Source organism: Schistocerca cancellata, chromosome 4 (assembly GCF_023864275.1).
Source record: "Schistocerca cancellata isolate TAMUIC-IGC-003103 chromosome 4, iqSchCanc2.1, whole genome shotgun sequence".
In the NCBI taxonomy this organism is placed as follows: Eukaryota; Metazoa; Arthropoda; class Insecta; order Orthoptera; family Acrididae; genus Schistocerca; species Schistocerca cancellata.
Genome location: NC_064629.1, coordinates 686,281,489 through 686,858,204, shown reverse-complemented (window position 1 = coordinate 686,858,204; position 576,716 = coordinate 686,281,489). Strand labels below are relative to the sequence as shown.

Here is a 576,716-nt window from a genome sequence, read left to right as displayed (position 1 = left end):
CGGCACCCAGACCGATTACTACCTCTGGAGCGAATTCGACGTCCTAACCCATCCCAGAGGTATTTTACTGCGATCAGGTCGGAATTCTGTAGGACAGTCCACGTCAGGAATGTTACTGTCCGCAAACCATTGTGTCACAGATGTTGCTCTATGACAGGGAGCATTATCATGATGATACAAACAACCATTGCCTCCTAACTGTTCCTCTACTACACACAACACACAGTGTTGTAAAATGTTAAATTAAATTTTCCTTGAGATATTTAAGTCTATCTACGATAACATTGGAAGCTGAAGAAGTGAATTAAAAATTGTGCTGTCACCGGGATTATTTTTTTCTTTTATTTTAAATCTAATTTGGTTCGCTTTCGTTCGTTGCATCTGCTCGTGGCGGACGTCGTAAGACACCCGTGTAAGTTCATTGTTGGTCGATTAACTTAGTTTTTTTACTACAGAGGGCAGCTAACCCACTGACCGAACACGCTGAGCTACCGTGCCGGCCATTCGTACTCGTGTCTTCTTTTTTAATAAGGAGATATGCTGACCATTACACCACCACAGCATTGTGGTGTACAGAGTTGCACGAACTACCCAAGTTTGTGTTGGGGAGGGTATTTGACATCGGTAGTTCGTGTAGCTCTGTTAACCATAATACTGTGGTGGTGTAGTAGTCAGCACATCTGTTCGGTAAGCAAGAAGACCTGCGTTCGAGTCCCGGGCGCAGTACAAATTTTAATTCACTTCTACAGCTTCCAACGTTATCGTTGTAAAATGTGTTCATATCCTTCCGCATTTAGCGAATTATTAAGCACAATAATGGGACAGCATCCTAACCAAGAAAAAGATCTCATACTGTAACGCCACCTCATCCGTACTTCATTGTTGGCGCTGGACACGAGGACAGGTAACCATATCCAGGCATTCGCCAAACCCACAACGTTATATCGAATTTTCACAGGGCATAGCGTGATTCGTCACTCAAAATCACTCGTTTCCATTCATCGGCCGCTCTTTACACGATATCAAGCGTCACTTAATACAGACTATAGAAATGTGTAGCTTATAAGGAGCTGCTCGACAATTGAACCCCTTATTTTTAACTCCCTACGCACAGTCGTTGCTGGTAGCACTTTGGAACTTACGAATTATTCGTCGGTCGGTTACTCGACGGTCCCTAATCTTTATGCATGAGGTCTGCTTGGTCCTGGTTTAACTGTGATTGTTCCTTCGCGTTTTCATTTCGCAGACACATCACCAACAGTCGACTTGGGAAGCTTTAGAAGGATTGAAATGCCCCTGGTGGATTTGCTACTCAGTTGACATTCCATGACTATTCGACGTTCCAAGTCCTGAGTTCTTCTGACCAATATGTTATGCTGTTACTGTTTCCCTACTGACAACCCAGTATTCATTGCCTTTTTTTATTGTGGCTGGTCCACCTCTCGTGGCATTCAGTGGTCTGTTGCGCATTATATAGGGGTGTCCGGATACTTTTGATCAGATAGTGGCTGCACGTTATCAGAAGCTTCAGTTCACCAGTTAACAGTCAACGACAACAGCAACAACAACAACAACAAGAACAACAACAAAAACGACGACCCTTACACATTAATGCATGTAACCATTCCAATGAAGCTTTTCCTTTCGACATTCTTTCGTGTACTGGAAGCGTAAGTCTTTTTCGCTTCCCACCGTCCGCAAGGTGACTTCCTGCCATGGAAAAAATGCAAATGAGCGTATGGCATTGTTGGCCAGGAGGCGCCTTACGGGGGAGTTCGGTCGCCGTATTGCAAGTCCTTTTTAGGTGACGCCACATCGGCGACCTGTGAGTCAATGATGATGAAAATGATGACGAAGGACACACAACACCCAGACCCCTGCCGGTAATCGAACCCAGGCCCCCTGCGTAGTAGGCGGTTAACGCTACGGAGGCGGACACTTCCCGTCATGGTACGTGGGTACGACTGCGCTCTGTAGCATTGTGTCTGCCACTGCTCTTATTCCATATTCGAAGTAGGATGTGAGCGACCTGTGCAAGAAGTATCCTCATCCCTGTTGTTCTGCTCGGAGCTATGCCTTCGAAGCCTTCAAACATTATATATCCAGCCAGAACGAATGAATCAAAATTAGTAGGAGTAATTTAAAATACATAATTATTTGCTGTGACAGGCCTTTGCACATAACCTCCATCTAAAAAATATTTTTTGAAAAAAAAAATAGAAATTCATAAATTGAACATTCACAGCAAATGAGCCACCTGTCAGTTGTCTCGTAATATTCCGTAGCAATACTCTCAGTACTAAAAAAATTCAAATATATTCAAATTTATAAAGTACAGTGCTGGTCTTACCTATGGTGACTAACGAAACTGCTATCCAGAGCAGACTGTCTGCATAAGTAGAAACTCTAAAGACTGTTGCTCTCTTCAGCGAAATTTGGACAGTTCCTGCAGCGACACTAACCTATTTTATCGTAATAGGTATATAAAATAATAGTAGTTAAACAACGTTAATATCAACATTTACGATAGACAGAAGCGACTGGCTCTCTCCCGCCAAATCCTTTGTTCTGCTCGGAGTCAATTAGCTTTGTCAGTCTTATGCAAGCTTTGATAACGAGAGCAACGTTTTCTTAATTTTTTTCCCGATACCCTAATTTATACTAAATGGATACTGCAGTAAATCGTGATCTTTTTCATGAAAAGTTAAATGCATTAATTGCGGGTAAAAGAGAAGACAATTGATTTTATTTTCCTCAAGAAAAGTATTCTAAAATAATTTCTGAAGTGGTTTCTGCTAAAATTAAATGCAACACCCCTTTGGATTACAAACGATTAAAACGTTTTGATGTTTTTAAAATTAATGATGAAGAGAAGTTAATTGTACCATTAAAACCAGGGGAAACGAACGTACAGTATTATGTTACCAATGAAGAATTGTACAGTATACTATATGAAACTCACATCAGAATAGGCCACGGAGGAAGAACACGTATGCTTAAAGAGCTGCAAGTAAAATACAAAAATATTACATATGAAGTTGTAATGTTGTACTTAAATTTATGCAAACAGTGTCAAATCAAACACAGTGCACCTAAGACAGGTATTGTTGTGAAGCCAATGGTTAATTCTGAAATAAAGTCAAGATGTCAAGTTGATCTGATAGATCTGCAGTCAAACAGAGATGGCGAATATAAGTTCATAATGGTGTATCAAGATCATTTAACTAAGTTTGTTCAGCTACGACCTTTGAAAACTAAAAGAGCTGAAGAAGTAGCGCATCACGTTCTTTAAATATTTTTAACATTTGGTGCACCTGCAATATTGCAATCAGATAATGGTAGAGAATTTAGTAATCAAGTCATATCCGAAATATGCGCTATGTGTAAAGATGTTAAAATAGTTCATGGAAAGCCTCGTCACAGTCAAACACAAGGCTCAGTTGAAAGGGCCAATCAGGATATACAGACTATGCTAACTGCATGGATGAACGATAACGATACAAATAAATGGTCAGATGGTTTATCCTCTGTTCAATTTGTCAAGAAAACTACATACCACGAAGGTTGGGTTGGGTTGTTTGGGGGAAGAGACCAAACTACGAGGTCATCGGACTCATCGTATTAGGGAAGGACGGGGAAGGAAGCCGGCCGTGCCCTTTCAAAGGAACCATCCCGGCATTTGCCTGGAGCGATTTAGGGAAATCACGGAAAACCTAAATCAGGATGGCCGGACGCGGGATTGAACCGTCGTCCTCCCGAATGCGAGTCCAGTGTGCTAATCACGAACGAATACGCCAAAGTCCTTATGAAGACATGTTTGGCGTTAAAGCAAAAAGAGGCATAGCATCGTCTTTTTTGCCTGGCGAACAAATCGCATATATTGAAACTGAACAACAACTCGAAGAAATTGCCAATACTTCTGAAACCGAAGAACAGCTTGAAGAAACTGTTAATGCTTATAAAAAAAATTGAGCGGTGGTCATACCGAAAACCATAGTCCAAAGAAAAATATTGAAGAGGACCTACAACCTACAACGTCTTCACATCAAATTCTATCTGAAAAACACGAGTTGATTTCTACAAAAAGAGCGGCTGTGAAAGAAAATCTTCTACTGCAAGCAACAAAGATGTTACGAACCTCACAAAAACAATTTCCTCCTGCTCAAATTGGTGATAATGTACGAATACAAGTCCCTAATGTCGACCGTGGTCTTACAGATAGCCGAAATGTGTTAGCGGTTGTTGGAATAGAAGACTCCGACTTCTACGTACTGGCAAATAAAAATGATACTCTCAAGCAGCTTTACACAGGTAATCAGTTCGTAATTTGTAAAGAAAGTTACTTTCCATATACGAGATTTCTTTTCAAGAAATGTCGGCTGAGAGAAGCAGCTGCAGCCAATTCGAGAAGCGGGGACAAGGCTATACACGCTGTCATTGCAAAAGGAAGTGTTCCACAAATAAATGCAGTTGTAAAAGCAAGGGACTCTTGTGCAATTCAAAGTGTCATAATAGTTTAAGTTGATGCAATACATAAGATTTGAATCACATAAGTACGTAATTTTTTATAACAATTATTTTCTTTTCTCATGTAGAATGTACTGTGTATTTTAAATTCTTGGTCATTTCTTTCAGAAAGAGAGGCGAGAAAGTTACGTCACCCTTGTGACGTTTTATAGCGATTGAATTACGGAGAAGAAAATATAAATTCCCATGTTCAACATTCACCTTTAGTGCATGGTGAATGTCAACATTTACCGGTGTAAGTCAGAAATAAGGGTATTTATCAAATATTTCGGACATACACCAAGCGACTATGTGAATGCTGACATTCACCAGTGAAAGTCGACATTCTCCAGATTTCGGTGTTTCACTGTAACATACCGGGTGATCAAAAAGTCAGTATAAATTTGAAAACTTAATAAACCACGGAATTATGTAGACAGAGAGGTAAAAATTGACACACATGCTAGGATTGACATGGGGTTTTATTGTAACAAAAAAAAAAAAAACACCCCATATTGCTAGACGCGTGAAAGATCTCTTGCGCGCGTCGTTTGGTGATGATCGTGTGCTCAGCCGCAACTTTCGTCATGCTTGCCCTCCCAGGTCCCCAGACCTCATTCCGTGCGATTATTGGCTTTGGGGTTACCTGAAGTCGCAAGTGTATCGTGATTGACCGACACCTCTAGGGATGCTGAAAGACAACATCCGACGCCAATGCCTCACCATAACTCTGGACATGCTTTACAGTGCTGTTCACAACATTATTCCTCGACTACAGCTATTGTTGGGGAATGATGGTGGACATATTGAGCATTTCCTGTAAAGAACATCATCTTTGCTTTGTCTTTCTTTGTTATGCTAATTATTGCTATTATGATCAGATGAAGCACCATCTGTCGGACATTTTCTGAACTTTTGTATTTTTTTGGTTGTAATAAAACCCCATGTCATTCCAAGCATGTGTGTCAATTTGTACCTCTCTATCTACATTGTTCCGTGATTTATTCAGTTTTCAAATTTATACTGACTTCTTGATCACCCTGTATATACTCTCCATTGGTAGTGCTGCCACCTGCCAGCTGTGAGTGGCTATTGCACGGTAACGTCGAATATAGGTGACGGTTACATTAATTTGACTGGACCGTGTATTTATTCCAGGCATTTTCGAGGTGGAATGAATATTGTGAGACATGACATGCAACATAGAACAATTTAGACGAGGAAAATATTTAATTTGACGTTCTGTTGCACCTTATATCGAGAGTAGTACAATAGTTGAACACTGGACGTTGACAACTACTTCTTTACCTGTAAGTTCTTCGCAAAAAACGTGTGTGCGGGTGTGTGTTTTTAAATGGGGAAATACTGCGAATTACACCATTTACATAATTTTTTGTATTAATACTTCAGGATATGAGGCAAAGAAATTCAGATCATATGGATACTTTTAAGCACAGCCAAGATGTCTGCTCTGGGGCTACACTGTGATTGTTTCATTTTAATGGTCTGTAAAGTAGTAGGATATGACTGGGTGTTCCATTTTCATAGATTCTACCATTCCAAGAAATGAGGTGTGGCTTATTGGAACATGAATGATATCTTTGATAAATGACCATGGCTTGTCATATGGTGATGATGGTGACATTGATAAGAAGTATTGTGGAATGTCATGTAATAAAAAAGGGGAAACGTGGCTCGTCGTCATCTTGTGTTTTTTAATTTCCTGCCTCTGCCAGAGACTGCAGTGCCAAGACAGCAATGCTGTTTAGTTGTAGAAACTTGAACGTGTTCTTGATACTTGGTAACCATACTACTGACAATTTATGTAAGTTCTTGCTGTGTGTATTGGGATGCTGTTACAGGGGCTGAAACTTAAAACTAAATTTTTGTAAACAGTGACCCAGCTGAAACTTATACAATAGAAATACAAATAAATATTTGATGAGCATATACAGTGGTCAAGGCCTCTTTTACTATTTGCAAATATTTCACTTTGGCTTGACTGCCTTTGATGTGTGTGCTATTATTTATTCACTATAAGCAATCGAGATTTTTATGGACAAAAACGCCGCCAGTGAGATACTGTGATTCATCAGCGGCTACAACAGATTATTTTTGTGGCATAAATGATGCTAGACACAAAGGTCACTTAAGCTTCTGTTTTAAAATGTGGAATGTTTTGTCTCATTTGGATGACCATGTGAATGTAATACCTAAAGCCGCGCGGGGTAGCTGGGCTGTCTAGGACGCACAGTCACGGTTCGCGCGGCTGCCCCCGCCGGAGGTTCGAGTCCTCCCTCGGGTATGGGTGTGTGTGTTGTCCTTAGCGTAAATCAGTTTAAGTTAGATTAAGTAGTGCCTAGGGACCGATGATGGTTCAAATGGCTCTAAGCACTATGGGACTTACCATCTGAGGTCATCAGTCCCCAAGACTTAGAACCTAAGGACATCAAATACATCCATGCCTGAGGCAGGATTCGAACCTGCGATTGTAGCAGCAGCGCGGTTCCGGACTGAAGCGCCTAGAACCGCTCGGCCACAGCGGCCGGCAGGGACCGATGACCTCAGCAGTTTGGTCCCATAAAACTTACCACAAATTTCCAATGTCTAAATTTGTTCAGTGGATGCATTATAAAGGCTGCGCTCAGAGTAGTCTTGATAAGATACAATTATCTAGACCAGATATGTCACTAACAGTATTTAATGTTTTCTCGTGGGAAAGGCATATGTGGCAACTGGATTTTGCTGAGAGTGTGCTATGCCTTGTGAACTGACCTTTTCCTGCACCTGCTCCATGCACTCTTATGGAAACTTATTCTTCACCGTTAACATGATTTTGCTGATCTATGCCTGTAACTACGAGTTAGTCTATAAAACTGGCACATTTTGTTACATTCTGAATCAGCGGTTACAGAAAATGGTGAACGGCATCAAAACCACTGGCAATTTCATAGGGCAACCTATTACGTTTACATAAACCAATGGATGGCATATATACTGTAACAATGTTGAGGGAGACCTCACTTAATGGTAGCTGTTACTGTGCGTCCTGAGGTCTATCGCTGAAATGCTTCCCAGCAGTTAATTTTTATAACAGTTTGTTTTGCCAAAGAGTTCAAATGGTTCAAATGGCCCTGAGCACTATGGGACTTAACATTGGAGGTCATCAGTCCCCTAGAACTTAGAACTACTTAAACCTAACTAACCTGAAGACATCACACACATCCATGCCCGAGGCAGGATTCGAGCCTGCGACCGTAGCGGTCGCGCAGTTCCAGACTGAAGCACAAAGACTTGATTGAGTTTTTAATGAAGACGGCGGCCGTCGTAGACATCTGTACGAGCAGCATCAGGAGATTAATGCGTTTGTGTGTCAATTTTACGAGCTTCAAAGTAGAAGCGAATTAGTTACTTAGAATTAGCTGTGTGCTTTTGCAGTTAATTCGTAAATTTGATCTACAGCCACTTGATTACTCTGCAATTCACAGTTAAATTCCTGGCAGAAGGTTCATTGAACCACCTACAAACTTTCCTCTACTGTTCCAGTCTCGAACAGCACGTAGGGAAAGCGAACACTCAAATTTTTCCGTGCAAACTCTGATTTATCTGTTTTATTATGATGATCATTTATCCCTATGTAGATGGGCGCCAACAAAATATTTTCACACTTTGAGGAGAAAGTTGGTGACTGAAATTTCAATAGAAGATACCGCCTCAACGAAAAACGCATTTGATTTAATGATTGCCACCCCAATTCATGTAACATATCCGTAGCACTCGCTTCCCATTTCGGGATAGTACAGAACGAGCTGCCCTTCTTTGAATTTTTTCGATTTCCTTTGTCATTCCTACCTGATGAGGATTCCACACGACAAGGCAGTACTCCAGAAGAGGGTGGACAACCTTAGTGTAAGTAGTCTCTTTAGTAGACTTGTTGCATTTTCTAAGTGTTCTGTCAATAAAGCACAGTCTATGGTTAGCTTTCCCCACAACATTATCTATGTGATTGTTCCAATTTAAGTTTTTCGTAATTGTAATTCCTAAGTACGGTATTTAGTTGAACTTTAATGACTTATCATATGAATGAAATTCAGCTGATTCCTTTTAGTACTCATTTGGATGACTTAACTCCTTTCGTTATTTAGATTCAATTGACACTTTTCACAATATATAGATATATTATCTTAATCAGTTTGCAGTTGGTTTTTATCATCTGATGACTTTATGACTAGTAAATGACGTCATAAGCTGAAAACAATCTAAGAGGGCTGTTCAGATTGTCTCGGAAATCGTTTATGTAGATCAGGAACAGCAAAGGACCTATAACACATCCTTGGAGAGCGCCAGATATTACTTCTGTTTAACTAGAGGACATTACATCAGTTATTACGAACTGTGACATTTCTGACAGGAAATCCTGAACCCAGTCACACAACTGAGACGATCTAATTAGATGTCGCATGTAAGGATCGGTGTGAAAAGCCTTCTGGAAATCTACAACTATGGAATCAATTTGACATCCCCTGTCAATAGTACTCATTACTTCATGAGAATAAAGAGCTAGTTGTGTGCCACAAGGACGATATTTTCTGAATTCATTTAGGGTATTTGTCAATAAATTGTTTTCTTCGAGCTAATTAATAGTGCTCGAACACAGTATATGTTCCAGAATCCTACTTAAAACTGATATCGGTGATATGGGTCTGTAATTCAGCTGATTACTCCTATTTCCTTTCTTGGGTGTTGGTGTGTCTTGTGCAACTTTTCATTCTTTGGGTATGGATCTTTCTATGAGAGATCTGTTGCGTAAGACTGCTAAGTATGTAGCTATTGTATCAGCATAGTCTGAAATGAATGTGACTGGTATATAATTATAATCTGGTTCACCAAGGATAACATCTAAGTTACTCATATTGGTAGTTAATCTTGATTCGAATTCTGTAATGTTTACTTCGTCATCTTTTGTGAAAGATTTTCGGAAAACCGTATTTAGTGTCCCTGCTTTAGTGGCACTATCATAAGTAACATCAGCATTGTTAACGCGCAATGAAGTCTGATTGCATCTTGCCGCTGGCGTACTTTACATACGACCAGAATCTCTTTGGATTTTCTGCCTGATTTCGAGACAGAGTTTCGTTGTGGAAACTATTAAAAGCATCTCGCATCGAAGTTCGCGCGAAATTTCGAGCTTCTGTAAAACTTCGCCAATCTTGAGGATTTTGCGTTCTTTTAAATTTGGCATGTCTTTTTCGTTGCTTCTCCAATAGTTATTTGACCAGTTCTGTACACCATGGGGAATCAGTACCATCTCTTATTAATTTACCGTTGATACTGCTTCTTTGAATTCAAACCACAACTGCTCTGCACTTACAAAGTTAGACTGGAAGGAGTGGAGACTCTTTCTTAGGAAGACGCCAACGAATTTTTTTCTGCTTTTTTAAATATATGTATTTTGCATTTGTTTTGGTGGATTTATGTTATAGTATTCAATCTCGTTACAACAATCTTGTGGTCACTAATCCCTGCATCAGTCACGATGCTCCGAATTTGCTCAGGATTATTTGTTGCTAAGAGGCCAAGTATGTTTTCGCGATCGTTTACACTTCGAGTGGGCTCCTGAACTAATTTTTCAATTTTCAGATAAGTCATTCGGTACGATTTCGGACGTCTTTATAGGTCTCTCACCGACTTAAAACAACTTTATCAACATATCGAGGGTAGATTGAAGTCACCACCAACTATGAGTGGGTACCTATTTGCAATGAGACTCAATTTTTCTTTGAACTGTTCAGCAGCTCTATCATTTGGGCCGTGGGTGGATGGGGATGGGGGAGAGATGGGGTGGTGTGTCTGTAAAAGGAACAAATTATTAATTTTTTCCCGTTGTCAAGTTCCATCTTTATGTGTTTCCGAGGCATAGTCTTCCATTTTACTAACTGAATAGTGCTGGTTTGGGCTGTCTGTATCTACACTGTAATTTTTTTTTATTTGAACAGCCAGCAACGATTTGTAGAGAACCCTGTCAGTCGCCGACTCCAGTATGAGCAGCATCAGGAAGGTAGTTCATTTAGGTGTTCATTTTATGAGCTTCTAAGTAGAAGGGACTTTCTTATTTAGACAAGTCTGTGTTCTTCTGTAGTTCAATAGTAAATTTGTCATGTATTGTGTAGTGTAGTTTTCCAGCATCTGTAGTATGTATAGGGACTGTGAATGCTGTGTTCGGAAGCGAAATGAGTTGGTAACCCTTCACTAACAAATCCAGATGGTGATGGCTCCGATCACGCAGCTTGAGGCTGTTACCAATGAGCATCACTATGTGGGACCAGACGCGGGAATCCAAGGGACGTCCAGCACGTCCCACATGACTCTCCTATCAGTCTGCTACTGTGATTGGACTGGTTACCGTCCACACTGAGGTTGACCCCTCACCTGTGCTTGAGTAGGAGGTTGTTTCAAGCTGTGGTTGGCAGTGAAAGACTTTCCAGGGCACCAGTCGAAATGGCCTCCTTGGTCTGTCTGACGAACAGGCTTCAGTCACTATCTGTGTCTCATAAGAGTCCTTAGCCAGCTGAAGTCGTCTGAAGTGTATTTGTGGAAGCCTCCCAGCGTGCAACGTCCGGGTATTCACAGAAGGTAGTATTATTGACAGCTGGAAGCTTAAATGTTAGGCACGTGATGGTACACTTTGGGATTTGGCTGTCAAGGAGTGGAAGAAGTCCAGTGTGCACTGTGTGGTGGGTACCAGTGAGGGGGGTGGGGGCATCCCACATGTTGAACAGGTTGAAACAGGTCTTTGTGGATGCCGTGGAGAGCACACGGTGCAGTTAACAGCAGGTGATAAGTCATGTTGGTACTAATGATACGCGTCACTATGGATCGGAAGAAATTCCCTCTGGGATCCAGCGGATATTAGAAGTGGTAGTTGCAGCCAGTCTTGCTTAGGAGATGAAGATAAAATTCACCATCTGTAGCATTGTTAACAGGAGCAATTACAGACGCGAATGGTGGGTCTGAATCAGACGCTCAAACGGTTCTCTGACCGATTCCTTGACTTGATTCATATAGTGGAAAGGTGTCAGGGGTTCACTACACACGAAAGGCTGTTACACGGGGAGCAGAAGCAGTGTGGAGTAGACTGGGTGGTTTTTTAGGTTGTAGGGTCTCCGGAAAAAAAAATGTTCAAAAGTGTGTGAATTCCTAAGGGACCAAACTGCTGAGGTCATCGGTCCCTCGACGTGCTCACTACTTAAACTAACTTATGCTAAGAACAAGACATACACCCATGCCCGAGGGAGGAGTCGAACCTCCGGCCGGAGGGGTCGCGCAGTCCGTGACATGGCGCCTTAAACCACGCGGCCACTCCGCGCGGCGGAAAGAAAAGAAACAGGGCTTTAGTCTCAAACGTGCAGATGAAACACAGGACGAGGGTAGACCTAGGAACCATTGGTATTATGGTTCTAAATTATCATAGTAGTGTTTGGAAAGAACCGGAGGTCCAAGAGCTTACAGAAAGCACTGAAGCTCAAATCGTTACAGGTAGGGGAGAGTGTAGTGTATCTAGGGACACATGATGTTTTTGGATCGTTACTTCAGTGCAGTGGCTGAATTTAGAACCATATAAAATACTGTGCACTAGAGACCGCTATATGCAGTTTCCGCCATTTTCCACAGCTTTCGTTTCTGTTAGAAATCTGGTTGGTTTTGTGTAGCATTTGTAAATATTTCGCTTTGTACTCGTTTAAGTGCTGTATCATGAGCAGAGTGTCCCTAGAAAAATGATCAGTATTCAGGGATTTGACAGGAACGATCATTTGACCCAAAAAAATGTGGACATAAGCGCAGTTCCGAATGGTTTCTGAGACAGAACACATGTAATGTACTCTGTTATTTATTTTCTGTGTTATTCAATCAGGTTTACAGAGTCGTGTATAAATAGTTCATATGGCTCTGAGCACTATACGACTTAACGTCTGAGGTCATCAGTCCCCTAGAACTTATAACTACTTAAACCTAACTAACCTAAAGACATCACACACATCCATGCCCCAGGCAGGATTCAACCTGCGACCGTAGCGGTCGCGCCGTTCCAGACCGTAGCACCTAGAACCGCTCGGCCACCCAGGCCGGCCGTGTATAACAGTTAGCAAACATTAAAACATCCGTTTTGAAAGTATCAATTGGAAAATACGTATTTTTAACACTTTCACCTCTAAGCATTATCGTACAAGGCACATTAGTTGTTGTATAGTTCACAATAAATGTTCGAGTATCCCGCTTTCAACTTCACTGCATTTGTGTACTCATGGGAGAACATGATCTGTTGCTTGTCCGAGTACCTGTGCTTGTTCGCTAATGAGGCAGCAGCATCAGTGATGCGATCTAGCAGTTCATCTCGCTTATTCACCTTTCGTTTGAACACCTCAGACTTCATCCAGCCCCACAACCAAAAATCTAATGGCGTAAGATCTGGCCAGTTAGTTGTACCACCCCGACCAACCCAGCTTTTAGGGTAGCTGCAGTTGAGACATTCCGTTACACGTACGGTGTAATGTCGAGGGGCTCCGTCATGCTCGAAGTACATTTCAGCCCGCATGGCCAAAGGAACGTTCTGGAGGTGTTCAGCAAACGCATTTTCCAAAAAATGGAAGTAATTCTGTCCCGTCATTCGCTCTTCTAGAATGACTGGACCTATGACGTGTTGCCGATCACGCCGCACCAAACATTGATCGAAAAACGAACAGGGAAATTGGTTCCCGCCATAGCGTGTGGATTTTCCTGCTATCATCGATGATTATTACATGTGTTGTTGATTCTCTTCCGTGTACACCTGGTTTCATCAGTGAATAGTATTAACGGAAGCAAATAACGACTGCAATTTAAACAGTGATAAAATTCAAGTCGTGTGAATTTTACGCCAGTGTCAAGATTGTAGATACGCTGTTTATGAAACGCGTACAAGTTTCCTGCACATAATGTTCGCCATACAAGAACGTGTTCGTTGGACTTTGAGGCGTGCAGGTAGTCACCGTGTGCTAGTCTTAGGACTACGCTGTACCATTTAAAAATGCGTTTCTGTTCGGGCACAGGTTGTTGAACCACATGCTCAGAAGAAAAATGGGAACTTGAGAGAATACCTGTTTCACTCAGTGTACTGAAAACACTGATAAACATTCTACGATCAGGAAAGTGCCGACATTACCATATCTGCATATTTTTCAATAGTGCAGATCTGTGGCATTTTAGCCATCGCGTGAACAAACACAGACAAGCGATGAAACTTCTTGGTAGATTAAAACTGTGTGCCTGACCGAGACTCGAACTCGGGACCTTTGTCTTTCGCAGGCAAGTGCTCTACTACTGAGCTACCCAAGCATGTCTCATGCCCCGTCCTCACAGCTTTACTTCTGCCAGTACCTCGTCTCCTACCTTCCAAACTTTACAGAAGCTCTCCTGCGACCCTTGCAAAAAAAGGCTCTGAGCACTATGGGACTTAACATCTGAGGTCATCAGTCCCCTAGAACTTAGAACTACTTAAACCTAACTAACCTAAGGACAACACACACATCCATGCCCGAGGCAGGATTCGAACCTGCCTAGAACCGCTCGGCCACTCTGGCCGGCGAACCTTGCAGAACTAGCACTTCTGAGAGAAAGGCTATTGCGGAGACATGGCTTAGCCACAGCCTGGGGGATGTTTCCAGAATGAGAGCACTTGCCCGCGAAAGGCAAAGGTCCTGAGTTCGAATCTCAGTCCGGCACACAGTTTTAATCTGCCAGGAAGTTTCATATCAGCGCACACGCCGCAGCAGAGTGAAAATCTTATTCTACAGACAAGCGATGCATCTCACCCGTAAAACATCATGGACAACTGTGCTTTCAAGGGGCTAGTTTAATGGCAGAAAGACATCACGAGCAAAGAGGTTGAAAGCAACGGGGTAGGTTGGGCCGGAATAAAACTTCAAAGAAATGGTTTGCGTAAGAGCCAAAAAACAAATGTACATTTAATGTGTTCTGTCTCGGAAATCACTCGGAATAGGGCATGTGCCAATCTGAAGCTTTTTGCTTCAAGTAAGCGTTCCTGCCAAATCCCTGAATACTGGCCACTCATCCTAGGACACACTGTAGTAGAGCTGCTTGGAATATTTGTCAATTCTTTAGTTACAGAATTTTATGATAAGTCAAATCTGCATCTACATCTACGTGATTACTCTGCTATTCACAATAAAGTGCCTGGCAGAGCGTTCAATGAACCACCTTCAAGCTGTCTCTCTACCGTTTCACTCTCGGACGGCATGCGGGAAAAACGAGCACATAAATTTTTCTGTGCGAGCACTGATTTCTCTTATTTTATCGCGATGATCATTTCTCCCTATGTAGGTGGGTGCCAAGAGAATGTTTTCGCAATCGGAGGAGAAAACTGGTGACTGAAATTTCAAGAGAAGATCCCGCGCAACGAAAAATGCCTTTGTTTTAATGATGGCCACTCCAATTCACGTATCATGTCTGTCACACTATCTCCCCTATTTCGAGATAATACAAAACGAGCTGCCCTTCTTTGTACCTTTTCGATGTCATCCGTCAGTCCCATCTGATACGGATCCCACACCGCACAGCAATACTCCAGAATAGGCCTGACAAGCGTGGTGTAAGCAGTCTCTTTAGTAGACCTGTAGCACCTTCTAAGTGAATCACAGTCTTTGGTTTGTTCTACCCACAACATTATCTATGTGATCGTTCAATTTACGTTGTTTGTAATTGTAATTGTAGTTCCTAAGTATTTAGCTGAATTTACAGCCTTCAGATTTGTGTGACTTATCGCGTAATCGCAATTTACCTGACTTCTTTTAGTACTCATGTGAATAGCTTCACACTTTTCTTTATTCAGGGTCAATTGCCAGTTTTCACACCATACAGATATCTTATCAAAATCATTTTCCAAGTCGTTTTGATCATCTAATGACTTTACAAGGCGGTAAATGACAGCATCGTCTGCAAACAAATTAAGACGGCTACTCAGATTGTCTCCTATGTCGTTAATATCGATCAGGAACAATAGAGGGCCTATAACAATTTCTTGGGGAACTTCTGTTTTACTCGATGACTTTCCGTCTATTACTACGAACTGTGACCTTTCTGACAGGAAATCACGAATTCAGCCGCACAACTGAAGCGATACTCCGTAGGCACGCAATTTCGTTAGAAGACGCTTGTGAGGAACGGTGTCGAAATCCTCCTGGAAATCTAGAAATATGGAATCAATTTGACATGCCCTGTCGATAGCGCTTAATACTTCATGAGTATAAAGAGCTAGTTGTGTTTCACAAGAACTATATTTTCTGAATCCGTACTGACTGTGTCAATAAATCGTTTTCTTCGAGGTACTTCATAACGTTCGAATACAGTATATGTTCCAAAACCCTACTGCAAATCGACGTTAGTGATATGGGCCTGTAACTCAGCGGATTACTCCTGAAACGTCCCCTTAGAACAATTTATACAAGACTTTGCTTAAACTGACACACAATATTTTTTAGCGCAACGCAATCTGACTTTCGAAATCCCTACAAAGGAATGGCCCTGACTAACATTAACCTGTACCTTTCACAAATCACTTACCTCACCAAAAATCTTCGTTACTCGAACTACTGCAATACAGCGAGCGCCACTACTGCCAGCTAAATAAAAGATTCAAACTACGGAAGTCACTAACTACTGATAGGGATAGTTAGCAAATGAAAGATTTTAATAGAGAACAAACAATGTATTTACCTTAATAGTCATAATATATATAGCAGTTCATAATATCCAGTATAACAAATTTCAAAACTCCGCCATCTCTCTCCCCACATCCACCACTGCTGGCGGCTCACCTCCAACTGCGCAACGCTACGCGCTGTTCACGTCCAGCTGCCCAACACTACAATGGCAGACAACAATGCAAACTAGCCACAGACTGCACACAGCACAGCCAGTGATTTTCATATAGAGCGCTACGTAACGTTGCCAATAATAAAACATAAACAGCCTACTTACATAAAGAAAACATAAACAGCCTACTTACATAGCCCCCATGCTCCCCAAAAAAAATTTTACAAATTGTTTTGGGCAGTGGCCAATAATGATTTGAAAAATTTTTTCATAATTACAATAACAAAGATGTCAAATGCACACACTTATTGATAAAAATGTTGGTGAAAAGCTAAAATTTTCTCACAGTCCATAAAGACAGTCCAGATTGTTCATCACTGTAAAATTGCAGTGTTTTTCTCAAAGTCTGAGCAGTAAAAGAAATTGCACACAGAAGTAGTGGATTTCCACGCAGTCTTGAAGAAGTAGTGTTGTCCTTCCAACGGAAAGACAGTGCTGACTCTTGACATGCAGACAGGTAATGGGCCACAACAGAGCAAACCCACAGCAGAGTCATTCGACGTTTTGAAGAAGATTGGTAGGTAGGTCATCACAGAGCAGACCCACTGTAGTCCTGGTAGAGATTACGGTATTGGTGGGCCACCAGAGGTGCAGACCCACTGCAGTCCTTGTAGAAATAATGATATTGGTGAGTCATCAAAGATGCAGACCCACTGTAGTCCATGTAGAGACGGCCAGCAGCCATCTGTTGCGACTGTGCAGGTGCACATTCACCATCGAAGAGTCTTGCAGAGAATATAGCAAGTCCATAACCACCACTTGTGCACTCACAAAGTTTTTTGGAATTGTCCTTAGAACCAGCAATGCTGTTATCCAGTCCCTTGCTGAATTATTAACACATGTGCAAACACTATCAGTCCCTACTTCTCACATATTGTCCATATACTATGACCAACAGAAAAGTGTGCAGTGAAATGTAACTAACAAGTTAATAATATGATGAACTGGTATCAATTACAATTTTATAACATGAGAATACAATTACAAAGGTACAAAATACATCATTAAAGAACATAACAATACAGATAACGTTTGTAGTAATAGGGGCTTTACAAAAGAATAGAAATAAACATATACATCAGTGTTACAGGAATTATGACATAAGTACATACATAAAAGATCAGAATAACTTTTGAAACATCAACTTCACACATGAGCATTAAAACAAAACAGAATAAATAATGTCTAAGCATATTTACAAGGTAAATAACATATTATTAATGCCAATTATATTTGAGGATAACAGTATTCCTCATCATAGTGAATGTAGCTTAGTATTAGAAGAAGAAAAAATTCTATGAAACTACACAGAGACAGGAAGAAAACAAATACACAAGGGTACACAAACACATAGTGGGATAACACAAAAGGAAAGGACAGGGTTTGTTTTCAGTGTAACGTTTGGTACTGCAGTCCAACCCAAAACTTCATTCCATAGATCGTTCGTCTTATTTCAACCTTTGCTTCCACCAAAAAAATCCTATTCAAGCATGCTTTCTGTATTTATATGTTCACATATTTCTTACCTCATTATTCATTTTCCATTATCTTACTTCATCATTTGTTTCCAAGAAAATCCTATCTAAACCTGTTGTTCGTAAACCCTACTTTTTTTGTTCATATCCTCTTTCAAAATTCTTTTTTTGGCCACACCATTTTCTTATAGCTTCTCAATGCATTTCTTCCAATTCATCATAGTTAGTTTCTTATATAGTCTACCCCCTCTTAAGCTAACTTAAATCTACTGAGCTCAGATGCTAAACTAAGGGACGAGGCAATGCAGCAGCACAAAACAATTAACACAAACAGCAATGACAAAAAAAAAATGGAAAATTGCAAAGCAAGCTACAGTAAATCTAAATTGCCAAGCAATGCAACATTACAACTAATATGAGCTAATGTGCAGCAACAAGAAAAATAAATCAGTAGTAAAACTAGCTTAACAGAGTAATACAAAGTGAAATTTAGTAGCACTATGCCTGGCAAACAGCAGTAACTTATACCTAAACATGACATAGCTCAAGCAGAAAAAATATTACAGTAAAAACAACAATGCAGATAAGGGAAATGTCTATTCACATCTTAATGTCTATGTAATTAAAGTGGTGCACCACAAAAACTAATTCTACAAAAAATTACCAAGTACTTGAAAAGAAAATTATATATGCAGTTATTGTTATCAGTCCCTTCTTATTGTTCTTTCCATTCCAAGAGCTCCTTTTTCGAAGAATGTGGATCATAAAATAATTATTTAATAGATCTGTTGACAGAAAGTGTTCACATTAGCAAATGCATCTAAGTTTATTTTATAAAACTAATGCTGCAACACAGCTGGAAACCAGATATTAAACAAAATGAGCAATCTCTTAACTACAAAGACAATAGATGTAAAATGTTTCTAATCATTTCATCAGGCATTTTAGTAAATATCATAAATTACGAGCTCCACAGTATGCTTTCAACAAGGAAATGTCAATAGCGAGGATAATGGCCTCCACTTTCTTTTTTTCTACCTGTGCCTCTGACGAGGCACTCACTAATGACTTGTTCTCCTGGCGTCTGACACAGCTGGGTGCCCACGACGAATTACGTGCAGGTGGTCACTTATCTTTCTTACGGAAATATTTACGACAGCAGTTTCTGCTACAGTGACAGTCTCATATACAAAATTTCACGGGTCGAGAATTTGCGTTGCAAATGTGTAGAAACAAAATCTTATGAATATAACAGTGTCCAAAAAAATTTTGCCGGCATTGTGATACATTTACGCATTTACACACATTTCATAACTCTTACAAGTACGATTCTTGGTTTCCAACAACCTTTTTCACAAATCAGAGTGCCTAACCTCTACTCCTTATTCCTTACCTTGTTACACATATACATATTCGTCGACATTCTTCAATATTTCATCGTAACAGCTATGTAGCATAACCAAATTTCTCATATAGCATCAGCTTATTAATCATAAACATACCGCAACAGCATAATACACATAGTCATCGTAATAATATCATAACACCTCAGTCAAATCTCAAAAACGTCGTAGCTTTCTGCAATAACTTCAAAACCTAAAGAAAATTCTCTGCTCATTTCAGTAGTGTCATCTACCTCAAATGTACTTTAAAATCATGCTCCCTTGCCAAATACATCATTCAAAGCTCTCATAGTATCACAATGGTTCCAAAAAAATATGAACAGTTCACAAAGTACAGACAAAATACAATTTCGTAAGTGTGAAGTTATATAATGGTGTAATTACGTAAACGTCTGTCACTGATGTAGAAAAAAAATGTTTGTCTCTCAGTTAAATGATCAGATAGCTGTGTAATTTGTGTGTTAGAGAAATATGGTACCGATGTGTAAAGTTGTATAAGCAAATACCATATTAGCTAGGGCTCCTTGTGCTTGCCACACACATGGTACACAAAGTAAGCGTGTACCCTCCTGAGGATTAATGTAATTATAACCTCAGGTGTTACAGATTACAAGAATGGAATGAAATGTATTACGGAAAACCTTTGTATCATTGTACTTCAAATATCTTTAAAAATAAATGACTTAAGTACAAAATTAATCACTCAAATGCGTGTCCTGTAGCGCTAAATGTGCGTCTTGCTGTAAGATAATCTCTGTGGAAGTGTCGTAGTTATTTTCCTCCGAAAGCTAAGTTCTGCAGAAGTCAATGTACTTACCTCATGATAAACAAAAGTGAAATGCTTTGCGTATGGATATCTTAGTTATTACGCTTATTGTTGTGATGAAGAAATTACTGTGTTGTAACGTATTGTTGTGCTACGGAAAAGGCTGTCTCATTGTAGCTATACCACAAAAGTTACTACTAAAACATTTTTTACTTTCCAGAATAATACAGAAAAACTGTGCAGATATAAAACAGAAACACCGCAAAAGCAACATTGTAAATTGTCACTCATTAGTAGTGTCGTGATAAAATCGTGTAGCTGTCACATAAACTAACCACTGTCTCATCTGGTATCTCTCAGAAAGTACTTTAATTCAGAATGTATTTTCAAGTACACCAAAATGTTGCGTTAAAATCTCATTAGCAGTACTGGTAAATGTTCTAAGTATGTGAGCCTTATAGTCGTTACGTAATCGTGCAACTAACAAGCAAGAATGTACACGCACAATAACACTGTGTCGTCTGTTCGCAATAACAATGCATTCGTAATTTCTGTTTAAATAAGTTCTCTTGGTTCTTGAGTGGATATTGAACTTCAAAACATTGTTGCATGTTAACAGTTTCTCAGTGTGACAAATTGTACAAGTAGCGTGAAGTGAAAATTGCAAAGACTAAGTTAAAAAGCAGATTATCTGTCAATAAATGGTTTTACATGTGAAATGTGGTGTAACCCTTTGCTCTTCTCAGTACGCAGAAGTTCAACTTGAATGCAATTATCATGCGGTATTCGTCTGTAAAGAATACTGGAATTTTGCTCAAGGTTAGCGTCAATGTTATTTTTCTCTAAGCCAGCCGGCGCACGTGGCAGCCTGCGGTGCGAGTCATTGTCTGTTCCTTTGTTGGCGCGCGTCGTTATTGGGATTTGGAGACCTAACTTCTACAAATTCACCGTGACGAGAGTGCCCTGCTCTGTTTGAATCCCACCAGTTCTGATGAAATTCAGGTCTGTCGTTATTATCATATCGTTTGTCGTCATGTCGGTAGATTCCATAGTTTCTTCCTTGTCGGTCACGTGGTGGGGAATTTCTTCCTGAATCGTAACTGCGTGCTGAACTGTTGCATCTGAAGTTATTCTGTCTCCCCTGATAATAATTGTTTTTGTTTCCATATTGTCTGTTTCTATGGTAATCTCTGTCATATTCATTGCTACGGAAATGCGATCTTTCTCTGTAACTATTATTGCTCTGCCAGTGGTTGTCATATGGGTGGTGTCTGGTTTGGTCACGATTTACGTTGTAAGAATAGCCTTGTCGTATTTTATTTCTGTCATCGCGGAATTGTGACAGATGTGACCTGTAATTGTTGTACTCCTGTTTTCACGTTCCGCGATTGTCAGTGTCAATTTCCAGTTCTTGTAACAGTCCCTGAAAAGCTTCAATGTCGTCTTTGCAACGTCCTGCTAAAATAATATGTCTCAAATGTTCAGGCAGTTTTATTAAGCAAATGCGGATGAGTTCTGAGGCGCTGTATGGGTTTGACAGGTACTGATTCTTGTGCAACATGTCTTCAAAATATTTCACAAGACTGGAAAATTCAGATTGTTCGAAATGTTTCATCATTATGATGCTATGTTTTACTCGGTCTTGTGTAGCTTGAGACCAATATGCTGAGAGGAACGCATGGTAAAATTCTCCTTCACTGTGACAATCGTGAATGACCGATCGCATTCTTACAGCTGGTTCATTCTCCAAGTAGCCACACATAAATTCTAACCTGTGCTCCAATGACCAGTTGGGAGGAAAACAATGAGAGAATTGATGGAGCCACGCTTGTGGATGAATGTAGTTGGCAGAATTCTTAAACGTTTTGAATTTACATGTAGTAATGAACAGCTTATAGTCAAAATCATCGTGTCGGCGAGTAGCATATCGGTCATTGTTACGTCGTGTCGGCGATTCCATCTCAAAATTCGGTGTACCTTGCCAATTTCTTTCATAATTTCCAAAGTGCCCTGAATTATTATTTTGTGGCTGTTCCGTATTTCTATGTCCCTCTTCCCGTATTGGAGCGCGAGTTGCCTCTGAAATACATAATTCTTGTATTATCTGTGTCAGCTGATCTTGTACTTCCCGGATTTCTCTTTTGTACTGTGTATTGATTTGATTTTGATTTTGATTTTGTTTGAATTTTCTAATTTGTTCATACTCTTCTGTGTCAGTGAAGGCTACGGGTCTTGTGTCATTCAGATCATCATCTACCTTTGTAGATAAGTTAGTGACCTGATCCGAAAGTTCGGCTACTTTCTCCGATAGTGAACACATTTCCTCAGTGTGTTTTTCTGAACCAAGTTTCAGAGTGTCCATTTGTGTTGAAATCTAATCTACTGTGTCCTTTAAGTTTTCCTGAGTTTTTGCAAGTTGCGTAACCGAATCGGTAGGTGCAACTGAGTCAATTGTAGCCCACAAGGTCTCATGATTTTCATGAACAATAGTTTGCAGTTCTTTTATGGCTGCTTCATGATTCTGTAATGCAGTTTCATGCCGCGAAAAAATAGGTTGAAAATGCTCACAAATTTGTGATTTTACGTCATTACAGACTTTTTGACATTTCGATTCAATGTTATGTAACTCAGCAGTTAAATCTTCACGTGTTTGTTCGAGAGTTTGTTCCAATGAATCTAACTTTTGAAGCTTTTGCTGTGTTTGTCTCTGATTTTGTTCCATTGCGTGTAACTGTTGCTGTGTTTGTCTCTGATGTTGTTCCACTGTGTCTAACTGTTGCTGTGTTTGTCTCTGATTTTGTTCCATTGTGTATAACTTTTGAAGCTTTTGTCCCATTTGTTGCATTAATTGTAATAACAATGCACTGGTGTCTGAAACATGTTCCTCAGTGCTTTTCGGCAGTGAATTTGCACCAGCAACATTCACATTTTGACAAGCGGAAAATGTGTCTTGACTCATTTGAGAAAACGGTGAGAACCCAAAACCTGAGTCTACAGTATTTGCAATATTGTGTTCTGTCATTCCCAATTCCTGAGGCGAGCTGTTGCCGACCGATCGATCGATTATGCTTACCTGTTTACTACCTGTTTCACTGTCTACACCATTATTTGATGCCCGCTCCATTTCCCTATGCACAGTTACCAAATTACTACTTTGAATATTAGTTAATCCATTACATGGTGGCGTTAACACACTGCTTTCGTCTTCACTGTCATTTTTCAGTTTACTTTGGAGCCTAGTGTTACGTTTTTCACACGCCATTATTGTCACAATATTTCACACAACAACACAGAAAAGCACAATTTGAAGAGCAAAAATAAGAGAACACATTAACATAGCACTGAAAATAATATCTAGTTAATTGCAGCTGCGAAATACTTGGTGCAAATCTACATGCGTGCCACACCTGTTTTACAGTACAACAATGAAAGGCTGCAACTATAAAAGGAGATTCTCTCTACAATTACGCGCTAGCAATAAACAAAATCTACCCTAATTACACAAACTACAAGAAAAAATCAGAAGATTCCAGTGAGGTATCCTGGCAGGGTCGCCATATGAAACGTCCCCTTAGAACAATTTATACAAGACTGTGCTTAAACTGACACACAATATTTTTTAGCGCAACGCAATCTGACTTCCAGAAATCCCTACAAAGGAATGGTCCTGACTAACATTAACCTGTACCTTTCACAAATCACTTACCTCACCAAAAATCTTCGTTACTTGAACTACTGCAATACAGTGAGCGCCACTACTGCCAGCTAAATAAAAGATTCAAACTACGGAAGTCACTAACTACTGATAGGGATAGTTAGCAAATGAAAGATTTTAATAGAGAACAAACAATGTATTTACCTTAATAGTCATAATATATATAGCAGTTCATAATATCCAGTATAACAAATTTCAAAACTCCGCCATCTCTCTCCCCACATCCACCACTGCTGGCGGCTCACCTCCAACTGCGCAACGCTACGTGCTGTTCACGTCCAGCTGCTTAACACTACAATGGCAGACAACAATGCAAACTAGCCACAGACTGCACACAGCACAGCCAGTGATTTTCATATAGAGCGCTACGTAACGTTGCCAATAATAAAACATAAACAGCCTACTTACATAAAGAAAACATAAACAGCCTACTTACTCTCCTAATTCCCTTTTTCGGTATTGATGTGACTTGAGCAATTTTCCAGTCCTTGGGAACGGATCTTTCTGTGAGCGAGCGGTTGTATATAATTGCTAAATATGGAGCAATTGTATCAGCATACTCTGAAAGGAACCTGACTGGTATACAATCTGGACCAGAGGCCTTGCCTTTATTAAGTGATTTAAGCTGCTTTGTTACACTGAGGATATCTACTTCTATGTTTCTCATCTTGGCAGTTGTTCTTGATTGGAAATCAGGAATATTTACTTCGTCTTCTTTGGTGAAGTCTTTTCGGAAAACCGTGTTTAATAACTCTGGTTTAGTGGCACTGTCATCAGTGACTTCACCGTTGTTATCGCGCAGTGAAGATATTGATTGCTTCTTGCCACTGGTGTGCTTTATGTATGACCAGAATCTCTTTGGGTTTTCTGCCAGATTTCGAGACAGAATTTCGTTGTAGAAATTATTAAAAGCATTTCGCATTGCAGTACGCGCTATATTTCGAACTTCTGTATAACTTTGCCAATCTGGGGGATTTTACGTTGTTTTAAATTTGGCATGCTTTTCTCATTGCTTCTGCAACAGCGATCTGACCCGTTTTGTGAACCATGGGGGATCAGTACCATCACTTATTAATTTATGTGGTATATATCTCTCAATTGCTGTCGATACTATATCTTTGAAAACATTCCACAACTTTTCTACACTTACATGATCAGATCGGAAGGAGTGAAGACTGTCTCTTAAAAAGGCGTTAAAAGCGTTTTTATCAGCATTTTTTTAAATAGATATACTTTGCGTTTCTTTTTGATGGTTGTAGGTGTTAGGATATTCAGCCTAGCAGGAACTGTCTTGTGGTCGCTAATCCCTGTATTCGTCACAATACTCACTATTTGTCCAGGATTATTTGTTACTAAAAGTCAAGCATGCTTTCGCAACCATTTGTGCTTCGAGTGGGCTCATGAACTAATTGTTCAAAATAATTTTCTGAGAAAGTATTCGCCGGCCGGAGTGGCCGTGCGGTTCTAGGCGCTACAGTCTGGAACCGAGCGACCACTCCGGTCGCAGGTTCGAATCCTACCTCGGGCATGGATGTGTGTGATGTCCTTAGGTTAGTTAGGTTTAATTAGTTTTAAGTTCTAGGCGACTGATGACCTCAGAAGTTAAGTCGCATAGTGCTCAGAGCCATTTGAACCATTTTGAGAAAGTATTCAGTACAATTTCGGATGACGTTTCATGCCTGCCGCTGGCTTTAAACGTATAATTTTTGCAGCATATCGAGGGTAGATTGAAGTCACAGCCGACTATAACTGATATGAGCGGGGTACTTATTTGAAATGAGACTCAAGTTTTCTTTGAACTGTTCAGCAACTATATCTTCTGAGTTGGGTGGTCGGTAAAACGATCCAATTAATAGTTTAGTCAGATTGTGAGGTATAACCTCTACCCATACTATTGTATATTTTTATGAATATTTATGTAACATGTGGCAAGTTAAGTCATACTGCGTCATTTGGGCACCATCTTGTACCTGGAAACAGAAAAAGGTCTTTTACTATAAAACATGTGACACCTGCAAATGAACTGAGTTTCTTTAATGTATTAACGATTTTCCCTATCTTGAAAATGGAAAAAAGTGTTAGTTTCGAGTAACTTCTATCTAAAAATAATGGGTATAACTTGTAACTCGTTTCTGATTATACTTCTGCTTCATTTGATTTCACTCACTGTGTAGTAGAGTAATAGTGTAACAGATAGGCGATTAAATACAATAGGGACAAGATTTTCTCCATTGCAACGCTTTTAAATGTCAAACGAATATTCGCTTCTAGGTACATGAAGACGGTGTGCCATGGAACATGTTCTCATGTGTCGAAAAACCCTGATTTTCCAGAATAATTTTTGTAATTACAGGAAAAAAACTGTAGCACGTAAAATGTTCATGCAATCATTTAAAAATGGAATATGAAAATACATTAAACTTGCATTATAGGCCTAGTTAGAGGCGAAAATCTGAAAAGTGTACCAGCGTATAACACACTCTCACCTATTGAAAGCTGGTTAATCGGGAGATAAGTTCAGCCGAAATTTTTACCACTGACCTAATTGCGTTCAGAAATGATAGACTAAATTCAGTTGGTGGTGGCGCGCTTGTTGCCGTTAGAATTAGTTTATCTTATAGTGACATTGAAATAGACAGATACGGTGCGTTACTATGGATATACGTAGATTATGCTTGGCTACTGGAATAAATGTATGGTTGATTCATTTTGCCCCCCACCCGACTCAAAGAGAATTTGAGCCGTTCAAATAGGTACCCCCACTCGTGCAACTAATTACGCTTGCTGGTGACTTCAGTCCCCTCACGATATGTTGGCGATACATGTTTAAATTCGATGGCACGCATGAAACATCTCCCGAATATGTACTAAATGCTTTCTCAAAAGTTATTTTGGCAATTATTTCAGGGGCCCACTCGAAGTGTAATTTGTTGCGATATCACATTTGACCTCTTAGCATCAAAGGATTCCAAGCAAATAGGGAACATCATAACGGATAAAGGGAGAAGTGACTACTAGGTCGTTGTAACACTATCAAAAATAAACGCAAAATATAAAAATTAAAAGAAAAACAGATGAAAATTCTCTTGATGCCTTTCTAAGAGACGGTTTCCATTCCTTCCGAACTAACCGTGTAAGAGTAGACCAAATGTGTCTTAAATTCAGAGGAACAGTATTGAGAAATGTATGCCAAATAAATAAGAGACGGTACAGATCTCCCATGGTACGCAAAACAGATCAGGATACGACTGCAGAAGCAACAATACAGGGTGTATCTTAATTGATGGTATAAATTCATACGGTTATAAAAACACAATACTAGAAGCAAAAAAGTCTCAGTAAACATGGTCTCTAAAACGGATAGCTTCAGAGGTACGAGCATTTCTTAATTTTCGATACTGTGGAACAAATCTCTTCTACAGTAAACTCTTTGCTTTCCTAATTTTGAGAGGCCGTAGTACGGACCAAAACAAGAAGAAAGTCCGGAAAACACGGGGTTCAACCTCAAGAGCCAAGAGCACTTGTTCAATAGAAGAGATGAGCTTCACAGTAGCGTGATGTAGAAGTGATCATAGCCCTTAAAGTATGCACTTTAGCTCCCATGTTCACTGAGCATTTTTGTCTTGTTTTGGGCTATACCACCACCTCTCAAAATATGAAAAGCGGAGAGCTTGCAGTAGAAGGGATTTTTTTCACAGTATCGAAGATGAAGCTCTTAAGCCATCGTTTTACATCTCATGTTCGCTGAGACTTATTTGCTTCTATTATCATGAACTTTCAACTGTATGCGTTTACGCTATTAATTATGACGTACCTTGCATAAGAACGACAGATTTAAACGAACATAAAATGTCCAAGAAGAGCAATGTTTTACAGAAGATCGAAATTTAGCGTGGACTATAATATGAAAAATTGTCTCCAAATCTGACAGAAATTCCAAAGAGATGCTGGTCGTATGTAACATGCACTAGCAGCAAGACACAATACTTTCACTGTGCGACAGCAATGACTGTTACCGATCACAGTGCCACTAAAGTGGAGTTACTATATCACGATTTTCCGAAATTCCTTCACCAAAGAAGACCAATGAAGAGCAATGTTTTACAGAAGATCGAAATTTAGCGTGGGCTATAATACGAAAAATTGACTCGAAATCTGACAGAAATTCCAAAGAGATGCTGGTCGTATATAACATGCACTAGCAGCAAGACACAATACTTTCACTGTGCGACAGCAATGACAATGTTACCGATCACAGTGCCACAAAAGTGGACTTACTATATCACGATTTTCCGAAATTCCTTCACCAAAGAAGACGAACTACATATTCTACAGTTCGAGACAAGAACAGTTACTAGTATGAGTAACTTAGAAGCAGATACCTTCGATCTAGCAGAGCAACTTAAATCATTTAATAAAGGCAAGTCTTCCGGCCCAGAGAGGATATTATTTTATTTCATTCTGGAGTATTCTAACATAATACAGGGTTATTACAAATGATTGAAGCGATTTCACAGCTCTACAATAACTTTATTATTTGAGATATTTTCACAATGCTTTGCACACACATACAAAAACTCAAAAAGTTTTTTTAGGCATTCAAAAATGTTCGATATGTGCCCCTTTAGTGATTCGGCAGACATCAAGCCGATAATCAAGTTCCTCCCACACTCGGCGCAGCATGTCCCCATCAATGAGTTCGAAAGCATCGTTGATGCGAGCTCGCAGTTCTGGCACGTTTTTTGGTAGAGGGGTTTAAACACATAACCCCACAGAAAGAAATCGCATGGGATTAAGTCGGGAGAGCGTGGAGACCATGACAAGAATTGATGATCATGATCTCCACCATGACCGATCCATCGGTTTTCCAATCTCCTGTTTAAGAAATGCCGAACATCATGATGGAAGTGCGGTGGAGCACCATCCTGTTGAAAGATGAAGTCGGCGCTGTCGGTCTCCAGTTGTGGCATGAGCCAATTTTCCAGCATGTCCAGATACACGTGTCCTGTAACGTTTTTTTCGCAGAAGAAAAAGGGGCCGTAAACTTTAAACCGTGAGATTGCACAAAACACGTTAACTTTTGGTGAATTGCGAATTTGCTGCACGAATGCGTGAGGATTCTCCACCGCCCAGATTCGCACATTGTGTCTGTTCACTTCACCATTAAGAAAAAATGTTGCTTCATCACTGAAATCAAGTTTCGCACTGAACGCATCCTCTTCCATGAGCTGTTGCGCCGAAAATTCAAAGCGTTTGACTTTGTCATCGTGTGTCAGGGCTTGTAGCAATTGTAAACGGTAAGGCTTCTGCTTTAGCCTTTTCCGTAAGATTTTCCAAACCGTCGGCTGTGGTACGTTTAGCTCCCTGCATGCTTTATTCGTCGACTTCCGCGGGCTACGCGTGAAACTTGCCCGCACGCGTTCAACCATTTCTTTGCTCACTGCAGACCGACCCGTTGATTTCCCCTTACAGAGGCATCCAGAAGCTTTAAACTGCTCATACCATCGCCGAATGGAGTTAGCAGTTGGTGGATCTTTGTTAAACTTCGTCCTGAAGTGTCGTTGCACTGTTATGACTGACTGATGTGAGTGGATTTCAAGCACGACATACGCTTTCTCGGCTCCTGTCGCCATTTTGTCTCACTGCGCTCTCGAGCCCTCTGGCGGCAGAAACCTGAAGTGCTGCTTCAGCCGAACAAAACTTCATGAGTTTTTCTACTTATCTGTAGTGTGTCGTGACCATATGCCAATGAATGGAGCTACAGTGAATTTATGAAATCGCTTCAATCATTTGTAATAGCCCTGTAGTTACGTATTTAGCAAACATAAACAACCGTTCATTACACAGAAGATCAATACCCTAGGACTGGGAAGTTGCACAGGTGACACTAATGCACAAGAAAGGCATAAAAATAATCCATTGAAATACGGACCCATATCACTGTTATCCATTTTCAGTAGGATTGTGGAACATATACTGTATTCGTGCATTATTAATTATCTCGAAGAAACTGTATTGACACTGTCGACACGGGTCAGAAAACGTCATTCTTGTGAAAGACAACTGGCTCGTGAAACACAGCTGGCTCTTTATTTGCACGGGGTAATGAGTGCTATCGATAGAGAATCTCAAAATGATTACATATTTCTGGATTTCCAGAAACCTTTTGACACTGTTCCTCACAATCGGCTTCTAATCAAATTGCATATCTATGGAGTGTCGTCTCAGTTGTGTGATGAGATTCGTGGTTACCCGTCGGGAAGGTCACAGTTCGTGGTAACTGACGGACAGTAATCGAGTAAAACACAGTGATATCTGGCGCTCTGCTGATCCTAATTTATATAACCGATTTAGCAGACAACCTGAGGAGCGCTCTTAAGACTGATTTCAGACGATGCTGTCATTTACTGTCTAGTAAAGTCATCAGAAGATTGAAAGAAATTGCAAAATGCTTCAGACAAGATATCTGTCTGGTGCGGAAAGTGACAATTCACTGTAAACAATCAAAAGTGTGACGTCATCCACATGAGTACTAAAAGGAATCCGTTAAATTTCTATTACACGATAAAAAAACAAAATTTCGATTAAGAAAAACTTTAATTGTAACATTTTGTGGAGAGGGAGAACCAAAAACTGCATTTTATTGGCAGGCATTGAAACAAATCTACTGATGAGATGCCTACACTTCGCTCCCTGTTTGTCCTGAGTATTGCTGCGTAGTCTGGGACTCGTGCCATATAGGACTGACGGAGGACATTGAAAAAATTCAAAGAAGTTTGGCTCATTTTCTATTAGCATAAAGGAAGGGAATCGTGTCAGGTGGAAATCATTAAAACAAACATGTTTTTCGTTGCGGCGGGGTCTTCCCAGAAAATCTGAATCGCAAACATTCTCCGGGTGCAAAACGTTTTTGTTGATTCCCACCTGCATAGTGATAAAAGACCATCATAATAAAGTAACAGAAATCAGAGCTCGCGCAGCAAGATTTAAGTGATCGTTTTTCCCTCGTGCTATTCGAGAGTGAAACGATAGAGAAATAGTCTGAAATAATTATGAAAAATCCGCCTCGATTGCACAAACTATCTGGCGTCTACCTAGGTTTCAGAGTGCAGAACAAATATAAAACAGCCTGCTTAAATAGGCATAGTCAAAGGCTAAAATCAGCACCTACAGCGGCAAGACCCCTTATACTGTATTAATATTATATATTAAAGGGGTCTTGCCGCTGTAGGTGCTGATTTTAGCCTTTGACTATGCCTATTTAGGCAAGCTGTTTTATATTTGTTCTGAAGTAGGCGTGGTTACCCACGCTGAAACCTAGGTAAACACCAGGTAGTTTGTGCAGTCGAGGCGGATTTTTCATAATTATTTCGATACCTACGATTGCTGATACGCTGCAATGCTGAAAGTTCTTAAACGGTCTGAAATGATTGAATGAACCTCTGCCAAGTACTTTAATGTGAATTGTAGAGTAATCATGTAGATGTAAATGGCATAGTATAATCACTACCTGACATGGGTTAAATTACTCCCATGCGACATAATGTATCCAGGCCCTCTATCAGGAAGTCCCTGGATGAAAAATGTATTTGGCTCACTACAAGAAAAGAAACTGAGTATGACCATTAACCTAAGTGTAATATCAGCTTTAAATTGGGAACCAAATTTGAGACACAGTGCGAATAATGAGTCGAACTCCTGATATATTGCATAAATACACTCCTGGAAATGGAAAAAAGAACACATTGACACCGGTGTGTCAGACCCACCATACTTGCTCCGGACACTGCGAGAGGGCTGTACAAGCAATGATCACACGCACGGCACAGCGGACACACCAGGAACCGCGGTGTTGGCCGTCGAATGGCGCTAGCTGCGCAGCATTTGTGCACCGCCGCCGTCAGTGTCAGCCAGTTTGCCGTGGCATACGGAGCTCCATCGCAGTCTTTAACACTGGTAGCATGCCGCGACAGCGTGGACGTGAACCGTATGTGCAGTTGATGGACTTTGAGCGAGGGCGTATAGTGGGCATGCGGGAGGCCGGGTGGACGTACCGCCGAATTGCTCAACACGTGGGGCGTGAGGTCTCCACAGTACATCGATGTTGTCGCCAGTGGTCGACGGAAGGTGCACGTGCCCGTCGACCTGGGACCGGACCGCAGCGACGCACGGATGCACGCCAAGACCATAGGATCCTACGCAGTGCCGTAGGGGACCGCACCGCCACTTCCCAGCAAATTAAGGACACTGTTGCTCCTGGGATATCGGCGAGGACCATTCGCAACCGTCTCCATGACGCTGGGCTACGGTCCCGCACACCGTTAGGCCGTCTTCCGCTCACGCCCCAACATCGTGCAGCCCGCCTCCAGTGGTGTCGCGACAGGCGTGAATGGAGGGACGAATGGAGACGTGTCGTCTTCAGCGATGAGAGTCGCTTCTGCCTTGGTGCCAATGATGGTCGTATGCGTGTTTGGCGCCGTGCAGGTGAGCGCCACAATGAGGACTGCATACGACCGAGGCACACAGGGCCAACACCCGGCATCATGGTGTGGGGAGCGATCTCCTACACTGGCCGTACACCACTGGTGATCGTCGAGGGGACACTGAATAGTGCACGGTACATCCAAACCGTCATCGAACCCATCGTTCTACCATTCCTAGACCGGAAAGGGAACTTGCTGTTCCAACAGGACAATGCACGTCCGCATGTATCCCGTGCCACCCAACGTGCTCTAGAAGGTGTAAGTCAACTACCCTAGCCAGCAAGATCACCGGATCTGTCCCCCATTGAGCATGTTTGGGACTGGATGAAGCGTCGTCTCACGCGGACTGCACGTCCAGCACGAACGCTGGTCCAACTGAGGCGCCAGGTGGAAATGGCATGGCAAGCCGTTCCACAGGACTACATCCAGCATCTCTACGATCGTCTCCATGGGAGAATAGCAGCCTGCATTGCTGCGAAAGGTGGATATACACTGTACTAGTGCCGACATTGTGCATGCTCTGTTGCCTGTGTCTATGTGCCTGTGGTTCTGTCAGTGTGATCATGTGATGTATCTGACCCCAGGAATGTGTCAATAAAGTTTCCCCTTCCTGGGACAATGAATTCACGGTGTTCTTATTTCAATTTCCAGGAGTGTATTATTAGGAGATACTGTGGGCGATATCAAGTTAACTATTCTATATGTGAAACCTAGAGATTACGAAAGCGTAGAGGCCAAAATAATTGTCACGCCTCTAAGGATAGTTATTATAACTGTTATTGTGCAAGACGTCTTTTTATATCACGCAGTACCTTCAAACTAGCCTCCGGTTGGCTTTTTGCAATTACTATGACCAGTCACCTTTGTGGCAGTCGTCACACAAAACGTGCATAAAGTGACTCTCTGGCCACTTATGAGGAATGTGAGGAGTGAAACTATTTGAACAAGACGGAAGTTTGAATAAGGTGTAAGATTCAAATGACAACCGAGCTTTTCGCGGATGCATGATATTAACATTACACGAAGGCGTTCATCATTTGCTAACTGTTGTGACTGTGAGCATAGTTTTCTACATCTTTGAGATTGCTGAAAAGAGTCGGGAAAGGGAATGGAGGTGCGATGCTGTGACATATTGGGTACGTCGGCGTTTTCCTTATTCCCTTGTAATGTACTAGTGGCCCGTGCTGCCTCAAAACTCTGAATTATTAACATGAGGTCACCTAGTGACCTAGTAGATAGTGTCGGAAGTTCCATGCGGCTTTTCGCGGATGATGCTGTAGTATACAGGGAAGTTGCAGCATTAGAAAATTGCAGCGAAATGCAGGAAGATCAGCAGCGGATAGCACTTGGTGCAGGGAGTGGCAACTGACCCTTAACATAGACAAATGTAATGTATTGCGAATCCATAGAAAGAGGGATCCTTTATTGTATGATTATATGATAGCGGAACAAACACTGGTTGCAGTTACTTCTGTAAAATATCTGGGAGTATGCGTGCGGAACAGTTTGAAGTGGAATGATCATATAAAATTAATTGGTGGTAAGGCGGGTGCCAGGTTGAGATTCATTGGGAGAGTCCTTAGAAAATGTAGTCCATCAACAAAGGAGGTGGCTTACAAAACACTCGTTCTACCTATACTTGAGTATTGCACATCAGTGTGGGATCCGTACCAGGTCGGGTTGACAGAGGAGATAGTGAAGATCCAAAGAAGAGCGTTCGTCACAGGGTTATTTGGTAAGCGTGATATCGTTACGGAGATGTTTAGCAAACTCAAGTGGCAGACTCTGCAAGAGAGGCGCTCTGCATCGCGGTGTAGCTTGCTGTCCAGGTTTCGAGAGGGTGCGTTTCTGGACGAGGTATCGAATATATTGCTTCCCCCTACTTATACCTCCAGAGGAGATCACGAATGTAAAATTAGAGAGATTCGAGCGCGCACAGAGGCTTTCCGGCAGTCGTTCTTCCCGCGAAGCATACGCGACTGGAACAGGAAAGGGAGGTAATGACAGTGGTACGTAAAGTGCCCTCGGCCACACACCGTTGGGTGACTTGCGGAGTATAAATGTACTTGTAGATGTAGATGTAGAGAAACATCGAAAAGCCATAACGCTTCTTGCCGAACTTCCTTGTTGTGCGCTTGACATAGTACAACGTTCTGGATTAAATATCATAATCTTGACACTTACGACACACAATAATACACTTTCTCCTCAGTCCGTAGAGATCTGCAATCCGAGAATCGTAAGACGAATCATGAAGATTTTTTATGCTGGTCGAAACTTAGTTGGGGGGGCAACGATATGATTCTTACTATGGATATGCTTACTTAACTAGTCGTAAATTCCCAGACGCCGACATAAGCGAGAGGGGCAAGATAAAAGACTTAACAGGTCTTCTTATTGCGGACTTCCCTGGAACTTTTTGCTCGGCGTATGAGTAGCTTCATACGCAAATTTGCGTCGCGCTGATGACTATCAGGGCGTCAATTACAGGTGGGAACTTCTCGCTGCCTGTGCATAGGCCACCAGCCTCTGCCTTGCACTCCAGGCAGAAGCAGAACGTAGTGTGGGAGCGTTTCCGAGCATCTCGCTGTAGCTTCTTCGAAGGTGTCATCGTTCTGTTTTAAAACAGTAAGTTCAGAAACAGTTCTCAACTGAATGACGGGATCTGTAACAACTTGCCCTTTAATAATAAGGCTGACTTTTGCTATTGTACAAGGTATTAGGAGTATAAGTGCGGGTACTGTGATCATTGGTACTGGACTATGTGCCCCCTTCAGTATGTTAGTTGTTACTTCTATGCGCCTAACTGTCTTTCCGTAGACACGTCACCTAATTAAATACCTGATGTTTTTGGCATGGTCGCAACTGCACTTCTAAGTGGACTACACATGGCAGTATACACTAATCGTTTTGCGTCCATGGATCTACACTTCAACGCTTGTCCTGCTGCCCAGGTCAAAATAAGCATTGCTCTTGGCACATATACTTTGAGCACTAACCATCCCAAAGACATACTACTCCTAACGGGTGTAATTATTATTCTGCAAATGAAGTAAATACTGATTTAATGTTACAAAACTATCATCAGTCACCAATAAAAATATTTGCACCTTCACTCGTACCGGCCGGCCGGTGTGGCTGGACGGTTCTAGGCGCTACAGTTTGGAATCGCGCGACCACTACGGTCGCAGGTTCGAATTCTGCCTCGAGCATGGATGTGTATGATGTCCTTAGGTTAGTTAGGTTTAAGTAGTTCTAAGTTCTAGGGGACTGATGACCTCAGCAGTTAAGCCCCATAGTGCTCAGAGCCATTTGAACCACCTGTAACATATTGTATACTGGTGGACCCCTCTGTGGTTTACAGCGTATGAATTTTGGTCTATCACCTAATAGGAAACGTGCTTGAAATACAAACGACTTGAGTGTTACAAGGTGATAGACTGACACTGTCAGCAGAGCTGACACCTTGTGAAGACAATACATTACTCCATGCTGATGTGTACATCATCCAAATGGCTCTAAACAGATACTTTTCTTAACGAGTAAACATAATGACGAATGCCAGAACAATTAATTGCCACCTCTGATCATTAAATAAGATGCTTTTGTTCATTGTGTAGCAGAATTTTACGCCCCCCCCCTCCCCCAGTGCTACTTCCTGTCTATTTTGTGTATCAGAATCTGCGTTATTTGATAATGTGTCACGTATTTTTGCAATATACACTCATGCTCATAAATTAAGGATAATGCTGATACATGGTGAAACAACGCTCTGGTGGGCGGTTTGCGGGTTTAAATCACCTCAGGGTATGACCATGCGGTGTATTTTACCTGCGGTCGTCGTACGGTGGTGCTGGCAGCAGTCCACATACGCAGAGATGTGTTGGTGCATGTCAGAGTACGGTGCAGCGAGTAAATGTGCCAACTCTTTCAGACGTACTAATGGTGACTGTGTGTTTAAAATGGCTCAAAGGACACATATCGATGTTATGAGGGGTATAACACTAGGGTGACTGGAGGCTGGTCAAACACAGAAGGTCGTAGCGGGGGCCCTCCGTGTGCCACGAAGTGTGATCTCAAGATTATGGCAACGATTACAGCAGACAGGAAACATGTCCAGGCGCTACAGTACGGGACATCCAAGAAGATCGATATCTCACCATCAGTGCCCGCAGACGGCCACGGAGTACTGCAGGTAGCCTTGCTCGGGACCTTACAGCAGCCACTGTAACAGTTTTGTCCAGACACACAGTCTACAGACGACTAAACAGACATGGGTTATTCGCCCGGAGACCTGCAAGGTACATTCCACTGACCCCTGGTCACAGTAGAGCCCGCAGAGTCTGGTGTCAAGAACACAGTACATGGGCATTGGAACAGTGGTCCCAGGTTATGTTCACGGACGAGTTCAGGTATAGTCTGAACAGTGATTCTCGCCGGGTTTTTATCTGGCGTGAACCAGGAACCACATATTAACCCCTTAATGTCCTTGAAAGGGACATGTATAGAGGTCGTGGTTTGATGGTGTAGGGTGGGATTATGATTGGTGCATTACAACCCTGCACGTCTTTGACAGACGAACCATAACAGGTCAGGTGTATCGGGACGTCATCTTGCACCAGTATGTCCGCCTTTTCAGGGCTGCAGTGAGTCCCAACTTCCTCCTGACGGATGATAACGCACGGCCCCACCGAGCTGCCATCGTGGACAAGTACCTTATGAAACAGAAGATATCAGGCGAATGGAGTGGCCCGCCTGTTCTCCAGACCTAAACCCCATCGAACACGTCTGGGATGCTCTCGGTTGACGTATCGCTGCACGTCTTTAAACCACTACGACACTTCAGGACTCCGAAAGGCACTGGTGCAAGAATGGGAGGCTATACCCCAGAAGCTGCTCGATCACCTGATACAGAGTATACAAACCCGTTGTGCGGCCTGTGTACGTGTGCATGGTGATCGTATCCCATACCGATGACGGCGTACGTGCGCAGGAAACAGTGGCGTTTTGTAGCACATGTGTTTCGGGACGGTTTGTTCAACTTATCACCAATACCGTGAACGTACAGATCTGTGTCGTGTGTGTTCCCTATGTGCCAATGCTATTAGCACCCGTTTTGTGTATTGCTATGTTGTGTGGCACCACATTCTGCAATTATCCTTAATTTTTGAGCACGAGTGTAAATAGAAAATCACAACCACAAGTCAGTGGGATAGAAATTTCGCTAAACCATGAATGATCAACGATAGTGCCCCAGGGGAACCAGTGTGGAATGATCAAATCCTTTGATGGAGGAAGCCATTCAGGTTAGTAGTATGATAGCGTTACCAGCAGTCTACTTGTGTTCACTAGACCCGAAAGCAGGTAACAACAGTTTTCAACCTGTTGGGTTGGAAACATACGTTTAGCTACCGCCATAATTTAATTCAAAACAGACCGTCTCTGATGACAGTGCTAATCGAGATGCTACAGACACAGAACTGCAGCTAGTCTGCGCACCAATTCATCCTGCTGCTGTCAGCACGACGCACAGTTTGGGCCGCAGTATGCGTCTGTGACTGCCTTGATAGGCTGGCATAGCTTGGCGAGGTTCGAGAAGCAGTCCTGTCGATGTTTGAACAGCTCTTAATTGATCTTTAGTGTGAAGAACTACGCACAGTAATAGAGTCTGGGTGTACGAAGATGTACGTTATGTTAATGCCGAGCACAACATTATGTCCACCTTTGGCACGGATAACAGTGTCGACGCGTCATGGTATGGAAACAATGAGTCCTTGGTAGGTCGCAAGTGGAGGGCTGGCACCACATCTGTACACACACGTCACCTACTTCCCGTAAATTCCGGGGAGGGAGGTGATGAGCTCTGACGTCAAGTTCAATCACATCCCAGACGTATTCGATTGGGTTCGGATCCATCGAGTTGGGGGTCCAGTACTTCAATTGGAACTCCTCACTGTGATCCTGGAACCACTAAATCATACTCCTAGCCTTGTGACGTGGCGCAGTATCTTGCTGAAAAATGAGACTGTCGTCGGCAAACACGATCGTCATGAAGGAGTGTACGTGGTCTGCAACCAGTGTACGATACTCCTTGACCGTCAGGGTGCCTTTAACGAGCTCCACTGGACCCATGGATGCCCTGGTGAATGTTACCCAGAGCATAATGGAACCGCCGCCAGCTTGTCTCCGTCCCACAGTACAATTGTAAAGAAGCTGATCCCCTGGAAGACGACGGATTCGCGCCCTCTCATAGGAACGATGAAGAAGGTATCGGGATTCATTAGACCATGCAACATTGTGCCACCGTGTCAACGTCCAGTGCCGATGGTCGTGTGCTCATTTCAGCCGTAGTTACCGATGTCGTGGTGCAAACATTGGCACATGCATATGCGTCGTCAGCTGCGGAGGCCCATCGTTATGAATGTTCGGTGCACTGTATGTTCAGACACACCCGTACTCAGCCCACTATTAAGGTCTCATGTTAGTTCCGTCACAGTTCGTCGCCTGTCCTGTTTTACCAGTCTGCCCAGCCTACGAGGTCCGACACTTATAATGAGGGGTTGCTGCTCAACCCCACGACGCCTGCACGTGGTTTCAGCTCGGTTTCGCCGCGTGTTCAAGATGATTTAACGTAAGACCAGAACTTCCTAGGATTTTCTGTCAAGTCGGTACATAGAATTTTACTTTCGAATTCACTGAACGCTTCACGCATAGCCCTCCTTACGCTAACTTTGACATCGTTTAGCTTCTGTTTGTCTGAGAGGTTTTGGCTGCGTTTAAACTTGGAGTGAAGCTCTCTTTGCTTTCGCAGTAGTTTCGTAACTTTGTTGTTGAACCACGGTGGGTTTTTCCCGTCCCTCACAGTTTTACTCGGCACGTACCTGTCCAAAACACATTTTACGATTGCCTTGAAATTTTTCCATAAACACTCAACATTGTCAGTGTCGGAACAGAAATTTTCGTTTTTATCTGTTAGGTAGTCTGAAATCTGCCTTCTATTACTCGTGCTAAACAGATAAACCTACCTCCCTTTTTTTATATTCCTATTAACTTCCATATTCAGGGATGCTGCAACGGCCTTATGATCACTGATTCCCTGTTCTGCACTTACAGAGTCGACAATTTCGGGTCTGTTTGTTATCAGTAGGTCCAAGATGTTATCTCCATGAGTCGGTTCTCTGTTTAATTGCTCGAGGTAATTTTCGGATAGTGCACTCAGTATAATGTCACTCGATGCTCTGTCCCTACCACCCGTCCTAAACATCTGAGTGTCCCAGTCTATATCTGGTAAATTGAAATCTCCACCTAAGACTATAACATGCTGAGAAAATTTATGTGAAATGTATTCCAAATTTTCTCTCAGTTGTTCTGCCACTAATGCTGCTGAGTCGGGAGGTCGGTAAAAGGAGCCAATTATTAACCTAGCTCGGTTGTTGAGTGTAACCTCCACCCATAATAATTCACAGGAACTATCCACTTCTACTTCACTACAGGATAAACTACTACTAACAGCGACAAACACGCCACCACCGGTCGCATGCACTCTATCCTTTCTAAACACCGCCTGTGCCTTTGTAATAATTTCGGCAGAATTTATCTCTGGCTTCAGCCAGCTTTCTGTACCTATAAAGATTTCAGCTTCAGTGCTTTCTATCAGCGCTTGAAGTTCCGGTACTTTACCAATGCAGCTTCGACAGTTTACAATTACAATACTGATTGCTGCTTGGTCCCCGCAGCAATATACAAACTCAGTTCACTCGCCTTCCCCATTCTACACACGGACAGTACGCTCACTGACATTACATGCACTGTGCGTGTGTCTGACTAGCAGTCATTCCTTGCCAGGTGACGCTGCTATCGCATGGACGAGTTTATATTGACAGTAGGTCGATGGTCATAATGTTCTGACTGACCAGAGTATGTGTGTCTAATTATGTGTATTACATATGTTTGTGGTTAGGAGGGGTTGGGAGGGGGGGGGGGGAGGAGAGAGTATGAAAGAGCAATTGCTATACAAACTGTTCGTGATTGGTGTTGGTAAAGAGGAGCTGAGTTCCTACCTCATTGTCAGGCTGTTGGTCCCATACCACGATCACAAATAACAGCAAAGGCAGACCAGTAATAGACACAATGTTGAAAAAAATGAATAACTTCGACAAATACATACGTGAAATTATATATATATATATATATATATATATATATATATATATATATATATATATATATATATATATATATATATGCAAGCAGTTATAATGGTGTGCTTTTCAAAGAGACATCGTAATATGCTGGGTATCGAATAGGGTTAAATATTGACAATTTGTGCAAAACGTAGGGTTCGCGAAAGCTGATGAAAAGTACCGTTATTGATGGTTCTGTTACGTAAGGATGAAAGGAATGACCCACCGGCAAAGTGTGGAATTCATAAAACGGCGGAAGTAATGAAGGTCTGTAAAATATTAGAAAATAGCTCTTGTAGAGGCCCAAACTCGTGAGGCTAACTGAACACATAATCAGTATTTTAATGAATAGTTCATTCCTGTTAGCTGCTCAGAGGCTACTATTCTTTCGTACTATTAGCTATTTCGGCGTTATTGTCGTCTTCTGACACGACCTGCAATCATTATGCATAGTATAGATGTTGTCGATTGGATGGTAGTTTACATAGCATTTGAACAAAGGTATAGGTAACGTTTATTTGTTCGTAACGTATGTACATACTGTACCTGTGTATGATCGCTATTTTCTTGCAAGAATTTAATTGACGGCACCTATAGCATGGATAATGATTGCAAGTTGTGCTAGAAAATGGCAATAACGTGGTAATAAGCTTATAGTACCAAAAAATAATAAACAGGAATTAACTATTCATTAAAATGTCATATGCTACTTATATTACGCAACTGGTCTTATAATGCGAAATATAATCAAATGAAAAAAGTGCAGGAATGCCAAAAAAGATGAAAATAGCAGAACTGTTAAACAATGCCACCGCTAAGACTAGAAACTGTGAGTTATGAATAACATGACACGGAAATGTGACGTTATACGTTTGTATCATAGTTGAAAAATAAGAAAGTAGTGAAAAGGTCTGAAAATTGAGAATCATTGCCGTTACCATGACGCGGACACTTGACTTCTCGCGAAAGATTAATAGAAAATAGTCATAAGCTCAAACCAGAAGATAAGCTTGGGGAGGATATCGGGACCACCATGACTGCAACACCCATTGTTCAAACCTGTGGTGCATAACATGGGAGGGATATAACATGATCATTAGATATGGAGTACTGGGTCAAACAAGACAAAGATGGGCAAGGATTTTACCTATGTTCCTTTCAAAGGAACCACCCTGACTAGTATTCACATTAATATATTTAGTGAAACAACGTTCCCCCGACTTATATGCTATCGAGCACATGCAGAATGCATTGGGGAGACTTACTGCAGCACGTCAACATACGCCAACGGCCATCCAACAGTGGTCAATCGTGCTGAGGGAGGAATGGAACACCTTTCCAACGTTGTGGCCAGCATGGGAGTACGTCTAAGAGCATGCATCACCATCCGTGGTGATCACACATCCTGCTAAGAACCATGTGCCGCCTTTTGTAATGACCAGGAGACCATCATGAATCGAGGTGACTTCAGTGTAATTATTGTCTTCGAATAAAAGTGTCAATTCTGTTCGTCTCACTTTCTTCCAGTTACCTTCTGTACTATACTGCAGCAGTTATTTATATGTATCGTACAAATTTAATCCGAACTATGTTACTTGACAATGACACATGATGCGAAACTTACTTGTGTCCTTAAGTTCTGCACACCAGTGCAAACTTCTGCTGTCAACTATCAGGTTATCCTGAGCATAGTATACTCATTACTGTGTCCTTGAGAACACATGCAGTTCAGTAGTCCGCCGCTCGTGGTCTCGCGGTAGCGGTCTCGCTTCCCGAGCACGGGGTCCCGGGTTCGATTCCCGGCGGGGTCAGGGATTTTCACCTGCCTCGAGATGACTGGGTGTTTGTGTTGTCCTCATCATTTCATCATCATCCAGGAAAGTGGCGCAATTGGACTGAGCAAAGGTTGGGAAATTGTACGAGCGCTGATAACCACGCAGTTGAGCGCCCCACAAACCAAACATGATCATCATCATCAGCAGCAGTTCAGTAAGAGAGGAGCATGCCCCTGATAAAAGAAGGATGTTCCGAAAATTCAGTCCTGAAGCGGGGAACGACAAAGGGTACGCAGCGATCAAACCACGTCCGTAGGAGATCCTCCAACTGGAGTAAAAACTGGTAATGGTAGTGACTTGACCTCCAACAGATTACTAAGGTAATACAATAGGATTCGTTGTCGGAAACAAAATATGACAAACTCTACATGACTTGTGAAGATTATGGGTGACCGCGGAAATGTAAGCACTGACAGTACAGATACCTCAGGCACATCGTAAACTCACTGGAGATAAATAATGACGTCAAATAACACAACGCCTAAGCAGGATAAACTATGGCAGTGCGCGTCTAATGCAACATATGTATGTTGTGAAACTATAATTCCTTCACCTTTCGTCTGTGCTCTCGTATTTCTGTCTATGAATAAAAGTCTGTCTTCTGCTCCAGATAAATAGAGATAATTTTTGTTGCTAAATATATCTCAACTTTCATGTGTATTAACTTTCATAAAGTTACTCTAGCTGCTGGCGAATACGTTATGTAATCATTGCAATCCATCGAGGCTTTCAATCGATATAATCTAGCGCATGTGATTCGTTTTGGGCCGAGATGATGGCTCCCGAAGTAACTTGTTAACAGTGAATAAGTATCATCTACTGGACATATGTAAGAGTGCACTAAATCCACGCTCTCCGAAACGACACAAATTTACTGCTTTAAATACTGAGCATAACTCATCTTAGGCAACCGATAAGTGAACGTGTTTGTGTCCAGTTAGATCTTCGTTTTAGTGATCTCGCTGTCAACGGGATGCTGAATCCTAATCTTCTTGCCTTACAAAGAAAAAAAAAGTTTACGATATATTACTGCAGGATTGAGACTGGAATGCGTTTGTTTTGAGACTGAGATTATAGTTTACCCGAAACGTGTATATAAGAAGAGGAACATAGGAGTCTAATAAACCTATATACACACATATAAAAAAGTTTTGCATCATCTCTGTTTCGAGAGCTCCAGAACCTGTACAGAAAACTGGAATAGAGATCAACATAAACATCATTTCCGCCATTTTTATTGCTCATGAAAAACACACATTGCATGTTGTACCACCATACAGCGAGACCTTCAGACGTGGTGGTCCAGATTGCTGTACACATCGGTACCTCTAATACCCAGTAGCACGTTCTTTTGCTTGATGCATGCCTGTATTCGTCGTGGCACACTATCCACAAATTCATCAAGGCACTGTTGGTCCAGATTGTCCACTCCTCAACAGCGATTCGGCGTAGATCGCTCCGAGTGGTTGGTGGGTCACGTCGTTCATAAACGGCTCTTTTCAATATGCCCCAGTCATGTTCGATAGGGTTCAGGTCTGGAGAGCACGCTGGCCGCTCCATTCGAGCGATGTCGTTATCCTGGAGGAAGTCATTCACAAGATGTGCAGAATGGGGGCGCGAATTGTCGTCTAGAAGACAAATATCTCGCCAATATGCTGCCGATATGGTTACACTATCCGTCGGAGGATGACATTCACGTATCGTACAGCCATTACGGCGCCTTCTATGACCCCCAGCGTTGTACGTCAGCCCCACATAATGCCACCCCAAAGCAGCAGGGAACCTCCACCTGGCTGCACTCGCTAGACAGTGGATCTAAGGCGTTCGATCAGCCAGACCGGGTTATCTCCAAACACGTCTCCGACGATTGTCTGGTTGAAGGCATATGCGACACTCGTCGGTGAAGAGAACGTGATGCCAATCCTGAGCGGTCCATTCGACATGTTGTTGGGCCCATCTGTACCGCCCTGCATGGTGTCGTGGTTGCAGAGATGGAACTCGCCATGGACGTCGGGTGTGAAGTTGCGCATCATGCAGCCTATTGTGCAAAGTTTGAGTCGTAACACGACGTCCTGTGGCTGCACGAAAAGCATTATTCAACATGGTGGCGTTGTGTCAGGGTTCCTACAAGACATAATCCGTAGGTAGCGGTCAGCCACTGCAGTAGTAGCCGTGGGCGGCCTGAGCGAGGAATGTCATCGACAATTTCTGTCTCTCTGTATCTCCTCCATGTTCGAACAACATCGCTTTGGTTCACTCCGAGACGCCTGGACACTTCCCTTGTTGAGAGCCCTTCCTGGCTCACAGTAATAATGCGGACGAGAGCGAACCGTTTAGGTATGGTTGAACTACAGACAGCACGAGCCGTGTGCCTCCTTCCTGATGGAATGACTGGAACTGATTGGCTGTCGGGCCCCCTCCGTCTAATAGGTGCTGCTCATGCATGGTTGTTTACATGTTTGGACGGGTTTAGTAACATCTCTGAACAGTCAAAGGAACTGCGTCTATGATACAATATCCACAGTCAGCGTCTATCTTCAGGAGTTCTGGCAACTGGGGTGGTGCAAAACTTTTTTTGTTGTATGTATAAATAAACCTATATAACGTACGAGAAATGGTCGTAGGTTGTGTTCCAAAAATGAACAGCATAGAGACAGAATAGCTGACACTTTCTGCAAAAGCTGACCATCATTTTGCAGGACAATGCTCAAGCACGTACAGTGCAAGGTGTTACTGATTTTTTTGACTGATAGGGCTGCTAAATGCTATACCACCTGCTGCACTCCCCTGAGTCAAGCCCTCGTAAGTTCAACTCGATTTCTAAACTGAAGGAAACACATAAAACATTCGCTTCAGAACTGTTACAAATTCGTTGGGCAACAGACCGCGCCGCTCGAACCGTCAACGCAACTGGCACTTCTAGAACTTCCACATCGCTGGCAGCACGTTATACACAATGCTTGTGACTACTTTGAAGGTCAGTACAAACTTTGAAATACGTATCTACTTTGTATGACCTGTAGATAAATAGTTGCCACTATTAAAGTTCCAACCTTCTTATATTCTGACGTAAGCACCAGCTATTGGCCATTTTTTTTGTGTTCCATGACGTTTCCCCCTGTGTCAATAATATAATATGGTGCTCAAATTTGACGTTATTCACAGCAGTAGTTTTGAAACTGGAAATTTAATTATGGGCACCATGTACAACGTACACTACTGGCCAATAAAATTGCTACAACAAGAAGAAATGCAGATGATAAACGGATATTCATTGGACAAATATATTATACTAGAACTGAAATGTGATTACATTTTCACGCAATTTGGGTGCATAGATCCTGAGAAATCAGTACCCAGAACAACCACCTCTGGCCGTAATAACGGCCTTGATACGCCTGGACATTGAGTCAAACAGAGCTGGGATGGCGTTTACATGTACAGCTGCTCATGCAGCTTCAACACGATACCACAGTTCATCAAGAGTAGTGACTGGCGTATTGTGACGAGCCAGTTGCTCGGCCACCATTGACCAGGCGTTTTCAATTGGTGAGAGATCTGGAGAATGTGCTGGTCAGTGCAGCAATCGAACATTTTCTGTATCCATAAAGGCCCGTACAGGACCTGCAACATGCAGTCGTGCATTATCCTGCTGAAATGTAGAGTTTCGCAGGGATCGAATGAAGGGTAGAGCCACGGGTCGTAACACATCTGAAATGTAACGTCCACTGTTCAAAGTGCCGTCAATGCGAACAAGAGGTGACCGAGACGTGTAACCATTGGCACCCCATACCATCACGCCGGGTGATACACCAGTATGGCGACGACTAATACACGCTTCAAATGTGCGTTCACCGCGATGTCGCCAAACACGCAAGCGACCATCATGATGCTGTAAACAGAACCTGGATTCATCCGAAAAAAATGACGTTTTCCCATTCTTGCACCTAGGTTCGTCGTTGAGTACACCATCGCAGGCGCTCCTGTATGTGATGCAGCGTCAAGGGTAACCGCAGCCATGGTCTCCGAGCTGATAGTCCATGCTGCTGCAAACGTCGTCGAACTGTTCGTGCAGATGGTTGTTGTCTTGCAAACGTCCCCATCTGTTGACTCAGCGATCGAGACGTGGCTGCACGATCCGTTACAGCCATGCGGATAAGATGCCTGTCATCTCGACTGCTAGTGATACGAGGTCGTTGGGATCCAGCACGGCGTTCCGTATTACCTTCCTGAACCCACCGATTCCATATTCCGCTAACAGTCATTGGATCTCGACCACCGCGAGCAGCAATGTCGCGATACGATAAACCGCAATCGCGATAGGCTACAATCTGGCCTTGTTCAAAGTCGGAAACGTGATGGTACGCATTTCTCCTCCTTACACGAGGCATCACAACAACTTTTCACCAGGCAACGCCGGTCAGCTGCTGTTTGTGTATGAGTAATCAGTTGGAAACTTTCCTCGTGTCAGCACGTTGTAGGTGTCGCCACGGGCGCCAAACTTGTGTGAATGCTCTGAAAAGCTAATCATTTGAATATCGCAGCATCTTTTTCCTGTCGGTTAAATATCGCGTCTGTAGCACGTAATCTTCGTGGTGTAGCAATTTTAATGGCCAGTAGTGTAGCAGACCTGGACGACGAATATGCCTGACATCACGTTGCAATGCAATCCATCACCGGGCCGCTATCACAACCGAATGCCTCAAAAACATTGCACGATTCGACTAGCCGACCAATGGAGAGCACAATGAGGCCCCTTTCAAACTCTGTCAGATGCTGATAATGTTGTCTCACACGAGTACGCGGGATTTCTGTGTCCTTCACAGTTCTAACTCAATATTTGACGCTGTTCAACTCCCTTATAAATCCCACTGGGCCTGGTAACAACACGAAACACGAACAACTCTAATCCATCTTGGTGACCGTTCTACCTGCACAAAGAACTGTGGCTGTAATCATTTACATACCCATCGATGGTGTGTACGTGTACGAAGTTACACTGACAACCGATGATGTATTATGCGTACTTCACCATCTTAATGAGGCATTGTTTTCAACACTATAATGGAGGTCTGAGAAAAAACTGGAACTGGTGATGACATATGAGAGTGGCTGTTTGTGACGCTCTAAAAGACAGACGGTTATCTGCAGGGAATTGCTCTTTAGTTGCCGGCCTTGGTGGCCGAGCGGTTCAAGGCGCTGCAGTGTGGAACCGCGCGACCGCTATGGTCGCAGGTTCGAATGCTGCCTCGGGCATGGATATGTGTGGTATCCTTAGGTTAGTTAGGTTTGAGTAGTTCTAAGTTCTAGGGGACTGCTGACCTCAGAAGGTAAGTCCCAAAGTGCTCAGAGCCATTAGAATTTGCTCTTTAGCTGGCAGACAACGACATAACGGAAATGAGAGAGACAATGGCAAACAAACAATATATTATAAGTTCCTGCGCCACCAACGTTCTCAGTTTCCATCGTTATCCAAGAGAACGCGAAGAGTTTCACGCTTGAGGGACAATGTAATTGTCCACAGGCAACTCTTTTCCCATTATCAAGCACCGCTAAAATTCCCTCTGCGGTCTTTGACTCAAATCTGTTTTTCACTGAAACTAGCGCTGTTCGTTTTTTTGTGGCCAGGAAATTTTGCTGGCCCTGAAACCCCACTCTCGGCTTTATTTCGACAGGTAACATCGCTTTGCGCGTTGTAACCCCAAAAGGCGCTAAAAAGTAAAAGTTTACTAGATCTCTGAAGAAAACACATATGAGGATTGGGGTGGTATCATAAAAACAAAGGCGTTTTTCGTTGCGGCAGAACTCCTCATGAAATTTCAATTACCAACTTTTTCCTCAGAGTGTGAAAATATTTTGTTGGCGAGCACCTACATAGGGAGGAAGGATCATTACAATAAAACAAGAGAAATCAGAGCTCACACAGAAAGATTTAAGTGTTCGTTTTTCTCGTGCGCTGTTCGAGAGTGGAATGGTAGAGAAATAGCTTGAAGGTGGTTCGATGAACCCGCTGCCAGGCGCTTAATTGTAAATTGTAGATTTATACTGAAGAGCCAAACAAACTGGTATACGCATTCGTATTCAAATACAGAGATGTGTAAACAGGCAGCATACGGTGCTGCGTTCGGCAATGCCTATGTAAGACAATAAGTATCTGTCGCAGTTGTTAGACCGGTTACCGCTGCTATAATGGCAGGTTGCCAAGATTTGAGTTTAAACGTGGTGTGATAATCGGCGCACGAGCGACGGGACACAGCATTTCGAGGTAGCGATCAAGTGGTGATTTTCCCGTACCACCATTTCAGGAGTGTATCGTGAATATCAGGAAAGCGGTAAAACTTCAAATCTCCGACACCGCTGCGGCCGTAAAAAAGTTCTACAAGAACGGGACCAACGACGACTGAAGAGAATCGTTCAATCTGACAGAAGTGCAACCATTCCGCAAATTTCTGCAGATTCCAGTGCTGGAAAATCAACAAGTGTCAGCGTGCGAACCACTCAACTTCATCGATATGGGCTTTCGGAGCCGAAGGCCCACTCGTGTACCCTTGATGACTGCAGGACACAAAGCTTTACGCCTCGCTTGGGCCAGTCAATATCGAAATTGGACTGTTGATGACTGGAATCATGTTGCCTGGTGGGACTAGTCTCGTTTCAAATTGTATCGAGTGGATGGACATGTACGGGTATGGAGACAATCTCATGAAACCATGGAGCCTGCGTGACAGCAGGAGACTGTTCAAGCTGGTGGAGACTCTGTGATGGTGTGGGGCGTGTGCAGTTGGAGTGATATGGGACCTCTGATACGTCTAGATACGATTCTGACAGGTGATACGCACGTAAGCATCCTGTCTGATCGCCTGCATCCATTCGTGTCCACTGTGCTTTCCGACGGGCTTCAGCAATTTCGGCAGGGGAATGCGACAGCCCACACGTCCAGAATTTCTACAGAGTGCCTCCAAGAACACACTTCTGAAATTAAACACTTCCGGTGACCACCAAACTCCCAAGACATGAACTTTATTGAGCATATCTGGTATGCCTTGCTGTTCAGAAGAGATCTCCATCCTCTCGTATACTTACGGATTTATGGAGAGCCATGCAAGATTAATGGTGTCGGTTCCCTCCAGCACTACTTTGGACATTAGTAGAGTTCATGCCACGTCGTGTTGCGGCACTTCTGCGTGGTCGTGTGGGCCCTACACGATATTAGGGTCTTCAGTGTAGATGTACTTCAGCACGAAATATAACTGTGCAGTCGTTTGAGATTCGTAGAAAGGGACAGAAAACATGTACTTTTTAGTTACAAGTTAATGTGCTTTGTTAACAGACATTGTTGTTATGGTAGTGGACTCAGTTAGTTGATAATATTTCACAGAAGTTAGTGTCTCGAATAAATAAATGTGCTTGATTGTCCATTTTTCTGTGGTACAAGCATGTGAATGACAGACTTACGTCACCGCATGGTTTAAACTGAACGAGATGGCTGTTCACCCTGTTGAGAGTGTAGATACTTTGTGTGTAGTGACGCTGTTGACGTCGTGAAATTCAGTGCCAAAAATAATTTTTTGCTTCAAAATCGCAATACGTTCCTGAGTTACTGAAACCAACATAAGATTAAAAATATCGAAATATAGTGAGAAACGCATGCTTGAACATAAAACTCAGATACTAGCAAAGGCTGGAGGTTGCGCTGTTGTATTCCACCGCTAACGGCACCCGTGCAATGTCATCAACAAATGTCAGTCGTGGCCAGAACAATGCTCTGTGTAGTTGTGAGTGCGCTGTGTTGGAGCTACGTGAAATCAAATGTGGGAAAATGGTTGGTGCTCGTATGGTCCATGCTTCTGTAACCAAGGCACCCAAACTGTTTGGTGTTTCAAGAGACGTGGTATCAAAGATTTACACCGCATACAGATAAAGCAGAAGAACATCATCTGCTACGTTACGATGCTGAAGAAAGTGATTGTGACGGACGATCATTGAAGAGGATCGTGCTGGCCAATGTGGTCGAGCGGTTCTAGTCTGGACCCGCGCGACCGCTACGGCCGCAGGTTCGAATCCTGCCTCGGGCATGGATGTGTGTGATGTCCTTAGGTTAGTTAGGTTTAAGTAGTTCTAAGTTCTAGGGGACTGATGACCTCAGATGTTAAGTCCCATAGTGCTCAGAGCCATCTGAACCATTTGAAGAGGATCGTGACGAAAAATAAGACGGCGACAGCAGCAAAAGTCGCCGCTGAACCGAATGTCGCACTCTCGAACCCTGTCAACACCAAAACAACACGAATGGAGCTCAAGGAGCAGGGCGAGCTGGAATTACTCATCAATGATGAAAATGCACATAACAAGAAAACTTGATGGCGAAGCCATAAAGCCTGGGATATGGAGCAAAGGGAGAATGTCATTTGGTCGGATGAGTCTTCTTTCGCAGTCACCAAAATCTGGCCGAGTTTACTACCCAAGAGTGAAACGTGGCGGGTACTTGGTGATGATTTAGGCAGCCGTATCGTGGTATTCCCTGGGCCCCATGGGTACTCTGTAATATCGCGTTATTGCCAGGGTTTATGTGACCATTTTGGCTGATCAGGTCCATCCCATGGCCCCTCTTCATACAGCTCGCGCCGTCCAGGATTGGTTTTAAAAACCATACAGTTACCATACTTATCCATGTCGAGACGACTGGAAACTGTTTTGAATCCCAACGATTTCCCTACACCGTATTAGGCCTGATGACGTGTTGTTTTTGGGCTGTTTCTATACCTTTGTGCACGCCCTGTAAATTTATAGTAAATCAGTGGAGTGGGACCATGTTACTCCTCTACGCACAAAATGGTTCAAATGGCTCTGAGCACTATGGGACTTAACATCTGAGGTCATCAGTCCCCTAGAACTTAGAACTACTTAAACCTAACTAACCTAAGGACATCACACACATCGATGCCCGAGGCAGGATTCGAACCTGCGACCGCAGCGGTCGCGCGGTTCCAGACCGAAGCGCCTAGAACCGCTCGGCGACAAAGGCCGGCCCTCTACGCACAGATGGAGCTCACTTACTCTTGAGAGTTGCACTTAACTGATATGAGCTTAATTTCATTGATTTTTCGGTGGATGTAGGTTCATGATTTCAGCGTTAGTAAGTCCAACTGCATATCAGCCGACATCAACAAATCAAGCATCAAATGTAAACTTTATGAACACGTAATTACAACCATTTTGTCTCGAAAATGTTGTTTAATTTTTTGGTCTCCTTCTACATTTCTTAATGAAATCATTTGTAGTTATGAGCGATAATATTCACCATGAAAAGTGCTACGGTCATATTTCCAGTATTTATGAAATCTGACTGCACAGTGCAGTTCTCTCGTTATGAGTGTTGGTGCCAATGAAATCCCGTAGCAAGTTCATAATTAATACTACGCGATCCACTTATTTGTCATGCAGCACGATTTCATCTAAAAAGTCTTCCTTATTATCTCTGCAGCGAATAATTTTTGTAGCATGTAGTAACTATGCTCCAGACAGGAACTCTGCAGTGGATGTCTGTTAGTGCTAGTCCTTCAGTGTCGTGACAAAACCTTTGTGGTGGTCGGAAGACAGTGACCTGGTGAAGCTTTGAAATGGTCGGTGAGGGGTGCTCCTTTGCGCGATTATACGGTCCCATTACCACCACCTATGTTCGATGCCAACGCACAGTAACCACTCACAGACGGCAGATGGCAGCACTAGCAATGAGGGGAACATAAAACGGGCCGGGGGACGCAGAAGACTATGTTTAGAACAAGGCGCTTGGGTTAGCGCTTCACCTGCCACGAGACTTTAGCACCGGAGAACTCCACAGAGTAGTACCGCTGCTCACACACCGATTCCGGCAAGCGGCGCATCGTTTTTATGCGTCCGCGCGGATGTCGGAGAACGACCTCGTCCGCAACTTGGGCAACCAAGTGCACTGGCGCCCGACCACAAGGTGGCCAGACCTGTTGCTGGTGTAAAGGAACGCCGCAACATCAGCAAGAAGACCCACTAGCAGCAACGCAACCGTGAGGACGATTCAAACGAGGAGACATCACTCAACTCCCCCAGGAAGAAGTAGGAAAGGCGTGATCCGCCCATCCTTTGCGAAGCAAATCAGAAGACTATGCAGTCCCTGTGGTATTGCGGAAACGGAGTGATACATGGTTCTGAGCACTATGGGACTTAACTTCTGAGGTCATCAGTCCCCTAGAACTTAGAACTACTTAAACCTAACTAACCTAAGGACACCACACACATCCATGCCCGAGGCAGGATTCGAACCTGCGACCGTAGCGGTGGCGCGGTTACAGACTGTAGCGCCTAGAATCGCTCGGCCACCCGGCCGGCGGGAGTGATATATCTGACGTCCTAATGGGCATGATGATTGTCTTTCGGGACAAGGGTGGAAGCATTTCGGAAACGGCTAAGTTTGTAAACTGTTCGCTTGACACCATGGTAAAAATATACTTTGTCCAACGGGTCATACCAAGCGAGGTGGCGCAGTGGCTTGCTCGCTGGACTCGCATTCGGGAGGACGACGGTTCAATCCCGCGTCTGGCCATCCTGATTTAGGTTTTCCGTGATTTCCCTAAATCGCTCCAGGCAAATGCCGGGATGGTTCCTTTGAAAGGGCACGGCCGACTTCCTTCCCCGTCCTTCCCTAATCCGATGACACCGATGACCTTGCTGTCTGGTCTCCTTCCCCAAACAACCCAACCCAAACCAACGGGTCGTAGATGACGGGGGGAATGACGGCTGCGGACATGTGTACGGGCGAACGGACTTGCAACTGTTGAAAAACTGACGGCTCAGATGAACCGAGAGACTACCAACAACGACTCCTCAACGACCGTTCAGGCAACGTTGCTGCATATGAGCCACCGCAGCAGGCGCTTAGTTCATGCTACCGTGCAGAGCGCGCTTCATCGGCGACGAAGGCAGGAGTTTGCACGCCAAGACCGCACTAAGACGTCCACGGAATGGCGACAGGTGGCCTTTTCAGATGAATCATCATACTGAAAGAAAACACCCTGTAACAATGGTCGGAAGTGTCCAGGCCGGAGGAGGGAGCGTTATGGTCTGCGGAATGTTTTCGTGACATTCCTTGGGTGATTCCGTCATTTTGGAAGGCACAATGGATCAATAAAAGTATGCAGCTATCCTTTGGGATACTCCTACATGCAGTTTGCCTCTCCTCGGCACGATGGCATCTACCAGCAGGACAATGCAATGTGTCACACAGCTCGCATTGTACGTATGCGTTTCCAAGAGCACCAGGCTGAATTTATTGTACTTCCCTGACCACCAGACTCCCCAGATTTAAACTCATTCAAGAATCTATCGGAACACCTCTTTTGGCCTCTTCGTACTATGGATCCTCGGCCGAGAAACCTAGCGCAGCTGCCCACGGCGTTGACGTCGGCATGGCTCCACATCCCTGTTGGTTCAAAATGGCTCTGAGCACTATGGGACTTAACTTCTGAGGTCTGCGACCGTAGCGGTCGCGCGGTTCCAGACTGTAGCGCCTAGAACCGCTCGGCCACACGGCCTGCATCCCTGTCGGTATCTTCCAGAAACTTATTGACTCTCTTCCTGCACTTCTCACAGCGGTCCGCGCTGCAAAAGGCAGTTATTAAGGTTATTAAGTCTTTTGATAGGTGGTAACATTAATGTGACTGGATGGTGTATTAGAGCATCAGTTGCTTTCCGACACACAATTTTAACAGCTGTATTTTCATTCTACTAGTAATTTCTAATAATGTGAGGGCGGGAATATTCGCCGTGAAGACTACTACGCTCATAATTTCAGCATTTACGCAGTCTGTTTGTAGATTTCCACACTCTCTTTGTAAGTGTTGGTGTCACTCAAAGATTGTAGTTAGTTCAACAGTTACAAGATGCGTGCTCGCCTTACGTGTGTAGCAGAGGATACTTTTTATTGTGCCATATAAGAAGGATTATTTCCGTTCACATCGCAGAATGAGTGTGGGAAGAACGATTAGTATATGCCTCTGCACAAGGTGTTAATGGTCTACTTTTATCTATCTTCACACCGTCTCCATAGCTCGATTCACAGTTTCCACTCGGAATATCTATTCTTCAGGATTCCTGAGCGGGTTCTCATAAGACACACAGTGTCTCTCTTCGAGTATTGCTATTCAAGTATTGCAGTTATGCAACCGTCTGAACAGTCGCACAACCCTTCGTTGCATATGCTTCACATCTCCTGTTACTCCAGTCTGACACGTTTCATTCAGAGTTCAGCAGTGTTCAGCGATAGGCGAAGAAGCGTTTGTAAAGCAGTCTCCGAAAAAGACAGAAACTCTTATGTAAACTACATTTTCTCAGTATTATACAATAAAGTGAGATCCGTAAATGACCGAGCCTACATGAGCAATCAATTAATTCATCACACATTGTTACTCTAAAATATTTATATGATATTGTGAGTAACTGTTGATAACTAATTTATCAGTGAAAGACTACAACATTTTTATTTTTTCTAGAAGTGTATATGTTTATGCTGTTCTGTGTTAAAAAACAGATGTAAGTTTTAGCACCAGTCTGTTAATTTCACAAGACATAACTGAATATTACTACAACTCTTATCAGACAAAACTTCCTCATACGTTACTTCATTCCCGTTGAATATCTCAGATTCAACTAATATTATCAAATAATCCTTAATGTATAGCGTGAAGAAAATGGTTACATTTTTTCCTTCCTGCATCGGATTGTTTGTGATTTTTTATAATAAACCATGGCCTCACTTTAAAAGCCGTTATCCGCAAGGCCCTTTCTCTTACCCGTTCTCCTATCAGCATTTTCTAAAATTTGTTCCCTCGGATTTTCAGTTCGCTTAGATTGCATTATATCTAGAACATGCAAGTTGTAATACGTCTACGCTGATCTCCAGAATTGAAGGACGAGACAGATAAAATAGCATAACATATTAACAATTCTGTGGAAACGAATGAAAATGCGGGAGCACGTTACCAGAGATCTCCAAGTGGTGCACAGGAGGCTGGACGTAACATGGAGTCAGGTCAGAATGATTATAGCGCCAAATGTGGCCGGCACCGCAACCCGAGGCAGCTGCATGTCAATTAGCGAGCGGTTATGGTGTACTGTGGTGCTGTTCTTCATTAAAAAACGGCCCGGAGGCAAGAACTGGATGACTTCACATGGGGAAGAATCATCGGGAAAATGGGAAGAGGACGAAGGGTGACGAGAGTATGGAACAGATTTGGTGTTGCCCACAGCATTGTTACACGTACATGGGGCATAACCGTAGGCAAAGCTGCCCGAAGGAGATGGTCGACTACTGTCAGCTAGAGCAGCAGATGACCGCCACGTTGTACAACAGACTAGAAGCACACACATCAAACGGCGGGTACAATTGCGTCCACTTTTGACAGGACTTCAAGACACGCTATCTCACACTCCACAATGGCACAGCGACTGCATGGAGTCGGCCTCGTTGTCCAACGACCAGTACGTTGTGCTCCCTTGACACCGTCTGCAGCTCGTGGTCTAGTGGCTAGCGTTGCTACCTCTGGATCACGGGGACCCGGGTTCGATTCCCGCCCAGGTTGGGGATTTTCTCTACCCAGGGACTGGGTGTTTGTGTTGTCCTCATCATTCGTGACAGTGGCTAGATTGGAGTGTGTGAAGAATTGGACTGTGTAAGAATTGGAACTTCATACGGGCGCTGATGACTGCGCAGTTGAGTGCCCCACAAACCAAACATCATCATCATCATCATCCCTTGACACCCGCACGTGGGCTGCATCGTTTGCGATGGTGCCAAGAGCACAGAGATTGGACTACCGAGGAGTGGGGTCACGATCTCTTCTGCGATGAGATCAGATTCATTCTGAGTAGTGATTCTGGATGTACCGTCACATGACATTAACCAGGAATATTGTTAAATATGTCGAAGATGATCGTTTTGGTGGTTCAGGTATTATGGTGTGGGGAGCCATAATGTTGCATGGCCGTACTGAGCTCCAAACCTCTGAACGCGGTACACCCACTAGTCAACGTTATTGTAACACTGTACTCCTCCCTTCAGGGCTGCTTTCGGCCCTGATTTCATTTTTATAGATGGCAATGCACCACCACATCGAGCAACGCAGGCGGAGAAGCTCTTGGATCTGGAGGATTTTCGACGAAAGGAATGGCCTGCCCGTTTCCCCCAACTTAAATCCCGTCGAGCACGTGTGGGATGCGTTGGTACGATATATTGCAGCACGTCCACATGCATCAGTGACCATCACGCAGTTGTCAACCACAATAACACCTTCCCAACCTCGTGGCCAGCATGGGAGCACGTTGTAGAGTACGTATTGTTGTCGGTGGTGATCACACACCCTGATAAGAACTATGCTCCCTACCCCCTCTCATAACGTCCACCCAACCATCATGAATCGCGGTGTCTTCTGTGTAGTTATTGCCTTTGAATAAAAGTGTCATTTTTGTTCGTCTTATTACATATGTCGTTCAGTTACTTTATTTGCTATACTGTAGCATTTCTTTCTATGTATGCTTCATTTTTCATCGATCTATGTCACTTGGCAGTGAGACATCATGCGGATGTTACTTTCGTCCTTACGGTTTGCACACCAATGTAATTAGCATAGATTTTGACGAAACGCTAGCGGAACGCGGGAATGATGATCAGTGAGAATAAGTGGCATCAGAAAATGGAAGCAGGATTATGGTTCAACGGCCCGTCAACGATGTGGTCATTAGAGACGGAGCACAAGCTAAGATGCAGACAAAATGGGAAGGGAAACGTGTTTACCGTCGAAATTTGTATAAGTGATGGTTCAAATTGCTCTGAGCACTATGGGACTTAGCATCTGAGGTCATCAGTCCCCTAGACTTAGAACTACTTAAACCTAACTAACCTAAGGACATCACACACATCCATGCCCGAGCCGGATTCGAACCTGCGACCGCAGCGGTCGCCCAGTTCCGGACTGAAGAACCTATAACCGCTCGGTCACAGCGGCCGGATAGTATAAGTGAAATAACGCACAAGCGCCAGTGAAAATATGCAGTACTTTTTAAGTTGTCATTGTTTAAGGCTGTAAAGGGGCTGTAAAGGTTAGGTGAAGTTCCCCGTTCTGACCCTAGACGGGCCATTGGGGCCTAACTGACTGCCGTGTCATCCTTGGCCGGTGGTGTCATTGGATACGGTATGAAGGGGCATCTGATAAGGTTACGGCTGCATTGCTAATTAATTCATAGACTGCAGTGCTACGCGTAGAACAATTGTGTGGATTTGCGATAAAAGTTATATACTACATAGTCATGACCCATGCAGTTTCTTCGACAATAAATTTATAACAGTGAGCTACGTGATGCATGCCATACAATGTGAATAATATTTTTAGCAGGGTCAGTCATAAATTCCTCTTTCGACCGTCGAGTCATAAAATTATCATCGAGTATCATTTCTTCCTCCGTACCTGCTCAGTCCCACTACTTTGTGGATTCATGGGCAGTCTTAAACATTTGGTACATGATTCATCCTCTGCTTTTAATATGAGCGTATTCCTGGAAACCTTCTTTTGACAAGACGACCATAAAATCACTGCCTACCAACATTTCTTTTCGATACGTGGCCATTCTCACGTCTTTCTGGAGCTGCAAGCAGTCTGCTGCATGTCGTCTTCTCTAACTGCTGTTAGCGAGCACATATCATAGTACCAGACCATTTGGTACGCAGACAAAGTCCTGATTTGGACACAGTCCATATTCCCTGTGGGATAAGATATATGACGCCATTTACAGTGATTTTGGATGCTTGGGTGAAATCCAACAAATTCTTCAAGCGGGAGAAAATCGTTGATAAACTATGAGGAAATAAGAAGTTTGAATCAGCAGCGACAATTTTCATCCTTAGCAGAACTACGTATTGCTTCTGAGCAATCACGCAAGAAAAGGGAAACTTGTGTCCTAGAAGGTACATAAAAAGGGACATCAAGTAATTAAAAGTGGCTGCACAGATAAGATGTGAAGGAGTAATATTATCATCCGTATGATACCGTTCGTTGATGTTCGGTGAGGGCGTCCCGCTGTGTTCAGTCTTGCCGACCAACGATGGAATGGTCGGCTACGGAGTCTCGCTTATCACTGGGGCTGCACCTCACTCAGCAGCTCGATAAACATTGCTTACGTATTAATAATTTGGAAATTTGTGGTAAGGACTGTGGGAGCAAACTGCAGATGTCACCGGTCCCTAGGCTTACGCACTAATTAAACTAACTTAAACTAAATTACACTAAGAACAACACACACACACCCATACCCGAGGGATGACTCGAACCTCTGAGGGGGGAAGCCGCGCGAACCGTGACGAGACGCCTGAGACCGCACGGCTACACCGCGAGGCTACCACGCGCGGCTACGTATTAATAAAATTGCATTCAGGGCCCAGATGGAATAATTAATGTATAATTTGCCTCTCACACATGTCAAGAGCTCTGAGATGTACAGGACAATTGTTCAATTTCCTTATTTCATGGAAATACAAATTAATTATTCATTTCATAGTATGAAGGCTTTCACGACCGGATGACATATCTTCTGGTAAACATTCCGGGATGTAAGGTCGTGGTCCATGAAACTCTTCAGCTCCTAACGTTTCGTCCAGAGCTGCGCTGGACATCAGAGGGGTGTTTCTCTTCCGGTGAGTCTTGCCGACTGACGGGTCGGACGTCTGAGGGCGACTTATATATCGTAGAAAGTGGGCGTGGCCAGAGTTACACGTGATATGCAGAGATAATCTTTGTCAGAGATAAAACTTGACTATCGATCGTAATCTCGTCACGGATAAAACTGTCTAGCAATTCTGTAGTGCTACTGTCCAAATATCACTAAGTTTCATGGTCTCTTCTTTCCGATTAAAAATTCTTTTAATCGGAAAGAAGAGACCATGAAACTTAGTGATATTTGGACAGTAGCACTACAGAATTGCTAGACAGTTTTATCCGTGACGAGATTACGATCGATAGTCAAGTTTTATCTCTGACAAAGATTATCTCTGCATATCACGTGTAACTCTGGCCACGCCCACTGTCTACGATATATAAGTCGCTCTCAGACGTCCGACCCGTCAGTCGGGAAGACTCACCGGAGGAGAAACACCCCTCTGAAGATGTCCAGCGCAGCTCTGGACGAAACGTTAGGAGCTGAAGAGTTTCATGGACCACGACCTTACATCCCGGAAGGTTTACCAGAAGACAATTACTCATTTGCTTGTTTTAATATATGTCGTTCCGTATTAGCCCCTTTTCCTTCACGTAATCTTTTCCCAACACTGTAAATATGACCACTGTTACTTTAACTTCAGCTTCCTGGTGCCAATCACTCCTGAAAACGTACAGGAGGGTCATTAGCAATCCGACGCTCAACAGGAGGCTGAGCGAAATAATCACTACGCTTCTGCGGAATAGCATGGGTAGAGGTTATACTTGACAATCTGACTAAACCATTAACTGGCTCGTTTTACCGACCCCCCGACTCAGAAGATATAGTTTCTGAACAGTTCAAAGAAAACTTGAGTCTCATTTCAAATAGGTACCCCACTCATACAATTATTGTCGGTGATGACTTAAATCTACCCTCGATATTCTGGAAAAATTATTCGTTTAAAGCCGGCGGCAGGCATAGAACGTCATCCGAAATTCTCCTGGATACTTTCTCAGAAAATTAGTTTGAACAATTACTTCATGAGCCTACTCGAACCCTAAATGGTTTCGAAAGCATACTTGACCTCTTAGCAACAAATAATTTTGGACAAATAGTGAGTATCATGGCGAAAACAGGGATTAGTGACCACAAGACAGTTGCTGCTAGGCTGAATACCGTAACACCTACAACCATCAAAAAGAAACGCAAAGCATATCTATTTTTAAAAAAGCTGATAAAGATGCTCTTAACGGTTTTTTAAGAGACAGTCTTCACTCCTTCCGATCTGATCATATGAGCGTGAAAAACCTGTGGAATGATTTCAAAGAGATAGTATCGACAGCAATTGAGAAATATATACCACATAAATTAACAAGTGTTACTGATCCCCCAGCCGGCCGAAGTGGCCGAGCGGTTCTAGGCGCTACAGTATGGAACCGCGCGACCGTTACGGTCGCAGGTTCGAAGCCTACCTCGGGCATGGATGTGTGTGATGTCCTTAAGTTAGTTAGGTTTAAGTAATTCTAAGTTCTAGGGGTCTGACGACCTCAGAAGTTAAGTCCCATAGTGCTCAGAGCCATTTGAACCATTTAAGAACACAACGGTAGAGAGACAGCTTGAAGGTGGTTCATTGAACCCTCTGCCAAGCACTTTATTGTGAACAGCAGAGTAATCACGTAGATGTAGATGAACATACAATGAAAGCAGCTATGGAAACAGGCATTTGACTATTTGTTCCTAGGACTTTGCCTCACAGCTGGTGAGGATAACGCTATGATAGCTACTTTGGGATAGCCAACTTTCCCAGTCTTAAGTAAAGAAAATAAAGTAGCTTTTTCCATCAGTTGGGAAATTTTTCTATTTACCACATTAAGCTCGGAAAGTTTAGGAGGATTTCTACCTATGCAACGTGCTGTAATGTCTTTTTTCATGATGTGGTGTCATTTCACATGCTGCAGACAGTGTCAAATACGGTTCACGCAGGGAGAAGGTACAGCTGTAAGATCCTCTACTGGTGCAGGTGATGTCCTACCCGCCACTCTCAACAGATGGAAAGCCGGATCCTGACAGATGGTGTCATTGCTTTGAGCGACGTTCTCCGCCATGGCCTGCACAAGGTCAAAGCCTCGCTTGCCGGTAAAAATACTTCAATTTTTTATTCCAACATAAACAGGCATCTTCCACTTCTCCCTGAAATCATCCTAATAGGTGCCCTCACATGATGTAGTTTAGTGTAACAGATGGCAGTTGCTCCGACCTCGACGGCCGCGGTAGCCGAGCGATTCTAGGCGCTACAGTCTAGAACCGCGAGACCGCTACGGTCGCGGGTTCAAATCCTGCCTCGGGCATGGATGTGTGTGATGTCCTTAGGTTAGTTAGGTTTAAGTAGTTCTAAGTTCTAGGGGACTGATGACCTCAGCAGTTAAGTCGCATAGTGCTCAGAGCCATTTCCTTTGTTCCGACCTCCGTTCGCTCTCCATAATAGTACGACGGCAGTTTGCCTCCAAATCTGTGCATAGTCACACAGTTATCCGCAGAACGGCTTTGGTCGAACCTAACAATGCGGTCTTCATAGCCACCCAGAATCTGACATATCTACGTCAGCAACGTGGTGATTAGTGCTGTTGATATGATCCACCCTTCCTCTGTGCTCTCTAGGTTCAAATGCAACCGACTGGATGTAAAGTTCCCAGTTTGCCTTGCTGACCAACTATCTTGACGGCTTTCCTTTTGGAATTTCTCCTTCTAGCAGACGTATACAGATCAGGATGTAATCGCTAGAGTAGAGAAGTTGATCACTTACCAATGAGCAGTGTGTGTGAGGCTTGGAGGCTATATGCGTAATCAATAAGAGAGAAAAATCCGTAGAAATAGTGAAATGCTTTCTGTGCCTCAATAATCACCAGCCATAGGTCACATGGGGACAGGTGATAGTTGAGCACCACTGCACATCACGTGCGTTCAACGAATTGACGCATGGGGCAGGGAATGGCAATTGAATCTCAATGTAGACAAGCCTAATGTGCTGCGAATACATAGAAAGATCCCTTATCATTTAGCTACAATATAGCAAGTCATTAACTGTAAGCAGTTAATTCCATATATTATCTGGGAGTAGGCATTAGCAGTGATTTAAAATGGATTGACCATATAAAATTAATAATCGGTAAAGCAGATGCCAGACTGAGATTCATTGGAAGAATCGTAAGGAAATGCAATCCGAAACCAAAGGAAGTAGGTTACAGTACACTTGTTCGCCCACTGCTTGAATACTGCTCATCGGTGTGGTATCCGTACCAGATAGGGTTGACAGAAGAGATAGAGAAGATCCAACGGAGAACAGCGCGCTTCGTTACAGGATCATTTAGTAATCGCGAAAGCGTTACGGAGATGATAGATAAACTCCAGTGGAAAACTCTGCAAGAGAGACGCTCAGTAGCTCGGTACGGGCTTTTGTTGAAGTTTCGAGAACATACCTTTACTGAGGAGTCAAGCAGTATATTGCTCCCTCCTACGTATTTCTCGCGAAGAGACCATGAGGATAAAATCAGAGAGATTAGAGCCCACATAGAGGCATACCGACAATATTTCTTTCCACGAACAAAACGAGACTGGAATAGAAGGGAGAACCGATAGAGGTACTCAAAGTACCTTCCGCCACACACCGTCAGGTGGCCTGCAGAGTATGGATGTAGATGTAGATGCAGAAATCCCCACAGGAACGGAACGGGAAGTGAGCTGCGTGGTAAGGTTGTGGAAATCTTCATTGTCCAGAGAATTATTAGTGGCCAGATAAGGGCAACTTGTTATTTATTTATTCGGAGTGTACCCTACTGTAGCAATTCGTTGGAAGTTGGTATCGAGTGGGAGAGATGAGTTGCCTTATTTGCTATTTGTGAAGATGGCAAGAGAGATGAAACAGTAAAGGCAGCAGAAGATCAAATAGGTAAAAAGACAAGGCCTAGCAGAAATCTTTGGATAACATAAGGAATATTGAGTTTAACTGACCAAAGGAGAAAGTATAAAATTGCAGAGGACGAAGCAGGTGAAAAAGAAAGCAGACGTCTAAACAATGAAAGCGGCAGAAAATGCCAAATGGCTAAGCAAGAGTGGAGGGGAAATGCGAGACTGTAGATAGCATGATTAGCGGAAAGATAGCTGCTGCCTGCAGAAAAATTAGAGAGGCTTTTGGAGAAACGAGAAGCAGCTGTATGAATAGCAAGATCGCAGAGACAAGCCAGTAGTAAGCAGGCAATGGGAAGCTCAAAGATGGAAGGAATGTGTTGAAGGGTGATAGAAGGCAAACGACATTGAAAGAAATATTATATAAAGGCAGCAGAAAGTAAAAGAAGAAGAGCGGGACTTATAATACGAGAAAAGAATTTGACGGAGCACTGATTCACACAAGTGGAATCAAGGTCCCTCAAATAGACGATATTCGCTCAGAGATCTTAAGATCCTCGGGAGAGCCATCTATGGGAAAACTTTGTGTCATGGTGCACAAGATATATGAGGTATGCGAAATACTCCCAAGACTTCACGAAGAATGTAATAATTCCAATTCCAAAAGAATTTGGTATTGACGTGTGAATACTAACGAACAGTCAGTTTAATAATTCATGATTGTAAAATACTAACAGGAACTGTTTACAGAAGAATTGGAAAACAGGTAGAACCTGACCTCGGGGAAGACCAGTTTGGATTTCGGAGAAAAGTAGAAACACACGACTTATCTTAGACGATTGATTGTAAAAGGGTTTATATATTTATAGCATTTACAGATTTTAAAAAAATCTTTTAACATTGTTGACTGAATTACACTCTTTGAATTTTTGAAGGGAGCAGGCATAAAATACCGTGTCACAGTTTATTTAGAACTTATACAGAAACTAGACAGCAATTGTAAGAATCGGTGCTCGTGTGTGGAAGCACTTGTTGAAGAAAGGAGTGAGGCAAGATTTCAGCCTGCCACAATGTCATTCAATCTGTACGTTGAGCAAACGTTGAAGGAAATCAAGGCGAAACTTGGAAAGTGAGTTAAAGCTTAGGGAGAAGAAATAAAAGCTTTGAAGTTTGCTGGTGACACTATATTTCTGTGAGAAACAGCAAAGGACTCGGAAGAGCAGTTGAATAGAATAGGTAGATGGACAGTATCTTGAAAAAAGATAAAATGAACATCAACAAAAGTAAAACAAGGGTAATGGAATGAAGGCGAATTAAATCAGGGGATTTTGAGGGAATTACACTAGGAAATAGGACACGAAAAGTGGTAGATGAATTTTGCTGTTTGGGTAGAAAAATAATTGATGGCCACAATGGAAGGGATGTAGAAAGTAGACTAACAACAGCAAGAAAAGCAATTCTTAAGAGGAAGATTTTGCTAACATCAAATATAAATTTAAGTGTTGGGAAGCATTTTCTGCAGGTATTTGTCTGGAGTGTAGTTTAGTACAAAAGTGATGGACGATAAACAGTTCAGAGAAGAAGAGAACAGAAGCTTTTGAAATGTGATACAGAAGAAGAATGCTGAAGAAATTTATGGCATAACTTTACTAAAATAAGGGATCAGTTGATAGGACACATCCTAAGGCATCAATGAAATGTCAGTTTTGTAACAGTTGGGGAGGGGGGGTGGAGGCGGAGGAGGGATAGGTAAAATTGTAGAGGGAGACCTGCAGTATGCAGATATGTTGTGGTAGTCATTCGGACATGAAGAAACTTTTACTGGATAGATTAGCGTGGAGAGCCTTAACAAACCGTCTTCGGACTTAAGACCACTACAACAAACATTTCAACATCACTTTCAACCCCTCTTCACTTACGTAGTTCTTTCTGTGGAAGATATAAACATTTAGAACAGGAGTGTTGGTTTACTGGATCTCTTCCGATCAAAGGTAAAGAGTCTTCCTTGCCCTAGGGTTTTAATGCCTCCCCGTGTTTTCTAAAACCGCTCGCTGGGCCAGCCTGTCATCCATCTGTCAAGTCCTGTAGCTAACCTTCTTTGTTAACTATGCAGAGGCAGATTAGCAGCGCTTTTGAGTTTTATCTTCACTGGATTGGCAATTTAGCAATTCTTTTTACCTCCAGCCAGTTACAGTATTCACATAGGTATCTTCCTCTGTGTTTGCATTGAAATAAGCCTCATTGTTGTATGGAGTAAGGATAAGTCTTTTGCACTTAAGGTCGTTGTTCGGTCTTCGACGCTATTTTGTGGCAAAAAACGGCTTCTGACGATTTGTGACTGACCATCAAGTGAAATTGTCCTCCTGAGACGTAGACACGGAAGTTATTTACTTCTTCGATTTGTAAGTAATTTACTAAGCCTCATTCACTACTGTGGACACACATGCAATTGTTTTCGTCAGTTCTTACGTTCTATAAACTTTAATTTGTGGTAAGATCTTAAGGGACCAAACTACTGAGGTCATCGGTGCCTAACCTTACACACTACTTAATCTAACTTAAACTAACTTACACTAAGGACAACACACACACCCATACTCGAGGGAGGACTCGAACCTCCGACGAGGTCTTACGTTCAACAATGGCGTCTATTCTACAATGTGATGCATCAAACGATAGGACTGATTATCAAGCATAGAGCCGACCTTATCTTTCTTTAGCATAATGAGTACTGTATCTCACTCTGAAGATCAAAAGTATAGAAGGCCTTTGCGCCTAAACCTATTAAGCAGATACAATATCTTGGCAGCATCTGGAATAAATTTCACTTGGTAGTGACCTTGTCCAGGAAAATCTGAAAAAGGCTATTATTGGATGTTGGTAATGCGTCTGTGACTAGAAAATAGTGCCGAATTGGAGATATTCCATATGAACTAAGACTGTGCCCTCAGTGTTTTATTTGTTCTTCGAGAAACTAAATTTATTGAAATGACATATACGTCTGGCCGGATTTAATCTGGCAGAAACTGTTACCACGTTAATCAAATGATCCTGTTGACTACGCATGTCATCGAAGTAGTTAGAGCACAGAGATATGCCGTCAGTTAACTGTTCCAAAAATTTCTGAAATTTGATTGACGCAAATGCGATCTCTCCTGAGTCTTCTAGATACGAGTCACAGTCATAAACAGAGGGCGCCACACGGCAAGGCAGCCCCAGAGAGGCGCAACATAATTATTGTCAGAGACTAGAGAAGGCGTACACAACACGGACAGTGTTATGCTTCCACGAAACGTGACACAAATAGTTCCCGGGTAGACATCATCTACCAAACTCAGAGGTAAGCAGATGCGCAGCTTCACTCAGTCAGTTAATTCGACTGTACCATCACTGAGCATCGTGACTGCATCAGGATGTATCTAAAGATGCCGCCTAGAAGAGCCCAACTGGACATTCTACTAAATGATGACGATCGAATTATGTCACTTTTTGTTTCGCACATAATGTACGAGTCGCACTAGATATCCCATTGAGCATCTCAACGGCAGTAGCAGTAGAGCTTGGAGAAACAAATGAGTTACGAACTGACGTGTTATTCACGATACCGTCGCTAGGAGACTAGTGTTTACAACATGTCCAACAATGGACGACTAACAACGATGTAGCTATCGGCAGCTGTGTTACTTTTTCACGAAACGAAAAGTCCTGTTGCGACTCACAGGCGATTTAGACAGCATAACACATAGTGGGCCCCTTGCAAGAGAACCATCCACAGACCGTATGATCAGTTTGTACGGGAAGGATCAATATTGGAACCGAAGCGACCTCGGTCGGAGCCTTTTTGTTCGCTGGAGAATCCTGAAGCGGTACGAGTTGTTCTACAGAGAAGCCCCGGAAAATCGTACAGAAAGACTGCAGTGCAGCTGGGCATATCCAGACGCTGCACTCAACGCATTCTTAAAAGTACCTCCGGATGTACCAGTACAAAATACCTCTGCTCAGAAACTCATTGCAGAACAGAAGCGGCAGAGACTTAGGTTTCCCACTAGGCGGAGGATAGAGAACACCCACTCAACAACGTTTGGCTGTCCGACGAGGCGTATTTTCATTAGGACGGTGTGGTTAACAAAAAAAAGTATGTTTTTGGCTGCTGAAAATCCGCAAGTGCTTCATGAACAATATCATGCTCCGAAGATTACAGTCTGGGTCGTAATTTCCAGTCATGGACTTGCTGGACCTTTTTTCTTTGAACGAACCGTGAGCAGTGCCCGTTATTTGAGGATGCTTCTCAGAAACTTTGTTCCACAGCTTCTTGCTACTGCGTTACCTTTCAAGACGAAGTGGCTCATGCAAGATCGAGCAAAGTCAATTACTGCAAACGCTGTGTTGGATTTCTCACAGGAGCTTTTCGACATGCGGATCATTTGAATCCTATTTCCAGGTCGTTTCAATGACGGGAAATTTTGGTCCCCCAATAGTCCAGACCTCAGCCCATGTGACTTCTTCCTTTGGGGTACCTAAAGGAAACCTCCAGATGATTTAAGGAAGCTCAGACGCCATATTCTTCAAGCTTGCTGTGAAATCGCGGAAGATGTGCCGTATGGTTATCGTGTGAAGGAAGTTAGGAATCAAAGTAGCAGATATATTGAGCACGTGATGATTTATAACAGTTCACCACAGAGCGAATTCCATGATAGTGTCTTTGAGTTTACCTTGACAGTAAAGTGTTTATTCAAAAACAAAATGGTGACACATTTCGTGAACTTTGAACTACACTGCCACTCACCATCTTCACAAATATGTTACGTAATTTATAATTTGTCTTAATAAATTATTGTAAATTTCTGCTAAGCTGTATTGCCATAATTTTGCCGTTGATTGTTTAACCCCATTCGGTCCCGCATGAGGTTGTATGGTTACTGCGTACAAGCAAGCCACCTCGTAACAACAACTACTTTCGGCCACGTTTATGCATGAAATCAAGAGTATTTTACGAATACAGCGATCTTAAAAGACAGTCTGCAACTGACGAAATATACGAAAAACTAAGTAATGCAATAAGACATGTTAAGAGAGCTGAAAATCTGATAATCATGGGGGACTGGAATGCAAGTTTGGATGAAGACTCGGAGGGGGGAATTGTCGGCAACTATGGACTAGGGAGAAAAAATGAAAGAGAAGCGTGACGAACTGAGTTCTGCTCGAGGCACCAATTAGTTGTTGCAAACGCGCTTTTCCAGCACCTCAAGCGAAGAAGATACATCTGGAACGCATCAGAAGACATAAGAAGACAACAGGTCGATTATATTTGAGAGAAATCACCTTTCAGAAACCAAGTAAAACATAGCAGGAGCTATACATCTGCCGCCATAGACAGTGACCACGACCTGATCCTGATTCAAGTTTATTCAGAAAAGTTTATTCAGATTCAAACGTCTGAAGAAAATGACAGTAAAACAGAAGTGGGAAATAAAAAAACTGAAAACTAAGGGAATGGCCAGGCAGGAAGAGATAACCTAGCTAAAAATTACCAATGTGGCCGAGTAAAAGAAGACTAGGTACAAATTAAATCTCGTATATAAGTAAGGCAGCAGAAAAGATAGTTGGGAAAACTAAACCTAAAAACGAAAGGAAATGGATTACAGCAGATTTTATTCAACTTATGGAAAACAGAAGGCTATGCAAAATGCAACTGACGAACGTGGAAATGCTCAATGCATGAGGCTAATGAATTTAATCAACAGAGAAGCCAAGAAAGCAAAAGAAGTTTTCTTGAGGAAATCTGCAGAGATGTGGAAGAAAATACGAAAAATGGAAGAACTGATATAGCCTACAGAATAGCAAATGAATTTTTTAACTAACGCAAAATAACGCTCTCTGGTACAGTAGAAGACAAAGAGGAAACCATGCTATCTGGTGAAGACATAGTGAAGAGATGCAAAGAATACATTGACAAATTGTGACGGTACACCTTTATCGGAGAATGTATTAGGTAAAGAGGAGGAAGCAGACGATTTCGGCAGGTCGGACGTATATAATGAGTAAAGGATCGGCCCTAGCACCGACCCTTGCGGAACGCCGGTTGCTATGGGCCGGATCGTCGAGTGTGAGTCAAATGGTTCAAATGGCTCTGAGCACTATGGGACTCAACATCTTAGGTCATCAGTCCCCTAGAACTTAGAACTACTTAAACTTAACTAACCTAAGGACATCACACACATCCATGCCCGAGGCAGGATTCGAACCTGCGACCGTAGCAGTCCCGCGGTTCCGGACTGCAGCACCTAGAACCGCACGACCACCGCGGCCGGCGAGTGTGAGTCACCCACGCCTCCCGCGAAGGTAGGAGTTAATAAGATGGACAACTGGTTTCGGAAAGCCTAGGGCACACAGCTTCCGGAGGAGCCCCGAGTGACAAACGCTATCAACGGCTTTCGAGACATCCAGGAAGATCCAGAATGAGATTTTCACTCTGCAGCGGAGTGTGCGCTGATATGAAACTTCCTGGCAGATTAAAACTGTGTGCCGGACCGAGACTCGAATCGGGACCTTTGCCTTTCGCGGGCAAGTGCTCTACCAACTGAGCTACCCAAGCGCCACTCAGCCCAGTCCTCACAGCGTTAGTTCCGCCAGTACCTCGTCTTCTATCTTCCAAGCTTTACTGCAATATTTAAAAAACTCACAATGTTTTAGTTAATTATCGATTTTTATATCTACACTCCTGGAAATTGAAATAAGAACACCGTGAATTCATTGTCCCAGGAAGGGGAAACTTTATTGACACATTCCTGAGGTCAGATACATCACATGATCACACTGACAGAACCACAGGCACATAGACACAGGCAACAGAGCATGCACAATGTCGGCACTAGTACAGTGTATATCCACCTTTCGCAGCAATGCAGGCTGCTATTCTCCCATGGAGACGATCGTAGAGATGCTGCGGCTTGCCATGCCATTTCCACCTGGCGCCTCAGTTGGACCAGCGTTCGTGCTGGACGTGCAGACCGCGTGAGACGACGCTTCATCCAGTCCCAAACATGCTCAATGGGGGACAGATCCGGAGATCTTGCTGGCCAGGGTAGTTGACTTACACCTTCTAGAGCACGTTGGGTGGCACGGGATACATGCGGACGTGCATTGTCCTGTTGGAACAGCAAGTTCCCTTGCCGGTCTAGGAATGGTAGAACGATGGTTCGATGACGGTTTGGATGTACCGTGCACTATTCAGTGTCCCCTCGACGATCACCAGTGGTGTACGGCCAGTGTAGGAGATCGCTCCCCACACCATGATGCCGGGTGCTGGCCCTGTGTGCCTCAGTCGTATGCAGTCCTGATTGTGGCGCTCACCTGCACGGCACCAAACACGCATACGACCATCATTGGCACCAAGGCAGACGAGACTCTCATCGCTGAAGACGACACGTCTCCATTCGTCCCTCCATTCACGCCTGTCGCGACTCCACTGGAGGCGGGCTGCACGATGTTGGGGCGTGAGCGGAAGACGGCCTAACGATGTGCGGGACCGTAGCCCAGCTTCATGGAGACGGTTGCGAATGGTCCTCGCCGATACCCCAGGAGCAACAGTGTCCCTAATTTGCTGGGAAGTGGCGGTGTGGTCCCCTACGGCACTGCGTAGGATCCTACGGTCTTGGCGTGCATCCGTGCGTCGCTGTGGTCCGGTCCCAGGTCGACGGGCACGTGCACCTTCCGCCGACCACTAGCGACAACATCGATGTACTGTGGAGACCTCACGCCCCACGTGTTGAGCAATTCGGCGGTACGTCCACCCGGCCTCCCGCATGCCCACTATACGCCCTCGCTCAAAGTCCGTCAACTGCACATACGGTTCACGTGCACGCTGTCGTGGCATGCTACCAGTGTTAAAGACTGCGATGGAGCTCCGTATGCCACGGCAAACTGGCTGACACTGACGGCGGCGGTGCACAAATGCTGCGCAGCTAGCGCCATTCGACGGCCAACACCGCGGTTCCTGGTGTGTCCGCTGTGCCGTGCGTGTGATCATTGCTTGTACAGCCCTCTCGCAGTGTCCGGAGCAAGTATGGTGGGTCTGACACACCGGTGTCAATGTGTTCTTTTTTCCATTTCCAGGAGTGTAGTTAGTGGCGAGGTACTGGCGGGATTAACGTTGTGAGGACGGGACGTGAGTCATGCTTGGGTAGCTCAGTTGTTAGAGTACTTGCCCGCGAAAGGCAAAGGTCCCGAGTTCGAGTCTCGGAGCCGCGCGGGATTAGCCGAGCGGTCTAGGGCGCCGCAGTCATGGACTGTGCGGCTGATCCCGGCGGAGGTTCGAGTCCTCCCTCGGGCATGGGTGTGTGTGTTTGTCTTTAGGATAATTTAGGTTAAGTAGTGTGTAAGGTTAGGGCTCAAAAATGGTTCAAATGGCTCTGAGCACTATGGGACTCAACTGCTGTGGTCATCAGTCCCCTAGAACTTAGAACTACTTAAACCTAACTAACCTAAGGACATCACACACACTCATGCCCGAGGCAGGATTCGAACCTGCGACCGTAGCAGCAGCGCGGCTCCGGACTGAAGCGCCTAGAACCGCACGGCCACCGCGGCCGGCTAAGGTTAGGGACTGATGACCTTAGCAGTTAAGTCCCATAAGATTTCCCACACATTTGAACATTTTTCGAGTCTGGGTCTGGCACACACTTTTAATCTGCCAGGATGTTTCATCCAGGAAGATTTCGCCGCAATACTCCCTGCTGTTGAAGGTCGTTGTTATTTCTTCAACAACTTCTATAAGCTGTCGAGTGGTAGAATGGCCGCTTCTGAAGCTGAATTGTCCCTGTGGAAGGAGCTGGAGAAGGTCAATACTCGTCCCCAGGCGAGGCAGGAGGATACTCTCGAAAAGTTTGCTTAGTTGCGGATGCAGGTTGATCGGTCGGTAGTGTTGCGGGTTTTTCCGATTTTTTCCCGATTTCGGTATAGCCACAAAACAGTATGCTTTCAGACGTCAGGATAGTTCTTATGATGAAGGATGGAAGTGAAGTTCGTCTCGAACAAATGCGTCGTGCGGACGTTGCTTCCCGCCTTTCCCCGGTATGTCGTCCGCCCCTGGTGCTTTGTTGCTGCGCACACGTAGCAGGACACCTCTTCAGGGGAGATGGGCGGGAGTCCGTCAGCTTCGTCGTCGTTGGCGTCATCGGCCTGATAAGCCACGATGGCCTTTTCGACTTTGTGCGTGTGTTGCACGTCGGCTCGTCGACGGGGACGAAGGTAGTTTGGAAGATGTCGGCGAGGACGTTAGCCTTGGCAGTAGGAGTGATGCCACTCGAGTCGGTGTGACCAGTGGTGGTGTTGTTCGGCGCCTCTTAGTGAAGAACCTGATAGTATCCCGCGCTTCGGGTTTGGGAGTGAAGGCTGCGAGTTTTTCGTTGCCGCTTTGATATCACGACGTAACTGGTTGATGTGCCGATTGAGGAGTCGGTCTCGCGTGATATGCCATTCCTTCTAAAGTATGTTGTGGACTCTGATAAGGTCAAGGATGTCTTGTGACAACCCCGGTCGGCTGACCTCTTGACGGTGGAGTCGATGCTGACAGCGCTGCAGTAACATTAGCGTTGAATGTTGCAATTGCTGCGTCAACGTTGTAGATTTCGGAGTCGAGATACGGTGCTAACGACAGAGTGATGTTCCCTCTGTGGGTGGCCCAGTCAGTGCGACCGATGTTGAGTCTTCGAGGCTGAGGGGTGTAGTCGACGTCGAGGTTAAAAATAACCGGTAGATGGTTGAAACTGAGTTCGTGCAGCAAGTCAGCTGTGAGGAATTGATCAAGTCATTTCGTAATCGCGATGTCCAGAATGTCCGGAGTGCCACGCGATGCGAGAACGCTAAACAGACTGACTAAAAGCCTTAACTTGTCAGTACCTCTCCCCTGACGCCCGAAATCCACCGAATCCCTTCGGCACACTCTGCTGGATTAACACTTCAGAAAGACAGGCTATGATGGGGAAAGATTTTACCAAGACTTTTACCTATTTGTAGAAGAGTAGGAGAGAAGTACTACTAGATTGCAACTTTGAGCCTGTTCGCGAGGTGCACTCAAATGGTTCATTTGATACGAGAATGGCTCGAGGAAGGCAAAGTCCAGGTTCGAAACCCAATCATATCTAAACTGGAGGTGTCTATTGAATTACAGAATGTAACCAGTGGGATATATTAGTAGATACTTACAGTGGAAGCTCTAAGTCGAAGAATTGAAAATTTGCCTCCTACACGGAAAAGTGTCTACAGATAAGATGCAAACGGAGGTAACACCACATTGTGTAAAATGTAATAATGCAGAAATGTAGCTTTATGACAGCACACTTTGGGAACTAGAGAGTGAGAGTACTACAAAAATGTACACAAACATATTTAATTAAATTGATATACTCTGTCAGGACGCTTCATTACAGCGGGCTTGCTGCTGTAGCAGGAAACAGTTATTTTGGAAACTATTTCTAGGCTGTGAGTAAGCCATTCTCCACCGCAGACTATTACCCTCGAGTTCATTAAGGGATTCTGGAGAATGTCTCATGATTGGCTGGTAAAAAACTGACAGATTGAAAGTATGAGTAGAAATAAATCGTGTCCGATTGTTTCAGCTGGATGCAAATTTACCAGAGAAAGGCTTTTCTCTCTCTCAGTTGGCTACATCACTTATTCAGAAGAATAGACAGTTAAAAGTAATCGTTAATGCAAATGCTCACAAAGACAATTTCTGAGTGTTTTCATTGTTCTTAGTTTTTTGTACGAGCGTAAAGTTTGTTGTTTTTGGGTTTTTTCTTCTTCAGTCAAATACTAAAAACTTTCCCGTTAATACCGCTGCAGGGCGAGGTCGTTACCACAGGTTGTGCAAAGGTTTGACGTTTTAAGATAATTGCGCTTATGCAAGAAACCGTGGCGAACAGAGCGTTCGTAAATTATTCAGTATTCGGAGATGACATACTTTTGCTCTTTAGCGTAATAGGAACTTTAGTGCCAACTTAAATTTTTATTGCGTTTGTTTCTAAATAACTTTTCTGCTACCAGTCAAGATTTTATTTCATTCATATTTTACACGACCCGTTTCTGAAAGTGATTCCCATTTTCAAGAGTGTATTGTCTTTGTGCTATGTCATTTTTACTTAAAGTTGTTGATGTGTGAGATTCTGCTTTTTTTAGTTGACTTTATTGCACTATATAAAAGACACATAATTTTTTAGTTAGTTATCAATTTTTATATCTAGTTAGTGGCGAAATTTGGAAGAACTTGTACTTACAGTTATCTTATGGTCTATTTGTGCAGAGTCTTTTCAGTGCAGAGTGCACAGTGCACAACTGAGAAAAACTTACATAAACAAACAGTTACAAAGTTGTTTTTAGATGTAGTTGACAGAGATAATGTTACAGATCTTCCACAAAGTATGATATGCTTTTGTACAGATCGGATTTATCTTAATAATATAAAATATAATTTGCTCACATGCATTTTACAATGCTGCTTATTTCTATGTGTTACTATTTGATTTAAGTATATGGTCAAAGCATCTCAAGAAATTCACCCATCCACTTTCAAGTTTTTCATTTAACAATTTGTCTTCATATTCTCTGTAATGTGAATACATTTCCAGTTATTCTAACAAATTCATTTTATGTCCTTTGGTTAGTCGGTGGAGTATTTCGATATTTTGCTCTGCTTTTCTAAATTGGTGTCCTGTATTATTTATATGTGTAGCTATTGCTCATGTGCGTCTGTTGTTTGTGTAGGCGTTAATGTGCTCTGTGTACCTGGTATTGAAATTTCGGTGTGTTTGTCCTGGTTAGAATATGGAGCATTCCTGGCATGTTATTTCGAATATTCCAGAGTCTCAATATGGGTCATGACTACACTTTATATTATGTATCAGTTTTTGTTGTAGTTTATTTGACGTAGAAAACCCAACTTTTACTTTGTGATTTTTGAATATATGTGCAGTCTTCTGTGATATACTGCCAATGTGGGAATGCAAGATGTACATTTTCTTACGTCTTTTTCAACTGCGGTGCACTTTGTGTTTGGATCTTTCATCACTGTGGTTAGGACTGTGTCAACCATGGAAACAGTATAATCATTAGCAACTGCAATCTGTTTCACTATATTCGATCTGTATGCTGGCTGCTTGTGGATGTCCGGGAGACATGAGATTGCAGGGACTGTGGTGTCGTTCATTGTATTTTTCCTGTAAATTTTGAATCTGCATGTGCTGAGGTTTCTTGTAATATTTTGGTCCAGGTAATTGATACGTTTGTTTTGTTCGTGTTCCATGTAAATGTAATTTTCTCATGTATATTACTGAAGCAATTTATAATATCTGTTATGTCTTTGGCATCGCCACATACCTCATACAAAATTCAGTTTTCTTCAGGCAGGATTCTTGGGAGCTAAATAACTTTTGTTCCAAGTGATTTATGTGTATGTTAGCTATGGTACATAATGTATATCATCCCATTGCTAAACGCGTCATGTAAAATATAAATAAAAGGACCTTGTGACTGGTAGCAGAAAAATTATTTATGAACAAATCCATTGTTTTCACAGTCGCGGCCTTTCAAAAAATCATTTTTAATGGACAAAATCAGATTAAAATTGTATACTGCACTGAAACTCTAGCCAGGATCTGAGTCTTTTGAGAGAAGTTCGAGAGTTTGTTGCCGCAAAAATAAAAGTAAAATAACGCGAATTTCACCATGTTCAACTATTTTTATCAGAAGCATGATTTCTGTTTTAGCAACACACACAGACTTTGGAAGTCAACGTTCACCCTTTTTGGTAACAGCTGCTCTTCATGAGTTAATTTGTTAGTATTGAAACATATTCAGTTACAAATAACGTCACTTCGAATGCACCTGTATATACGCTGTACGGGATATAATCAGCTGAACAGATTTTCCAGTTCGTAATGATTCAACATGAACGTGTATAGACTACACACTGCTATTCAGCAATGGAAGTCTCGCTAACCTTGAAGGGCACGCCACAGCACCCAAGCAGTTCGTTGATGAACTGTTGCGTAAACCTATCTTCCTACGTCAAAGAGTTGAGAGCACGTAGGTAAATCAGAGCCGGTATCTGGACGGGGAGTCGGAGGAAGAGGGGGAAAACGGGAATCCCGAAAAGCGGCTCTTGCGCTCGGCAGCAGTGACCTCTGCTGTACATGACGCGGAGGGCTTCTACACCTGGCACAGACCTGCGTGGTGAACGGGGAGGTACAGCCAACAGAGCGCAATGCTGCGAGGTACGTCCACGCCTAGGAAGCTAGTAAGTGCTTGCGCGCGAAAGACGACATTAACTATTATCGCAGAGCTACAATTTCTATTTCTATCTACTGATATAGATCTGTCGATAGGCTTTTACTGTTTGTTCTGAAATTAATATTAAGATTTACGAAAAACATTGCACTGTTTGTTTTTATAGTTGCACATATTTCTAGTCCTTGTTCTTACATCTTACTCTATTTACAAGTATGCGCTAGGTTTCAGTTTGCGTATAGATAGCTACAGTATGTAATCTGCAAAATAATACTGAATTCTAGGAAACTCGCTCGAGAGTTTTAAATAGGTGCTTTTTCAACTAAAATTGTGTTTTTCATCTTCTTCATTACGAATTTGGGAACGTCGCTATGACTTGACTTTTGCTCTTCATCCTTAGTGTTTGTCGAATGTTGGTTGTGATAGATAATGCACGTTTTCCTATCCATTGAAAATCCAACTTCGACATTTTAAAATGTTATTAATTTATAATTAATTACTTTATTTTTTTGAGCAGAGAACCGTTCAGAATTCAGCTTAACGATTTAATAACAGTTCATATATCCGCACAACGAAAATTTGCATGATTTCATTACACTTCTGGCACATTCAGACAGAGACGTCTATTGTAGGTATTATTCGAGTCACCATTTCGCTGCAGTAAAAACGCTTAAAAGGAAACAACACTCGTCATTAGGGATAACCTGAAGAGTCAGGAAGCTGCAGAACAACCTGTTAAGGAAAATGTGCTAAATAACTACAGAAACATTTCTGGACAAAAGTCGCGAAGTACTATTCTGTTTCAACTGACGATGACTGTGACTCAATCGAAACATGCTGCAACCTTTTCTGCAATACGTAAACCATGTTTCAGAAGCGAAAAAAAAGTAGTTTGGTATTTTGTTAGATCTTTCCAGTTACCTGGACACCCCGTTCACGAGCCACTGCATTAAGTTCTGCATGGGGGTGCACGTCACCGACAGCCACTCTATCTTCAGTGTCCTGTCTGCCTCCAATGCCCCTACCACCTTCTGCACTCTCATATGTTTTAGAATTACTGCTAGAGCCACACTTTTTTTTCTGCCCTTCTTCCATCTCGCCATCGTTATCTTCACGGTTTGCCTATCCTCAGTTTTCTCCTTCTAGAGGTTTGTAGCCGGCCGGTGTGGCCGAGCGGTTCTAGGCGCTACAGTCTGGAACCGCGCGACCGCTACGGTCGCAGGTTCGAAACCTGCCTCGGGCATGGATGTGTGTGATGTTCTTAGGTTAGTTAGATTTAAGTAGTTCTAAATTCTAGGGGACTGATGACCTCAGATGTTAAGTCCCATAGTGCTCAGAACCATTTCAACCATTTTTGAGGTTCGTATTAATAGTGTAGAGGTGTCTTTCCACTCACGTTCCCCTACCGCAATGTCTTTGTTTCCACTCGCTACTGCCAGCAGCAGAGCTTCCTTTATCGCAAGTTGAATCGACAATAATGGACCATTAGAAGTATGAATAGCAGATTTAACAGTAAAAATAGGGTTTTATAGTTCAGTTGAAGAAACAAGAGGATATATTAAAAATTTAATCCCACAAAATATTAAGCAACTAGATGTGGCGCCAATATCCTTCACTGGAATTAATAGCCTAAGACAAAAAAGACGATTCATCACGAAAGAATTATCCGAATGAGGTGGAAAGCGCAGGGGAGTGTCGTGGGACCGTTGCTGTTCACAATATATATAAATGACCTTGTGGTTAACATCGAAAGTTCACTGAGGCTTTTTGTGGATGATGCTGTAGTATATCGAGAGGTTGTAACAATGGAAAATTGTACTGAAATGCAGGAGGATCTGCAACGAATTGACGCACGGTGCAGGGAATGGCAACTGAATCTCAATGTAGAGAAGTGTGATGTGCTGTGAATACATAGAAAGATAGATCCCTTATCATTTAGCTACAATATAGCAGGTCAGCAACTGGAAACAGTTAATTCCATAAATTACTTGGGAGTAGGCATTAGGAGTGATTTAAAATGGAATGATCATATAAAATTAATCGTCGGTAAAGCAGATGTCAGACAGAGATTCATTGGAAGAATCGTAAGGAAATGCAATCCGAAACCAAAGGAAGTAGGTTATAGTACACTTGTTCGCCCACTGCTTGAATACTGCTCACCAGTGTGGGATCCGTACCAGATAGGGTTGACAGAAGAGATAGAGAAGATCCAACGGAGAGCAGCGCGCTTCGTTACAGGATCATTTAGTAATCGCGAAAGCGTTACGGAGATGACAGATAAACTCCAGTGGAAGACTCTGCAAGAGAGACGCTCAGTAGCTCGGTACGGGCTTTTGTTGAAGTTTCGAGAACATACCTTCACCGAGGAGTCAAGCAGTATATTGCTCCCTCCTATGTATATCTCGCGAAGAGACAATGAGGATAAAATCAGAGGTATTAGAGCCCACACAAAGGCATACGGACAATATTTCTTTCCACGAACAATACGAGACTGGAATAGAAGGGTACCCTCCGCCACACACTGTCAGGTGGCTTGTGGAGTATGGATGTAGATGTAGATTTAGATGAACAGACAAACAAATGATTACAATTTCAGAAAAAATTGGATGTTTTATTTAAGAGAAAGGGCTTCAGAAATTGTGCAAGTCAATAACGCTTTGGTCCACCTCTGGCGCATGTGCAAGCAGTTATTCGGCTTAGCAAGGATTGAGAGAGTTGTTGGATGTCCTCCTGAGGGATATCGTGCTAAATTCTGCCCAAGTGGCGGCCTACATCGGCAAAATCACGAGATGGTTGGAAGGCCCCGCCCATAATGCTCCAAACGTTCTCAATTGGGGGGAGATCCAGCGACCTTGCTGGCCAAGCTGGCGTGTGGCAAGCACGATGACAAGCAGTAGTAACTCTCGCCGAGTGCGAGCTGGCATTATCCTACTATGAAGGGCAGCAAAACGGGGCGTAGTCATTCGTTGACGTACCGCCGTGCTGTGGGGGTGCCACGGATGACAACCAAAGGGGCCCTGCTATGAAATGGAACGGCACCCCAGACCTTTCCTCCTGACTGTTGGGTCGTCGGTTGGCGAAGGACAGTCAGGTTGGTATCCCACCGCTGTCCCGGGCATCTCCAGACACGCCTTTGCTAGTCATCGGGCTCAGTTCGAAACGGGACTCAGCGCTAAGAAAATTCTACTCCAGTCAATGAAATTCCGGGCCGAATGTGCCCGACACCACTGCAAATGGGTTTGCTGGTGTACTGGGATCAACGGTAGCGGCGCAATGAGCGCCGTGAGCTCAACCCCCTTAATGGTCCTTGTGGTCAATGAAGCACCAGTTGCATGTAGGATCGATGCTGGTGATGAATCCAGGGCTCTGAGTGCCTCTCTGACGATTCCTCGGTCCTCACGTTTCGTCGTCTCGCTACGTCGACTGTTCCCTTCTTGACGCTGTGTTCAGCCTTCGATCACCCACCCCTGCCAACATCGTCGAATGGTGCCATCGCCCCCATTTAAATGTTGACCGGTTCGCCTATTACTCCAACAGGCTTCTTTGAGCCCAACTACATGTCCACCCCCAAATGCTGATATCAGCGTAAATTGTTCACGCGCCTGTCTGCGAGGCATAGTAACTGTCTAACTGAGTACACGCAATGAAATTCCTAAATTCTTCATGCCCTGGTATATGTCCCCTGTGTACTATCCTTGGCAACTGCGCCGTGAAATTGCGCTACAGCATCACACCTTCATCCATGGCCCACCAAAGTTTACAGTTTTGTATTTTCCTTCGATTCCTGTATGAACATAAATCTGTGACGAATTTGCATAACTCCTTCGTGGTTCGTCGTTTTTTCTTGCTTTAGAACGTAAAAATTCTAAAAAACAAAATCTCGTACTGTGTTGATCGAATTTTAAACAGAATTATGAAAAACTGTTCTAACCTAATAATGTCGTTCCTTGTATATCACTGGTATAGGGAAATTTTCCAGATAGATTAAAATATCCAGTTGTTAAACAGCTTTATAAGAAAGTTACAAGAAAGACTTGTATGAGTATCGTCCAGTTTGCTTTCTGACGTCACTTTACAAAATATTCGAAAAAGCAATATACTGAAGAGCAGTCTCAAATGTAAGTAGAAACAGTTAACTTTGCACAAGACAGTTTGAATTCCAGAGCGGTTTCTCGACTGAGAATGTTATTTATATGATTCAAATGGCTCTGAGCACTGAGCACTATAACAGTTCGTTGTGTCACTGTGGTGCCAATAGCTGCACAAACTGCAGCTGCAGATGCAGTACAATGCCCCAGAGCCATAGGCCGAACACGATGGTCTTCCCTCTCGGTACTGTCTGGAGCCCGGTCTCCTTGCGACCGTTCATTCTCGTGACCACCGCTGCCAACAGCCATGTACAGTGGCTGCATACCTGCCAAGTTTTTCTGCAGTATCGCGGAAAGAACATACTGCTTCTTGTAGTCCAATTACACGAGATCGTTCAAACCCAGTGAGGTATCGACAATGGCGTCTTTGTCACCTCAAAAGTATTCTTGACTGATGACAACTCACCACGTCCAATCTTAAAGGTAACTAAGGCTTACGACCACTACAGTGTGTATTTAAAGCACACCTCCTCTGCATATTCATAGTGGTGCTATTAGTGCCATTTGTATGCGAGTGGCGCGACGTTTCTCTTTCACCTTGGTGTTGCAATTTATTTTCTCTCGGTGTCTATATTCGGTAACGAAATTCGTCATAAATAATCCATCACATTTTGAGAAGAATAATGGTGCCCAAACTTACAACACTGGATGAAATAATGCTACTTTTTACCCATTATTAAAACTGTCAGTGCCCCAGAAAGGAGTCTGGTAAGGAGCAATAAAAGTTTTTTATCTTTTTCCCAATACCATGAAATGTCTGACAGGTAGCGAAGCAATTTTTAAATCTAATCCAAACTTATTTCTCCTGGACAGCTCGTTCCATTCAGTGGACGAATTTTTAATTAAAACTGGTAGCCTGTAAAAAACGAGTATTTCAGGGTTGAGTAACACTTAGGCGGTTTTTTGTTCTACTGATTATTTGTATGAACTAGTTTTCAAATTTTGAAAAAAGATCAGTTGAACAAAAAACCGCTTAAGTGTTATTCAACCCTCAATATGGAAATGTTCTATCAAGAAGCGACGGAAGAATCCAGAAATAACCTAGTTTTTAATTCTAGGGACATGATCAGGCTAGAAAATATACTGCGCAAAAGAATTAAAGCATTACTTTTTAAAACTCTCTCAGTTTCCTCCACTGTGACGCGTAAGTTTAAACTTTGGCTTAAAGATGCCTATAACCTTCCTCTATAACGGTGTAAAAGCACCATGCGACGTCACCCTTGGGCAAGGTGACGCTTCAAACACAAAAAAAGCCAAACCAGACATTAAGAAGTTCGTGTGATATATAATATGGGTCAATAATGTCACGTTGGCACCAAATTTCACCATAATTCTGATCAGTGCTGCAGCCGTGGACGTGTCACACGATGGGCAGGTAAGTCGTCTCGCCTTACTGGCATCTCACCTCTTCTCCTGATGCCTCTACGATGAAGGTCAGAACTGTTATGCCAGCGTTGAAATCCTGAGGCTTCCTTATGAGTGGCGGAGGAAAGCATTTCAGACACACCGTTCGTCGGAATCGACACGAAGAGGCCATAAAGGGTGTCAGTGAAACCTCCCTTACTCTTAGGGCGTTCATTTACACACATTTCGAAGTTGAAAACGACGGTTTGCAGTTTGCGGTGTGATGTGCAACAGAACGATGTTCTTGACAATCTTCGCCATTGCTGACACCCCTCCAGACAATTCAATCCTTCTCTAAGGTCATCATGGGGCTACAATCCATTGGAGTGTCGCGCTACTGCAGTTTTTGGTCATGGGGGAGGGGGGGGCGGGTTCCGTATTCACATCCACATGGATAAAACGACAAAGGGTTCCTCTAAGATCCCCCATTCCGTAAACATCCACAGTGCCACTCATGCGCCCTTGTGGAGCACTTTAAAAACGTACCTGTACAGAGACAAACCTGGACCAATTCCTAGATGCCTGCAGGTAGGCAATCCTATTGTCACCACTTTGATTCCACATGCCTGCTAGTAGGAACTAGAGCAACAGTGTAGTGCCACTGAGATGAAGGGTGTCGAGGGGTTTCCTGCCTGCATGTGCCAAGGAATTGTTCAAGGGTTTTCTCTCTACAGGCACATTTTTAAAGTGTTGAAGAATGGTGCATGGGTGGCACACTGGGTATTGTTGAATGGTGGGATCTGATAGGGACTCATGTCATTTTATTAATGCATCTCCCAATGAGGCACCCCCTCGTGATCATGCCACAGGAGGTCGTGAAATGCAAGGGTTGAAAAAGCATAAACACCCTTTGCTGCTTTGTATCACGTTCAAATTTTGTCGAATGGTTTTCAAAGGTCCTTAGAGGTTTCACCCTGTATATTAGATTAAAAATTGAAGCTATGTAATACTCCAAAGGGAAGAGATCAGGTTCAGTGGGGTTGCACACCCACTATATCCTCAGGGAGAGTTTGAATCGACTGGGTGTGTCAGTAATGCCAAAGGTTATCAAAGAAGTAGTTTTTGACCGCGAAATATGTGTCAATGAACGCTTCAAGGAAAGGGATGGTTTCACTGACACGTTTTATGCCACCCCCTCAGGTCTTTTTGTATCAATTCTGAAAGGTCAGTGTCTGTGAAATACACTGAAGGGCCAAAGAAACTGGTACACTTGCCTAATGTCGTGTACGGCCCCCGCGAGCACCCAGAAGTGACGCAACACGACGTGGCACGGACTCCACTGTCTGAAGTAGTGCTGGAGGGAACTCACACCATGAATCCTGCAGAGCTGTCCATAAATCCGTAAGAGTACGAGGGGGTGGAGGTTTCTTCTGAACAGCACGTTGCAAGGCATCCGGATATGTTCGATTATGTTCATATCTGAGGAGTTTGGTGGCCAGCGGAAGTTTTTGAACTCAGAAGAATGCACCTGAAGCCACTATGTAGCAATTCAGGACGTGTGGGATGTTGCATTCCCCTGCTGGAATTGCCAAAGTCCGTCGGAAAGCACAGTGGACATGAATGGACGCAGGTGATCAGACAGGATCCTTACGTAAGTGTCACCTGTCAGAGTCGTATCTAGATGTATTAGGGGTCTCATGTCACTCCAACTGCACACGCCCCAAACCATTACAGAGTCTCCACCAGCTTTAGCAGTCCTCAGCTGACATGCAGGGTCCATGGATTGATGAGGTTGTTTGTATACCCGTTCACGTCCTTTCACTCTATACAATTTCCAACGAGACTCATCCGATCAGGAAACATGTTTCCAGTCATCAACAGTCCAATGTCAGTCTTGACGGGCCCAGGCGAGGCGTAAAACTTCGTGTCGTGCAGTCATCAAGGGTGCACGAGTGGGTCTTCGGCTGTGAAAGTCCATATCGATGATGTTTCGTTGAATGGTTCGTACGCTGATACTTGTTGACGACCCAGCATTTTGTTGAGGGGTTGCACTTATGTCACGTTGAACGATTCTCTTCAGTCGTCTTTGGTCCCGTCCATCCCGTCCATGCAGGACGTTTCTGCGGCCGCAGCGATGTCGGACATTTGATATTTTACCGGATTCCTTACATTCACGGTACACGGTACACTCGAGAAATGGTTGTAAGGGAAAATCCCCACTTGATCGCTACCTCGGAAATGCTGCGTCCCATCACTCGTGCGCCGACTATAACACCACGTTCAAACTCACTTAAATCTTGATAACTTGCCATTGTAGCAGCAGTAACCGATCTAACAATTGCGCCAGACGCTTGTCGCTTTATATAGGCGTTTCCGACCCCAGCGCCCGTATTCTGTCCGTTTACATATCTCTGTATCTAAATACGCATGCCTATACCAGTTTCTTTGGCGCTTCAGTGTATTTTCCTCGTCGACCTTTAAGAAAACCGCGTGATATCAATGCTTAGTATTACCGTTCTGAAATACGTGGTGGTGGTGTCAAGAGAAAGAGCATGTGTTGACACCTTTCTGTGTGAAATGCCACTGAGCGCGAAGGTGACATCGCAGGGTGAAACTTTTTATATACCATTACAGAGGAAGGCAGCAGACATGTTTGAGCGAAATTTCACACTTCTGCGTCGCAATGCGGGAAAGAGTGGGGGTTTCAAATTAGAGACCCTTCAACTTTTTTGCGTAGTGCAATAGGCCGCCCGTTGTGGCCGAGCGGTTCTAGGCGCTTCAGTCCGGAACCACGCGGCTACTACGGTCGCAGGTTCGAATCCTGCCTCGGGCATGCATGTATGTGATGTCCTTAGGTTAGTTAGGTTTAAGTAGTTCTAAGGGACTGATGACATCAGATGTTCAAAAAAATGGTTCAAATGGCTCTGAGCACTATGGGACTTAACTTCTATGGTCATCAGTCCCCTAGAACTTAGAACTACTTAAACCTAACTAACCTAAGGACATCACACACATCCATGCCCGAGGCTGGATTCGAACCTGCGACCGTAGCGGTCGCGCGGTTCCAGACTGAGGCGCCTAGAACCACTCGGCCACTTCGGCTGGCCAGCGAAAGTGTAGTGTTGGACGGAAGCATTCGGGGTAAAAATCGCGGAGGGAGACCAAGGGATGTTTACAGCAAGCAGATGCAGAAGGATGCAGGTTACAGTAGTTACTTGCATATGAATAGGCTTACACAGAATAGAGTAGCATGTAGAGCTGAAAGAAACCAATTTTCGGACAACAATAACAACAACATTAGCTGCTTCTTTGCCAACAGCTTTCTCATCTTTTTTGTTGTTGTTAGTTACAACCCAGTTGAAAGTACTTTCAATACAATAATGACTTTCAATACAATAATGACTTTTATGAACAGATTGACGGGGTGGCTATGGGCAGTCCTCTCAGTCCTGCTGTGGCTAACTTATTTATGGAGACTTTTGAACAACGGGCGTTGCAGACTGCCAGTAAGAGACCAGCCAGATGGTATCGCTACGTCGATGACACGTTCGTAGTATGGACACACGGAGCAGAGGAGTTGGATGCCTTCCTGACACATTTAAACAGCATTAATCCGAAAATCCAGTTCACTATGGAGACGGAAAGGAATGGGCAATTGAACTTCCTGGATGTGTCAGTGATTAAACGACGGGACGGAACGTTGGGCCATAAGGTGCATAGAAAGCCCACACATACTGATCGTTATCTACACAAAGAATCAAACCACCACCCTAGACAAAAAAGAGGTGTAATGAAAACTTTGGTAGACAGGGCGTACAAACTTTGTGAACCTGTTTATTTAAAAGATGAGATTGAACATCTACGGTCAACGTTCGTGAAGAATGGCTATTCTAGCAACGATATACACTCCTGGAAATGGAAAAAAAAACACATTGACACCGGTGTGTCAGACCCACCATACTTGCTCCGGACACTGTGAGAGGGCTGTACAAGCAATGATCACACGCACGGCACAGCGGACACACCAGGAACCGCGGTGTTGGCCGTCGAATGGCGCTAGCTGCGCAGCATTTGTGCACCGCCGCCGTCAGTGTCAGCCAGTTTGCCGTGGCATACGGAGCTCCATCGCAGTCTTTAACACTGGTAGCATGCCGCGACAGCGTGAACGTGAACCGTATGTGCAGTTGACGGACTTTGAGCGAGGGCGTATAGTGGGCATGCGGGAGGCCGGGTGGACGTACCGCCGAATTGCTCAACACGTGGGGCGTGAGGTCTCCACAGTACATCGATGTTGTCGCCAGTGGTCGGCGGAAGGTGCACGTGCCCGTCGACCTGGGACCGGACCACAGCGACGCACGGATGCACGCCAAGACCGTAGGATCCTACGCAGTGCCGTAGGGGACCGCACCGCCACTTCCCAGCAAATTAGGGACACTGTTGCTCCTGGGGTATCGGCGAGGACCATTCGCAACCGTCTCCATGAAGCTGGGCTACGGTCCCGCACACCGTTAGGCCGTCTTCCGCTCACGCCCCAACATCGTGCAGCCCGCCTCCAGTGGTGTCGCGACAGGCGTGAATGGAGGGACAAATGAAGACGTGTCGTCTTCAGCGATGAGAGTCGCTTCTGCCTTGGTGCCAATGATGGTCGTATGCGTGTTTGGCGCCGTGCAGGTGAGCGCCACAATCAGGACTGCATACGACCGAGGCACACAGGGCCAACACCCGGCATCATAGTGTGGGGAGCGATCTCCTACACTGGCCGTACACCACTGGTGATCGTCGAGGGGACACTGAATAGTGCACGGTACATCCAAACCGTCATCGAACCCATCGTTCTACCATTCCTAGACCGGCAAGGGAACTTGCTGTTCCAACAGGACAATGCACGTCCGCATGTATCCCGTGCCACCCAACGTGCTCTAGAAGGTGTAAGTCAACTACCCTGGCCAGCAAGATCTCCGGATCTGTCCCCCATTGAGCATGTTTGGGACTGGATGAAGCGTCGTCTCACGCGGTCTGCACGTCCAGCACGAACGCTGGTCCAACTGAGGCGCCAGGTGGAAATGGCATGGCAAGCCGTTCCACAGGACTACATCCAGCATCTCTACGATCGTCTCCACGGGAGAATAGCAGCCTGCATTGCTGCGAAAGGTGGATATACACTGTACTAGTGCCGACATTGTGCATGCTCTGTTGCCTGTGTCTATGTGCCTGTGGTTCTGTCAGTGTGATCATGTGATGTATCTGACCCCAGGAATGTGTCAATAAAGTTTCCCCTTCCTGGGACAATGAATTCACGGTGTTCTTATTTCAATTTCCAGGAGTGTAGATCGAGCACTTCGCTCTAGGCAGAGAATCAGGAGTAACGATGAACAACAGTTGTCCAAGGGCAAAGTTTTTCTTCCGTTCATTAGTAAGGTCACAGACCGCATTGGGAAAGTTTTAGGCGAGTATGGGATGGAAACTATTTTCAGACCCACCAGAAAAATAAAAGAATTTTTAAGGTCGGAAAAAGATGCACGAGACCCTTTGGCTACACCGAGGGTATATAAAATTCCTTGTAGTTGTGGACAGGTTTACATCGGTACCACAAAGAGAAGTGTGAACACCCGTCTTGTTGAACATAAGAGGAATTGCCGCCTGGGTCACACGGATAAATCGGTCGTAGCGGAACATGTTTACGAGGAAGGTGATCATGAAATAAAATTCAGCGAGACGAGCGTCATATCAAAAACCTCGCATTATTATGCACGCTTGTATAGAGAGGCTATCGAGATTGATAAACATCGTAATAATTTTAACAGGAAAGACGAAGGTGTTAAACTGGATAAAATTTGGATGTCAGCGTTGCACCGCAAGAGTGACGATCGATTACTTTCAATCGAGAATGTTGGCATTACCAGAGACAATCTCATAGGCGACCCTTACGTGATCGACTGTAGCGCCCTCTGTACTGCCTATATAATCAGCGCTTCGCCGAGTTCTCTTCGCAGTTCGCCGCTTTACCTCCGAGGATGTCTCCCGCAGTCGGAGACGAAACGTCAGGAGAGTGTTTTATACTTCGACCACGGCCTATCAGCCCGGAAGTTTTAAGTGAAGATAATGAAAAATTCTTTCATCATTACATGCTGTTGAATTTTTTTTAAATATTATTTTAAGGCATTTTAAAAAAATGAAATTTCTAAAATATTCTTAAACCTACGTTCATTTTTTTAAAAATGTAATTGATTTCAAATTACTGTTATTCCTTAATATCTACAAAATTGAATCGCACTAATCCTATGTGTCTCATTGTCTTTACCTGTTACACTAAAATCTGAACATTTACACACAGAAAAAAGTACACTATAAACTTAACGTACTACTCACATATGTTAAAGTTGCTCTACTGAGCTAACTTCTTTAAGTCTTTGTATGGATAGAGTACTTTGATCTCTTCAGATTCTACGTCACCCAACAAATAGCTACATCCATGTGGTATGTCTATGATTTTGTAGGGTTGCCATTTCTTATTCTTTTTCGCTAACAGAGATGACTTGGGATGAGTCCTTATTAGCACCAAGTCACCTGGTTGATCAGTGTTACCTTCTGTATCTTCTTGTCATGCTTCTCCTTTCGGCGCTCCGCGCACCTCGTTAAACTATTTAAAGTCTCAGCTATAATTTGTTCGTGAGGTACAACTTGTCGTGGTACAGTCGGTAATGGTTACAGCCAGCTGTCGGTTTCATTCTTTCCAAACATGACTTCCAGTGGAGTATAACCGGTGGCTGAATGTGGCAATCTATTGTGGAATCCCTCAAAAGGCGAAACGTATTCTGCCCACTTGGTACGGCGATTCGGAATGTAAGTTCTCATGAACATGTTCAATTCTTTAAAGGTACGCTCTACAGGACCGCTCTCAGGGTGAAATAGAGCTACAGAAATGTGTTTAATACCTTGCTCTTGTAGAAACGTTTTCCAAAAATGGTTCAAATGGCTCTGAGCATTATGGGACTTAACATCTGATGCCATCAGTCCCCTGGAACTTAGAACTACTTAAACCTAACTAACCTAAGGACATCACACACCTCCATGCCCGAGGCAGGATTCGAACCTGCGACCGTTGCGGTCACGCGGTTCCAGACTGAAGCGCCTAGAACCGCTCGGCCACACTGGCCGGCGAAACGTTTTTCATTTGAGACCAGTAAAATAGGTGGCATTATCGGATAATATGGTCTGTGGTTTGCCAACATTAACAAAATAATCTGTTCGTAATTTCTGAATGAGGGGTGTGGCCGTTGAAGTTTTTACAGGATACAATTTTAGAAATTTGGAAAAGGCATCATATACAGCAAATATAAATTTCACACCACCTCTGCCAGTGGGTAGCGGCCCTAGAATGTCAACGGAAACTAGTCGTAATGGTTTGTTAGGAACAACAGGGTGCAATTCATTTACAGTGGGCAGATTTGTAGGTTTCGTCCTTTGATAGACTACACATGTCCTTATAACATTCTGAATTATTCTTTTCATATTCCTAAAATGACATTGTCTTGCGAGAAGTGCTCTATATATTTCAATGCCCACGTGTCCCCACGAAAGGTGCATGTGCCAGATTAAATCACTGATACATACTTCCGGTACACAAATACACCACAAGTCGTTGTTAACATCCTTCAGGTAATATAATACCCCATTTTGCATATAATAATGGCTACCTATCTGATTTCTTGTTTGACTTTTCCCAAGGCGGGATCTTCGTCCTGTAACCTAGGCAGTTGCTTGCACGCCTGCAGGAACTTTTTGCGACAAGTAGGATATTTAATGACTAAAATTTTGTACTCTGTTGCCTGTTCTAGTATTGTTGTTAGCTCAGGCAGACCTTGCGGCAACCGTGACAAAACATCAGGTATTACATTGTCACAACCTTTTATATACATTATTTCAAATTGATATTCCCGCAGAGCAAGCACCCACCTAGTCAACCTGTCGTGCATTAACTTGCATGTCAGCTAAAAACTAAAGGCCTGATGACCACAAAAAATTTTTACATTTTTTCCGTACACATAATATCTGAACTTCTTCATGGCCCATACTACTGCTAGTGTTTCGAGTTCTGTGACTGTATATGATCGTTCACAACTTGACAACACTCGGCTTGCGAAACCGATTATTCTTACGTTCTTGTTTCCACCTTCCTCATCGATTTGGAATAAACAAGCGCCTAGTCCGACAGTGGAAGCGTCTGTAGCAAGGCGAAATTCCTTTGACATGTCAGTATGTGACAGTAGATTAGCATTTAGAAGGGCTTGTCGCATTTGCTCAAATTACTGCTGGCACAGTTCATTCCATATCCAGGGTGTATTCTTTCTCAACAAGTTTAACAAGGTATTATTATTTAAAAGCTGGTCAGGTATGAATCGTCTGAAAAATGACACTAGACGCAGAAACGCCCTTAACTATTTCTCGGTTCAAGGAGGGGGAAAGTTCTCAATTGCTGCCATTTTCTTCGGATCGGGCACAATAGCTGTAGGTGATATTACATGACCAAGAAATTTTATTCTCTCCCTGCCAAATTTGGATTTTGCGAGGTTAGCGGTTACGCCCACCTCAGAAAATCTTTTAGTACGCGTGTCAACGTGTTCACGTGGCTTTCCCAATCGGGAGTAGCTATTAATAAGTCATCGACATACAACGTTACTCGGTCCAACAAATCTGGTCCTAATACTGTATCGAGCGCTGCAATGAAGACACCTGCACTGACATTTAATCCAAATGGTAAAACTTTAAATTGGTAACTTCTGCCAGCAAACACAAAGGCAGTGTACTTTCTTGATGATTCAGTTAGTGGGATTTGCCATTACGACGAACGCATATCGATAGAGGTCAAATATTTAACTCCATAAAACTTCTGTACCTGTTCATCCAGGTTTTCTGGTCGCTTTCTGACAGGTACAATAATTTTGTTAATATCGCACGCATCAAGCACAAGACTTAAACTGTCGTCCGCTTTCGCTACTGCCACGAGCGAACTTCTATACGGAGATAGAGAAAGTTCAATTATCCCCCAAACAAGCATTTTTCTTATTTCCTTCGTAACTGCCTCCTTTTTTGACCACGGGATGGTGTAGTTTGCGTGACAGAAAGTATCGTGAGGTACCACTTCGATGTTATAGGTGTAGCCCTCGATAACACCGGGTTGTTCCGAAAACACATTCTCATAATCTGTAAGTAGCTGAGTCAATTCGTTCTGTTGTGCTTCAGTCAAATGTTCTGACTCCATGACTTTCATGGCTATCAGTTTCCTTTTTTCCTCTCTGTCTTCAGTAATAAACTCTTTATAATATGCTTGTCTTGTACTTAAGTCAGAATATAAATTCATGACCAGTATTCCTTCGAATCTAAACTGAAAGCTCCGGCAATATTTACCATGCACTTCCCGTGTCCTCAACAATGACAAAATTACACGTATACCCTCATTCATAAGGCTTACTTCCCCGCACAAGAGGTCGATTTTTGCGTCCCTCTGGCGTAAAAATTCCATCCCCAGGATGCAAGCAACACCTCATCCCTTAACTACTAGGAACGAGCTTTTCATTGCTTCATTTCCTGCCGTAAACTCGACTTGCACCTGGTGCTTTATGATATGCGATTGTGCACCTATTGCACCTCTTACACGACAATTCTTCACTGGCAATATGGTATTCTATTATTTTGACTCAAGTACTTGTAAAAATTTGCACTCATGACACTGGTTGACGCACCGGTATCGACTATTATCTGTATCGGTGCTCTCTACAAATCTGCTTGCAATATAGCCTGCACAACACTTTTGTCGGTTCGGTTATATTTCTGCGGTATGTCTACAAGTTCCATTTCTATTTTTATTCCCTCATTGTATCTCAGCATACAAAGTTTATGGCTGTCATCCGTGAATGTGCCCTCGCTACACCATGTGCAGCCAACAACGGAGAGCGTATTGTGGCTGTTTTTAGTTTAACTGATGAGTATTAGTGGGATGACAGTTGTCTGTCACTTCCACTAATCTCACATTGTGGTTGTGGTTGGGTTGGCCGCCCTGCCTCCCCGATGGTGTATTTTGATACTGTGTATGGCTCTGTTTTTGCGGTGGTCGCTTGTAACTTCCTGACATGTTATGTGATGGACCTGGATTAGCATTCCATTTTAGCGCTGCGTTTCGTTGCCACTGTGGTGTCGGTTCATTATAACTACGCCACTGGTTTCGGTTGTTCCGCCATTGCGGATTGCCGTTACCATTACATCCACTAGTCATGCGTCCATCATGACATCTCTTCCGATTTTGACGATTACAACCGTTTCCGTTATAACCATTGCCATTGTTTGTGCCTCGATTCTGTTGCCGGTGTTCTTGCCTATTCCCGTTACCATTTGGTACGGAGTTACTACCGTTACTGCCGGCCAGTGTGGCCAAGCGGTTCTAGGCCGCGCGACCGTTCCGGTCGCAGGTTCGAATCCTGGCTCGGGCATGGATGTGTGTGATGTCCTTAGGTTAGTTAGGTTTAAGTAGTTCTAAGTTCTAGGGAACTGATGACCTCAGAGGTTAGGTCCCATAGTGCTCAGAGCCATTACTACCGTTACTGTTGCTGCCATTGTAATCGGCATTTTGTTGATTACAGCCTGCATGGTTCCACTATTTTTCGTTTTTCATGTCTTCGATCAATAAGTCAACGGAATCCACTATTTCCATGAGTTGTTCTATATCATATTCCGGCACATTGATGAAATATCTTTTAATTTCACTGGGCAACTTCATTTTTATTAATCGGATTATGTCACGATCTGACATGGGCTCGTCCCAGTACCTGGTTTTGTTTATATACTTTTCAAAATATTTGCATAACGTTCCCACCTTAGGATTGTATATTTCTGGACTGTACAACTCCTTGCGTAGTCTTTCTTGGACGCTATCGGACCAGAATTTTTGCAAGAATGCGTCTTCAAACTGTTGCATCGTTAGACATTTTTCGGACACGTCGGTGGCCCACAGTGCCGCGTCACCTTTTATAAAGGAGACCACGAACTGTATTCTTTGTCTTTCCGTCCATGTCCTGGGAAACACATTCCTGAAGCTCTTAATGAATACCACAGGGTGAACATTTCGTCTTTCGGTTTTGAACGGTTGGAATGTCCTGTGTTTTATCACATTGTCCTTATTTTTGCACATCTGATTGCTACCTTCTGTGGCATTCATTACTTCGTGATGTGCGCAACACGGTATCGCATATTGTTCGTGCCCGTAATTCACATTACGTTGCGGTTGCGCACTCGCACCCTGCATACCGTCAGCGTTATTATAGTATTCAGTACGCGGAGTCGGATTCATTATCTGTCCGCCACTGTTTACATTGCTTTCCAACACAGACAATTTCCGCGCGACCTCCTGTTGCCAATTCGGCAACTCCGCTGTCACACGGGATTTGATCTGTGTTAATTCGGCGTGTAGTGCGGCAGCGCTAGCGTCAATATTTACACTCGCGGCCACAGTCGCTTGTTCTACAGCTGTTTTTACATCGCTTTCAATCCTTGCAGATATCTCGCAATCCTTTACTTCTAGCCATTCATTAAATTCTTTTTCGACTTTTTGAGCTTGCACTTCCAAATATGTATCAATACTTTTCCGTGCATTATCCATGCGGTTTGTTAAAGTCTGGACATTGTCTTCAAGCCTATCCTGCGATATCTGTAATTTTTGCATCTCGCCGGCTAAGCTTTGCACAATATCGGGTATTTCTTTGCAAGCGTCCCGCATCTCGGCAAGTTCGCTTTGGATACTGTCTAATTTCGCTTCACTGCGCTGCTCTTTCTCACTGAGCTTTTGCGTTAGTTTTTTCTCCTGCTCATGTAGCATCTGAGCCATTTTTTCGTCTCTTTCTTTTTCCCTCTGTTCTGACATTCTTTCTTTTTCCCTTTCTTTCTGTCCTCTATGTTGCTCTTGCTCATAGAGCATCTGAGCAAATTTCTGAACTCTCTCCCTATCTCTTTCTTCTAACCTGCGCAGAAATTCTGCAAATGGGTCTGCAATCGGTGAGCATATTGGTGCCCCGCTTAATCTAGCACTCGATTGGCCCCCCTGTCCAGGCAATGGAGTTGTTATTCTATTCCCATTCTGCTGTGGAGCGTCATTCACCGTCCACAGATCCTCGCCCCCCGCTCCGGAAATTATGTTATCTGGGGCGGTGGCTTGGGATACGTTTACAACAGATTTTTGTTCGTCTGGTACGGATGCTTTAGATTGTCGTATCTCACCCATAATAAATTCAATATAAGCCACTGACAAATCCTTAACACTGATACACGAATAATTATCCCCTCCAAAAATAAACACATGAACACACAAATACACACAACTTAATTTGCCCTTTACTTACTGTTTTTTCACCCAAGGTATCTCATGTGCATATGGGTTCGATATTCTGCACAGAGCTACACAGGTTGCTTGCACAATAGGCCTTACCTTTGTTATTTCTCTTTCACGTAATCCTTTTTATTTTCTACACTTTTTCTTCTCCAGATCTCCTCAGGGTGTGGTTTTGTTGTTGTACATGTAAAAGAATTCATATAGGCATTAATATTTTACAACATTTAGGCACATGCATAATTACATTCATTACGATAGTAAGTATCATATTAATAAATCTCGCATTTTCTTTGATCGGGCCCCACGTTGGGCGCCAATCTAGCATCCATCGGCCGTCGTAATTTAATTTATTACTTACTACAGAAATTGATTGGTAATGGTGATTGTTGCCGACTTACGTGGTGGGCCTTAATCAAAATGATATTTCATTCAATTTTGATTTACAATTAAATGCTTTTCTGAAGTTCTCTTTTTCAACAATATTAATCTTCAGTGGAAATTATTTGTTACGTTAATGAACGTTACACTCGCTGAATCTTAAAACATGAGCATATAAGTTGAACAATAGAATAAACTTTTCATATTAATTTCCTCAGCTAGTCAGTTCACTTTAAAGCGAAAAATCTTTAGTGATTAATTACAATTGCGGCCCACACACGCGCGAGAGTATTTCTTCTTACATCCGTTAACCATTGCACTGTAGTCGGAGTCCTGGCTCTGGCTCTCGACTGTTGCAATGAAAATAAGAATCTTAAAGCTACGTATTTTCTGCAACGTCGGGCGGCTGTGGAGAAAAATGTATATTATATTAATAGCGGCCGAGTTTTTCGCTTCCGCTAATTTTTTTAAATTAATATCGCCACGTAATGGCGTCGTTGACTACATCGGCCGCTGCGATTGTTGCACTGTAAATTACTCGAATGCAGGTTAATTCAAGGAAGGCGGACATGAAATCGGGATCACCTCTTACAAATTAAAAGTGAACAATAATATTAAATCAATATATCATCTGCTTAATTAGTACAAATATGCTTACATTTGCCAGCACTCGCAAGATGTCCGTTTACACGTAACCAAAACAAGAGAAGAAATAAAGACAACCATAAAATTAACAAAGGAGCGTATCTTGTCGTCTCTTTAGATCATTTTATTATATTTCTTTGCCCCCGAAACTTACACAGAGAAATTTTTATAATACGGATACATGAGAAAAATGCATGTTCGCCTGAGCGGCTGGTGTCCACTCATTATTCAATTTTTAAATGTCTCTTCTTTATAAATACTGTTTTTTAAGTCTATTCTTATTATTTCACTAGGGACGCTATAGGTAACACACAAAACCATGCCCGAAGGAGGATTCAAACCGCCGACGGGGGTAGTCGCACGAACCGTGACAAGACGTCTTGACCGCGCGGTCCGAGTAGGACTCCTGGCACCCTTTAGGCTCTTTTATGCTTATTTGTTTTACAGAAACTGCTTTGTTATTCTGCGAAACATCCATTCTCAAATTATTTTCCAGCTTTGGTGGATGTTACGGCTGGCGGGATCGTTCGAAAGATTCCTCAATTACGCTGTCCCAGAGATTTGATATTTGTACTACAGTACTGATCTGTCATATTTTATTTCACGATAACAACTCTAAGACAAAAAGATAACGCACCACAAAGGAATTATTTGAATGTTACGGAAATCGGTAGGTGTGATGTACACATAAAGAGGAACAAATGGTTACAGTTTCAGAAAAGTTTGATGATTTATTCAAGAGGAACAGCTTTACAAATTGAACATCTTCATCTACATGGCTACTCTGGAAATCGCACTGAAGTGCCTGGTAGAGGGTTCATCGAACCACTTTCACAATAATTCTCTGTTATTCCAGTCTCGAACAGCGCGCGGAAAAAAACTAACACTCATATCTTCATATCTTTCCACGGTAGCTCTGATTCCCCTTATTTTATTGTGATGATCGTTCCTCCTCATGTAGGTCGGTGTCAAAAAAATATTTTCGCATTCGGTGGAAAAAGTTGATGATTGAAATTCTGCGAGAAGATCCCGCTGCAACGAGAAATGCCTTTACTTTAATGATGTCCACTCCAAATCCTGTATCATGTTCGTGACACTCTCTCCCCTGTTTCTCGATAATACAAAATGTACTGCCCTTCTTTGAACTTTTTCGATGTACTCCGTTAATCCTATCTGGTGAGACTCCCACTCCGAGCAGCAGTATTCTAAAAGGGGACGGACAAGCGTAGTGTAGGAAGTCTGTACATTAGATCTGTTGCATCTCCTAAGTGTTCTACCAATAAAACGTAGTCTTTGGTTCGCCTTCCCCACAGCATTTTCTGAGTGTTCTTTAGAATTTAAGTTGTTCCTAATTGTCATTCCTAGGTATTTAGTTGAATTTACGGCCTTTAGATTTGACTGATTTATCGTGTAACAGTAGTTTAACGGATTCCTTCTAGCATTCATGTGGATGACCTCACACTTTTCTTTACTTAGGATCAATTGCTAATTTTTGCATCATAGAGATATGTAAATCGTTTTGCAATTAGTCTTGATCTTTTGATGACTTTACTAGACGATAAACGACAGCATAATTTGCAGACAACCTAAGACGGCTGCTCAGATTGTCTCCTAAATCGTTTATATAGATAAGAAACAACAGGGTGCCATTAACATCACCTTGGGGAACACCAGAAAGCACTTGTGTTTTACTCGATGACTTTCCGTCAATTGCTACGAACTCTGCCCTCTCTGACAGGAAATCACGAATCCAGTCGCATGTTCCATAAGCACGCAATTTGATTACAAGCCGCTTGTGAGATACGGTGTCAAAAGCCTTCTGGAAATCTAGAAGTACGGGTTCAATATGAAATCATTTGTCGATAGCACTTAACACTTGGTGTGAGTAAAAAGCTAGCTGTGTTTCACAAGAACGATGTTTTCTAAATCCGTGCTGACTATGTGTCAATAGACCGTTCTCTTCGAGGTTATTCTTAATGTTCGAAAACAATATATGTTCAAAAAATCCTGCTGCATATCAACGTTAACGAAGTGGGCATGTAATTTAGTGGATTACTTCTATTGCCTTTCCTGAATATTGCTGTGACCTGTGCAACTTTCCAGTCTTTGTGTACGGATGAGTCGTCGAGCGAGTGCTTGTATGTGATTGTTAATTATGGAGCTATTGCATCAGCCTACTCTGAATGGAACCTAATTGGTATTCAGTTTGGTCAGGAAGACTTGCTTGTATTAAGTGATTTAAGCTGCTTCACTACTCAGAGGAATCTACTTATAAGTTATTCTTATTGGTAGCTATTCTTGATTCGCCGGCCGATGTGGCCGATCGGTTCTAGGCGCTTCAGTCTGGAACCGCGCGACCGCTACGGTCGCAGGTTCGAATCCTGCCTCGGGCATGGATGTGTGTGATGTCCTTAGGTTAGTTAGGTTTAAGTAGTTCTAAGTTCTAGGGGACTGATGACCTCAGATGTATGGTCCCGTAGTGCTCAGAGCCATTTGAACCATTATTCTTGATTCAGATTCTGGATTATTCACTTCGTCTTCTTTGGTGAAGTAATCTTGGAAGGCTGTGTTTAGTAACTCCACTTTAGCAACACTGTTATCAATAGCATTTCCATTTCAATTGGCGCAGAGAAGGCATTAATTGTGTCGTGCCGTTGGCATACGTTACAGACGACAGGTCTCCCTTGGATTTGCCAGGTTTCAAGGCAAAGTTTCGAGCATCTCGCATTGAAGTCCAGGATAAATTTCGAGCCAGTCTTGGGAGTTTTGTGTTCATTTAAATTAGGCATACTTTTTTAGTTGTCTCTGCAACATTGTTGTGACCTGTTTTGTGTACCAAGGAGGATCATCTCCGTCATCTGTTAATTTATCTGGTATAATCTCCCTACTGCTGTCGATACTATTTCTTTGAATTCAAGACACATCTGCTATACACTTACAGTGTTAATTTGGAAGGAGTGGATATTGTCTCTCAGGAAAGTGTCAAGCGAATTTTTATCCGTTTTTTGGATGGACATATTTTTCGATTATTTTTGATGGATTTGGGAGTTGTATTCAGTCTCGCTACGACAACCCAATGTTCACTAATCCCTGTATCCACTTTGATGCTCGTTATTAGCTCAGGATTATTTGTTGCTAAGAGATCAAGTGTCTTTTCATAACCATTTAATATTCGAGACGGCTCATGAACTAATTGCTCGAAATAATATTCAGAGAATGCGTTTAGCATAATTTCGGATTTAAAAGTGTATTTTCGCCAACATACCAAAGCTAAGTTGAAGTCACCACAACAATAATTGTATGAGTCGGGTACGTGATTGAAATTACGATCAAGTTTACTTTGAACCTTTTTGCAATTGTAACATCTGAATTGGGAGGTCGGTAAAAGGATCCAATTACTATTTTATTCAGGTTGCCAAGAATGACCCCTATCCATACCAACTCAACTATCTACTTTAATTTCGCTACAAGACAGACTCCTCCTAACCGCAACAAACACGCCACCATCAACTGTCTTTAGCCTCTCCTTTCTGAACATCATTAGGTCCTTCGCAAAAATTTTTGCTGAACCTATCTCTGGTTTCAACCAGATTTCAATGCCTACAACTATTTGAGCATCAGTCCTTTCTATTAGCTTTTGGAGCTATGGGACTTTTCCAACACGGCTACGAAAATGTACAACTGTTACACCGATGGTTCCTAGAGCTACGTTCTTGCTGTGTTGAACTTGCATCCTTTGAGACTGAAGCTCTTTTTGTCTTTTCGCTAGATCTTCTAACCCAAAAAACCACCCAGTTAGCGCCACACAGCCCCCTCTACCTGTGCAGCCGCCTCGTGCGTGCAAGGGACTCCAATTTAGTGGAACCCTGAACCCCACCACCCTATAGCGCATGTCGAGGAATCTGCAGCCTACACGGTCGCAGAACCGTCTGAGCCTGTAATTCATACCCTTCACTCGGCGCCGGCCGGAGTGGCCGAGCGGTTCTAGGCGCTACAGTCCGGGACCGCGCGACCGCCACGGTCGCAGGTTCGAATCCTGCCTCGGGAATGGATGTGTGTGATGTCCTTAGGTTAGTTAGGTTTAAGTAGTTCTAAGTTCTAGGGGACTGATGACCTCAGAAGTTAAGTCCCATAGTGCTCAGAGCCATTTGAACCTTCACTCGGCGCTGTACCAGAGGTCCGTAATCAGTCCTGTCGACTATGCTGCAAATGGCGAGCTCTGATTTCATCCCACAAGCAAGACTGGCAGCCTTTACCACTTCTGATAGCCACTCAAAGCCAAAGAGAATCTCTTCTGATCCAATGCGACACACATCACTAGCACCGACATAAGCCACCATCTACAGTTGGCTGCAGCCTGTTCCATGTCTGAAATGACTCCACCCGTTACGCCCACGGAGTGCACACTGGCTTTCTTCCCCTACCTGGCACCCATGTCCCTAAGGGACCCCATAACACGCCTAACGTTGGACGTTGGAGCTCCCAGCTAGCAATAAACCTACCCTCTGTGACTGCCGGGATGTTACAGGGTGATAGGTTTCCTCTGAAACACGACAAGCGACTGCATCTGGCTGCGCGACATTGTCAACCCCAAATAGCACCTGAAATCGGTTTGTCAGACTAACAGATGTGGTCTTACATTCCACCCCCTGGCAAGTCTTTCGCAGCAAGCCACGCACCAAGGTGACCTCTCACAAGTCAGTAATGCGTTGGTCCACTCTAGACCTTTTGCAAGCATTTATTCGGCTTGCAATTGATTGATAGAGTTGTTGAATGTCCTCCTGACGGATATTGTATCAATTTTTTTCCAGTTGATGCGTTAGATAGCGAAAACCCCGAACTAACTCAAGGGCCCTGCCCATAATGCTCCAAACGATCTCAACTGAGGAAAGATCCGGCGACCTTGCAGGCCGAGACAGGGTTTGACAAGCGTGAAGGCAATCAGTAGAAACTCTGGCCGTGTGCGGGCTGGGATTACTTTCTGAAATGTAAGGGCAGAATAGATTGCCACGAAGGGCAACAAAATGGGGCGCAGAATATGGTCGACGTGAAGCTGTGCTATAAGGGTGCAGCAGATGACGACCAAAGGGGTTCTGCTATGAAAAGAAATAACACCCAGACGATCATTCCTGGTTGTCACGCCGTTTGGCAGGAGGCAGTCAGATTGGTATTCCACCACTGCCTTCAGACACGTCTTCGCTGGTCATTAGGACACCGTTAGAAGCGGGACTCATCACTGAAGACAATTCTACTCCATTCACTGAGACTCCAGACTGACACACTTGCAAATTGGCTTGTTTGTGTACAGAGGTCGATGGTAGGCGGTGTATGGGCGTCTTGAACTCAGCCCCTTCTCTCTGAGCGCCCTATTAATGTTCCTTGTGGTCACTGAAGTATCAATTGCACGTCGGGTCGATGATAATGATGAATCCAGGGATCAGAGTGCCTCTCTGAAGACTCCCCGGTCCTCACGTTTTGTCCTTTCACTAGGTCGACCATTTCCTTTTTGATGATGTGTTCGGCCATGGTTCACCCATATCTGCCAACAACCATCCAAATTCAAACGTCGATCGATTCGCCGTTTACTGCTACTTCTTTCTTTGAGCCTAAATACACGTTCACTCTCAAATGCTGTTTTGCGCCTGTCTGCTAAGCATAGTTACTGTCCAACAGCGTACAAGAAATGCAGTTCGCAAAGACCTGATGCCCTGATATCAACATGTTCACTGTTTATTATTCTTACCATCTGCGCGGTGAAACTGTGCTGCAGCATCACACATTCATCCATCGGCCGCCAAAGTTTGTAGTGTTGTATTGTCCATCAATACCTTTATGAATATAAATTTGTGACTAATTTGCGTTACTCCTTCATGGTGCGTCATTTTTTCTTTTTGTCTTAGAGTGTATTTTGTTGTAATGCACTTCTATTTCACTAGAAGCAGCAGAATAGGTTCATTGTGAACACATATCACTTCAAAATCTGCGACAGGATAAAAAAAATAATTTTGCTAGCCCTCAAGGGTAATGCCACAGTCCTAGACTACAAATAAAAGCTTTCCGATCTTTCAAATGACATTGCCTTCAGCAAGACTGACGAGGAGATAACGAATAAAACTGAGAGGAATGTAATGACTATTCTCAGTGCGTCTGGCTAGCTACGTAAAGTCATTTATGCGAATAGAACATAAAGCAACTCTGCCACTGTATCTTCCTAAGGTATACAAGGAAAATATTCCTCTAAGACTCATAGCTAGTAATGGCGGCGCACCTACTTAGCAGCTGACAAAATACCTAAAGCTCATTACCAGCGAATATGTGGGGAAGTGCGAACACGAAATTCGCAACTCTGCTCGATTTATACACCACTTAACTCCAATGTTGAAACGTCCCCTTAGAAAAATTATACGTGACTGTGCTTTAACTGACACACAATATTTTTAGCGCAACGCAATCTGACTTTCAAAAATCCCTACAAAAGAATGGCCCTGACTAACATTAACCTATACCTTTCACAAATCACTTACCTCACAAAAATCTTCATTACTCGAACTACTGCAATACAGCGAGCGCCACTACTGCCAGCTAAATAAAAGATTCAAACTACTGAAGGCACTAACTACTGATAGGCATAGTTAGCAACTGAAAGATGTTAATATAGAACAAACAATGTATTTACCTTAACAGTCATAATATATATATTAGTTCATGACATCCAGTGTTACAAATTTCAAAACTCCGCCATCTCTCTCCCCACATCCACCACTGCTGGCGGCTCACCTCCAACTGCGCAACGCTACGCGCTGTTCACGTCCAGCTGCCCAACACTACAATGGCAGACAACAATGCAAACTAGCCACAGACTGCACACAGCACAGCCAGTGATTTTCATACAGAGAGCGCTACGTGGCGGCGGCGTTACCAATATAAGAACCTAAACAGCCTACATATAAGAACCTAAACAGCCTACTTACAATGTGTCTCCCGGATAACATATTATGATCATTCATAATGTGATCTTCCTCTTTACGAGACTCCCACTTTCAAAATCCTTGGAACTTATCGCGAAAAATTTCGATTGTTTCACTAAACTTTTTAGTCACATTCTCACGGCACCTTACTTCCTGTTCAACGGGAAGTATCATGCATTCTTACAACACAACGGCGTAGCGAACTATCGCCTATCTTAGTGTAACTATGAATGGTACACTTTGCTGTAAACGCACTAGAATCCATCTAGTTCAATGCAATGTTTTTCTGTCGATCCGTGGACGACATGTTTGTGGGATGGCCATATAGAAAGAAAAAACCTGAAGAGTTCCTGGAACATTTAAACTCCATCCATCCTACTATAAAATACACTATGTAACTTGAAAAAAGAGGGCTACCTATCTTCCTTCGGCGTGTTAATTAAAGAGAAAAACAGACCGATCGCTAGGTCACAGTGTAAGCAGAAAATCCAAGAATCCGTGAAAATTAACTGTTTTTTGTAACATTAATTAAACGCCCATTAGTGATTTTGAAACAACTTTCGAACAGATTTATGGTCATTTTTCAGAAAAATCTCTGTGACTCGAAAAGTTTAGTGACAAATGGCAAAACTTTCGGAAGTGGGATGTAAATTTCACCAATGTGTTTTTGAAGGAAACAAATTAGTTAATATTAGCACGGAGATTTGAAAAGCTGATGTATGGCTCGTGTAACGAGTCGCATTTTATAAACAAAGACTTATGCAATGCAAATGTCTTTCCCATTTGTATGACCTGAAGCGAAGTATTCAAGAAAATGAATTTTTAATTCCCAATAATTATCGATGAATTTACGTAGAGGACTAATTTGAAGTCGCTGCTCCCGGTGGAATTGCATTCAGTGATAAACTACTACGCCATTACTTAACGTGAAGCTGAAAATATTGTGTAAGAGAAATCCATTTCTTATTGTAAGAGGGTCGTTAGTGGAACCAATAATCACGAGGAAAACCCAGTATATATTGTTAAAAAGAAAAACTACGTAGTTTCATGCTCACACAAAATTAAATTGTAGTGTAATGAATAGTGAAATGCTGATACACCTTGTAAAGGCAATCTAATATTCAAGTACTTTGGTTACAGGATAGGCAGCCCTATATGGGTGACTGCAAACCGTCTCAAATGTTCCACGAAAGCAATAAAAATTCCTAATTTTATGACGCAAACAAAACAACAACGCGACCAACATAATCCACTTATTGATAGTTGATACCTTCCGCAAGAAACATATGTGAAACACGTGTGGAAAATTCGGTGTAAGTTAAAGGAATTTACCGATCTCACCCAAATATATGCAGTGGCATGATGAACTTCAGATCAGCGTTCAAACTAAGCAGAAGCCGGCAAGCAAGTGTGGCTTCTGCCTTGGTCGTGCTATCCCTAACAGATATTCGCGCTAAGGCTTCTACACTCCTGGAAATGGAAAAAAGAACACATTGACACCGGTGTGTCAGACCCACCATACTTGCTCCGGACACTGCGAAACGGCTGTACAAGCAATGATCACACGCACGGCACAGCGGACACACCAGGAACCGCGGTGTTGGCCGTCGAATGGCGCTAGCTGCGCAGCATTTGTGCACCGCCGCCGTCAGTGTCAGCCAGTTTGCCGTGGCATACGGAGCTCCACCGCAGTCTTTAACACTGGTAGCATGCCGCGACAGCGTGGACGTGAACCGTATGTGCAGTTGACGGACTTTGAGCGAGGGCGTATAGTGGACATGCGGGAGGCCGGGTGGACGTACCGCCGAATTGCTCAACACGTGGGGCGTGAGGTCTCCACAGTACATCGATGTTGTCGCCAGTGGTCGGCGGAAGGTGCACGTGCCCGTCGACCTGGGACCGGACCGGACCGCAGCGACGCACGGATGCACGCCAAGACCGTAGGATCCTACGCAGTGCCGTAGGGGACCGCACCGCCACTTCCCAGCAAATTAGGGACACTGTTGCTCCTGGGGTATCGGCGAGGATCATTCGCAACCGTCTCCATGAAGCTGGGCTACGGTCCCGCACACCGTTAGGCCGTCTTCCGCTCACGCCCCAACATCGTGCAGCCCGCCTCCAGTGGTGTCGCGACAGGCGTGAATGGAGGGACGAATGGAGACGTGTCGTCTTCAGCGATGAGAGTCGCTTCTGCCTTGGTGCCAATGATGGTCGTATGCGTGTTTGGCGCCGTGCAGGTGAGCGCCACAATCAGGACTGCATACGACCGAGGCACACAGGGCCAACACCCGGCATCATGGTGTGGGGAGCGATCTCCTACACTGGCCGTACACCACTGGTGATCGTCGAGGGGACACTGAATAGTGCACGGTACATCCAAACCGTCATCGAACCCATCGTTCTACCATTCCTAGACCGGCAAGGGAACTAGCTGTTCCAACAGGACAATGCACGTCCGCATGTATCCCGTGCCACCCAACGTGCTCTAGAAGGTGTAAGTCAACTACCCTGGCCAGCAAGATCTCCGGATCTGTCCAGCATTGAGCATGTTTGGGACTGGATGAAGCGTCGTCTCACGCGGTCTGCACGTCCAGCACGAACGCTGGTCCAACTGAGGCGCCAGGTGGAAATGGCATGGCAAGCCGTTCCACAGGACTACATCCAGCATCTCTACGATCGTCTCCATGGGAGAATAGCAGCCTGCATTGCTGCGAAAGGTGGATATACATTGTACTAGTGCCGACATTGTGCATGCTCTGTTGCCTGTGTCTATGTGCCTGTGGTTCTGTCAGTGTGATCATGTGATGTATCTGACCCCAGGAATGTGTCAATAAAGTTTCCCCTTCCTGGGACAATGAATTCACGGTGTTCTTATTTCAATTTCCAGGAGTGTATATATATAATGTTTGAAATTCACAGTACGTTTTTATTGCCATTATTAGCGACGTTAATCATCTATAACTGCACCATATGTACTCCAAATTCTATCAAACAGTGAATGATGGAAGGTTTCTACTTCACAACATTAACTGCCCCGATTTCTACTCCGTTTACGAATTGTGGGTGAGAAGGAAGATTTTTTTTTTGTGCTCAATACGCGAAATAAGAGTTGCAGAGACACCATGTTTCTTGTTTTGTGGTCCAATGTGTATTTCCAAAAGTTTTACATAGAAGCTCTCCAGAATTCACTGCATCTTATTTGTATCATCAGATAATTCTCAGTCGCACGGTTTGCTTTCCAAATAGTTACATTTATTATTGTTGTGCATTTATTAACTTTATTAACTCATGATAGATGTTCATAGATGCATGAGTGTTGAGACGTTTCAATGACTGCTGAGCAACTGCATAACCAAATTATATGGAGTCGTTTCTTCTGTTTATACGGAGTGTGTTACATTATATTTGTTGAAAGTGAACTGTTAGTCTTTGCACCGAGAGCTGATCGTGATAATCCCTTTCTGAATTTAGTAATTTTTTAACGATGTGTCCCCACCAGATTCTTAACTAGTGCACCACCAAGTCTATAACTGGTAGACTGAAAACTCTACGTATTACATTGGCATAGTAGGGAATTTACGTGTGGTCGTTTTAGTCGTCTAATTACCGTTCTAGACCAAAACTATTAGAGCTTAATGGGAGACTGTGTGAGTCATGTGCATTATTGATTGGGAAGATACCGAAAAATCGTTTTTCTTTCGCAGCTTGTGCAGATTGAAATAGAAGGGGATGGGGGAGGGGGGAAGAGAATCGAATACAGTGAGTACCACCTCCCCATACGTCGTACTATAGCTTGTAGTATACAGATGTTTTGAGTTAATGGAATCAAGAAGTAGTAATCAATAGCTACATAAAAGCACCGAAACGGTTGAAGACAAAAGATGTTTGTAACTTACGGAGATTGGTTTCACATTCGGAAGTAGAATAAAACGGGCGAAGAAAGTTGTTGGTGACAGGGCGCGGAGGCGTTTGGACGATTGTATGTTCTGAAGGATGGTAGCGGTGAATCAGCTAATTTATTCATCCGCGGTTGAAGGACAGAGGAAATTGTTTGGGCAGAGAGGAATGCTTGCTTGTCGGCTGTGCACAGTGGTTTCTGGTTCTAATTTCCGTAATATAGAATGTCATCTGAATAATTTGAAGCGATGCGTACAGTCCTCTCCTAGCTTTGGAGACATTTCGTGTACCGTACGTACTGATAGGCTGTCAACTTTAGAAATAAGAACGATTTTGAAATGCCACTTTTCTTCTGTCTCCTGCGACATCTGCTGATACTACATAATAAGTTTAGGTGACAAAACCGGCAATAAGTATTAGCGTTCCCTTTTGTAGCGCATGTATGTTGACGCTGTCGGGATTGATCAGACCTTACGCAACGTTATACTGCGAAATTTTCTAAGTGCTCTTTGGACAGAGGCCCAGGAATACTTGGGACTTTGATGTGAGGGGCAGAAGCGATGTTGCGTCTATTGCACGATTGTTTGGCATGGACAGTTATAATTACTTAGTGTTAACTAGCGGACTGATGACCTCAGATGTTAAGTCCCATAGTGCTCAGAGCCATTTTGTTAACTTGCGCAAGGAGTTATGTAAAGTGGAAAGACCACATAAATTAATTGCAGGGAAGGCGGACATCGGACAGATTTATTGGAAGAATTCTCAAGACTCCACCTACGAAGAATGTAGATTACATTATCTTCGTTCAACCAATACCACTGTATTGTTCGTCAGTTTCGGATCCTTGCCATACAGAGTTGATAGAGAAAGTGAAGAAGACCCAAATAAATTCGTTTGTTAAGCTAATTTAACTCCAATGACGGATGCTACAGAAGACATCGTGCATCACGGAACGTTTTGCTGTTAAAATTACGAGAATGTACGTTAACAGATGAGGCAAACAACATATTGCTTCTTTCTATGTCTATCTCTCGAAATAGCTATGAAAATAAAACTTGAGATATTCGAGTTGACACGGAGACTTACTAACAATCGTTGCCCCGTGCCCCACTTACGGCTGGAATAGGAAAGAGAGAAGAGAGAGTGGTAAACAAAGTACCTCCGTCACATCCCACGAGGTGTCTAGAGCAGTGTAGATGTAGATGTAGAAATGATGTTTGTTTCTTATTTATCTGAAAATACATGCATGTATTGAGTGTGTGTGTGTGTGTGTGTGTGTGTGTGTGTGTGTGTGTGTGTGTGTGTAGTTTAGTGTGGTGTAATGTTTGTGTTGTATGATAATGACGATGACAAAAGAAGGAAGAAGGTGAAACCCGGTTCAGCGAATAGCACCAATGGGGCCGCCAAGCTTAACGTTCCATCCGACGGATGGATCACAATCAACTTCCCATTCACTTCATGAGACACTGCGGAGAGGTTTGGAATTCAAACCAGGACACTGGAGAAAAGTCTGGTGATCATGAACTTTATGCCACCATCTCTCCTTCCCATGCCGACCAAATACCGGAAGCGAAAATTTTTTCACTACCGGGATGCCCACCAACACTTCCCTGAGACAGAGTTACCGCACAAGTGTACGCTAGCGACCTCTGCCGCAGATGTGCGTAGAAGAAATGTCGTTTGTTTATTAACATTTTGCTGCTAGAGACGATACCAGGAGGTGGGTAAGACTCTGTTTCGCCCCAGTACTGAGGGATTTGACCAGGATAAAAAGGCAACCGATGGTCAAATGTCCCTTTACTCTCTGTATGGTGCTGTCATAACATGAGACACTTCTAGTAACAGTTGTGCCGTTTGGAGTCATTCGTTGAGCGCACCTATCCAAGTACATGCTTAGATGCAGAGTCTTCAGTCTCTTGCACGGTATTCTTACCGTATACAGGGTGTTAGAAAATTCCGTTACTGATTTCTAAGACTTGCAGAAAGGAGTGAGTACATAATATTTTGAACAGGAACCCACTCTGGAAACGTACCTTTCCGTTCTACGACGGTTTCAGTTCAGATGTAAAACGCGTCCACGTCTTCTGAGGAAGAGAGAAAATCCTCAGAGTTGCTTGTCCTGGTATTCAATAGGTTAGATAGGATGACATGTACTACGTCAGACGTAGTGACCTGAAGTCACTTAACGTATGCCTCGCTGCAAGGCCTATTAAATGCCTGTGACTCTCGGATACAGAAAAAAGGGTCTAGTAGACCGAAATATAGACGTGCTTCTGTATGGCGAAGCTCGAGGTAGCGGAAGCGCTGCTAGTCGGTTGCATCAGGAGCGTTTTCTGAAACGTAGCATGCCAACTTTTTGCTCAAGTTACGCAGCGGGCCCGAGAAACAAGTATCTCCACAGTGCAAAGGGTGTCAGTCGCAATATCGACTCAGAAGTTCTGCGTGAGCAACAGTTACATCCGTGTCAGTGTACACGCTATGGGTCCAGCCGGTTTTTCACAACGCAATGCCTACTGCACGCGGTTGCTGCACAGCTGCATTGACAAGTCCCTACCTCCACGACGAATTCTGTTCACAGATGAAAGTAAGTTCATTAAGGACTGGGCTCTGAATTCACGAAACAGCCATGTCTGGGCAGATGGAACCCTCGTTCCACACATGTTCATGGACTTCAGCACCAGTTTTATATTAACGTGTGGACAGGTATTCTGGACTGTCATGTGATTGAACCATATCTCCTTCCACTCGAATTAAATGGTCCTGCATACTTGATCTTCCTACAGAATGTATTTGACCAGTTCTTGCAAGCTCTGCCACTGGATGTCTGTTAGGGAATGTGTTTTTACCATGATGGTGCGCCACCACACTTCTCGCGTGCGTCATCAACATACGACATGGTGAAAGATGGATAGACCGAAGAGATCCAACTGCCGCCACGATAGCCGGATTTAAGTCCTGCGCACTTCTTCTTATGAGATCGTATGCAAAGTTTAATTTACGAGTCACCTGTAGAGATGAAGGAAGATCTGCTGCCACGGGAACAGGCCGCTGCAATAGCAACTGAAGAGACACCAGGTGGGATGGAGTGTGTGTACCAGAACATGCTTCGTAAGGACAATGTCTGTAACAACATTGGTGGTTGCCACATTGAGCCGCGTTTGTAATGCATCGGTATTGTACTGTACGTACAGCATGCTGGGTTCTTTTTTTCTTTAGATCAGTGTAAACACGTAATGTTTAAGTGTTAATACAAACAAATGTGCTTGAATGATAAATGGATGTTTCGTTAAGTTTCCTTTTGAATTGTTACCTAATAGTCATACTGCGTCACACCTAATTCATTTCCTCAAGCATAAGTGGATAAGTTAAACATCTGAACCGAAACCGTCGTAGAACGGAAACGATAAGCTTCCAGACGTGGGTTCCTATTGAACATATTATGTAATCACTTCACATCTACAAGTTCTAGAAGTTTGCAACGGGAATTTCCGAACACTCTGTACATTCACTGTGCGGCTAGCGGCTGACCATCGGTATTAGCCAAACCACTCAACTGAGGAGCCCTAAGACATTACAAACAGATTTGGGATATGAACTGCGGCCTTGCACTCGGATGGTTATATGTTTTCTCTGTAATTTATCCCGTATATAATACATAAATGTCCAATTGCACGCCGGCCGCGGTGGCCATGCGGTTCTAGGCGCTCAGTCCGGAACCGCGCGACTGCTACGGTCGCAGGTTCGAATCCTGCCTCGGGCATGGATGTGTGTGATGTCCGTAGGTTAGTTAGGTTTAAGTAGTTCTAAGTTCTAGGGGACTGATGACCACAGATGTTAAGTCCCATAGTGCTCAGAGCCATTTGAACCATTTTTCCAATTGCACACGAGCTGCGATTTTCAAATGAACCATTCTGAGCATCCAAACGTATTAGTAACTGTCAAAAGCCACCAACAACAATTTGTGATCATCCGAACACACCAATTTCCATAGAATAAAATAAATTACCTTGTAACAGCAATACAGACGCATGTGTGAAACAGAAACTTTACTAATTAGTTCAGCGGGTAATTCGAGCTTATGCAACTAAGATACTATTACGTTCGCTTAGCAATGGCACACTGCTGACGCTGTGGATAGCGAATAAGTTAACAACACTGCTTATTGTAGCTACTAAAGAAATCACGCTTCGGGTATTGCAGTGAAGGTCAAGGCAAGCATTACAAAATGTTAGAACGTCTCCCAGGTCTGCAAGAAACTACGTACCACTCTGCTGTTCTAGGGTTACGTCACCCCCACCTCGCCGGATAACTGGGACGTTTGTTGGCACAGTTACAGAAAGTTAGTAAAGACAGGCAGAGGTAAGAAGAGTGAATGTCATTCTTTCTTTCTCTTTTAGCAATCGTCGCCGAGCTCACTATCATAATCTTGGAAAATCCAGAACAAACTAATAAAGCATCTGGGGCTCCATAAGCCTCTCGTGTCTCATGAGTAGTGCGAATCGGTGAGCTGCTTAGGAATCACATTTATCTGTTTACCTACTTTTCTCACAACTATAGACTTTTGTCAAAAATCAAATGGTTCAAATGGCTCTGAGCACTATGGGACTCAACTGCTGTGGTCATAAGTCCCCTAGAACTTAGAACTACTTAAACCTAACTAACCTAAGGACAGCACACAACACCCAGCCGTCACGAGGCAGAGAAAATCCCTGACCCTGCCGGGAATCGAACCCGGGAACCCGGGCGTGGGAAGCGAGAACGCTACCCCACGACCACGAGATGCGGGCAGACTTTTGTCTTGGATTCTTATAGTGCGTCGAAAAATTCCATATTCAATGATCGCGTATTTCTTAATATCTTATCTGAGTAACCAACATTTCCCGGGTATGTATTTATTTCAGTCTTCTATTATTGCATCTCCCCCTTCCTCGTCTCTCTGTACATCTCCACCATCCCGTCTCTCTGTCCACCTCGTCCACCCACCACTCTCTGTCAATCTGCTCTTCCCTCCTTCTTTCCACCTGCTCATTTCGCATGCCTCTCCTCCTTCCCCCCACAATTCCATTTCCTCCTCCAACTCTCTTTTTCAATTTCCTCCCCCACTTCTCTCTGCCCATCTCCTCCTCCTCCCTCTCTCTGTCCATCTCCTCCTTGCCCTCTCCCTACTCATCTCCTATTCTTTCCTTTCTGTGTCCATCTCCTCCTCTCATCTCTCTGTGTCCATCTCCTTCTCTTCCCTTTCTCTAACAATTTCCTACTCACTCTGTGTCTGTTCATAATCTCTTTCCCCATCTCTTTGTCTGTCTCTTTCTTCCCCTGACTCTATCCATCTCCTCCTCTTTCCTTTCTCTGTCCACTTCCTCCTCGACACATATGTTTCACACACATTTAACAAATTTCTCGCGTATTTGTACAGATAATTCACTTGAATGTCCAGAAAATTTTGCCCAGCAGTTTCATTTTCACACAGCTCAATATTTATGACATGCTATCTCCTGAACTATGTGCTGTACACTAATATCAGTTCGCAGATACATCCATTGATTTATTTGTCTACTGTGTGCGAAATGCGTGGCGAATAAAGTAAGTAACAAAGAATTAATAAATTAAAACGTCAGGCATGATGCGGCAGTTTTTCGCGCATCTCAGTATTTAGCGTCATATCTCCTCTATATCTACGTGTGGTACTATGATATATTCTTGTATGTACATTCAGTGGCAGATGTGGATACTGTTTGTGGAAAGTTTTGCGAATGTAGCCATAAATTTAAACGTCTTGCAGGACGCTTAATTTTTCACAGATATTAGTGTTTATGACGTTATATCTCCTGAAATAAGTGACGTACAATGATGTAATTGTTCTGGTACATTCAACTGTATACATGAATACTGTTCGCAAAATATGTCACGAATACTGTTAGTATTGTAGAAGTAATAAACTAAAACGTCACGCTTCATGCGGCATCTTTACAACATGAACAGCGAAAATGTAGTAAGTGATAATCTTTTTATATTTCATTCTTCAAGGTTTGAAATTATGTGTAAAATTTCTTGCAAGTCTCTAAGGGCTCTCATTTTCAAATACTGGATAACTTAAGTATGGATATTCTCGTCTCGTGGGCTACACTGCTTTTTCACCCTCGCTCCTTTGGTAGGTAGGTAGTCTCTCCCCCCCCCCCCCACACACACACACAGTGATTTTTTCCACGTAGCACATGATATGTATACCAAGTCTGGTTGAAATTGGTCAAGTGGTCGAGTAGCTTCGGAGGAGATGTGGAACATACGTATATATATATTCACTGCTGGAAAAAACTAGTATACTCGGAAAGACGCTGTCGATTTTCATCCGATGACGGCTTATGCCACCTGGGGGACAGCAGATGTAGTGATAATACACTCCTGGAAATTGAAATAAGAACACCGTGAATTCATTGTCCCAGGAAGGGGAAACTTTATTGACACATTCCTGGGGTCAGATACATCACATGATCACACTGACAGAACCACAGGCACATAGACACAGGCAACAGAGCATGCACAATGTCGGCACTAGTACAGTGTATATCCACCTTTCGCAGCAATGCAGGCTGCTATTCTCCCATGGAGACGATCGTAGAGATGCTGGATGTAGTCCTGTGGAACGGCTTGCCATGCCATTTCCACCTGGCGCCTCAGTTGGACCAGCGTTCGTGCTGGACGTGCAGACCGCGTGAGACGACGCTTCATCCAGTCCCAAACATGCTCAATGGGGACAGATCCGGAGATCTTGCTGGCCAGGGTAGTTGACTTACACCTTCTAGAGCACGTTCGGTGGCACGGGATACATGCGGACGTGCATTGTCCTGTTGGAACAGCAAGTTCCCTTGCCGGTCTAGGAATGGTAGAACGATGGGTTCGATGACGGTTTGGATGTACCGTGCACTATTCAGTGTCCCCTCGACGATCACCAGTGGTGTACGGCCAGTGTAGGAGATCGCTCCCCACACCATGATGCCGGGTGTTGGCCCTGTGTGCCTCGGTCGTATGCAGTCCTGATTGTGGCGCTCACCTGCACGGCGCCAAACACGCATACGACCATCATTGGCACCAAGGCAGAAGCGACTCTCATCGCTGAAGACGACACGTCTCCATTCGTCCCTCCATTCACGCCTGTCGCGACACCACTGGAGGCGGGCTGCACGATGTTGGGGCGTGAGCGGAAGACGGCCTAACGGTGTGCGGGACCGTAGCCCAGCTTCATGGAGACGGTTGCGAATGGTCCTCGCCGATACCCCAGGAGCAACAGTGTCCCTAATTTGCTGGGAAGTGGCGGTGCGGTCCCCCTACGGCACTGCGTAGGATCCTACGGTCGTGGCGTGCATCCGTGCGTCGCTGCGGTCCGGTCCCAGGTCGACGGGCACGTGCACCTTCCGCCGACCACTGGCGACAACATCGATGTACTGTGGAGACCTCACGCCCCACGTGTTGAGCAATTCGGCGGTACGTCCACCCGGCCTCCCGCATGCCCACTATACGCCCTCGCTCAAAGTCCGTCAACTGCACATACGGTTCACGTCCACGCTGTCGCGGCATGCTACCAGTGTTAAAGACTGCGATGGAGCTCCGTATGCCACGGCAAACTGGCTGACACTGACGGCGGCGGTGCACAAATGCTGCGCAGCTAGCGCCATTCGATGGCCAACACCGCGGTTCCTGGTGTGTCCGCTGTGCCGTGCGTGTGATCATTGCTTGTACAGCCCTCTCGCAGTGTCCGGAGCAAATATGGTGGGTCTGACACACCGGTGTCAATGTGTTCTTTTTTCCATTTCCAGGAGTGTAGATTCAACTTCGTCCGCCAACAGGTAAGTTTAGTTGCATAACTACCAGAGCGCCATCTGTGCCTACTATTTAATAAGGAATACTCACAGCTAGAAGGCTCAGTGTAGTGCAAACGTGTGAAGCAATCAGGAAAGCATGCTAAGGAGACGCACTCGTGCCTCCTACAGCCAACTGAGCAAGTTTGAAAGGAGTCAAATTGTGGTGTTCCGAGTGGCGAGACGGTCCTTTCGAAGAACTACCACACAAGCTGGACGTGTTGCCTCAGTTGTGCAACGATGCTGGTATCAATGGTCACATGAACATTCTCACACCTCTAGAGGAGGCTCTGGACGATCACGTAGCATAGACGTTTGTCAGGATCGTCGTATTGTAAGGGCAGCAGTGGCTGATCGTACAGCTACCACAGCACATACACTACTGCCCATTAAAACTGCTACACCAAGAAGAAATGCAGATGATAAACGGGTATTCATTGGATAAATATATTATACTACAACTGACATGTGATTACATTTTCACGCAATTTTGGTGCATAGATCCTGAGAAATCAGCACCCAGAACAACCACCTCTGGCCGTAATAACGGCCTTGATACGCCTGGGCATTGAGTCAAACAGAGCTTGGAGGGCGTGTACGGGTACAGCTGCCCATGCAGCTAAAACACGATACCACAGTTCATCAAGAGTAGTGACTGGCGTATTGTGACGAGCTAGTTGCTCGGCCACCATTGACCAGACGTTTTCAATTGGCGAGAGATCTGGAGAATGTGCTGGCCACGGTAGCAGTCGAACATTATCTGTATCCAGAAAAGCCCGTACAGGACCTGCAACATGCGGTCGTGCATTATCCTGCTGAAATGTAGGGTTTAGCAGGGATCGAATGAAGGGTAGAGCCACGGGTCGTAACACATCTGAAATGTAATGTCCACTGTTCAAGTGCCGTCAGTGCGAACGAGAGGTGACCGAGACGTGTAACCAATGGCACCCCATACCATCACGCCGGGTGATAAGCCAGTACGGCGATGACGAATACACGCTTCCAATGTGCATTCACCGCGATGTCGCCAAAAACGGATGCGACCATCATGATGCTGTAAACAGAACCATGAGCCATCCGAAAAAATGACGTTTTGCCATTCGTGCACCCAGGTTCGTCGTTGAGTACACCATCGCAGGCGCTCCAGTCTGTGATGCAGCGTCAAGGGTAACCGCAGCCATGGTCTCCGAGCTGATACTCCATGGTGCTGCAAACGTCGTCGAACTGTTCGTGCAGATGGTTGCTGTCTTGCAAACGTCGCCATCTGTTGATCAGGGATCGAGACGTGGCTGCACGATCCGTTACAGCCATGCGGATAAGATGCCTGTCATCTCGACTGCTAATAATACGAGGCCGTTGGGATCCAGTATGGCGGTCCGTATTACCCTCCTGAACCCACCGATTGCATATTCTGCTAACAGTCATCGGATCTCAACCAACGTGAGCAGAAATGTCACGAAACGATAAACCGCAATCGCGTTAGGCTACAATCTGACCTTTATCAAAGTCGAAAACGTGATGGTACGCATTTCTCCTCCTTACACGAGGCATCACAACAACGTTTCACCAGGCAACGTCGGTCAACTGCTGTTTGTGTATGAGAAATCGGTTGGAAACTTTCCTCATGTCAGCACATTGTAGGTGTCGCCACCGGCGCCAACCTTGTGTGAATGCTCTGAAAAACTAATCATTTGCATATCACAGCATCTTTTCCTTGTCAGTTAAATTTCGCGTCTGTAGCACGTCATCTTCGTGGTGTAGAAAATTTAATGGCCAGTAATGTATAAGAGAACTTGTGACCCCAGACGTGTCAACACGAACTGTTGAGAACCAGTTATTAGCAGTAGGACTACAGGCATGCTTACCTTTAGCCCATCTTCCAGTCACGCCACAGCACCGACGTGCCCGGCTCGACCGGTGCCGTCAGGGGATCACTTGGTAGATGGAATGGCGCGCCGCGATCTTCAGCGATGAAAGCAGATTCTGCCTGCACCTATGTGATGGTCGTGGCGTTTAGAATATCCCGTGTGAAGTGATCTTCACGTGATGTGCGTTTTCATAATCCATGCTGAATTCCATGGAGAGCGTCATTTGGCTTTGAATATGTTCTAGAATTCTGCCAATAACAAGGGTTAGTGATGTAGAATAGTAGTTCTGTAGATCAGTTCATCTCTCTTTTTTGTTGGTGGATATGCCTTTTTCCGTGGCTGGGAATAGTTCTATGCTTAAGGGATTGGTAGTAAAACATGGGTAAAAATTGACCTGATTTGCTCAAAATTCTGGATAGGACCTGAACAAACGCAGAATAACCTGGTGTCTTGTTAAGTTTTAGCAATTTCAGCAGTGTGGTGATTGAAGGGGGGCAACTTCTGTGATTATCCTTTGTGAAGGAACATTTGAAGACAGAACTCAACACTATTGTTTTTGTTTTACTGTTTTCCAACCTTGCTCCATGTCTCGTCAACATGTGTCAGGAAGCTAATTTCTGAGCGACTAACAGCCTTAATATCTGACAAAAATTATTTAGGCTTTCAGGAGAAGTCCAGATATAAGATTTTTTTACGGAAGTTCCGGAAGTACAATGACGCAACTGCTTGTGGCAGAAGTTGAGTGCGGGCGTGTGCTGTGCGCTGCAGCCGTTGTGGACAGGGTACTTGGGCTTAGCTCACAGCGGGTGGCTTTATTTAAGGTGCAGCTAGTCACGGAGGCCCAGTGTAGGTTGTAACTATCGTTGGGCAGCGAAGTTTGGTTAATATGCTAATGCGTTTAAGCGGAACCGACATACGCAAAATAAATAAATAAATAAATAAATAAATAAATAAATAAAAAATAAAAAATTAAATAAAAGTGAGTTATTTCCAATTGTGGCCACCAGGTGGAAATTCGGCGCTGTACACTGCACGACGGTATGACGTCAACGTTGTCGTTTGAGAAGCCGTAACGTGAGTGAACAATATGGATATCGAGAAGAGAGACCCTGCACTGTTAGTGAAACTATTTTATGTGAACGGCAGCCATTACAGTGCTGCACTGAGAGGGTATTATCGACTGGAAGGTCTAGGAGAGGCCGGACGTCATCAAATGGTTTGAAGAAGATGATAATGAAATTTGAAAACAAATGTGAGCTTGGTGTGGCACCTGGAAGAAGAGGGCATCCATTCCAGTGGAAGTTATTGACGATGTTGCTGTTGCTGTAACTGACCATGGAGCACATTCCCCGTGTAGTGCTAGTGTCCGTGCAGTGTCACGAGCTTTATTGATCTCAAGGTCAACAGTACAGAAAGTACAGGTCTATTTTATACTGATACCCGTGAAGGATCCAGACGGTGCAGCAACTGAAACCTAATGAGCCGCAGCAACGTTCTGAATGTCCTCTTCGGTTTCTGGGACGGATAGAAGTTGATACTGTGTAGTTGGGCAATATCCTATGTAGTGACGAGGCGCACTTTACAGAACATTGTGCAGTGTCGAATTTGGGATACTGTTAAGCCACGTGTTGTACACGAAGAGCCACTGCACTCGCCGTATATGACTGTGAGGTGTGGATTCACAAGCACCTTCATTCTTGGCCCGTTCTTCTTTGAAGAGAATACACCCAGAGAGCCTGTCAGGTGTACTGTGACATCGGGAGACCCCCTCGTACAGCACGCGATTCCTGCTTTGGGAGAGCACAAGCGTGTGGAAACCACTGTTTTCATACAGTATGCAGCATCTCGTCGACGTCCCCGGTGCTGATATTGAAAAAATCGTGTAAGAGACAGTTAATATTAAAATAAAAATTTATGCCTTTCTCACTTGTTTGACCTTTTCTGCCTACAAAAAAAAAAAAAATGGTTCAAATGGCTCTGAGCACTATGGGACTCAACTGCTGAGGTCATTAGTCCCCTAGAACTTAGAACTAGTTAAACCTAACTAACCTAAGGACATCACAAATATCCATGCCCGAGGCAGGATTCGAACCTGCGACCGTAGCGGTCTTGCGGTTCCAGACTGCAGCGCCTTTAACCGCACGGCCACTTCGGCCGGCTGTTCTGCCTACGTCCCGTTCCTATGGAAATATTTCTATACGTCTTTCTTGCAATCACAGCTCCCTATTTGCAGATGGTGGCCAAAACTGGAACTAATTTCTTTCCAGCGTAAATCGGTCCCGCATTAACACATTAGAATATCTACCAAGTTTCGCTGCCACACGATAATTACAGCCCACTGTGGGGCTCTGTGAGTAGCTTCACGTTAATTGTAACCACCCGGCATAAGCTGATTTAGCGAACGCCGGGCAGCACCACCAAGCCAGCGAACTGTTATGTACCTAAGCGCTATTATCATGGATATGTCTACGTGAAGGAACTAGCTACGATTTGGTTATCCCCTCTGGAACTGAATGCCCGAAAATTCACCATATTGACACATGATTGTTCGAAAAAGATAGGTTTACTACATAATTAAGTTGTTGGCCTTCGCTATGACTTTTTAGACAACACTACATCAGATTAGTCAACGACGAAATTTGCATTCATTTGGTTACTCATTTTAGCAGTGAGGCTGATTTTATCACATCTGGGGGAGAAATGACCGAAGTAATTATCCCATAGGTGAGCTTAGGATTACCCTCGAGTTGCAATTAAGAATGAGATGGGCCAACAAGCGCTAGGCGCATTCAACAGAGTGCACAAGAACCGGCAGTTCAGTGTAGATAACATGTCCATATTTCGAGATTTGAATTGGAAATACGTATCCTCCCAAGCCTGACTATAGCCGGCTTTCGGGTCTTATTATCTGTTTGGGCATGACGCAGTGTCAGAAGAGACAGATAATATACGTGCACAATGCCCCAAGCTTAATTTCACACAGGGAGCATTGCAGCTTCTGAATGCAACACCCTCTACTAGTCAACAATATCACGTCATCTATGGAACAAAGACCAACACCCAAGATCAATGTGAAGCTAATTCACCGTACAATTAGATCTTTTAGGCGAATACATTGCCCACTCTACAGACGGAGTTAAGAACCCAGCCTCCTCGTTAGACGATTCCGCATCGTGGCTACCAGCTGATGTTTCAAAATCGCACCCCACGCATTCTTTTGTACACCATTCTTTTGTACATTTTCGGCACCCAACTTATCCATCCTTACTTCAGCCATTATGAAGCCCAAGTCGACAATCTACAATCAAAGGTCGGGAACCTACGCAAGTTCAGTGCCGCGAAAAACCTGTACCGAAAAAAACAATAACGATCGAAACTTTAAACAACACATCTGACGATACTATTGCCCAGAAAATGAGGCAAAACGTACACTAAAACCCCAGCAAGTAGCGGAATACAGAGACAGAGAGCGTAACGTGTTACTGTAGGTACCCTGAAAACCATCAGAGTGAATATTAAAAGAGGCACAGAACCCGAACTTGCATCTTCCAATGTGCGGACACTTTGGAAGACGCTTAATGGACATGTCTCAATCGGAAAGTTAAGTTCCTAAGTTGCTTTGTTCACAGAATAAATAGAACTACTATTGCGCAATGCGAAATTACAGAATTGCAGACTTAAACTTGTATCGTGTCATCTTTTGAAATACTCCACTTTAGACAATATGTGTCTCGGACTAGCCCGGATAGCTGCGTGCATTAGCACACCGCTTCCGGGAGCGGTGAGGCGCGTCGACCCATGCTCGAATGGAGGAGGGTATTAGTGTTTAACGTCCCGTCGACAACGAAGTCATTAGAGACGGAGCGCAAGCTCGGGTGAGGGAAGGATGGGGAAGGAAATCGGCCGTGCCCTTTCAAAGGAACCATCCCGGCAGTTGCCTGAAGCGATTTAGGGAAATCACGGAAAACCTAAATCAGGATGGCCGGAGACGGGATTGAACCGTCGTCCTCCCGAATGCGAGTCCAGTGTGCTAACCACTGCGCCACCTCGCTCGGTCATGCTCGAATCCTTCAGTGGATTAACGACGAGGGTTCTTGTGCCAGCCATCCTGGATGTGGTCCTAACGCGGTTTCCCACATCGGACTAGTTGAATACCGGCCTGATTTACACGATTCACAAACATTTCGAAAACGTTCTCCCACTTTCACATGGGATAACAAGAGACGCAGGCAGATGAGGTGAACAAACTCTGTCTCGGGAGGGGATGGGGAGGTGACAGGGAGGAAACTGGGCCACCTACTAAGACTAACATTGACACATCCAAAATTAAAATACCGAACCCGTCATGATACGGGATAAAGGCCAGGATAAAGAAGAAGACGAAGAGAAGGAAAAATAAGAAGAACTTGAAGCAATATCTGTCGGTAGCAAATGTTGATATAATGCTACTTCAAGAAGTAGTCGTTCGCACTGTATCTGATACAACAGGATATGAATCACTAATAAATATTGGCAATCACGCAGGTAAAGCAACAACATACAAAAGTAGGGCCCTGTAACCATGCTGCTGGTGATTCTTTTATCGGACCGAGATATTTCACTTAAAATGAACGGTCGACTCCCCATTAATATCTATGCTCCTTATGCATCTACCGCTCACACGACACGCCCGCGGCGGTTGTCCGTATTCGCAGCTGCCAATACGTTTCCCGTATTACAGAGATGCATAACAAAGTCTAGTGGCAGATGCTACAAGAGAGGTGTTGTGCATCAAGGAGAGGTTTACGGTTGAAATTTCGACGGAGCACTTTCGCGAAGACCCAGACGACATATTACTTCCTCCCACGTACATTTCGCGAAATAGCCACGACGAGAAAATTCGAGAAATTAGAGCTCCTACAGAAACTTTCCAACAATCATACTTCCCGCGTGCCATTCACAAGTCCCACAGGTAAGGTGGGATCACTTAGTGCAGAGGGAGGCAACACTTTTTATCTATCACCCACTTTTGTATTTACACTCCTGGAAATTGAAATAAGAACACCGTGAATTCATTGTCCCAGGAAGGGGAAACTTTATTGACACATTCCTGGGGTCAGATACATCACATGATCACACTTACAGAACCACAGGCACATAGACACAGGCAACAGAGCATGCACAATGTCGGTACTAGTACAGTGTATATCCACCTTTCGCAGCAATGCAGGCTGCTATTCTCCCATGGAGACGATCGTAGAGATGCTGGATGTAGTCCTGTGGAACGGCTTGCCATGCCATTTCCACCTGGCGCCTCAGTTGGACCAGCGTTCGTGCTGGACGTGCAGACCGCGTGAGACGACGCTTCATCCAGTCCCAAACATGCTCAATGGGGGACAGATCCGGAGATCTTGCTGGCCAGGGTAGTTGACTTACACCTTCTAGAGCACGTTCGGTGGCACGGGATACATGCGGACGTGCATTGTCCTGTTGGAACAGCAAGTTCCCTTGCCGGTCTAGGAATGGTAGAACGATGGGTTCGATGACGGTTTGGATGTACCGTGCACTATTCAGTGTCCCCTCGACGATCACCAGTGGTGTACGGCCAGTGTAGGAGATCGCTCCCCACACCATGATGCCGGGTGTTGGCCCTGTGTGCCTCGGTCGTATGCAGTCCTGATTGTGGCGCTCACCTGCACGGCGCCAAACACGCATACGACCATCATTGGCACCAAGGCAGAAGCGACTCTCATCGCTGAAGACGACACGTCTCCATTCGTCCCTCCATTCACGCCTGTCGCGACACCACTGGAGGCGGGCTGCACGATGTTGGGGCGTGAGCGGAAGACGGCCTAACGGTGTGCGGGACTGTAGCCCAGCTTCATGGAGACGGTTGCGAATGGTCCTCGCCGATACCCCAGGAGCAACAGTGTCCCTAATTTGCTGGGAAGTGGCGGTGCGCTCCCCTACGGCACTGCGTAGGATCCTACGGTCTTGGCGTGCATCCGTGCGTCGCTGCGGTCCGGTCCCAGGTCGACGGGCACGTGCACCTTCCGCCGACCACTGGCGACAACATCGATGTACTGTGGAGACCTCACGGCCCACGTGTTGAGCAATTCGGCGGTACGTCCACCCGACCTCCCGCATGCCCACTATACGCCCTCGCTCAAAGTCCGTCAACTGCACATACGGTTCACGTCCACACTGTCGCGGCATGCTACCAGTGTTAAAGACTGCGATGGAGCTCCGTATGCCACGGCAAACTGGCTGACACTGACGGCGGCGGTGCACAAATGCTGCGCAGCTAGCGCCATTCGACGGCCAACACCGCGGTTCCTGGTGTGTCCGCTGTGCCGTGCGTGTGATCATTGCTTGTACAGCCCTCTCGCAGTGTCCGGAGCAAGTATGGTGGGTCTGACACACCGGTGTCAATGTGTTCTTTTTTCCATTTCCAGGAGTGTATGTTAGTAGTAAAAATTTTTAACATCCACCAGTTCTACAGTAATGGTGATTTATAAAGTAATAAAATGGCTTTAAGTTATATATTTCCAAATAAGAGTTGAAGCAAGTTAAAGTATATAATAATAATTACTCACCAAATAACCTATGTCAAAATTTTATGAAAACCCAATGAAAATATATTTAATCCCTATCTGCCTACCACCGACCATGAAAGCTGGGACGCCCAGTTGTAGGCGGTAAGGACCAGGTTGACTACCACTGAGTTAGTGGTACCGGAAGTACACTCTGCCGCACACCGTTGAGTGGCTTTCGGAGCACGATGTAGATTTTAACGTAGATAGCGAACCATAGCTAAACAGAGACCAGATAGATCCCATGGACATGGATCGTCGAGCATTGCAGACGGTGATTCAAAAAAATCGAGTGAAATGAGCATGAGGAATCACTTGTGAGTTACAAAGTGCTAGCATCAGTCCTGTTAGCACAGTGATTGTGCGTGGACAATTAAAAACAATGGGGTACTATGGTCGAGCAGCTTCTCACGAGCTACAGATTTCTGTAGTCAGAGCAAAGTGACTTTTGGGGTCGTGTAAAGAGCGACACCACTGAACAATGGATGAGTGGAAATGAGTGATTTGGAGTGATGAATCACGCTACACCCTCTGGCAGTCCGACGGAAAGGTTTGGTTTGACGAATGTCTGGAGAACTCTACCTGCCATCATGCACAGTAACAACAGTATAGTACAAAGGAAAACTGCATGGGTGTTTGTTTCGTGGATAAGGTGTTGCGTGTAAGTAAATGCTAAATGTGGAACGATATGTACATATTTTACAGCACTGTGTAGTGCATACAGCAGAGGAACAATTGGTGGCGATGTTTGCTTGTATCAGGACGACAATATACCCTGTCTTAAGGCAGCATCTGTTAGGCAGTGATATGTGGAAAATAACATTCCTGAAATGGACTGGCCTGCCTAGAATCCTGACATGAACCCAATGGAACACCTTTGGGATGAGTCAGAACGTCAACTTCGCAACCCTACCTTCTCTGTTTCCGGCTCTTGGGGAAGAATAGGCTGCCACTTCTCCCCAGACATTCAGACATCTCATCGGAAGTGTAGTCAACAGAGTTCAAGCCAACAAAAAGGCGAAGGGTGGACACACCCCATATTAATGTCCGCTAACAGGTGTCCTGACACTTTCGATCAGACAGTGTAGGTATAGAGAACATTCAGACGTAAGCTTGAAGTGGTTTGGAGATAATTGAAACGACAATGGCTCGAAGACGACTTAAATTCCGTTTCTTTGAAATGCGAGTCTAGTATTTTAATCAGTTGCTATTCGAGAGATGTAGGCTGCATTCCGTATCCCTCTCCCTTCTCTTCCGAAAGAAAAGGTGCGACTGGGTGCAAATAAAGAAAGCCTTCAGAATTTACTCGGTTGAACCCCTAGAGGACATCACATGACAACAAGACCATGTGCTGTTTACATTTCTTACCTTAAGCACAGTGTCTTCTCGGACTGCTGGTGTTCAGGACCACTCAGTTTGTAACGTTCAAGCAACTGGACCTAATATATTTATTGACGGAAACTTGCTAAAGAAAATGCTAGTAAGAATATTCTAGCATTTTGGCAAACGATATTCAAAGAACTTGTAATGTAGCATTAGCAGTCAAATATGATTCTAAACTGTAACGTCAACAGCGTTGGCAATTCGAGCGTTGCCAGGTCCCAGCATGTTCTCCATCCTGCTTGCTGGCAGCCGCGTTTGCGCAGTGCCGTAATCCTCCGTTAATGAGTAGCGGTTACCTTGGAGTACTGATCTCAAGCGTCACTGGCACTAATAATGTGGCGTGCATTAACGACCTAAGCAATTTCCGGCAAGGTGCTTACGGTACGCGCACACTGTACGCTTCGAAACTGCACTAAGGCAGTTTTCATTGTCGTTCAACGGCTGAGTAATTATTAAAAGAATTTTAAAACGAGATATCAACTAATAGCATTTTTATGCGAATGTATATGTAGTCGTGACTGGTAACCAGGCGTTTCCTAGTTATTCCCAGAGATTTACTTTGAGAGCTGCGCAAAATTTGCGAATGTTTCATCTGCAATAAAATGAAATTAGAATTGTAAGATTTCTCGAGATCAGTTCATACCTCCTTTCATAGGAACCATATGCAGAATTTGTTGTTGTCTTCATTCTGAAGACTGATATAATGGAGCTCTTCAAGACAGTCCATTCTGTGCAGGCTTCTTTACCTCAGTACAGTTACTCCGGGCTATATCCATTTCAACTGAATGTAGCAAGCATTAGCGTTCCTCTAAAATTACCATCCTCCACATTTCCATCCATTACACAACTAACGATTCCTCGATACTTCATGCTGTGTCCTATCGACCAGTCACTTCTTTTTGTCATGTTATGCCATTCATTTATTTTCAAATACGTTCGATTCAGGACGTCTTCATCCGTTGAACGATCTGTCCATCTACGTTTGAGAATTCTTCTGCAGTTCCACATCTCAAAGGCTTCTATTCTCTGCTTGTCTGAACTGTTTAGAATCCACGTTTCACTTTCGTGGTTACTGTCTATCAATGCACTTATGAAGAACTTCAATGACCAAAGGTACATAAACCACGCATCTACTCGAAAGTTGGTTTGACTGAGATAGTGCTGTACTAAGCATCATCCCATCATAGACGGTATGCCCCTTCCTTCCTCTGACGCGAGAAGCGACTCACCAAGCCAATAACTGGAGAAAACGCAGTTCACTCCGAAACAGGAGACAATTTGGAGTTTTCCATATAGCAAACCGTTATCAAAGATGGAACTCACAGTACATGCCAGAAAAGGAACGATACGACCAACTATGGAGTGAATCGTGAACCTTATTATTTTTAATCAACACAAGCCCACTGAGCCACCAGTCCCAATCCAGTCATTTAAATATTTACCATCAACAAATTTAGGTAAGCAGTAAACGTATATTCGTTTTTCGTCTTACGATCCATGTGAACAGTGAGTGAACACCAAAATAGCTGTAGACCGTTGTACCGATGTTTACGAAAAATCTACCGTGGTTTAGCTAAAACCTCCTTGTTGTATATGACGAAAAAATTCCTGCTTAATCCAAGAAGACAGTGACTGATTGTCGGTTCCGACTTAAGACGGTAAACTAAGCATATTAATAGATAATGAACAACATAAACTAGTCTCTGTCTTCAAAGTCCTGCTGTGATCCTTAAAGTGCCAAGAACGAATCCTTCAGAGGTTTGTGTCTTCATCTCTCTCATTCTTCGTTGTAAATAAACCGTACTCAATCAAAACGTCAGAATTGATATTCAATAGTTGTACATTGTTTTTACAACAATATTTCAGCCGAAATGAGTATTATTTCGTTCCAAAACACGGCCTCAAGCACTTATTCAGATAGCAACTTGTAACGGAAGTATCCTATATTTCTTACCGATGTTCCGTTAGTATTCAAACACAACTGTATTCAAGCAAGAGCTTATATACCTTCATTGTAATAAATAGTCAGTGTAGAGAATCGGCATTCGCTACAAGGATAGCGGAAAGTAATATGAACGCCCACATTTGGCCCCCAAATCAGTCTGTGTCATCCTGGGTGCCGATAAATACAAATCATAACGGGAGATCAATGGAACCTTATGCCACATCTTGTGAAAACAATTCAGTTTCTTGAGAGACACCAGAGGAAACTGTTTTTATGTTTTTCGATTAAAGACCTATTCACCACACTGGTGTAATAGTCTACAATATTCATTATTGTTCACATGACTAGGTTTTTGGCTGTTATGCCATCATGAGGCACAGAGATAATTGTAACAATTTATAAATATTGTATAATATTACACCAATGTTGTGTGTATATCGTTCATAACGCGTAAAATATTCTACCAAGAACCGGTGGAACAGTCAATCAATGCAAGGAGCAAATCACTTGATGATATTCAAGTAAGTAAGTAAGCTGTTTTACTTCTTCTCTACAGTCAGCAAAAGAATTTTGGACTTACAAAACCGTATAAAAAGAAGCATTCTCATATTGGAAGATGCGATACTGTTTACGTTTTCTTCTTCATAACTAAACGCTTTCTGTTGTGATGATGCAGACCCTCCAGGTTTTGTATTACTCGCACTACTTCAGCCTCTTAACTCTACATTCTCCTGGCGTACAAGAGTTTTGGCTACAGCACCTCTACCATGAATGATTTGCTTATGCTTTTCTCGTATGCTACAATACTTTCTAAAAGTCTATGAATTTCCGGCGAAGTGATAATTCACACACATATATCCGTTCCGTAAATTCGTTTATAATGTGCAAGTTGTCCATTGTACTACATCCATTTCTAAGGGCAGTTTGTTTTATTATTTTACTAAATTATATTCTTTCCATGTGGAGGTGTTGATAATTTTAGCGAATATCTGACGCCTTAAGAACAGGACTTTGATAGATATTATAGCTTATTATATCTTGACAGTCTCATTTCTGGTGAAGCAGAACAATCACCATACTCTTCCAGTTTCGAGGAACTGACTTACGTAAGTAATTCAAAAGTTTACTTTACATTGACGTTCTTTCAGAACCTCCAGAACCCTATTACTTCCATTACATCTCAAATGGATTTATACATTTACTCTGGCACCACTTCTAGAATACTGTTACTTTAATAATTAACTATACATGTTTCCGATTCATTTCTTGCTCTATACAAGTACTCACTGTCGAACGCTTCTGTCTGTCTGTTTTTGGATTTGTGCCATTTGACATATTAATAGATGAAGGGTAATGTCTATCATACATAAGTTTATGTTCTGTTTCCTTTAATTTCTTTTTTTTTTTTTACAATTTATCCCATATGTTAGTCACTGTACCTTTTCACATTCTCTCAACGATATTCACTAATAGTTTGGTTTCACTCAGCATATTCCATCACATTCCATCACATTCCATCACATTCCGTTTATCGTTTTGTTGAAACGCACGCCATTTTTTTAAATAGTGGCTACGTTCAATTTCAGATTTTCTTGCTGCCTACAATATACTCTGCTGTATGCATTAGTATCTTTCGTAAGTACTCTCTAAGACAAAGAAAGGTAAAAGACCTCAAAGGATATATCTGTTCTGGGACGGAAGTCAGTAGATGTGGTGTACATGTAAAGACAAAAAAATGCTTACAATTTCAAAACAGGTGGATGATTAATTCAAGAGAAAGTGCTTCATAAACTCAGCAAGCTAATAATGCGTTGGTCCATCTCTGACTCTTACACAAGCACCTTTTCGGCTTGAGATTGACAGATAGAGATGTTGGATGTCGTCGAGGGGCATATCTTGCCAAGATCTATTGGGGCATTATATCGTAAAATCCTTAGGAGTTTGGACGATCCTGTCCATAATGGTCCAAACGCTCTTATTTGGGGAGAGATTCGACAAACTTGCTGGCCAAGATAGTGTTTGTCAGGCACGAAGGCAAGCAATAGAATCTCTCGCCGTCTGCAGTTGGTCATTATCTTGCTGAAATGTAAGCCCAGGACAGCTTGCCATGAAGGGCAACAAATAGGGGAGTAAAATATCGTCGACGTATTGCGTGCTGTAAAGTGCCGCAGATGAAAACCAGAGACCATGCTATGAAATGGAATGGCACTCCAAACCATCAATCTTGGTTGTCGGGCCGCATGGCGGCCGACAGCGAGGTTGGTACTCTTTCCCTGTCCAGAGGGCGTCTCCAGACACGTTTCGGCCTAGAAGCTCATTGACTGGAGTAGAATTGTCTTCAATGATGAGTCATGCTTCGAATCGAGTCCCGATGGCCAGTATAAACGATATCACTAAGGCGGATGTCCAGCAACTTTGTCAATCAGTTGCCAAGCCGAATAACTGCTTGCATCAGGGTCAGAGGTTGACCAACGAGTTATTGACTTGCTCAGTTTGTGAAGCTCTTTCTCTTGGATTAATCCTCTAGTTTTTCTGAATTGTAATCACTTGTGTGCCTGTACATGTAAATCACATCTACCGATTTCCATCCAGTTTGGATAAACCCTTCGTGGTGCGTCGCATTTATTCTTTTTTTCCCTTAGAGTGCGTAATCTTCATTTTCTAAAAAATTGAACCTGTTGCTTACTTTCAGCTGGCATATCTCCATATTGTTGTACTAATCATTATAAAGCACATCAATTTTTTCTTTCTTATGAGTTTTCTTTCTTTTTTTCTTTATATTTATTTTTACTAATTTATTTTTACTGTGTGTCTAACCAGTATGCGATTACTCGAAATTTTCAAGTAATTCTGCACATTTCGTTTCTTGATTGGTAAAATACAGTCAGCTAAATTTTAGGTTCTATTCGGTTCCTCTCGGGTTAACTTCCCATTTGTTGCTGTATTTTGTTCTAGAAGAATGTCTTAAGTACAAATACTGCACTAAAGTAGGACAAGTATCATTTTTCCTACCAGCATGTCTTCATATCTTAAAGTACTGCAATTTGTCATAGAAAATTAGAAAGTAATAAAAACAGTCGAGATTTGAAGCCCACATTATTGATTAGTCAACCAAAAATAGTGTAGCAAGATGGGGCTCACATGTGTCTGTGAGTGCTCCATAGGCCACCAAATCCATTAAGTAGGTATGGTTTGTTAACGGATTAAAAGAGCAACTCTACATTATGTTGCGACTTGGCAAGACAGCCAAGCCACTATGACCGGTAGCCGAAAGGCACGCGTTTAAGCTCACGCAGGCTGGCGTGAGGTCTGGAACAGGTAAAGTAATTATACTAGCAAAAAAGGTCTTAGCTGTTGGAATACTTAACTTTAATCCATAATTGGTGAACATCGGTCTGACGGTACATGCATCACAAGATAAATAGCAAATGATAATGGCGCCTTGCTAGGTCGTAGCAAATGACGTAGCTGAAGGCTATGCTAACTATCGTCTCGGCAAATGAGAGCGTAATTTGTCAGTGAACCATCTCTAGCAAAGTCGGCTGTACAACTGGGACGAGTGCTAGGACGTCTCTCTAGACCTGCCGTGTGGCTGCGCTCGGTCTTCAATCACTGACAGTGGCGACACGCGGGTCCGACGTATACTAACGGACCGCGGCCGATTTAAAGGCTACCACCTAGCAAGTGTGGTGTCTGGCGGTGACACCACACATTACATCAAAACATCCACCCTAAAAGCTTCCGTAAGAGATCACATACTTTCAGGACACATCAAAGTTTCCTCGTCCTCAGTTGAAATAAATGACAAGGTACTCTCTTCGAAAACAAGCATGTACGCTGAGGGCTTGAGACATAATATTCAATGTATCATCCACAAACTTTCGAACGTTACCTAAAACACAACCATTTGACTGCTGAGTGGCTTGCTTATCTTGCTGAAGTCCTATTTGGTAGTTTTCTTTGTGTGAGAGGTGGTTTTTGGATCGGAAATCGGCTACAAAATACAAAGCGCCGGTCATCTCGTATTGAGATGTATATGCTTGGATGCTAATTATAACTGGTTCTCACAAGGGAACCTTCCCATCCCACCCCCCTCAGATTTAGTTATAAGCTGGCACAGTGGATAGGCCTTGAAAAACTGAACACAGATCGATCGAGAAAACAGGAAGAAGTTGTGTGGAACTATGAAATAATAAGCAAAATATACAAACTGAGTAGTCTATGCGCAAGATATGCAACATCAAGGTTAGTCTGAGCTCAAGAGCGCCGTGGTCCCGTTGTTAGCGTGAGCAGCTGCGGAACGAGAGGTCATTGGTTCAAGTCTTTCCTCGAGTGAAAAGTTTACTTTATTTTCGCAAATATGATCTGTCCGTTCGTTCATTGACGTCCTTGTTCACTGTAATAAGCTCCGCAAAACCGTGCGATTAGTAGACGAAAGGACGTGCCTCTCCAATGGGAACCGAAAACATTTGATTGCAAGGTCATAGGTCAACCGAATCCTCCACAGGAAAACACGTCTGATATATTCTATACGGCACTGGTTACGGCATGTGCGCCGCATGACAGGAATATGTTGTCGACACACCTAACTTGTACACTTGGCGAATGGGTAAAAAAATTCTTCTACCTTGCCCGATTTAGGTTTTCTTGTTGATGTGATAATCACTCTCAAAAAAGTGACGAAAACATAAGAGTTTGTCACATAAACTGAACATAAAAAATTAAACTTTTCACTCGAGGGAAGACTTGAACCAAGAACCTCTCGCTCCGCAGTTGCTCACGCAAACCACGGGACCACGGCACGCCTGTGTTCATAGTGTCCTTGATGTTGCTTATGTTTCGCATCAACTACTCACTTTGTATATTTTACTTATTTTTTCATAGTTCCACACAACTTCTTCCTGTTTTCTCGATTGATCTGTGTTCAGTTTTTCAAGGCCTATTCACTGTGCCAACTTATAACTAAATCTGAGTGGGGGTGCGATGGGGAGGTTCCCTTGTCAGCATTTCGTGTCTGAGATCAAAGTCCTCTTATCTGTGCTATGGTAGCTGTCCGATCTGCCACTGCTGCCCTTGCAGTACGACGATCCTGACGAGCGTCTGTGCTGCTTGAACGTCCAGAACCTCGTCTACGAGTGTGGGAATGTTCATGTGACCGTTGATACCAGCATCGTTGCACAACTGACGCAAAACGTCCCAAAATTCTCCAAAAGGATCATCCCACTACTCGGAAGGCCACAATTTGACCCATTTCAAACTCGCTCAGTTAGCTGTAGGAAGCACGGTTGCGCCTCCTTAGCATGCCTTCCTGCTTGTTTCACACTTTTGCACTACACTGAGCCTTCTGACTGCGAGCATTCCTTATTAAAGGGTAGATACAGATGACGAAAAAAATGTGTGTGAAATCTTATGGGACTTAACTGCTAAGGTCATCAGTCCCTAAGTTTACACACTACTTAACCGAAATTATCCTAAGGACAAACACACACACACACACACCCATGCCTGAGGGAGGACTCGAACCTCCGCCGGGACCAGCCGCACAGTCCATGACAGCAGCGCCTGAGACCGATCGTCTAATCCCGCGCGGCCTACAGATGACGCTCTGGTAATTTTGCCACTACAGCTATCTGTTGGCGGACGACGTTGAAACCATTATCACTACATCTGCTATCCCGTAGGTGGCATATGCCATCATCGGATGAAAATCGTCTTTCCAGGTGTACTATTTTTTCCCCAGCTGTGAATATATGTACGTATGTTCCACATCCCCTCCTAAACTACTTGACCGATTTCGACTAGAGTTGGTACACATATCACGTACAAACTGGAAGGGAGAAGAACTCTGGGTGAGGAACTACCCGCTATCAAAGGAAGTTTAGTTATCTAGTATTTGAGAATGTGAGCACTTAAAGACTTGCAGCAGACTTTACACATAATTTGAAATCTTTAAGGAATCTTTTCTCGCTGGTGACCCCCACCAAAGGCTGAAAGGTAAAAAGATTATCACTTGCATTTTGCAGACAGTATTGATATAAATCATTGAATGTACCAGAAAAACATTGTGCTACGTGAAAATGATGGACAATGGTGGACAAAATTCACTGGACGGGCAGGTATCTGTACAAATACGCTTGAAGTTTGTTAAATATGTGTGAAATATATTTGACGAGGAGGAAGTGGAGAGAGAAAGGAAAGAGGAGGAGATGGACTGAGACAGGAGAAGGAAGAGACAGGCAGAGAGATGAGGGAAGAGGAGATGAACAGATAGAGGGTGAATAGGAAATTGACAGAGAATGGGAAGAGGAGGAGATGGACAGAGAGAGCGAGGAGGAGGAGGTGGAGATGGGCAGAGAGAAGGGGGAGGGGGAGGAAATTGAAAAAGAGAGTGGGAGGAGGAAATGGAATTGGAGGGTAGGAGGAGAGGGACAGAGGCGGAAGGAGCAGATGGGAAAAAGGGGGACGAGCAGATTGACAGAGAGTGTGTACAGGAGGAGATTGACAGAGTGAGGGAGAAGAGATGGACAGTGAGTAGCGGGTGCAGGAGGTGGACAGAGAGTGGGGATGGTGCAGATGTACAGAGAGACGGGAAAGGTGGAGATGCACTAATAGAAGACTGGAATAAATACATACCCGGGAAACGTCGGGTACTCGGTTAATAGTTTTAGAAGTACACGATCACTGAATATGGAATTTTTCGATGCACTACAATAATCCAAGAAAAGAGTCTACAGTTGTAAAAAAAAAAAAAAAAAGCAGGTAATCAAATAAACGTGATTTCTGAGCTGCTCAAGAATTCGTCCTACTCCTGAGATACGAGAGGCTTATGGAGAGTTACAGACGCTTTATTAATTAGTTTGTTCTGGATCTTTCATTTGTAGACTTAGAGAAAGCTTTTGACAATGTTGACTGGAATACTCTCTTTCAAATTCTAAAGGTGGCAGGGGTAAAATACAGGGAGCGAAAGGCTATTTACAATTTGTACAGAAACCAGATGGCAGTTATAAGAGTCGAGGGGCATGAAAGGGAAGCAGTGGTTGGGAAGGGAGTGAGACAGGGTTCTAGCTTCTCCCCGATGTTATTCAATCTGTATATTGAGCAAGCAGTAAAGGAAACAAAAGAAAAATTCGGAGTAGGTATTAAAATCCATGGAGAAGAAATAAAAACTTTGAGGTTCGCCGATGACATTGTAATTCTGTCAGAGACAGAAAAGGACTTGGAAGAGCAGTTGAACGGAATGGACAGTGTCTTGGAATCTAGTCGAATTAAGTCGAGTGTTGCTGAGGGAATTAGATTAGGAAATGAGACACTTAAAGTAGTAAAGTAGTTTTGCTATTTGGCGAGCAAAATAACTGATAATGCTAGAAGTAGAGAGGATATAAAATGTAGACTGGCAATGGCAAGGAAAGCGTTTCTGAAGAAGAGAAATTTGTTAACATCGAGTATAGATTTAAGTGTCAGGAAGTCGTTTCTGAAAGTATTTGTGTGGAGTGTAGCCATATGAGGAAGTGAAACATGTGCGATAAATAGTTTGGACAAGAAGAGAATGGAAGCATTCGAAATGTGGTGCTACAGAAGAATGCTGAAGATTAGATGGGTAGATCACATAACTAATGAGGAGGTATTGAAAAGAATTGGGGAGAAGAGGAGTTTGTGGCACAACTTGACGAGAAGAAGGGACCGGTTGGTAGGACATGTTCTGAAACATCAAGGGATCACCAATTTAGTATTGGAGGGCAGCGTGGAGGGTAAAAATCGTAGAGGGAGACCAAGAGATGAATACACTAAGCAGATTCAGAAGGATGTAGGTTGCAGTAAGTACTGGGAGATGAAGAAGCTTACACAGGATAGAGTAGCATGGAGAGCTGTATCAAACCAGTCTCAGGACTGAAGACCACAACAACAACAACAACAGATCTTTCAATATTGTGATAGTGAGCTTGGCGTGGATAGCTAAATCAGAAAGAAAGAATGACATTAACTCTTCTTAGTTACGCCTGTCTTTACCAACTTTCTATAACTGTGTCAACATGTCTCCCATTTACCCGGCGAGGTGGAGGTGACGCAACCCTAGAACAGCAGAGTGGTACGTAGTTTTTTACACACCTGGGAGACGTTCTGACATTTTGTAATGCTTGCCTTGACCTTCACTGCAATACTCGAAGCGTGATTTCATAACTAGCTACAATAAGTAATGTTGTCAGTTTACTCGCTCTCATCAACGTCAGCAGTGTGTCATTGCTACGTGAACGTACAGTAATAGAATCTTCCTTGCGTAAGCTCGAATTACCCGCTGAACTAATTAGCAAAGTTTCACTTTCACACATACTTCTGTATTACTGTTATAAGATTATTTATTTCATTCAGTGTAAGTTGGTGTGTTCGGATGGTCACAAATTGTCGTTGATGGCTTTTAATATTTATTAGTACGTTTGAATGCTTAGAGCGGTTCATTCGAAAATCGCAGCTCGCGTGATGTTGGATATTTATGTATTATATGAGGAATAAATTAAAGACCAAACATATAATTATCAGAGTGCAAGGCCGCAATTTGTATCCGAAATCTGTGTTTTATGTCTTAAGCCTCCTCAGTTGAGTAGTTTGGCTAGTACTGAAGGTCACACGGCAGACGCTTAGTGAATGTACAGGGTGTTCGGAAATCCCCATCACAAACATCTCAGACTTGTAGAGGGGAGTGAGTACATAATATTTTGAATAGCATCCCATGTCTGAAAACGTACCGTTTACGTTCAACAACGGTTTCGATTCAGATGTTTAACTTATCCACTTCTTCTTGAGGAATTGAATTAGGTGTGTCGCAGTACTACTAGTAGGTAACAATTCAAAAGGAAACGTAACGAAACATTCATTTATCACTCAAGCACATTTGTTTGTATTAACACTTAAACATAACTTGTTTACATTAATCCAAAACAAAAAAAGAACCCAGCGTGCTGTTCGTATAGGACAATACCGATGCAAACTTCTGTGAAGTTTGGAAGGTAGGAGACGAGGTACTGGCGGAATTAAAGATGTGAGGACGGAGCGTGAGTCGTGTCCTGGTACCCACTCTCCATCCCACTTGGTGACTCTTCAGTTGCTAATGCAGCGGTCAGTCCTCGTGTCAGCAGATTTTCCTCTGTCTCTATAGGAGTCTCGTAAATTAAACTTTGCATATGATCCCACAAGAAGCAGTGTGTAAGAGTTAAATCCGGCGATCGCTGCAGCCACGCGGTTGGATCACCTCGCCCTATCCATCTTTCACCATATCGTATGATGATAACCGCAAGTGAGAAGTTTGGTAGTGCACCATCATGCTAAAACCACATTTCCTAACGGACATCCTATGACAGAGCTTTCAAGAACGGGTCCAACATTTTTTGTAGGAAGATCAAATATGTAGGGCCAGTTACCTAGAGTGGAAGAAGGTATGGCTCAATCACATGATGTTCCAGAATACCTCTCCACACGTTAATACGAAACCGGTGCTGAAAGCCTTGAACATGCGTGGCACAAGGGTTTTCGTCTGTGGCACAAGGGTTTTCGGCGTGGAAACAGGGATTTGTCGATGCAGCGGTGCACGAACCGCGTGAATAGGCAACGTGTTGTGGAAAATCGACTGGAACCACAGCCTGTACCCTGGCACGGATGCAATTGCTGCTCACGCAGAACTTCCAAGACGATATTGCGACTGACACCCACTGCACGCACAACTATTCGAATACTCGTTGACGGGTTCTGTTCGACGCGATGCAGCACATGAAATTCGGTTGCGCCGCCTTGCCCTGGGCACCACAACCCTGCCTCCTCACTGCGGAGGTACTTGTTTCACGGGCCCGCTGCCTAAGTTGGGCAAAATGTTTGTGCGATGGCGTTCTAGGCTGTGGAAAACGTTGGTGATACAGCCGACTACCATCTTTTCCGTTACCTCGAGCTTCGCTATACAGAAGTAGCATGTCTGTATTCCGAAACCGTGTACCGATCCATGTTTACCGTTTCGGAGACGCGCAGGCATTGAACAGGTCTCGCAGCGAGGCAGACGTTAAGTGACATCAGGTGACCGTCTGACGTAGAACATTTCATGCTAACTTATTGCATTCCAGGACAAGCAACTCCGAGAATTTTCTCTTTCCCTCAGAAGACATGGACGCGTTATAAATCTGAACTGAAACACATGGTTTCCTGATCAAAATACGATTATGTACTCACTACCCACTACAAGTCCTAAAGTCTGTAACGGAAATTTTCGAACACCCTGTGTACGATAAGAACAGTGTGCAAAATATTTGGCCGCGCAGGATTAGCCGAGCGGTCTCAGGCGCTGCAGTCATGGACTGTGCGGCTGGTCCCGGCGGAGGTTCGAGTCCTCCCTCGGGCATGGGTGAGTGTGTTTGTCCTTCGGATAATGTAGATTAAGTAGTGTGTAAACTTAGGGACTGATGACCTTAGCAGTTTAGTCCCATAAGATTTCACACACATTTGAACACATTGCAAAATATTGGAGACTCTGCATGTACTTGGATAGGTGCACTTAAAGAGTGATTCAAATCGGTATAGACATAAATAAATGGAATAACATATACACTATAATATTGAATTTCATAAATTTCATTACTACTACAGTTCAAAAATATTCATGGCACACTAATGAAAAATTCTTTCATCGTTACATGCTGTTGAATTTTTTTAAAATAATATTTTAAAGCATTTTAAAAAAATGAAATTTGTAAAATATTCTTAAACCTACGTTCATTTTTTTTTAAATGTAATTGCTTTCAAATGACTGTTATTCCTTAACATCTACAAAATTGAATCGCACTAATCCTATGTGCCTCATTGTCTTTACCTGTTACACTAAAATCTGAACATTTACACACAGAAAAAAGTACACTATAAACTTAACGTACTACTCACATATGTTAAAGTTGCTCTACTGAGCGAACTTCTTTAAGTCTTTGTATGGATAGAGTCCTTTGATCTCTTCAGATTCTACGTCACCCAACAAATAGCTACATCCATGTGGTATGTCTATGATTTTGTAGGGTTGCCATTTCTTATTCTTTTTCGCTAACAGAGATGACTTGGGATGAGTCCTTATTAGCACCAAGTCACCTGGTTGATCAGTGTTACCTTCTGTATCTTCTCGTCATGCTTCTCCTTTCGGCGCTCCGCGCACCTCGTTAAATTATTTAAAGTCTCAGCTATAATTTGTTCGTGAGGTACAACTTGTCGTGGTACAGTCGGTAATGGTGACAGCCAGCTGTCGGTTTCATTCTTTGCAAACATGACTTCTAGTGGAGTATAACCGGTGGCTGAATGTGGCAATCTTTTGTGGAGTCCCTCAAAAGTCGAAACGTATTCTGCCCACTTGGTGTGGCGATTCGGAATGTAAGTTCTCATGAACATGTTGAATTCTTTAAAGGTACGCTCTACAGGACCGCTCTCAGGGTGAAATCGAGCTACAAAAATGTGTTTAATACCTTGATCTTGTAGAAACGTTTTCCAAAAATGGTTCAAGTGGCTCTGAACATTATGGGACTTAACATCTGAGGTCATCAGTCCCCTGGAACTCATTCTTATTCCAGTCACGAATGGGGCTCGGGGACAGCGACTGTGGGTAAGCCTCTGTATCAACTCGAATCTCTCCAGTTTTATTTTTATAGTCATTTCGAGAGATATACGTTGGAGGAAGAAATATGTTGGTTGTCTCATCTATTAACGTACGTACTCCAAATTTTAACAGCAAATCGCTCCGTGATGCACGATGTCTCTTGTGGTTAACGACATTGGAGTTAAATCACGCTTTCGTGCTTAACAAACGAACTATTTTTTACTCTTCTTTATTTCTTCTATCACCCCTTTATGGTAAGGATCCAAAAATGATGAAAAATACAGTGGTATTGGTCGAACGAGGGTTTTATTATCAGCTTTCTTCGTAGGTGGAGTCTTGAGAATTCCTCCAATAAATCAGTCCGATATCCGCCTTCCCTGCAATTAATTTTACGTGGTCTTTCCACTGTAAATAACTCCTTGCGCTAGTCAACACTAACTAATTAAAATTGCCTATGCCAAACAACCGTGCAATAGCCGCAACATCGCTTCTGCCCCTCACATCAAGCTCACAGGTAATCCCGGGCCACAATCTAAATACCACTAAGAAATTTGCCGAATGTAATGTTCCATAAGGGCTGATCAACCCCGGCAGCCTCAACATACATGCACTGCAAAAGGAAGCGCTAATACTTATTGCCGGCTTTGTCATAGAAGCTGGATTAGTATCAGCAGATGTCACAGTAGGGAAAAGATGAGTGGCAGTTTCAAGATCATTCTTTTTTCTTAAGTTGACAGCGTATTAGTAAGTACACGTAATGTCTCCAAAGCTAGGAGATGACTGTACGCATCGCTTCCAATTTATCAGATGACAGAGAGTTTCAGAAGGATAAACTCATTCTAGAGACTTTCGCGCACAATGTTTCGGCCTTCTTAATCACTTCTAGAATAAAACGTTCCTATACGGCAGGAACTAGAACGAAAGCTCACTGTGGACAGCCAGCAAGCAAGCACTCCTCTCCGCCCAAACGATTTCTGCTGTTCTTCAGCCGTGGCTCAATAAATTAGCTGATTCACCCGCTACCATCCTTCAGAACATACATTCTTCCAAACGCCTCCGCACCCTGTCACCAATAACCTTCTTCGCCCGCTTTATTCTACTTCTCAGCGTGAAACAAGCCAAGTAACATACATTTTATGTCTTCAACCATTTCGGTGCCCTTGTTTCCAGAAGGTGCGATAAGATTTTTCGGTATCTTCCCAAGCAATAACGCGCATGACACACTCTCTCTCATTAAGACCTAATATTTATATCCTTCTCCAGTGGGTCTAGAATGATAATCAGACGACTAAAACGACCACCCGTAAATTCCTTACTATGCCAAAGTAATACGTAGAATTTTCAGTCTACCAATGATAGACTCCGTGATGCACTCGTTTAAAATCTGGTGAGGACGACACACAGTTGAAAAATTACTGAATTCAGAAAGGGATTATGAGAATAAGCTCTCGGTGCAAAGACTAACCGCTGGCCGCGGTGGTCTAGTGGTTCTAGGCGCGCAGTCCGGAACCGCGGGACTTTTACGGTCGCAGGTTCGAATCCTGCCTCGGGCATGGATGTGTGTGATGTCCGTAGGTTAGTTAGGTTTAATTAGTTCTAAGTTCTAGGCGACTGATGACCTCAGAAGTTAAGTCGCATAGTGCTCAGAGCCAACCAAAGACTAACAGTTGACTTTCCACAAATATAATGTAACATACTCCGCATAAACAGAAGAAACGACTCGGTATTATTTCGTTATACTGTTGCCGAGCAGTCACTGAAACGTCTCAACACTTATGCATCCGTGAACATCTATCAGAAGCTAATAAATGCAAAACAATAATAAATCTAACTATCTGAAAAGCAAACTGCGCTCCTGAAAATTATCTAATGATACAAATAACATGCAGTGGAGTCTGGAGAGCTTCTATATAGGACTTTTGGAAATACACACTGGACTACAAAACAAGAAACATGTTAGTCTCTACAACTCGTATTTCGCGTAATGACCACAAGAAAAAAATTAATTTTGAGCATATACAGAGGAGTATTGAAAATCTTCCTTCTCACCGAGTATATATAAATGGAGTAGAAATGGGGGCATTTAATGGAGTGAAGTAGAAATCTTCCACCATTCATTGTTTTGTGGAATGTGTAGTTATAGACGATTAAAGTCACTAATAGAGGCAATAATAACATATGGTGTGTGTGTGTGTGTGTGTGTGTGTGTGTGTGTGTGTGTGTGTGAAAATGAACAATCCACATCATCCCAGCCTGTATGCAGTCAATTAGATAAAATGAAATAAGCAATATTGAAAAAAGTAAAATCTACTTGAGTAAAACTTGTTAGCTATTATACAACAAAATGCTGGAATTATTAAGTATCTCTGAATCAGAAAATGACATACATCTGCGAATTGACATAAGGTGAGGAATTTTAGAACCTTGTGTGTATTGTACTCCTTCACACAGAAGAAGATGCACATTATGTGTTGGGTTCCAAATAAATGTTCAAACTGAAAGTAGTATACCCGCTAGCTGAACATTATCATCATAGCCAAAATGGAATTTCATCACAGCTATAAGAAGACTTGTATTGGGGTTAGTAGATAATTTCTCAACCTTTTTCTAAACACGAGATATTTTTGAGAAAGTTTACCTGGGTACCCACCACATACTTACATGATACGATGATTTTGTAAAAGAAGTAAGCCTATATATACACTACTGGCCATTAAAATTTCTACACCACGAACATGACGTGCTACAGAAGCGAAATTTGAGCGACAGGAAGAAGATGCTGTGAAATGCAAATGATTAGCTTTTCAGAGCATTCACACAAGGTTGGCGCCTGTGGCGACACCTACAACGTGCTGACATGAGGAAAATTTCCAAACGATTTCTCATACACAAACAGCAGTTGACCGGCGTTGCCTGGTGAAATGTTGTTGTGATGCCTCGTGTAAGGAGGAGAAGTGCGTACCATCAAGTTTCCGACTTTGACAAAGGTCGGATTTTAGCCTATCGCGATTGCGGTTTATCGTATCGCGACATTGCTGCTCGTGTTGGTCGAGATCCAATGACTGTTAGCAGAATATGGAATCGGTGGGTTTAGGAGGGTAAAACGGAACGTCATGCTGGATCCTAACGGCCTCGTATCAGTAGCAGTCGAGATGACAGGCATCTTATCTTCATGGCTGTAACGGATCGTGCTGCCACGTCTCGATCCCTGAGTCAACAGATGTGGACGTTTGCAAGACAACAACCATCTGCACGAACAGTTCGACGACATTTGCAGCAGCATGAACTATCAGCTCGGAGACCATGACTGCGTTTACCCTTGACGCTGCATCACAGACTGGAGCGCCTGCGATGGTGTACACAACGACGAACCTGGGTGCACGAATGGCAAAACGTCATTTTTTGGGATGAATCCAGGTTCTGTTGACAGCATCATGATGGTCGCATCCGTGATGGCGACATCGCGGTGAACTGGCGTATCACCCGGCGTGATGGTATGGGATGCCATTGGTTACACGTCTCGGTCACCTCTTGTTCGCATTGAAGGCACTTTGAACAATGGACGTTACGTTTCAGATGTGTTACGACCCGTGGCTCTGCCCTTCATTCGATCCCTGCGAAACCCTACATTTCAGCAGGATAATGTACGACCGCATGTTGCACGTCCTGTACGGGCCTTTCTGGATACAGAAAATGTTGGACTGTTGCCCTGGCCAGCACATTCTCCACATCTCTCACCAATTGAAAACGTCTGGTAATGGTGGCCGAGCAACTGGCTCGTCACAATACGCCAGTCACTACTCTTGATGAACTGTGGTATCGTGTTGAAGCTGCATGGATAGCTGTACCTGTAAAAACCATCCAAGCTCTGTTCGACTCAACGCCCAGGTGTATCAAAGCCGTTATTACGGCCAGAGGTGGTTGTTCTGGGTACTGATTTCTCAGGATCTATGCACCCAAATTGCGTGAAAATGTAATCACATTTCAGTTCTAGTTTAATATATTTGTCCAATGAATACCCGTTTATCATCTGCATTTCTTCTTGGTGTAGCAATTTTAATGGCCAGTAGTGTAAATGCAGCACAACAATGTCATTGTTAATTAAATAATTTACAACAATCTATTTGGTGCTGTTTTTGAAAATCTTTCTTTTCCATCTTTGTATGATCTTGCATTAAGACATTTTTTCCCCCACAAAAAAGTAATATTTGTAGAATTCCTATTCTCCATGTCTTTGAAATTCTCACATGTTGAAAGGCAGGATTAGCATCTGTGATAGCAAAATTATTTTTATCATCTTTATTTATCAGACAATTATTTTTTTATCTGGCACACATTGTGGCTGACAGTGTCCCTTAGACAGATGCAGTCACCTGCCCTGTTTCAGATAAAACCTCTCAACCTGGAAGATCCGGGTAGTCACAGAGGGTGGGATTATTGCTAGCTGGGAACTCCAATGTTTGGCGCGTTGTGATGCTCCTTAGGGGCACGGCTACCGAGGAGGGTTCGTACTGTGTGGAGTCATTCCAGACATGGAGTGGGTCCTTCCGGATGCCATGAAGAGCACAGGGTGGTGGCTCATGTCGGTGTTAACGAAATGTGTCGCTTTGGATCGGAAAAGATTCTCTGTGATTTCTCCTTCTCCTTCTCCTTATTCCTCTTCCACTGGCACAGCCTTCTCCACTCTTTTCCATGCACTGTACTGTCACTGTCAACTGTGTCCCTCTCTTTCACTCACATTGCCATTGCCTCCTTCGCTCTCCCTATACCACAACCACTGTCCACTATCTACCAGTATTTATTGCTGTTCCGTCTCTTTTCCACTGCCACTGTCTCCTTCTCTCTCAACATAAAAAAGCGCGAATACGTACGCATGCAAAAAAATTTGGGAAAATATTTAAATGTGCTGAGGGAGGTAGAATGAGGCAGCTGGTGCCCCCCTCTTCAGTCGAAGTCTTTTAAACAGGAGCTTATTCGCCTTTTTTGTGATCCATTTAGGGAATTTTTCCGCTGGTTACCTTCTCTTCCCAGCCATGGAAGGCATGTTCTTTACATGAAAATAATTTTAGAGGTCAGTAACATTTTAATAGTTTACTTATGTAAAATTTAAACTACGATGAACCAGTTTTACGCCTCAGACCGTATTTTACGTACACAAAAATGTTGTATGTGTTTCAGATCTAAAGCATGGGGTTTACAATACCTCTCTGGTGACAACGGAGTCACTTTTCATCACATTTCTTCGAGCTATGTCACTTTATAGACTACGTTTTCGCCTTGCAGCGGATTATTCGTGCGTATTTTACCTGTATAAGTAGGGTATCTTTTAACCTCTGTATTTCGGAAACGGTTAAAGACAAAAGAAAAACCGAGCGAGGTGGCGCAGTGGTTAGCACACTGGACTCGCATTTGGGAGGACGGCGGTTCAATCCCGCGTCCGGCCCTCCTGATTTAGGTTTTCCGTGATTTCCTAAATCGCTTCAGGCAAATGCTGGGATGGTTCCTTTGAAAGGGCACTGCCAACTTCCTTCCCCATCCTTCCCTAATCCAATGAGACCGATGACCTCGCTGTTTGGTCTCTTCCACCAAATCATCCCAACAACAATAGATAATTTCCAGGGTTGTTCGAGATCAGGATCTTAGAAATATATTGTAAAAATAATAGTAATTTGCTGTGCATAGCCGTCTTGGAATCTGAGGCTCTGTTTGGTACCTACAAGCCAAGTTTTTGACGTGTTTCTGAATAACGGAAAATTATTTTTGAAAGAAAGAAGATGTTATTTCTAGGTAAATGCTTAAACAACGTAACATTAAAGTTTTAGCGATTTTGCGCGGTTATTTATAGTTTAGGTTTCGCCTCATATCGGATTTTACGTGCGTATTTTACGTGTAGAAGTAGGGTAACTTTGAACCTCTGTACCTCGGAAACGGGTAGAGATATCAAGAAAAATTTTAAAGCTGTTCGGAATCGGAATATTAGGAATATATCGTAAAAAATTCGGCATTTGCTTTGAATCGATGTCTTGGAATCTGCAGCTTGGCTTTGCTACGAAAAAAAAGTTAAAAATCCCTTTATTTAGGGTTTTCTTAGAAACCGCCGATGAACTAATGGTGCCTCTATGAGCCCCTAAAGGCCTACCGTAGACCATATCAAATTCAAAAAGAACCAAACAATTTGCTCCCTTTCCATAAGCAAAAGGTGGTGTGTAATATTCAAATTTTGACCCTGTACTGTAGGTTAGTGTCACTATGGCGATCCTTCTGTTGGGTATACAAATTGTTTCCAGGCCGAAGGCTATCCAGAACACTTGACCCTACTTTTCTATCAACAACAGAGACCAAGGCATGAGTCGTGGAAGACTCCCGTTTATATGTGCGGCGTTGCGGAACGTCTTAGATAGCACACGCTGACGCATGCGTACCAATGTTTTGTCATCCCTCTATTGAAGTACATTTACATGGTACCATCTCCCTCTTACACAAACTACATATATTAAAGTTCCCCAGCGTTAGTTACTATTCCTGACGACTTCCTGTGTTTACTGCCCTTCCTAAGGTATCTATAAATCACTTAAATATAACATATGTATGATTGCAGCCAGTTACAGTTATGGTGTTAAAGTTAATGGAATAAGATATTTTTCCATGCAATTCACACCAATACAGCATCAAGTCACTAATGGAGTTTATATATTGCCTCTGGACTGCTATTCTGAACATCGAAAAGCACACATGTGAATGGAGATATCCAGCTGCGTAGTACAATTAATTTTTTTTTTCGAAGGAAGTGTAGAGATAGCAGACATCTTACGTGTATTAAATAGATGTCCTATACATCTAGTTATTTCTTCCTACAGTATCGAATGTCGATGTGTGACGTCTCACTTGAAGTACCTGTCAGTATACATATAAATGTCGCATAGCTTTACGCAGAGAAGTCTCAAAACTGACAATAATCAATGTGTACAACTATAATGTGCAAACCTCAAATGGTGACAGTGTTACTGGATTACCATACAATACATAGAGGACTACCCAAGAACATCATAAATATTCAACAATGAACATAACATGTGATATACTTTTTTTCCACAAGCTTTACATCCAGGAGGTTCAAAACAGTAACCATTCCTACCGTCACTCCATCCATCCAACTTGCACATTCTGGACTGACTAATTTTAGCTTTATAGCGTTCTTCCAACTACTCCAGGCGGATGATACAGACATGAAAGTTTTACCCATAGCGCTCTGCGACGATAAAATGGCGTTTTCTTAACCCTACAGAAGGCCATTCACGTCGGCAAACAATGGAGTTGTCTGTGGGTTCTATGTTATAGGACTAAAAGTCATGATTCCTTAATATTACACAGTTTTTTCGAATTAAGTGTTTATTTCACGTGTAATCGTATTAAGAATTAACCAAACTAGATATTATCTCTCTCTGTATAGAATGTCAATGGGTGGTGTCTCTATTTAACAAAAAAACAGCCATATCCTATGGGCATATATGTAATTATACAACATTTTTTTCTAAAGTCACCATAGGATCTCTAATGCAACGTTAAGTATACCAAATATTAAAACACATACTTACCTTCTATGTCTGAAGTATCATGTAAACTAATGCACATGTAGTAAACACCTTCAAAATGGTTCAAATGGCTTTGAGCACTATGGGACTTAACTTCTGAGGTCATCAGTCCCCTAGAACTTAGAACTACTTAAACCTAACTAACCTAAGGACATCACACACCTCGATGCCCGAGGCAGGATTCGAACCTGCGACTGTAGCGGTAGCGCGGTTCCAAACTGTAGCGCCTAGAACCGCTCGGCCACCGCGGCAGGCGTAAAAACCTTCAAAAGCATTATTTTTTTCTCGAAGTACACCAATATGTGACCACTCTCCTTCTGTAAATACAGACATTCTGTATCCCCATTTCGTATCTGGATTTTTTTCCATATTTTCCCCGTGTGTTCCATATTTTTCCGTATTTTATTTGTAATTGTGCAAGAACATTTGTGCTCTCTCTCCTTACCCTACCAAGTTTCTTTAGCATCTAAAAGTAATTTGGATTTCCTGCCAAGCCAGAGAGAATCTACAAATTATCTGCAAAATGACTTGTCCCTCTTCATCTTCCAAATGCCAATACTGAAAAAAAGAAATTTCTGTCAACATACACCCTTAACTGCCAAAGCCAACCATTATATACACTAAAACACACATGGATTGCAGTGTAAGTGGAGTACTGATATTAGCTATCTTAGATACATCCTTATGTTTACTGATTTTTACAAAAAAACCTAACCCCATGATGACATACCTAACAATGATGACATACATCATACTTCCTCATATGTCGATAACGCAGAATAGTGTCCAACTACGGTTGTCAACATTTTATGTATACTCTAAAGAAAGAAGATGTATGGAACAGACGGGAATAATGTTTAGAATACTGATAAACTGCAGTTATCAAAGCATCTGTATATCTGCACAACTTCTTTGCATTGCTTGAACCGGTGTGTCTCCCGAAAATCTACCACTGCTGAACGCAGAGACTTGGTATCACTATCTCTATCTCCAGGTAAATTACAGCGTGTAGGGTTTAACTGCCTTTGACTCAAGAGGTATGCCGGCCGCTGTGGCCGAGCCGTTCTAGGCGCTTCAGTCCGGAACCGCGCGACTGCTAGGGTCGCAGGTTCGAATCCTGCATCGGGCATGGATATGTGTGATGTCCTTAGGTTAGTTAGGTTTAAGTAGTTCTAAGTTCTAAGGGACTGATGACCTTAGATTTTAAGTCCCATAGTGCTCAGAGCCATTTGAACTTTTTTTTTTTTAATCCACGCGATATATCCTTGTTACTGAAACAGGCACCACTGTGTCCAATAAAAATTTGTGCTTTTTACCCTCCAGTATTCCCGCTACATACAAAAAAATGGTTCAAATGGCTCTGAGCACTATGGGACTTAACATCTATGGTCATCAGTCCCCTAGAACTACTTAAACCTAACCTAAGGACAGCACACAACACCCAGTCATCACGAGGCAGAGAAAATCCCTGTCCCCGCCGGGAATCGAACCCGGGAACCCGGGCGTGGGAAGCGAGGACGCTACCGCACGACCACGAGCTTCGGACGCTACACTACATTCTGCTTCTACATACATATTAGTAGTATCAAAATCTAACGGTAGGTCCTTCTGTATTTTTCATTTGGTTATTAGTCCCCTGTTCCCCCTGGTTCAAATGGCTCTGAGCACTATGGGACTCAACATCTTAGGTCATAAGTCCCCTAGAACTTAGAACTACCCAAACCTAACTAACCTAAGGACATCACACACACCCATGCCCGAGGCAGGATTCGAACCTGCGACCGTAGCAGTCCCGCGGTTCCGGACTGCAGCGCCAGAACCGCTAGACCACCGCGGCCGGCCCCTGTTCCCCCTTACCATTCCTACAGTCATGTTGGTGGTGTCCTACCACACTGTGGTTGGCTACGTTGCCTCTACACATGTTCTCCCACACCTATAACACTTCATGTCAGCAGATGATATCCCTCTCTTATCCTCAACATGCTATTACACCAATTTTTTAAAACATCGCACATAGGCTGACCGCAGGTTATAATTCCTTTGGGGTACTCGTTCTCACTCTTCTAGATATATCAGGCGGCAAGCCATTTAAAAATGCGTCGAATGTCCTCTGGACCAACTCATGATGTATGATTCGATTTGCCTCGTCACTTTCCCCTAATACATTTGTCAGCATAATCACTTTCCATATTCTGTCCGCGAAATTTTCTACCAACTCATTATCCTTCTTTGACAGACTACCCAACTACTCGTGAAAAAACCTCGCGCTGATTTACTTTTTATAACTTTGTAGTAGGCCTTTTTGCAATTCATCAAATGACTGTACACTTCTTAAAAAATGGTTCAAATGGCTCTGAGCATAATGGGACTTAACTTCTCCCCTAGAACTTAGAACTACTTAAACGTAACTAACCTAAGGACATCACACACATCCATGCCCGAGGCAGGATTCGAACCTGCGACCGTAGCGGTCGCTCGGTTCCAGATTGAAGCGCCTACAACTGCTCGGCCACCCTATCCGGCTGTACACTTCTTAGTCCGTCTGTACATCTGATATACTTCTTGGCTTCCACCACTATCCACAACTTTCTCACCTGTAATAACTGATCCCATGATCACCCTAAAATAGTAGCTGCGAACTGCAGGCCATCCAAAAAAGACCTTAAATCGTCAGTCGACTTTCCAGAGAAGGACGTGACTAACCTGGGTGTGGCTGGATGTAATAAAGGAGTAGGTTGCTCGTGTCTCCTTCTTAGCTGCAAGCTTATTATGCAAGTCTGCATTATCCGCTATGAATTGGGCCATTTTATTAATTAATCCTTGAACTGCCTCCTGACCAGTGACATTCAGCCATTGCATGACCTTAATCTGCAATACACACTAAGGAACACAAACTACACTCACAACAGACCGTATGACAAAACACAAACTTACATCTTAAGTCTTGTCATTATTCATCTTGACGCTGTTGACTGATCAGCCATACGCCTTTACCAACGACAGTAAATGCAAATTACTGATACTGACTCCATACATGGTGCAGAATGCCCTGTCAAGCTACACTGACCACATATCACAGGCTGTAAATTACCATGGAATTGCGTAAGATCAGACGGTTCTTCTGTCTGTGCAAACGTAACACTCAACCCCTGTGCATAACTCATTTAGACTCCACGACCTCTACACGTAGAACAGGAAAAACAACCACAAAAACCAACAGTCTGCTAACTCACCACACTGTCTGACGAACCGCGTGATGTGGTTGAAAGCCGTGCTACATGGAGGTCGATTGTGCGCCAGTTGCCAGACGAGGCCACAAGTACTTCTGACACCACTCTACAGCCAACCGTCGTGATAGGGCCGCTGCGGTGTAGAGGTGGTGGAGTGCCGGGTTATGCAGGTGGGAGTGCTGGCCAGAGATGGGTAGGATAACTCTGCTGCAAGATACATCATATTTTAATTCATCTTGAGTTACAATATTGGAGTGCTGCGACACTCCTGGGTACCCCCTCTGCAGGTGCGTAGCACAGCGGCGCTGGCGATGAGGTCGGAAGGCCGACTCAAATTTCCAACTCGCCATACGCCAGTGCGGCGTCCCTGTCCATGTGCGCATCGCTGCCAGCGCTACCTGTATTCCCGCGAGAGAAAAGGAAACCTGGTGCGCGTTCTCGCGGAAGGAATCATGTTTGGGTGTCAAGCCTGTAGAAACGTTACATATGAAGGATGAACATTAATACAACCGACAAACTATATGGATGGATTCGTGACCGTAAATGGAGGGAAAAAGGTCCTATGAACATGTGTCCGGAAATAGACAATGTGCGTGCAACGACAGCAGATCGTCCCGGAACACAGTGCGGAATTGCATACACCCACGTCTCAACAGGTGGTCAAATTGGCCTCCATGAGATTGCAGGTGATAGGAATAGAAGGGGTTGTCATGCAGGATACACATACTCTTACTTTGACTTAAACCATGTTGGCGAGGCACTTTCCTGGAACTTGTACCAGAATTCGTCTCAGTGTCCTGTAAAACCAAGTCCTCCCTGTTGTGTCTAGACAAGACAGTCTAGACACAAGGCGAGGAATCCGAAAGGGCACGCGTCAACACACGCCGGCTTGCGTCAAGTCTGAAACAGGATACGTAATGAATGCTATAAAGAAAAGTACGTAGCTGCTGGAATACTTAACTTTAATCCATCATTTGTATACAGCATTCTTGATGATACAAGTGAGACTCTCTCTAGAAAAGGTTAATGGCGCCTTGCTAGGTCGTAGCCATGGACTTAGCTGAAGGCTATTCTAACTATCTCTCGGCAAATGAGAGAAAGGCTTCGTCAGTGTAGTCGCTAGCAAAGTCGTAGTACAACTGGGACGAGTCCTAGTACGTCTCTCTAGACCTGCCGTGTGGTGGCGCTCAGTCTGCAATTACTGACAGTGGCGACACGCGGGTCCGACATGTACTAATGGACCGCGGCCGATTTAAAGCTACCACCTAGCAAGTGTGGTGTCTGACGGTGACACCACACTCCCAATCTGGGTACGCAAGGTCCGCCTCCCTCCACGTTCGTCTGTCTCAATGGACTCAAGATCACACAGTCGCCCAGAAAGGGCTTGATATGTTGTGTGATGTGGTTGGTGTCTGTGGGGGTACTTGTTTTGGTATAGCCATGCTGCCTCTCGATCTGCTTAGCCGTACACAAACACCATCTCGGCTTATTCCCGTCATGAATACCGAACCATTCTGCTGCTTACCGTACGCTGCGTCAATCACACAGCTTCTTGTTGTTGTGGTCTTCAGTCCTGAGACTGGTTTGATGCAGCTCTCCATGCAGCTCTCCCAGTACCTACTGCAACCTACATCCTTCTGAATCTGCTTAGTGTATTCATCTCTTGGTCTCCCTCTACGATTTTTACCCTCCACGCTGCCCTCCAATGGTGATACCTTGATGCCTCAGAACATGTCCTACCAACCTATCCCTTCTTCTGGTCAAGTTGTGCCACAAACTTCTCTTCTCCCCAATCCTGTTCAATACTTCCTCATTAGTTATGTGATCTACCCATCTAATCTTCAGCATTCTTCTGTAGCACCACATTTCGAAAGCTTCTATTCTCTTCTTGTCCAAACTATTTATCGTCCATGTTTCACTTCCATACATGGCTACACTCCATACAAATACTTTCAGAAACGACTTCCTGACACTTAAATCTATACTCGATGTTAACAAATTTCTCTTCTTCAGAAACGCTTTCCTTGCCATTGCCATTCTACATTTTATATCCTCTCTACTTCGACCATCATCAGTTATTTTGCTCCCCAAATAGCAAAACTCCTTTACTACTTTAAGTGTCTCATTTCCTAATCTAATACCCTCAGCATCACCCGACTTAATTCGACTACATTCCATTATCCTCGTTTTGCTTTTGTTGATGTTCATCTTATATCCTCCTTTCAAGACACTGTCCATTCCATTCAACTGCTCTTCCAAGTCCTTTGCTGTCTCTGACAGAATTACAATGTCATCACACAGCTTGCAACACACAAAAACCATACGTCACGTGCTCAGAGAAACTGTCATTCATCAGCGCCATCTACCGTGTCAACGATGCATTTTCGGACACATGTTTTTAGGACCTATTTTCCTCCATTTCCAGTTAGTGATCCATCTCTGCAGTTTGTCACTTTTATTACTGTTCATCATGTACATGTGTGTGGTGTCTGTTCTGTCTCTTTTGTACATAGGTTTCCTGCAGGCGGCATCTGTCCTTCCTGTAGTCACGTATGCCTCTACAGTTCACTGTCATACCCCCTGATCATCTCGTAAATCTTGACAAGACTCTACTAGATGCTGTTCCAGTTCTTAAACTGTATCAAGTGGAGAGATATGCACTTCACTTTTGGGATGACATCAGACAGAAATATCCAGAGGAGTGAGATCAGGTAATCTTGAAGGAGAAGTTGTAGGCCCAGATTATATTGCCGTGTTAGATGTTGTCTCACAACAGCAGCAAAATGTGCCGCTGCCCCATCATACATGTACTATATTCCCCAACAATGGGCCGAGGGTACAACTGGAGCCCAGTTAGAGGGGAAGTTAATCGAAAAGTTTGTACTAACTAGAACAACATTTCGTACTGAAATCTGTCCCGGCTCACAAACGTACATTTGCAATTTTCTCCCAAACAGCTCGTCTGTGCACTCACGTCCAGTACAATATTTTTGTTTATATTATGGTGTATTTTCACCAATGTCAGTGATCGCTACTAATTCTGGTACAATCTGAATACCACAGTTGTTGGCTGGCCACTCTGGCTGAGCGGTTCTAGGCGCTTCAGTCGGGAACCGCGCTGCCGCTACGGTCGCTGGTTCGAATCCTGCCTCGGGCATGGATGTGTGTGATGTCCTTAGGTTAGTTAGGTTTAAGTAGTCCTAAGTCTAGGGGACTGATGACCTCAGATGTTAAGTCCCATAGTGCTTAGAGCCATCTGAACCATTTGAACCACAGTTGTTGAATTCGTACGTTAACTGAAGATTAGCTGTCTACTATTATCTGTCCATGTCCTTAGAAAACAAGCCCAAATGTTCGATCTACAGAGAGGTAATTCGACGTTAATATCAAACCCAAATGGATTAATGTCTGCGAAAAAAATCTCGTCAAATCCAGACCATAAGAAACAAAGAAGCCTTAGGAATATTTTATTAAATTTGAAATGAGTGAGCAGATTTATGCCTATTATAGCTCACATTCACCCTCCTGATATAACGGAGGAGGAACGTAGTGAGCTAATGCAATGCTACAGCAAAGCTGTCCCGCTCTTGAAGGGGAAGATCTTGGAGCGAATCTTAACTCTGGTCCTACTGTGGCTTGTGAAACATGGAGGTCACCACAGTTGCTTGACCTGTAGATTCAGAAGAGAGCACTTAATTCTTGGTAACTTCACCCAACTACAGACGGTTATAAAATAAGTTTTTCTGCTGTGGGTACACCTGATGTGTTTCTCTCTTTGTCTATGTGTATCTCTCTTTATCAGGAGAAAAACTGAGACTCCAGTTCAACAGCTTGATTACTAGTTTCCAGTGTTTTTCTCTAATACCATCTCGGTGTTATTTTATAAAATTATTTACATCACCAAGAGAATTGTCACCATGGTTAAGAAACTGGACGTGTACTCTGTAGAGCCGAATCGTAATTCCCGCCCACGTACTCTGACTTACGATTTTCACGGTTTCCTTAAACCACCGTAGTCGACTGCAGACTATCATATTTAAGAAGAATGGAGTGAAAATCACTGTTCATCCGTCCTGACAAGTTTTCAGTCGTTTTTCTAACATATATGCGGACGAATCCTGGATGGTTCCTCTAATATGCCTCACAGCCGCATTCTTTTTCCCCCCTTCTTCATCAGAACTCCGACTCTAATGATCTCGACACTGATGAGACATTGGGCTAGAACCTCCATTTCTTTCTTCTTACAGACCATTACGAGATGTTAAATTTAACACGCGCCTCCTTTAACTAAGTGAACAGTAGCTACCATAACGTTTTTGCAGTGTTTGGTGTAGCGTTTGAAGTCAGTGACCAGTCCAGGGCGTTCTGTTAATGAGTAACACCTCCTACTGCATGAGAGGTACTGCACACATCTTCTACATTTCTACATTTGAAGATTATCTGGATGCATGTGGTGGTAGATCAACATGTGTTAAATCCTCAAAAAAAATAGAAACATTGTATGACCTTTTTATTGACCAGCAAGGTGTTTTTATTTCTCTGCACCTTAAATTCTGGACACTAATCCAAAATTATGAAGCATGGCACAACTTCTGGGCTTTTCATGGGATAGAAAGTTGAAAGAGAACGAAGATTAGGGTTTCACGGCCCGTCAACGAAGAGATAATTATAGACGGAGCACAATCTCGGTTTTGGAAAGGATAGGGAAGGAATCGGGCCGAGTCCCTTTCAGTGGTACCATCCCGGCATTTGCCTTGAGCTGTTTATAGAAAATGTAAATCTGGATGACCCAAGGGTGCTATGAACCACCGTCCTTCCAGTACCTTAGAGTTGCGCCACCTCACTCAGTATCACTAGTTGAGTTGGCTTCGACAGCTGGAGGATATAATAGCGCAACCCCTCAAAGCTCTGAAATCCTTAAGTAATCCAGAAGAAAACTTTGGGGTTACACATTTTCGATTCTTAGCTATTTACTGATGTTTTCCATACGTTTTACACACTTCTCTGCCGGAAATGGAACTGGTAACTGGTGCTTTTAGAACAAAACACCCAACAATTCAGAAGGTGGCTGTCGGCCACCTATCCTCAGTCGACAGACTTTTATGATGTGTCGTGTTTATCTCATATTGTAGACGCCACAATCACCTAAATTCTACATAACTATTTAAGCTCATTTTTCATTTACGTGTTTGTCGGATTTGAATTTCTATTCTACCGCCTTAGCAGTCTGTAGTTCCATATTAAAAGATCTCTGTGCTATAACGAAATAACACATCGGTTTTCGCCCATTCGCCTCTTTAATGTTGCAATGCAGATTATATGTTGAATTTTGTTCACAAAATACTTTCGTTAATCTCCTTTGTCTTCTCTTAACAGACACGTGTGCACATCTGCAGCAGATTTTTGGCGTCAAACGACAAGATCTTTTATCTCCAGTTAGTTCATTTACTCTTAATTTGGGTGATGATCATGGGTGTGTGTGCTAAAATATTGGCTTTCTGTCACGACGCTATCAGCCCTAACATATTGCGCAGTAAATTACAGCCTCATTTTGGTTTCTCTATCTTGTCTTTCCGTAAATAAAATACTCTTTCAGTCAATAAAACTGAGACAAATAATAATGAGCTCACGAACATAAAGACCTTAAATAATGTTGCATCGGTTTTTCGGGCGTACGAAGTTAACTGAAACGTATATTCTGTTGTGTAATCTGTAGTCGTACAGACATGTCAAAAGTCAAGCGAATTAATAACTGGACCACCAACATCGTGCTCCCAAACATTTTTGGTCAAATGTCTGAGCGGAGAGAAAACAAGACTCTCTATAAATTTCAGACTGGGTATTTTACAGAATTTTCATAGCCTAACGAAGATCGGGTAACTGAAAAATGGGTTATCAAATTAACGACGTGAGAACTAGTTTTGAATAAAAAACATTTAATTCCTTTAAAATCGTCTTGGTAATTAAGAAAAACTTAGTTAATGGTCTGAGGGAAAATGACAATCAATTTCTATCCGTATTTTAATAGTCAAACTAAGGATGGAAAATGTAGAAATAAGGTGTCAAGTCGACCAAAATGTGGTCTATGTTTGAAAAGGAAAATAATTGCTTGAAAGAAATCAGAGTAATTATGAGCAACTTAATTGGTGATCTGACTGAAAACTGAAATATTTCACGAACAGTTGCTGGTGCCTATGTAAGTGAAGTATCAAAAAGTTTATCTCTTAGAGGCCTATCTATTTTGCTCGCAAAAAGTTACATTGGTGAGATATTTAACTGTCAAAAAGGCTCCCTTCGAATGAAGTACTAAATTCAGGACACTTGGAGAACGAGATGCAAATGATGTATCACGCTTTCTGAACAAAACTAGAAAATTAAAAAATAGAAAAAGTGAGAAAAAAGCGGTCAAAATATTGTAAAGTGATTTCTATAAAAGTAAAAAAAAAATAGATTAGAAAAACATTTGACGCGCCTTTGAATGATCTTCGAAATCATGTATAGCAAATGAGGTGCTTCAAACGTTTCCCTAACCTATTTTATTTTTACTTTAAGACTAATAATGTCACAATACATTTGACTGATATTTTTTTCAAACAGTTTAATAATTGTACTACGCACGTCGCGATGATAAACGTTCTTTGTTGTCCTTTAAGGTTCCGTGAGTAGCTGTAGCCACTGTAGCATCCAACCTAATATCATCAGATAGACCCTGCAGCGGGCGATTAACACTGCTGAGATGGTAGATAAAAGAAGCGTTACGAAACTGGCCAAAAGCAGTGGCCAAAATTGGTATTACTGCTGGCTTGGATATCCCGGTATGTGACCCTGAACAACAGTTTTTGAGATTTCAGCCAAGAAGCTGTTCACATGAATATGTATTTATCGAAATGTTGCGACTCTTCATCACTACTGCTCGGCTGTAATAGCGATATCTGTTAACCATGAATATTACTGTGAAGGAGGTTAAGTAAAGAAGATAAGCGATGATAAGACCGTAACAAAAAGGAATGTTACTGCGAATATTTTAACAGATTAATAGTTCTAGGGTTGCAATGTAATAGCACTATTGATATGTGTGTACTCGTGGAAACGTTGCGACCCTTGAACGGTTTTCTTCGGTTTCAGTCACGAGAACTAATCCCAAAACAAACCGTCACGATTCAGTCAGTTAACACAGTCTTCGTAACTCTTTACATTCTTTGTGTGAGATTAACACTGAAACCAATGACACCAGTACGAGCTTCTCACAACAACTGTTTCCAACGGGCTTGATGGGGCGCCTACTTATTACCTGTTACTGCGGATGCTATGGAGGCCGCGTTCTTACCTTGAACGGTTTTGTTGTCCGTATGTTGTAAAATTACATTCGGGCTCCTTGTTGAACAAACCTCAGCACCGAGCCATCCTGCTCATCTTCACATCTAGTGGTAGCGTGTAGGAGGCACAGATGAGCTGAGTGCGAATGGGTGAAAGGCGACATGTTCACATTATTTACTGGTGTTTATAAAATGTACACTAAGCTTTTTCTTGTTTGATGATACCACTTCGTCTTTCATTTACGACTGCTAGCGCAGGGCTCCACTCGGTAGAAAACCGTTCGTCGTAAGCAAAGCCCGACCGACAATCGTTTTACGGTTGGCGTGATGCGACCTTGGCATTCGCTTCGCTCCTAGTTCATGTAATGAAGTCTGCGGGGCAGTAATTTCAGATGGCTTATCCCTGAACTTTTACGGGACAGTGCTCGTTTCTGTGTGATATTCTAGATTTGAAATTGTACCATAAACGCTTGACGAGTACTTTTGTTACAGAACAACTTGCGAAGGTCTCGCAGAACGATCGCTGGACCGGCACTGCGTGTTGCGTCCGTAGTTTCCCACTTCCAGTATGCGGCTGCGGCACAACAGCTTGTTTCATTTACAAATAGCGGCATGCATCGAGTCAAGTTCGAAATATTTTAACGAAAGGTGGGGGGACAAGCCTATTCACTGATTTCGTATAAAGTGAAGTAGACATACATCTTTCGGGAAAATCGTGAAGGATACGTGTATGCTGATAATGTTGGAAGGTGTGTTGGGTAGTTAGTACTATGACTTTCTGCAAAAGAAAAAAAACTCATTAACATTATGAGTTGTAAATATGGGCCCAAATTTATAGGTCCTGTTTCTTGCAAACAATTTCTTTTAATTTTGAAAAAGATGCCATATAGTTGGGAAGACGTTAGTTCTACTTTGCTCTGAGACCACTTACGAACAGTAGTTTAGATTTACTGTAGACCCCAAAATTAGTTGGCCATAGATAAACCAATTATTATTATTACTGTTGTTAGTGTTGTTATTACTACTATTTAACAAACATAGACCATCACATCCTAAAGGGATAAAGAAAAGCATAATTTCTTTGAAAAAGAAGAGATTTATTTTGTTTCTTATTAGACTCCAAAAATTATACAGACTGCTTCCCAAGGTAGTTTTCCTTTCCACAATTCGGGCACCAAATATTTTCATGGCATCCATAAGACTTATTTTACCAGCCCTGTCTCGATGAACATGAAGGAGGAGTGACTGTACGAGATCCGGCGGTGTCACTGTTGGTCTACGCCAAGAGTTAAGTCGTCGCAATGCGCTGAACGACCCCTTAGAGAATGTTGACGGTACTGGAACTGCCATTATTAGAATCATGAGGCGAATAACTTCATGAGACAGGGCATTAATGCTACCACGTTCTGCAATAAGCTGTCTTCCAATAGAGGATATATGATTGTACACCAGCGGTAATAGTTCTCAGCATTTAGAGTTGTACGTGAATGCTGTCCAGGTTAAAGTATGATGTGTGTACTCTAGGCAAAATTTCAAAACTCCATGTAAATGGAAGATTCGTTTGGGAGGACGTAATAAGTTCAAAATGGTTCTGAGCACTATGGGACTTAACATCTATGGTCATCAGTCCCCTATAACTTAGAACTACTTAAACCTAACTAACCTAAGGACAGCACACAACACCCAGTCATCACGAGGCAGAGAAGACGTAATAAGTATCTCTTCAAGATCTGATAGTCCATATAAATCATCTTGGTAGAACCGTGAGAAATTTGGGTCTATGAGATTTAGGTTTTTAGAATAATCTTCGTATTTCTCTAACAGAAAGGCTGTGAGCCCCGCTCTGCCGAGTTTTAGCAGTGGATATGTATCACCAGAGTTTTGGGACCTGGCAGACTTGTGTACCGTATATAGGATTGCTGAAGGCTCTACTGCTACATGCAGTTTCCTTATGTCGGCTTGGGTTAAATGCCGTTTTATTTAGTCGTAAGCAAAAACTACTGTCAAGCAAAATACTGAACGCATATTTGCTAATGAGCAGCATATTTTTTATAGCTGGCTTGGAAGAGCGGGAGGGAGGGAGGGGGGAGGGACAGAAATCGTATGTCACATCCAAAGACTTTAAAGTGAATTGAGGCAGTGCTCCCCCTCTCCCGTTCCCATGGTTGATACGCCTTTGCCTACAGGCTGTGAAGAAACCACGTATACAATATTTTAGAGTGCTTAGAAAAGACAAAATGAGCACATTTTGTGACAAAAATATCACAGATGCACCATTTGCCAGCTCATTTGACGCTAGTGATGTTCAGAGACGGTGTTGAAACTGCTGCGTGATGAACATTGGTTTAGAGATGTTTCTGCATGTATCGTCCGTTTACATTAATGCACAACTGGCATCTGCAAGCTAATTATTGTCTAACGTGCAGAAAACAACGAATAATGGCTGCAGCTTCAGTCAGATGGACGGCCAGCTCTTCTGAAGTGGCTATCTTTGTCTCTTACGCCAAACTTCATCTCCACCTCCCCCCCCCCCCTCCTCCCTCCAGCAAAAGGAAATCCCCTGAGCAGTCAGCAACACCTCTAAAACAAATGGCGTCAAAACCTTCATGGTGGAAAAACCTGTAACATTTTTATCAAATAAAACTATAACGTTTTGTCTCCTCTAAACACTAAAATTTGGCCCGCCTGGTTGGCCGTGCGGTCTAACGCACAGCTTTCCGGGCGGGAAGGAGCGCCTTGTCCCCGGCACGAGTCCGCCCGGGCCAGTTTGTGGATGGTTTTTAGTTGGTTTTCCATCTGACTCGGCGAATGTGGCTGGTTCCCCTTATTCCGCCTCAGTTACACTATGTCGGTGATTGCTGCGCAAGGAAGTTCTCCACGTACGCGTACACCACCATTACTCTACCACGCAAACATAGGGGCTACACTCGTCTGGTGTGAGACGTTCCCTGGGGGGTCCACCGGGGGCGGAACCGCACAGTAACCCTGGGTTCGTTGTGGGGCGGCGGAGGGGTGAAGTGGACAGCGGTAGTCGTCGTGGGGACAGAGCCTCTCCATCGTTTCTAGGTCCCCGGTTAACGTACAATACATTCAATACAACCTGTAACATTTATATCAAATAAAAACTGTAACGTTTTGTCTTCTCTAAACACTAAAATTTAGTATACGTTGTTTTTAGTATCCTGTATATCGCAGTTTCAATTTTCATTTCTCACGAAGCCAGCAAAACGATTAGAGACAGGTGGCGTGTGAGAATTAGTATTCGTCTCCATGCTGCTCCGGTACTGTCAGTGTGGCGGTCCTACTCTGCTTTCATAACCAGCCCATTTACATGGAATGCCAAAAATGTCTTTTTGTAAACTTGCATTTACATGTACCACAATGAAAACGTTATTTATTCTCACGTGTTAGATAGAGAGCTTGTTTTTATTTTTTGTTTTAAAATGCTGATACCAGTCAAAAAAGAAAGGTTGCTGTGTGCATTTTCGAACCTTCGCTCACGTAAGGCGACCATTTTGAATACTTGTTACGATAATGTACTAAGCTAAACATAAATTCCATTTCATTAACTTACTGAAATTTTGTGGTTTGTTCCTAATGTTTTCCTCTTGGTATTCGTAGCGAGTTTGTTGTTTAATGAATGAAGGGAGAAGGTTTATTGTCAATTGCAAAACTAATATCGTAAAAATTTACGACGCATATTTAATTTTCGTGCTGTGCTTTGTCACTTCTTACTCGTCCGTTGTCGATACTATACGCCACCATACACCATACGAACTCAATTTTTTCTCTCGAATTGTTATGAAAAATGTAACCTTCAAGAAAAATATCTACGCGTATCTTAGATGCACTAAAAATCTATTTGAGTAGGCACAAATTACATAAACCTGTTGCTAGATTTCTTCGGATTATGCTGCTCGTAAGCGTGATTAATCTCCTATGTTGATATAAGTGACTCACAAGTTCCGATAGAGTTGCCAGATAAGCAGATAAACTGCAAACACTTCCTTAAAAGCGCGTAGCAGCCGTTTTCTTTCCTGTTAACGTCGGTGACTCGGCGTAAGGCTAGCTCCGCAAGCACCGGAAGCGACTTTCACCCACAATCAGGCGGTCACTCTGAGGTCTGCTGCTTCACGGTCAAGTGTCACGCTTAACCTCTGAATTCACTGAGGCGGCAAGAATGCTCTCTGTCTCTGTCTCTCTCTCTCCTCTCTCTCTCTCTCTCTCTGATACGGCAGTAGTTATCTGCAATTCAGTTGTCTATTAGTGTAGCACTTACTGCGTTTCGTCTCATTTTCGCGTTTTATTACAACTCAGTTTAATTCTACATACCCTATATCTTTGTCGTGCATTCGAAGTATGCGAACTTTGTGCGTCAAATCTTTGTTTTCCTTGCCACTTCTTACCATCTCGTGAAGCCCGACTAGGCTGAACGTTTCGTTGCTCCATCCTTCGTCCGCAGCTCGTGGTCGTGCGGTAGCGTTCTCGCTTCCCACGCCCGGGTTCCCGGGTTCGATTCCCGGCGGGGTCAGGGATTTTCTCTGCCTCGTGATGAGTGGGTGTTGTGTGCTGTCCTTATGTTAGTTAGGTTTAAGTAGTTCTAAGTTCTGGGGGACTAATGACCATAGGTGTTAAGCCCCATAGTGCTCAGAGCCATTATGCTTCATCCTTCAGACTTATCAACAGGCGTGCTGCACACTTCACTTTTGGCTCAAATGGCTCTGAGCACTATGGGACTCAACTGCTGAGGTCATTAGTCCTCTAGAACTTAGAACTAGTTAAACCTAACTAACCTAAGGACATCACAAACATCCATGCCTGAGGCAGGATTCGAACCTGCGACCGTAGCGGTCTTGCGGTTCCAGACTGCAGCGCCTTTAACCGCACGGCCACTTTGGCCGGCACTTCACTTTTGAGATGATTACAAATAAAGTATCCAGAGGGTTAAGGTCAGATGATGTTAGAGGCCAAGGTAAACACCCCGCTCGGCCTATAAATCTTGGACCATATTGACGCCTTAGATGTCGTCTTACAGCAGCAGTAAAATGTACCAGTGTCCCATCATGCTTCTAACACATTCCTTAATCATGGGATAGGTAACATAAAGTTCCGCGTTCTGGCACGGGACGGGTCAGTTGGGTCCACTCTCCCGGTTCTTCGAGGGTTTCTTGACCTTGGAACTGTTATTAATCGGTCGAGTAGTTCTGTTGCCTCACAACGCTGGGCACAACACGTTCCATTCCTCCCACCAAGGAAACGTCTGGCAGTATCTGGAATCGAACCCGGGTCGATACGAACCGCTGATGATCTGCCGTAGGTGTAACTGGAGCACCGCTGGATGGAGACTTAATCGAAGTTTACATCACCAATATGTTTGTGCTACCTAGGGAAATAATTCATGCTAAAGTCGGAGGTGATTGGTAAATAGCACATTCGCAGTTATCTCGCAAATGGTTCGTTGCCGGACCCAGTTTTACTGGAAGATTTTTGATTCCATTAGCGTGTACTTTTACCTACGGTAGTTTCAGCTATTAACTATGATACACCCTCCACTGGTAGACAGCAAGTATGTAGTGACTGTTCGAACGCGATGGAGTAATTGTGAGATATTTCGGTTTTTGATTAATCAATCGTTGCGGATACTCGTGGAGCTTATGCCTCGATCTCGCAAATAGCTGAATTTATAGTATGAATGAGAGCTGCCGTAGTTAACATGGTTCAAATGGCTCTGACCACTATGGGACTTAACTTCTGAGGACATCAGTCACCTAGAACTTAGATCTACTTAAACCTAACTAACCTAAGGACATCACAAACATCCATGCCCGAGGCAGGATTCGAACCTGCGGCCGTAGAGGTCGCGCGGTTCTGGACTGTAGCGCCTAGAACCGCTCGGCCACCCCGCCGGCCATAGTTAACATGAACTGCCACTGGTGCCAGCATTGGGAAACGGCGAACAGTCACAACAGTAAAGAGGCAAGAAAAGTTGATAGCAGTCCCTAGTGGACAGAAAAAAAGAGAAGGATAGAGTTTAAATTCCCGTTGATATCATGATTATTAGAGACACAGCAACGAGCGAATTGTAGGAGTGCTTAACTTTAGCAATACCAACTTATTTTCCATAACTCGTATTGCGGAAGGGCTGGGGGTGGGGATACTTTCTGCACACCACAAAAAAATTAATTGTTGTTAATTTTTACTAATTACATCGTTTTTAAATTTTTATTAATCGCATACTTTTTAAATAGGTACTAATGTATAAGAACAGTCCAGGACCTGAAAATACTTTTAGCACAATCTTAGAAGTACCAACGCATTTTCCACAATGTGTACACAGAGAGGAGAGGTACTTTATTACCACTAAAAAAAATTTTAAAAATATATATATTTTTAATCATCCATAAGTTGTATTCACAACATGCTTTTTAAAGATTTACTGATGTGTAAGAAGGGTCCTGAACTTGAAAATATCATTACGAAATTTGTCGCGAAAAGTCACATTTACTACTAAGACTTAAATTTTAGGGTTATATTTAAACGAAAAATTTAAAACAAATACAGAATCTCATATTAGAAATCACTAAAAACAACGAATATTTTATCAAAATTTTAAAATGTATTTTCAAAAGGTGCCCCTTGGTATTGCGTGAGTTAAGCGAGTGGACTTCTATTCTGAAGGAGCAGAATCCTAATCTTAATCCGAGCTTGCTGATTTAAGTATTAGTGGTTTCCCTAAAATTACCCGATGCCGTTATCAGAATGGTTTGCTAAGCAACGTCAGGCCATTTTCCTTCCTCGTACTTACCCAATCCGACTCTAACGATGTTTTCGTAAATGGGACGTTTAGTTTTCAATTTCTAGGAACTAAGCACTAGCTCGTACTAGAAAAGATGGAGAAAGGGAGCGAGCGTGGTCTTGGTTTATGAAAACCTAAATCAAAATGGCCAGGCGGAATCTGAATTCCATTCCTCTCAATCACGAATTCAGTATCTCAGTCACTACGCCATTTCAGCGAGCACCAAGTTTGTAATTGGTGCGTACCAAAATGCATAGCTCATGAACCACTATAGCAGTGGACATATTTACAGTTGAAGCCTGATTACGAAGTTCCACACACTGGTATCTATGTGATGTTCCAGGAGGCACACATTAAACTGCCCACGCGTATAACAACGGAAGCAGCTTGATTAGTGTGACGAGTGTATGAACTGGAGTTTTTAAGACTGATGAGTCAGGTTTTATGCTCTACTCCATGGATTACTCGTGTGTGTTTGACAACATCTGTATAAGACGCTGGTTTTATTATGCATGTGCTCAGAGTGCAAATCGATGTTGGTGGTAATTTTTGTATCGTATGGTGCATAAATTCCACGTGACAAGTATTGGGATCTCGACCTGTAGAGGAGCGCACAACAGTTTTCTGAACCCACGGCTTTTCCGTGGAATGAATTTATCCGATAGGATGGCACGTTCTGCCAAATGGCAATGATGTCTTTCAAGAGAAAAATAAAACTGTGCGGCACCTATGTTCTTGCGCAAGACTTTTTCAGAGAACACTGTGAAGACTTTCCTCGTCTTGAGTAGTCACCTATCTCAGCAGATTCTATTTCACACGAGTATTACGACATGGGACGGCACAAGAGGTCACCAAATGCGTCCGTCAGTTGCATATCGACACTGAAGTGGCATTGAATGCAGCGTTGTAGGTCATATCACAACACGTCACTGCCACATCAGGACTCTGATTCAAGGAAAGCGAAAGGAAGCCCCAAACGCTGTTAGGTAAGCTGCCATCCACAGTTTAAATCCTTAGTACCTTGTCTCTTAATTATCTGGATTCTTAAGAGTCATGGTAAAGTATGTCCACCAAAAATCATCGAGCGCTGTTTCCATTTTTAGCGAAAACGTGTTATGTAGTTCCATAAAAAAGAGGAAAATTTCGAAGTTAGACGTTCGGTTGTACGGTATTCTTGGGATCCATCCCAACATAGCTCTACAATCTGTTAGGTCATCAGCAATTTCTTTATGATAATCGTTATTAATGTCATAAACATGACTATCTTGAGCCCTTTTAGCACTGAATAACAACTGAACATACACCGGTGAGCCAAAACATTACGACTATCTGCTTAGTAGCTTGTTTGTCCGTCTTTGGAACGAAATATATCACTGATTCTCCGTATCAGGTATCCGACAGTTTGTTAATAGGTTTGTATATGTATATGGCGTTAGATGTTTACGCACAGGTCATGTTCAAATGGCTCTGAGCACTATGGGACTTAACTTCTGAGTTCATCAGTCCCCTAGAACTTACAACTACTTAAACCTAACTAACCTAAGGCCATCACACACATCCATGCCCGAGGCAGGATTCGAACCTGCAAGCGTAGCGGTCGCGTGGTTCCAGACTGTAGCGCCTAGAACCGCTCGGCCACTCCGGCCAGCGCACAGGTCATGTAATTCGAGTAAATAACGGGCCGCTGATTTTCGTACGCGGTGATGACTCCCGATAGTGGCCGAGATGGGTTCCATAGGATTTACATGAGATGAATTTGGTCGCCAAGACATCAACGTGAGTTCCAGATAATGCTCCTCAAACCGCTGTAGCACGGTTCTGGCTTCGAGACACGGACACGGACAGTTGTACTGCTGAAAGATGCCATTGGCGTCGGTGAAGACGTCAAGCATGAAGGGATGCAGGTGGTTCACAGCTGTCAGCATGTCTTCGATTATTACCACAGATCCCATGCAAGCGTAATAGAATGTCTCCCATAGCGGAATACTGCTCCCAGCAGCCTGCGTCCACGACGCGCTGCACGTTTCGAGCCGCCGTTCATTTCCATGACGACGTTTGTGGAGACGACCATCGAGCTAGTGTAGCAAGAACGTGATTCACACGAAGAGGCGACACGTTTTCGTTGACCGACAGTCGAATCCCGATGGTCGCGTGCCCACTGCAATCGTAGTTGACGATGTAGTTGGGTCAACATGAGAACACATAAGGGTGGTCTATTGCGGAGCTCCATGCTCTACAATGTACGATGAACGGTGTGCTCCGAAACACTTTTGCGTGCACCAGTATTGTGCTCTTTCGTCAGAGATGCCACAGATCACCATATATCCTATTTTACAAGGAGACAAGTCTCCGAACCCTATGTTCTGTGAAGAGTAGTAAACGTCCAACCATTTAGAGCCTAGTGGTAGTTTCACTGTCCTACCTCTGTCCTTAGACGCTCACGGCAGTAGCATGTTAACATTCGACCAGCTTCGCCGTTTTCGAGATACTCGTTCACAGGCTTTGTGTAATAATAATCTGGCCTTTGTCAAAGTCGTTTATCTCAAAGGATTTCCCCATTTGCAGCCCATATCTTCGCTAGGCTGATTCCCCGTCCGTGTCTGCTCCGCTTACATTCTTCCGTTACCGCGTCACGTGCCCGCAACATCACCAGACGGCATCCAACATCGCGGTGGGCAACGGTCATAATGTTTTGTCTGACCAGTGTCTGTGGTTACTCATCGTTCCGACAGAACTACTCGTTTTTTCCAGTTACGTCTTCGTCTATATCTTTTACTCTGTTATGATGTAGATTACAGCCCAATGGTGTGTCACAAACACATAACATAACCAAAGTTTTACAAAATTTTAGAAGATGGGACGGAGGAAATGAAAAGTGCCATAGTTCCAGGAAGGAAAGAATGTCAGTGTTGAACGCCCCGTAGCTCTCGATTTCGGAACACAAACTCAGATTATACAAGGACAGGGGGATAAATCGTTCGTGATCCTATTAAGAAACCATCTCGGCATCCACTTCAAATAACTTTGAATAACCATTCAAGTGTTTTGGACAAACTACGGAAACCCTAAATCTGGATTCCACGGACTGAAATTAGAACACAGTTCCTCCTGAATCCAAGTCTAGTACCTTATCCCCTTCATCACCTCGCTTGCTCCCGTTCTGACTGTTCAGATTACTCGTCACAGTCTCTTCCTTCAGCATTGTAATCAGTTTCTACGTTTATGAGAAAGGGTCTCAGTCTCAGCAATGACAATTCAATTTATTCCAACTTTCCTTTTTTTTAGGTGTTAATGTTACTTTTATTTTCTCCTTGTTCATTTATTTGTTTATTTACAGTACATAACGAATTTATTTACAGTACATAACGAATGTCAAGTGGGTAACCAATCATCTGAAGATGATCCTATCATCAGTGTGTAACATGTTGTGTCTTTTAGTTACATATTATTATTTATACGTACACTCAATTCTTAGCTATGGCATTCTTTTTTTGGGAACAAACGCACAAAATATGAAGACAATATTCAAACTCCAGTAAAGAGCCGTAAGGATAATAACCAAAAATACTAGTCGAGCTCATTGTAAAGATCTGTTCAAAACACTGGGGATTTTAACTGCTTCGTGCGAATACATTTACCAGTCAGTTGTACACATAAAAAATAACATTGGTAATTATTGCACAAACAGCTCTGTCCATGACCATACAACAAGAGATAGACTCAACTTACATTTACCAAGAAAAAACTAAGTTAAAAACTTTTGCAAACTAAGTTAAAAAGTTAGTTTGTAAAACATTTTGTTATCAAACCCCTACTTTGTGTTATCTAAGTAATCCTTCAATGTATAAAATGTATTGCATAACAGGTACTTTTTAGCTGACATTTTAAATGTGTGATTTTTGCAATTTCTTTAATCTCTTTTGGTAATTTATTGTACAGTTTTATTCCTTGGTAGAAAGTGCTGTTTTGAGTTTTATGTCTATTTTTTCTTGGTAAATGTAAGTTGAGTCTATCTCTTGTTGCATGGTCATTGACAGAGCTGTTTGTGCAGTAATTACCAATGTTATTTTTGATGTGTACAACTGACTGGTAAATGTGTTCACATTGAACAGTTATAATCCCCAGTGTTTTGAACAGATTTTTACAATGACCCCAACTAGTATTTTTGGTCATTATTCTTATGGCCCTTTTCTGGAGCTTGAAAATTGTGTTCATGTTTTGTGCATTTGTTACCCAAGAAAGAATGCCATAGTTAAGAATGTACTGTAAATATGAATAATATGTGACTAAAAGACACTACATGTAACACACTGATGATAGGATTCCAAGGGCATAACGTGCTGATGACATTCTGTTTGCAAGTACCTTTGTGTGTTCACATCATTTCAACTGAGAATCAGTATTCATTCCTAGAAATTTTGCATCTGTTACACAGTCTATAGAGGTGCGATCTACATTTAATTTAATATTGCCATTTTTCCTCTTCAAACTGAAATTCATGTCATTAGTTTTCTTTATGTTCAATGTCACTTCATTGCTCATTGAGCAATCATAAACTTCCTTGAGAGTTTCATTTGCTTTCTCGGCAAGGAGTTCTCTTGTTTTCTTAGTGACTATAACATTGCTGTCATCAACGAAGAGAATTTATTCACCACTGTAACACTACTGGGAAAGTTATTGATGTATATCAGGAATAGTATTGGTCTTAATATGCTACCTTGCGGAACCCCTATATTAATGTATTTTGGTTCTGATAAGTGTTTTAGTAAATGTTTAGATCTATTTGAAGTATGTGTTATCTCTACTCTTTGTACGCTATCTGCTAGGTATGTTCGAAACCAGTTATTAGCTACCCCTCTTATTCCTAATGCTTCTAATTTACTTAATAGAATCTTGTGGTTGACTGTATCAAACGCCTTAGAAAGATCCAAAAATATGCCCGTGACACACTCATCTTCATCAAGAGCATCACTTTTGTGAATTCTACTATGGCTGACTCCGTATTTTTACCACTTCGGAAACCAAACTGTGATTCGCTTAAAAGATTGTATTTATTCAGATAATTCATTAATCTGTCTTTCATAATTGATTCTATTATTTTTGAGAATGCTGACAGCAGGGAAATGGGCCGGTAATTTTCTATGTCTTCTGTTTTACCTTTCTTAAGCAAAGGTACAACTCTTGCCTGTTTTAACTGCTCTGGAAATGTCCCTGATGTGAAGGATTCATTTATTATATTTGTTAAGGGGCCTTGTATAATCCCTATGCATTGTTTCAGTACCCACATTGATACTTCATCTGAGCCTCCTGACTTTTTATTTTTTTTTAGTTTTTGAACAGTTTTATTGACTTCATTCTCTGTGGTTGGAAGTAACATCATTGTATTTAGTGCAAAATTATTTACAGGTGTTATATTTGTTTTGGAGAATTTTTGCTGTAAGTGTTTTGGATCATTTATTACCTTATCCCCCTCCCTTAGCAGCATGTTATTCTGCGTTTGTTTGCGTCTCACCGTTTCCTTTTCTATAACATCCCACACTGCTTTTCTTTTATTCTCTGCGTTACACATTATGACTTTTTTGCAGCAGTCAGCATCTTCCTATAGATCTTTTTGTATCTGTGATAGAAATTTAAGAATTCTGGATCATTGCGAATCTTTTTCATGGACCTGAGGTGTTTAAGTGCTTGGAAGTTTGGGAGGACTTCTTCATACCTGCTATTATCCATCTGTTTTTGTGAGATGTTGATACAGACATGCATACTTTTGGAAATACCTTTTCAATGTAAACAATGTGGTAAATTTAGAGAATTTCTTATTTACATTGGTTTCCTTATGCACTTCATCCCAGCTTTGTTTTTCTAGTTCTCTTGAAAAAAAATTATTTTGATTTCTGATAGGTGTCGTTTGTAGGCTTGTAGTTTAGGGAATGATTCGATGCCTGATTTTACTGTTGTTATTTGACAGAGATCTTCATGAGATAAATTAAAGGCAACAAGTTGTAAACAATTGTGGATCTCAACACTAATTCTACCTAAGGTATCACGACACATCACCTTCACTTTCCTTACATCGGAAGTTCTCCAGAGTACTTTCCTTTATTTTTGTATTCTTTTCTAGAAATTCAGTTGTTAATGAAGTCTGTTCTTCTCTGCATTTTTCAATGGAGAATGATTTTGAAGTCTCTTTTAATTGTATAATCATTTCTGCGCACTCCTTTGTAAGTGGTACTTATCTTACGTCTTCGCGCTACCTTTTTCCTTATATAACGTTTTATACAATGATTTTCGCATAACCTCTTGAGCTAGAGAAATCTGTTCCCACATATATCTCCAAGTTCCCTAATCGTATTTATTTTAGCGACTTGAAACCCTAATCACCACAGTGCCATCAGCATTTCAGTCATCCTGAGCCTTATTGGTGCGAATGAATATAAGGCTATTCTTTTAACAGGTTTTGAAAGTATGAATTAATTTCCCAGTACTCCTGATTTTTTTGCCATAGCCTGGTTAATACAACATTTCTCACAAATAATTCCTAGTTTACAACCTAATTTTCATCTTTGACAGAATAATGGCTCAGGGAAAAGCAATCAGTACAATCTATGAAACTTCCTGACAGATTAAAACTGTGTGCCGGACCGAGACTTAAATTTTTCTTTCCTTCGCTTGTGTCTTCATATGAATAGTAGTACGCATCATCATTGTTCCAAGATGATCCAAACACCCTTCTGGGATACACCAATTGGGGCTATTTTTTATTTGTGAAACATTCAAAATACTGTCGACAGGAAGTAATTTAACACAGAGTGAAAGACAGGTTTTGAACAAAGGGACAGTGAGCGGTAGAGGCTTTGTTAAGGGAACATTTCGTCCATCAGTGATATTTGAGGGACAAGCAGGGAATTAAACTAAAGCTACACAAAGCCAAGATCTGCAGTTGGGTCTGCCGAATTCCGAGACCGGCGTAATTGCCTCGTGTTAGCTGAGTATCAACTTGATTGATAGGATTACTTAATGTACAAAAGACGTATTTGCTTACTACGCTCCCATTGTCATGATACAGAACGTATAATTGAGATTCATTGGGAGATTTCTTACAAAATGTAGTCCATCAACAAAGGAGGTGGCTTACAAAACACTCGTCCGACCTATACTTGAGTATTACTCATCAGTATGGGATCCGTACCAGGTCGGATTGACAGAGGAGATAGAGAAGATCCAAAGAAGAGCGGCGCGTTTCGTCACAGGGTTATTTGGTAAGCCTGATATCGTTACGGAGATGTTTAGCAAAATCAAGTGACAGACTCTGCAAGAGAGGCGCTCTGCATCGCGGTGTAGCTTGCTCGCCAGGTTTCGAGAGGGTGCGTTTCTGGATGAGATATCGAATATATTGCTTCCCCCTACTTATACCTCCCAAGGAGACCACGAATGTAAAATTAGAGAGATTCGAGCGCGCACGGAGGCTTTCCGGCAGTCGTTCTTCCCGCGAACCATACGCGACTGAAACAGGAAAGGGAGGTAATGACAGTGGCACGTATCGTGCCCTCCGCCACACACCATTGGGTGGCTTATGGAGTATAAATATAGGGGTACATGTAGATGTAGATAATAAGCCTCCCTGGACACCCTTCAAGAATGCGCATATGCAATCTGTTGAATGAGGCGAAAAAGTTTTGCGTAACTGCGTTATTGCATCTACACTTCTTTCTACCGTAGATGCCACCAAAAGCCGAATATCTGAATATGGCCAACAAAGAAAAATTGGCAAACAATGATTTTACACAAATGAAAGAATGCTTGGTGTACAGGTAAATTTCCACTGGCAAGAGTTAACGCAATCAGACTTTTTGCCACATGGAGCGCTTTTACTTGGGCCTCGGTGTACATGCTGCAGCACGTCGAGCTGCAGATATTTCTCATTGTTTTGCGGGAGACGCTGTGGGATAGGAGCGGTGGCCTTCGCACGCTGGTCTGTTCGTACTCTGATTGGTCTAAATCCGTCCAATCACTGGCCGTGGCCTGCTCGCGGCGGTAAAATTCTGGGGAAAACTTTTTATTGCGGCTTTAAGGTCTGCGCACAAATACACATATATATTCGCAAATGGGCCAAAGCACATTTTAAGTTCTCAGCGTCAGGTTGCATACAGAAGGTGAGTAAATGAACACCGACGTGCATTCGCAGATTCTTGTTATTGTTTTATGCCTAGAGATAATGTCTAAACCACGTCGAAATATATGAATCGATTTTTCACACCAAAAGTGTTCTAGTCTGTTATCTCTTCGCTTCTTCTTCTAAGGAGAGCCAATGTTCACGTCAGTCATTGACGACTCAGATTACTCGTGTAACATATTACATGCTTGGCAATAGGCTCGGTGCAAGACTTCTTTGGTTTTCGGCCCACTTTATTGCACAGAAAAAAGTTAATCTTGTGTTTAACGATAGCTTTGTGTTGTAAGAAGCGGTCGTCTTATGGTAAACCGAGTTGCGTTGCATTCTGATGTAACAATTTGATATTTTCCCGACCTGCGCACAACTTACGCAAAAAGAATCATCATCTATGCTTCACACATGTTTGCAAATGTTTACTGTAACGAACGATTTTCCACTTGTCATACAATATCTCGTTCTTTACTTTACCCTTAAAGGAACATTATAATATTTGAAACAGTGTAATCCATGGTTTTACGGGGAAGAATACTAATTTATGAAACATTGCTTTATTTTTATTGATTTCTTTCTATTCTTCATGTTTTGGGTCTTCACTAACTTTCATTTTTTTCATATTTAGGATTTCACTGAGTATACGATGACTTCCACATCAAGTAAAATGAGTAAAATAATTGACGGTTGTGAATTTATTATAACGCTTTCGCTGCTTAACAGTAGTGTTTCGTGAATATCTCCGATTGTGAACAGCAACGGGAAGAAAGAAGTATTCTCTACAGAAAGGAAACTATTAAGCAAACTTTTTTATTTACGGTTACTCCTATTTATTGCAAACTTATAAACTGTATGACTGTGATTCGTCCTGCTACCACCGCCAGAAATTTCTTTCCATATTCTGCTAAGCGTGGAGCGCGCTGAGTAAGAGTATCGCGCAAGAATACCAAGCATTGAGGCTGCTTTCTTTGTATCATAAAGTTTTATTAAGTACATGAAAACGAAACTGGAGAAAACAGTCCTGATCAAGTTTTGTATAGTTGTAAAAGTATATGCGTCGTCTGAAAGTGTGTTAGTGTCACTTAATTTCTAACTAGTCACCTAAGATTACTATAGCACAAAGAACTATGAAAATCCACACTGTTCATCGATTTCCCCATGATCAGAATTTTGTATCGTATCTTTCTGCCCGGAGTTTCTCGAATGCTGCATTCCCCACCGGGCCTTGGAACCAGTTCCACAAAGCAGAAATTATAATGGTCCAAGATACAATCGGGGACACAGCAGCTAAATGGTAATTTAGGACTACGAATGAATCACAAGTGCAGTCATACCTTCAGTACGAATACTGCAACATCAGGAGTATCATCAAACTGTTCACAGGACGGCATCTTGTAGAAAAAGACATGCTCTCTCGAGTTTGTTGCCATAGTGTTTAAGACACAGGGCGAATATTCGGGAGGAAAGGGATTCAAATCCCTGTGCGGAGGTCCTGAGTGGAGGTTTGTATAGTCTCCTTACATTATGTGTATCCACTGTTAGTACGGTTCCTGCAAACGAAGTCTTTATCTGAGTCAATTACGGACTCTTGTCCTTCTGAGCTCGCATTGCGTCTCTAGTGAACGGATGTCGATTCGATGGTAAACTCTAGGTTTCTAACAGACCATGCAACTCAGATACTTTTGGTGTGTTGAAGCACTAGCCTTTAGAATACAATCACATATTTAAAAAAATATATACGAGAAAATAAACGAAGGCTGTTGCCTGAACGGTTCCGAGATTGTTAAGGCTGCTAAATTGAAAAAAAAAAAAAAATTGCAGTCGTTTATAAGAGTGAAACTGAAAACACTAAGAAAAGTGAGAGTTCATGTGGAGTTTCTTACGAGATCTTATTTCACATAATCAGAGAATAAAAATATTAATTACAATTTATCTGTGCACGGAACTTAGGAAGTAACTACCGCGGGATTCGCTTCAAAACATTTAAGAAAGGCTACCAAGGACTCAATCTTCATTAATATCATTCCAAATTTGCTGTTGATTCGAAGATTACTGAGGGATGGATTACTACATACTTTCCTATACGGTGAGTTCCCAAAGAAGAAGGGTGTTCCCCAATGAAGAACTGATCAAGTGCTCCTTTTGTGTAAACGATCCACCGGACTGAGTGAGTACCACTCTCAATTTTTTTGCTGACGATTTCGTCAGTACAGGAAGATATTTCAAGCGAATAACTTATGTTTGTGGAGTGGTTTAGATAATATTCAAACTTTATGTACTGAACAGAACGTTGCTTTATATATACATTACTGGAACAAAAATTTCCGTATAGGAAAGTAAAATCTAGCCTATTTTCGATTGCAGCATTATTGATTGACGTAGAGGATGGATATGAATTTAAAAAAGAAGACAGCAAAACATCAGTTTTACGGTGTCGTGGTAAAAGTTTAAATAAATCGGGAGACTTCTAGGAAAAGGAAGTGCATTGACGAAGGAAATAGAGAATACAAACAATCTGTAGCATATGCTGATGTTCTAAAATTCCCTCTAATTTCTTCTTTCAGAAGAAAGCAATTGAATTCGGAGAAAACTTACCCCCATGGCTATAATTTGCTAGTTACAATGTGAAAGAGGGTCGGAGGTAGTTGTGTGAACTTAAACATACATTGCTGAAAGGAAGAAGATAGTCTGCTCGCGGAAGGCTGAGGAATAGAAATGGAGAACAAATTTTCGTTGCTGGCTATAAAACCATTTTACTGCTGCCAATTTGTATTTTAGAACACTGTAATAATCGAAGCGCACTTCGATATCTATAATACAGAAGATTGCGGTTTTTAATGCAGTGCGTACAGAATTTCGATTTTCATCAGTTTTGTCGATAATCACTAAATTCGTGCCTTTTGAGACACTGAGAGGTGTTAAGAAATCAGTTACGTACAAACCGAATGTCATGAAGCTCTTGCGACCAACACTGAATAAACATACGAGTATGTCAATTTCTTGCATTTGTCCACATTCGTCTCTAGTTCAGAACCGAATGTTTTGTTTGTTGACATCGCCATTCAGCGATAAAATAGAATTAACAAACCTTGAATTATTCTCAAACTTTTGAAGTCTCAGAACGCTGTAATGAATATTTCTTGTTTGCAATAGATTCAATTTCATACTTTAAATTGACATTTAAAATTGCATGGTAACCTACACACGTTCGACAGTCTCAACTGTTTCCAGAATGAGGTCCCGAGTTCGAGTCTCGGTCCGGCACACAGTTTTAATCTGCCAAGAAGTTTCAGTCTCAACTGTTTTCGTAGTTTAGCATGTCTGTCATCCACTGTCAGCAATAATTTCGTAGAACAGTTTCTGATGACGCAAACGTGCCTCTCTCAATCCCACTCTCTCTTCCTCCCGATATGACGCCATTACCTATGTCCCCATCTCCTCTCTGGAGAAACCGCATTGTCGTAAACCTCCCCTCTCTACTGTCCTCTAGTCCTATGTCAAAATGTCGGGAAAAATTACAAAGCAGTAAATATAGTCCACTTGTGCTAACTTAAAATGGTAGGCGAACATTGCATTTGTTATGTGACTGTAGGCTTCTGCGGCCGTTGTCTTCTTCAGCAAAAAGTTTCCGGATACGTGATCAGGTCGTCATTCTCTGTACAAAAACTAACGTTTAGGCTACTGTTGCAAGCTGCCTTCGACTGGTGATGTATTTACCACTTTGTCAGTGCCACATTCAGATCTTATAAAGAGTAATTTCATTCTGCTACTAGTATCAGTATGTTAGGAAAATCATTGAACTCTATTTTGATTAAATGCCGGGACTGAGGAGGTGTAAAGTGAGAACTTCTGGAGCAGTTTTTATTTTAACTCCTACTGGCTGGTATAGGCGAATCAGGGACATCCCAGTACAGTGACGTAGTATTTTGCTTCCACGGTACCAAGACTACTCACACGGAGAACTCCACAGACACGATCAACCGATTCGCCTCATGTTTGAGGGGTGGGGGGTCTCTAGGGCACAACCTAAAACGAAATACTGTAAGTAGTTTTTGCTCAACAACTATCCGTTTTTGAGAAACTGCCCCTAAAGTTCCTGACAAGTAGTCGACTCTGAATTGACAGGATCGATAGCTAATTGAAAGTAAGCATTTTCGTCAACATTTATGGGGTCTGCGAACGCATATTGTCCTAGAAATGGAGGAAATAAACTTTTTCGATCGCCGCTTTAGTACTCGTTAGGGGTAAGTCGTTCAAAGAAAGCAGCTAGTGTAGCGACCAAGTTGTTGATTGGAATTTCGTAAAATGATCCCGCCACAACGAAAATCGCCTTTGTTTTAATGATTGCCACCCTACTCGGTTATCCGTGACACTCTGTCCCCTAATTCGCGAGAATACAAAACGAGTAACCCTTCTTTGAACTCCTTAGTTCCCTCCGCAGTCCTATCCAATAGCGATCCCATGCCATGCAGAAATACTTAAGAAGAGGACGGACAAGCGTAGTGTAGATATGCGCTTTATTAGATTTGTTGCATCTTCTAAGTGTTCTGTCAATAAAACGCAGTTTTTCACGGAACAGGCCATCTGTATATCTTGTATACGTCGAGGAAAAACTTATGTTCATTTTTAAGGTCCCGTACCCCGGTCGCTAAAAACGGAACCCTTGTAGGATCATTTGTTGTCCGTCTGTTACGACACCTTATCCTCAGAAAGGGATAGAGGTATAGAATTGAAATTTATATCAAATATTGAGGTTTACTCTCACTCGGCGGTGTAAAAAACTTAAGCTTCTAAGTCAATGCAGTCACAGGATACGGCCATTTATACCACATATTTTAACACTCGCAGGCTCACTTATCAAAACCTATGTGGTATTTCCCGTTGACGTAGAATCAAGAAATCTGTCAAGAAATGAGAATTCACAGCACAAGTGAAGGAAAAAAATTCGAAAATAGTTTGACTGGTATAATGTCACATAAAAATATTTTTTGCCGTTTGTTGTCCGTCTGTCTGTCCGTCTGTTAAGACTCCTTTTCCTCAGGAACGCGTTGAGGTATGAAGTTAAAATTTACGTCAAATGCTAGGGTCTACAGTCCCTTGTCGTTGTTAAACATTTAAGCTTCTCTGTCAATGCAGGCAAAAGATACGACAATTTATGTCACATATTTTGATACTCGCAAACTAACTCATCAAAACCTATATATCAGCTATCTACGCACACAGTTAAGTTTGTACAGAACCCCCCGAGTACGCATCCCACTCGTACTTCTCCGGTTTTTCTTAATTACCAGTCTTTCCCTTTACAGTGTCTTGATGACGAAAGTTATTAGGAAAGTAAAAACTTATTGTTTCTTCTACATCGCCTTGTATGGAGACGAGGGCAAATGGAAGTGGATGGAGGAAATTGATTGTGGCTCCGTTAAGGGAATCATGCAGTATTCGTCCACGAGATCAAGAAAGATGTAGCTAAGGCGCACACGTAGATGCAGTGTTCCTTGACTTCCGGAAGGCATTGGATACAATTCAGCCCTGCCGCCTAATGAGCAAAATACGAGCGTACCGAATACCAGACCATCTGTGCGACTGGATGATAGAGTTTCTAGCAAGCAGAACACAGAAAGCCATTCCCAATGGAGAGAAGTCTTCAGATGAAAAGGTAACTTCGGACGCACCTGAACAGAGTGTTATAGAACCATTAATTGTCATATGTAGATGACATAGTGGATAACGTCGGAAATTCCTTGAGGTTCTTCGCTGATGATGCCGTTGCATACAGAGAAGTCGAAACGTTGGAGACCTGCAGAGGATTGATGTTTGTTGCAGAGAGTGGCAGTCGACTCTCAACATAAAGTTGACGTATTGCTTATACATAGATAGCGAGACCAATCATTGTATAACTACACGACTGCAGAAAAATTACTGGAAGCAGTTACTTCCATAAAATATCTATGAATTTGTGTACGGAACGATCTGAAGTGAAACGACCACATAAAATTAATCACGGGTAACGCAGATGACAGACTGAGATTCATTGGGAGAATCCTCAGGAAATGTAGTCCATCAAAAAGGAGGTGGCTTACAAGACACTTGTTCCACCAGTACTAGAATATTGCTCGTCAGTTTGGGATCCGTACGAGATAGGATTGATAGAAAATGTAGAGAAGATCAAAAGAAGAGCAGCACGTTTCGTTACTCTTGCATTTACTAATCGCGAAAGCGTCATGGAGACGCTCAGCCAACTCGAGTGGCAGACGCTGCAACGGAGGCGTTCTGCCTCACTGTATGGTTTACTATTACAGACCCAAGAGCGCAGTTTCTAGAAGAGACTACAAATATATTGCTTCCTTCTACGTATATCTCACGAAAAGACCATGAAGATAAAATCAGAGAGATTCGGGCCCTCACGAAGGCTTACCAGCAATCGTTCTTCCTGCAAACCGTACGCGAGGGAAAAAGGGGTAAATGACTGTGGTACACAAGTACCCTCCGTCACACACCGTGAGATGTGGAATACAGATGTAGATATAGAATCTGAACTAAGCTGAGGAATCCACGGGCTGCCGAATGCCAGTCTTCCTTCTTACCATGCAGACAAGAGATCGATGTGTGAACCACTACAACCTCTGTCACTGGTCTCGGTGTTCCTGGAATGGTAGGGTCACCTTGAAGCTTGCAAGTAGCTTCTAGCGAGTCAAGGCTGGCCAAATTCTGTTAACAACGCTCTCCTAGTGAGCGGTGGCGGCACTTTTTCTACGCTCGTGACTGCTTTTTGTGTACTGGATGCGCGATCAGCGTTACTTATTGCTTGAAGTGGTCGCTGGTCCACTGGCCTACACCTTACAGACAGCGTCTTTCTCCCTTTCCTATGGCCATTACAGAGTTTTCCACGCGATTACCAAACACGTATTAAGGATGTAACATGCAACGAGTGCATCTAAATACGGTGTGTGTGTGTGTGTGTGTGTGTGTGTGTGTGTGTGTGCGCGCGCGCACGCGCGGGCGCGCGTGCGTTCGTGCATGTGTGTGTTTACTGTTTACGCTGTCAAAGTACGCATTATCAGAATGAAATTGTCATGAATACAACGAGGCAGTGCAATCATTGCAATCACTACGATCTTAACGTCTCGCTGCGCTTTGTCGAAGATATAATGTTCCTGTAACACCTCCATCTGAACATAAGCCAATACCGTATCGAAAACTAATTTATGATACAATATGTGCATATCAAATTCAAACACAAATCGTCAATTTAAATCACAATTGCGATTTGCCACACGCAATGAATATAATGAATTTACATCTTGAGGAGCGCTTAATGCTTTAATTAAGATAATCGTTTTGTAGCGATGAATACGATTGGATTTACAGATGCATCAAGAGAAGTCATACCGTTTTAGCAGATGCTTGAAATTTGATATTTCTGTACTCTCAAGCTGCTCAGTGAGAAATCAGAAATAACAGATGCCGGCCTTTGTGGTCGAGCGGTTCTAGGCGCTTCAGTCTGGCACCGCGTGACCGTTACGGTCGCAGGTTCGAATCCTGCCTCGGGCATGGATGTGTGTGATGTCATTAGGTTAGTTAGGTTTAAGTAGTTCTAAGTTCTAGGGGACTGATGACCGCAGATGTTAAGTCCCATAGTGCTCAGAGCCAGTTGAACCATTTGATTTGAATAACAGATATGTGACTGAATCCAAGATTTACAAGCAAAAGAACACAGTCTGTCTTAAAGGGGAGACGACGTCACGAGCGAAAGTGCGCCCATCGTCTCTGAAGGAACTGTGACGAACCCATTGCTGTTATACACCGATGACCCAAAACATTATGACCACGTGTTTAATATCGTTTTTTTCCCCTTTTCAAACACAGTACAATAGATATTCAGCTTGGCATGGGTTCTAAAAGTCTTTGAAAGGATTCCAGGAGTATGTGGCACCATATGTCTACTCGGAGGTCAGGCAATTCACGCAAATTACGGGATGGTTGTTTACGGGCACGCTACTGGCACCCGATATGCGTTCCATTGGGTACAGGTCAGGCACATTTTTGGCCAAGACGTCAAAGTGAGTTCACTATAATGCCCCTCGAACAACTGTAGCACGATTCTGACCACGGAACACGGACAGTTATACTGCTGGAAGATGTCATCGCCGTAGAGGGAGACTTCAAGCATGAAGCGATACAGTTGGTCCGCAATAATGTTCACGTAGTTCACTGCTACATCTACATCTACATCCATACTCCGCAAGCCACCTGACGGTATGTGGCGGAGGGTACCTTGAGTACCTCTATCGGTTCTCCCTTCTATTCCAGTCTCGTATTAATCGTGGAAAGAAGGATTGTCGGTATGCCTCTGTGTGGGCTCTAATCTCTCTGATTTTATCCTCATGGTCTCTTCGCGAGATATACGTAGGATGGAGCAATATACTGCTTGACTCCTCGGTGAAGGTATGTTCTCGAAACTTCAACAAAAGCCCGTACCGAGCTACTGAGCGTCTCTCCTGCAGAATCTTCCATTGCAGTTTATCTATCATCTCCGTAACGCTTTCGTGATTACTAAATGATCCTGTAACGAAGCGCGCTGCTCTCCGTTGGATCTTCTCTATCTCTTTCATCAACCCTATCTGGTACGGATCCCACACTGCTGAGCATCTGCTTTACCGACGATCAACTTTATATGATCATTCCATTTTAAATCACTCCTAATGCGTACTCCCAGATAATTTATGGAATTAACTGCTTCCAGTTGCTGACCTGCTATATTGTAGCTAAATGATAAGGGATCTATCTTTCTATGTATTCGCAGCACATTACACTTGTCTGCATTGAGATTCAATTGCCATTCCCTGCATCATGCGTCAATTCGCTTCAGATCCTCCTGCATTTCAGTACAATTTTCCATTGTTACAACCTCTCGACATACCACAGCATCATCCGCAAAAAGCCTCAGTGAATTTCCGATGTCACCGACAAGGTCATTTATGTATATTGTGAATAGCAACGGTCCTACGACACTCCCTTGCGGCACACCTGAAATCACTCTTACTTCGGAAGACTTCTCCCCATTGTGAATGACATGTTGCGTTCTGCTGACATGATGCCTTCGATTACCACCACAGATCCCATGGAAGACCAACGCAATGTACCCCATAGCACAATTCTGCCCTCACAGGCCCGCATGACGCTGTGCACGTTTAGTGCAGCCATTCGCCTGGATGACGGGGTGTGAGAACCCAACCATCGACTTGGTGTAACAAGATATGCGATTCTGTCCAGAGGCGACACGTTTCTATCGTTCGGTGAAAACTCAGTGATGCTGTGCCCGCTGCAGTTGAAAATTTGTCGTAAGGTCTTATGGGACCAAACTGATGAGGTCAAGGTCCCTAAGCTTACACACTGCTCAATCTAACTTAAACTTACGCTAAGGACAACACACACACCCATGCCCAAGGGAGGCCTCGAACCTCCGACGGGGCGTGGGGGTGGGGGGTGGGGGGAGCCGCGGGGCCCACTGCAATCATACACTACTGGCCATTAAAATTGCTACACTAAGAAGAAATGCAGATGATAAACTGGTATTCATTGGACAAATATATTATACTAGAACTGACATGAAATTACATTTTCGCGCAATTTGGGTGCATAGATCCTGAGAAATCAGTACCCAGAACAACCACCTCTGGCCGTAATAACGGCCTTAATACGCCTGGGCATTGAGTCAAATAGAGATTGGATGGCGTGTTCACGTACAGCTGCCCATGCAGCTTCAACACGATACCACAGTTCATCAAGAGTAGTGACTGGCGTATTGTGGCGAGCCACTGCTCGGCCACCATTGACCAGACGTTTTCAATTGGTGAGAGATCTGGAGAATGTGCTGTCCAGGGCAGCAGTAGAACATTTTCTGTATCCAGAAAGGCCCGTACAGGACCTGCAAGATGCGGTCGTGCATTATCCTGCTGAAATGTAGGGTTTCGCAGGGATCGAATGAAGGGTAGATCCACGGGTCGTAACACATCTGAAATGTAACGCCCACTGTTCAAAGTGCCGGTAATGCGAACAAGAGGTGGCCGAGACGTGTAACCAATGGCACCCCATACCATCACGCCGGGTGATATGCTAGTATCGCAATTACGAATACACGCTTCCAGTGTGCATTCACCGCGATGTCGCTAAACACGGATGCGACCATCATGATGCTGTAAAGAGAGCCTGGATTCATCTGAAAAAATAACGATTTGCCATATGTGCACCCAGGTTCGTCATTGAGTACACCATCGCAGGCGCTCCTGTCTGTGATACAGCGTCAAGGGTAACCGCAGCCATGGTCTCCGAGCTGATAGTCCATACTGCTGCAAACGTCGTCAACCTGTTCGTGCAGATGGTTGTTGTCTTGCAAACGTCCCCATCTGTTGACTCAGAGATCGACATGTGGCTGCAAGATCCGTTACAGCCATGCGGATAACATGTCTGTCATCTCGACTGCTAGTGATACGAGGCCGTTGGGATCCAGCACGGCGTTCCGTATTACCCTTCTGAACCCACCGATTCCATATTCTGCTAATAGTCATTGGATCTCGACCAACGCGAGCAGCAATGTCGCGATACGATAAAACACAATCGCGATAGGCTACAATCCGACATTTATCAAAGTCGGAAACGTGATGGTACCCATTTCTCCTCCTTACACTAGGCATCACAACAACGTTTCACCAGACAACGCCGGTCAACTGCTGTTTGTGTATGAGAAATCGTTTGGAAACTTTCCTCGTGTCAGCACATTGTAGGTGTCGCCACCGGCGCCAACCTTGTGTGAATGCTCTGAAAAGCTAATCATTTGCATATCACAGCATCTTCTTCCTGTCGGTTAAATTTCGCGTCTTTAGCACGTCATCTTCGTGCTGTAGCAATTTTAATGGCCAGTAGTGTAACTAACTCTGTCGTTGGGTCTACACAGGAACACGTAGGGGTCGTGTGATGTGGAGTTCCATGGTCAACAACGGCCTTTGAACGGTGTGTTCCTAAACACTTGTGCCTGCTCCAGCATTATACTCTGCCGTTAGATCTGCCAGAGATCACTGCTTATCTTGAATTATATAAGGGGGAATCCTCCGACCTCTACTTTTGTGATGAGACGCGGTCGTCCTATACCACACTTCCTACTCGTTATTCCAGCATTCTTCAACCACTTCCCATAGGTGCTCAGGACAGTAGTACGCCAGCAGGTGACCAGCATGGCCGTTTTAGGGATTCTCGTTTCAAGCCGTAGTGCAACAACAATGTGCCCTTTGTCAAAACCGCATGTATCAGTGGAGTTCCTCATTTGCGGCCCGTATCTTCGCTGTTATGACTGCCCATTCCTCTCTCTTTCCTTACTGCGTCACGTGCCCGCAACACCATCAGGAGGCATTGAACCTCGCGGTGGACAATGGTCATAATGTTTTCGCCCATCAGTGTAAATATCCTCGTAGAGAATGGCTGGGTTGGGTTGTTTGGGGGAAGAGACCAAACTGCGAAGTCATCGGTCTCATCGGATTAGGGAAGGACGGGGAAGGAAGTCGGCCGTGCCCTTTCAATGGAGCCATCCCGGCATTTGCCTGGAACGATTTAGAAAAATCACGGAAAACCTAAATCAGGAAGGCCTGACGCGGTATTGAACCGTCGTCCTCCCGAATGCTCCTAGACAATGATTGTAGCTCTCGTCCGTAGACGATGCAGATGTACAGGGAGGTGACGTTGTTAGAAAATTCTTAAGATAAGTATGCCAACTGACCCCAAACATAAATAAATTTAATGTAATGTGCGTAAGTAGACGAAACGATCAGTCACAGCGGTCAAATATCTCTAAATATCTGTTCTGAACGACATGAAGTGGAACGAGCACATTAATTAAGCTGCAGGGGACGCAGATGCCAAAGAGATTAATTGGAGGACTCCTAAAATAATTTACTTCATCCACGGAGAAGTCACTTACAGAACCATCGTTTACCAATTCTTGCGTAATGTTCGTAGCTCTGGGACTGTTACGTAATTTGGTTAACGGAAGATATGGAGAAGATTCAGAGAAGTGGTGCGTGATACATCGCGAGTTTGTTTGGACATCGTGTGGACATCACTGAAATTTTCAGCAAACTGCCGTGAGAGAAACATGATGTACATTCCAGTGAGTCACACTATTAAAATTCCGAAGCCCACGTTCCAATAAGACACAAGAAACATTTTACTACGTAGTCACAACATTTTACGTCCTTCAACATACGTCTCGCGTAAACATCACCTTCTGCCCCACATCATGTGGTGACTCGTTGGGTACAAGTTGTAGTTAAATTTAAAAATGACGTTTTCATGTTTTTCATTCCTTTTTAGTTTAGATTAGATTAGATTTACTTTCATTCCAATTGATCCGTAGTGAGGAGGTCCTCCAGGATGTAGAACATGTCAGATAAACAATAATACATGACAAATATTTACAACTCAAACAAATAAGCTAATGTACCACTCCACAAATCCCAAGTGCGATGATCGTCATTTTTTAACGAACACTAATGTACTGAATTTAAAATAAAAAGTTTTTTATTTATAAGGTAATAAACATGTAATAAACTTACTATAATACTTATTTACAATGAACACATTACTGCACTGAAATGGTTCAGAAGTTAGATTGTACTTACACACACACACACACACACACACACACACACACACACACACTTATTTACAATTAACAAATTACTGCACTGAAATTGTGCAGAAGTTGCATTGTACTTATATATATGTATATAGACACACACACACACACACACACACACACACACACACACACACACACACAGACACGCACGCGCGCGCAAGCTCAAATCAGTTGGTTCTACTGAGAACCACGTAGAACTACGTAGAAAAAGAAGAGTTTCAAATGGCTATGAGCACTATGGGACTTAACATCTATGGTCATCAATCCCCTAGAACTTAGAACTACTTAAACCTAACTAACCTAAGGACATCACACAACACCCAGTCATCACGAGGCAGAGAAAATCCCTGACCCCGCCGGGAATCGAACCCGGGAACCCGGGCATGGGAAGCGAGAACGCTACCGGACGACCACGAGCTGCGGACAAAAAGAAGAAGAGGAAAAATCTAAAGCATAAACCAGAATAAAAACTACAAATTAACTAAAATAATTACAAAAGTAAAGCTACTTGTGTCGATGATTACGAGCGGCGACCTTCTTCGCTAACTTCCTATGACAAGGAACTTAAACGAAATAAAACAGAAGGAGAAAGGGCTACGTCTACCCAACAAGCATAAATCGAAAGTCATATTGCTAGGAAATAGTTTTGTGGCTGTGGGAGAAGTATATGGGCCGACTGAAGGTAGTTTAGCAATCTCTAAGAGCTGTTAGTCGTTCGCTGTGTATGGCAGAATCATCGCACTTCCTGTAAAAAAAAGCACATAATCATTTTCGTCAGAGCTAGTTCCTTCCTTCAATGTGACATAATGTTTTGTTTCCAGCTGTCGCCTGCAAATCAGTTTCAGTAGTTAAATAATACGACCTCTTGATATATTATTCGTTTTCATTTTTCTGTGTTCTAATGTCTGGCTGGTCCTATCTTCTTCTTGTTCGCTTACAACCGATGCCCTTTCCCAAACTTCAGCAATTGTTCGATGTCTCATCTTTCTGTGCCCTCTCTGCGATACGGGGAAACCTCTGATTCTGAGCGAGGCCTTGGGGAACGGCTGGTATCCTGTGACGAATGGTAAAACATTGTGTCAGGCTCGAGTCCAGATGTTCTCGTTTTATTTCTTATTCTCTGCAAGTCACCCTGACCTTCTCTTCTCACAATGACAAGCATGAACTTTTCTTCCACAAGCATTAATTTGTCTGTTCTCGCGGTACACTATTGAGAAAATTTAGAGAACCGGCATTTGAAGCTGACTCCAGAACAATTCCGCTGCCGCCAACATACACTGAGGTGACAAAAGTCATGGGATAGCGATATGTACATGTCCAAATGGCAGTAGTATTGTGTACACAAGGTATAAAAGGGCAGTGCATTGGCAGAACTGTCATTTGTAGTCAGGTGACTCAAGTGAAAAGGTTTCCGACGTGATTATGGCTGCATGACGGGAATTGACTCGCTTTGAACGCGGACTATAGTTGGAGCTAGACGCATGGGACACTCCATTTCGGAAATCGTTAGGGAATTCTATATTCCGAGATCCACAGTGTCACGAGTGTATCTAGGATACCAAATTTCAGGCATTACCTCACACCACGGACAATGCAGTGACCGACGGCCTTCACTTATCGACCGAGAGCAACAGCGTTTGTGCAGAGTTGTCAGTGCTAACAGACAAGCAACACTGCGTGAAATAACAGCAGAATTCAATGCACGAAGTACGACAATCGTATTCTTTAGGACAGAGCGGCGAAATTTGCCGTTAGTATAGTATGGCAGCAGACTACTGACGCGAATGCGTTTGCTTACAGCATGAGATCGCGTGCAGCGCCTCTGCTGGGTTCGTAACAATCGGTTGGACCCTAGACGACTGGAGAACCGTGGTCTGGTCAGGTGAATCCCGATTTCAGTTGGTAAGAGCTGATAACAGGGTTCGAGTGTGGCGCAAACCCCACAAAGACATGGACCCAAGTTGTCAACGAGGCACTGTGCAAGCTGGTGGTGATTCCGTAATTGTGTGGGCCCCTGGACCAACTGAACCTATCATTGACTGGAAGTGGCTATGTTTGGCTACTTGGAGACTATTTGCAGCCATTCATCGACTTTATGTTCTCAGACATGTCACTGGAACACAATTGTTGGAGCACATTCTGGATAATTCGAGTTAATGATTTGGCCACTCATATCACCCGACATAAATCCCATCAAGCATTTATGGGACATAATCGAGAGGTCAGTTCGTGCTCGACATCCTGCACCGGCAGCACTTTCACAATCATGGACGGCTATAGTGGCAGCATGGCTCAATATTGCTGCAAGGGACTCCCATAGACTTGTTGAGTCCATGCCACAGGGAGTTGTTGCACTACGCCGAGCAAGAGGAGGTCCAATTCGATATTAGAAGGAATCTCATGACTTTTGTCATTTCAGTGTACATTTCGCGCAAAGACCGCGAAGTTAAGATAAAATAAATTAAGACTCATACGGAGACAGTAGACAGACGTTTTCCCCTCACTCTGTTTGCGAGGGGAATAGGAAAGGAAACGAACAGTAACGAACAGTACCTATCACCATGAAAACATAGTGACTTGACAAGTATGAATGTAAAAGTAGATGTAGATATAGGCCACATTTACCTTACACGATTTATGGAAATCACAGAAAACCTAAATCTGGATGGCCGCACGTGGATCTGAACTGACGTCCTCCAGAATGCGTGTCCAGCGTGATACGCATTGCGCCACCTCATTCTGTAGGTTTACAGAAGGTATAACATTTTAAGAAACATCCGTAGACTTTTAGAATTGGAGAAAATTTGATCAGACAATAGAGAATCCTGTAGGAGAGCGAAAACAGATATAGAAAGCTAAGTGGTGTACGTGGTATTCGAGGACTTTTAAACAGTGCTACAGTTTACGGTATGCATTGGTCCAACTACGTTGATGAAGGTGAGGATATCCATAGCGATGATTTTGTAGATGTGCAAGATGGTGAAAAATTTAATTTCTGTGTTTGCTATGTTTTTTGTTTTTGTTTTAATAGACTGTATCTATTATCAGCTTTTGTTGAGTTGCTAGTAGATCAAATCACCGGATTATTCTGCGATCGAGAGTCAGGGTGTAAGTAAGCTGGATGGCATTACTAAGTGCGGTGAGATGGAAATTAGGAAGATGAAAACTTCGGCTGGTGCGCCCTGAGATTATTGCCTAACGCGCTACGGTTGCAGGTTCGAATCCTGCCCCGGGCATGGATGTGTGTGATGTCCTTAGGTTAGTTAGGTTTAAGCAGTTCTAAGTTCTAGGGGACTGATGACCTTAGAAGTTGAGTCCCATAGTGCTCAGAGCCATTTGAACCATTTTTTACTGCCTAACTTTTTGACGAAATACACTCCTGGAAATGGAAAAAAGAACACATTGACACCGGTGTGTCAGACCCACCATACTTGCTCCGGACACTGCGAGAGGGCTGTACAAGCAATGATCACACGCACGGCACAGCGGACACACCAGGAACCGCGGTGTTGGCCGTCGAATGGCGCTAGCTGCGCAACATTTGTGCATCGCCGCCGTCAGTGTCAGCCAGTTTGCCGTGGCATACGGAGCTCCATCGCAGTCTTTAACACTGGTAGCATGCCGCGACAGCGTGGACGTGAACCGTATGTGCAGTTGACGGACTTTGAGCGAGGGCGTATAGTGGGCATGCGGGAGGCCGGGTGGACGTACCGCCGAATTGCTCAACACGTGGGGCGTGAGGTCTCCACAGTACATCGATGTTGTCGCCAGTGGTCGGCGGAAGGTGCACGTGCCCGTCGACCTGGGACCGGACCGCAGCGACGCACGGATGCACGCCAAGACCGTAGGATCCTACGCAGTGCCGTAGGGGACCGCACCGCCACTTCCCAGCAAATTAGGGACACTGTTGCTCCTGGGGTATCGGCGAGGACCATTCGCAACCGTCTCCATGACGCTGGGCTACGGTCCCGCACACCGTTAGGCCGTCTTCTGCTCACGCCCCAACATCGTGCAGCCCGCCTCCAGTGGTGTCGCGACAGGCGTGAATGGAGGGACGAATGGAGACGTGTCGTCTTCAGTGATGAGAGTCGCTTCTGCCTTGGTGCCAATGATGGTCGTATGCGTGTTTGGCGCCGTGCAGGTGAGCGCCACAATCAGGACTGCATACGACCGAGGCACACAGGGCCAACACCCGGCATCATGGTGTGGGGAGCGATCTCCTACACTGGCCGTACACCACTGGTGATCGTCGAGGGGACACTGAATAGTGCACGGTACATCCAAACCGTCATCGAACCCATCGTTCTACCATTCCTAGACCGGCAAGGGAACTTGCTGTTCCAACAGGACAATGCACGTCCGCATGTATCCCGTGCCACCCAACGTGCTCTAGAAGGTGTAAGTCAACTACCCTGGCCAGCAAGATCTCCGGATCTGTCCCCCATTGAGCATGTTTGGGACTGGATGAAGCGTCGTCTCACGCGGTCTGCACGTCCAGCACGAACGCTGGTCCAACTGAGGCGCCAGGTGGAAATGGCATGGCAAGCCGTTCCACAGGACTACATCCAGCATCTCTACGATTGTCTCCATGGGAGAATAGCAGCCTGCATTGCTGCGAAAGGTGGATATACACTGTACTAGTGCCGACATTGTGCATGCTCTGTTGCCTGTGTCTATGTTCCTGTGGTTCTGTCAGTGTGATCATGTGATGTATCTGACCCCAGGAATGTGTCAATAAAGTTTCCCCTTCCTGGGACAATGAATTCACGGTGTTCTTATTTCAATTTCCAGGAGTGTATATACATAAGTTACATTAGGTGGATCAGGGGGAAGCGTGGAGAAGTCTGTAGGGTTGGGTAGAGACTGAGGAAAGTGGTATGGTCGGAATATTGGAGAAGACAGATGAGAGTAAATGGCTTAGGTACACGTGTGGTAATGTCACGGACTGCGCGGCCCCTCCCGCCGGAGTTTCGAGTTCTCCCTCGGGCATGGGTGTGTGTGTTGTTCTTAGCATAAGTTAGTGTAAGTAGTGTTAAGTCTAGGGACCGATGACCTCAGCAGTTTGGTCTCTTAGGAATTCACACACATTTGAACATTTGGACATACGTGTGGCAGTGACACATGGGCATCAACGTGTCAGGAGCGAAACAATGCGGCAAACGAAACTGCACGTACGGCTTTCAGTATCAAATATTGAGACTGGGATTTCGTCCTGTCAAAGGCTTTTTCGATGTCGATAAAGATGAGGGTAGCAGATCGAGGTTTGTCAAGCTGCAAGGATTTGTGATGTACTGTGTAGTACAAATGAAGGGTGGAACTCGGCTGGTTGTTGCTGCTTCCTGTATGTAATGCTTTATATACCAAAGCTAGGTGGGGTTCTGTCACTCATCACCATAATTGCCATTTCGTCGTCTTTTAGTAATGATGGTGTCGTTAGGTCATCTAACAGTGTTAAATTTAGCAAACAGTTTTCAGAAACCTAAAAATATCGAAATAATATTCATAAGCATGACATAAATGCTGTTTATGATTGTTGGTTCCAGGACACACTTTGGTGGCATTTTAGATGATTGTGAAAGTAATTAGAGTCTTATAAGAGAAATTGTGTGTTGTCTATGACATGATAACCATGACAATGATGATGTTAAGTGTTAATTCCTACAGAAAGAAGGATGACAGGAAATGTGGTTGACAGAATGGAGCAGAAGATGGATAGGATGTAGGCTAAAATCTGAAACTGAATACTAGGAAGGATGTTTCACAGAAAAGCTTTAAAATTCTGGTATTTTTATCAGGTGACGATGGAAAGTATTGAGATGTAGAGACTGAAAAGATTTTGTTCAAATGCTGCTGTACAATTTCGAGGTTTGTGTTCAGGAACACTGAACACGATGTTTCAGTATCACAAGGGACACAGCTGGTATGAAAAAATGGTGATCGGAACACAATGAAAACTGAAGAGAATATTTGGAGGTGATGATGGTCCAAAGACTAAGGTGTTTGGAATTGGAGACAGTGGTAGAATTCGTGACATGTACCGAGTCATATGACACGAGAAATGGCAGCATAAAAAGCATTACAGACCTGTAACTAGGTATTATAACAGAAGAATGGATAATGCGAGCATGTTAGTTTTTTAGCAGAGCTGAGACTTTCGTGTTAGACCATCATCTACAGTCAGTAAGATGAACATGACGATGTTAGTGACAGCAGTTGATACGTATGGCAGAAACCGTCAGCTGGTACATCCTAAAGCTTTTGTTTGGCACTCCCCTTGACTAACTTTCGACTCCAATTTATGACACAATGTTTCTGCAACCTACGGTAGGTACTTTGCGTCTACAATATGTCGTAAGATGCATATAGAGATGGAGAAGCTTTTAATATGGCTTATGTAGAAAATGCGTATAACTGGTATGGTGGAGGGGCCCTTGACACGGAAACTTTATCATCACTGCGTGAATGAGTTGCATTGTACAAATGCTAAAACAAGTTGTAGTTTGTTGAAAGTGATTCAGAAGTTTAGAAATGTAGGAAATAATACAAGCTGTAGTTTATCGGAGGTGATTCAGAAGTTTAGAAATGCAAGAAACAATACATTAACAGATCCGGGTTTCGAACTTCAGCAATTGGCGTCCAGCGGAGAATCAACGGATATGCGATATCTTAGGAGTCTGACCACAATGGTTTCCATTAACTGGCTTAAAAGGAATGTGGGAGTCATTAGTCTGTAGCAATATCGACTGAAGAATGTTTGTTGAGGAAAGAAAGATAAGCTTTCAACTTTTAGTTGACAGTGAGTTAGAGAATTAACTCAGTTCAACAAGAATGAGGAAAGAGCTTGAACGTAGTCTCATTGAGCAAACCATCCCAGCGCACACACAAAGTGATTTCGGTAAATCGTGGAAAATCTAAATCACTCGAATTGGACTGTGCACTAACCTCACGCACTTCATCATCTCGCTTGTTCTGTTGGTTACTGAATTTCATGAAGAATTTTGACAAAGATGACGTGTGTGCGATTGTATTTGAAGGCTGCGAATGATATCGTGGACGCTGAAAACCTCGTGTCTGGAGGCTGGAAATGATATCGTGGACGCTGAAAACCTCGTGACAAATAATTCATCCGAGACCACTGATACTTAGCGATAACACGCTTGCGAGAACGGAGGATACTCCTTTAAAATATCTGGAATATTATGGAATTAATAACAATTATTTAAAACACTAAGAACTAGTAGCGCCTTCCAGGCTGGCCCTAAAGGGTATAATGCGATGAAATCAAAGATCCTTGGAAGTAGCCAGCCTCAGCCTCGGAATGCCTTCGCCGTGCTCTGTGGATTGTCACAATACCTGCTTGCTTTGCTGTCCTTCACGGTGAGAGGCTTGATTATGTTTTCTATTTTCTTATAAATCATTACGTACTAGTGAACAATAGACCTGAATCGCAGGAAGTATAAAGCACAGCGTCAGATCACACAAATACTTTCAAGGAAACTGGAATGCACAGTTGCGAATGGAACCAGGGTTTCATTTGTAACTATGTATTTGACACCACTGCCATCGTGCTTTCATGGAAATAATGACACAACTTTGCTTCCGCCGTTTTGCAATAGATGGCAGTGGCGGGAAGTGGTGGTGTAGGTGTCAGGTCGCAAATGTCATACAATAAGCTTAGACAGTTGTAAACGTAACGCCATCAGAACATCACTCAATTTTTTGATTACATCTTTAAGTTAGTCTCGATTCAATATGTCAATCAATGAGCCCAATTCTCGTCATTTCCGAAGAGTATTAATTTTCTGTTTTACAATGAAGAAATCTGCGGCTGAGGCTCATAAAATGGTGGGTAAGACCAATGTGGAGGCACATATTAGTGAAAGACCATGCAGAGAATGGTTTCAGTTGTTCAAGAACGATGATTTTGACGTCGAAGATCGGCATAGCGGTGGACGATAGAAGGTTTTCGAAGCTACTGAAACCGGCGGAAACAATCACAGGAGATCGTTATCGAAAGCAGGAATGTGTTTGAACTGAGCACTGAAAGACAAATGGCACAATACAGTGATATACGTGAAAAGGTTAATTATCAGCCTGACAATGCTCGACCCCAGGTCGCAATACCCGTCAAAACATACTTGCAAACGCTGAAATGGGAGGTCCTACCCCATCTGATGCACTCTCCAGACATTGCTCCCTCTGACCACTTTTTTCTATCAAATGCACACGGCCTGGCTGACCAACACTTCCGGTCATATGAACAAATACAAAATTGAATCGTTTCATGGAATTTCTCAACAGACGTCCATTTCTTCCTCCGTTGGATTCGTACGCTGCCTGAAAGACGGGAGAAAGTAGTGGCCAATACTTAGAATCGTATATCTTTTGCTGGTTGTAGACATAATAAAAGTAAAACAACTCCTGAAAGAGACAAAAGCTACTCGAAAATTGCTCAGTGATGTACTCACAATGGCACTTTGCAGTTTTGTGAACAGGTCTGATATTAGCAAAGTGGAGATTTTTTTGCGCCTATATGAAATCGTATTCAAGGCAGGAAGTCGCCATTATGCCCAGATTTTTCACTACAGCTTTGGTCCACTTTCTTGTCCCTTTTTTTCAATTTCGTTCTCATCATAAAGTCTAACTTTTCTTTATGATAGCACTCTTACTATAAATGAAAATAAATAATGAGTAGCTAAATATGAGTGGATCTCCTTCAGTACATACACATCTGTCAAACAACGTTTCTTGGGAAAAGAAACGAGTTACGTGAAGGTGACAATACAAATATTAGGTGAACGCGAGTTCGGATTGGGGCACTAAATCGTTCGTGTCTTTTTGAGAGGAACCATTCGGCGTTTGTCTTAAGCGGCATAGGGAATCCATGGAAAACCTAAACCTGGATGCCCAGGTGAAAATCTGAACCACTCTACTCCCGAATGCGGATCCCGTCTCTTGCCACTGCACCACATCACTCTGTAAATCGGTAAGAGAGAAGTATGCAGTTCTTATTATTATACTTCTCTTCTTGTTCTTTCAGTTTCAATAATGTAAAACAAATCAGCTTGTTCATGCTTGTAGCCTATTAGATTTCTTCAGAAACAGTTACAAGAGGGCTCGGCGTTCGTCATTCATTCCGATGCTCAGCCAACAAGTACTAAAATTTCGTTGCGCAATCCGTTTACATCTCCGACTTTGTGTTGTGTGCCCTCGTCGGCAACCCTTTCCACGCGTATTGTGGAGAGGTAGCATACTATTGCAATGTTAAGTGTAGTAAAACACATAGGAAAACCTACTTTTCAATCAGAACTGTCGTTTGTTTAAGGAAGCATGAAGTAATGGTGATTTCCTTCTTCGACTGACATGTAATATTTTATCCACATGAATAATTACCGCTATAAACTTGCCTCCTTAGCCAACGTCGCTATCGAACAGCTGTGTGGTGCCGCTCAACTGAGAGATAATGTCTTCGATTCCTGGTCGTGGAACAAATTTTCGCCGACAGTATTTAGATGGCAAGGAAAGAAGAGGAGGTGGTGTGGAGTTACTTTTCACCAGCTTGTGCTCCAATGTCCTTCATTAAATTCCAACCTCTCCACTGTGTCTCGTGGAGTGAGGGCATATCATGCTGTTGATGGTCCTTCATCCATCATTTGGGGACCTTAAACTCGGCGGATCCATTGGTTGTTTGCGGGAGGAGAGGCCTAAGTGCCGACATCGAGTTTCACCTCCTCCCTTCTCTCACCATCATACAACACAAGCATGACACCGAACTGCACACACTTCGTGAGGACCATTGTGCACCAAAGAACAAAACGTTTTCCAGCTAGGTGGCCTGCCCCTCCAAGTCTCCATGCCATCAGTGCCCGACCACTCTTCCTACCTTTATTCCCAGCACATGGTGGTTACTGGGCTCTCTAAACTCTCAGGTTTATCTTCAGATATGTAAACTGATGGTGGAGGGGGAGAAAGGAAAGGAAAGGGAAAAGATGACTGAAGTCAGCTGCATCGGGATATTGCGAGGAATCAGCAGCGACGAGTGTAAATGTGTACTGGGCCAGGATATAAACCCACGATCTCCTGCTTATTAGGTAGGTGGTTAACCACTGCGCCATCCGGGACATGGTGTTCCCGCAACTCTGCGGATTACATCCACCTTCAGTTTACATGTAATGTATCACAGCAGCGGGTTCTTTCGGACACGGCGCATTCATACACACTACTGGCCATTAAAATTGCTACACCACGAAGATGACGAGCTACAGACGTAAAATTTAACCGACGGGAAGAAGATGCTGTGATATGCAAATGATTAGCTTTCCAGAGCATTCACACAAGTTTGGCGCCGGTGGCAACACCTACAACGTGCTGACATGAGGAACGTTTCCAACCCATTTCTCATACACAAACAGCAGTTGAACGGCGTTTCCTGGTGAAACGTTGTTGTGATGCTTCGTGTAAGGAGCAGAAATGCGTACCATCACGTTTCTGACTTTGATAAAGGTCCCATTCTAGCCAATCGCGATTGCAGTTTATCGTATCTCGACATTGCTCGTCGCATTGGTCGAGATCCAATGACTGTTAGCAGAATATGGAATCGGTGGGTTCAGGAGGGTAATACGGAACGCCGTGATGGATCCCAACAGCCTCGTATCACTAGCAATCGAGATGACAGGCATCGTATCGGCATGACTGTAACGGATCGTGCAGCCACGTCTCGATCGCTGAGTCAACAGATGGGGACGTTTGCAAGACAACAACCATCTGCACGAACAGTTCGACGACTTTTGTAGCAGCATGGACTATCAGCTCGGAGACCATGGCTGCGGTTACCCATGACGCTACATCACAGACAGGAGCGCCTGCGATGGTGTACTCAACGACGAACCTGGATGCACGAATGGCAAAACGTCATTTTTTCTGATGAATCCAGGTTCTGTTTACAGCATCATGATGGTCGCATCCGTGTTTAGCGACATCGCGGTGAATGCACACTGAAAGCATGTATTCGTAATTGCGATACTAGCATATCACCCGGCGTGATGGTATGGGGTGCCATTGGTTACACGTCTCGGCCACCTCTTGTTCGCATTTACGGCACTTTGAACAGTGGACGTTACATTTCAGATGTGTTACGATCCGTGGCTCTACCCTTCATTCGATCCCTGCGAAACCCTACATTTCAGCAGGATAATGCACGACCGCATGTTGCAGGTCCTGTACGGGCCTTTCTGGATACCGAAAATGTTCGACTGCTGCCCTGGCCAGCACGTTCTCCAGAACTCTCACCAACTGAAGATTTCTGGTCAATGGTGGACGAGCAACTGGCTTGTCACAATACGCCAATCACTACTCTTGATGAACTGTGGTATCGTGTTGAAGCTGCATGGGCATGGGCATCCAAGCTCTGTTTGACTCAATGCCAAGGCGTATCAAGGCCGTTATTACTGCCAGAGGTAGTTGTTCTGGGTACTGATTTCTCAGGATCTATGCACCCAAATTGCGAGAAAATGTAATCACATGTCAGTTCTATTATAATATATTTGTCTAATGAATACCCGTTTATCATCTGCATTTCTTCTTGGTGTAGCAATTTTAATGGCCAGTATTGTAATTGATTCGCCTATATGGGTAATGGATCCGTCTTCTTCAGCGCGGATGCACAACTACGTTCGACCTTCTGTGGAAGTCTCAGAGTAGCGAGCATGGAGGAAATGGACAGGAACTGCGGACAGATGGCGCTGGGTGGTGGAAATGTGGGTCGGGAGTGGGGCGTACCGAGATAGTCCGCACAATTGCGGTAACACTGTGTGACGGATGGAGTAGATGACACGGTAGCTCAGAGTGTTGCCAGCACGGTAGCTGAGCGTGTTCGGTCAGATGGTTAGCTGCCCTCTGGAAAAAAAAAAAAAAAAAAAAAAACACCTGATTGAACAGGTCAACGATAAACTTGAAGAGGTGTCATGGGACGTCCACCTCGAACAAATGTAACGAACAAAATGAGATAAAAAACCGTGGGGCAGTCGTTGACGCACCTTCCTAATAAGCAGGAGACCCAGGTTTTGAATCCCTGTCCGGTATAAATTTTCACTCGTCGCCGCTAATTCCGCGTAATGTCCCGATGTAGCTGACATCAATAATCCCTTTCCTTTCCTAATTCCCTCCCCCCCTCCCCCTCCCATCTTCAGTTTACAGATCATGTATCACAGCTGCTAATTCCGCGTGGTTTCTGTTATTTCGGACATGTCCGAAAGCAAGGACACCACACATTCATATAATTATCTTCAAACATCCGATTAAAATATTTTGAATGCATTCCTCTGCCTTTATATTACTTACCACACTGTCTGACATTGATAAATGTGTTAACCATTATTTGGCCAAAAACATGTACGTTAAGTCCTCCAAATGATCCTGATCTTGAAGATGGAATTTTTCTACTGTCAGAGCTAATAAGAGGAAAAAGTAGTGAAGCCTCAGAAATACTTCATTTCTGGTAAAGGTCGAGGCAGCTCAGAGGACAGTATCAGAAAGTGATGTCAAGATGATTTACACGTTAGAAGAGTCATTGGGCCAATTTTATAAACACTAAGATGAGTATTTTGAAAAGGGAGGGTGCTTTGAATCCAACTTATATTAATTCCAATTCTGTATTGAGTCAATTTTTATCGACAGTAACAATATGCTAATATTCCATTCTAATGCAAATATGTTGTATCCACCGCATGCTGTTGATTATGTGAAGGGTCTGGTATCACTTAACTGAGGCTAGGAGCGCACTGACTAAGGTTTATACATACCAGTAGACGTAATGTTCGTCGTGACAAGTTGGGGCTTGTAAAAGTACCTAGTCAATATTTTTAACATTTTTTGTATACATAATACATTAACCATGCTTAGCGGCTCAAAGTATCTTACGTTAATATTTACCACCATTTTGCTGAATATGCTATGACGTCACAGACACTACAGTGTCAAAGTATTTTTACTCTTATGCATCGACTCTTTGGTGGGTAGTTAAAAATTCACCTTTTTTTCCAGCGGAGTCAGTGCACTGCACCTAATCGCGTTATCTTAACGTCAGGTAGCTAATTTTACCAATTGTTGTGTATTTACGACTGGTTACGTTAGACGAAGTCCCTACCAATGTCATATAGCCTAGGAAACATGTTTATTATTTGTGGTACTATGGCTGATAAAGGTACCATCTTTCAATGGTTTTCTTTACTAATGTTAAGAATAAGAACAAATAATAGCTACACATCTGTTTAGATGACTGTTTTGCTACTGAAGATATAGATACCTACAGGAGCTAACGTGTCAGACAAACTAAACACATTACCTATTAAAAACTTATAAGATGGTCACATGACCATGACATTGCATTTCGTTCCTTTATGGTTTTAGTTTCTTGAGTTCGATGTACCACATTCCCAGGTTTCTTTTAGCGTGAAGTAAAAGTTTTTCTTTCTTCATAGAGGAGGCGGTGTCTCTAATCGTGTTATCTTAATATGAGGCTGCTAATTCTACCAATTTTAGTCTATTCAACCACTTTTTTGGCGCTGATTACACTTGACAAGGATGAAATAGAAATGAGCGTTTGGCGTCATTAGCGGGGAGGCCCCTTGCGGGGCAGGTCCGGCCGTCTTGTTGCAGGTCTTATTACATTCGACGCCACATTGGGCGATCTGCGCGCTGGATAGGGACGAAATGATGATGAAGACAACACAACAGCCAGTCCCTGAGTGAAGAAAAATCTCCGACCCAGCCGGGAATCGAACCCGGGCACGTTGGACGGCACTCCTTCACGCGGACCACTCACCTATCGGAGCGGACATTTGACGAGGATGATATGTAGCCATGCTAACGTCATTGTTATTGCTATAACTACTTTATTTCTGCGTGCAGTTTTAGTATACTACACTGACTCCAACAAAAAGGGCACAGAACTGCTATATTAAAGCAAGAGAAAATACTCCCTTTTTACTACAGTACCCACAAGGAACGTTATTGCGACAGTACTGCCTTTTCTCTGTACGTAGTTTCGTCATTTCGACATAGTCAATCCTTTTTTAGCATTCACCGACTCGGTAGAAATGACTGTGTTTGCGGACAGGCTGAGACAAAAGGAGAATCGAGTTCAGTCGAATAATTTTATGTAGATGCACACAGACAGTACAAGACATGTTTCCTCGATGTCAAATACTCTTATCCTCTCGTCACAGAGCACATACCTAGAATGGAGAGCAAACTGCCAAAAAGCTGTGGAGCAACAATGTATGATTGATACATAATTCAGATGCTCTTTTGAGCACAGCCTACGTTGGATATTATAATTAACTCTTGCTCGAGTGCTGTTTTTGGGTGAAAACTTACACTTAACGTCAGGCAGCTAATTATTTACATTGCATCCTTCTTTTTTCTGCATTTACAAAGTAGGCAGGTATAACCACATCCCAAAAAAATTCTTTTTGGCAGGTATATTTGCGTGTTGATTTACCCTCCCAATTTTTCATCAAATTCCAGATTTGTTGAAACTCAACTGACATTTTGGAGACCACATTATGACATCTTATTTTTTTTATATATACTCTCAAAGTATCTTACCGCGACGTGTGTATGGTGTAATTTTGTGTGGTATATATGCTGTCACAACATGTTATACTGATCGGTGAAGCGCTGGTGTGACGCCGGCGTGACGCTAGTGACACCGGTGATTTCTAATTTTGTGTGTCTAAATGCCAACAAAAACCAGTGTTTACAATAGGCTCACTGTACTTTGTACCACTCACCTCCATGTTGTGCTGTAGATTATAACGCAGACTCCAACGTAGGCGAATAGGAGTACAGGCAGCGGTCATATAAGCGCCTCAAAAGTAGCAACGTTGAAACTGAACATTATGTATGATTACAGAAAATGTATTATAAACTGCAAGTTTGTATCCTGCTACTAATAACTCAGAACAGGTTGACGGGACATGGACGAAATAACAACAGTATTTTTTGTAGGAAATATACGGTCATTACTTTGTAGCACAGTATTTTATGAAAACTTGCCTTCTACAAGCCTTTAATTCAGCCTGTATTGCATTGAGCCCTACAGACACGAACACACATATTGGAATACTGTTCGTGAACGCAGCCTCTATGGAATTAAAAGGTTCGACAATTACACACTTTAGTACAGAGGGACATGAGCATTGATGCATTGCTGCACTTGATCCATATTTACGCTGTTATTATGCGAATAATCAACGAATTCATAATACCCCTCCCCTCTCTTACATATGGGCACCAACTATTCACTCTATCTGTTTCAACTGATAACACACCAAACAGGTTTGAATGTTTTGGACATACGTTCGAGTCCCATGAATTTCCCACATTTCTACCACAGACACCTTGCGACCAAGCACGTGAATGTCATTTGGAGTATGAGATGCATCATACTCATCAGTCATCTTCCTGTCTATATACTCCACCACGCCAAAAATAAAGGGTATTTGAAAACTCCCACTACAAACTTCTAGGACTTGTAGAGGGGAGTGAGTACACAATATTTTGAGTAGGAAACCATGTCCGGAAAGGTGCCATTTCCGTTCTACGACGGTTTCAGTTCAAATGTTTAACTCACACACTTCTGCTTCAGGGATTGAATTAGGTGTGACGCAGTACAGTTATTAGGCAACTGTTCGAAAGGAAATATAAGAAAACGTCCATTTATCACTTGAACTCATTTGTTTGTATTAACACTTAAACATTACATGTTTACATTATTCCAAAACAGAAAAATAACCAAGCTTATTGTACGTACAGAACAGTACTGATGCATTACAACAGCTGCTCGATGTGGTGACTACCAAACGTTGTTACAGACAGTGTGCCTGCGAAGCGTGTTCTAATACACACTCTCCATCCCACGTGGTGTCTTCATGGTGTGGTACAGCGACCAGAAATCGTGTCAGCAGATCTTTCTCTACCTCTACAGGAGTCTCGTAAATTAAGCGTTGCATACGAAACCATAAGCAGTGATCCTTGGGAGTTAAATATGGCGGTCCCACCAGCCACGCGGTTGGACCGCCAATCTGTCTTTCTCCATATCGTATGTTGGGATCACTCCTAACCGCACGCGAGAAAACCGGTGGTGCACCACCATGCTGAAACCACGTTTCCTGACCGACTTCAGTGGTACAGCTTCCAATTTTGTCGGAAGATCGAGTATGCAGGACCAGTTAGCTTGAGTGGAAGCAGACGGGACGCGTTACACATCTGAAGTGAAGCCATCATCCGGACATGGGTTCCTACTCAAAATATTATGTACCCACTCCCCTCTACAAATCCTAGAAGTTCGTAACGGGAATTTCCGAACACCCCGTATAGTCCCATTCGGACCATTCGGACCATGAATACTCAACTTTAGCACCTACATTCACACGTTTACATCCAATTTCAGTCACGTTATAGCTTGTTGGCGAAAAGCTGTATTATTGTGGCGTTTGCCAGCAGCTCGAGTTCCGACTGCGGCTGTGGTACGACACAGTCGAACGATACAAGGTCTGAAATGTCGGGAAGACATCCTTGCTGCAGCTGTGGTCAGGCAGGAACTTCCTCGTTTACTCATCTGGAACAATAACAAAAAAAACTCAGTATAAACGTTATTAATTTATCACAGGACGTTTGTAAAATGCATATGAATGGAAGCAGTATAACGTTAGCACTATGCTTGAATGCTGTGACGTGCGCATGCGAAACAACCATATTGTTGTAGCAATAAAGGAATGGACAAATACTTATAGTTTTCTTCCTCGCATCTGATCGCTGCTGTTGCTGCCGGAGCGTCAGATTGGACGGTAAATGACGGTCATCGGTACTCTCTGTACAAGTTGGTCCATTGACAGTAACCGGGCCAAATATCTTACGAAATAAGCATCAAATGAAAAAACTACAAAGAACGAAACTCGTCTAGCTTGAAGGGGGAAACCAGATGGCGCCATGGTTGGCCCACTACATGGCGCTGCCATAGGTCAAACGGATATCAACAGCGGTTTTTTTTTAATATGAACCCCCATTTTTAATACATATTCGTGTAGTACGTGAAGAAATATGAATGTTTTAGTTGGACCACTTTTTTCGCTTTGTGATAGATGGCGCTGTAATCACTGCATAACAGTCACAAACGTATAAGTACGTGGTATCATGTAACATTCCGCCCGTCGTATGTGCTCCAAGTGGGTTTTAAGTGTGTTGATCCAGAGTGTTTTCAGTACTGTAGCCGACTTTTAACCTGTGCATGTCCATTCCGTGTCTTCTCTGAGTTTTGAAGAATCGCCAACTGTGTTTTTTTAACTTTCTAGTGACTCTTTTTAACTGTCCTCCATGGACGTCTCCGTGTTAGTCTATTTTTTATCTACATTTTCTCCCATTATTCTGTTTTAAGTTCCCATTTATCCCCTTATGTATGTAACATTTTATTCTCATTTTAAGTTGTCATGTCACTCGGCTGAAGAGCGGCGGATTGTGCGGCTGACAGCCCTTCCCTGCCCATATGGGGCAGGGGAATGAAATCACAATAAAGAAAAAAAAACACATTCCGCCAGTGCGGACGGTATTTACTTCGTGATACATTATCCGTGTTAAAATGGACCGTTTACCAATTGCGGAAAATGTCGATATCGTGTTGATGTATGGCTATTGTGATCAGAATGTCCAACGGGAGTGTGCTATGTATGCTGCTCGGTATCCTGGACGACATCATCCAAGCGTTCGGACCGTTCGCCGGATAGTTACGTTATTTAAGGAAACAGTAAGTTTTCAGCCACATGTGAAACGTCAACCACAACTTGCAACAAATGATGATGCCCAAGTAGGTGTTTTTTTCTGCTGTCGCGGCTAATCCGCACATCAGTAGCAGGCAAACTGCGCGAGAATCGGGAATCTCAAAAACGTCGGTGTTGAAAATGCTACATCAACATCGATTGCACCCGTATCATATTTCTATGCACCAGGAATTGCATGGCGACTACTTTGAACGTCGTGTACAGTTCTGCCACTGGGCACAAGAGAAATTACGGGACGATGACAGATTTTTTGCACGCATTCTATTTAGCGACGAAGCGTCATTCACCAACAGCGGTAACGTAAACCGGCATAATATGCACTATTGGACAACGGAAAATCCACGATTGCTGCGACAAGTGGAACATCAGCGAACTTGGCGGTTTAATGTATGGTGCGGCATTATGGAAGGAAATATAATTGGCCCCCATTTTATTGATGGCGATCTAAATGGTGCAGTGTATGCTGATTTCCTACGTAATGTTCTATCGATGTTGCTACAAGATGTTTCACTGCATGACAGAATGGCGATGTACTTCCAACATGATGGATGTCCGGCACATACACTCCTGGAAATGGAAAAAAGAACACATTGACACCGGTGTGTCAGACCCACCATACTTGCTCCGGACACTGCGAGAGGGCTGTACTAGCAATGATCACACGCACGGCACAGCGGACACACCAGGAACCGCGGTGTTGGCCGTCGAATGGCGCTAGCTGCGCAGCATTTGTGCACCGCCGCCGTCAGTGTCAGCCAGTTTGCCGTGGCATACGGAGCTCCATCGCAGTCTTTAACACTGGTAGCATGCCGCGATAGCGTGGACGTGAACCGTATGTGCAGTTGACGGACTTTGAGCGAGGGCGTAGAGTGGGCATGCGGGAGGCCGGGTGGACGTACCGCCGAATTGCTCAACACGTGGGGCGTGAGGTCTCCACAGTACATCGATGTTGTCGCCAGTGGTCGGCGGAAGGTGCATGTGCCCGTCGACCTGGGACCGGACCGCAGCGACGCACGGATGCACGCCAAGACCGTAGGATCCTACGCAGTGCCCTAGGGGACCGCACCGCCACTTCCCAGCAAATTAGGGACACTGTTGCTCCTGGGGTATCGGCGAGGACCATTCGCAACCGTCTCCATGAAGCTGGGCTACGGTCCCGCACACCGTTAGGCCGTCTTCCGCTCACGCCCCAACATCGTGCAGCCCGCCTCCAGTGGTGTCGCGACAGGCGTGAATGGAGGGACGAATGGAGACGTGTCGTCTTCAGCGATGAGTGTCGCTTCTGCCTTGGTGCCAATGATGGTCGTATGCGTGTTTGGCGCCGTGCAGGTGAGCGCCACAATCAGGACTGCATACGACCGAGGCACACAGGGCCAACACCCGGCATCATGGTGTGGGGAGCGATCTCCTACACTGGCCGTACACCACTGGTGATCGTCGAGGGGACACTGAATAGTGCACGGTACATCCAAACCGTCATCGAACCCATCGTTCTACCATTCCTAGACCGGCAAGCGAACTTGCTGTTCCAACAGGACAATGCACGTCCGCATGTATCCCATGCCACCCAACGTGCTCTAGAAGGTGTAAGTCAACTACCCTGGCCAGCAAGATCTCCGGATCTGTCCCCCATTGAGCATGTTTGGGACTGGATGAAGCGTCGTCTCACGCGGTCTGCACGTCCAGCACGAATGCTGGTCCAACTGAGGCGCCAGGTGGAAATGGCATGGCAAGCCGTTCCACAGGACTACATCCAGCATCTCTACGATCGTCTCCATGGGAGAATAGCAGCCTGCATTGCTGCGAAAGGTGGATATACACTGTACTAGTGCCGACATTGTGCATGCTCTGTTGCCTGTGTCTATGTGCCTGTAGTTCTGTCAGTGTGATCATGTGATGTATCTGACCCCAGGAATGTGTCAATAAAGTTTCCCCTTCCTGGGACAATGAATTCACGGTGTTCTTATTTCAATTTCCAGGAGTGTAGATCGCGTGCGATTGAAGTGGTATTGAATAGCATATTTCATGACAGGTGGATTGGTCGTCGTAGCACCATACCATGGCCCACGCGTTCACCGGATCTGACGTCCCCGGGTTTCTTACTGTGGGGAAAGTTGAACGATATTTGCTATCGTGATCCAGCGCATTGTCAATGCATGTGCGAACATTACGAAGGCGAACTACTCGCTGTTGAGAGGAATGTCGTTACACGTATGGTCAAATGCACTGAGGTTGACGGACATCATTTTGAGCATTTATTGCATTAATGTGGTTTTTAGAGGTAATCACGCTGTAACAGCATGCGTTCTCAGAAATGATAAGTTCACAAAGGTACATATATCACATTGGAACAACCGAAATAAAATGTACAAACGTACCTACGTTCTGTATTTAAATTAAAAAAAAAACTATCTCTTACCAACAGTTCGTCTAAAATTGTGAGCCATATGTTTGTAACTAGCCGGCTAGGTAGCCGAGCGGTTCTAGGCGCTACAGTCTGGAACCGCGCGACCTCTACGGTCGCAGGTTCGAATCCTGCCTCGGGCATGGATGTGTGTGATGTCCTTAGGTTAGTAAGGTGTAAGTAGTTCTAAGTTCTAGGGGACTGATGACCACAGATGTTAAGTCCCATAGTGCTCAGAGCCATTTGAACCATTTTTCGCCTCCTCGTGTCCGCATCTATGTGCAGGCTCATCTCAGGAATTGTGGCAGGGATTTTGCTCCTGTTTTGACTAATAGATTCGCTGATTCATGAGGAAGTTTTTTTCTATATAATTTACAAATATTTCGTACAAATTGTCTGAAGTACGTTGAATTAAAATCAAGTTGTGAAAACGACGCCATTACCTCCTAGTGAACAGCTGGCATAACTCGAGAGAGCAGCAGTGACTAGAGGGAGAAGATAGCATAATCTGACTTGCATCTGGTGTGGTGGTGTAGTGGTAAAAGGTCTGGCTAGAATCCGGAAGGTTGTAAAATCAAATCGCGGCTGGGTTAATATGTTTCACTCCGCTACGTTAAAACCTAGCATTCACCTCTCAAAGATGTGGGGATTCGCCAGAAATGAAATCTGGCTCCGATTCCACGTTACACTGAAGCTTCCTTTATGCAGTTGGGTAATTGCTCGCTTGAGTCACATCCAATTGACTGCAATCGTTTCAGACCAATGCATAGCGAAAAAAAAAAAAACATGCGAATCCAAATGCTGCTGTGTTCAGTCCAACATGGGATGCAGGTTTGCTTCATTTATTTAATATAATTTATATGAAGATGTTTTACAGCACCGCAGCATATGACTCAGTTTTCAGTTTTCTGCTTTCCATGAATCTAACCTAAATCTGGGCACGATTCTTTAAATGGAACCGCCCAGAGGTGACACAATGAATCCACGACAAATAATTACGGCAATGATTCTCAACAGCGCATCAGAGTGCATACTAAACTTCACAAGACTAGTGCTGTAACACAACCTATACACATACATAACCTCTCACTCTCTCTCTCTCTCTCTCTCTCTCTCTCTGTGTGTGTGTGTGTGTGTGTGTGTTTATTTGTGGCACGTCAACCAGCCTCCAATACATATTGAATCGTTCACGTACAAGCATATACCCATGGTTCGAATCCAATATTTATATTGGTTGTAAACATATTACTTACGCCACGATGTGCACCCATCATTGCCATGAGAGATCACTCCAAAGCCCAATTCTATATACAACACATAACATTAATACCTCAAAAAAACGTTCCTGCCATGTGCTGCTTACATCTCGTAATTTATATGAAAGTGATGATATTCAGCTACTTAACGCTGTTCTTTGAATTTTATTTGTGGTCCGCAAACAAAATACGCTATGCCTGTCAAATCGTCAGATCGTAGGTACTTAATGCTTCCTTTGCGAAGCCGGGTTGGGACTCTAGTCGAACTGTAAAAACTAAAGTTGCCCATGGGGGGGGGGGGGGGGGGCAAGCTTGCCCTGAAGCCCTCAGCATTTCCACAAAAACGCATATCGTCATTGGCACAGGGGTGACGGGGAGGGGCGAATTCTGGGAATAATGCCATTAACCGAAGGCTAGATGCTTGCGTCAGCGGTTCCGAGAAAGCTGGTGCTGATGTCATCAGTTCCAGGAAAGCTGTTGCTGATGTCAGTGATTTTCTGCCCACAACGAACGCTATCTTAAAGTACTGTTGACGGTGTGTCCATACTGCTGAGGGGAGCTGTGTGCGCCTTATATCCGAACGGATGTCCACTTTAGAACTACGAGGGTCGTTCAATAAGTAATGCCCCAAATTTCTTATCCTCAGAAGATATTTATTGTTAAGAGTCAGAATTTGGTGACAATATACATCAACTTGTCTCGTCCATGTCCTATTCTTCTACGTAGTCTCCACCACGTTCTACAGCTCTACGCCAACGTTGTGAAAGAGCATATGTTCCCTGCTGGTAAAAGCTCTTGTCCTGTAGGCCTAGACATGTTTTCGCTGCAGGACTGACACTCTCGTCATCTTCAAAGTGTGTTCCCGGTAGAGGATCTTTAAGCGACCCAAATAGATGGAAGTCTGAGGGCGCCCAGGTCTGGACTGTAGAATGGATGAGGCAATGATGTCCAACCCAATTTCGCGATGTGTTCCCAGGTTCTCAGTCTTGTGTGTGGGCATGCATTATCGTGTTGGAGCAAGATTTCTGCTGGAGTCTTGTGCGTTCGAACACGTGTTGAGTTTATTCAGAGTCTTCAAGTATGCCTCTGAATTAATGGTTGACCCTAATGGCATCACATCCTCGAGAATGACGCCGTCACAATCTTAGAACAATGTCACCATGAATTTCCCGGCAGAGGGGGTTGTCTTGAATTTCTTCTTTTGTGGTGAATGAGGATGATGCCGCTCCATGGACTGCCTTTTTGTTTCCAGTGCAAAGTGGTGCACCCAGCTTTCGTCCCCCGTAACGATCCGTGACAGAAACGCCTCTCCATCGGTCTCAAAACGCTCCAACAATTCAGATGAAATGGCCTTTCTTTGAATCTTGTGGTCCGCTGTGAGCATTCGTGGACCCCATCGCGAGCACCCCTTTGAAATATCTCTCTTTGAATATCTCTGTAGTTTCGATCATTGCAGACGCACTTCCAATGCTGACCGGCAACTGTAGAGCCAATTGTCGCGATGCGCCGGTCGGCACGAATAATGGCATCCGCACGATTCAGCATGTGTGGAACAATGGCTGTGACAGGACATCCCGAGTATGGTTGGTCATGGAGCTCTGTTTCTGCATTTCCTGAAGCTGTAACTTTCTTTACCCATCGCCCAACTGTACTCCTTTCAACTACAGCATGGCCATACACTGCACACAAACGTTTGTAGATGTTCAACACGGTTTCTTTTCTGCACACAAGAATTGAGTATCAGCACACTGCTTGTAACGTGACTCGTATGTGGACGCCATTTTGACGCAGTGCTACGGCTCTGCCATCTGCCAGAACGGTTCGAAACTTCACCAGCACACAGAATAAACATCAAATGTGAAGCACAAACAAGGACATTTGTCTATGTACATTAATGACGTTAAAAAATGCGAGGCATTACTCATTGAACGACCCTCATATTTGTGTGATAGTCCGAAAGTTTCGAAACAGGGTGAATAAAAAGTAGAAAAAAGTTAAGAAGGTGGTTTTGATGCTTCAGGTGCTCTGCACTGTTTCCTCTCACTTGATTACAATGCACAGAACTTTCATACAACTACGTGAAGCTGTCAGAAAATAACTTATTTGGGAGATTATTCAACTCGCGCGTCACATTCGTATCTTCTTCGGTTTTGGCGAACCATCAGAGACCCATTCTGCGCTTTGTCGATTTTTATATTCCTTTTAATAACATAAAGTCTCATCACCCGGAATGATTTTTTCCAGAAAAAAACTGTACGCGTTTTTATTTCGATCAAATAGAGGCAGGTATCCATTCACTATTCTTTTCCCCAGGAGTCAGGATGTGCAGGTCAAAATTTAGAAACACCTTTGCCTCCTTCAAAACATTCTGCGAAATGTCTTGCATACTTGGTTTAGAAATGTTCAGTTCGTTGCTCCGTTGCAATTTCTGACACAGTAACGTTGATACGTCCAGCCCGATAGCTGAGTGGTCAGCGCGGCGGTCTGTCATGCCAAGGGGCCCGGGTTCGATTCCCGGCTGGGTCGGAGATTTTCTCCGCTCAGGGACTAGGTGTTGTGTTATTCTCATTTCATCATCATCAGTGGAAGGCAACGGGAAACCACCACTGGAATCACTTCCCTAGACGCTCATGCGGTGGACCTCTCTGACGAGGCTTCCCCCATGACAAGACCTGCCGTAAGGCAAAACAGAAAGAAGTAAAACGTTGATACACCACAGTCGCACATCCACTACATAGAAGGGAAACTCCCCATCGCTCCCTCCTCAGATTTAGTGGTAAAACGTAAAACGGCCCAGTGCATAGCCCGTCAAAAACTGAACACAGATCAAGCTTAAAGAATGAAGGAAGTGTTCTGAATTAAGAAAAAAGAAGCAAACTAGAAGCAGTGAACGGTCCAAGCTCAAGACGTCCAACATCGAGGGAAATGTAGGAATATGGCGTCGTGGTTGTATGGTCACTGTGTTGGACTGCAAAACGAGAGTTTCCGTGTTAAAAATCTCCCAGGTGCCCCATATTTCTTCTTTTCACAAAACTATGAACTTCCCGTCCGGTCATTGGCGTCTCTGTTCTCCTTCTGTGATGTTGGCAATTGTCATACCATACATTTATTATAAAATGTTCAAATGGTTCAAATGGCTCTGAGCACTATGGGACTTAACATCTGAGGTCAACAGTCCCCTAGAACTTAGAACTACTTAAACCTAACTAACCTAAGGACATTACCCATGCCCGAGGCAGGATTCGAACCTGCGACCGCGACCGCAGCAGTCGCGCGGTTCCGGACTGAGCGCCTAGAACCGCTCGGCCACCCCGGCCGGCTTGTAGAATGTGACTCATGTGATAATAATATATTACCGTCGCAAGTAAATGTGATGAACAGAGAGGAGGCGAGGTGCCACATGGAACTCTCACATAAATGGAAATAACGAATAAACTGGTGTGTACTATGTCACAACAAAGTAATTCAAGAGTCAAAACATCCAAAACGGAACGCAAGAGTCGTAACATGTGGTTCTTGTGTAGGACAAATGCGAGGTACGTACGTCTGGAAGTCCCTTTCCTACACCGCGCTGTTTCAAACGGACTAACACCACGACATAGACACATATTTGAATGCAGGAAATAGACACTTCAATGACCGATCGGACAGTTCATAATTTTGTAGAGAAAAAAGTAAATGTGAGGCACGATGGAGATTTCGTCCGCCGCTCGTGGTCTCGCGGTAGCGTTCTCGCTTCCCGAGCACGGGGTCACGGGTTCGATTCCCGGCGGGGTCAGGGATTTTCACCTGCCTCGAGATGACTGGGTGTTTGTGTTGTCCTCATCATTTCATCATCATCCAGGAAAGTGGCGAAATTGGACTGAGCAAAGATTGGGAAATTGCACGGGCGCTGATAACCACGCAGTTGAGCGCCCCACAAACCAAACATCATCATCACGATGGAGATTTGAACACGGGCCTCTCACTCAGAATGCCAACAGCGTGAGCGCATAACCACAGCGCCAGGGCTATTCGAACTCGCTCTATGTAGCGCATCGTGAGCTTGGAGAGTTCACTGTTTTGCTTCTGCTTCTTTTTTTCACAGTTCAACACAACTTCTTCCTGTTTTCATGCTTGATCTGTATTCAATCTTTGAATGGCTATCCACTGGGCCATCTTACCACTAAACCTGACGGGGGTGTGATGGGGAGTTTCCATTGTTAGCACTGTCTGCTTATAACTGACTGGTCGAATGCACATCTGTTGTGTACAGTTATTACTTCAAGTTGCCACCGTAGTTGCTGCGCTGACGTCGCTTATGTACCAGAAATAAAATCAGTCTCGGAACGTTTTCGACGGACGCTGTAGGTCTTGTCTTGTGTGGCCTCTGTTGGAGGCTAACCTTACGTCTGTTGCACCTGAGAACTTGGGCAGTTCGGCGCTCTTTTTTGTACGGGCATGTCTCGTATCCTCTGGAGGGGACAGTAAAATATCATTGATCGACTGCATCGCGCTGCAGCACGTACCGAAATACTGAGAAGAGACATTTTCAAACAACGTTATCACATATCTGAACTGAGGGAGAAATGTTCAAATGTCTGTGAATTCCTAAGGGACCAAACTGCTGAGGTCATCCGTCCCTGGATTTACACACTACTTACACTAACTTATACTAAGGACAACACACACACATCCATGCCCGAGGGAGGACTCGAACCTCCGGCTGGAGAAGCCGCGCAATCCGTGACATGGCACCTCAAACCGCTCGGCCACACGGCGCGGCGAACTGTGGGAAACGCTCCACAGGAATCGTGTTCAGAATGAACGGAGATCAATTCATTCGTCTCTGCCACATCCAAGTAAAATGATGTAGTGGTGCAGACCCTTATTCTCCTTACCCATTCTTGTACGCTTAAGCTTCTGGCCAGGCACTAATTACTTTGTTACTGACGAGGCATTAAATTCTGAGCTATCTCCCCATCTGTAGGTGGTGATTACTCATTGGATGCTAGTAACCAGCAGGATCTTGTGGTAGAGTTTAATTAACTTAAACTCATTAACTGTAAATAGTTGCTTGCATGATTAATTTATTTCTGTTGGTTACCTACCAAACTTTTACCCACCTCTGCTACTGCATAGCACATCAACTATTTTCCGTCATTGAAATTACTATCGCAGCTGCGGATTTTGTGTGTTCCGGCTGCTATGGAACCAAAGCAGAATCGACAAGTCATATTAGCCTTGTCCAGCTTCTGGCAAAACTATTTTGATCTGGAGTCAGCAGCAGGATGTTTCTGCTGAATCACAATTTTAATGAGTTGCTGCAAGTTTGAAAGGAAGCCGAACACCACTGATGCGGAGACTAAGGTTGGTGATTTGGACGTTAAGCGAAGGCCGTGAGACTCTCAGATGTTTAGGGTTTCCAGCGTGTACAGTTAGCCGTCAGGGACTGATCTAGTGCCGGCCGCGGTGGTCTAGCGGTTCTGGCGCTGCAGTCCGGAACCGCGGGACTGCTACGGTCGCAGGTTCGAATCCTGCCTCGGGCATGGGTGTTGTGTGATGTCCTTAGGTTAGTTAGGTTTAAGTAGTTCTAAGTTCTAGGGGACTTATGGCCTAAGATGTTGAGTCCCGTAGTGCTCAGAGCCATTTCAACCATTTGAACTGATCTAGTGTCTGCTGTATCAAGGGCGCGCGGCAGCCACTATGTAAGATCTTGATTAGACTGATCCATCATTATGCCAGTCCTCAGTCTTCCTCTTTCTTGTGTTTATCTTATTCGCCAAACTTTTACGAAATTACTCCAATCTCAGTTTCTACCATCTCCAGTGCGCCACGGGAAGGTGAGTTGATTTTAATTCAGTATCTACTAACGAACGTACTTCTTGAAGGTTCGGATAGATCCAGATCGATAACAGCAGAAAGACAGGAAAGACAGGGGACTTGTTGAGGATCGATATCAGTTCTGTTAATATATAATGTGAAACCACATACCTAAATTAAAATTTGAAACTAAATCACTTAACATATTTTGTTGTCTTGAACTTAAAAAAAATATCGTATTTGATTTCTACCCACAGTCCGGACACTTATTTCTACAGGATATATACAGGGTGATCAAAAGACAACTGTACACACTTCGTGGATGTAATGTACGCATCAGAATAAGAGTGAAACGTTAAATAAAATTTTATCTGAAAATAATTTATTTTAGTGTTACGCAGTATAGTAGAGATCAAACTGCAACACAAACAACACAAAATAAATTAGTCTCAGAAAGAAACGACATGAAGGGACCTGAAATTCAAGTCAACTACGTACTCTACGTTTACCCCAGGATATGCTCAAAGCTATGTCCATGTAGACGAAGACTGTGACGTGCTCAACTTCTTACCGCTCTCGGAATGTTGCAAGCTTCCTTCATCTCATTCTGCACAGTTGCACAGCTATTTTCAGTTTGCTGCTGTAGTTGTGCTACACTCTGAATTGCAACACCATACATGAGCTCTTTGAGACGGCTCCAAAGGTAGAAGTCCAGGGGTTTAAGATCTGGAGATCTGGTGGGGCGAACAACTGGTCTTGCACGACCCGTCTACTTATCGGAATAAGCAACTTCGAGACATTCTCTTGCCTCCCGACTGAAATGTGCTGTGGCATCGTCGACAAAGCATCGGTCAATATGCAGACTAACACGACAAAAGCCTGTACTGGCTCGTGACGTAATTCGTACCACAAATGACATTGTGCGTCATAACCCGGAAATAAAGCAGTTTCGCACAAAACTTTGTTTGAAGTTTTAGTTTCTTTTGATCCATACTTTACACCCATGAAATGTGTACGATTACTTTTGAATTGCTCTATGTCTCAGAAATTTGTCGCTATATTTCTGGTACACCATATCTATATAATTATGAACTGAATGAATATTATTATTACCTGCTGTGAAGCGCCGCCTGGGGTGGCCGAGAGGTTCTTGGCGCTACAGTCTGGAACCGCGCGAACGCTACGGTCGCAGGTTCGAATCCTGCCTCGGGCATGGATGTGTGTGATGTCCTTAGGTTAGTTAGGTTTAAGTAGTTCTAAGTTCTAGGGTACTGATGACCTCAGAAGTTAAATCCCACAGTGCTCAGAGCCATTTGAACCATTTTTGCTGTGAGGCACCGAAACCACATGTGTGACGCTGGCAATTATGACTGAACAAAAAACAAGCGTTCCCGTGTAATAAACATTAATAGTGTGTGTATGTGAAAGCTATAATCACACACTATATTATATTGAGGTTTCCTGAAAAATCGTACAACAACTGACTGATGTGCACCCAAGCACCAGATGACTGCTAATCCAGTACACAGTTCCATGTCGCGTACAGAACGTAACTGTAGCCACGTCAAGAATGTCATAAGTACACAGAACCGGAGATTACTCGAATAAGGTAAGGAACTGTGTCCTCGGATTCTTTCACGGCGGCATGTCTGAATAAAATCCTCTTGGTTTTCAAGCCTAGTCAGTTCGAATAAAATTCTCGAGCTATTGGTGATTACCTCTGCCATCGCCGTCAGTAGTAAAACTACTGACTCCTCTCACCATTCTTGAGGAACCAGCTTCATGACGGGGCTGGCACGATTTTCCGCTTATATACCCCCGATTCGGCCGCTAGCACCTATCAGAGAGAGCCGAAACGACGCGTGCGCGGAAGATGAGTTGGACATCTCAGTAGCTCTGGCCCGCAGCGGGACCGTGTGACGTCAGGTGACGCAAGGGGCCGGCACCACGTTTGGAACTGCGGCTACCGCCTCCCTACAAGCGTTAAGCATCCGTCGTTGCTTCGTTTCGGCGTTCAAAGCCAGCCCCCAATCCATTCTCAGTGTGTACCCCTGGTCTCTAATAAAACTGTTGTTATTCATTATGATCTCAGCCGCCTCTTCTATAATGGAGTCCCAGTATGTTGACGCATGAGCCAAGACTCTCGTGTTCTCAAACGGTATTTTGTGTCAGTTTTCCAGCCAATGCTCAGCTAAGTCGATCTCCCTTTGTTTAATATTGCGCTCGGTACAACGCTCTGCTACTATGTGATTTGTCTGGCCTACATAGATGCTGCCACACTCACAAGGGACACCATACACACGGGGCACACGAAGAGTTATGTCGTCTTTAACGGAGCGCAACATATCTCGTATCTTGGAGGCGGGACGGAACACTGGTCTCAATCCATATCTCTGTAGTATACGTCCTAAAAATGGTTCAAATGGCTCTAAGCACTATGGGACTTAACTTCTGAGGTCATCAGTCCCCTAGAACTTAGAACTAATTAAACCTAACTAACCTACGGACATCACTCACATCCATGCCTGAGGCAGGATTCGAACCTGCGACCGTAGCGGTCGCGCGCCTCCAGACTGTAGCGCGTAGAGCCGCTTGGCCACTCCGGCCGGCTATATGTCCTAACTTGCTGCTCGTTGCCCCAGAGAACGGCAAGAAGATTGCCGGCCTGGCTTCCTCTGCCAATTCACAAGGCATCCTTCTCCGGTGCCACATGAAAGCGCTTGCAATTCTCCTTTTATATAAACATTCTCTCTAAACACGAGTCTCAAGTGCTGCAATTCAGACTGTAGGTGGTCGTCGTCAGAAACAACTTTGGCTCCGTGTATCAACGCATTCAGGACCGCTTTCTTGTGTACGGGGTGGTGAAACCTAACTGGTTCAAATGGCTCTAATCACTGTGGCACAACATCTAAGGTCATCAGTCTCTTAAACTTAGAGCTACTTAAACCTAACTAACCTAAGGACATCACACACATCCATGCCCGAGGCAGGTTTCGAACCTGCGACCGTAGCAGCCGCATGGTGAAAACTATCGGCGTTAAAATATAGATCAGTGTGCGTCGGTTTCCTGTACACTGAATGACCAAGCCGGTGTCCTGCCTTCCGCTCAGCTACAACATCCAAGGCCGGTAGTTTGTCATCCTCCTCCAGCTCGATGGTAAATTAAATGTTGGTATGGACACCGTTCATGTAGTCCACGAACTGCTGCACTGTATTTTCACAGTGTCATCGACGTACATTAGGAAGCAAGACGGACGCAACACCGCAGAGTTCAGATCCTGCTGCTTAAAGTGATCCATGAAGAAACTCGCGACTGCAGGAGACACTGGTGAGCCCATTGCTGTGCCATCCGTCATTTTATCATATTCGTCGCGGTATGAGAAGTACGTTGTCGTTACTACATGACTACAACTTGACGATGCCAGATGAAAACTGATGAGCCAAAAGATGTAGCATGTCTTGTACTGGCACCCAATTAAAAAGTGTCACCACGTACGGACTAACCATTACGTCGTTTCAGCCTATTTTCATTTTCTTGAGAGTTTCAACAAATGTCTTGAAGGTATCATCAGATATGATTAACATATCAAAGTAATTCAATGAAATGAAAGTGTTATAGAGACGAAAGCTTCATATCAGACTACGGTATTATATGTCGGAAAAGTACTTTATATGAACTTCTTTCCTCTTTCTGTCACTATCATAAATCTTATTTTCCCTGTGAATGATATTTCCGATTTAAGACGCTGTTATGCTGTTAATTATTCTGAACAACTGTTCTCAATATCGTTTCCACATAGTGTAAAAACGTTCACAATGAATTATAAGTTCTAGATTCGTCTTCTACACTACTGAAGAACGAAACATAGGCCGAGCGGTTCTAGGCGCTACAGTCTGGAACCGCTCGACTGCTAAGGACGAAGGTTCGAATCCTGCCTCGGGCATGGATGTGTTTGATGTTTTTAGGTCAGTTAGGTTTAAGTAGTACTACGTTCTAGGGTACTGATGACCTCAGTAGTTAAGTCCCATAGTGCTCAGAGCCATTTGAACCATTTGAACGAAACATAAACACCCCAAAGGGTTGGTTGATTCGGGGGTAGGGGCCAAACATCGATGTCATCGGTCCCTTCAAATTAGAGAAGGATGAGGAAGGAAGTCAGCCGTGCCGTTTCAGAGGAACCATCCCGACATTTGCCTTAAGCGTTTTTAGGGAAATCACAGAAAACCTAAATCAGGATGGCCAGACGCGGGTTTGAACCGTCATCCTCCCGAATGCGGGTCCAGTGTGCTAACCACTGAGCCACCTCGCTCGGTAACGCAAAAGGCATGACATGTGACCACTACATTTAAATGGAGCACTGTTGGAGATTAGCAAAAATAACGATTCTAAGAGCCTTATTGTTAGCAGGATTGAAACCATATGCTGAGCGTGTAAACATAGAGCCCATGATAACTGTATTTGACTTTATAACAGAATGGTCTGGTGTTTAAAGCGTCGCCCTTGCTTAGTAAGCATTAAGTCCGTCCCCGGTAGCTGAGTGGTCAGCGCGACAGAATGTCAATCCTAAGGGCCCATGTTCGATTCCCGGCTGGGTAGGGAGTTTTCTCCGTTCGGGGACTGGGTGTTGTGTTGTCCTAATCATCATCGTTTCATCCTCATCGACGTGCAAGTCGCCGAAGTGGCGTCAAATCGAAAGATTTGCACCCGGAGATCGGTCTACCCGACTGGAGGCCCTAGTCACACGACATTTACATTTACACTAAGCATTAAGATATAACAAACTGCCTGTTGGCTTCTGTCTCGGGTTCTTCGGCTGTGGTGTGGCAGCTGTGTATCATCTCTGGTGAAAGTGGTTCAATGACAGAATATGTCCTCGTCATCCTGGCTCTGTTCCCATATGCGGGGTGTTCAGAAACACACTCAAAAGATTGTAATGGTTTTGCAACTTAGGTTGTGCAGAAAAATAATTTTTAAGAAAAAATTCGATACGTTGCGTCGTTTACAAGTTAATTAGCATTGAATTTAACTAATCAGGCCGTTGTGCGCGCAGATTCAAGCGGGCCGCTAGAGACAATGTCGCCGAACGTGTTCTTCGTTAGGTTCCCTGAAACCCAACAAGAGGGCGATACAGTAATTTGACATGGGACAGTACTAAGGATCGAATTCGAGCCAAAGGCTCAGCCGTCTCGTGCACCATCGACTACGCTATGAGAACAACGGACACTAAAAACTGTATATGGCGAGCCACTTGAATTTGCGCACTCAACGACCCGATTTCGTAATTTCAATGCCAATTAACTTGGAAACGGCGCAACGCACTGAATTTTTTCTTTACATTTATTTCTCAGCACATCCTACTCTGAAACACCCGTACTAGCTTTTCAGTCTGATTCTGACCAGCCTGTATATCATATGTGACTTATTACATCAGATGAGGAGTCCACACAGCACAAATTTGAAACAGTGGTGCATCCATACATTGAGCACTGCAGGCTACACGCAGAACATAATCTAGTCGAATTTGATGTCGCTGTGTAGGTTGAGGGAGGTGTACACTTCTGGCAGGAGAGCTAGATGAACCGATACAAGATATTGTAATTAGTGTTCAATGTTATGTTCATAGGTGTATGACCTTGTGAGAATAATTATACAGCATAAATCACACGAAACTTTAAACTGCACACATTTTTGAAATGGAAGGTACTGTTGATTCGCTATTTTCACAGAAATGAAATGTAACTATAGGCCTAAGTTTGCAGCTCACACACAGATTTTATTATTACTAGAATGTATTTATTTTAGAAAGTCACATTTTTAATTTAACACTGCCTATTGACATCAAAGAAATGAAAGTAGAGTAAGTTAGAGTGCCAGTGATGTTTTTCTTTCGGATTGTAGCACAAGTCTTCCACGAACAATGACAGTGTAATAATTATAAATATCAACAGTTGTCTACACCACGAGCCAGCACTAACTTAAGGAAAAAAAGTGGTTAAAATGCTCTGGTTCTGCAGACGAAAGAGGATTAGCCTTCAATGGTGATGATCAAAACCCAGCCACAAACTTCAATACATGCTTCCAGTCGGCCATGTGAAGACTGATGTGCACGTTCCAGCATTTCATCAAAAATTTCAGCACATGCAGCAGTAATACGTCGTTTCGTATCATCGGGAGTAGTGTACCTGTGGGGCCTCCAGCACACTTATTGCAGTATGAACTTGGCCACCTAGGACCCTCAAGCCATGACCACAATCTACGACGTCATCATCATGACAGCCTTCTTTATCAGTGACATCATCACTCTTATCAGTAAGATCATCATTACTATAAGTGAGTTCATGAGACTCATCAATGAGTCATCATCAATACGTGAAAACCACTCCCCCTCCCCTCCCACTCATGTGTAAAATAAAAGTCAACACAAGATAATAAATTCCAGGGAATCCCCTCTCCCAACACTTGCTGATTCAACAAGAATTCACGTGAAATAATAAATTTTGAGGAATCCACTCCCTATCACTTGCTGACTCAAATGGTAAATAGTGCCAAACAATATTTTGTAAAATATTTTCACATCTACCTCATCGTCATCATCATCAGTAAGTTTCATCTCTCTGATTTATACATCACTATAAATTTCCTCTATCTATCTCTAATGCTTACTTTAATGAGACGACAATGCTACAATATACACTCTACATACATAAACTACGTACCACGAAGGAATTATTTGAGTGGGATGGAATCTGGTAGATGTGATGAACATGTACAGAAAAATCGATAATTGCAATTTCAGAAAAATTGGGTAATTTATTCACGAGAAAGAGCTTTACAAACTGAGAAAACCAATAACTTGTTGGTCCATCTCTGGCCCTTATGCAAGCAAGTATTCTGCTTGGCATTCGTTGACATAGTTGTTGGACATCCTCCAGAGGGATACAGTACGAAAATCTGTCAAACTGGCGCGAGACAAAATCCGGAGATGATCCAAGCTTTCTCAATGGTGAAGAGATCCAGCGACCTTGCTAATGAAGATAGGGTTTGGCAGCATGAAGACAAGCATTAGAAAGTCTCTTCATGTGTGTGTGGGCACTACCTTGCTGAAATGAAAGCCCGGGATGGCTTGCCATTGAAGGCAAGAAGACGGGGCGCAGAATATCGTCGACGTACCGCTGTGCTGAAAGTGCGCTGTAGATGAAAACCGAAGGGGTCCTTCTATGACCATCACTTCTTGTTGTCAGACCATATCGAGGGCGACAGTCAGAGTGGAATCCCAGCACTGTCCAGGGTGCCTGTAGACACGTCTTCGGCCTCGAATCTCATTGATTACACCTGTCTTCAGTGATGAGCCCCACTTTGATCTGAGCTCCGATGATCGGTGTAGACACGTCTGAAGACGCCTGCGACAATGGCGGGACACCAATCTGACTGTCGCGAGCCATACGGCCTGACAACTAAAGGTGATGATCTGGGGAGCCATTTCCTTTCATAGCAGGATCTTTTTGGTTGTCATCCACGACAGTCTTACTGCACAACGGTACGTCCACGATATTCTATGCACTGTTTTGTCGCCCTTCATGGAAAGTCATGCCGAGCTTACGTTTCAGTAAGATAATGCCTGCCCACACACGACAAGAATGTCTATTGCTTGTCTTCGTGCTTGCAGACCATACCTCGGCCAACAAGGTGCGCAGGGTCTCTCCCTAACTGAGAACATTAGGAGCATTATGGGTAGGACCCTTCAACCGGTTCGGGATTTTGACAAGCTAAAGCACCAGTTTGAGAGAATTTGACATGATATCCCTCAGGAGGACATCCAACAACGCCGTCAATCAATGCTATGCCGAATAACTGTTTGCATAGGAGCCAAAGGTCAACCAATGCGTTTTGACTCGCTCAATTTGTGAAACTCGTTGTCTTGTATAAATCATCCAATTTTTCTGAAATTTGCTTGTCTGTACATGTACATCGCATCTACCGATTTCCTTCCGATTCAGATATTTCATTCGTGGTGTGCTATTTTCTTTTGTCTTGGAGTGTTTCACAGAAAATGTGAAAGGAATACTACTATTTCCAACAGCTGATACCCACTGCACTGTGGGAACACATCCTGACAAGTCTCATCTTGCTGACTAATTGCTCTTTGGAACAAGTCGCAACTTGCTGGAACAAATCTCAATTTGCTTAGGCGTCGTCCAGGATTAGATTAGCTGACATCTGAGCATGCACATTTACACACTTTAAAATCATGTCAAATTTTGCTGAGTCAAGATAAATACAGGTGCGAGATCAATTGGCTATCGAAGCACCCAGTCTACATCTACATCTACATCTATACTCCGCAAGTCACCCAACGGTGTGTGGCGTAGAGCACTTTACGTGCCACTGTCATTACCTCCCTTTCCTGTTCCAGTCGCTTATGGTTCGCGGGAAGAACGACTGCCGGAAAGCCTCCGTGCGCGCTCCAATCTCTCTAATTTTACATTCGTGATCTCCTCGGAAGGTATAAGTAGGGGGAAGCAATATATTCGATACTTCAACCAGAAATGCACCCTCTCGAAACCTGGACAGCAAGCTACACCACGATGCAGAGCGCCTCTCTTGTAGAGTCTGCCACTTGAGTTTGCTAAACATCTCCGTAACGCTATCACGCTTAACAAATAACCCTGTGACGAAACGCACCGCTCTTCTTTGGATCTTCTCTATCTCCTCTGTCAACCCGACCTGGTACGGATCCCACACTGATGAGCAATACTCAAATATAGGTCGAACGAGTGTTTTGTAAGCCACCTCCTTTGTTGATGGACTACATTTTCTAAGGGCTCTTCCAATGAATCTCAACCTGGCAACCGCCTTACCAACAGTTAATTTTATATGATCATTCCACTTCAAATCGTTCCGTACGCATAGTCCCAGATATTTTACAGAAGTAACTGCTACCAGTGTACCAGTGTACCTGTAATATCTGGAGGGGAAGGGATGAGTTTCCCCAAAAATTCTGCTGAAGTATGACAGTGCAACTTGTCGGAACTAGTTGAAAGTAATTGCAACTCCTCGGAAGTATTTAGAAACCGTGATTTAAGGGAGGTTGTCCTAAGATGTATACATATGCTTATCTTTGGTGTTGGCGATCACTCTTTAGAATACTATGTCAATTTGTGATGTCTGTTTGTTTGGGTAAACTATCACTGCCTTGCCTGATTAGCATTATCAGCATAAGATGACAAACCTTTCGTACTGCAAGATAAAATTATAACTCTAGAATGGAGTCGCTATAATGTTTGGGTAACTTTGAAAGAATAGCAACCCTTGTCTCTTATCTACTGATACGCTATTTCATTGAAGTGTCATGTAGTTTCCATTGTGTAACAGCAGAAGTTGAGGAGGTTTTCAACTGCAAGATTAAGTTAATAATGTTTGACTGACTTTGTTGGCTCTGAGCACTATGGAACTTAACATCTATGGTCATCAGTCTCCTAGAACTTAGAACTACTTAAACCTAACTTACCTAAGGACAGCACACAACACCCAGCCATCACGAGGCAGAGAAAATCCCTGACCCCGCCGGGAATCGAACCCGGGAACCCGGGCGTGGGAAGCGAGTACGCTACCGCACGACCACGAGATGCGAGCTGACTGACTTTGTTATCAGACAAGTTTTTGACATGTGAATAACATTGTTTACTTTACTAATTCTCGAGGACAATTGCGCTTTTCCCTATACAGTATATCAGCAGTAGTGCCCATTTGTGTTTTGAAATACGGGGTGTTCACAAGGTCTCTCCGCAGTGCCGTATGACTGTTAGCTGCGCGTGCCATATGATTGTTCGCCTGCCTGGGTTACTTCCCTTCAAGTGGACTCTCCCAACATTCCACTGTTTCGTTTATCACAGCCACGTCGTTTAAAAAATTGTCATCGCTATCCACGAGTATTAGAATTCCTCGCAGTTGGTTGCCACAAGTTCATTAAAATAGTCGTTCACTACATTATTTTTCTCCGCATCATTTCCAGTATATTTGCTGCCCTGGAACTCCTTGATATTCCTGAAAAGATGTCTTGCACACTTTAATTCTTCTCGTTATCTCTGATGAGTGATGTACTCCCGGATTTAGTTCCATCATGTACACTTATTCATCCATATTCCAATCTTTCAGATCATTTTCTCATATCTTTATTTCATTACTTTACCCTGATACATTGCCTTTAGTTGGCTTATAGTTTCTGCAGATATCAGCTTCCGAGCACTCAGGAATCGTATTACACTTGTGACCTCACAGTTGGCGTGATATTATGTGACACAGTCAACTTTAGACAATAACAGAACCGACAATAGCTACTTCTTTCGATTATTACTCATAAAACTCTGAAACAAGATAGGGTGCAAGCAATTGGATCCTGGTAGAGGCCTGATTTCAATCTGAACAGCGGGACAGCGCAAAAGACCGTCACTTCCATCATTACCCTCGTACATTGTATTTAAAATCTTCCAATTTATCCCAGCCTGGCATCTGCTTTTCGTACAACTAGTTTTGTGCGGTCATTTCATTGTAGGTCACTCCGAACGGTTGGTTATAGATATTTTATGACTCTTACTCGTTATACTGACTGATCATCTACAGCAAAGTCGAACAAAAAATTTGCGTCAAGTGCATTATATTTATTTACGTTGAAGGTCAACTGCCAGTCACTGCACTGCACAATGGTCAGTTCTCTGTTAGTCTTCCTGCACTTCGTGATAACTTACTGTTGCTGCACATTTGCTGTACTACAACACCAGGAGAGATGGGAAAAAACCAAATTTTACACATTGTGCATATACAGTACTAGCTGATTCCATTCAGTATTTCGCAATTACTAAATATGAATAAAGATATATGTCCTACTTTCCTTCTCCTAACTCTATCTGTCCATCTCCTCATCCCCCTCTATTTTTTCATCTCCTCCTCCTCTCCCTCCTCCCCTTCCAGTCCCTCTGTCCATCTCCATCTTACACTTCTCTATGTCCCTTTCCTCCACTCCTTCTGTCCATCTACTCCCCCCCCCTCTCTCACTCTCTCTCTTTCTGATCTTAAGTAAAACGATAAGCCATAAATGCAACTTTCCTGTTTTCTATGAAAACCCACTGAGAGGAAGAATAAAAAACAGAACATTTCCGTGTATACAATATTTGTTTAAAACATATATGCACACATCAAAAAAAAGTTTTGCACCAACACGGTTCTCAAAACTCCTGAAGATAGACGTTGACCGTGGATGTTGTATCACACAGTCCCTTTGACAGTTCAGAGATGTCACTAAACCCGCCCATAGATGTAAATAACCATGCATGAGCAGCGCCTGTGAGACGGACGGGGTCCGACAGCCGATCAGTTCTAGTCATTCCACCAAGAAGGATGTACACGGCTCGTGTTGTCTGTAGTTCAACCGCGCCTAGATTGTCAATACCGCGGTTCGATAGCGTCCGCATTGTTAGTTTGTGCCAGGAAAGGCTCTCAACAAGGGAAGTGTCCAGGCGTCTCGGAGTGAACCAAAGCGATGTTGTCTGGACATGGAGAAGATACAGAGACACAGGAACTGTCGATGACCTGCCTCGCTCAGACCGCCCAAGGGCCACTACTGCAGTGGATGATCGCTACCTACGGATTATGGCTCGGAGGAATCCTGACAGCAACGCCACCTGTTGAATAATGCTTTACGTGCAGCCACAAGACGTCGTGTTACGACTCAAACTGTGCGCAATGGGTTGCATGGTGCGCAACTTCACTCCCGACGTCCATGGCGAGATCCATCTTTGCAACCAAGACACCGTGCAGCGCAGTACAGATGGGCCCAAAAACATGCCGAATGGACCGCTCAGAATTGACATCACGTTTTTTTCACCGACGAGTGTCGCATATGCCTTCAACCAGACAATCGTCGGAGACGTGTTTGGAGGCAACCCGGTCAGGCTGAACGCCTGAGACACACTGTCCAGCGAGTGCTGCAAGGTGGTGCGTGGTTCAAAAATGGTTCAAATGGCTCTGAGCACTATGGGACTTAACATCTATGGTCATCAGTCCCCTAGAACTTAGAACTACTTAAACCTAACTAACCTAAGGACAGCACACAACACCCAGTCATCACGAGGCAGAGAAAATCCCTGACCCCGCCGGGAATCGAACCCGGGAACCCGGGCGTGGGAAGCGAGAACGCTACCGCACGACCACGAGCTGCGGACGGTGCGTGGTTCCCTGCTGTTTTGGGGTGGCATTATGTGGTGCTGACGTACTCCGCTGGTGGTCATGGGAGGAGCCGAAACGGCTGTACGATACGTGAATGCCATCCTCCGACCGATATTGCAATCGGCAGCATATTGGCGAGGCATTCGTCTTCATGGACGACAATTCGCGCTCCCATCGTGCACATCTTGTGAATGACTTCCTACAAAGTAATGACATCGCTCGACTAAAGTGGCAAGCACCTTCTCCAGACATGAAACCTATCGAACATGCCTGGGATAGATTGAAAAGGGCTGTTTATGGACGATGTGACCCACCAATCACTCTGAAGGATTTACACCGAATCGCCATTGCGGAGTGGGATAATCTGGACCAACAGTGCCTTGATGAACTTGGGGATAGTATGCAGGCAATGTGTGGTTTTCATGAGCAATAAAATGTTGATCTCTATTCCAATTTTCTGTACAGGTTCCGGAACTCTCGGAACCGAGGTGATGCGCAACGTTTTTTGATGTGTGTATAATGAGAAAGAATGTAAGTGGGGCAAACAATTTGTCTAATGGTTTAAATGGCCTACTACCGTAGTTAAAACCGAGTACAAGAGAGAAAACAAAACTGCACATTTTCACAACAGAACACAGCACTCTATTTTCTTTCTCATAGGTTTATCAGAGTCTCGTGTAAAATTTTGAAGTAAATCGGTCAAGAACTTTTCGAGATTTATGCTAGCAATATTTCTCTATATACATTATATTTATGTACTTATTATTTATATTAGAAATACATAGCGTATGTCTTTTGGAACGTTTGTTAGAGTAACGCGTAAAAGTTTGAAGTAAATGGGCGAAGAATTTTTCGAGATATTTGAAAAACGTTCAAATGTGTGTGAATTCATAAGGGACCAAACTGCTGAGGTCATCGTTCCCTAGACTTACACACTACTTAAACTAACTTATGCTAAGAACAACACACACACCCATGTCAGAGGGAGGACTCGAACCTCCGGTGGGAGTGGCGGCGCAGTCCGTGACATGACGCCTCAAACTGCGCGGCTACTCCGCGCTGCTCGAGACATTTGCTAACATCATTTCCCTATTACATGTATGTATATATTAAAAAGATAGTCTCTCCACGCGTTTATTAGGGTATCGTGTAAAAATTTGAAGAAGACTATCGTCTTAAATTCGTAGGTATATAGGATGCAAAATTTAATGCACAGAGCCCGCATCTCGTGGTCGTGCGGTCGCGTTCTCGCTTCCCACGCTCGGATTCCCGGGTTCGATTCCCGGCGGGGTCAGGGATTTTCTCTGCCTCGTCATGGCTGGGTGTTGTGTGCTGTCCTTAGGTTAGTTAGGTTTAAGTAGTTCTAAGTTCTAGGGGACTTATGACCACAGCAGTTGAGTCCCATAGTGCTCAGAGCCATTAATGCACAGAGTTGTCACCTCCGTTAGCAGCAATGGCTCTTACCCGGCTGGACGTGAACTGAGCTTGAATGACATAACCGGCCACTTTATTCATTGATACTTCAACTCTGTGCCTGGGTTCAACAGTCATAGTGACTAGCAAGTAGTAGCATGCCAGTCTCTCGGCAACCAAAGGCAGACAGTTGCAGTATATGAAGGACTAGAAGAACATGGTGTCCAAGGCAACAGTTGAACACTCTGTGTTCTGAGGCAAGGCAGAACATCGTGGGCAACATACCGGATTTCGTTATCTTGTAGAAAGATTGTGTTACAATGTCCTTGAATGTAGCGCACAGCCATTGGCTTTAACATGTCAGGAATGTAGTGGCTGGTATCCAGATTACTGAGTATGCGAACCAGAGATAACCTACTGTGTACCTAGGGGCACCTCATACCATCAAGCCAGGTTATGGGAGCGTATGACGATGACGAATGCAACATTGGTTCCACTTGGAGCCACCGCACGCAGACACGTCCATCGTGATGCTGTACTTAGAATCGGGACTTGTCTGGAAAGACAATGTGGCGCCACTCCTGTGTCCAATGCTATCGTTGGACTCACCTCGTCTGCGCCCCTCTCTCTGTTTTCGCTTCAACGGAAGCCGCGATCATGGTCGCCCTGCTGACAGTCCGTGATACTCTAGACGTCGCAGCACTGTCCGTGTGGAATTGCTGCAAACAAGCCCATTGCGTGATTCAAAGTACGTGACGCGGATGTACGATCCTGCCTGACTAAATGAACAATATAATTATATGCCAGTCTTCTCTGGCGCTAGTCACGTGGGGCCATTGAGATCATGCAAGGCGTTGAGTACGGCGCTCTTGAGACCATAAATTCCATATTTGGATGTAAGTAGTGAGGTAGTGACTAATGAGAACAGCTATATCGTGGGATGATAAACAGCAGTCTCGATAAGCCACAACCCAGCTGCTGTTGAATTCCGACACGCACTAGGAGATATTTCTGCTTCTTACACCAACTAACACTCAAATCGACTTCCAAGACAGAAATCTGCTGCACACTCTTTTTTAACACACAACGTTACTCCTGCCTGCTTTCTGAGGTTGTGCAGAAATGCTAACCATTTTCATATAGAAGTGTGTAGCAACTTCATGCCAATTAGACGTTCGTTACTCGTCACCCTCAGGGTGTTGAAGTTTTGATTTCCAGCAGTGTATACACAACAGCAACAGCCGTGAAAAGCCTCAGGGGCTTTCCGATATTATCCACCAGATGATTTACATTTATCGTGCAATCTGTAACACTCTGGGGACACCCTCAAAGGTATTTCTACATCTTACGATTTAAGAATAACTTGCTACATTCTGTCAGAAAATTTTGAATCCAGTCACAGAGCTGGTCCGATATATTTTAAGAATTTATTTCATCACTAAGCCATAACGCAGAATTAAATCGAAAATCTTATAGAAGTCAGCCTGAGCACCGGTACCTATGGAGTCTCTGGAAATCATTGGCAAATACAATAAGTTGATCATTACAGGCATGTTGCCACCGGATGGTAAGTCCGCAACTGCTCAGTACTGAGAAAATAGGATAATTTTTAATTCCGTCCGTCTCAGTTGTACTGATATAAAATTCAGCTTTTGTGGTTACCGGTTTCGGGCAGACACATCCATTGTGAAACCACACACCTTATTATTAACGGTAATTCAAAATGGTTCAAATGGCTCTGAGCACTATGGGACTCAACTGCTGTGGTCATAAGTCCCCTAGAACTTAGAACTACATAAACCTAACTAACCTAAGGACAGCACACAACACCCAGCCATCACGAGGCAGAGAAAATCCCTGACCCCGCCGGGAATCGAACCCGGGAACCCGGGCGTGGGAAGCGAGAACGCTACCGCACGACCACGAGATGCGGGCAACGGTAATTATTCATACAATATGGTGCCAAAAGGCAAAAACAGCTTCTATACAACAAAGTATACAGTGAGCAACAACTACCCTCATTGATCTTAGCCTATGTGTCCGTTGCAACTGACTGACACAACCAGTCATCCAATAGAAAGCTGAGTTTCACGAGATCCCTGTTTGGTCCCCACACAGGAAAGAAAAGTAGTACGCGAGCGTAAAATATGTTGTATAGTTCTACGAAAGATAGACGTAGTCGACATAGGATTATAATTATGAGCATATATCCGAAGAATCTTCTCGGGAACAGGAATGCTCAGTACTTTTTTTTGCCACTTACTTGCAACCCATTCACTGTTCCAGCGATTTACGATAAATTATTGCTCAAAAGGGAACAAACTCTTTCGCATAATACGTATAGAATGGTATACGTGTCTCATCAGATCCAGATTCAATCATCTACTAAGCGATTTTGTTTATTATTCTGTTGAGAGATCATCTTTCTTAGTAGCTGCCATCTGTGTTTGTCCAATGACTGAAAGGAGGAACCTTAATACCATTTTACATGGTGAAATAATTTCGAAGACTCAGGTCGATATTTTGGCCACCTATCTGTTACCTACTGTGTTGTTGCCGACTGTTTTCGGATAACACTGAATATTTTCTGCTAACGAATCATCATTTCACGTCGTCTGATGCCAAGATCCTACAGGGATAAAGTTTATTTGCGTATTAAACAGATTATATATTATATAATCATTGTCCCATCGGCTTACGACAGTTTCATTGATAACCTGAAACTTCACTAGGAGTAGTGGCTTCACAAATTGTTTCCACATCGTTGGGTTGGCGAAGGGAACTTGTACTGTAGGCGACTCAGTCAACAGATTTGACCCCTATAGTTAGCACGCTGTTTATAACTATTTAGGCATGGAAGTTGTACTGGGCCACTTACTTTACGTTACTAGACCCACCCTCTTTATTAGTGACGTCATTATCATCACGTGATAAGCGATGCCCCTTCCGTTTCCCCACGCCTCCACTCCAATCACATCTCAGTACTTTACAGTCCATTTAACTGAAACACCCAATCACAGTGTAGCCTCAAGGGCAGCCATCTTGTCTTAGCTCAGAAGTATAAGAATAATCAGACTTTGTTGCGCTATGTTCAAAAGTATTTATCCAATATGTAATTGCTGAAGATGAGTTTTACTTCTGCTGCTACTCCATAAAACTTGAAAATTCTTCTGTTGCTTGTGGTTGCCAACAGATGCCACCATTCATAGTTCGATTATCGTAACATACACGGTGTAAGGCACCACAGACCCTCATATTACTTTCCAAATCTAAATTGTTGTGTGAAGCTTTTCAAGTGTCGCGATGTCCGTTCTGCGTCTAAAAGGCCTGCAAAAATACGTTGGAAACACAAAAAATGCAATGTTTACATCAAGTAGTACAGAGTTATTCCCCCCTGCCCCCATATATGTACAGGGTGTTTCAGTAAGACCGTGGAGAAATTTAACAGGACATAGAGGATGCTTCATTGAACAATTTGAAGTAGGATACCTGGGTTGGGAGAAGCCAGCTTAAGGACATAATATGAATAAAATCACGTGACTGTGAACTTTTTTTACATTGTTTAACTGCAGGTACAACCATTGCCACAATGTACGTACCATTTGTACTGTACCTTACAAAATGTGCTGAAACTGACGTCCATCAGCCTCAGTGAAAGCTTGACATCGGCGAAAAATGAGTCTGGCGGCCCTGACAAATATCCCTGGTGTGTTTCGAATCACATCACAGGCAGCTACGATTCCGACAACTAATTACTTCTCCGAATCTACTGGGGGTCTCATACGCAAGTAACTTAAGATATCCCCGTAGGAAATTATCAAGGAGCTTCAGACCAGGTGACCTAGCAGGCCATGGAATCGGACCTCCCGTCCAATCCAGTGACCAGGAAATACTGTACACGAACTGCTCCATCGTATTGTACTGTACGCCCCTGAATAGCACTGAGTAGTCAATGGGTCTGTCGTTGATTCATAACACATTCTGTCATGGAACAACGTAAATACGATACAACAGAGCCGCCTTATGGAAAGTAAAGAAAACAAAACCTGCATCATGACTTCCTGGTAATCAGGCTCGTCCTCCTTGTTTCCTGCACGAAATAAAGAATGTAGAAGTAAATAAACAGCACCGTAAGTGTGAACTTATACATATGTTAATTGGAACTAAGTTGGGAAACAGTAAGGGGTTGTGTTGCTTGTGAGAGGAGACCAAACAGCGAGGTCGTCGGTCTCATCGGATTAGGAAAGGACGTCGGCCTTGCTCTCTCGAAGGCACTATCCCGGCATTTGACTGGAGCGATTTAGGGGAAGCACGGAAAACCTAAATCAGGATGGCCTGACGCGGGATTGAACCGTCGTCCTCCCGAATGCGAGTCCAGTGTGCTAACCACTGCGCCACCTCGCTCGGTACAAACAGGAAGGCTAGACAAAGTGGTAGACAATTTTACTTTCATATCTCCTTAAGCTGGGTTCTCCGTCCCCAGGTTCCCTGCCTCAAATTGCTGAGAGGAGCATTCTCTGTGTCCTGTCACATTTCTGCACGCTCTTACGGAAACGCACTGTGTATAGGGTGAGTCACGTGATGTAACACCCCTTTTATTTCGTGAACGGTTATGTATAACGTGGTTTTCGGCAAATGTTAGATCGTCGAGCGTCACGAATGTTTTTGTTTGGTTAATGTTTTTAGTGCTGGTATCAACTGAGATATTGAAGCGAGTGCGTTTTTTAAATGGAACTGTATACCTTTTATTATTGCATTCGACAGCTCTTTAGAAGGCAGTTAAAGTGATATAGCATTTGCTAATGTTTACGTTGAAACCTGTCGTAAGAAATTTGAGAAATGTTCTAGAATGTGACAGCACGGTGGCAAGAAATGGCATTTGCGGTGCAAACACTGCCAAGCAGGCGTCTCGGGCCAGCCTGTGTAGTTGCATACCCTAAGGTAGGTCCGCTCTACGAGAATAAAGCTTTATTTCCTTAGATGCAGGTTCACCTACGAATGTTGTATATGACAAAATGACATAGGCTAGAATCTAACGTATCACAAAGGGCTTAGGAAAATTATTTCACATTTTTGTATCCTCCCAGATTTACGTGAGCTGAAACAGAGAAATCAACTGTTCATTCTTCAAAAATAAAGAGGCCTTACTCGCTGCAGAAAGCAGCTACTGTATTAAATATCTAAATTTTAGAAGGAAGATTTGGACCTATCTTTTCCTGTACATGGCTGTGTGCTTCTTAGAGGTGAAATACATACTCTTCCTAGACTGCTCTAAATTATGTCGTTGAACTAAACATTTTATTAAAAATACTTTGGTGACCATCTGTACATCGGAAATAAATATTCTTCTTAACGAAACGTTGTTTCATGCTGAACGTAAGCGCGTAATAACAGTAATACCAGCTACGTGCAATACACTCTATCGACTTATTTGATATTGCAATGCAATTTCGTAAACACGTAAATGAAATAAACAATTCACTGATTATGATTTGGTAACCACACAAATTATATAACATAAATTTGGTCTTCCAAAAAAATAACTTTATCTTTTATTTAAGCACGTGTTCAAACTGTTGACCGTGGACTGAAAGGCACATTTACAATTTCCGTTAGAAAGAACGATGAACAGATGTAATCACAGTGGATGATATGGTAGAGCATGCACTGGCTGTTCGGCTGCACATATCGTTTGGCGTAGTTGGGGCTTCGCCATGGACTGCATCTTTGAGTGCTCCCAAAGGGAGAAATCAAGAAGAGTCAAATGGAGGGACCTCGCAGCTTACTTGACAACAAAAATGGCTCTGAGCACTATGGGACTCAACTGCTGAGGTCATTAGTCCCCTAGAACTTAGAACTAGTTAAACCTAACTAACCTAAGGACAGCACAAACATCCGTGCCCGAGGCAGGATTCGAACCTGCGACCGTAGCGGTCTTGCGGTTCCAGACTGCAGCGCCTTTAACCGCACGGCCACTTCGGCCGGCTTACTTGACAACAGAATGTCGTCCTATCCGACGGCCATGAAAGTTCTCACTCAGTATTTGCGTTGCAACACGGGACGAGTGAGCTGGACAACCGTGGTCTTGCAGCCACATACACTGCCGAATATCCAGTGGTACCTCTTCTAGTAGGATCACCAGATTGTTCGTCAGAAAGTGTGTTTACGTATGTCTTTTTAGAACACATGAGATGAAGTAAGATCCCACAATGTCATTTACTATGACGCCGCACCACGCGTTTACGCTCCACGGCCTTTGATGTTGCACCTGACGAAGCCAGTGGGGAATTTCAGCTGCCCAGTAGTGCATGTTATGCAAATTTACATTAGCGTGGTTAGTAAACGTTGCTTCATTGGTAAAGAGCACACTTTGGAAAACTGTCTCAGTTTCTGAAAGGTAAATCGAGAAAATTCTGTACGAAGTTCTAAATCACGGTCGTCGAGTGCCTGATGTAGAGACTGATGATAGGGATAGAAATTCTTGGCCGAGCGGTTCTAGGCGCTTCAGTCCGGAAACGCGCTGCTGCTACGGTCGCAGGTTCGAATCCTACCTTGGGCATGAATGTGTGTGATGTCCTTAGGTTAGTTAGGTTTAAGTAGAAAATCTGTCGATGCAGGATACGAGTGACACTCGTCTGGCTGACTCCACGTTCCTTGGCAGTATGTTTTGTACCACTGTGCGGATTCGTTACAGTCGTAGCCAGAACAGCTCCTTCGTGTTCTCTGGCAGTTGCAGTCTTTCGTCTCTTCTTTTTGATGTTCAAGCAGCCTGTCCACACTAGCGTCTTGATAATTCGCGTAACTGCTTGGTGCATCGGACATAGGTGATCCCGGTAGATGGCCCTACATTGCTGTACTGATTTTACGGCGTTTCTTTTACATTCACCATATAAAAGTAGTATATCCAACTTCTCCTCATTGGTGTACATGTCTGCGCGCAACGAATGTTGAAGCAGAAATGAGGGGCCTGGGATGCAGACAAGTAAACAGGCAAATGTGTTGACATTCTGACACAGCTTAGCACGAGAACACTTCTTGGCAGTGCTTGCACCGTCAACAGTAACAAACGCTATATCCCTGTAATTGTTCTTCTCAAGAGCTGTCGAATGTAGTTATAAAACGTATATAGTTCCATTAAAAAAAGTACTTGTTTCAATATCTCCGTTGATACCAGCGCTAAAAACATCAACCAAACAAATAGATACGTGACCCTCTGACGCTGTAACATTTGCCGAAAACCGTGTTTCGATATATGTAACCGTTCACTAAATAAAATGGATGTTATGTCTTACGTGACTCACGGTGTCTAAGACATGATTCTGAACGCTCAAGTAAATGCCCCAATACTATTTCCAAGCCTAGATACTTATAAATAACGTGCTGAAGAGACAGCTGATATTTCAAGTTCGGCTTAAAAGAGTGATATAGTATAACTAACCTGAGCGAGCTTATAACTACTGAAAATACTGTATATGTTAGCGAAAATACTATGCTAAGCATCCAAAACTACGAACAGGCAGTCCGAATTACGGTCAGCTACTGGAAGAATGTAATTAATTCCACCATTTAGGCGTACTACTGGTGGAAGGTAGAGTGCTCTATGAAATTAAAATTTCCACAAGCAAATGGTATTTTATAGTGATATCTCCATGTCTAAAATACAAAAAGGGCGTTGTCATTCCAATATTTTCAGTCCGAGGAAATGTTAGTGGTGGTTCATAGAATAGACTGTCAACACTTGGTTTTTTATAAGACTTTCAGTAACACATCACCTTAATAACCACCATTTCAGAGGAAACGAAGATAGTGAATCATGTTCTACACTATCAAAATCTGATCGTTGATTCTGAGTGGCCATCATTGCTTTTTATTACAAATGATTGAGCCTAGTCGAGATTAGGTACAATAACAGTTGTTGAGGAGTGCTGCAATATTTACTATTGAGCCAAGGCTCTCTAAAACTTTTACAGACTGTGTTTCATAAATAACGCCAAAATATTATCTAAATACTCTATTCAAATGACACAATCACACACAACAGTGCGAAAAGACAAACGAACTGGCGACATAAGATTTTAGGAAAGAAGGGACAAAGTGTTTTGACAGCATTTTATTTCAGTGTGTTACTTAAACTGCATATTTTTGTATTACATGAAGAGAATTTCTGCAATATTTACATACATCAAAATAAACCAATGAAGGTGCTGGAAGAAGACAGAGAGGCGTTCGTACGGAAAGACGGAGATGGAAAGTCCATATCTTGAAGATAAAATCTTTGCCACCAAGTTAATATTATTTTTCATTTATCCAGTATAAAACACATGCCGATTACTTATTGTAATATGCAACTATAATTACAGATCTCTGAATGAAAATGATGATTCGAACTTTGCAAAATATAATTGTATTATTTCTCAAAATATATAAGATTTCGAGCACAAAATACAAATTTTACCTTGGCCATAAATTAATTATCCTAGCTGCTCTTTTTAATTACGCATGTATTACATATTACTGATAAATCTCTACGTTAAGCAGTACTTGTTGATGACCAAGGTTCGATCGCTGTACTACACTTTGCAAGCACAGTGGACCTTCAAAGTAAATATTTCCGCATCTAAATTGTCTGTGTAATTTATTAAAATACACGCAAATCGCTAATTGACACATTAGAATAATTATCTTTTCCCTGTTTTCTTTTTTAAGTATCTAGTCTCTAACTTTTTGTATGCTGAGATAACTTACAAACCGCTCGTTCAATCACTTTCCGAGTGTTACTCGTAAGTGTGGGAGGATTAATAGAGAAGATATAAAGAATAGCAGAGCGTTTCGTCACAGGCTCGTTTAGTAAGCTCAGGAGCGTTAGAGAGACGCTCACAAACTTTTTTCCCCACACAACACAGTTACACATGACCCTCATGCACATGTCGGAGAAAAATATTGGTAAAATACCTCCCCAAAGAACGTGTGTCGTATCTGCAAAGTCACTATGCTCACTTAACTGACTACAGTTTATTCGTTTGAAAACAGAAAAAAGAATGAGGATCGTCTTCCAGAGGGATTCCGCTAGCACGGTTTCGGCACCCGTCCAGCTGTGGCAATTCAAGCATCGGCCTGGTGTTCTGGAAAAGAGGCCAGTACGCATCAGGTGAAGGCGAGTGCTGTCGCGTTGTGACACTGCTCGGCCGTCGCGGCGGGCGCCTCGCCAGGCCGGCTTTCACTCTCTCCTTTCCTGCCGCGAACCACCGGAAGCTGCGCGCTCACTACCGCGGGTGCAACCTTGAAACTCTCCTACGAGCACAAAATAGCCATTTTGTTTCAGTTCGTGCGAACTCTTCTGTTAACTGGTGTCATTTTTAGCTTCCGAGTACAACTTTATAGATTTCGTCAATTGTCAATAGAAGTGGCGTCAGAATTGCAAAATCGCAGTCCGCTTTTCTGAAGACCTTCTGTCAGTCGATGTACGTTAATCAATAACTCATAACCGTGAGCCGAAATATCGTCATGGTGCATTGTGGTTAGAGCATATGAGTACATGATAAACAGCGACCGCTTCCGAACATCCAAAGCAGTTCATTCGTTTACATTACTTATATATGAACGTACAGAAACACTCAAGTGTGTTTCATGAAGCCGGCCGGTGTGACCGAGCGGTTCTAGGCGCTTCAGTCTGGAACCGTGCTACCGCTACGGTCGCACGTTCGAGTCCTGCCTCGAGCATGGATGTGTGTGATGTCCTTAGGTTAGTTAGGTTTAAATAGTTCTAAGTTCTAGGGGACTGATGACCTCCGATGTTAAGTCCCATAGTGCTCAGAGCCATTTGAACCATTTGAACTGTTTCATGAAACTATCAACGTGCAACAAATCGAGTTCTCTGAACAGTATCTGAACTTAAGTATTCCTTGTAGTTTTCAATAGTAAAGACAAAAAGAAACCTTTGATACAGAGTGGCGTGTTAATATACCTTACAAAGTTTGTCGAAATCTATATGTTGCTCAATCAAGCAAAATTGTGATTATTAGGATGTCGGAACCAGGGAGAAGCTGGAAACTGGGTAAGATAGATTTAAACTTCGTGGTAAATCTTTTAACAGAGAACTACCCATATAACACAGACTGAATCGACTGGAACATTATTAAGAAAGCAGAAGGATAACACCGTTGGTGATACCTGAAGTCAGTAAACATGTGACAACAGAATGTCAGTTTAGTTATAAATGATCAAGCATAATTTCTTTTTTCCCCCTCTGTTATATTAAGTGTCTGTTCCGCATATGGTAGGTTACAGTAGTAGACACAACTTCGTTTTTCAATGTTAGTTCAATGTAACGGTTTACACATCAAATAAAAATTATTATTTTTCATGCAGCGCCAGAAGTAAAGGTTTCTGCGTATCCTTTGCAACGACAATGTATCTCGTCACTTTACGTATCTTCTGTATTTGTTTCAGTTATTTTTTTATATGTTGCAAGTAACTCTCTCTGTGGTTGTGACATTCAGTTGTTACTTGACGATGACGTAAGAATCCGAAAGCCGATTTGTGATTAAATAAGTAACATTTGATCCAGATCGTGAGGGAAGTGTATCTTTTTTAATATTGTTGTCATGTTCTGTAAAACAAAGACCGAAAATTCAGCTAATTTCGTATTTTAGTTTATTGCAGCCTTTTGCCACTTTTGGAACATTCTATTTAGGAGGTTGTTGCAGTGGACTTCATTACTGTTCATAGCTTCCTCTACAGATTCTTCCTATACTGTCTTACACCTTTCTTTCCATCATATTGCAGGAATCCTGAAATTTCATACTTAATCGTTCACTTCCTGTACTCCATTCTTCTAAGATGTAGATAACATCAAGTCGATTTATTCTGTTACGTTCAAACTATGGGAGCTTCCATTTCCTCCTGTCACAACGATACTAGATATATGTTCTAGTATTAACTCCTTACAACTCCTCTACATTACATTCCTCAGCATATTCCTTCTTTTATGTTGATCATCCCCACATCAGAGCTACACAGAACAATACCTTTATTTATTTCCTGAAATTTTCCTCAATTGAGAGGTTTCCTTTCAACATAACAATAAACTCAGAACTTACTACAATGAGTATTACAAAGTACTTAACACTATATCTTCAAGACGTTTCCCGAGGTACTTCGATCTTGTGTACCCTCTTGTTCTGCCCAAAATCTTCTCATTGTTATCTCTACATTTTGGAGTCATATAGTCATCGGTCGTACTCTTCTTCTTCTTCTTCTTCTTCTTCTTCTTCTTCAGTTTCCCACTCCAGTATAAATTTTGGCATTCTTGTTTCCTACTTGCCTCTCACATGTCCGTAACATTGTAATTTTCTTTGATCCATCAGGTCACATATTCCTTCTTCCACTTCCATTATCTTTAACATTTCGGCGTTCCTTGCGAGGTTCTTCCTTGAGATTCATGCTGATCTCCAGAAATACTTTCAGCATGTTCATACGTCACTGATTAGCTATCCAGCTCTCTACTCAATATAATCAATGGAATCTTTTTGCTCTGTTCATCAAATTTTTGATCCATAAGACTGAATTGAGAATCTCAGTGACCTTGCTTCCATTACTGATTGTTTTATTAATTTCTTAATTTGAACTTCCCTTCTTTTCTAAAATAGACCCCAGGTTGCAAAAAATATTGTATTTTTTATTTTTTATTCCTCTCTTTGTAGAGTTCATTCAGATCATTAGTAAGATATTCTGCTTCTTGATAAATAATCCAGTTATTATGTTCCATTGATGGCTGAATGCATACATAATTTTTATCCTTCTCATCTTTTGCTACGATAACTTGGTCATTAGAAAATAGTAAAAGTTGCATACATGTTCCATCTGCAATCTCTAACACCATTCTCTCACTTTTACGAGACCATTTCCTGAGACTAATATCTATATATACAAGGGTTGCACAGGAATAAGTAAACATCGCAAGAAATGCGTGTTTGAACATAAGTGCAGATGCTAGCCAATCCTGCAAATTGCTGTTGTATTTGCCGGCTGTTGTGGCCGAGCGGTTCTAGGCGCTTCAGTCCGGAACCGCGCTGCTGCTACGGTTGCAGGTTCGAATCCCGCCTCGGGCATGGGTGTGTGTGTGATGTCCTTAGGTTAAGATTGGTGTAAGTAGTTCTAAGTCTAGGGACTGATGACCTCAGATGTTAAGTCCCATAGTGCTTGGAGCCATTTGAACCATTTTCTGTTGTATTTGACCACGAACGCTACTTGTGCAATGTCCTCAATACATTGCAGGTGTCAGTCATGGTCATAACAGCGTTCTGTGTAGTTGTGAGTGCGTTATGTTGGAGATAAGTGGATTCTAAGTGGGTGATCGCATGGTGGGCGCTTCTGTAACTAAAGTAGTCGAAATGTTTGGTGTTCCAATAGGCACCGTATCAAGCATTTACGAGTCCGCATACAGGGAAAGCGGAATAACATCATCAGCTAAGTCACAACGCCGACGAAAGTGTGTGTTGAGTGATCATAATAGACGGTAATTGGAGAGGATTGTGATGAAAAATAAGAGGACGACAGCTGTAAAAGTCACTACAGAAATGAATGTCACACAACACGAAGGAACCTGCATAAGCAGGGAATTCAAGGCGAGCTTGAATTCCAAAACCACTCGCCGGTGATGGAAATGCCCGTAACAGGAAAACGTGGTGCCGAAGCCATGAAACATGGACTGTGGAGCAATGGTCGAAGGTCATTTAGTCGGGTGAGTCTTGTTTCACACTGTTTCGGATTTCTGGCCGAGTTTACGCCCCTCGAGTGAAACATGGCGTGAGTTCTCTGATGATTTGGGTGACCATATTGTTGTACTCCAATGGATCCCATGGCTGCCCTGTAAAGTTGCATTACTGCCAAGGATTATGTAACCATTTTAGCTGGACAGGTCCACCCCATGGTACCATGTTTGTTTCCCAAAGGTGAGGCTGTGTTCCAAGACGACAATGCCCCTATTCACACAGCTCGCATCGTCCATGATTGGTTACTGCGCCTCCCCTGACCACCACAGTCACCACATATCGATATTATTGAGCTTTTGTGGGTTGCTTTGGAGAGGAGGCTGCGCAATCGAGATCCACCTCCATCACCGTTACCCTAACTTGCCGCTGTATTGGAGTAACTGTGATACAAGGTTCCTGTGAGAATCGTCCATTACGAGACAACTGGAAGCAATTCTGATCGTCAACAGATTTCATAGATTGTATCAGGCATATTAGTGTCTTGTGTTTTGGTGTTTCCAATTTTTTGTCCAGATCTTGTATTTTGAATAACACTGGTGACATAGGGCATGTAACAGGCCTTTGGTTGTTCTATATTTCTGCGGAAGTATATTAACAGTTTTTATTTGGCGTTTGTTTTCTTTATGTCCGCCTCCGTAGCTCAGCGGTAGCGTTACCGCCTACCACGCAAGGGGGCCCGTGTTCAATTCCCGGCAGGGGACTGAGTGTTGTGTGTGTTTCATCATCACTGACACACAAGTCGCCGAACTGGCGTCAACTAAAAAGACTTGCAATACGGGGGCCGAAACCCGAAGGGGATATCCTGGCCAATAAATGCCATACGATCATTTCATATGTTTCTTAAATACACGTGAGATTTTATATTTCATTTCAGACCAATTTGCTGTAACAAACATTATTTAGCTTTTCTATTTCTCTACTGTTCTGAATAAGTCGTTATCATAGACTAGCGATCGGAAAGTTACACTGATTGCGACGCTGGACTTGTGAAGTGTGGGTTTAAAATTCCTGACCAACCATCGAACTTTATCATAGTCACGATAAACGTAAATCTGAATGGTTGAACAGGTACTTTTACCTGAGTCGGCGCTCTATCTCTAACGAGCTGGACGTCGTCAACGCATGAATCTCTAACCTTCCTTCCTGCAATGTTCTATACGTCACTGACAGCGCGGACAAATACTCAGTTTAGATATTCAAGTGTCTAAGGATTCTGTACAAGACTCCTTTCAATATGTACACTGTTTCCTCAGCTTTTATAACTAGGTATTCTATCGTTTTAGAGCTTTATTCCATAGTAACTACTCAAACCTTCCAGAATGAGATTTTCACTCTGCAGTGGAGTGTGCACTGATATGAAACTTCGTGGCAGATTAAGACTGTGTGCCGGAGACTCGACCTCGGGACCTTTGCCTTTCGCGGGCAAGTGCTCTACCATCTGAGCTACCCAAGCACGACTCACGCCCCGTCCTCACAGCTTCAATTCTGCCAGTACCTCGTCTCCTACTTTCCAAAATTCACAGAATCTCTTCCAGGAGTGCTAGTTCTGCAACGTTCGCAGAAGGGCTTCTGTGAAGTTTGGGAAGTAGGAGACGAGGTACTGACAGAATTGAAGCTGTGAGGATGGGTCGTGAGTCGTGCTTGGGGAGCTCAGATGGTAGAGCACTTGCCCGCGAAAAGCTAAGGTCCCGAGTTCGAGTCTCGGTCCAGCACATAGTTTTAATCTGCCAGGAAGTTTCATACTCAAAACTTATTTCGAACCATACACGGGGTTTTACTTTCCACGTCTGAGATTCAAAGGACTTAACTGCTGGTCAGCGCAACAGTGCTTACTTAATGCACTAAGCATGGTTAACTACAACCAATGCTTTTCTCTCCGCAGAGCTGTCTCTCTTCCTCTCCGTTCGTTACAGTGTACAGGATTGCCGGAGATACCTTCGTGATCGACAGTAAAAAGCGTAAAACAACAGTCCAGACAAAGTATGCTGGACAATGTACTTCATTCTCTTAGCCTAAAACGTTGTAACAGCTTCGTAACAATGTCATTAATATAAAGTATTAGCTTCTACAGATACAGAAAATTGTAAGTTGTTATAAATTGTTATTTTCTGCAGTCACAAATACCACATAATGTAAGTGCTCGTGGCCGGTTTCGGCCGTCAGAGGCCATCTTCCGATCTCAATTAATTAGCTGCACTGCAACACGTCACATTCATAAACACAGGTGCGCAAAATTAAAAGATGAAACTGACTTTCGCTTGACGCGTCACCGCCAAGTGACATACTTGATGATACTTAGATTATACATATAAAAAGTGCTACAGTATAATACAGAAGGTAACTGAGGGAAATACAAGGGTTGTCCAGAAAGTAAGTTCCGATCGATCGCTAAATGGAAACCACAATGAAAATCAGAAACATTTGATTTGCAAGAGTTAGCTATACTTTCCAGATACTTCTCTAAATAGTCGCCGCTCCGACTTAGACATTTTTCGGAGCGTTATACCAAATTTCCAACACCATCGTCATAGAAGGTAGGTGCCTGTGCTTTATGATAATTCTCTACGCTGGTCTATAGCGCGTAGCCTGCGCCCAAGTGTTGTCTTCGTATCGAGCGTTTCATGTGAACGTAGATGATACTCAGGACAAGCCAATTAGGGCTGTGTTGTGGGTGATCGAACACTTCCCATCGAAAGGGCTGCAGGAGCGTCTTCACTGCCCCTGCAGAGTGCGGCTGAGAATCGCCATGAAGAAGGAAGTGCGTGGCAGTTGTGTTGGGTGGGCTGCATTCATTAAGGCGAAGCCTCTCAGCGGGCCCTCCTATTTGGCGGGAGATATTATTGTTCTAGGCACCTTTACTCACTCACAGTGCCCTCACAACTGAAAAAAGCGTCTTGATGGGATCGACGGTCATACTAGAGACACTACCTAACACATCTGTGCAAAGTTTTATCAGGTTTTCATTGTGGTGACCATTCCACAACTGATCGGACAAGCCCCGTATGTAATGAGACGAATAGAAATAACACTTTTATTCAAAGACAGGGGCTAATAACACTGAAGTCACTGCAATTAATGATGGTCCCCTGGACTTTACAAACGATGGGTCACGGTTCTAAGGAATGTGTGATCACCACCACGTCTGCAGTGCATGCTCTGCAATGTGCCCGCACACTGGCCACAAGGTCGATAAGTAGTTCTTGTAGAAGGGCGTTCCATCCCTGCACCAGTGCGGTTGAAACTGCTGGGTGGTCGTTGGTGCGAGTTGTTTTGTAATACATCTCCCAGACGCGTCTTACTCGTGCTCGGTGGAATTTATATCGGGGCAACGGGCTGACCAGTCCACTCTCCGAATATCCTGTCCTTCCAAGAGAGCTTCCAGCTGCGCTGTGCGATGCAGTCGTGCATTGTCATCCATAGAAACGAAGTCAAGGCCGAATGCACCCTCAAAAGAAGGGCATGGGGAAGGAGTATAGTGTGACACTAATGTTGACCAGTGACTTCAGTCATTTCTCTTCGTCTCATGGCGTATTTTTTTCAGTTGCCTTGCGTACCGTACCGTACTGTACTGTATTGTACCCTAACAGTTCTTTCTAAGTATGGTCATCAAGCTAAGTTTCTTGGTAGCGGTACATCATGCGCAAGTTATTTCGCCCTTAAGTTCTGCACACCAATATTGGCAATGAACGTGACGTGTTGCACTGTAATCAACCAATCGGGGAAACCGATACTCTTTTAAGAAAGATTTTAGAAGACTACCTCGCTTTCCCTAAGTTCTTTCTTTCCTGTTATTATTGCAAAAAAGTCGATTTCCGTCACTGTACAGTAGTTGTTTGAGGAAGCATTCTCCTTCAGTTGATTTTATAGGTGAATTCCGTTGGGCGAGGGTAACGAGCAGTGTTGATATCCGTAGTTACTATCTGAGAGAAAGCGACTTAATATACTATACGCCCATTCAAACCGTTTCACGATTCCCCAGTTTTTTTGTCCAGTATCCGAGCGCAGCGTAAACAAGACTCCGTAGAAGCTAATTTTCATAGTCAAGCGAAGACTGGGAAATGGGGCATTATACTGACCTGCGTGAGGACTGTTTTTACAAAAAGGGTTTAATTGCTTCGAAGTTATCAGGGTAACTAAGCAATCTTATGTAGCAATTTGAGGGAAGATACTTGTCCGAGTTTTCATAGCCAAATGAAAAGTGGGAAATGGTTATATGAGGGATTAAACTGACCAGCGTGAGGTACAGTTTTGAAGAACATGTTTAATTGCATGAACCTAATCAAGGTAATTAGGGAAAACTTAATCAGTGATCTGAGGGAAAATTGAAATATTTCACGAGCAGCTGCTGCAAATGAAGTGCGAAAACATATCAGATCACAGCATAAATTGGACTTATTTTATAGAGCTCTAAAACACCGGAGCTAAATCACTGCAGCAGTACTCGTAGTGGAGGGCGAGGTAGATGGGTGTAAGTTCGAATTCCCGCCACTCATTATCATTCTCTTTTCCCTGTGGGAAGGAAATGATGTGGAGTCAGCAGTGCTTTACTTGACTTTCCTTTCCCAGAAGCTGATATTCAGATAACAGAAGTCCAGAAAAAGTGACAGAGTTGCCTAAATGATATTTACAGTAGTGCAATAGGTACAAAGTCTTTTGCCGAATATCTTTTGGTAAGTCATGTTTCATTTCTCAGAATGGTACGAAATGATGTAACAAGCTGGGACGACAATATGGAGTTTCTGCAAAATCGGAAGTTGTAGAATTGTACTGTTCAACCGTATATCGTCTGAACGAGCATAGAGTCGTCACGGTTAAGATAAAAAAGCCGTGTTCAGTTCCCATTGATATTTGCGTTTTCGTAGTTTTCCTAAATAACTTCAGACTAATGCCAAGATGTCTTAAGACAGAATCACGACCTCTTACTTTCTCTATTATTCTTCAATCGAGCAGCCGCTCCGTCTCTGAAGATCTGTTGATGAGACTGTAGCTTCTTAATCTTCTTTCCATTATGTACCACATATCCACGGATGTACCATGCTGAGAGCATTTTACCTTTCGGTGCTCGTATCGAACCATGGACCTCGCCGGGGTGGGATGATTTGCGTGCATCTACGATACAGATAACCGTACCCTAGATGCAACCACGTTGGAAGGATATCTGTGGAGGGGCCGGTATAATACAGACTGATTCTGGATTGATGTTACAAACTTTCAGGGATGACACAAAGGGTTAATGTATCAATTTGAGGTAAGGAACCCCGGTCAGGAAACGACCGAGGCGAAAGTTATAAGCAAAAATCGTTCTGATACACCTGACAGTGGACCTCTTCTACTGCAAGCTCTTTGCTTTCCATATTTTTGGAGGAGGTAGTATGGACCAAAACAAGAAAATAATTTCCAGTAAACATGTGCTCTAAAGTGCACACCTTAAAGGGCTATGAGCACTTGTTCATCTTTACTACTGCGAAACACATCTCTTTCACTCAACAAATGCTCGCAGCTCTAAAGGTATGCATTTTAGAAACCATGTTTACTAGATCCATTTTCATCTACATCTACATCTACATCCATACTCCACAAGCCACCTGACGGTGTGTGGCGGAGGGTACCTTGAGTACCTCTATCGGTTCTCCCTTCTATTCCAGTCTCGTATTGTTCGTGGAAAGAAGGATTGTCGGTATGCCTCTGTGTGGGCTCTAATCTCTCTGATTTTATCCTCATGGTCTCTTCGCGAGATATACGTAGGAGGGAGCAATATACTGCTTGACTCTTCGGTGAAGGTATGTTCTCGAAACTTTGACAAAAGCCCGTACCGAGCTACTGAGCGTCTCTCCTGCAGAGTCTTCCACTGGAGTTTATCTATCATCTCCGTAACGCTTTCGCGATTACTAAATGATCCTGTAACGAAGCGCGCTGCTCTCCGTTGGATCTTCTCTATATCTTCTATCAACCCTATCTGGTACGGATCCCACACTGCTGAGCAGTATTCAAGCAGTGGGCGAACAAGCGTACTTTAACCTACTTCCTTTGTTTTCGGATTGCATTTGCTTAGGATTCTTCCAATGAATCTCAGTCTGGCATCTGCTTTACCGACGATCAACATTATATGATCATTCCATTTTAAATCACTCCTAATGCGTACTCCCAGATAATTTATGGTATTAACTGCTTCCAGTTGCTGACCTGCTATTTTGTAGCTAAATGATAAAGGATCTATCTTTCTGTGTATTCGCAGCACATTACACTTGTCTACATTGAGATTCAATTGCCATTCCCTGCACCATGCGTCAATTCGCTGCAGATCCTCCTGCATTTCGGTACAATTTTCCATTGTTACAACCTCTCGATACACCACAGCATCATCTGCAAAAAGCCTCAGTGAACTTCCGATGTCATCCACCAGGTCATTTATGTATATTGTGAATAGCAACGGTCCTATGACACTCCCCTGCGGCACACCTGAAATCACTCTTACTTCGGAAGACTTCTCTCCATTGAGAATGACATGCTGCGTCCTGTTATCTAGGAACTCCTCAATCCAATCACACAATTGGTCTGATAGTCCATATGCTCCTACTTTGTTCATTAAACGACTGTGGGGAACTGTATCGAACGCCTTGCGGAAGTCAAGAAACACGGCATCTACCTGTGAACCCGTGTCTATGGCCCTCTGAGTCTCGTGGGCGAATAGCGCGAGCTGGGTTTCACATGACCGTCTTTTTCGAAACCCATGCTAATTCCTACAGAGTAGATTTCTAGTCTCCAGAAAAGTCATTATACTCGAACACAATACGTGTTCCAAAATCCTACAACTGATCGACGTTAGAGATATATGTTTTGGTCCATACTACCTCCTCCAAAAATACGGAAGGCAAAGAGCTTGCAGCAGAAGAGGTCTACTGTCAGAGGTAACAGAACTATTTTTGCTTATAATTTTCGACTCGATGGTTTCGCGACCAGGCTCCCTTACCTCAGATTGAGCCACTTACCCTTCTCCACCATCCCTGAAAGTTTATATCATCATCACGGAATCACCCTGTATATTGTCGCTCGACAGACGTCTTTTCAACAGTTGAAAGGGGAACAGTATGGATGACTAACTGAGCTGCCCTTGCACCAATAGACGACATAATCTTGCCACGCTGGTATTGCGAACGGCTGAAAACAAGGACAAACTGCAGCTCTCATATTTCCCGAGGAATATGGCTCTACTACATGGCTTAATGATGATAATTTTCCTCTTGGATAAAATATTCCAGAGGTAAAATAGTAACACAGTCGGACTTCAAAGATGGGACTGGTCAGGACGATGCGGTCAATTGGAAAGACAAAATAAGCGTTATACGGGTCGCAGCGTGGAATATTAGCTCTCTAAACCAGGTAGCCAGGTTAGAGAATTTAAAAAGTGAAACGGATAGGTTGAATTCATAGTGGAAATTAGTAAAGTGCTCCGGCAGGAAGACCAGGACTTCTGGCCAAATGAGTACAGCGATATCGATAGAAAATCCAATAGGGGTAATGCAGAAGTACACGGTCCAGTCACACTAATGTAACCACCGCCTTTGTTAGACGTCAACCTGCCATAATCACTCAGACGGTGGTGGCGGCACTAGTAGTGGAGGGTACCTAATGCATGTCGGGGAACGCGGAAAACAGTGCTGTCGTAGTCGTAATGCGGAAACGGAGAGATTTATCAGACGTCTAAAATGGCATGATTATTGGCTTTCGGGCCAAGAGCTGAAGCGTTTCAGAAACGGCTAAGTTTTTAAACTGTTCGCGTGCCGCCGTGGTTAAAGTATACCGTGCATTGAAAAATAGGACTATCCAAATTTGGTGCCAAGGTGACTGTGATGCACAACGGGCCATCGATGACTGGGGTGAATGACGGCTGCGATGATGTGTACGGGTGAACAGACGTGCAACTGTTGAGCAACTGACCACCCAAATGAACCAAGGGACTTCCAACTGTGACTCCTCAACGACCGTCCGGAGAACACTGCAGCCCATGAGCCTCTGCAGCAGGTGCCTGGTTCGTGGACCAATCTGCTGTTCATCCGCAACGAAGGCTGGGGAGGGGGGGAGGTTTGTTTGGGGAAGGAAACCAGACAGCGAGGTCCTCGGTCTCATCAGGACGGGGAAGGAGATCGGGCGTGCCCTTTCAAAGGAACCATCCCGGCATTGGCCTGGAGCGATTTAGGGAAATCACGGAAAACCTAAATCAGGATGGCCGAACGCGGGGTTGAACCGCCGTCCTCCCGAATGCGAGTCCAGTGTGTTAGCCTCTGCGACACCTCACTCGGTACGAAGGCTGGAATTTGCACGCTAGTACCGTAACTGGACATTCACTGAGTGGCAACGGGTGACGTTTTCAGATGAGTTACGTTTTATACTCCATTGGACAGAGGGTCGTTGGCGTGTACGGCGTGAAATGCACGAAAACAAACACCCTGCAATAAGGGGTCCAGGCCGGAGGGCATTCCCTGCGTGACTTCGTCATTCTGGACAGCACAACTGATTAACACAAGTATGCAGCTATCCTTGGGAGCCATGTCCACCGGTACATGCAGTTTTGTTTTTCCTCGGCACAATGGCATCGATAATGCAACGTGTCACATAGCTCGTAGTGTACGCGCGTGGCTCGGAGAGCACCAGGGTGAGCTTACCATACGCCCCTGCCACCAAACTCTCTGGATTTAAACCCAATCGAGAATCTTCGTTGATCCATTATGGATCGTGGGACGACGGCTGGCATGAACTTCTTGATGCAATAATTTATCAACAGCCATATGATTTGTAGAAGTTTATTTTATTTTATGAACTTCTATGTGCTACCAGTTTCGGCAATACACTGATGCTATCTTCAGGCCCCATTCGTCATAGTCGTAAAATCGCTATACACGGAAAGGGCCATATAACTGGATCCATGAATCCATCAAGAGCTGTTGCAGGACGATTGAGTCATGGATTCAGTTATATGGCCCTTTCCGTGTATAGCGATTTTACGACTATGACGAATGGGACCTGAAGATAGCATCAGTGTAATGCCGAAACTGGTAGCACATAGAAGTTCATAAAATAAAATAAACTTCTACAAATCATACGGCTGTTGGTAAATCATTGCATCAAGAAAAACAATCGAGAATCTGTCTCACTGTTCACATTATGGATCCTCGACTGAGAAACCTAGCGCAGTAGGCTACAGCACTGGATTCGGCATGGTTCCACATTCCTGTAGATACCTTCCAGAACCTCACTGTCTTCCTTCCTGCGAGCGCTTCCGCAGCAGTCCGCGCTATAAAAAGTGGTTATTCAAGCTTTTTTACAGGCGGTCACATTAATGTGACTGAATAGTTTAGGTCTGATAATGAATAATAACACAGATGCTGTATACACCATTACATACTGTAGACAGTGTTGCCTACAGAGGGCGCTACCAGCCAGGGAATGTTCAGCGTGGCACCACAGAAGTTCCAGTCAGTCGCCGTATAGATGGCACACATAACAAGAATGTTATTATATTTCCTCCCCAAGTTTAAAATAATTCTGTCTATCCACCAATAGTTATGTCTGACGCCATAGAGGGCTCTGACTCAGGGACTGTTTCCTATATGCGCCATACACATCGCTAATGTACATTCACGCATTGGTGGTGGATAAAAGCGGCCGCACATCTCCTGTCGGCCAGTTACTGACCAGTTTTGGACGAGTTCTCAGAATTACCGACCAGTTGCCTGCAAATGCCACAATTATCGCTCAGCAGCTATCACTGACTAACCGCTGGGACAAAAAAAAATGTTCAAATGTGTGTTAAATCTTGTGGGACTTAACTGCTAAGGTCATCAGTCCCTAAGCTTACACACTACTTAATCTAAATTATCCTAAGGACAAACACACACACCCATGCCCGAGAGAGGACTCGAACCTCCGCCGGGACAGACAACGGCGAGTATAGAAACGCTTATCACAACATAAATCTGAACTACAAACTGCTAAAAACAGTCCACACTGAACTATTACATCAGTTAATCATCACTGGGACTCCTTTGCCCGTCTTATTTGTTATAGTAGTATTTGTCCTGTGACGAATCTGGTTGCAAGTGCGCAAGCACTCCACTTCTGTCCGGCAACTACTTTTCTTTGGTAAGGGTTCGCTTCCTGCAACCTTTGGTGTTGGGTGCCAAACTTATTTGGCGAATACAATAATAGGAACGACGGGCAAACAGTTCAGACAAGAAGGGAGTAGAAGCTTTCGAAATATCGTGCTACAGGAGAATATTAGGTGGGCAGATCTGATAACTAAGGGAGATACCGAATCGAGTTGGAAAAAAGACATTTATGGCACAATCTGACCAAAGAAGGGATTTATTGATTAGGCACATTCTGAGACGTCACGGAGTCGTCAATTTGGTAATGGGCTGAAGTGTGTGTGCGGGGGAGGGGGGGGGGGGGTAATAGTTGCAGAAGGGCCCGGACAAAAATGCGTAAATACCATGAGAAATGCATATTTGACCGTAAATGCAGATGCTAGCCAAGCCTGCAGGTTGCGCTGTTGTATTTAACCACGAATGGCACTTATGCTACGACGTCAAAAATGGTTCAAATGGCTCTGAGCACTATGGGACTCAACTGCTGAGGTCATTAGTCCCCTAGAACTTAGAACTAGTTAAACCTAACTAACCTAACGACATCACAAACATCCATGCCCGAGGCAGGATTCGAACCTGCGACCATAGCGGTCTTGCGGTTCCAGACTGCAGCACCGTTGACCGCACGGCCACTTCGGCCGGCGCTACGACGTCAATACGTTGCAAGTGTCAGTCGTGCTCACAACAGTGTTCTGTATAGTTGTAAGTGCATGATGTTGGAGCTAAGTGGATACGAAAGTGGGCAAATTGTTGGTGTTCGTATGGTGAGTGCTTCCGCAACCAAGGTAGCTGAAATGTTTAATGTTTCAGGAGCCCGCGTATCGAAAATATATACCTCATTCAGGGAAAGCGGTAAATATAGGCTAAGTCACAACGCGGTCGAAAGTGTGTCGTGAGTGATCGTGGCAGAAGGTCATTAAAGAGGATTGCTACGAAAACTAGGACAACGACAGCCGCAGAAGTCACTGCAAAACTGAACGCCGCACTCGCGGACGCTGCCAGCAGAGAAACAACCCGAAGGGAGCTCCATAAGCAGGGAAACGCAGGTCGAGATGGAATTCCAAAACCACTTATCAGTGACGCAAATGCCCGTAATTGGAAAATGTGGTACCGAAGCTATAAATCCTTGACTATAGAGCAATGGACGAAAGTTATTTGGTCATTTTCCAACTTTTGGCCGAGTTTATATCCCAAGAATGTAGCATGGCTTGAGTTCGGAGATGATCTGGGCAGACATATCGTGGTATTCCATGGTCCCCATGGATACTCTGAAAGGTCGCATTATTGCCAAGCTACACTACTGGCCATTAAAATTGCTACACCAAGAAGAAATGTAGGTGATAAACGGGTATTCATTGGACAGATATATTATACTAGAACTGACATGTGATTACATTTTCAAGCGATTTGGGCGCATAGATACTGAGAAATCACTACCCAGAACAAACAAACACCTCTGGCCGTAATAACGGCCTTGATACGCCTGGGTATTGAGTCAAACAGAGCTTGGATGGCGTGTACAAATACAGCTGCCCATGCAGCTTCAACACGATACCACAGTTCATCAAGAGTAGTGACTAACGTATTGTGACGAGCCAGTTGCTCGGCCACCATTGACCAGACGTTTTCAATAGGTGAGAAATCTGGAGACTGTGCTGGCCAGAGCAGCAGTAGAACATTTTCTGTAACCAGAAAGGCCCGTACAGGACCTGCAACATGCGGTTGTGCGTTATCCTGCTGAAATGTAGGGTTTCGCAGAGATCGAATGAAGGGTAGAGCCACGGGTGGTAACACATCAGAAATGTAACGTTCACTGTTCAAAGTACCGTCAATGCGAACAAGAGGTGACCGAGAGGTGCAACCAATGGCATTCCTTTCTATCACGCCGGGTAATACGCCAGTATGGCGATGACGAATACATGCTTCCAATGTGCGTTCACCGCGATGTCGCCAAACACGGATGCGACCATCATGATGCTGTAAACAGAGCCTGGATTCATCCGAAAAAATGACGTTTTGCCATTCGTGCACCCAGGTTCGTCGTTGAGTACACCATCGCAGGCGCTCCTGTCTGTGATGCAGCGTCAACGGTAACCGCAGCCACGTTCTCCGAGCTGATAGTCCATGCTGCTGCAAACGTCGTCGAACTGTTCGTGCAGATGGTTGTTATCTTGCAAACGTTCCCACCTGTTGATTCAGGGATCGAGACGTGGCTGCACGATCCGTTACAGCCATGCGGATAAGATGCCTGTCATCTCGACTACTAGTGATACGAGGCCGTTGGGATCCAGCACGGTGTTCCGTATTACCCTCCTGAACCCACCGATTCCATATTCTGCTAACAGTCATTGGATCTCGACCAACGCGAGCAGCAATGTCGCGATACGATAAACCACAATCGCGATAGGCAACAATCCAACCTTTATGAACGTCGGAAACGTGATGGTACGCATTTCCCCTCCTTACACAAGGCATCACAACAACGTTTCACCAGGAAACGCTGGTCAACTGCTGTTTGTGTATGAGAAATCGGTTGGAAACGTTCCTCATGTCAGCATGTTGTAGGTGTCGCCACCGGCGCCAACCTTGTGTGAATGCTCTGAAAAGCTAATCATTTGCATATCACAGCATCTTCTTCCTGTCGGTTAAATTTCGCGTCTGTAGCACGTCGTCTTCGTGGTGTAGCAATTTTAATGGCCAGTAGTGTATTCCGAGGCTACTGGATAAAATTTTGAATGCTAACGGTTTTCCTACGCCGTATTTGGCTTAACGTGTACCGAGCGAGATGGCGGCAGTGGTTAGCACACTGGTCTGACATTCGGGAAGACGACAGTTCAAACGCGCATCCGGCCATCCTCGTTAATGTTTTCCGTGGTTTTCCTAAATCATTTCAGGTAAATGTCGGGATGGTTCCTTTGAAAGGGCACGGGCGACTTTCTTCTCCATCTTACCCTAATCCGCTGGGACCGATGACCTCGCAGTTTGTCCCCTTCCCCAAATCAACCAACCACCCAGTTTCTGGTGTTTCCATATTTTGGTCGATCTCCTGTATGTAGGGATCAAGAGGCTTACACAGGATAAACTAACATGGAAAGCTACATCAAACTAGAATTTGGACTGAAGGTCACAGCAGCACCAAAATCGAAGCAGACAAAACAATTCTCGCGCATCACGTGGCCCATGACGGTGCGCTCGACGAAAGCAGATACTGCGGAGCGTTGTCAGGCGGCCCGCGGCGGCACGTCGGCGCTGCGAGTCGTCCCACTTCTTCGCCGGTGGGCGCCTCCGTGGCAGTCGCAGTCGTTACTCTGTTGCCGCACACGCTCGCGCCGCCGCCTCCACCGTCCTTCCGCCGACTGCCGCCACAATGACGTTTGTCAAGAGTTCCACGTACCAGCTCTTCGGTGAGTGCGATCACTTCTCGACAAGAACACCTAAACTGTAGACCGGTGATAAGTTTCGCTCTCACCAGCGCGTTGCGGGGGAAATGAAACGTACTCTCTCTTTTGCTTTCTGTAACCTGTCGGAAACGTTCTCCCGGCGTTTTGATCGGTTGTAATGTATTAGGGATCTCCACATATGCACGAAATGTGTTTGCAGTTGCGAATATAAACCACCTTCGGCTGTGTATTAGAGTGGCAATGATAATTTGTGTCGGGGCGGGACTCCAGCACGAATTTCCCGCTTTACGCGAGCGGGCGCACCGGCTATCCGTGCACGAACCACGGACAGACCCAAAGTTCCTTATGTCGTCGTCCTTGTGTCACAACCTGCGCTCGCACGTTACGTATATTCCCGTCCAGGAAGGGCATATTTGTTGACAGTCTAAGGCCAAGTATTGGCAAATCAAGACGAAATAGCAGTACATGTCCGAAGGAACAATGTATCGAACTTCTTAATGACACAGGCAATGATATTTAGTCTTCATTCGCCCACACACTGGCACGGGTTCGAGTCCCGATGCGGCACAAATTTTCACTGACGTCATTCTAATATACAGCCGGAGGTGGTTTATATTCGCAACTGCGAATATATTTCTTGTGTTTCTTGACGGTTGTAGTCGTTGAAACGTACTTCTTAATAACGCAGGCACTGCTATTTCGTCTCCAACAGACATGAAACAGACATTCTGTATAATCGATTTAATGTTCCAATAAGCAAACCAGAAGAGGCGAGTCCGCAGCTCGTGGTCTCGCGGTCGCGTTCTCGCTTCCCGAGTACGGGGTCCCGGGTTCGATTCCCGGCGGGGTCAGGGATTTTCACCTGTCTCGAGATGACTGGGTCCTCATCATTTCATCACCATTCATGAAAGTGGCAAGATTGGTTTGAGCAAAGGTTGGGAATTTGTACGGGCGCTGATAACCGCGCAGTTGAGCGCCCCACAAACCAAACATCATCATTATCATCATCATCAGAAGAAGAAGAAGGAGAAGAAGAAGAGACGAAGTTCAGCCTCCAGCCAAGCATTCTACTGGATGACTGGCGAAAACCGCCTGAATACCTCCATCAGGATGTTCGGTAATAGAACTTGTGACGAATTCACACCGTGCTTTCCCTAAGCAGGTACATCGTCTGTCTGAAAATCTACCACCATTGTTACTTGATTCTTTTCTCATTTCTTTGTTGGTAACAATATAACGTTACGTGTAGAGATTATCGAAACTATTTGTAGTCCATTTAGGGCTTGGAAGTGCCTAATACAGCACTGAAGTGTCCATATTTGTTACAGGTACCGAGTGAGGTAGCGCAATGGTTAGCACACTGGACTCGTATTCGGCACAACAACGGTTGAAATCCGCGTCCGGCCATCTTGATTTAGGTTTACCATGATTTCCCTAAATCGCTTCAAACAAATTCTGGGATGCTTCCTTCGAGAGGGCACGGCCACTCTCCTCCATCCTTCCCTAATCCGGGCTTCTGCTCCGTCTCTAATAACCTCATAGTCGACGGAACGTTAAATAACATCAATCCCCTCCTCCTCTTCCTCCTACATGTAGTTAGGCGAATGCGAATAGAATGAGATCTCTGGACAAGAACTCACATTTTAGCTCTCATGTTATAACTACCAAGATGTTTCCTATGCTTTTCTATGTAAGTGCTGCTCCAGCCTGGAAGATTTACTTCATCTATCCACAGGTTTACGTAGAGATTTTATAAACTTATGTTACTTGCGTTTTGTGTACTCCGCTTTTCGTGTAACCTAACTAGTAAATGTCTGAGGATTTGACTAACACCGGAACGTGGCCAGAAATCTGAAACGGGCAGTTACAATGTGGCGCAGTTCCATAGCTCAAAAGAACAAAAAAATGGGTCTGAGCACTATGGGACTTAACATCTGAGGTCATCAGTCCCCTAGAACTTAGAACTACGTAAACCTAACACACATCCATGCCCGAGGCAGGGTTCGAACCTGCGACCGTAGCAGTCACGCGGTTCCAGGCTGAAGCGCCTAGAGCCGCTCGGCCACAACGACCGTCGCTCAAAAGACACTGTAAATCATTCAATCAAATAAAACTTTCTGTTTCAAGTACACGGTGAGCTCGTACGTGTACAATTTTACTGAGATAATCCTTGCATTCACTGAAATAATACTGTATCTGTTTTTGCGTTCCTCATTTTTAATCAGAGTTATCTATCGTAAAAACTACCACATACTACATCTTCATCTATACTCCGCAAGCCACCTTACAGTGTGTGGTGGAGGGTACTTGGATACCACTGTTACTTTCTCTTTTTTCTGTTCCAGTCGCGAATGGTTCGCGAGAAAAACGATTGTTGATAAGGCTCCCTGTGGGCCCAAATTTCCCTAATTTTACCCTCATGATCTTTTCGGGAGATATGCACGGAAGGAAACAGTATAGTGGCCAACTTTACTAGAAACTTACGCTCTCGGAACTTTAACAATCAACCACTCCGTGATGCAAAATGCCTGTGTTGCAGCGTCTTCCACTAGAGATGGCGCAACATCTCTGTTACGCTGTCGCGCTTCCCAAATAAACCTGGTGTATAATTCAATAAAGAGAAAGGCTGCCTTGTAGCGTTTCGTCGACAGCAAGGTTATCGGAGAAGGACTGTTGGACAAAGCTATGACAGATTTTTTTTTTTTTTTTTTTTTTTTTTTTTTTTTTTTTTTTTTTTTGCAAGTATCCACCCTGGCAGTCGCATTTGATTTCCGTTTCTTCAGAGTACAGCTCCAGCAAATTAACCATTGCGCCATCTCGCTAGATACACCGCACATTCTTCAGATTTCATTTCACTTTACTTCACTTGCTGTTAGTAGCTAATGAAACGATAAATGCACTAGTGTGAGAGGTGTTTTCGTAGAGCTTCGTGACCTCGCTCGCAGGATCTTAACTGTCCTTCTGTGTCGAAGCAAAATGAAGTCGCTAGAGAGACGAGAACTGTAAGACATATATAGCCGTTGAGGTCAAGTTACAAATGGGTTGTGAGCACGTACGCATATTTCCATTTTGTAAACACTACTTACTACGCAGTCAGTACAGATGCATCACGTGGGCACCTATTGTACTGCTAGCAAGAAACAATACCTACATATATTTTGAAACTGCTGGTCTGTGAGCCTAATTGTAGCCCACGTGCTCATGTATACTGAGAGCTGATAAAATATAAAGGGACTTTTTATTTTCTGCCTTCCTTTCTTTTTCTGGAAAATCTATTATCAGGAAGTTCACTGCATATGTAGCCTGGATACACGTGGGAGAAGAAAAATGCTAGTTTAATTTGTGAAATTTCATACTGATATGTTTCCAAGTAAGTAAGCTACTTCATTCCGGTCTAAGTAGTTTGGCTCATTTCTGTAAGACTCACCGTAAATAAAATTTCTTTTAAATTACGAAAGTTATCTTATCTTGACGCCACATTTACTTTATGTTTCTTTGACTACCTTTTTATAAGTGTTGATTTTTATTTTCCATGTGCAGGGCTTGGGGATTATTTTTTGCTTAATTTGCAACACTGAGTACTTTACTATGAATTGAGGAGCGCCGGGACAAAAACCGATAAATCCGCATTTGCTGTTAATACAGAAAGTAACAAATAGCGATCTCTAAATGGCTCCACAAACTATAAAAAGAAGAAACACACCATAAAACGCTTGATGTCGCGTTGTGCTGAAAATTATTTTGTGGCAGCATGTATTATTACTCCCGTATCTCCCCCCTACAGTTCAAACAAGCGCATACAGCAAAAGTGGATATATCGGGTTTTGTTCCGGGGCTCCTCAGTTTATGTGTATAAATCATGAAAGCTCTTTTGACACTGAAAAATAACACTGGCCCCTAAACGAGAATTCGAACTCTGGGCCTTCTGAGCACTCGTTCCTCGTACAGCAAGCTTCCATTTCTCTACGTGAGGCTTTTTTCTCGGCAGTAAAGGGCATGACAGAATTCTCTGGACGTTAACACCACCTCTAGTCGAGTACAAAGAGATAATTGTTAAGTTAAATATTTTTCTAATCAAAATGATGTCAGGAAGGGAATCAGTAGTTAAATTCAGTGTAAGTTTCGCATTGGCTTTTAACTGCACTGATGCGTTAGATATAGTCGCCTGACAGAACGACATAGCTATCCAAGCTCTATAAATAGGAAGATTATGGTTAAACATCCTGTCAACGATTAGGACATTAAATTAGGAGAACGAGCTCGGATGAGACAAAACTGGGAAATGAAATCCCTCACGTTGTTTTCAGAGGAACCATCCCAGCATTCACCTTAATCGTCTTAGAGAAACGATGGAAAAGACATATATGCGTAGCTGGAGGACTCGCATCTCACGATTCAACTTCTGCGCCACCTCGGTTGGCGGCAAGCATCGTGCAGAATTTTTGAGGCCACTGGTACTTTCTCCGGTAAATGTTCTCACTCTGCTTTTCTCTCCGCAGCGAATTCGGCTGCCCTTGACTCAATGGGAGGAAGGTCTGTATCTTCGCATACCTGCGGGATACTACTCGACAAATATGTATTTAAAACACTCTAGTCGGATTCATATTAGTCTTCTTATTGACTGGGCCCACTCATGGTAAGTCATTACTTACCGTGGCAATGTCATTTGCTTCTGCAACAAAATTTCCTTCCCCATCCACAAAGTTACCTTTGCCTAGGGGGCAAAAGTTCGTGCATGCTTCCTATGTGCGATCTATGTAAACTACGATCTGTTTCTAAGACGCTGATGAGGGGCAGCATGTACTCGATTAAATGTGAGAAACCTAAAAGACATATCCAGATAACTCAGTGTACTTTACCAAAAAACTTTAATTCGTCTCCATTCTCCTTCTAGTATGCTACACATTGCTCTTTCCAAGAAGGTTTACATTTAAATTCACCGAATAAATTTAAGCAGTAGCCACAGTGCTTTGCATAAAGTGAAACATACTTTTGTCTGGAATTTCGTGATCTTTAGGAAAGAAGGCACTTTGCTGCTGACAAAAGTGTAAACAATGAAAATTACAAAAAATGGTTCAAATGGCTCTGAGCACTATGGGACTTAACATCTGAGGTCATCAGTCCCCTAGACTTAGAACTACATAAACCTAACAAACCTAAGGACATCACGCACATCCATGCCCCAGACAGGATTCGAACCTGCGACCGTAGCAGCCACGTGGTTCCGGACTGAAGCGCTATATACCCTCTAATAGCATAACCGAACTTCAGGAACTAAACTGGGGTTATGGAGTCAAGATTGACACTTTCAACACAATTTCATTAAAAAGACGTGACATTTCCTCTCAATAACAAATGCATAAAGTGACCATTTAGGTAATATCAGAATAACTAAAATCGACAAAAATTATTGACAACTCCGAGGAGCGGCACAGCAGACAGGTTATGTTTCACGGGGTACTGTGTCCTCCAGAGCGAATAAGTTGAGACATTTCCCGCAACGATGTCGGCACCCCATAGCTCCCGGGATCCCAGTAGCCACTTTGCCCGCCAGCGCCACTGTGCCCGGCTCTGCCCTATAATGCAAACTGCTGTAACCTTTCAGTGCGAATAGAGGGATTGTAACGTGTGATGCAGCCACCAATCCTGTTTCAAGTGCGTCTGAGGCCCACTCAAAAGTTTTGGTTTAAGCAGCTGGTTCGGAGCACTGTAGCCGTCACCTAGGCGAAGTTCTGATTAACGCCCGGTCTCCACTCATGCACTCTAGGATTTACTCAGTGCCCTAATTTATTATATGAAGAGAAGTGTTTTTAGGGTTCGTTAAGATACCTAACTTGCCATTAGTTGCATTTTAATCGATTCTTAGTCTCTGCAAAGTGACTCTGGTTGTGCACTGCGTTTAGATTCCGCAACAAGCTGTGCGATCACTATTCTGTATAACCTCGTTGAACTTCGAGGTTACAATATCACGTCAATGATAAATAACAACCTTGTAGCCCATAGCTTTAATAGTCTTTTTGAGTCTCTTTGTACCTAATGCAATACGAACTTTAACATTAGTGTGACGTTAAAGGGGAGAGCCTTGGACAACGAAGTATTATCCACTGAGTCGACTTATTTTGATGACCCCTTCCCAGGAGTTACTATTCGTGATCCAATTGCTATAGTTGATACGGGGAGACCTCTAGCTCCATGTGCAATCCTAATGGCGACGGAATGCCCGTGGGTGTCTGGACAGGATAATGTAGTTCTCAACTAAAGGCATTAACAGGTCAAGACCAACAGAGTTCATGAATGATCCGTAATACATAATGTATAGCTAATAACGAAACTGAAAGTTTTCATACAAGTGACAATGTTCTTATTTTAACCAAAAAAAAAAAGCAAATCAAACGTTGTGACTCATTTCCGTGGTTGTTCTGGGAGATTCTGAAGTACTCAGTTGAGGTGCCTTTTATTTCATCAGTGGAGGCTATCAAGTGTGGTCATGTCATCTATGTCATATGGATGATTGTAGATAACATAAAAAGGTTGTTCCCGTGTTATAAAGTTATGTACAGAGAAATCGCAACAGTAAAGAACTGTAACGAGATTCACGAGGACCTTAAGAAAATCGACGCTTGGTGTAATGGTTGGCAGCTGACCCTCGAAATAAACAAACGTGACGAACTGCGGATAAATATGCGGAAAGACTGCATGATTACGCGATTGCCGAAAAGTCACTGCAAGGAGTCACACCTATCAAAAAATCTGGGAATCTGCGTACGCAGCGATTTAAAGTGGAATTACTGCATACAAATCATCGCGAGCAAGGTAGTTGCCAGGCAGAGATTCATTGGAAGAATCCTCAAGAAGTGTGGTCCGCCCATAAAGGAGGTAGCTTACAAAACCCTCTTTCGATTTTTGCTCGTCGCTCTGGGATCCTTACCAGATAGGATGGATAGAGGAAATAGAGGAGATCCAAAATAGTGCAGAGCCTTTCGTCATACGTTCTTCTAGTGAGCGCGAAAGCGTCACGGAGATACTCATCCAACTCCAGTGTGAGACTTTCAAGAGAAGAGCAGTGTATCTCGATGTGGTTGTATGTATTTATGTTGTATGTTAACTGGGGACCTAGAAACGACTGAGAGGCTCCGTCCTCGCCACAGCCGCAGTGGTCCACAACCACACGACGACTACCGCAGTCACTTTACCCCTCCACCGCCCCGCACCAAACCCAGGCTTATTGGGCGGTTCGGCTCCCGGTGGACACCCAGGGAACGTCTCACACCAGACGAGTGTAACCCCTATGTTTGCATGGTAGAGTAATGGTGGTGTACGCGTACATGGAGAACTTGTTTGCGAAGCAATCGCCGACATAGTGTAACTGAGGCTGGATAAGGGGAACCAGCCCGCATTCGCAGAGGCAGATGGAAAACCGCCTAAAAACCATCCACAGACTGGTCAACTCACCGGACCTCGACACAAGGCCGCCGGGCGGATTCGTGCTGGGGACCAGACGCTCCTTCCCGCTCCGGAAACGATGTGGTTACTAAAAGGCTCATCCAATATATTGCTTCCTCCTACCTATTCGCGGCGAAAAGACCCTGGTGGTAAAGTTAGAGAGATACGAGTTCACACAGAGACTGTCCAACAATAATTCTTCCCGCGCACATTTTGCGGCTAGAACAGGAAAGGAGAAAATGACAATGGTATACGAAATTCCCTTCGCTATACACCAGAAGATAGCTTGCGAAGTATAAATGTAAATGTAAATAGGATGAGTACTTGCGTATTGTCGTACTGAGTTTGGATTTTATGAATGATTATAAAAATTTAAGAAGGAAAGAGGGTAAGCCGAGTGCTGTCGTATAGCCCACTCCTGTTGAATGGTACGAAGAGCGTCGCCGAGCCCACATCACCATACGGCAGACTGATCGCCCTAAACAGTTTCCCATGCCCTTAATCCATGAGACACTGCGGTGAGATTTAGAATTTTACCCAACTCATTGGCTCACAATCTGGTGACCAATAACTTCACACCATCCCCTCTTCTCCCTTATTCCGTCAGAAAGTAGGCACGGCAATTCCTTTCCCCACCATGATTTAAACCGGCTACCTCGTGGTAGAGTGCCACTAGCATCCAATTGTAGCCTAAGCTACGAAGACCCTTATGTGGGAATTTACACAGTCTGATAAAAAAAGTGAAGCCCGCAGAAGACATAGTCGGATGTCAAAATAACTTGGTACACTTACATACCATCGACGGGAATGTAAATGATTGAGAGTTGTAATTCTCTGTGACAGATAGAACGACCACAAGAGTGCATTAGTATCGTTCGTGTTTGGCGTTGTTACCGGGCTTGGTAGAACAAATAAGGAGCGTGAACACTGTAGCATGCTGGGTGATTACTGTGAAGAACAGATAGTTGCCGCGTAATAGCGCGAGACAACTTTATCAACACCTCACAGAGTTCGTGAGTATCCACAGTTGTGTTACATGCAGACATGTAACAGTGGCACGATGCTGTACTGAATGAGTAAGTGAGGGCAGGCATGCGTCGTCAAGGTTCCGGTAGTCCGTGTCTGACTACCACAGAGAGTGGTCGCCATATTGTGCACCAAAAACATCATTACCCCGTCACAACGGCGCCTGTTATCCGAGAACAAGTAATGGACTCTCTACAACATTCTGTATCATCCCGCACCATTAATCGGAGAATAGCAGCAGCAGCCGTACTAGGGAAGTACCGTCCTAGATGTAGGTTGTCGTTAACACCAAAAACGAACGGCTGCTTCTAAAGTGGTGCAACGTTTGGCAAGCATGAGCCGCTGATGAATGGCGTCGCACTGAGTTGAGCGATGAATCGCGGTTCTGCACTACCCCGGATGACGATCGTCGGCGTTTATGACGGCGACCTAGGAAGAAGTCCCATTTTTCTCATGACTTGGGGAGGCACAGCAGTGTTGCTCGTGGCGTCATGGTTTGGGGAGACATTGGGTATGACTACAGGCACAGACAGAGATGTAACTCTGTGCTTAAGATCACGTAGTGTTAGAAGGGAACTTTGGCGGGACAACGGTATCTCGCAAATATCCTGCGTCCTCATGTGTTAGCAAACATGTGTCAGTATTGTGGTGCCATTTTCTAATAGGACAATGCTCATCTACACATGGCACATGTCTCTGCGAGCTCTCTGTGTGATGTTCAGGTACTCCCGGGGACAGAAAAATTCCCAGAACTGTCCCTGATAGACCAAGTGTGGTACCAGCTCGGATGTCAACTCCGTCCCAGAGGCAGTATTCACAACATCATGGACCAGTTACGACAGTTTGCCTCAGGAGAGGATATAGCGGCTTTATGACACTTTTCTCAACGGAATCAGTGCTTTCATTTACGCCAGAGGAAGAACAATGTCATATTAATAAGTGGGCTCATACTGCCAAGTTCACATACTCTTTCAATTGTGAAGTTTCATTTAGATTGTCCCTCCATTTTAGAGTGCTTTCCTCTTTTCGTCAGTTGTTGTATGCGACTGTTAAATGGGATACTTAGCGTGGGACTGTAGAAGTCTCCCGTTCTTTTTGTTCTAAACAATTAACTGAAAGAATAAACGGCTTGATCAGATGTTTAACACCGGTACAGCGAGCTATTTACCAGGTAGAGACACGCAGCGTTTGGAAAACTTTCTACCGCGTCTGTAGCCTGCGGCACCATACAATACGTCCTTGTTTCACAGCTGGCTTTCCGGACGTACCACTCATTGATAAATATTACCGAGTAAGATGAAACAGTGGCTGAGGCACTAGACTCTCATTCAGGAGAAGCGTGGTTCATATACCCCTTCGACCATCCTGATTTGTATTTTCAGCGAATTCCTTAACTTTATTAAGAAAATGTATAGGATACTTCACTGATGAGGACACCGTTGATTTCTATTCTCCGTCCTTAAATAATACCAATTTTCCTTTGTCTATAATGACCTCATCGTCGACGGAGCTTTGAAGTCTCATCTTCCGTTTTACTGAACAGTCTGTACTGTTTCCCTGCTCAGCACGGAAGTTCTCGGTACGCGGTAGCACTCGACATTTTCCCTCTTAAGATCTCGTCACGGTACCTGACAGCAATTAAACCTAGCCGATTCGACCGTATGATTTCGTGAAGAGGTGATCGAGTGGTCAAATTACCCCTGCTCACACCATTATGGACCCCCCTCGATATCGATCTCTTTCCACAGTCTTTGTGTCCAGAAATTGTGTTCCACGTTCCCTCTAGATGTGAATCCGTCGACATTCACTCTCCATACCATATCGGAACTCGTCTGTGGAAAGACCATTGGCCCACTGTTCTACCGTCCGGGTGGCATGTTGACGGCTCCACTCTAGACGTTCCCTTCTTTGAAGGCGCGTCAGAGGTACACTAAAGGCCATTAAAATTGCTACACCACGAAGATGTGCTACAGACGCAAAAATTTAACCGGCAGGAAGACGATGCTGTGATATGCAAAAGATTAGCTTTTGAGACCATTCAAACAAGGTTGGCGCCGGTGGCGACATCTACAACGTGTTGACATGAGGAAAGTTTCCAACCGATTTCTAATACACAAACAGCAGTTGACCGGCGTTGCCAGGTGAAACGTTGTTGTGATGCCTCGTGTAAGGAGGAAAAATGCGTACCATCACGTTTCCGACTTTGATAAAGGTTGGATTGTAGCCTACCGCGATTGCGGATTATCGTATCGCGACATTGCTGCTCGCGTTGGTCGAGATCCAATTACTATGTAGAATATGGAATCGATGGGTTCAGGAGGGTAATACGGAACGCCGTGCAGGATCCCAACGGCCTCGTATCTCTAGCAGTCGAGATGACAGGCATCTTATCCGCATGGCTGTAACGGATCGTGCAGCCACGTCTCGATCCCTGAGTCAACAGATGGGGACGTTTGCAAGACAACAACCATTTGCACGAACAGTTCGACGACGTTTGCAGCAGCATGCACTATCAGCTCGGAGACCATGGCTGCGGTTACCCTTGACGCTGCATCACAGACAGGAGCGCCTGCGTTGGTGTACTCAACGGCGAACCTGGGTGCAAGAATGGCAAAACGTCATTTTTTCGGATGAGTCCAGGTTCTGTTTACAGCATCATGATGGTCGCATACGTGTTTGGCGGCATCGCGGTGAACGCACATTAGAAGCGAGTATACGTCATCGCCATACTGGCGTATCACCCGGCGTGATGGTATGGGGTGCCACTGATTACACATCTCGGTCACCTCTTGATCACATTGACATTTAAGATGTGTAACGACCCGTGGCTCTACCCTTCATTCGATCCCTGCTAAACCCTACATTTCAGCAGGATAATGCACGACCGCATGTTGCATGTCCTGTATGGGCCTTCCTGGATACAGAAAACCTTCGACTGCTGCCCTGGCCAGCACATTCTCCGGATCTCTCACCAACTGAAAGCGTCTGGTCAATGGTGCCCGAGGAACTGGCTCGTCACAATACGCCAGTCACTACTCTTGATGAACTGTGGTATCGTGTTGAAGCTGCATGGGCAGCCATACAAGCTGTGTTTGACTCAATGCCCAGGCGTATCAAGGCCGTTATTACGGCCAGAGGTGGTTGTTCTGGGTGCTGATTTCTCAGGAAATATGCACCCAAATTGCGTGAAAATGTAATCACATCTCAGTTCCAGTATAACGTATCTGTCCAATGAATACCCGTCTATCATCTGCATTTCTTCTTGGTGTAGCAATTTTAATGGCCAGTAGTGCACACATACAGTAGATCTCCGACAATAAAGGCCAATCTGCTGAAGCCTTCTATACACAGTTTGCCTCCATACAATACGTCCAGTGTATGCTGCCAGGTCAAATTCCAGTTACCGTGCAGTACTAAGGCGGTAGCGTCGTGCTCTTACAGCCAAATAATAGTCCTCTATATCTAATGCCAAACATGGTCGGCTCTGCCCTGGTCTTCCGAATAAAGTTTCGGTCTCCACAAACTGTCGCAATATCCTAGAAACAACACAACGATTCACATTAAGCTATCGGGCCACTCCAATCTGCGACTGTCCAGCTTCCATTGCTCCTATGGCAATCCATCGCAGAGAGCTTGGTAGGCGTCATACTGCACCGTCTGTGATTGTGTACACAGCGACTGTACATGTGGGACTACGCAGCAGACACTACCCCGTTTGATAGGTGCCGTGACGTCATCAGTAGCGTGGTTATCCGTTGAACCGGAATGCCGTCTTCTGTTCAGCACACGAGCGTACAGACATCTGTTGACAGTTTGTATGATTGTATAGTGAATTAGACACAGGACGGGCAAACAGCGGTTGGTTGCTTTAATTTTGGACACCAGTGTATAAGAGGAAAATTCGTGGACCTAAGACTGAATCTTGAGGAACCCCATACGTGATTTCTCACCAGTGTGAATAATGTCCTTGGACTATATTGGTTGAATTACGAATCACAACTTTCTACATTCTTTTGATTAGATACTACATTACACATTGGTTGGCTGTACCACCAAACCCACAAAACTCCAATTTATCTAGGAGAATACTGTGAGACACAAAGTCGAATGCCTTAGATAGGTCGCAGAAAATACCAACGCGCGCTATTTTATAATTTAATTCTTGTAAAATTTGGCGAGTGAACATCTAAATGAAATTTCCAGTAGAGCAGCTCTTCTGAAATCCAAACTGTGATTTGCTGAGGATATTGTTTTTGCTCAGGTGAGATACTATTCTAAAACACATCACCTTCTTAAAAATTTTGGAAAATGATGTCTGAAGTGAAACAGGTCGGTTGTAACTGACATCTGTCCTATCACCTTCTTTAAACAGGGGCTTAACAATGGCATATTTCAGTCTCTCTGGAAGATGCATTGCGTAATAATATTGTTTGCACTTTCGTTTACAGAATAATTATTTGTGTCTGTGTTAGCGTCAACCGATAGACCCTGGAAGAAAGTACTATCAGAGGACTATCAAGGATCATAGCAGCAGGAGTTACGTGCATTAATTAACAAGTTACTGAAGAGCAATGGACAGCACTCTTAAATAGAGCACGGGTGGTTAATGTTTTCTTGGAAATGGAAGAATCTGCACGCATGGCGTGGCCTGCTCGCTCTCCCGATTTAAATCCCATAGAGCACGTCTGGGATGCACTTGGGAGACAGGTTTTTTAACGCCAGTATCCACCAACCACTCTCCAAGACTTGCGAGCAGCTCTACAGGAAGAATGGGCGTTATTGCTTCAACACGAGATTAGTGAGATCATTCAGAGCATGCCCCGTCGTTGGCAGGCCTGTATTGCTGCCAGAGGTGGTCACACCCAATACCGAGTATTTTAATCAGTTATCAGAATGTGTGTATAAATCCGTTAACTTGAAGAAACGAAAAACATATTTGTCTACCCTTATGCATGTTGCAGTTGTTTACATTCTGTTTTATTTACTTTGTTTCTACTTTGCTATCAACTGTTTGTGCTGTTTTGTGGCAAAATAAACGTAACCTTGCAAAATTTCCGTTTGTTGCTTTAATTTTTAACACCAATGTATGTAAACGATCTTCTGTCTAATATACGACAAGGAGAATTAGTTCCTTTTGCAGATGACACTAGCCCTGTAATCAATCCAAGCATACATACAGAAACAGAAGAATTGGTAACAGTGTTATTAAAGGTATCATTGACTGATTTTCTGGAAATGGTCTCATTCTTAATTTTAAAAAGACACAACATATTCAGTTCTGCTCATCTAGGGTTATTAAACCAATGATAAATGTAATACATGGTGACTAAATAGTAAATAGGATGGAAACTTCAAAGTTCTTGTGTGTCTATATTAATGAGAATTTAAACTGGAAAAAACACATTTTAGAATTCCTGAAACAACATAGTTCAGCCCCATTTGCACTTAAGAGTCACTGTATACCTTGAGGAGAGACAAATCAGTAAGCTGACCTATTTTGCATATTTTCATTCAAGTCATATGGAATAATATTCTGGGGTAACTCATCGTGAAGAAAGAAAGTCTCCATTGCTCAAAAACGTGCTGTAAGAATAATGTGTGGTACTCATTCACATCATCTTATATACATCTTTTTAAAGAATTGGGCTTTCTGACCACTGCTTCACAGTATATTTATTTCATCATGAAATTTGTTGTAAACAATCCACTGCAGTTCAAAAGGAACAAAGGTGCACATAATTACAGATGAAAAATAACATTAATTACTGCACACTAAGGTTATCTTGAGCACAAAAAGAGGTGTGCAGTGCTGCAACTGAGCTTTTGGGTCACTTACCCGGAAATATGAAATGTGTGACAGACAGCAAAGTAAAATTTGAAAACAAAATGAAAAAAAGTTTCTCCTTGACAACTCCACCCATTTCGTAGAATAATTTCTATTATTGTAATGTGTAGAAGGTGGTGAGTAGGAATTACTAATTCACATCTGTATTTAAAAAAACCTTGTAAATGTTCAGCATGTAGCCATATTTACAAAATAATTTTCAGTGTGAATGTAAAATGACTCGTTCCACATCAGTACGATGTACCGTGCAAAATGATCCTTGGAACATGGAACTAACTAACCGACATTAATTCCCTTGTGTATGGATCCACAGCCACAGTAAACGTTTTGGAAATGAAAGCGCTTTTCATGTTTTGGTGTTTAAAAAGAAGTTTCTTAATTTCATCATTCACTAGTACCCTGTTAGCCGATTTCACCATATGGCTATTATCAAGTGCCTTTCGAAAAATCCAACACAACGAGAAAATCATTGGTACAATAGAAAAATTTAGTGATAATGCACCGTCAAAGAAACATAACTTTTTGGTATGTATACGTACAAAAAAAACAGAAATTTCATCTGCACTTAAAACAACCTTCGAGTAACATGGGTGTTTAAATAAGTTTTGTTTGCACTTCCATATTATTCTGTTAATTGTAAAGTTAAGACGGAACTTTTGATTTTTGTAGTGTCGACAATATACAGGGTGAGCATAAAGTCTTTCCCTGATTACAAAAGTTTATTGCTAAGGAAGTACGTTGGATACAGCTATGTGATTTGTAGCAAATGGTAGTTTAAATCATAAAGTTTTTATGACTTGCACAAGTTTATGCGATTATTTGCAAATGGTAGCTTAACTAATGAAGTTTTAATGGATAGACTTCCACATGTTGATGTTGCACCCTAGTTACATAAATGTCAACCTCGGGTAATGCTTCAACAAGATCGTGCACCGCCACACCACTGGGGATTATTTGTTCTCCAGTTCTTGACCGAAATCTTTCCTGACAGATGGATCGGTAGAGACGGTCCAACATCGTGGATACCACGTTCAGCAGATATAACACCTCTTGGATATTTTGTGGGCTTATGTTAAGGATAAAGGTTCAGATCACTAGTTTATTATGTGCCGACTCTTACAGCACGAACACGAGATGCTGTAGAGACGATGACGGAACAGTTTTGGCAAAGATATAGAGAGAAATTGAATATCGCCTACATTCTCTACGTACAACAACGGGGCACATGTGGAAGTGTATCCATAAAACACAGCATGAGTTAAGCTACCTTCAAAGAAAGTCTTTATGCTCAGCATTTGTATTTACCCCAAAGACAGTGTAATTTTAAGAGATTCTCTCTCGCAAAACAACAATCCTTCATTATTCGCTCTCAGCCTAGACCTTCCCACTGTAGCGGTGTCTATTCCTAGTATTATGACAAGGGGCATGAAACAGATTTCCAAAATACATATCGTTCCGAAAAATGCTGACAGCTGCCTCATCTAGTGTACGCTCCGATTTCTCAGTTCGCTGCAAATTGCCTATCCGTTATCACTCACATATACACTGAAGCGCAAAAGAAACCGGGTAGGCATGCGTACTCAAATACAGAGATATGTAAACAGGCAGAATACGGCGCTGCGGTCGGCAACACCTATGTAAAACAACAAGTGTCTGGCACAGTTGTTAAATCGGTTACTGCTGCTACAATGGCAAATTATCAAGATGTAACTGAGTTTGAACGTGGTGTTATAGTCGGCGCAAGAGTGATGGGCCACAGCATCTCCGAGGTAGCGATCAAGTGCGGATTTTCCCGCACGACCATTTCACGAATGTACCGTGAATATCAAGAATCCGGTAAAACATCAAATGTCCGACATCGCTGTGCTCGGAAAAAGATCCTGCAGAAACGGGACCAATGACATCTGAAGAGAAACGTTCAACGTGATAGAAGTGCAACCCTTCCGCAAATTGCCGCAGATTTCAATGCTGGACCATCAAAAAGTGTCAGCATGTGAACCATTCAACGATATATCATCGATATGGGCTTTCAGAGCCGAAGGTCCACTCGTGTACCCTTGATGACATCACACTAAGCTTGATGCCTCGCCTGGACCCGTCAACACCGACACTGGACTGTTCAAAAAATTGCTCAAATGGCTCTAAGCACTATTGGACTTAACATCTGAGATCATCAGTCCCCTAGACTTAGAACTACTTAAACCCAACTAACCTAAGGAGATCACACACATCCATGCCCGAGTCAGGATTCGAACCTGCGACCGTAGCAGCAGCGCGGTTCCAGACTGATGCACCTAGAACCGCTCGGTCACAGCGGCCGGCCATTGGACTGTTGATGACTGGAAACATGTTGTCTGGTAGGACAAGTCTCGTTTCAAATTGTATCGAGTGGATGGCGCGTATGGGTATGGAGACAACCTCATGAATCCATGGACCCTGCATGTCAGCAGGGGACTGTTCAAGCTGGTTGAGGCTCTGTAATGGTGTGGGGCGTGTGCAGTTGGAGTGATATGGCTAGATATGACTCTCACAGGTGACACGTACGTAAACATCTGAGATCATCAGTCCCCTAGACTTAGAACTACTTAAACCTAACTAACCTAAGGAGATCACACACATCCATGCCCGAGTCAGGATTCGAACCTGCGACCGTAGCAGCAGCGCGGTTCCAGACTGAAGCACCTAGAACCGCTCGGTCACAGCGGCTGGCCATTGGACTGTTGATGACTGGAAACATGTTGTCTGGTAGGACAAGTCTCGTTTCAAATTGTATCGAGTGGATGGCGCGTATGGGTATGGAGACAACCTCATGAATCCATGGACCCTGCATGTCAGCAGGGGACTGTTCAAGCTGGTTGAGGCTCTGTAATGGTGTGGGGCGTGTGCAGTTGGAGTGATATGGCTAGATATGACTCTCACAGGTGACACGTACGTTATCATCCTATCTGATCACCTGCATCCATTCATGTCCATTGTGCATTCCGACGGACTTGGGCAATTTCAGTAGGAAAATGCGACACCCCATACGTCCAGAATTGCTACAGAGTGGCCCCTGGAACTCTCTTCTGAGTTTAAACACTTCCGCTGGCCACCAAACTTTCCAGGCAGGAACATTATTGAGCACATTTGGGATAGCTTGCAACGTGCTGTTCAGAAGAGATCTCTACCCCTTCGTACTCTTACAGATTTATGGACAGTCCTGCAGGATTCATGGTGTCAGTTCCCTCCAGCACTACTTCAGGCATTAGTCGAGTCCATGCCACGTCGTGCTGCGGCTCTTCTGTGTGCTTGCGGGGGCCCTACACGCTATTCAGCAGGTGTACCAGTTTATTTGGCTCTCAGTGTATGTGTGTTACACTGCATAACGAATCATAGAGAATTTGTCCATAAACAATTTACAAGCTTACCGCATTAATTCCAAACTCATTTGCAACTGAAAAACGGACTAAACGTTGTTGATCACTGTATTACGAGTATTCACGTTCGTTTATGTACAGGGTGTTTCAAAAATGACCGGTATATTTGAAATTGCAATAAAAACTAAACGAGCAGCGATAGAAATACACCGTTTGTTGCAATATGCTTGGGACAACAGTACATTTTCAGGCAGACAAACTTTCGAAATTACAGTAGTTACAATTTTCAACAACAGATGGCGCTGCGGTCTGGGAAACTCTATAGTACGATATTTTCCACATATCCTCCATGCATAGCAATAATATGGCGTAGTCTCTGAATGAAATTACCCGAAACCTTTGACAACGTGTCTGGCGGAATGGCTTCACATGCAGATGAGATGTACTGCTTCAGCTGTTTAATTGTTTCTGGATTCTGGCGGTACACCTGGTCTTTCAAGTGTCCCCACAGAAAGAAGTCACAGGGGTTCATGTCTGGCGAATAGGGAGGCCAATCCACGCCGCCTCCTGTATGTTTCGGATAGCCCAAAGCAATCACACGATCATCGAAATATTCATTCAGGAAATTAAAGACGTCGGCCGTGCGATGTGGCCGGGCACCATCTTGCATAAACCACGACGTGTTCGCAGTGTCGTCTAAGACAGTTTGTACCGCCACAAATTCACGAAGAATGTCCAGATAGCGTGATGCAGTAATCGTTTCGGATCTGAAAAATGGGCCAATGATTCCTTTGGAAGAAATGGCGGCCCAGACCAGTACTTTTTGAGGATGCAGGGACGATGGGACTGCAACATGGGGCTTTTCGGTTCCCCATATGCGCCAGTTCTGTTTATTGACGAAGCCGTCCAGGTAAAAATAAGCTTCGTCAGTAAACCAAATGCTGCCCACATGCATATCGCCGTCATCAATCCTGTGCACTACATCGTTAGCGACTGTCTCTCGTGCAGCAATGGTAGCGGCGCTGAGGGGTTGCCACGTTCGAATTTTGTATTGATAGAGGTGTAAACTCTGGCGCATGAGACGATACGTGGACGTTGGCGTCATTTGGACCGCAGCTGCAACACGACGAACGGAAACCCAAGGCCGCTGTTGGATCACCTGCTGCACTAGCTGCGCGTTGCCCTCTGTGGTTGCCATACGCGGTCGCCCTACGTTCATCCGTCACGTTCCCAGTCCGTTGAAATTTTTCAAACAGATCCTTTATTGTATCGCTTTTCGGTCCTTTGGTTACATTAAGCCTCCATTGAAAACTTCGTCTTGTTGCAACAACACTGTGTTCTAGGCGGTGGAATTCCAACACCAGAAAAACCCTCTGTTCTAAGGAATAAACCATGTTGTCTACAGCACACTTGCACGTTGTGAACAGCACACGCTTACAGCAGAAAGACGACATACAGAATGGCGCACCCACAGACTGCGTTGTCTTCTATATCTTTCACATCACTTGCAGCGCCATCTGTTGTTGAAAATTGTAACTACTGTAATTTCGGAAGTTTGTCCACCTGAAAATGTACTGTTGTCCCAAGCATATTGCAACAAACGGTGTATTTCTATCGCTGCTCCTTTAGTTTTTATTGCCGTTTCAAATATACCGGTCATTTTTGAAACACCCTGTATTTCTATTGTTCTGTTAACCACCTAAAACTGGTGCTCTGTGCGAGGTGTGATAACATTTAAACATATTACCGGTGCGTATTGTAGTAGATTTCGAATGTCTAAAACACATTAAAACTAAGTATTAAAGATTTCTGTGGCATACTCCTACAATACACAGAAACGGTGTAATATGGTAAATGGGGTTAATGTTCTGTGATGTTCTGCAAGGTTTCTACCATACAACACACTTCACTGGGGCACACCGGAAGTTATTTCTACACATGTCTATGACTTTGCATCTCATATAACATGCTGCCTCCTCTCGACCAAGAAATCCTCAATCCACCCACAAATTTCGCCTGATATCGCGTACAATAGTACCTTGGTTGATAATGTACTCAGTTAAATTTCTTTCGGAAACCAAGAAGTCCTGGAACCACTTTACAGCCCTGAAAAGTACAAGTTAGGTTTCTCATGAACGATCTTTTCGGGATCTATGCCGGATGACATGGAAGAGGTCACTCTGTTCGCGATACCTCATTACGTTTGAACTTCGAATAAGTTCTCAGATTTTACGGCTGATAGACGTCAAGGATAGGGTTGCCAGGTCCAAAAGCAGAAAAACCGGACTCGACGTTATACACTCCTGGAAATGGAAAAAAGAACACATTGACACCGGTGTGTCAGACCCACCATACTTGCTCCGGACACTGCGAGAGGGCTGTACAAGCAATGATCACACGCACGGCACAGCGGACACACCAGGAACCGCGGTGTTGGCCGTCGAATGGCGCTAGCTGCGCAGCATTTGTGCACCGCCGCCGTCAGTGTCAGCCAGTTTGCCGTGGCATACGGAGCTCCATCGCAGTCTTTAACACTGGTAGCATGCCGCGACAGCGTGGACGTGAACCGTATGTGCAGTTGACGGACTTTGAGCGAGGGCGTATAGTGGGCATGCGGGAGGCCGGGTGGACGTACCGCCGAATTGCTCAACACGTGGGGCGTGAGGTCTCCACAGTACATCGATGTTGTCGCCAGTGGTCGGCGGAAGGTGCACGTGCCCGTCGACCTGGGACCGGACCGCAGCGACGCACGGATGCACGCCAAGACCGTAGGATCCTACGCAGTGCCGTAGGGGACCGCACCGCCACTTCCCAGCAAATTAGGGACACTGTTGCTCCTGGGGTATCGGCGAGGACCATTCGCAACCGTCTCCATGAAGCTGGGCTACGGTCCCGCACACCGTTAGGCCGTCTTCCGCTCACGCCCCAACATCATGCAGCCCGCCTCCAGTGGTGTCGCGACAGGCGTGAATGGAGGGACGAATGGAGACGTGTCGTCTTCAGCGATGAGAGTCGCTTCTGCCTTGGTGCCTATGATGGTCGTATGTGTCGTCTCACGCGGTCTGCACGTCCAGCACGAACGCTGGTCCAACTGAGGCGCCAGGTGGAAATGGCATGGCAAGCCGTTCCACAGGACTACATCCAGCATCTCTACGATCGTCTCCATGGGAGAATAGCAGCCTGCATTGCTGCGAAAGGTGGATGTACACTGTACTAGTGCCGACATTGTGCATGCTCTGTTGCCTGTGTCTATGTGTCTGTGGTTCTGTCAGTGTGATCATGTGATGTATCTGACCCCAGGAATGTGTTAATAAAATTTCCCCTTCCTGGGACAATGAATTCACGGTGTTCTTATTTCAATTTCCAGGAGTGTATTTAGGTGGACATTTTTCCCGACAAGCCGGACTACCTATTTTAAATAGAAATAGAGTCAACTGGGTGTTTCCAATTATTTATTAATAATCAGTTACAGTTAGTTTTATGCGAAATCAATCATAAACGTTCTTGAATTAGAAAACAATCAGCAGCCTTTTAATTTGGCAGTTATGATAGCAACTTCTTAATAGCTCAGTCATCTTCCTAAGATAACCTTATGTCAAAATAAGCTAAACTTTCTTCATTAAACAAAATAGATAATTATCTATTTTTCTAGGACGGAAAACGAAATTATATTCTGTAACTCTGGTTACTTCACTTAAACTTATAAAGAAACAATCTTCAATCGTAAGTTATTCATTAATATTGCTCACATGTATCCACTTTGTCAGGAACGTTATTTTTCTTGGAAATTATTTCGCGGAACTTTTGATAGGCTAATTTTAAATTACATAACAGCAGCAGCACCATATTCCTCGTTTTCAATTTACTGCATTCGTTTATGAAAGAGAACATCCCTTCGACGCTGACACTATGACCTGTCATTACATAGTAATATTTTGCCAGTTTCGATAATTACGGGTGAAATTCTTTGTCAATCTGAAAATTGAAATAAGCTCTCCATTTTTCATGCACCAGAAGTTTTTTAGAGGCGGAGTCGGCTTTGTTTTTGCGTGACTTTCATGAAATTTTGCCTCTTGACAAAGAATTTACTGTCACCGAACTTAACGTTTTTTCTTGACTAAATATCTCTAGTTTCTGCTATGTGTTCCCAGGTTGGAAAATCTGCTAATGTCATCTTCTGGAAAGCGCTTTAATTGTGTGTTAAATTCGCATGTCTAGGATTTTAAGTAGTCTTTGACAGTTACTTACTAGTTATTCATGTTTATTCTACATTCTTCCACCTGTCTCTGATGTGTATTTTATATGTTGTGCGCTCTCTACTTCTTCTATAGAGAGCCTAACAAAAGCCTGACAGATCTGACTCGTATGTATTTGGCTGGATAAGACCTAAAATTCGGGACACCTGGCAATCTTAGTCAAGGATATAGGACGGTAGTTTTGTGATCACTTACTACCCTTCCTATAGACACGTGTGATCAGTGTTTCCTTCTTAATAATGGACACACTTTTTATTCGACGAATTTGTGGTATGTTATGGTTAAAAGAGGGGCTAACTCAGCCGGAAACTCTAAACAGAATCTGACAGGGATTTCATCTTGCACATAAGCTTTGTTCAGTTTTAGAGATTTCAGTTGTTTCTCAGTCCCATTGAAGCTAATATCTATTTGACCGATATTTGCAGTGGTGTGAGGATTAAATTGAAGTGATAAAAGTAAAGTAAAGTCGTATAGAATTTTGACTGAGGGACCCTAGAGTTGTACGTACAGCCGCTTAATCGGAAGGGGCTTCTTCCGCTGTGCACATTGGCCCCTTTCCCAGTGGATATATTAAAGGTGCGTCTTTTGTGTATTTCTAGAGTGCAAGTGAGTGTAACTGATGCACGTACAATGTGGTGTTGTTTTCGTGTTATACGATAATGATGATGAGAGAAGGGAGAGGATGAAACCTAGCGCCAGTGCATAGCCTGCTATTCTCGAATAGCACCAAGGGGACCGACGAACTTAATCCCACCACCCGACGATCGGATCACCGTCAACAGTGTCACATGCCCTTACTTCATGAGACACTTCGGATAGGTTTGGAATTTACTCCAGGATGTAAGTGCAAAGTCTGGTGATCAGGAACTTTATCCACTACCTCTCCTCCTGTTACCGACCAAATACAGGCAGTGAGTTTTATCCTCCACCAGGATTCGAACCGGCTTTACATCCGAGACGAGCCCCATTGCATCGGTGTGCGTTAGTGACCTCGGCTACGGAGGCGGGTATTAAGGTAATACTCTTGGATTTTCTTATGTAAAGAATCATTCGGAACCGGAGTTCATGACTGCTGCTTCTGACTGCTACACCTCAGATATTCTCATAATAACATAAACTGACTTACATCTCAATAATTGATACACTTTCCTCTCTTTGAAATGCAAAAAATACTGTTCAGCATAATCCAAAGCGTGCGCTATTTTGAAAAGTATGCAGTGCGTACTGAGAATTTCTCTGAACGGTAACTGTTCTCTAGAGTGGGAATCTTGTTGTCCTTAATTTCAGTTCCCACTCATATTAATTTCTGAATCATTCGAGTTTTCATCTGTGTTAACACGTATACAGTAACGGCTCTGCGTTATGAGGAAGCGACGCCATCCAAGGACCACGGAGACCAGTACAGAGGCTCACGTCATTTCCTGAGTCTGTAAACACAATCGGTGAGAAAGTCGTTTATTACACACTAAGGTCGACAATGAAGGAGAAGTGCAGATGCATAAAGCGCAGAAGGCTTCCTCTACTCTCTCTCTCTCTCTCTCTCTCTCTCACACACACACACACACACACGCGCGCGCGCGCGCGCAAACAATGTCAATACATTTGAATTCGCAATTTCAAAACCGTGACTAAATTATACGAGTATTTCAAATTATTTCTGTTCTCATGTCGTCGAATTCTTCTTTGGTCTCGTGCACATCAGACAGTCTCGTAATAACATAAAATGACTTACATCTCAGTAAGTGTTACACTTTTCGCTCTTTGAAGGGCAAAACATACTGTCCAGCATCATCCAATGAGTTCTCTATTTTTAGAAGTATACAGTGGGTACTGTGAATTTATCTGGAGTGTAACTCTTATACACTTCTGGTAGATCAGTGTCTACGCCAAGAACAACAGATAGTAGTAACGTGCATTCCGTGTAAAGCTGCGTTCCCTTTCGTAATGTCTGAATTTGCTGGTTACGCAGCCAGAGAAAGTTAAGATTATGAGACTTTCATTTCATTAGGGTCGTCTTCGTCCGTGAAATACAGAAGGCTTACTTGTGTAATTTTTGACGTAGTAGTCTCTGAACACACATCTTTCCTATATTGCTAAATCATCAAAAAACGGGAAAGGTAGAGTCTTTCCCCATACTTGTGTCTGTGACGACTACTGCTTCTTCTATTCTGTCATCCGTACCTACTATCAGATGAAAAGCTCGTGAACCATCTTCGTAAAAGTGAGAAGACTCCAACGTGTGTAACACACACGCCTTGGTAATCAAATTACTGAAAGAGCATAACATGGTTCTTTCTCGTCAGATATTCTATATGCTTTACATTTGCTTCTTTATTTTTTCTGCGTTCATTTTTTTCATTTCAAAAGCGCGTTCAAACTTGTTAGGCAAGGACTGTGTTTTGCCTCCTTATAATCTCTGATTAACTTAGTGTGTTCACTTCCATGTGTTTTGCACTCTTGTGACCATTTCTTAAATATTTTCTTGTGAAGCTTCTTCACAAATCAGTGCTTAGTTACTGAAGGATATATATGTCAGTACCACAGGTTCAGCCGGCCGGAGTGACCGAGCGGTTCTAGGCGCTACAGTCTGGAGCCGCGCAACCGCTACGGTCGCAAGTTCGAATCCTGCCTCGGGCATGGATGTGTGTGATGTCCTTAGGTTAGTTAGGTTTAAGTCGTTCTAAGTTCTAGGGGACTGATGACCTCAGCAGTTAAATCCCATAGTGCTCAGAGCCATTTGAACCATTTGAACCACAGGTTCCATTCGACTTCATCAGGATAACGGGAGAATATTTGCTTCGTAAGGGCCTCGCCTACATATAACAGAATGACTATCCTTAATTGTTGCTGCTTCAATATTGACAGAGTAACAGCTAAAAACATAGTAAAGCTGAAATAACTTACGCTAAAAATTAACGATCCCATAAATGGTGCTATTTCAGGCGAAGCTCATGTCCCACATTTCTTTACAGGGAAAACCCTGTCAAAAGCGGACACGCTGTTATTTCAGTCACCATAATGACATGTTCTATTTTAACTACGTATGCTGTAGTACACGCACGTAGGATAATAGGCAAGCACGCCAAAAATAAATAACCCTGAGAAAACAAGAAAGATACGCAGATGAGCCAAAACATTATCACCACCGCCCAACGCGACAGTTGAATGCCGCCTGGTGGAGTTGTGGGCGCATGAGGCGGTAACAAAATTACACCATTGGCCATTAAAATTGCTACACCAAGAAGAAATGCAGATGATAAACGGGTATTCATTGGACAAATATACTAGAACTGACATGTGATTACATTTTCACGCAATTTGGGTACATATTTCCTGAGAAATCAGTACCCAGAACAACCACCTGTGGCCATGATAACGGCCTTGATACGCCTGGGCATTGAGTCAAACAGAGCTTGGATTGCGTGTTCATGTACAACTGCCCAAGCAGCTTCAACACGATACCACAGTTCATCAAGAGTAGTGACTGGCGTATTGTGACGAGCCAGTTGCTCGGCCACCATTGACCAGACGTTTTCAGTTGGTGAGAGATCTGGAGAATGTGCTGACCAGGGCAGCAGTCGAACATTTTCTGTATCCAGAAAGGCCCGACAGGACCTGCAACATGCGGTCGTGCATTATCCTACTGAAATGTAGGATTTGGCAGGGATCGAATGAAGGGTAGATCCACGGATCGTAACACATCTGAAATGTAACGTCCACTGTTCAAAGTGCCGCAATGCGAACAAGAAGTGACCGAAACTTGTAACCAATGGCACCCCATACCATCACCCTGGGTGATACGCCAGTATGGCGATGACGAACACACGCTTCCAATGTGCGTTCACCGCGATGTCGCCAAACACGGATGCGACCATCATGATGCTGTAAACAGAACCTGGATTCATCCGAAAAAATGACGTTTTGCCATTCGTACACCTAGGTTCGTCATTGAGTACACCATCGCAGGCGCTCCTGTCTGTGTTGCAGCGTCAAGGACAACCGCAGCCGTGGTCTCCGAGCTGATAGTGCATGCTGCTGCAAACGTCGTCGAACTGTTCGTGCAGATGGTTGTTGTCTTGCAAACGTCCCCATCTGTTGACTCAGGGATCGAGACGTGGCTGCACGATCCGTTACAGCCACGAGGATAAGATGCCTGGCATCTCGACTGCTAGTGATACGAGGCCGTTGGGATCCAGCACGGCGTTCCGTAATACCCTCCTGAACCCACCGATTCCATATTCTGTTAACAGTCATTGGATCTCGACCAATGCGAGCAGCAATGTCGCGATACGTTAACCGCAATCGCGCGATAGGCTACAATCCGACCTTCATCAAAGTCGGAAACGTGATGGTACGCATTCCTCCTCCTTACACGAGGCTTCACAACAACGTTTCACCAGGCAACGCCGTTCAACTGCTGTTTGTGGATGAGAAATCGGCTGGAAACTTTCCTCATGTCGGCACGTTGTAGGTGTCGCCACCGGTGCCATTCTTATGTGAATGCTCTGAAAAGCTAATCATTTGCGTATCACAGCATCTTCTTCCTGTCGGTTAAATTTCGCGTCTGTAGCACATCTTCGTGGTGTAGCAATTTTAATGGCCAGTAGTGTATATTAGCGGAGCAGACACGGACAGCTTCAAAACGGAACTTGTAGCATAATTGCAGGAAACGTACTGAGCTGGCTGCAGGTGCTGAACTGTACCGTCTGACAGCAGGATTGGAACTGAGTGAGTGGCCGTGCCGCGTAGTGTTTTCTGCCTGTCGGTGGAAGGACTTCCATCTCCGCCAGTACAGACATTCCGGTCTGCACCTAAACCTCACTGCAGTACGCAAAAACAGTTTCAAATTCGCTGTTGACTTCGTTACGTAGGAGCGGCTACTCACATTATCAATAAAAATTCAAATCAGAATTCAAAATTTCTGCTATAAATAAGAGCCAGGGGGAGGATAACGTGATCGTCATAAATTCAGTTGCTAATAATTTACCGAGAAAATCTTTTATGCTTTATGAACGGGTAAAATTTGTTATAAGATCTTAATGAAGAAGTTTCCGATGTCTAGGTCATTAAAGATCGAGCACAAGATCGATGACAAGAAAATCGATTGCGTCCTTTTCAAAGGAATCGAACTGGGGAAATCAAGGGAACATGAATCTGGATGGCCGGACGGGGATTTGAACCCCACCGTTACGAATGCGCGTCAAGAACTTTAATTCCTAGGCCACGTCCTTCGGTTGCCTCTTTTCTTCAATCGAAGCAATCATCGTTTGACAGACACAAAAATGTAACTCGGTGCTTTTAATTTTTATACGTAGCAGGATAAGACAAATTTTATATCAAAACGCTTAGCAGCAATGCTATAAGGAAATAATTTTAGTTGCACGTTATGAACATAATTCTGTAGAAGTGAATTGCTCTAAAATACGAGGTTCATTTAAATGAAACCTGATCAGTGCGTCTACCTTTGCCTTACACTTAAGGTGGCACCACGTAACTGCGGGTATGGTGGCGCCATCTTTTGGTAGAGTGACGGACGCGTGCGCACCGTTTGATGTTGCATAGCGCCAGTGTGGTTTCACGCCGAAGAGAAGGTAGTCACACAAGTTATCGTCCACTACCGAACATGCAGGCAAGTAAAGAGGAACAACGAGGAGTGATTCGATTTTTGGCGGCGGAGGGAGTTGGAGGACGTGAAATATATCGACAGATGAAGGCTGTGCACTGTGAGTACAGTCTGAGTCGTTCAAGTGTTGTGGAAAGGCGCAAACGATTCCTTGAGGGGTGCGAGTCACTGGAAGACGACGCTCGCCTGGACAGGCACATCGTGCCATCACGTCGGAAATCGTTGCGGAAGTGAATGATTTAGTCTTGGACAAACGCATAATCACCGTGGACGAGATCCATAGGTTACTGGGTATTAGCGTGGGCACCGCCCACACCATAATGCACCAACACTTGAACTTTCGAAAAATCTGTGCTCAGTGGGTTCCCCCAACTGACCGCCGAACAGAGTAATACTCGAATGGCGTTGCCTTTGAGTCATCTGCAACGTTATCATTATTTTTTATTTATTTTATTTATTTATTTATTTATTGTTCCGTGGGACCAAATTAAGGAGAAGTCTCCATGGTCATGGAACGAGTCAATACATAAAATTATAACACGATATTAGAAACAGATAAAATGAAATATAAAAAAAACATATTCAGGTGACAAGTCGTAAATTTAAATAAAGAAAATCAACAATGTAACACTGGAATTTACTTAATTTTTTAGCTCTTCCAGGAGCTCCTCGACAGAATAGGAGTGAGCCATGAGGAAACTCTTCAGTTTAGACTTAAAAGAGTTTGGGCTACTACTAAGATTTTTCAGTTCTTGTGGTAGCTTATTGAAAATGGATGCAGCAGAATACTGCACTCCTTTCTGCACAAGAGTCAAGGAAGTGCATTCCACATACAGATTTGATTTCTGCCTAGTATTAACTGAGTGAAAGCTGCTAACTCTTGGGAATAGGCTAATATTGCTAACAACAAACGACATTAAAGAAAATATATACGGTGAGGGCAATGTCAGAATTCCCAGACTATTGAATAGGGGTCGACAAGAGGTTCTCGAACTTACACCACATATAGCTCGAACAGCCCGTTTTTGAGCCAAAAATACCCTTTTTGAATCAGAACAATTACCCCAAAAGATAATACCATACGACATAAGCGTATGAAAATATGCGAAGTAGACTACTTTTCGTGTTGAAGTGTCACTTATGTCAGATACTTTTCTAATGGTAAATAAAGCAGCATTTAGTTTCTGAACACGATCCTGGACACGGGCTTTCCACAACAGCTTACTATCTATCCGAACGCCTAGGAACTTGAACTGTTCCGTCTCGCTTATAATATGTCCATTCTTTCTGATAAAAATATCGGTTCTTGTTGAATTGTGAGTTAGAAACTGTAAAAACTGAGTCTTACTGTGATTTAGCATCAAATTATTTTCCACAATCATCGAACTTATTCCATGAACTACATTATTTGATAATGTTTCAATATTACACACAAGATCCTTCACTATCAAGCTGGTGTCATCAGCAAACAGAACTATTTTTGAATCACCTGTAATACTAGAAGGCATATCATTTATATAAATAAGAAACAGCAGTGGCCCCAGCACTGACTCTTGGGGAACGCCCCACTTAACAGTGTCCCATTGTGACTGAACATCACTACCACTCTCAATATTGCGGAGAATTACCTTCTGCTTTCTGTTCTTAAAGTAAGAGGCGAACCAATTGTAAGCTACTCCCCTTACTCCGTAACGGTCCAACTTCTGCAGTAATATTTTGTGGTCAACACAGTCAAAAGCCTTCGTTAAATCAAAGAAAACACCTAGCGTTCGCAACCTTTTATTTAATCCGTCCAAAACCTCACAGAGAAAAGAGAATATACCATTTTCAGTTGTTAAACCAGTTCTAAAACCAAACTGAATATTTAACAGCAAATTATGTGAATTTAAATGCTCCAGTAACCTTGTATATACAACCTTCTCGATAACTTTAGCAAATACCGATGGCATAGAAATAGGTCTATAATTGTCAACATTATCCCTGTCTCCCTTTTTATAAAGTGGCTTCACTACGGAGTACTTTAATCAGTCAGGAAACCGTCCACTCCTAAAGGAAAAGTTACAGATATGGCTAAGTACTGGGCTAAAATACATAGAACAGTACTTCAGTATTCTGCTAGATACCCCATCATATCCATGAGAGTTCTTGGTCTTTAGTGATTTAATTATTAGCTCAATCTCCCTCTTGTCAGTATCATGGAGGAGCATTTCAGGTAACAGTCTCGGAACACTTTTTTCTAAGAGCGCTATATGATTCCCTGTTGGGACTAGGTTTCAATTTAGTTTACCTGCTATATTCAGAAAGTGATTATTAAATACTGTACATATATGCGACTTATCAGTAACACGGACATTCCCATTACGCACTGATTCTATATCCTCGACCTGTCTCTGCAGACCAGCCACTTCCTTTACGACTGACCATATGGTTTTAATTTTATCCTGAGACTTAGCTATTCTATCTGCATACCACATACTTTTTGCCTTCCTAATAACTTTTTTAAGCACCTTACAGTACTGTTTGTAATGGGCTGCTGCATTTAGATTTTGACTGTTTCTAACGTTTTGATATAATTGCCACTTTGTTCTACAAGATATTATTTTCCCTCTAGTCAGCCACCCAGGCTGCCTGTTTGTGCTAGTACCCTGTTTTGAACGTTCTAATGGAAAGCAACTTTCAAAGAGCATGAGAAAAGTCTTGAGAAAAGCATTATATTTATCGTCTACTGTATCAGCGCTATAAACATCTTGCCACTCTTGTTCCTTGATAAGGTTTACAAAGGTCTCTACAGCAACTGGATCAGCTTTCCTAAACAGCTGATGACTATATTTAACACGTGTTGCAGCACAAAAATCTTTTAGAGTTAAACTTTGTGCATCATGATCTGAAAGGCCATTCACCTTTTTGCTAACAGAATGCCCTTCTAGTAATGAGGAATGAACAAAAATGTTGTCTATGGTTGTTCTACTGTTCCCTTGCACTCTCGTTGGAAATAATACGGTTTACATAAGATTATATGAATTTAGGAGGTCTACCAGCATCCTTTTCCTTGCACGATCACATATACAATTAATATTGAAATCACCACATATAACTAACTTTTTGTATTTCCTATAAAGTGAACCAAGAACCTCCTCTAGCTTTAGCAAACATGTTGTGAAATCGGAGTCTGGGGATCTATAGATAATAACAATTAGAAGTTAAGCTCCGTTAAATTTAACCACACCTGCACAGCATTCAAACACCTTTTCAGTGTAGTACTTTGAAACATCAATTGACTCAAATGGGATGCCGTTTTTCACATACATGGCTACTCCCCCACACCGCAAAGAGCTCCTCGGAAAGCTGCCAGCCAACCTGTATCCTGGTAAAGGAAGCCTCTGAATTATCTCCTTATTTAAGAAGTGTTCAGATATACCAATAATTTCAGAGTCAACATGAGAAGGAATACGGCTTTCTGTCGCGATTGTCACAGGTGACGAAACATGGTGTCACCATTTTGAACCGGAAAACAAGCGTCAGAACGAGCAGTGGGAACATGCAACTTCACCACCTCAAAAGAAATCAAAGGCCGTGCACACCATTTCTGGTAAGGTCTTGATGTCCTTTTTTGACCACAAGGGCCCACTGCTTGTCGAGTTCCTGGAACGGGGAACCACCATCAATGCCCAGCTTTATCAAGCCACTCCACAGAACCTTAGACGAGCCATCAAGTCGAAACGCCGGGGCATGTTGTCCAATGGCGTTATCCTCCTGCATGATAATGGCCGCCCGCACCCGGCCAATGGTGTGAGGACAACATTACAGCCGTTTCGGTGAGAAACTCTGGAACATCCACCGTACACTCCTGACCTCTCACCGAGTGACTTTCATGTGTTTTGACCTCTAAAACAAGCTATTCGCGTACATCGATTCGCAACGGCCGACGAAGTGTGTGACTGGGCCCAGGCCTGGATCCGACTGCAGCCTACTAGCTTCTTCAAGGATGGAATCGACCGGCTAGTGTCGCAATGGGATAAATGTGCCAACAGTTTTTACGACTATTTTTGAGTATGTGTACTGTGTGTAACTACATTTTTCAGTTAATAAAATCGTTACCATTACTTTACACTAGTGACTGGGTTTCATTTGAATGCCCCTTATAGAGTACGTCTTGTATCTGATAATAATCTTAACTGTTAAGGTCTCTGTAAATGATCAAACTTGTTCGTAAAATTTGATCTTTGTTATCAGTGGATTTATCATATAAGCGCACAGATGTACCAGCCAAGTTTGTCAAACTTAGCTTCATCTTTAAAACAGCTGTCACGCTGTGCGTAATGTGTCGTGAACTGTTTTGACACTATGCAGAATGACCACCAACGCAGGCAAAGAGCTTCCTGATGTTACTCGAAAGGTTGAAATTGAGAGATACGAGGGGCATTCAATAAGAAATGCAACACATTTTTATCTGAAAGCTGGTTGGCTTTATTCATTATCCCAATAGTCCATATTATTCCCCACTCTTTTGGCTACAAAACTTTAGTTTTCAACATGATCTCCGTTCAATGCGACGGCCTCACGCCACCTTACTGGGAGGGCCTGTATGCCCACATGGTAACACTGGACTCGCATTCGGGAGGACGACGGTTCAATCCCGCGTCCGGCCGTCCTGATTTAGGTTTTTCGTGATTTCCCTAAATCGCTCCAGGCAAATGCCGGGATGGTTCCTTTCAAAGGGCACGGCCGACTTCCTTCCCCGTCCATCCCTAATCCGATGAGACCGATGACCTCGCTGTCTGGTCTCCTCCCCCAAAGCAACCCAACCCATATGGTACCACTCTACTGGTCGGCGTCGCAGCCAAAGTCTTGCTGCATTAATAACCTCCCCATCATCCACGTACTGCTTCCGGTGGAGTGCCTCCTTAATTGGGCCAAACAGATGGAAGTCGAAAGGTGATAGATCTGTGTGGACGAGAAGAAAGAGTTCAATGAAGTTTTGTGAGCTTCTCTAGGGTACTCAGGGGTACTCAGACTTGCGTGAGGCCTTCCGTTGTCATGGAGAAGGAGAAGTTCGTTTGCATTTTTGTGGCGACGATCACCTCAAATGAGAGTATCCGCGCGTTCCAGCACTGCAGAAGTCACAACTGTGTGCGGCCGACCGGACATGTTTGCTCGTCCTTGTTGCGGTGATGACGGACGCCTCGCCCAACAACTCATCGTGCTTTTGATCACTGCCAGGTCTCCATAGATATTCTGCAAGCGCCTATAAATGTCTGCGATGCTCTGGTTTTCCGCCAAAAGAAACAGTGGCAGTTCTCTGGTTGGAACGCACCTCCGCTACAGGCACAATTTTGAAAGTTGCTTATAGCGTCGCCACCTATCGTAACTTCACGAAACTGTGAGGGCTGAAGTAGGAATATTCCACAATGTCCTACGACAAATTCAGCGTTTTTTAAATCTAAATTGTTGCTTAGAGAACGCTCCCCGTACATACAGCGTGATGTAGCTCCCCCTACTGCCGTCGTTTAATACATCCCGCTATGCTCAAATTGTTAGTCCCACAGGAGCGTTTGAAGGTAACTTTTGTATATTTTTCTTGAACAACTCTAAAGTTATTACCTCTAGCGAAAACGTATCCGAGTACAAAATTTAACTACATGAGTTTTCCTACAAAAAGGTCCTGCTCATTTTTTCTGTGTGACTAGCAGTTTGCACGTAGCAAGCAAGGGAATGTGAAAATTTCGCGTGTGGTTTATGTAGGCCAGCTATAACATTTTGGGTTGCACAAAGCGACAGTGGTAGGGGCAGCTGAATCACATTGTATAACCATGAAAATTAACTAAAGGAAATATTACATTCAGAAGTTCAGAACTTAACTTTCCCCGTATGGGCACTGAAACTTTTAATAATGTGGTACAATAACTTCGTACTCACATTGAAGAAGAAGGTACAGTTATGTGAAAATCTATTCCAATTTCTCAGCCATTATCTATAACTTTTGAGATATCTGCAAACTGGCCCATATTTCGAAGATTAAAACGTATATCTTGCATTCCACCTCAACACTGAGTGACGTCACTGTGAAAAAACGTGAAGCAGTAAATGAAGTAATAAAAGAAAATATTGTTTCGTTGCACTCCCGCCTGTACGTCGTCCGTACAATACCGATTTTTTCCATTACATCTTCCTGTGTAATATTGGGATGGGTAAGACGCAACTTTTTGGTAATTGCCAGTTGTAATATTTTTGGCTTTACAGCCATCATATTCAGGTACAAGAAGCTCTTATAAGAGCAGTTGAGAAGGCAGCAGTGGGAAACTGACGTAATGTGGTGTGAGGTACCGATGACATATGGTGTACTCGGTACGTGTGGTACTTCTCAGCGATTGGCTGTTGCATTCGAAAGTTGCACGCCAAAATTATAATCTTTTGTTATTATTATGAGGTCTAACGCACGGCTTTCCGGGCGGGAAGAAGTGCCTGGCCCCCGGCACGAATCCGCCCGGCGGATTTGTGTCGAGGTCCGGTGAACCGGCCAGTCTGTGGATGGTTTTTAGGCGGTTTTCCATCTGTCTCGGCGAATGCTGGCTGGTTCCCCTTATTCCGCCTCAGCTGGACTATGTCGGCGTTTGCTGCGCAAACAAGTTCTCCACGTACGCGTACACCACCATTACTCTACCATGCAAACATAGGGGCTACACTCGTCTGGTGTGAGACGTTCCCTGGGGGGTCCACCGGGGGCCGAACCGCACAATATCCCTGGGTTCGGTGTGGGGCGGCGGAGGGGTGAAGTGGACTGCGGTAGTCGTCGTGGGGTTGTGGACCACTGCGGCTGCGGCGGGAACGGAGCCTCTCCGTCGTTTCTAGGTCCCCGATTAACATACAATACAATACAATATTATCAAAATTAAATACCTTATTTACTTGCATTTCGAATTAAAGCATCTCTCAATAGCGTGCTATCGTTCCATTATTTCACAAGTATTAATAACTAGCAGAATAATTAACAACTGCTAAATAAAAAGGCAGACATCATAGCTGGTTCGGCAGTCTCGGAGGACGGAGATGATGTCTACCGCGGTCGGCATCGGGTTAAGACTTTATTAGCAATGTATGGTTACATGGACATGCAGCTGATAACAGTGTGATAGTAATTACGGAAATCCGTAGTTCATTGTTTTGTCGAAGAATGGATATTATTTGTGACTGTAAAGTGAAATGTAATTGTGCAGTTTCTCGTGTTTTCTCGTGTTCTGCCAATAAAAAGCGAGTGGGATCCCACATAAACAAAGGAATTGGAAATTTAATTATTCACATAATATCAGTTCTTCGCTAAAAGCTTCTTACAGCTTCAAGATGACGGTTTCACGATCTGTGTGCTGTTTTTTGCGCAGGGGAGAACAACTATAGAAGACTGTAGGTTGATAAGTGTTTATTAGAACTCATGCATTTCACGCAGGGCGGTGGAAGCAAATCGGCACCTAGCGTGTACTGCAGTCTTCGTACAAATGAGATCAGTGAAACATCATCTGTGGTAACACAGGTACGAAGGAGAAGGGGTCTATTACGCACATATAAATATCCCCTCTCTCACCTTCTCTCTTTTTCAACTTGCCGTACAGTGATCTTTTGTTTTTATCCATAAACTCTTTTGATCTCTTTTGATCCACAGCTGTGGAAACACGCGATACAAAGAGAAAAAATATTTCTCGCTAAAAATGCGTGGCGAAACATCAACAGGTCCAACATCCCCGAACTCTGTCAATCAATTGGATACTTCCAGAATGAGATTTTCACTCTGCAGCGGAAAGGCAAAGGTCCCGAGTTCGAGTCTCGGTCGGGCACACAGTTTTAATTTGCCAGGAAGTTTCAATTGGATACTGTTTGACAAACGCCTACGTAAATGCTCAAAGTTGGCCGTTAACCAAAATTTCTCTCTGACGTGTGAAACACAGTCAATTCTTGGCAAAAACGCTAAACAGAGCAACGCACTGTCAAATAATCTGAATACACTTGGAGCCTGATAAATTGTTTGATCGTCAACGGGTGTCGTAAGATGAGGAAGTCCTGAAATAGATTTAAAAAGTGTCGTAGGGAAAGCAAACCTAAGCCTATTTCGAGAGCAGACCACTCTATGAAATGTCTGGGAAAACACTGATATCGTTTATTATGTTGTGCGAGACAGCAAATTTCTCAATTTTCAAAAGTGAACCTTTGTCCGGAACGCATAGTCTCGGGGCTGGGAGGCATCGAAGGTTGAGAACGGTGACTTCTGATCTCTTGGGATTGCGTTCGGTATCCTAATCTTATGCAACTCATTAGCCACCACTGTAATAGAGACGCACGAATACTCCTACCGACACTTGGCATGTTGAACAGGACAGTAAACTGAACTCACGCCCGTTTATGCACTATTTGTTAGTCGCAGCCCGTGCGTCGATATTACACTGATGGCAAATGGGTCACGTAACTGATAAGATACCAAACACATTATTCAAGGAGCTTTGACGTCTCAAACCGCCGAAATTATGCACAAGCAAACAGGGATCAGCCCTCTCCGTAACCGAGGTCCCTAACGCACGTTTCCGCAGTGGCGTTTGACTAGGAGGTATGCCGATTCGAGCCCTGGTGGTGGAAAACTTTCAGTGTCAATATTTTACCGGCATGGGGAGCGTCAGTGGTGGCATCAGGTTCCTGATCACCAGTCTTTTGTGCCGATTCCCTGGATTAGATTCCAAACTTTTCAGCAGTGTCTCATGAAGTGAGTGTATGTGACACTCTTGATGGTGATACGTCCGTCGGATAGGGACGTTACGCTTAGCGGCACCCGTGGTTCTATTCGAGAGGAGTGGGCTGTGTACCGGCATCTGGTTTCACCCTCTCTTCCCTTCAGAAATCCAACGCTACATTGTACAAGTACGCATAACAGTCATCTACACGGCACGGAAACGCAGTTAACACTTCATAACAGGTCGGAGTAAGCCAATGGCAAACCGCTTCCACCGGGACTTGACCAAGTACGGTTATACAAAATTTCTGTATCTGCAGCCTTACGCTCATTTCCCTGAATACAGGACTACCTTAGCTTCAACAGAGATACTGTCTTGAAAAATCAGCAGCTTGCAGTTCTGTCAAAATATAATGTGTCGTCTGTGTCTTTCTGGCATACTTGTGGAGAACACTGTCGGTATATTACTGCCCAGATGACTGAATAATGGAAAACCTTCACCTCTTTTGGAAAAACCGTATCAAGCTTGTAGTTTTTGCCTAAGAACATTTAATGTATTACCAGAATGTAAACTCAAAATATGGATAAATCTTCTGGTGTTGTTGGTAATCGTCTTTAAATAATTAAAATGTAAGTAATTTAGATTGAAACATCCCTTGAAAAATTATGAATGACAGTGCTGGAAAAACTCTTTCGTTATATGATTTTCAAACGGCTGAGCAAAACTGATCGTACTCAGACATTTCTCTCTATACTTCTGATCATCACTAAACTGACACAGAATATTTTTAGCGCAACGCAATCTGACTTTCAATAATCCCTACAAAAGAATGGCCCTGACTAACAATAACCTATACCTTTCGTGAATCACTTACCTCACAAAAATCTTCGTTACTCGAACTACTGCAATACAGCGAGCGCTAATACTGCCAGCTAAATAAAAGATTCTAACTACTGAAGGCACTAACTACTGATAGGCATAGTTAGCAAATGAAAGATTTTGATAGAGAACAAACAATGAATTTACCTTAATAGCGTTCAAAAGTCATATACAGGGTGTTACTAAAAGGTACGGCCAAACTTTCAGGAAACATTCCTCACAAACAAAGAAAGAAAATATGTTATGCGGACATGTGTCCGAAAACGCTTACTTTCCATGTTAGAGCTCATTTTATTACTTCTCTTCAAATCACATTAATCGTGGAATGGAAACACACAGCAACAGAACGTACCAGCGTGACTTCAAACACTTCGTTTCAGGAAATGTTCAAAATGTCCTCCGTTAGCGAGGATACATGTATCCACCCTCCGTCGCATGGATTCCCTGATGCGCTGATGCAGCCCTGGAGAATGGCGTATTGTATCACAGCCGTCCACAATACGAGCACCAAGAGTCTCTACATTTGGTACCGGGGTTGCGTAGACAAGAGCTTTCAAATGCCCCCATAAATGAAAGTCAAGAGGGTTGAGGTCAGGAGATCGTGGAGGCCATGGAATTGGTCCGCCTCTACCAATCCATCGGTCACCGAATCTGTTGTTGAGAAGCGTACGAACACTTCAACTGAAATGTGCAGGAACTCCATCGTGCATGAACCACATGTTGTGTCGTACTTGTAAAGGCACATGTTCTAGCAGCACAGGTAGAGTATCTCGTATGAAATCATGATAACGTGCGTAGGTGGAAGAACAAACTAAAATGAGCTCTAACAGGTAAATTAAGCGTTTCCGGACACATGTCCACATAACATCTTTTCTTTATTTGTGTGTGAGGAATGTTTCCTGAAAGTTTGACCGTACCTTTTTGTAACACCCAGTATATCAATTCATGACATTCATCTTTACAAATTTCCTTTTTTTGGCGGACACACGTCCAGATCGACCGCTTATAGTAACCTCTCAAAACTCTGGCATCTCTCTCTCCACATCCACCACTGCTGGCGGCTCACCTCCAACGGCCCAACGCTACGCGCTCTTCACATTCAACTGCCCAACACTACACTAGCGAATATTCCAACAATGAGTCCAACCAGCCACAGACTGCACACAGTGCAGTCAGCGTTTTTCATACAGAGCACTACGTGGCGTTACCAACATAAAAACCTAAGCAGCCTACTTACAAAATGTGTTGAATAGTTGTATACATACTGGTTACAGTTCTACTTCTTTTCTTAGATATATAAATGTGTTTTTGTGTGTGTATTGTATGTAAAGACCTTGCTATGAAATAATAATAGTACCGGTTACAAAAGGAATGGAAGCATATTCTTAAAATATGAACTTCCGCTGCAGTTCTGTACAGTTAGTCTAAAAAGTTTCAAGACAAGATTAATTAAAAAATAGAGAAAAGTTAAGATGATGATTTAAACGCTTCAGGTTTTCTGCATAGTCTACCCCCCCTCTTGAGTAAAAGGCATAGGACGCTCATACAACTTTGTGAAATTGTCGGAACAGTCTTTTGGATATTGTTCAACTCGCGCTTCACTTTGGCTTGAATGTCGATTATATCTTCGAAGCGTTGACCCTCCATGTGAATGTCTGCACTTAATCGCTCTGTGCTAGATTCGTGTTGATTACACCAAGTCTCATCAACCTTGATGATTTCTTCTAGAAAAGAACTGTCCGCGTTTTGCGTCTCAATTAAGTCGCGGCAGGCGACCACGCATCGTTATCTTTGTCGGGGAGTCAAGGTGGGCGGGACAAACTTAGCACGCACTTTTCTCTTCTTCAAAACATTCTGGAGAATACCTTAAACATTTGATTTGAAGATGTTACTCCAATGCGGTTTTTGCCACAAGAACGCTGACACGCTACGGTCACGCTTCGACTACTTAGCACCGCCTTTTCACAAAAGGCAGGTCGAATGCACATCTGTTGTTTATTATGGTTAGTTCAAGCTGCCACCGTAGTTACTGTGCTGATGTCGCTTATTCGCCAGGAATAAAATCGTTCTCGGACATTTTTGGACGAACGATCCACGGCTATTTGTAACTAACTGAGAACCCAGCGTTGCCTGGGCATGTATTTACTCCAGTCCATTAGTCCATCTCCTCATACCCCTCCCCGGGTTCCCGGGTTCGATTCCCGGAGGTGTCAGGGATTTTCTCTGCCTCGTGATGACTGGGTGTTGTGTGCTGTCCTTAGGTTAGTTAGGTTTAAGTAGTTCTAAGTTCTAGGGGACTGATGACCATAGCTGTTAAATCCCATAGTGCTCAGAGCAATTTAAACCATCATACCCCTCCCTCTGTCCAGCTCCCCCTTCACTTCTTCTCCGTCCATCTCCTCCACCACCTCTCTCTGTCCACCTTCTCCACTCCTCCCATTCGCTGTCCATCTCCTTGCGCCCACCTCTCTGTCCATCACCTCCTCCCTTTTCTCTCTGTCCAACTGCTCCTCTACTGTACAACTGCTCCTTCTCCAGAATGAGATTTTCACTCTGCAGCGGAGTGGGTGCTGATATGAAACTTCCTGGCAGATTAAAACTGTGTGCCGGACCGAGACTCGAACTCGGGACCTTTGCCTTTCGCACTTGGGTAGCTCAGTTGGTAGAGCACTTGCCCACGAAAGGCAAAGGTCCCGAGTCCGAGTCTCGGTCCAGCACACAGTTTTAATCTGCCTGAAAGTTTCTGCTCCTTCTCCCTCTGTCCATCTCCTGCCCCCTTGTCCATCTCCTCCCCCTCTAATTCCACCTCCTCCTCTTCACTCTCTTTCTCTGCCTCCTCTTCCCCCTTGTCCTGTTCATCTCCTCATCTCTTTCTCCCCGTTCATCTCCTCCTCTTCCATTTCTCTGTTCACTTCCTCCTCCCCTCTCTCTGCCTATCTCTTCCTCACCCTGTCTCTGTCGATCCCATCTCCTTTCCTTGCTATATCCATCTCCTCTCCCCTCTCTCTGTCAATTTCCCCCTACTCTCTGTTCATCCTCTCCTCCATCCTATCTGTGTCCATGTCCTCCAGGCCGCACACTGTCTGTCCATCTCCTCCCTCTGTCTCTCTCCACGTTATCGCGCTAACCTCAATAGGAGGCTGGCGGTTCTTACCCCTACTGAATAACTTTCCATATCGTAACTGATATGCATACCAAATTTGGTTGAAATCGTTCCAGATATTTAGGATGGGCTTTTTACTCGTGGTCCTGTCCGCATATGCACATCTCAAATGTATTTCACACGTATTTGGACGCATATTTCACCTGCGTCTCTAGCGAATTTCGCCCTGCAGTTACGTTTTCACGCATGTTCATGTTAATGACGTCACATTTCCTGAACTATGCGCTGCACATCGATGTACTTTAGCAGCTACTTCCAGCAGTATATGTGCCTACAAACTACGAAATATGTTATGGCCGAGCGGTTCTAGGCGCTACAGTCTGGAACCGCGCGACCGCTACGGTCGCAGGTTCGAATCCTGCCTCGGGCATGGGTGTGTGTGATGTCCTTGGGTTAGTTAGGTTTAAGTAGTTCTAAGTTCTAGGGGACTGATGACCTCAGAAGTTAAGTCCCATAGTGCTCAGAGCCATTTGAACAAATCAGCCATACCTCATGAACTATGAGTCATGCAGTGATATTTTTTTGTAGGTACATTCAGCGGCGTATGTGGATATTGTCTGCGAAATGTATTGCAAAATTCAAAATGGTTGAAATGGCTCTGAGCACTATGGAACTTAACTGCTGTGGTCATCAGTCCCCCAGAACTTAGAACTACTTAAACCTAACTAACCTAAGGACATCACACACATCCATGCCCGAGGCAGGATTCGAACCTGCGACCGTAGCGGTCGCGCGGTTCCAGACTGTAGCGCCTAGAACCGCTCGGCCACTCCGGCCGGCAATGTATTGCAAATAGAGTTAGTAGTGAAGAGGTAATATATTACGTCATACATGATGCAGCCGTTTTTCTCGCATCTCAGTATTTGACGTAACATCTTCTGAACTGTGTCATAGAACGATATATTTTCGTAGGTACATTCAGTATAATATGTGAATACTGCCTGCAAAATGTTTTACGAATAGAACTAGTAGTAACGAAATAAATTAAACGTGATACATGTTCCGGCAGTTATTCACGCATCTCTGTTAATGGCTATGGCTTAGTATCTCCTGAACCATGTGTCGTACAATGATATAATTTTGCTGGTACGTTTAGTGGTATATGTGAAAACTGTCTGCAATATGTGTCGCTAATACGGTTAGAAGTAATGAAGTAATAGATTAAAACGTCATGCTTCATGCGGCAGCTTTACGGCATGAACAGTGAAAATGTTGTAAGCGATAAAATTTTCTGCTTTCATCATTTTGCGTGGGTTGTCAGCAAGAAAAAGTTTTCTAAAGGTTTGATATTATGTGTAAAGTTTGTTGCAAGTCACTAAGTACTTTCATTATCAAACACTTTATGACGAAAGTATGGTTATTAGCGCCCTTCGCTACACTGGTTTTTCACCTCCACCCACACCCCTTTGATAGGTAGGTGGCTTTTCTTTGCAAATAGTAAGCGACAAGTGTACCAAGTTTGGTAGAAATCGGTCCAATTGTTTAGGAGGAGATGTAGAACATACATACCTACAGACATACGTAAATACAGGTACGCACAATTATTTTTATAATACGTACGGATTAGCATTGCTGCGGTAAATGTGGGAATGTTTCTTAGGCCGTCGAAGCTCTATTCTGACAGTTCCTTCCACAGAACAGCGTTTGCTATTTGTCTCCGGTTCTTTGCAGATCTCAGCATGGGTGTTGCGAGCCAGTCGACGCAATTCTTCTCGGTTGCGGACTATTTGGTGTTTGGAGGGATGCTGGCTGTATCTACGGGCATTGGGCTCTACCACGGCTGCCGCAAGAGAAACGAGGCCAGTCAGGACAGGACGGGAGAATTCCTCACAGGAAACGGCCAGATGAGCACCGTGCCAGTAGCGCTGTCCATGTTGGCGAGGTAACTAGCTATAAAACATTTATATGTTAAGCGAAAGTAGGATTATTCTTACAAATGTACTAATGACTCTCAGAGAACTCTCAAAATGATCAACTTCATTCCTCAGCATTCGTTTTGCTTTTTTGTGCCCTCGAGTAAAGCATCTTTCGACTTTCACCAGCCTTGGCCCAGTTTCTAATTCTCACACTTAGTCTCTGATTCTGCTGTAACTTGGAGGCGAAGCAAACTACTAAAGGAAGATTAGAGTTTTACATCCCAACTAAACTGAGATCATTAGAGACAAGTCGGATGGGCTGATGACATATCATAAATCTGCTGTGACTTATTCAAAGGAAACATCCCGATTTTCACCTGAGGCGATCAGTGGAAACCAAGGTAAACCCTAAATATGCATTTTCGGATGTGGATTTCAACTTCGCTCCTCCCGAATACGATGAGTCAGTTGCAACGGACAGGCAGCATCCATATATTCCTGAACTACGACTTTTGTCTTGCTAATGATTCTATTATACCCACAGAATAAATGATTCTTAGAGGGAAGTAATGATCAGCACCACTATGCTTCATTAGGCACGGACCAGCGATTTCCTCTGGCAGTGAACCAGTCTTCGCAGCTAGATATGTAGGAACCCGAACTTAAACATGCAATGTGACCCATAATACGTCTTGTCATTTTACCCACACAAGGAATTTTACAAGCACTAAACGCCGCATTAAGTACTGGCAGAATAAAATAGTAGAACCTCCGAGGTTATACGTTACCGTCCTGAAATTTCACCAGCTGCGCTACTCAGCCTCATTTCCATTATACAAATTGATTATGATCAAAAATTCCTTAAGCCCCCACTTCATAATAAACTACACAGACGTTTAAAATTCTAGAAGTCGAATCGGAGTGCCTTGGAGACTCTAAAGTTCCAGATTATAGTCCGCATGATTCAGGTTTAGATCCTGGGTTGAAACTCAGGATTTTCTGCGTTACTTGCATTGATTTCCTCTTTTTACGATATTCTATGCATGTTAAATACATCGGTGTACAAAAGTAGCTTTCGCCTGATGTGCCACTGCCAAGTAACATAGCTCGATATACACTACTGGCCATTAAAATTGCTACACCACGAAAATGACGTGCTACAGACGCGAAATTTAACCGACAGGAAGAAGATGCTGTGATATGCAAAAGTTTAGCTTTTCAGAGCATTCACACAAGGTTGGCACCGGTGGCGACACCTACAACGTGCTGACATGAGGAAAGTTTCCAGCCGATTTCTCATCCACAAACAGCAGTTGAACGGAGTTGCCTGGTGAAACGTTGTCGTGAAGCCTCGTGTAAGGAGGAGGAATGCGTACCATCACGTTTACGACTTTAATAAAGGTCGGATTGTAGCCTATCGCGCGATTGCGGTTAACATATCGCGACATTGCTGCTCGCGTTGGTCGAGATCCAATGACTGTTAGCAGGATATGGAATCGGTGGGTTCAGGATGGTATTACGGAACGCCGTGCTGGATCCCAACGGCCTCGTATCACTAACAGTCGAGATGACAGGCATGTTATCCGCATGGCTGTAACGGATCGTGCAGCCACGTCTCGATCCCTGAGTCAACAGATGGGGACGTTTGCAAGACAACAACCATCTGCATGAAAAGTTCGACGACGTTTGCAGCAGCATGGACTATCAGTTCGGAGACCGTGGCTGCGGTTACCCTTCACGCTGCATCACAGACAGGAGCGCCTGCGATGGTGTACTCAACGACGAATCTGGATGCACGAATGGCAAAACGTCATTTTTTCGGATGAATCCAGGTTCTTTTTACAGCGGTGAACGCACATTAGAAGCGTGTGTTCGTCATCACCATACTGGCGTACCACCCGGCGTGATGGTATGGAATGCCATTGGTTACACGTCTCGGTCACCTCTTGTTCGCATTGACGGCACTTTGAACAGTGGACGTTACATTTCAGATGTGTTACGACCCGTGGCTCTACCCTTCATTCGATCCCTGCGAAACCCTACATTTCAGCAGGATAGTGCACGACCGCATGTTGCAGGTCCTGTACGGGCCTTTCTGTATACAGAAAATGTTCGACTGCTGCCCTGGCCAGCACATTCTCCAGATCTCTCACTACTTGAAAACGTCTGGTCAATGGTGGCCGAGCAACTGGTTCGTCACAATACGTCAGTCACTACTCTTGATGAACTGTGGTATCGTGTTGAAGCTGCATGGACAGCTGTACCTGTACACGCCATTCAAGCTCTGTTTGACTCAATACCCAGGCGTATCAAGGCCGTTATTATGGCCAGAGGTGGTTGTTCTGGGTACTGATTTGTCAGGATGTTTCAGTTTTCCAAAGAAATGATAGTCACACGGAGCCAGGTCAGGAGCCGGCCGCGGTGGCCGTGCGGTTCTGGCGCTGCAGTCCGGAACCGCGGGACTGCTACGGTCGCAGGTTCGAATCCTGCCTCGGGCATGGGTGTGTGTGATGTCCTTAGGTTAGTTAGGTTTAAGTAGTTCTAAGTTCTAGGGGACTTATGACCTAAGATGTTGAGTCCCATAGTGCTCAGAGCCATTTGAACCATTTTGAACCAGGTCAGGACTGTAAGGCGGGTGTTTCAGTGTTGTCCGTCCGAGTTTTGTGATCGCTTCCATGGTTCTTTGACTGACATGTGGCCGTGCATTGCCTTGCAATAGCAAAACATCCTGCTTTAGCTAATGTGATTGAACACGACTCAGTCGAGCTTGAAGTTTCTTCAGTGTCGTCACATATGCATCAGAATTTATGGCGGTTCCATTTGGCACGATGTCCACAAGCAAGAGTCCTTCGGAATCGAAAAACACCGTAGCCATAACTTTTCCAGCAGAAGGTGTGGTTTTACATTTTTTTTTTTTTTTCCTTGGGTGAATTTGCATGATGAAACTCCATTGATTGCCTCTTCGTCTCCGGTGAAAAATGATGGAGCCATGTTTCATCACCTGTCACAATTCTTCCAAGTAATTCATCTCCACCATTCTCGTACTGTTCCAAAAGTTCGCTGCATACCGTTTTTCTTGTTTCTTCGTGAGCCACTGTCAACATCCTGGGAACCCACCTGGCACAAACTTTTTTTTAACGCAGAGTAGGCAGTCTCCAACATCACCAACCAACTGGACGTTGGCAATAAAGGACAGTCAGTTGTAATCATGAAATTCCACTGTGTGTCACAGCAGTGGTAGGTAGGGGAGAGGAGAAACGATGAACAAAAACAATGTAGTAACAGGCGCTGCGCCCACCATGGGCTAGAAGTACCCCTCTGGCTGTGCCAAGCACACTCCAGTTGAGCAATGGAATGCACAGATTCCCACGGAGTTCACTGACGAAACAGACTTGGTAGCGTAGATGTCGTTTAATCACCACAGAGCTGCCATTTGTCCCCATCTCCATAAAAGTAGGTGACTGTCCATCAATTGACCCAGACAACCGCACGAGACTTGGCTGCAGGGAAACACACGTCCTCTGGGGGAATGGAAGTACACAGTTTCACCACAGATGAAGGGGCACAGAGGAAACAGTAAACAGCTTGCTACCTCAGCATCCACAGTTCATGAACACCGGTGCAAGTTTTGCAACAAGCGTCATCATCCACCGAGTGACAGTTGAAGCATAAAGGAGTGTCCATCAAACCAATTACATGTAAACTCTGGTCAGTGGCGAATTTTCCACAGGTGTCCTGACACCATGTCACTCGGACTGATGTCCGGTAGATCTGCTGATGATGGTTGCGCCATACTGCAGTCCACCTTCTTAATGGATACTTGATCTCAACACTGCTGCGAAGTATGCCACATAGAAATTGAACGGATAAATCTTTCAAGCATGGGGGATGTGTGCATGGGAGGCCACATGTACATAGTTAATGTTCTTGAAGAAGACAGACAGATGTGCAAGTAGGGCCGCAACGTGTCCTGCTGACACCAGTAGGGAGATGGAAGCCAGTATGGTAAATATCAAAGAGTTGTTACATGAGTTGGTTTCCTGTGCCCAACCACTAGTTATTCATGGTGTTCAGATGTAAGGCCACACCACGGTACATGAGTTTGGTGAGCCCAAGTCCCCTGGCCTTTCAGGGGAGGGCAGGTGTGCCGTATTTGACCTTATGAATGATACCAGCCAGCAGGAAGTAGCCCATCGCTGCCTGCAGGCTGCGACCAATCGCTGGCGACATCAGAAGGACCTGTGCTATGTGCACAAGCTTGGAAATTACATGGACATTCAGATATTCCACATGTTGCAATACATCAAGACAACAGAGGCACTGTTGCCAAACAGTCGTGCAAGTGACTTGGAGGGCGCACTGGAAGTTGACTGCTGTGGTGCAGCAGGTGGTGGACATAAAGACGATACCAAGATAGCAGAAACTCTGTATGCAGGGTAGAGGCACCAATTCTACTCGTGTGAGACCACGGTCGACTGGCGTCACCGTAAATTTCGACACGCTCAAAGCACTGTCCATCATATCCCCGTACGAGGACATCAGGTCAAGAGTGTGTGTGGTCTCTTCCCGTGAGTGTACTAGCAGCAACAGTTCGTGTGCATAGGAATAACAGTGGAACATCTACTGCCACAGTGTGAATCCTGACAAGTGGACTGTGAGATTCCCAATAAGTGGTTCAAGGTGCAAATCTTGGAGGAGCATCGATAGCGGGCATACCTGATATGAGGAATAGCAGATCAGTACTGGCCTGGCGATATGACCATTAACCTGGACAGGGGAGCAGACGCTAACATAGAGATGGAGAAGGGTATCAGTAAAGGCAGCTGGACAGCCCATCTGCTCCATGACAGTACAGAGGTAACCATGTTGCACCTGATCAAAAGCACTGTCAAAATCAACAGCCACCAATGATGCACAGAGATTGCACAAAGCCAATAGAATAACCACATCTCAACATTCACCAATGGCTGTCTGGACATTTGGTGTCATTTGTTCAATGGAAATTATAGTAGGAAGGACCCGATGGCAGCCGGCCGAAGTGGCCGTGCGGTTAAAGGCGCTGCTGTCTGGAACCGCAAGACCGCTACGGTCGCAGGTTCGAATCCTGCCTCGGGCATGGATGTTTGTGGTGTCCTTAGGTTAGTTAGGTTTAACTAGTTCTAAGTTCTAGGGGACTAATGACCTCAGCAATTGAGTCCCATAGTGCTCAGAGCCATTTGAACCATTTTGACCCGATGGCAACACGTCGCCAGTATATGTGTAAATATCTTGTAGTCGGCGTTGAGTAAGGTTATGGGGCAGTAATGGGCAATCATAGTCCCCTGCATTGACATGTGTATTGGGGTGATAATGCCTTAGACAAATGCCAGTAGAACAGTGGCGGCTGTCGTCAACAATTCTTGGAATATTGCAGTCAGCCTTGGCGCCATCAAATCCTGGAAAGCAAGGTGAAATTTCATAGGGAGACCATTGATGCAAGGAAACTTCTTTGGTGCACCCTTCGCAATCGCATCCTTGGTGTAGTCACAATCGACGTCCTCTATCAGGGTTTCCACCTTAATTACCGCGATGGTTTGAGTGATATGGGACACAACCAGCTTCAAATAATGAATTTCATGTTTCTCATAGTGGTAAATGTGACGAAAATGTTCCACAAATCCCACCACGATATCTGCGTGATTGTTGACCTGATACCCCCGCGAGTGATGAACTCCAACCCAGTTGTTGCCGGTCGTGCTTCCCATCAGTCACGATGTGGTGGACTGAGGGTTCCTCCTGCCACGCTGTATCTTGACAGCAGGTCCTCACGTCCACTCCCTGCAATCTTCGATGGCCATTATGTGAGCATTGATCCAGTCCATCTGAATGGCTGCAGAGGGCGGTTGCATGTCAAAGTCATGGAGCACCACGAAGTAGTAGTCTGCTGTATGGCAGTTTCATGCAGACACATCCCTGCTAAACTGCATCAAGACTCGCCATGTCACAGGCTTGGCACACTCCAGCCACCGTGCTATCATCATCGAATATACTGTCCAGACCTCCATCACATGCCACCGGCAATCAGGATTGGAAAGGTGCATTGTGTTTCATTTCCATGGCAGATGACTGTGAAACACCACCTGTGTGGGAGGAGGATGGTGCTGACATAGGTAGGCACAGTGGTCTGCATCTTGAATAGCACCAATGAGCCCATGGGAGACATAAATCCTATCCAGTTTGCTTCCAGAGTGACCCATCTGATATGTATAGCTTTGCACATCACAATGTCTAATCTCCCAAATGTTGCAGAGGGAAAGGGTGTGGATGACAAAGCACAGTTCCCAGCGGGCACTGAAGTTTGGTTGTTGATCCTGCCAGTTTAAAACACAATTGAAGTAGCTGCCAGGTAGACAATGTTTGTAGCGACCAAGAAAGGGTAGTGTGATCTCCTCAGAGAAAAACTGTGCTCTGTCCCTTCTACAGCCACAACCAGACTGGGTGTACACATTTACAATGCGGGTGCCCATCATGGTAAGTGCCATGCCCCTTGTGGATGGCAGATACACAGCATCCTCAAGTGATAAGCCCTCGTGAATATGTGTGACCACTACGCATCCTAGGTCCTCATCAAGAGAACTGTAAGAGTCATAACCACGACGTCTTGCAGGGCAGCCAAACACACCTCCTGAAGCAGTACGACATCACTGTTGTAAGCCCAAATCATTTCCCACAGAATTTGGAGCTTTACCCAGGTATTAATGTTATTAATGTTAATCGTAGCCACACAGTACATCTATAGATGTGGCACATCATGTGGGTGGATTCTGCCAGCAAGAATCAGAACAGGGGCAGCTGGCAGTGCTACGAGCCAGGTACCCTTGGAATTTACCGTTGCCGCTATGTTCTGCTGTGGGCGCTGGAGCCTCCTGCACAGAGTCCGGCGCGTCCTCGACGTCGTTACTCCATGCCTCAGATGTTTCCATACAATACACTGCAAATGTCACGGATGGTGTTGGAAGAACATACAAGCTGCCAGTCTGGTGGAGTAGTGCTACAGATGATCGTCGGTTTGTGCATGCAGCACACATGTCAGTGCTGATCCATTGGCCAAAGCAACATCACTGTCTTCACTTCGTATTGAGAAATCGCCGAACTGTCAAATAGCGAACAGTCACGGAATACTCAACGAAAGGCGATGCATCCCGGTCAGAGGACGTGTGGTGCTTCTTGGGCGACCGTTGCTTGTGCATATGACCATCAGCATCGAAATAGGGAAGAGTTTCCCAATGTTCCGGCACAAAAGATGGTGTAGGACCGATGAGCAATGAAAGTTCCATCAAATGGTCTGGCACGGCGTCAGTAGGTGGCAATGTGATAGGAAGAGCGAAGGATGGGCGTGTCTTCAATCTGTCGGAGTTCGCAAATAGGCGTTTCATTTACAACAGTGTCTCCAGTGGCCAGCAACCAGTGAGCAGCGAAGTTATGGCCGACATGTAGGTGACTGGCAATACCGTTGGTGGAGTCTCTCTCGGCACCTCAGAGGGCGGCAGATGAGTGATGTGCCTCAGCAGTCATACCGATCAGAGGCAACCCTCCTTGCCACACTCAGGTCAGGTCTTGGGTTGACCGTAGTACATAACTAAAGTGCAGCACCCACTGATGATTAAATAGGATGGCACGTACTAACGAAAATCAATCGTGCTCTGACACAAGCCGTTTAAAACATGGTATGTTCTGATCTGGCGCAGCATTCTATAGTATGGCCGTGAACCAGGTTATAGGGCCGCAAGGCCACTACGACGTCCTCCACCTGTAGCTTGAAAGGTAGCTCAAACGAACATATGGTATGAACGCCCAAGCCTGCATGTGCCACTGTGACTGAGCCGACATTGTCATCAGCGTGATAAAACTGGAGGCCATGTTGAGCAGATTTCAGGATCGTGTCACACGCTGCATTGTCAAACACCTTGACATACACGGTGCAGCGCTTAAATCCAGACAAATTTCAGTTTGAATTTCCCGCCATATTGTAGTTCCGCCGGAGGTCGCGCTTGGCGTTCTTGAAAGCCATAGGCATCTAGTAAACAGTCAGAACCTCAAAATGGCCGAGATGTTACGGAAAAGTGCCGAGTACAACCGAAGAGCCGTCATTAACGAAAGTCTTCGCACTGCGCGTTTGCCCACTGAAATAGTTCGATTCTTCAGGTACCCGAGATCAACTGTTTACGATGTTGTGGCCAACTAATGCTTTGGAGAACTCTGGGAAAGGTTCCGCTTACCCAGTGAGAAAATCTCATTCGAGGAAACGCGTGTCGCCAACTGTGGCAGTCATCGAAAAGGCTCAGGCGCTGACTTCCGAGGATCTGGGGCATTCGCTGAGGAAATTGGCGTCTGTATTGAATGTCAGCGTGTGAACAATGCGTCGGATGGCAGAGGAGAACCTCATATGAGCCATTTAGTCCAAAACTGGCTCTCGGATAACGTTTACATATTCTGGTCAAAGGAGTTCTGGCCCCCAAATAGTCCGGATTTGAACCCCCTCGACTACTATGTTTGGAGCGTAGTCGAAAGGGTTACCAATAAGACGAGGCACCCTAATGTCGCATCTCTGCGCACTGTTATCGAAGCAGCATTCGCGAATATGGACAGCGCTGTTTTAAGGAGTGCTTGCTATCACTTCAGGACAAGATTGGAGGCAGTCATTGTGGCTGAAGGGAGTTACATCGAGTAATATTACTCTTGTAAGATACCATTACTTATATGTAAAAGTATTTTCGTTTTCACTTGTATTTTGTTTTAATAAATTCGCTTTTAAAAAAAAGTTTCATTTGTCTGGATTTAAGTGCCACACCCTGTATACACAGACACTAATAAGTTTGGAAGTGTGTTTCCCAAGTATGTCCGATGGTGGTACCTATGCTTCATCATGGAGGAAGCACTCTGCCTCCAGTGCTTCTGATCTGGCATATTCATTATTAAAGGTGAATCGAAGTGTTGCTTTCCTAAGGTGATTGACCACATTCTTGTGTACAATCAAAATGGTTCAAATGGCTCTAAGCCCTATGGGACTTATCATCTGAGGTCATCAATCCCATAGATTTAGAACTACTTAAACCTAACCTAACCTAAGGACATCACATACATCCATGCCCGAGGCAGGATTCGAACCTACAACCGTAGGAGCAGCAGCGGTTCCAGACTGAAGCGCCTAGAACCGCTTGGCCGGCTGTGTGTACAATCAAGTTGAGTCTAAGTCCGCAAGGTAAACAAGGCTGGCTACACATGTCGCAGGCAGAAACTGAGGGCATGTCTGCACTACTCAGCTGTGAAGGCCAGACAGGGGTCCCTACATTACAAAAAAAAAAAAAAAAAAAAAAAAAAAAAAAAAAAAAAAAAAACAGGAAAATCACAATAGCACTTTTGTTCACCACAGTAAATAGTGCACAAAAGTAGATGACTAAACAATAAATTTATTACTTTCACCTTATTTGTTAATGCTAGTGTATTAACTTGGGTACCACAATAGACAATATACGAGGTGTGATTGGAAAGTTTTAAGAATGAATCCACTACTGCTTACTGGTTTGGTGGGCAGGTACACGGAGGGTGGGGGGTGAGTCATTGCCTTGTCCTTGAACGCCCTCTGACAGGAAACTGCGTTTCCTTTATTCAGTTTGTTGTGGCAGCTGGTTGAGTGAGGGTCTGTGAGGGCTTGCTGCTGGATTCTGTCTGCGTGAAAATGGACGTAAAAACGGAGCAACGAGTTTGTGTGAAATTTTGTTATAGAACAGGGAAATCAGCTTCTGAGACTTACGAACTATTAAAAACAGCTTTTGGAGTTAATTATATGAGCCAGTCAAATGTTTTTGTCTGGGTCAAAAGATTTAAAAATGGCCACGAATCATTTGAAGATGAACCACGGTCTGGCCATCCTTTCACTTCAAAAACGAATGGAAATGTTGTGAAAGTTCGCGAATTAGTGCGCTCTGATCGTAGACTTACTATTAAGGAGATGGCTGGTGAACTTAATTTAAGTTTCTATGCAGTTCAGTCAATTTTAACAGAAGATCTGAACATGCATCGAGTACCCGCAAAATTCATTCCCAAAGTGTTGTCAAGTGACCAGAGACAATACCGATTTGAAGTGAGCCAAGAACTGATTAATTGCACCTAAATTGACCCGAACTTGTTAAATAGGGTAATTGCAGGTGAGGAATCGTGGGTGTATGGATATGATCCTGAAACCAAAGCGTAGTCTTCGCGGTAGAAGACTCCAGGTTCACCATGACCGAAAAAAGCACAGCAAAGTCGGTCGAAAGTGAAGATAATGTTGGTGATTTTTTCGATTCTACCGATATTGTGCATCATGAATTTACCCCTGGAGGACAGACAATTAACTAACCAGGAATACTACAAATGTGTCCTTGAGCGTTTTGCCGGCTGGTGTGGCCGAGCGGTTCTAGGTGCTAGAGTCTGGAATGGTCGCAGGTTCGAATGCTGCCTCGGGCATGGATGTGTGTGATGTCCTTAGGTTAGTTAGGTTTAAGTAGTTCTAAGTTCTAGGGGACTGATGACCTTAGAAGTTAAGTCCCATAGTGCTCAGAGCCATCTTGAGCGTTTGCGCAAAAAGGTGAGGAAGAAAAGGCCTGCATTGTGGAAAGACATGAGTTGGGTGCTACACCATGACAATGCTCCAGCTCATTGTGCCTTTTCCATCGTTGAATTTTTGACCAAATTCAAAATTTCTGTGCTTCCACAACCGCCATATTCCCCTGATTTCGCCCCTGCGGACTTCTACCTGTTTCCTAAAGTGAAATTTTCACTGGAAGGGAAGCGATTTGAATCGATTAAAGACATCCAGGCAAATACGGAGAGCGTCCTTAACACACTTCAGGAAAAAAATTTCCAGGGATCTTTCCAAAAGTGGAAACACCGTTGGAGTCGGTGTGTTCAGTCGGAAGGGGACTATTTTGAAGGAGATGCATCACAGTAGCATGTAAGTACCACCATTGTACAATTACAAGCCCATTCTTAAAACTTTACAATCACATCTCATATGAAGCCACTCTCTACTGCGATTGTGAGGCAGGACTTGTTTGATTCCTTCTTGAACTTTTTTCTCTAATCTAATAACTCTGTCTCATGATTCAGCGCACTAATTAGTTCAGTATTTCATTCAGATGACTAATACAATGAAAGATGGTCTGATTAACAGAAGGGGAGACAATTTCCATAAATGATTTTTCAGTTTTTGTAAGGCCACACCAGAAATACCACAAATGACAACCTGATACAAAGTTTTGAAAAGTGCTTTGGTTTCAAAAAGGACACAGAATCGTGCTTCTGTAGGCCTATACACTAATAAGGAACACAGAAGTCTCCCTAATCACATTTCCTTCTTGTAGTGATAATTAAAATTCATCATGGAACCTAAGAATTTTCAAGTAATAAGTAACACTCTCGCATGACAGACAGCACTTGGAGCACTTAAAGATACTTAATGACAGACATATTGTTTCTTAAAATATCTTGAATAAAATGGATGAAACGACATATGCTGACTTAATTAAAGTGTTCTCTGAGCTTTAATTGCTGAATTCCAGTTCGGAATTTTTTAAAATCAGTTTCAGACAAAGAGATTTGAATTTTTTTTTTTTTTAGTATTAGTATAGAGTCGGCCCTGTGTTTCTACAACTCAGCTTTTAGACGAAAATCCGTTTGAGAGTAATTTCGCATACCTGATGCGATAAACACAGGATACATTTTAATAAAATAAACAACAACTTCTCACAGACTAGTCGTTAGGCCTGTTGTGACTGTTGCCTATAAGGCAGTACGAGGAATGATTATGATCAGTGCTTTCTTTTCTAAAAAAAAAAAAATTTGAGGGTACTCCGGCATTGGATATAATGCAGCGAAAATTACTTATAACTGAAGCATGGGATACCACCCATCTGCTTTTAGCCATGACATATCACATCATCAACATGTCCAACTACACAAAAAAAAAGATATCGGACTCTTCAGTTGACTTTACTACAGCTCAAATGAAGGTTTATAGTTTCACTTTCGTCATCCATTGATGCTGAACTTCCTGGTTTTCACTCGCACTACGTGCTTGTCGAACTGGCTGCCAGCGATTCAGTTGTCGAGAATGGTTGCCGCAGCTTTGAAATGCTTGAAACAGGCAATGACATCACTTTTCCCACAAAAAACTGCACTGGTATCGTTCATATTGCAATTACCAACACGAAAAAATGAAATAAAATATTTACGTCCGTGAAATAAATCTTTGGCACTCTTCCAAGTTCTCAACATCGTAAAAAACTTACTTTGTCGACGAAAAGGTTTAGGGGTACGCATCCCCCAGCGTTCTCCCAGAAAAACATCACTGATTATGATCATGGGAAACATGATCAGCATGTCGCCAACTCCTCCAGCTGTTATTGCTTGTAGATGAATCCTGATGGTGCCTTTGCTTCTTTATTCAAGCAGCTTCTCACTTGATCTCACAAGTGCTGAGTGTACACTATACCGGACCTCCACACCTCAGAAAAAAATGTGAAGATGTACCGGGAATCGAACCCGGACGCATGTGCATCAAAGGCAGTGACGTTAACGATTTTTTAAATTTTTTTAGCGAATACTTTTTTTGTCAAATCATTCACTGGGCGCTCTTCACTAAGGAAATGATACGTGTTGTCGAATAACTAAGGAAAAGAGAAAAAAAGAAATTTCCACATGGTGGGTGAGTATAAGAGGGATCCGCTTTGGCGCTTCTGCCTCTGGGCACGCCGTCTCATAGAAATGGAGGAGATAACAGTTACGCCATGCTCACTGTATGCCTCTTCATCGTGTTTGACATCAGCTTCTCATACCTGGATTGTTCCAATTGCGTGGAGGATCTCGTAACACACTCCCCAGAAAATTAGAAAAATATTGTTGATATTTTGGCTTGCGCACAATCATCATATGTCGTTCATGCATATGGTTCAAGAAGTTCAGCACAGTCTTTGGGCTGTCACGAAGGAGATAATGCACCACTTTGGCTTGTGACCATATCATTGTGTTTGGCTTGGCTCTTGGGTAGTAAATACTGACCAAAAAAGAAGTCATAGGGTCAATGACATGTTGTCCTATGCGAAGAAGAGAGTTAATTATGTTTGTTCCACAGTTCCACAGAGGGGCCACACATAAGACGGTGGGCAGCGTGGACTCTAGCCTTACACATCTGGCATAATGGGGAGTTCAGTATATTGATGGCAAGAGGGTGGTATCCAGTGACTTATTTACTAACTACAAGGTACCACGTTCTTCATGTTTCTGTGTCAAAGGTAATATGGTGAATTATCCACCGACCAGTGAATTGTTAGGCGCCATGCTTCCACAGGGTTGGTGGAATGTCTGCTCGTGAGATGTCGTGTGCTGTCGCTGGTCTGTTGGCTGGTTGCTCCGTCAGAACATCGCTATGTTGAAGGAAAATATCTCTGATATAATGATATGGTTGGGAAATGTCCTTCACCGTCACTGGTGCAATTTGGAAAGCTGGTGTCAGTTCGTCTATCAAGATACCTGATAGACTCCGCTGTTATCTACCCTACATTTTCAACTTCATGCTGAGATAAAGCACCACTGTTCACTCATGAACATACAGCATATGAGCCCTAGGCCTCCTCTACTAATGGGTAGGTTCAGATCATTGTATTGGATCTTGAAGATTAAATCCACACTGCTCAAGTACCCAAATGTTACCTTTATGTGACCAGTGATCATCTTCAGTATCAGAAGAATCTGTGCATAGCGGAGGATACATGACGTCAAGAAGGTATTTATGTAGGCAACCTGCTGAATCATATCTAAGACACACAAGCCATTTGCTCTGATACCATTCCGGATAGCTAGCAACAAAATCTTGAAGTTGATCACCTCTGTACATTGTACATTATTCATGAACATGGTCACCAAACACTTTATACTGTCCCATATTAGGGAGACTGTAACACTGTCAGCTGGTAGTCCAGTACCAAAATTCAGAGTGACCAATTTGTCCACATTCATACGGCTACCTGTAGTAGCACCACATATATTGATTCAATCCACTGTCGCTTTTGTGTCATTGCCAGCCTGCAGCACCAGCAATAGGTCACCTGCATATACCTTGCACTGAAAAGTGTTGGCAAATGCCGTTGAGAAGTGGTTCAAAGGGCAGTGCATATATGATCATTGATTAGGGACATCCTTGTCAGATTGGTCTTGTAATAGTAAGAGACCCTACCAGTCAACCACTGACAAACACTTTAGAGGTGTCTATGTGTAGTAACTGCATCACCATGGTGATGTAGGGCTGCAGGAACTTAATTCGTGTCAACACTCCTGTAATATGGGTATAGCTGTCAAAGTCTCAATCGAAGCCAACGGATGTTAGAGCTTTGCATAGTCGAAATGCTTTCACAAGTGTGATTGAATCGCACCAAGTGTCATCTGGTTGTTGTTATCACCACCAAGGGAAGTTCAGTCAAGTGACACTATGCGATGCAGTATTCTTGTGAGTCGTGCCGTCATCAGTCAGGTAGAAATCTTAAAACCACACTTAAATGTTGATAGTGGCAGTAGTCTCTGAGTCGTGTTCCACCTGAAGGTTTAGTTATTGAGATGGTGAGCCCTTCTCTGAATGCAAGCGGAAATGGCACGTTGGGAGACATCAGTTCGTGGTAGATTTCAGTCCAACAGGCAGCTGTAAAGTTTTGGCAGGTCAGATAAAACTCCAAGGATATTCCATCCAGCTCTGACAACTTACTGAGTGCCCCCTTACCTCTAGCATCTAACACTTTGTCCTCATTAATTTCCTCCAGTAGTATGGCCCCACCTCTTGACTGAGCATCCCAGGGGGCCTAGTAACATCTTGTAGGGCCATCCTCTTGTGTTCTTCTTCATGGTACAGTTGGGTATAATGGTCAACGAAGGCATCTATTGTGTCATTTGGTGTCTGCAGCACTGCTTATCTTCATTAATGACATGGTGCATTGATAGACATTCGCCTGCAATTCTGTCTAGTGTCCTGCAGCAGACAGTTGCTCGTTGCAGATGAGAACTCATAATAGCAATGATTTTTGCCTTGTACCACCAACTGTCATTCAAGAGAGGGGGGCCAGGTTGGCAGATTCTCCTAATATTGTGAAATATAAGTCTAAAATCTGCCAACTACACTGTGAATTTTGGCGCCCCAACACAATTAATGTGCGTCGTATCATGGGTTTGTAACAGTCCAAACACCAAAGTAATGTCGTGGGGCATATCCATTGATGCCATTTACAAGAGTGAGACTATTTCTTTCACTATGAAGCATGATCATTCTCTTGGTTTGTCTGTGCCTGATGGTGCGTAAATGTTTATAAGCTGCACTCTAAGAACTGTATCAGCCATTCTGTGTGCCAGTGGTACACAGATGATGTCCTTTGCTATGATGCCTTCCATAAGGAATATCACAACTGGTTTCTAAAGATGGTGACATTAAGTAGTGTAACCATAGAGGGATGCGATTTCGCCACCATGTACTTCCTGTTAAAGAAGTATATCTATATCTGTCGCACGTAGCATATCTATGAGTAAGGTCATCTTGATCCGTGATCATATGGTATTGGGATTAATGGACACGATGGAGAACACCTGTTGATGACATACAAGTTGTGGGGTATGCAAGGTAAGCACACATTGGTCTTGTCAGTGTGGTCTCTGTTGGGGGCATCAGTGAGTTGAGCATCATCAGCTAGAAAGTGTTGCCTCAGTCATGATACTGGCAGCTGCAGGTGGCTAGATTTCCTCACTGTCATCAGCTCAGTTTTGCCTGTGGCCAGATCTTCGCTGTTCAGCTGTTATGGTCATATCTTCCTCTACTGTGATGAGTTCTAGGACTTCCTGGGGATCTGCCTTAAAGGTCTCACTGATGTAGAGAACACCATCACATTTGGTAGTGTAATTGGTCATCATTGGAGACCCCAGCGATCTCTACTGTGGGGTCATCATCATCTGCCTGTTTGCATTCATCTTCTCCTGTAATTTTCTTGATGTTTCAGAGCATATACAAATGCATGTTTGTTGTTTCAAGAGGAGAGATCCAAAATCATAAATTTGGTTATGCATCAACATTAAAATGATTTGTTTTGAACTTTTTCTCTTGAATATTCCCATCATTTAATACTTCATTTTGGAAAACATATCATATCACACAAAATATTGAATTACAAAAAAAATCTATAAAAAGTCTTTCTTAACACCACACAGTTAATCATCACCCTTCTCAACACAAACAGCTTCAAATACAGCAGTGAGATTAGAGATGAATTTATCCATTCAAAAACACTGTTTCAAATCGATCCATAAAAGCAGAGACTGTTTTATGTGTGATTAATAGTTTTGATTTCTGACATTATAAATATTATAGGTGGACATTCAAAATTGAAGAAATATTAAAAATAATTTTCATTATGGATACTTTTCTGAAATTATAAAACGAGTTAGACACATTTTTAATATTACAGTCATAATCTTGAAACAACTTTTCATGACATGATTTTAAATTTGAATATGACCAAATTATACTTTACTTTTAAGCATACTGGTAAATGAAAATAAAAAGTTCATGTTGTGTGAAAAATGTTATTGGATCAGGTAGTGACTTTATTGAATGTTTTGAACTACACTCCTGGAAATGGAAAAAAGAACACATTGACACCGGTGTGTCAGACCCACCATACTTGCTCCGGACACTGCGAGAGGGCTGTACAAGCAATGATCACACGCACGGCACAGCGGACACACCAGGAACCGGGGTGTTGGCCGTCGAATGGCGCTAGCTGCGCAGCATTTGTGCACCGCCGCCGTCAGTGTCAGCCAGTTTGCCGTGGCATACGGAGCTCCATCGCAGTCTTTAACACTGGTAGCATGCCGCGACAGCATGGACGTGAACCGTATGTGCAGTTGACGGACTTTGAGCGAGGGCGTATAGTGGGCATGCGGGAGGCCGGGTGGACGTACCGCCGAATTGCTCAACACGTGGGGCATGAGGTCTCCACAGTACATCGATGTTGTCGCCAGTGGTCGGCGGAAGGTGCACGTGCCCATCGACCTGGGACCGGACCGCAGCGACGCACGGATGCACGCCAAGACCGTAGGATCCTACGCAGTGCCGTAGGGGACCGCACCGCCACTTCCCAGCAAATTAGGGACACTGTTGCTCCTGGGGTATCGGCGAGGACCATTCGCAACCGTCTCCATGAAGCTGGGCTACGGTCCCGCACACCGTTAGGCCGTCTTCCGCTCACGCCCCAACATCGTGCAGCCCGCCTCCAGTGGTGTCGCGACAGGCATGAAGGGAGGGACGAATGGAGACGTGTCGTCTTCAGTGATGAGAGTCGCTTCTGCCTTGGTGCCAATGATGGTCGTATGCATGTTTGGCGCCGTGCAGGTGAGCGCCACAATCAGGACTGCATACGACCGAGGCACACAGGGCCAACACCTGGCATCATGGTGTGGGGAGCGATCTCCTACACTGGCCGTACACCACTGGTGATCGTCGAGGGGACACTGAATAGTGCACGGTACATCCAAACCGTCATCGAACCCATCGTTCTACCACTCCTAGACCGGCAAGGGAACTTGCTGTTCCAACAGGACAATGCACGTCCGCATGTATCCCGTGCCACCCAACATGCTGTAGAAGGTGTAAGTCAACTACCCTGGCCAGCAAGATCTCCGGATCTGTCCCCCATTGAGCATGTTTGGGACTGTATGAAGCGTCGTCTCACGTGGTCTGCACGTCCAGCACGAACGCTGGTCCAACTGAGGCGCCAGGTGGAAATGGCATGGCAAGCCATTCCACAGGACTACATCCAGCATCTCTACGATCGTCTCCATGGGAGAATAGCAGCCTGCATTGCTGCGAAAGGTGGATATACACTGTACTAGTGCCGACATTGTGCATGCTCTGTTGCCTGTGTCTATGTGCCTGTGGTTCTGTCAGTGTGATCATTTGATGTATCTGACCCCAGGAATGTGTCAATAAAGTTTCCCCTTCCTGGGACAATGAATTCACGGTGTTCTTATTTCAATTTCCAGGAGTGTATATACTACAAATAAGTGTGTCACTAACCAGTTCTATTATAAGATCCACTGAGAAAGTAGCATACATTAGGCTATAAATAAAATACTGGAGAAGCTAGAGTAGATTTTTTAGGAAAACCTTTTCACTATTCCTTTGTTTACTTCTTTAGAGAAACACTGTACAATTTCTATCATTTGTCATATGTCTTACTTAAGTGACAAATTAATTCTTGCATAAAATTCGGCTCTGAGATTGAAGGAGCACCCTAAAGTTCATTGAAATCAAAACATGGGCAGCCAAGACATCTTTTCATGTGCAGAAGAGATGGAAATCACTTGAAGTCTCATGCTAGCTGTAAATCAGATGTTCAAAAAGACCCCATTTGAATTAATGCAACAGTTTTTGTGTTTGCCAGCCAGAGAACATATGAGAATTGTGCAATACTGTGACTCCATTTGCAAAGAGACAATATAATTTGTTTTGAATAGAACTTCTCAATTTTCTTAATGTCTCACAGTAGGCTTCAGAGCCGATTTTCCTCCCACCTTCCATAAAATTCACTAACAAGATTTCTTCATCATCCTAAAGAATGGTAGTTATAATGCTCCTGGCTGAAAGAGTTTGGCATCCTATTTTGGTTTTTTTGGGTGAGGTGGTATGACTGTACACCACTGATTGCTGTTTTGTCTCTTCCTTAACAAATGAAAGCATTGTCTCTTCACCACATGTTATTCTGTCCAATAAGCTTCCTCCTTCCTCTATTGATAAAGGGAGTCCAGAAAAACAGACATCATGTGAGTTCTGGAACCCATTGAGAACAGAACTTTGGCTACCATAACTGATTAGTCACAACCCCACATAACACACTCCAAAGAATTAAGAAATATATGGAAAGTTGTCTAACGAATTAAATCTCAAGAAACATCAGTTTCCAAAATTTTTTGGTGGTTTCCTGTACTAGTCTGATGTGGAATACCAACATGCAACTATTTCTCTCATCACAATTAACATTTTACCTTCCATTATTAGATAAATAAAGTCAATGATCCACAATACATTTGCTCACCACATCTGGGTAAAATATAGCACAGATTTCATGGAGAAATTTAAGAGCTTTGAGATTTTATGCCACTAAAAATTCTATTACAGAATGGATTTTACATTTGATGGGATTTTCAATTACAATGCTAATTTTGATAAGATAGTGCAGGAGACTGAGAAGCAATGTGGCATTCTCTCTATCACAGTTCTAAGTACACTAAATTACTGTACTATATGAAAATGGGGACTGCTTTCCAGACAGTCCTTGTATTTTTGAAACTGATATCTATCAGTAGCATAGCTAGTGTTTGGTGAGGCACATATAATAGATGTGTTTTCTATGACTGTTAGGAAGTTATTACAAAACGGCCAATAATTTCAGTATTGCGTCATGTCTGATGGAACTAGTGGCTTGGCCTTCAGTGTAATGTGCCACAGTGTATTTGTTTGTTGTTTGTCTAATAATATTGCCCCATTACATTTTCTTTATCACTGAAATATTTTTATTTTCAGTATTTAGTATATACCGGTATTTCATTTTTTGTAACAGACTGATGGGTTTTGGAGTAATGGTGGTGACAGAATTTTATCTCAAGACTATAGCTCATCTTCTAAAAGAGGTAGAGCTCTCACTTCCAAGCACAAAACGTGTTATTCCCCACACTGAATCCATCCTTTGCCACCTTACCTATAATTGTACAGTCTTTTGTATTGCAGAATACAAAGCTGTGAATGCTGTAGGAACACATTTTACACAAAATTAACTTTTTCACATACACCATCTAGTCTGTAAATTTCTTCCTTGTGTGATTTCCATACATATTCTCTGAATACCATGATCAAATTATTTTTCTGATCTTTTTACATTTAACACATTAAAGGTCTATAAAATTAGGTTGTTGTACTATGATTTTCAGTTCTTGTTGGGAAATCAACTATGGAAAGGAATTTGGTTTGCTTCAATCCTATGAAATATAATGTATAAGAATTTAATGAAATTTGTAGACAAAAAGAAAGTTTTCATTTACACTTGGCATGAAATTAATATAGATAAGTCTATAACAAGTGTCATCTACACTCCTGGAAATTGAAATAAGAACACCGTGAATTCATTGTCCCAGGAAGGGGAAACTTTATTGACACATTCCTGGGGTCAGATACATCACATGATCACACTGACAGAACCACAGGCACATAGACACAGGCAACAGAGCATGCACAATGTCGGCACTAGTACAGTGTACATCCACCTTTTGCAGCAATGCAGGCTGCTATTCTCCCATGGAGATGATCGTAGAGATGCTGGATGTAGTCCTGTAGAACGGCTTGCCATGCCATTTCCACCTGGCGCCTCAGTTGGACCAGCGTTCGTGCTGGACGTGCAGACCGCGTGAGACGACGCTTCATCCAGTCCCAAACATGCTCAATGGGGGACAGATCCGGAGATCTTGCTGGCCAGGGTAGTTGACTTACACCTTCTACAGCATGTTGGGTGGCACGGGATACATGCGGACGTGCATTGTCCTGTTGGAACAGCAAGTTCCCTTGCCGGTCTAGGAATGGTAGAACGATGGGTTCGATGACGGTTTGGATGTACCGTGCACTATTCAGTGTCCCCTCAACGATCACCAGTGGTGTACGGCCAGTGTAGGAGATTGCTCCCCACACCATGATGCCGGGTGTTGGCCCTGTGTGCCTCGGTCGTATGCAGTCCTGATTGTGGCGCTCACCTGCACGGCGCCAAACACACATACGACCATCATTGGCACCAAGGCAGAAGCGACTCTCATCGCTGAAGACGACATGTCTCCATTCGTCCCTCCATTCACGCCTGTCGTGACACCACTGGAGGCGGGCTGCACAATGTTGGGGCATGAGCGGAAGATGGCCTAACGGTGTGCGGGACCGTAGCCCAGCTTCATGGAGACGGTTTCGAATGGTCCTCGCCGATACCCCAGGAGCAACAGTGTCCCTAATTTGCTGGGAAGTGGCGGTGCGGTCCCCTACGGCACTGCGTAGGATCCTACGGTCTTGGCGTGCATCCGTGCGTCGCTGCGGTCCGGTCCCAGGTCGATGGGCACGTGCACCTTCCGCCGACCACTGGCGACAACATCGATGTACTGTGGAGACCTCACGCCCCACGTGTTGAGCAATTCAGCGGTACGTCCACCCGGCCTCCCGCATGCCCACTATACGCCCTCGCTCAAAGTCCGTCAACTGCACATACGGTTCACGTCCACGCTGTCGCGGCATGCTACCAGTGTTAAAGACTGCGATGGAGCTCCATATGCCACGGCAAACTGGCTGACACTGACGGCGGCGGTGCACAAATGCTGCGCAGCTAGCGCCATTCAACGGCCAACACCGCAGTTCCTGGTGTGTCCGCTGTGCCATGCGTGTGATCATTGCTTGTACAGCCCTCTCGCAGTGTCCGGAGCAAGTATGGTGGGTCTGACACACCGGTGTCAATGTGTTCTTTTTTCCATTTCCAGGAGTGTATAATTTTCAGCAAAGTGCCCAATAGACACGGAACAAAAGATATAGGATGCCATTGGGATTTTCCTGTATGTACTTGAATAAAGATTTTGATATTTTGAATCATAAAATAGTATTGATATATATACAGATGTGTGACATTGATATTACTGATCCTATACTAAGATAATTTACTGTTTACTTAGTAAAGCAACAACACAAATAAGACATGAGCAAGACAGTAATTTCACAATATATTTCTCATGCAGAAAGATGTGTATAGGAAGACCCATGATCATTCCTTACTTTAGCAGATATTTATTAACAGTTAGCAACATACACTACTGGCCATTAAAATTGCTACATCAAGAAGAAATGTAGATGATTAAAGGGTATTCATTGGACAAATATATTATACTAGAACTGACATGTGATTACATTTTCACACAATTTGGGTGCATAGATCCTGAGAAATCAGTACCCAGAACAACCACCTCTGGCCATAATAACAGCCCTGATATGCCTGGGCATTGAGTCAAACAGAGCTTGGATGGCGTGTACAGGTACAGCTGCCCATGCAGCTTCAACACGATACCACAGTTCATCAAGAGTAGTGCCTGGCATATTGTGATGAGCCAGTTGCTCAGCCACCATTGACCAGACATTTTCAATTGGTGAGAGATCTGGAGAATGTGATGGCCAGGGCAGCAGTCAAACATTTTCTGTATCCAGAAAGGCCCGTACAGGACATGCATCATGCGGTCGTGCATTATCCTGCTGAAATTTAGGGATTTGCAGGGATCGAATGAAGGGTAGAGCCACGGGTAGTAAAACATCTGAAATGTAACATCCACTGTTCAAAGTGACGTCAATGCGAACAAGAGGTGACCGAGCTGTGTAACCAATGGCAGCCCATACCATCACGCCAAGTGATATGCCAGTATGGCGATGGCGATTATATGCTTCCAATGTGCGTTCACCACGATGTCACCAAACAAGGATGCGACCATCATGATGTTGTAAACAGAACCTGGATTCATCAGAAAAAATGACGTTTTGCCATTCATGCACCCAGGTTGGTCGTTGAGTACACCATCGCAGGCACTCCTGTAATGCCTGTCATCTCGATTGCTAGTGATATAAGGCTGCTGGGATCCAGCACCGCATTCTGTATTACCCTCCTGAACCCACTGATTCCATATTCTGCCAACAGTCATTGGATCACGACCAACACGAGCAGCAATGTTGCGACAAGATAAAACGCAATTGCAGTAGGCTACAATCCGACCTTTATCAAAGTCAGAAACTTGATGGTACACATTTTTCCTCCTTACAGGAGGCATCACAACAACATTTCACCAGGCAATGCTGGTCAACTGCTGTTTGTGTATGAGAAATTGATTGGAAACTTTCCTCATGTCAGCACATTGTAGGTGTCGCCACTGCTATCAACCTTGTGTGAATGCCCTGAAAAGCTAATCATTTGCATATCACAGCATCTTCTTCCAGTCAGTTAAATTTCATGTCTGGAGCATATCATCTTCGTGGTGTAGCAATTTTAATGGCCAGTAGTCTATTAGAAATTACTGATGTTTGCTGGTTTCATTTTTTTAGCAATTTATTCTTAGATCACATCTTTCCTTCCATAAAAATGGTAGTAGTTTATCCACTGATCATATTGAATGGCATACTATGCAAAAATTTTTGCACAGCATATGATTCAACAGTCTCACTGACTATTCATATTGCTGTTGTATTGAATGTTATGATCTGATCTCAAGACATCTTGTAAAAAACAAAACTGTTACTTTCCAGATATTTGTATTATTTCCTGATGGTTAGGAACACTCTGATAAGATATTTCTCAGATATGGAAAGTGTACAAAGCCAATGAACCTCAATTATGCAATCTTAGGCCATTTCTTCACTGCCAGTACACAAATGGCCTATATCTGAATGAGTCACAAGTAGATACCATGCTTACACGTGCGACTAGCATTCTTTCTGCATGAAATACTCCAAATTAACTACAGTAATTTGTAAATAGAGCTATGGGTCCACTAAATGGTTGATTCAAAGGGAATGGGTTCGTAATAGAACCTCACAGTTCAAAACTTTTGTTTAAAAGGCAAAACCTCCAACACCAGCATGCCACTAAATTCCAGCAGAATAACATACTTGACAGATGCAAAATTCTTTCGTGTTATAGTACCATATTTCATTTTGGTTCTAATAAAACACCCAACTTGAGAAACATGCCAGTATTCCTGTCTCTGATTTCCTGTTCTTGATGTATTACAAATTTCACTTTTTCCCCAGAAACTTCTGTTAATTGTCAAGTACAGATATTAATTCTGCAAAAGACAGCAATTTCAGAATTCCTCAATGTGCTTATTAAACCAAAATATCTCATAAATGAAAATTATCAGCAACAGCACCGTATCTTCATATTCAAGCATTTTAAGCAGGGCCAAACCACAACTGTTTTTGATATTTGAGTGTAGTTACATGTAAGTTTATGTTGAGGACACCTAACATTCTATGATATTTTCAATAATGTTTTTATAGGTAGCTAACCCACATAAAGAAGTGTGAATAATTTAGGACTAAACACACACCACACACACACACACACACACACACACACACACACGCACACGCACGCACACACGCGTGCACGTGTGTGCCCACACACACACACACACACACACACACACACACACACACACACACATAGATGCCCACAAGTTATATAGCTGTAAGTCCAAAAACAACTCATCCAAAATCTAGTAAAATTTTGATTTTTGTTTGTGTGCCTGTTCAGAACTCAACACCTCTAACTTATCAGTGAGTTGTTAACTTTACTCCAAAATTGTTCATATTCTACCAGGACTTTCGATTATCACATGAAAATAAATGTACACTGCCTGACAAGAAAAAATGAAGCACCTAGAAGACATGGTTGAATCTCAATGTACACATCATTGATGGATAAATAAATTATTAGAGTTGCAGTTCTCTCTGACGGGTAGTACAGCCACCAGAGTGCATTATGCATCAACATGTCACAACTCCTTCACTTCTTCACCTGCCACCCAAGAACAAGTAATAGACTCCCTGTAACATTCTGTGTCTTCCTGAATCACTCGTTGGAGCCTAGCAGCCACTGAACTAGGAAAGTACTGTCTTATGCATGTGCTGCCATAACACTACAACACAAACAGCTGCATTTGTTATGTTGTCATGAGTGGGAAACACAGACTGCTCATGAATGGCATCACATTGTATTCAACGCTGTATTCCAGTACTGCATAACTGCAGGTGATCATCGTCACTATGTGTGGTAGCAACCTGAAAAAAGGTCCCATTTTTCCAACATTTTGAGAGGCCCATTGATGTTACTCCTGGCATCATGGTGTGGGGAGCTGTCAGAGATGACTTCATATCATGATGGCTGGTAGCTACTGAGGATGTCTGATGGAACAGTGATATGTCATGGACATTATAAAGTACCCCTTAACACAGTGTCAAAGTATATTAGTCTATATCTATCGCCTATTTATTGTCTATCACTGCTACAGCTGTCATTGTAGTAAATAGTCAAGAGAATACTTCATAATGGTTTCAATACTTTTACTTAACTTTTAGTTGGCTTCAGTATCCAGGAGTTGTGATGTCTGCATAGCCTTATTAAAAAAAAAAAAAAAAAAAATAGGTCGCAAGTCCTTGTACAAGAATGACTGAAGTATTGCACTTACTTTTCACACATCCTCTTTCATTTGCAGTTCTTCGAAAATTCAGTAGGCACCTCACAATCATTTTCCAAAACAATTAAAGTTGCAGGCTGCCTGACAAAAACTCAATCATAGCAAAAATCCTTGAACAGTTACAGATCAAGGTCCAAATATTAGTGACACCTATGACACCAAAAGTACATTGTACATCTATTATGCTTTGTTCTGGAAGCAGAACATTCTGTGAGTCAAAATAAAAATATATGTACTTCCATTTTTAAGATTTGGCATAATTCCAAAATCTTCAGTGTTTATTACAAATAGACAATCTTTGCAGTTATTGTCAAAGTAAAAGGTATTTATTAAAGTAACAAAATAAATTATATATTTTTCAAAATTGTGGATGTTATGCTACAACACTGAAGTAACGCAATACCGACTGGTAAGTTAATAGAAAAGTTGTTGACATCTCTCATGAATGATTTTAAAATGATTTCACAAACCAGAAATAAAAATGACGGCATGTTTTACAAGTTTTTAGAATATATGTGGGAACAGCTTTGGTCATCAACAGTATACCGATGCCAATAGCCAGGATATCAAGGCGAACCACCCCATGAACCGTGGACCTTGCCGAAGGTGGGGAGGCTTGCGTGCCTCAATGATACAGATAGCTGTACCGTAGGTGCAACCACAACGGAGGGGTATCTGTTGAGAGGCATGACAAACGTTTGGTTCCTGAAGAGGGGCAGCAGCCTTTCCAGTAGTTGCAGGGGCAACAGTCTGGATGATTGACTGATCTGGCCTTGTAACACTAACCAAAACGGCCTTGCTGTTGTGGTACTGCGAACAGCTGAAACGAAGGGGAAACTACAGCCGTAATTTTTCCCGAGGGCATGCAGCTTTACTGTATGTTTAAATGATGATGGCATCCTCTTGGGTAAAATATTCCGGAGGTAAAATAGTCCCCCATTCGGATCTCCGGGCGGGGACTACCCAGGAGGACATCATTATTAGGAGAAAGAAAACTGGCGTTCTACGGATCGGAGCGTTGAATGGCAGATCCCTTAATCAGGCAGGTAGGTTAGAAAATTTAAAAAGGGAAATGGATAGGTTAAAGTTAGATATAGTGGGAATTGGTGAAGTTTGGTGGCAGGAGGAACAAGACTTTTGGTCAGGTGAATACAGGGTTATAAATACAAAATCAAATAAGGGTAATCCAGGAGTAGGTTTAATAATTAATAAAAAATAGGAGTGTGGGTAAGCTACTACAAACAGCATGGTGAACGCATTATTGTGGCCAAGATAGATACGAAGCCCACGCCTACTACAGTAGTACAAGTTTATATGCCAACTAGCTCTGCAGATGATGAAGAAATTGATGAAATGTATGATGAGATAAAAGAAATTATTCAGGTAGTGAAGGGAGAAAAAAAATTAATAGTCATGGGTGACTGGAATTCAACAGTAGGAAAAGGAAGAGAAGGAAACGTAGTAGGTGAATATGGATTAGGGGTAAGAAACGAAAGAGGATGCCGCCTGGTAGAATTTTGCACAGAACATAACTTAATCATAGCTAACACTTGGTTCAAGAATCATGAAGGAAGGTTGTATACATGGAAGAACCCTGGAGATACTAAAAGGTTTCAGATAGATTATATAATGGTAAGACAGAGATTTAGGAACCAGGTTTTAAATTGTAAGACATTTCCAGGGGCAGATGTGGACTCTGACCACAATCTATTGGTTATGAACTGTAGATTAAAACTGAAGAAACTGCAAAAAGGTGGGAATTTAAGGAGATGGGACCTGGATAAACTGGCTAAACCAGAGGTTGTACAGAGTTCCAGGGAGAGTATAAGGGAACAATTGACAGCACTGGGGGAAAGAAATACAGTAAAAGAAGAATGAGTAGCTTTGAGGAATGAAATAGTAAAGGCAGCAGAGGATTAAGTAGGTAAAAAAACGAGGGCTAGTAGAAATCCTTGGGTAACAGAAGAGATACTGAATTTAATTGATGAAAGGAGAAAATACAAAAATGCAATAAGTGAAGCAGGCAAAAAGGAATACAAAAGTCTCAAAAATGAGATCAACAGGAAGTGCAAAATGGGTAAGCAGGGATGGCTAGAGGACAAATGTAAAAATGTAGAGGCTTACCTCAACAGGGGTAAGATAGATACTGCCTACAGGAAAATTAAACAGACCTTTGGAGAAAAGAGAACCACTTGTATGAATATCAAGAGCTCAGATGGAAACCCAGTTCTAAGCAAAGAAGGGAAAGCAGAAAGGTGGAAGGAGTATATAGAGGGTCTATACAAGGGCGATGTTCTTGAGGACGATATTATGGAAATGGAAGAGGATGTAGATGAAGATGAAATGGGAGATATGATACTGCATAAAGTGTTTGACAGAACACTGAAAGACCTAAGTCAAAACAAGGCCCCGGGAGTAGACAACATTCCATTAGAACTACTGATAGCCTTGGGAGAGCCAGCCCTGACAAAACTCTACCATCTGGTGAGCAAGATGTATGAGACAAGCGAAATACCCTCAGACTTCAAGAATAATATAATAATTCTAATCCCAAAGAAAGCAGGTGCTGACAGATGTGAAAATTACCGAACAATCAGTTTAATAAGTCACAGCTGCAAAATACTAATGCGAATTCTTTACAGACGAATGGAAAAACTGGTAGAAGCTGACCTTGGGGAAGATCAGTTTGGATTCCGTAGAAATGTTAGAACACGTGAGGCAATAGTGACCCTATGACTTATCTTAGAAGAAAGATTCAGGAAAGGCAAACCTACATTTCTAGCATTTGTAGACTTAGAGAAAGCTGTTGACAATGTTGACTGGAATACTGTCTTTCAAATTCTGAAGGTGGCAGGGGTAAAATACAGGGAGCGAAAGGCTATTTACAATTTGTTCAGAAAGCAGATGGCAGTTGTAAGAGTCAAGGGACATGAAAGGGAAGCAGTGGTTGGGAAGGCAGTGAGACAGGGTTGTAGCCTCTCCCCGATGCTATTCAATCTGTATATTGAGCAAGCAGTAAAGGAAACAAAAGAAAAGTTTGGAGTAGGCATTAAAATCCATAGAGAAGAAATAAAAATTTTGAGGTTTGCCGATGACATTGTAATTCTGTCAGAGACAGCAAAGGACTTGGAAGAGCAGTTGAATGGAATGGACAGTGTCTTGAAAGGAGGGTATAAGATGAACATCAACAAAAGCAAAATCAGGGTAATGGAATGTAGTCGAATTAAGTCGGGTGTTGCTGAGGGAATTAGATTAGAAAATGAGACACTTAAAGTAGTAAAGGGGTTTTGCTATTTGGGGAGCAAAATAACTGATGATGGTCAAAGTAGAGAGGATATAAAATGTAGCCTGGCAATGGCAAGGAAAGCGTTTCTGAAGAAGAGAAATTTGTTAACATCGAGTATTGATTTAAGTGTCAGGAAGTCGTTTCTGAAAGTATTTGTATGGAGTGTGGCCATGTATGGAAGAGAAACATGGATGATAAATAGTTTAGACAAGAAGAGAATAGAAGCTTTCAAAATGTGGTGCTACAGAAGAATGCTGAAGATTAGATGGGTAGATCACATAACTAATGAGGAGGTATTGAATAGAATTGGGGAGAAGAGGAGTTTGTGGCACAACTTGACTAGAAGAAGGGATCGGTTGGTAGGACATATTCTGAGGCATCAAGGGATCACCAATTTAGTAATGGAGGGCAGTGTGGAGGGTAAAAATCATAGAAGGAGACCAAGAGATGAATACACTAAGCAGATTCAGAAGGATGTAGGCTGCAGTAGGTACTGGGAAATGAAGAAGCTTGCACAGGATAGAGTAGCATGGAGAGCTGCATCAAACCAGTCTCAGGACTGAAGACCACAACAACAACAACATCAAGGCCAAGTTACAACAGTTGTGAGCTGGTTTGCCTCAGAAGAGGATCAGCAGCTTTATGACAACCTTCCCAACTGAATCAATGCATGCATCCAGCCCAAAGTACCCCCCTGTGGCCAGCATTGCCTGGTGGTTGGGCACACCAGCTGTATCAGCTTCAATGTAGGCACTCCATCTGTCTTGACAGCCAACTCATTGTGTTTGCTCAGTGTCTTCTTAATTACAACTAGAACCGGTTTCCATGCTTTGCTGAGACTATAGCCACAGTTGCAGTGTGTATGTCAGAGTCCTCCCTGATGATGCTGTTCCAGTACTTTGATATTTGTGCTAAAATCCTTGTGCATTTGTATTCTATCATGTGAATTCTGACAAACAGTGCACTGAAACTGTTGACCTTTTAGAATACATCAGTCAAGTGTGCTGCTGGTGTTCTCTGCAGCAATCTTTGATGTTTTGCACTGTTTGCTCAATATATATTTTGCCACATTCACATAGAATCTAGTACAACCAAGCCTTCCATAAACTGGGATCACAGCTCATACTACCCAGTAATGCCTGTGTTTTATTGGATGAGCAGAAGTTGGTTTTTACTCAGTGATTTTTTAGTTCAAATGGCTCTGAGCACTATGGAACTTAACATCTAAGGTGATCAGTCCCTTAGAACTTAGAACTACTTAAACCTAACTAACCTAAAAACATCACACACATCCATGCCCAAGGCAGGATTTTACTGTGATCGTAGCAGTCACACAGTTCCAAACTGAAGCACCTAAAACCGCTCGGCCACTGAAGACGGTGATTTTTTAGTGTGCAAAAAATTTTTCACAATAGCTTGCTGGAGCATGGTATAAAGGCTGTGGCAAACCATGTGCTCCATCACTGCCAAGAATATCAGCAGCAGTCATAGAGTACTGTTAGTATGAGACTCATGTGATGGAATACAAATGTATCAAGAATTTAGCACATACATTAATATATTGGGAGAGCATCATTAGACAGGCCATCAAAAAATGTATCAAACACAATCTCATCAACCAGGACTGCAGCAATAATCCCAGCAAGGCTTGCAAATCAGCACTGGGTCTAATTAAGAAGATACCCAGCAAACACAATGAGCTCATGACCAGGACAGATGCAGTGCGTACATCCATGTTGCTGCAGTCATGGTGCTGCCAGTCACAGCTGGAGCAGCCCATGGGGGAAGAGAATAAAAGTCACCCTTAGGTCACCTGAGATAACTGGGAGAAACTAAATAAGCACTTTGAAACTAGTAATTTTGTAGGTAGATTAGTATTATAGTTATTGCAGTAATGATCATTATTTCAGCAATAGCCATCTATTAAGTAACAAGCCATAACTGGTAGGATTACAAATGTGATGGATACAGTATGGCCTGATGTCCCGAATGAGTGTTACTTAGATTAGTCCATTCTGAGTAAACTACTAAGGAGTTCAGTTGTCTGTAATTCAAGCTATTTTTGATACTAATTGGACCTTGGTCCATTCAGAAGCACATTAGTTAAAATTAGAAGAATTCTGTATCTGATAACATGCAGTAGCTAACCATTGTCTCTTCAGTTCAGAAGAACTGTGGTGTCCCTCCTGTTAACCCTTCTCTATTTGTTTCTGGTATAAATGACACTCTGTCCAGTGGTTTTTTGTACAAAAAGAGACAGTGTAGCAATTTATCATCACAAGCCTTTCAAAATTAATTGGAGTGACAGAAGAGAGGCATGAGAATTCTCAATATATATTATGCAGTCATATAATTGACAGGTTCTGCAAGTTCGCTGGGAAACGATATTACAATACCATACAAAGAGAATTTAAAGTTTTGTCAGCAGTAAAAGACCAAAAAATTAAAATATAAGCAGATGAGATTCATTGTTCTGTACATCAAGAAACACTTTGTGCTGACTTTGCAGGCAGGCAGCATGTGAAGAAATTGGTGATATGAATGGTAAAATTTCTGAAGTTGCACACATCATTCCATTACCTATTTATTTTATTTATTTATTTATTTGTGTTCCATAGATCCAGTATACAAGAGAATTGTATAAACATGGAATGAGTCATAATTATACATGAGAACAGTAGCCTACTTATAGGCGCTAATAGATACAAATTGCAGTATGTGTAAAGGAACAACATATGTTAACAATTACAAGCTTAGACACTTCCTAAAGTGAAACAGAGGTATAAAACATTACAATAATAAATTACAATTTTTCCATATTAAGTTATAACTTTTCTAAAAGTGAAGTACATTGTTATTCTGACAAAGGTCATCACGTTCAGTTACAAAGTGGTAACAGCAAATATTACAAGTCAATGTGCCATATTTGACTTACAATATAGGAGTGTTTATTTCAAAGAACTCAGAAACAGAGTAAAAAGAATGTTCCAGAAGATATTCTTTTAATTTACTTTTAAATTGTGGTATTACACTAGTAATATTTCTTATGTCCGTAGGAAGCACATTGAACACCGTTTTGCTTGAGTAGTGTACACTTTTTTGTACTAGGCTCAAGTCTTTTCCATCCACATGCATGGTGTGTTTTGATCTTGTGTCATAGTCATGATAGTCACTGTTGGTTTTGTGCTTGGGTAGGTTCTTAACTAAACAGAATATTGTGAGGTCACTGTTAATATTTTGTGTGTTTTAAAAAGATTTCTTCATGAATGATTTCTACTCACTCCACTTAGAATTCGGATTGCTCTTTTGTGAGTGACAAATACTTTATTTGCCATTAGTTGATTTCCCCAATACATTATGCCATATGAGGACAATGAATGAAAATAGTCAAAATAAGGAACCTTAACACTGTCAGTATTTCCACTCACTGCTATAATATGTGGAGCATAAGTTGCTGAACTAAGTCTTTTTCTCAAGTCCAGAATATAGCACAACCAGTTTAATTTAATTTCGGTGTGGAGGCCTAACAATTTAGGAGAATATACATGATGTATATCTTGATCATTGATCATTACAGCTTAGACTTATGTCCTCCCACACTTTCTGAGACCCACGGAAATGAATGTACTGCAGGCAACTGCAGGTGAACCATTTATAGACATCATTGAACACAAACTTGGCAGACATTGCAATGTCAGTGTCAAGCATTTTTTCAACGAAAAGATATGTATCATCTGCAAAGAGTAAATTTGGTAGAGCTTTTGTACAGTCTGGAAGGTCATTAATAAAAATAAGAAAGAGCAAGAGGCCCAGCACAGAACCTTGTGGCACTTCTGTACTTACTGTTCCCCAACCAGATGAGGCTGTTGTGCCATCTCGATGATTAAGCAATACCATCTGCTTTCTATCAGTTAGGTATGATCAAAGCCACATTCCCATTGTACCACTTAAACCATAATAGATAGGTTTTGACAAGAGGATTTCATGGTTCACACAGTTGAAGGCCTTGGTTAAATCACAAAATATACCAACTGAAGTTAATCTATTGTTCAGTGCTTCTAAAACATTATTGGTAAATGAAAATGTAGCATCATGTGTTGACTGCCTGCTTGGAATCCAAACTGACACTGGCTAAGAGGCTTCTGGATGTCCATGTACTTCACAATTCTCTTATGTTTAAGTTTCTCAAGGACTTTGGAGAATCTTGTTAAAAGAGAAATAGGATGGTAGTTAGAAGCATCAGTTTTATCCCATCTTGAATAATGGTTTCACATCTGCATGCTTTATTCTGTCTGGGACAATACCTTGTTGAAGGGATTCATTAAATATATGGCAAAGTATTACACAAATTGCATTATGAGAATGTTAAAGGACCTTAGAGGAAATATTATCAAAGCCAGATGAATTTTTGGTTCGCATTTGAGTGATCATCCTTTTCACCTCACTGACAGTAACTGGGGCTATATGCATTTGAGTTATTTTGCACAATTCAGTTTCTTTCAGGAGGTCCATAGCCTCATTGACCAAGCCCTTACAACTGGTTTTCTCAGAGGCTGTTAGAAAGTGCTCATTAAGGACACTTGCAACTCCATCAGTTTCTTTAATCAAACTAACACAATGCATTGTTTCTACATTAGAAACACTATCATGTTTTTTCCCCAGCTCCCTTTTAATAGCACTCCAGATGGCTTTTATTTTATTGTTTGGGTTGTCTATTTCAGATTTAATATGTAATATTTTAGAGCACCTTATAACTCTTTTCACTATTTTACAATATGATCTGTAATGTTCTTTTACAGCAGGCTCATCAGAACATCTTTGTGATTTATGTACTCTCTTTTTGTCTTACATGAAATTTGTATCCTTTTTGTAATCCAGGGTTTCGTTTTGCAAACTTTAGGATTCATTTTTACAGGTTTTTTTTTTTTTTTGTGAAATATTGCTTCAAAAAGGGACATGAATTCATCTGTGAATAGGTTGAATTTAATATTAACATTTCTTTCTTTATGCACTGGTCTCCATTTCATCTGCTACAAGAGCTTTTTGAAATTTTCTAATGTGTCCACATTTATTATTCTGAAAGGCCTAAAAGCTGGTTTACATTTAATGCTCAAACATATGTTAAGAGTAAGCAACTGCTGATCATAGTCAGTCAGATCACTGAGAATTTGACATACAGTTCTGTGGCTACTACTAAACTCATCAATAAAGATTTTGTCCATAAGACTTACACTGGTATCTATCACTCAGGTAGGAAATTCAGCTACAGGAGTTAGATTAAAGGTTTGTAACAAATGTTTTAGTTCTCTTTTGTTGGTGTTGTCTGTAAGGAAGTTTACATTAAAATCACCCAGAAAGACTAAATAGCCTTTGAATATATTTTTAACAAAACTGATTCAAGCTGTTTCAAGGAAACACAAATTTTCCCTGCAGGGGCTCTCTGCAGGGGCCCTATATATTGTCACTACTATAATTGACACATTATCAGCAAAAATTTCAGATCCACAGTCTTCAAAATGAAAATCTTCACAATACCTACTTAAGTGATTTATGAGCTATGCCCACTTTGAGCTATATTGCAGCACTACCTTCCTCTCTATTTTCTCTACAGAAACCACCAGCTAGGACATAACCCTCCAACTGAGGCATCAGCAAGGTAGACTTTACATGGTGTTCTGTGAAACACAGTAAATGCACTTGGGCTAGGGAGTAATTTTCATTTATATTGAGAGCCTTAAGCTCCACTTTATCTCTATGTCTCCTAATATTTTGGTGGAATATACATAATTTATCATTCATAACATATTTTAAGTTACAGTGTTTGGGGGTTAAATAAATGTCTCTCAAAACATAAGGACATGTACTTGATTGACTGACAGGCTCCCTTTTATAGGCTATGTTTGTGCACACATTACTTACAAACTGACCAGAGTCTTGCCATGTTTCTTGTTGCACTGATCCCATAAAAAATTGTCACTTAGACTATCAGCTCTTCCATCCCTTTTGCTTTTAATTAGTGATAGTGTTGGACAGGCTGCTGGTGATGAGTTGGTTACTACTTTTCAGTGGCTGGTTTTGTTTAATTCCACACTTTCATGTTGCTTCTTGCACATAGAAAAATCCTGTTGATTATAATGTAGGATGATAGGGTTCACTACAAAGTTCCACTACCTGGTCACTAACATGAACCTTTCATTTGTGTTGCAACAGCTTTCAATGGAACTGAACAGAGAGTATGGAGACTTTATATATTAGTGAAAAGTATATTGGTTAGGTCAAGGACATGTGTGAAACAATTTTTTTTTATTTAAAACTCACTATTGTTGACTTTATTAAGGAAAAATGAGTGCAGCAACAAAAATTAGAATATCTGGAATGGATTGCAGACACTGTATTTTAGCCTGACTTGAGGGCACACTGCCCACAGTAGAACATTGCATGATGAGAAACAACTTCTTTCTGACCTTTTGCAGATGCATTTAAAAAGAAAATCTTATTATAGAGGGAACACATTCTGACAAACATAGTTCAGTTCTCTAACCTCAGTGCCATTAAAGGAAAGGTAGGTTTTGAGAAATCATTATGGGCATGAAAGAATTACAATGATATTTTCCTAAATGTTTTGGGGACACTGTCAGTCTTACATCTATTTTCGGGCTGTTTTTGAGACTGTTTGCCATTTCAGTTGAAAGCACTCTTGTGCATGTGCAGATGTAACTGATTGACTTGCAACTTGAGTGTGAAAATCTGTGAAATTGCTTTCATCTGTCCATGTGTAGACAGTTTGTATTAGATAAAAATTATGTTACATTTCCAACACACCAAAGGGAATTAAATAATATGGAAAATTTACTTTTTTTATGCTGTATATTGCTGACAAATGTGAAACTTATTATCAAGTCATATGCAGTGTGACTGCACTGCCATTTAAATGCAGTATGTTTGTGGTATCCACCCCCCTCTCCCCTCCAAGTGCAAACAGAATGGTGTGGCGGTGGTGGAAATCTATAGCAAGGCTCAGCATGATTCATGAGCTGAAATCTTGGCTACCTCTGCTGCAGGAAACGAAAAAAAACAACAAATGTTTTCTCTTTGATCAATTACAATTAAATAATGGAGCACATGAGACAGCAAATGTGAATCCTAATCATTTCTGATGTCTGTTAATTATACAGAAACATTATAATCATATGTCAGTGATTTCTTGCTGACATGCAGCTACCCATATATTTTTAAGAAATGCTGATTACAATTTACTGATACTAATTTCTGACTCCAGAGGTTTGATTCTGTGCTATGAACATCACAATATATTTCTACGGTACAGCTGTGTCACATTAATGACATTCTGGAAAACAGTGCCACTACTGCATAATGGCATATGCAGCTGCAGCAAGACTAGCATGTTGCTATTTAGAATAATCTTTGGAATTTCTAAAGTGGAATGTGTTGTATGTCTGCTTGCTACATTCCTTGGATGAGTGATCAAATCCTTAACAATATTTTTTTCTCTTTCACACTCATCAACTATTTATTGCATTGAAGTTTGTGTGATTAATATAAAATTATCAATATTTTGCAAGATATGTAATGATCAGCATGATTTCCAACTGCAGGAGATATGCCAGTTTTATGACCAAAGAAAGTGGCTGAATTGTTAAATATGAACATCAGGATAAAAAGCACTAGTATTAACAAAATTTACTTTCTCTCATTTCTGTGTAAGAATCTCATTGTATCATAGTTCCTTATGCTGAAAAATAAGTTTTTTAAAAATGGATTCAATTGTGTCAAAGCTGTAGATAACATCAGAATACAATTCTTTACATTCAGATTCAACATGCAAAGATTGTATATTTCTAATAAGATACAGTTTCTATTACAGCAATGAATGAATAATAGCTTGGCCTCCTCCCTCACAGAAGTGTAACTCCAATTGTCAGAAGCTCTTTTCCCAAGTGTTTTTTCATTGAAATTCTTTCTTGTACATAAAACATGTTATTTTGACTACTCATTTGTCTAATAGATATGCTATGTGCTACTAGTCATTTTCTTTCTTTTCTTTCTACAGCTTTCTGTCCTCAATAACATTAATGGGGCAACCAGCAGAAGTGTACCTTTTTGGCCCACAGCTGTGGTTGTTTGGAATTGCCATGCTACTCAGTATTCCAGCAGTCTGCTACATTTTTATTCCATTTTACCACAGAATTAAATGTACATCAGCTTATGAGGTAAGCACAAAAGGACAGTAATATCTCATATTCATTTCATACACAAAACATAAGTTTACATATTAGCTTTAAGTAATACCATAAAGTAAACTTTCATGAATAAGGTGGATTTATTAAACTTTCCAGCATCTTTATATTTTTTATGTAATTGCATTACTTTTGCAGTACTTTGGGACAAGATTCCACAAAAATGTGCAGCTCCTTGCATCTGTTCTCTTCACAGCTCAGATGGTAAGCCAGTAGCAGAAATAACTGCATCACCATTTCTCATTCTTTTGTAATATTATTTGTTGTAGTAATTTTACCATCTTCTTTGTTTGTTTAGACAATATACTTTGGAAGAAATAAAAATTCATCTCTGGTGTGAAGTGAAAGAAATGCATTTTCAGATATGTGAAGTAAATTTTTATCATAATATACTCTTTATTGTTTGTAGTCACAAGCAATTTCTGTAATTCTGAGTGTTATGGCCATAATACACTGCAAAAAATTCATAATGTTTTCAACTTTTTGAAATTTACAGATTTATACAAAGCTTCTCTATTGGGTGTAGTGTAACCATTTAATGTGAGGTACTGTGCAAAACTGTTACAGGCATGTGACACTGCAACTCCTGTTCTAGGAGTTGCTGACAATGATGAGGGGTTCCCTAAGGCTAAAGAAAGAATGAGCAACTAAAACAGTGGAAAGAGGGGAATGAGTTGTGTTGCAACAGATAAACCAGTTAAGAAAGTGGGTGATCATTCAAGACAGCAGAAAAACAAACAGGAAAAGAACACTAAAATCAACAAGATAAGTCAGTATTCGCAAGAATCTGACTTGCCTGGAATACAGGAACACAAAATGTGTGGGCCTTTAGATTACTCAGACAATGAAGATATTAAAGGTCAAAATCAGAACAATGAAGAATCTTTTATGCCAACTGTTCTAAAAAGTTACATTTCACTAGGTTTCACTTGCATGATCCCACTTCACTATATTGGTAAAGTGGCCATGAATAAGGTTGGTTATGGTGATAAAGAAGTAACATTTGTCCACAGGGAAGCCAAAGATCCAAATATATTTGCACACTGTTAATTAGCTGATACAACATATGTGTCAGAAGAAAGTGTAGTAATGATTTTAACAAAAGTTGTTTGCATGGGGAAAACCAAAATACAGCATGAGTTCCTTAAATTTGATGTCAACCTACAAAGTTCTAATTTTCATTTAATATTGTGGAAAGACCTGAAATTACTGTCAAAGAGTCTAAATATTAATTTTGTCTTAACTTTAGCTTGTGTTTTGAAGTAATTGAATAATACAAGTAATGCTAACGTGCATATAGTTTCTCATGCTTTTTACACTGTTACTCAGTAGGAACTAATCACTGTACTCTCTGCTTTGTACTGGGGCACACTGTAACAGTTTACTTTCATACTTAATATTCTCAATAAATACACCAATTTCAAATGTGTTCTCAGTCCGTGATCTTTAAATGTATATTAAGGGATCCTTAAAGAAAAATACATGAAGAAAAACATCTTCAAAAATATGTTTTCAAAATTTAACAAAATAACTGTTTGTTACACTTTGCATCCCCTTTCCCTAGATCAAACTAAAAGCTTATTTTAATAACCTGGTGAATTATACTTTTCTGCATTTAAATGTTTTGTTAAATTTGTTGATAACACCTGATATTACAATAAATTTTAGTAAATACGTAGACCATCTCATAATATTTAAACTATCTCCACACAATTTAATATCAGTAAATACATTTAGAACAGGGGCAGCAAAGAATTCACTTTATGAACCCCAACAGTAATGTCATAGTGCTTCGGCTTGCTGTGCATGTCCCCACTGCCATGCCACGCTGTCTGACTGCTTGGAGGAGGAAGAGGGGGAAACTGCAAATGCACAACATTTAAGTGGCGCTGCAGTTACACTGCATGTTACTGGGTTTTATATTCACATTTCTCAACAATTTAGATAAGGGACAAAACAAATTTTCAGTATTATTTAACATTTTTGGAACATTTAAGTTATAAAATAGCTTTCATCTGGTACAAACTGTTGGGCTACGGACTGATGCAAGCAGTTTCACAAATTTTTGCACTCAAACTGCCATGCAGTTGTGACTTATGTAGTTTCCACTATTGGAAAAAGATCTTTTATACACATATATCAATCAAAATATTGTAGCACTTTAGCAACCTCGTGACGGAGATGTGCAAACTCTACCTGAGGAATGCAATGTAGACATCCTGGACAGTTTTGACATAAAAGGATTTGTCATTAAAATGGGAATTACTTTCCAGGTCAATCAGTTACATCTGCACATGTACAGGGACATGTTCAACTGAAACAGCAAATGGTCTCAGAAAAATATGTAAGATTGACAATGTACTCAAAAATTTTAGGAATGTATCCTTGAAATTCTTTCAAGGCCATACTGAATTCTTCAGATCTCATGTGTTTGTTAATAGCAGTTAGGTTAGGGAACTGGAATGTGTTTGTCAGGAGGTGTCCCTTCTCTAACATGATTTCCTTTTTAAATGCATCCATACCAAATTAAAAATTAGTTGCATCTTGAAATTTATTACTGTGGGCAGTGTGCACTTAAGTCCACTTAAAATGTGAGATCTGCAATCTGTTACAGATGTTCCATTTTTCAGTCCTACAATTCTTTTTCCTTCATAAATTGAACAACAGTGAGTTTTAAATAGAAAATTGTTCCACATATGCTCCTTAAGTGAACCAATGCACTTTGCAGTAATATACAAAGTCTCCATACTCTTTGTTCTGTTCCATCAAAATCTGTTGCAATGGAATAATTCATGTGACTTCAGAACTTTTACTATTCATATGACCAGTTTCTTTTCATGCTGCATACCTGCAAAATAGGTACAAAGTGTTGCTTGAAGTACAGAACTTTTTCATTGTGAAGTAAATCTATAAATTCTTTCTATAATATCATTTCACAGCACATTTGCAGTATCTGTCATTTACTTGACTGCATACTACACATTGAGAATTCTCATCCGTCTCTTCTGTAATTCCCATTCATTTTTAAAGGCTTGTAATGATAGATTGCAAGACTGCCTAATTTTGTGCAAACAGCCTTTGGACCTGTCAATATCCTTCACACCACAAACAAATAGTGAAGGATAAATAGTGATTCTGCTGAGCTGAAGAGAGTTGTGCTGAACAAAAGATGTTACATAGCAATACTAAATGAAATGTGCTCTAATTGGGTACTGTTATAACCTTTGATCACCAATAATTGCATGGATATTCAAACACACTCACTTAGAAACAATAGCTGGTTACATGATAACAACTCGGTATCTCTTATTCGACTGCTGTGCCGTGACATGCGGCCAGCACCGTTCGTAGCTAGGTGGCGCTCCCGCACTCAGCTGAGTTGCGGAGCGCCTCTATCGCCATTTGCGCATACTGTTGTGGCTGCACTGTTAAATGTCATGGCACTGTCACAACACTTTTACCCCTTGAAAAAAAAACACTCACTTCCTTGGAGACATGGACAGTGCGGAGACATCCATGGCCTCTTGTGAGGCCCCGAGAAGATCCCGCAGAGAGACACGAGAGTATGGTCGAAAATGTCCAGGACGGAAGCTTGTGCGTGGAATATGCCTCCTGGATGAGATGACAGGTGAAAACTCCAGAGCAGCATCCATAGGTGTCATGGACCTGGGGCTGTGCACCAGCGAGATGGGTCCCGGAGAAGGCGGCGTTGCGACTGGGGCCGGTTCCAGCGTACTCGGAAATGGTAGCGACGGCGGCTGCATCAACACGTACGATAGATCGGCAGCAGCGACAGGACTGGCTCCTCGGGCTGGTGGAGGCAAAGGAAGGAGCGGTGACACCAGCATGGCCACCACTCGTGGGCGCATCTGGTCGTAATGGCGAACAACCATGCCATCGTCCGTACGTATTTCACAAAGCCGGCGGGCGTGAAGAGCCTTGACCACCCCTGGAATCCATTTAGGATGAGATCCATACCCTCGTGCCCACATGTCGGTGCCCACCGAGTATTTTCCCGCACTAGGGGACACAGCGCAAGGCCTGACAGGGTAAAGCAGGTGCAGCAGAGTGTACGGTTGGCGGCCATGCAAGAGTTCAGCAGGGCTGCGATCACCCAGAGGCGTGAAGCAATAAGAACTCAGAAATTGCAGCAGAGCGTCATCTGTGGAAAAATCACTAAGGAATTTTTTCATCTGGCTTTTGAAAGTACAGACAAGGTGCTCGACCTCCCCATTCAATTGCGGATGGAAGGGCGGTGCTGTAACATGATGAATCCCTTGTCCAGTACAAAAATCACAAAAGGCCTGCGAAGAGAACTGAGGGCCATTGTCCGTGACGATCGTGGATGGAAGACCTTCTAGCGCAAAGATTTTGGACAAAGCCAGCGTCGTCGCTGCAGTGGTGGGCAACGGACATCGAACAACAAATGGAAACTTCGAGAAGGCGTCAATCAACAGTAGCCAATAAGTACCGAGGAAGGGACCGGCAAAGTCAGCATGCACCCGTTCCCATGGCTGCGCCAGATCAGGCCACGGAGAGGGCATTGTACGAGGTGCAGCCAGTTGTTGAGCACACTGACCACACGCAGCGACCATGTGGGCGATGTCCGAATCAATACCGGGCCAATAAACGAGCCTGCGGGCCAGGGACTTAGTCTGAGAAATACCCCAATGGCCTTCATGCAACAGTTTGAGAACATCTTTGCGAAGAGAGGCTGGCACCACGACCCGTGGAGATGTGCCATCCGTGGCCAGAAGAACAACACCATCACGAACAGACAGACGAAGGCACAAGGCATGGTAGTTGCGAAGGGGATCCGATGCCCGGCCCTTGGTCCTGTCCGGCCAACCCCGTTGAACAAAACCGATCACCTGACGCAGGACCGGGTCCCGCGCAGTAGCCAACGCGACCTGCAAACCTGTAAGTGGAAAACCCTCAACCACACGGCATTCTTCCTCATCAATGTGGAAACAGAGTAGTTCATCACGATCGAAAACCGGGTCAGGGCCCATCAGCAATCGCGACAATGCATCAGCGTTGGCGTGCTGGGCCGTGGGGTGATAGTGAATCTCATAGTGAAAACAAGACAAGTATAAGGCCCAACGTTGCAGGTGGTGAGCTGCCTTATCCGGAAACGACGCCGATGGGCTGAACAGAGAGACCAGCAGCTTGTGGTCGGTGATGAGGTGAAACTTAGAACCATACAAAAAAACGCTGAACTTTTTTAGAGCATAAATGATAGCGAGCGCCTCCTTTTCGATTTGAGAGTAACGCCGTTGCGCATCGTTGAGGGTCTTGGAAGTGTAGACGATGGGTCGTTCCGACCCATCCTCATACCGATGGGTGAGAACAGCCCCTAGGCCATACTGTGACACGTCAGTCGCCAGAACCAAGTGCTGACCCAGACGGAATGTGGCAAGACAAGGTGCCAACTGCAAATGAGCCTTCAGGTGGACAAAAGTCTGCTCACACTCGTCAGACCAACAGAAAGGGACATTTTTTCGTAACATCTGATGCAGAGGATGAGCCACCGCCTCCGCAGATGGAATGAATTTGTGATAATAAGCAATCTTGCCTAGAAACACCTGAAGTTCTTTGACTGTAGACGGCCGGGGTAGAGTGTTAATGGCCACAACGTGCTGACGTAGAGGACATATACCCTCACAGGACAAGTGGAAACCAAGATACACAATGGAGGGTTGGAAGAACTGTGACTTGTCCAGATTGCACCTCAACCCAGCCGAATGCAAAACCCGAAACAGTGAACGCAAATTGCGAAGGTGCTCCTCAGTGGAGGCCCCCATGACAACAATGTCATCCAGATAGTTTATGCAGCCTGGAACGGAAGCCGTGAGCTGTTCCAAAACCCGCTGAAAAATGGCCAGCGCATTAGCGACGCCAAATGGTAACCGCTGGTACTGATACAACCCACAAAGAGTGTTGATGACGAGAAATTCCTTGGAAGAAGCATCCAATGGCAACTGATGGTACGCCTCCGATAAGTCAAGTTTGGAAAAGAACTGGCCCCCAGCAAGCTTGGTAAATAACTCCTCAGGACGGGGAAGAGGATAAGTGTCAATGAGGCTCTGAGCATTGACAGTGGCTTTAAAATCACCACACAATCGCAGACTCCTGTTTGGTTTAGAAACCACCATGATTGCCGATGCCCATTCGCTGGAGGTAACAGGAAGGAGAATCCCTGAAGCTGTTAACCTGTCTATCTCAGCCTTGACAGGGGCACACAACGCTACCGGAATAGGGCGTGCCCGGAAAAACTTAAAGTGAGCTGTAGGTTTAAGAGTAATGTGGGCTGCAAAATCCTTGGCACGACCCAGACCAACAGAGAACACAGACGAAAATTCAGAACACAATCCATCCAGCTGTTGATACGGAATATCCTCACAGATGAGTTGCACATCATCATCAACGGAGAACCTGAACAACTGGAAAGCATCATAACCGAACAGGTTTTCAGTGCCCGCATGATCCACCACATAAAACGTGAGGGGCCTAACAACAGACTTGTAGGCAGTGGAAGCATCAAACTGGCCAATGATAGGAATTTTCTGTTTATTATAAGTTCTCAGATTTCACGTAACTAGAGACAAGGGAGGGGAGCCCAACTCCAAATACGTGCGAGAATTAATGAGAATTACTGCAGAGCCAGTGTCCACTTGCATGCGAATGGCTTTATCCAGAACACAAACAGTAACAAACAACTTATTTGTTTGAGAAAGCACACAGTTAACATCCATGTCCAATGCCTCGTCCTCGTCGACAGGAACTTTAGGGGACTGACACACAGAAGCAATGTGGCCTTATTTCCTACATGAATTACACGTGGCCCAATGTTTTGGACATGCGGCCCTGTCATACTGTACGAAACAATGTGGACAAGAAGGAAGAGCGGAACAAACCTGCTTCTGTGGTTGCTGTTGTCGTTGCGAGCGTTGCGGCCCAACGCGACGTTGTTTACATGAGTGAACCGCCGCCACATCTTCGTTCTCCTGTGAAACAGGCAAATTGTCCATGTTGAAAGTTGACTGTACAGCGCCTACATCACAACACGCGTCTATTTGCGTGCCAGCAGCATGAGACCCTTCAAAGGATTGAGCGATGCTTAAAACTTCCAACAATGACGGGTTTGGCAGTTGTAGGGCACATTGCCGAACTTCTTTATCAGGAGCAAGCCGTAGAATAGCATCCCTAACCATTGAATCAGCATAAAACTCATGATGAGTGTCCATGACAAACTGACATTTCCTACTCAGACTGTGTAGTTCCGCCGTCCAAGCCCGGTAAGATTGATGGGGCTGTTTACGACACCGGTAGAACGCCACGTGGGCGGCAACGACATGGGTGTTTTTTCGGTAATAGTTAGACAATAAGTCACACATTTCTTGGAAGGACAGAGAGGCAGGTTCCTGCAGAGGGGCTAACTGAGATTGCAGCTGATAGATCCATGGGGAAATCCAAGATAGAAATAACGACTTACACATAGGAGTGTTGACAACGCCGAAAGCCAAGAAGTGTTGCCGCAAATGCTTCTCATAATCCTCCCAGTCTTCAGCAGCCTCATCATAAGGAGGGAATGGAGGTGGAGAAGAGGAAGACAGACGATGAGTAAGCGACGTCGACAATGCCTGAATAGCAGCTGTCAACTGTGTTTGTTGTTCAATGAGCACTTGCACAAGCTGTTCCATGTCTGCCCCGTCACGAATACACAAATCCACAACGCAGTGAAAATATCCCATCATCGTAGCCAAAAAGTGTTATAACCTTTAATCACCAATAATTGCGTGGATATTCAAACACACTCACTTAGAAACAATAGCTGGTTACATGATAACAACTCAGTATCTCTTATTCGACTGCCGTGCCGTGACATGTGGCCGGCGCCGTTCGTAGCTAGGTGGCGTTCCCGCACTCAGCCAAGTTGCGGAGCTCCTCTATCACTGTTTGCGTGTACTGTCATGGTGGCACTGTTAAATGTCGTGGAACTGTTACAACAGGTACTTCCCCCTGATGAGGTAGGCCAATACATGACCAACATGCAGCCCACACACTTGGTTCACATATTTTCTTACTAACTGGACTCTGATGTGCAGTGCAGATACCATTCCACAAAATCTCATCAATTTTTCATCCTAATTTTATGTATGTCTGATGGGCAACAGATTACTACTTACAGATTCACAGAAAGAAAAAGTACTGGGTGTTCAGAATTATAGTTTCTGTTCCAAAACTCTGCAGAAAGAGAACCACTGCTCAGAATGACATCAAAGTTTAACAGCTTATTGTTAAAGCAGGGAGAAACATCATGGAAAAAATAAAAAATAAAAGAAAAATATTAACAGCAATTTGATGAATAGATGGTGCTGTAAGCTTCAGAATATGCACACCAGCAGATGTGTGGCACATGGCTGTTTCTCATTTTGTGTCCAAGGTGCCTAACATGGCTGTCTCCATGAAGGATCATTTACTGTTGTTAAAGCTCTTTTACAAGAATGGAGACTGTGCCAGTAGACCTGCATAAGTTCTTTACACTCAAGGGTATGAAAAAAGGCCTTATTCTGATGTCTGCTAAGGGTTGGGAGAAAAGATGACAAAAATTGAAACAACAGATTTTTTTGAAGTGCAGTATGGCAAAGGGAGGAAAATGTAGAAAATGTGGAACATCATTGCAGAAGGGGGTCAAGAGATGGTGTGCAAATATGCAGTGCATGGAAATAGCCTGAATGTGGGACAGGCCTGTGAGCACAGTGTATAAAATCCTACTAAACATTCTCCATTGCTATCCATACAGAAGCATCCATGCTTAGGGTTTGCTTCCTGTTGATCTGTTAGCAAGACAAATGTTCACTCTGGAATTTCTTTCTCATATGGATGTGCACAATGAATGGCCATGGAACATCATATGGATGAAGCCATTTCCATCTCCAAGGACATTTCAATATGCAGAATCACAAAATATGGGCTATGGAAAATCCATTCGCATGCCAACTGGTACCACTTCATTCTGCTAAGGTGACTGTGTGATGTAGGTTGATGGCATCATTTATCATAGGGCCAAATTTTATTGAGTAGAGAAGTACTGCTCAGAGGAGTGAAGCCGACGTAGAGGACGTAGGTGGAGCCATCGATGAAAGGATTATAGATACGTCCGTACCCGTGTTGACCAAAAAATTGAGTTTCAAAGAAATGTCTGCTACAGACAATCAGCCATTGGTAAAAATGGGGGAATGTATGGAGTGCAGCAGAGTGTGACGCCTGTCTGATCCCCCTCAGGGTTCAGCATTTACTTTGCCCTGCAGAAGGCGTCTGGATGCTGGCAAGGCAACCCCCACTTCTGTGCTGTGTCGCTGTTGGCCTTGTGATACCAGCAGTATGGGTGAGCCAGATGTGGCAGAGGTGAAGACTTAGCAAGAGGGGGAAGCTTGTCTTCATTGATTGCTTCAGGTAGGTATACTGGCACATACGGGATGTGCGCAATTTGGGAATGTTTGGAGAGCGGGGAGTGTGAGTGCAGGCCACCAGGCATTGTGGAGGCCAGAGCGGTGGAGTGAGCCTTGCCCCTACCAGCAAATGGGTGAATCTCCAGTGCAGGTGTACCAACCTGTGGCAGAGAACATGGAGGTTGGTGATGTCACAGGAGAGAGTAAATCGACTCGAGGTAACCGGTGTATCTGCAGATCGTTGGGTAGCTTAGCAGACCACACCACCCAGACCAGTATATCCGACATAGTTTGCTTGTTGGCCAGCAACCATAGGCAGCATGAGAGTTGCAATTGTGTCCGGTCCCCAAGGTGTTCTTTGTATAAAATTTTTAGGATGAGTCTTCCTGGGGGGAACAGGTGTGGCACTCGATAATCGTTTTCTTGGGGAAGTCATACTTTAGAGCCGGTGGCATAGAGAGGAGCAGGTTACAGATCAGGTCCCAGTGGTCATGAAGGTGTGTCATGAGTCACAGGAACCTGGAGTTGTCATCAGAAATGTAGTGTATCTCAAAAATGTGCTCTACCAAAATGTCTTCTGACAGCGGCGCTAACTTTGGTAGGTGTCCAGGGAGAGGAGACAGAGGAGAGTTAGGAACCTCTGGCAACAAAGAATTGTCTTTGTGAGCAGTGAAATCCCATTCCAGCCAGGAAATGGTAGCACAGCAGTCCGGCATGGCAGGTGTAGGTGATCCTGTGGAGAAAATGGGTGTAACAGTGGAAGGGGGTATAGGTCCAAAACCACGTATATCACAATTGCCACATGTGTGATCACTGTGCATGCCTGTTGCACTGTGGAAGGACATCACGGCAGGCATGGTCAGTACCATGGAACGAACAGGCAGAAGGGCAGCAGGAGCCAGAGTTCTCGAAACTGATATGCCTGCCAAGGGTGGCAGGCTGTGGAAACAGCAAGTGGGTTTATGGCAGGAACCGGAACCCTCTGTGTGGGCAGGGGTGGTAGTGGGGGGCAGATTGTGAACATGTGTGACATGAATTAAAGTCCACAACACATGGCGGTGGCAAAGTTCATTGTGCGGTGATATACATCACGGGATGGGGGTCAGGTTATGTGTCCATCAGTTGCAAAACACTAGCAGCAGGTGCTGGCATGTAAACTGAACTTGCACTATTATGGTCAACCACCTGTGAAAAAGTTCTGGGGATCACCCATGGTGCACTATTAGTGAGGATATGTCTTTGGCTAGTATTCATGAGCGTTGTAACAGGTGTGGAGGATGGCTGATTGATACATGTTACATGTTGTGGTAATGGCATCGTTGTACATAGCACCATAGTAATGATCGCAGGAGCATGCTGTCAATGAATGTTCAGCTATGGAGGCAACCTAACCTGTGCATTCAGATAATGTTCCCAAGAAACACTGTTCTGAATATTGTGTGAGTTGAACTGCACACGGTGATGAACACAATCCAGCAATAAAAATCCTGAGTCCATTGTTCTGGCCGGAGGTGTAGCAAACAGCCATTGTGATGAGATGAACATCTTTTGTGATGTGGATGTAGTACATGGACTGTAGTCAGCAGGAGAAAATCCAGTCACGGGAGACGTGATGAATACATCTGCATAGTTGGTTTGAGTTTCCATGTCCATGAGGAAAGAGTTGTGCGGAGAAGTCATCTACATGTGTATATTTAACCACTCACATAAACAAACTGAATCATCTCAAACTTTTCATTCAAAGAACTCATGAGTGGAGAGAGAGTCCTCATTTGTGGGTCAATGTTTATATTGACGCCACAATTTATTATGGTTAAGAAGGTTAAGAGAAAGTCTAACTCAGCTGCAAATTCTATGTGAAATCTGACAGGGTTTCCATCAAGATCTACAGCTTTGTTCAATATTTCTGTTTTGTAATAATATTTTATCACCTGTGTTTAACTAACTAATTTTTATATGTGTAATGAAGTATGTAATTCAATAGAGTATGTTACTGTATTTATCATTTTCTTTTCAGGTACTATATTTAGCACTAGTACTTTATGCACCTGCTGTTGCTCTCTATCAAGGTAAGGAAATAATTCTCCACCATAAAATAATACCTCATATACTAACAAAAGATATTGTATGTCAGATCTCTTCATGTCAGATGGAAACAGATCTTTGAACTAACTAAACATATTGTAAAACTATAATGTAATTGAATAGATAAAAGATTTATTCACCAAACAGTGTCAGTGACACATACAGAAGTGAAGTAAATTTGCAATAGTCAGTGTTTCCTTCTGATCCCATCCAGTAACTCTCCCCTGACCTGGAGTTCTGGGTAACTTTTCCAAACTCTCCTCATTTCCTAAACCTCACCAGTCCTTTCCTTCATCCCTTTTCCTTCCCCTTCAACTCTCTTGCCAGAAGAAGGAGCCAAATGCTCTGAGAACTTGTAAATGTTCTTAACTTTTATATGTATGTGTTCTCCTGCTGCCGCTTGCTGAGTAAGTTTTTCAACTGTCCTGTTACATTATAGTGTTCGGAATTCAGAATTGATTTCTTTTTTGGTATAAACATACTGCAAGCAATCTCTTCAACTCTGTAACTTTCCACTTTTATTAAAGGCTTATGATACTTTTTTATTTAAATTACAAGAAATAAGAATGGAGAAAGATGGAGCAAGTTGGCTGTCAACACATAATGTGTCTCAACAGATGCTCAGCATATACAGGGTGAAGTATTTGCAGTGGTAATATATTTACAGACAGGATTATAGTCACAGGCTTCCTTTAGGCTTTTGCTGCTCAAGAAGCATGTTTGGTTCATAGACTGATAACCAGTGGTTATGTAACTCAGACAATTTTCACCTTCACTAAGATAGCTGTGTGGTTATATTCAGTATGAACCACAAGCCACATCATTGTCTAGGTTGTTTTGAGTGTTGTAAAACATGAACTGGTCAGGATGCTTTAGATCATATATTCTTCATACAGACACAATAAACAAAGGCTAAACTCCATTAGGATGAATAACAACACATCCACAAAGAAAAGTATGAACTTACTGTTTGTCATGAAGAATCAAAACAATTGGCTAACAGTATTTCATGAAGATCTAAAGGAAATTTGGCGTAATTGAAGAAATCTTTCAATGTAGGACAAAATTTTGAATCATAATTACAGTCACACATTTTCTAAGGAGTTCCTTTGACAAACTATTTGATGGACAGTAGAACAACAGAAGAAACACAACAAACAGATGAAGAAATAGTGTTGGAGGCTGAAACACACCCCCTTATGGGGTACAACAAATAATAAAACATTTTACTGTACATACTTAATGTTTTATACATAGCGATACCTCAGGATGTTTAACATGCCAGAAAAAAATACACTATTCATATTTATGAAGGAGCTGATAAGCTTTTGTTCCTTCATATTTTATGCATACTTAGGAAGAGAGTTATTGCAGATTAACTACTGCATGCAGTGAGTTTTGTCAAAATTTAATGACAATGAAGTGGTTAGAAATAACTTTTTTATGCTCATGGGAATTTTCATTAGATCTTCCAAAAGTTATTCTTGATTTTGTACTATTTATCATAATGCTCATCTATTACAGCCACTCCTTCATTTTGTAATGTTTATCCACTAATGGATGTTTGAAATCACATTTTCCATAACTTCTTGGTTACTTGCAGTGTAATTGAATATCAGTCTAACATTTTGCAGCCAAGATCTCCTCTTTTTCATAATGCCTTACTGCCTTCAACTTTGGCTTTAATGATCAGCTTATTATTATTATTATTATTATTATTATTATTATTATTATTATTTATATTCTGGACACATCTCATTCTCTGCTATCATGCTTAAGGATTTTGTCATTTGTCATTCTCACCATCCACATACTCTATGGTATATCCATGTCTCAAAAGCTTCTACTTTATTGATGGTGTTTACCTTTAGCGTGTAATCTTCTAAACAATAAAAAATAATAATTAAACATATCAACTTATGAACTTTAAATGTAATTCCAAGTAAAAAACCTCAAAAAATCTAAGTCCTTTTTTTTTAATTTTAAGAATGCTTGTTAAGCATGTTCAGTGCAGCATTTTCCTTTGCTGTCAAATGACCAATTTTCAGAAGGCCATTTGTAAGATATTCAAATTTGTAAGTCTTTCTATGAGCATTGCTTTAAACATTGTGCTAGAGTCTTGAAATAAGTTCATATTCATTGAGATAATCATAAATTTTGACTTTTTATACTTATATTTAGGCCTATAGATAAACATGTTACTGATCATCGTTAATATTCATGTTATCAAACTTGCATGTAAAGACTGGTCTCATGTTAGATATTCTAGAGCAGCATTTACAGAGCTTGGCAAATCCATCTTATCAATAACGGATGTAACATTCTTTTTAGAGAATTTTGCTAGACTACAGACGTCTGTTACCGGCATATCATTTATTCAGAAAGCAATCTGCTCCTCTTCATCTATGGTCCTACCTGTTTCTTTTTTCATTATATTCCATAATGTCTTCATATTATTGCCTGATGTGGCTGTCTTCTTCTGATAGTGCAGCTAATTTCATAATGGGAATAATTTCTTTTGTATCCTACAGTATAGCTTGTAATAAACTGCAGTATATATATATTAAACCTGTTTCTTACAGACAGATACAGTTCCTTCAGTTTTCTTTTAGTCCTAAAATATATCTTTATTCCTCAATATTTTTAACCTTAGTTTAGATTTGGTTGCTCTTGGGAGAAAATAATTGCCATATTTGCTTAGGTCTATATTAACAAATGCACTTTATTTCTATCCATGCTGTGAGCATTTTAAACATCTTTGTAGTTGATGTCTTTGAGCAGTTTCCTAAAAATTCAATTTTTGTCTATTAACCACCCTCTTGGATTTTGATTTAGTAGATTTTGCATCCTGATAAATATGAATACTTAAAACTGGGAAATGCGCATCATCAGATGAAAGGAAGTGGACTATGGTTTTATTCATTATATGTGTCTACAAAAAAGGGATTAATGGCTGTTTTTGAACAGTTAGCTACATTGACTGGAATCCTTATGATGGGAATTATGCTTTTCATCCTGTCTGCTAAATCTCCCTTGACCGGAGTTCTGGGCAACTTTTCTATATTCTACCCCTTTTCCTAAATCTCACCAGCCCTTTTCCATCACCCCTCTTCCTTCCCATTCCACCCTTCTGTCAGAAGAAGAAGCCTCTTTTCCTGAAAGTTTGCAAACTTTAATATCTTTTACATGTGTGTTCTCCTGCCACCACTTGGTGAGTAGATTTTTCCAAGCCAGTTACATTATATTTTCAAAAATTGATACAGAGTTTGTTTGTCAGTTGCCTTAGCCAGCAAGTTCTCCAAGTCTCTCACCCATTGAAATGATTTAGTCATTGGTTGCTCAGAGACTGGCACACAGCAACTCACTAGCCATTATGACTGATAAACTCTGCCATAGAGTTGAAGCAGCATGGAATGACGTGCCCGTATTTGTCACCCAAGCTCAGTTCAACAAAGTGCGCAACCAGGTTACAGCTCTTGATCCTTCCAAATGTGGCACCTTTGTGTATTAAATTGTACATGCAGTATATTTATTTATTTATTATTTTTATTTGGTGCTGTGACATCTTCTGTAGATACAGGAAAAGTGAAAATATAATTCAAATATAAACATTACAAATTTTCCACACAAGGACAATACAGAAATTAATCATGATTTCACTTTTACTACATGTATGAATTTACTACATGTATGCATGATATCCCACGAGTGATTCCTACAGACAGTACAGTTAGACTATAAATATATATACATATACATCCATAAAGACAATACAGAACTTAATGGTAATTACAACAATGAATCTTAGTAATGTTTACTTCATATACAGGATGGTCCATCTGAAGTTTCGGATGAGATTATCTAAAAAACTATACATTGGGTAAAAATAGTGGGTAAGACAAGTTCGTAAACTCGAAGAGGGACATCAAATGATGCCACATGTGACCCCCAGCCCCCACCCCCTTGGGTGGGGCGGGGGGAGGGGGGGGGGCAACTTTTAAATCTTAAATGGAAACCCCCATCTTTTATTGCAGATTCGGATTCTCCATAAAAAAGGAATCAAGTTTTGTCTGAAATGTTTTTTTAAACCATTGACAGGTGGCACTGAAATTGAGAAAAATTAAAATTGGGGAAGAACTCCAATTTATTTAGAATGATCCGAGAAGGACGCATCAAATCAATACAAAATATGTGCCAATTCTTTCATTACGCCAAATTAAGGCATTTTCTTACAAAATGTATCCTACCCACCACAGTTTTTGATGGAGGGAGGCAGAATGATATTAAAATCCCATTAGTGAACTCTTCACAATTGCATTACTCACCCGACTGTGGCACTACCATGGCCAAACTGCGAACTGTGGCTCAGCTGGGATGGGATCAGACATCACTTCACTTTCAGAGTGTGAACAGTAAACATCAACTGACGAAAGTAAATTATTCTTTAGCGAAACATGGCTCACTATTCTTTTTTCTTTAGCGAAACATGGCTCACTATCCTCCTACAGAGATTGTTGATATGCTGTTAATTTTAGGTGAATGCCATAACAATTACACTGCAGCTGCGCAATTGTATGCAGATTGTTTCCCAAACAGACAACACCCAAGCTAAAACATTATTTGAAATTGCACTCAATGAGCTCAAAATGGATGCATGCACCATCCACCTCGTCATCACAAATACAATGAAAATGACACTCGTACCCTTAATGTTCTCATCTGTGTTCAACTAGATCCTGAAATTAGTAGTCATGCATTTCAGAGACAAACTGGAATACCAAAATCAACTGTTTTGAGGATTTTGAAGGCACACAAATATCATGAGTATCATATCACACTGACACAGACATTAACACTGAAAGATATGTAAATACGTGTGTATTTCTGCCAATGGGCCTTGGAAATGATAAGAGGTGATAATGTTTTTTTTTAGATACATTAAGTTCACCAATGAAGCAACATTCAAAAACAATGGCGAATTAAATCATCATGATTGTCATTATTGGTCCCCTGTCAATCCACACTGGCACAGACCCGTTGACAAATCAACACAAATGGTTGTTAATGGTCTGGTGTGGAATTTTAAATGGTTACTTGATAGGTCTGTATTTTTCTCACCAAAATGTTACAGGGTGCACATGAGATGCAGTTCCTTACATATTTTTCTACATCACTGCAATGTGTTTTCCACCAAAATCGTTCAACTACACATCTACCAGTTGTCCATTTTCCTCTGTGACCTGATAATACGTGGTTGTACACCCAGTAGAATACTTCCGGTTTCAGTGCTGCAGGAACTACAATACGAGGTCTGCATTTTGTAGATCTGCATAGCAAGCCTTCTTGTATTTCAAACTGAGATTGTGTTTGAAAAAACTGACATTCACTGTCAGCTGCTTGTGCCTTCATCCAATCTATCTGGCTTCCATCTACTACTTGCAAAGCTGCAATCTTTCTGGTTAGAACATCAGCATTTAAGTGTTTGACTCTTGACTTATGAATTATCTCATAATCAAACTCACTCAATTTTAATGCCCATCTTGCAAATCAGCTTGATGGATCTTTGAGTCCTAATAACCATTTTAAAGATGTGTGGTCTGTAACTACTTTGAATTTATGACTGTACAAGTAGCAACAAAAATAATAGATTCTGTATACAACTGCTAATATTTCTTTTTCAGTTGTTGAATAATTGATTTCAGCCTTATTCAATTGGCTAGAGGTATATGCCACCAGATGTTCTTTTCCATCAACATTCTGACTTAAGATACAGCCCAAAGCATCCTTGACTGCATCACATGCAAGTATGAACTCCTGTTCAAAGTCAGGGAATATTAACACATCATTTGATACTAATATCTCCTTGAGTTTCTCAAACACTTCTTGGCATTGTGATGTCCACTGCAAACTAGCACCTTTTTTTAGCAACTTAGTTAATGGTCATGCAATTTCACCAATTTGGAATAATAATTGTGTAACCCAATGAATAACTGTAATTGTTTTGTAGTTTGTGGTGTTTTAACGTAATGTACAGTGGAAGCAAACTGAGGATCTGCCCTCACTCTGTCTTGACTGATAATACACTCCTGGAAATTGAAATAAGAACACCGTGAATTCATTGTCCCAGGAAGGGGAAACTTTATTGACACATTCCTGGGGTCAGATACATCACATAATCACACTGACAGATCCACAGGCACATAGACACAGGCAACAGAGCATGCACAATGTCGGCACTAGTACAGTGTATATCCACCTTTCGCAGCAATGCAGGCTGCTATTCTCCCATGGAGACGATCGTAGAGATGCTGGATGTAGTCCTGTGGAACGGCTTGCCATGCCATTTCCACCTGGCTCCTCAGTTGGACCAGCGTTCGTGCTGGACGTGCAGACCGCGTGAGACGACGCTTCATCCAGTCCCAAACATGCTCAATGGGGGACAGATCCGGAGATCTTGCTGGCCAGGGTAGTTGACTTACACCTTCTAGAGCACGTTGGGTGGCACGGGATACATGCGGATGTGCATTGTCCTGTTGGAACAGCAAGTTCCCTTGCCGGTCTAGGAATGGTAGAACGATGGGTTCGATGACGGTTTGGATGTACCGTGTACTATTCAGTGTCCCCTCGATGATCACCAGTGGTGTACGGCCAGTGTAGGAGATCGCTCCCCACACCATGATGCCGGGTGTTGGCCCTGTGTGCCTCGGTCGTATGCAGTCCTGATTGTGGCGCTCACCTGCACGGCGCCAAACACGCCTACGACCATCATTGGCACCAAGGCAGAAGCGACTCTCATCGCTGAAGACGACACGTCTCCATTCGTCCCTCCATTCACGCCTGTCGCGACACCACTGGAGGCGGGCTGCACGATGTTGGGGCGTGAGCGGAAGACGGCCTAACGGTGTGCGGGACCGTAGCCCAGCTTCATGGAGACGGTTGCGAATGGTCCTCGCCGATACCCCAGGAGCAACAGTGTCCCTAATTTGCTGGGAAGTGGCGGTGCGGTCCCCTACGGCACTGCGTAGGATCCTACGGTCTTGGTGTGCATCCGTGCGTCGATGCGGTCCGGTCCCAGGTCGACGGGCACGTGCACCTTCCACCGACCACTGGCGACAACATCGATGTACTGTGGAGACCTCACGCCCCACATGTTGAGCAATTCGGCGGTACGTCCACCCGGCCTCCCGCATGCCCACTATACGCCCTCGCTCAAAGTCTGTCAACTGCACATACGGTTCACGTCCATGCTGTCGCGGCATGCTACCAGTGTTAAAGACTGCGATGGAGCTCCATATGCCACGGCAAACTGGCTGACACTGACGGCGGCGGTGCACAAATGCTGCACAGCTAGCCCCATTCGATGGCCAACACCGCGGTTCCTGGTGTGTCCGCTGTGCCGTGCGTGTGATCATTGCTTGTACAGCCCTCTCGCAGTGTCCGGAGCAAGTATGGTGGGTCTGACACACCGGTGTCAATGTGTTCTTTTTTGCATTTCCAGGAGTGTATGTCCAAGATAAGTTATCTGTGTCTGACCAACATGGCTTTTCTCCACACTTAGCATAAGGTGTGCTGCCCTCAATCTACTAAACATTTCATCCAGGTGTTTAACATGATCTTCTACAGTTTTTGAATAGAGCACTATATCATCAAGCTATACCACACACATTTTCAGTTTTAATGCACAAGATACAACATAAAATAGTTGGCGAAAGGTAGCTGTAGCATTTTACAAGCCAAATGGCATTCTTCAATATTGCTAGTGACCTGTATTTGCTGCGAAAACAGTTTTGGGTCTGTCTTCAGGAAATATTTCTAGTTGGTAATAACCATTTCTAAGATCAATTGTTGAGAAATATTTACATTTTCCTAGGTTGTTTAATGTATTTGTTATGTTCCATATTAGGTATTGGGTTTTAAGGTGAAATCCATTCAACCATGGCATAATAGCTCTGAACATTTTATTAATTGTGTGACATGCATCCATTTTGGTTCATGTGTTCAAGTAACAATAGTCACAGCAAAATCAATATTTTCTGGTACCAACTGATTTTTTGCATACAAGGGCAATATTTGCTGACCAAGGGCTATTGCTATGCTCGATAATACCCTCACACCATTGCTGGCCTATAAACTCATCTACTAGTGGCTGTAGGTGTTTTGCTATCCTGTATAGTTTCCCATCAACTGGTGAATTATCACCTGTTGGTATGTGGTGTTGTGATAGGAGTTACTGGTAGTGAACCACCTGAATAGGATAAGTCTGAATATTCTCACAACAAAGCTTCTATGGCTCCTCATTCAACATATTTCAAGTGATGATCCATGTCACATAGTGCAGAGGCATTGGTGGCTTTTTAGATGCTGTGATCACAGTGTGACCCTTCAATATCCTCACCTTTAAGTTCCTCTGAACTTGCTATAAGTAATGCTTTTGGGAGATTCACTTCAACTGTCCCAAAGTTATCCAAGCTTACCTGAATCATCAGTTCTTCATTAATGTTGGTTAAGTACACAACTCTTCTTTGTATAAAACTATGCATTTCTTCTAATGTTGCATTTTTCTGCAGTGGCTCAACCACACATAATCTCTGCTGTGGAGCACTGGTGTCTAGAGATACCCAAACCAAATTCCCGGTACCAGCAGGTACTTTGTCATGCATAATCTTCTTTAATGTACATGTACACAGTTCAGTTGGTGACACCTCAGCAGTCAGTGTACCTTGTGACACTGAAACATTTGCAGCTGTTGGATCCACTGGAAACAAGTACCCACCAAGTTCAGCTGTGCACTGTGAAAGATTAATTTTTACATGATGCCTATTCAGTAAATTAGGTCCAAGAATTGCAGAATATCCTTGCACAACAGTAGGCAACACTTCCATATACTCATGAAACTTTATTGTTTCAAAACTAAAAACTAGCTATCTTTTCCCCAGTGATACCAAGTCATTGTTTCCCACTCCATATAATTTATACCTCAGAGTTCCCAGTTCTCTCCTACCCATGAGATCTAGACTAATAATATACAAGTGCTCCAGTATTGACTAGCAATTTACATTCTTTACCATTTACAAACCCATTAAACAACAATCCATCTCTGCCTTAGTGTCTGCAGTAATCTGACGAACCAGAAATATTTTCCAGTGGACAAAACACCCCCATTTAAGCTTAACATTTTCCATTGATTATGTCCTTTACTTTGCTTCCCATTCCCTCACTTTTTTGCCTTGTGACCAAAATGCCCACATCTGTAAAATTATGGTTGACTGCATTGTGCCTTCTAGAATGCCCTTCCTTCCCACAACAGTATCGACTCTTTTTAGAAGCAAAAAGTTGCTTATCTGTGCATACCTGTGTAGCAATATCTACCTTCTGCAGATGCATGGCAATACACAGTGCTGCAACCAAATCCTCTGGTTTTTCCATTAGGAATCTTTGTGAAAACTCCACAGGAATTCCTTGCAAAAACACATTGAGTGATCCGTTCTGTGACTCCCTGAGTATGACATGATTCATGTCAGAATTTCCCACCAGTTCATACATTTTCACCTTTATTTTACAGATTCTGTCTGAAAAAGTCTCTACAGTCTCATTTGCCTCTTGCATCAACCCACTCAACTTTCCCCTAAAAAATCTGGCACTAATTTGATTACAGTGTCTCTGACACATACCTTCCACTAACTGCTCAAATGTACTTGCTTTGCTCAGCGTCTCATAACACGTCACATATATCTTGGCTTCACCTGTAAGGTGTAAATTGACCAATTTACACCTGCAGAGTAATTTCATCTGATCAATTACACATTCTGGCTGTAGTAAATACATCACTATTGAAAACCGTGATGTCCTCTGTTGATCTGCTGGAGAAGGGAATGATGGGGTGAGCTATTAAAGAATCTACTGAAAAGTGGGGCATTGCTGCTGTGACTTAAATTCACTTGAACCCAGCCATGAATCTCGCATGGCCCGCAAAGATTCTAACTGTTCCACCAATTCCTCATGGCATAACTTCTCTCGAGCATTTTCCTCTAATAATTGTGACATGTTTCTTTAAAGTGACTATACTATCACTGGTAGTAACTGACCTCATGCCTAGCATGTTTGTGCAGTTTATCACTGCCTTATATGTATACCAAAAATATCTGTGCCAATATATACCAGAGAGGAAAAATACAATTTACACTGACTTTGTTATTTCTTTTGCCTGATCATCACCCAGTAACACTCAGTACACTCCTGTGCTGTGTGGCCATAATGTCTACATGTAGAACAAGTTAACAGTACAAACTAAGTGCATAGTTCACTATGACTTGTTAAGTTACAAATAGCACAGGCCACCAGTACCAAATACATTTCTTTACAATTGCCTCTGAAGTTTGATAAATCAACAGGCTCCATTGGTTTTTCAAAACATACTTTTGACATGAACTTCCATCACTATGTCTAAATTCTGCCATAACATGAAAGAAAACATTTTTTGAACTCACTGTGTTATGGTTACGGCTGGGAATGTACAGACCACTGCAATGGAAGCAGACCACTGCATCCAAATTCTAGGTGCTAGAGTTGAACACCTCCAATGCCAAATCCTCTGATGACAGCATCAAAGTGCATACTTCTGGCATCAACTTACAGAGGGGCCAAGTGAAGACACCTCTGCATGAAGTCAGGATAGCAGTTGGGTAGCTATGAAGCATCTCTGACACTAGTAAACATTGTTAAAGTTCAATTACTTTTTACGGTCATCTTTTCCACACTGGTCTTGTAGCCAATGCTTTGTTCAGCTGCGTGCTGAATTCTGCTGACGGCTGCCAAGACAGCTTCTCATATGCAAGCACAGGGGAAGAGTGGGTGACCTTGTGCCGTGGAGCATTTCTGGCAGTGGTCCAGCTTGAATGGTCTCGTATTAACTGCTAGAGTGTCCTAGACCCCACTCCAAATTCTATGTTGACCCTTGATGAACTATGCGCAATGTGGTATTATCAGTAGTCATGTGGTCAGTCAATCTCCTTCCTACTGGCCAGGTAGGTTTCAGCAGCTGGAGGTGCTGAAAAGTAACATGGACCCCACAAGGCCTTGCTGCTGGTTTCTGCCCTGAAGTCTGGTGCTGCCAGCACTCCACAATGCAGTGTTATTGAAAGACAGTCAGCTTCTTCACTTAGGCAGTGAACGGTATGAAATTCATCAGGTGAAGGCCGTCACCTCAGTTACATCTTCAGCTGGTTTGTAAACCATTCTGGAGTATCTATGACATAGATTCACTGCAGTATCATAATCATGGAATCAGCTGCCATCAATCCCAATGATCAACTCTTTGAGAGCTGAAAACTTGAGTACTTAAAGGGAGCTAACATGAGGCTAGGACTCAATGCTTGGTTCGTAGTGACCATATGTGTCCTGCTTATTCTGCTATATTTCCTTAATAGGCTCTTAACTGCTGTGTAGGTTCTCTGATTCTGGTTCTTATGAAACAGGTACAATTTCTTTCAACATCTCTTACAAGCCACAAAGTATTCATGTCACATTTCTGTCAGTTTTTTGTCCCATGCTGTTTTCTGCTAAGCTTGTCCTCTCTCTCTCTCTCTCTTGGTGTGGTGTTGTAACATGCTAAGGCCTGACTCACTTGCAACACACTGCTTATTTCCTGGTTCTGCCTCTGCCTATGTCGTGACCACAAGGTGAATGAGTTTTAGTAAAATTTTCCAATTTTCAGCCTATTACTATTCTGTGCTGTAACACTATTGAAGTGCTGACATCATTTCTCCTGCTACCACCTGTCTGGCTTGTGAATCTGTGCCACTGTCCACCTCTTCCTGTTGTGTTCTGAACTAGCAAGTCCTGCCATCTAGGGGCAGCCTGTGCCATTGGGTGCTGACTGCAGCAAGATTATGCCTTCAATTGCTGCACTGATTATGGTTAATAAACTGTTTATTACTCTCTCATTGCTTCTACAGCTCTACAATGGCCAGCCATATGGTGCTGTGTACCTGCTTCCTTGTCAACCATTGTTCACATCAATGCAACCTGTTGTGAGGTCAGTTAACACTCGGGCCAATGTGACCTCGCTATAGAGTAACATAATCAGACCAGCGAAAGTTACACACTCATGTTATGAAACCATTCATTGTTTATTTAAGTCATCTAGAGTTTTACTATTTGTGACGTATTTAACTACAATCCCCCACGTATCATGGACCTTGCCATTGGTGGGATGGTTTGCATGCATCAGTGATACAGATAGCCATACCATTGATGCAATCACAGTGCAGGGGTATGTGCTGGGAAGCAGCATAGCAAAAGCATTGTCTTAGGCAAGATAGACACAAAGCCCAGACCTACCACAGTAGTGCAAGTTTGTATGTCAGGTATCTCCATAGATGCTGAAGACATTGAAGACATGTGTGATTAGATGAAAGAAATTATTCAGAACTTTAGGTAGAGGAAAATTTAACTGTGATGGGGGACTGGAATTCAATAATAAGAAAAGGAAGAGAAGGAAAAGTAGTTGAGTTGGTGAATATGGACTGAGGGAAAGGAATGAAAGAGAAAGCCATCTGCTTGAATTTTGCATAGGACATAATTTAATCATCACTAACACTTGGTTTAAGAATCATAGAAGAAGGTTGTATATATGGAAGAGATCTGGAAACACTGAAAGGTTTCAGATTGAGCGTATAATTGTTGGTCACAATTTTAGGAACCAGGTTTTATTTTGTAACATATTTCCAGGGCAGATGTGAACTCTGACTATAGTTTGTTGGGTATGTACTGTAGATTAAAAGTGAAGAAATTGCTAAAAAGTAGAAAATAAAGGGGGTGAAACCTGGATAAGTTGAAACAATTAGAGATTGTTGAGAGTTTCAGAGGGATCATTAGACAATGATTGACTAAAACAGGGGAAGGGAATATAGTATAACATGAATGTCTGACATTGAAATAAGTGTCCAAGGAACAGAAAAGCAACTGTGATCACTCAACAGAGGAAAGTCCACTGGACCTGACAGGATACCAATTTGATTTTACACAGAGTACGTGAAAGAACTTGCCCCCCTTCTAACAGCCATGTACTGCAAATCTCTAGAGCAACAGAAGGTTCCAAATGATTGGAAAAGAGCACAGGTAGTCCCAGTTTTCAAGAAGGGTCGTAGAGCAGATGTACAAAACTATAGGCCTATATCTCTGACATCAATCTGTTGTAGAAGTTTAGGACATGTTTTTTGCTCGCATAACATGTCATTTCTGGAAACCCAGAGTCTACTCTGTAGGAATCAACATGGATTCCAGAAACAGCAATCATGTAAGACCCAACTCGCTTTATTTGTTCATGATACCCAGAAAATATTAAATACAGGCTCCCAGATATATGCCATTTTCATTGACTTCTGGAAGGCATTCGATACAGTTCCGCACTGTCGCCTGATAAACAAAGTAAGAGCCTACAGAATATCAGACCAGCTGTGTGGCTGGATTGAAGAGTTTTTAGCAAACAGAACACAGCATGTTGTTCTTAATGGAGAGACATCTACAGACGTTAAAGTAACCTCTGGTGTGCCACAGGGGAGTGTTATGGGACCATTGCTTTTCAAAATATATATAAATGTCCTAGTAGATAGTGTCGGAAGTTCCATGCGGTTTTTCGCGGATGATGCTGTAGTATACAGAGAAGTTGCAGCATTAGAAAATTGCAGCGAAATGCAGGAAGATCTGCAGCAGATAGGAACTTGGTGCAGGGAGTGGCAACAGACCCTTAACATAGACAAATGTAATGTATTGTGAATACATAGAAAGAAGGATCCTTTATTATACGATTATATGATAGCGGAACAAACACTGGTAGCAGTTACTTCTGTAAAATATCTGGTAGTATGCGTACAGAATGATTTGAAGTGGAATGCTCATGTAAAATTAATTGTTGGTAAGGTGGGTGCCACGTTGAGATTCACTGGGAGAGTCCTTAGAAAATGTAGTCCATCAACAAAGGAGGTGGCTTACAAAACACTCGTTCGACCTATACTTGAGTATTGCTCATCAGTGTGGGATCCGTACCAAGTCAGTTGACAGAGGAGATAGAGAAGATCCAAAGAAGAGTGGCATGTTTCGTTACAGGGTTATTTGGTAAGCGAGGTAGCGTTATGAAGATGTTTAGCAAACTCAACTGGCAGACTCTGCAAGAGAGGTGCTCTGCATCACGGTGTTGCTTGTTGTCCAGGTTTTGAGAGAGTGCATTTCTAGATGAGGTATCGATCATATTGCTTCCCCCTACTTATACCTCCCGAGGAGATCACAAATGTAAAATTAGAGAGATTCGAGCACGCACAGAGGCTTTCCCGCAGTCGTTCTTCCCACAAACCATATGCGACTGGAACAGGAAAGGGAGGTAATGACAGTGTCACGTAAAATGCCCTCTGCCACACACCTTTGTGTGGCTTGTGGAGTATAAATGTAGATGTCGATATAGATATAGATGTTGATGTAGATGTAGAATAGGTAGCTTTGAGAGATGAAATGGTGAAGGCAGCAGAGGATCAAATAGGTAAAAAGACAAGGCCTAAAAAATCCTTGGATAACACAAGAAATATTGAATTTAATTTATGAAAGGAAAAACTATAAAAATGCAGCAAAAGAAGCAGGAAAAAGTGAATACAAACATCTAAAAAATATGATTGGCAGGAAGTCCAACATGACTAAACAGGAATGGCTAGAGGTAAAATGTAATGATTTAGAACTATATTTCACTAAGGGAAAGATAGATACTGCCTATAGGAAAATAAAAGAGGCTTTTGGAGAAAAGAGAAGCAGATCTATAAGTACATAGGGCTCAGATGGATAACCAGTTCTAAGCAAAGAGGTGAAAGCTGAAAGGTAAAAGGAGTATATAGAGGGTCTATACAGTGGAGATGAACTTGAAGGCAGTATTGTAGAAATGGAAGAGGATGAAGATGAGTTGGGAGATATAATACTGAGAAAAGAATTTGACAGAGCACTGAAAGACCTAAGTCACAACAAGTCCTTGGGAGTAGATGACCGTCCATCAGAACTGTTGTTAACCTTGGGAGACCCAGCCATGGCAAAACTCTTCTATTTGGTGTGCAAGGTGTATGGGGCCACCAGAATACCCTCATACTTCAAAAAGAATATAATAATTCCCATTCCAAAGAAGTCAGTTGCTGACAGGTGTGAAAATTGCCAAACTATCAGTTTAGCAAGTCATGGTGGCAAAATACTAACATGAATTCTTTACAGAAGAGTGGAAAAACTGATAGAAGTTGATCTTGAGGATCATCAGTTTCGATTCTAGAGAAATAAGACAATACAGACTCCATGACACATCTTATAAGATAGGTTAAGGAAAGGCAAACCTAGGTTTATAGTGTTTGTAGACTTATAGAAATATTTTGGCAATGTTGACTGTAATACTCTCTTTGAAATTATTAAGATAGCAGAGGTAAAATACTGGGAGTGAAAAACTATTTACAACTTGCACAGAAACCAGACAGCAGTCAAGGGACATGAAAGGGAAGCAGCAGTTGAGATTGAAGTGAGACAGGGTTGAAGTCTATCCCTGATGTTATTCAATCTGCACTATCAGCAAGCAGTAACAAAAACCAAAAAAAATTTTGGAGTAGGGATTAAAGTTCAGGGAGAACAAATAAAAACTGTGAGGTTTGCCAAAAATATTGTAATTCTGACAGAGACAGCAAATAACTTGGAAACCAGTTGAATGGGACAGACTGTGTCTTGATAGAAGGATATAGGACGAACATCAACAAAAGCAAAACAAGAATAATGGAATGCAGTTGAATTAAATCAGGTGATGCTGAGGGAATTGGATTAGGAAATGAGACACTTAAAGTAGTAGATAAGTTTTGCTATTTGGGCAGAAAAATAACTGATGATGGCCAAAATAGAGAGTATGTAAAATTTAAACTGGCAATGGCAAGAAAAATGTTTCAAAAGAAGAGAAATTTGTTAACATGAAATATGGATGTAAGTATTAGGAAGTTTTTTCTGAAAGTATTCATAAGTATTGTAGCCATGCATGGAAGGAAATATATACAATAAACTGTTTAGACAAGAAGAGAATAGAAACTCTTGAAAAATGATGCTGCAGAAGAATTCTGAAGATTAGATGGGTAGATTATGTAATTAATGAGGAGGCACTGAATACAATTGAAGAGAAAAGAAATTTGTGACACAATGTGAAGGGTTCAGTTGATAGGACACATGCTGAGGCATGGACGTACGTTTGTGGGGGTAGAAACCATAGAGGGAGACCAAAAGATGAATACAGTAAGCAGATTCAGAAGGATCTAAGTTGCAGTAGTTGTTTGGAGATGAAGAAGCTTGCACAGGACAGAGTAACATGGAGAGCTCCATCATACCGGTCTTCAGATTGAAGATTGAACACAACATGTTAGTAGAAAGTCAGCAAGAATAAAAAATGATCTAGTTTTTGCTTGGTTATAGATGGAAACATTTTTCTAAATTTTGAGCTTCATATAGCCAAAAGATAGACTTCCTAAATTGTGTTATAGTCTGGTATACCAAATTTAAATGCCGATCCAATGTTATGTTAGGGGTAGTAGGATAAAGAAAGAGGTATGGGAAGAATGACTTCACAGGTATGTCCAGTTATCAATTTTCAGTGTGATTTAACAGTTACCTGTTACTTAAGATTCAGTTTGAAACCCAGGTTTTGTACTCACATTAATAATGAATAAAGGTTGGGAGTCACAACCTGAAATGATAGAAGCAATACTGGCTCTTAGATACAGCTATGTGTCATTAGCTTCAAAATGGCATAATAAGAATAAGACACAGATAAGGTAACACTGATGTTCATGGAGAAAACAATGCATCAGGCAGTCTTCAGAGCTTATAAATGTCACATTGGTATTTTTTCAGTGTTAAATAACCCACTTCAAAACTCAAAATAATAGACCACCCTTTCATCAAGTCAAACATAGTTGTAATAGATTCAGTGTTTCCATGCACAGCACATGATTTCTATTCAGTCTACAGCATGGTGTATAATCTTTGTCTTTTGTGCCTTCTCTCGCTACCTCAGACCAAAATGGGTTTTACATATGTTTCATTTTCAAGAAATTTTCATTTGTCATTTTCTACTAGTGTATTTTGGTTCAGAATGACAAACATTATAATTGAAATTTGTTTTTCATATTTTTGCAGTCACTGGCCTGAAGACTGAAATAATTGTTTCTGTGATGTACATAGTGGTTATATTCTACACAACAATAGTGAGTACACTTTCAAAACTATTTAAAATCTTTTGGATTAGGTGTTGAAACATAAAATAAAGAATGAGATTAAAATTTGTATGGATTATTTTCCATTTAGTTGTTATAATTTGCATGTGGATTCACTTTTTGGCTCTCTACTCATGTCCTCCATACATAACTGGCTCATGATCATTGCATACATATCACATACTCATTTATTACTAATACTGTTTTGAAATTTCAGAGTATCACGCATGGTCAATGCAAAGTCATAATTAATGTCAGGGAAATATGAGGGGCGTTTGAAAAGTCCATGCAAAAATAAACAATACATACGTGTTTGGGGTAAATCTTTTTTTATTTTTTGACATAGTCTCCTTTTAGACTTATACACTTTGGCCATTGCTGTTATAATTTGTTGATCCCTTCCAAATAATAGGAATTGTCCAAGTCTGCAAGATAGCTATTAGTTGCTGCAATCACCTCTTCATTTGAATAAAATCTTTGTCCTGTCAGCCATTTCTTCAAATTGGGGAACAAATAGTAGTCCGAGGGAGCCAGGTCTGGAGAATAGGGTGGGATGTGAAATGAGTTGGAATCCTATTTCCATTAATTTTGCAACCACAGTTGCTGAGGTGTGTGTTGGTGCATTGTCATGATGGAAAAGGACTTTCCTGCGGTTGAATCGCCGGCATTTTTCTTGCAGCTCAGTTTTAAAACGGTCCAATAACAATGAATAATATGCACTTGTAATAGTTTTACCCTTATCCAGATAGTCAATGAGAATTATCCCTTGTGAATCCCAAAAGACAGTCGCTATAACCTTTCCGGCTGAAGGAATGGTCTCCACCTTTTTTGGTGCAGATTCTCCCTTGGTAACACATTCTTTAAGTTGTTGCTTGGTCTCTGGAGTATAGTAATGTATCCATGTTTCATCCACAGTGACAAAACAATGTTTAAAGTCCTGCAGATTCTTCCTGAACAGCTGCAAACCATCCTTGCAACACTTCACACGATTCCAATTTTGGTCAAGCGTGAGCAATTGCGTAACGCATCTTGCAGATAGCAAAATATTATGTACCCATTCATTTGAGATGCCATCAGCATTAGAAATCTCACACACATTAACTCTTCTGTCATCCGTTACCATATCATGGATTTTATCAATGATTTCTGGAGTCGTAACCTCCACAGAGCATCCAGAACGTTCAGCATCGAAGGTGCAGAGTCACTGTAATGTTTATGAAGATTCTCGTTAGTCTCCTGAGGTCTTTTGTTTTTCATAAAGTAATGTTTAATCACCACATTAAATTCTTTTTCATCCATGTTTTGACAATCACTCGACTTTCTTGATTCACACGAATGCTGACCACAAAGAAATAGACCAATATTGCTGAAACTTGGTGTGCATTCTTTCCAAAGATGCTACTAACTAAACATGACCTTGGTGGCATCTCTCAGACTTTGCATGGACTTTTCAAACGCCCATCATAATTGTTTAAAGAATGTGGAGTGTGCATGCTTACAGGTACTGCAGCTGCATTAATGGACATGGTCTCCAACTTCAATTGATTTAAAGTGACTCATAATATTTACAGTGCACAAAATTACAATGGTCATTTGATTGTAATAGAGACTTGTTGACAGTACTGAGAACATAAATAATAAGCCATGACAAAGTGAAACATCGATATGCATAGAAATTTAATAAGTTTGTGAGTGAATGCCTACAAATCTGCCTTCATATTCTACCGGCAGCCATCCACTCATTACTGTAAGCATTCTGAAATTTATAATGAATATTAGTCATGGAAACCCCATCTTTTCAATGTGACTCTATCCCAATAGGTTGTCAAAACTGTATGTTACTGGAGCTTTTTCTGACAATAGTTATTTTACGTCTGTTTTGTACATTGGAAGCTAAGTAGATTGTCAGAAGTTGTGATAACCCATAACCTCCTTCCTAAGAAGCTTGAGTAACTACACACACACACACACACACACACACACACACACACACACACACAGGGTGTACATATTTACAAAAAAAGGAGTGAGTAGAGGACAAATGAAACAAGAAAATAATCCTGAAAAATATACAGTAGGTCGAAAAACCAATGGTTTCCCTGACACAATGTATGCACAAGTGCAGTCATGCCAGTGTTACAACACTGTTCATGTCTAAGGCTATGTTTATGCAGTAGCTTTGTTGCTCACCCATCACCGTTTGTTAGTTGAGTTCATTACTTTCAATGCTGTGAAGTGAAGAGTGACCTTAAAGCAACCAATCACAGGTCAAGTTTCAGGCCATACTAATGTTATATGAGCAGTGAAACTTCAGTATAAACATGGCCTTCTGTTCCAGGCAACAGTTCTCACAATCAGCAGCAAACACAGTGGTCACAGGTAACATTTGAAGTAGTTGCTATGGCTCTGCACCTATTTTCAAATGAAGATATGGCTGACATCCATGTCATGTACAAGTGTGTAAATTGCAGTGCACAGGAGGCAACAGGATTGTATCACAAAGTGGATCCTCAAAGAAGATAACCAGACAGCAGAGTGTTCACTAGGTCTCATCAGCATCTCCATGAAACTGGCTCATTAAAATCCAATGTGCAACATGCTGGTAGATCAAGAACAATGCAACACTATGACTAGAAGAACATTTATGACAAGAAGTGAATACAGTGCTGGGCACCAGTACCGAAAGGATTTCTGCAACAGAATGCATTTCACCCTCCACTATATGATGGATGTTGCAGAAGGGCCGACTGAACCCATATCATGTACAAACAGTGCAACAAATGACTGCACCTGAATTCCCACACAGGGTTTCCTTCCTCCATTTGGTATTTATGCAATGTGAGAATGGTCCAGTGCATGTGTTATTAACAGAGAAAGCATGCTTCACCCAAGAATCTATTGTGAACATCCACAACACACATGTTTTTGGTTTATGAGAATCCACATGTTACCTTTCAGGTGGCATATGACTGGAGATTTTCCATTAATATTTAGGCAGGTGTTGTTGGGGATTGATTGACAGGTCGTATTTCCTATCTGACAGATTTATGGATGGTGTGCACCTTCATTTCCCACAACACATCCTAATTGATTATTTTAAAATTTTCCTTATGGTGAAAGGATGCATATGTTGTACAGAAATAATGGTGCACTGGCACACTCTCATGGGGCTGTTCCAACATACATAGCATAAGTCTTCAACAACAAGTGTGTCAGTTGTGGCTTGCGAATACCATGGCCTCCCAGGCCCCATGACCTGAATTTGTTGGATTTATTTTTTTGTGTGTATAGAGCTAATTACAAGCTGATATATATGGACAGGTTGCTCAATTCAATTCAATTTATTAGCATCCTTGTAGTACATCATCGAAATGACATAGGACATGTCAATAAACATTACAATTTGAAATACATATACATGAAAATTTGTAATTGAATTTACTTGTCACTTAGACATTACAATTTTAATAGAACTTTTAGAACATTAACATAAAAATATACAAGTAGGATAACAACGTACAAAGAAGAAAAAAAACGTTTGTGATTCTCACATCAAAGATTATTTACATTCTTACATTAACACTGTTTCACACTTTCATAGAAACAGCAAGTATTTAAATATGAGCAATTACACATATTTATTATGTCAGGGAAATATTAACTGTGCTTTTATTGTCAATGATTCAGAAACTCTTCAATACCGTAAAAACTATTGCTCAATAACATGTTTTTTTCATTCCCTTTTAAATATGTACAGTTTTGGTATTATTTTTAGTTACTGTAGAGGATTTTGGGTTGGTATAGTACACTTTTGTGATACATAGCTGTTTTATGAATTTCTCTGTGGAAATCATTCCTATTCCTTGTTTCGTAGTTGTGAAATTCTCTGTTTAATGTAGAAAATTCCTCGTGTTCTTTTAAGAAACATATGCTTTCATATATGTATAACGATGGTAGTGTCATGATTTTTAATTCTTTGAAAGCTTGCCTACAAGAGTCTCTATATCCTATACCTTTTATTATTCTGACTGCCTTCTTTTGTAGTCTAAATGACTGTCTTGTTAGACTGATGTTCCCCCAAAACTGTACGCCGTATCTTAATAAACTGTGCATGAATGAGAAATAAACACATAACACTGTTTTAATATTACATGAGATTTTAAGCATTCTAAGTATATAACATGTTTGACTTAATTTTTTGTTCAATGATATTACATGCTTTTCCCATCTTAAGTGTTCATCAAACCATACTCCCAAGAATTTAGTGTATGATGCTTGTTCAATCTTACACTTACCCAGTTCTACTGTAAGGTTAGTTTTTATTTTATTTGTAATATGTGTGAAGTTGATCCACGTTGTTTTTTTGTCATTCACAATGAGTCTGTTTTCATTAAACCATCTGTCTGCTTCGTCTGTTGCTAATGTGACTTTTTCCTGTAAGTCAGCTTCACTATTTGCTTTAACAAACAAACTTGTATCATCAGCAAACAGTACTGCCTCTGCTTCAGATAGTTGACTTGGTAGGTCATTGATAAATATTAAAAACAGTAATGGCCCTAATACAGATCCCTGGGGTACTCCATACAAAACTCTCTCGAATCTTGATGAATATGTCCTATCTGCCTGGCTTATCTCCACCTTCTGATACCTGTCTGACAGATATGATTCAAATCATTTGTGGGCAACTCCACGTATCTCATAGGCATATAACTTCCTAAGCAGTAACTTATGGTCGATGACATCAAAGGCCTTTGATAAGTCTAAAAACAATCCACAATTTAATTCCTTTCTGTTTATGGAATTTAGTACAAGTTGCAAAAAATTGAAGATAGCTGTTTCAGTTGATTTATTTTTACGGAAACCATTTTGCGCATTAACCAATATTCTATTCTTAATAAGAAATTTGTGTAGTCTCTGATACATTATCCTTTCTATTATTTTTGAGAAACCTGACAACATTGATAAAGACCTAAAGTTACTAACATCATATTTATCACCATTCTTGTAAAGTGGCTTTATAGTAGACATTTTAAGTTTTGATGGAAACACCCCTGTCTTAAAAGATTCATTTATAATTTCAGTGAGATGCGAGGCTATGTTTCTTGCACTTTGCTTAATGACTTTGTCAGGAATCCCATCACACCCACATGACATTTTATTTTTTAACTTATTTATAGCATTTAGTACCTCTGAATCAGTTACTGGATAAAGGAACATTGTCATGTCATTCATGGGGATTTTTACCTTGCTATTGGAATTGCATTTAGTTTTAATTAAATTTATGGCTATATTTGTGAAATGTTTGTTAAATATGTTGGCAATCTGAAGTGGGTCCTTAACAGTTTTACCCCCACTTTTAATGACAAAGCTGTTATCTTTTCTTTTGTGTCTACCTATATTTTTATTTATTACCTCCCAAGTTGACTTCATTTTGTTGTTACCTTTCTCAATATAGGTATCATTATCAAGCTTCTTAGCTGCAATTATTACTTTCTTGTACAGGCTTCTATAACATTTCACATGTGCTTTCTGTACTACATTCTTCCTGGCTGATTCATTTAACTTTCTGAGAGTGTCTGATGACTTTCTAATCCCCTGTGTAACCCATGTTTTGGTTTTATGTTTAGTTTTGACTCTTTCTATAGGAAAGGCATCATTGAAGCAGTGTTTGTAGCTTTCAAGGAATGAGTCAAACTTTCTGTTGACATCACCACTTGATTCACTACCCCAGTTGTTATTTTCCAAAATGTAATTAAAAATTCTTATGCTGTCATCATTTATAAATCTCCTTTCTCTGTAATTGTTATTGATAACAGAGTCCTTGTAAGATGTGACATTTAAACTCAATTTGATACCCTTGTGATCCGAGTAACCAGTGTCAATTACTTCAGTGTTATATTCACACTTGTCCTTGTTTATAAATACTTGATCTATTATAGTTTCAGACATATTTCTGCATCTGGTAACTTCATTTACAGTTGCCATCATATTATGACACAAAAACAGATTGCACAGTTGCTGTTGTTTACTACAATCATTCTTAAAGTTAGCATTAAAATCACCAAGAACAATTACATTATGTTTAAGTTCATTCAGCAGTCCCTCAAGGTTTTCCATAAAAATGGCAAAGTTGCCCAGTGGTGATCGGTATAAACACACAATAGTAATTTTTAATTTGGTTAGTTCACATATACTGTATTCAAAATCTTTTTCTATGCATTTTAGTTTACATTTAATTTCTCTTGATTCTACCCCTGTCCTAACATAAATACATGTCCCACCCCCTTTATGGTTGATTCTACAAAATTTGCTAATCATTTCAAAATTTGGAATAATTATGCTAGACGCTTGTACTTCTTTTACCCAGTGCTCACTTATGCATAGTATGTCAATGTCTTTTAGATAGTCAGTTAATAGAACTTCTATTTCAGCTAATTTACTTTCTAGTCCTTGCACATTTTGGTATAAACTGTTAAAGTTTCATGTAGTGGATTTGCTGCACTATTTACCTTTGTACTTTCTTGTTGCTGACACTGTAAAGATTCTAGCTTTTCTTCTTCTTCAAATTGCGAAGATCCCATAAAAAATAGTCACTACGCACAGCAGCTCTTCTTATCCTGAGGCTCTTCCTTTGAGATGTCTGCAGAGCAGCTGGTGAGTTTCTGGATCTAATTGAATGGTTCTTGGCTGTTGGTGTGGTTGCAGTCCTAGTTACAAGTGAGCATGAAGCATTAAGTGTGTCGAATGTGCTGACAGCTTCATCCTTGGAGGTTTCAGGTGCACATGAGTTTATACTAGGTTTGTAGGCTTTCTCATCTGAAGAAATTGTTTCCTCTTCAACTCTGCTAGATGTTCCTGACATTTCTGCTGGTACCCCATATTCTACCACTCCTTCAGATACTGGTACCGGTATGTTAGGTATCTCTCTCATCTTAGACGTTTCCTTGCAAATTTCCATTTGCTCAGTTACTGCTATGGTGAGGATACCAGGCAGTTTGTGTTGATCATTGAAATTATTTATTGTTTTCATAATTTGAGCACAGACATACAGTTGTCCTGCTCTATTTAGGAGATCTCCACTGTTTATGAAATGTTGTTTTCTGAAATCTAGCTGGACAAATGTTGAATTTGGGTAGCACTTTGTTATTTTGTGAAGCAGTCTGTTAGTTTTTTTTATTTCTTTGTTAACACAAGATTTCTTAAAAAAATCATATGGAATGCTGGTTACCATCACATGTACATTTTTGAGCCTTTCGAGCGTCTCTCTTAGCGCTCGTCTTGCTGATAATACATCATTGCAGCGGACGTCTACTCCGCCCCCTAGGATTAGAACACAATCATTTTTCTTTATCTTGATACTCAGATTTTCGCAGTTGTTGACGATCTCTTTCAGTGGAGCATCAGGTTTTATTACGCTAGTAACACTGCATCCTGAGTTATATAGGGTTTCTGCCAGTCTTTTTCCGAGACTGTCAGCAAGTATATGTACAGTAAAAGCATTATTTGTTGTGCTCAAGTCTTCCGAAGTTTTGCAGTCTATTATACGATCTTCTTTCTTTTCGCAGTCTCTATGTATTATATTATTAACAAATTTTAACGTTTTGAGCACATTATGGGCTGAGTTGTTAAGTTCTCGCTCGAGGTTTTTGTTAACAGTTGCTTGTATGTAAGGTGTAACGAACTTTTTGGAGGCTTGTTTGCTTTCAGTTCTCATGACACTTACTGCTTCCACTCTCTCTCCGCAAGATTTTATTTTGTTACATATTTCCAGAGCATTGTATCTGTTTTGTACAGCGATCTTTTTAGTTGCTTTTAGTTCGTATTTTTTAAAATTTGCACTCGTTTTTGGAAGAATAGATGTGCTGTAGATTTCGGAGTTTGTGTTAAGTGATGATACTCCATTCAATTCACATTCATGAAGCTTTGCTTTTAGGACTTTTATTGTTTTTTTAGCACTTTGCAATTCATACAACACACTTTGTAACACATTAATTTCACGTCCGGTAGCGTAAGCGACTAACATGGCGTTAAATCCGTTACAACTTCCCTGATCACATTCACATGAAAACACAGTTTTTGCATTAATGAATCTCACACACGCAGAATGTATCCATACTTGTGATTCTAAGCAAAGTCTGAAACCATTTTGCACATTTGAATTACAGATTACACACATGATTACTTTAGAATTACTGTTTTATTGAGAGAAACTATCACACAATGCTGTTACTGACGCCATCTTGTCTTACACAGATGTTTAATTGCTGACAGGCACAACATAAAGACTGCTAAATAAGTAAACTTTCAACCAAATGCCTTCTTCTGAATTAGACAACATACACATACACATTCAAGCAAATATGGAACTCAGACACAAATGACAACTGTCTCTGGATGCTGAAGTACTGTCATTATTCATCCTGACTATTTATCCAATGAAGTTAATGTGACTGCTGCCTATGTTCTACAGCAATGTGTGTTAACCACTTACAGATGGCAGGTGGTAGCACAAGCAGTGAAAGGTACATAAAGAGTATTGGGGGGACATAGAAAAGAATGCAATCATTATCAAAATGTAGAAACGGAGTGATTTATCTGAGGTCCAAAAGAGCATGGTCATTGACTTTCGGGACAAGGATGGAAGCATTTCTGAAATGGCTAACTTTGTAAGCTGTTTGAATGCTGGTGTGGTTAAAGTATATTGTACTTGCCAAAATGGCCTTTTACAAAACTGGTGCTGAGGTACAAAGCATAGCTGACAAGGGCGAACAACAGCTGTGGTAATGTGTATGAGCAAATAGACTTGCAACTGTTGAGCAACTGACCACCTAGGTGAACCAAGGAGCTACCACTAGTGTCTCCTCAATGACCTTTCAGCAAATATTGCTGTGTATTAACCTCTGCAGCAGGCACCTTGTTCACGCACCCGTGCTGGCTGCTGTTCATTGGTGACAAAGGCTGGAATTTCCATGCCAGTACTTCAACTGGACATCCACTGAAGGGTGACAGGTGGCCTTTTCAGATGAATGACATTTTATGTTCCATTGGCATGAAGTATCTGAAAGCAAACACCTAACAATTGTTGGAAGGGTCCAGGCCACAGGAGGAGCATTATGGAGAGGGGAATGTTTTTGTGGCATTGCCTTGGTGAGCTTATGATTCTGGAAGGCACAATGGATCAACACAAATATTCATACATCCTTGGGGACCACATGCACCCCTACATGTTCTGTGTTTTTCCTCTGTATAATAGCATCTACCAGCAGGACAATGTAACATGGCACACAACTCACAGTTTATGTGCATGGTTTGAAGATGAGTTTATCATACTACCCTGTCCACCATACGCCCTCCAGATTTAAACACAATGGAGAATTTGTGGGACCATCTCTATTGGGCTGTTCATTCCATGTATCCTCAGTCATGAAACCTGGTGCAGCTGGCCATGGCGCTGGAGTCAGCATGGCTCTACATCCCAGTCAGCACCTTCCAGACCCTCACTGCTTTTCTTCCTGGGTGTCTTCACTGCAAAAGGTGGTTATTCAGGCTTTTGACAGGTGCTCACATTTCTGTGACCATACCGTGTGTGTGTGTGTGTGTGTGTGTGTGTGTGTGTGTGTGTGCATCATTTTTCTTTTTTTCTTTTAATAGTTTTATTTTTTCAAAGTCACTTCCGTGATTTTCTTTAATCTCACAATTTTTTGTTTCTGTTAATTTTATATCCTTTAATTTGCTCATGATGTTTAGCTAATATGTAAGTCTTGCATCACCTGAAGTTAATAGAACTTTCATAATGAGTGAACCTACAATAAAAATACTTTGCCATTTACAGTATTTGACCATTTTATGTTTGCTGCGTTAGGTTCTAAAATTTTCAGTTCTTGTTTAAGAAAAATTAAAAGCTTGCAACTTTCTGATTGTGTTTCATAATCTAAACAAGAGAAATTTTAATGTTCTAATGCTTATCAATTATAACTGGTAGCATTCAGCTGTATTTCTGTTCTACAAATATGGTCAAATGGTACCAATTATAATTCTGAAGACATAACAACCATTGCCTCCAATCCATAATGGATAATATTGAACATAATGCTTAAATTCAACTAAAATATCCTGTCATGAGCTATCTTATCTTGAGAGACTAAGGAAGCACCTACAACAAACTCATGCCATCTATGTTGCTATTAATATATTCCAGAAACCAACAGGTGAAGCTGAATGGCTAATAAAGATTAAACAACTTTAAACAATAAGGATTATGTCAGACAATGATATCATCTCTGCAGCTATTAAGTCCATAATTACTAGTCCACCTTTCTATTAGCTATAACTAAATGTGCTGCCAGATTGTAAATATAGTTTATTAATAATGAAATGTATGAGTTTTGCTTTTAATAAATATAACAATGTATTTTTTATTCATAAAACTAACTGAGGTATGGTATTATTTGAAATGAATATGAGTCAGACATAATTTTTTTTTTTAACCCAGTCATTGGGTTATGCATTTCAAAGAAATTTCATATGTTTTGTGTTGACACAAAATTTGTTACATTTCTCTGAATGTTAATTATGCCAGAAAGAAGTGACTTTTTAGTGGGATTTCTTTTATGCTTTCATAAATATTGTAATACAATGATCAGCCAATGTTATCAGAAGAAAATTGTAAAAATTAATCCAATAACAAAGGGTACTGGCCTTATTAGTGGGAAAAATCAGTGTCAGCCAAGTGAAAAAAAGAAAAATAAATAGCTATATTCAGTTACTTTCAAGGAAGAAATACTTATTAAGTTTCCAGTTTTGATCTGCTGCACCTGGCTATACTTTTTGTACAATCACTTCAAAGGATCCTATTTCTATTGCATCTAATATTTTACCATTCATTCACGAGCAGGTGAATTCATAAAACTCTCATAAGCCTAAAAAATTTGAGTTTGGCTGTTTCTTAGATGTATTTATACAAAAAAGAAAATTTTCCACCACTACTTACATGATAACTTTCACAAAAAAAAAAAATCATTTACTTGAAAAATGAGACCTCACACATGAAGAAACTCAATGGAGAAAAGAAGTATAAGTAGACATATTATATTTAAGAGTAAATTTTCATTTTCTCATAGGGTGGAATAAAAGCAGTGGTATGGACAGACTGTTTTCAAGTATTTGTCCTCTTCGTCTCCATGATAGCAGTTCTTACAAAAGGAACAATGGATATTGGTGGACCAGAAGTAGTGTGGATGAGAAATGCAAAAGCTGGTAGAACACAGTTCTTCAAGTAAGTTACCAATGGTTTGTCAGATTATGTCACTATTTCTTAATATATCTTGCAATGATTACCACTAATTTTCATCTACTCATGAATTTCACACAAGGTCATTGTTTCAGTTGGAATTATGATCCTACAGAGAGATACACAGTTTGGTCATGTTTGATTGGAGCAGGATTTCTGCACAACACAGTTTATGGTGCGAATCAGTTGCAAGTTCAGAGGTATCTCACTGTCAGAACTGTCAATAAAGCTAGACAGTAAGTACATGAGCACTGCCAGCAGTGTCCTTCACTTGTTGTTTTATTAGAATTTACCATAGTTCTTTTTACTTCTTTTGTATATACCTACTCCTGTACTTTTATGTAATACATATGCACCAGCATGTTATGTTCTTTAGCACTGTATCTATCTGATTTCATCCTGTATAATTATTTATCTTAAACTATGTGCAGCATGCACTTCACTGACTGTATGTAAGAGGTTACACCTATGTGCTGGGCTGGGACTAAACAATCTGAGCAGATCTCATAAACTTACTTAGAGCTAAATAAATAAAAAATAAATAAAGCTACAATTTACCACTGAACTCTTTCGAACTTTGTAGAGTCTTTACCAAAGTGTTGTGAAAATAAGAACCCAGTGTGTACTGTTCCATTTTAGATCTTTGATATGTTTACTTCATTATTTTGTTACTTTGAATAAAATACTTTATGCTATTCATAAACTTTCCTGAAACTTAGTCTGAAATTTGCAGGTTCATTTATAATTCATGTCATACATATTTTTAGTTCATATCACATATTTCAACAGTCATTAACGAGCATGTTGATTGTAAAATACTATTTAAAATTAAACATAAGATACTTAAAATCCCTTAGCATTAACTTGTTGTTTGTTATAAAGGAGCATTATATGTGCATGTGGAGAAAGGAGAGATGAATGACGTTGTTTCTACATTCAAAAACTGATATCTGTATACAGACCAGATGTTATTCACTGCTACATATAAGCTAACCTAAACCAAATAGAAAGAATTAATGTTTTCATCTTTAATATTGTTAATGCATAATTGATGTATTTGGATTTGGTGCAGTGTGTACTAGTATTCAGCATATCACCACATCTTAAACTAAACTTTAGTGCCATCAGTGAATGCAGACAGACATCTGATGATTGGCCCCTCAATAATTCCACTCTCTTAAGGTGCCTCGTCACCAGACAATTCACATCAGCTGCCTCAAGGTCACACTACACCTAGTGCATAACCATGCACTAACAGTGAATATAAGTGAATATATATATATTTTTTTATTAAGGAATTAGTAAAGGAGATAAGGAATTTTTATTGTCTATAATACAACAGATAATCACCTGTAATCTTTATTTTACAGTTGTTGTTGCCTACTTTCACTCAAATGAACAAGTGCTCATCTGCATTCAGCTTCTTCTTTCTTATCGTGGACAAATTAAATGGCTTGTCTGGAACCAAGGTACCATAGGGAACCTTCGCTAGTAGTCCAGTACTGTTCACTATACTCCAAGTCTTCCAAACAAGAATGTCTGCATCAGGGAAAGTTTAAAGGCCACTGTAGTCTGCATGGTTCCCCCATACAACAGCCAAGGTCAACCATGTACTGCCCCCAAAGACAGCACTAACATCACATATGAACTGCATTCTCAGTCCACGAAAGACATTTGGACCACCAATAAGCTGCTACTTATTGAATTGGCCAGCAAGATCAATATCTATTGCTTTCAAAGACTTTTACACAGGAACACTGCACCACCAGTGGTGGTGATAACTATGTTGCACAGGCATTAATCTTCTTTTCATACTATTTCATTTAAAGATTTACTAATCAAAATTATTTTTGTGCTGTCAAGATTTTGTGAAACACATTGTAATAGAGTTATCTAAGTTCATAACCTAGGTTCCATAACTACCATAAATCTTTGTGAATTTTATACTTTTGGCAGGAATTTCATAATTTTAACATAATATACTGATGTTCCACTATTTCATGATAACATGTGGTTACTGATAAACATCATGACATCCGGGGCTACGCTTATTGTGAATCTTCTGTCGTTTAAGTTTTCAACTAAATGTTGTCTCCACCTCAGCCAACAGCCTTGTCACAGTGGTAAGACCATTTCTTGTCAGATCACCAAAGTTAAGTGCTGTCAGACTTAGCTAGCATTTGGATAGGTCACTGTCCAGTTCTGCCAAGTGCTGTTGACAAGCATGGTGCACTCAGTCTTCGTGAGGTCAACTGACGAGCTACTTGATTGAGAAGTAGTGGCACTGGTCAATAAAACTGATAATGGCCGGGAGAGTGGTGTGCTGACCACATGCTCCCTCTGTATCTGAATCTGGTGATGCCTACTGGCTCAGGATGACAGGGTGGCCAGTCAGTATTGTTGAGCATTTAAGGCCTGTTGAGATGGTGTTCTTTTTTTGTGTGTTTTCTGCACCTCATCTTTCCTTTACTTAATGAATTGGCTTTGTAAAACGATATTCATGAATCCACACATTCCTATGTTCCACTACTTGCACTGTAATATGATCACGATGGAAAGGAGTAAGCATTACTAGTAAAGCAATTAGTTATGGGACATCTTACACACTAGTTGAATGCAATGTGTGTCCTGGTGCTGTTTTGCAAGAAGCACCGATAATACACTGTAGATGATTTTAGAAGTATTACTCAAAATTGCTGATTGTAACTGTTTGCAAATGTACTGTTTGTGTTATGTTTCAGTACTTATGATGGAGGTGATGGTTCAGTAATTTAAGATACTTATAGATTGTATAACTTCGGCAGCTGTTTGGAGCATGCATCAGCAATACAATTTGGTCATCAGCAAAGAGTAATATTATTGAATAATTTCTTTTGTTGCAGACATCATATCCAAACCTAGTCACCACAAGTAAAGGTCATATATATAAAGACCTAATTTATTCACCCATTGCCTCAGCATGTCATCCATATAAATATAAATAAGAATCTGCAACAAGCTGAATTCTTGTCTCACTTCCAAATTTATCTGGATCTTAGATTTTCTGTTTCCTGCAGTGGTGATTTCTGATCCTTGGTACATACTTTCTACTGCCTTTATTACATGTATTCCTTTTTTTTTTATTATCTTCCATAGCTTTTCTCTGTTTACTTTACTGAAAGCTTTCATATTATCTATGAATAATAAATGTGTCTCTCTGTTGAACTCTCCATATTTCCCAATGATTTGCCTCATCATTTGATAGTTTTCTTGATTGAAAATTCATTTTGGTACAGTAGAAGAGTTTCATTGTCTTCCTTATTTAAAGTAATAACCAACTCCAACTCCTTATTCCTACACTTTGAAGTATGCAGCTGCTAATGGGACTATGTTTACAATTATCTCACTGATGTCACTCAAAGCGCAATTTACTAATTTCAGAACATCTGTTGCTGAATGCCTGTCATCAAGTCATTCAATTTTGTTTTATCCACATGAGTGTCATTTGCTAAAAATGTATTTCCTAAACTTCATGGCCATTATTTCTCTGGTGTTGTCACCAAGTAAGTTCTTAAAATACATTGATCTCATTTCTTTAATGAAACTGACTCAGAAGTTTTCATTTCTTAAAGATTGTATTATATCTACCATAAGGTCAAAGTTAAAAAAAAACTCTTTTTCATCACTATTTCAATGTGGTTTGCATTACACTGAGGTTTGCCGATTTCGTGCCCAGCAAAAAGTATAAACTTATCATGCCAGGGATAAAGCTATAGCTGTGGCCTGAGTAGAATTCATCTGCTTTAATATCTTTAAGTAAAACCCATGTGTAATACTTTATTTATGAAACAATGGTTAATGAATTCTTTAATTAATAAGTAAATTTTAATTTTCTTATTTTTAACCTATTCTGTCATACAGACAGTTATTAAATCTAGTTCATCACCTGTAGTGAATAGTTACATTTGCATACATATTTCTCACTGACAAAAAAGTTAAGCACCAAAATCATACAAAACTGAGGAGTTTGTAAAATCACATCAGATAGACTTAAGAGTTAACAATATGGACTGTTTGTTCCATGTTACAATAGTTGGATGTGCCATGCCACCAGATCTGGAAGCACAATTTAATTGTGGTTCATAAGCATGTATAGCTCAACTATCTTCCTTTGAATAAACTGACCCACTGATCATTCTAGATGTTAAAATTATGACAGCTCTAATAATTTCCATGTTCTTTCATAGTATGCAAATGTTCCAAGTGATATGCAAACTGGACCACTCATTCCTGGTGTTTAACTTTTTTTCAGTGAGCTAATATATTTGTGGAGGGCACATGGCATATTTCTCTGCAGACGCCCTGTTGTAAAACTGGTGCATATCATTATTAGATTGCAACAGAAGTATAGTTCTTGACCTGATGTATCAAAATCAGTTGCAACCATATACTGAACTGCAGGAAAATAGGTGTGGATTATATTACAGTAAGTTGCACACTCATTTGTGTGTAAAATGATGTGGCAAAAATTTCATTTTGTCATTCCTGCTATGAAATATGTTTCAGTTTAAATAAATAATAAACATTTATCTGTTCCAGAATGATGTGGATAAATGTAGTTGGTTGGACAGCCATTGTTTTCCTGACAGTGTATGCAGGGATGCTAATATTTGCAAGGTACCATGATTGTGATCCTATTACATCACAGGTGAATATTGTTTATCAGTATGTCCTTCAGTTAAGTCACTAATATCTCAGACATCTTAGATCAAAATACTGAGTATGACAGAGGGTATACTATATATATTAACACTGTCACATGGCTACCATTCATATTTCACCCATAGATTCTAGATGGGAAAAACAATTATCTGTATCATTGTGCAAGTGCCCTACATTCTCTACTTTTATCATTCCTGTACAAGGTGACCATAATTAAAGTTTCAGTTTCAAGATGCTGTGGAAAGAGAACCAGAATGACATCAAATCTCAACAGAATATTACTGAGGCAGGGGGGGGGGGGGGGGGGGATGTTGTGGTGAAAAGAAGAATTTAACAAAAATTTGAGCAATAGGTAGCACTGTAAGTATCAGAATATGCACAACAACAGCCATGCAACACATAGCTGTTTCTCAGTTTGTACCTGATACACTCAGCATGACTGTCTCCATGAAGCCTCACACTCTGGTGGCAGAGCAGTTTTACAAGAACAGTGACCATGTGCCAGCAGTCCTGCAGAGGTTCCAGACACTCAAGGGTAAGAAAAAGGGCATTGTTCTGATGTCTGCTAAGGGTATACAGGAAATGATTACAAAATTTGAAAAGACTGATTCTTTTGCAGTGCAATGTGGCAGAGGGAGGAAAGCATTTGACTCAATATCTGTTGAAGATGTGGCCAAGCATTACATGTTGAATTCCACAAACATTGCACCTGTGAGCATGACACATAAAATCCTATGAAACAGCATGCATTGCTATCCATACAAAATCTTCCCATCTTCAGGCATTGTTTGCTGCTGTTCTGCCAGAAAGATAAGCATTCACTCTGGAATTTCTTGCTCACACGAAAGCAGACAATGAATGGCCATGGAACATTCTGTGGACAGAAAAAGCCCATTTCCATCTCCAATGACATGTCAGTACACATAATTGCAGAAAATGAGCAACAGAAAATCTGTACACTCATCAGCTGATAGCACTTCATTCTGCAAAGGTGACTTTATGGTGCAGGTTGATGGTATTGTTTATGGTAGGGCTGCAAATTTTTTTTAAGGAAATGAGAAATTATTCCTTTGTGTCATGTTACCTGTACCATCGCTGGTATATGCTATAAGAGTCTTTTGCATACTACTGTCATTCCAACCCTTCAACAGTATGGATGTGTGGGTAGGATCATTTTTATGCAAGATGCTGCAGAGGTATTTTGGAAATGCTAGAACTATCAGCCATAATTTCCCTACAACCTGGCCATCCAGCTCACCTCATCATAGTCTGTGTGACTTCTGGGTGTGGGGTTGTCTAAAAGATGTTGGTTCAGTGCTCCAATTACAAATGGAGCTGAATTGAAGCACACATTGTACAATACATTTTGAACAAGACCCGAGACACTCCCATCTGTTGTGGAATATGCTGTTTTTTGATTTCTATTTGTGACAGGAAACAGAGGACAGTATACTGAACACACCTTGCACCAGTCTCAGAACAATTATAAACCAATGCCATTTTGGTTTTATGTGGTGTTTGGCCTCAGGACAAATAAAAACTGACTTTTTCCATCTGATGTGCTATGACCCTTTCATAGTGGATGGGCTTACATAACTAACAGTGCCACAACTGTTGACTGCAAAACTTGTGTAGTCATGCACATTGAACAGCACAGGTGGTACAATGTGCAGCCCAAAACAAAGCTGTTGTTTTTAGCTAACCTCATTTAATTACTTAAATAGAGTTGCTTATGGCACCATCTATCAATAAAATTTTTGTTAATTTTTTTCCCATGATGTTTCCCCCTGCATGTCATTCAAATTTGATGCCATTCTGAGCAGTGGTTCTCTTTCTACAGAATTTTGAAATTGGAACATTAATTATAAAAGTGACAGGGTTCATTCTATTGGGAACATTTGTGGCCAGAAACTTTATTTATTCCAAGTAGTAAGTGGTACAACAATCAGTCACAAATAATATTTATTCCATATCTAGGTTCTGGTCACTTTGTGGCCATCTTCAGTTCTAAAAAAGACATATGAAGAACCACTTACAATAAGATAACATGCATGCCTCATTAAATGTACAGTTTTTTAGGCTTTAAATGTGATACAGTCATAAGGTTCATACCTGTAAATGTAAGTTAAAACATTAAAACCACTTATATATGCACATAGTACCAACTGGAGTATTCATGTCAAAGGCTGACCTCACACTGAGGCCACTGTTTAAATTACATCACAGCTGCAACAGTGCACTAGTTTTGTGCTCACATATGAGAATGCTCCATCCATGCAAGGAGGGAAGGCATATGGACCTGTTGGAGGAGTTTGAAATCTTTTTCCATCAGGCATCATCTCACAGGACATTGCTTAATGAGCATGTGACCACAAGAAGCTCCCAGTTTTCGGAACTGTTTAAAAGTCATTGGAATTTGGCTACTATGGGCTGATCCCAACATGACTTCCTGCTCTTCAAGTTAAAAACAGTAATAATAAAAGGTAAAACAAAACACAATAAGAGCACATTTAAAACATGATACCGAAACGTAGCACTTTCCCGGCACAAAAACTGGAATAACCTGCCCTGGCATAGGGAGTCTGTTGTTGAAGGGGAAAAGGTTGTTCATTGTGGAGGGTAGGGATGTGATGGTATAATATTGGAGGAGTGAAGTGTAGTATTAATGGGGTAGGAAAGGCTGTTAGGAAGGAAGAGTGGGTGGAGTAGAGGGGGTATTGGCGAGGCTAATATTTGATGGGGAATGAGAGATAGGGAGCACTGATCTGAAATGAAGCCCTACGTATTTCCTACATTTTTGCATGACTTAATTTTACTAGTTTTGACACCAAACAGTGCAAATTATAAAGTTTTTTTTTGTGTGAAACTTATGAGAAAGGTCATTTAAAACCGAAAGATTTATGGTCCTTTTGATATACCACTGCTGGTACAATGCCTTATAACATCACTTCTGTCTGCCCAACTCCTCCAGTTGTCCTTAGTATGTAACACAATTTAATAAAAAAATTATTAATGTCAGAATTCTGAACAACATCTTTCATATTTTTTAAACTATGCTCAGTAAAGCATACAGCAACAACTGATGCCACTGCTTAGTTCACGCAATTGCCACCATATGTAAATGTAAGACATTAGTCAATCTTTTTATTTGCATCCACATGATTTGCTCTATGTACATAAGTTTTTGAAAAGTATAAAGTAATAAATAAAATGATAAAACATATCAATTTTGTCAACACATCACACATGTAAAACTGTAAATCAGTATGACATACACTGAAGCCAGTTATATCTGTAAACAGCAGTCACAATGTGAACTCAGCCTTTAATGTAACTAGTCCAGTTGGGACTATGTGCATATATATGTGGTCTGAATGTTTTGACTTACATTTACTGTAAGATAGGAGTGGGTGAGTGATTCTCTGCTGGATGTTGACAATGAAATGGGTGAAGAAGGAAGCCAATTCAGTTGATAGAACACTTTACTGATGAACATGAATATACATGGTTCAACACCTCTGAAACAGACAGACTGCAGGTGATGCAAAGTGATCCTCAGGCTTCAGCTCATTACTATGTGTGTCCCAATGCAGGCGTTTCCTGTCAGCGATTGCAGTGGCCCAGTTACTACATCATGATAGCATGTGGCAGCTGGTGGCTGCAGTGTGGCAGTGCAGCGGCAAGGTAGTGCCCATGTGCAGAGGCGGAGGCAGTGTCATGGTTTTAGTGACTACCAACACAGGCTGTGAGTCATTGGACATTTCAGCTGTGACGACTCTGTGATGGGATGGTCCTGGTGATGCAAATTCCATTTCCATACGGTGGCAGTTGTGGAAGACCCCCTGTACTGGGACTGCATCAAAACATCTGGAATGGGATTGATGGTCTGGTGTGGCGCAGTTGGTTAATCAGTCAATCATGTGACAGTAGTCTGCATGACATCCCTCATGTGGAAGTGCCAGTTGCCGGTGCCCATTTGCTGACATCACTGAGCTGGCAGGGCATTGGCTGGTAACTTCAACCTGGCTTTGGCTGCTGGTCTGTTGTTCCAGCTGGCAGTGTTTGGGGCATTACATTTCCTCCCTTCTTAGCTTAACCCAGTCGTCTGGATTCCTATTTTGTTAGTCTTACTGTAACAGGACACTTTCACATCTATAAATGTTTCTTCATTTCTTGAATAAGACTTTGTTTTATTTTACACTAAATACAGTATCTCACTCCTAAAATGCTTAAGCACTGAATTTCTGTATCCCTCTTTATTTTTTCCCCTCTTTTTTCTTTCACAATTTACTATTGTTCACTGTGTTTGAGTCACTTCTTCACTGGTACCAGCATGTCTGATGTGGACCCACAGGTTGATGGAAGGTAGGGGCAGGATTTGCAACTCTGTGTGTGAGATGGCAGTACACAATCATTATTATGCTCAAAATTACACAAACGGCTGTTGTGCTAGTCCCTGTGGTTATGAGGCAAGTGCCTTGTTCATTCCATTGTTTTCTTATATGACTGAGTAGATGTTCCTTCATCACATGATCACTTTTGTGCTGCTATCATCTGGTCCAAGGTAGCCAGAAGAGTTTGGTCTAACATGGAATTTAGAAGAGTCAAGTTTTTCTTGGGTTGGATTTCTAAAGGCAGGTCCATTAGATAAATTAATGAGTAGCTGGTATTTAGAATTGTGGTTCTGTTAATGGTGGCAGGTAACCAGAATGTGGGACCTGAAGTGTCACACTGTGTACCATTCATTAGCAATCCCTGACTTATTAGCTCTATATGCTGGGTGCTGATGAAATGTTCTTGGTCATGACAGATGGCAATGACTACTATTGGTTCTGGTACTGAGTACAGCTAGTGTGACGCTATCTTTTGGAAAAATTTGTTTCACTTGCAATGATCTCCTTGGGCAGTTAGTTGCCAGCTTCTTGAAACAGAGTATACTTGCGTGACTTAGGTATTGGGTGTACTTGATTTTTGGGGCAAATAGTGACTCGCCTAGCTCATCACTACAGTGACTCCACAGTGGAGAGTAGTATTTTCTCATATGCCTTATCATCTTAACTGACTGTCTGCCTGCTTATCTGGGTGGTAACGTGCTTGCCTCCCAAGCACTGGGCCCGGATTCAATTCCCAGCTGGGTTGGAGATTTTCTCCACTTGGGGACTGGGTGTTGTGTTGTCCTCATCATCATTTCATCCTCGTCACCGGCCGTAAGTCCCCCAATGTGGCGCCTAATGAAATAAGACCTGCAGTTGGCGGCCGAACCCAACTAGGACATCCCAGCCAACAATGCCATACAATCAATTCATTTCATCTTAACCGACTGGCTTGATGTAGAAGACATCTGTTACAAAGAGCCTTCAACCTTAAATGTAAACACCAAAGTGTGACACAAATGTACTTACTCATTCTCACTTATTACCAACATATGATCTATCTGCTTATCTACTTCATACCAACTACATTTTAAAGAAAACAATGGATCTGAATTAGACACACTACTGTTCTATTAATAGTTCTCTAACCTATTACCTATATGCAAATGTACCCTGTGAACCTCTCTCATAGAAATAATACAACATAAATTAACCATAATACATAACTGATAAGTAATTACAAACATCCAACTTGTGAGATCACCTTGTGGTCTTAAGGTGTATAGGTGTATGGATGTATTGGAACAATCTCAGGTACACTCTGCATCACTGGCTTATTTCTACCTTTCTTTCTTCTGCTTTCTTTACCCAATTCCCTTCCTCTTTCAGAAGGAGCTGTTGGTAATTGAGGCAGTCCTTCCAGTTCACCTCGAAATGGGTGAATTCTTTCTATACGAACCACCATGGCTCAGATGGAGAGTTATGTTTTAATGTTAACTGGGGATGTTGTCTCACTATCTGATAAGATCCTTGGTATTGCAGAATGAACTTCTTTCCTTTCCCTTTCGGAACATGAGGGTTAGATAACATGACCCACTGCCCAACATTATACTTACGTAATTCTGCTTTCTTATTGTGAGTGTTCTCCTGTCTTTCTAGAAACTCTGTGTTCCGTTTTCACCTGATACCATATTCCTTCAGCCATTTTAATACATCTACATCTACGTTTATACTCTGCAAGCCACCCAATGGTGTGTGGCGGAGGGCACTTTACGTGCCACTGTCATTACCTCCCTTTCCTGTTCCAGTCGCGTATGGTTCGCGGGAAGAGCGACTGTCTGAAAGCCTCTGTGCGCACTCTAATCTCTCTAATTTTACATTCGTGATCTCCTTGGGAGGTATAAGTAGGGGGAAGCAATATATTCGATACCTCATCCAGAAACGCACCCTCTCGAAACCTGGCGAGCAAGCTACACCACGATGTAGAGCGCCTCTCTTGAAGAGTCTGCCAGTTGAGTTTGCTAAACATCTCCATAACGCTACCACGCTTACCAAATAACCCTGTAACGAAATGTGCCACTCTTCTTTGGATCTTCTCTATCTCCTCTGCCAACTGACTTGTAACGGATCCCACACTGATGAGCAATACTCAAGTATAGGTCGAACGAGTGTTTTGTAAGCCACCTCCTTTGTTGATGGACTACATTTTCTAAGGACTCTCCCAATGAATCTCAGCGTGGTACCCGCCTTACCAACAATTAATTTTATATGAGCATTCCACTTCAAATCATTCTGTACGCATACTACCAGATATTTTACAGAAGTAACTGCTACCAGTGTTTGTTCCGCTATCATATAATCATACAATAAAGGATCCTTCTTTCTATGTATTTGCAATACATTACATTTGTCTATGTTAAGGGTCAGTTGCCACTCCCTGCACCAAGTGCCTATCCGCTGCAGATCTTCCTGCATTTCGCTACAATTTTCTAATGCTGCAACATCTCTGTATACTACAGCATCATCCGCAAAAAGCTGCATGGAACTTCCGACACTATCTACTAGGTCATTTATATATATTGTGAAACGCAATGGTCCCATCACACTCCCCTGTGGCACACCAGAGGTTACTTTAACGTCTGTAGACGTCTCTCCATTGATAACAGCATGCTGTGTTCCGTTTGCTAAAAGCTCTTCAATCCAGCCACACAGCTGGTCTGATATTCCATAGGCTCTTACTTTGTTTATCAGGCGACAGTGCGGAACTGTATCGAACGCCTTCTGGAAGTCAAGGAAAATAGCATCTACCTGGGAGCCTGTATCTAATATTTTCTGGGTCTCACGAACAAATAAAGTGAATTGGGTCTCACATGATTGCTGTTTCTGGAATCCATGTTGATTCCTACAGAGTAGATTCTGGGTTTCCAAAAATGACATGATACTCGAGCAAAAAACATGTTCTAAAATTCTACAACAGATCGACATCAGAGATATAGGTCTATAGTTTTGCGCATCTGCTCGACGACCCTTCTTGAAGACTGGGACTACCTGTGCTCTTTTCCAATCATTTGGAACCTTCCGTTCCTCTAGAGTCTCGCGGTACACGGCTGTTAGAAGGGAGGCAAGTTCTTTCGCGTACTCTGTGTAGAATCAAATTGGTATCCTGTCAGGTCCAGTGGACTTTCCTCTGTTGAGTGATTCTAGTTGCTTTTCTATTTCTTGGACACTTATTTTGATGTCAGCCATTTTTTCGTTTGTGCGAGGATTTAGAGAAGGAACTGCAGTGCGGTCTTCCTCTGTGAAACAGCTTTGGAAAAAGGTGTTTACTATTTCAGCTTTACACATGTCATCCTCTGTTTCAATGCCATCATCATCATCCCAGAGTGTCTGGATATGCTGTTTCGAGCCACTTACTGATTTAATGTAAGACCAGAACTTCCTAGGATTTTCTGTCAAGTCGGTATATAGAATTTTACTTTCGAATTCACTGAACGCTTCATGCATAGCCCTCCTTACGCTAACTTTGACATCGTTTAGCTTCTGTTTGTCTGAGAGGTTTTGGCTGCGTTTAAACTTGGAGTGAAGCTCTCTTTGCTTTCGCAGTAGTTTCCTAACTTTGTTGTTGTACCACGGTGGGTTTTTCCTGTCCCTCACAGTTTTACTCGGCACGTACCTGCCTAAAACGCATTTTACAACTGCCTTGAACTTTTTCCATAAACACTCAACATTGTCAGTGTCAGAACAGAAATTTTCATTTTGATCTGTTAGGTAGTCTGAAATCTGCCTTCTATTACTCTTGCTAAACAGATAAACCTTCCTCCCTTTTTTTATATTTCTATTAACTTCCATATTCAGGGATGCTGCAACAGCCTTATGATTCCCTGTTCTGCACATACAGAGTCAAAAACTTCAGGTCTGTTTGTTATCAGTAGGTCCAAGATGTTATATTCACGAGTCAGTTCTCTGTTTAATTGCTCGAGGTAATTTTCGGATAGTACACTCAGTATAATGTCACTCGATGCTCTGTCCCTACCACCCGTCCTAAACATCTGAGTGCTCCAGTCTATATCTGGTAAATTGAAATCTCCACCTAAGACTATAACATGCTGAGAAAATTTATGTGAAATGTATTCCAAATTTTCTCTCAGTTGTTCTGCCACTAATGCTGCTGAGTCGGGAGGTCAGTAAAAGGAGCCAATTATTAACCTAGCTCAGTCGTTTAGTGTAACCTTTACCCATAATAATTCACAGGAGCTATCCACTTCTACTTCACTACAGGATAAACTACTACTAACAGCGATAAACACGCCACCACCGGTTGCATGCAATCTATCATTTCTAAACACCGTTTGTGCCTTTGTAAAAATTTCGGCAGAATTTATCTCTGGCTTCAGCCAGCTTTCTGTACCTATAGTGATTTCAGCTTCGGTGCTTTCTACCAGTGTTTGAAGTTCTGGTACTTTATCAATGCAGCTTCGACAGTTTACAATTACAATACCGATTGCTGCTTGGTCCCCGCATGTCCTGACTTTGCACCGCACCCTTTGAGGCTGTTGCCCATTCTGTACTTGCCCGAGGCCATCTAACCTAAAAAACCACCCAGTCCACGCCACACAACCCCTGCTACCCGTGTAACCACTTGCTGCATGTAGTGGACTCCTGACCTATCCAGCGGAACCCAAAACCCCACCACCCTATGGCGCAAGTCGAGGAATCTGCAGCCCACATGGTCGCAGAACCGTCTCAGCCTCTGATTCAGACCCTCCACTCGGCTCTGTACCAAAGGTCCGCAGTCAGTCCTGTCGGCGATGCTGCAGATGGTGAGCTCTACTTTCATCCCGCTAGCAAGACTGGCAGTCTTCACCAAATCAGATAGCCGCCGGAAGCCAGAGAGGATTTCCTCCGATCCGTAGCAACACACATCATTGGTGCCGACATGAGTGACCACCTGCAGATGGGTGCACCCTGTACCCTTCATGGCATCTGGAAGGACCCTTTCCACATCTGGAATGACTCCCCCAGGGTATGCACACGGAGTGCACATTGGTTTTCGTCTCCTCTCTTGCTGCCAGATCCCTAAGGGCCCCCATTACATGCCTGACATTGGAGCTCCCAACTACCAGTAAGCCCACCCTCTGCGACTGCCCAGATCTTGCAGACTGAGGGGCAACCTCTGGAACAGGACAAGCAGCCATGTCCGGCTGTAGATCGGTATCAGCCTGAGACAGAGCCTGAAACCGGTTCGTCAGACAAACTGGAGAGGCCTTCCATTCAGCCCTCTGAAATGTCTTTCACCCCCTGCCACACCTTGAGATGACCTCCCACTCTACCACAGGTGAGGGATCAGCCTCAATGTTGACAGTATCCCGAGCAACCACAGTCGTAGTCCGATCGGGGGATGCGTGGGACGAGCTGGCCGTCCCCGACAAACCCCCATCCGGACCCCCACAGTGATGCCCATTGGCAACAGCCTCAAGCTGTGTGACCGAAGCCAACACTGCCTGAAGCTGGGAGCGAAGGGATGCCAACTCAGCCTGCATCCAAACACAGCAGTTGCAGTCCCTATCCATGCTAAAAACTGTTGTGCAAAGAACGTCTGAACTAATCTACAGAGAGCACAAACAAATCAACACAAAATTTAAACAGTTATTAAAATGTAAGATTGCCTAGTAAATGCAGTAATGCTGCTACTTGCGCACTGCTGACACACTGCTTGGCGGCGGAAGGAGACTACACGATTTTACACTATTCAGGTACTAAAATGCAATGCTACAACTCTCAAATACTATAATACGCCCGAAATTTATGAATTAAACAACGCAAGTACCAAAAACACACAAAGAAATTAAGAATTAAACTATGTAACAAATAAGTGAGCTAGGAGTATACGACTTTCTGCTGGCAGCTGCTTATCCAACGGCAGCAGGGAGCACACTGGCTGTGACCAACCGACACTGACCGTTCAAAACAAAAACAGAAGACAAATGACTACGCAAATTTACACTATTCAGGTACTAAAACGTGATGCTACAACTCTCAAATACTATAATACGCCCGAAATTGATGAATTAAACAATGCGAGTACCAAAAAACACGCAAAGAAATTAAGAATTAAACTATGTAACAAATAAGTGAGCTAGGAGTATATGACTTTCTGCTGGCAGCTGTTTATCCAATGGTGGCAGGGAGCACCAATAAAGTCCTGAGCAGAGGCTGCTTCCTCCCCTGGAGTAGGTTGACATAATTCAAAAAGTGTGGGCATTTGTGTACCAAGAATAACCTTATAGAGCAATAGACCCATGTTTTCTTGGAGTTTTGAATTGACTTTCCACTTCTGATACCAATATTGTAATATGAGTTTACTGCAGGGTACGAGTGGGTAAGTAGTTCTCTGCTGCAGGTTGGCGATTGAGTGAGCAAAGAAGGCAGGCTGTCAGTTGACAGAATACTTTAATGATGAAAACTGAACAGGCATAGTTCAGCACATCTGAAACAGACAGATTTCAGGCAATGGAAGGTGATCCTCAGACCCCAGCACAGTAGTGCAGGTGTGCTGACACAGGCCTTTCCCTTGGATGGTTCTGGTGGTCTGGCTACCACAACATGCTGGCAGATGGTAGTTGATGGCTGTGGAGTTGTGGTGCAGCAGTGAGATGATGTCCCTGTGGCTGGGTGGGATACTCAGACAGCAATCGTTCATTTGTGGTCCAGCGGAGACAGTGTCATAGACACAGTGACAACTGACACAGACTGTGCATCGTCAGACAGCTTAGCTATGATGACTTGCTGACAGGTTGGTTCTGGTGGTTTAAATCCCATTTCCAGGTGCTGACTGTTGTGGGAGGCCCTCTGTATTGAGGCTGGATTGAAACATCTGAAGCATGGTCAATGGCCTGTTGTGGCATAATCTTGTAGGTTGGTTGGTCATGTGATGAGAGTCCACATGATGTCCCTCATGTGGAAGCACCAGCTGTGGAATCCATGTCTGATGATGCTGCTGAGCTGTCAGTGCATTGGATGGTAGCCGTGACTTGATTTTGGTTGCTGGGCTGAAGTCTTAAATGTTAATGTTCGAGCTGTTACACTATTTTATGACTGACTCACATTTAAATCTTATGCAACTGTACATTAATAAGGCATATATGTTACTTTATTGTAACTTTTTCTTCATATTTCCTTTTAACACTGAAGATGGACACAGAGTGACCAGATGATGATCTTGTACAGTCCTCTATTGGATTTTTGAGTATCTGTATAATTTTGTAATGTTAAATAAATACAGTGATGTGCCAAACATTATGATCACTTGCTTAACTGTGTGTCTGTAATGCAACACAGAAGTAATTATACATGGTAAAGATTCAACAAGTCATTGGTATGTTTCTGGAAGTATGTGGCACCAGATATTTTTGCACAGGACACACAATTCCTGTCAATTATGGTCTGGTAATTTGTGGGCATGTGCATGGCACCTGATAACAACCAACATGTGTTCCACTGCATTCAGATCAGGTGAATATGGTGGCCAAAATATAAACATGAATTCACTATTGTGCACCTTAAACCACTGTAGCAGGATTATGACCTTGTGACATGGGCAATTATCGTGCTGGAAGATACCATCAACATCAGGGAAGACATGCAACATGAAGGAATGTGGGTAGTCTGCAGTAATGTTCATGTAGTCTGCAGCTGCCTTGGAACCCTTGATCATTACCACAGGTCCTATGGAAACATAGCTGAATGTCCCTCAAAGCACATACTACCTCTACCAGCCTACATCTTTGGCAGGGTGTGTTTTATGCAGCCGTTCACCTGGATGACATCTTATGTGGATATGGCTTCTGAAGAGGTGCAACAAGAAATGTGATTTGTCTGACCAGGTGACATGTTTTCATTTATCCCTAAACCAGTCTCAATGATCACAGGCCCACTGCAAAAGTAACTGATGATGCCACTGGATAAACAAGGGGATACGTAGTGGTCATTTGCTGCAAAGCATATGTTCAGTAGCATGCACTGAATGGCTATGATGAGGTGTGAACATCCAGCTGATTGTCACCTACTCACAATTTTACTGTCTCTCAACCACTTTCCATAGATGCTCACAACAGCAGAATGTGAACAACCAATTATCTTCACCATTTTGATATGCTCATACCCAGGCAAAGGGTGGTGAAAATCTATAGTTTGTTAAAGTTGCTTATGACAATGGATTTCCCCATTTGTAGTTAATATCATTGCCAGAACAGTTCCCCATTCATTTCTGCCCTGCCTATATACAGGATGATTATAATTAACGTTAATTTTTCAAACCGCTGTAGAAATAACACCTCTAGTCAGAATGACATCAAATTGCAACGGAATATTATCAGAGAAGGGGGAAAACGTATGGCAGAAGAAAAATAAATACTTACAAAACGTAGCAATAGATGGCACTGTAAGCATCATAATTTACTGTTAGTTACGTAAGCCCATCCACCCAGGCAAGGTCACATCACACGGGATGGGGAAAAATTGGTTTTTAATTGTGCGAAGCCAAAAACCGCATAAAAAGCATCACTCACATTGGTTTTTAATCATCCTGAGGCCAAAAACTGCATAAAAAGCATCAATCAAAATCAAATTGGATTATTAAATTTCGTATGACTGGCGCAAAACATGTTCAATATGCTGTCCACTATTTTCTACAACAAGTTTAAATTGAGAAACAGCATGTCCCACAACTGATCTAAGTGCTTCTGGGGTCACATTCAGAATGTGTTGCACAATGTGTGCCTTCAATGTAGTTAAGTTTGAAGTTGGAACACTGAACACAACATCTTTCAGATATCCCCACAGCCTGAAGTCACACAGATTAAGATCAGGTGATCAGAACCACCAGGCTGTAGGGAAATGGCGGCTGATAATTCTAGCATTTCCAAAATGGTGCTTCATTAACTGCTTAACTGGATTTGCAATGTACAGAGGTGTGCCATCTTGTACAAATATGATCCCATCCACACTGTTGGAGAGCTGGAATGACGTGGTTGCGCAAAAGACACTAATAGTGCTTACCAGTGACAGTACAGGTAACAGGACCAGAAGCATCTGTCTCTTTGAAAAAATATGGCCCTATGGTAAATTCTACTGTAAACCTGCACAACACAGTGATCTTTTCAGGATGAAGTGGTACTGGTTGAGTTTCTTGTGGATTTTCCATTGCCCATATTTGACAATTCTGCGTATTCTCATACCCTGTCAGATGGAAGTGGGCTTCATCTATCCACAAAATCTTCCATGGCCAATCATTGCCCACTTCCATGCAAGCAAGAAATTCTAAAGCAAATGTCTCTCTTGCTGCCAGGTCAACAATAAGCTACTCATGCACATGGGTGATTTCAAATGGATGGCAAGGAAGGATATTTCTTAAGAATTTACGAATTGTGCTCATGGGTATGTCCAATGCTGGGTCAATTCTCCATGCACTACATGTTTGCACACCATCACTCATCTCCTCCTGCAATGCTGTGGCCACTGCTTCCACTGATGTCAAATCAATTTGTTTCCTCCCTCTACCAGGTTGCACATCAAAAGAACTGGTCTTTTCGAATTTCCGAATCATTTTCTCCAGACCCACAGCAGTCACTGGACCAAAGCCTTTTCTCAAACCATTCAGTGTCTGCAACTTCTGCAGAGCAACGTATGTGCAGTCATCATTCTTGTAATACAGCTTTACTTGCAGAGTGCAATCCTGCATTGAGATAGTCATGCCGAATGTCACAGATGTGAAAGGAGGAAAAGCCATGTACCTGGTGTGTTTATACCAACTTCAATGAGTCATATGGGGGTGTTTTCATTTACATAGTCTGACACATACAGCGCCATCTATTGATCAATTTTCACACCATTTTTTTTCTTATACCATACGTTTTCCACATATCCCAATAATATTCCATGACAATTTGATGTCATTCTGACCAGTGGCGTTATTTCTACAATATTTTGAAAGTTTAATGTTAATTATAATCATCCTGTATATTGCTTACCACACCACGAGCTCACAAAACCAACAGGTGTCATTTAATTTCATAGTGGCCAGTGGTCATAATGTTTTGGCTCATCCATGTAAATCTAACACAAATTATTTAGGCCTTTTATGAATTTCTTCTCTTTTGTCAATTATTCACATTTTATAGCTGTTCCAGGCATATGAGCAGCGTTCAATAATGTGCCATATTAATGTGGATCTACACTTTCACATAATCATAATCTGGCGTTTTACTTCTCCATTGTGGTGGTCTTATCCCTATATGTTGTTTCAGTGTAGACATTCTATCAATTAGCAAAGTGTTTGTTTATTTTGTCAATAACACTTGACTTAGTTACCTTATCAAAAGCACTAAGTGATCACATAAGTCTTCCTTTATAGGAAATACAAAAAGTTAGTTATATGTGGTGACTTCAATATAAATTGTATAAGTGATTGTGCAAGGAAAAGGATGATGGTAGAACTCCTTAATTCATATAATCTTATGCAAACTGTATTCTTTCCAACGAGAGTGCAAGGGAACAGTACAACAACCATAGACAATATTTTTGTTCATTCGTCATTACTAGAAGGGCATTCTGTTAGCAGAATGGTGAATGGCCTTTCAGATCATGATGCACAAATTTTAAGTCTAAAAGATTTTTGTGCTGCAACACAGGTTAAATATAGTTACCAACGTTTTAGGAAAGCTGATCCAGTTGCTGTAGAGACTTTTGTAAACCTTATCAAGGAACAAGAGTGGCAAGATGTTTATAGTGCTGATACAGTAGACGATAAATATAATGCTTTCCTCAAGACTTTTCTCGTGCTCTTTGAAAGTTGCTTTCTGTTAAAAGGTTCTAAACAGGGTACTAGCACAAACAGGCAGCCTGGGTGGCTGACTAAAGGTATAAGAATATTTTGTAGAACAAAGTGGCAATTATATCAAAACGTTAGAAACAGTCACAATCTAAATGCAGTAGCCCATTACAAACAGTATTATAAGGTGCTTAAAAAAGTTATTAGGAAGGCAAAAAGTATGTGGTATGCAGATAGAATAGCTAAGTCTCAGGATAAAATTAAAACCATATGGTCAGCCGTAAAGGAAGTGGCTGGTCTGCAGAGACAGGTCGAGGATATAGAATCAGTGCGTAGTGGGAATGTCCGTGTTACTGATAAGTTGCATATATGTAGAGTATTTAATAATCACTTTCTGAATATAGCAGGTGAACTAAATAGAAACCTAGTCCCAACAGGGAATCATATAGCGCTAGTAGAAAAAAGTGTTCCGAGACTGTTACCTGAAATGCTCCTCCATGATACTGACAAGAGGGAGATTGAGTTAATAATTAAATCACTAAAGACCAAGAACTCTCATGGATATGACGGGGTATCTAGCAGAATACTGAAGTATTGTTCCATGTATGTTAGCCCAGTACTTAGCCATATCTGTAACTTTTCCTTTAGGAGTGGTCGGTTTCCTGACTGATTAAAGTACTCGGTAGTGAAGCCACTTTATAAAAAGGGAGACACGGATAATGTTGATAATTATAGACCTATTTCTATGCCATCGGTATTTGCTAAAGTTATCAAGAGGGCTGTATATACAAGGTTACTGCAGCATTTAAATTCACATAATTTGCTGTCAAATGTACAGTTTGGTTTTAGAAACGGCTTAACAACTGAAAATGCTATAGTCTCTTTTCTCTGTGAGGTTTTGGACGGATTAAATAAAAGGTTGTGAACGTTAGGTGTTTTCTTTGATTTAACGAAGGCTTTTGACTGTGTTGACCACAAAATATTACTGCAGAAGTTGGGACATTATGGAGTAAGGGGAGTAGCTTACAATTGGTTCGCCTCTTACTTTAAGAACAGAAAGCAGAAGGTAATTCTGCGCAACATTGAGAGTGGTAATGATGTTCAGTCCCAATGGGGCACTGTTAAATGGGGCATTCCCCAAGGATCGGTGCTGGGGCCACTGCTGTTTCTTATTTATATAAATGATATGCCTTCTAGTATTACAGGTGATTCAAAAATATTTCTGTTTGCTGATGACACCAGCTTGGTAGTGAAGGATCTTGTGTGTAATATTGAAACATTATCAAATAATGTAGTTCATGAAATAAGTTCGTGGCTTGTGGAAAATAATTTGATGGTAAATCACAGTAAGACTCAGTTTTTACAGTTTCTAACTCACAATTCAATGAGAACTGATATTTTAATCAGACAGAATGGGCATGTTATAAGCGAGACAGAACAGTTCAAGTTCCTAGGCGTACGGATGGATAGTAAGCTGTTGTGGAAAGCCCATGTTCAGGATCTTGTTCAGAAACTAAATGCTGCTTTATTTACCATTAGAACAGTATCTGAAATAAGTGACATTTCAACACGAAAAGTAGTCTACTTTGCATATTTTCATACGCTTATGTCATATGGTATTATTTTTTGGGGTAATTCTTCTGATTCAAAAAGGGTATTTTTGGCTCAAAAACGGGCTGTTCGAGCTATGTGTGGTGTAAGTTCTAGAACCTCTTGTCGACCCCTATTCAATAGTCTGGGAATTCTGACATTGCCCTCACAGTATATATTTTCTTTAATGTCGTTTGCTGTTAGCAATATTAGCTTATTCCCAAGAGTTAGCAGCTTTCACTCAGTTAATACTAGGCAGAAATCAAATCTGCATGTGGAATGCACTTCCTTGACTCTTGTGCAGAAAGGAGTGCAGTATTCTGCTGCATCCATTTTCAATAAGCTACCACAAGAACTCAAAAATCTTAGCAGTAGCCCAAACGCTTTTAAGTCTAAACTGAAGAGTTTCCTCATGGCTCACTCCTTCTATTCTGTTGAGGAGCTCCTGGAAGAGCTAAAAAATTAAGCAAATTCCAGTGTTACATTCTTGATTTTCTTTATTTAAACTAATGATGTGTCACCTGAATATGTTTCTTATATTTCATTTTATCTGTTTCTACAATCATGTTATAATTTCATGTATTGACTCATTCCATGACCATGGAGAGTTCTCCTTAATGTGGTCCCATGGAACAATAAATAAATAAATATAAATAAATAAATAAATGTAGTTAAAATATAAATGAAAATATGAGACTGAAAATAACACATTATTGAACACTGAATCAAACTGAAGGCCAAGCTCTTTCTTTCCTCTGTTTTCTCTTTAAACACAGATGGTGAAGAAACCAGATCAGCTTTTTCCTCTTTATATAATGGACACCTTGAGTGACTATCCAGGATTTCCCGGTGTTTTTGTTGCTGGGATATTTAGTGCTGGACTGAGGTAAGCAGAGCCCTAGCTTGTACATCTTTATTTGCTGTGTACTTACTTCATGATATATATCAAAATGATCATAACATGTGGGCTTTCACAGGTGGTGTCTTCATTAATTAAAACTTCTGGGCTAAGAGGTCACAGTCAAACAGTAGAAATTCTTCCTCCTGACATTCAATGATATGTCAAAATGAGCTATAAAATGCAGCCAGAGAATTGTGTCAAGTGCTACAAAAATTCTCTTATGAGGAAGTGATTTTTCTTAGCATTCAACAATAAATAAATATGTAAATTACACTGAGGTGACAGAGGTCATGGGATACATCCTAATATTACGATGGACCTCCTTTTGCCCGGTGTACTGCAGCACCTTGATGTGAACTGAAGTCAGCAAGTTGCTGCAAGTCACTTTCTGCAATACTGAGCCATGCTGCCTCTAAAGTCACCCGCAATTTTGAAAGTGTTGCCTGTGTAGGTCTTTTGCATGAACTGACCTCTTGATTACATCTCATAAATGTTCAATGGGATTCATCTTGGGAAATCTGTGTGGCCAGATCATTCACCTGAATTGTACAGAATGTTCTTCAAACCAGTCACAAACAATTGTGGTCTGGCATCATGACACATTCTCATCCATAAAAATTCCATTGTTGTTTGGGAACATAAAGTCCCTAAATGGCTGCAAATGATCTTCACATAGCTGAACATAATTATCTCCAGTCAACGATCAGTTCAGTTGGACTAGAGGACACAGTCCATTCCATGTAAACATAACGCACACGATTATGTAGGCACCATCAGCTTGCACATTGCCTTGTTGACAACTTGGGTTCCATGGTTTCATGGGTCCTGCAGCACACTCAAACCCTACCATCTGCTCTTATCAACTAAAACTGGGACTCCTCTGCCCAGGTCATGTGTTTACAATCATGAAAGGTCCAAATGATATGGTCACAAGCCTAGGATAGACACTGCAGGTGATGTTGTGCTATTAGCAAAGGCATTCGTATTGGCCATATGCTGCCATAGCCCGTTAATACAAAATTTTGCCACACTGTCCAAACAGATACATTTGTTCTAGATCCCATATTGATATCTGTGGTTATTTGATGCAGTGTTACTTGTCTGTTAGCTCTGACAGCTCTATGCAAATGCCGCTCTTCTGCAACTGTGTTATCCACAGTGAGAGGTAATGGCTGAAAGTTGCTATTCTTAGCACTCTCTTGACACTGTGGATCTCAGAATACTGAACTCACTAACCATTTTGAAAATGAAATGTCAGAGGCATCTAGTTTGAACTAGCATTCACTTTCAAAGTCTGTTAATTCCTGTTGTGCAGCTGTAATCACATCGGAAATGTTTTCACATCAATCACCTGAGTATAACTGACAGCTCCTGCCTGCTCTTTTATATGTTGTGTATGTGACACATTTTTCACCTCAGTGCATACCAGAATGTAAAATTTCTTGGTTTAAGGGGAGATGGAAGGCAATTTTTATCCCTATTCTGCCAATGCTATTTTACCCTTTGAATAGGTACACTTTTCATGGGAACTATAAGTGATAAAACAATGAAATTTGTACTGCATGTATATAACATATATGCCTCAATTTACAAGTAAAATGAACATAATACCTCTTATGATTTTGAAGGAAAAAAAATTATTCTTTCACTAGTAAAATTTAACTTTTTTTGTACAATAATTATTATAAAACAGTTTCTGATTGTTTGGTGGTTCTCGATATACTTGTAATAACTTATTACCATCTGCAGTACAAATTGACCAAATATCATGTTTATAACCCCATTAGTTTATCATATAATGGTACCTGAAAGTAAAAAAATGTAGTTTTCAGAAGAATCCATTTAAAGTTTAATATTGCAATTCTAGTATATTTATTGATGAGAATTACTTACCACTAATATTTTCCTGCACCATACTGAGCATCATCTGAATCATACTGATCTTCTTTTCAGCTCTTGGTCCCTCTTCTTTACTGTCTGGCTTCTTTTGTGCATTTTAAATTAGCAGTATCTGCTTTGCAAATTCTCTCTTTATCTATTTGCACCAAGGATTTTACAGTATTTCCTCTAGATTTTATGCCCAATAATTCCAAAACATCCAGTTTTCTAATTACATCATCATTGATGCATAAAATAACATCATAAACACCAAATTTCGGGGTTGTAAGCTGAACAAATACAGTTTTCAGTAACCAGTTCCAAATGACAGAATTCACACATTCATTTAAATTTTGGGTTTTCCCATGAAGGCATTTCTTCAACAAGGTCTCTAAATATGGGTTTAATTTCATTCATTACTGATGCAGGTAAATAATGTTTGTGGTCATATCTGGCACTTCTCCTGTACTTGCACCAAGTGTCAGGATCATTCAGGGAAAGACCATGCACTGGGTTTTCCTTTGTGGAAAGCTTATAGAAAAAGATAGCCCATACAGCTTTCTTCATATTTTCTAAATTCCCTACATATAAAACAAAAACTGATTCATGCAGGAAAGACCAGGCATTTCAAATATGCTAAAATCTAAAAATCGAATTTTTGAAGCCCACTTGCCTTCTGTCTCCCCTTAAATTCAGTAGAAGAAAACCACTTTACAAAGCATGTAATGCACAGAAGTTATTTGGGGAAAAAAACATAATTTTAATAGAAATGCTTAGTAAGTTTGAGAACGCTGTGCTTCAAGTGGTACTGTAAGCAATTGCTCAAAATATTGACATATTACCAATAGAAGAAAAACAAGAAGCAGTATGAAATCATCCAGTCACAATGGCAGAAATTAATATAACACCACAAGAATAAGCATCAGATGGAGAACTATTATTCAGCTGTGGCCCTGTGCAAAATAATCTAGAATGTATCTGGGAAGCATCACCACCACCGGACACCCAAAATGTGTGGTACCCAAAAAGTTCCATGTCTTTTCCAAAATTTGATGGCCAAGCCACAAATATGTTATCATCAGATGTGTTTACTGTAACTTCAAAAGTGAGACACTTAGATGCAACAAGTCAGCAACAGGCAATAGAACTGAAATTGAGCCAAGTGGGATTAGCCAAGCGGTCTAAGGTGCTGCAGTCATGGGCTGTGCGGCTGATCCCAGCGGAGGTTCGAGTCCTCCCTCGGGCATGGGTGTGTGTGTTTGTCCTTAGGATACTTTAGGTTAAGTAGTGTGTAAGCTTAGGGACTGATGACCTTAGCAGTTAAGTCCCATAAGATTTCCCACATATTTGAACATTTTATTTTGAACTGAAATTGAGATAAAATAAAATTACAATACAGTCAAATTCACAACAGATAAGAACAGTAAAAATAAAGCAGCATATACATTAAAGACATCCAATAGCAAGAAGTGAGGTGTTTTGATAGCTACATAAGAAGACAATCCTCGCCCCCTCCTCCCTTCCCTTTCCTTAACACTCATAGTAGTCTTGCATTCTGTACAGAAAGGTGGTCAGTCAGATATGTCAGCATCAATCAGTGAGTCAAATTTTATCTTAATCAATCAGATTGTTCAGTCCATACCAAATAAGAAAAATGAAATTGATATAGCTGTCTGAAGAGGTGAAGCATGTAAAAGGAAAGATACTTCAATGTCTCAGCCAAAGAAACTCTGCCACTCAGAAAGCTTTGCGGATTGAGTTTGTCATCATGTCTCTGTAGAAATAATGACTGCACATAGACAAATATGAATATTTCTTTGAAAAAAAGTCAAATACCACCAGCCAGAATTAACTGAAAATCTAGATACAGAGCATGTCTTCAAGGTATCTATAATAGAAATTTTACAGAAGTTCACATGGAAATGTGACTACTCTCCTTAAAAATCTGAAAAATGCCCATAACTGCATCAGGAGACACAGTAATATTTCAAAACATAAACGTTCTAAACCTATTGATGAGGCAGAGAAAATGGCAATGACGATCACGTAAGAATTGCCAGTAACAAGTGAAAGCTCTATAGAATATTGTAAAACAACTGATAGGCAACAATATTCTCAAAAATATCAATGTACAGTTAGATTACAAAAGTGTAAAAAATACATACAAAATACTGTGGACATGTTTAATAAATATTTTTCAAATGTAATAAACAATTACTCAGTGGACTCAAATATCTCAGACAATAACCCTGCTTCTCTCTTTGTTCTTATGGCTAATAAGAATAAAATTTAATAACAGATGTGCACTTAGAGTCCAAAAATTCCACAGGTATAGGCAGCATCTCAGGTAAAATTATCTTTCATTTTATTGTTAAGAACTGTGGTGGCCTTATTACGAAACCACTGCCCCATTTATGTGACAGTTCTACATCTACACTTTGCAAACCACTACCATTCTTGTAGACTGGTGTGACCTATGGTTTCTTTCAAATACTGAGTATTGTCTTTTGTGTTCGGGTTAAGAGAGGAACTAACTCAGCCACAGAGTCCTTACAGAATCTTATAGGTATTCCATTGGACTCTACAGCTATGTTAAACATTAGTGATGTCAACTATTTCTCAATACCACTGATGCGTCATGAGAATTAACCTTTGTTAGTGTTTTCAGATTGTCATTTCTAAAGGGATTTTGTAAAACAGAGTTCAGAATTTCTGCTTTTGCTCTGCTGCCAGCAATTTCAGTTCCTGTGTCACCCATGAATCTCTAGGCATTAACGTTGGAGCAACTGATAGCCTTAACAGTTCATTATCAACTGGAGCATTCCCATGTTGATTAAAGAAACTAAAACTGAAGCTGCTATTCAAGAGAAGGAAGAAAGAAGCTATGACACATTAGATACTTTGCATTATTATCTAGTTTCTCAAAAGAACTAGAAAAATGTTTCCAAAAGAGTCTGAGATTTCTTGTGCAAACATCAACTCCTTTCCATTGGAGAATTTGGCTTTAGAAACAATGATCAGCTGTCACTGACTTTCTTGGATTTTTAAATAAAGTGCTTCATAATATGAAATGGGAAGCATATCACCAGTCTACACACTGACCTGCCCAAATCTTTTGATACCACTGATCACAATACATTAATTTACAAACTCCACAATATAGACATCAGGGACACACCCTACGAATGATTGAGTCAACGGAAATGGAGCAATGAAATATTTTATTAAAATGCCAGTTTAAATAAACATTATCATGGGTATCAGGAGACTGAATATGATTTACCATAATAGTCTGTACTCTGGCCCATTTTATTTATAGTGTATGTATTGGGTTGATGCATAAGTTCATAGGGTTTGTCCATAAGTTTAATAAACACAATAGATACATATAACAGAGACTTTAGTCATAAATGATACATTCTGCTTCACTATCTACAACAATCTGCCAATGTTGGCGTAACAGTTTGATTCTGTGACTGTAGTAATGACTTGGTTTTGGGGCAAAGAACTTGTCGAGTCATGTTCAAAGTGCATTTTCATCTGGAAAGGAAGTTCCTTGAAGGTTGTTTGATAGAGAGTGGAAAAGATGAAATTCTGAGGGCACAAGATCAGGAGAATAAGGTGGGTGCAGAATGACTTCCTGACCCAACTCCTGTATAGTGTTTTTTGTCAGTCTAGCAGGATTCGGGCAAGTATTTTGCAGAGTAGCATCCATTCACACAGTCTTTCTCATTGTTGTTTTTGGATTGCATCTGTAAGATGTCTCAGTTATTGATAAGAAACTTCAGCAGTAACAGTAACACCTTGGGGAAGTGTGGTGTGGTACACCACACCATCACTGTTCCACCAGATGCATAACATAAGTTTTGTGGATGTGCACAGGTCTTTGTATGGGGAAATGCTGCTTTGTTTGGGCTCAACCATTGCTTTCTTTTCCTTATGTTAGTGTAGAGACACTATTTCTCATCATGGGTAATGATACCAGATAGAAAGGGTTGGTTTTGTTGTTCACAATCCAAATGACAAACAAGCAGAGATCCACATATGGCCACCCACTGATTTTTGTGATTTGGCTTAGAGCATGTGGTACCCATACTCCTAACTTCTGAGCCTTCCCCATCAAATGCAAATGCTGCATGATGGTGGACTGATCACAGTTCATCACATTTGCCAGCTCCCAAGTATACTGACATGGATCATTGTGGATTAATGCATTTAAATTATCTTCATTAAAGCCCAAAAGTCTTCCTCAGTGTGGAGAGTCAGTGACACCAAAAAAATCCTCTTTAAAATGAGAAAACCATGTGCTTGCCATGCTCTAGCCAGTGGAATTATCTCCATATATGGCACAAATGTTTCTGGCTGCCTCCACTACTGTCACCCTTCTATTGAACTCAAACAGAAGAATATATCAGAAATATTTTGATTTGTCAAATTTTCACTCCATTTTCTAGCATCCACAGCTCCACACACTATCTCCAAATGACAAAATTACAATATGTAAATTCAAATAACAACAGTGAACTACAAATAAGAAATGACAATTGATAAATAAACCCATAGCAACCAGAATACCAAAACAAAAGTGATACGACCTTATCCAGAAACCAAATAAATGGCTTAATATCAAACAAAAACTGTCAAAAAATTGTCAGTTTGCAGATGATACTAGTGGCTTCATCATTGATAAGAATATTGAAACATTCTAGGAGCTATAACAGAAGCTCAAAGCAGTACCTGGAACTGATTTAACAAATATAAACTGATAATGAATCAAAACTTATCTGCAGTGTTAGATTTCCACACTTCAATCAATAGAAATAACCAGAACATTCTCATATGGTGGAACCATAAACTATTTAATTGGTAAAGATCACAAAATTTCTTCAAATTTTCCTCAGGATGATCTTAGATGGGATACACACATTGAAAATGTCTTTAAGTGGCTAAGTACAACATATAGCCTAATGAGGGGCCTTCAAAATTGCTGTCACAAACTCTACTTGTCCCATTAAAGTAGACGCTGCCCGATTATACAATGGGAAATAGAGAAAATATTTCCCTAAACTATTATTGGGAAAGCAAGAATAAATACCTTTTAGCATCATGAACTTCTCTTCCTACATTTAATATTGGAAATTGCACTTCAGATTTAAATACTTAAAGTAAAGTGAAAATATCATGATGTTAGGAATTACTATTCTGAGATCACAGATATATTTTACTGCTACAAAAAGTTACCTCTGCTATGGATGATTAGTATTTTCCTTTATGACTCAAAATAAATTGAAAATTCTTTTCATTCTGAAATATCATTTTGTCAGGCTCAAGCCAAAGCTAATGCAAGCTTACGCTAGTGTGGTTTTATGTGAAGATAAATTTTCAACAATCAAAGGTAACTGTGCTGTGTTAACTGAAAATCAGACTTTGTAAATAACTTTAAAATGCAGATTGTTTAGAATTTATAGCACTAGAAATGATAGAAAACTAATTTTAAGTTGCTTTTGGGAATTAAAATAAAATACCACACAAGCTTCCACCCATAAAAACCATAGCAAGGAGAGGAAAAGGTTTCTGTTTCACAACAAAAACAAAGTTTTAAAATTCAGCACTGATAATTATTATTTAACTTTAATTCAACTTACATGAATAGGCAGCAAGCCTTTATACATCAAACTGCATACAGAGCCACAAGTGCAAGACAAGACCTAAGCAACAAGTTCAAAAGACAAGTGATAATAAAAAATGATATGGTGTCTTTCTTCATATAGTAGTTTGTGGAATCTTTATATACCACTGAAAAAACTAATGTTTCAGTACACTACTTATGATAAATATTCTTTGTTAAGCATATATCACTCTAATTACTTTTACCACTAATTAGAGGTGTCACACTGTATCTTATTGTTACTTGTACAGAATTGATGAAAAAGGACAAATAGGTTACAACAATAATAAAACATGCCACACAGAAGGAATTTACAGTTTTCTGCTACATGTTAATTGAAAAACTCTTCTCGGTACTCCTTTGATCGCAGAAACTTGCTGCGTACAGTCAAACAGAGATAAAAATAAACCTGCATTCTCGATGCATTTCAGTAGGGCATACAATGTCTCCAGTCCTGAGTGGGACAATGCAGGTGTGTATGCTGTTACTTCTGTCAAAATGTCTCAAAAATTAATTTCAAGTTTAGACCATGGACTCATTGTCACTTGATGGCAATAACAGTTTTCAGCGTGGAGAGGTGTCCTCCAAATTGGCACAAACCACAGTAATGACATTCAAATATACATCTGCTGTCTTGAAAGATAAAATATAGATGATGTACCTCATGGTAGTTGCCTGCTGCCAACAGCACCAGCTGGTGGTTACTACCTACAAATTATTGCTCATAGATATCCATTCTCGCAGGACAAATTATAACTGAATGCTGCCTTTTTGTAGGTAACTGGGAGAGCTGTCAGTCCAGTCAGTACACAATTATTCAGACATGAGAAATTTGGTCAATCCACCACAAACAACAGTACAAGCTCCTCAAAACAATGGTGCTTGAAGGAGGTGGGCAAGGAATATGGGGAATGAAACCTGGATCAGTGGCATTAGGCTCTCTTTGCCAGTGTGTGTAGGATTTGTCTGACATATGATGCCCCTCACAGGTCAGTGTGCAGAGGTTACCAGATCCCTCAGGCATTCAGTCCCACAGGTTCAAAGTGGAGGTACAGCAATGATACTTTATGCCTGTATTGAGGATGGGGATTGAACACTTCTCATTGTTATCAGTGGTAACTTGAGGGCTTTCCATTGCAGTAACAGGGATCCTCCAACCTATAGTCTAACCCTACAGTGATGGGTCCTTCATTCCATGATAATAATTCATTATCAATCATATCCTACTTGTAATCACTTTCCTCCAGATGACAATAATCAGTGAAACAGAATGGTCTCAGTACCAGTTGAGCTACTGAGCACGCTTGGGGCCTGTTGAAATTTGCAGTGTGTCATTGCAGTAACCCTGCTCACACACTGAATGAACTTATTATGGTCATTGTCAAAGAATGGGGCAGTCATCTAGTGAACTTCATACTAGGGGAACTTAAAGAATATTACAGTACATGTGCTACAGCAGCGTGATATTAGATGCACATTTTGCTTTCTGGGATGAGCAAAAATGTCCACTCTTGAACAGACTGCCTTTATTTGGGTTATTTTGTTTTCATGTACATTTAAATTATATTTTAGTTTCATAAGGCTTATTCTTTCATTCTGCACTCCTGATGAATCAGCTTGCACAAATTTGCAAATATTTAGATAGTGCAAATACTCTTGAGCAGTTTAGATTATGTTGTGGCAAATAAAATTAAGATTCACTAGTGAAAATCTGAGCAATATTACAACTAAAGAAAAGACATTCTATCAGCAAGAATCAGCAACAACTGGTTCTAGAAATTTTCTGAATCAGATACTAGTCAGTTAAATCCATTTCTCCAGATCTTCAATCATCTAGAACAATCAAAAGTTAAAGGTGTTTTGAAAATCACTCCACTGATAAAATTACACTGACTGAAGGTAAAATCACAACATCAAGAACGATTTTTGCGACATGAACAAAAGTTGGTAGATGTATTTCTACATCTGGAAATTTATGTCTATTCAGATTTCACACCAGTCACATAAGAATGGTACTATTAGTGCCACTATGAGGATGCAAATGAGGTTTGCTTTAAATACACACTGTTACTGTCATGATCATTAGTTATCTTGTGGATTGCATGTGGTTAGTTGATGTTAATCAAGAATGCTTTTAAGGCAACAAAGGTGCCATTATCAGTGCCTCACTGAGTTTGAACAAGGTCATGTAACAGGGCTATGAGAAGTTGGATGTTCCTTCTGCAATATTGCAGAAAGACTTGGCAAGAATGTAGCCACTGCACATGATTGCTGGCAATGGTGGTCGGGGGACTGTAAGGTTGCACGAAGACTGGGCTCCAGATGGCCATGTGGTACTACTGAAAGGGAAGACCATTGTGTTTGCCAAATGGTTCTGGTGCACTTTACTGCATATACAGCAGCAATTTGAGCAGCAGTTGGCACCACAGTGACAAAACAAACTGTTACAAATCAGTTACTTCAAAGGCAGCTCTGAGCTGGATTCCATTGACCTCAAACCACCACCATTTGTGACTCAAGTGATGTCAATAATGGGCTCATTGGAGGACAGGGTGGAGATCTGTTGTGTTTTCTGATGACAGTTGGTTCTGCCTTGGTGCCAGTGATGGCCATGTATTAATTAGGAGGAGGCTAGTTGAGGGCCTGCAGCCAACCTGTCTGCATCCTAACACACAGTATGTACATTAGATTTATGTTATTGAGTGCAATTTTGTATGACAGCAGTAGCACTCTCGTGGTTATCCCATGCACTCTAACTGCAAATCTGTACGTCAATCTGGTGATTCGACGCTCACCCACATATCACTGTTGCAACCCAACATGCTCTATAGAGTGTCAACATGTTGCCTTGGCCTGCTCAGTCACCAGATCTGTTTCCAATGAATCACATATGGGGCATCATCGCATGACAACACCACTGACATCCACAACCAGCATTTATCAACCCTGTATTGACCAATGAACTGCAATAGGAATGGAATTCTATCCCACAAACTGACATCCAGCACCTGAACAACATAAAGCATGTATGCTTGCATACTTGCATTCAACATTATGGTGGTTACACTGGTTATTAATGTGCCAGCATTTTACATTTGTAATGGCTTATCTTGCACTTACATTAACCTGTGATCTTGCAATGTTAACCACTTAAACATGTTATCTAGGCAAATGTATTCCCAAAATTTGATTACTCCACATTAATTATTGTTAGTGTTGTGGTTTTTTTCTGTCAATGTATTTCCCCACATACAGGTACACATTCTTAAAAAGTATAGCAAACTGGTTGGAGAGCTGGTGAACATAATAATGACAACAATGCACCATTAGTAAGGTTTGAATTTTATAAACACTGTAATACACCTATTTCATCATATGCCCTCCTCTGTTGTAAATTAGTACATTTTTGCTACAGAAAATTAGAGACTAGTTCACTCAGAGACAAAGCCTCACACATTGTGTCAAATCTTGTAAGTACTTGAAAATTGTGAAATAATGTATACTCATTACCCCAACTATGTTTTGGGCAGTCACCTAACAGTTATGCTCTACAGCTACTCACAATGCATTATTGTTTAAAGGAAGAAAATTGTGAGTATTGTTGGCCCTCTGCACCTTGATACCATAGACATCATGAAGATAAATATTAGACTAATAAAAACCTACACAGATATGTAAAGGCATTTTATTTCCCAAAATTCCATCTGTGAATGAAACAAACAGAAACCATAACATATGGTTGAATAAAAAGTGTCCCCTGCCACATATTTAACAATAATTTTCACATGGTGGATATGGATAGGTTCAGATGAAGTTGTGACTACTGATGCATCTCCACCATCATTCTGAAGGTGATATTGCTATACTGAAACTGTTTGAAGCCTCACTATACAGTTTGTCTATTTATGTTGTTGGATACAGGAGTTCTATATAGGTTCCCACTTGCATCTGTTGAATTGGAATCAGGCTTGTAATTTCAAGGAGGAATTGGGTGTATTTGATTCACATATTGGATTGGAATATGTGCTGAAGAAATCATATTTCCTTCACCTTCTTTTCTCTTACCGCACAACAAAATCTATTTCATATTTGAAAACAAATACTGTTTACAAAATGAAAGAATGATATACTTCTTTTCTTGACAACTGTCTCTGCAATAAATTTCTCAAATATTGTGAATCTCAGAAAACCAAGGACAGAAAATAAGTATTTACATGTAGATTAAATGTTATTTGCCAAACACAAAGTTGTAAAAGGGCAGACCACCATGAAGAAGAAAAACTAACCAGCGAAACTTTACCACACAGTCCTTGTTCGTAGTTAAGTCATATTTCTACCAAAGTCCCTGTCTGCTAGTCAGAACATCTTCTATTTGAAGAATAAAGTTCTTTTCTCAGATACAAAATTACCACAAGCCTCTGTATTCAAATTAAATCCTAATTTGCTCATCTTTTATACAAGTGATGTATTAAATCTCTTTCTGGTTGCGTAACAAGGTGATAACTAATTTCATCCTTTGTTTATGGTTGTTTCACATAATAATGTCATTTACAGCCTATGCTGCTTTTATAACAGAGTGATATCTCTGAAATACAGTGCACTCTGCATGAAATGTGTTACACCATCTGGTACATGATATTCCGGAATGGATACTTATGAGATAGAAATCTGCTTAACAGTAGTTCTGCAGACTAAATTTCAGTCCTGGCATTATGTAAATTTGTTAATTTTCCTGCCTTATGTTCTGGGCATGAGAAAACCTAATGTAATAGATCTTAATTCAAAAAATTGAGTGCTCTTAGATTGTTTTTATGTACTACAGGCCTTCAACAGAATTGCATTTATATGGAGGAATTTGACATGAATCTACATCTTTTTTTTCTAGTACTGTCTCAACTGGCCTGAATTCACTTGCTGCTATATGGTTTGCAGAGATGGATGGCTCAAATTTTAAGAAGAAATTGAATCAGTCCAGGGCAGCATTAACAGTAAAACTGCTTGCCTTATTGTTTGGACTACTTTCATTTGCTTTGGTGTTTGCTGTACCATACATGGGTGGTCTTGTGCCAGTAAGTGTTTCATTCCTTTAAACAATTCAGATTAATTTTCTTTGATGCGCTATAATTGAATGACATATGGAAGGCCAGTCTTAAGTTAGGAATAAAAATTTGTTTTGTTCATGTTTACCAATACAGTCTCTGGCTAATTTATCATTTCTGTAAATGTTACATGTTATAACCTTTCATTCACTAATAAATTGTGTGGATATACTAACGTAGAAACAATAGTGGGTTTCATGCTACCAACTCCGTAGCTGTCACTCAACTGCCGTGCCGTGACATGCGGCCGGCGCCGTTCATAGCCAGGTGGCACTCCCACACTCAGCCGCGCTGCGGAGCGCCTCTATCGCCGTGTTTGTGTACTGACGTAGCGGCACTTTTAAATCTCGTGGCACTGTCACAACACTTTTCCCCCCTTGAAAAAAAAAAACACACTCACTTCCTTGGAGACACGGACAGTGCGGAGACATCCATGACCTCTTGGGAGACCCCGAGAAGATCCCGCGGAGAAACACGAGAATATGGTCGAAAATGTTCAGGACAGAAACCTGTGCGTGGAACGTGCCTCCTGGACGAGATGATGGGTGAAAACTCCGGAGCAGCATCCATAGGTGTCGTGGACCTGGGGGTGTGCTCCAGCGAGATGGGTCCCGGAGAAGGCGGCTTCGCGACTGGGGCCGGTTCTGGCGTACTCGGAAGTGGCAGCGACGTTGGCTGCAGCGACACGCACGGGAGATCGGCAGCAGCGACAGGACTGGCTTCTCGGGCTGGTGGAGGCGAAAGAAGGGGCGGTGGCACCGGCGTGGCCACCACTCGTGGGCGCATCTGGTCGTAATGACGAACAACCATGCCGTTGTCCGTACGTATTGCACAAAGCCAGCAGCCGCGAAGAACCTTGACCACCCCTGGAATCCATTTAGGGCGAGATCCATACCCTCATGCCCACACGTCGGCGCCCACCGAGTATTTTCCCGCACGAGGGGACACAGTACTAGGCCTGACAGGGTGAAGCAGGTGCAGTAGAGTGCGCGGTTGGCAGCCATGCAAGAGTTCAGCAGGGCTGCGATCACCCAGAGGCGTGAAGCGATAAGAACTCAGAAATTGCAACAGAGCGTCATCGGTAGAAAAATCAGTAAGGAATTTTTTCATCTGGCTTTTGAAAGTGCGGAAAAGGCGCTCGACCTCCCCATTCGATTGGGGATGGAAGGGCGGTGCTGTAAGATGATAAATCCCTTGTCCAGTACAAAAATCATGGAAGGCCTGCGAAGAGAACTGAGGGCCGTTGTCCATGACAATCGTGGAGGGAAGACCTTCTAGCGCAAAAATTTTGGACAAAGCCAGCGTCATCACCGCAGTGGTGGGCGACGGACATCGAACCACAAACGGAAACTTCGAGAAGGCGTCAATCAACAGTAGCCAATAAGTGCCGAGGAAGGGGCCGGCAAAGTCAGCGTGCACCCGTTCCCATGGCTGCGCCGGATCAGGCCACGGAGAGGGCATCGTACGGGGTGCAGCCAGTTGTTGAGCACACTGACCACATGCAGCGACCATGTGGGAGATGTCTGAATCGATACCGGGCCAATAAACAAGCCTGCGGGCCAGGGACTTAGTCCGAGAAATCCCCCAATGGCCTTCATGCAAGAGTTTGAGAACATCTTTGCGAAGAGTGGCTGGCACCATGACCCGTGGAGATGTGCCATCCGTGGCCAGAAGAACAACACCCTCACCGACAGACAGACGAAGGTGCAAGGCATGGTAGTTGCGAAGGGGATCCGATGCCCGGCCCTTGGTCCTGTCCGGCCAACCCCGTTGAACAAAACCGATCACCTGACGCAGGACCGGGTCCCGCGCAGTAGCCGACGTGACCTGCGAACCTGTAAGCAGAAAACCCTCGACCGCATGACATTCTTCCTCATCAATGTGAAAACAGAGTAGTTCATCATGATCGAAAACCGGGTCAGGGCCCATCAGCAATCGCGACAATACATCAGCGTTGGCGTGCTGGGCCGTGGGGCGATAGTGAATCTCATAGTGAAAACGAGACAAGTATAAGGCCCAACGTTGCAGGTGGTGAGCCGCCTTATCCGGAAGCGACGCCGAAGGGCTGAACAGAGAGACCAGCGGCTTGTGGTCGGTGATGAGGTGAAACTTAGAACCATACAAAAAAACGCTGAACTTTTTTAGAGCATAAATGATAGCGAGCGCCTCCTTTTCGATTTGAGAGTAACGCCGTTGGGCATTGTTGAGGGTCTTTGAAGCATAGGCGATGGGTCTCCCTCATACCGATGGGCGAGAACAGCCCCTAGGCCATACTGTGACACATCAGTCGCCAGAACCAAGTGCTGACCCGGACGGAATGTGGCAAGACAAGGCGCCGACTGCAAATGAGCCTTCAGGTGAACAAAAGCCTGCTCACACTCGTCGGACCAACAGAAAGGAACGTTTTTGCATAACAGCTGATGCAGAGGATGAGCCACCGCCGCCGCGGATGGAATGAATTTGTGATAATAAGCAATCTTGCCTAGAAACGCCTGAAGTTCTTTGACCGTAGACGGCCGGGGGAGAGCGGTGATGGCCGCAACGTGCTGACGTAGAGGACGTATACCTTCACGGGACAAGTGGAAACCAAGATACACAATGGAGGGTTGGAAGAACTGTGACTTGTCCAGATTGCACTTCAACCCAGCCGAATGCAGAACCCGAAATAATGAACGCAAATTGCGAAGGTGCTCCTCAGTGGAGGCCCCCATGACAACAATGTCATCCAGGTAGTTGATGCAGCCAGGAACGGAAGCCGTGAGCTGTTCCAAAAACCGCTGAAAAATGGCCGGTGCGCTAGCGACACCAAATGGTAACCGCTGGTACTGATACAACCCACAAGGAGTGTTGATGACGAGAAATTCCTTGGAAGACGCATCCAATGGCAACTGATGGTACGCCTCCGATAAGTCAAGTTTGGAAAAGAACTGGCCCCCAGCGAGCTTGGTAAATAACTCCTCAGGACGGAGAAGAGGATGAGTGTCAATGAGACTCTGAGCGTTGACAGTGGCTTTAAAATCGCCACACAATCGCAGACTCCCGTTGGGTTTAGAAACCACCATGATTGGCGATGCCCATTCACTGGAGGTTACAGGAAGGAGAATCCCCGAAGCTGTTAACCTGTCTATCTCAGCCTTGACAGGTGCCCGCAACGTCATCGGAATAGGGCGTGCCCGGAAAAACTTAGGGCGAGCTGTAGGTTTAAGAGTAATGTGGGCTTCAAAATCCTTGGCACGACCCAGACCAGAAGAGAACACGGACGAGAATTCAGAACACAATCCATCCAGCTGTTGATACGGAATATCCTCAGATATGAGGTGCACATCATCATCAATGGAGAACCCAAACAACTGGAAAGCATCATACCCGAACAGATTTTCAGTGCCCGCATGATCCACCACGTAAAATATGAGGGGCCGAACTACAGACTTGTAGGCAGTGGAAGCATCAAACTGGCCCACGATAGGAATTTTCTGTTTATTATAAGTTCTCAGATTTCGCGTAACTGGAGACAAGGGAGGGGAGCCCAACTCCAAATACGTGCGAGAATTAATGAGAGTTACTGCAGAGCCAGTGTCCACTTGCATGCGAATGTCTTTATCCAGAACACGAACAGTAACAAACAACTTATTTGTTTGAGAAAGCACACAGTTAACATCCATGTCCAATGCCTCGCCCTCGTCGACAGGAACGTGAGGGGACTGACACACAGAAGCAATGTGGCCTTTTTTCCTACATGAATTACACGTGGCCCATCGTTTTGGACACGCGGCCCTGTCATGCTGTACGAAACAACGTGGACAAGAAGGAAGGGTGGAACGAACCTGTTTCTGTGGTTGCTGTTTTCGCTGCGAGCGTTGCGGCCCAACGTGACGTTGTTTACGCGAGTGAACCGCCGCCACATCATCGTTCTCCTGGGAAACAGGCATATTGTCCGTGTCGAAAGTTGACTGTACAGTGCCCACATCACACCACGCGTCTATTTGTGCACCAGCAGCGTGAGACACTTCAAAGGATTGAGCGATGCTTAGAACTTCCGACAACGACAGGTTTGGCAGTTGTAGGGCACGTTGCCGAACTTCTTTATCAGGAGCAAGCTGTAGAATAGCATCCCTAACCATTGAATCAGCATAAGACTCATGATGAGTGTCCGTGACAAACTGACATTTCCTACTCAGACCGTGTAGTTCCGCCGCCCAAGTCCGGTAAGATTGATGGGGCTGTTTACGACACCAGTAGAACGCCACGCGGGTGGCAACGACGTGAGTGTTTTTTCGGTAATAGTTAGACAATAAGTCACACATTTCTTGGAAGGTCAGAGAGGCAGGCTCCCACAGAGGTGCTAACTGAGATAGCAGCTGATAGATCCGTGGGGAAATCCAAGATAGAAATAACGACTTACACATCGGAGTGTCGACAACGCCAAAAGCCAAGAAGTGTTGCCGCAAACACTTCTCATAATCCTCCCAGTCTTCAGCGGCCTCGTCGTAAGGAGGGAATGGAGGCGGAGAAGAGGACGACAGACGATGAGTAAGCGATGTCGACAATGCCTGAATAGCAGCCATCAGCTGTGTTTGTTGTTCAATGAGCACTTGCATAAGCTGTTCCATGTCTGCCCAGACACGAACGCGCAATACTCCAACGCTGGAAAAAAAAATCCGACCTCGTCGCCAAAAAGTGTTATAACCTTTCATTCACTAATAAATTGCGTGGATATACTAACGTAGAAACAATAGTGGGTTTCATGCTACCAACTCCGTAGCTGTCACTCAACTGCCGTGCCGTGACATGCGGCCGACGCCGTTCATAGCCAAGTGGCGCTCCCGCACTCAGCCGCGCTGCGGAGCGCCTCTATCGCCGTGTTTGTGTACTGACGTAGCGGCACTTTTAAATCTCGTGGCACTGTCACAACATTACATATCTACAAAACTTAGGTATGTATTGTCACTGGCACTACCTTTAAAAAAAACCACCTCTTCTCATTTCTAAACATATTGTGTATTGCGAATATTGTTACGCATTAAGCTGAAGATGTTTTCTGGAAATCAGCTTTTTCTCATTGTCAGAACTTACCCAACTGAATCACTGAGATCAAATTTCCTTTATTAATTAATATTCTGACATGGTAATAGCTGAAATGTTAGGTTCAAAAATACACCAACAGCTGTACCTCCAGTGAACTAACTTGGAAAATGCAAGAATTTCTTGAGAATATTTTTTTTAACTGCAATATGTGTATTTTAGAATGTCTTTACCAGTAAAATATGTGAAATAGACAAGAGCTTACAGTTTTTCACAGATAGATATGATGTAATAAGATCAAAACATGAGGAGGAAGTGTAAAATATCTTCTTTTTGTTTAAATAAGATTTGAAATTTTTTGTCCTTGTTTATGATATTAAGAACTATCATATGATTCACAAATCATATTTTCTCTTATTTTCACAACTGTTAAAACCTGAGATTTGTAGAAACATGCATGATGTTTGTTGTTTAATTATTGTCTACAGGTTGCAGTGTCTCTATCAGGATTCTTTTCTGGAGCATTATTTGCTCTTTTTCTTTTGGGAATGTATGTTCCATGGGTAAATGCAGTGGTAAGTATAGTTCACAAAATATTCTTTATTTATTCATCACTAAATCATTCTTGCACAAGACATGTGCATCGTGATATTGGACATGATTGATGACATGATGTGATGTGATGTGATGAGAATTTACAAAACATGATTTTACATAGGTATTATTTATTAGAATGTTATTTTAGTTTTATGCCTAGCTCACATGTATACCAAACAAGTACCTGGTTGGCATACTTATAGATTGCAACTTATTATTAGCTTCAAACATTTTTATGTTTTATACTTATATCTACAGCATAAAAGAAAAAATGTATTTCATGGGAAATGCATCTCTAGATCAATCAGTCTATTGCATATTTCTTGAACTGATTTGCCTAATATTATATAAATGAGACTTGTGGTAAACAGTGTTAAGTGTAACATGTTATTTGTAAAATATTTGCACAGATATAGTAAAGTTAGGGGACTGAATACTTACATGTATTTAAGAATGCATTTGTAGTATAAAATTATTTCTCAACAAACAAAACTTTAACCTTATTGAAATATACAAAGGGACTTCAAAAAGTAAGATACACATTAAATAGCAAGCCAAGTAACTTTTATTGAATATTTCACTACACTTCAAAGTCACATAGATACATTACACTAATTTTAAACATAGTTACAAAATCTCTGTAAACATGGGTCAGAATGTTCTACCAACTGTTCAGTTCCTGAAAAATATAAAGGTGCTCCTTGGTCTCTGAGCCATTCAAGAACCACTCAGAGAGCATCATCATTCAAGACACTATTTTCCCTGAGATGTCTTTCAGCTTGCCAAAAAGATGGAAATTTTAGTACCTTTTTGTGGGTGATGTGTGCTGCTAGAAGAGACAGATGTTCAGGTAGCTGAGAACAATAGAACTTTATAACTAACACAAAGAATACGTAAGTACTTAACAAATGGTTCAGGATAGCAACTGAAACAGTCTCTGAATGGATGCAACTGCAAAGATCGTTATGATCTGATGGTAGTTGATCTACCATAGTAACAGTTCTTGAAGCTACTAGCTGGGTACACAGCCGGTCACAGTAGGGAAACATCACCATAGGCAAAGTCCATATATGCTGCTCTAACCATTTCCACTCTCTTAGGTTCTGGCTGACATGTGCTGCTGTCTGATGAATAGACTTGCCGAGCTTCTAATGTCAAGTGTTGATTTCAAGATGTTAAGGTCAAGGCTGGAACTCACACTGACTGGTGAGCTGCTGGACAGCAGCCTATAAGACCATCCACTGGAGAAATACTGGGAAGTTGTGCTAGTATCACATGGCTTGCAGAGGCAAGCCAGTGCCAGCAATAGCAGCAGTGTATATGGCAGATGTGGTGCCCCCAGATACTGCAGTAGGTGTTGCAAGCAGGATGAGCTGACACAGTGTTGCAGGCACCTTGACAGGGTGGCAATCGAGACCACTCTGTTTTGTGGCTTGTAACTGGGTTGTAAGGTGCTAGCCACAGATGCCACATATGTGGTGCAAGACTTTGACTGTATGGCACATGCTTCCAAACTTCCTGCATTAAAATGTTCAAGCAAAGCTAGTGATGTGCACACTGTGTGGGGTGATGCATTGTAACATGGGAAAATAATGCCTTTGCTTAACATTCCATGCATTGTTTTCTTTACAGCATTGTGCAGTAATATCATTGCTGCATAGAACAAATTGGCATTAATAGTTATGCACTTTGCCATAAACTCAGTGTACATACCTCCATTACAGTTGAAGGAAACAGTGGCTATGACCCCCCCCCCCCCCCCCCCAGCTGATGGTACAACATTTCTTCCTAAGAGGTGAGTAGGTATGTCTCCATTCCACAGCCACTCTCTCTGTTGCTGGTGTCAAGTGATGGACCTATGTCTGATTGCCCATAATGATATGGCTTAGGAAGTCTTTGTAGGGCTCAAAGAAGGTACCATACACCTTGCACCTTTGTGTACAAGAGGTAATGATTGCAGACCCGAACATGAGCACAATTTCTGATACTGCAGATTATTCCAGATGATGGGATGAACACTGCTTGTTGAGATGCACATGTGCTGAGCAATGTCCATGATACTCACTCTGCAATTGCTACAAATCAGTTGCTCAATTTCCTGGATATTATTACCTGTACTTGATGTTGATGGCTTTCCTTTTCAACATGTGTCACCCAGATCTGTGTGGACTTAGTCAAATTTTTGGCACCACTTCACTATGGCTGGATACAACATTGCATTTGGCCCATATACCACCATAATTTCATTGTGAGTCTGTGCAATTTAGAGGTGTTACCCACAAGAATCATGCTGTCCTGGATACTTCAACTTTGGAATATACTTCCAGTTGCTGTGCCATTTTTCTCACACACTGTGATGCACCTATTATCTTTACCACAGCAAAGCTGTGTCTGCAGGATACTTTCAACATGTACTCTCCACTGAGAATGTACCACTGTTGTTGCACAATGGTCTTAGCATGGGACAACATATATACCCATTTATGCTACCTGTAACACACATACAATAAGAAAGAGTTAAACTGACCTATGTTACCCAAAAAGTACATGTGTTCCTTACAAAATATTTATCACATGCTCTACACATTCACTAGACAATATACTGACTGAACATATATTAAATATTGCAAGTGAACAACCAGCCTCATGACACGCTCAAGTTATCAGGATCGCTAATCTCTAAATTGAAGACTAAAACTGATAGACAGGTGGGATTTTCTGCACAAGCATATATTGAAAAATAGTGATTCTATTAATTTTGTATGCTAATAACATGATTGTAAAAGTCTATATGCAAACAGATCATTTTTTACTAAATATTTGCCTATCAGCAGATAGGCGTGTGGGCACACACACACACACACACACACACACACACACACACACACACACACACATGGATATAATATTGTGCAATTTCTTGTGTAGATTTGCAATACCTCGATGCAGTGAGAAGACAAAAGTCATGGCATACCTCTTAGTATTGTGTTGGACCTACTTTTGTCCAGTGTAGTTGCAGCAACTCAACATGAAATGGACCCAACAAGTCGTTGGAAATCTTCTGCAGCTCTATAGCTGTCCATAATTCCAAAAATGTTGCTGCTGCAGTATTTTGTGCACTAACTGACCTCTTGATTAGGTTCCATAAGTGTTCAATGGGATTCATGTCAGGTGATCTGGCTGGTTGAATCATTCACTCAGATTGTCCAGAATTTTCTTCAATCCAATCTGGACAATTGTGTCCTGGTGACATGATGCATTGTCATCCATAAAAATTCCATCATTGTCTGGGAACACGATGTCCGTGAATGGCTGCAAATATTCTCAAAGTCACCAAATGTAATCATTTTCAGTCAATGATTGGTTCAATTGGACCAGAGGACCCAGTCCATTCCGTGTAAATACAGCCCCCACACCATTATGGAGCCACCACCAGCTTGCTCAGTGCCATGTTTACAACTTTGGTCCATGGCTTTGTGGGGTCTGCATCACATCCAGACCCTGCCATCAGTTCTTACCAACTGAAATAGGGACTCATCTGACAGGACCATAGTTTTTCAGTCATCTAGGGCCCAACCAATATTGTCATGAGCCCAAGAGAGCTGCTGCAGGTGATGTTTTGCTGTTAGAAAAAGCACTCACATTGGTCATCTGCTGCCATAGCCCATTTATGCCAAATTTCACCACACTGCCCTGATGGATACATTCATCTTATGTTCCACATTGATTTCTGTGGCTATTTCATGTGGTGTTGCTTCTATGTTAGCACTGACAACTCTACACAGATGCCACTGCTCAGTCATTAACTGAAGGCCATGAGCCACTGCAGATATTGCCTGAAATTTAATATCCTGAGCACACTCTTGACACTGTGGATCTCAGAATACCCCAATGATTTCTGAAATGGACTGTCCCATGCATCTTGCTCCAATTTGTCTGCATTCAATATTTTTTAATTCACATCATGCGGTCATAATCACATTGGGAACCTTTTCACATAAATCACCTGAGTGCAAATGGCAGCTCTGCCAATGCACAGGCCTTTTATACCTTGTGTATGCAATACCACCACCATTTGTATGTGCACATTTCACTATACCATGACTTTTGTCACCTCAGTGTATACAATATCATTTTTACAAATATGGCCCAACAATGGATTTTATATGCAAGATTAAGTGCTAACCAAGTTTTTCTATACACCTGTCTGCTGTTCAATACCTCCTTTATTCAGTGCTATGTTTGTATACCATGTTCAGTTTTCTATCACCATAGAGTAATCTGATTCTTTTGGACTGAAACAATAACAATATGTTCTTATTGCTATAAATCACTTAAGAAACAAATTTTATTATTTTTTTGTGACAGTGTAATTTATTTAATGTAAGTATATTATAAAGTGTTTCAATGTTTGTAGGAAATTTGTCAGTTTATTAGAAAGTTTAATGGGTTGATTATTCATTGCCTGTCAAAGCTGTTTCACTCAGTTTTTACTTGAATCTTGATATATGTATTTCCCACATAGTTATCTTGTAAAGTACTTGCAATTATCTCAATATGAATGTTAAATTTAGTTTTCACAAGTGATAAGTATCTTCCATGCTTCACAAATCAGTTTTATTTATTTATTTATTCATGCCTCTTTAAGCATTTACATATAATTGATGTAATTACTAATTTTAAAATAGCTTTTACATTGAGGGGTGACAGGTTAGAGAAAACATGGTTACTTATTGTATAGAAACATGTACTATATACTAAATCACATACAATCACATAAAAATTCATATATATAAGTAAAACAACACTACACAAGAACACACATACAGTTTCTTTAATGAAAGTGCAATCAGTCTTACAAATTAATTAGTAATGTAGATAATCTTTCACAGAGTTTTCAAATTCTTGGAGTATGTGAAAAACCCTTTCTTTCAGCTACTTTTGTATTTTACTTTTGAAGACGTTTGGTAAGACCTAATGTGCCTATAAAGCAAATAAACTGAAAAGTTTTCTACCTAGGTATTCATAATTTCACTGCATTTTCTTAAAACTGGTTGTCGGCCTAGGCATCCACAGGTGGGATGTAGGGGTGGGGACTGAGCCTCCCCTTCCCTGGAATCTACAATACAAAGTTTTTATTATCACTACATATTTCTCACACTATAACAAGTATTGTGTGGATAACAACAAGTTCTCTGGGGTGTTTTAAGCATTTTGTCACCTATAAAATTTGTTTCTTGTGGCATGACAGATCTCGAAACTGACCATCTCATTTATATAAAAAACGGTGATTTGAGTCATGGCCCCCACCTTTACCCCCTCCCCCCCCCCCCCCCCCCTCTCCCACCACCATAATAAATTTCTGTTGATGCTCATGGTTGCAGGCATATCTATCTTTAATGTGTGATGAATATGATGTTGATGTACTGGCTGCCATAAGCTATACTTGTTGTAGTTATCTTCCATATACATCAGGCAACTGTATATGAAGAGAGGTGGAATGGTCAGTGTATTTAACTATTTGAAATAAGAACTACTAAATATTTTAGGTAAGAAAATTCCAGACATGCACCTAATGGTCTTCTCCCAGAAGAACTACCCCCACACAAGAATGCCATATCATAGATGACAGCGAAAGCAAATAGTTTTTTAGGAAGAAACTAGCATAGTTTACTCAACAGATAAATAATGCAGGATAGCTCTTTACATATATACTCTGTATTACTGTTCCAAGTTAATCTCGAGTCCAGATATACACTGAAGCACCAAAGAAAGTGGTATAGGCATGCATATTCAAATACAGAGATATCTAAACAGGCAGAATATGGCACGATGGTCAGCAATGCCTATATAAGACTAAAAGTGTCTGATGCAGTTGTTAGATCTGTTACTGCTGCTACAACAGCAAGTTCTTAAGATTTAAGTGAGTTTGAATGTGGTGTTATAGTCAGCACGCAAGCAATGGGACACAGCATCTCCGAGGTAGTAATGAAATGGGGATTTTCCTGCACGACCATTTCACAAGTGTATTGTGTGTATTCTGAATATCAGGAATCCACTAAAACATCAAATCTCTTAAATCACTGTGGCTGAAAAAAGATCCTGCAAGAACAGGACCAATGATGACTTGCTGCATATTTCAATGCTGTGCCATCAACAAGTGTCAGTGTGGAAATAATTCAATGAAACATCATTGATATGAGATCTTGGAGCCAAAGGCCCACCCTTGATGACTGCATGACACAAAGCCACCTTGGACTGTCGACACTGACATTGGACTGTTAATGACTGGAAACATGTTGCCTGGTCAGAGAAGTCTCACAAATTGTATTGAGTGGAAGGGTGTGTACGGGTTTGGAGACAGTGTCATGAATCCATGGAACCTGCATGTCAGCAGGATTTTCATGTCATAGTTGGCTCATTCCATTAGGACAGTAGCATTGCCCTTGTTAGGTGGCAGGACACCAGGGAGAGGATTGGCCAGATCCAGAAGAAACATAAAATCAGTACTGTCTGCAGGCCCCCAACAAAGATCTGGAAACTAATGAAGCCTGTGAAAGATGATGTAGGCTTCAGAACACCACGAATATACAAAATACCATGTGGGTGTGGGCAGTTTTATATCAGTCAGACTGTCAGTACCACTGAACAGTATCACACACAACATGAAAGGTGTTTCTGCCTACTGAAGCAATAGAGATCAAAACATTGGACAGCATACTCAATGAAGATGTTGGATTGGAGCTGAGGACAGCCTGGGCTCCCGTGATTGGGGAGTTGAAGCGGGTGCGGCGGTCACGCAACCAAAACATTGCCCTATATGGCACAGGACTAGGCACCAATGATGTCACTGATTGCTGCACAGCTATGTAAGCATGGCAGAGGCATTCAGATGACAATCAACCACTTGACAATGTCAGAGGAGGTCTCTGCCGAAAGCTCGTACACAGTTAACCACTTGACACAGCTTGGAACCTGAGAATATTTTATCAATGGATGTTGCCACAAAAGCATGCTTTCATACATAAGATATGGCCTACTGTTCCCTGACACTTATCAAGAATATTTTTCCATACTATTCTTAGTCATTTGGTAGCTTTACAGCTGGGAATCACTCCTATCCATGTCTCCCATATTGGTGCTGCAATCCATGACAACACTAGGCTTTTGTGTGATGCTATTCTTTGAATTTACTTCCTGAAATGTATCATCATCACTACATCTCTCTTGTCATTTCATTTTGTCAAACTGTGATTGATTCTGTATGCCATTATGTATTTGCCCTTCTTCCGTTTGTCATTTTTCTTGAAGTCAGGGAACTCCTTTCAGTTTTGCTGCTTAGTGCTGATAACATTGGTGCTCTTACTTGTTAGATTGTGAACCAAATCTGGGATAGTGTACAAGTTGTCAAAGTAACTATAGTGACACTTTCCAAGTAAATCACGAGGAAGATCAAAGCAGTTCGAAAAGTTACTTTCTCTGCCATAAATTGTGTCTTTAGCAGTATAAACAATGAAAAAAGTTATAACCAGCCAAAATACCTTATCTTGGATGACGAGAGGTATCATCTTCTGGAAGAAGCATTTATAAGGAAATACAGCATCACTTTTTGTACTGCTATGTATTGCTAGTAATCCTTTTATGCTACACTGAAGTGCCAAAGAAACTGGTATAGGCATGTGTATTCAAATACAGAGGTATGGAAACAGGCATAATATGGCACTGCGGTCAGCAACACCTATATAAGACTACAAGTGTCTGGCACAGTTGTTAGATTGGTTACTGCTGCTATGAAGGCAGGTTATCAGGATTTAAGTGAGTTTGAACATGTTGTTATAGTCGAGGCATAAGCAATGGGGCACAGCATCTCTGAGGTAACGATGAAGTGGGGATTTTCCCATACGACCATTTCACGAGTATACCATGAATATCAGGAATCCAGTAAAACATCAAATCTCCAACATTGCTGTAGCTGGAAGAGGATCCTACAAGAACAGGACCAATGATGACTGAAGAGAATGATTCAACATAACAAAATTGAAACCCTTCCACAAATTGCTGCACATTTCAATGCTGGGCCATCAAAAACTGTTAGGGTGTGAACCATTCAATGAAACATCATTGATATGGGCTTTCAGAGCCAAAGGCCCACTCGTGTACCCTTGATGACTGCACAACACAAAGTTTTATGCCTTACCTGAGCCCATAAACTCTGACATTTCACTGTTGATGACTGGAAACATGTTGCCTGGTCAGACAAGTCTTGTTTCAAATTGTATCGAGTTGATGGATGTGTATGGGTATGGAGACAACCTCATGAATCCATGGACGCTGCATGTCAGCAGGGGAAGGTTCAAGCTGGTGGAGGCTCTGTAATAATGTGGAGCGTGTGCAGTTAGAGTTATATGGGACCCCTGATATGTCTAGATACGACTCTGACAGGTGACACATATGTAAGCATTCCGTCTGATCACCTGCATCCATTCATGTCCATTAAGTATTCCGACAGGACAATGTATGACACCCCACACATCCAGAATTGCTACAGAGTAGCTCCAGGAACATTCTTCTGAGTTTAAACACTTCTGCTGGCCACCAAACTCCCTAGACATGAACATTGTTGAACATATCTGGGATGCCTCGCAACATGCTGTTCTGGAGACATCTCAGCCCTCTTGTACTCATACAGATTTATGGACAGCCTTGCAGGATACATAGTGTCAGTGTCCTCCAGCATGACTTCAGATATTAGTCAAGTCCATGCCACATCATGCTGTGGCATTTCTGCATGTTCATGGGGACCCTGCATGATATTAGGCAGGTGTACCAGTTTCTATAGCTCTTCAGTGTATTTTTATCATGTCAGTCATCAGCAATTATTATTTCATGAACATGTATGTAAATAACAAGCATCCAAGAAATCAGTGCATTTCATTTTAGAGTACACAGCATATATAACATCTGATAAAAATAAAACAAAAAATATTCATCACTTTTATCCGAGTGTAGATGCAGCATTCATTATTTTGTAGGGTGCAGCAGCTGGAATGATATTTGGTATTGGCATACCAGCATGGTTAGCTACTGGAAGCAACATAGCATCTGAAAAAGGGTATGTCCCAAACATGCTTCCTGTTTCAACGCATAACTGTTCAAAGAATACAACAATTCTGCCACAATATGTAAGGTGTGTAACACATTCTCCTGTTGCTGCTTATGAACATAGGCCTACATGTTTAATTACTTATACATCTCCTCTGTTTCCACAGATTTTAACTGTACATTTGTGTTTCAGGATTAATGATGAGATTTTTTATCCATACAAAATATCATTTCTTTGGTATTCACTTATCTCAATCATATTGACACTTCTCTTTGGTTTGGGAGTCAGCTGGCTTTTCAATTTTGAATGTTTTCAAAGACAGAAACTGTGCAATATCAAACTCAGAAGCTTGACACAAAGAACAACAGAAATGGAACATCAAACTCTTTCTGCTACAAGTGAGGAGTCAAACAAATTATTAATAGCAGAAGGCAACACTGACAAAGATTTGTACAGACAGAGTTGAAAATATCTAGCACCTAAGGAAGTAATATTTGTGTTTGTGTGTGTGTGTGTGTTTAGTGCAATTGTTTTTCTGACTCCTAGGTTATGAGTATAACTGTGTTGTTTACACATATCTCTATGTTGTTTGTGAAGATATGTTTTCAGTCTGTAACAATAACGACCAAAAGTGTCAATCTACTGTTGTAATACATATCAACTAGCTTCCTTATTAATAGTATAGTAGTATTATTAGTATAAAACAGTTGTTTCCTGCTCAAATTTTGTACAAATTTTTTGTGTGACTGTGTGATGATATGTGACATTAGTAACTTAATTCTTTTCAATTACCTATGAAACTGCCAGTCAAATGCAATGTAAAAATAAAATGGTAGCCCATTGTATGTAATCCTGAGATGAAATTCAAATGTATATTCTTGACAGTATAAACAATATTTCAGAGGAATTATAAATATTTTAGTAGAACAGTTTTGTGTTAAAAAGTTCATTTAACCATATATCCAAGCTTGGTGGTTGCTGTATTTCAGGAATCTGAATGTTTCACATGTGAGGAATACTACTACAACCAATTGAGATTCCACAGCTACATTATCAAAGCAGTCTGCCTCTTTTTCCTTTGCCATTCTTTCAATAACAGTGGCAATTCATGTTGCAGGAAGTCTCAAATATGAGCCTTGTGAAACACAATAGGACAGTAGATCCAATCAACCAATTGTCAATTGCACAACATTACACATTTACAAAAAAAAATCTTGAAAATATGTTTTCAGAATGCTACGTGAACTTGCAATGAATCATTGATATGAGTTATTGAATCCATCTCATGTGGAAGAGACTTCCTCAGTTAATGATATTCACACAGTCACTCAAATATTAGCAGTTACCCATTGCCAAAATTACAATCACTGAGTTTCATCATTTACCTACAAGTGTTGCAACCACTGATGTAGGTAAGGGATATAAACCATACTGAGATACTGTTAGCCATACTTTAAAATGTGGATACCAATAGAAGTTGACAGTTGTTATAGTTCTACAATTTATTGACTGCAGAGTGGTTTGTTTCTAATCAAACTTTAACTGGACTAAATAGCCTTCAGTTTGGTACTCTGCAGATATAAAACTCTCCTTGTATTTCTTATAAATAGCAAGAGAATTTCTATCATAAAACCTGCAAACAAATATCATACTGAGATATTCAGTATATCTAAAAGTGTGTAAAATTGTTTTAAATAATTCATTAATGGACTCACATGCACATAACCAAACTGAACATACTAATTTAACTTATAGAAACAATCAAATAATGAGTGAGTTCAATATCATGTCTTATAAAAAACAAAAGGCAAACATTTTCAGTCTTATCATAAAAAGCTTTTAGTAAATAATTAGCACTTCTTAATTCACCAGAAATATTTCAGATTTAAATGTCTTTCCTTCATTGCAAATCTGCTTCTTGTACTATGCATTGTCTTTTATTTTAGGAATCAGTAGTAGTTTCCCACTATAGCAGTCTTTCATCTACACACAACAAAAAATGTTTTGCATCACCTCAGTTCCAAGAGTTCCAGAACCTGTACAGAAAATTGGAATAGAGCTCAACATAAACATTTCCACCCCTTGTTATTGCTCATAAAAAGCACAATTGCATGTTCTACCACCATACAGCAAGACCTTCAGAGGTGGTGGTCCAGATTGCTGTACATGCCAGTAAGTCTAATACCCATTAGCATGTCCTCTTGCATTGATGGATGTCTGTATTCATCATGGCATACTATCCACAAGTCCATCAAGGCACTGTTGGTCCAGAGTGTCCCACTCCTCAATGGCGATTCAGCATAGATCCCTCAGAGTGGTTGGTGGGTTATATCATCCATAAACAAACCTTTTCAATCTATCCCAGGCATGTTCGACAGGGTTCATGTCTGGAGAACATACTGGCCACTCTAGTCGAGCGATGTCATTATCCTGAAGGAAGTCATTCACAAAACGTGCACGATGGGGGAGCAAATTGTCGTCCATGAAAACAAATGCCTCGCCAATATGCTACCGAAGTATGCTGCCAAAAAATTAATTCCGGTGCTTATCTGCCTATGACGGTAAGAATGGTAGACTACAGTAGTGTGCTAAAATAATGTGAAAGGAAGAAAATTAAATGAACAAAGTGCTGAAATACTGTTTTATTTTAAATATTTTTAAGATTGAAACCTTTACATAAAAAAACTGAACATGAACTACTACAAGGTACAATATTAATAACTTCACCACTGAATTCAGTTTTAACACCTGTCATGAAAGTGAGAAATCTTTGGAAACAAATCTTGGGAAAATGAAATATTGCAAAGAAACGATCACAAGGTAAAATAAAGTATAAAGCATTGAAGCTATGTTCGGGGAATTGTGATCATCCAAGAGCTCAAAATCAAGTCCTTCATCCTCTCCATTTTGACATTCATCTGTTTCCATGATCTTCTGCTGCTCAAAAACATCAGTGTAGAATTTTAACTTTTCCTCCTCAGGCCATGTCTCTCCTAAGTGTAGTTCTAAGAGCCACTTGGCACCCATAATTTTAACTTTTTTCAGTGGGACGCCTTTTGGAATCTCCTCAGGAAGAGTTTCTTTCCTGACACATTTGCCACTTTTAATAACAGATTTCGGCTCTCAACTTTCAAAATTGAAGAATAATTTTCTGTTTGCTGTCTTTGTAATGATAATTCTCTTCAACTTTTGAAACTGGAAGTGCCAGGATCACGGAGCTTTTATGACATCAGAGACGATCTTCTTCCAGTCTCTCACTTTGCAGTTGTCTGACCCCAAATGCACCACAGTGGTGAATTTTTCCATTACACAGACAGGGTTTTCGATTATGCTCAGTTTTCTCCATGTCTCCAAAAACTCGTGTCAGAGGGTATAAAGGAATGACCAACAATCAGGAACCACACTTCAATGCTCTCTACATGTACTAGAGTAGCGTACAGGAACCAGTACATCAACATGATCCATAAAGAGGACTGGTGTTAAGCAGTTGTGATGAAGAGGTGAAGCAATCTGATTCAACCCCTTTGTTCTCCAGCCAAACATATGAAGTCACATTGTCTTTTGTCTGATTGCCCATAAAGGAACCTCAGCAAATGGTGAAATTATATAAGTACATCTGTCTGGAATAATAAGCTGCTTGATCTGGGACTTTTGGAAGGACTAAATTTTTCTGGCAGCATGTAGAGCATATGTCAGTATAAGGTGCTCTGATGCCACTATTAAAATTATTGCAGAATATTGTCCGGTAGTAGTCATACTTTACATCCAGATCAGGATGTTTGTCACAGAACATTTCCCACATTATTTTTACATTTAATTCACCAGGCAAATATTGAGAAGGTAGCATTTTTCCTCTATAATAGTGACTTTCAATCGGCTTCAGTTGTTCAATGTGTCTCCATGTATGTTGAATTTACTAGAAATGTGTTCCAGAAAAGGTCAGGTAATGTTGCTAGGTCATTCATTCCAACAAAATTAAACCTGTAATGAAAATTTGAATATTATTATAAGCAGTGGTCTTCCTTACCCCTTCCTTTTCTCGATGGTTTGTTTCCATTGCTGTAAATTCCGTCTTCTCTTCCTAGAAGTGGAGTTTCTCGTGGCATCTTCCCTCTCATCATTAATGCTAATCTCAGCTTCATTGTTGCCGGGTTCATCAAAATGTACTTCAATACTAGAAATTTCCTCTTAGTTATCCTTGTCCATTTCCAACTGTGCTACAATAAAACTGCCTACAAAGTTGTTTTAAAATACACAGTGGAATGAGTGTACTGGTAGGTCTTTTTATCATATAACAATGCCTTCTTGCACTTTCCTTCCAACAATGTAGCAATAGAAGCAAAGACATATGAGAATCTACCCAGTACTGCCAACCCAAACATTTTAGTCACATGTAGCTAAAAATTGGAACTTTTAAAAAGTGTTGCATGTGACAAGATGATATGGCCAGTTCAGCAACCATACCCTTTGTCGGCTGCCATTATTTCTTTAAGACTCTGCCTCTTTTGCAACCGAATAGGATTTGGCTGCTTTTGTAATCTAACATGTAGAAAACATAGCCACCTCTGCACCTGCACACAATTTTTGCACCTCATTTTAATATACTTAGAACCATTTTTGAAACCTGATTGATACATTATTACATAGACCATGAAAACCTGTACAAGAAAGTGCCTCTAACTCAATTTTTGATTTTTGGTCACATAGCCACTTTTGCAACTGGGAAATTCATTTAAAATGTGTGTTACTGAATAATGAACACATTCCTGGATCAAAATAAGTCACTATGTTGCTTTTTTAAATTCTAGTACTGATTCCATGAACTGAATTATCTGTTTGAAAGAGATACACTATTTGTGGATCCTTTCTCCATAGCCTCTACAAAATTCTTCACAAATCCTTATTTAAGAAGGAGAGTGAGTAACAGCACATTTACAGAAACCCATTTAAAATCATTTACTTGCATATTTCCAAGTCAGTGGAAGTTCCATAGATCTTACATGAAATGCTCTTCATGAATATGGAGTAAATCAAAACATCTAAATTATATTTTCATTTAACAAGTAAATATATATACACTGTAGTGCAAAGATAATTATTATGATCTTGTAGCTCTGTATATTGTTCATATTTTCAAAATTTATTTGCATTGAAAATGTGTGTTTCTGAATAATAAACGCATTTCTGAACCAAAAAAAGTGACTTCGTGTTGCTTTTTTGAATTCCAGTAGTAATTTCATGAAGTGAACTGTTTGTTTGAAAGAGATATATTATTTATGACAAATTTCATATATATTTGATTCAAATAACATGAGCTTGGCTTTGCTTGGTGATGAGCTTGCGTGACATCCTAAACATTTGTTTAGGCACTTCAGAAATTCTGTGGTACTTTCCTTCCAACTTGATTTATCATCAGCTTTTAAACTTAAGACTTTAAATGATGTCAGCCTCTTTTGTCTACTTCATATTACATTTTAGATAGATACATGGAGGAGACCTCTTACAAGTTCTGCTGCACATAATGTGCCATGCACATGAAAATTCTATTAACTGCTCTTTCTAAGACTAAACTTGATTTGCTATTTATTGCAATGCTTGTACCAGCTGCAAACATAATAAACTTGGCATCTCTTAATGTTAATTATGTAAGGTCATTAACACACACAAGCAAATGTAATGATCTTAAGATGGAATTTTGTGGGACACCACTTGTACGTAGTTCCCTGTTAGATGATGACTGTTACAATAAAACAGGCTTGTGTGTATATTCTAGATCACGTAAAAGTATATTGTAAATTACACAGTCAAATACCCCTGACAGATCACTAAATACACTAGTAATATGTAATTTACTGCCTGACAAATTAAATACTCTGTGTGCAAACAGCCTTCTCAGTATCTGAATCCCTTAGAAATCCAAACTGTGACTTTGACAACCTATATGTAAAGGCTGATGATTAAAAAGTCTCTTGTATATTATTTTTCTAATATTTCTGAGAATGCTGGCAGTAGCAAAATTGGACAGAAGTTTTTTGGTATTTCTTTATTTACTGTTTTATACAGAGGCTTAACTTCAGTACATTTCAGCCAATCAAGAAATGTTTCAGTGATAAATGATTGGTTTCACAAGTAATATGTACTAGTCTCAGAACACCACAATTAACTTTTGTGATATTTTATCATGGCCATAGAACTGATTTATTTTAGAGAGTTTCTGGTGGCCATTACATCTTCTCGTGTAATGAAGGTCATATTCATAGTGTTAAAGTGAAATGCTTATATTAAACACTTTGCTACGTAATAGATTTGTGGCTGTCCTAAATACACATGTCACATTGTAAAAACTATGATGTGTGTGTTCTTTAAGTTGTCCCCATTTGTTCGCCTTTCCACCATAGGTTATGAGCCCAGTCATAAGTAACAAGTTCCAGAAAGAAACTGTACATCTTGTGACATCAGAAATGTGTTTGCATGTGTTGTGTGAGTTGCACAGTTTTTGTTTTATCTGAATAATTGTCCAGCAAATTCTCATGTGGAAATTTTGCAGTTATAAATCTGAACTGTTTTACGGGATGCAATTGATATCCATGGCATTGAAAACTGAGTGAGGCTGAAAAATGGACCATATGGAAATTTGCAGTACAAAACATATTATGTAAGTCAGACAGCACATATGAGGTGTGTATTGGCAATGTGCAAAAATTGGTTGCTTTGTCAGCAGATGCTACAACAGGACATCTATGAGAGACATTCCAAAAGTATGTTTTGTCATTGTTTTTGAAGGAGAAGATGGTACACCAGGTTACACCAACAAATACCACATGAATCCATACCTGTTGCCAGTTCAAAGATGGATGGGGTGTCAGCATACGAGGAATGAGGTGTGTGCAGAGCGCTTAAGAAGAGACAGTAGCAGCAGACAGACATGCCTGAAGTTATTCAAGTATACATCATGATGGCAGGTGGGTGTGTACTGACAGCAGGGTCACCAGGGCTACTGAGCATAGATGCAATGCTTGTGGTTACAGTGCAAAACCACACACAGAAAGGCTCACACAGTATCAGATTTGTCACTTTAGGTGGAAGAGTGTGGATGACCCAGCCCACAGTCCTGACCTTGTCACATTGAACTTTCACCTGTTCCTTGCATTAAAAGCCGCACTCTTGGGATGTCACTTCCAAACTAATGCTAAGGTAAAGCAGGCTGCACAACAATTCCTTGCATAGTGGGGCACTGAGTTCTAATAGTGATTTCTTCAAACTGACTGCTGTGACAAGTGTCTCAATGTCAGTGGTTACTATGTCAACAAATATAGCAAGGCACATAGTTCATGAGGCCATTTGTATTCATTTTGGCAATAAAGTTTCTGTATGAAAAACAATAATGAAACTTACTTCCACAATGTTACTTGCAAACACATTTAATCCTATGCTAAAAGCATTCTACAAAGCTGATTATTTGGAAGTCATATCATATCAGAACTGTTGAAGCAAAAGTCATGGCATTGTTGGTTGCATGTGAGAGTGTGCTAAATATGTGGGGCAAGTTACATGTAGTGTCTGAACAGATACCATAGCAAGCTGTTCAGTCAGAATTCTTCAGTTTCCACATGATTGCAGGTAGCAACATGGTGACACACCTTGCTCATTTAGAAAAGTTGGTTCTTTGCATGCAGAAACTCAGTGTGAAATGCAATGAATCATAATTAATGATGCAAGCACTTGAAACACTGCCTGACAGTCATGGTGGACAAGATCTGAAGATCAACAGACACTAAAACATTTAATTGACATGTTAATATCTGATAAAAGTTGTCACACTTATTGCAGGAAGAATTGAGACAAGTTGCAATCGATATGACCAACTGTCAGAGTCTAGTGGAGAGGAATCTCTAGTAGCTGTAGATGTAGGAAGTATGCAGCAGACCTCACCAGTTATGGTGGCTAGGACAGTTGCAAAGTCGAAGAGGAAGAAGAAGGTTCTGCTGTTAGGTAGTTCTCATGGCAGAGGTGTAGGCCAGCAGTTGCAGGAAGTGTTGGGGAGTGAGTACCAGGTCACCAGCATTGTGAAACCTAATGCAGGATTGGCTCAGGTGACTGTTAACATAGGGGGGTTATGTAGGGATTTTACTAAAGAGGATCAGGTAGGGATTGTGGGTGGGGCTGGTAATAGTATTGATAGGGATGGGGAGTATGACATAGATGGTGACCTGGAAAAGATAGCCACTCAGACTGGCAACATGAATGTGCATTTAGTGGAACTGTTTCAGCGTCATGATCAGCCTCATCTTAATACAGCCGTCACTTGGGGGTGCGCTGATGACAGAAAGCATGGGTCACATTTCAGTGGTGTCAGTGGAGTCTATCAGCAGGACGGTGTTCACTAGACATGGCCTGCACCTCAACAGGTATGGGAAGGGGAGGTTGGCAAAGCTTATAGGTGACAGCATAGGTGGGGGTGGTGGGATCACTCATGGGAAAATTCCTGCAGTAGTGGGTGTTAGAGCTGCACCTTTTTTTAGATTGAAGTCAGCTGATAGGTATTCCTGCTTAAGGGAAGTCTCTCTAACAAGGGAACCACTTTTGACAAAGCTTAGGTATCCAAGTAATGAGGTAATTAGTATATTTCATCAAAATATACAAGGTATTAGAGATAAAGTTAATGAACTGCTTATAGATGTTGACTCTGAAATTATTGGTATATCTGAACACTTCTTAAATAAGGAGATAATTCAGAGGCTTCCTTTACCAGGATACAGGTTGGCTGGCAGCTTTTCTAGGAGATCTTTGCGGTGTGGGGGAGTAGCCATGTATGTGAGAAACGGCATCCATTTTGAGTCAATTGATGTTTCAAAGTACTGCACTGAAAAGGTGTTTGAATGTTGTGCAGGTGTGGTTAAATTTAATGGAGCTAAACTGCTAACTGTTGTTATTTATAGATCCCCAGACTCCGATTTCACAACATTTTTGCTAAAGCTAGAGGAGGTTCTTGGTTCACTTTATAGGAAATACAAAAAGTTAGTTATATGTGGTGACTTCATCACTAATTGTATAAGTGATTGTGCAAGGAAAAGGATGCTGGTAGACCTCCATAATTCATATAGCCTTATGCAAACTGAATTCTTTCCAGCGAGAGTGCAAGGGAACCGTAGAACAACCATAGACAACATTTTTGTTCACTCCTCATTACTAGAAGGGCATTCTGTTACCAAAATAGTGAATGGCCTTTCAGATCATGATACACAAGTTTTAACTCTAAAAGATTTTTATGCTGCAACACATGTTAAATATAGTTACCAACTGTTTAGGAAAGCTGATCCAGTTGCTGTAGAGACCTTTGTAAACCTTGTCAAGGAACAAGAATGGCAAGATGTTTATAGCGCTGATACAGTAGATGATAAATATAATGCTTTTCTCAAGACTTTTCTCGTGCTCTTTGAAAGTTGCTTTCTGTTAAAAGGTTCTAAACAGGGTACTAGCACAAACAGGCAGCCTGGGTGGCTGACTAGAGGGATAAGAATATCTTGTAGAACGAAGTGGCAATTATATCAAACTGTTAGAGACAGGCAAAATCTAAATGCAGCAGCCCATTACAAACAGTATTGTAAAGTGCTTAAAAATGTTACTAGGAAGGCAAAAAGTATGTGGTATGCAGATAGAATAGCTAAGTCTCAGGATAAAATTAAAACCATATGGTCAGTCGTAAAGGAAGTGGCTGGTCTGCAGAGACAGGTCGAGGATATAGAATCAGTGCGTAGTGGGAATGTCCGTGTTACTGATAAGTCGCATATATGTACAGTATTTAATAATCACTTTCTGAATATAGCAGGTGAACTAAATAGAAACCTAGTCCCAACGAGGAATCATATCGCGTCCTTAGAAAAAAGTGTTCCGAGACTGTTACCTGAAATGCTCCTCCATGATACTGACAAGAGGGAGATTGAGTTAATAATCAAATGACTAAAGACCAAGAACTTTCATGAATATGATGGGGTATCTAGCAGAATACTGAAGTATTGTTCTATGTGTGTAACTTTTCCTTTAGGAGTGGTCAGTTTCCTGAATGATTAAAGTACTTGGTAGTGAAGCCACTTAATAAAAAGGGAGACAGGGATAATGTTGACAATTTTAGACCGATTTCTATGCCATCGGTGTTTGCTAAAGTTATCGAGAAGGTTGTATATACAAGGTTACTGGAGCATTTAAATTCACATAATTTGCTGCCAAATGTACAGTTTGGTTTTAGAAATGGTTTAACAACTAAAAATGGTATATTCTCTTTTCTCTGTGAGGTTTTGGAAAGATTAAATAAAAGGTTGCAAATGCTAGGTGTTTTCTTTGATTTAATGAAGGCTTTTGACTGTGTTGACCACAAAATATTACTGCAGAAGTTGGACCATTATGGAGTAAGGGGAGTAGCTTACAACTGGTTCGCCTCTTACTTTAAGAACAGAAAGCAGAAGGTAATCCTCCACAATATTGGGAGTGGTAGTGATGCTCAGTCCCAATAGGGCACTGCTAAGTGGGGCGTTCCCCAAGGCTCAGTGCTGGGGTCACTGCTGTTTCTTATTTATATAAATGATATGCCTTCTAGTATTACAGGTGATTCAAAAATATTTCTGTTTGCTGATGACACCAGCTTGGTAGTGAAAAATCTTGTGTGTAATATTGAAACAGTATCAAATGTAGTTCATGAAATAAGTTCATAGCTTGTGGAAAATAATTTGATGCTAAATCACAGTAAGACTCAGATTTTACAGTTTTTAACTCACAATTCAACAAGAATCGATATTTTGACCAGACAGAATGGACATATTATAAGCGAGAATTCAAGTTCCTAGGCGTTCAGATAGATAGTAAGCTGTTGTGGAAAGCCCATGTCCAGGATCTTGTTCAGGAACTAAATGCTGCTTTATTTACCATTAGAACAGTATCTGAAATAAGTGACAGTTCAACACGAAAAGTAGTCTACTTCACATATTTTCATTTGCTTATGTCATATGGTATTATTTTTTGGGGTAATTCTCCTGATTCAAAAAGGATATTTTTGGCTCAAAAATGGGCTGTTCGAGCTATATGTGGTGTAAGTTTGAGAACCTCTTGTCGACCCCTATTCAATAGTCTGGGAATTCTGACATTGCCCTCACAGTATATATTTTCTTTAATGTCATTTGTTGTTAGCAATATTAGCCTATTCCCAAGAGTTAGTAGCTTTCACTCAGTTAATACTAGGCAGAAATCAAATCTGCATGTGGAATGCACTTCCTTGACTCTAGTGCAGTAAGGAGTGCAGTATTCTGCTGCATCCATTTTCAATAAGCTACCACAAGAACTCAAAAATCTTAACTGTAGCCCAAACTCTTTTAAGTCTAAACTGAAGAGTTTCCTCATGGCTCACTCCTTCTATTCTGTTGAGGAGCTCCTGGAAGAGCTAAAAAATTAAGCAAATTCCAGTGTTACATTGTTGATTTTCTTTATTTAAACTTGCGACTTGTCACCTGAATATGTTTTTTATATTTCATTTTATCTGTTTCTACTACCATGTTATAATTTCATGTATTGACTCATTCCATGACCATGGAGACATCTCCTTAATTTGGTCCCACGGAACAATAAATAAATAAATAAAATAATTGTACAGTTCACTACCAAAGCAGGTGTTAAAGGAACAAGAAATGCAGATGTTGCCACAGCTAGGAATGTTACTTTGTCAAATAAGTATGAAAGTCAACAAAGAAATTGAAGCTTAAATGTTTTGGTTGTATTAAAAACCAATGTGTCCAAGTGCCAAACAAAAACAAAAAATGTCCATAACCAAAATAAAAGTGAACTGCCTGACCAGGCTATCACTTTTGAAGCAACAAGTACACATACATAAAAATGGGAAAAAGAAACTGTGTGTTAATGTGCTGAATGCCATCAACAATCCACTGGTAACAAGAAGTGCCATAAAACGTATTACACCAGGACATCAAACATATTTGTGGTCCAATGAAGCTAATTTGGTGGACAATCTTAGAAGAATGAGCAATACTGCAGCTGAACCAACAACAACACCAGAAGCTGAAGAGCCATCGGTAACAACAACAAAAGTGAGTATGCACTCAGGATCATCAAGGAAAACATCAGAAACAGTGTTAGAAAAGAAGAATATAAGGCTTTTTAACTTTCTGTTAAGAACTGAAAACTGGGCAGAGGTCTATAAAGAAAATGATGTAAACTACATATTTAATTCCTTCCATGAAACATTTCTCCACTACTTCACTACTGCATTTTCACTGAAATCCAGGAAAATCAGAAACAAACACACAAACTCATGGGTAACAATAGGGATAAGGATTTCCAGCCAAAAAAAGCATGACTTAAAAAATCACATGAAACACCATGAAGTCGATGATCAGTTTAGGTCATATTGTAAGACCTATTTTGCAATCTACAGAAAAGTAATCCAACAAGCAAAAACAATTATACAGTGATAAATTTATAAAGGAATCTAACAATAAAATGAAAGGCTTGTGGACAATTGTAAAAAATGAAACAAACAGTAAGCAGCATGTTATAAACAAAACATTAAAACTAAAACTAAATGATGAAGTCACATCAGATCCCCAAAAAATAGTAAATGGTTTTAATGACTATTTTAGCAAAATAGCAGAAAAACTGATAAAGAAAAACTGCCACAGACCAAATACTCAACACCAAACACTAATAGAAACCATACCAGTACAGGCATCAATGTTTCTTCACAAAGTCTCCAATACTGAAGTACTTACAGCTATAAAAGGACTAAAGAATAAGTACTCCAGTGGCAGTGACAACAATCCTAGATTAATTGTAAAGAAATGTGGAGAACCCATTGTAGAACCCCTAACCAACATAATAAATGCATCCTTTACAAATGGAGTTTTCCCTGACCTACTGAAGACTCACTTCACAAAAAGGGCCCTAAAAATGATGTAGCCAATTACAGGCCCATAGCACAACTCAGCTCATTCTCAAAAATATTTGAAAAATTGTTTTACGCCAGATTGGAAGACTTTACTAATAAACTATCCTTATTAACAAAACACCAGTATGGTTTTAGAAAGCAAAAGACAACTACCACAGCTATTTATGAGTATCTCAACAAAACCTTAAAAGCACTGGATAGTAAGGAAATCACTACTGGTATCTTTTTAGATTTATCCAAAGCCTTTGATGTAATTGACCATACCATACTCCTTAAGAAGTTAGCAAATAAAGGTCTAAGAGGAATTGCAAACAAATGGTTAGAATCTTACCTGTCAAACAGATTTCAAAAAGTTGAAATTAATTTTGAAAAAAGGAATACAACCACACATCAATCTGCTGTCCACTCCTCTGACACAATGCCTATTAGATATGATGTGTCACAAGGCTCAATCCTGGGACCCGTACTGTTTCTGCTATACATTGATGACATAAGCACAAAGCTTGCTGCAGGACATACAACACGATTTTCCGATGACACGAGTATACTAATAACAGATACTGATACAGAGGACCACAACCAAAAAATTAAACCGCTTATGTCATCATCCAACAAATGGTTCAACGAGAACGAACTGATTATAAATATACAGAAAATAATGAACATCAGCTTCAGACTCTCGTCCCAAAAACAAGAAATGTGATTCTAAATAACCAAGAGCTTATGTGTGTAGACTCTGTCAAGTTTCTTGGCATATGGCTTGAAGAAAATCTTAAGTGGGAGACTCACACAAGTTATATCTCAAAAAAGCTATCAACTGTGTGTTACATTTTAAGGATACTCAAAAAATCAGTCACAAAATCTGTTCTCATACATGTATATTATGCTTACTTCCACTCTACATTACAGTATGGAATCATATTTTGGGGGAACTCACCTGGAGGCAGATATATTTTCAAAATGCAAAAAAAGGCAATGCACGTAATATGTAACCTAAGACATAACAAATCATGCAGACAACATTTCAAAACAAATGGCATTATGGCACTGCCCTCTGCTTACATTTATAATATCGTCTCATTTGTCAAGTCATACCTGTTAAACAATAACTGCACATTAAAATTCAATGGAGATATTCATAACTATGCAACAAGGCAGTAATCTGACCTACATATGATTCAGTCCAGAACTACCTGCTACCAAAAAAGTGTTTTAAATGTTGGGATACAAATGTATAATAATTTACCAAATGAAATCAAAGCAACAAAGAACCCAAGAGCCTTCACACGTAAGTTAGAAAAATATCTCTTGGACCATTGCTTTTATGCAGTTGATCATTTTTTTGAAAGGGGTTAAAATCATAAACAATTTTTTTATAAACATTCAATTAGGTCTGAAAATTATATACTGTGCATGTCTATGAAATATACTGGATTATTATATACTGTGCATTTCTATGAAATATACTGGATTATTTTACTATTACATTTGTATTGGTTGTTTGTATTTTACTATACAACATTTGTTTTTACTGTTTTGTTAAAGATAGCTAACTTCCTCATTACAAAATAATGTAAAATCAATTTATTAAAAATTACTTGCAAATATGTTCTCTTGACCTGTCCAATATCATATGTACAACCATACAATTCTATGATTTGTATTAACTGTTTTGTTTAAGATAGATAATTTCCTTGCTACAAAATAATGTAAAAATCAATTTGTAAAAATTACTTGTAAATAGCCCTCTTGACCTGTCCAATATCATATGTACAGCTGTACAATACTATGATTGCCTGGATCAATAAAAATACAATACAATTCAATTAGATGAGGACTTTTGGATTGCTGGTTGTGGAGTGACAAATCACATGGCTAAGAAAATTGAGTGGTACACATTGTTTACTAAGTTTGCAAAACCTCTGCAGATACATATAGGCAATGATTTGACTGTGGACTAGGAAAAATGACTGATTATTTGAAAGCTTTTGATGATGCAGAGTGAGAGTTATGCTGCATGAATAATGTTTTATATAGTCCAGGAAGGCAGAGCAACATCTTTCCTGTATCATCTACTATGGACAAGTGATTAGTCTTTAATTCATCATAAGACAAGTGTGAGTTCCAAAACAATGGTCTTGTTACAGTCTCTGGCATACATATGCAATGGCAGTTTATTCAACATGTGGATTCAAATGACGAAACCAATTCATCCTTGTAATCCTGAGGTAAATCTTGCATTAAAAGAATCTCTGTAAATTTGGCATGGACGCTTGGGTCATCAGAACAAAGTCATGTTCAACAGTTCTTGCATCAACATGGTGTTGAAGATGAAGACTTCGGCAAAGAATTTTATCAGGCATGTGTTAAGGGGAAGCAGTATCACAGCAGTTTTCAATCACAATTTCAGTATGCTATACAGCCTGGAGAAGTGATTCACTCTGTTTTGTGTGGACCTATGGAGTGTAAATTTCTGGGATGAGCTAGCTGAATATTTTGTGTGCTATACCTGTGATTTTTCAAACTAAGCATGGTATACTTTCTCGAGCAGAGGTCTGAGACCGCAGAGAAAATTGCCAAAAATTTTTGTGCTTGATTACCAAAAACATTTCATTGTGATGGTGGATGGGAAGTTGAGAATACTGAAGCGAAAAATTTGATTAAATTAAGTGGTGTACAACTCATCACCAAAAATCCAGAGCAGAACAGAGGTGCTGGGTGTACCAATAGAACTGGTGTGAAGCTGGCTTGAACCATGTGCATCATTTGGGTAGTGCTTCAGGTCATACGGTCCTAAAACTGCTGCATTGTGCCGCCAAACTACACGCAGTAGACGGCAACCTTTGTTATTTGTTACTCTGGGATGCCACTCAGAGTGTTTTGCATTAAAATCCCCCATGATAAAAAGTTTACCTTGGAGAGACATGAAGAGACAGTAATGCTTCAACATCGCATGGTTCTAGTGGCCTTCCAGGTGGCCGATAAACAGAGATAAATGTAATCTGAACTGACAGTGTCTCTACCGCAATAGCAGTGGCCTCAATTGTTGGTAGTTGTGGGAGGTGTACAGCTTGGTGTTTCAGCAAGGTTTTCATGTTGATGGTAGTGCCGTCCCCTGCTGTAGGCCTATCAGTGCGATGACAAATGAAATTTGCTGACTGCACACGGACGGAAGGTTTTAAGAAGTTTTCCTGGCTGAGACAGATGTCAACTGCCTTGTCCTGAAGGAACTGCCAGAAGGCTGTCTGCACTGCCATCACAAAGATGATGGGAAGAGTGTGGAGCAACTCTTTGACTGTTTTAAAGAGAGAGCGGAGCTCATCTCGCAATTCATCTTAATTTGCACCAGTGTCCTCATTTGTGGAAGCGTTTACATTTTGCAGGTGTTTCCTTTCTGGTGCATTCTCGTGAACATGTAGCACAGCTTGTTGGGCAGCTGGGCATTCTCTATTTGATCTGTGCCAACTAATGACTTCAGTAACAGTGGAGGCAGCTGGGCATTCCCTATACAGTCCACGCCTGCTAATGACTTCCTTAGCAGAGGTGTCTGCGGCAAGCATTTCAGCCTGCTGGCCGGCGTGATTTACATTGACGTGTGAGCAATGACCATTTGCACACTTTTCCTCACACGAGGCTGTGCTAGTTCAGCCTGAGGGTAGGGGTGGGGGAAAGGGGGGGGGGGGGGTGCAGTACCTTTCCTTTCCTCTTGTGATACTAAAACTAAGGCCAGGACGATTCTGTGATGCATTGTAGCAGTCTAACAATAGGCTCATTTCAAGTCTGGGAAACCAGCAGCTCTGATGATGGACCACCAGGTGGCCCAACCTGCTTCGGCAGTGAAATAGGCACTTAGCCTGTATAAACACAGACAGAAAGGGCTGTCTTTTGGAGCAGGGCAGGTGCTGGCTTGAACCATGTTGCTAGCTCAGGGTTCAACTAAGCTTTTTTGGGCAGAAGCAATAAATACAGATGTTTATGTGTTAAAAAGAACTGGTACAAATCATATAAATGGCAGAAAACACTGCAATGTATTAACTGGAAAGACAATACAGCTAAATAAGCTTCACATTTTTTAAAATAAATGGTTTTGTTCATATTCCAAAGGATGTACAAAAGAAATGGGATCCAAAACATAAACCAGGAACCATTATTGGTTATTCTGATGGCATTGATGGGGGGTTTTGGGTGTGGACTGAATCTTAAAACTGAATTATTTAGAGCAAGGCTGTTTGTCTTCGAACCCAAGGAAACTGGAAAGACAATGGCATTATTTTCAGATGGAAAGAATGAAAAACAATTGAAGATTCACTGTGCAATTGTGTTTACAGAACCCACAGAAACAAGTTTTAGTGTGAAAGAATTGATAAATAGAAAACACCCGAAGAAACCAACTCACCTTAGTAAAATGATGCTAGCTGAAGTAAAGGAGAGTAAAAGTTACACAGAGGCTATTAAGTCTGTAGACCATCAACAGTAGAGAAAAGCAATGGAGGAGGAAATGGCTTCATTGGAGGGCCATGGTACATGGACTTTGAAACCATTTAGTTTACAGAAGTAAGCATAAAGCTGATGGTAAAATTGTTCACTATAAGCTAAGACTAGATGTTCATGGACTTGGTCAACAGGAAGGTATTGATGTAATGAAACATTTAATTCTGCTGATAGTTACAACACAATATGAGCAGTTATGAGTGTTACTTCTAGCAAGCACCTTCACTTGGTGCAGTTAGATGAGAAATCTGCTTTTCTGAGTGGCCCCCAGCAGCCTGAGAGATTTACTGCTGAATCAGATTGTTTGTGCAAGCTTCATAAAAGTTCATATGGATGTCTGAAATGCTGGAGCAATGGTTCAATGACTTTATAATGAACCTTGGGCCTGGGTAAAAGTAAGGCTGACCCCTGCCTGTTCTAGTAAGATGATTTCAATGATAAATTGATGGGACATTGAAGTTTTCCTAAGGGAAATTCACGGTCTGTTTAAGATTACTACAGAGCCACTAGGATATTTCTTAAAGAATGGATCAGTAGAGATTAATAAAGAAAGTTATGCTAAAGATATGCTTCAGTGGTTTAAAATGATGCAGGCAAATTCTGTGTCAACACCAATCCAGAAATATTTAAAATTAGATGAGTTGTCCAATAGTTAACCAATAAATGCTCCATACTGTAAAGCAGTTGACTGTGTTATGTATTTAGCTGTTGATACAAGGCCCAATATAGTGTTTGCAGTGTGTCAGAATTTTTAGACAATTGTTAATAAAATCACTGGTCTTTTGGGAAAAGGGTTCTAAAGTATATAAAAGGTTCAGTGTCATTGGGCACAAAGTAGGAAGCTAGCTATCCATATAAATGGAAAACTTGAACTCATGCTGGTTGTGCTGGTGATTGAGCAACTCAAGTCAGTCACCAGGATGGCTACAACATTTTTTGGAAGAGCAATTACATGGGCAAGTAAGTGACAACATCACATATCACTGTCAACATCTGAGTCAGAATATGTGGCTGCTAGTGAAGGAGCAAGAGAAGCAACACAGCTACTCAAACTCTGTGAAGAAATTTCATCACTAGAGAGTGTTACTCTTTCTCTTGTTGATAATACAAGTGCCATTAAACTGGACAAAAATCCTGAATTTCACCAGAGATCAAAGTACATCGATGTTTGTGTTCACTTCATATGTGAGAAAATTCAAGAGGGCCAGTTAGCTAACGAGCATGTGGTAGTAGTAGTAGTAGTAGTAGTAGTAGTAGTAGTAGTAGTAGCTTTATTCATCCGTAGATCTCTTTTTACAAGGATATAGGACATGTCAAAGTATTTACAAGTTTAGACCAATTTAAAATAAGCTGATTCATGTACACATGTATTTACAGACTTCTAATTAGAGACAATCTTTAGATTCACTCCTGGTATAGAATACTTTTTTTACAGTAACTTATCAAATAATTTAATGCCACACTGTTCACTCATATCTCACTATCAGTCACTGCACACACTATATGCACATTGTTTCATAATACTTCACTCACTACACACACACACACACACACACACACACACACACACACACACACACCGCAACTTCCCATTTGCTATCCTGAAAAACTGACTCAGCATCCTCCATTATGAGTGAGATGTTGAGCTCAGAAGGTGGAAGAAGTGTTAGTATTGTGCTATGCATAGCTTGGTGGTAAGTATTTCTAGAAAGAAAAGAAGAAGGGAAAAAAACATAAAGTGAAGGTGTTATGTGGAATGTTGGATGTTTTATAATCATTATTATTATTATTTATTTGTATAACATTTTTTTATCAAACTGCTACTCTTTTATTTAAGTAATCCATCAATGTATAAAATGTATTGCATAGCAGGTAGTTTTTAGCTGCCTTTTTAAATAAGTGTATTTTTGCAATTTCTTTAATCTCTTTTGGTACTTTATTGTACAGTTTTATTCCTTGGTAGAAAATGCTGTTTTGAGTTTTATGTCTATTTTTCTCTTGGTAAATGTAAGTTGAGTCTATCTCTTGTAGCATGGTCATTGACAGAGCTGTTTGTGCAGTAATTACTAATGTTATTTTTCATGTGTACAACTGACTGGTAAATGTATTCACAATGAACAGTTAAAATCCCCAGTGTTTTGAACAGATTTTTAGAATGACCTCAACAAGTATTTTTGGTTATTATTCTTATGGCCCTTTTCTGGAGCTTGAAAATTGTGTTCATATTTTGTGCATTTGTTCCCCAGGAAAGAACGCCATAGCTAAGAACTGAGTGTAGATACGAAAAATATCTGACTAAAAGACACTGCATGTTACACACTGATGATAGAATTCCAAGGGCATAATATGCTGATGACCATCTGTTTGCAAGTAACTTTGTGTGTTCACACCACTTCAACTGAGAATCTGTATTCATTGCTAGAAATTTTGCATTTGTTACACAGTCTATAGAGGTGCCATCTACATTTAATCTAACATTGTCATTTTTCCTCTTCAAACTGAGGTATGATCGAAACCAGTATTTAGCTACCCCTCTTATTCCTAACGCTTCTAATTTATTTAATAGAATCTTGAGGTCAACTGTATCAAAGGCCTTAGAAAGATCCAAAAACATGCCTGTGATACACTCATCTCTATCAAGAGCATCAAGCACAACTTTTGTGAATTCTACTATGGCTGGCTCCGTATTTTTGCCACTTCAAAAACCAAACTGTGATTCGCTTAAAAGATTGTATTTAATCAGGTAATTCATTAATCTGTCTTTCATAATTGCTTCTATTAATTTTGAGAATGGTGACAGCAGAGAAATGGGCCAGTAGTTTCCAAAAATGCTCCGGGACTTAACTTCTGAGGTCATCAGTCCCCTAGAACTTAGAACTACTTAAACCTAACTAAAACCTAATGACATCACACACATCCATGCCCAAGGCAGGATTCGAACCTGCGACCGTAGCAGTCGCGCAGTTCTAGACTGAAGCACCTAGGACTGCTCAGCCACAATGGCCAGCCAGTAATTTTCTGTCTTCTGAATTACCTTTCTTAAGCAAAGGTACAACTGCTCTGGAAATGTCCCTGATGTGGAGGATTCATTTATTATATTTGTTAAGGGGCCTTGTATAATCCCTATGCATTGTTTCAGTACACACCTTAATACTTCATCTAAGCCTACTGACTTTTTATTTTTTAGGTTCTGAACAGTTCCATTGACTTCATTCTCTGTCGTTGGAAGTAACATCATTGTTTTTATAGCAACATTATTTACAGGTGTTATATTTGTTTTGGGGAATTTTTGCTGTAACTGCTCTGCAATACTTGAAAAATGCTGGTTTACATAGTTTGCTAAGTATTGTGGATCATTTATTACTACCTTACCTTATTCCCCTCCCTAAGCAGTATGTTATTCTGCGTTTGTTTGCCTCTCCTCATTTCCTTTTTTATAACACCCCAGACTGCTCTACTTTTATTCTCTGCATTATATATTATTTTGTCATTAAATAACTTTTTTGCAGAAATCAGCACCTTCCTATACATCTTTTTGTATCTATGATAGAAATTTAAGAATTCTGGATCATTGCGAATCGTTTTCATGGAACTGAGGCGTTTTAAGTATTTGGAAGGACTTCTTAATGCCTGCTATTATCCATCTGTTTTTGTGAGATGTTGATACAGACATGCACACTTTTGGAAATGCCTTCTCAAATTTCAATTTAAGCAATGTGGAAAATTTAGAGAATTTCATATTCACATTATTTTCCTTATACACTTCATCCAAGCTTTGTTTTTCTAGTTCTTTTGAAAAATCTTTTATTATCATTTCTGATAGATGTTGTTTAAAGGGTTGTAGTTCATGGAATGATTTGATGCCTGATTTTACTGCTGTTATTTGACAGAGATGGTCTGATAGTCCAAGATCTTTTACACCTACATCACATTTTCCCTGTCCATATTTGTGAACACATGGTCAATTACTGATGCAGTCATTGTAGTAACCACTGTTTGCACTACTGACCAATAGGAACATGTCAAAACTTTGAAGGATGTTTATGAAGGTGTTGCTGGATTCATTTATGATATTAGTGTTGATGTTAATGTCCTCACACAGAATTATGTTCACCTTTGTACTTCAAACTTTATGTAGAACTTCTGTTAATTTATTGAAAAAAGTGTTCGCACTACCACTGTGAAATCTATACACACATAAAATGATAAATTTCTTAGTGATATCAAGCCCCATTAATTGAATAGCTGATATTTCAAAGTGTTTGTCTTCACTTACTGTACTGAGGTCATGTCTTGATTTGAACTGTGTTCCTTTTCTGATATAAATGCATGATCCTCTACCCCTTTAAGTAGTTCTGCAGTAAGAGTTTGCCCTTTCATATAATGATAATACTGCATGTTGGATTTCTGTGTCTCTATACCAGTTCTCAGTAATACAAACTACTGTGCAGTTCAAAGATTGGAGCTCAACTTCTAATAGTTCTACAAATCTTTAACATATTGCAGCGTGTCAGCAACTGTGAAATGTACAGCAAATAAACAATTTTTTCAGCCTTCAGTTGCAAGGTAATTTTACTCGTTTACCTAGGTTTCGATTCCAGTAATGGAATCTTCTTCAGAACAAAAAATGAAATTATTTTGTGAGCCAAACACTGGCCATGTCACAGGTTAAAAATTAAAACATTAAAGTTTTCGAGCCGCTTACGTGTGGTCCGGATTTATGGCCAGCGCAGCTCCGTCTACGTTCGCCCTAATGGTTTTAATTTTGACTGACATAATCTTATGATTATGCGTCTTTAATGTTTTAATTTTTAATCTGTGACATGGCCAGTGTTTGGCTCACAAAATAATTTCATTTTTTGTTCTGAAGAAGATTCCATTACTGGAATCGAAACCTAGGTAAACGAGTAAAATTACCTTGCAACTGAAGGCTGAAAAAATTGTTTATTTGCTCTAATAGTTCTATTTTATTTTTTATTGATTGCATGTTTTGATGGAGAATTGTTGAGTCTGTGAAATGCCCCATGTCACTCTTTCCAATTGTTCATTTTTCTTTGGGACATCTGTTAGGTGTGATATTTGAAGTGGTAAAATCTGTCTTGTGAGTGATTGTTTCAGTATTTTTTAAACTGCTGGAGATACTCTTCAGGCAGGGGAACCTCTTGTCTGGGTTTATCCAAAGAAGACCTACTTTTCCTCCCTATGAGAACAGGTATGTGACCATGTGTGGTCTGAGATCCACGCCCTATACTTTCATGAATCAGCTGTACCAATCTTCCCTTCCCAGTCCTGTTTAGGTGTAGGCTATGCCTAGTGAAACCCCATTTGTTGATAGTCCCAACAGGCACCAGAGAAACATGAGCAAAGTTGGCTGCCCTCAGAGCCATCCCTAACCCCACATTGATTCACCTCACAGCTGCATTAAGGTGTGGTTGATCATGATGCTGGAACAGCTCAACAAAGTGTACATTGGTGCCATGAGTCAGGGAAGCTATCTTGTCCAGGTCACCACCTATGTCATGTGCCCCATCCCTGTCCAAACTGTTTCCCGCACCACCCACTATCACTACATGGTCCGCTTTTGTAAAGTCCTTACATAAAGACCCTAGGTCCTCTATCACATGACTTAGCCCTGCATTTGGCTTGAAGATACTGGTGGTCTGGTACGCTGCCCCTAAACTTCCCTGTAACAGCGCCTACACCCCGCCAATGGCTACTACCTAGCAGCAGAACTTTCTTCTTCCTAACACTTTGTACATTCCTAGGATTCTTGGCCTTGAAATGTGCTGCACATTTCCTGCTCCCAGTTCTACCTGAGGCTCTTCTCCACTTAACTGTGGCAGTGGTAGATACCTGTTTTTGGTGTTGATGATAAAACTGTCAGATCGCATTCTCTTTCTTCCTCTGCCAGTTCCCAATCACCCTCCTCCCCCCTATCTCCCTTGATCCTTATGAGATCCTTCCTTGCTTCCTCTAACTGTGCCTGAAGGGCACAGATTTTCCTTTCCTGTTCCCCAATCGAAATGTTCCTACTGCATACTCTGCAGTGCCAGGAGAGAGCCTCTTCTGTTCTCCCAGCATTATCCCCACTGCAATATTTCCTACAAGATTGGCAACAAATACCTCTACTCACTACCCTATAACAGCTCCAACATTTCTCACTTATGGTCAGTTTCAAAAGAATAATTAAGTTTAAAGAATGTTTTAAATTTGACAAGGACGTGAGATTGGCTGTGTGTAAACAAAAAATGACACAAAGGTCTTATGTACTGGCCAATAAGCAAGTTGCAGATGTTCTCACCAAACAATACCATGTGTCCAGCTTGAATATTTAAAATCATTAACTGGAATGTGTTAGGTAGTGCATTTATCAAAATAAACACTTAGGGAATGTGTTGAAGTGAAATGTTTATGCTAATCTATTTGTTATTTAGCATGTCTCCATGTGCAGTGTCTTTTACTGTTCTCCTCAATACATGTGTCATGTTGTGATAACTATGCTATGTACGTGCTGCAAGTTGTCCTCTTTTCTTTGAGTTTCTGCAATATATATTACTGAAATTATTTGCAATGAATAACTGGAGACTGCATAAATAGAAAAGTTTACATTAGTGGACTAATACTTAAATTCTAGTACAAAAAAAGAAAATAAAATAAAAGAAAAAATGTATGCTTTGATTGTGCTGCAAAAACTATGATGGCTGGTATTAATTTTCCTTTAGCTCATTGAAACTGCCCATTTGAAATTGTCTCCCTTCAAATTTTGTTGTTAACCAGAATCTGATTAAATTTACTTCTTATGAAAAAGTGTTATACCTATGAGAAATATATACAGTACCTCTCATAGGACACTACCTGTTTCAATTATACTGTTTCATGCAGCCAGGTTTATAATTTTTTGTGAAACTGCATTAATATATTTAAGAACCATTCACTAATGGAGACATGTATTGACATTTCCTAACATTATGACATTTCTGAAATTACTTAGAAGCTACAGCTTCAACATATTATTCAGTGTTTATGTTTCTGCATGCTTTCCATTTTACTGTTTAAAATATAGCAGTGAAAGTACTATTTTTAATGTTTAGGGGAATGCATTTGTTATATGACCAGTTTAGCACTACTAGTCTGCCTCCATAGCTCAGTGGTCAGCAGGTTTGATTTCCCATATTGCCAGGGATTTTTCCTTGATGGGAGAACTCTTATGAGATTCACTAAGCCTCAAGATGTCAACTGTGTGAGAAGTAACAACACCAATGTCTAGAAAGCCAACAACAGTTGGGAGGGCTCTGCTGATCCCTTGCTCCTCCATTGTACATAAATCTGGAACATTGTTACGTAAGTTAAAAACTGCATAAGAAACTAACTGTATGTGCTGACTTCAACACAGATGTATGAGCTGATGACAAATTTTCTTTATATTTAACAAATGTGATAGCCACAAATGGGCTAAATGTAAATTTTGATCAGCACACAAGAGTTATAGCAACTGCTTCAGCATATGGGTACTCTATCTTATTCTTGCATTCACAATAAATATTGTTCACTATTCATCAATAACTTTATTAAGCAAGCATAGGTTGAACAGAGAAAAGAAGATAAATAACTGTCAATAACAAAGTAACTAAGCCAACAGAGGCAAAAATACTTTTACAGTCTGCAATGATTTCATTCACTTATCATGGTAAAGTGTATTATGGTGTCATCACTTTAGGTCCAATCTCCCTTTTTGAAATTGGGTGCTCCCAAATATGTGAGGAAACTTACACTTAATTTGCCTGCCAGTCCTCAGATAACACCAGGTGTAGGTGAAGATTGCTCTTCTATTGGTGCCCAAAGCTCTGCCTCCCCACTGGAGTGCACTGTTGTGGTGTGAGAAGAGGACATACCCTCATCAGTATACACGGGCTTGAGTTGCTCTATTGGCACTGTCCCCTGATTGCTGTCTTTTTCAATGTTGAAAGGGTGGCTCCCATATGTGATTACTCTGCATGTTCCTGAATATGGAAAAATGCGGGGAGGGTGGGGCGGGGGGGTTAATGGTATTATCCTTGAGCTACATACCGGTTGTTTTTGCTATGTCTTTATGTGCAAACACCAGTCAGTCTCTATATCTGACGGGAGTAGTATGCTGAATGGACCTCATTTTGAGGCTGAATTTCTGTACAAATTGGCTGCATAGCTCCAGAACCACCAGTTGTGAGGGTGCTGGCTAGATCAATTGTCCTGGAACCCATCACTGCTTGCCATAGGCCATTTGACCTGGTGAGCACTGGATGATCTCATTCACTGCTGTTCTGAACCTGAGTAAAAGTGCTGGCAGGACCACTTCAGTGGATATAGCTCATATCATGATGACCTCTGTCCACCTGGTAAAATGATTGATGGGTAAATACTGTTGTCCAGTAGAGTACGGTAGTGGCCTTTCGATGTCCAAATGTATGTGCAAAAGTCTGACAGGTGGTGTCAGGAAGTGTGCAACAGGTGCAAAGACATGCATGCCGATATTACGCCAGCATGTCAGGGATGTTCTTGCCTGTGTATGACAATCTTTCTGTATTCCCAGCCATACAGCTTTAGTGGGACCTAATTTGGCTGTCACTCAGACTCCTGGGTGTGCTAAGCTATGCAGATTGTTAACTTCTTGACTGCATTGTCCAGGCATGTGGGTCACTGCTTCCCTCTTGCTATGTCACATCAAATACTGTGCAGCACATCCTGTGCACCGAGAGAGGTGGAATCACATTCAGGAGGACGATCGTTCAAACCTGCGTTCAGCGAGGCAAGTTCCTGAGTTAGGTTTTCTGTGATTTCCCTAAATTGTTTCAGGCAAATGCCAGAATGGTTCCTTTGATAAGGCATGAATGGTTTCCTTCCCCATGCTTCCCTAATCTGAGCTTAACTTCCATTCCTAATGACTTTGTTGTTGGTGGGGTGTTAAACACTAATCTCCACCCCCTCCACATCTTGGTCTAGCATAAACTTGAGCTGCAATACAGTTTACTGCATGAGACTGAGCGAAAGGGAATCCTGCTGTCCAATGAATAGAGTTTAAACCGTTACAGTAATGAGACAAGTAACACGCAATCAGGTCGTTTTTGCCCACTATGTGGCACACATCACTTGAGAACTGTGCAATGTACATGATCTGCCTGCTGAAATGTAGGGTTTCGCAGGGATCGAATGAAAGGTAGAGTCACGGGTCGTAACACATCTGAAATGTAACGTCCACTGTTCAAAGTACCGTCAATCTGAACAAGAGGTGACCGAGACGTGTAACGAATGGCACCCCATACCATCACGCCGGGTGATACCCCAGTATGGCAATGACGAATACACGCTTCCAATGTGCGTTCATCGCGATGTCGCCAAACATGGATGTGACCATCATGATGCTGTAAAGAGAACCTGGATTCATCCGAAAAAAATGACGTTTCGCCATTCGTGCACCCAGGTTTGTCGTCGAGTACACCATCGCAGGCGCTCCTGTCTGTGATGCAGCGTCAAGGGTAACAGCAGCCATGGTCTCCGAGCTGATAGTCCGTGCTGCTGCAAACGTCGTTGAACTGTTCGTGCAGATGGGTGTTGTCTTGCAAACGTCCCCATCTGTTGACTCAGGTACTGAAATGTGGCCGCACGATCCGTTACAGCCACGCGGATAAGATGCCTGTCATCTCAACTGTTAGTGATACGAGGCCATTGGGATCCAGCACGGCGTTCCGTATTACCCTCCTGAACCCACCGATTCGATATTCTGCTAAAAGTCATTGGATCTCGACCAACGCGAGCAACAATGTCGCAATACGATAAACCGCAATCGTGATAGTCTACAATCCAACCTTTATCAAAGTCGGAAATGTGATGGTACGCATTTCTCCTCCTTACACGAGGCATCACAACAACGTTTCACCAGGCAACCCCGGTCAACTGCTGTTTGTGTATGAGAAATCGGTTGGAAACTTTCCTCATGTCAGCACGTTGTAGGTGTCGCCACTGGCGCCAGCCTTGTGTGAATGCTCTGAAAAACTAATCATTTGCATATCACAGCATCTTCTTCCTTCGCGTCTGTAGCACGTCGTCATCATGGTGTAATAATTTTAATGGCCAGTAGTGTAGTACGCGCACAGCGTTTGGAACAGCCGCGGCTTGAAGAAAAGGCCACAGGCGCTGCCTTTGGTCGGCACATACCACTGACAAAGCGCCTGACGCGGTGCGGATCGCAGACGGAGTGCGTAGCACAACACAGGCATAAATACCGGACTCGTTCCACATTGGAATCAGTGTCAGACAGCACCAGAGAAGACTGCGAGTCACACAGTTGAAATATCATGCAACACGACAAGGCCTCGCCAGGAGAGCCTGAAGAATTACGATATGTCTCCGTTTCAGACAAAACGGTTTCTAAAACGAAATTTTTGTGCTCATTCGACAGAGTGGTTTCAAATTAGTCTATTGCAATATTTTTTATCAATGTTTATCAACAGGGACAGAAAACCAGTAATCTGGCAGTGACAGCACTGTTCTGGCCCATGCTGATTGCTACTGCCGTGCACAAGTGCTGCTCAGTCGCTGCTAGAGTGCTGATTATTCTTTGTGCTATACAACAATAAAAACAATCAATTTTTGAGAATACAGTGTAATTGGATAGATAAAAGACCTTCTCACCGAGCGGCAACAGGAGACACGCATATATATAAGAAAAGGTTTTACTTATCTGCGGGCCTCGCATGAGTCCTGTAATTGTTATTTCTCGTCACTACTTCCCCATGCTGGTAGTGGGTAGTTTGCGTGCCTGCTGCCTTCCTCTGATATGGGACTCATGCAAGACCCTGTAGCGTAAGTAAATCCTGTCTTTTGTATGTGTATTTTCCTGCCGCCGCTTAGTGATTAGATTTTTATGCATCCAGTTTGATTATTCTTTGTGCTTTATGTTCCTGATAATTCATATCGATAATACGAATAATTCACTAGAATAATTGTGGAGTACTCTATGAATGAAAATGCAAAATAATTATCTAGAAATCAGTTCGTTTCTAATGGGAAATAAATCGATGATTTCCGTCGATGCCGAGCGTCATATGTGAGATGTGATGAGGAGCATTCATTTGAGCTAACTCCAGCTACTCAATTCAAGAATGAAATTGCATATATCTGCTAAAAACACCAGAGAAAATGCACCTTATGACCCATGGAAGAGACACATGCTTATGAGATTCTCATTTTCACAAAGAGATACCCAAAAACATTTGATTGCAACTGCTTCTTGCATCTGTATGAGACTACACATAGAGTAAATTACACATTACCTATCCACAGACTAAAACTACATGAAAATACTCCAAATTACATGGGCTGAAATTTATAAATAAAATCTGGAAGGGGGAGCGTGACACAAATCTAAAAGATATTGAAGGAGACCCAGAAAAATATTTGAAAAGTGAATACTATGTAGAAGAAATTTTTGAATGATAGCTATATAAAATGGTCTTAAAGAACGTTCACAGCCACGAAACAAAATTGCTTTTGGACAGGATTTACTGGCAGCTGGTAATTCTATAGGGAACACTGAAAATTGTATGCGTATTCTCCACAGGGCCATGCTCTTAATTTGTTAGAAGAGCTTGAGATTTATAAAGCGAAAAAACACGAGCCAGTAGAAGTGCTGAACTGGCAGAGCGATTTTGTGCCCAATGCTTTGTTTGACAATGTTCAACTTCAATCACTTTTTTGTTTTTTGGACGCGCCGTAAATCAAATTGCCATTGTCGACGACAATCCAGACTTCATGGGGGAAGGTAATTAGGTGCTTGGGTTCACTTTATTATGAATAAACGTTTGGGGTCAACTTCTTACTCGCATTCGGGAGGACGACGGTTCAATCCCGTCTCCGGCCATCCTGATTTAGGTTTTCCGTGATTTCCCTAAATCGCTTCAGGCAAATGCCGGGATGGTTCCTTTGAAAGGGCACGGCCGTTTTTCCTTCCCCATCCTTCCCTCACCCGAGCTTGCGCTCCGTCTCTAATGACCTCGTTGTCGACGGGACGTTAAGACACTAATCTCCTCCTCCTCCTCCTCCTCCTCCTCCTCAACTTCTTAGGGCCTATATATCAGCCCGTAAGACACAACCAGTTGGTAGAATGGGTCAGGATGTTACAGTACCAAGAAAGTGGTACCTTATACCAATGCGATAAGAGGGGAATTGTCCTGCCCAGAGTTCTTATGTGGTACACCGAGTAACACAAAGTGTCTACTTTGGTGTGCAGGGTCATTGTCCATTTGCGAACTACTTCTAGTACTTTATACATATGGAGGACAGCATGCAAGTCAACGATGCGAGTGTAGTGGCTGGCACAAAGTATCCAACTGAGTACCATATTTTGTAAAGCTTGTAGACAGCCAGTTTGTGTTGGACTAGCAAGACCCTGACCGAGCTGCCATACAATATCTTAGAAACCACTGACACCTTATATAATCGAAGCTTTGCTGTGGTGCTGAGATCAGTACTATTGAAGAAAGGGAGGAGTTTCTTGGCCATATCAAAAGCTTTCTTTCTGACAAGGTCACTGTGTTTATGGAGATAGAAATGTTTGTCCAGGTAAGTCACCATCACCCCCCAGGGGATATCCCACCCATGCAATCTCAAGTTGGTAGGCATCGAGGGGCGGTTCTTGCTGAAATAGATGGCTGTCGTCTTGGTGGGATGTAGTTACTCTTTAGTTGACATTAAAGGCATCGAATGTTGGTGTGAATGTGTCTGCCACTGGTGAGAAAAGCCATATCATCGGGAAATTCCGCAATTTGTACCCATGTGACAGTTGACATATCATTGACATAGAGATTAAATAGTGGTAGGGATAAAACGGATCCTTGAGGCAGCCCCGCCTGCGCCAGCTGGGTATCACACAATTGGTCCTTCACTCTATAACAATAGCCTTTCTGTCTGTCAGTCTAAAACCAAGCTACAAGTTTCACGTAATAATGGGATATCGATGTCAATTCATCCAGTTTCCAACTTAGTTGGCCGGCTGGTGTGGCTGTGCGGTTAAGGCGCTTCAGTCTGGAACCGCGTGACCGCTACGGTCGCAGGTTTGAATCCTGCCTCGGGCATGGATGTGTGTGATGTCCTTAGGTTAGTTAGGTTTAAGTAGTTCTAAGTTCTAGGGGACTGATGACCACAGATGTTAAGTCCCATACTGCTCAGAGCCATTTGAACCAACTTAGTTGTCTCTTCCATACGTAATTATAGGCCCTCAACTTTATTTTTTTTTCTTTATTGTGATTTCATTCCCCTGCCCCATATGGGCAGGGGAGGGCTGGCAGCGACACAATCCGCTGCTCTTCAGCCAAGTGACATGACAATTAATAAAATGGGAAAACTATACATATAAAGGCGATAAAAAGGGGGACATAAAAAACAGAATAAGTGGAGGTAATGGAGGTTAAAATATGCACTGACACGGAGATGTTCATCGTGGGACAGTTAAAAAAGTCGACATATAGTTAAAAGACACAGTTGGCAATTTGTGGAGCACATAAAATACACTGAAGTCACACACACAGTTTAAAAGTTAGCCACAGTATGAAAACACTCCAGAACAAAGACACTTTAAAACCACTGTAAGAGATGAAGCACACACGATGAAGAATAAAAACTGATAGGAGGAACCTACCGAGGAGAGGCCTGAGAGGAGGGAAAACGAGGGGAGAGCAAGGTGCAGCCAGGGAGGGGGCAGGATGAAAAGAAAAAGGGGGTAGTGGGCAGGGGCAGGAGATGAGTGGGGTGGAAGATGGAGAGGGAAAGCAAGGCAGGAGGGAGTGCAGAGATACAGCAGGAGTGCACTGGAAATGAAGGGAAGAGGAGGGGAGAGGGAGCCCTGAGGAGTGGGAGGAGGAAAGGTAGGGTTAGAGTTGATAGGAGGGGCAGATGTCAGGGCAAAGCTCATCATTCAAGAGGGGTAGGTGATGGAAGTTGTGTTGGGAAAGGAGGTGGACGGTGTGGAGATGGAGAGAGGGCAGGACACAATGGTAAAGACGCAGTAATAGGCTGGTGGTGGAGAGGAAGGGGCACACCAGGGGGTGGGGGGATCGAGTCAGCAGATGATGTGCAGGGTGTGGATGTGTTCGAGGAAAAGAAGAAGGTAGGGGAAGGGGATGAGGTCGTAGAGGATGCGTATGGGGGACAGAAGGCAGATATGGAAGGCAAAGCAAAGCGCATGGTGTTCTAGGATTTGGAGGGATTTATAGAATCTGGGAGGGGCGGAAATCCAAGTAACGCTGGCATAACAAAGGATGGGGCGGATCAAGGATTTGTAGGTGTGAAGGATGGTGGAAGGATGCAGTCCCCATGTCTGGCTGGACAGGAGTTTCAGGAGTTGGGCTTCGTGTTGGATTGTAAGGAGATGGGGAGTACAGGTGAGGTGGGGGTCAAGGATTAGGCCAAGGTATTTTAGGGTGGAGTGAGGTGGATAGGACGACCATAAATGGTTAGGTAGAAATGATGGAGATGGAAGGAGTGGGCGGTGCGGCCTATGATGATTGGCTGGGTCTTGGAGGAGTTGATGCGAAGAATCCAAGTGGTGAACTGGTGAACGTGGGTATGGAGAGCATGTTGGGACCATTGAAGGGTAGGACAAAGGGCCAGGAAGGCAGTGTCATCAGCAAATTGGAACAGATGAACAGGTGGGGGAGGTTTGGGCATATCAGCGATATACAAGAATTAGAGGAAAGGGGAAAGGATGGAGGAGCCTTTGGGCATGCCGGAGGTGGGACAGAAAGTATGGGAGTTGGAATTGTGGATAGTGACATAGGAGGGACGCTGGAAGAGGAAGGAAGCAACGAGATGGACGAAATTGTTAGAAAGAGCATACGTCTGGAGTTTGAAGAGGAGCCTGGGATGCCAAACATGGTCATAGGCGTTTTGCAAATCGAGGGAAACAAAGATAACGGAGCAACGGGAGTTAACTTGGAGGGAAAGAAGATTGGTAATGTTAAGGAGTTGCTCGTTGGCTGAGAAGGAGGGCTGGAAGTCACACTGGGTAAGGGGAAGGAGGTGGTGCTGGTTAAGGTGGCGATGAATATGGTGGGAGAGGATGGAATCGAATACCTTACTGAACATGGAGATGAGGCAGATGGGACGATAGGAAGAGGTGTCAGAGGGAGGTTTGTTGGGCTTAGGGAACAGCAAGACATGGGAAGTCTTCCACAGGTCAGAGCAAAAGCCAGTGGAGAGGAGGACATTGTAGAATGAAGCAAGGTCAGCCATGAAGGACGGGGGAGGGGGGGGGGGGGTATTCCTTGAGGTGGCAGTAGGTGACACTGTCATGACCAGGGGCAGTGTTACTTTTGGAGTGGAGGATGAGTGTGATGTCATGTGCGGTGATGGGAGTGTTTATGTCTGCCGGGGGTAACTGATCCAAGTTCAATCACTTTTTTTTCCTTTATTAAATATCGATTCCCCCCTCCCAGAGGTGGGGCAGGCTAGCAGCAGTGTAATACTCCACTGCAGCCTTCAGAAGAATTTACAAACATAATGAGTTGAGAATAAATGATAAAAACAGGTGATAAAACGGTGACTGGTTAAAACTAACAGGGCGAAAAGTTATTGAAGTTAAAATATAAAACGAAGGGGTGGTGATGCTGATTAAAACACATAGTAGTAAGACAGGCACAATTAAAAAAAGATGGCGACAGTCTGGTTTCTGTTCACAAGAGTTAAAAAACAAACCTAGTGACAGGATGGTGTCTGTTCACAAAATGTAAAAAAAAAAACGGAACACACAACACTGACACATCACGTAAACACTGCACTACAAAGTAGACACGAAGGTAGATGCGGGGATCGAGGTTGGGGGCGTTTCATCGCTATTTTTTCCTTTATTGCATTTCGATTCCCCCCTCTCCCCAGAGGGGGGGGGGCGGGGGCGGGCTGGCAGCAGCCTAATATGCCGCTAAACAGCCTACAGAAAAGTAAATAAATAAAGCATAATGAGAATATAAACAAACAATAAAAACAGGTGATGAAACGGTAACATTTTAAAACGCTGTAAAATGCCTGAAAGTTGTGGAAGTTAAAATATAAAAACACAGGGTTTATGATGTGGATGAAGATACACAGTAAGTAAACAGGTACAATTAAAAAACATGGCGACAGTCTGGTTTCTGTTCCCCGAACCATGAGGGGGGGGAAAGTGGGGGAGGAGAGGAAAAGAATAAAGGGGGGAGCTGATGGAGGGAGAGGACATAGGAAAAGGGGGGGGCAGGGCAGATGCAAGAAGTAGTGGGGAAGGCAGTGGAGGGGAAAACAGAAGGACTCAGGGAGAGAATGGAGACAGAGAGGGTAGGTGGGGAAATCCAGGATGGAATTGGTGGAGAGGGAGCCTGGGAGAATGACAGAGGGAAGGAGAGGGAGGTGAGGATCAGAGGTTATAGGAGGAATAAATGGAGGGAGAGAGGGCATCATCTGGGAGGGGGAGTTGATGGAAGCCACCTTGGGAAAGGAGATGAAGGGTGTAGAGGTAGAGGGTAGGTGGGGACACAACAGTGAAGGCACAGCAGCGGGAGGGTCTTGGAGAGGAGAGGAGCAACCAGGGGATGAGGGAGATCAAGTTGGCAGGAGGTGTAGAGGACTTGGATTGGTTCAAGGGAAAGGAGCAGATGGGAGAAAGGAATTAGGTCACAGAGGATCCACGTGGGGCACAGAAGGCATATACAGAAGGTGAGGCGAAATGCACGGCACTCGAGGATGTGGTGAGACTAATAGAATTTGGGGAGGGGGGGCGGATACCCAGGTGGGACTGGCACAACAGGGGATGGGACGTATCAAGGATTTGTAGGTGTGGAGGATAGCACAGGGGTTCAACCCCCTTGTCCGGCCCGAGAGGACTTTAAGGAGACAGAGGTGGTTGTGGGCTTTGGATTGGATAGATCGACAATGAGGGATCCAAGTGAGGTGACGTCCTTGGTGAGTCCAAGGTAGGTGAGGGTGGGGGAGAGGCGGACAGGACGGGCGCAGATGGTAAGGGTTCAAGTGCTGAACGCATCTGTTTTATATATCTTGCGGAGAGTTTCAGCTACTATAAGGTGCCTTACGTATTTACTTCATTTTCTTACGCTGTGCACATAACTCTAGTATTTACTTCCTCCTTCTCTGATTGTATGAATGCTTCATTAACTAGATAATCTTGTTGTTCATGCACTACTAAGTGGTTTATCATTCATTCCTTGAAACAGCATGCCACAGGGTACGAGGAGCCCTCTGGCGGTCAAGTTCCTCTAGCCACTTCTTGCCAACGTGCCCATTCTGGTGTCAGAGCCAACAGAAGGCGCTGATTATGTGCAGCAGTCAGTTTTCATTCATTGGGCTTCTTTAGCTATTTGTTTTTAATTTTATAGTATTCTGTGTAGTCGGAAAGTTGTTTATTATTTACATCATTATCTAAAATATCGCCACTTGAGCATATGTCAATTACTGTCTTTTAATTTTTTCGTTTTTAACAATGTAACTTTTATCGTGTTTTAGTTCATTGCTTTTTATTACTGTAATGCCTTTACACCTTATACCTCTACACCTACAAGTCCTTAATCCGTCTCATCCTCTGTTATGCCAGTCCTGCCTGCATATCCACTACCCCCCCACAAATTCTATAAGTCGCTCCACATCCTCGAGCGCTATGCACTCCACCTTGCCTTCTGTATCCGCCTCCCTCACCCCACGTGGATCCTCTATGACCTGATTCCTTTCCCCCATCTGCTCCTTTTCCTCGAACGTGTCCTCCTCCTCTACACCTCCCTCTGACTTGATCTCCCTCATCCTCTGGTTGCTCCTCTCCTCTCCTCTCCTCTCCACCCACCACCCACTGCCGTGCCTTCACCATTGTGTCCCCCCTACCCTCCACCTCTACACCCTTCATCTCCTTTCCCAAGGTGGCCTACATTAACTCCCCCTCCAGGTTGATGTCCTCTTTCCCTCCATTTATCCCTCCTATCAACTGTGATCCTCACCTCCCCCTCTCTCCCTCTGCCCTTTTCCCAGGCTCCCTTTCCCCCTCCCCCCCTTCCATGCTGTTTTTTCTCCACCTACCCACTCCTTGACTCCATTCTCTCCCCCAAGTTCTTTTTCTTTCCCCTCCACTGTCTTCCCCCCTTCTTTCTCGCATCCGCCCTGCTCCCCCCTTTCTCTGTGCCCTCTCCCTCCATCAGCTCCACCACTTTTTCCCCCTCATCTGTCCGGGTCCTTTGTACTCTATAGTGCACCGTTTTCCGTGAGTGTTCAGTGTTATGCGTCCCCTTTTTACAGAGCTGTGAACAGCAACCAGACTGTCGCTGTGTTTTTCTAATTGTGCCTGTCTATTTCCTAAGTGTTTTTAATCAGCATCACTGACGTCTTTGTTTTTTACGTTTTCTTCACAACTTTTTCGCCGTGTACCAGTTTTAAACAGTCACCGTTTCATCCCTCTTTTTACTGTTATGTCTCCTCATTATGTTTTTTAACTTTATCTCTTTATCTGTAGGCTGCAGAGCGGCGTATTACGCTGCTGCCAGACCATCCCGGGTGACTGTTCAATAAAGACAAAAACCACACCTTATAATCCCATTACAGCCTTTATTGATTGTATCGACGTTTATTTTACATCATTGAGGAGTATATGTACGGCTACAATAGCGACATCTGGCGAACTTGCAACACAAACATTTGTGGCTACAGTACAGCAGTTCGTTTTGAACAGTACTGCTGCTGACAAGATGACTCCTGTATATATCTTTATTTATATATGTTTGACAATACTGGCACTTATTTTTTGTTTAGATTTGACCCATGCCAAAAGTTTTGTAGCAGCTGTACCACAGAATTGCGTGGATGGTGGCATACCAGTATTTGCCTGCGAGCACAGATTTTACTGTTCAGGCTAACCTCTGGCAATGGTGCAGTGCCCATGGATGCAGAAGAGACAAAAGCAAAAATCAGTGCGAGCTTGACCAGTGAGCCTTGTGGAAGTTTATGCTAATCACAGATTATTTCAGCTGTGGACCACATGAGTTGAGTGCAATGCGTGCGAATTTGCTTTTGCGAATTTGAACAGGTGCCCATCGTTCGCTCTGACCCATCATGTCCGCAAATTAAATGGCTCCCAGCGAAAAGAGAAGTAATTTGCATGTTCAGCTGGACACACATCCTTTGTCTCTCTGCAGTCGTGAGACCATACTATGTTCTGGATCACTGGGGTGTGCACCCTTTGGGATGAATGTTTGAGCTATTTACTGCAGTCACATGACCACGCTGTGTGACCATTTCAGCCAATATCTCTGCAAGTTTTTTAGTCCACCAAACTTTGCCAATATATGTATTATTATGTAATGAGCTGTCTGATCAATTACCACCACCTTAACTTAATGCATGGTTGTAACAGTAAAAGATGGCTCTCTGTACAACAGACTTGAAAGTGGTAAAAACCACCCCTTTCCCACTTTACTGGTGACCCCAACGTGATCAGTAGGCAAAATATGTGGTGATGGATTCGATCAGCGGAAGTGACACAAAACCGCGAATGGACTCCCAGACAAACTTTTCTGTGCTTGCCCATAGCCACCCATGCATGTAGCTTGAACGTTGAACCATTATTCTTCTTGTGAGAGTGTATTCTTTGTGTGTGCCGCCTTACCCTCAATGTGTGTTTTCCCCTAAGTGCGGGGACTTAGTTGTTGCATTATGATGACTATGGAGGAACTCTAAAAAAAGGCAATAGAAGAGCTGTTGGCATTCAATTGGCTCCTGGCAAGTGAGCTACAGACAAGGCCCACACACATGGACCCCTCTGACCTGGAGCCAGCTCGTGACAATTTTCATGTGCAAAACAGTGTTACTCAGACACCACTTATAATTGCTGGGATGATGACTAACAGAGGACACATGTTAGTGAGACTGCCTACCTTTTCAACCCATGACCCATTCATGTGGTTTAGAAAGAAGGAGGCAGTTTTTCTAAGTAACAATGTCGCTTGCAAGCTCGCCAAATGTGGACACGTCATGAGACAGTTCGATAAAAACTACACAGCCGAAATGTGGGACATACTCACTGCCCCAGTGATGGAGTTCTCATATAACTATCTGAAGGAGGAATTGATCCAATGGATTTCGTCATTTGAAGAACAATGGGTGCACCATTTGCTGGGGCAAGAGGAACACAGCTAACAGAGAGCTTCTCATTTCCTGCGCCACCTGCGGAGCCTTGCACAGTCCGACATGATCTCTCAACTTGCTGTTGCGCACTATCTGGGTGCACATCTTCCCCACACAGATGCAAGCAGTAATAGCGAGGAGGACAAATATGCAGTTGGACCCCATTGTAAACTTGGCCCATGGTACATAACATGCTGACAATGACGCCTAGTACCACAACTGCAGCAGCACACACATCCCACAACCACCACCTTGGACTCCAACCCGTACTATCTAGTGCAGAACTTGGCCACTCAGGTGGCACCACTTACCACACAGGTCAACTGGTTGGCACGCTCATGGCCAGAGGCTGACCTGGTTCGTGCAATTGGCAACAGAGCAGCCACCATTCTAGCACTACCCTTCTGGTATCGAAACCATGTCTGATGATGATGATGATGATGATGATGATGATGTTTGGTTTGTGGGGCGCTCAACTGCGTGGTTATCAGCGCCCGTACAATTATCCAATCTTTGCTCAGTCCAATTTCGCCACTTTCCTGGATGATGATGAAATGATGAGGACAACACAAACACCCAGTCATCTCGAGGCAGGTGAAAATCCCTGACCCCGCCGGGAATCGAACCCGGGACCCCGTGCTCGGGAAGCGAGAACGCTACCGCGAGACCACGAGCGGCGGACACCATGTCTGAGTGGTTACTGTCGATAACATGTCCTTTTCGGCAATGAAGCTACCAAATGTCATTCATCATGCTCACTCCAAATGCCAGTAGTAAATGGGCCTAGGTGCACCTAGTTGCAGTGCAGTATCAAAGTGTCTAGTCATAGCAGAATGGGGGGAGGAGGCATGAGATACCTGGTCGACACTGGTTTAGATTTATCCATTTTCCCTGGGACAATGAGAAGAGATATTAGGAAAGCCAAAACTACATGTCTCATGGTGGCGAACAATTCTGCCCTAAAAATATACGGTACTCATTACCAGAATGTGGATCTTGGACTGCGCTGCACATTCACAAGGAAGTTCACTGTGGCCGATGTCAACAACCCAATCCTTTCTCAGCCTCTACAAGCTACTCGCTGGCATCATAAATGCCCAACTGATCGACTCCACAACGATTTAAGCATAGCAGTACAGCGACAGCAAGCAGTGCTCATCAGCATAAAACCTGTGGTGTGCTCTGGACTATACATACACATTCTGGTGGAATTTCCAGATCTTACTCGTCCATCTGGGGCACCGAGGGAAGTTAAACATATGATGCATCCACCACATTATTACCACACCTGGCGCATCACCACTTTAATACTATGCCTCACTCTCCCACCTCATGCCGCCCACACAGTCTTGCACCTGATAGGCATATGGTAGCAAAGGCTGAATTTCAGGCCATGCTGTGACAAGGTATCATGCGACCTACCTTACACTTAGTATCTCAAAAGGACAATTCATGGCGCCCATGTGGAGACTACTGTGTACTTAATTCAAGGACGGTGCCAGACAGATACCCACCATTGCACCTACTGGATTTTAGCTACACCTTGGCGTGCTCGACTGTATTCAGCAAGATCGATTGCACAGAAGTGCACACACAGTTCCCCATGGCACCTGACGACATACAAAAAAGCGACGATGATACCCTTTTTGGGATCTTCGACAGCATGTATATGATGTTTGGCATTTGGAATGCTACACAGACTTGGTAGCTCTATCTGGACAGTGTTATACAAGGCTTGGCAGGCTGTTTTGCATACCCTGACGACATCATCGTGTTCTCAAAGTCACCTGAGCTCCACTGCAGCCACCTAACAACCATTTGTCGGCGCCTCAGCAAGGCTGGCAGCATTGTAGACCCATTGAAATGCATATTTGGTGTAACAGATATCGAATTGCTAGGACATCTAGTCACTCCTAGCAGTTCCAAACCTCTACCAGACAAGATGCATGCGATCTTGAACATGCCACATCCACAGACCCATCCCTTGGTATGATCAGTTTTTACAGGCTCCATCTGTATAACGCTATTGCGGTGCTTGAACCCCTGACTGCAGTGCTACACAGCTCCACTGCCAAAGGAAGGCCTCTTGTTACCTGGACAGATGCAATGGAACAAAGCTTTCCTCAGTTCAAACAGAGCCTCATCAAAGTGACGCTGCTGACCCACCCAAGCCATGATGGAGAGTTAGCCACAGTTGTGGATGCTAGGCAGACCGCTAAGAACACAGCACTCAATAACGTGTTGACGGCAGCTGGCAGCTACTCGATTTCTTTTCACGCACGTTATCAGTATCATAATGCTCGTGGAGTGTATACAACCATGAGTTGCTTGCACTGTACCAGGTAGTGAAATACTCTTGTTCGTCAGTACAAGCCCTCCCTTTCATTATTTTTAGTGACCACAACCTCATAACTCACGTGTTTTGTAGCAGCAGCATCAACTGTTCACCACGCCAACTATAACAGCTGGAGTATGAGTCCCAGTTCACCATGGACATTTGCCACATTTCCAGCCATGAATTTTGAGGACGTTGCCCAAGAACAGGATATTGATGAACAGCTGGACAGCTTTCGCTATGACACATCCATTGGCCCACTATTTAATCTAGTACATATTCCCTATTCCTCCCACAAAATCTGGTGCACCGTTTCAACAGGTGCACATCACCCATTTCGCCCAGAGGAATATTGGTGCAGAAAATTTGACGGCATCCATGGGCTAACACACACCAGTGTAAACACCACTGTGACACTCATGACTGTGTGTTTCATCTGGCTAGGACTCTGGAAAGACTGCCACAATGGGCATGCATCTACGCTGCATGCCAGCATGCTAAAGTTGGGAGACATACCTATGCACATGTCAGCTCCTTCCCTGACATGTCACACCACTTCACACATGTCCACACACACTTTGTGGGCCACCTTCCTCTGTCCCAAGGCAAGTGGTATCTACTGGCAATGGTGGATCATTTCATGTACTAGCCGGAGCCAACACCAATAGTGGACATCACAACAGAGATTGTCATCACTGCCTTCAGCGACACCTGCGTGGCATGCTTCAGCTGTCCCAGTCACATAACAAGAGACTGCGTCCACCAGGTCGATAGTGCGCTGTTTGCGCAGGTGGTGTGGTGTTCAGCTACCTCAAATGGCCAGCTACCACCCAGCATCTAACAGCATGGTCGAGTAGCTCAATCAGATGCTGATAGCATCTCTGATATGTCATGACATAGCATGGATGGAAGCACTTTCGCTTGTACTCCTCTGTCTGCGAGTAACGCCAAAGAACGAGATTGGCATTTCACCTGCAGACCTTATCTACAGTCAATAATTTGCCACCGCTGGTGAATTCATGGAGGAGATACCACTGCCACATGACGCCTCGGTCCTACCACTGGCAGAACATTTGCACAGTCACATGGCTGGCTTCCAATTACACACACTAATATGGTACAGTTCTGGCAGAGTATTTGTTCATGCTGATTTACAGTTCTGTACACATGTTATGTTGTGCATAGACGTGGTACAGTCACTACAGGGTTATTACAAATGATTGAAGCGATTTCACAGCTCTACAATAACTTTATTATTTGAGATATTTTCACAATGCTTTGCACACACATACAAAAACTCAAAAAGTTTTTTTAGGCATTCACAAATGTTCGATATGTGCCCCTTTAGTGATTCGGCAGACATCAAGCCGATAATCAAGTTCCTCCCACACTCGGCGCAGCATGTCCGCATCAATGAGTTAGAAAGCATTGTTGATGCGAGCTCGCAGTTCTGGCACGTTTTTTGGTAGAGGGGTTTTAAACACTGAATCTTTCACATTACCCCACAGAAAGAAATCGCATGGGGTTAAGTCGGGAGAGCGTGGAGGCCATGACATGAATTGCTGATCATGATCTCCACCACGACCGATCCATCGGTTTTCCAATCTCCTGTTTAAGAAATGCCGAACATCGTGATGGAAGTGCGGTGGGGCACCATCCTGTTGAAAGATGAAGTCGGCGCTCTCGGTCTCCAGTTGTGGCATGCGCCAATTTTCCAGCATGTCCAGATACACGTGTCCTGTAACGTTTTTTTCGCAGAAGTAAAAGGGGCCGTAAACTTTAAACCGTGAGATTCCACAAAACACGTTAACTTTTAGCGAATTGCGAATTTGCTGCATGAATACGTGAGGATTCTCTACTGCCCAGATTCGTACATTGTGTCTGTTCACTTCACCATTAAGAAAAAATGTTGCTTCATCACTGAAAACAAGTTTCGCACTGAACGCATCCTCTGCCATGAGCTGTTGCAACCGCGCCGAAAATTCAAAGCGTTTGACTTTGTCATCGGGTGTCAGGGCTTGTAGCAATTATAAACGGTAAGGCTTCTGCTTTAGCCTTTTCCGTAAGCTTTTCCAAACCGTCGGCTGTGGTACGTTTAGCTCCCTGCTTGCTTTATTCGTCGACTTCCGTGGGCTACGCGTGAAACTTGCCCGCAACAAGTTCAACCGTTTCTTCGCTCATTGCAGGCCGACCCGTTGATTTCCCCTTACAGAGGCATCCAGAAGCTTTAAACTGCGCATACCATCGCCGAATGGAGTTAGCAGTTGGTGGATCTTTGTTGAACTTCGTCCTGAAGTGTCGTTGCACTGTTATGACTGACTGATGTGAGTGCATTTCAAGCACGACATACGCTTTCTCGGCTCCTGCCGCCATTTTGTCTCACTGCGCTCTCGAGCACTCTGGCGGCAGAAACCTGAAGTGCGGCTTCAGCCGAACAAAACTTTATGAGTTTTTCTACGTATCTGTAGTGTGTCGTGACCATATGTCAATGAATGGAGCTACAGTGAATTTATGAAATCGCTTCAATCATTTGTAATAGCCCTGTACTTAGTCTGCCCTACTCACTATTGCACCATGTGATCATCCGTGATAAGAAGGCTCTGCAGATCATGGCAAACTGACTGAAGCCTCAATCGAGAGAGTACGCTGGCTTACATCTTGACCACTCTGGCCATCGTTCACTTCTTCAAACAGAGGACCTGACAATGGTCAATGCTCCCAATGCCACCGGTCAGGCAGAGCCCATTCCCATAGCAGCCAGTTACATGTGGGTGATGCCGTCTATCACCACACAGCCTCATGCAGCATGGCCTATTCCCACCCCACCCAGATAGCTAGCAAGTTCACACCCAACACAGGCACACTTGCCACCCCAACCACATCAGCCAGTGGAATACATCATATGAGCTGGCTGCTGCGTCCATTTCAAACGCCTATGCTGCATCATAATAACATCAGAATGCAGTCAGCATGCATGCCATCTGCTCTCTGCTACTGAGACAAAGTTTCTGGTGGGCAACCTCCCTAACTGTGGTCTCATCTCCAATCGAGCTCCAGACATCACCTCCTGTCTCACTGGTTGTTTGTCCATCACAGCTCCTGGACCCACTGTCATGTCTCTGTGCCTCTGACGCCTTGAGCATTGAGGCTGGATCGACTCTTGCACTGTTCGCCGCATCATGTTCCCGTCAAGCTCCATAAACCGCCTCCCACACTGCCAGGGTTGTCCGTCACACTTCCAGGACCAGAATTTAAGTCCAGATGATACCATATTCATGCAAGCCTAGATTCTCCATAGTCTCCACATCCCCACTACCGCATGTGTCAAGGCCAAATCAAGTGCCACACCATGGTTATGTGCTGGGTGTGTCAAGAACTCAGGGCATTATGAACAGTGCACCTGCGTGAATGTTTAGTTTTATGCCTTTTATTCACATTTAACCAGACTTTGTGTGCTTGTGTCGTCTGAGGTGACGTCTCTGGAGTGAACATTTCTAGCCACATGTTGCCATGAACAGCTCCTCGACAGCTCTGCCTGTTACTGCTGTTGCTGGTGGGCCATGTGGGGACACACCCACTGCACCAAGCCAGTCACGCGTGATGTCATACACTGCTGCTCAATCACCAGTAACTGACCCCACAGCCATGGTGCTTGCCCTGACATCAGCATGAAGCTCATGAAGCCCAAACAAATGCTGGCTGCAGACAGATCACTTTCACTTCTCAAGGCTACAGAGCTCCACTGTTCAAGGGGGATTGTGTGACTGCCATACCACAGAATAGTGTGGACAGCAGCGAGCCTATATTTACCTGCAAGTGTAGATTTTACTGTTAGGCCATCCTTTGGCAATAATGCAGTACCCGTTGGTTCGGAAGAGTCACTAGCAAAAACCAGTGTGTCCCTTGTTGACGTTTATGACAGATTCTGTCTACTGTGGATTACGTGGGACAAGTACAATGTGTGCTCCCCACCGACGCATTTGCGAATTTGAAAAGCTTAATCGTTTGCTCTGTCCCGCCGTTCCCACGAATTAAATGGCGCCCCATGAGAGGAGAGGCACTTTGCATGTTCTGCTCGACATGCGTCCTGTGTCTCTCCACAGCTGCGAGAAAATATTAAGTGCTCAATCACACAGGAGTGTGCACCCTCTACGAACAGTGGTCAAGTTATTTGCTGCACTCACTTGACCATGGCGTGTGAACATTTCAGCAAGTAGCTCTGCAAGTTTATTAATGTACCAACTGTTGTCAATAAATGTATTATTATGTAATCAGATGTTTAATCAATTACTGTCACCTGAGCCTACACCCTGAACTTAGTTTGTAGTTTTGGAAGTAAAAGCTGTCACACTGCACGATAGACTTGAAAACGGTAAAAACCACCAATTTCCCACTTCAGTTTTACCAATACCCACGTTCATCAGTGCCGCTGAAGAAGCTGTTTGAGCATTTTCCGTGGATTCAGCAGAAGGAATAAGATGTGAAGCTAGTTGAGCAGTAATATATCTGTGGCAGAGTGGGCTATATTATGTTAGCATCGCAAGGATACCAAGGTGGTGATTCTTCCAGTTGATAAAAGTAGCCAGCCCTGGCGGCCGAGCGGTTCTAGGCGCTTCAGTCTGGAACCGCGCGACCGCTACGGTCACAGGTTCGAATCCTGCCTCTTGTGTGGATGTGTGTGATGTCCTTAGGTTAGTTAGGTGTAAGTCCCCTAGTGCTCAGAGCCATTTGAACCATTTGATGAAAGTAATGTCACTATTTTAATGTCTCATGACGTCTACCATGATAAAATCTACAGTTTACTAAGTGATAGCACATAGTGGAAGACCAAAAAGACCCCACCAACCAAATGCTAAGGAAGACTGCTTCACTTCTGAAGGCGTCCCCCTTTCCACCAGAAGCTGTGCGAAGATAGAAACCAAGTGATAGGGTTCCTGTGAGGCATTATGGACTTCCAAAGATCTATAAAAAACATCTTCCTATGTGTCTGATGATGAGTAACATTGGCTCTCCAACCTCTAACTGTGCCAAACACCTAGCGTCGTTATTAAGGACTGTTAATGGGAAAATGTGCTCATCACATACGTGACTCCACAGATTTCATAGGCAAACTAAAATCACTTAAAGTGAACAGATCTGATATTTTAGTTAGTTTTGATATAGTGTAGTTATTTACAAAAATTCCCCTTTCAGAATCATTACCTCTTATTGGCAAAACCTTCGGTAAAGAGATTTCAACTTTGTTTAAACATGACATGACCTTGACATATTTTTTATTTAACAACTAATGTTTTGAACATACCGACGGTGTCACCCTTGGTGGCCACTTTGTTTATAGAGGACTTAAGACAAAAGGCGCTGGAATCTTTTAGAATGAAGCTCACAGTATTTTGGAGGTATGTTAATGATACATTTCTAGTATGGCCCCCAGGGTAAAGATAAATTACAAGATTTAAACCATCTGAATTGTCCCATAGACAACCCGAGTTTACAATGGAAATTGAAAAGGACGATGCTTTCCATTTCTGGATGTTTTGGTATGACGCAAATATGATGACACTTTGGGATATGTAGTATATCGGAAGCAAAGGCGTACGGCTTTATATTTACACCCAGACTCTGTGTGTTCTCAGAACTGTGGTACACAGAGCACACATCATTGCTGATGACAGCAGTCTGAAGGACGAGCTTCTACCCTTGAAGAGAGTTTTTGAATCCAACAGGTATTCTCCACCGCAGATACGTAAGGCACTACCAATGAAGTCAATGGTGGGCATAAGGAATGCAGAGGAACACACTGAAAGTTTTAAATTCATGGCTTTTCTGTCATATGTGGGAAGCCTATCCTCAAAAATAGGACGAGTCCTGAGAAATCACAAAGTAAAAGTAAATTTTCACCCTCCAAAAAAGACAGCAGCACTCCTGGGTACCATTAAAGACTATTTGGTGCTTCAGAAGCCTCGCGTCTACAAAATCCCCTGTGGGTTTGGCCTTTCATACATTGGACAGACGACACATGCAGTCCATGAAAGACGCACAGAACTCCTCAGTTACATGTGTCTCTTACATCCTAATAAATTGGCGGTGGCAGAGAACCGTGTTGACACTGGACACAATATGGTGAACGAAAACGTCTATATTTTAGCCCGACTTCATCTTTCAGGGACTCAGAAGTGAAAGATGCCATTGAAATTTGGTTGGCGATGAATTTGATAATTACAGATAGCGGCTTCAGCTTGGATAAATCATGGAGTTTGACACTTTCTATTATTAACGTACAAAGACGTCGCCACAGCACAGCTCATAGAGATGTTTCCATGATTCCAACATGGATAGACCGCACAGCCACAGTTCTAATTCATGAATGTGCTGTACCTGTTTGCCACCAATCAACCACTCTGGCGCCTTGTGTATCTGTGACCGCATGTGCAGTGGCATGGTCCATAGGTTTAAAAGGAACAGCGCAAGTGCTGGTGCGTCAGTCATTCGGCTCACTCTGAATAACGGTGAATGATACACAGCCGAAATATCAGGAGAATTTATGTGGCTGCACGACAAAGCTTTAATGAAGTAACATTCTTTCCGGCTCTGTTGTCTGCTCGGTCTGTGGATGCATGAGGAGCTTTGCTATTGACAGTAGTGTAAGATACGGCTGTCATGCAATTTTTCTGAAGGAGATTTTGCACACTATGGAGTGGCTTAGCATTGTGAAAGAAAATTAATGATGCATTATCTTTATTGTATCACTGTGTTAGGTTTGTCATATTGTATTTTAACATTAAAACAGCAGAGTTTCTGACATTGCTAAAACGGCAGAAAGTGGTCATTTTGACCCCACATAAAATATTTTCATATTTGACTTAAACAACTACTCGTTTACTGTTTTTTAATCCATACCTTATTTCTAGTAATCACAGCAGTTATTTACAATTATATATAATAATTACTAATTTATTTGAACAACAATGTGTCATACAAGTTTATTGTTGCTACTGCTAACAAGTTCCTTAACTATAGATTTTAATTTGTTAACTGTTCATACAACCTTCTAGACACATTTAGTATATTTGGTCAATTTTACCCTCACATATGTTTTACAAACAGCTCTGTATTACTTTTCACTCTAGTCGTTTGAAGGTGCTAGACGCACTTAGCACAGGTGATTTCTGTTTTACTCACACATTTTCCGCACACCGCTTTGTGACACTTTACACATTTTACACTGGTCTTGTTGCTTTTGCAGAGGCTGATTTGGCACTTCCTCCGCTTTCTAGGTGATTTCAGTCCCATATCCTTTTCATTTGCCTGATGTTCTTGCTCTTTCGTTCCTTTGAGTTCATTTGCCAGTTGAAATATGAACTTCTTCCTTTCCATTTTCTTGTTGATTACTATGTTATAGATGACCCTTGCATTTATTGCCCCCCATGTCCAGTATGTTGTAGAAGACATGCATTGGCCATCTCCTACATGCAACCTTCGTAGTATATTTACAGGTCATTTGATCAACCACATCCACCCCATACTTTGTTGCATTGTAGAACGTTACAGTTTCAGATTTTCTCTTTCCTTCCTTGCTTATTGCTACTTCAGCATGCAGCATACTCAGAAGAATGACATTTTTGTCCTTCTTTCCTTAGTATACAGTCAAGGTGCAGTCTATGTTGCCACTATTGTGCAGTATTTCAGCATTCTGCTTCCTTATTTCTTCGAGGATTTCATGACAGATCTTGCCCATTGCACCAACTAATGAAGTTTTCTTTTCTCTAAGTTTTTAGCCAGTTGAAGAGACTAAAGAAGTTGTTTGTGGTCACATTTCTTGCGTGATTTACAAATGGCTCCATGAGATGCAGAACGATATACCCTCCAAGTAATTGTTTCTCTCTATGCGTGTCCTCTTTGCTGAGGTATGGGAAAGCATTACATATATACTTTGTTGTTACATCAACAGCCTACCAGAATTTGAGACTGTTGATAATATTTATTCAGAACAAAGGTTAAGTACAGATCATGGTACAACTACACACATCCATCTTTTTACAGTGAGTGAGGAAACACGCAAAGAACAAAACGGTTATGCTATAAAGATATATCACTCTTCATTAGATTCCATATATCGATATAAATGTACGAAAATTCCAACGTGCCTCCTTACACTTATACCATAATCAGATTATATTTACCATATCTCGAAATTTTACAATCTTATGCTTTCTCAAAGATTTGGTAAAAATGTCTGCTACATTGTACCATGATTTGTACTTAACCTTTGTTCTGAGTAAATATTATCAACTTGGTAGCAGTTTGCGGTTGTAAACCACAAATGAAATGTGTCCCTCAAAATAATAGTGATCGGTTGTAAGTTAAATGGAAGACTGTTATTCGACAAAGTGTGATTTGTGAAACTGAACATGGCTGATATTAAGATACCGGTATTTTATGGAGAAGACTACTGGAACCGGAAAAGAAGAATGGAAATGTACCTGAAAATGAAGAAATGCTATACAGTGGCTTCAAGTGCGAAAACAAGTGCGGACAAAGTGGATACGTGGGAAGAAGAAAATATGATTGCAATGAACTACATATACAGAGCAATTTCGAACAAGCAACTAGAATTCGTGAGTGCTAAGGAAACTGCATTTGAAATAATGAAAAAGTTTGATGATTTATACTGCAAAGAATCAACAGCACTGCAGCGTGTGTGCAGAAACAAGTTCGACAAACTAAGGTTAAAAGACTATAGTGATATGGCAACATTCTTTAGTATCTTTGAAAAAACAGTGAATGAATTAAAATTAGCCGGTGCAAAAGTGACAGAAAAGGAGACGCTAAATTATATGTTGAGAACATTGTCGGAAACCTTGACCTATATTGGGGACTTGATCGATGTTTTGAAAGAAGAAGATCAGACAGTGGAATATGTTAAAAGTAAACTTCAGTTGATTGATCTAAAAGAAAAGGAGGGAAGTGAATGTGTAAAATCCAATGCATTTCACGCTGAAAAGAAAACTAGTATGAGCTACCAAGAGCAATTGTATTACGGATGTGGCAAACCAGGTCATATAAGGAGGGACTGTCGCCATCAGGAACAAGCAGAGATTCAAGGACACATGGCGGACATCACCGAGGAGGCGCACACAGCAGTTGGCAACATGGGCAGAGTGATCACTCCAGTGGTAACAACTGGTGATTTGATCAGAGTAAACATCATGTTACAAGAGGAAGTCGTCATCCTGGACGCCAAGGATGTCAACAGAACGGAGTCAACATGAGCAGCTTTGTAACAGAGGTACAACCTACAGTGATGTGTAACAACATTAAGTCAGGTAACAATGTACAGATTGATTGGTTATTGGATAGCGGTTGTACAGATCATGTTGTCAATAATCAGATTTATTTTTCTGAGTACGTAACCTTGAGAGAGCCTGTAAATCTTAAAATTGCGGATGGAAAAGTCTTGCAGGCTACAAAAATAGGAAACATAATTAGTTATTTTCCAGTTTATGATGATATGGTTGCAGTCGAAATGAAAAATGTATTTTATGTCAGAGGCATGGACAGAAATTTGATTAGCTATGCTAAAGTAACAGAAAAACATGAAGTTGTATCTGTGGGCAATAATTAAAAGATTTTCGATAAATACAATAACTTACTTTTGATTGCTTCGAAAGAAGATAGGCTGTATAAAGTGACAAGTAAAATCTACAAGGAGGTGATAAATGTAAACACTGTCAGTAGTGGGGATAGTATGTCAGTTAAGGAGAAATGGCATCGTATACTTGGACATGTAAATTTTAACGATTTGAATACATTGTGAAACCAGCAGTTAGCTTATGGATTGCCAACAAATTTAGAATCAGAATTTATGAAGTGTAAAGTCTGTATTGAAAGTAAAATGCACAATTAACTTTCAAAAACAAAAGAATCAAAGCAAAAGAAACATTGGAGATTATTCATACTGATTTAAATGGGCCTCGCTCAGCTTATGGTTTGCATGGGGAAAGATATTTTCTCACTTTCATTGATGATTATAGTAAAGCAGCTAGAGTCTATACTATTAAATCTAAAAGTCAGGTTTATGATTTTTTTGTGGAATATGTAAATGAAATTGAAAATTTAACTGGTAAAACTATTAAGAAATTGAGATATGACAATGGGAAAGAATATTTAAATTCAGATGTGTATCAGTTTATAAGACAGAAAGGAATCATATTAAATGCATGCCCTCCCTATGTACATGAATTAAATGGTACAGCTGAAAGATATAACAGGTCAATTATGGATATGTCACGATGTCTGATATCTGAAGCGAGAGTAGATAGGCGATTTTGGCCAGATGTGGTATGTGCAGCTGCATACCTTAGGAACAGAACTTTCGCTAATACTATTGAAAAGAAAACTCCTTATGAGATATTATGTGAGAAGAAACCTGATGTTAAACATTTAAAGTTATATGGAAGTAGGGTTTTTGTACGTCTACCAGAACAGTTGAGGAAGTCAATGTGGGACTGTAAAGTAGACTTGGGAATTTTAATAGGGTACAGTGAAGTTGGGTACAGATTATTGATTAATAAGACAGTTATCATTGCCAGACATGTTGATATTGTGGAAGAGGATGTCAGGTGTATTTATATTAATGCATCCAATTCAAGGAATGAACATTTTAGTGTTTCTGAGTACAAGAGCATAAACAATGAATCAGTAAATGAGCATATGGAAAGAAGAGGTATCGAGCGTTGCCCAAGTAAGCAAAAATAAAACCAGGAACAAGAGTTGAGAAGGTCAACTAGGGACCATAGAATGCCTGATAGATTAAATGATTACATCTTGAGTAACTTCATTTATGTAAACTTTTGTTATGCTGATAGTACAGAAAATTTTGAGGTGGCAATGAATAGTAATGAGTCAAAAATGTGGAAGGAAGCAATGGATAAAGAAATTGAAAGTTTAAATAAAAATAAAACTTGGAAACTAGTAACTAAATCAATAAATGTAAATGTTCTTGATGTAAAGTGGGTTTTTACAAGGAAATCAGATAACACTTGTAAAGCAAGATTAGTTGTAAGGGACTTCCAACAAAATGAATTTGTGGATGATATTTATTCACCGGTTGCTATGATGTTATCATTGAAAATGTTGTTGTCATTCTGTTGTCAAAAGGGCTTAATTGTAGAACAAATGGATGTACAAACTGCATTACTTAATGGAAAAATTTTCTCAGAATTTTATGTTAAGCAACCCCCTGGATACATGGATGGAACAGATAGGGTTCCTAAGTTATTTAAGGCACTTTATGGCTTCAGGGAAAGCCCTAGAGCATGGTATGATTGTCTGGATGAGTTTTTAAAAGGTCAAGGGTTTCAGAGAAGTAACTATGTCTATTGTCCATATGCACTGAGGACTACAATTTGTGTTGTCTATATAATTGTGTTTGTTGATGATCTGCTAATTTTTTGTAAAAGTAAAGAGAAAATACAAGAAATCAATCCAAGCAATTTGAGATGAAAGATTTATGTGAAGTAAAGAATTATCTTGGGATAGATATTAATTATAATTATGCAGAAAATGTAATGACTCTGAGTCAGGGTAGCTATATTGAATCCCTAGCTAAGATATATCAGATTGAACATGCAAAATTGTACAGTACACCAATGGAAGAAAATTTGAAACTAGATGTAGCACATGATGGAAGTCTTGATAGCAAGTACAGGAACTTTATAGGTTCTATCTTGTACATTAGTTCTGGAACACGGCCAGATATAAGTTACAGTGTGAATTATTTGAGTGGATTTCAGAGCTGTTACTACGATACTCACTTTAAGTATGCTGTGAGATTACTGAAATATTTGTATCAAACAAAAGATTTGAAGCTAACATATAGAAAGACTGAAGATATGGATTTGTTAGATTGTTTTGTAGATGCAGATTGGGAAGGTGATTCTGTGGATCGTAAGTCCACATCAGGCTACGTAATTAGATTATTTGGAAATGTAATATTTTGGAAATCCAGGAAACAAAGAAGTGTTACAACATCTTCTACTTTCTCTGAGTATGTAGCATTGTCAGAATCTGTCACTGAGACTAAGTTATTTCTAGATATTTTGAATATTTTTCATGTAAAGTCTGACAAGCCCATTAAAGTTTATATAGGCAACTCAGGGGCAGTCAATATTGCTAGATATGGTAGTCTTACTAAAAATTCAAAGTATATTGATGTGCATTACCATTTTGTGAATGAATGTTTTAAAAACGGAATCATAGACATTTGTAAAGTAGATTCAGAAAGCAATGTAGCAGACATTTTTACCAAATCTCTGAGCAAGCATAAGTTTGTAAAATTTCGAGACATGTTAAATGTAATTTGATTATGGTACAAATGTAAGGAGGCGTGTTGGAATGTTCGTACATTTATATTGATATATGGAATCCAATGAAGAGTGATATATCTTTATAAAACAACCATTTTGTTCTTTGCGTGCTGTCTCACTCACTGTAAAAAGATGGATGTGTGTAGTTGTACCATGATTTGTACTTAACCTTTGTTCTGAACAAATATTATCAACAGAGACCATATTTGTCAGGTTTGTTGGACATGAATTGAATAAACCTGCATCTTGCCTTCCTTGGCAACAGTTGCTCATCAATAGTTATATTTTCTCCATGGTGGTAGGTGCGAATACTGTTTTCTGTGACCTTTCCCCAATTTCAAATACAAGAGCAAATTTGTCGGCTGCCAGGCATTCAGCTTGGGTTGATCATCAAAATGGAGAAATCTGAAAAGCTCCTGAAATCTGCCCTGTGGCACAATGTCGTTGATAAAAGCAGGCCCCCAAGAGTGCGACCAGAGATCATCCACAGACATACCTTTTGCACACAGTACATCCTGAACATACATGATGGCTATCAGTCTCTCCAGTTCCTCAAGTGACACAGTCTGGTCATTGTTTTTTAGTACTTTTCGAGCATTTGGCTCTGTGTATTTCTTCGTGAGACATAACACTGCTTCATCAAAAATAAGACGGAAGGCACTGATGACACAGCTGTCGACTCATTGGTAAGCATAAGCAGTGGGACCTCCTCTCTCCTTCAAAACACTCACAGCTGACCACCTTCCAGAAGATGAATAATTTCCACTTTCCCACACGGTTCCATCCCTTGCAATCATCTTTGTAGACTCTTCCAACTGTACCTGCTGTGCCGAAAGCGGTGATGATTGACGTATATCAGCATCTGAACCCTCTTTCACTAATTGCCCCTCTTTCACAATGTATTCATCTTCATTTGTGTCAGGTACATAGTCATCATCTTCATCAGTGAAGTCAATTTCCGATTCAACTTAGGAATTCTCTAAGAGATGTATCGCTTCTTCATCAGAAAGCCCACGCTGACGATACATGTTCGAAAACGTGTTTCACGGACAAAACCAGCCTGAGTGACACAACATAAGCTGTGGCGGACTGGAATGTACACATGTCAAGTTGCAACAATGAGGAGTAACTGCTCTGCGCTCACCAGTGGCGGCTCGTGACCAAAGAAGACGGTGGTGCACTTTGCTCACGAAGGAGAACCTCAACAAAAGAGAGAAAATCAGTACACTACTCATGTTTTTGTAACGTCTGATATAAACAGACGGTTCGCTCGTGTCACTCCTGCATCTACTCATAATAAAACCAAAAGGTGTACACAGAAAAAAGTATTACTTTTGCAGAATAAAAGGAATTAAAATCAACTGCACCTCTATGTACCCAAAAGTGGTAGGCATGCCTTACTAACCTTTTTCAGCAGGACTGATGCTAACGCCACTTGATTTTATCTCTGAATTTGGATGTGGTGGTTATCACTTGTACAGGAACTCTATTCTTCTTTCCTTCATATTTGCAAATCTTTCAATCACTCTTTGATTGAAGTCTGCAATTCCTAAAACGAGGTCTCGTTCAATAGAGAGCAGTGCGAGTGCTGATAGTCTTTCTTTTCAAATGGCTCTGAACACTATGGGACTTAACATCTGAGGTCATCAGTCCCCTAGAACTTAGAACTACTTAAACCTAACTAACATAAGGACACCACACACATCCATGCCTGACGCAGGATCCGAACCCGCGACCGTAGCGGTCACGCGGTTCCAGACTGAAGCGCCTAGAACCGCTCGGCCACTCTGGCCGGCGATAGTCTTTCTTGGTCCATAGTATTCCGCATGAAGGTTTTGATGCGTTTCAGCGAAGAAAAACAACGTTCTGCTTCTGATGTGGTCATTGGAATTGTAATTATCGCTTTCAGGAGCTTCACAGATTCTCTCAGTGTATCACAAAGATTATTTTCTGTTATGTAATCCAGAAAGCTCAAAGCTCCACACTTGCTTTTGAACTCCTCTCTTCCATAAATAAGAGAGAGTTCTGTTCGAAGTTTCTTTGCTTCCAAAAAAGAGTAGCATTCAGTAGTAGCTCTGAAAGAAGTTTCTCGAAAACTGGAAAAGTAAGTAGCGAACTACTCTGGTAGAAAGAGAGAGGCTGCAACTAGGTGTCCAGTGAACTAGAATCTTTCTTTTGCCTCGTAACTTATGACATCACATACTTCTTTTGCCTCCCGCAGTAGATTACACATCGCTGCGCCATCTTCAGTTCTCCCTCTTTTATGGTAGGGGAGAGCAGGGCATATTGAAGCATAAAAAATATTTCTCCATGTTACTCATCCAATAATTTTATTACAGAGTTGTGATTTGCAGATGTTACAGTTTAATCATTCAAGTATCAAATGGCCTTATATGATTGCATTGCCATTAATTGCTTTTTAGCTGCAGGCCTTTGTAGAAAATTTAGTAAATGGTTCATTGTGCCCCACATGTGGGGCACAATGAACGACTTGCTCATTGTGCCCCACATGTGGGGCACAATGAACCACTTTAAACAGGATCATTGAAAGAACCTATTTAGCATACAAAGTAAGTGTAAATATACTTTAAACATAATGTGTACATATATTCCATGTGTGAATCACATAATTAAATCTGTAGGCACACAATCATGTTACTTATTTTGAAATTACCGAACATCAATGGACTTGAAGCTGATTCCAAATTTGAAATATGATTTTTGTCTCTTTGTCACACTATCAGTAGCAGGTCGTGGGAGCACATAAAGTATGTTGCTATCTGGAACAAAAGCTTCATCCTTTACCTAATTCTTTCTCCTGCTCCACAGAAAATACCTTACGATTATCATAGTTTGGTGTCAACCTATCTCTGGAACCAAATTTAATGTCTTGAACATATCAATGAAGAGTTGGGTGAGGTATTAGATGAGATTTAGCTGCTTGGTGAGCTGCCATGCCCTTATTAAGAACATCATGTACAGCTTCTTTCATAATGTAATGGTCAGTTTTACCTCTGTCTTTCTTCCTATGGTATGAAAGAACAATCTTCAAACCTGATAATATAAAACAAGACTGCTGAACGTCTGTGATTTAAAAGCCTTAAATTCATACACATATGTTTTACCCATGCTAAGGAAACAAAGTACAGAGTGCTCGTATTGGCCAATCAAAAGATTCCTGGGGCACAATGAACCATGGCTCGTTGTGCCCCGGGTGAGCTTGGATCAATGTGCCCCAACAGTACATATTTCAAACATGTATTTATGTATGGACATTGTTAATATTTGAAGATCTATATCATTAAAATACAGTATTGATATTGTTACAATGACTTACTTTCTCTAAAATTTGCTGACAAAGGATTGAACAAAATTCAATCTATCAATGTCCCCAAAAATTACTTGACTGTCGCGAAACTAACATATCACCAGTACAACACTAATGGCGGGAACTAGATCCTGAAGAAAACAAGTGGCAGTTGGTAGAGCAGTACTGACAACATATGCACAGAGGAAAAAATAATTTACCACCTTATACTGAAATTATGCAACCTGATTCATTGTGCACCGTGGTTCAGAGTGCCCCACTCTCCCCTACTCGTGTAAACCTGTTGAATTTTCACTCACTCCTTCCCTAATGATCGCAATTTCACGCTCAAAGGCTGCCAGCTGATTTTGTGCGTAAGTTGGCTCAATATTCATTTTTTGTAGCTGGTTATACAAAATACCCACATGGATCATGATTTTATGAAAAAATGAAAGCCAAAAAATGAACTTTTCATGCTTCAAAATTGTTACTGAGCCACAGGCTTGCAGGATCGTGTTCTCATTACACAGTTTTTCCCCCTGGCTTATATTATTCATGCACGTGATAATGTATTGACGCTCCTTGACTGAAAATTCCAACGAGTCGGCATTGAACGTGGCAGTCGTTTCTGTACTATTTCGTCGAGAACTGCTGTTCTTTGAGGAGATGCTGAAAAGAAGCTGCGAAGTCCCTGAAGTTTAGTGAAGAATATTCGCACATTTTTATTAATGGAAGCGGCTTTAAGCATAATGCGATTCAACTGGTGGACATAACAATGAATGTATGAAGCATTGGGAAACTTTTCCTTAACAAGAGCCTGCACGCTACGTGACGAACCACTCATGACTGCTGCACCAACATATGTTTGCGCTATTAGCTAATGTGGACAGTTCCCCAAATGATTATTTTTCTGTTCGATGCTGGACGTTGCCGAAGACTGGGCATCATGCTTTTCTGGTGCTATGAAGTCCCAAAATCTTTCAACTGGTTTTCCGTTAATGATGTACCTATATACTATAACCATCTTGAAAACACAGGCTACGTCACTGCTTTCGTCAGCTATTACGGTCAAAAACTCAGCACCCTTAATTTCCTTTCTAATTTCCTCTTGGCAGACTTGAAGCATGCACTGGAGAAGTTCATTCCGGATGGTTATTGAGGTTCCTTTGAAAACTGTAGCTTTCTCTAAATACAGAGTCTAATTCTGCACTAAAATTAATCAAGGAACGAAAAACACCAGGCTTGGAAGATGATTCAGTCTCATCATGTCCTCTAAGGGCAAGTTCCAACGCACCACAGAAACGAATACAGTTAATAATTAGATTCAATATGTACCTATTATTGGTAACTTTTTAGTTGTGTAGTTCCACAGACCTTCTGTACCTACTGTCTAATTGGGTAGCTATATTTACATTGCCCAGACTTGCCATATTCAAAACGTTATTTACATGGACTGAAGAACGTTCGTGTTTTCTAATTTTGTCATGGAGTGTTGAATGTCACAGACTCCATGTTTAGACCATGAAAGATCTCCTCCAAATAATGAACAAGGGAAAAAAAAGGCATTTTTCGTGTCACAGCCACACAGCCATTCATGCTTGTTGTACAATTCAGAGTTAAATTTCCTGTTGAATTGGCGACTTTTCTTTTTAACGGTTTGAGAAATTGTTAAAGCAGGAGTCGGCCTACCTAGCCTCTTGATTTCTAGTTTTTATTCAAACTTTCGTGAACTGAAGGGTTCAGAGAGCAATGAAATTACCTTATTCATTATTTCACGTATTCACTTGTCACTTGAGCCTCAAAATTCACTGTAGCACACGCTAAAATAACTAACACAATGGATATGAAATAGTTCTCTCGCAGTTACACCTGAACTGGTAAGGTGGTGCGAGAATACCGCTTTGTTCGAAGATCCGATAGTTCTGTTTCCCTTAGGAAGAGTTCGGGCCTTCTTCCTACGGCTGGCAGGGCGGCCCAGGTGAGGTGCTTATACACACAAGGCCCGCATACGAGTACAGTGATGTCCCCGCAACCCACTGCCCCTCTGAGACACCCAAGTCCACGTTTGCAGCCGGTCGGGGTGGCCGAGCGGTTCTAGGCGCTACAGTCTGGAACCGCACGACCGCTACGGTCGCAGGTTCGAATCCTGCCTCGGGCATGGGTGTGTGTGATGTCCTTAGGTTTAAGTAGCTCTAAGTTCTAAGGGACTAATGAACTCAGAAGTTAAGTCCCATAGTGCTCAGAGCCATTTGAACCATTTTGAACCACATTTGCAGCCACAGTGCAACTCCCTGTCACCGTCGGAACATTCCGTCCAACTCCGCTGCGTTCGGCGTTTGGAGCTCAGGCATTTCAAAAGAGATTAACGGAGGGCTACTTCTCGACTAGTATAGAACGTTCAGAAGGCAAAGACAGTCGAACAAAATTATTACTTGGGGGTAGCGCAAACTTGCAAACCTATACAGGCGCCGCCCCTGCTGCTCACTGTTGCCACTGTATTGCTGGATAATTTACTTATTCAGAAGAGAAATTACAGTGAGGTCAAATTGAGCCCTTCCACCAATCTAGGTATACTGAATGAAATGGCGAAGAAAATTAAAATATTTTGTAAATACCTAACATCTTCAAAAAGAGGAGAAAAACTTTGAAAAAGCCATATAATTTCATTAACAAAGTAAATAAATTACATATGAGAATGAACGAAAAGTATATGACAGGGCTCATTTTGACCTCTTCCGCCGTTCTAGTGTAACTGTATTTCAGTGAGTACATTTGCTTCAGGACGAAATCGTGAAGTTTTGAAACGTGATACGCCATTTCGCTTACAGAAAACTAAAAGTCATTTTCTTTAACTACTGATTTTGGTAACCCTTCGTTTTGGAAAAGTCGTGATAGTTTTGTTTTTATAGAAGTTATAGATTATACGTATTACATATATAAATTTAGAAAATGTACCATAGCAGTTTTTAAGAGTATTTATTTAAAGCAGCCTATTAAAGATTTACAAAACATAGTTCCTAAGAGACACATACAACAACACAGTGCCAAACACTTTCAGTTTTAGCATTCTAAAGATTTATTTGCACTTGCATAACAAATACATGAAAACTTGTATTACACAGATATAACAGTACCCTTCATGTTTTTCTCTTTTCAATGTCAACAAAAATCAGCCAGTAGCTTACTAAATCCCATCCATGTGTAAATGCGACTAGTGTTCTGATGCTTGTCGGCACAGAAAATATTACTGCAGGAATGCTGACTGGTATTTTTGGCTTAAGTGTCATTTTGAAACATCATTTCCATATCTTTATCTACGTTTTTCCAATAGTAATGCCCTCTGGCAATGCGTTTGATATGTACAATACTCCAGTGGCATTGCTGCAGCATTTGAGGTGCTTTTAGTTTTAGCATTTCTGGAATCACCATTCATCTTTTCTGATTTGAAATGTGCCAAAATGACACCTTTGTAGACAATGACAGCATGTCTGATGTGTTAGTATGTTTTAATTCCTCACTGACTGTTCAATATTTTATCTAAAGGCCACTGAAATTCAGTATACTATTTTACTTTGGATAATATGGGATCCTTTGCACAAGTTTTTCTACCATGTTGGCATTTTATGAAAAATTTTCAACCCTGTCTTGACTGATGATACCCAAAGTGAGAGGTACATCAGCATAAGAGTCAAAATTTTTATCCTGTCCTTTTTGGTAATCGTGATACCAAGTCTGTATTCATGAACTGAGATGTGTATCTCAAAACTATTCCATAATCATAGTTTAATAAAATCAATGTCCATCAGTGCAAGTATTGAGCCATTCTGGAGGGAGCATAAATATTTCCTCAAAATATTACTACCAAAAGCTTTGAGCCCGTCCCCTCCTCTCTCCAACAATAGCCAAACATAGCATATTATTTTTGCCGCTATTAAAATAAAATAGTCAGTCGCAATATAGCTGTCAAATGATGTGGGTTTAATTTGAATTACGTAAAAATGACGCCATGTTCAAAGAAATTTGACAACACTACAGTATTTTCCATGCCAGAAAAATACATAACCTTCATTTTAATTCCATTAAATGGCATCATGTCCAAAATATGTATTATAAATGCTAGAGTATTTCCAAAGAAACTACATAAGCTTCACCTGAATTGTGTAGAACTGCGCAATGTTCAAAGATATTTACCAATACTGTAGTATTTCTATATCATAAAATTTTCACATGAATTAAATAAAATGGCACAGTGCCCAGTGTCATTTTTCCAACAGTCAATATTTCTAAAAATTATGTATGCTTTACTTGAATTGTGTAAAAATAGCATTATGTTCAAATACATTAACCAGTACTACAATATATAAAAAATACACAAACTTCATTCGAATTGCATGAAAATGACGCCATATTTAACGATATCAAATAAAATTGAATTGTGCAAATTCAGCACACACACCTCTGTATTTCATATTTCACTTTAAAAAATGTTTGTCAAATATTGTGCTCCTTACATAGGCTATGTCATCATTCTCTTACAAAACTATCCAGGAATTGTGTGCGTGTTTTTATCAAAATTCAGAAATGTATTGCCAATTTTCCAGTATTTCTATAAAAAAATTACCATATGTAGGTGTCACCTTCAGTGTGTGAATTGACACTACTCATCACAACTCACACCCACCCACCCACCCACACACACACACACACACACACACACACACACACACACACACACACACACATCAAAAGTTGCTGTATTTTCACACCAGTATTATTTACCAAAAATATATAAACACATAAAATTCTCTCTCTCTCTCTCTCTCTCTCTCTCTCTCTCTCTATCGTATGTTTTATACTACAGAAAAAGAAAATGTCTATCCAATATACTAAGTATTATGTCCATCCTCAACAATTGTAGTATATATCAAAACAATAGGCAACCAGTTGCATAAAATATATTTAATTTCTTTTATGCAACTGGTAGATTATTAAACTTCCTGGCAGATTAAAACTGTGTACCCGACCGAGACTCGAACTCGGGACTTTTGCCTTTCGCGGGCAAGAGCTCTACCAACTGAGCTACCGAAGCATGACTCACGCCCGGTACTCACAGCTTTACTTCTGCCAGTACCTCGTCTCCTACCTTCCAAGCTGTGAGTACCGGGCGTGAGTCGTGCTTTGGTAGCTCAGTTGGTAGAGCTCTTGCCCGCGAAAGGCAAAGGTCCCGAGTTCGAGTCTCGGTCGGGCACACAGTTTTAATCTGTCAGGAAGTTTCATATCAGCGCACACTCCGCTGCAGAGTGAAAATCTCATTCTGGTAGATTATTGTTTCGTTATTTATGCCAAATAATTTACTCCCTCATCAGCAAATTTCATCTCTCTGTGTTACACTTCACTAAAACAAATGATACTATCAAATTTCAATTTCTCTCTCTTTCTCTCTCTCTCTCTCTCTCTCTCCTGTACACTAGATATAAATTTAATTTTCAAATAATAAATCACGTTTTCAAAAATTCACGCAAGTCACAGTTAACTTTGACTTGCAGCAAAAATCATTTGTTATCTTATGTTGTCACATATTAGAAAAAAAACTAATTTAATACAAATTGTGATTCATCTTCAACACTTTTGAGAATACAACCGATTGAAAATAGTAGGTTGTTACAGCGTCAGTAAATAAATGAGTCATCTCCATCAGCAAACCAAGTTTTGACAGCTGTACCGGCATTTTTAAATGGAAATGATACTGAATTGCATTTTTTGGGCAAGTTGTATACGATAGAAAAAATACCCTAGTGTGCAAAACTTGAGAATGAATGTAACATTCACATGATGTGCCACTGCCAGCTAACAAACTCGATGAACCTTGGACCGTACATCTGCCACAGTATAGTACAGAAGATGACTGAAAGAAAAATGCAATCAGGTGAACAGACAGTTTTGTTCAAAGACAATAAGTTCACTGTAGTCACCACAATTCATGATGGTACCTTCGACATTATAAAAGATGGGGCATGGTTCTTAATAGGGTGTGTAACTGCCATGGATGGCAATGCATGCTCTGCAATGTGCTCCCGTGCTGGCTACAAGGTTGGTAAGGAATTTTTGTGGTAGGGTGTTCCATTCCTCCACCAGCGTGGTTGACAACTGCTTTATGTTCGTTGGTGCATGTGGGCACGCTGCAATACGTCTCCCCAACACAACCCACACGTATCCAGTGGGATTTAAGTTGAGAAAATGGACAGACTAGTTCCTTCACAAAATATCCTCTCATTTCAACAGGTCCTTCGTCTGATCACACATTGCCATCTATAAAAATAAAATGCGGGCCGAAGGTATATCCGAAAAGATGCATGTGGGTAAGGAATACAGTGTCACAATGATGTTGACTGTTTAATGTGGCATATTCAAAGACTTTGTACAAGCATGCAACATTATGCATCCTGTAATGAAACTGGTCTGACTACATCATGTTCTATGCAAAAAATGTGATTTCCAGTAAAAAAATGTTTTATCACGCATTTTGCGATACCCTTTTTTAATTGTTGTAAATTTTGAATTGTCTTTATTATTTTGCTGAATATAAATGTCAGAGAGGTATGTAAGCATGGAGAAATTTAATAATCTTTGATGAGTGTGTCGTTATCTTCATATTTAACAATCTATGGAGTGTCAGTGGGTAAAGTAAGTTAGTTGCCATGCGGTAGTCTGAAGAAGGAAGTGGTGTATGGCCACATGTGATCAAAGTTGGGCGAGTGTTGCCAATTAGTATAAACAACAATACTCAATAATTTTTTTATAATTGTGAACCTCAAAGCAAAAGTGTTAGAGAAAATCTGTCAAATGATTTCAAAAATATATCAACAAAGTGATAACTCAAACGTGTTCATTGTTTTGATTAGAATTTATACAAAAAGATCAAACCTTCGAACTTCTGCAAATCCAATTTTTTGTCAATATACTACAGAAAAGCGACAAAGAAGAATGCTACACTTGAACTGTGAAGGGTTCCTCAATATGTTTGCTGTTGTATCTTCTTTTCAGCAGAAAAGGGTTTTGTTGGGTAATTTTATAACATCGGAGTATGAATGGCTATGAGGGTCAAATGAGGTGCTTTCTCTCACACTAAGATTTTTTTTCTCATGAGTGAAAAGGTATATAGTGTGGTTGTGTGGCGACTAAATGGTTGGAAGGTGGTTGTTTATGATAAATTTCAGTTGTAGTGTATTTATTTCCTCTAGGTGGGGATGATTTTGTGAGACTTGCAAATGTACTGCGATGTTTATGGGACGATTTGACGACTTGTAGGTTGATGGATTTGTGTATGAAGTGAGACTAATAGTGTTTGATTTTCAGTGGCGCCGCATTATAAGATGATTAGAAGTTGTAATTTGCCACCACCTACTACTAGGTACATTTAAGGAAATCAGAATATGGAAACCCTGGAAGATGAAAATTGAAACACATTTTAAGCCCCCTCCAATTTGATGTTTGGTAAATAATCAAGGTAACAACCTAAAGAGTGAAATGACGTGAAGGTATGTGAGTATCCCTGGTGACACGTGGTGAGTAATGGTGCAATGGTTGTCGCTATCGTATGAAAATTAGTAAGATGAGAAATTATGGCCATGGGCAAATGATTTGATTTTTTATTGACAATCTTTTGTGTGTTTACTTATAGGATAAAGTGTCTTTGATTTCTATTTTATGCTCACTAATTCGTTATAGATCAATCTGATGCCTAAACACTGTCACAATATGGTTCCAGGTATGACTTGTATGAACCTTCCGTTTCTTATTAACCATAACTTCTATTGTGAGATGTTCATATAAAAGACTTCACAGAAATTTTCCACAGATCAGCAAACGTGTACTGCAAAACATGGAGAAGCAGTCAAAGAGTAGCAATATGGGTATTAAGTATGGAAAAACTTCTATTGTGAGATGTTCATATAAAAGACTTCACAGAAATTTTCCACAGATCAGCAAACGTGTACTGCAAAACATGGAGAAGCAGTCAAAGAGTAGCAATATGGGTATTAAGTATGGAAAAAATATATTTTTATGTGTGGGTATCATAGTCGTTCTATATGTTTGTGGTGACTGGTACAAATTCTGTAGATTGTGTGTGGGAATGCAGTTAGTAGTAGATGAAGATTTGTGTTTGTAGTTTTTTGTGTTTTTAGTTGGTAGCATCACCAAATCTTCTCCGTTTCCTTATCAAGCCTTGTACAAGACCTGTCCTGCCCATTTACTCAACGTATGTAATGCTGTATCTATGTTGTATAAGAAGTATCTTTGTTGTTCGAATTTTCAGTATCATGTCGCTCTTGTGAAGGGACCTTGGGTAATTTTTTTTGCTAGGTGAAATTCTTAATCACCGAAATAATTTCCTACAAGTTACATTCATTTCCTTTTATCGTTAAAACTAATCCTAACGCGTAATAATTGATCATGTGAGTTTTCTTATTTTTTATATTATTAAGAAGGCCCTTTTTGTAAACCCATTTTTGGGCAATTCTTCATGTAGCAGTCAGTAGCAGGAATTTCTGCAGATTTTTTTTGTATTATATGCATCATTTTGTTTGAAAGTCTCTGTGAGTACAGCTATTAAGTGGGCACAAAATCGCTGGGCTGCCTAGTGAGCCTACACAACAGAAAGTACGGGACTTGCTGCAACAGCAGGTATTGCCGAGCCTTGCTATCAACTGTGAACTAGTGGTGTGGCGAGCAGTCACAGCTGTTTCCACGCCAGAGAGGAGTGGATTCTGGTTTTCCCCTAACCCCAGACTGTCTGTCAGTGCAGATGGCGTGGCGTGGCAGAGCTTCGCACTGGTCGCTGAACCGGGCCAGGCGCAGGCGCGAGGTGCTGGGTTAGCATGACTCAGAGGAGCGTCACTCACATACACAAAATCGAAATTTAGGCAATGTCCAAGGCATGACCCAAAAACATTAATACTGTCTGATGATGGCATGGCTCCGGGTCTATTCAGATGCAACCATCTCAGGAAGATGGTTTCACTGAGTTTCGTGGCACCGGGGCCTGACCATGTTACAAGAACAGAGCTGTGCAGCCAACTGCTACCAAATTGCACCTCAAGTGGACGTTCCCTGCTCGCTGAGGGAAGGCACGAAGAAGAGTTTGTTAGTGGCTTCTTCACGTGGGGTTGTCCACATGAACGTTGAATGGCACTACCAACCGAGCAGCGTGCAAACGATGATGATGATGGTATGAAGCCTGAAGTGTCATACCCTGACGTTCAGAAGAAATACAGTCGTGGTCGACATTCCTTGCTTGGTGAGGGCGGTGCTAACAGAAGAACCATTTTCGAGTACCTCAGGCAGGAAAATGTCTGAGCAGAGGAATTGACACCAGCCACGATGGAGTACTTCTGTGAGGTTGTGAACTGCCAAGTAGCTGTGGCACATGGACAGTGGTAGTAGTGGAACAAGCTTAGTATGAGTGCATTTTGTTAGTGTGGGTTGCCTATATGAGGGGTACGTATGCACTAAGGGGAAAACCTTTGATTGACAGGTACTTCATATACTGTTTTGCTTTGATCGACAGGTACTTTACCTATTGTTCTGATAAAAGGATCCTTCCTTTTGATTGACAGGCACTAAACCAATTGTTCCCCCCACCCCCTCTCCCTCCCCCCAATTCTCAGGAAACCTCTCCCCTCGCTGTCACAGGTACACATCCAGGTCTGAGTTATTGGAATAGCCCCTCTGACTCTTATCAATTTGATTGACTACTTAATTAAATTGATCAGTTAATTAACCTCTCCCCCTCTTGTAAACCCGCTCCCCTCTCATCTACCCTCCCAGAAATATCGTGATCAGTCATTTGGAGGAAATTCTATTGTAGTGTATGGAATATTGTTTAACCAATTTAGACAATGTATAGAATATTATTTATTTATTTATGGCAGTGTGTGAAATTTAGTTTATTTATGTAGTTTTGAATTTGTCTGGACAATGTGTAGAATATTGTTTATTTAAACAATTTAGGGGATTCAAGAGAGTGTATGGAATATAGTTTATTTATTTATTTAAATAATTTTTCAGGAAATTGATCACCACGCCCGCCACCCTGTCCGCGTTCCCCTCGCCCCCTCCCCTCTCACTTTCCCCTCCTCTACCAGGAAATTGGCGGCTCTGCAGTGGAGAGGAAGGAGCTCATGACCGGAAACTCAAGCGTATATTGTTTATTTATAAAAAAATTCAGTTTGTGGGGGTTGGATTTCTCTTGCTCATCATTCTCTGCTGTTTGGAAACATGTAGATCTTGTAAGAAGTAATTACATGGGGAAAACATGTTGCATAGCCTAATGTTCGGCACTGTACTCTGGGTGTCATAACCTAATGTTAGGCCCTTTGTCAGCACTTAACCTATTGTTCTGTTAAGTGGTTTCCAATGCCTTCCCCATTACATTAAACAATTGTACCGCATTTAATACCAATTAAGTAATCAGTTATGTCCTCCCACCATTTTATGGTACACTTTTTGAATTTCACATGCTTCTGTACGCCATTTCTGCCGCATTCTCCTTTGTCACCCACCCCCTTAAACTATTGTACTGCGTTTAACATAAAAATTATGCAAATTAACCTAGTGTTCTGCATTTTACCTGATGTTCTGCTCCATGTCATCCACTCATGCACATCCTCCCTTTAACTATTGTACCGCTAACACCACATTGATATTAAAAAAATATGCAAATTAATTAAATCGATGTTCTTCACATCGATGGGGTAGTTTTTTTTTTAATTTGCAGCATCCTATTGGTCAGTGAAATCGAAAGAATATAGTTTAAACAAAAGATCGCTAGTAAAAAACACATCCTGCCGCCCGATGCCTGACCCCAATGCCGTCGACTCGTAACGCGACATGCAAGCTGTGTCTAGCTGTGCATGCATGCTTACTTGCTCAGTGTGGCTGACACATCGCCGCAAAATGTTCATGCAGCTGTCAACATACATCTCAGAAGCGTTAAATGTTCTCACCAATAAAAGCCTTCATCATGTCTGTGCACACTCGCGAGAACACCGTTAGTCAAAAGCTGTATATTTAATAGAATCGTTACATATGTTCTATGCCGGCATGCAGATGGTATTTATTTTTGATATATGGGAGGAGAGAGATGCGGTAAAAATCGTATCGAGATCTCTATCAGATGAAGTTAGTGGAGCCTTATAGTTCGTAATTTTTCTCTGTTGGATGGTACAGAATAATGAAGATAGCATGTTGGACGATAGACATGAATGGGCCCTGAGGGACGTGGATCTGTAGTACTTGTATGTAGTTTTGGGACCCACCACGGTGCAGTAGCAAAATCCTCGTCCTTCTCCCAGTTTCCATTTCCTTCGAATGGTCAAGACACTGCTGTGTCACAGTAACTCAGCTTAGCCTGCTTCTACATGGGTTCCAGAAGGTGGTGGATATAGCTCTCTCCAACTTCTTCTCAGGTCCAACTTAAATTGTTACGATCATCTGCGCAAAGCTGAAGAAATGGCAGCAGTTGTAGGAGACATAATGAGTATCTAAAATTTTACTGTAGCTGATAGGTTCGAGAAAGGAGACTCGTTTCGAGATATGAGAGTGCCAGAAATATGATTCACTAGTGACAGTAATCATTAAAGGACTTCTCCATAGGATCCAATGCAGGTATGTGGTTGAATGGAAAGACTTGATTCCTAATCCCAGACGGCATTCCTACTGGAGAGTGTAACGCTAGAGATCTGAAAAACCTGTGTGCATTTTACTTCAATCATCTATGGTTTGTGATCCTTCTCAATCAACCTTCGCCTATAACCCGCTGGATATATCACAGAACCTCTGACATGGCATCAAGACAGAATATGTTACAAATCCTGCAGAAATATCTAGCGGAGGCATGAGGGAGTTGCAAATACCGGTTTCATACCACGTTCCTTAGCTGAATCACTTCCAAAATTCCGTGATTTTATCACGAGGTTGCATTATGAGCTACGGGTAACTGCACTGTTGGTCTGATAATATACACTCTGGCGATCACTGTCTGTATTCAGTGTCGTGGTATTTGTCTGGAAATACTAATTCATTCAGAGGTCGATTTATAAAGCGGGTATAGCTTTTAACTGGATACTTGTATGCACCCGTAGAATCAAGACTGCTTGTGATAGTAATATGGTGGTTGCGTTCGTGTTTTTTAACATCTGGCGGTTTGTAAGACGATTACACCTCTCTTTCAAAGAAACAGTGGCAGCACTCGCAGGAAAAACTTATGAGAAGACATGTCCACCTATCACTAATTTTTTTCTCAGTATTATTTCGTGTCGCCAGCAATCAGTTATTGGCAGAGTATTATACTTAGTAGTAGGGGGTGTGGGATAAGTTCGTCTTGAGAATCAGGCTTGTAAAGTATGTGTTTGTGTTCCGATACATGCAAAGGAAATTACTATATCCAGTCGTAAGGAAGGGATGGATTTGATATGGAATACTGTGACAGCAAAGTCATAAGAATGGTACAGATATTTCTATTTCCAGAGCCATGGCTGTCAGCAGGGTGTATTTCCAATACTTCGCTCACTGTCGAATGTCGTCCATTTGAGACCGTGACCGTAATATTTAATTGTAAGTACAGGGATAAAATATAAATGTGGCTGGTTTTCCTAGGAGGATTCTCTATATGCGTGCTTGGCGTGGAGCGCCGGTGACGTGTGGCGGGAATGATTCATGTTTCCAGCTAATGGTAGGAGCTGCCCGAATGGAGAGGCCTGTTTGGGTGTAGCTGACTTAACCGTATCGCCCTCTAGACAGCAAAATAGCGAACTAATACTTACTATGTGTTGGACAGCTTCGTGATCGCTTGGAAATTTGAGAAGATTCAGTATGGACGTGTGTTTATGCTGGACCATTATTCCCTCCCACGTAAATTGTCTTGTTGACTGCTTCTGCACATTAAGTGCCTTTATTTAGTTGAGGGAACATCGATTGTGGTGTGTGCATCTAGCAGGTGAAAGACAGGTGGAAGACATGTTTGCTAGTTCTCTAGTCATGAGAAACACCTTAGTTGACTTTGTAGATTATAGGGATGATTTGGAATCAGTTATATCACCAACATCAGTATCCGTGAGTGGAAATATCATTTTCCTCTATTTTTTTCGAGTTTTCACGTGCAGGTCTTCACAGACAGAATGAGTTTCTAGTTACTAAATGGTTTAGTGCACGCTCCACCTCGCTAAAGTTTTGGGTTTCTAGGGAAATAATTTTCAGTCTATATCTTCGGAATTATGTCACACAAGTGTTACTGCTATGCAAGCGATATTGCTATGTGTTTGATATCGAGAAGAATTGCGAAAATGGTATGATATTCTGACAAACCATGCGAAATTACATATGTTCTTGTAATCCCAGAGTCTGGAGATGAGTGTGGAAAAGAAAGCAAGGAAGCAGGTTGGGACCAGAAACAGTGACGTCATTGTGCTGAGGGGAACCGACACAGCCTTTGTACAACAGTTCTGAGAGTGACTATCGTCCAGTGCTGGCACTCTGGACACGCATCGGCAGTGGATGACCGACTGACATCGCGAGAAATATTTAGTGCACTGAGGAGTATACCTACGGTGCATGTGCTTATGCTGTCTGTCTTTGCAGTATATGTACGAGCGTCTGGCAGTCGATAGCTATACAAAATGATGTCAAAGCAGCGATTTTGTATGGTGCAGGATACGAATTGTATGTTTACTACATCAACACAATACGCCGTGATATATTACTGGGTTGAAGATCAGCTTCACACTCTAATATTCGAGCTCCCGTCCTCAGTGGCATAGCAGTGTGACTGAGTAAGAACTGTAGGCCACTTTGCATGGTTTAATTGTTGGTGCAATATGGTGATCTGCACAAAATAGTTTTATGCCGTTGAAAGTCTCATCTGCACAAAGGAAAAAAAGGTGGATAGTGCTTCCACACCAGCGGTATCAGTAATTCGGCCGATAAATTCAATAAGAGCCATCCATAATCCTCCATGCATTCATAAGACATCCTTCATGCCAGGACGTAGGAGCATCAACAAACTGATTTGAACAAGATGGAGGGAAGGTTTCTACAGAAAGTTCTGAGAAAGCAAGTGTTCAAAGACAAACTGAAATAGACCATCCATCTCTGGCGAGGATGTCGTCACTTATCCACCACTGTGGCATTAGGACATCTCCAGACCAGTAGCTGTAAGATACCGAAAATACCCGCTTTCTCTTCTGTAGGACAGTGCTTCGAATTCTATTTGGGTAATTGTTCTGATTTCCCCCACCTGTGCTTAGACAGTGCTCTCTTTCCATGATTAATGGTGTTTTCGTGAGTGTGCACAGACATGATGAAGGCTTTTACCAGTGAGAACGTTTAACATTTCTGAGATGTATGTTGACAGCAGGATGAACATTTCGCGGCGATGCATCAGCCATGCTGGGCAGGTAAACACGTGTGGACAGCTAGACACAGCTTGCATGTCCCATTATGATCGCTAGGAACAATGCACCCTGTGCTATTCTGGAAAACATTGGAACAGATTTCTATAGCACTGGACCCAAAGCTCTGCTTAATCACACCAGTAACGGTGCCTAGGTGAATACGTATTTCGACAGGAATTTCTCGGGGTCAAGTACAAAAGGGATGCCACCACCTCAGCCTTGCGGGACCTGAACGGACACCTTTGCATGGCTCGGCAGTTGACAGTTGCATCATCACTTTGCAGGGGTCGACGGTGCACCCCAACTCCTGGGGACATGTGCGGAGTCGACAGCGTCAGCGTCGAACATCGGGTGGCGGGATGTGTTTTTTACCAGTGTTCTTTTGTTTAAACTATATTCCATCGATTTCACTGACCAATAGGACGCTGCGAATTAAAAAAAAAGACCCCATATATGCGAAGAATATAGATTTAATTAATTTGCATATTTTTTTAATATCAATGTGGTGTTAGCGGTACAATAGTTAAAGGGAGGATGTGCATGAGTGGATGACATGGAGCAGAACATCAGGTAAAATGCAGAACACTAGGTTAATTTGCATAATTTTTATGTTAAACGCAGTACAATAGTTTAAGGGGGTGGGTGACAAAGGAAAATGCGGCAGAAATGGCGTACAGAAGCATGTGAAATTCAAAAAGTGTACCATAAAATGGTGGGAGGACATAACTGATTACTTAATTGGTATTAAATGCGGTACAATTGTTTAATGTAATGGGGAAGGCATTGGAAACCACTTAACAGAACAATAGGTTAAGTGCCGACAAAGGGGCGAACATTAGGTTATGACACCCAGAGTACAGTGCCGAACATTGGGCTATGCAACATGTTTTCCCCATGTAATTACTTCTTACAAGACCTACATGTTTCCAAACAGCGAAGAATGATGAGCAAGAGAAATCCAACCCCCACAAACTGATTGTTTTTATAAATAAACAATATACCCTTGAATTTCCTGTCATGAGCTGCTTCCTGTCTACCGCAGAGCCGCTAATATCCAGGTAGAGGAGGTGAAAGTGAGAGGGGAGGGGTCAAGAGTGCAGGGACGTGGTGGTGGGAGTGGTCATTGATTTACTGAAGAATTCTTTTAATATGTAAATAAACTATATTCCATACAGTGCCTTGAATACCCTAAATTGTTTAAATAAACAATATTCCACACATTGTCTAAATTGTTTAAACAATATTCCATATACAGCAATTGTTTTCAGGACAAATTCATAACTATATAAATAAATTATATTCCATACATTACCATAAATAAATAAACAATATTATATACATTATCTAATTTGTTTAAACAATATTCCATACACTACAATCGAATTCCATCTAAATGACTAATCAACTGAGTCTCTTTCCTGTCAATTTCCTGGAGGGAGGGTGGGATGGGAAAGGGTTTACCAGAAGGGGAGAGGTTTATTAATTGATCAATTTGATTAAGTAGTCAATCAAATTGATAAGAGTCAGAGGGGCTATTCCAATAACTCAGACCTGAATGTGTACCTGTAGCAGCGAAGGGAGAGGTTTCCTGAGAAGTGGGGGAAGGGAGAGAGGGTGGGGAAACAATAGTGCCTGTCAATCAAAAGGAAGGATCCTTTTAGCAGAACAATAGGGAAAGTACTTGCCAATCAATGGAGAACAATAGCTTTTCCACTGAGTGCATACCTGCCCCTGATATAAGCAACCTGCTCTAACAAAATGCACCCATACGAAGCTAGTTCCACTACTAGTGATGCATGGTGACAGCTATTCCGTTGGGAGGAGCTCCACCACTGATATCCTTCATTCTGTGGGACTGCAGCGTGCGCTTATGTCACCGCACAGTCAGTGAAATTGCAAGTGTTTTTTCTTGTGTTGCTCGCCGCCTAATATGGATATGTGATTGCCTTGAGATAATCTGTCATGGCACGTATGTTTTTAGTGTGTTAAGGCTTGAAACTAGCTATGATGGTAAACAAAGAGTCAACGAAAGTCGCGACGTCATGCTTACAAACCACCAGCGTAATATTTTCTTGTCTGACCGCACACTCACGAGTTTAATCTTGTAGTATTGTGTTTTTTGTAAACCTGTATATTTTGTATACCTTTTATGTATGTGAAGAGTTTGACAGAGCACTGAAAGACCTGAGTCGAAACAAGGCCCCGGAAGTAGACAACATTCCATTAGAACTACTGACGTCCTTGGGAGAGCCAGTCCTGACAAAACTCTACCATCTGGTGAGCAAGATGTATGAGACAACCGAAATACCCTCAGACTTCAAGAAGAATATAATAATTCCAATCCCAAAGAAAGCAGTCGTTGACAGGTGTGAAAATTACCGATCTATCAGTTTAATAAGTCACAGCTGCAAAATACTAACACGAATTCTCTATAGACGAATGGAAAAACTGGTAGTAGCCGACCTTGGGGAAAATCAGTTTGGATTCCGTAGAAATATTGAAACACGTGAGGCAATACTGACCTTACGACTTATCTTACAAGAAAGATTAAGGAAAGGCAAACCTACGTTTCTAGCATTTGTAGACTTGGAGAAAGCCTTCGACAATTTTGACTGGAATACTCTCTTTCAAATTCTAAAAATGGTAGGGGTAAAATACAGGGAGTGAAAGGCTATTTACATTTCGTACAGAAACCAGATGGCAGTAATAAGAGTCGAGGGACATGAAAGGGAAGCAGTGGTTGGGAAAGGAGTGAGACAGGGTTGTAGCCTCTCCCAGATGTTATTCAATCTGTATATTGAGCAAGCAGTAAAGGAACCAAGAGAAAAATTCGGAGTTGGTATTAAAATCCATGGATAAGAAATAAAAACTTTGAGGTTCGCTGATGACATTGTAATTCTGTCATAGACAGCAAAGGACTTGGAAGGGCAGTTGAACGGAATGGACAGTGTCATGAAAGGAGGGTATAAGATGAACATCAACAAAAGCAAAACGAGGATAATGGAATGCAGTCGAATTAAGTCGGGTGATGCTGATGGAAATAGATTAGGAAATGAGACACTTAAAGTAGTAAAGGAGCTTTGCTATTTGGGGAGCAAAATAACTGATGATGGTCGAAGTAGAGAGGATACAAAATGTAGAGTGGCAATGGCAAGGAAAGCGTTTCTGAAGGAGAGAAATCTGTTAACATCGAGTATAGATTTAAGTGTCAGGAAGTCGTTTCTGAAAGTATTTGTATGGAGCGTAGCCATGTATGGAAGTGAAACATGGACGATAAATGGTTTGGACAAGAAGAGAATAGAAGCTTTCGAAATGTGGTGCTACAGAAGAATGCTGAAAATTAGATGGGTAGATCACATAACTAATGAGGAGGAATTGAATAGAATTGGGGAGAAGACGAGTTTGTGGCACAATGTGACATGAAGAAGGGACCGGTTGGTAGGACATGTTTTGAGGCATCAAGGGATCACAAATTTAGCATTGGAGTGCAGCGTGAAGGGTAAAAATCGTAGAGGGAGACCAAGAGATGAATACACTAAGCAGATTCAGAAGGATGTAGGTTACAGTAAGTACTGGGAGATGAAGATGCTTGCACAGGATAGGGTAGCATGGAGAGCTGCATCAAACCATTCTTCGGACTGAAGACCACAACAACAACATTATGTATGTTTCAGTGTTAATTATGATTTTGTGTTGAATATTGTTAACCAGTTTAGTTTCAAATGTTTGCTTTGATGACCGACAGAGGTCTGTTTTGTCACATACATTTCATGTTTTCTCTTTGAAATCTTACATGAAATGCTATTAATTTTGCTCTTGCATTGAGCATGATGATCAGGACACAAGTAGTGATCACCTTATAATAATCACTTTTAATAACTGTTTAAAGCAATATTCAAAATGATATCTCAAGTTTGTTATTGCAATGAGTTGGACGATATGATGTAAACTTTCAAAGTCATACATTTCATTTATCTTTAATTATTTAATGGTAAACCAACTGTTTGTTTTGCAGACCACATGAGGTCACAATTACTGACTAAAGTTATCCAAAATTCATTTAAATATTATAGTTTAGTCTTTTCTTTTGAGCTGCTGTTTGCTTGTTGCGATAACTTTTTCTTAAGTTATGTTTGTTTCGAAGACTGTTGGCAACAGTCCTCTCTGCGACGTTTGGGGTAATGAAAATGTCCTATAGTCCAATTTAATTATCATTTTATTTGCTTTCCAGTGAATTTTGCATCCTGCAGAACAAAATGGTTCAAATGGATCTGAGCACTATGGGACCTAACTTCTGAGGTCATCAGTCCCCTAGAACTCAGATCTACTTAAACCTAACTAACCTAAGGACATCACAAACATCCATGCCCGAGGCAGGATTCGAACCAGCGACCGTAGCGGTCGTGCTGTTCCAGACTGTAGCGCCTAGAACCGCGCGGCCACCTTGGCCGGCCCTGCAGAACAATTCGGGTGTTTTCGTTACTAAATTTCGTACCAGCGAAGACTGAGCTATGATTCAATCTAGCCATGGCCTTATGTTGGTTCTTTTCAGTCTTGCAAATGCGTCTATAACACCATTACAAGTCTTCCATGTTTTTATATGTAATTCAACTCACGACTAAAATGTGTATCCCTTGTTCTCCTATTCCAAACCTCTCTGGCTTGCGTGAGTGAATGAATGTGGGTGCGTTTCATTTTGCTGTACGGTTGTTTAGCGTGCTACAGAGAATCAGCGGTAGTCTTACAGAAAGGCCAACGCTTGTAGTTTTCAGGTAGGCAAAGACGTTTGTCTCCTTAGTGTGAAAGTCAGTGGTTTTAGGTTGGTGGCAGAAGCCTCATCTCTGGGTTTTAGTGTGAGATGCGCAGTCGGCTTCCAGCTCTTCTAGGGTCTGCAGCCAAGGTCTCTTCGAAGAAGGGTGAGTTGATTTAACCGCTTGGCGCTTTACGCACGCACTATGCACGCACAGGGCACACCCACACTTCGCTGCTCAACTCGCTGCGGTTCACTTCGTTAAGCCGTCGGCACACGGACCGTGCATCCGAACGTTGAGCGTTGAGCGTGCCGAGTTTCTGACGTCATAGCGTGGAATAGCACGTTCGGGAGTCTTCCCGAACGTGCAGAGCGATATCTGGCATGTCAGATATTCTGAGCGTGCGTCTGAGAGTTGACCAATGAGATGCCACAACGCTGCCTACGTCACACGCACGCCGTCTCCCTTCAGTACAGAGTTGTAAGGAGCCATATTGGCATTCATTTCAAGCCTTTATGTATATATGCCGTTTCTGAGCACCAGCAAATTGAGAATCACTGGAAAACCCGTTGTTAACTGTGTGATTCGTTCCAATAAAATAATCATATAGATGGCAAAAGACTTTTGTAACTTGCGTGTTATGAGAGTAGGCTACTTTAAGGCAACGACACACTGAAGACCCACCCAAAACGCATTGTTCTTGGTCAATTTGTTATAATTGAATTTCAGTTAGTAACATAGCTTCGAGTACGATTTTCAGCAAGGGGTAACATGATACGATTTTTGGTTTAGCACAATGGGTAGCGTAACTGTTCTGTACTGAGCTGTGATTTGGGGCGGTGGTTCGCGTCTTGCCACTTCCAATTTTTTTCCTAACATCCGCGTTCTTTTTAGAGTCTCATACTTTATATTATTAGTTTAATATAAGTATATACTATAATATTTGATGTTATGTAAATATAAGTTCATCTTTTTTTAAGAGATGACTAATGTTCGATTGGCTTAATCTACAGGACAGCTTGCGCTACTTGTATAAAGATATTTTGCTCCTTTTTCTTTTACGCTTCGTAATTCGCATGTTGCAAAGATTTTGCTACTGGGTAGGAACAGTGATCAAGTAATATTGACCTTGGGGTTTTACTAAAATGTGGGAATGATGAAATAATGTTTATCTTATGCGGAGAGGTATTCCAAATTTGTAGCCGCTGGAGTGCGTTGCGATCACGTATACGACGTCGGGTCCACGTACCGTATGCACAAGTCACATCGTTCCTCAGCGCTCAGCAGCACGTTGAACTTGGCACGCTCAACGTTAAAGTTCGACAGCACGGTCCGTGTGCCGACGGCTTTACAGTCGCTCGCCTACGCCACTAGCTGGAAGATATGGCTGGACGCAAGGGAAGCAAGCTGGCAGCCGCGCTGGAGTTACTCAGCTACTCATCGACGCGATGGGGAGCAACCGCGGCTGCAAACGACAGCCGAAGCGTACTCAGTGGAAGGTGCAGTGCTACAAGTGCCTGCAAATGGGGCACACTGCGAATGTTTGCAAGAACGCCGTCGCGTGCTTGAAGTGCGCGGCATTGCACGTCACTCGTAATTGCCCTAAGCCACGAGGGGTGGTTTGCAGAGTTCCGCCGCGACACGCCCTGAGGCGGTGTCTGGCGCCAAGATGGCCGCCCCGACCCCCCTCCCCCCACCCGACCTGGCGCGGGTGCGAGCCGTGCTGCCTCGAAGCCGCCACAGATGACGCCATGGCCGGCTTCCAATCCACCTTTGCAGCCGAAAGGGCTGCACTCAGGGACGAGCTAGCAGCTGTCCATCGCCAGCTTCAGCAGCTGCGCGAGGAGCTGCGGGTTGTCAAGACGAAGGCGCCTGCCCTCCCCCCCCCCCCCCCCGCCTACCTTGACATCGCCACGCAGATGGCCATCACCTCACACCCTGCAGAAATGAAATGTAGGAGGCGCTGCACCTGGAGATGGACGTCGACACGCCTGCTCTGCCTCACGCTGTGGAGACAGTCGCGACAATCGACAAGGAAGAGGCATCGACGAGGAAGAGCTGCCCCTGTGCCTGACGGTCCCAGACGAGCGTAGTGCGTGCAGCCCGTTTTCAAGGAGATTGTGGCGTCCATAAGGGATGGGTCATACCCACACTGGGACAACCCTTATCCCTTCACGCCACTGGACATCCCAAACCTTCCCCTTCCTCACCACCCGTGCGACCTCCGCCACACCTGTGGAGTGTTGCACACGGTGGTGTCTCGGAAGGAGCTGCGACTGATTAACGCCCACTCCATCTTCACCCCCCACAACTGGGAGCACGTCTATCAAGTCGCAGAGAAATGGGTGAAGGAGGTGTGGCGCTCCGGCAGAAGACAGCCTGCCACTGAAGACCTCTCAGCCGTAACCTACTTCTGAGATCTACGGAAGTAGCATGATGATAATTGCAAAGAGAGGCAACACTACCACCAGAGAGGCCAATGCAGGAACAGCAGCTACGCTGCTTAGCCTCCTTCAACACCGCACTCAATGGACAGTCCGTGAACTAGTGAGACCGCTTGGTTCTATGTCTCATACCGAGTGGGGAGTTTTTTGTAATTCAGTCTCACTGAACGTGCACCTTGTGTAGCTTTTGGTCGCGCGTTTTGTCCTATAAAGATTGTTTGGTTGGGTCGCAGCAAGGAACGCAAGGCTTTTGCAATCTTTCAGTTTGATTCCTAATGCAGACATTGGTCCGTAAGAAGAATGTAGCACAAAGGTGTTGCATATGGTGAATCGGTCTCACATAGGAAGTGCGCCTTCGGTTCAGTGTGAATATTTGTGTGGCTCCGACTGCCTGTGTATACATTCTAACCTTTTCCGAATCTTGATAATTTTTGCCTCTGTGAGAATTGTCTTTGTTTCATTACTATAGGTCCGTTGGAAACCATCCACGTCGATAATGTTAGATTTTGTTGGCCCTCTGCCATTACCCTTTGCTGTTCAAATATGTCCTCTGTAAAATGTAAATTGTTCGCGGCTGTGTGGTTTAATGTGGCTAAAATTTTGCCATGGTACATAGAAATTGTTTCTCCATGATTCACATGGCCACATAAGTCAACTGTGAGCCTAACCTTCCTGTGATCCCCTGCCTCTGTCCTAGAGTTTACTTATTGTTCTGATTTGGGAATATTTAATATATCCTGTCCGGATTATTCAATTGTATTTATGGTTTGTAATTTCTTGTTAAATGCGTAGCGTGTATGTGTGGTCCTCGTTGAGGCTGTTTCTCCAAACCGAGATTCAACTTTAAATGCAACCGTGATGCTCAGATTTACTCTTTTATTTAATTATTTCTCAACACAGCAGAGCAAACCTCCTAGCTTCGTTGCATGTTGGTGTTGGGGCCGTCCTTGCTGTTCTTTGAGTGAAGGTGGATCTGAGTGCGAGTATTAAATGTTTCTCGTCCCCCTCAAATTACGACCGCGATTCTACATTAAGATATTCTGTTGTGAATTGTATAGGGTTTCACAAGCAATCGTACGTAGTTACCAGGCAACAGCAGTTAGATAGATGTCTTAAGAAATACATAATTTTGTTTCAAGTCTTATCCAGTGTGCCGATGTTACGTATCCTTTACCTACGCCATTTACCTTGTAGTTTCCTTGTTAGCTTATACATAGCGTTTCCATGCGCACAGATCCAATAATTAGTGTTCCCTTTTCATTTAAGATAAATTCTTTAGGATAGATCTTGTTTTCAAGAATGTTGCTGCAAGCTGGTCTTATTCACAGTGTTCACACACTTTTTACTTTATTTTTAATTTTTGATTCATGTGAACAACCTCAGGATCATATCTACACCCCATTTTTTATGAGTGACATTACAATGAATGTTCTTTTATGAGTTTTTTTTCTTATGACTAAATGAGTTAATTTTCCAACTCAGTCGAACTTCTTGGTTGACGTGTGGCTGGAGTTAGTGGCGACCCAATCTTTTACTTTGATTTTAATGTCAGATAGTATTTCCATTTGCGTGTGGCTCTTTTAGCCATCTGGGTATAGCTCAGGGCTCCACTCATTCCATAAACACCACGTAAGTGCACGTCACTTACAAAGATATGCACAAATCCTTACCGAAGTGCTACTGGATTTCCTAAACGAAGTACTACTTCAGATATACACATGTTTCTGGTACCAGTACAATGGGTGCCGAGTTCACTATTTGCTTGTGGCTCTGTCCTGGTCGCTAGATAGGACGTGAAGGCGTTATCAGTTGGCCTACGCTTCGCCTGGTTTGAGTCCACTGGAATTTTTTTTCAGTAAACTGAAATATGAAGTCTATGCAGACGTTCCGACGACTTAACAGGATTTAAAACATCGTCTTGTTCCAACATATGCAATGATTTTGAAGGAATCTCTCCAATATATCCAAAAGTCCTTCATCAACGATAGCAGAGATGTATTGCTGTAGACGATGGACATTTTGCGCACCTGATGACATAAACAGGATTTTAAGGAAGTATTTTCGACCACATTCTTTTGTGATTTCCTTTTTGTTGCTGCAGTGTATGTGTGCATCTTCACATGACGTGAAGTTATTGTTAACAGTCCTTACACCTCAATTCCCGGTTTTTCAAATACATTCAATTTTTAAAGTGGACCTTTCCTTCAAGACACCCGCAAAAACAGAGGCAGAACTTTTATTGCAGCAGATAATGAATAATCCTTAGATGTCACGTCCTCTGTCTTCCAGTTTGTCTGTCGATTCAGTCGTAAGTAGCCAACAGTAATTATCATCTGTTTTAAGTTAAACTTTTCTCAACTATTCCGCTTTTGTAAGTAAACCTAGTTGTGTCAATCTGGAGAGCCCACCAGCCTAACGCGACTGTTCCGTATAATACGAACTTCCACAGTTCAAAAGAAATAAATCCTAAGTTCTAAATATTGTGAAACGCCGATATAGTTGTATCTTTTATAAATATGATACTAGTAGCAAAAATATTGTAATTCCATTTGAAAAATAGAAATTCATTACATTAATACAGACATGAAAAGAGATTATATGTATCTCATTTAGTGAGGACTTCTGCACAATTGAGTCAATTGAAAACAAAATTCCGATATCTTACACAGTTCAGGAAATATTTGAGCTGAACAGCTCAGCTGAATCACCCTATAAGCATAAAAACGAAACATACACAACGAAAAGCACATAAAAATAATGTATGTATTACCATAATTATTCTTACTATGGAAGCGTGTTGCACCTAGCCTACACGCCATATATAAATTCAGTTGGTGGCCTCTTGTTGTAGATCTATGCTCTATTCCTTAGAAAGAAGCCCTTGTGCATTTTAATCTTCAACTTCTGTCATTATGTAGCTATTTTTTCTTATGGGCTCTTTGCATGTACACTAGTTAATGTTTATTCTGTTACTAAGGAATTAAATTCGACATCTGATTTTCTAAATGATAATTTATTGTACCTTTTGTTAGCTTAGATACGGTAAAATATATAGTAGATGCACGAAAAATGATAAAATATGAACATATACCAAAATGAAACATACTGGAAAGTTACAAGCGACACAATCGACACGGGAATTTTGAGAGTGTGTGATCTGGTTTATTGTACAGCATTTATACCTTTTGCAGAAGAATCTCAGTAACTGTCTGTAACCGCATTACTTTGTTACATGTTTCATATATCCTTGAGAAGGGTCTCTAAACAACCTTAGAGATCCTTAAATTGTTTTAATGGACTCTTTTCCTCTGGCAGGCACTGTACCTCCATTGTGCATTCACAACCTAGTTGTTGCCCAGACACTCTTCATGGGTTCGCTCAATAAACGTAAAATACTCACTATAAGTGCTGTTTATATACAGTCTTCTAGTATTCTTGTTTTCTTTTGGGTTTTAACGCACATATGTAGCTATTTTCAATATTCACTCATGTTACAAGCAGTTGTCGTCATATTGTGGTTGCTATTTATTTTTGACAAATGTATATGTCCATTAACTGAGTTCTTCCTGCAAACAACTGTAACATGTTGTTACTTTTTTCTGTCTTCTCCAAACTGTCGTTACAGGCTTGTCTGTATCACTCACCAATGGCAGATCATGGGCCTCAAATCTGGGGATGCAAGAAAACATAGTGGAAAATCTCCTTTCCTTCCTTCTAATGAGCATGTACCTAAGTATTGGGGCAACCTGCATTCTACCCCACTCTGCATTGTTGCCAGATGTATCCAAGATGGCGTCTATGACGTTGTCCAAGATGGCGGCATGTATATTTTGCTACAGTGCATTACATCATCCAAGATGGCGGCCAAGACGTCAGCTAATGTCGCAAGTACCGTTATCCAAGATAGTGGCTTTTGGCGGGAAAGTGCCACGCCCCCTCTCCCAAAGAAAAATGGTGGGAAGTTAAAATCCAACAGGATAATGCATCACACCAAGGTTATCTCTACTAACCTAAGAAAATTGCGGGAAGATAGGTCACTTGGCCTACCACCACTAACCTTAGTCATCTGACCGCCACTTCTTCCTATGAACTGGCGACAAATTTGAATTTTGGCGGCAAAGAAAGGTGAATTCGCGTATCTCTACTAAGCTAAGAAAATGGCCCGAAAGAAAGAGCACTTGGACTAACCTCAGTCACCCGACCACCACCTCCTCCTAGGAACTGGCGCCAAGTTGAAATTTTAGAGGTAAAGAATAGTCCCTTGGGGTTTCTCTACCAACCTAAGAAAATTGTGGGCAACAAAGTTCACCTCACTAACCTAAGATACCGACCGCCATTTCTTCCTATGAATTGGTGGGAAAAGGTCTCAGCCTGCACTGGGCTGCTAGAGAGAGGAAGAAGTGTGCTTTATTTATTTTGGAATAATTTATTTAGGGATGGAGTATATTTATCACAATGATACAGAACACACGCTCTGACATGCCACACAGCATACACACCTGGAAACTACTCCTAAATAACTCATGTATAATGCTCTGCACATTCGCTTGCTAATTGTAAACTATCAGAATAACGCATTGCACAGCCTACAGACCTGTAAACCACTCGTAAAGAATGCAATACCTTTATGCCCAGGTATTCAAACAACCTGTAAATTGTGAAAATAATAATCCATCTAAAACACTCTGCAAATACGATTGCTAATCATCAACTGTCGAAATCATGCACCAGTCTTTATTTAAACAATTACAGACAGCACCACCATACAGTGTGTTCGCCAGGTAGCCTGCACTCCAGCTAGCCTAGTAGACACAACCACCAGCACAGGGCACTGTCATCCAAGAAGGCAGCCATGGCATCAGCTGATGACGCAAGTACCGTTATCCAAGATGGCGGCAAACAATGTGTTCACCACGAGGTCTAGACCTAGTACACAGTACCACCAACAGAGGGAGGGGGGAAATGGCGGGAAAACGACTCTGCCTGTGCTGGATATAAGTTTTTATTTTGCAGGCAATGTCTCCACCATGAGATCTAGACTCCAACTGACCTAGTACACAATACTGCCATCCCTCGTCTGGTGTAATCCAAGATGATGGTCTGGAGGGGGAAAATGGCCCGAAAATGCCTCAGCCTGTGCTAGGTTGCTAGAGAGAGTAAGGAAGGAGTGTACTCCATTTATTTTGGAATATTTTATTTAGGGAGGCAGTATATTTATCACACTGACACAAAACACTTGCCCTGATGTGCTTGGGGTCACAATACACAGTCTGTAGACCTGTAAACTACTTCTAAATAACACTCCCCAGACATGCAAACAACTCCTAATTTACCGAAATAATTCCAGCACAGACATGTAAACTTCTCCTAAATAATGCAGTACACTGATGTGCAGACACGAAATCGCAAACAGTAAAAAAAAAAAAAAAAAAAAAAAAAAAAAAGCATAGCACAGCATACAGATCTGCTCACAAAATTATGCGACAGACACACAATCATTGCGCGCAAGCATGAGGCAGCAACATCCCTATCATACTTGGTACTTGAGAAATTCCTTTTGAAATACGTAATCACCTAGGAGCCGTTGATGACGCGACCAGAAGGGGGCGCAGACGCTCCAGGGACATGCACGCTGTCACAGCCACGAGCTGCCACCTGACGCAGGTAAAAGTTGCATCTGTTTTCAGGTATAGAGTCAGTGTTATACTAACATTACAGAACTCTAAGGCGTGCTCACGCAGCCCCAATGTGCGAGACACCTCCAGGCAGCACTTGTCTTTACTGTTGATGACAGAGTAGCACAGGGCGCATTGTTCCTAGCGCGAGATTAGAGACGTGTTTAACCATGCTTAACAGCACAGCGTGACTGACGCAACACAATGAAGTGCGCGTGCTCAGCTGCAAACTGTCACAAGCACATCTAACAACATTCTCAACCTTATACTCATGTCACATGACTATGTAAAATTAAGAACCAAGTCGACCTCGCGGAAATTATTTAGTGTCCCAGCATAACGTCAAATGCAGTCTTCCATGCACACCTAATGAAGTACCCCCTCCATTATGTGTTACCTTTCCTGCTTACAATACACACAAACGTCCCCTCCACTATGTAGAGGGTCCTATATCCCAGCACAAAGGATGTGCATTAATTGAGCATTATGATTGACCCTTATCGACTTTCACAGCCAAATTACTGATACCGCTGGTATCAAAGCACCGACTGCCTTTTTTCCTTCTGCAGATGAGACTTTCAGCAGTTATTTTATGCAGATCGCCATATTGCACTGGCAATTAAATCTTATAAACTACCATGCATATTGTCGAATATGGAAAGACTCTTACTCATTCACAGTGCTGTCCCACTGAGGACAGGAGCTTAAATATTAGAACGTGAAACCGACCTGCAACCCATCAATACACTCCTGGAAATGGAAAAAAGAACACATTGACACCGGTGTGTCAGACCCACCATACTTGCTCCGGACACTGCGAGAGGGCTGTACAAGCAATGATCACATGCACGGCAAAGCGGACACACCAGGAACTGCGGTGTTGGCCGTCGAATGGCGCTAGCTGCGCAGCATTTGTGCACCGCCGCCGTCAGTGTCAGCCAGTTTGCTGTGCAATACGGAGCTCCATCGCAGTCTTTAACACTGGTAGCATGCCGCGACAGCGTGGACGTGAACCGTATGTGCAGTTGACGGACTTTGAGCGAGGGCGATTAATAGTGGGCATGCGGGAGGCCGGGTGGACGTACCGCCGAATTGCTCAACACGTGGGGCGTGAGGTCTCCACAGTACATCGATGTTGTCGCCAGTGGTCGGCGGAAGGTGCACGTGCCCGTCGACCTGGGACCGGACCGCAGCGACGCACGGATGCACGCCAAGACCGTAGGATCCTACGCAGTGCCGTAGAGGACCGCACTGCCACTTCCCAGCAAATTAGGGACACTGTTGCTCCTGGGGTATCGGCGAGGACCATTCGCAACCGTCTCCATGAAGCTGGGCTACGGTCCCGCACACCGTTAGGCCGTCTTCCGCTCACGCCCCAACATCGTGCAGCCCGCCTCCAGTGGTGTCGCGACAGGCGTGAATGGAGGGACGAATGGAGACGTGTCGTCTTCAGCGATGAGAGTCGCTTTTGCCTTGGTGCCAATGATGGTCGTATGCGTGTTTGGCGCCGTGCAGGTGAGCGCCACAACCAGGACTGCATACAACCGAGGCACACAGGGCCAACACCCAGCATCATGGTATGGGGAGCGATCTCCTACACTGGCCGTACACCACTGGTGATCATCGAGGGGACACTGAATAGTGCACGGTACATCCAAACCGTCATCGAAGCCATCGTTCTACCATTCCTAGACCGGCAAGGGAACTTGCTGTTCCAACAGGACAATGCACGTCCGCATGTATCCCGTGCCACCCAACGTGCTCTAGAAGGTGTAAGTCAACTACCCTGGCCAGCAAGATCTCCGGATCTGTCCCCCATTGAGCATGTTTGGGACTGGATGAAGCGTCGTCTCACGCGGTCTGCACGTCCAGCACGAACGCTGGTCCAACTGAGGTGCCAGGTGGAAATGGCATGGCAAGCCATTCCACAGGACTACATCCAGCATCTCTATGATCGTCTCCATGGGAGAATAGCAGCCTGCATTGCTGCGAAAGGTGGATATACACTGTACTAGTGCCGACATTGTGCATGCTCTGTTGCCTGTGTCTATGTGCCTGTGGTTCTGTCAGTGTGATCATGTGATGTATCTGACCCCAGGAATGTGTCAATAAAGTTTCCCCTTCCTGGGGCAATGAATTCACGGTGTTCTTATTTCAATTTCCAGGAGTATATATCACCGCATACCCTACATAACAACAAATACGTAAAGACTCCTACTCAATTTACACTGCTCCCCCCACCGAGGACAGGAGCTTGAATATTAGTGCGCAAAACCGATCTCCAACCCAGCAATATATCACCGCGTACCATATCGATGTAGTAGAAATACAATTCATATCCTCTGCCATACATAATCATCCCTTTTAAATCGGAAAACTGCAAGTGGATCGAAGTCACTCTCAGAACTGTTGTACAAATTCGAGCTCGTTTCCCCTTGGCACAAACGCGTTAATTTTTCTGCTCCAAACCTGCTTCCTTGCTTGCTCACTTTTCTACACACATCTCCAGACTCAGGGATTATAAGAACAATTTTTTTTCATATGGCCCGCCATAATATTATACCATTTTCGTGGTACCTCTTAATATCAAGCACTAGGCAGTATCCTACCGATCGCTAGCGCAACATAATTCCCAAGATATAGACTGGAAATTATTTCTCTACAAACATCAAATATTAGCAAGGTGCAGTGTGCTGGAAACCACTGAGTAACTAGAAACAAATAGAGCAAACTAATATTTCTACTCTGGAATACCGATGTCGGTGATGTAACACATTCCAAACCATTCCTATAATTTACAAGCCAACTAAGGTATTTCTGACGTCTAGAGAACAGCAAACGTCTCTTCCACATGCTAGATGCACACGCCACAATAGATCTTCTCTCAACTAAATAAAGGCGCGAAATGTGTAGAAGCAGTCAACCGAACAAATTACATGGGAGGGAATAACCATTCAGTGCATACGCAACTCCATACACTAACTTCTCAAATTACCATTTGATCGCGAAAGCCGCCCAACATATGCTAAGTATTAGTTCGCTATTCGGTCGTCTAGGGGATGCCAAAGTTGACTCAGATACAGTCCTACACTTAAACAAGCCTCGGCTTTAGGACGGCTAATGCTGTTAACAGGAAACGTGAATCATTCCCACCACAGACCAAGTATACATGGAATCATTCTAGAAAACCGGTCACATACACGTTTTATTACTATACTTACAATTAAATGTTACAATCGCGGTCTCAATTGAATGGCATTCGACAATGAGTAAAGTATTGTAAATACACCCTGCTGAAGGCTGTGGCTTTGGATATAGAAATATCTGTGCCTTCCTTACGACTGGACGTACTCTTCCCATGCTATCACAGTACTCCACGTCAAATCCATACCTTCCTTATGACTGGACATAGTCATTACCTTTGAACAAACACATACCTTATAAGCCTGATATTCAAACTGAACCTATCACGCACCCCTTACTACTAAGTATAATACTTCGTCAATAACTGATCGCTGGCGACACCAAATAATACTGACAGAAAATCAACCGTGGGTGGACATGTCTCACAAGTTTTTCTTGCGAGCGCCACCAACGTGTCCCAGAAAGAGAGACGTAATCGGCCAGATGTTAAAAAAATCGATCCCAACAACTACTGCATGTTACTGTCACACACGATCTTGGTTCTATGGGTGCACACAAGTATCCATGTTTAAAGCTATACCCGCCTTACGAATCGAAGTATGACATTACCTCTGAATGAGGCGGTTTTTTTTCCGGACAGATACCGTGACAGTGATCATAGGAATGTGTATTATCACACCAACACGTAGCCCACGATGCAAACTCGTGATAAAATTACCGCATTTTCAAACTGATTCAGCTAAGGAACGTAGTATGTAAGAGGTATTGGCGACTCCCTCACACCGACCCAGCTAGATAATTCCATAGTATTTGTAGCGCATTCTGTTTCGAGACCATATCAGAGGTTCCGCGGTATATTCACTGAGTTATAGGCGATGACTGATTGAGAAGGAACACAAACAGTAGTAGTAGATGATGTGCCGATTGAGCTCATGGTAAAATGTACACTAGCTTCTCAGGTCTCTAGTGTTATGCTGTCCCCTAGAAGTGATGTATGTGATTTGGAATCGGGTCTTTCCATTCAAGCACATACCTGCGTTGGATCCTATTGGCAATTCCTTTAATGATTACAACCACTACTCAACCATATTTCTGGCACTCTCATATATCGAAACGAGTCACCTTTCCCGAACGTAGTTGCTATAGTAACATTCCAACGTGGTTTTAGTCACCCCCTATGCATCTTGTAAATGCCCCCATTTCTACAGCTTTCTGCATGTGATGGTTCCAATTTAAGTCGGAACGGATCAGAAGTAACAGAAAGACATATCCACAACTTTCTGCAACCCGTGTAGAAACAGAACAACCTGAGTTACTGCAACAGGACCGTCTTTTGAGCATTCGGTGGAAATGCGAGCAATGTGGTATGTCTCCAAACTAGATACAGATACTACAGCCCGAAGCAGATCCGTCTCCATTCAAATCAGTCACCCCAACTTGCTATCATGGTTATTCTCTACCACTTAACAGAGAAAAATTACGAATGTAAAAGCTCAACTAACTTCAGTCGATTTAGAAGTCACCTAGGCCCCTATGCTGGCGCAGTGACGCATAGCTGCGGTGTTGTCCACCGAGGAGAAAGAGTTTTCCCAATGTTCCCCAGAACAGCGCAGCGTGCAGCCACCCAAGCATTCCTAACAGTATACCCCACCCTTCACCGAATTTACACCTCAAACTGCTGCTGCTACTGCCACGTCTGTAGCACGATCCTATTAAATATACAGGCACCGCAGAGGCCACTTTAAAGTTTGATCACCTATACTCTAGGGAAATGATCGTATCCCACAGACTATACTAAATCGCACGAGACGCTCCCTCTAGTCCTGTTTAGTTGTTTCAAACACTTTTCTAACACACTTTTTTACAATGCCAAACATTTCGTTTTTCTGCCATGACTTCGAGGCATATCCAGGATCTAAACTGACATTAAGAAGTTCTGATCCATGGCCTATCACAGAAAACTAGAAGTTCCACGGTGTTAACCAAATTCTTACGGCGGATAGCATAACACGCCAAACATCGACTGATTTTAAATAAAAGACAGTTACAACATAAGCAAACTGGAAGAGTTTTACAGCGTTGGCATAGGTTTCCAAACTACAGTCCGAAGGTGATACACGAGCTCTACGTTTAGACTCCTCTTTCACACTGATGAATACCTGATGGCTCTGCGTTCCCTTTCTACTGATTCCTTATATTGCACTCATGTAAGCGATCATTGTTTCGATGCTGTCCACCCCAGAAGGTGCTGTCCATCCAACAAAACTTTTTCCCCAACTCAAACAAGCGATATCAGTCAATCATAATGTGGTAACCAACAGTGTGCCAGTGCATGGATGGGATGGAAAAGACGCCATCGATGTACTCTAATAATAAGCATCACAGTTGATAGCCCGGACAATTTTAGCAATTTTACAGTAATTTCAACACCTGCCAATAATGTGACAGCATGTTTCCACCAATTTCAGTATCATAGTTAAACCACCCCCTCTCCACTTTGCGAGTATCATTGCGAACATGGATAGATGACTGTGCAGTACGTCCATTCAGTGTTAATTCTCGAACACATAAATCATTAACGTATACCAGACAGCGCTCCACATATTTCTATCACCTCAAGCACAGTGTTTAATTTACGATCTATCTCTCTGCGTATGGGAGTCACAGAGCATTCTCACTGTCTTAGGGTAAAATTAGAGAGTGAAAGACCCCCCTCAGACTGTCATTGACCAACCTGCCCTGCAGCACCGTTAGTGCATTAATCTGCAACCGAGCAGAAGAAGACCGCTACACTACACGTCTCGTGAATGAATGGAGCTTCCCGAGTCCTCACCCATCTCGATATGTGTCCATGTCGATTTCAAAGTGCCGTGATGTAATAGCAGACAGTTAATAAGAACAATAAAAGAATGGTTTTTATGTGCGATCGATCTACAGACGGATGGAGTTCAACGCATTTTTACGTATATCAACTAAGCTATCAACTCTAAAGTCTTGTTCTAGAGTCTAAGATCGGTACCTTGAAGGTATTGGTAAGAGAGGACATAAACACACGCACTCCTAGGGCTACAACGTTCTGCACTTAAAACGAGCTATAATGTTAGATCGCATGCGTTTCCAACCTATCAGGCGTATGGAATGAAGCGTTGTTATAATTCCATTGTGAGAAATATATTTTAAGCGCATGACATACATCCTTCTTCCCGGTTTCTCTATGATAAACTATGTTATCGAACCGTAAAACGAAAAAACTACTTCCGTAAAACACTTGTTCTGCGTGATACGAGCACAATATAGCTTTCCGGAGACGTATAGTGGTTCACATTCGATCGTGGTTCAGAAATTATACGATGCTCGTATCAGACCTATATAAAATGATCATTAGGATACCTCCTACAAGGAAACAGATAAACGCATAGCAGCAGCGTCTGACAAGTGAAAATTGCAAAGTCATCCCATCATTAATTCTGTAAGCAGCACATCTGTCGGGAAAATGTGTACACGGGGATTGCAGCACCTCATAAGCACCTATTGCTAAGTTATACTACTGGCCATTAAAATTGCTACACCACGAAGATGACGTGCTACAGACGCGAAATTTAACCGACAGGAAGAGTCTTTCGACATCTCGGCAACAGACAGGGTGTTTACCGTACTTTGTATTCGTTACTAGTGGACGTTGTGGCTTAGGTTGGTTGTCTCTTGTCACCCGTTGCTTCTTGCGTGTTGTCGTTGTAAGGTCTCTTTCAGTCGTCCGTCGTTGTTCGTCTCCGTCCTTTCCTGTTCATGTGTTGCTCGTGGACCACTCCCGTTGGTCTTGCCGTGCTTCGTGCTCGGCAATCCCGCGACCAATCCGGCGACGTGGTAAACGGTGGTCGTTGTCAGGATGGAAGCGAAGTTGGTTTGTCTTCTGGAGCAACAACAGCAGCTCATGAAGCAGCAGCAGCTCCAATTAGACATCTTACAACAGTCGCTGCGGTTGCTAACGGACAAAGTCGATATCCGGGACTTGTTACCACAACAGCTTCCGAGTCCTCGGGTGTGCGATGCTTTCCCATGTCCGTCGTCGTTCCCACCATTTAATGACACTAACGAAGACTGTGAAACATTCTTACATCGGTTGAAACAACATTTCACAGCTTTTCAGGTCACCGATGACTCCTTGCAGCGGTCGTTGCTTTTGTCTTGGGCCTCCCTAGACATGTTCTTCCTTCTCCGCATGTTGGCACCGTTGTCCGATCCTGTGGCTCTCTCTTTCCAGGAGATATGCCTTTTGCTGACAAACTATTATTCCCAACGCTACCATGTGGTCGCGTCACGGTTCCACCAGTACCATAAACAGCCTGTCAATCAATCGTTCCTGGGTCACAGACTTACAGGGTCTCAGCCATTGATGCGATTTTACGTGCGCAAATCAGCAGTGTAAGGTTTCATATGCAGACTCCCTAACCTGGGATATGGTGGTTCAGCTAGCTATGATCCTGAGGTCCGCACTGCGGCGTTGAAACTCGATAACCCCACCTTAGAAGAGATTCTCCGCATTGTCCACTACTTTGAAATTGCTCAAGCTGCTAACGAGCGTCTTATGGGACGGCCCATTGTGGCGGCGTTCGAGGCATCTCGGCGGGTTCCGCCCTCGCAACGTCGACGTGGCCACGCCGACAGAGGCCAGCGCCGTCGGGACTCCTCGTTGTCCGACGTCTCTATGGCATCGGCGCCTCCGGTCGCCCCTCGTCGCCTGTCACGTGGCCCTCTTCCCTCTTGCACACAGTGCTTTACTGCACATTCTCGAGGTGATTGTCCCCACCGCTGGAAAACGTGCACATGGTGCAACAAGGAGGGCCACTTCCGATCGGTTTGCGTAGTCGCTCGACCCGCTGCAGTCCTGCCCATCCTGGGCCTCAAGATACTGTCCATGCTCTGCAATCGGTCGTCCCACAGGATGACCCGTCAGCCCGGAAGCTTTTCCTCACGCTCCGCCTTTTCGCTGAGGATGTCAGTTTTTAGGTCGACAATGGGGCCACCGTCTCCTGATTAATATGGGGACATATACCCAGCTGGGCTCTCCTGAGCTGTCACCTCCCTCTAGTCGTTTGGTCGCCTACAGCGACGGTTCAATTCCCCTTCGTGGGAAGTTCGTTGTCCAGGCGACATAAAAGCGTGTTTTTCCAGCTCCTTACTCTCTTTGTCGTCGACCATCCGTCAGCTTCAAATATTTTTGGCCTGAATGCGTTTCAACTGCTTAGCTTTTCAATTTCCGACGAAGTTAAGGTCGTTTTCAAGGCTGTTCCTTTTCAGGTCTTGGACGACCTGTGCTCCGCTTTTGCGTCATTGTTTGCACCGGATCTCGGATGTGCTTCCGATTTTCAGGCGCAATCACCCTTCGGCCGGGTGCGCAAACTCGGTTTTTCCAGGCCCGGCCCCTTCCGGTGGCCTTGCGGCTGGCAGTCAAGCAGGAACTTGATCGGCTCCAGGCCACTGGCGTTCTGGAGCCTGTGACTTACAGTGCCTGGGCGACACCATTGGAGGTCATACGGAAACACAATGGGTCCCTTCGGCTGTGTGAGGACTTCGACGCTACTGTCAATGCTCAGTCCCTCGTCGAAACTTACCCCATATTCTAACAGGAACACCTTCTCGCCAAGCTTGCTGGGTGAGAGTATTTTTCAAAGATCGACCTGGCTGAGGCATCCCACCAGTTACCCTTGGATGCAGAATCCCAGAACTTCATGGTTATCAACACGCCTTCCGGATTGTACAAGAACAAGCGTCTTCCAAATGGTTCAAATGGCTCTGAGCACTATGCCACTTAACTTCTAAGGTCATCAGTCGCCTAGAACTTAGAACTAATTAAACCTAACTAACCTAAGGACATCACACACATCCATGCCCGAGGCAGGATTCGAACCTGCGACCGTAGCGGTCACGCGGTTCCAGACTGAAGCGCCTTTAACCGCACGGCCACACCGGCCGGCAAGCGTCTTCCCTTTGGTGTCTCCTTGGCGCTGGCAATTTTCCAGCGGTTCCTGGAGCAGCTTACACAGGCTATCCCTGCCTGTGTGAATTATCTGGGTGACATCTTGGTCACTGGGCGTTCCCGGCGGGAACATTTGCAAAACCTCAGCGCCTTATTTCTTGTCCTGCAATCTGCAGGTTTACGCCATTGGCTGGACAAGTGTTTTTTTTTTTCAATTGGAAGTGGAATACTTAGGCCACGGGCTAAGCAAATATGGTATTTACCCTTCAGGTCGTAATGTCGTGGCCATTGATTCCCTTCCTCTTCCCAAGGACGTATCTGAACTCAAGATGTTTTTGGGCAAGGTTACTTATTACTTAAAGTTCTTACCCCAGGCTGCCTCCGTTGCTAAACCCCTCAATCATCTGCGTCTCCGTAAGGTCTCGTTCAGTCTCCTGTCTTTGTTCATGTCCGTCCTTTCCCGTTCGTGTGTTGTTCGCGGGCCGCTCCCGTTGTTCCACCACGCTTCGTTCTCGGCCAACACAACTTCTTCTCTAGAACGCATCAGTCAACAATTAAATCGTACCTCGTTACAGCTCTATCTCAATCGATCGCCCCGTCCACTCTCTGTTATCCTTTAATGCAGATGGAAGTAAGTTTAGAGGTGAATGGTTCTCTGTCCGCCTGGTTCAAAATGGTTCAAATGGCTCTGAGCACTATGCGACTCAACTTCTGAGGTCATTAGTCGCCTAGAACTTAGAACTAATTAAACCTAACTAACCTAAGGACATCACACACATCCATGCCCGAGGCAGGATTCGAACCTGCGACCGTAGCGGCCACGCGGTTCCAAACTGACGCGCTTAGAACCGCACGGCCACACCGGCCGGCTTTCTGTCCGCCTGAAAAACATCAAATACAGTAGTCAACTCGCGTGTATCACTGGTACCTCAACAGACATACAGTATAATGCTGCCTTGATAGAAAAAAAAATGGACTGCCTCCCTGATTCCCTTCGTTTCGATGTCGACGTTTTCTGGATTCCTCTTGTTGCCGCATACTTGTTCCCATGTACAAATTGTTCAGCGCGAACCAAAAGATACACAAGTACTTCCTCAATTTCCCCGCAATTCAGTGTATATTCTGTCAATTTATACCTATTCCCGCCAAACAAATAAATATATTTACAATCTTAAATTTGTGTTTGTGTTGTTATTTCTATAGGCAAAATGTCACATATGTTAATGCACGTTAGAACACGTTTATCTACGTTAATGTCCGTGTCCGAATGTAACGCGTGGTTGGTCCACCCGCGAACCTTATCATCTCATGTGTGATGAAGCTTGACACATTCCTCTCAACGAACTTTGATTTATGCGACGTACTCCATCACCCCTGTCGCATCTTGCGTGTAAAATCGAGACTTCAGCGTCATGACTACACTACTGGCCATTAAAATTGCTACACCAAGAATAAATGCAGATGATAAACGGGTATTCATTGGACAAATATATTACACTAGAATTGACATGTGATTACATTTTCACGCAATTTGGGTGCATAGTTCCTGAGAAATCAGTACCCAGAACAACCGCCTCTGGCCGTAATAACGGCCTTGATACGCCTGGGCATTGAGTCAAACAGAGCGTGGATGGCGTGTACAGGTACAGCTGCCCATGCAGCTTCAACACGATACCACAGTTCATCAAGAGTAGTGACTGGCGTATTGTGACGAGGCAGTTGCTCGGCCACCATTGACCGGACGTTTTCAATTGCTAAGAGATATGGAGAATGTGCTGGCCAGGGCAGCAGTCCAACATTTTCTGTATCCAGACAGGCCCGTACAGCACCTGCGACATGCGGTCGTGCATTATGTTGCTGAAATGTAGGGTTTCGGAAAGATCGAATGAAGGGTAGAGCCACGGGTCGTAACACATCTGAAATGTAACGTCCACTGTTCAAAGTGCCGTCAATGCGAACAAGAATTGACCGAGACGTGTAACCAATGGCACCCCATACCATCACGCCGTGTGATACGCCAGTATGGCGATGACGAATACACGCTTTCAATGTGCGTTCACCGCGATGTCGCCAGACACGGATGCGACCATCACGATGCTGTAAACAGAACCTGGATTCATCCGAAAAAATGACGTTGTGCCATTCGTGCACCCAAGTTCGTCGTTGAGTACACCATCGCAGGCGCTCCTGTCTGTGATGCAGCGTCAAGGGTAACCGCAGCCATGGTCTCCGAGCTGATAGTGATACGAAGCCGTCGGGATCCAGCACGGCGTTCCGTATTACCCTCCGGAAACCACCGATTCCATATTCTGCTAACAGTCATTGGGTCTCGACCAACGCGAGCAGCAGCGACGCGAAACGATAAACCGCAGTCGCGATAGGCTACAATTCGACCTTTATCAAAGTCGGAAACGTGATGGTACGCATTTCTTCTCCTTATACGTGGCATCACAACAACTTTTCACCAGGCAACGCCGGTCAACTGCTGTTTGTGTGTGAGAAATCGGTTGGAAAGTTTCCTCATGTCAGCACGTTGTAGGTGTCGCCACCGGCGCCAACCTTGTGTGAATGCTCTGAAAAGCTAATCATTTGCATATCACAGCATCTTCTTCCTGTCAGTTAAATTTCGCGTCTGTAGTACGTCAGCTTCGTGATGTAGCAATTTTAATGCCAGTAGTGTAAGTTAGCAATAGGTGCTTGTGAGGTGCTGCAATCCCCGTGTACACATTTTCCCGACAGATGTGCTGCTTACAGAATTAATGATGGAATGACTTTGTAATGTTCACATGTCGGACGCTGCCCGCTATGCGTTTATCTGTTTCCTTGTAGGAGGTATCGCCCACTACAAGCGATCATTTTATATAGGTCTGATACGAGCGTCGTATAATTTCTTAACCATGATCGAATGTGAACAGTGGACACTATACATCTCCGGAAAGCTATATTGTGCTCGTATCACGCAGAACAAGTGTTTTACGGAAGTAGTTTTTTCGTTTTACGGTTCGATAACATAGTTTATCATAGAGAAACCGGGAAGAAGGATGTATGTCATGCGCTTAAAATATATTTCTAACAGTGGGATTATAACAACGCTACATTTCATACACCTGATAGATTGGAAACGCATGCGGTCTAACATTATAGCTCGTTTTAAGTGCAGAACGTTGTAGCCTTAGGAGGGCGTGTGTTTATGTTCTCTCTTACCAATACCTTCAAGGTACCGATCTTAGACTCTAGAACAATACTTTAGAGTTGATAGCTTAGTTGATATACGTAAAAATGCGTTGAACTCCATCCGTCTGTAGATCGATCGCACATAAAAACCATTCTCTTATTGTTCTTATTAACTGTCTGCTATTACATCACGGCACTTTGAAATCGACATGGACACATATCGAGATGGGTGAGGACTCGGGAAGCTCCATTCATTCACGAGACGTGTAGTGTAGCGGTCTTCTTCTGCTCGGTTGCAGATTAATTCACTAACGGTGCTGCAGGGCAGGTTGGTCAATGACAGTCTGAGGGGGGTCTTTCACTCTCTGATTTTACCCTAAGACAGTGAGAATGCTCTGTGACTCCCATACGCAGAGAGATAGATCGTAAATTAAACACTGTGCTTGAGGTGATAGAAATATGTGGAGCGCTGTCTGGTATACGTTAATGATTTATGTGTTCGAGAATTAACACTGAATGGACGTACTGCACAGTCATCTATCCATGTTCGCAATGATACTCGCAAAGTGGAGAGGGGGTGGTTTAACTATGATACTGAAATTGGTGGAAACATGCTGTCACATTATTGGCAGGTGTTGAAATTACTGTAAAATTGCTAAAATTGTTCGGGCTATCAACTGTGATGCTTATTGTTAGAGTACATCGATGGCGTCTTTTCCATCCCATCCATGCACTGGCACACTGTTGGTTACCACATTATGATTGACTGATATCGCTTGTTTGAGTTGGGGAAAAAGTTTTGTTGGATGGACAGCACCTTCTGGGGTGGACAGCATCGAAACAATGATCGCTTACATGAGTGCACATGAGTGCAATATAAGGAATCAGTAGAAAGGGTACGCAGAGCCATCAGGTATTCATCAGTGTGAAAGAGGAGTCTAAACGTAGAGCTCGTGTATCACCTTCGGACTGTAGTTTGGAAACCTATGCCAACGCTGTAAAACTCTTCCAGTTTGCTTATGTTGTAACTGTCTTTTATTTAAAATCAGTCGATGTTTGGCGTGTTATGCTATCCGCCGTAAGAATTTGGTTAACACCGTGGAACTTCTAGTTTTCTGTGATAGGCCATGGATCAGAACTTCTTAATGTCAGTTTAGAACCTGGATATGCCTCGAAGTCATGGCAGAAAAACGCAATGTTTGGCATTGTAAAAAAGCGTGTTAGAAAAGTGTTTGAAACAACTAAACAGGACTAGAGGGAGCGTCTCGTTCGATTTAATATAGTCTGTGGGATACGATCATTTCCCTAGAGTATAGGTGATCAAAATTTAAAGTGGCCTCTGCGGTGCCTGTATATTTAATAGGATCGTGCCACAGACGTGGCAGTAGCAGCAGCAGTTTGAGGTGTAAATTCGGTGAGGGGTGGGGTATACTGTTAGGAATGCTTGGGTGGCTAGACGCTGCGCTGTCCTGGGGAACATTGGGAAAACTCTTTCTCCTCGGTGGACCACACCGCAGCTATGCGTCATTGCACCAGCATCAGTGCCTAGGTGACTTCTAAATCGACTGAAGTTAGTTGAGCTTTTATATTCCACATTGCGCGCATTTCCACCGAATGGTCAAAACACGGTCCTGTTGCAGTAACTCAGGTTGTTCTGTTTCTACATAGGTTGCAGAAAGTGGTGGATATGTCTTTCTCCCACTTCTGCTCCGTTCCGACTTAAATCGGAATGATCACATGCGCAAAGCTGTAGAAATGGGGGCAGTTGCAAGATGCATAGGGGGTGACTAAAACCACGTGGGAATTTTACTGTAGCAGCTAGGTTCGGGAATGGTGACTCGTTTCTAGATATGAGAGTGCTAGAAATATGGTTGAGTAGTGGTTGTAATCATTAAAGGAATTGCCAATAGGATCCAACGCAGGTATGTGCTTGAATGGAAAGACCCAATTCCAAACCACAGACATCATTTCTAGTGGATAGCGTAACACTAGAGATCTGAGAAGCTAGTGTACATTTTCGCACGTGCTCAATAAGCACATCATCTGCTACTACTTGTTGTGGGTTGGCAGGAGAGCCAACACCGGGTTACTAGAGGAAGCCGAAAGGCACGCGTTTTAGCTCACGCAGGCTGGCGTGAGGTCTCGAACAGGACAAGGAAATTAGAATTTAGAAAAAAACGGACGTAGCTGGTGGAATACTTAACATTAATCCATTAATGATGAGCGTCGCTCTTGACTGTACATGATTCAGTATCAATAGTAACTGGTAATGGCGCCTTGCTAGATCGTAGCAAATGACGTAGCTGAAAGCTATGCTAACTATCGTCTCGGCAATTGAGAGCGTATTTTGTCAGTGAACCATCGCTAGTAAAGTCGGTTGTACAACTGGGGCGAGTGCTAGGAAGTCTCTCTAGACCTGCCGAGTGGCGGCGCTCGGTCTGCAATCACTGATAGTGGCGACACGCGGGTCTGACGTATACTAACGGACCGCGGCCGATTTAAAGGCTACCACCTAGCAAGTGTGGTGTCTGGCGGTGACACCACACTACTGTTTGTGTTCCTTCTCAATCAGTCATCGCCTGTAACTCAGGGGATATCGTGGAACCTCTTATACTTAGTAGTAGTGGGTGCGTGATACGTTCACGTTCAGTCTCAAGCTTATAAGGTATGTGTTTGTTCAAAGGAAATGACTAGTCCAGTCACAAGGAAGGTATGGATTTGACGTGGAGCATGGGAAGAGTATGTCCAGTCGTAAGGAAGGTACTATAAGGGGGCAGCTTGTGTTGTTGGCCGGGATGATGATTACACGAATATTTTGTCAGGATTTGTAAGCGGTGGGTCCTTGAGGTACAGCAATACGTGAACACCGAGAAGTAAGTTTAAACAGTTTTATTAACAGAGGTGGACCATAAAACTCGCACGCTATGCACACCCATCATCACTGCGTCTGACATCCTGATTACGATAGTATCGAAAGGCTCCGTAGTGAGCTAAGAAAAGAGACATATTCGGGCCCTAGACCGCGCTAGTTAATACAGCACGCTGCGGATAGACATTTACAACACTCTCCTCAGAGAAAAAGAGCAACCATAGGTGGCTCAAACGACCTCCTGGTTGTTATGAATCTATTTCGCCATTTGTGGCATCAGAAGGCATTGCAATATGTATTTCATTTGCAGACGCAGTAATGTTCAGTACAAAGAAGCGTGCCTTCAGGATGACAATTTCATACATGACAAATGCTGTTGACAAAAGACAAATTAGTAGAAGCAATAGAAACACAATACTGACAATCTAGTAGGCATTAACATTACCTGATGAATCGAAGGACTTAATTCTATTTGCTGCTTCAGTGAAATTTAACTCATTATTGGAATAAATTATCTTTTCATGTATATTTTTAATTAAATTGCTGTCTTCAGAAAAACTTGATAAGAAATGCTTCCCATATGTTAATATGTATGAAACATTGTAATAAACAGATAACATTCTCGTTAATGGCAAATGTCCCACTGCATGAAATGTAGTTGGCAATACACTAGGCATATCAAATAGTTCACATGATAAATCACAATGTGTGGCATTCAAGATTAATCCACTATTAATCAATTTGAGTGTAAAGGGTAGCTCAGGTGTATCATAATTTTTACATGTAAATATGACATCAAGGGTGGATCTAAATGATAAAACTATACCTTTAGAACATCGTTTAAGAAATGAATGATAAAGATGCGTTAAAATTCTAGGGCAATCATCTCTTTGGGGATGATTCATTAACAATTCTTTCTCACAGCTGCACACGTTACTATCTAGGAATACTGCCGATTCAGGGTAATTCTCTTATGACTACGTTTACACATATGCAAATCATTTAGGGACACAAAATATCTTCGCTCCTTGCTGATTAGTAGATAATCATTCAGTTTGTACTTCACATGAATACCTGCCTGTCTCCATTTCACAGGGTAAGTGTAAATCTGATGCATTTCATAATTATGGTTTGATCTAGCAACGGGTATAGAAACAATAACAGTTAATTCATATTCAATCATTAAAGAGTGTGTGGTGGTTAACTTGTAGTAAGCATATAAAGTGTAAGAGTTAACAGGGTAAATCATAGTATATGTTGCATCTAGCTTCCGTTCAATTGACAGTAGGATCTGTGAAAATTGCTCTGGATGTAGTAGCACACTGCTCAAACAATCATTTGAGCTACTTTCTAAGTCTGTTCTTAAGTTAAGGGCATAAATCCTAGCATCTGATAAACTTAAGAGTGTTTAAATCTAAGTGTGCACACACAGTATTTTATCCTTGGAATAGTTCTTGGATATTTGCGTTCGTTTCATTACGAATTACGTGGAAATGTGAGATAAATTGCTTTACAATCTTTTCAATTAAAACTGTGTAGTTAGTAATGGTTCTTTGCATATTCTTTAATACGATAATTTCATTAGAGAGGTTAGTTGAATCTGTACTAGACTGTTGTTCAAGAGCTAATATTTTGCCTTTAACTTCCAGTAGATCTCGACTAGTTAAAGTACCAAATACAGTATGAAGGATACTCCCTCCAAAATGAAACCAGGCACGTTTATGCCCAATTAAAGTTTTGTGTGGCAAATGATTTAAAAAACAGTAAATCTCCTGTTCATGATTAGCAAATGTAGGCTCTACTTGCAGTTTGGCTGTGATCCAGTTATTATACCAAGATGTACCAATTTCCAAAAGTCTATCATTACCCTTAACAGAACGAATTAGATCAATTTCCTTCCTTACAGAACTGAACTGTTGCTGGACTTCACTCAGATTGTACTCAAGGACAAGTTTTGTATTACTTGTTGAAATTACCATGTCTGATAATACTAGAGTTAACAATAAACATAAAATAAATGAGTTTCTTATGGTTACCTGTGGAAAAAAGGTTTAGTTTCACTTGTGCACTCATGCAATAGTTTCAATACTAAATTTTCACAACACATTCACATAAGCACATGGCTGAAATAAACACATGCATTGCACTCTCACACACTACACACGTTTACACAGATTGTAGGGGTGTCTGGAACAGGATTGCTCGGAACGTGGCGATGCCTCGGCCTCGAAGTCTGGACTGCAAGCTCGCGATTCTCGCTTCCTGGGTTTGAGAACAGCAGGTCTGCCTCTCGGCCGGACTCGTCGTCTTGCGATGCTACAGGAAATCTACCCAGAAATGGCTTTACACGATAGACATGAACGACAATCGAACGAAAGGGCAGTTGGAGCTTAAGAGTGACTGGCGACAACACCTCCAAGGTTGGATATGGTTCTTTCCAAAACTTCTTAAACTTTTTGACTTGACTCTTCTTTAACACCACGTTTCTCAGATACACAAGATCTCCAAGTCTATACTGTGCACCGCTGCTTGGTAGTCGTCTTGCCTTGCTTGCTGAAGAAAGGATTGGTGATTTCGCTGTTTCACTCCCCTCCATGCTTCCTTTAGCTTGCGTGCTAGATCCCTTATGTGTTCACTGCTGATTCCGGCAGTCGATCGTGCAAAGTCCAAGGGGGAATGCATTCTTCTTCCGTAGACGATTTCATATGACCTTAGGCCAGTGGAGCTGTGCATTTTGGCATTGTAACAACTTACCAAGTACGTTAAACAGACATCCCAATGGTCGTGTGGACTCGCTCTACTCTTCCATTTCCTTCAGGGTGTGCTGGAGTAGTCTTTAACTGAGTCATTTGCATAAGCTTACAAGTCTGTTTAAGTAATTCACTCATAAAACTCGTTCATTGGTCACTGATTATACTAAATGGTGATCCGAACTTAAGAATCCATTCTTTTACAAAAACTTTAGCTATAGTCTCAGGCACTGGTATCATGAGGAGGTATCTAGAGAAATGATCTAACATTGTCAATATGTATTTGTTTCCATCTTTAGTCTTAGGCAATGGTCCTACGGCATCTAGTCCTACTCGTTCAAATGGTTCACTTGTCTCTGGCAGGTCTTGCAATGGTGCTCTACTTTTTCCTACATTATTCCGTCTGTTGCAGGATTCACATTGTGAAACAAACTCGAAAACGTCAGTTTTGCGGCTCGGCCACCAAACATTTGAGCTATTTTAATGTTTGTTGTTTTTTTACCACAATGTCCTGATAATAAAGAATCGTGTTATTCTCTCGTGATTTGCTCTTTAATACTTTCTGGAATAACTAGGCAGTTTCCTTTACTAGTGATTTTGTACAATAATCCATATATTTCGACAAAACGTTAATCATTTTTCCGTAATTTGCATTGTGGATCTTCTTCTTGAGCTACCTTTGACTCTTCTTCTCGACTTATTGTAACACAAACATTGACTTTTCGACCCATTGCACCAGCATTCACATGTTGTTTGCCAGGTCAGTGAATCACCTTAAATTGGTACTCACTCAGTCTTAATGCCCATCTTGTTAATCTGGAACTTGGGTCTTTTAAGCTCAATAACCATTTAAGTGCCGCATGTTCATGAGCATCAACTTCTTGTGACAAGATTGTACCTATGGCAAAATTGGATGCATCTGTTCAAAGAATAAAAGGTTTACTGAAATCCGGACTGTCTAACACTGGGGATGTGGTTAGAGCAGTTTTAAGTTTTTTAAGTTTGCCTTTTTGCTCTCTGTTGACCAATTAAATGTGGCTCCTTTCTTCAGTAGCTGTCATTGGATGTGCTATATTCGCATAATCGGCTATAGAAATTTGACAATCCCAAGAATGATTGTAGTTCTTTCAAATTCTGTGGTTCAGGAAACTTCTTTACATCTTCAATTAATTTTGGATCAGGTCGAACACCTTCACTGGTTATAACATGACCAAGATAGTTAACTTCACTTTGCGCAAAATGACGTTTATCTATTGATTAAGACAGGTTTGCGCTCCTTATACGCTCAAAAACAGCTTGTAGTCTCTCAGTATGCTGCTTATGTTTTCATCAAAAATTATTACATCATCAAGGTAAAAAAGTGCTTGTGTTGTGGTGAGCCCTTGTAATACTGAATCCATCAGGAGTTGAAATGTAGTTGGAGCATTACGAAGTCCAAATGGCATACGAAGATACTTGTATAGTCCTGTTGCTGTTACAAATGAAGGTTTTGCTTGATCATCTGGATGCACTCTTGACCGGTGATAACCCCTTGTTAAATCGCATACAGAAAAAATTCGGCATCTGTCCAAGTAATCCAATGTTCCCACTAAATTTGGTAAGGGGAAAATGTCGGGTGTGGTCACAGCATTCAAAGATCGGTATCAACACAAAAATGGAACTGTGGTTCTCCAGAAATTGATTTCTTCTTCACAATTACAACAGGCGAACACCACGGTGGATCTGAAGGATCTCTTGGTTTTATAATTCCGGCTTCTAATTGTTCTTGAACCATGTCTTCTATCAACTCTCTTTGACTAAATGGTATTCGGTAAAGTTTCTGTGTGATTGGGGCTGTATTCCCTGTATGAATACGATGCTGAACTAAATTGGTGACAGGTAAATTGGCACGTTCTCTGAAGAAATCTGCATACTCCAACGAAACAGTTGCTAAAATCTTCTTTTCATCAGCTGTCAAATGTTCTATCTTCTTCCAAATCTTGCACTTCACTTCATAATTAATTTCGTCGCCTCGTTGCAGTTTTGCGGTACTGTTAGAAAAATCCGTGTTTATAACTGCTGCATATGTTACCTCATCTGGAATCTGTATTAGGTCACTTTTACTTACGCTCGACACTTCAGCAACTTTCGTTCCTCGTGGCAAAACAACATCCTCATTGCTCATATTCGTTATTGTAACCGTACTTTTGCGACATTCTGTCTCACCATTGTAGCGACACTTACACTTCTAGCAACATTACAATGCATTGTAGCCAGTAATTCACATTTCTCGGATCGCTCAATTAATAACAAAGTTCCTTCCTTGCATCGGGGTGACTTAAGTTCAACGTAGATTGTCTTTCCTGCTCCCTTGGAAATTTGCTGAGGCTGATCAGTTTGAACATCGACTCGGACGGTTTGAACTGATGCATCGTTTGGGCGCTCCATTCCCACGACGTCATTATTGTTGCTCCTTTGAGTACGATCTGAAGATGATTTCCTAGGTTGTAGTTGCTACGGCCCAGTTTGATCTCTCTTTCTGCGACAAATATCTCTGATTCGTTAGCGGACAAGAAATCAAATACAAGTACACCGTCATAACGGGCTTCGTTATTTGAAACTACTTGCACCTTGCTGTGTATTTATCTTTATCTTTATTTTCACTATAATCTTGGCCTTGGCCAAGAATTAACTCTACGTCAACTTCTCCATAGTTACGTAGCTTTCCTCCGTTTAACCCTCGCACTTTTAATAGCTGCGGTTTCAATTTATGCCGTCTATCTATGCAACACCACATTAATGAGGTCTGTGCTCCTGCGTCAATAAGTAGTTTGATGTTTCTCCGACGATATACAGCACCTATCACGAAATCATTTTCGGTCCGATTTTCACTAGAACTAACGCGAATCACTGTCTCTGGCAAGGGGTGGACGGAGTGGTGGTCCTTACGTCCCCGTACTCGTTTAAAAATCTGGCAGGTTGTCTGTTGTTCGCATTACCTTTCTTCTTGTTGCGACAATCCCTCGAAACATGACCCTGCATCCCGCAATGATAGCAGATTCGATTCTGAAACTTCCTGGCAGATTAAGACTGTGTGCCGGACCGAGACTCGAACTCGGGACCTTTGCGAGTTCGAGTCTCGGTCCGGCACACAGTTTTAATCTGCTAGGAAGTATCATATCAGCCCACACTCCGCTGCAGAGTGAAAATCTCATTCCAGATTCGATTCTCTTTACAATCCTTACGCTTGTGATCCAGCTTATTGCGTCTGTAGCAATGTGTTGAAAACTCTGCGTTCTTGTTTATGCATCTCATTCGGTTGTCTTAGTGCTTCAAAGAAACCAACAGCTGATTCTACTGCTTCCTGAAACGTTTTACATCGTGCCAATCGAACAGCTCTGCTTACTTCCTCTCCGTACAACCCATGAATGAATGTGTCCTAGGCTCTCTGGTCGGCTTCGAACAACTGAATGCGGTTTTCATTTTCATCTTCTACTAACTCGTACGTTTGAGCGTTGATGTTCCGAATTCTGTCGGCAAACTGCTCGATAGCTTCGTCTCGTCGCATTCGCAAACTGTAAAGCTGCTCTCTGTAAAATCTGATCGCGTGTTTACGTTTAAATCTCTGAACAACAACAGTTCTAAACTAATTGTAATCTTCTGTTTTCAAGTAAGTAGGCTCCGCGCTGATGAAATCTTGTGCTGCTCCCTGAATTCTTAATTTAGAAACCACTAGCTTATTGGAATTTGTCCATGATCTTAACAGGGCGGCACTTTCAAGTTTACGATAAAACACCTCCACATCATCTTCGGGTTTCCCGCTAAACATCTACATCTACAGCTACATCCATACTCTGCAACCACTAGCTTATCGGAATCTGTCCATGATCTTAACAGGGCGGCACTTTCAAGTTTACGATAAAACACCTCCACATCATCTTCGGGTTTTCCGCTAAACATCTACATCTACATCCATACTCCGCAAGCCACCTGACGGTGTGTGGCGGAGGGTACCTTGAGTACCTCTATCGGTTCTCCTTTCTATTCCAGTCTTCGTGGAAAGAAGGATTGTCGGTATGCTTCTGTGTGGGCTCTAATCTCTCTGATTTTATCTTCATGATCTCTTCGCGAGATATACGTAGGAGGGAGCAATATACTGCTTGACTCTTCGGTGAAGGTATGTTCTCAAAACTTTAACAAAAGCCCGTACTGGGCTACTGAGCGTCTCTCCTGCAGAGTCTTCCACTGGAGTTTATCTATCATCTCCGTACGCTTTCGCGATTACTAAATGAACCTGTAACGAAGCGCGCTGCTCTCCGTTGGATCTTCTCTATCTCTTCTATCAACCCTATCTGGTATGGATCCCACACTGCTGAGCAGTAATCAAGCAGTGGTCGAACAAGCGTACTGTAACCTACTTCCTTTGTTTTCGGATTGCATTTCCAAACACTGGTACTGATGGCAATAATCAAAAATGCCAAGTCTTTCGGAATGTTATGCTCGTTTATTTCTGCTTTTAACTGCCGAATCTCTTCTTGCAGTTCATTAATAACAGTTTGGAAATCGACAACATTACTCTGACTGGATTGCGACGATTTGTCTAATTTAACGCTAATGAGTCACTCAAATGTAAAATAAAAATCCATCACTGCCTTTCGTATTCTAGCCAAACTGAAGTAGACCAACCTGAATCCCAGCATTGGATGTCCACGCGTAATCAGAAGATGTTTATGCTACTGCTGCTGCTGCTCGAAGTTCACGTTGTGCTGCACCTCTTCAGGACTGTAGATTTTCCATAATTATCCCCATGCTGGTGTCACTTCTATAAGGGGGCAGTTTGTGTTGTTGCCCCGGATGGTGATTACACGAATATTTTGGCAAGATTTGTAAGTGGTGGGTCCTTGTGGTACGGCAATATGTGAACATCGACTAGTAAGTTTAAACAGTTTTATTAACAGAGGCAGCTTATAAAACATGCATGCTACGAGCACGCATCATCACTATGTCTAACATCCTAATTACGGTCGTATCGAAAGGCTCAATAGTGAGCTAAGAAAAAAGACATATTCGCCCCCGAGGCCGAGCTAGTTAATACGGTGCGCTGTGGACGGCAGCCAGTGGCATACTCCCTGCGTCCCACTCCGGCCTGACACACTTGTACTGACCAAGCAAATTGTCAGCATTCCAGGTAGGCCGGCTGGCGAGCACGTGTCACGAACAGTACAGCTGAGTGCAACCTATAGACCCTTAGAGTACAGATATTTCCATTTCCAGAGCCACAGCCTTTAGCAGGGTGTATTTCTGATACTTCACTCATTGTCAAATGCCGTTCAATTGAGACTGTGACCATAACATTTAATTGTAAGTATAGTAATAAAACATATATGTGACCGGTTTTCTAGAATGATTTCGTGTATGCTTGGTCTGTGATGGGAATGATTCACGTTTCCTGTTAACGGCAACAGCCGTCCTAAAGCAGAGGCCTGTTTAAGTGTAGGACTGTATCTGAGTCAACTTTGCCATCCCTAGACGACCGAATAGCGAACTAATACTAAGTATGTGTTGGGCAGCTTTCGTGATCAAGTGGAAATTTGAGAAGATAGTGTATGGAGGTGCGTTTATGCTGGACGGTTATCCCCTCCCATGTAACTTGTTCGGTTGACTGCTTCTGTACATTTCGCGCCTTTATTTAGTTGAAAGATGATCGGAAAGACCTTAGTTGGCTTGTAAATTATAGGAATGATTTGGAATGTGTTTCATCACAGACATCGGTATTCGAGAGTGGAAATATCAGTTTCCTCTATTTGTTTATAGTTACTCACAAGGGAACCTCCCCATCGCATTTAGTTATAAGATGGCACAGTGGATAGGCCTTGAAAAACTGAACACACATCAATCGAGAAAACAGGAAGAAGTTGTGTGGAACTATGAAAAAAATTAGTAAAATATACAAACTGAGTAGTGCATGCGAAGATTAAGGACACTGTGAGTGCAGCAGCGCCGTGGTCCCGTGGTTAGCGAGGGCAGCTCCGGAGCAAGAGGTCCTAGGTTCAAGTATTCACTCGAGTGAAAAGTTTAATTTTTTATTTTCAGTTTATGTGACAAACTCTTATGTTTTCATCACTTTTTTGGGAGTGATTATCACATCCACAAGAAAACCTAAATCGGGCAAGGTAGAAGAATCTTTTTACCCATTCGCTAAGTGTACGTGTTAGGTGGGTCGACAACATATTCCTGTCATGTGAAGCACATGCCGTCACCAGTGTCGTACAGAATATAGCAGACGTGTTTTCTTGTGGAGGAATCGGTTGACCTATGAGCATGCGATCATATGTTTTCGGTTCCCATTGGAGAGGCACGTCCTTTCGTCTACTAATCGCACGGTTTTGCGGTACGGTCGCAAAACACAGACACTAAATTTATTACAGTGAACAGAGACGTCAATGCACGAACGGACAGATCATAACTTTGCGAAAATAAAGAAAGTAAAATTCTCAGTCGTGGGAAGACTTGAACCTAGGACCTTTTGTTCTGCAGCTACTCACGCTAACCCCGGGACCACGGCGCTCTTTAGCACATAGTTTCCTTGATGTTGCGTATCTTGCGCATGGAATACTCAGTTTGCATATTTTAGTAATTTTTTTCATAGTTCCACACAACTTCTTCCTGTTTTCTCGATTGATCTGTGTCAGTTTTTCAAGGCCTATCCAATGTGCCAACTTGTAACTAAATCTGAGGGGGGTGCGATGGGGAGGTTCCCTTGTCAGTGGTTTACAGCACACTGCACCTCGCTAATGTTTGGTGTTTGTAGAGAAATAATTTCCAGTCTATATCTTGGGAATTATGTTGCGCTAGCGATCGGTAGGATGCTGCCTAGTGCTTGATATAGAGAAGTACCACGAAAATGGCATATTATTATTGCGAACCATATGAAAAACAAAAATTGTTCTTGTAATCCCCGAATCTGGAGATGTGTGTAGAAAAGCGAGCATGGAAGGTAGCAGGTTTGGAGCAGAAAAATTAATGCGTCTGTGCCAAGGGGAAACGAGTTGGAATTTGAATAACAGTTCTGAGAGTGACTTCGATCCACTGGCGGTTTTCTGATTTGAAAGGGATGATTTTGTATGGCGGAGGATATGAATTGTATTTCTATTACATCGACACGGTACGCAGTGGTATATTTCTGGGTTGGAGATCGGTTTTGCGCAATAATATTCAAGCTCCTGTCGTTGGTGGTGGGGGGGGGGGGAGCACTGTAATTGAGTAGGGGTCTTTCCATATTAGACGTTACGTAGGATACATGGTGATATATTGATAGGTCACAGGTTGGTTTCACGTTCTAATATTCAAACTCCTGTCCTCGGTGGGAGAGCAGTGTGAATGAGTCAGAGTCTTTCCGTGTTTGACGATATGTATGGTAGTTTGTAAGATTTAATTGCCAGTGCAATATGGAGATCTGTGTAAAATAACTGCTGAAAGTTTTGTCTGCAGAAGGAAAAAACGGCGAGCAGTGCTTCGATACTGATGGAATCAGTAATTCGACGGTTAAATTCGGTAAGAGCCAATCATAATGCTGGATTAATTTACATCCTTTCTGCTGGGATATAGAAGCCTCTACATAGCGGAGGGGACGTTTGTGTGTGTTGAATACAGAAAGGGTAGTACATGATGGGGGGGTACCTCGTTAGCTCCGCGAGGTGGACTGAATTCGACGTTATTCTGCGCTATTTTCGTAAACAGATTCTGTTAAGGCAAGAATTTCTGTGGATACAAGCTGAGACATCAAGAAAGCGAGCAATAACTATTTCTGGGACACTATACAATTTCTGCAAGGTCGACTCGGTTCTTATTTTTACATAGTCATGTGACATGAGCAGCCGGCCGGAATGGCGGAGCGGCTCTAGGCCCTCCAGTGTGGAACCGCGCGACCGTTACGGTCGCAGGTTCGAATCCTGCCTCAGGCATGGATATATGTGATGTCCTCAGGTTAGTTAGATTTAAGTAGTGCTACGTTATAGGGGACTGATGACCTAAGATGTTAAGTCCCATAGCGCTCAGAGCCATTTGAACAATTTTTTTTTTTTTAATGAGTATGAGGTTGAGAATGTTGTTAGATGCACCTGTGTCAGTTTGTAGCTGCATGCGTGTACTTCACGGCATTGCGTCAGTCACAGTGGGTGGTTAAGCACGGTTAAATGCGTCTGTAATCTCACGGTAGGAACAATGCACCCTGCGCTACTCTGTCATCAACAGTAAAGACAAGTACTGCCTGGAGGTGTCTCACATATTGGTGCTGCGAGAGTGCGCCTTGGAGTTATGTGACATCAGTATAACACTGGCTGTTTACCTGAAAATAGATGCAACTTTCACCTGCATCTGGCGACGGCTCGTAGCCGTGACAGCGTGCATGTCACTGGAGCGTCTGCGCCCCCGTCCATTAGCGTCATCAAAGGCACCTAGGTAATCACGTATTTAGAAAGAAATTTCTCAAGTACCAAGTACGAAAGGGATATCGCCGCCTCATGCTTGGTGGGGAGGGGGGGGGGGGCAGCTGTGCGTGGTTTGACAGCTGACGGCTGCGTCATTTCACTGGGGCTGCCTGTAGCCTCCTGTGCGGTCTAGTGGACACAGGGGTGGCGGAGGGTGCTTGCGTGCATTGATTTTGTGTCTGTTGCATTATTTTTTTTTTTTTTACTGTTTACGATTTCGTGTCTGTGCATCAGTGTACTGCATTATTTAGGAGAAGTTTACATGTCTGTGCTGAAATTATTTCGGTAAATTAGGAGTTGTTTGCATGTCTGGGGAGTGTTATTTAGAAGTAGTTTACAGGTCTACAGACTGTGTATTGTGACCCCAAGCACATCAGGGCAAGTGTTTTGTGTCAGTGTGATAAGTATACTGCCTCCCTAAATAAAATATTCCAAAATAAATGGAGTACACTCCTTCCTTACTCTCTCTAGCAACCTAGCACAGGCTGAGGCATTTTCGCGCCATTTTCCCCCTCCAGACCACCATCTTGGATTACACTAGATGAGGGATGGCAGTATTGTGTACTAGGTCAGTTGGAGTCTAGATCTCATGGTGGAGACATTGCCTGCAAAATAAAAACTTATATCCAGCACAGGCAGAGTCGTTTTCCCGCCATTTCCCCCCTCCCTCTGTTGGTGGTACTGTGTACTAGGTTTAGACCTCGTGGTGAACATACTGTTTGCTGCCATCTTGGATAACAGTACTTGCATCATCAGCTGACTTCATCGCTGCCATCTTGGACAACAGTGTCCTCTGCTGGTGGTTGTGTGTACTAGGTCAGCTGGAGTGCAGACCTCCTGGCGAGCATTCTGTATGGTGGTGCTGTCTGTAATTGTTTAAATAAAGACTGGTTCATGATTTCGACAGTTGATGATTAGCAGGCATGTTCGCAGAGTGTTTTAGTTGGATTATTATTTTTACAATTTACAGGTTGTTTGGCTATCTGGGCATAAAGGTATTGCATTCTTTATGAGTGGTTTCAGGTCTGTAGGCTGTGAAATGCGTTATTTTGACAGTTTACAATTAGCAAGTATATGTGCAGAGCATTATACATGAGTTATTTAGGAGTAGTTTCCAGGTGTGTATGCTGTGTGGCATGTCAGAGGGTGTGTTCTGTATCACTGCGATAAATATATTCCATCCCTAAATAAGTTGTTCCAAAATAAATAAAGTACACTCCTTCCTCTCTCCAGCAGCCCAGTGCAGGTTGTGTCCTTTTCCCACCAGTTCATACAAAGAGGTGGCGGTCAGTGTCTTAGGTTAGTGGAGGTGAGCTTTGTTTCCCACAATATTCTTAGGTTGGTAGAGAAAACCCAAGTGACCTTTCTTTACCGCCACAATTCAAACTGTCCACCAGTTCCTAGGAGGAGGTGGCAGTCAGGTAACTGAGGTTAGTCCAAGTGCCCTTTCTTTCGCGCCATTTTCTTAGCTTAGTAGAGATACGCGAATTCACCTTTCTTTACAGCCAAAATTCAAACTTGGCGCCAGTTCATAGGAAGAAGTAGCGGCGACTTACATTAGTGGTGGTAGGCAAAGTAACCTATCTTCCCACGATTTTCTGAGGTTTGTAGAGATAACTGTGGTGTGATGCATTATCCTGTTGGAATTTGAACTTCCCACCATTTTTCTAGGGGAGAGTGGGTGCGGTACTTTCCAGGCAAAAGCCGCCATCTTGGATAACGGTACTTGTGTCATCAGCTGACGTCATGGCCGCCATCTTGGATGACGGCATGTGCTGTTGCCAAGTCTACACGCCACCATCTTGGATTACGTCATAGCCGCCATCTTGGGTACTGGCAACAATGCAGAGTGGCGTAAAATGCAGGTTGCCCCATTACTTACCTAGCGTTCCTAGCGACCACCACGATTACTATTACTACTACCAGCACTAAGATGATGACAGCTACTACTACTACCGGTACTGCTACTGCTAATAATAATAATAATGACTCTCAATTTTAATTAGAAAAGTACTGGTGGCTCGGGCGTTTGAGTGTTGTTAGTTGTGAAACAAAGTTAACTCGATTATCCTTCTACTTCCTGAACTTTTCGATGACATCGTCATACCATTGCGAATGTAGTTAAAAAGATTACAGTACTGTTGTTACCCAGTCACATCACATTAACTAAAGATGGGTGCGAGTGTCGTGAGTCACCACGCTGCCCAGCGGCGTAGCTGATGATGAACACTCTAGCAGATCTTCCTCAGTGACCAGCTTCTGACATAGTAACTGTAACACTCAGTTGCAGAGTTGTGACTTTAGAATTCGGACTTGGTTTTGTCTGACAGGACAATTCCGGAAGGTTATGCTTCTCTCACACGTACCTCCATATAGTTTTCACTATGTGTTAGTATATTCAGGCACGTGAGTCCTTATTTAACATTCCTACATTTCTGCTTTCTCACCGAGTTCGCTAGCCTGCAAGTAGCAGCTGCAGAAGAAGTGCCATAACTTTCACTAAGGAAAAGCCTGTGGGATGTAGTGCAAGAACTTATGGGACACTAAAGAAAATCGGGTTAAAATGTTGCAGCTATGGTAAAGGAAGACATACAGCGATAGAATGCCAAACACAAAAGCGTGTAAGATTGCTTGGGTCAGTGCCAAAACAAAAACCGCTTAAAGAATTGCTATATAAGGGAAAAAGCTCAAGAGCAGATAAGATGAAACCAGTATGATGCATGCAATGCAATTTACCTGGGCATGCCGCACCTTGTAAAAATGCGAAATCTGGAAAAGTGGATCACATGCAATCGACGAGGACATTATGACGACGATTATACCGATCGGCCATGGTTTGAGAAAACGGCTAGGTATCATGAAAACTAAGGGCAAGTGTAATGATGTAGTCACATTGCACCTCACCAGATATCATATTAAAGATAGTTTGGGCAAATGAAAATGAATAGGCCTATGTCGAATTTATCTGCAAACATGCAAAAAGAAACCCTGTGAAATTCTTGATACATAGTGGTGCTCAAGGCAGTCTAATAGAGATGGATATTTGATGGGGAATAATATCCGAGGGATAGTGCATACGATAACTAGGAGAGAGGGCAAAATAAACCTGGAACTACAAGTTGGTAAGAGTTTAAAATTGTTACATGAGTTTGCCATTTACTGACCTCTTAGGTTGTGATTTTATTATTCAAAACAACTTTGCATAGATAAGCATCATCAGCAATATTGGAACAAGGGTGATCCCACCCCAAAGTTCCGTTATCCAAGATGGTGGCCGTGACATCACAGACACACCCCCAGTGACGTCATCCAAGCTGGCGGCCGTGAAGTCACAGACACACCTCAACATGGCGGATTTTGGCGGGAAGAAGGTCAATTGGGCTACCTCCACTAACCTAACACCCCTCCTTCCACAGAAAATGGCCGGAAGTTCAAATTCCAACATCATAATGCGTCACACATAGGAAAATGGAGGGAGAAATGGACTTGTCTTTATTGTTTAAACAATTTCAAGCAGGTTTGTTCGCCACTGGGTCTGGACTGCAACTGGCTTAGTTCATATCATCGCCAGCAGAGCACCCCACTGTGACGTCAGATCATGACGCAAGTACCGTTATTCAAGATGGCTGCACCTAGTGTATCCACCATGTGGCTTGGTACACAGAGGACGCTGTCGTGACGTCAGCTTATCACGCGAGTACTGTTATTCAAATTGCTCTGGCACCCTTAACATGCCGCAACATCTGACATTTCGTGAGCATGTGGGGCTGTTGACAGCTGCCACGTTGTCTGACAGTTAGTGAGCACATGGGACTGCCCAGTCGCTGCAGCCAGTGCATGGGCCCGCGCTAATAGCAAGCCGTGGTCCTGCCTGCTGCGGCAGCGTAACTGTACATCACCACCCACAGCCTCAAGCTCGAACCTTTATACTCACGCCGTACATAGTCTTCTGTAAATATGCTAACTAAAGCAACACCCATATCGTGCATCTAACCTATCACTTACCTAAGTACTTAATTCCATTTCAATTTTAATCATACTCAATAATTCAATTTAAAATTTCAATATTCAATGATCAAATGAGAAGTTCCACATTTTCCCACTATCAGCGCGGTGTTCATTCATGACCTAGCATACCCAACCCCCACCCCTAGAATGCTGCACTTCTATTGGCCATGTGATTCGACTTCATATAGGTAAGAAAAGGTGTTCACTATACTTTCAACTACCTAGTTTCAACTACTTTTCAAAGTCCAGACTGCCACCTCATCCTAGGAATCGCCGCCGAGTTTGAATTCTGGCAGTGAAGATAGGTCACTTGGGCTTTCGCTACCAATTGTTCCAAACGAAGGTTACCGCTACTAACCTAAGCCTCCAGGGCGCAACGTCTTCGTAGGGGTTGCTGGTAAAAGGAGTCAGCCCACATTAGGCAGATGGAGAGAGGAAGGAATACACTTTATTTATTTGGGCGCAACTTATTTAGGGATGGAGTATATGTATCACAGAACACACGCTCTGACATGACCCACAGCATACAGACCTGCAAACTACTCCTACATAACTCATGTATAAGGCTCTACACACATGCTTGCTATTTGTAAACCGTCAAAAATAACGCATTGCACAGCCAACAGGCATGCAAATCACTCGTAAATCATGCAATACATTTACGCCCAGATAGCCAAACAACTCCTAAATTGTCAAAATAATAATCCATCTAAAACACTCTGCTTGCTAATCCTCAACTGTCGAAATCATACACCAGCCTTTATTTAAGGAATTAGAGGCAGCACCACCACCCAGTGCATTTGCCACTGAGTCGGGAGCCCAACTGACTTAGTTCATATCGATGCCACTAGAGGACGCTGTAGTTACGTCAGGTGATGACGCAAGTACCGTAATCTAAGATGGCGCCACCTAGTGAGTTCACCATGAGCTCCAGACCCCAACTGTCTTATTACGTTTCGTCGCAGCCAGAGTGCAACTCCACGACTCCACCGAGCGAGGTGGCGCAGTGGTTAGCACACTGGACTCGCATTAGGGAGGACGACGGTTCAATCCCGCGTCCGGCCATCCTAATTTAGGTTTTCCGCGATTTCTACAGACATCTCCAGACTCGTCGATTACAGGAACACCCGTATTTTCGCCATAGTATTATACAATTATCGCCGTACTTCTCTATATCAAGAACCCAGCACTAGCCTCCAGATCGCTAACGCAACATAATGCACAAGATATAGACTGTAAATTATTTCTCCACAAACACCAACCTTTAGCGAGGTGCAGCGTGCTGTAAACCGTTGACTAACTAGAAACAAGTAGAGTAAACCGATATTTGCACTCTCGAATACCGAAGTCGGTCATCTAACAGATTCCAGATGATCAATATTTTTTACAAACCAACTAGGGCCTTTCCCATGTCGAGAGAATAGGCAAACATGTGTCCAACACACCACAATCAATCTTGCCTTAACTAATTAAAGGCACCAAATGTGCAGGAGCAATCGACCGAACAATTTACATGGGAGGGAATAACGCTCCACCGCAAACGCGCCATCTTCTCAAAGTTACACTTGATCATGAAAGCCGCCCACCACATACTAAGTATTAGTTCGCTATTCGGTCGTCTAGAAGATGGTAAAGTTAACTCTGATACATTCCTACACTCCAACAGGCCTCTGCATTCGGAAGACTGTTACCATTAACATGGGAACCCGAATCGATACCACCACAGACTTTGCATACACGGACACGTTCTAGAAAACCCCTCACATATATCTTCTATCATTATACTTACAATTGAATCTTACGATCGTGGTCTCAACTGAATGGTATTCGGCAATGTCCGACGTATCGGAAATACACTCTGTTGAGCGCTATGGCTCTGGAAATACCTGTACCGTCCTTACAACTGGACATACTCTTCCCTTCGCTATCACAGTACTCCAAGTCAAATCCTTGCTTTTCCTACAAGAGCACATAGGCATTTCCTTTACACAAACACATACACTTTATAAACCTGATGCTCAAATGCGAACATATCACGCACCCAGCACTAATACTAAGTGTAATATTACCTCGTCAATAACTGGATGCATACGATACCAAACAATACTGACCGAAAATCAACGATCCGTGAGCATGTCTCTTAGTTCTTCCTGCGAGTCATACCACCGTGTCATAGACGTAATCGACCAGATGTTAAAGAAAAAATCACAATCCCAACAACTACTGCATGTTACTCTCACAAGCGCTCTTGGTTCTACAGGTGCACCCATGTATCCATGTTAAAACCTATAACCACTTTACGAATCGAGGTATGACATTACCTCTGAATGAGGTGGTGTTTTCTGGACAAATACCGTGACGGCGATCGTAGGAATACGTATTATCAGCCAACGATGCAGCCTGGGGATAAAATCACTGAACTTTGAAAGTTATTCGGCTAACAAACGTGGTATGTACGCCGTATTTGCGACTCCATCACACCGCACCCTATTAGATAATTGATTAGTTTTTGCAACGCATTCTGTCTCGAGACCATATCAGAGGTTCCGCGATATATCCACCGAGTTATACGCGTTGACAGATAGTTGTAGTAGATGATGTGCTGATTGAGGTCGTAAGAAGAAAAATATACACTAACTTCTCAGATCTCTAACGTTACGCTATATGTTAGAAATTACGTCCATTCAAACACATACTTGCATAGACTCACACCCACAAGTCAAACATATTTCACACACTCTCATATCTCTAAACGAGTCACCTTCCTCGAACCTGTCTACTACAGTAAAATTACAACCTGGTTTCTATCACACCTTACACATCTTGCAGTCACACCCATTTCTACAGTTTTCCGCAAGTGCCCGTTCCAATTTAAGTCGGAGAAAGACATATCGAGCACCTTCTGCAACCCCTGTAGAAACAGATCGAGCTGCTTTACTGCAACAAGACCGTGTTTTCAGCATTCGGTGGAAATGCGTGCCGTGTGGTACGTATCCAAACTAGACATAAGTACTACAGATCCCCAACATACTATCTTCGTTATCCTATACCCACCCCAACATAGAAAAATTACGAACTATAAAAGCTCATCCTGTTTACAAGTCACGTAGGTGTCGATGCGGGCGCAATGGCGTATAGCTCCGGCAGGCCTCCAGCGCAAAGAAAAAGATTTCACAATACGTCCCCAGAATAGCGTAGCGTGATGCCATCGAAGCATTCCTAGCGGTATAGCCCCTTCCTCACCGACTCTCTCACCTCAAACTGCTACTGCTACTCCTGCTGTGTCTATGACACGATTCTATTAAATATACAGACACCGCATAGCCCACTTTAAAGTTAGTTAGGTTAGTGTTGTTTAACGTCCCGTCGACAACGAGGTCATTAGAGACGGAGCGCTAGCTCGGGTTAGGGAAGGATGGGGAAGGAAATCGGCCGTGCCCTTTGAAAGGAACCATCCCAGCATTTGCCTGAAACGATTTAGGGAAATCACGGAAAACCTAAATCAGGATGGCTGGAGACGGGATTGAACCGTCGTCCTCCCGAATGCGAGTCCAGTGTGCTAACCACTGCGCCACCTCGCTCGGTCCCACTTTAAACTTTCATCGCCTATACTGTAAGTGAATTATCGTATGAGACGCGCCCTCTGGTCCTCATTCAAATTGTTTTCTAACATACTTTTGTACACTGCCAAAGATTTCGTTTTCCGCCACGACTTCGAGGTCTGTGTCAGATTATAAACTCACATTAAGACGCTCTGATCCACGACCTCTCACAGAAAACTAGACATCGCAGGGTGTAAATAATATTCTTACGCGGATAGCATAAGAGTCGATCATTTTTAAATAAAACATACTTACAGCATAAGGAAACTAGAAGAGTTTGGCAGCGTTGTGGAGAGTTTCCAAACTACCGTCTGAAAGTGATTGACGACCTCTACATTTAAACTCATATGCCACAGTGACGGAATAGATGATGGCTCCGCATTCCATTTCCACTCATTCCTCATGTTGAACTCATGTACGCGATCACTGTTTTGCTGCTAGCAACCCCCGGAAGTTGCCGTCCATCCACGAAAACTTTTCCCCCAACTCAAACGAGCCATATCAGTCAACCATTATCCGCTAACCAATGCAGGAATGCGATGGAAAAAGACACCATCCATGTACTCTAATAATAAAGATGAAACTTAATAGCGAGAACAATTTTAAACTAACTTCAACACTGGCCAATCATGTGACAGCATGTTTCCTCAATTTCACTATCATAGCTAAACGATCCATTCTCTACTTGGCGAGTATCATTGCGAACATGGATAGATGACTACTCAGCACGTCCATTCATAGTTAATTCTCGAACACTTAAATCATCAAAGTATACAAGACAGCGCTCTACATATTTCTAAGACCTCGAGCGTAGTACTTCATTTACGATTCATCTATCTGTGTATGGGAGTCACAGAGCTTTCTCAACTCTAAATTATTGTTCTAGAGTCTAGGATCTGTATGTGGAAGGTATTGGTAAGAGAGAAAGAACATAAACACATGCACTCCTAAGACTACAATGTTCTGCACTTAAAAACGGGCTATAATGTTAGATCAGACATACATCCTTCTTCACAGTTTCTCTACCCTGGACTATCTTATCGAATCGCAAAACGAAAAAACTACTTCTGTAAAACATTTACTTTGTATCATACGGGCACAATATAGCTTTGCGGAGACGTATAGTGTCCGCTGTTCACATCCGATCACAGTTCAGAAATTATACCATGCCTGCATCAGGCCTATATAAAATGATAGTTAGTAGCTGTGGATACATACTACAAGGAAATAGGTAAACGCATAGCAGCATCGTCCGACATGTGAAAATTACGAGTCATTCCGCCACTAACTTTGTAAACACAACATATGTCAGGCAAATGTGTACACGGGGATTGTAGCGCGTCCCGAAACAGACAAACGCATAGCAGCAGCGTCCGACATGTGAAAATTACAAGTCATTCCGCCACTAACTCTGTAAACACAACATATGTCAGGAAAATGAGTACACGGGGATTGTAGCGCGTCATAAGCCCATGCCGGTAACTTAGTTATGACGCTGAAGTCTCCATTTTACACACACAAGATGCGACAGGGGCGATCGCATATATCAAAGCTCGTGTAGAGGAGTGTGTCAAGTTTCTTCACACATGAGATGGAAGTCCTCTGATGACAGACAGGTTTACTGTTAACGATCGCAAAGAGACAGTGCTTTAAAACACATACGGAACATGTAGCTGTATACGAGTAGAATGCGGGCTATGTCAAGTGACTGATGCATCCAGACAGAACATTTGAAAAAAAAATTGACCTCCATCAACTTATCCTTCTCTAGGATGAATCTGACAGCCATTAAATAGCACCTAGTTACAACTCCATTTCAATCGATCACCCGGTCCACCCTCTGTTATCCTTTAATGCAGCTGGAAGTAAGTTTAGAAATGAATAGTCCTCTGTCATCCCAAAAAGCATCAAATACAGTAAACTCACATGTATCACTGGTACCTCAATAGACATACAGTATAATGCTGCCTCAATGGGAAAAAATTGACTGCCTCCCTTATTTACTTCGTTTCAATGTCCACATTTTCCCGGATTCATCCTGTTGCCGCATACATGGTCCCGTATAAAAATTGTTCGGCAGGAACCAGTTGTGTACACAGACATACAGAAAGCAGAGCAAACGCTCTCTGAATGTGGAGGTGACTGGATGCAGTCGAGTGCAGTGCTGTATTACACCTCCCAATCAGTGCATCTGGGATAGGTGTTGGCAGCTGTACTACATTTACAGTCAATTTTAGAACATGACATAACGAGATATTATGTCATGATTGCATGGATAGATCCGACCTAAAATCCATATAATTGCGAAAAATGATGAGGGAATAGGTATAAATTGACCGAATATAGACCCAAATGCGGTGAAATTGAGGAAGTACTTTGCTATCTTCTGCTTCCTGCTGAACAGTTTCTATATGGGATCAAGTATGCAGCAACAGGAGGAATCCGGGAAAACGTGGACATCAAAACGAAGGAAATAAGGGAGGCAGTCAATTTTTTCCCATTGAGGCAGCATTATACTGTATGTCTATTGAGGTACACGTGATACACACGAGTTGAATACTTTATTTGATGCGTGATCTTGAATAATGGTACTCACGTGATAAGCTGATGTCACGACAGCGTCCTCTGTGTACCAAGCCACATGGTGGATACACTGGGTGCAGCCTTCTTGAATTACGGTACTTGTGTCATGATCTGACGTTACAGTGGGGTTGGGTTAGTGGAGGTAGCCTAATTGACCTTCTTCCCGCCAAAATTCAAACTTCCGGCCAAAATCCGCCATCTTGACTGACATCACTGGGGGTGTGTCTGTGACGTCATGGCCGCCATCTTGGATGATGTCACTGAGGGTGTGTCTGTGCCGTTACGGCCGCCATCTTGGATGCCGTCACAGGGGGTGTGTCTGTGACGTCACGGCCGCCATACTCGATAACGGTACTTTGGGGTGGAATCACCCTTGTTCCAATACTATCATCATCATCAAATCGGCGATCAAGGACCCATGTGCTGACCTCACAATGATCCTCCATAGATGGCGATCTTGTGCACTTTGGATCCAGTTGTCATGGACTCCTAGCTGGCGAAGGTCTTTCCGTAGCTCATCCTCCCATCGCTTCCTGGGTCTTCCGATTGGACAGATACCATCAGGTCTTCCTATAAGTACAGCTTTTGTCCAAGAGCTGTCTGGTCTCCTAGCAATGTGGCCTGCGAAGCTTATTCTCCGCACTTTCAGTTTTTCAACGATGTTCAGTTGCCTCATCAGTTCATACAATTCTTGGTTTTTTCTTTGTCTCCACGAGCTCCCTTCCTGGACAGGTCCAAAATCCTTTTCATAATTTTTCTTTCGAAGTCCAACAGGTTTTCTTCATCCTTCTTTGTCATGCTAAGGGTTTCTGTCTCATACAACAATACTGGCACTATCATGGCATTGTATACCTTAGTTGAGTCTTCATTGACAGATTCTTGGCTGTCATTATCTGCTTTAGACTGAAATAAGTTTTAGACCCGTTCACAATGCGTTGGTTTACTTCCTGTTTTAAATTATTTTGTCTGTTGAAATATGAACCAAGGTATTTAAAATTCCCCACTTTAGCAAATTTCCATATCCCCACCTGTAATGGAATGTCATTATGGGCCATTGTTACCTCCATTACCTCGGTCTTTTTTGCATTAATCTGTAACCTGATCTTACTTGCATTTTGCTCTAGGTCCTCTACAGTTTCTGCCATCTCTTCCTCTGATTCTGCTATAACTTCAATGTCGTCTGCATAACCCAATAAATCTGTCCTACCATTTAGCGTCACCCCTTTGTTTTTTTATAAGGTGGGATCCGTAAACCCGATAACTGTAGGATAGAAAATGGTGAAGGCAGGCTCAAAAGCTGATGGTAGATCGAATGCGGTAGGATCTGGTTCAATCGCAACGAGTGCCGTTAAGGCAGACAAATGTTAAATCAGCCTCGGAAAAAGCTGCAGGGCCGGAAGACCGCCAGTCGAACTGTTCAGGGGCAGTAAGTGCCTTGAGAAGAAATAATCAGAGTGTGAACACGGTGAGTACCGTTTCAAGTATTGTTCTCTCAACCAAACAGAGTAGCAAACATTTCGACAAACAGACAGAGCAGAACGAAGATACATGGGAAGAAAATAAAACAGAAAAAGAACAGATAAAAATAGGCCCTGGGAAGAATTTCGCAGATCAAGGCAGATGTAATGAGAGTGTCAGAAGCTGTAATCCAAAAGCAAGAAATACAGCCAGGTGTGTATGTATCAGAGCCAATAGTTAGATTAATCGGTGGGTAACTGTTAAATAAGAGTGTTAAATACAACTGTAAGTAAGGTAGTCATTGACTACTCAATACTGAAAGAAGAAAGAGTACCAGCAGTAGAGGACATGCCTATAAGACACATTTGTAGAGTGAGAAAAGAAAGCAATTACAGAATCAGTAGACTGTCTCTTGATCTTAAAGTAAGTAATCTAAATGAGGTGGAAAGAAAGGCCATCGTTGAACCATGTAGTAAGTATAATGATTTATTTTACTTGTAAGGTAAGTTTACACATACAGATGTGTTAAGACATGAAATTATATTGTTTCCAGAAGCAGAGGACTGTATAATTAATCAAAGGCCATATATGATACCAGAAGCACAAAAGCAACCATCCCAAAATAAAACTAATAAAGTGTTAACATTTGACACCATAGTGCCTAGTAATAATGCATGGAACTTCCCCTAATCCTAAGCCTGAAGGAAACTGATGTGAGTGGGAAGCAAAAATGGAGGACTGTAGCATATTACAGGAAATTAAACGAGATTGCACTCAATTTTGTGTATTAGCTACAACGCATACACGACATCTTGGATGGATTAGGCAAAGTACTTTTCGACACCCAGTTTAGCAAACGGATATTATCAGGTGCTCCTAGATGAAAACGATAGAGAAAAAACGGCGTTCAGTATGTCATATGGGCACCAACAATGCTAATAAATGTCAATTGGATTCAAAATAGCTCCTAGTACATTTAAAAAATTAATGAACTCCATATTAACAGGGTTATGAGGATTAAAGGCTTTATATATTTAGATGATATAATAGTATCTGGATGAACTCTCAAAGAACACAACAGCCGATTGAAAGAAATGTTCAGACGCCTTCGTCACCATAATCTAAAATTAGGAGTGGAGAAATGTGAATTTTTAAGAAAAGAAGTTACTTTTTTAGGTCCTGTATTGATGGCACATAGATTGAAGCCACATGAAAAGAAAAGTAAAAGCACTAGGAGAATACTTTCAACCAAAGACTTCCACCCAATTAAAAGCTTTCTTAGGCTTAACCGGATACTGCTGGAGATTTACCAGTAACTTCAGCCAAATTTCTTAACCGCTATATGAATTAATAAATAAGGGAGTACCCTACAGAAATTGTTAAAACGTCACATCTTACAAAGCCCAGATTTTGAAAAAGAGGTCATAGTCACAACAGACACTAGTCAGAACTCACTTGTAACTGTACTCAGTAAAGGTAAGATAGACAAGGACTTAGCAGTGGTTTATGCATCTAGAACCTTGAATAAATGTGGACAGTGATATAGTGCAAACTGAACAAGAGATGTTAGCTAAATGTTGGGCAATAAAATATTTCAGACCATATCTGTTTGGCAGGAAGTTCACTGTGTGCACAGATCATAAGCCATTGACTGGATCAGTAGCATAGTTGATCCGTCATCGTGATTAATGAAATTTGTCCTAAACCTGGAGGAACATGATTATCAGATCTTGTATAAGAGTGGGATACGAAATCAAGTGGCAAATATGCTGTCAAGGATAGAGAACATTCATACATTCGAAACAATATAAACTTTAAACACAGAAGAGGATAGTCTCAAGACAGCTGAGAGTGGCGACCTTCACCCATTAATGACAGACAAGGGTAACAGATATTCTGGTAAACACCATGGGAAGGATGACATGAGTGAAACAATTCTGTTCACACAGAGGACACAGTCACATAACAAGACACATCTGAGCCGAATCCAGGAGCCAAGCTAGACACCAAGGATAAGTTAGCCATATTAAAACAGTATCATAATTCATTAACAGGAGTGCACCGGGACTAGGCCACAGTTGTGAGAAAATCAAAAGATATTACATGTGGAATGGTATGAAATCCAACATTTCAGATTACATTTGTCACTGCAAAAGTTGTCAGAAAAATAAGCTGACAAGAACTCATATAAAGTGTGCTGGCGTAAGCTGGCGCCAGCAGACTGGTCAGCAAAGATGTTGCGAGAAGATTGATAGTAGGCACTGGATCAAGCACGCCTACCAGGAGAGAGGCCAAAGATAGACTCGCGAGCAGCACACTGCCAACACTCTCTCAATCGCGAGTATTTAGATCGCTTCCATGGACCGGAGGGCTCAGTCTCAGTTAGTCGTTAGGCAGTCTCAGTCTCGGTCTCTAGCGCAACCATTCAGTCACTATTCTAGTTTGGCATAGTGGGACTTGTACTTCTGCAGCAGTGAGGCTAACGTGGAATATTATGGATGAACTTGTACCACAACACATGGACACACTTGAAGTTAAGTAGCAGCTCTCTGTTCAAATAAATAAAGAACTCTGTCAATACATGTGTGCAGTTGTGTTGTAGAAAGAGGATACCAGCCACCAAACAGCATCCTCTCCTTTGATTCCTATGGTACGAGGCTCAACATAAATATAGTCTTAACAGTAGTAACCACACCACAACACTTTTATGAGAGGTATGATATAGATATTGTTGGCCCAATGAATCAGATGTGCTAACGAAATTTATTGTTGCTGAACATACTGAGAAGCAGGATGTGGATAAAGTAGCAAGGATATTTGTAGAAAAGATAGTATTAAATTTGGAATACCCTCAATATTGCTAATTTATATAAGAAGTAACTTTGTTAGCAGGACAATGAAAAGGGTAAGTAAATTGTTATGTATTGATAAAATTCAGAGTACAGCATACCACTCTCAGATGAATGGGTCATTTGAAAGAACTCATAGAACCCTTACAGAAATGCTGAGACATTACATAAAACATACACTAACAGACTGGGATACCTGGATACCACACGCCGTATTTGTATACAATAAAGTTTCTCATAGTTCGACAAGATATGCCCCCATGAATTATTCTTTGGGAGACCATGCAATGTTCCTGGAATTTTTCAAAAGTATCCTGTAGAAGTCTTATGCAATACAATGACTACATTACTGAGTTGAAACAATGAATGCAATCTTTACATCAGAGCGCCAGAGAACGTAATTTACAATGCAAAGAAAAGTGCAAAGAACGATACGAGGTGTGGCAATAAATAACCCAGACTGGTCGTTGTGCGCATTTCCAGCTCCGTTGGCAACAAAGAGGAAAGTGGGGATTAACCTTGGGTCTCTCCGTGACACACATACAAAATTTCACGCCGCTTTTTTTGAGCCATCTTAGAAATGAGTCGTGTGTCTGAGCTCCATCGGAATTATCCTACCTCTACTGTGGAACAACATTTTAACATCAGATTCCTCACAAAACTTAGAAATTCTGCCGCAGAAATTTACGGCGTGTTGAAACAAGTTTACAATGATTAGTGACTATCTCATACGGAAGTTGTCTAGTGGGTTAAGAGGTTCAAGGACGGAAGTGAAGACGTAGAAGACAATCCGAAATCGGGCCTTCCTTCCACTTCGAAATCTGAAGAGAATGTTGAGAAGATCAGTAGAATTGTTCTAGAAGAACACTGCATGAGCATCCGAGAAATTTCGGACCTTGGCTGCATCAACAATGAAACAGTTACACAGATTTTTCACGATTATCTGGGTATGACAAAGTTTTGTGCTAAAGAAAAGAGGTACCAAGAACAGTCACACACGAGCAAAATCAACGTCCAGTGTACTGCTGTGCTGAGATTCTTGAAAACATTGAAAATGACCCTGATTACCTCAGCAACGTAATTACCTGAAATGAAACATGGATATTCCAATACAATCCAGAGACTAAGCGGCAATACATGCATTGGAAGAACCCTCAATCCCCTAAGAACAAGAAAGTGTGAATGAGCAAATCAATGTTCAAAGCGATGATGATTGTTTTCTTCGATATCCAAGGGGTTATCTACATTTATTGGGTGCCAGAAGATGAGACTGTCAATCAACCTTAGTGTGTAACTGTTCTGAAGACCCTCTTTGAACGTGTGTGATGAAAGAGACCAAATATATGGAAGAATCGCTGATGTCTGTGAAGAGGTTTTTCGGGAGAAACAACATTCCAATGATGAAACATCCACTGTATCCGCCCGACCTTGTAGCATGTGATTTCTTTCTCTCCCAAAACTATCTGCACTCAGAGGAACCAGGTTAGAGTCTGTGAATGCTGTGAAGGAAAAAGAGATGAGCCTCCTCAACAGAAAGAGTCCTGCAGCACAGCTTCCAACAGTGGAAAATTCGCGTGGAGTGGTGCAGGGGTCGGAGAATAGACTAACAGAAAGTGATAACATTTCGGTTGTGTAAGTTTTCTAAATACTTACAGCATGAGTCCGGTTTCTTTATTGCCACACGTCGTATGACAGAATCCCAAACACTTTAAACCAGATGTGACAGTTGGTTTCCTTCACCAGCAATATGGAATTCGCACCACTGAGCCTCCTTGTGTAGTTCCTCTGTAATCCATGCATTATTTGACATTTTATGTTGTCACTTTGCGGTGCAGTGGCTGTGAGGTTTGTTACACTATTGAGGTGTCTCTCAGTTCCAAAAACATCCTTTTTACGAACACTGCATTGGATAGAGGCACTAACTGGGGCAGCTCATTCTAAAGGGCCAGAGGGGCCCAGCCCAACTAAAAATTTTGTGATATATTTTTTTCAGTTTTATATCGTACAGTTCGAGTGTGACATGATTTTGACGTAGTATGACTGACAGAAATCCTGATCTAATCAGGCTCAGTTCTCTCTGTTGCAGACACACACAACACGTATCATTCTGCAATGATGGCACGTAGTCACAGTGACACAACCAAGCAGTTCCCTCTTCTCCACCTCACTCCTCGCCAAAGCATAGCTGCGGGCCAGCAAGCACGGATCCCAGTGGACAGGCCACCGTACATGTACCCCTGCACCCCAGCCATGCTGTGGGGTTAGCGGCAGGTGGCCCTTACTCCCCCCACATCCCCAGCTCCTAAAACTGCAGTCGCGGTAACATGACCAAGCTGTTTCCCTTTCTCCACATCAGCCCGCGTCCTAGTGCAACGTAGGATCAGCTCATGTGGGCCTAGTGGATGGACCACCTCACCCGAACCCCTCTTCCTCCTCACCCCAGCGAACCTGCTGTCCCTGCCACGCTCCCACTCTCTTTCCCTTGCCCACCTGTCCACAAGTTTTCACAATGGTTGGGGTCAGTCACCTTGGACCCACAGCATCCAACTATAGATGCTGTCACTTGTCTTACTGCATTTCTTCCCCCCTCCCCCCCCCCCCCCGCATTTCCCGTCCATCAATGGGAAAAGTGGAAAAGAGCAAATGAGACCACCTCTCAATATAGTCCCAGATTCTGGAGCTGTGTGGTTCAAACTCGAGTGTTCGTACAGTTATTTGTGTTATTTGGAGGTGATGGATTGTGGACAACAGTCGGCTGTAAGGATCTAAAGCATTTAAGTTAACGACTTAGGAAACATGATGAAAGTGGACTAAATTTAGATAATGCTTGTAAATATAAAATGTTTGGCACAATTAACATTGCTGCTCAGATTGATTCGGCATATAAAATGTCAATTCAGAAAGGTAATTAATTCGTTACGATGAATAGACACGTATTAAACAGGATAGTAGAGTGCTTAGTGTTTTGTGGAACTATGAGTTAGCACTAAGGGCTCACAATGAAAGGGCTTAGCAAACTGTGGCAATTTGTTAAGTTTGTTATCACTCTAGGAAATCTTGACAGTGTGTTAGATCACCACTTAAGCAGTTCTAGTACTTCCATTTTTAAACATACACACATGATACAAAATTAATTTTTAGACTACATATATCATGTTTACATTGAAGAACTGATTAAGGACATTAATGTTGCGATTTTTGATTCCGTGCAGGCAGATGAAACAACAGATATCACACACAGTAGTCAATATGTCATTATACTGCTGTATATTAAGTAAAAGAAACCTATTTAAAAATTTCTTTCCTTTGAACATGTTAATGATAGGACTGTAAGTAGGCTTAGTGAGATTCTAAAAATAAGTCTGGAACCTTTATGGCACCCCAGTAATATGTGGCCATCATGGTGGTCTACAGACTCTGATGCAGACTACTTTCTCATATGCCAAGGGCACCAAATGAATGTTGTTGTTAAGAATTCTTGTAGTAAGAAGACAGAGTGTTTTGGATTGTCCTTCGCGAATATTTCCGGATCTACAACGTTTTTATCTTCATCGCCTTAAGTGATGTAATTTTTTATGGACACTCTGCAACAAGAGACTTTCTTCAGTCTCTTTATCTGGATGGAACTTCCAGTCTTGCGTAGTAGGCCCTAAATAATGTTCAAGAAAACAAATTACATTTGCTGGAATGTTCTGAGAAGACTGAGGAAGAAGATTCCTGGGGTGATATTACAATAAGAGAAGCATTTCTTTAAGAAACTTAGTTAACCTTCCAGACTTTTTGTTCCTTCTAAATTTTTTCTACGAGATTATGAAGCATGTTGATATATGGTATAACACAGCTCAGTTGAACAGAGCAAATTAAATTACTATATCCAACGCATTGTGTTATTTTGAGTCAGCTGTTTCTGAAGTATGAGAGAACATTGAAAGGTCTGGAGTTTCTGGAGACGAATGTTATGCTCCTTCAAGAAAAAGTTCCAGATATAGCACTGAACCTAATATGACAGCAAATGCCAACGAAATGTATGACATTGTGACAAGCCAACTGAAAGGAAGATTCCAAAATTCTCATGTATTAAGTAGCTTCGAAATTATTGACCCAAAGAGGTTTGCTTACTTCAAAGAACATTTCCCAGCCACTTTAGTCAATACATTTCATGAAGCTGCTCTCCCTTTATTTGCCATGATAAATTGAAAACTGAACTGTCAGTGATTTATTGCAATGATACAGTTAAACATCTTACATCGATTTCTGAGCTGTTCACGTTTCTTGTGGAACGTTACTATAAGGAATCGTTCACTGAAGTGCACAAAACATTGAAAATTGCACTAACCACACGTGTTTCAAGAGCAGAAGCAGTGCGCAGTTTCACCACTTGAAAAACAATTCAAACCTTCCTCAGAAACAGTATGGGTCAGGAAAGGGTGTGCTCACTGGTGGTCTCTTCTATTCATATGGAGGAAATCAGTGAAATTTCAAACTTCAACAACACAGTAATTTATATGCTTGCCAGTCAGGGCTGGTATAGAGACCTCATAGTTAACATGCTAGTTTTTGCCCTTTGCTACATGGCAAAAGCTGGGAGTGTTCCTATATTTGCTCCCTGGTGGATGCTGTAATGGTCGCCTGGTCATAGATATTGCTAATTGCTATAATCGCACTATTTCACTCCCATTTACGGAGCTTGTTAGCACTTGATGTTAGGTTGGCGCCATTAAAATGCATTGTGTTGTGGTAATCGCTGCTACTTGCTGGATCGCTGCTGTGTCTCGATGTTGATGCTGGCTCTACATCTGGTTGTCTAGGGTTAAAAACATGAGGTCCCGTGTTTTCTATATGCTTTTGATGATAAAGAACGAGCGAAACCAACAAATATGTAAACTTCAAACATTTATTACTCTGGTGGCCATCTTAATTCCACTGTCCACCAAAGACCATGACACAACACAAAGTAGTATTTTCTTTACTTGTTCTTTGCATTGTTTATCCACCTCAAACAATAACACACAAACACACTTCACCAAAGTGACATTCTGACTGCCTCTCGACCCTTCTTGTTGCTTGTATTTATAACATTGTCAAAGAACTACTAAAAAGAGATACAGTTTATAAGTCACATGTACATCTGTTATCATAATTTGTGCAGAAAAGTTATTAATTTGCATCGAGTAACATAATTTAACATGTTATTAAAATGCCAGACAGATTTGTTGATTTGACAGAATAATTCTTCGTTACAAAAAGGCCGTTTTTTAGAAGTTTGTCAATTGACTTCTCTAATTTGCATAAATAAGTAAATAACATGAATTATTAAGAATTACATTGGTTTTCGTCTAAAATAGGATTGCTTACGTAAATACTAAGTGAAAACGCTCCTAGTGAACAAATAGGTTTCACTGGGTGATTTTTATTTAAGGAGATCCAAAATACCTAAGTTGGCCACTATTTTTCGTACTTCATATTAATTATTTAAGATGAACTTAGTGTTTTTACATGATGACATTTGCTGTATCAGTGATCAAGTGATATAAACTTTTGTGTGTGTCAGTTACTCAGTATAATTTAATGGGTTGACTGTTTATGGAGACATGTTATGCAATCATTGTTAACATACACAATAACTTTTCTATAATCATAAATACTCGTTAAACTGGTTGAATTTGGAGGGTATCGCATACTTCGGTACAGTAAAGCCTTTAATATGTTCCGTTACAATACCCCCCTCGGGTAATATCATTTACAGAATGTTAATGATATTAGCCGACTAGGACAAATCTGTCAAATGGTTAAAATTTGGGAACGTACTACTTTAATAATTTTTTTGTTTTTCTATGCATAATGTGTATGTATACAAGGACTGTTACAACGTTTCAAAGTGACTTTTTCCTGCAAATATTTTAGTTGTGTTGTTTCAAATGCACTTTGTGTTATGTCATTCAGTATGACAGCATAATAAAAATATTTAGTAATATATGAAAGTAAAAAAAATGTTAATCTTTGCTCCCAGTGAGCCACATGGAAAATGATCAAAAACAGACACAAATATATCACATGCGATTTTAAGATATATAAAAAAATATATGTAAATTATTTCAAAGTCAGTTCTCATTGAGTCACAGATTAATCAAGATAATAGAAGGAACATAAATATAGTACATAGATGGACAGGTCATATGTCCATAGGAAAATATTGCAACTGTCTGCTCTTTTTGAGTCACCTAAAAGAAATGAAAACAAAGAACATAATTATAAGTATGGACATGATATATAAACACAAACACTAGAGAAGTCACATGTATGAATATAATATGCATTTGGAAAAAAGAAGAGTTTTTTAAATATTGTCTCCCACTGAGACACAGTCAAGATAGTACAAGAACATATTAATACTAAAATTGGACTCTTAAATTGCTCACAACATAACACAAACATCAAACTTGGTGAACATCTGATTAGTCTGTAGAAAATTGTACACAAATCTTATGCCTAAGAACACAATAGTATCAAAATGATGGGTCTTGCACAACAATTTTTACATTGTCTTTTATTTAGTGCAAGTATGTCCCATATTCAATAATACAAAAAGGGAAGTAATAAATGTTTGTCACCTCTTTGGGTGCATGGTTAAACTTACCCATTGCAAGTAAAGAAGATGTCTCAAAATTTAATATTCAATAGTGACAATAAAAATATAAAAACATTCTCTCAGAGATCTGGAACTTTTCCAGGGTCTGTAGGATGAGTGGTAGTTCCTATTGGACACACCCAGTAAAATCTTTGCTGATAACATGCTTTACGGAAAATGGGTAAGTAACTGTATTCAAACAGGGAAATGTGCTTCATCATGTTTATATGGTTTCAATTCAGTGATGTTTCTTAATCCAAATAACCTCCTTGATCTGGGAAAGATAAGTCTATACGCATTAGGATGTGGGCTTTCTTTTATTTCAAATGGACCAATGTAAATATCAAAAAACTTTTTCAGTTCGGCTGACAATAATTTTGATTTCTCTTGTGTCTTGACGAGTACAAGGTCCCCTGGTTTGAACTGTGTAGCTTTTCCCTTGGCTGCATGTCGCCTTTTTCTCAATTCCCCTTGTTTTTTCATGGTTTCCCGTACACAGTCTTCTCTTTCTTGGGGTGACATAATTTTGCAAGGTGGATACTCTATGTTTTCAGTAAATAAACTAGCGGGGTATTGGTTGTACATTATTTCGTGTGGGGAAAATTCAGTGGAAGAGTGCTGTAAGCTGTTCATTATTTCTTCAAAACTATTTATGTACTCTAACCAATTAGTGTGGTTCTGGCTACAGTAGGTTCTGCACAGTCTTCCAATCTCTCTCATGTATCTCTCAGCCGGGTTGCTTGACGGGTAGTAAGCAGATATTAAAATGTGTTTAATTCCCGTGTCTTCAATAAAAGTTTTCCAGTATTTAGAGGTGAACTGAGACCCATTGTCTGAAAGTATTGCCTTAGGTTTTCCCACAGTGTTGAAATAATTACTTGTAATTTTTGAAACTATCTGTTTGCTGGTAGCTTTCCTTAAGGGATAAAGCTTTATAAATTTGGAGAAGATGTCTACCATGACATAAATATAACTGTAACCCCCCCCCCTTGTCTTGGGTAACGGTCCATAGATGTCAGTTGCAACGAGATCGAGTTTATTTGTGGGTAATATGTTCTGCATTATTCCCCTGGTGGTTTGGTTAGTCACTTTTATCCTCTGACATGTCACATGTTGCTAACTTTTTCTTTACTCTTCTGCTAATGTTGTAAAAATAAATGTTCTCCTGTATTTTCTGAATACACTTAGTGGTGCCACAGTGGCCAAAGCTTTCCAATAGTCTAAATCCGGTTTAGGTCTTCTGAATAGTATCCCCTTGAGTACTTTATAATATGCTTCTACCTTTTCTCCCCCAGTTTTTCCTATGTAACTTTTGACTAGTTTCCAGTTGTCATCGTGGTTCTGAAACCTCCTAATGTCGTTACAGATTTTTTGTATTTCCTTTTCCTCTTTAATGCCCTTTAGATACATAATTTTGAAAATTCTCTCATCCTCCCCACTACTTCCCTCCAAATCACTTCCCAAAGGTAGTCTTGATAAAGCGTCTGCTACCACATTTTGTTTTCCCTGAATGTACCTCACTTCGTAATCAAACTGCTGGAGAAACATGGCCCATCTGGTGAGTCTGTTATGGTATAACCTGCACTCTTGGAGATAGCTTAATGCTTTGTGGTCTGTCTGTACTATTACTTTATGTCCCAAGAGGTAATTTCTAAATTTTGTAAAACCCCAATGTATAGCTAGTAATTCCTTTTCTGTCACTGTGTAGTGTTTTTCATGTTTTTGAAGAATTCTGCTGGCAAATGCGATTGTTCGGTGTTCCATTTTTCCATTTACTTCCTTTTCTTGAAATAAATGTACTCCTAACCCTGCATCGCTGCTGTCAGTAGCTAGCCAGAAAGGACTTGACATGTCTGGTCTATGTAGAAGTTGGCTGATACATAGTTGCGATTTGATTTTGTTAAAAGCATCTTCACATTCTGGTGTCCAATCCCACACTACATTTTTCTTAAGTAAGTTGTACAAACAAACTGCATTTAATGCTTGATTACTGATGAATTTTCTGTAAAATCCTGTGAAGCCGAAAAATGATTTGAGTTGTTTCTTGTTTCTAGGTGTTGGAAAATTTTCTATGGCTTTTATTTTGTCTTTGTCTGGCAAAATCCCTTGTTCTGTGATGATGTGTCCCAAAAATTTTAACTCCTCTAGCCCAAATTTACATTTTTCTAATTTTAATGTCATTCCTCCCTTTCTGAGTTTCATAAATACCTCCCTTAATAGTTCAAGGTGTTCTTCCCAAGTTTTCCCAGTGATTAAAATGTCATCTACATAAATGGTTAATTTTGAACTAGTTTCATGACCAAGTACAAAATCTAATGCTCTGATGAATTCCGCAACTGATACATTGAGACCAAATGGTACGACTGTATACTGATAACATTTACCATTATATAAAAAGGCTGTATATTTTCTCGAATCAGGACTAAGTTCAACTTGATGAAAACCAGCGGTGAGATCTAGGCTTGTCGTTTTTTTGACACACTCAAATTTATCTAACAGCTCATCTATACTTTCTGGGTGGTCGTTTTCTCTGATGAGATACTTGTTCAGATGTCTGGAGTCTAATACAATCCTAACGCTATTGTCTCCCTTTCTTACAATGACCAACGGGTTGTTGTAGGCACTGCGACTTCTTTCTATAACTTCCCACTTTCCCATTTTTTGTATTTCTTTTTCCACAGCGTCTCTTTTTGCAAATGGTATTCCATATGGTTTTATAAAGAAAGGCTCATGAGGTTTTAACTGTAATTTACATTGATAATATTTCACTCTACCAGGTCTATCATCAAACACATCCTGGAATTCCCTTAATAACTCTTTTAATTTTTCCTTCTGTGTACTATTTAGGCTTTCAGCTTCCCCCAGTTTTTTCTCTACTAACTTCTCAAACTCGTGACCCTCTCCATCTTCCTCTAAGTTCTCATCCAGGTAATAAACATCCTCATTTTCATGATACACTGATTGAATGTGGTTACAGCTGTCACCACAGTTTAAAATTAACAAATTCACTACACAGCTTTGTTGCGTAACAGGTTCTATAATACACATTTGTTTTGCTGTAAAATTAAACCCAGCATTCACTTTTAATATCCAATCCATACCTAAAATGAAATTTTCATTCAGGTCATCTATTACTAAGCATCCATGTTCAAAATTAAGGTTATCAATTTTAAAAGTAAGTAACACTTGTTTCTTAACTACCTTGCTGGCTCTGCCTGTAGCTCCTTTCACTTTTAATCCAACAACTGGCATCTCAGGAAAATGTTGAGAATTTCTGAGCTTATCTCTAAGTCTAGAAGTGATGGCAGAAACAGGACTTCCTGTGTCTACTAACACTCTTCCTTCCCACTTGTCAATGTTTACTTTAACATATGGACAACCTAACTCAACATCTTTGTCTATTTCTGTATTTTCAAACAATAGATCATTTTCAATTTCTTTAGTTCCTAAGTCTAATGTCTCTTTCCTACACTTAGATACATCCCTCTCTGTTTGCAAAGCATTGACATTTAAACATAAACCTTTGTTTTCATCTGTTCCTTTTAACACTGTGTTGTCACTTAACAACGTACTGTTTTCACCCCATTTTTTATAAAGTCCACTACGGATTCTTGTCCACCATGTAGGATACAAGGTTGCACTTACCTGTGCTAATTCTTTCCAAAAGGCATCTTTGTTTATACAGTTTCCATAGTTGTTCCACAAAACTTCTAAAAACTTTTCCCCTTTCTCTTGAAAACACACATTTACATTCCATCCCTTTATATTTTCTTTAATATTACTATTATTACCATTCTATAGATTAGTGTTTCAAAGTTCCCAATCGGCAATAGCTTGTCCTCAGATACACATTCCCTAGTCTGCATTTCACTTAAATTAACCTCATTATTACCCATGTTTGTCACATCACTTACCTTTACCTCATCATCACTTTTCAATTCTACAAATACTTTTATTTCTTCCTCCACACTCTCATCAACAACATCACTTGATTTAGGATCATTATTTAAATGTCCCTCTATTATTTCTTCCTCCTCCTCCACAAGAACCCCATCTTCAGTTTCCCCCCTATGTATCTGAATCTCAGCAATTGAGTCTTTGGCTCCATTAAACACTTCGTCATCCCCCTTCTTATCAAATAAACCCCCCAAAATAGATTCTATTTGTGGTGTGTCTGACTTGTTATTAACACCAGTATCCTTTTCAGCCCAACTATGGAACTCTGCAATACCTTCAACTTCTGCACTTTCACTAACTACCTGTGCTTGAACACTGTTTTCATTAACTATCACTTTTACTCATAGTATCCCAAAACCTTTTATTAAATTCTAATTTATTCATTCTAACAACATCAGTATTTTCATGGTACTTACTCTTTACATTGTATCCTCTCCTTTTCCAGTTCCGGTTATGTGTTGTCCTGTCATAATATTGTCTAGCCCCAAAACTACGGACATCTAGTGGGACTGTCCACCGTTTCCCGGCTGGTTCCCTCGGTCTGTCCGTTTGTAGTTGTCGTTTTGTTCACTAGTTTCAACAAACCCCCTTCTATCTTGTTCTCTTCCCCAATACCTATTTCTATCATTCCTGTTATCTCTCCTCCATCCTCCCTCCTGTGTATTGTTTCTGAAATCATTTTCATATCTCCTATCTCCCCTATTTGTAGCATTATTTCCAGAATTTTCAAAGTCTCTCCACCCATAATAATCTCTATTTACATTCCTGTTCCACCTCCCATACTGATTGTCGCCAGAGCCAAAACTTTGGTTATTTTCTCTTTCCAAGGCCCTATCTAATCTATCTACAAATTTCAGGAACTCTTCCATTGAATCGTCTGGTCCATGGACCAATTCCCACTGCAGTCTCTCTGGTAACCTTCTTTTTAAAACATCAATTTGTGTCATAATATCAAAAGAGTTATTCAAGTGAGCAAGTTTTTTCAATTGATCTCTGCAAAATTTTTGCATTCCCCCTACTTTCCCTCTATACACTGGTCCATTCAGAAATTCTGACTTTAATCTGGCTTGTATGGATTGTGACCAAAATTTGCAAATAAATTTAGCTTCAAACTCTTCAAAAGTATTCCAAGAATCATTATTCTCATTTGCCCAGGATAGGGCCTCCCCTTCTAGAAACCGTTTTACTAACTTAATTTTTATGTTATCTGACATTCCTTACATTGGTGAATAAAGTCAATAGGGTGCAGATTTTCACCAGGAAAGCATTTCACTTGGATGTGCCCTTCATTGTATTTTGATTGTAAATCGTTTGTTTGGACATCAATGCGTCCTCTAATTGTGTACATTTAGTGTGTATATTTTCTACTTTTGTATCTACATTAGTGGTATACAGGTTGTATTCATGTTTAAGGTTTTCTGAAGTTTTGTCTATTCTCTGATCTAATCTTTCAACTTCAGTATCTACTCTGCTGTAGATGACAGCAATGCTGTCTGTGTTAGCTTGTACGTTTTCATTTAAACTTTCAACTTTAACTTGAAATTCTTTTCTGAAGTGTATCAACTGTTCTCTAGTGTCCTTACTGAGGGTAGTTTTAATTTCCTCACACTTCTCATTGAGATGAGTATTTAGTAGATCAAAGTTCAAACTTAACTTATCCAGTCTATCTGTGTTTTCTTTAAGTTTCAAACTTACTTGTTCACTCGATTGTTTAAGTTGTGAGCTTATTTGAGTTGCAAACTCTGCTAGCCACTCTGTTACAGTAAAGTCTTTAATATGTTCCATTACAATGCAAAGTGGGAAAAAAGTTACATACTTCCTCCCACAGGGGTGTCATTTTTCTTTTTGCACCACAATCAGACTACAGTAACACAGTTAGAATAATAATGAACATCAGCAGAAGGGGATCTGTCGAAATTCGGTTTGAACCCAAACATTTCCAAACCCCTAAAGTTATTCAATAAAATGTATCACCACAGCATTATCACATACATCTACAAAATTACATGGTAACCCAATGAAGCTGGTGGACGAGACCAACTATAATATTACACACACACACACACACAAACACAAACACACAAAAGGAAATTGTGAACTCGCAGTTTAAATCTACTAATGTTCTGTCTCTAAAATCAATTTATCCTTTAGTTATTTTAAAGAAATAACGTAATTCTTTATGAAACTGTTCAATTAAACTTTCAAATTTGGATCTAAGTCTCTATTAATTTCATTCTTTGTGTTTTCTCTATGTCCATCATTTCGTTCATTTATTATAATATGTTACACTGCAATTTATTTACAAAAATGTCCATTTAGTAGTTTCAAAATATCATTAAATTTGTAGGTATATGACAGCAGCTTTAGCATGAATATATACAAATCATCACGCATTACTTCATTAAGATTCTGAATTTGCTGTCCATTATAGAACAATTTACTTGAATCAAGATATTTAACCAATTCTTTGGGAATATTTACCTAAATTAATCACATACAAGTTTTACATTTTTAACTTTATAATAAAATATCCAGTGCGTAGCAACATGATAAATGCATCTAAATTTACTGTTCCAGATTCATATTCTCTATAATGAGTAGGTAGCTCATCAATGATGAAGACATCACGAAAATGCTTGACTTTTAGTTGCATAGCTAATTTTTCTGCATCAAGATTTGAGAAAGGTTTATTATATTTTTTGTAATTTTTTTGATCTTTTTTATTTTTTCCTTGCAGCGACAGCTCAAGCAGGCTTAGGACTGCATTCACCTGCTTTCTACACCATTGACAGATTATGTCTTAGTTCTTCTAATTCTTTATTAAACATTCACCTAGTTTCTCATCCTCACTTAGCAGCGAATCATTTAGATTTCTTTGTCTCAAACTTGGAAAAACGTCATCAACAATTTCTCTTATCAAATAATTGTACTTGACTCCTTTACTTGACTTTATATTGCTAGGTTGTTTTACAGAATAGAATGAAATTGGTTGGCACAAAATACTTCCATTATTTGCTAGATCAGAACCCATAAATTTTTCGTTCATGTCATCCATAGTGATGTGTTTTTTAGTCAGAAGTCATCAGTCCATCTTCATATGTCTGACCACCAAAAATTAATTTACATCCATCAAATTTTACATGTAATTTGGCAATATATTTAATGGTGTCAACAGGTCTCAAGCCAAAAACAGTGGTTGATATATTTCAACATTCTCTCCCTTAAGTTTATTTTTTTAGTGTGTTGCTTTTTCTTCCTCTTTATTTTCTATTTTTTAACCCTTCTTCATATTTCGTCAATAAATCTTGTTTTCCTGATTCACTTAGCATATAATCTTTTCTATCAGTATCATACTACAAATTGCTTATATGACATTAAATTCTTCAAAATGACGGTGATAACGAACCATCTGCTTTTCAATTTCTTTATTTTCTTTAACAGCAATAACTCATGACCTAAGCCTTCAGTTCCCTGTTTTACTTTTTGTATTGCAACAATAGCAAGCTGATCTTTTTTATATTTTTCATATTCTGTTCTTGTTTGAATCCTCCATTTTTTTAAAATATTTTTAATTTTTCTTTTACTTTTTTTATTACATTTAGATTTTTTAAAAACATCTGTGTCATATTTTGCAAACGTTTAATATAGACAAGAAAATTTAATAAAACATGCTTTAGACCTGGTAAATTTCCAGTGTTAAATTCAAAATTTATGTTTATGTTGTTATAACATTTTTAGTACTATCTCTGTACTAGACTTCCTAGTCATGTCTATTGTAAGAAAACCAAAATGATCCCCATTCCAACATTTACTACAATACTCCTTAAAAGAATCTAAGCTTATATCTCCACGAACAAATCCATGTTAAATATGGTTTAAATTAGTGTCATCCTATATAAAAATATTTAAAAAGTAAAGGCTATCTCTCACAAACTGTTTAGGTTTTTAAAATGTGTTTGAGCTAAATAAAAGTAATCTATTATCTATTCTCTAACCACATCCTGATTTCTGAGAATGAAATACTGGAATAATACAAGTGACCTGTCTTGGCATTGATCCAGTAGTATGATTACATCATTATTTTCAATAAAAGAAGTAATATTCTCATTTTTTATTGCCATGCTTTTTACACATTTTCATGAATTCTAGATAATTTGACCGATCACAGCTTCTAGATTAAACATACATATAATTGTTTATTCCACTGCCATATAAATGTAAATTTATATATACTTATACCTGTGTAACCAAGTGTCGTAATATAAAACTAACTGTTGAGTCTGTAATTCAGACAATAACAATCACTTAATAAATCATGATAAAAACCATTTCTTATTAAATAGGAACCTTGAGCTCACATAAATATTTTGAACGAATGATGTTCCAATATGTCACATGGCGCCCCTTGTGTTTTGATGGTAGAACGAACGACTTGACAATAGATCAGACAGTTCTATCTGCGACTCGCACATGTGCACCAGGTATATCCCATGTTGATGATGTAGCATGTCTATGTGAACCCACCTGTAGTTACAGATATGTAGCTTGGTGCACTGGTGCATAGGTGTATGGTTTAGGCGCATCATGTAATAGGGGCTTAAAAATCTGAAGATTAAAATATCTTTTTCTGAACTACAAACCATCAAGGCTGCTGGATTGAATGCAAAGGGAAATTTTAAATTAGATATCGTCAATTTCTATAATCCTGCAAAACTCTATACATCTTTTTTGTGTTTCAAACAAATTGAAAAAATCACAGAATTGATTCTCCCTGGTTCGATCACATCAAACTACAGAATATCTATATAGCTAATGGAGTAAAGTTTTTCCTCATGAAATGTTGAATCTACATCCCCCAAACAATTATCTGAAGGCATATGATGCTTTTCAAGATTTTAAGCGAGTTACACAGTTGAACAGTGATGTTAATATGAATTCATATAATTTCATAACAAATTATTCTATGTATGTTATGAAAACGTCGAGAAGGATGAATGTATTGGTCACACAAAAAACGACAGTGAAGCTGTGTGCCATATTCAGTGATAAAATTCCGAATGCACCACTTGCCTACAAAGTCACGTATGTTAAGAAAAATTTAACATATGATGTTCAGCATATAATTTTGAGTGAAAATTGTTAAGTATGTAAAATGAATAAGAAATTATACAATTGTTACATTTCCGTTACAAAGCATTTTAAAAAAGATAGAGGATGATATCAGATTTTATTTATTATAATCTCTCTGTTTAGCCTTTTTAATGTAGATTATGCTAGCTTTTTGAATTTTTAAAATCGGTTAATATTTAGCTGTAAAATAAACAAAAGCTATCTATTTGGATGTTGGCAGGCATCAGCTGCCGTGATAGATCCCACTTGTGTGAGAGAACTGACTTAAGTGACTGATTCAGGAACTGGGCGCAGCTGATGGAAGATATCAAACGACACCTTCCATTTCGTTCCACTTACTAATCTCCATCTTGCTGTTTGCATAGTTGGCTGTACTGCTCGTGCAGCAGTTGATAACTTCATTCATATATGGCACTGAGGCAGTCTCCATTCAAAAGACTATGAGAATATATTTCGTTTCTCACATAAAATATTATTTTTTAATCTAAATTTGAGTGTTCACATTCATATTTACATGAATACAATGTTTACAATTCATCTCTTCTAAAAAGGCAATAGAATAAAGAAAATAACGTTTTTGCATCTTAAATAAATCGACGACAGTCTCAATGTGTATGACGTTTGTCACTCAAATATACCAAGTATATATACGATTTGTAAACAGTACTTGCTAGTTCATATAGACAATGCTGCTGCTTTAGTTAATGGTTCATTTGGTGTCTGGCATTCTTCAAGAGCATCTGGCAGCTGATATGGCAGCTCTCATCTGGTAGCTCAACAGGCTATAAGTAGAATAAGATGGGACAGCAGCAGTGTCACAGAAAAAAGTGAGACATAAGCAGCACCAGAAAAAATCCAGAGGGTGAGAATAAGTAGCATAAAATAAACATCAAGAGAAATACCGTCCAGATTTCTCTGATATGACCTGGAGCTTTACTAAATTTTACTAATAGAAAGTTTCGCTATATAAGTAGAGGCTGTACTCAAGGATCTCAACAGCACAAATAATTCTAATTCATTTAAAAAATTAGTGAGGTGGAAGTAAATGAATTATATTACATAACAGAATGTGGATATTTAAATACTACATATGGCGAAATAATCTGTATGGATCTCAATAGTAAATTTAAAATTATTTTGTGAAACAGATCATAAATTAATTATTGGTTGACATTTTCAATTTTTTTGAGACAGATATGTTAAGTTGACATACAGAGGATAAAAGAAAATGAAGAATAACGACAATGAATGTCACAATTTGGAATTTTTAGTTTAATTTTTTAATTTGTAAATATACAGTGCTAAATTTTGCATGCTAAATTATGTACATTTGATTTTTTTACTTTGGTGCTCTGTGCCACCGCCTGGTTCACAAAACTAGTGACATTATTTTATCTCCAAGTGTAACCAATGTGCCAACTTACATCTTTCAGAATTCTGCCAGCAGGATTGAGAGGGTGCCTTCCACCTTTCCATCATCCAGCAGATGCCAGCCATCCTGGAGAGATTGATATTTTTATTTTTTTGGAACTGTTCACAGAAGTAAATAGATTTCATTCAATTTAGCCTCGACACTCAATACCCAGTACTCCCATCAAAATTGGATTCACAGGGGACAATGTGTTACTGCATGATGAGAGTGTATGTCGAGGACGTTTGGAAAAGTTATATAGCCACTGGTATGGAACGTATAAAGTAGAAGAAATCAAAGTGCCTAATGTCACATTGCAAGTAAAAGGATGAAAATACTTGACAATGTTCGCAAATAGATTGAAAGATTGTTTTTAAATTCCAGACATTGGAAAAATGAAGTACCTTGCTACAGCAGGAACCATCAGAGTACTTCTCACTACAAAAACAGTAGCTACCAAAGTACATCACCCCAAGTTCAACTCAGCCACTTTGAATCTTCATCAGGTTTGCACTATGATGATATGGGTACAGCCAGCATACACAGTGTGATACGTAGAACAGTAAGTTATTTCAGTGTACAGGAGCTAAGTTTGAACAAACGGAAGTATTGGCGGAAAAGGCAGTAAACTATAGACAAAAACGATTATCGTTAATAAATGTGACCACAATGGAATGTAGTAGTACTCATCATGCAGTAACATGGCATACTGAAAAACTAGAGAAAGCACAAAAGTTAATAGGTCAACTGGCAAGCCACGAAAGAAGAGTGAATAGAAGAATCTTAAATTCCATAGGTCAAGTTAATAAAGTACTATTTGGAACTCTTGAAAAAGATGATACCTCAATTTTAAAGCAAAAATCGATGTTTTGGAAAAACAACAGTGAGAAATATTGGGGTTAACTAAAGAACAAGTCACTATCGTAAAGGGAACATTAACAATATTTATTCATACAGTAAGTTAGATCGAAAGAAATGAAAAGATACTATCCCAGGGAACGAGAAAGCCGTGTCAGCATATATTAGAATCTGAAAACAACACTGATCAGAAATTGCAGAGAGCTGTTATCTTAATTACCATAAATAAACAATTGAGCCAGTTATCATCAATATTTAATGAATTAGAGTGAGAATATTATTTACTGAGTATTGTTATAGTAAGTGGACAAAAATGGATCTTGGAACAAGACTTGATTAATCTCACACAAGTTGTAAAGCATTTGGAGTTAATCAAAGAAGATATTAAAAATAAACATTTCCAATAGGGCTAACAGAGGACAGTACCCGTTATTAAAGATGATGACTGTAAATGTTCTTATTTGAGACAACATAAATACATTAAATATTCCCTTAGTGGAGAGTAAATGGTTTAATTTATATAAGAATTTGGCTGTTACCATTCTATGTACATGGAAAAAGAACATTGTTTGCATATATAGCCCCCAAAAAAGAAATTTTGTTGACTGATGATGCAAGGAGACTATATCAATCGAGTTTTTTTTAAAGAGGCGTAACTCATCATTTCACCAATTATCAGTTTTTTATTGTTTCAGAGACCCAATAGATACACCTAGCGATTAGATCTAAAAAGGCGTTTCTAATGCCTCACATTGAGCGAGAATCCCAGACCAAAGATAGCAGTTTTTTTTTTTAAATGGGCATATGTCACTGACTTCCACCTCTTTAAAAAAATCTGTTGGCAGCATTGTAATCAGCTCTTTCAGTTTGCCGTTTATTTTATAATCTGTGATATACACCCTTTGTTCCATTGCTGTTCAGTTGACAATTAGTTCACATCAAACGATAAAATGAGTGCCATTGATAGCGTGTGTAGTGGTGATTACGCTGACAAATCATGCAAAAGAAAACGTAGTGCAAATCCGTCATTATATAAGGTAAACAAAGTAAAAGCAGCCTGACTCAAGGGTGAAGGTTATTTTAACCACAGAGGCAACATTGTTGAGGCTAAAAAACCTGAATTTTCCTACAGGCAAGCCACTTTGCTTCCATTATTTTTTCCGTATTTGTGTTAATGATTTAGCAGTACATTATTGTTTCAAAGCGATACTTTATATTTATAATTAAAACAATTAATAACAATATTACTGATAAGTAGCTAAAGTTGTTTTAAATTGTAGCCTCGATCTTCTTCAGAACGACCATGTACTAGTTGTGTTTACTGCAACAATTACTCATTTGTTTCTTTCTTTTTCATTTTTCTGTTAGATGTACAAGAAAGTGTTTGGACAATCTGGGGGAAGACAACTGTTTGGATGTGTTTTCAAAATTTTACAATGTACTCCAGAAGATAAAAGAGGTAGAGGAGGTATTACCACATGTCTTGCACCTGAAATGCATGAGGCAATTGACCATCATATTAGATCTTTCCCATTGTATGAATTGCATTATTCTCAAGACAAAATATGCTACCTGAGCTCTCAGCTATCAATAAAAACAATATGGAAACTGTTCAGAACGAAATATCCTGAATTCAGAACTGTCTCATACTACATATACTGGAATGATTTTGAGTTTTGGTTACAGATTTGGTAGGCCTCAAGTAGATGTATGTTGTACCTGTGAAGAACTTAACTAGAAAATTAAAGACCCTCATCTTAATGAGGTTGCCAAAAGGAAAGCTACAGACGAACTATTAATACAGAAATGCAGGAGTAGGAAGTTTTATTCTGCTCTAAAGCATGAATTGTCTGTAGAGGGGCAAAAAGAAAGCCATGTTTTGTCCATCGTAGTTGACTACATGCAGAATATAACCCTACCAAAGATTCCAGTTCAGGAGCTTTTCTATTTAAGACAGCTTACTGTTAGTATAGTCTGCATCAGTAACATTAAAGAAAAGAAGAGTACATTGTACGTTTACCATGGAGGGAATGGCAGAAAATCCCCAGATGAGATCTGTTCTTTTTTATCAGATTTTATAAAAGAGGTGCCTCAAAATAAAACAGAGCTCCATTTATTTTCAGTTAATTGCGCAAGCCAAAACAAAAATCAGACAGTTTCTCGACATCTTCTCTCACTCACAGACACAGATCGATTTAAGAAAATACAACAATTTTTCCCCGTTAGAGGTCAAAGTTTTTTAGCTTTTGACCGTGATTTTGGAATCATCGCAAAACATCTCAAAAAATCGATAGAATCTAGTCTCTGCACGAGGGTGCTCTATTATAGAGAGTTCTGTACCAGGAAAGATTGTAGTGAAAGAAGTCGCAGCCACAGAAATTCTGTATTTCAAAAGCTGGTGGCAATTGCACTAAAAATAGTATGCTGTCTCTGAAGAGAGTAAAAGCAAACCCGGAAATGAAAGAATTAAGTTTTCAATTAGTACTCTTTATCACTTTGTCTATTCCCATGAAAGAAAGGGTTATATTAAGGGATATTTGACAATAAATGGTCTGGTCTGACACACTTTCTTCATGGCTCTCAGTTCGATGACACCTGCTCAGCCATCATCAATATCGTACTCTTCTGGAAAAGTTCCCATCAAAAGAGCAAAGATTGAAGACCTGAAGAAAATCGAACCTTACATACCTCAAGAGCACAAGTATTTCTACACAGAACTATTTTCTTGGCCAACTGAACCTGAAAATGCCACAGAATAAGAAGAATGCATTTTATGTAATCTAGTTGATGACAGTACAGGTGTTATATTTTTTTGGCAATTCTTGTGATTTGTATCATAAACCATTGCTCTTAATAGTATTTTTTATACCTTTGAAAAACAATTAATCGAAATATAAAAGAACAAAGCAAAGTTTGCTTAATTCTGACATGAGTTTATAGTTCAATAACACATAGCATAATTACTGAAGGTGAAAATACTTCTAACATAAACTCAGATATTACTGTACTAATCACATAAAACCACCAAAAAGCATCTACGTTTTGTAGTTTGGAGTTGACAGTTTTTTGTGTGTCCTGAAAAATTTACTCAGCATGTGATATGCCCTTGTAAAAAACTCAATTCATATGCTAAATTATGCAATGATCAGTCAAAATTATAACATATGTAAACAAACGTTTGTACTATTATCCACACATGACCATGAAATGTGGGAAACTAAAATGCTGTAACCAACAAGAGACATACCAAAAGATTGTATTCAAAAAGTAATCATATTAAACGAATGCATATGGTCCCAACTTCGTAATAATGAGATGACATTCATGGCTCCAAAAGATGAAGATCTCACTGTTATTCGTAATGGTAATGTATCATATGTTATTATGATTGAAGCATAGAGGTAAATTAAATTTGTAGGGAAATGTCCTGGATACGGTGCACAAATATTAATACAATCTGAAACATAAGAATAAATGCAAATAAGAGTGATATTGTACCAAATTTTATTTTGGACATTGATTTTTGCGTTGTGGATAAAGATAAAAAAAATATAACTGAGTTTACCTTAAACTTACCTGTAGAACATCTAGTGAAACAGCTTGATGATCTAAAAGCTGGTGGTCATAAAATGGATGCCTTGCAAAACGAAATAGCTTACCAGCAGAGAACCATGTTGAGTGGGTTTTCAATAGATACTTTTTCCATTTAGGGATATTGTGACTCTACTATACTAATATTAATTGCCTTATGTTCTATATGTAAATATTACAAATCTTGAAGAGATTTTCTCAGGTTTTTATTTAGTACAATGAATGATGTTTGTTATTGTAAGATATGTCTAAAGAATGCTGTAGTGGTGCAGTACTCTGAATTAATTCCGCTAATATACCAACGTGCACAGACAGACAATGAGAGTAGTGCATTAGGTATTTAAAGAGAATTAGAGTCAGTATGATATGAATCGACAACTAGTGATACAGTATTAACTGAAAGAATTAGATTACCAATTAAGAATGAGGTACAGAAAAGACCATTAAGCGTAATATCACAGACTGACAAAAGATGAAGATATGAGCCATTGTACAGATATCTAAGAAATTTTATGAATAATACTGTAAGTTGTGAAATATTCTTGTAAACTTCTAAAAATATGAACTTGTAAGCATGAAAAAAGCATACAAGAAAGTTTACTTTATATTTGGATATTATGTTATGAGTCAAGGTGAAATAGTAGTACTGATTTGACTAAAGTGTAAATTAATAAACGAATGTAAAACCACATATGCATGTACAATTTAAAGTCTATGAAATATAAAAAGAGCGCTCAAGAGGCATAGAACATAGAGAAATTTTGCAGTCTCTGTGGACAGAGAGGCAAAAGCTTTCCGCGAGGGAAGAGGTGTTGAGAATGTAATTAAATGGGGTACAGTATTGTTGCTACTAAGTTGCATCACATTAACTGAAAATGAAGGTTGGTGCTGTGAGTTGCCACGGCTTCCAGCAGTATAGCTGACGATAAACAGCTGTGCAGGAGGGGACATAGAGCGGCAGCTACTACGCCATCAATGTATTTAAATACGAGTGACAGAGTGCTCCAGAGGATCTTCCTCAGTGACACTCAGGTGCAGAGTCGTGACTTCGGGCTAGATTTTGCCTGGTAGGACAATTGCAGAAGGTCGTGCTCCTTTCAGATGTGCCTCAGTAGAGCTTCCGCTATATCTCAGTATGTTCATGCATCTGAGTCCTTATTTAACCTTCCTACGTTTCTGCCCTCTCACCGAATTTCCAAGCCCGAAAAAGTTTTCAGCTCTTCAGCTTGGAGATTCATCAGAGAACTTCGAACGACGTGCTGAACCGACCCAATGTCCACTTGCTCATTCAGGTTTGCTGTCAATTAACAATCGTCCTTCTTAGCTACCTCTCTAGAACATGACAACAGCATGTGCTGTGGTTTTTAAGCATTCACAGTACTGGTTTCTGAACAATCAATAGGTGATAAATGATCATGCGCCATCCGATTCCTCAAATGCGTTTTTTCACATCTGAGAGAAGAAAAACTCCTTTCAGCTGGAACACTTGTAGCAGGAATGACAGCAATTAGACATAGTTTGAAAGCTTTTGGAAGAATTTGGTCCATTTCATTATCAATCGTTCTTTTGATAACGTCTCCCAAACTGGCAGAGCGAAATATTTCTTTATGCTGGGAAGAAAATAGTCTCCAATTATACACGCAGGTGGGAGTGACTGAAGAACACACCATACGTTTCTAATAATGAATCTACAGAGACTACAGGGAAATGCCTAACATAACTGGTGAGCTTAGTAATATCGCCTAATTTAAAGAACAGCAGACTATCACAATGTGAAAATATTGTCTCCAGTTGCATTACAACCAGTAATTCTAAGTACGCTTGTTTGTATATTTCCATCAGTGGATTGCCAATGTATTCATCCATCATTTCAGCTCTATTCATGGAATCTTCAGCTGCCGAACTAGTCGAGCATTTCGTGGAATTTTGAAAAATCGTTCAATTTATCTTCATTTATTAAGTTCGTCGTGTAAGCTATGCATTCTGAGACAGCATTGTTGCAAAACTGCGCACCATTTTTTCTAAAGAATGCTGAATAACTGTTCAGTTTTTAAAAATATGCTTTAAAACAGAGAGAGAGAGAGAGAGAGAAAAGAAAGTCAAAGTCTAGGAGGATATATTTGAAACCACAGGCTTCTCTTGTATTCGTTGCACTAGAGTCTGGACTGTCAATTATTTCGTTTAGAACCTCAATACATGTAGATGTAAATTTAGTCTGCCTGTTAAGATGTCAGTCCATCCATTTATCGGCACACAAAACTCACAGAAGCTCGTTGCCTCTTATTTATCGTGGAAACAAGAGACAAAACTTCAGCTGCTGATTGTCTGTCAGTAAAAATCTTCGTATTAGCCCCTAATTTTCTCACTGCAGTCACCTCGAGAGACGTATGTGAGATGTAATATGTTTACCCACAATACTTACACGAAACGATAGAGAGCATACCTCTCAACTCCCCTTTCGTCAGGGTATCGCTTACCTACCGCATTCTCACGAATCCTCCAGTGTTCGAAATATAGTAATTGAATCCACCTGATTTCGACAAGTAAGATATGTCCCCTGGCCAAGTCACACACTCTTACTAATTCTCTTGAAATCCCATCAGGTTCCGACAGCAATGTTCCATTAGTAAGAAGACTGTCTTGTCCTCCATCCATCACTGACTAGGTAGGGAGCTATCACAATGAGAAGTATAGCACACTAACTAACAGAAGAAAATTCATAACCATGCACAGTATACGTGGACTGCCCAAAGAAATTCAGTAGTGTAGCACCTACAATTAATTGATATCGAATGAATGTCTATAAATATCCTCCTGTACATTTCCTAATCTTGTTTATCGTAGTTCTGTGATTACTACGCTAGAAATACGACAGTGTAATGGTGTCAGAGTCTTCGTTGACAGCACAGTGTCTCTTTCTCTCCTCGTTACTTTTATAACATCCAATAGAGTAAATTACAGACTATGTAAAAACTTTGCTAACGTCACCCATTAGAGAATTCGAGAAGATTTTACTGCACCTCTCTCTTGCGATATATCGAAAACAAATACCACCTGCTTATTGACCACAAACATATGTGGTGATCCCATTAAGCATATTCATACATGTTGATCCATTAGAGCAGGTGGCCAGTGCTCCAAATCACTTCCACTGACCCATGTAAAGATTCAAAGGCGCCGACTTTCCAACATTTCTTTGGGTGCATATCAATGGCGGAATGTAGCACACGTTTTCTGGGGAGTCTCGATATTTTTAAATTACTAGCTTTCATTTATAATCTTTTATGAACACTGCCTGTGACATAAAGATCTCTACTGTGATAAAGTAAAGTATACCGATACTATCAGCATACATTGACACTGCTCTAGCTCAGTGAGTAACACAGCTGACTTAAGAGCAACAGAAATGAGATCATTCTCAGGTTCAAATGTGTTTGAACGAACCCATAGGTCTAAAAGCCTGATACAGGACCACTTGCAAATAAAAAAAATCCTGACCCCTAAAATAAAATGTATAAGGTATCACTAACCAATGTAACATTGATTACAGGGGGTGTAATAGAAACTTAATTAAGTGTACTGTAGAATCCCATGTAATATAAAGAAAGAGATCATTTGTTTACTCTGAGAAACATGATGATGAGTATCTGAAAATGTCAGTAACAGAATTGTCTGGTGTGTACTTAAGTCTTCCCCTACACCAGACTGAATAAATGGGTCTGCTGTATAGCACAAAAATATTTTCATTTTCGCTTCGCTTGAAAGGTTGCCCCCTCTTCTTTCATTATTACAAAGCTAGTGATCTTTTTCTCATAACGAAACAGCTCAGGCGACTGTTTAAAGTACTTGAAGCATGAACTAACCACTATGCATTGTATATAACCAAAATTATCTTGGTACGAAAACCCTTGCCAGAATTTCGGTTTGGAGTAGATGAAAATACGATGTATTCTTAAGATTTCGCCACATAATGGGCTCACCTAGGTTCAGTAACAAAAGCGATAACAATACAGATGATGTGAAAATAATTTCACTAAAATCTTAAACCAAATTGTTGTTATTTCTTGATGCAATAATTGTTGTTACATCTTAAAAAGACTATTGAGGTAGTCTATAACAATCAGGCTTCTTTGTATGTTGGATTATTCTTTATTATTGCTCAGTATTGGCAAACAGATACTTTAAAACAGTTATTGGCAAATGGAGTGGGCGTATTGTAGTGTGTCACCTATAAGGACACATGAAAGCAAGCTGAAAAACTGGGATTCTACTCACAGCATAGTGCGACTGTTACTTTGGGGGGTGCCTTTGACTTGGCCAGAGAAACCCACAGAATGGGGGAGTGTGTTGCTTCGTTGCCTTTGCAATAAGACACCTAAAACAAACAGATATGTTTTAAAGGTAAAAAATTTTAACTTCCATTTCATTGTTTTAATAGCTCATTAGTTTTTGATAAAGGCAAGTTAGAAATATTTATTTTATTTTGCTTTCATCAAACTAAAAATTTTGAGGGTGCAGCATATCCAAAAGATTAAGTATGTGGGTGTCCGAGTCCCGGCACACCCATGTAGTCGGCATGCATGTAAAATTTTATCACCTGTACTGGAGGAAGATCGTATCCCGCTAACTATCAATCATAACAGAGAGTTCTTGTTTTGTTGTTTCACAAGCAGTTTGACCTTTCTCTTTTTGCAGTATTGCATCAAAGCAGTGTTTGACTACAGCTTTGTACACCGGCATACATTTTGTTTTCCTATCATGACTTTAATGTCTGTGTGAGATGTTAAACTGACATTAACACGTTTCGATTCACTGGCTTCCACAGAAAGCTGGACATCACATAGTGTAAGGTAAGTTTCTCCCAAAACACACAGAATGGTTGAAATAAAAGACAGAGATGGTGTTTCTTATTAACGTAAATGTAGAAGACATCACAACATATGCAAACTGGAAGAGTTTGCAGCATTGTGGGGTGTTTCCAAACAGCTGTCCAAAAGTGATGACCTACATATCTAATCTCATCTTCCACAGTGACGGGATATCATATACCTCATTCCGTTTCTGAAGTGAACATTAGTATTAATTCCTCATATTGGCAGTGCATATTGCATCCACACATGTAATCACTGTTTCAGTGACCTAGATGGTGGTCATCCTGACCTCCAAATCTACTGACACAATGTCTTGTAATTTTTATGGGTTACAATGCATAACCACATACGGAACAAGGGGGTATTCTGCAGGACTTCAATTCTTAGGGCACAAGTACTATGAACCAACAGTTGTCAATCCCACCGGTTTTCATACACTCAGCCGAGCATTTAAGTACACTCGTTCCTCCACATTTTTGTCATATTTTCATCATTTTTACTTATTTTCCATCAATTTTCGTAATTTTACCAGGTTTTCCGTAATTCAACGCATTTTACCCTATTAATCAAGTTCCAAACCACATCTCTCGACGACCTGTCACATCAACAAAACGATTCATTGCGCCGATCTCTTGATGCCAGTGACACGGTAACACAGTTCTCAATTTCCATATCATTGCTAAACCACCCACTCCATTACTTTCTGAGTGCTGTATACATGTGGACGTATCATGAACTGCCTACATCACGACACAAATATTGTTTCGTAGCGTAGGAAATAACCAGCAGCAGAGAGCAGGTGCAAAAACTAGGTGAAATACTTTATAAATTCGGTAAGAATGATTGACCTTCTCTCCCTATATGGATGGGAGTCACGTAGTATTCTCACATTCGTAGGATAAAGTTGGGGATTGAATGATCTCATCAAAACCATTAAACGTTGCCATCCCAACAGATGTATCATATTCGTAGCAGCACTGTGCCCTCTACTTCGAAAAGACTGCCCCTTCATTGAACCTATCGGTTAAGGATTCTCGGAAAAACTCTAGATAGTCTCTCTAGTCTCTCTATGCATCTTGCAACTGTCCCTCTGTCTTTAACCAGCCCTCTGTACAACATTGTCTCCAGTTTTATTTGGGACTGATCAGGAACAGGAAGGCATTATATCCATTACATTCATCATCTCATGAAGGAACAGAACGAGCTGTGTTTCACATAATCAATCCACTTTCATATTTTGCTTTTGGAAAGCGCAACCCACTAACACTAGTGATGCAGACCGGTGTTCTCATTCCAACAACGCAAATAATGTTCTGAGAAGACATTCCTGTACCAATCTTACTCACATCACCCATCCAATTACTCATGGTCTCTCTAGATGTATGCATGCTGAGGAGGTCTGCACTCCTTATTGATGTATATTAGATACGAACATGATACATTTGAGGGTATTGAAGCGATATAACAGAATGTTAAGAAAAAGAAGAAGCATATGGTTTATGCAAGATGCAGCTCCATATGGAACATATGGAAGGAGTTTGAAACACTTTACATAAAACACTTGTGCTATCAATTATGCAGAATTGTTGTGGTGTTTGGATTCCATACCAAGAAGGTATTGGAAAGAGAGAATTGGTCATAGAACATAAACACACACTCCTCAGGCTACACAGTTCTGCACTTAGATATGCTATAACATTAAAGTAGTGCCGTTTCCGATATATTAGTTGCATGAAATGCAAAACTGTTAATACTCCAATCTGGAAACTATATCTCCAACACCTATCATGCATTCACCCTTACAAGGTTTCTATCCCATTCACTATGGTGAGAAACTTTAAGATGATAAAACTACTGCCTACTAAACCAAAGAAAAAAACATAAATTCTTTGTGATATATTCACCATATGTCTTTCCAGAGGTTTAGAGTGCCCACTGTTCATGTCTGATTATGGTTCAGAAATTATGCTTGCTGACATCAATTCTATAAGATGATCGACAGCAACGGAAACTACGACATATTATGAGGAAATAGACAAAGGCATAACAGCGGTGTATGGCATGTGAAATAACACACCATGCAGCACTACTTTCATAAACAGAATACAGTCTCTTCCACATATAACAAGCCTCAAGCAAACGTATACACAGGGATTCCAGTATCTCTCATCTAGAGGAGGATGCTGAAATAGGTTTTCCATCGATTTGGTGGACATGATTCATCACACATGCATTGGAAATCCTCTGTTGATTGTGGAATGGGGAGGTTTTCTGTTCTTCTCCAGAGTTTTACAAGATTTTTGACAAAGTTTTTAGGGTGTTTTATCTAACTCTGCTCCAAGTTCCGTTCTTGCAAAAGTGCTTCGTTACTGCAATTCAGAAGCAGTTCTTGAAGCAGCAATTTTGGATCCTGTATTTTATGAACTATGAGATGCTACAGATTGTAAGATGCACCTTAATTTTTAGCAGTTTTTACAAATAATAAAATTTTTATAATTTTTATTACTATATTGCAAAGCCAGACTAAAAAAGTTCTTAGTTTGCAAAACAGAACTGATCTTTAAAATCCCTGAAAATCGTCATCTGAACTTTCTTCTTCTTCTTCTTCCTTTTCGTCGTCATCGTTGCCCTGTTCATATATGAGGTGGTCTTCACTGTGATCGAGAGCATTACTTACCTCACACTTTTTAACAATAATGTCTTCTCTCAGTCCAGACCATGAGTGTTTTATTGAGTGACACACTTGTTTGATTATAGGTCGTTTTAAAGCTACCTTCGGCCTAAATTGATTTGGGTTTCATCCATCACCCGTTTGTTCCATTCCTCTCTCATGCACACATTAAATGGTTCATTTATCGAGACATAGATGGGTAGCAGTTATGAAGTAAGTCCTCCCAGATTAACAGCAAGCTCTGTATTTCCCTGTCTGAGTTTCTCTTTCACAGAATTTTTCAAATGGTTACTAAACTGATCTAGCGCAAGAAGAGAATTCTTCTTCAATAAAGCACGTTTCTTTCTCTCCCACATTCTGTTAATCCACAATTTCATACCAGCCTCGTCCAGCCAGCCCTTGTCTTGTACATGAGCAACAACATTTGGCGGTATTTCAAAAGGCTTTGGCATTGTTTAGGGCTTGAAAATGGTAATTAGATTAAGTTTAGTACTGTCAGGACAACATGAAAGGAAGTGCATTTTTTTCATGTACATTTGTCTTTATAATTACAGTTTTAGCGCCTTCCATGACAACTGTTCTGTTACTCAGCTGATGAAATATCAGTGGAGTTTCGTCCATATTCGCTATTTGGTTTAGCTCCACATTGGTTTTCTTCCGAAGTTGAATAATAAAGCGATGGAAAGATATTATTTTCTCTTCATACTCTTGTGGCATTTTCTGAGATGTTTTTCTGTTGGTGGAGGGCCACAATGCGGCTCAGCTGCTCTGTTTCTATGTTCGTCTGCAAATGCTATTGCCTTAAATTTGTAGCCCACATTACATGAATACCTTTTTTTATGATCATACTGACCAGCTAGGATCACGTTAACAACTTTAGTTCCTCTTCTTCCTTTGTTGTTATTTCCTATTTTTCCAGTATTACTTTATTTTCTCCCGATGAAGTCTCTTCCTTTCTTCCTATTTTTTTTATTTCTTCTTCCTTGAAAGCATTCAAAATTTAGCATTTTATTTTTAAAACGTGTTTTTTCTGTTATTTCTGATTCTTTGATGTTGTTTCTATCTAGTTCTTTCCTTACTTCTGTAATCGATGCTATAGTCGATTTCTTCTTCCAGAAATATGGGAGTAATTGTTTTGTTAGCTTATTTCCATCCATTCGGTAGAGTGGTCCGGGAAAGGCTAATCTTCATCTGGCCATTACTTCAGATATTTGCTCTATATTTTTGTAGATCTCCTCATTACTCTTTATTTTCCAACTATCTGCAGTTTTTATTGCACCCATTATTTTTCTAATACTCCTTCTTTCCAGTACCTCTAGTTTGTCCATCTTATAGTTCATTGTTAGGCATTCAGATCCATATGATCATGCTGGTCGTACCACTGTGGTGTAGTTTTTTAGTTTTGATTTTCTAGATATACATTTCTCGTTGTAAATGTTTTTGGTCAAACCATTTGCTCTTTCCATTTCGTTAATTCTTGCATCCATTGCAGACTTTTATAGTCCATTTTGTTGTATAGCATCTCCAATATATTTAAATTTATTTACCCACTCTATATTACCTATCTGTGCTTCTATGAATTTTGTTGCATTTTTTACATTTGTCATGAATTTCATTATTTCAGCTGAAATTTTGAGGACAGTTCTGTTCGCTATTCTTTCCAGAAGGTTTATTTGTATAACTGCTTCTGTCAGGTTTTCTGAAAGTATTGCAAAATCATCCACAAAAGTCAAGCAGTTTACCTTAATTCCATTTGTTTTCCTTCCCAGAGTTATTAGTTAAATTTTGTAATTTTTAGCTCTGAATTCCAAGTCCTTGCCATTTTTTCTAGAACACAATTAAACAGTAAAGGTGATAAACCATAACCTTGTCTAACACCAGTTTTTATTTCAATTGGCTGAGATACTTCTTCCATAAATTTGACTTTAGATATTGTACCTGTTAGTGTTTCACAAATTATATTTGCTAATTGAGTCAAAACAAAGTCCCGGGAGTAGACAACATTCCATTAGAACTACTGACAGCCTTGGGAGAGCCAGTCCTGACAAAACTCTACCATCTGGTGAGCAAGATGTATGAGACAGACGAAATACCCTCAGACTTCAAGAAGAATATAATAATTCCAATCCCAAAGAAAGCAGGTGTTGACAGATGTGAAAATTACCGAACTATCAGTTTAATAAATCATGGCTGCGAAATACTAACGCGAATTCTTTACAGATGAATGGAAAAACTAGTAGAAGCCGACCTTGGGGAAGATCAGTTTGGATTCCGTAGATATATCAGAACACGTGAGGCAATACTGACCCTACGACTTATCTTAGAAGCTAGATTAAGGAAAGGCAAACCTACGTTTCTAGCATTTGTAGACTTAAAGAAAGCTTTTGACAATTTTGACTGGAATACTCTCTTTCAAATTCTGAAGGTGGCAGGGGTAAAATACTGGGAGCGAAAAGCTATTTACAATTTGTACAGAAACCAGATGGCAGTTATAAGAGTCGAGGGACATGAAAGGGAAGCAGTGGTTGGGAAAGGAGTGAGACAGGGTTGTAGCCTCTCCCCGATGTTATTCAATATGTATATTGAGCAAGCAGTGAAGGAAACAAAAGAAAAATTAGGAGTAGGTATTAAAATCCATGGAGAAGAAATAAAAACTTTGAGGTTCGCTGATGACATTGTAATTCTGTCAGAGACAGCAAAGGACTTGGAAGAGCAGTTGAACGGAATGGATAGTGTCTTGAAAGGAGTATGTAAGATGAACATCAACAAAAGCAAAACGAGGATAATGGAATGTAGTCGAATTAAGTCAGGTGATGCTAAGGGAATTAGATTAGGAAATGAGACACTTAAAGTAGTAACGGAGTTTTGCTATTTGGGGAGCAAAATAACTGATGATGGTAAAAGTTGAGAGGATATAAAATGTAGACTGGCAATGGCAAGGAAAGCATTTCTGAAGAAGAGAAATTTGTTAACATCGAGTATAAATTTAAGTGTCAGAAAGTCGTTTCTGAAAGTATTTGTATGGAGTGTAGCCATGTATGGAAGTGAAACATGGACGATAAATATTTTGGACAAGAAGAGAATAGAAGCGTTCAAAATGTGGTGCTACAGAAGAATGCTGAAGATTAGATGGGTAGATCACATAACTAATGAGGAAGTGTTGAATAGGATTTGGGAGAAGAGAAGTTTGTGGCACAACTTGACTAGAAGAAGGGATCGGTTGGTAGGACATGTTCTGAGGCATCAAGGGATCACCAGTTTAGTATTGGAGGGCAGTGTGGAGGGGAAAAATCGTAGAGGGAGACCAAGAGACGAATACACTAAACAGATTCAGCAGGATGTAGGTTGCAGTAGATACTGGGAGATGAAGAAGCTTGCACAGAATAGTGTAGCATGGAGAGCTGCATCAAACCAGTCTCAGGACTGAAGAGCACAACAACAACAACAATTTTGATTTAACGCCAAATCCCCTAATGACCTTATCTATTGTTTCTCTGTATATACAATCAAATGCTTTCTTGAAATCAATATACGACACTATTATTGGTTTGCTGGTTAACATTCTGTGGCGAATTATTTCCTTTAAGTTAAAATTTGTTCTGCTCAGGATCTTCCCTTTCGAAAACCACCCTGATATTCTCCCTGTTGTTTGTCTAAAGTATCCACCACGCTGTTCAGGAGAGATTTTGTTAATATTTTGTATGCCACTGGCAGAAGTGACAGTTCTCTCTAATTATTAACACTTTTGTTTGTCTCCCTTTTTGTGTACAGGGTGGATTAATATCTTTTATTTTTTTCCAGAATTAAATTAGTTACTAACAAAAATATTGTACTGTTACCGATAACACAAATCACTTTCAGTTCAAGTTCATTGATACTGTAGTCTGCAATGATGCATTGTAGGCTAGAGAGTGTTCAGGGTTTGTGATGGTGGGGTGGGAGGGAGACAGCATTAGCAAGCTTGTTATCCCTGCGACTCACGTTCGTCACTTCAGTCCACCATTGCTGCCAGTCGAATCCAATGTTTCCAGATAGAGATAGGTTTCTGCAGCATCGAATATACGGCCTGTCTTAAGACTGATGGGAATTTTAAATCAAACGCTGGATATTTTTGTATTAATTTCAAGTATAAGACACATTTGAATTTTTTAGTCAATTTTTCGAAGAAAAACGTGCATCTTCTAATCTCTAAAATATTGTAATGGTATTCAAAGGTGATACTACCTCGTTGGTAGATGGTTTGATGTAGACTTGTAAAGGTGGTTGTACTCCAATACTCATGGTTCTAATGTATGTGTAGATATTTGTGTATTGTAATTGCAGTCTGCTATACTATTATCTTAAAGAATTAAACAGAATCCTTTGAAGCTCTGACTGGAAGTAGAATGAGAAAAACCTTGAATATTGCAATAAGAAGTGCAGTAAACGATGAACTACCTAATTAAAGCCGAATGAAATTAGATGCCAACAGAATGGAACAGAATGGTGTGCGACAACACTGTACAAAATTGGTGTGTTAACAAAAGATAGTATATCAATGCAATGCCACTTTGCTTAGTCCAATACCAAAAGAGAAGTTAGAGGTTCTAGTCATGAAACAAAAAGTCAGAATATAGAATAGCA

At 42.0% G+C, this 576,716-nt stretch overlaps 1 protein-coding gene across 2 annotated transcripts; it reads left to right on the top strand.

Moving 5' to 3' along the window:
• Positions 1-170,191: 170,191 nt before the first annotated feature.
• On the top strand, positions 170,192-420,078 carry LOC126183536 (sodium-coupled monocarboxylate transporter 1-like). 2 transcript variants are annotated; one of them, XM_049925607.1, is made up of 14 exons: positions 170,192-170,272; positions 292,202-292,412; positions 329,106-329,265; positions 329,431-329,496; positions 340,765-340,816; positions 358,023-358,090; positions 369,220-369,374; positions 369,485-369,625; positions 373,968-374,076; positions 391,658-391,767; positions 404,214-404,397; positions 409,938-410,024; positions 419,079-419,233; positions 419,342-420,078. In XM_049925607.1, exons 2-14 carry the CDS (start codon positions 292,210-292,212, stop codon positions 419,613-419,615), a joined length of 1,764 nt encoding a protein of 587 aa, XP_049781564.1. In that variant the 5' UTR covers positions 170,192-170,272; positions 292,202-292,209; the 3' UTR covers positions 419,616-420,078. The 2 variants fall into 2 exon arrangements, with proteins under 2 accessions (XP_049781564.1, XP_049781563.1); XM_049925606.1 differs by lacking the exon at positions 170,192-170,272 and adding an exon at positions 250,173-250,231.
• The last annotated feature ends 156,638 nt before the right edge of the window (positions 420,079-576,716 follow it).

Excerpts from the sequence above, each read along its gene's own strand:
- LOC126183536 (XM_049925606.1), top strand. The coding sequence starts at position 250,195 with ATGACGTTTGTCAAGAGTTCCACGTACCAGCTCTTCG. Across the intron at positions 250,232-292,201 it reads TTCCACGTACCAGCTCTTCG|ATCTCAGCATGGGTGTTGCG; the intron begins GTGAGTGCGATC and ends GGTTCTTTGCAG. Across the intron at positions 374,077-391,657 it reads GTGATCCTATTACATCACAG|ATGGTGAAGAAACCAGATCA; the intron begins GTGAATATTGTT and ends CTTTAAACACAG.